This window comes from Hibiscus syriacus, unplaced genomic scaffold, assembly GCF_006381635.1.
Source record: "Hibiscus syriacus cultivar Baekdansim isolate YM2019G1 unplaced genomic scaffold, ASM638163v2 tig00111008_pilon, whole genome shotgun sequence".
Classification (NCBI taxonomy): Eukaryota; Viridiplantae; Streptophyta; class Magnoliopsida; order Malvales; family Malvaceae; genus Hibiscus; species Hibiscus syriacus.
Window position 1 is genome coordinate 466,691 of NW_024062951.1, and position 576,716 is coordinate 1,043,406.

The window sequence follows — 576,716 nt, forward strand, 5'->3', positions numbered from 1 at the left end:
TTGTATATTATAATATTTTAAAAAATGAAATATTATTTAAATATATCTTTTTAATTATAATATCATATTTTAAATGATCGTTTATCATCCTAAAAGCATATCTTAATAATAATATCAATCACTTAAATATTAAATTAAATATTTCAAAATTACTTTTAAAAATATATTTTACCGCACTTTTAAAAAATAATACTAAACTAACGTCAATAACTAAAACATTCCATATATTTTAATATTTTTCAGGCAAAAAGTTTACTTTTGTCTATGTAGTAAATATAATTTATTATTTTTATATATATCGTATTTTTGTATCAATTTAATTTTTGAAGTTGTTTAATTACATAATTCTATATCGTACATCTCACTTAAAATCTTAAATCGAGAATTTTAGGTTAGAAATTAAAGTTTAGGGTTTAAAGTTTAAAGATTATAAGGTTATGGTTTAGAGTTGTCAATTTAAGGTTTTAAGTTATGAGTAAGATATAAAATGATGTAATTAAACAACTTTGAGAACTAAATTAATACTAAAATATGATAAGAATAAAAATAATAAATTAAATTTATTACAGAATTAAAAGTTACTCTTAATAATTTAAAAAAAACTTTTAAAAAATCTCAAATAAATCAAATTTGTTTGGTCTTTTCAATGGGACTGAGAAGCACAATGGATAGGTCCCACGTTCTGGGCATAGCGTGTACTTCACCCAATAGAGTAAGAGCGTAGGACAAATAATTTATTGCATTTTTAAATTTTTTAAAGTTAAATTTATTACTTATTTAAGTAGTAGCGAAAAGGTCGCCCAACTGAAAATTACTTGGAAAGAAAGAAGCTCGAGAGAGCATAGGCCATGTCTTTTTATTTTATTATGTGAAATAATAATTTTAAATTTTATAATAAAAATATATTAAATTCAAAATTATAATTTTATAAAATAATTATCTTTTATTAATTTGTTTTTAAATTTTTGTAGCTTAATCTTACGAATTGTATTTTTTTAAAAATCAAATTTAATACAAATTTTAAAAAATGATAGTGGGCCATTTTTGGAAGTTAAAAGCTGCAGTTATATTAGTAAATTTGGCCTTGCACATATGAAAAATACTGAATATATCTAAATAACTGACCCATTTCACTTATTATTTTGATAATTATATGAGAATATAATTATTATTTTCAATTATTTTAAATTTAATAAAAAAATAAATTATATTGACCAACAAAGGTTGATTAAAGTATTAAATAATTTGATATCGCTTAAATAAACTTTCGAGTTCGTATATTTGTGTATGCATAAAATCATTGCTGAAATATCACCCCCAAAGCCAAGTGTGCGAAGCAAGTTGATCCGGATTAGTCAAAGCGAAACCTTAAAATCAGGAGGATAAAAAAATAATTGTTTAATAATATGATTAATAATTTTAAATAATCTAGGATGATTATAAGATATTATCTATTCAAAATTTTTCTTAATTTATCGATAATGTACTTACACTCCATTATTACTCAAACTCAAGTATTCTAAGAAAAACGACGTTCTATTTTAATATTGAAGTAACTCAAGAGGTTATTCGATTAATATACTTAAAAGTAATTATGGTCAAAGGATAAATATATTTTTAAATAATATATAGTAATTACAAGTTAATATACGTTTAAAATATATTTTATCATTTAATTTATTAAAGATAAAAATACATTTAATCACGTCTTTGTTTATGTATAAATTTGTAAATAAGTTTTATTTACAAAATCATATATTAATTTAAATATTATATGTATAGTTGTTGAGATGGGTGTTGGAGCAAAATATAAATAGCGTTTTGTTTTGTTCTCTCTACAAGCCCAACTTTAATGGCGTGAGGTGATCTCCTTCAATCTTCGCATGCTTCACCAACTCTTCAAAGAAGAAAACCCAAAACCCAAATTTAAATTATTTTTCATATCAATGAACTGCAACTTGTTTTCATTTCATCTGTTGATGTTTGTTTTCAAAATCTGAGCAAAACTCATTCTGGGTATTTGTTATTTAAGTGTTTTTCAATTTGTATCTGATGTTGGCGTCTTGATTGTTTCTCGGTGTTCCCTTTTATGTGTGTTGTTCAATTTTGATGTTCGAAGCAATATCTGAGATTGGGGAGAAGGAGAAGAAGAAGAACAGAGGAAATATGAAGGACGACGAGGAGTTTGAAATGTTGTTAGGTGAGATCCCTCACGCAACATCATATCAGCACCATCATCTGCGTCAAAAACGTGATGATAATCATGTGAATGGGTCATTTCATGGCATGTATGGCCTTATGTATGATGGCACATCAAGTCGTTATTATAAACCTACATGTGTTTCCCCTGTAAGCGGTTTCTCCGTACACTCAGATGGTTCTTCCTCGAGTCTGTTTTCTAACGATGGCAGCAGTCTTTTTCTGACAATGGATCACCTCCATTACAAGACCTTAAGCCGCAGCACTTGCCTAATTCACTGGTCATGGATTCGGCTGTTAGGAACAGGGCCAGTAGTGATGGCTTGATTGGTGAATTGGGTCTTTGTAGAAATGAGAAGGTTGATTCCAGTTTTAGAGATTTTCCATTTGAATCCGATGCGATCCTACTCAATAATCCGATCAATGTCGAGAAGTACAAGGCTGGCAACGAAATAAGGAAGGGGTCTTCTGGTTTTATAGGAAATCAGCCCCTTGTTCCAATGAGTGCTGCATTGAATTTCAATGGTGGGATGAATATGGCGTTTCCCAATGATGCTTTGATTTATGATCAGGGAATTGGTTGTTGGAATGGTGCAATGGGATCTCCTTGGCAGAAAAAGGAACATACTTGTAATTATCACCACCAGAATGGAGATTCTGTATTGAACTTAAGGGCTTCTATGAGTAAGCTTTCTTTGAACGATGCTTTAGTCCATGGAAAACGAAATGGTCTGAATTGGAACGAAGATCATGCTTCACCCAGGTTGATTCAAGCAACCCCTCGTGCAAGTGTTGAAACTCTGCTACATCGTGGGTTGCCACCAGCCAATGGGATGGCTAGAGCACATTCAAACGCTAGATTCCCACTCGAAGGTCTCGAGGCTTTCACTAGTGAGGATAGTCTCATTATTCAAGGGGATGGTTTAAATTATATGATCCATAAGGGATTTGATTGTTCCAGGGAGCAAAACAAGGGTTCTCTGCAGGAGATTGGTGTGAGTAAGCGTCAAGAGAGAAGGTCAGAGCTGGATGGTTGGTCTCAAATGGCAGCAGCTGCTGGAAATGCTAAGAACTCTAAGTTATATAGAAATTTCTCTCTGCCACCAAAATATAACTCTTTGGCAGAAGCTCATGGATACATATACTTAATAGCGAAAGATCAACATGGCTGTCGGTTCTTACAGCGAGTATTTGATGAGGGTTCCCAACTGGATCTGCAAATAATATTTAAGGAGATCATTGATCATGTAGTTGAACTTATGATGAACCCTTTCGGGAACTATCTCATGCAGAATTTATTAGAAGTATGTAATGAAGAACAGAGAATGCAGATTCTATTAATGGTTACTGAAGAACCAGGGCAACTTGTCAAAATATCTCTTAATACTCATGGGTATGTCCGACACACTGCAATATATATATATGTATAATATTTTCATATCCACAGGTTCTCACACTGTTTTTCATTCTTTTAGCACTCGTGTAGTCCAAAAGTTGATTGAGACTCTCAAAACCAGGCAGCAAATTTCACTGGTTATATCAGCCCTTGAGCCTGGGTTCTTATCTCTCATAAAGGACCTAAATGGAAATCATGTTGTGCAGCGTTGCTTGCAGTGTCTTAGTAGTGAAGATAACAAGGTAAGCCTTCCATATAATGAATTGCTGAGCATTAATTTATGATATGTTTTTTTTGTACAAGTTTCGTACCAGAATGTCTGTTTTGGCGGTTTACATGAATACACGTTATAATGGATCGTATCCCTTTAATCACAAGTTGATTGAGCCTTAGTTTGACAGAAACCAAGGACATTTGTTTGCTTCCTCTTTAGAGGCAATGCATTGCATTGCATTGCATGTGCCTCATCACTGCAAGTCATGTGAGCTGCCCCGTTGATGTCACATTCTTTTTATGGCTATGCTTTTTCCTTTTTTGATAAAGGTTAGATTTCTAAGTTTAACCAGGCTGAAAATTAATCCGGCAATATAACAGCCTCTAGTCTCTTTGGAACAATAAAAAGTAATGTAAACTTGATGCAAAATGGTGCTGTGTTAGCTGTATCTTTGTTGTCAATATACTTTGTGCTGCCTGTTAGATATTTCTTGCAGATGTTGTAGTTGGTGGCAAACTACTTGATTTATTAGGGTGTCCTTTTATGTAACTTGGTAGTTTTATTTAAAATTCAGTTAAGATAATGATATGATTAAGTGCTTGTTTCATTATGATCGTTAAGCTTTTTTCCCGCGTCATTACTCCCCTCGACAGATATTTCACAATTTTCTTCCAACTGTTTTGGCAGTTTATCTTTGTCGCTTCTGAAAAGTACTGTGTTGATATTGCAACGCATCAACATGGCTGTTGCGTCTTGCAACGATGCATTAGCCACTCAACCGGGGAGTATCGAGAAAAGTTGGTTGAAGAAATATCCACCAATGGGCTTCTACTTGCACAGGATGCATATGGGTAAGTACTAGTACTCTATTCTAAGTTTATAATTGATTAATTATCAACCATCACTCGGGGGGGGGGGAATTGTTACAAGGGAAATGCAGTTTTACCCATGGCTTAGCTCTCAGCTTTAATTTTTCTAGGAAAAAGAAGAGAAAATCTCGACATACATAACTTGATGTATGGATATGTGTGTAATTATAAGAATTTCTAGTTTTCCGAATAGCCAAACTTATTGGTCAACTGGAAATACAGAAGGCGTGGAAGCAGAAAATCTTTTGGCATGTGGGATGGTATTAGTCCTTCGCTATTTAGTCCTTGTGTGATATTAGAATGTGCAGGTGGCGAAGATTTATTTCATAAAGCGAATTAACGGCTAGTTATGAGTTATGTTATTTAAAATTCAGGCTTGAAGCATGCTGAATAAGCTGTTGCCAATTGGTCTAGTGCTCATTGTAGTTCGAAAACAAATGTTTATCATCTTTAGGTCCTTCAATGTCGATCACTAATGTTAATGAATCACTTCTTCCTTTTCCCTCTTTTTTTTTGACATCTCAAGGAAACTTGTTCTTCTGCGCAAAGCCTAAACAGTTGGTTTGGTCCACGGGTGTCATCTTTTGTTTGTCAACATTACAAAAAGATGGCAAAAATAAGTTATAGAAACTGTGAAAGCTTCGTATTTGTTAAATTAAAATCTGCTTTGTTGCTTTTATCATTTGTGGAATACTTCATTGGCATATGACTGGTTTGTCCATTATGTATAACTGGGGACCAGTGGCCCCTGCAATGAAGTTTATGATAGATATTTTTCTTTTATGATATAAAATTTATCACTCTTTTCACTGCAGATTTATATTTTTTTCATTTTGCAGAAATTATGTTGTTCAGTTTATCTTGGAGTTAAAAATCCCATCTGCCACTTCAACTTTGGTTTCTCAATTCGAAGGGAACTATGTGCACCTCTCGTTGCAAAAGTTCAGCAGTCATGTCGTTGAAAAGTGTCTCGTGGTATTAAATAACAAGAGCCGGACAAGAATCATTTGTGAATTGCTCTCTGCTACTCACTTCGAACGGTTGCTACAAGATCCGCATGCAAACTACGTTGTGCAAACTGCTCTCCGTGTGTCCGAGGTTCTAAAGTCGATACTTTTTCCTTTTATTAGTGCAATCCCCAATCCCTCAATGAACACTCTATTGGCGTTTAAAGTGCATAACAATGATTGATGCCGCAAACGAGAACCACACTCGATTTTTTGGTACCGAGTACCTGCTACATGTACAGCACACAGTTTTGGTTGAAAACATATGTTCATAAGATAACACAAACTCGATCCCACATTAGGATCATATTGTTTAGTCTAACACCCTCTGTCATCCACATGATCTGTCTTAGTAAATATACATATTAGAGACAAGGCTAATGTTCTCACCAGTTCTTCGGCTTCTCCGTCGATGATCCGGCTCTTGTTTTCTTTGTCAGGGACCTCTGCACAACTCACTCGTCGAAGCAATCGGATCCCGGAAGCAATCTCTCGGAACAGCCCGTATTCCAAGAGGATTTTCTCTCAGAAGCTTCTGAAGAAGTGATGTAAATTCCCTCGTCTCTCCGTAAGAAGCAATTCTTTTTCTTTCTTTTTGTTGTTCTGGTGGATTTAGCCATAAGAAGGCAACGGTGAACATGTTTTGTTGCCCATCTCTCTAGAGTGTAAAGATTAAAGCATCTTGTTTCAGAGTTGCTTTAAGTTTTGAACATTATATTATTCTGTTGCCTTCATTTATCTCTCTATGCATTGGATATCAAAATATCTTTGTTTATTTGAAAATTATACGATGTATACAAATTGTTAGGTTCCCGAATGTGGAGGCCATTTTTAACAACTTGCATGGCATTAGGGATGGTCATATGTTGAGTTGGATTTTTCACCTATCGGAGTTTAAGTTAAATATTAAGTTCTTCTACTTGTATTTGACTAAGGTTTATGTTACATTCTTTAAAAATTTTAATTTCTTATATAATATATATTTTCTTTGTATTTTATTAATAATTAATTTTATACCTTTTAAATTTTTAATATAACTTCTTTAAAAATTTACACTTTCTAAACTTTTAATTTAACATCTTAAAAATTTAGACTTATAATATAAAATCTTACATATGTAGCTGCTAAACCCTAATACTATAATACAAATGTTTGATTTTTAATTCCAATTGAGATTCCACATAAATATAAAAAATAATTAAAAAAAAAAGATCCATTACAAATCCTCCTGGAGGTTGGGCGAACGGAATTAGATAGACAATAAACCACCAGCACCAAGTGGGCTAAACCATGTTTGATACATGTCGAGACACGTGTCGGTATTCAGGAACATAAGGACGTGGACCAATCACGTAAAGGAAACTGATCGGATCTCATCGCCCTACTCTCATCCACGAATTCTGATATCAATCCCCCTTTTAGCTCCGCCGTTGATTTCACCTCCTTGCCACGCGTCGTCCTTACAGTCATAATAATTAATAAAATATTTAAAATATTAAAATTCATTGATCTATTTGTTTTCTCTACAGTCCCGGAATCTCATCTTTTGAATTTAGGGTAAAAAAAGGGCTGGCTAGGTTAACTGGTGAATAACTTTGTACTGTAGATTTCGGAAGCTTTATTTTGCTGGTGAAGTTGTGCGTTTACTAGTGAAAAATATGTTAATCTTTGGAGTATTCGTTTTTTTTGGGTGAAATTTGTCAGTTTCAGGTGGGATTTTGTTTGGATTACGTTTTGTTTTATATTTGTTTCTGCGGAACTTTCTTTTAGTTGATCTGTTTAGATTCTCTGGTTGTTGATTTATATTTTTGTTTAGTTGCTGAAAAATTCTTGAAATGAAACAGAACTTTAGATTTTTTTTTAATTGTAAACTGCTGACTAGAAGTTAAGTTAAATCTGATACTATTATTTGCGCTTATAATATTATTTTTTCTGTTAATAGGATTATTCTTGTTGTTTCGATGAGAAAAAAAATGATTTGGAATTAGATTTACACGAGAGAATAATAATTTTTTGCTATTTGTTTACTGCTAAATAGATGCAGATTGCGTTTCGTGCTTTGAAGCTGAAAACTAATACTTTGTTAGATGTGTATTCAATTAGATTTTATTATGTTAAAAAATTGAAGTTTTTTTTTTCTTTAGGATTTTTCTAATCTGTCAAATTTTCTGTTTTCTCAGTCAGAAAGCTCAACAGACAATATCCGTCTTCCATAAACGTGACGACTGATCAAAGTGGGATTTGAGTTTAGTGGTGGATAAGGATCTCAGAGGAATGTCTGACTTTATGTATGAGGTAAGTTTTCTTATTATCTTTTACTTTTATTTCAGTTACTTCCATTTTCTAGTAGTCTAGCGCTACAATGTCTAAAATATTCTTGTAGGATGTATATTTTTTGCTTATTAATTCAACTTGAGATTGGTTTTACTCTCAGTTGTTCACTAGATTTTTCATGTCAATAGAACTTTTGTGTGGGTAAGAAGAAAAAACAAACGGTAATCAAAAGAAATAAGGCTAAATAACAAGTAGGAAAGAAGATGCGTCTCAAGAAAACTAAGGGTTAAGGAAACCTCTAGTTTTCTTTTAATCCAAAGAAAATAATAATAAGTTGTGGATGTAATATTTTTACATCTTATTATTCTAGGGTTACAAAGATAAGTTAATCTTAGCCCTAGATTTAAAGCATATAGGAAACTTATAATCCTACTCATCCAAAATATCTCTAATATTTAATAAACTGAAATAAATAAATATTATAATAATATAATCTCCCTTGTCAACTTGAAGTTGTATAACATCTTTTGTTATATGATAATAGCGGAGGATTTATTGAAAATTGAGGGTGGATTTGTTTTGAAGAAAATCGAAAGTACTGTAGTTTGTAGCTTGTTGTTTCATTTTTTGTGGGTTTCTGTTTCCTGTTGGATTTTGTTGATAGGTTAGGATTTAGGGTCAGTTTGCCCATTGTCTATTGGAACATGCTAAGCTTAAGTCATATTTGGTATTTATTTCTCTGTCAGCGATGGAGGGGGTACTTTGTGTTTATTTGTTAAGTCTGGTTGTCAAGTTAGGTTATATCATATTATATATTACATCTGTGTCCTAGGAATGGTTGTTCAATTTTCCTCTTTCATTAGAGATTGGACATCCTGATAAGTTTCGATGAATTTAACCCTAAAACGGAGTTTTATTCTTTTAGTTTAAGTTGTTTTCAATGATTTAACCCAAAACTGGATTTTGTTAGCAGGAATCGTTGTTCAGTCTTCTTCTTGGTATGCTTTTTATATAATTTTATTCACTTTAGAGACTTGATAGGCCAATGTTAGATTTGTTTACTAATGCTAATTTTGGTACAATAGAGTCATTACCTTCTAGTGCAATGGTAAAAAATCTTTGGGGTTGAAGTGTGCAAGAGCATGAGCATAGACACAGGCACAAGATGACTGCTTTTTTTTTAAGTACTTTGTAATGGTATCGACACTTTTTGACACTTTTTGATGTGTGAATGCGACATTTTTTTGACAAGGTATCGACATTTTTTTCTTTTCTAGACATAAAGTATCGACACAATATTAAAAGTGTCGATATAGGTTGTAGACCTATTCGCTCATAAAATCGGTATTTATACCGATTATATTACAAATTATCTATTAAATTATAATATGGGTTCCGATTTTTTCAATCGACACTTTTTAAAAAGGTATCGACACATTTTCTTCTATTGGGTATAAGTACACAATATTAAAAAGTGTGAAAACTTTGTTGTGGATATCATGGAAAACATGATATAGTAATGTGTTTCGATACATTTGTAAGCAGATGTAAAATATTTAATAACTAGTATTGATATTTCAACAATCCTCAAATGTATGTATACAGAGAAGTAAATATGGAATAATTAATGAAAATATACACACAATATAATCACACCAAAATATACATACACAAGAATGTTCAAATAATGTATCGACAAACGAAATTAATCCGATGAAAAATGGTTATTTTTAACGAAGTTCGGAACATTAGAGGCATTCAACAATTTTCAAATACTCTCGTATGTTTCCGCTTTTTTTTGAGTACATACATAAATAATTTTAATTATCAAACTAATGAGGTGCAATTTTACTAACAATAAACTAAATTCGTATAAGTATGAATAAATTTGTGTCATACCTAAAGCATTGTCGTTCGAATGGGAAACAACGTCAAAGGTATGTGGACATATGTAATTGTATTTCTATATAAACACATAAGTTGTTAAAATAATCAATGTCTAATACAAAATTATAAATCTTATACAAAATTAATCATACATTTACATCATTGCATCCTTTTGCTATTCTTATGTCATGGCAGTTTTTCTTATCTCCTGTCTTCGTTGATTTGATTGTGGCTTCGAGATCGTTTAATATTCGAGATCGATCCCACTCTCCAACAACTATATTCAAATTGTCAGAACGTTAAGTATTGTAAACTACAGTATTAATCTACGACTTTTAACAATTTTACCACAAACGATTTTCTTTCCACTTAAAAAATCACCAGTTGCCCCTGTAGAACCGATCGATTCCATCCACATCATCACATACATGTCGCAATCTTGTCTGTTACAAAATTTGAAAACCACATGTCAATTATGATGAATACTGCATAAATTAAGCTTTCTATTTGTGATAACATCTCATACCCATTCAATTACTTATTCTTCTTATGCTCCACAAATTTGAAATTTTTTAAGAGATACTTTCCTAGAAATCCACAGGATTCAACCCAAATGTGTTTCTTATATAAAAATCTAATATTTTAATCTGCATTAAAATAGAAGAAGTTATGATCCAAAAAAATTATGTATTAATTTACATAATGTCCTTTCATACATACATACATACATACCAATCTCTTAGCATCCTTCACTCTCTGTTTAGCTGCTCAGTTGTAAATACTATCATATATTGTTGCAAACGATCTACCATATCCAAACACTACAGATACCAATGTGAATTATGATAGTTTATTGTGATCATGATCTGCAACAAATTTCACACCTAATTTGACAAAATTCAACATTCTATAACCGAAAACATCATTTGCAATTGGTATAGTGTCTTACATTCTCACAGTCGTGAATTTCACATAGTTATTCAATATGGGACCCTAGAAAGTGGCAATACTCTCAACACTTTCTTGTTGGCATCCAACGCCTGCTGCTGCAATTACGCAACAACATTATTAATTTACCGTCTATAACACTATTATCTCCATTTATTAATTTAACTCACCGCTAAGTGGTATGGAAGGTAGCCAATCCTCCGGAGTGACTTCTGAGAATCGTAGCATACTGTCCAGGCGAGCAAATTAATAACCTAACAAAATTAATTACACAATCATAACATATTCAATAAGTTTTAACATTTCTACTTTCTATTTACCATACCGCAACCCATTCCGTAGGCTTCAACGTTGCAACGTCGTATACACTAGCGAATTGATTTCCCATTGAGATTACAGAATATATGTATGAATCATTAGGATTAATATGTTGTCATGAAACATTTAAAATAACTCACAAGCATATATTTCACTTACTCCGATTCTAACTCACTATTCTATAAATAATCACAAATTGCAGCTTCGATGTCATCAATTCCGCTTGGAATATCCGCTTTTTCAACCTATTTTGTACAAATTTTGTCACAACAACATAAAAAATGAAATTAAGTTTTCTTTTATTCAACTTACTTTCTGTTTCTTCTGGGGTGCAGGACATTCCGAATCCAAATCTGCTGCTATAACACTCTCCGGTGTATAAATGACATCGACTTCCTTCCTCCTCATTTCTTCATCTCTTCTTTTTCCTCCTCCCTCTTTTTCTTCTTTATATTTTTTCAGTTCATCGTATTTTTTTACATAGCTCTTCATCTCTTTTATTCACCATTCAATTGATCTCCTTCATCCAAGTATTTATCAACCACCCTCTTCACCCCCGTAAGTTCACTCTTCAATTCCACAACTTCCTTCAACACTCCCTCAAATTTTTTCACCGTCCATCTTAATATCACACTAACACCCAACTTCTTTCACTACTTCATCCTCAACACCTCTACTTCTTTCACCACTCCATATTTTTCCTTCCACTACCCCCTTATGCCTCTCAAGTGTATCTTCGACTCTCAAGTTTCTCTTCGACTCTATCAAGTTTTTCTTCGACTCTTGATTGTCTTTGCATGATATCAAATTGGATTTTTTGATATCAGCCAATTCAGACATCAAAATGTCGAAGTTACTATGTTTCCCTCACCGTCCCACTCACCGTCATCCCCAATACAACCATCTCTCATTTCTTCTCCTCTGCCTCCACTGCCTCCTCTACATCCTTGTCAATAACCTTCAAAATAATTACAATATTAAGACATTGATTATATTCTTAATATTATTTAATTACATTTATTACCCTTCTTGCTTCTTCGTTCTATCCAACTTCAACTTCACCATCACTCTAACCACCTCTTCCTTCCCCCAGCATGGATGCATGCCACTCCGGTTCTTTTATAAGCCGGTACTGCCTACAGCCCACCAAAAACGAATAGTGCAACATGATTTATAATAAAATTTATATTTTATATAAAAAAAAAGTTCTTCAACTCATTTAAGATTGCTATGCACCTTTTAAGGTATCTCTGGCTGCCCTTTTTAAAGGTGATTATTGATTCAATCAATCTCGAATGGATATATTTAGCCCAATTAAATTCACCTTCAAGCCTTCATCGCAAATGAGCATATGTTCCTTGTTCGTTGACGTATGACCCGTTGGATAAAGAAAGATACCGACAAGGTATAATAGAACTCTGGCCTTCGCTCATCCACCGTAAGATCTACTTTTATTTCCTCTTCAATTTCAGCATATGTCACTTTCTGCTTCAAAACCATTTGGAGGCAAGTGCTTTCCAGTTCTTACTCTTACAGACTTCTACAACCACTTTTGCCTTCATTTTCGACCCCCAATACGGTTGCAGCACATGGGATCCCGAGAGGAAATGAAAAATCACCATACTTAGCAATACATTGTCTGACATCAAATTGCGCCATCAAGGATCGGCACAATTCCCTCCGAATAGGTCGATCCTTACTCCTACCAACGATCCAAAACCTATTTCTCTCAGCACATTCACTGGCCTTTCTCCTTAAGGTGTTTAATTAATGAATTCACCCTTTTAATGCTGCATCTTGTCGACACTTCCTACATTTTTAACAATATATAATGTTATAGTTCTTATATATTTTGTATCAACGTATTTACAAGTTTAATGAATACCTTATTTTCATGTGCTTTCCTCCGTTCTTTGTATTCTTTACTATCATTCATTGACTGTGTGATGTAAGGTTCATTTTCAGCACTCATTGAATTCATTTGGACCTCACATCTTTTGTCACATGATTTCAGCATACTCGATTTTCAGAGGATATTTAATAAAATGAAATTGACATTGAGTAGTATTTAGTGTTAATGTATTGATTAAGAAACGTTTATGTTTAATATTAGGTGACAAAAGATGTGAGGTCCAATTGGAATTCAATGAGTGATGCTGAAAAGGAACCTTACATCACACAGTCAAGGAATGATAGTAAATAATACAAAGAACTGAGGAAAGCACATGAAAATAAGGTATTCATTAAACTTGTAATACGTTGATACAAAATATAAGAACTATACATTATATATTGTTAAAAAATGTAGGAAGTGTCGACAAGATGCAGCATTAAAAGGTGAATTCATTAATTAAACACCTTAAGGAGAAGGGCCAGTTGAATGTGCTGGGAGAAATAGGTTTTGGATCGTTGGTAGGAGTAAGGGATCGACCTATTCGGAGGGAATTGTGTCGATCCTTGATGGCGTAATTTGATGTCAGACAATGTATTGCTAAGTATGGTGATTTTTCATTTCCTCTCGGGATCCCCTGTGCTACAGCCGTATTGGGGGGTAGAAAATGAAGACAAAAGTGTTGTAGAAGTCTGTAAGAGTAAGGACTGGAAAGCACTTGCCTCCAATATGTTTGAAGCAGAAGGTGACATATGCTGAAATTGAAGAGGAAATAAAAAGTGGATCTTACGTGGGGATGAGCTGAAGGACAGAGTTCTATTATACCTTGTTGGTGTCTTTCTTTGTCCAACGGGTCATCGTCAACGAACAAGGAAACATATGAAGCTCATTTGCGATGAAGGCTTGAAGGGTGAATTCAATTGGGCTGAATATATCAATTCGAGATTGATTGAATCAAATCACCTTTAAAAAGGGCAGCCAAAGATACCTCAAAGGGTGCATAGCAATCTTAGAGGTAAATGAGTTGAAGAACTTTTTTGTGTTTTTATAAAAAATAAATTTTATAAATGCAGGTTGCACTGTCGATTTTTGGTCGGGCTGTGAGGCAGTACCGGCTTATAAAAGAACGGAGTGGCACGCATCGTGCATGGGGAAGGAAGAGTGATGAAGTTGAAGTTGGATAGAGCAAGAAGCAAGAAAGGGTAATAATGTAATTAATATTAAGAATATAATTAATGTCTTAATATTGTAATTTAATTTTGAAGATTATTGGCAAGGAGGCAGATAAAAATGAGATGGTTGTTTGGGGGACGACGGTGAGGGAAAATAGTAACTTCGACATTTTGATGTCGGAATTGGCTGATATAAAAAAAAATCCAATTTGATATCATGCAAAGACAATCAAGAGTCGAAGAGAAACTTGATAGAGTCGAAGAGAAACTTGAGAGACATAAGGGGTAGTAGAAGGAAAAATAGATGGAGGTGAAAGAAGTAGAGGTGTTGAGGGGTGAAGTGGTGAAAGAAGTTGGGGTGTTAAGGGTGATATTAAGATGGTGAAGGGTGAAAAATTTGAGGGAGTGGTGAAGGAGGTGTGGAATTGAGGAGTGAACTTCGGGGTGAAGGGTGGTGATAAATACTTGAATGAAGGAGATCAATAAGGGTGAAATAAAAGAGATAAGAGCTATGTAGAAAAAAATATGAACTGAAAAAACACCGAGAGTATTATAGCAGCAGATTTGGATTCGGAAGTCCTGCCCCAGAAGCAGAAGGGTAAGTTGAATAAAAGAAACTTATTTGATTTTTATTATGTTGTTGTGACAAATTTGTATGCAAAATTGTAGGTTGAAAAAGGATATTCCAAGTAGAATTGATGACATCGAAGCTGCAATTTGTGATTATTTATCGAATAGTGAGTTAGAATCGGAGTAAGTGAAATATATTGCTTTGTGTGTTATATTTAAATGTTTCATGACAACATATTAATCTTAATGATTTATACAGATATTCTATAATCTCAATGGGAAATCAATTCGCTAGTGTATACGACGTTGCAACGTTGAAGCCTACGGAATGGGTTGGCGGTGTGGTAAGTAGAAAATGTTAACTTATTGAATATGTTCTGATTGTGTAATTAATATTTGTTAGGTTATTGATTTGCTCGCCTGGACAGTATGCTACGATTCTCAGAAGTCACTCCGGAGGATTGACTACCTTCATACACTTAGCGGTGAGTTAAATTAATAAATGGAGATAAGTAGTGTTATAGACGGTAAATTAATAATGTTTGTTGTGTAATTGTAGCAGCAGGCGTTGGATGCCAACAGCAAAGAAAGTGTTGAGAGTATTGCTACCTTCTGGGTCCCATATTGAATAACTATATGAAATTCACCGACTGTGAGAAGGTAAGACACTATACCAATTGCAAATGATGTTTTCGGATATAGAATGTTGAATTTTTTCAAATTGGGTGTGAAATTTATTGCAGATCATGATCACAATAAACTATCATAACCTCACATAATATCTGTTGGTGTTGGATTGGTAGATCGTGTTGCAACAATATATGAAATATGTTGCAACTGAAGCAGCTAAACAGAGAGTGAAGGATGTTAAGAGATTGGTATGTAGTATGAAAGGACATTTGTAAATTATAAGCATAATTTTTTTGGATCTAACTTCTATTTTGATTAATATTAGATTTTTATAATAGAAATGCATTTGGGTTGAATCATGCGGATCTCTAAGAAAGTCCCGTGAAAATTTTAAATTTGTGGAGCATAAGAAGAATAAGCAATTAAATGAGTATGAGATGTTATCACAAATAGAAAGCTTAATTTATGCAGTATTCATCATAATTGACATGTGTGGTTTTCAAATTTTGTAACAGACATGATTGCGGCATGTATGTGATGATGTGGATGGAATTGATCGGTTCTACAGGGACAACTGGTGATTTTGTAAGTGGAAAGAAAAATTCGTTTGTGGTAAAATTGTTAAAAGTCGTAGATTGAATGTTGTAGTTTATAATACTTAACGTTATGACAATTTGAATATAGGTTGTTGGAGAGTGGGATCGATCGCGAATATTAAAAGATCTCGTAAGCCACAATCAAAATCAACGAAGACAGGAGATAAGAAAAGCTGCCATGATACATAAGAATAACAAAAGGATGCAATGATGTAAATGTAGGGTTAATTTTGCATAAGATTATAATTTTGTATACGATAATTTTGTATGAATATAATTATGAATGAGATGAGAAAAGTTAGCAGTATGTTGATACTTTTTTCAATCTAATCGGTACAAGTATACCGGTTTTATGAGAGAATAGGTCTAAATAATGTATCGACACTTTTGTAGTTTGTGTCGATATTTTTGGTCCAGAATGAATGGCAAACAGGGTGCAACATAAAGTGTCGATCCATATATAAAAAGTGTCGATCCGATAAATATCGAAACTCATAAGTATAATGTAATAGGTAATTTTTCAATATAACCGGTACAAGTATACCGGTTTTATGAAAGAATATGTCTAAATAATGTATCGACATTTTTGTAGTTTGTGTCGATATTTTTGGTCCAGAATGAATGACAAACAGGGTGCAACAATAAAGTGTCGATCCATATATAAAAAGTGTCGATCCCATAAACATCGAAACCAAAAGTATAATGTATTAGGTAATTTTTCAATCTAACCGGTATAAGTATACCGGTTTTATGGGAGAATTGATATATAATATATATCGACACTGTTTAATGTTTTGTCGATACTAATTTAAATATCAAGTGTTTTTTCACCGTTCATTATATATAGTACTCTAAATCGAAAAACCCTAAACATAAAGGCAAACAGGCAGAAGATAACTCTTCCTATCCGAAGAATACTAGCGTTATCATAACAGTGACGATCAGATATTCAGGTAAATTTATCGATATTTTAAGGGTTTGATTGATTTCTATATTGGAGTTTTTTTCCTGAATGTGTTTGTGTTTCATTGTAATAGCATCCAACCAAAATGGCTCCAAAACGTCAGCGTCAGAAGCGCGGTCTTTCTCAAAGCTCTTCTCAACCCAGTTCTTCTCAACCACAACCTCCTTCTGAAACAAACGATTCTTCTGAGGAAATCAGGTCCTTCGAAACTCTGAACTTTAGATCCGATATGGAGAAACAAAGATGGCAGACGAGTTTTAAAGTAAGGAAGATTCGTCCCGAACGTGTCATTGACCTGGGTTTTTTGTTTGATGATAAATATGCATTTAGTTTTAAATCCACATTTACATCTTAGGGTTGACTTGAATTCCTTGGTGTAGAACCAAGATATTATCCCAACCTAGTTAAAGTCTTATACAACAATGCTTCTTTACAGCACGAGCCTAATAAAGACTAATATAATAGGAATTAATACACATGTCATGGGGAAGGATATATATATATATCTCCAGAAACTATTGCGGAGGGTTTAGGTGTAATGAATAAAGGGGATTCAGATGAAAATGGTGTAGATTGGTCTACAATTAAACGGGTTGCTAGAAATAGCCCAATTCACCTCGATGTAGAGTCGAGAGTGTTTCACAAAATGCTCACATGGTATATCCGGCCTAGTGTGGGAAAACATTCAACGCTTCGAGACAGCGATTATTGGTGGATAGCAAAGTATAAATCCAAATCCAAAACGGCTCCAAACATTGCAAAACTCATATTTAATACAATTGTATATATGGTCACAAAGGGAGCAACAATTTCAACTACACTACCATGGATGTGTCATCACCCATCTGTTGAAGAGGAAGGAAGTTGATTTTTCGCATGACCCCCTGTTCGATTAACCCCAAGATTGACATGGTATTTATTAAAAAAGCGGGATATGATTTTGTTGAAAAACTCGGTGGAAGCGTGTCAAGGAGGTCGGATTAGATCAAGAGAGGAGGAAATGGACGCCATGAAGAAGAGCAACCAAGTGGAGACGCAATGATGGAAGAAGCTCCAGTTGCAGAGGATGTCACAATTAAGACCGTGATGGAATACATGATCAATTTTCGGGAGCATATTGATTCCCTTGTGAGTGGAATGCGATCCGATATTTCATTGCAACATGAAGTCTCCATGTTGCGTGACGAATTACGTCAACGACATCAACGAGTTAGGTAATTCATTATTTATGTTCTAAACATTTACACGTTCTGAACTGTATTTTATTTTCTTTTAACAGATGTGGACAACCAAGCGGTCAATGAAGATGAAGCTGACAATGAAGATGACGATGACAACGATGATGATGATGATGATCCAAACAAGTATATCGTGTCTGCAACACCGCCTTCAAGAAAACTTTTAATTTTTGATCTCAATGGTGTCTTTGCCTACATCCCAAGACTGCTTGCAGGTTTTAATTCTATTATTTGTATCCATTATTTTAACATATAAGCGTAAAACTTTAATCTCATTTTTTCATGTTGTAGATGTCGTCCTCATAACATGATTATTTGAATTTATGCAATTTTGTGTCGACAATTTTGTTGTTGCCCTTTGGTCTTCAAAGATGAGGTTAGAACATGTTTGGAGCAATTGAATTACTGTAGTTAAAATCGTTAATATACATTTGAATGTTAACATTCAAACTTGATTACAATATCAGGCATAACGTCGACCGTGTACTTGAGAAACTACATTTATTTTCTGAGCATTTTCTATGTGTCAAATACATCAATTAAATTAAACAATTAACCGGTATATATAATCCAAACTCTGCCGCTTTAAAGTAAAGCAAATGGGAAGAACAGAATATTATAACAAATATTAGGCACCGGACATAATTGACATATAACTGCAGCAACATAAAAGATTAGGAACCCAAAGTTCAAATCCAATCATAAGAACACTGACTTCACGGAAAACTGAAATGCGGCAAATATTTTGTAATGGATGCTATAACATACTTACTACAAAATCCTCTGGTACGCTTCAGGTAGTGTTTCTATTCCTCGGTTAAAATTTCAGGATCATATGCTTCAGCTGAGGTCTTGGGAATCTCAAATTTTCTCAAATTTTCAATCAACCATGCTTCTTTTTTTTTGGCCTGACATATTTACAAAGATAACAATCAAATTAATGGCTTTAAAGAATAAATTCAGAAAATTAAACTCTGATGAAAAAAAAAGTCTCCACATGCTAGGCATCACAATCACAACATTCCCTTGTACTAGTGACTGCTAAGAAAGCTCAAGTTCATAGAAAATAAACCAAAAATGTAAACTATAGTTAAAATGAGAAGCTATCCGACCTTTTCAATTTATATCTAATCCTAATTCTGGATTTGGTGAATTCATCTTTTTTTAGCCTTTAGATGATAGAAACTCAGTTCATTCACTTTTGCTCTTTTAGACATTTTCCTCTTTTTGTTTGTAGAAGCATATCTACCCGGTGGATTATCAAAAGAAAACCTGCTAACATCATCATCCGTCAGTAGCTCAATTGATGCATTACTCAAATATCTTGCTTGCAACCATTGGCAAAGATTGTTGTGATGCTGAAATACGTTTGGCTTCACCAAAAATGAGAAATCGAAAGGAGAGGCGACATATGGTGAATGTAATGAAGCCTTCGTAACACTGTAGTTTCTCTGGTTTGCAATGTGATGCAATTAAGGCTCTGTCTAGACCAAAAGGACTCATTTTGGATAAAATGACAGAACTTGAGTAACGAATCCCTGCAATGAAAGAAAAAATAATGTGTCACCAACTTTGACCGATCTTATTAGAGACATTTATTTTCCTTTGCAGACACAAAAAACATAAATATTCACAAAAATCATCAGAAATAAAAATATAAAAAAAATAAAAGAAAACATCATAAACATAAGCAAGATTCAAGGTAAACCTTCAAAACAAAATAGAGCAAACCTTTTGTCAGAGAACGTAAATTGCCGGCTAATATGTCGAATTGAAGTCATGACTGCCATTATTATCAAATGAAACCAAATTTGTAATATAGATTTTTTATACAAAGCCCCAAGACTTCAGAGAATCAGATGATTCCAATCATTTTGCTTAGTAGCGAACACGGTCAACAATGTGACTCGATTCCATCTACGAGCCAAGAGATTACAAAATCTTCGAGACTCTAGAAATCCACTGTCGACAAAGGCAAAAAGGAAAGACAGGAAACCAAGAAAAAATGTAACGGTTCAAACAGAAACTAAAGAAATAGCAGAAAAAACAAAAGAGAAAGCTAAAAGAAATAGAAAAATCAGAGAGCAGCAGAAGAACCAGAAGGAAACGGTTAAGAAGAACAGAAAACTCATAAAATTTCGCCTCTCCACTTCAGCCTCTCGTTTTTCCTCGCCTAATACTCCTCGTAAAACTTCCCAAAATCAGTGCTCTGTTTCCCCATTTTCATCATAACCAAAGCAAGTCACGTTGCAGTGAAGAAGGCTGAGGATAAGGTCGGTAGGGTTCGAGGTGGTCAATGAGATTTTGAGACCGGGATATGGGAGGAATCAGTAGGGGTTTGGTTTTATATATATATATATATAATGGTGGGGGTTGCCGGTTGGGGTTTGAATTGGGGATTAGAGAAATATAGTTTAGGGATTGGTGTCCCAATCCAAACCTTCTTTCGCCCTATTTTTTAATTATTTCATTTTTTTATAGGAAGTTAATGATTAAAAAATTATTTAATTAAACTATCTAATAATGTGTTTGCAAAGTTAACAGTGGAATGACTTAAAAAAAATGTATAAAATTTAATTGTTAAATTAAAAACTTTTAAAGTTTGAAATAAATAGAAAATAAAAATTTAATTATTAAATTTATAATTTACTTTTTATTTAATTACAAAAGGAATCTTGCAAAAAAAAACTCTTCAAAAGACTGGAAAAAAGCTTGAACAAAGGCTGAACACCCAAGTGCAATAATCAATTAACCTGGAGAGCAAAAGCACCAACGTATAGACTAATCGTCAGCGTAAAAGACCCCAATCTTGAAAACAAAAGCAAGCCCCAGCACCTCTCGAGATAGCGTTTTAGTAGACTAAAAAAGTATTATGCTTTCAATTTATAATAATAACTCAAACATATGTCGATTGAGGGAGAATTTTTTTTTTGGATAAGTAAGTTTTTTATTATCCAAAAGATAGTTCAAACAAGATCTCAAAAGGGATCAAAGATTACAGTCAACAAAGTAATACTATACAACAAAATCAGCCTATGTTCCAATTGTTACAAAGAAGCCTATTAATATTGTCAAGCCTATTGAAGTCTCTAAATCTATGTTGAGCACCAACAGTTTCTTTAATAGAATCAAGCAAGTCTTCAGCAGTTCTTGATTTTCCTTGAACATGCGTCTATTTCTCTCCTCCCAAATTTTGTAAATAAAAGCATTCCATGCAATCTTCATAATGGAGGTTAAGAGAGATTTACCTTTCCAAGTTGAAAAGCCCAAGTAAGCTTATTTTCCCAGGACATATGAGGCGAAGATAGTAAAGAAAGATGCAAAATACCATTCCAAAGAGAAGTTGCCATAATGCAATCAGCAAATAAGTGGTTCCTCGTTTCGATAGCAGTATTGCATAGAATACATTGACGTTGATAGTGAGTCCCATTCGTAAGAGTCTCTCCCTAGTTGGGAGTCGATCAAGGATAACTAACCAAGCAATGATACTGAATTTAGGGGATGTGAAGAGGGAACCAAATTAGCTTTTTCCATGGAACCTTATCATGCTTGATTCGAACTTCATCCCAAATCCCTTTAACATTCGTTATACCAGCGTCTAGAATGGGGATGGCCTCAGTTTTCAAATTCAATAGTTTTTTAAAGATGTAACTTGAGGTTGTACTAGAGGTCATTGACGAAAATCATTGGATTTAATAATAAGAATGAGTCCATGCAATCCATAAGGAACCGTGACCAGCAAGGAGGTTCGAATAAGTATTATCATACAAACCTTATTCCAGGATTTTAAGTTGAGGGAGAATTTCAATTTAACTTAATATGGTAAAAAAAAGCGATTGTAATAAGGATGTTGTCTTCAAGAATATGAGTTGTGTTGATGGGAAACTTGTGATTTTAGGTAGGAATGGTAATTTAATTCGAAATCGACATATTTTAATCTGATTCAAACATGACAAGTTAGATTTAAAAAAAATTAGATTTGGATAGGATCAAGTTTGGGTAGAAGGTGAAAAATCTCCAACCCAACATAATCTAAGAGTAATAGTGTAATTTTTCATATAAATTTATGGATAATTGTTAGAATACATCTTTCTATAGTTTTTTTTAATTAGGTCCTTATTTTATATCGGGTTGTATCGAATCAGATCAGATTTGTACTATAAAAAATTGGGTTAGGTCGATTTGGTGGAAGAATTATGCTCTTCGGTCGAGTCGAGTTAAATATATATATTTTTTAGGTCGGGTCAAGTTTGGATGGATGTATATATTTTTCGGATTGAGTCGGATTGACAGAAAACCCGACACATTGTCATCCCTAATTGGCTGTTGTTCTGTTAACACTTTTGCTTCAGATGAAAATTAGTAGTCGATTATTTTTAGGGATTAGTTATGTAATTTTAGCCCATCTAAATTTAATTCAAAAATTAAATCCTCTCACTTGTATTCAACCTTACTAGACTAAGGGGGCGTTTGGATAGGGGAATGTGGGATTCCATGGGAATGAAATCCACATTCCCCCGTTTGGTTAGCCCGGGAATCTCATTCCCGGTAATATAAGATTACCAATAGTGGATTTTAGGATATATTACCGGGAATGTCATTACCTCCTTTCCTTTTGTATTGTTGGATTCCGGCGTTTTGGACTAAAATGCCCTTAATTTTTTTTCTTTTCAAAAATATCATTCTTCTGTCATTGAATAATAAAAATCTACGAAAGTTAAATTATAAATTTATCCTTAAACTATTTTAGATTACAAAAAAATCTATAATTAAAATTTATATGAAGTTCAGGGGTTAAAATAAAATTTACCCTTCATTAAACCTTTTATATTTAAATTTTGTAAAAAAAATTATATAAATTATATAAATTTAAATTTTAAAGAAAATATATAAAATTTTCCAACTTGTTAAAAAATATATAATAAGGAAAATTTGATCAAATATGCATTCCAATAATATTTTATTCCTTTAATCAAACACAGTAATCTTACATTCTTGCTAAGCCAACCAAACACAAAATACAACATTTCCAGTAATCCTATTCCCTGGTAATCTATATTCTCACTGGTAATCTTACATTCAGTGAACCAAAACGCACCCTAATAGTGTAGTTTCACCATTTATTTTTTGTTTGTTTGTTTAGTTAAATTTTAACATTACCTATAAACGAACATATTCACAAATGTTAAACAAAATATCTTCAAAAATAAACAAAACTAATACAATATTAAAAATTTAAACGAACACAAACTAATTACAAATACATTTAAAAATAAATAAAAGAGCACAACATATTATTCAAATTTGATTCATTTACGCCTTATCGGTCTTTTGTCATCAGGAATATTGTGGTGCAACGGATACGCATGTTATAATAGGACGTACGTGCATCGTTTGGCTCAAGATCCCATATATTTGGGTAAATTACATTTAATACTTAATTATCATTCTTTTATGTTTTAATCATTTAATCATTATTTTTAAAATCATATTTAATATTACGTTTTGATTTCATTTTGATCATCTATCGTTAACAAATTAACTTAGCAGTTGATGTGACATTTTGTTAAAAAAAATTAATTATAATGTGATATTACCCTATGTTGTCACGTTAGTATCACTGTTAATTTTTTAACGGTAGATGATAAAAATGAAATCAAAGCTTACCGTTTTGTATGATTTTGAAAAAAAAAAATAAGTAGGCAATCAAAACAAAACAAAAATGAGAATACTAACATGTAGTTTACCCTATATGTTGCTTTTATCTATACGGGAAGGAATAGGATGATTTAATGTTGAAATTGATTGAAAAATTAATTATAAAATGATTTGTTTTGGATCTAGATAAATTGATTTAAGGCTTTAATATTATAAATCGTGAAATAATAGCTCCAATCATTAACCAATTAAATTAGATGATTCGGATAAATTAACCGAAATAAAATTAAGCATAAATCGAATCGGATCAAACATATAAAAAATATTCTGTCATGTTTAAAATCTGACTGCTCTTTGTCGTATATTGCAACTGAATAAATGAGCAGATTTCATTGCCAAACGTGGAAGGGAGTAAGAATGACCATATATTCTTCATATAATATATAATTATTTTTTAGGGGGTTTCATAATATATATTTGTATCTAATTCTTTTACTAGTATTCAATTATTTTTATTTTCTCGTATTTATTAAGAGATAGTAGAGTATTCATAATTAAAAATTAAAATCATTCAAAATTATCTCGTATTCACTTAATACTACGAAAATAGAGTGACATTTCAGTAGAAAGTCCAAATTAATATATTTGAGTTGGGCACGTCTCTCGTTTTTCATTGTCATTGAATGCCTCACTTATTTCTCTCATTACTAATGAAATCCCATCACTTCATTCTTCCCTTTTTTTTTTTCCTTCAACTTCTACAAAAACCGTCACTGTTTCATCCCCTTCCCCAAAACTCAAACCCAGTTTTATCCTCTCCAAGCAATGGTACTCTCCAAATTCTATCTCATTCTCACCTTTCCATTCTCTCCATCTGGGCCGTAGACGCCGCCCACAACATTACGGCGGCGGCGACACCGTCACCTCTTCCTCCTCCGGGGACTGCTCGGCTTTGATCCTCGACATGGCGGAGTGCTTGTCCTTCGTGTCGAGCGGGAGTCAAGTATCGAAACCGGAAGGATGTGCTGTACTGGCTTGAAGACTGTGATTCAAACCGACGCCGATGCTTGTGCGAGGCGTTTAAGAGCAGTGCTTCGCTCGGTGTTACTCTGAATCTCACTAGGGCTTCCACCTTGCCCTCTGTTGCAATATCCCCGTTTCTTCCGTACCTAAATGCGCGTGTGAGTGACGCTTCACTTTTTTATTTTCTCAAAACCCATTTTAATGGAAATTTGGTTAGTTTTCTTTTGGAAAAAGGAAAGTAAGAATCTGTTTCATCCTCTCTTTTTTGACAGTACTCTTGTACCTGCTGCGGCGCCAGGTATGTCCCCATAAATCAAATCTGTCCTGATAGGGGTAACAACTATTTTTTATTATTATTCTAATTTTCCATTTTAATTTGAGATAATTTGGTCACCCTACTTCAGACTGTTAATTCTAACTGAATTTGAAAACTATATTGATTGATCCAAATCCCTTTGATAATAAAAAAATTAATAATATGAATTGGTCTTTATCTAAAACAACCATAAGTAATTCAAAATAATTGAATAAAGATTACCTAATTAGAAAAATTCAATGACTTAAACATGAAATCTAAAAAAATTTAACTTTATTGATTCAACTTAAATTGACTCGATTCAAAAATAATCTACTCAAAATGTTATTAGAATATTGAAATTGAAAACATTGTTCATTATTGTCTATCATAGAAAATTTTATTAACTTTCTTTGAATTTTAACATTATCAAAGTGGATTGATCAAATTATGTCATATTCAAATTTCAAATAGAAAATTAAATCACAATATCACCTAAGATTACACTGACCTTTGTTTTTAAAAATTGGCTGCTAATTGTAGGTGTGCAACCATCACCAACAGCAGTTGCGCCAACAACCGAATCAGGGGGAGCGAGTGAGGCAGCGCCGACGGCTCCTAGTAAATCAGGCTCGGCGGTGTTCTCTGTCAATCGGATCTCTTGTTGCAGCCTCCTCATAGTTATGCTAGTTCAGTCTCTGTGTGAGTGAAAGACCAGTTTGATGTTAGTCTGGATATTGGTGATTATCTAGGTTTCCCTTTAGTGGGTTAATGGAAATCTTTTCACTTTATACATAGATAATAATTTAACCATTTGCATCTTCTGATTTTTTAATGTTTATTGATGATTTGGAGCCTTTTATATATATATATATTAAATTAAGATTTAATAAAAAATTAAAAATAAATGATAAGTAGTTAAGATTTAGATGTTTAACCCTGGAATTTGTATTGAGATTTATATATAATTTTATAAATATTTTATGTCAAGAATAAATTATACTGATGTTTTTGATTTGACTGATTTTGAACACCAATTTAAAAAAAGAACGATTTTAATCCCTTATATTATCAGTACATTTGATTTTAATTCCTCGAATATTAGTTCCCGTCAACTCACTTGTAACTCCTTAAAAGTTTGATTTTAATTCCTCAAACATTAATTCTAGTCAACTCATAAGAGATATAAAAGGTACCCTTTTACCTATGTTTTATATATACACCACAAAATTGAAATAACTACAAACATATTTTTAGATAAATATTGACAAATAATAATGATATCAACCATCATTATTAAATTTTTTTTATTAATCTAGGGTAGTTACAAGTGATTATATCTGTTCTAAAAACTCACAATCATTTAATTACAAACGCTTAATCACCCTATAATTATTGATATTTGAATCCGAGATCTCTAGAAATAACAATATTTAATATTATAGTTTAATATTTTTGTAAAATTGATGTATCATGGAAGGTAAAAGAAATTTTCAAAATAAATAGGCTTTGACTTCTATTAAAAGGGAAACATAAAGAACAACCTCAGCTGTGCACGTGATATATATATAAAGACACCTGACAACCTTAACTGAAACTAAGAACTAGAATGACATGAGAAGGAATATAAGAAAATTTCAAAATGCCCCCATCGAAGGAAAACAAACAGACCCTTAGTTTTGTTGAATCACCCCCATATATATCTTTATTCACTGTTCACATTCAAATCTCCTTCACAACCAGCTTCTTATGGTTCTAAATCCATTTTGGGAGCACATGTTTTACTGCATCTTCCACAGTGAGGAATATCCTATCTTCCCTATCATCTCATGAAACTTTGAGGCATGAAGCTTGTCCACCACCACTGGCCCTGGATTTGCTAAAAACAAGCTGCAAAACAATGGATTTTGCATAAATTAAAAAAACCAACTTTTATTTGAGCTTCTTTTGCACTACGTTACCTTAACATCCCTCTTCTCAAGGCTTCTCAATAACTCTTCCATGGCATGGATGCCACTAGTGTCAATGTCAGTAACAGCTGATCAAAGAATGTAAAGTTCATAAGAAACAGTTCATTTGGTCATAAGCTCGATCGATGAACAGGAAACGAAAGTCGAATATTGCTTACGTGACATTTCGACGACCAGATACTGAATTCTCGGTTGGGAGTTTCTTTCAGTCTCTCTTCTTCATCGAGCATCCATCTCAAAATCCTGCAAGAAACTTGAACTTTAGGAATGTCTATATTTGGACAGAGTTCACTTCCTTTTATTACTTCATGCATGTGGGAAAGCTAACCTTTCTTTTATATAGTTGGAGTTGGAAAAGTAAATTGCGGAATCAACTCTAACAATGAGGATGCCTGGAATTTTTGCTGCATCAGGATATTGCTGGATGTTCCTATAAACCGTCGTTCTCGGAAGCTTTCCGAGAACTGCCGTTCGAGGTCTCGTAACTTGTAAGAGGATTTTCGCGAATGATATCGAAACCTGTTGCAACGAGAAATAGATCATTTAGGTGGATGTGGTAAATCGATTGAAACTTGGGATGTGGCAACAATCTCCATGAATTCCTCACCGCAATTAGTAGGCCTATCTCAACCGAAGAGAAAACTACACCAAAAAAGGCTCCCATACAAGCAACAAAGTCGAATTTATCGATCTTCCATATTAGAGTCATTGCTTCAATGTCAATTAAGCTAATCACTGCTGATATAATGATGGAAGCTAGTATTGCATTTGGAGTGTACTTGAACAATGGAGTTATGAGTTCCAATGTTAGTAGCACAACACCAGACATCACTATATTAGATACCGCCGTATGGCATCCGGCCATGTAGTTTACTGCCGAGCGGGAGAAGGAACCTGTGGCCACGTAACAAGATGTCATCGAACGACAATATCATCGTTCCTAATGCTACCATTTCTTTGTTTCCATCCAACTGGTAGTCCTTCATGGAAGCAAATGTTCTTCCAATTGCTACAGCTTCCTAAATGATAAAAGATGAAGTGATTAGAACCTAATCTCCTTAAGCCAAATCAAGGAATAAGGGGTCGAATTCGCATACCGTTAACGCTATCATACCGGCTAGAACACCGATCCTGAAACCTTTGGCAAGATATTCTCCAGAGAAAAATATTTCATCCACAGATGGTGGGTTGATTCCCTTCCTGATATGTTTTACCTGAAGATAAATTGTGGAAAATGAATCTTCATTTCTTTTTCTTTGTTCAAAGCTTGGAGATAATCAAACAGAAGAAAGTGTTGTACATACAATCTGAACACCGTGCTTGTCGGCTCGTGTGATGTATACGAAAAAGGTGGAGAGGACGACAGAGATCATCGGTGCAATTGCTGGCACCCAAAATAGTTTCTTCTCTTTTTCCCCTGGTCAGTTTTATACAGCATCATTAGATCACATTAACAGAGTTTCTACATAAATGATGAAAGAAAGGATTATGATCTTACAATGTATTTTGCAACCAAAAGGAAGGCAAGGAAGGACAGTCCTATTAGTATAGTTTGCCAATTCCACTGTAGAACAAAGTTGCCATTAGGATTAGCCAAATTTAAAACGTGTTTGATGCCACAAAACCAAAGAATCTCAAAATGTAAGATAATACTAGTCACTTACACCATGATGTGCTGCATGGAAAACCGAGCGCATGACGGAGACGATATCAGTTTTCTTCGTAAATTTGTTTATTCCGAACAGACCTTTTAGTTGTTGAAGGGCAATGGTGACAGCAGCACCAGCCACGAAGCCAACAATGGCAGCGTGAGATAGGAAGTCTATCAAGAACCCCAGCCAACCACAAACCATTTAGCACTTATGATATATGCCCGGAGTTTCCTCATAAGACACTGACTTTATTACCTCAAAAATCCAAGTGTGACTTGAGTGATACCAGCAAAGAACGTAGCTGTGAACGCAAGGCGCCGGTAATCCACTGGATTTTTAGACGGGTCAATCTCGTTCTGCAGGAGAGTACCAAGCAAGAGAGACACAACGGCCACCGGTCCAATGGCAATATCCCGTGAGCTTCCCATGAATGCATAAATAAGAGGCGGAACGAAGCTACTATCTGCAATGCAATACGAAAATCAGTACAATTCCCTCACGATCCACCATTAAAAACAATCTTATCATGTAGAAAGATGCTTACATAAACCATAGTGGGGAGGCAGATAGGCGAGCTTTGCATATCCAATGTCCTGATGTAAATTAAAAGATATTAGAAACAAAAAGAAAAAAAATAGAAACTTCAATTACATCATCTGAAAGATTGTTTATACCTGCGGAATGCAAAGACTTGCAATGGTAAGTCCAGCAATGAAGTCACCTTTGAATTTAGAAAGGGTATATTGCCTTCCCCATTCAAGAATGGGAAACACTGCCTGTAAGCCTAGCACAAACTTTCTTGATCTCGGTTGATCCTTGAAATTGCGTAAAGGATCATCGGCGAAGAAAGTTTCCTTCACAATGCATCCAACTTCTTTCAACAGGGTCTTCTTAGGAGGCTTTCCCACCTTGTGAACATAAGTAGAATTCTCTGAGCCGCAACGTGATGAAGAAACACTAATACATCCATCTCCATGTTGCCAAGCTCATCGTTGACACGGTTACTCATCATATAACCTACATGAACATGATTTAAACTATTTGTCTAAGAAAACCAGTAAAGAAAATGCATGTGAAACCAAAGGCTCAGTGAATATACTAACTTAAAAGGGCCTGTATATTGAACAATTCAGCTAATTGATGACCATATGACAGAAGAAGTGAGGCAAAGAAGGTCTAAAGAGAGCCTGCAATGGAAAAAAAAAGGGGCAGAGTTCCCCATTTATACAAGTGCAAGGAGAGCAATATTAGTCAACTGTTTAACTTCAAGAAAAAGGATTTCTCATCAGTTGCAAGACAATGAACCTAGCTCTAAAGCCATTCTACATTCATAAACCCCGACAAGTTGAATATAAATGAGGCTAAATCCCATGAACATGTGGAACTAAACAATTTGTTTTGGTATTGTTTGAAAGGGATCATTAATTGCATGTATATTATCAACATAAACTATCCCTTGTTAGTGTTGACTTTATGAATGGGTGCTCATTTGCTAAGGCCTAGAGTCATATAGCCAACATTATGTCTTCTCCTACAGCAAAAAGGTAAAAAAAAAAAAAAGAAGGCTTTAAATAATAGTGGTGGGTATTTAGTTTCAGATTTGAATAAGTAAAAGAAAATCACAGGCATTTTCTATTCTCCGCGCTCCACCATCCTTAGTGGTTTCCCCTTTTCAAGAACTCATGAGGTTGTGACACATATACTTTATCAATAATTTTCCTTGTTTAAAGAATGATACTGTTCATTATACATTCCATGTACATTTTCTGTTCCATGAAAGACGACTTTGTAAGGTTTGATATCGTTTCATTCTAATATCGTTTCTAATGTTCGAATCTATATTCTTTTTTAAATGTATATTATGTCTTACAATTACATCGATTATCTTCTCGATAATAATACAGTTAAAGAGATTTACGAATAATCCATGTTTGAAGCACCAAACAATTCTTCCTACATATATCATCAAACAAGTAAAAGAACTGATAAAATAACACAACAAAATGGATATGTACGATTACAAGATTTTATGTTAGAGATCAAATTTATAAAATTTAGAAGGAGAGGTAGACAAAAATAAATTATAAATAGAAAATACCAAGAAAATATCTAAAATATAGGCACCTTCGGTCGTACCCGAAAGTGCACATGTTTAATAAACAAAGTGTTCTTTCTGCTGTAATTTTATCATACAGGTAAGAGAGAAAATGGGTTTCTACTAATAAGCTTTCTAAAAAACAATCATAAAATGAGAATCTTATTGTTCTTTCATCATCGTATGAACTCCGGAGCGTGACCGCAAATGAAAGCACTAAAGCCCCACATTCTCAAAATAAAAATAAAAATAAAAAGTCAGCCAAATCAAAGATATTGTTCTTGTTCAGTTTGGTTCAGCACACAACCGCCATCAATAGTGAATCATCATGCCAAGTTGCCAATCACAAAAAAAAAAAAACCCAGAAATAATTAAAACAGAAAAACATGTACAATTGGCAAAGTCGATGAAGAGTTCAAGAAAGTAGTTTAACTTACAGTCCACAAAGGTTGCTAATCATCATTGTATATTGTTTGCTGGGTTTCAACTGTATATAGTATAATACTGAGGGAAAATAGAAAGAGGAGATTGAAGATCAAACCAAGTCTATATTCGTTGAATCTGAGACAAATAGAGAGATACAGATTGAGTTGAACTGTCTTTCCTTTTTTCCCTTCTTTACATTCCTTCATAAATCTCTGTAGTTTTGATGAATAATTAGAGAAGCGTGCAAAATTAACGGAAAAAAATGAAGATTTTAATGCTTTCATAGGGTTTTTTTAACTCATGAAATAATCTCAATAAAAAAATTAATATATATATATATATATATATATTTAATCCATTGATCAATGTGTAAACAATCTGAATTACATGTTACCTTCAATTATATTATTTATGGTGAGACAGCTGTTCTCTTGAATAATTTTAAATATATTTTAAAGGTATACTAATTGTGTAATTTAATATCTCTAAATCAATCAAAACTTAATGAATATTGACTTATATTATTTCCAACTTTCAATGCACGTAAGCTAATACTAAAGTTAAAAGAAGAAATTGAAAATTAAATAAGGGTTGGTTGCTGGGTTAAAGTTGCGAACTCCCCTGTATATAAATAAACAACATAAATATTTTAATATAGTCTATTTTTTATTTGCGTAAACTCATGTATACTTTAAATAATACTATAGTTAATTGCATCATATGTCCCTAAACTATAATCCTCATTTTAAATTAGTTCTTAAACTTTTTAATATTTCAATTCCATCCCCAAACTATGACTCTCATTCTAAATAGTCTTTAAACTTTTGAATATTCTAATTTCATTCCTAAACTATGTTCTCTTTCTAAATTGGTCCCCAAACTTTGAATATTCCATTTTCATCCCCAAATTCATCCAAATATGTAATTAGTTTCAACCATAATTTAACCTAAGTTTTTTTTGAAAAACATATATAATATAACTTGACCGAACGATTTTATTAACAAGGAATGTGATTATTATATACGTATGTTTGGAATGAAATTGGAATGTTTAAAAAGTTTGGGGATCAATTTAGAACGAAGGTCATAGTTTAGGGATGAAATTAAAATATTCAAAATTTTGAAGACTAATTTAAAATGTAGTTTAGGAATGAAATTGAAATATTTAAAAATTTAGGGATCAAATTATAACGAGGTTCATACTTTAAAGACATATGATACAATTAACTCTAATATTATTTAAATTCAGATTATCCAAAAGAAATATGTGATCCATTATCACTTAAACTCGTATCATTTAGCTGAAATATTTCATGAATTGATCGAGAGGTTATCGTAACAATATTTAATTTTTTTTTAATATTTTTTATTGATATTGTATTTCAATCTTTAAAATTTTATAAATTTATTTATAACAAAATAAAAGTATGCGTATGTATACGTATGTCACTCTTTATCAGTGAAATATTTAAGTTCATATAACAAAAAGCTTAATGCCTCTAGATGTATTGTGGTTGTGTGTGTGACGTTTTTCATTCAAGAGTTGGGTATTGAATAAATAATCGTTTTGATTTCATCTGCTCACAGTATTCTTCTTCTTGGTTGATGCAATGCAGTCCCGCAATTCATGTGTCAAAAACTAAATTTTTTAAGCTCATTTCACTTTCTTCTCCTCATTTCATGTGTTTCTATTTATTTTTTATTCGAGTTTATTTTATTAGATTTTTTAATATTTTTGTATAATTCGTGTGGGATATTAAGTAACTAGATTTTTATGTTAACAGTTATAGGAAAATATCACTTATTATGTGTTTAATTTACAAATATGATCGTAAATCTTCATTATAATTCATATATTTTTAATTTTAATAAAATTAACAGTTTCTATCTTATAAAAATTATTTAAATAAATTCTAAAATATAATATCAACATTTTCCAACTACAACACGCAAACATCATTACGCCTTACGACCTTGACAACACCGTAAAAAAAATACTAACCAAGTACATTAAAGGATTCAAGCAAATATAATTGTAGGCGCAGAAAACAGTAGGGCAACTCCAGCAACAATGGCAATACTGCCTGCCAGTACATACAACAAAGTTAGATCAATGAATATATATAACTGTTAAGGTAGATTACATATTTAATCGTCCACTTATTTGTGTAATTCCGTTTTACTCACTCAATTATTTTTTAAAAAAATCGTACATAATGTTATGTTTTGATTACGTTTTGATAAATTTTCATTAAAAATTTAATGGTAATGTTAATGTGTTATCATAAAGTAATATCATGACATCATTGAAAAAAAGAATCATGTCAATAATTTTGTTTATATTTTAACGGTGTATGATCAAAACAAAATCATAACGTAACCTTATGTATGATTTTTAAAAAAACAGTTTAATGACTAATAAAATATCATAAAAATAGATGAGTGATTAAGTACATAATTTACCTTAAATATTAACATTTACATGAAAAAAAATATGTTGTTTGTCTTTGTATTTGCATTGTGATTTAATCCTTGCACTTTAAAGGTTCAAAAATTAAATTATCCTACATTTTTTATTTAAAAATTTTAGTGCTAATCGTTAAAATTTACATCAATTCTTTGCATTTTACATACATGCGGTAACACCGAAACAGTTGCAGAGGCAGAGAAAATTTCAAGGAATATCTCAAGCACAAATAGTAAGAAAGAAGTAGGCCCCAAAGATTGGCAGAGATTAAAGTTCTAGCAGAGATAATAAGAATAAAACGGAGATAATCAGACCTGATAAAGTTGAAGCTGTAGAGGGGATAGCAGGAGACTGCGGAGCAACAGGAGGATTATTGAGTCCATTATTCCTAAAACTGTGGGGAAAAAAGGTGCAGCAACTTAGGAGACTACACTATGACTATATGAAGAAAAAGGTATTAAATGATCATTTTGGCAAATATTCTTTTTTTTAATTTTAGTATTTTAACTTTCAACGTTTCATTTTGAGGTAAAAAGACTCATTTATAGATTAAAAACGTTAGTTAACAAACGGTTAACACTTTAAAATATGGAATTTTTTATGTTAAAATAAAATGTTGAGAGCTAAAATACTCTAGAAATAAAGAATAAGAGTCAAAATGATTATTCGATCAAATAGACTTTTACCCCAAAATAAAAAGTTAGGGTCAACATGCTAAAAAAATATGAGCTAAAATGATCATTTTAATAAATTTAGGGGTTAATTTTGACATTATATCACGAAAAAAATGGGTACAAGCAATGGTGGCGAGGGTCAGGAGTTAAAAGGTGATAGCATAAAAGAAAAACCTGGTAGGATTGAATACTGAAAAGGATCCATTAACCGGAATATCTCCTTCTAGCCGATTATTTGAAAGATTTCTGCATCAGATGGTCAAATATCCCACCCCATCATATATTGTGTTCTTGAAGCTAAGAAAATAAAATTAATTTGGAAAAGAAAAGAAAAAAATCTGATAGCAACACTCACAGCACTTGCAGTGAAACAATAGTGGTTAAGGACATAGGAATTTGACCTGTCAACGAGTTGTTGTTGAGACGCCTGCTCCACAAAAAAAAAAAGTATCAATCACATTGCACATTGATAACATGACTAGAGTACATATACTATTACATTCACATCAGATTGAACCGCATAAGAATTGGAGGAGATGAACGAGGTAATGTTGTAAGGTTGTAAATCAACCGAGCTTGAATGAATAAGATTATGTTCATATTCGTTTGTTAGTTTTTAAGGTGTTTATGTTCTGTTCGTATTCGCTTAAATTTTTAATATTGTGTTCATATTCGGTTTTTTTTTTTAATGTTCGGTTCGTTTAGCATTCATATTTGTTTTATGTTGATTTAATGTTAGGCAACTAACATTAGGCCAAAGAAAAATGGTGAAATTACACCATTAGTCTTTAAGTTTCTTATATTTCACAGTTTGAACTCCAAATTCACATTGTGTTCAATTTATTCCTTACGTTCACTAATATTTAAAATGTAAAAAAGAAAAAGAAAAGGAGAACAGGGCAAAAAAGGACAACAAACAAGCTTTTAAACAAATTTTTTCGTTAACATAAATGAACCGTACACACCTTTATTCATGTTTGTTCGTTTATTAAATGAACATAAAATTTCTGTTCATACTCGTTTATTTTTGCTTAATAAACGAACTCCTAAATCTTCGGTTGAAGTTGAACTTATAGCAATGAACTAGATATGCTTTTGAGTTTCGATTGAACCAGTCCAACCAGTCCTATTCTGTTTTTTCCATCTTTGCTAACAATCGAGAGGCCTTATTACTAATCGAGTAATTTTAGGAATTTTCATCCAATTATGATAAGCCAAGTCTATCTATGCCTATAATTCTGCTAGCAATATCAACGCATAAAGGCCTTCCACATACGACGAGAGCAAAAGCACAAAGAAATATTAATGAATTAGCTACTTAAAAGAAATGTGAAAAGTGTTCGTACAAGAAACGAAGCTTTCGGAGCTTGCCCAGAGCTGCTGGAATAGGTCCGGTTAAAGCATTCGAGAAAAGATCCAAGCTCACCAAGCTCGTCAAGTTTCCAAGTTCCTCCGGGATTGTCCCAGATATGTTATTACTATAAAGCTCCCTGTCATAAATAATTGACTTAGATTGCTCGGTATGTTTGAATGAATGTGCAAAAACCCAATAGCCATACAATTACAACCATCTTCAGGGTCTGTTCTTACAACTATTTATTTATCTTTTACTAAACAATACTTCGAACATTACGGGGGCAAAACGTAATCACCAGATCTAAAATTATCATACTTACAGATACTGCAAGTTCGCAAGCTGCCCGAGTTCTGGAACCAATTGGCCAGATAGATTTGCGTCCCCAAGATCACTAAATTGACAAAGCGAAAAGCATTTATCACAAGAAAGTAGATGCCAGGGAGTACAACCAGCTGAACTAGCAAAAAGATATGTAAGACTTACACTCTCGCCACACTGTTTTCAGCATTACATGTAATGTTGAACCATACGCAAGGATTGGGATGGGTTGGATCCCAATTTTGAAACACGTTATTAGGGTCAGCCAATTTGGTCTTCAATGCATACAGCGCATCGCCTGTGAGACATTGCAAAAGCTTCAACAACCGTGTTTCAAAATTTGCGACAATGGGGGATTTCTAAATCTAAAACCTCAATAGAGATTAAATCATACAATGGAATAGCTTAAAAATAATGGAACAGGCCAAAACTCCACCGTATTCATCAAAATGAACAAAATTCCATTTGAAAACTGGAATACAAAAGAAAATAACGAGAAAGAACCTTCAGCGTTGCCTGCAACTCTGGAAACCAAAATCAACCATAAACAAACGGAAATAAGTCGCTCCATCATTTTTTTTCTTTTGTTCTCGGTTTCTTCAATTAAATAGCCGAATCAGCTGAGATAAAATGAAAACAATGAACTTGGAAACAATAAACAAAAGTCTGATTCAAGGTTAAAGAAGAAGAGGAAGAGAGAATTTATGTTTGGTAAGTTGGAAATAAGAGAGAAAATAGGAGGAAATAATTGGAGGTGACAAGTGAGTCACAAAGTCATTGGTCTTCGTTTGATTGGCTTCCAAAAAAAAAAAAAGTCTTCGTTTGATTGATTCCTTTTGACGGAATTTACACATTTGAATTCTAATAACTGATTCAAGCCATTGCGTTGAAGTCAACTTGATTACGTTTTGTTTGGTCGGCTAATGTAATAGTTGAAGTCAAATTTATTACTGTAAAGTATACAAATAGTACTTTATAAGACGTTATTTTGTTGAGTTATCGATTATAAAAAAAGTTATAAAATGATCACCTGATTATTCTTATGTTCTAAACTCGTCATATTCTGTTAAAAGAATAGTGATCGTCTTAGTCGGACATTAGCTTACTGACTAAGATATAATAAAATCTGACACCATTATTGCTTTCAAGTATTGGCTCGACGGTATAGTGTTTCAAGCAATAATTTGGTTGCATAATGTAAACGAATAGTCAATCCACAAAATATAACTCAAACGATTTTGAGATCAAATTTTATCATATCTCATTCAACAGGTTAACGTCCAACTCAGAAGATCAATTTTTTTAATGGGAAAGGATGAGGTTGGAACATATGAATAGTAGGGTGACCATTTTATAATTTTTTATATTCGATTGACTCAACAAAACACTGCTCTACAATTAGAGGACTATTTTGTCATTTTTAATTGTCGAGTGACTCAATAAAACAGTGTCCTATAGTCGGGAGACCATTCACGTACTTTACCAGTTTATTTATAATTTCAATATTAGTTTTTAAGAGTTAATTACATCACATTCCTCAAATTATGACCCTTATTCTAAATTAGTACTTAAACTTTTTACCATTTCAAATCCATCCCTAAACTATGACTATCATTCTAAATTAATTCTCAAACTTTTGAACATTTCGTTTTCATCCTTAGGTTATGACCTTCATTCTAATTTGGTCCCTACACTTTTTGAATATTTCAATTTTACCCCAAACTATACATATAGGGGTGAACATTCGATCGAGTCGAGTACAAAATTTTGAGTTATTTGATTTGACGAGTCGTATTTTATGACTCGAACGTAACTTCAAATTTTTTTGAGTCGAGTTTATGAAATTCGAGTCGAATTGAGTTGTTCAAATTTCTATACAAATTTAATTATAATTGTTTATAGTATTATGATGTTAATTGTTTCAATCGTTCAAATTTCTTTAACCATATAAGATATATATATATATATATATATATATATATATATTCATATTCATATTCTTTTCACATTATGATGTTGTTTAATATATCAAATTCAATCTAAAATTATAAAATATATTTACAATATTATATTTTAAAGAAAGTATTTTGAGGGTAAAGTATTGATTAGAGTATAAAGGAGTCCAATAATTGATGGGAAGAAAGAATTTGCAAACAATTACAGTCTGTTGAAAACATTTTGATATTTCGATATAACAAATTAAGTTAAATGAATTTTAAGATTTTCCAAATGATTTTCTAAGTATATTCAATATAACTATTCGAATATCAAAACATTACTCCAAATCTTTTAAAGATCATTTTTAATCCTTACTCAAGTGTAAAATTAAGTTTTAATCTTAAAACAATTTCAAAATAATTTTACAAAGTATTTCGAATCATTTCAAAGCCAAAAATTCCAGATTGCTCAGAGGGAACCGATTCCCCCCCAAAGGGGTACCGATTCCCCCTTGTATAATGGTTGAAATATTTGAATTTTACACTTAGGGAACCGATTCCCCATAGGGGGTACCAATTCCCCCCACGCTCCGAACTGTTTTATTAATTGTTTTCACACTAAAACGGCTATATTATTTTCTCTAATCATCCCCAACGTTCAGAAGTGATTCAAGGTGTATTTAAGTAAGCTTAGAAGCCATTGATCAACAACAAGAAACATCAAGCAATTAGAATCAAGAGAGAATCAAAGAGAAAGCATCAAACCTCAAGTTTGAGCATTTCAAGCCTATTTTTCATTCAATATTCATTTTGCTTTCAAGAACACTTATTGTGCTCAATTGTATTTATTATTGAGTGTTCTTTCTTTGTCCTAGAATTGTGCAAACATATTTGCCTTGTGAGATTTTTCTTGTAAGTTTGCAAATTTGTATTTCTCTTTGAGAAAAGAGTGTTCTCAAGAATTGGGGTATATTCTTGAGAGAGTTGTAAGGTTATATCTCTGGCCTCAAAAGAAAGAACAAATTAGTGAATTTGTTGGAAAATCCTTAGTGTGGATAGCTAAGGTAGTAGACGTAGACTTTGGTTGATAAAGTCGAACCACTCTAAATCGCTGTGCAATTTCTTTCAATTTTCTGCAAAAGCTTCCACCAAAATTTTTATTACCAATTCACCCCCTCTTGGCCGATTCAGTCAATCGATTAACTCAACAATTGGCATCAGAGCCTAACTCATTTGAAGGTTTAATCGCCTCTTGAGTCGATTCGAGAAGAGTTATATCGATAATCAAAGTCATCAATGGCCTCCGCTTCAAACTTCGACTCCGGTCTCGATTCGATGCCCGTCAACAAGCCTTCTTTCTTCAATGGAGCTAACTATGCCTATTGGAAGAATAGAATGATGTACTTCATTCAAGCAAGTGACATGGGAGCATGGAATGCCGTAGAAGAATGATACATCAAACCTCTCACTCATCCAAGGTTGTGGAGTGAAGGAGATACAAGAATGTTCCAGCTCAACTCCAAAGCCATCCATATCATTTTTTGTGCTCTTGGACTAGATGAATACGAAAGATTTTCATCGTGTACAACCACCAAAGAAATATGGGACAAACTTCAAGTCACTCATGAAGGTACCGATGAGGTAAATAAATCTAAAATTAGTATTCTAACGCATAGCTATGAAAATTTCAGGATGAAACCAAATGAAGATATCAAAGCTATGACGGATAGATTTTCAACGATTGTCAATGGTCTCAAATCATATAGAGAGATCATTTCAGATGAAAAGCTTGTTAGGAAGTTAGTCTACTCCCTCCCAAAATCGTGGCAATCAAAGAAGACGGCAATCATCGAGTCTAAGGACTTAACGTCCTTAACTCTTGAAGAGCTAATTGGGTCACTCCTCACTCATGAAATGATGCTCGAAGATGACGTGGACCTCGACAAGATTGACGAGACACCAAAGGATAAGGAGGAGAAGAAAAACATTGGAGTTGCTCTCAAATCCACAAAAGATGAGAGTGATTTGAATGACGATGGCGATGACGAGAAAATGGCATTGTTTGCCAAACGGTTCAAAAAAATGATGAGACCTTATCGAGGAGGAAAATTCAAACGAAATGAAGGCCTCAAAAATGAACCGAAAGAGAAGGACCCAATCATTTGCTACGAATGCAAAAAACCAGGGCATGCCAAATATGATTGCCCACAATTGAAGAAAAAAGGGTCAATCAAAGAATAAGCACATGGCTCATGTGGCTACATGGAGCGATGAAGAAGGTTCCGATGAAGAGGAACAATAAGTAGCTAACTTGTGCTTGATGGCATTCGGGGAAGATTCTAAGGTAACCTCTAACTCATCCGATTTTGATGATTTATCCTATGATGAGTTATTAGAGGAATATAATGGATTGGCTTCGGATTATGAGAAATTATTTTTAAAATATAAAAATGATGTTTCAAAATTGAAAAATGAAAACAAACTCATATCCAAAACCAACAACGATCTTGAAAGTAAAATCAAAGATTTGCAAATCAAACTAGAAGAGTTCGAAAAGAAAAATTTAGATTTGCAAAATTTACTTTCAAAGATCAATAATGATCATCAAAAGAAAATTGATGATCTTAAAACTTCTTTTGATAAAGTTGGAACAAAACATTTTGAAAAAGGTGGAAATTCAAAATCCAACTTTGTTAGAAAAAGTTTTAGAAACTACAATCATAGAGGTCCCCAAAGAACCTCTAATGGAAAAATCGTTAGAAGTATGTGGGTTCCTAAAGAACTCATTACTACTAAAGATAAAACTATCCTACACAAATGGATACCTAAGGGGACTAGGATTTTGGAAACTAATGAATATGGACACAAAATAATTTGGGTACCAAAAATCAAAAATTAATCTATGTTTGTAGGGAAAGGAGCATTGCTACAAGGCACGGGAAACAAATTAAATTCATGGTACCTTGATAGTGGATGCTCAAGACACATGACCGGAGACAAAAGCCGGTTCATTGAGCTTAACGCCAAAACTGGAGGAGAAGTGACTTTTGGAGACAATTCAAATGTCACATTGAAGGTATTGATACAATAGGTAATACCTCTTCCATACAAATTAAAAATGTTTTATATGTGAATGGATTAAAGCATAATCTATTGAGTATTAGTCAATTATGCGATAAAGGATTCAATGTCTTATTTGAAATTAATGGTTGTAAAGTCATTGACATTGCATCTAATCGGATTATGCTTGTTGGTCATAGAATAGGAAACATATACATGGTGCATTTAGATTCTTTTGATATGACTAATTTATGCCTAGTTGCTAAGGATGAGCATGATAGTTGGTTATGGCATAGGAGACTAGGACATGCTAGTATAACAGTCGAAATATTTGAATTTTACACTTAGGGAACCGATTCCCCATAGGGGGTACCGATTCCCCCCACGCTCCAAACTGTTTTATTAATTGTTTTCACACTAAAACGGCTATATTATTTTCTCTAATCATCCCCAACGTTCAGAAGTGATTCAAGGTGTATTTAAGTAAGCTTAGAAGCCATTGATCAACAACAAGAAACATCAAGCAATTAGAATCAAGAGATAATCAAAGAGAAAGCATCAAACCTCAAGTTTGAGCATTTCAAGCCTATTTTTCATTCAATATTCATTTTGCTTTCAAGAACACTTATTGTGCTCAATTGTATTTATTATTGAGTGTTCTTTCTTTGTTCTAGAATTGTGCAAACATATTTACCTTGTGAGGTTTTTCTTGTAAGTTTGCAAATTTGTATTTCTCTTTGAGAAAAGAGTGTTCTCAAGAATTAGGGTATATTCTTGAGGGAGTTGTAAGGTTATCTCTTTGGCCTCAAAAGAAAGAACAAATTAGTGAATTTGTTGGAAAATCCTTAGTGTGGATAGCTAAGGTAGTGGACGTAGACTTTGGTTGATAAAGTCGAACCACTCTAAATCGCTGTGCAATTTCTTTCAATTTTCTGCAAAAGCTTCCACCAAATTTTTTTTTGCCAATTCACCCTCCTCTTGGTCGATTCAGTCAATCGATTAACTCAACACAGTCAAAAGAACAAATTGAGTAAAATACAAAGTTAAGGGACTAAATTAAAAAGATACATTTTAGTAATTGAAATTAAAATGAAATTAAAATGAATGATGAATTGAAGAAATAAGGAAATAATGAAAAGTTAAGGGACTAAATTGAAAATAGAAAACTTGGTATAAAAATAGTAGTTGAAAGTACATATGTATTCTATGATGGTTTAAGAGCATGTAGCTCAAATTTGGTAAAACTAGACTTAAAATAAAGGAGGAATTGAAGAAATAAGAAAATTAAGGACTAAATCGTAAAACTACCAATTTTTTTTCATGTGACTCAAAATTTTCAAATTTGAACTCAACTCGAACTTCACAATAGACTTCATAATTCAAGTGGACTGGAATAACTCGAAATTAAAAAAAATTAAAATTTTGAGTTAAGTCGAGTTTTGCTCACCCCTATATACTAATAACGTCCTTTTTAAATAAAATTGTTAAGCCAAATTATATTCTTATATGTTTGGAAAAAAATAAAATTTAGTTTAAATTATGCTTGAAACTAATTACATATTCGAATGGCTTTGATGATGAAATTGAAATATTCAAAAGTTTAGGGATTAATTTAGAACGAGGGTCATAATTTGGGATGAATTGCTTACAGCGCCGTCCGCTGTTCTTGAAATCAGGGTCAAAAGCCCCTCGGATTCGTCCATTGCAGTCCTGCTTCGCAGTGGCGCCGCCGCAGATCACCTCTGGTAAGGTCTTCATTTTTCTTTTTTTCTTTTTTCTTTTCTCCAATTGCAACACCTGATTGCATAATGATGCTACGTGCACTATAGAAAGTTTTCCAAGCAATGTAGTAGACATGAATTTATCCATTTAGTTATCTATAATCGGTTATGACTAGCTTATCCATTTCAATCATGTAAATTTACTGAGTGCCAAAAAACTAAATAACTAGTTAATTTATCTCCTAATAAACCACTGATGTGCTTCTTTGCCTGCCTTTTTTTGTTTTTCAATTTATTCGGTATACTGTAAACTGCTTCTTGCTGCATAAATAGTTAAATGCTCATTACTAATGGAAGAATTTGCAATATGACTGCATAAACTATTACTGGTCTTTGCAATATTAATGTTTCCTATCAGAAATCTGTATTTCAATTTATATTTATTAGGGAGATGGCTTATTTCCATTTAAATAATAATATTCAGTTTATGTGCTTCCAATTTCCATCCCTAATAGCCAACCTGCTCTGCTGCATTCTCTCTGAGCAGTTAAAAAGAATTTGGTTGCCAAATGCTTGGTATAAGGGATCATTTCCAGCCATTGTTGTTTGGACTATTCCATTTTTTACACTCCTCTCTACTGCTAGTTTCTCTCAAGTCTCAAGTTCCTAGAATAAAGAAGATTTTACCATTATTATTGCAGGCGATTGCCTTCATGGTTGACATGAAGCACAGAATTCTTATGGTTTCTGATTTTTTCTATCCAAACTTTGGTGGTGTCGAGAATCACATTTATTATCTGTCATAGTGCCTGCTGAAACTCGGTCACAAGGTCAGAAAAGTTTTGTAAGTTAGTAGGTTTTAAATCTATTTGTGAACACTGTTTTTCCATTTGACATGAGCAAAGAACCTGGAAAAAAGGAAAATCTTTTCAGTTTTATTTTTCCAAAGAAGGTTTCAGATCTGCCATTGGTTAGGTAGAAGAATAATATAATGTCACTGGAAGGGTTTATTGTATATTTCTTTGTTCTGCTCTGCCATTGTTTCCACTAAAACTGATATCCATTTGTTTTTCCTCTTTGGTCAAAAAGAGTATTTTAAAATTCTTTGGTCCTTTCTTTACCATCCAACACTATTTTACCTTCCTTTCCTGCATATCAAATGTTTCTTTTTCTTCAAAATCTAATGAAATAAGTACCAAAATCCAGTCCTTTTGTTTCGCTCGATTGGATGATATATTTACTCGATCATTTCAGGTGGTTGTTTTGACCCATGCTTATGGAAATTGATCTGGGGTGAGATATATGACTAGTGGTTTGAAGGTTTATTATGTACCATGGCGGCCATTCCTTATGCAGAATACATTCCCAACTTTTATGGAACATTTCCAATAATAAGGACTATACTTCTTTGAGAAAAGATATCACTTGTGCATGGTCATCAAGCCTTTTCTACTCTATGCCACGAGACTTTGATGCACTCACGTACCATGGGATACAAGGTTGTATTTACTGATCATTCATTGTATGGTTTTGCTGATGTGGGAAGCATCCACATGAACAAGTTTCTGCAGTTTACTTTAGCAGATGTAACCCGGGCCATTTGTGTTTATTATACAAGCAAGGAAAATACAGTGCTACGGTCGGGTTTGCTGCCAGAAAAGGTTTTTGTAATACCTAATGCTGTGGACACAGCTATGTTCAAGCCTGCTCAAGTGCGCCTTGGCCGTGATGAAATTGTTGTTGTTGTGATAAGTAGGTTGGTTTATCGGAAGGGTGCAGATTTACTTGTGGAAGTCATTCCAGAAGTTTGCCGTTTGTATCCCAATGTGAGTTGCTTACACCATGTTTATTGCTGAAAAGGTTTTGATTTATTGGCTTGTTCTGTTACTTTTCAGTTTTCCTCGTATTAGTTAGAAATGAGGAACTCAGTCTGTTTTTATGTTGCTTCACCAGCGACCAGCAAGGGTATGAGATTGTTAGATTTTTCTGTTACCTATGTCCTTTGGTTAAGATATTCTGCATTGACGGTTTGCTGCTACCGGCTAATTCAGACTAAGCTGAAAACGGTCATTCTTATTTTTCTATATGAACTGAGGTTGGCTATGTACTTTGGTGTATAATTCCTATTTACAAGTGAAAGACATGTTCATGTAACATAAAATATCCTGTCTTTCACCAGTATCTGCCAATGTGATGAATGTAACTGCTTTTTATATTTTATTTGCGTAAAAGATCGTTATATCCATTTTTTTGTGTGGTTGAATTTGTGTTAGTCTTGGAAAATTGATAACCGCCGTTTTGTTATCAAAATAATTACTGGCTTCTTAATAAATAAAAAGTAAAATGTAGTATAGAGAAGCATGGTCGATCCACAGGGACTGTAGTGTTTCTGATTTAATAAAACTCTTTCTTGATTTTAGAAAAAGATAGAATTCCAGATGAAGTTGAAAAGATATATTAAAATAAAATAAAAATAAAAAAGAAATATAATAGTAAATATTAATAGTAATAAATATAAAAGGGAGATTTTTTTAAAAGTTGTGGTTAAAATAAAAAATATGAATTAAATAAAAAATAATTAAATAAACAAATTAAAGAGATTAAGATAAAGAGAAACTTATTGTGAAAGCAGCCTCAGACTTCAGCTTCGCCTCAAATTCCTCGGATCACCGAAACAAATTTTTACTTCAAGATTCACGTAAGCTTACAAGAACAATTCTTCGCTGCCAAATCGGATTGTGTCGTTTCAACAACAACTGATTTCGATCTCACTTTCCTCTTAGCAAACAATTTTGCTAAGTGTGTTCTCGGGAAGTTGAATATGCTTCAATAAACAAATCATTCTTCAAACATTAACCATAACAATATCCGGACCAATGTCGAAATAGTTTTGATTTGAAAAGTAAGCTTCAGAAAACAGAGAGAAAATCTGAAGCGATTTAAGTACTTTACAATTCTCACGTTTAGAATTGAGTCTTCGCTTTAGTCTTCGGCTTGAAAGAAAATTAGCTAAGCATAACCAAAGTCATACTTAGCATAATAGAAAAGTATGCAAAAAATAGAGAGAAAGCTAGAGAGAAAAAGAAGATTTCATTCTCAAATGAGAGAGATATGTTTCTAGGCTCACCCTTAGAGGGTATTTATAGCCTTCAAAATCCTAAAAACAAGCTAAAACATCTTAAATCCTAATTAAAACACTTAAAATTATTTAAACTAAAATACCTAAAAAATAATATAATATTCTAAATCCTAATTAAAATACTAAAACATATTTAAACTAAAATACAAAGAAAAAGATAAAATATAAAAATAATATCTTAAAACTTAATTAAAATACTAAAAACCTATTTAAATTAAAATACAAAGATAAAATATAATGTTTAAAATATTATCCTAAATTTGAGTCTAATCTAAATTCGAATTCCATCCAGCTTTGATTCCGAAAATAAAAAATATGCAGAATTGTGTCCTTCTTGTACAATTTCCATAATCTTACGTCCTGTACAGAAAATGAATTAAAATGAACAAATAAGTCACAAAAATCAATGATTAAAGAGTAATTTAAAAGTAAAATATTAACTAAATTAAGCACTTATCAAATTCCCCCTCACTTATTCAATGCTTGTCCTCAAGCATTCTTCAATTAACATATCAAAATCATAAGTTGTCATCTTCAATTTCAATTTATTCCTCAAACTTCTAATCGAATTAAGTCAATGACATTTGCCGAATTCAAGTTACAATCAAGCAAAGACATAACCAAGAAAATTTAAAGTATGCCTCAATTAATTGCCAACTTCAATGAAACATGACTCAATACCTCACAAAGATTCATACATATCCGCTCAAAGTGTTTGGGGTAAATGAACCGCTCAAACCGAAACTAACCAAAATATTACCATAGACTTGGAATCCAATCAAGTCTCCACCACGAAAAATGAACATAATGCAATAATCAAAGGGTCTTTAAACAAGGTGTAACGAGGCTTAGGTTAGGGTAGGGAAAGGCCGAAAAGAAAGATTTAAAATACCGAAACAAGATATCAAAATAATTAAGAATAATCCACGAATTAACATGAAGCGCAATGAAGAACAAAACAAGGAAAAAGAATAGATGAAATACAATTGAAGTGATCGATTTTTTTCTTCCCTTTTTTTCTCGAACAAAGGGTTTTTTTTGTTCGATACAGTGAAAAACTTGTTTTTTTTAAACATTGAATTTTTTTTTCTGGAACAACAATGATACAATATCTCAAGTCTCGGTAAGGGTGTGAAAAGAGAGGAAAAAAAGGCTTCGGGTTTAATTATGAGGTGTAAAAACAAAGAAATGGAAATAAGCTCAAATGTGGTTCATTAGTAGATATATAAATGGGTAGGCTTTTTTGGGAAAAATGGGTTTATCCTAGGTGCCCCTATCACATTAAAACATTACGTTCAACATGTAGTCTCGATATGCATTGTGATTACAAGTTCTAGAATATCCTAGTTAGTTCGGCACACACAAGTCAAACAATGAGCAAGAAAGAAAATGTATGCTCGTTAGGCTCAAATCTCACAAGAAAAATTTATATGCATTGAGTTAAGTTCATCTCTATTGACAAAAGTATGAACTATCAATACTCAACAAAAAATTCACTAGCTATATCAATCACCAATCATGCAAATTAAATTCGATAAAAAATATGATCATAATCCAAAAGGAAGCAAGAGTATAAAGCGAAATTTAATACTATCAACCAATGATTACAATATATCAATATCAGAATAACTCAATTTCAAACGATTAAACAAGTCAAGAAAAATTTGACACATGCTTATCCTTTCCCCCTCACTTATTCCGTTTTGTCCCAAAGCGTATATCAAATTTAAAAACAAAGAGAAGAAAAAAAAGAATACTCCCAAATCTAGTGGCGATCACGGCCACGTCGAGACAAGCTGTTGTAGAGTAGACTGTCCGATGATGCACTGTTCTATTTAAACTTTTCTGCACTGTTCGAACCAAATCAGTTTTTTCTGCACTATTTTGTTCGAATTTTTCTGCACAGTTAGAATCAAGTCAGTTTTTATGCACTGTTTTTTTTTCACTAAATATTCGATCGGAATTCAGATCTATTCAGAAAAATAAAATTAATCAAAATAAAATAAATAGAATGAAATAAAGTTTGCTAAAAAATAAAAAAAATAAAACGAAAATAAAAAAATAAAAACAAAAATATAACGAAATGGGTTGCCTCCCATCAAGCGCTTTTGTTTAAAGTCGTTAGCTCGACGACTTGATTTTTCAAAGTGTGGGTTTCTCTAAATTGATTTCTTCGATTAGACCAACCAGAGCATTTTCATAATATGGCTTCAATCTTTGACCATTAACTTTAAATGGTACTCCTTAGTTATCTTCAATTTTAACAACACTGTGAGGAAATACTTGAGTAACTGTAAACGGTCCGAGCCATTTTGATTTGAGTTTTCCTGCAAAAAATTTAAATCTGGAGTTAAATAATAAAACCTTTTGACCGACAAAAAAGTTTTAAAATAAATTCTACTATCGTGAAATTCTTTTGTTTTTTCTTTAAATATCCGAGCATTATCATAGGCATTTCTTCGGATTTCCTCAAGTTCTTGAATGTGTAATTTCCGAGCTTCACCAATTGCATCCATGTCCATGTTACACTTTCTAACTCGACCGGTAAATGACATGGTTTACCGAAAACAAGCCGGTATGATGACATCCCAATAGGACCTTTATAAGCAGTTCGATATGCCCAAAGTGCATCGGTTAATTTTAAACTCCAATCATTTCGGTCCGATTTAACAATTTTCTCAAGAATTATTTTAATTTATAGATTTGATACTTCTTCCTGTCTATTTGTTTGTGGATAGTAAGCGGTAGCAGTTCTTTGAGTTACTCCAAATTTCTTCATTAGCGACTCGATTACTCGATTGATGAAATGTGTTCCTCTGTCGCTTATTATAGCCCGTAGCGTGCCAAACCTGGAAAAAATATTTTTCAAAAAATTAACTGTAGTTTTAGCATCATTATTCCGAGTGGCTTTAGCTTCCACCCATTTAGAAACATAATCCACAGCTAAAATAATATAAATATTTCCAAATGACGAAGTAAAAGGACTCATATAGTCTATTCCCCAAACATAAAAAATTTCACAAACTTGTATAGAATTAAGCGGCATTTCATTCATACGGCTTAAATTACCTGTATGTTGACATCTTTCACAAGTTTTACAAAATAAATAAGAATCCCGAAAGATGTTAGGCCAATAGAAACCGCATTCAAGAATTTTATGAGTTGTACGTTTTGGCCCAAAATGACTATCGCAAGAGTAAGAATGACAAAATTGTAAAATTGAGTTTACCTCACTTTCAACAATACATCGTCGAATTACCTGATCCGAGCAGTGCTTCCATAGATAAGGATCGTCCCAAATATAGTATCGGGATTCTCGCTTAATTCGATTGATTTTAGCTCTCATCAAATCTAATGGTAACTTACTTGTGGCCAAATAATTAACCATGTCTGCAAACCATGGAGTTATGCTTTGCGCTACCATCAGTTTTTCTTCAGGAAATTCTTCTCTGAGTGGTGGTTCGGATGTGGAAAGGGGAATTCGACTCAAGTGATCTGCTACCAGCCATTTTTGTCTTTAATTTCTAAGTTAAATTCCTGTAAAAGCATGATCCACCAGAAAAGCCTTGGTTTTGCTTCCTTTTCGCTCATCAAATACCTTATAGCTGCATGATCAGAAAAAACAGTAATTTTAGTACCAAGCAAATAGGATCTAAATTTTTCCATAGCAAAAAGTTCTTTTTCCGTTGTCGAATAATTTTTCTGAGCCGAGTCCAAAGTTCGAGATGCGTAAGCTATGACATATGGCTCTTTCCCTATTTTTTGGCCGAGAACGACTCCAACGCTAGTGTTCGATGCGTCACACATAAGTTCAAAGGGATTATTTCAATATGGCGGCTGAACAATTAAAGCTGAAATAAGCTTTTCCTTTAATGAATCGAAAGACTCTTTGCATTTTGAATTAAAGTCAAAGTCTTGATCCTTTTGAAGTAGATTGCATAAAGGTTGTGCTATCTTCGAAAAGTCCTTAATAAACCTGCGGTAAAATCCTGCGGTAAAATCCTGCATAGCCAAGAAAAAAACGAATTTCCCTCACAGTTGTGGGGTAAGGAAGTGAACGTATAACATCTGTTTTAGCTTTATCAACCACAATCCCTTTCGAGGAAACAATATGACCTAAAATTAACCCTTTATCAACCATAAAATGACATTTTTCATAATTCAAAACAAGGTTATATTCTAAGCATTTTTAAGCAAATTAGTTAAATTATCAAGACATTCATTAAAAGAGTTACCATAAACCGTGAAGTCATCCATAAAGACTTCGATGCTCTTCTCCACATAGTTGGAAAATATACTTAGCATGCATCTTTGGAAGGTGGCTGGTGCGTTACAAAGACCAAAGGGTATTCGTTTATATGCAAATGTACCTAAGGGACAAGTAAAAGTCATTTTTTCTTGATCCTCTGGCGCCACTGGGATTTGGAAAAAGCTGAAAAACCATCAAGCCAAGAATAATGAGTTTTCCTAGCTAATCTTTCAATCATTTGATCTATAAAAGGAAGAGGAAAATGATCTTTTCGAGTAAGAGAGTTCAACTTCCTGTAATCAATACAAACTCACCATCCATTTTGAACTCTTGTTGGCACTAGCTCCCCTTCTTGATTTTCGACCACTGTGACTCCCGTTTTCTTGAGAACCACATGAATCATACTTACCCAATTACTATATGAAATTGGATAGATTACGTCAGCGTTAAGGAGTTTCTGAATTTCTTTCTTTACTACTTCCATCATCAGTGGATTTAATCGACGTTGTCCTTCACGTGATGGCTTTGCTCCTTCTTCGACTTTGATCTTATGCATGCAAGTCGAGGGACTTAATCCTTTAATGTCGGCAATGGTCCATCCTATGGCTTCTTTGTGAGAGCGCAATATCGCTACCAAAGCTTCCTCTTCTCCTTTGGATAATTTACTTGAGATGATCACTGGTAAAGTTTCATTTTCGCCCAAAAAGACATATTTCAAATGCTCCGGTAATTGCTTCAATTCTACCTCAGGTGCCTGCAAAACAGAAGGTAAAATTTTAGTTTTAGAGGAATATAAAGATAAATCAGAATTGATTGAATTAATATTTTCAAACTCATTTTCTTCATCTTCATGGCAAAGTTCAGGATCCTTAAAAAGATCATAAGAAAAATTAGATTCAGTATATTCATCAATTAAAGGATCTATAATATCAACAAAATTAATTCTTTCAACATGATCAGAGCATTTCATTGCTTTGTAAACATCACATTCAACGATCTCACCATTAAATTCCATTGTTAGTATACCACTTTTAACATCGATCGTTGTATGTGCTGTGCTTAGGTACATCGACCTTTACCAAGACGTTTTCCATTACTCCCACTGGATAGATCACAGATCGATCAGCCAACTGTATGGTTATTCTTGTTTCCTTCAAAGGCTCGTTAGTAATCATTTTATATATAGAAAATGACATAACATTAATTGAAGCTCCTAAGTCACACATTGCACGTTTAATTTTGAAATTACCTATTTTGCAAGGTATAGCGAACATACCTTTGATCCTTCATCTTTTGTGGGAGTTTTCGTTGAAAAATTGCAGAAACATGTTCTCCAAAATTTACCTTTTCGTGTCCCATTAATTTTCTCTTTGTAATGAAAAGTTCTTTTAAAAATTGAGCATGCCTTGGTACTTGTCGAATTACTTCAAAAAAGAGGTATGTTGACTTGAACTTTTTGGAAAACCTCTAAGATCTCCCTTTCTTCAGCTCTTTTATCACGCTTCATCAACCTTGATGGGAAGGGTGGTGGCGTGATTTCATGAGAAGAAGGAGAAGGATGCGAGTCAGACGTACCTTGTATTTCTGGAGGTGGCGTTTCCTCTTGTTCTTCCTGATGTGCGTCTTTTTCTACTGGAACTTTGGGTAAGATAACTTTTCCACTTCTGAGTGTGATGGCACTAACATTCTCTCTCGGATTTAACTTCGTTTGAGAAGGTAGTTTTCCTTGTGATTCTAATTTTCCCATAGTTTGAGCTAGTCGGCTTACTTGATTATCTAACTCTTGAAGATGTGTTTCGGTTCGGTTTTGGAATTTTTCTTGGGATGCAATGAACTTTTCTTGTGAAATTGCTAACTTTCCTATGAGTTCCTCCAATTATGAGTTTTGTGTTTGTTGTTGAGGAGGAGGCCTTTGTTGATAAGTTGGTCTCTGATTTGCCGCATAGCTGAAGTTTGGGTGGTCTCGCCATCCTGGATTGTAAGTATTGCTGTATGGGTTGTATTGTCTTTGTGGAGGACCTGGAAAGTTCCCTACTGCGTTGATTTCTGCATTGCCTCTTTCTTGTATCAGCGGGCAGCAATCTGTCGGATGGTCTAGCTTTGTGCATATCCCACATGCTCTTGTTGCTCCAGATTTTCCTGCAACAAGTGAATTAACTACTTCAGTTATTTTATCTAACTTATTTTCAAGGGAAAATATACTTATCTCGTGAACTCGTCGGCTGGGTTCACTCGAAAACTGTTGAGAGTTGGCTGCCATGGTTGAAATCAATTCCCTTGTTGTTGTTGGGGTCATGTTAACTAATGCTCCTCCACTGGCGGCATCCACCATTTTCATCTCCATTGGTAAAAGACCTTCATAAAAGTATTGAAGTAACGTTTGCTCACTTAATTCGTGTTGCGGACAACGTGCGCAAAGCTTTTTAAATCGTTCCCAATAGTCATAAAGACTTTCTTCGTTCTTTTGTTGAATGGAAAGAATGTTCCTTCGCAACTCGCTTGCTTTAGCCGCTGGAAAGAACATGTCAAGAAAAATTCGATCCATGTCAGCCCATGAATTAACTGAATTTGGATGTAAATAAAATAACCAATCTTTAGCCAAGTCAGATAAAGAGAAAGGGAAATCTCTCAATTTAATTTGATCCTTGATAACTCCCTGTGGTTTCATGCTAGTGCAAACCATGTGAAATTCCAATAAGTGTTTGTACGGATCTTCAGTGGGAAAGCCGTGGAAAGTGGGAAGAAGATGAATGAGTCATGTCTTTAATTGAAACGGAGTCCCGCCACTAGGAAAATTAATGCATAATGGCGTCTGAGTGACAGGAGATGTGGCTAGCTCTCGGATCGTTTGTTCTTCTTCTGCCATCAGGATGTTGTATGCGTCTGGTTCAGAGTCTGTCTCTGGAATTGATTCTGCTTCTGAACTTTGCTCTTGTTCTTCTTGTCTTTTTCTCTTTTCTCGAAGCGTTTGTGCGTGGATTCCTCGTGCTCGTGCTTCGATATCTGGATCTAGATCTACTAATTCACCTGGGTTACTTCTGGTCATAAATCAAAAACTAGAAAAATAAATCAGTACTTGCCGTTAGTCCCTAACAACGGCGCCAATTTGATAACCGTTATTTTGCTATCAAAATAATTCTTGGCTTCTTAATAAATAAAAAGGAAAATGTAGTATAGAGAAGCAGAGTCGATCCACAGGGACTGTGGTGTTTCTGATTTAATAAAACTCTTTCTTGATTTTAGAAAAAGATAGAATTCCAGATGAAGTTGAAAAGATATATTAAAATAAAAGAAAAATAAAAATAAAATAAAATATAATAATAAATATTAATAATAATAAATATAAAAGGGGGATTTTTGTTTAAAAGTTGTGGTTAAAATAAAAAATAAGAAATAAATAAACAAATAATTAAATAAACAGATTAAAGAGATTAAGATAAATAGAAACTTATTGTGAAAGCAGCCTCAGACTTCAGCTTCGCCTCAAATTCCTTTTATCATCGAAACAAATTTTTACTTCAAGATTCACGTAAGCTTACAAGAACAATTCTTCGCTGTCAACTCGGATTGTGTCGTTTCAACAACAATTGATTCCGATCTCAGTTTCCTCTTAGCAAACAATTTTGCTAAGTGTGTTCTCGGGAAGTTGAATATGCTTCAATAAGCAAATCCTTCTTCAAACATTAACCATAACAATATCCGGATCAATGTCGAAATAGTTTTGATTTGAAAAGTAAGCTTCAGAAAACAGAGAGAAAATCCGAAGCGATTTAAGTACCTTACAATTCTCACGTTTGGAATTGAGCCTTCGCTTTAGTCTTCGGCTTGAAAGAAAATTAGCTAAGCATAACCAAAGTCATACTTAGCATAATATAAAAAGTATGCGAAAAATAGAGAGAAAGCTAGAGAGAAAAAGATGATTTTATTCTCAAATGAGAGAGATATGTTTCTATGCTCACCCTTAGAGGGTATTTATAGCCTTTAAAATCCTAAAAACAAGCTAAAACATCTTAAATCCTAATTAAAACAGTTAAAATTATTTAAACTAAAATACCTAAAAAATAAATATAATATTCTAAATCCTAATTAAAATACTAAAATCTATTTAAACTAAAATACAAAGATAAAGATAAAATATAAAAATAATATCCTAAAACTTAATTAAAATACTAAAAACCTATTTAAACTAAAATACAAAGATAAAATATAATGTTTAAAATATTATCCTAAATTTGAGTTTAATCCAAATCTGAATTCCAGTCAGCTTTGATTCCGAAAATAAAAAATCTGCAGAATTGTGTCCTTTTTGTGCAATTTTCATAATATTACGTCATGTACAGAAAATGAATTAAAATGAACAAATAAACAACAAAAATCAATGATTAAAGAGTAATTTAAAAATAAAATATTAACTAAATTAAACACTTATAAAAAATAATTCAGTAATCCATTCTTTTGGTTTGTTTTCTATAGTTAATGTGAGTTTATTACAGCTTCTAATAATTATGATGATTTCGCGGTTACAGTGCTAAGAAATAGCCAACTCTATGTTGCTCCTTGCACATGCACAATCTTCCACACTCGAACTCATGCATCAAGACATTCTGCTACACTTACTATGGGTGATCCATTGACGTGTTTTAATTTTTAGTTGACTTTTTGGTATTATATTCCCATTGATCAAATATTTCCTCATTTGGATGAAGAGCTGGGATTTAGTTGAAAATATGATTGTAAAATGTTATAATTTTGTATCTCTTTTTATTTGGAGTTCAATTTTCTCATTTTTGAATCATGTTTAGGTTCGTTTCATTGTTGGTGGAGATGGACCTAAACGAGTGCGGTTGGAAGAGATGAGAGAAAAACATTCTCTTCAAGATCGAGTAGAGATGTTGGGGGCTGTACCACATGCTTCTGTAAGATCTGTGCTGATTTCTGGCCACATATTCTTAAACAGGTAAATTGAGTTTGGGTCCTATAGACCACCATTTTTAGTTTATTAATTCTTTATGCAACCAGACGAGCAAAGAAATGAGGGGAAAATAATATACGAAAGAGGACAAGTTAGCATTCGTTGATCATTTTGTAATAAAGTGTAAACGTCACTTCTCTGATTTTTTATGTTATTCTTGCTCTTCCTTTTCACAGTTCTTTAACTGAAGCTTTCTGCATAGCCATATTGGAGGCTGCAAGTTGTGGACTGTTTACTGTCAGTACACGAGTAGGAGGTGTTCCGGAGGCATGTATTTCAAACTCTCATTAACATGGACATACCAAGTTGGTTTATACTTTAGCACATAAAAGGATAGAAATTTATTTATCCTATAATTTTCCATTTATTTGTTATAGGTTTTACCAGATGACATGATAGTACTTGCTGAACCAGATCCAAGTGACATGGTACATGCAATTAGGAAGGCAATATCTATCCTTCCTAATATTGATCCGCAGGTTATGCACGATCATGTGTGAGGTGGACAAATGCATATTTCTGTTTTCATTTTAATTTTTTTGGCCAAAGATGAAGAGACTCTATAATTGGAATGACGTGGCCAAAAGGATCGAGATAGTATACAATCGTGCTTTGAAAAGTTCTGATCAGAGTCTCCTAGAACGGCTTTCAAGGTATGTCATTGAGTGTTTCCCAGTGGATGATGCTCACAAATTTGTTTTAGTCAATACGTTATTATGATGGTTTCACATTTTTCATGTTCAGTGAAAGTATTTTGTATGATGTTGAGTTTATAAACATGGAAACTTTCTTAAACCTGTTTGATGTGGAAGGCCGGGAGAATATAAATTGATCTAGCAAGTAATTAAATAAAAATTTGATTCAACCTAGCAATTATCAACAGTTTATACGCTGAACTTGTATTGTTTAGTAAATGCACACTATAGTTGTAGAAAGAAGTTTGTAATGAGACTTGGAGAAGAATATGGAAATAAGCATATGTTCAATACGGGTATGCTTAAATTTTTGAAGCAACTTGATATTGTTTAAGCAGATTTTGAGTTCAATACTTTGTTGTTGAAAATTTCTGTTGAAAAACTTACCCATTAAATTCGTGTAACTATGGCGTCATGTAAGTAAAAGACGTGATTTATATAATGTGCTTTCGAAAGTATATTTGATATAACATATCTTTATTTTTGCATGGTACAAAAAATATTAATCTTTGAAACGGATGTTAATCCCGAAAATAATCCTAAACATTACTGATATCTAAAGTTTTGGCAAAATTTGTCAATACGAAACGTGCAGGTATCCTTCCAGATAAGTCAATTAGGTTGACCACTACTAAACAATCCAATGAATCAATAACCAATAAATTATTACAATTTATTGAAAAAATAGTAATTAATTATTGAAGCAAAAAGTGTAAGAAAAGCAAAGAGGGTCGAAAACGTTGGTTCTGAATGGGATCATTTTTAAGGGCGGCAATTAGGACTGAATAATGAAATTGAGCAAATCGAAAAACAGGTTTAAACTGTATTATGTAATTTAATTTGATTCAAATTTTTTATTTTACGATTTATTTCGATTATATTTTGACATATAATTTTACAATTAAGTTCGATTTTGATTTTTTTAAATACGAAACCGTCTATTCTAAATCAAACCGAATTTAAAAAGAAAAAGAATAATTATTTAAATAAATCAATGTTGAATTTGTTATAAGAAAAACTTAAATAAACAAAACCCTAAAACTAATAATATTATTTTTGTGAATTTAAACGTGAGTGTTTATATTTGATTTAAGGTTGAAGTTTAGTTTTTTGGACGTTGAGTTTGAGAAATAATAAATAGCTAAAAAATGTATAACCGAATCAAAAATTACAATTTTTATGTCATTCGATTTCAGTATCATTTTTAGAAAAATAGCATAGTGATATTCAATTCATCTTTTATAAAAAAGCCGAGCCGAATCAAACCAAATACATCCCTAGTTGCAACTGCATTGTTTTTAAATAGTATGGAGTGATGATAAGATAACATCTTTTCGGAATCTTTTTCAGTCATTGATAATGTACGTATACTCTGCAGACGTAATTATTCGAATTCAAATATTTTAAGGAGAACATCAATTTCTTTACTACGAAAAAACTAGTTAGTATATCAAAACATGGCTGCTACTATCACCCATCCTGCCCTGTTTTTCTCTAGTAACTAGTGTTTCTTTGCTGCAGTTGGCATTCCTAATTCCCTATAACAATTACAGGAATCGAACATGTAATAACCTAAATTACAGCAGTATCAATGGGACCAAAATGAGAACACTAAATGAAAACAGGACAATGAGACACTCACTATATGCACAAATTCGAACCTTGTGCGAGTGCGACCCTAAAATGCAAAACCAGCTCAGCTGAAAGACTTGCACTATTTGCAGAAGTGGTCATCTAGGACCAGACAGTTCATCTGGAGGGATGTGAGAAGTGGAGTCGGCGATAATCCAGTTTGCATTCGGGTGGTGGATTTGGTTAAACTCTTGGCGGACCATTTCTTCTTTCTGCCACTCCTCCCATCTTTGAGCCAAGCCGTCACCCTCCAGCATTCTGACCACTTCGGCCATCTTCGGTCGTTCCATCGGGGAGGCTTGAGTGCATAAAAGAGCCACCTGGATTAGCTCTTCCACTTCGGCGTCTATGTAATTACCATCCAGATCAGAATCAACCAGTGTTTCCAACTTCCTGTCTGTCAGAAGCCCTTTTACCTGTGAAATGTGAGCATTGTTATTAAGTTGAATCTAAAAAGTAAAACAAAAAATGCTTGTACCAGTGCCAAGCTTTATTTGAATTCATTTGACAAATATGTGAATATGGGCACCGGATATCAGGCAGCACAGATCAAGGTCAAGCTTAACAGAAGTATATAGGATTTCGTTTTGATTCAAGTGTATTTGCTTTTCCATTTTCACCTTACAAGGAAAATAAAGTTGAGCTTCAGCTCTGGAATTTCTGCAATACTGTACTGAGTGTATTGCTCTTGGCCAACCAAGTGAAATAAGAATCGGATAGTTCCTACACTAGACAAGAATGACAAAACTCGAACTTTGAAATGCATCACCATTGAGATATACATAATAGGAAGATAATACATACCCAATCAAGCAACATGACATCATCATCATTTGCAAGTCGAGCAAGATCAAAAGCCCTCTGTCCTGTAATGAGTTCAAGAAGCATAACACCATAACCGAAAACGTCAGTTTTTTCTGATGACTTTCCTGTTGATAGGTATTCAGGAGGTATATGACCAATTGTGCCACGAACAGCAGTTGTGACATGAGTATCTTTGTAGTCCATTAGTTTTGCCAGCCCGAAGTCTCCAACAACTGCTTCAAATTCCTCATCCAACAATATATTTGCGGCCTTCACGTCACGATGTATAATCTTCGGGTCGCAATGATCGTGTAAATATGCAAGCCCCCTTGCAGCTCCAAGAGAAATCCGTTTCCTTATATCCCAATCAAGTGGTTTTTGAGATTCCGAACGCTCTAGAATCAGATAAACAGATGACACATTGTAATAATAAGAACTCACAACGTATTGGATTCTATGAATCTCTCAAAACTATACTTGGATTTAAAGACAACTCACATTTACCAAACATATGTATCAAAAGAAAGTCGGAATATTTTGAAACAAGTTAAGGATACACGACCAGCTGGTCTAAATTTTCTTCTAAAATTGAAAAGGCAACATATCAGATACTGATACAAGCTTAAATAATGGCCTTAAAAAGTAAATTGGTAACCAGAACATATATAAAACAAAGATAGGATGGAATTGAAGAAACAAAAAATATATGACTAAATAGAAAAGCAAGCAGAGAACAACAAAATACCTCTTAAACAGGATGCGACACTACCATTAACCATGTAGGGATAGACTAGAAGCCGTTCGGTAGGGGTCATGCAAAAGCCACGCAGTCTAAGCAGATTCCGATGCACAGCCATGCTTATTAGTTCTACCTCTGTTTGGAACTGCAGCTCTCCACCTTGAGTACGCTCCTCTTTCAATCTTTTCACCGCCACTAGAGAACCATCAGCTAAGCGTCCTTTATAAACTTTACCGAAACCACCTTTACCCAGAATGTGTTTGTTGCTAAAATAATCCGTTGCCACTTGTAGTTCACGTAGAGAAAATCTTTTAAGTTGTCCCAAATGAACTTCTGGGTCCTCCTCAGCTATAAAGAAGTTTTTTTAAAAGAAGTGAAAATACATGAATGCAACAGAATAGTAATTAAAACTATCTTTTGAAAAATCACTAACCAGGTACATCAAAGAAAGGATCCAGTGGTTTTCTTTTACGACACCAAGCAATAACAATTGCAGGAACAGCAAACAGCAGGGCAGCGCCAACAGCAACTCCTCCAGCTATAGGACCAGTGGCAGTATTACCTACCAGCACAAACTAAGATTAATATAAACACTTCTACTACACCTGAATCATGAATATTTTCAACTATTAACATTTCCAGCTGGCAAAAACACCAAAGCAGCAGGCAACATTTATGGTACAGACAATGTTCAAACCAGCTAATGAAACTAAAGCCACTGATAGGTACTATATTAGATCCGAATTCTGGGCTCAAAGGTATCTTCTTTAAAAACAGACCTACAGCATTTCTTTGCATGTTACATACATGTGGTAACACCAAAATAGTTGCATATGCAAAGAAAATTGCAATATCTCAAGAAAAAAAAAAGGAATAAATAAGAAGAAGGCCTAAGCGTTGGGCACAATTTAGTGTTATTTGCAGTCATAATAAGAATAAAATCAGAACCAAACCTGATGAAGTTGAAGCTGGAGGTGGGATAGGAGGCGGTGGAGCAGGAGGAGGATTATTGAGTGAATTATTAGTAAAACTGTGAAAAAAGAGGTGCTGCAACTTAAGAGACTAGACTAAGAGTATTATACATGAAAAAATGGAAGCGAGTAGTGGTGATGAAGGTCAGGAGTTGAGGGTAAGATGCTGATAGCATAAAAGAAAAAACCTGATAGGAGTGAACAGTGAAAAAGAACCATTAATTGGAATATCTCCTACTAGCTTATTGAATGAAAGATCCCTGCATTAGATGATAAATATTAAGATAAGGTATAACAGTTAATGTGAAAAAAAGAAGAAAGAATTCTGATAGCAACACTCACAGCACTTGCAGGGACATAACAGCAGTTAAGGACCTAGGAATTTGACCTGTCAACGTGTTGTTGTTGAGACGTCTGTTCCACATAAAGAAAACATGAATAATACTGCACATTTATAAGATGACTAATTTTGTATTCATAGAAAAATATGCTCAGCAAATAATTAGAGCACAGATATAAGAAAAAAGAATAGCCAACTGAAGCAGAGAAACTATTTCTATATGGCCCATATCACACCAACACAGGCCCTAAAAACTTAAATTCCAGATGCTTCTAACTGTATACGAGGACCCTTGCATGGATCCTAACAATCACATTCACATCAGATGAGGGAAGAGTATCACAATCCCACCCACTCATTTCCTGATATCCTTATCAGGATCACAAGTCGAACGGCCATCAAGGCCCACTCCACAGAACAAATTTCAAAGAGAATGGTGTTAAAGCTCACAACTGGCTATCGTATGTGCTGAGACCAACTACATCTGCAAAGCCCCGCATCTAACCTGCTACGTATTATTCACTTGGATCCATAAGGTCTTATGCCTTTGTCTAGAAAAGGCACCTCACAAGTATACGTTTAAGTCTCCGCACAGTATTAAAACAGATCCTCACATATTCCCCATGTGAAGGAGCTACAATGTCATCACCTAGAATTCACTAAGCAAAAATATCTCTCCTTGGTAATTACACTTGATGACCAATCAGTCTAGTTGTGAAAACAAGATCATGAATGAAGAAAAGAAGAAAGAAAAACAGAACAGAACTTGGGAGTTAACGCGAACAAACACAGTAGAAAGGATCTCATATTTTGGACATTAGCTAGTCTTTGGTACCATGATTTCCCATTTATAAATTTGCTAGCTAAACTTATAATTTTGGATTCACATAGCTACATATGGATTTTTCAACAAGCAAGAAGATCTCTTCAAGTATAATTATCTAGTTCAAGGAAAGTGCCACCGGTGATTCTAGGTTCTTAATTGATTTTAGGAATCCTCATTCAATGAGTATTAGCTAAGTCTATGCACATTCATTTCTCTAATAAAACCATTTACCTATTCAGTTCTACTAGCAATATATCACAATGCATAAAAGCCTTCAGGAATACAAAAGAAACATGACAAGAAAGCAAAAGCTCAGTGAAACCAAATAACATAAAAATGAAAAATGTGCTCATACAGGAAACGCAGTTTTGTAAGCTTGCCCAAAGTAGTTGGAATGCCACCAGTTAAAGCATTTGAGTAAAGATCCAAGCTCACCAAGTTCGTTAAATTCCCAAGGTCCTCTGGGATTGTCCCAGATATGTCATTAGCATAAAGCTCCCTGTCGTGAAAAGATCGAGTTAGATTACTAGGTATCTTTGTATGAGTATGAATCTACAACAAAATTCAATGGAGTGCTAGAATAACAAATAAAAGACAGTGCCTAGTGACAAAAGCACAAAAAATCCGCTATCACAACTATGTCTACATTTTTCAAAAATGAGGTGCTGGAATTTCACCAAGTTTAACTACGCATTCTAGAAACTTATATTCCTTATTTATTCAGTTTTTCATAGTTCTGAAAGAAAAAGGATTCTGTATGAAACACATCAAGTCATCTATTAAAACAAAATCATGTAAAAGAATATAAAAGATGGCTAAATCAATCAATTTACTATTTATCAAAGCTGCTGGTTTTCTGTTTTTCCTCCATTTATTTATCCTTTACTGCTCAAAACAATTCTAGCAATGTAGGGCAGAACATAATCACCAGGACTGAAATTGTCAACTTACAAATACTGCAAATTTGGGAGCAGCCCAAGCTGTGCAACCAATTGACCGGATAGATTTGCATTCCCAAGATCACTGAAACCGACAAAAGGAAAAGCATTTATCACATCAACCTACAAAAACACCAGGTCTGAAATTGACCGGATAAATTTGCATTCCCAAGATCACTGAATTGCAAAAGGAAAAGCATTTCTCACATCAACCTACAAACTCAAGTAACACCAATTGAAATAGTCAAACATACAACTTACATTCTTGTCACACTATTTTCATTATTACAAGTAACATGAAACCATGTGCAAGGATTAACAAGGGTTGCATCCCAACTTTGCAACACGTTATTAGGGTCAGCCAAATTGGTCTTCAATGCATTCAAAGCATCACCTGTTTAACACCAAAACCAGGCAACATATTATCAATGATAACAAAACTACAGTCTAAGACTTCAGTAACCAGCATATATTTATTGAAAATAACTATCAAGGCTTCAATAATTAATGTCACTGCTAGCAAATAAGAGATGTGTGGTTCTTAGTTTGCGACGTAGGGGGACTACCAAAAGGAAATGGGGTAAAGAACATTTATTTCATTACATAAACGGAAAACTCCAATTGAATGGTCCAAAATTCCATCATAACTTGAAAGACTATCTCGATGAACATAAAGCTATCTAGACTTCGGACATTGATTAAGAAAAAGCATTGATTTTCGCAGAATTAAACACAAATGATATCCAAAATTTTCGCATAAATTCATCATTACGAAGCGAGCAAGTATCCCTACAGTCAAGTCAACTAGTGCAACGACGCTAATTAAAATTTAAAAACAGCAGTCAACCTTAAGCTACAAGTAAACCAATCCATAGCTACTAAACTCTTGCAATTTGAATCCTTTAAGTTCCCTAAAATAATAATTCGAATTTCACAAGTTCAATAATAAATAAATAAAGAAAGAAAAAATTATCAAGAACCTTCCGCATTCCCCGCAACTCTGGAAACCAAATCCAACACCAAAATCAACCACAAACAAACAGGGACAGCTAGCTCCATCATTTTTCCCCTTTCTTTTGTTTTCGGATAATTTTGATTTAAAGAGCTAAGTTCCACTCAAATCATTATCAACCTTCCACACGAGTAATCGTGAATCCATCAAACCGGCCAAAAACAGACATCGAGAATCACTCGCATGCTTTTCGTTCTTCCTTCCTTTGTCTCTCACAATGCCATCCAGCACGTGATTATGGTTTTATTTTCCTGGCAAAATGGAGAGAAAATTCGTGTCTGGTTAAGGAGAAAGAAGTATGTATGGGCCTCTTTTCTAATAATATTGTTGGCCAAGTCAAAGTAGCTCTCCCTTATAGTCACCGAACGTGCTTTTTGGAAGGAATTAATTACAATATAAGGTAAACAAAATATTAATCTAAAATAAGTATTTAGTCATTCAATTATTTATTTTAAAATATATATATACTGGTTTAATTTTAGTGGTTCTTTGATAAAAAATTAACGATGATACACGTCGTTATAAAATAATATCACATTATTATTTAAAAAATAAAAAATTTCAGATCAACAATTCTATTTATTTTTTAATATCAAGTGATTAATACAAAACAAAAATATAATTTTAAATTCAATTTTGAAAAAATAGTTAAATTATTAAAATAAAACCATATAAATATTTAAGTATTTGACTGTATCTATTAGCGAATAAACTAGCAGGTCAAAGACGCACGGTTCCAACTTCCATACAGCTAATTGGCCCCGACCATTTTTTTATCATTACTTTTTCCTTTAATAACATTCTCTTCATTTGTTATAAAAACTAGGACAAATTACATATTTAATCACTCAATTGTCAATTATATTTTATTTTGGTTATCTAGTTATTTTTTGAAAAATATTACTAATGTTATGTTTTATTTTCATTTTGGCCCGACACCGTTAAAAAATTAACAAAATTGTTGATATATCATTTTCAATAATGACGTTACATTATCTTATGATGACATATTAGCATCACCATTAATTTTTTAACGACGGATGACGGAAATGAAACCAAAACATAACATTTGTGATGATTTAAAAAAAACAAATAGTTAGGTGATCAAAATGAAACTATAGTTGTAGTTGAATGATTAAATATGTAGTTTACCTAGAAAATATTATCTAATATAAATATTGATCCTAGCTTACGTCTCAATCTTCGCCAATGGGCTTTCAGATTACTTTGGTGATAGGAATAGTCCGAGTCAACCTAGAGTGTGACATATTTCCATCTTAATAAATATTGATCCTAGCTTACGTCTCAATCTTCGCCAATGGGCTTTCAGATTACTTTGGTGATAGGAATAGTCCAAGTCAACCTAGAGTGTGACATATTTCCATCTTAATAAATATTTAGCTTAATATAAAAAAGGTTTAAATTATATTTTTTCAATTAATGTAAGTGCCTAACGTTATCATGATTAAATCTCCCACATTAAGTTATATAAGTTAAATCATGGTCATAAAAATGTCATCCAATAGTATTCATGGTTAAAACTCCCACATTAAGTTATATAAGTTTACCTTGTATGTTTAATTATGTAACGCCTCAAAATTTTATCGATGATTAAATTGATAAATAAGATTATTTCTAAGATTAATTGGGTAATTTCTATGTGTTATGAGACTAAATTTGAATTATTTGACGAAATATTAATTCATAGAATTTACTCATTTAGATTATGGAAGATTAGTGACTACACTAAAAGAAAAGTTTTACACGTCTTTAAAACGAAAATAAGAGAAAACTTGACTCTTTAATGAATAATTGTACCAAATTCATAAGTTATACTTCCAAGTTTAATAAAGGGATATCCCTGACTCGAGCTCAATTTTTGAGCTAAGTAGATGATGTTAGAAGTAACAAAACATAATAGTTTCTATCCCACTGTACAAGGATTGAGGAAAATGAAAGCATCTAACTATATAAATTTATATAAATTTAACACGTTCACGTAGGTATATTATTTTAATATATTATGTACTTCATCTCTCCCATTAAATGTGTCTTTTATTGACTTCTTAGAAGCTAAATTTTAAACCTTTAATCATGATTATTTTAAATATTTAAAACAATTATATTTTACAATGTAACCCCCCAGACCGATGCGGATAATCCGATCCAATCTGGGTTGTCATATTAGGGTCACCGGAGCGACCCACTGTAAAAATAGCGGAAAATTTAAAACTTTTTATCAGAACATGTAAGCTTATAAAATCATTTGTCACTATTTAAAAATAAAACAGATTTCCAGACTCATATATAAAACAAAATACATGTCCCCTAATCACATGTATCATTCTCTGAAATTAACGCCGGAAGAACTCCCATACCGATGACGATAGTTGCACTGGTACAATTCTTTTAACCTGCAATGTTGAGTAATAGAGTGAGCTTCGGAAAGCTCAGTAATACAAAACTACCAGATGATGCTGAAGAACGTGCAGATACAAATAAACATACATTTCTTTATTGGTTCAGATATCTACAGATTTTTATGCTGAGCAGATATCCTACTAACATTTCAGGTGGTAACTGACAATGAGCTTTCAGTTCAGAGAAATATTTCGGATGACTGAGTTCAGGAGATCAGAATAGGTTATCTAGTGTGTTCCCCTAAAACCAGTGAAAAGATACATATCTTTTAAAACAGTAGAAGTTTAAAACATATTTACCCTGTGCACAAAGCAGAGGAGCATGTAAAAACGATAAGGTCTTATACTTGCACATAGTAAAAGAGCCTGGGGAAACTGTAAGGCTTACCATTGCACACAGCAAAGGAACCTGGGAAACTGTAAGGCTTATCCTTGCACACAGCAAAGGGACCTGGGGGAACTGTAAGGCTTACCCTTGCACACAGCAAAGGGACCTGGGGGAAATGTAAGGCTTACCCTTGCACACAGCAAATGGACCTAGGGGAACTGTAACAGTAATTAATCCATATTTAGAAATCATGTACAAAAATACCGTAACCAGAAACCATATCAAAATATGTGGTAAATCAGATATCAAAATAAAATGTATTCAGAACATCGGGTATTGTCTCATAAAAATATTCAGTACGTGATTTATCAAGATCGTATTTTCCAATGAAAATAGGAAACCCGATAACATAATTCAAGTAAACATAGTTCATAAAACCAATAGATTCCATGATGTCATAAATCAGGAATAATTCATATTTTCGGTAAAACCCGTAATCGGAAAACATATAACATGTTGTCATGGTTCATAAACCAGTAAATCAATAGTTTCGGTGAAACTCATTTAAAAACATTTAAAATCGTCATGTGGTACATGTGGAACACACTAGGATATCCAAGTATTTCTCAGAGACACTTAGTAGTTATCAGAATGAATAACATGAAACTGATGTAATTTGATCATATTCTAAAAATGAGGTCCTATTGAAGGGAATCGATTGCTAACCAATCTAATCCGACATTTAAGGTTGATACTTTAGAATTCCGATATGATTCATGTGCATCAGGAAAGTGTTCATAAATCTTTATACAAAATATGTCGTTTGATCTGATTATCGAACAACTCTTAGATGAATAGTTCCTAGAACTAATGCTTATCGATTGGTCAATTCATCGTTCTTCCAGGAAATTTACTCTTTACTACCATAATTTCTAGTCCATATATCATATTCGGAATCATCGATAAATAAATCTTCCAATGTCTTTATTTCATGTTCACGCTTTCACTATATCATGAAATGCTGATGTGTTTGATTTGTAGTTCATGATCCATAAGAATATTACATCATGTATGTTCATTAACGTTTCCAGACTCATCCAAATCACTAACTTAATCCTTAGTCCTTGAGGTTACTTGATTTATTTAGCAGTCAAGTCTATTCCAGATATTTTAGGGTTTTCTAGGGTAATCTAGACGTTTATGAATTTCGGATACATATTGTACTTCCGTTCAATTCAATTTGGTCTTCGTGGTTGATTTGTCTAACAAATATCAAATTCTTACTACTGAATACGAGCTAGAGTTGAGCTGAGCTGAATACTTCCAAAATTATCATTGAGCTAAATTTGAGTAGACAAACACGCATTCAAGTAATATCTATGCCGTTCAGGTACTGACATATCATTAAAGTTGATCAACTTACTTAAGTTGTGTTCCATAACTTTTTAAAGGTAGTCCAATACCTATGCTTATTTGGTTTCCTTAATTAATCCAAGGCATTTACTTACAATATGACTCAAGGGTATTTTGGTAATTTTGGTGTTCATTTTTATTCCATTTATTTCAGAGCTCGAAGATATCCAATCATTCTTGAGCTTGGTGGTATTATTGGGTCATTTCCATTACAGGGGTATTTTGGTCATTTTACAGATTTAGCGTATTTCAATCATTTCCTTTCATCCGATCTTACTATTAAATTCAATCTTACCATTTATTTCCGTCCTTTCGAACAATTATGACAACAGAACACCCCGACAAATTATTCTTCAGGTATTTACTCATAACTCGGATATTTCTGGGTCAAGTGTCTTCTCAGATTTTACAAACGGAATATCAGGAATTTTCCTGAACTAAGTCGGGATCTTAACAATTAAATCCGTACTTAATCGAGTTAAGTACGAATCTTCTAAGTATTTTCTCATTCAAAGTCAACTTATACTATTCTACCTCTTAAGGGCATTTCCGTAATTTCTTAACCAAATAATTTCGATATTAGCTCTTAACGAAAATAATATAATTTAGAGATCCTATGATTAATTGCTTTCTTGAACACTCTCTGATCTTGAAACGGTTCTCTTAACAGACTTCTAGTATCCTTCACAAACTCTCCTAAGATTAAAACCTGTTATCCATAATTTCCAAATGAAACTAACATTTTTTATGCACATCAATATTTTTATCAAATCAATATGTCTGTAAAATCCTCTTATCTAACTTCCATATTCAAATCTTATCTTTTTATAACACAAGGGTATTTTCATAATTTTACCCTACCGAAGTATTCTCATAATTTCTCATCCAAGTACCTTTAACATTTAACCTTTGATGAAATAAATTATAAGTTGCAGATACATGGCTGATTTCTTTATCACTAATCACAAACTTGCAATTTAATCTAACAATTCCTCAATCTCTTATATTAGTCATTCGATCTGTAATTAGTTACAGAATTTCTACCACATCATATCGAGTGTATAAATTATTCAACTCCACCAAAGTGACCAACATTATCTTGTTCATGCATTTATCAATATAAACATGTTCCATAAAGCATAAAGAGGTAGTAAAGTATTATCTCGATTTTCGTGCCATACTGATCGACCATATAAATTCCATTCGAACGCCTTTGATCTTTAATTCAACTTCCAATATTTCCCTCGGATGCATATCAATAGAAATTACATAAAAAAAAACGGAGCTTAATTACGATAAACGGATCGAATCGGGTGATAAATAAGTGAAAAACAGCTTACGGGTTTTAAATTTGGCGAAACGGACTTCGGATTCAGGACGTCGAAAGCATAAAATATGACTTTTCAAAAATTTGGAATTTTCGGTCAAAATCAAAGTCAACGGGTTTGATTGCCAATATCGAGGCCTTCGGGTCTGAATTTCGAAAAATGTCAAGATAGGTATACTCGGTCAAAATCAAATGTCGTTTAATGTTCGGTCAAAGCCGGTTAAAGTTTTGGTCAACAGTGGTCAACACCGGTCAACTGGTCGGGTCGGGTTATGACCGGTTAAAACAAGAGCAAACCAGGTCATTTTTTCTTCCCCACGCGCAGTGGCCGAGCGTGAACATTGCTAAATTCCCGGAAAAATTCCTAAAAATTATTTTAAGCGATTTCGAGATACTTACAAAGCTCGGTTCAAATTTTTGAACGGCGGAGAGCTCGATTTCAAAGAATCGGAAACTTTGACAGCTTCACCTCCTCACGTGCCGCCGTCGACGGAGACCAAGGATGACACCGGCAGACTCAGAACGATGCAAGGAACACGATGGTGCAGGAGGTGTCGTAAACGGATGCTCGGATCGTCGTGAATCGACGAAAAACAATTGAAATTAAGTTATTACCGACGATACTTCCGACTGAAATTAACGACGAACGGATACGATTCTCGACAAAGGGTTTGAGGGGTTTTGTTCTTTGGTTGACAACGAACACGATGGTGGTTTCGGCTTATCGATCGAAGGTCGGACGACGAGTCGATCGAAGTTGAAAGTTGGGTCAATGGAAGAAAAAAACTGGAAAAATAAATTCTGCAGCACGGGAGACAGGTTATAAATTCTCTCATAAAGGAAAATGACTAAATTATAAATTTAGTCACTGAACTTTCTGCACTTCTTAAAATGGTATGTCAACTTTACGATTTTACAATTTAATCCCCAATTTCTTCCAAAAATACTAATTAAATTCACCACTTTATAATTTCTTAATTTTAGCCCCTAAATTGGGGTGTTACATACAATATGTATTTAAAAATCACTTGATTTAATTTTTTAAATAACAAATTTTAAATAATAATGAGTAAAAATTAAAAAAATTGACAAAAATAAATCAATAGAAAACAAATTTAATGGGTTGAATAAAGTATATTTTTATTAATGTAAAGCTGAATTTAAATTCTTTAAGATTATAATGTATGATTAGATTGATAATCGAAATATATCGACGCATAATATTCATATATGGTAAAAAACATGAACTTAATATTTCAAAATTCATAATACAACATCAAATTTGCCATTAAACCAAATGGTACCTTATTTGCGGAGTTTGTTTTGTTAATAATGTGATGTTTAACTCAAAACAACGGATTGAATATAAAAAATGACGATGATGATAAATGCGTGGTTGTCAAAAAGATGATTAGAAATTAATCAAAGATGATTATTTAAAATGAGATGAAAAACAATTGCCTACTGGTCATCTCTCAATGTTTATCTTTACTTTAGCGCATTTCTATCTCTATTATAGAGATGAAACAATAATTCATCTCCAACATTATCTTTACATTATCACAAACTCTACTTTATTCATAATATTTAATTATTATAATATTGATTTTGTAAATATAAAATAAAACATATACATTTCTAATAAATATCTATTTGAATTTAAAAAAATCAGAAAAAATACAAAAAATCATAAAAATTACAAAAAATTAGTATGTTTATTTATCTAATTTCAATGTATTTTTATTTATCTTGCAAATTAATCTACTTGAATTTAAAAAAATCAGAAAAAATACAAAAAATCATAAAAATTACAAAAAAATTAGTATGTTTATATATATAATTTCAATGTATTTTCATCTATCTTTTAATTTAATTTATTTGAATTAAAAAACAGAAAATTATAGCGCATTGATTTTTACTCCAGCTCAGTTGGTAGAGTATAATGTTCTTAATTTTGAGGTCGTGGGATCGAGTCTTATGGAGGGCATTTCATAATTTGGAGGTCTCTTACGGAAGTTACTCTCAACCTAGTGTTGGGGGCAACCTACTATCTTACCTCATTACATACGAGAACAAAGAACAACCATTTATTTTAAAATTATAGCGCATGTACCACGCAAGATGTGACGCGGACTGTAGCGCATCTCCACTGTAGCGCTGATTGTGGCCATGGGTTGGACGGGATTTTTACTCTACAGTGGAGATATTCTCCAATTGTGGAGAAGCATTGGCGATGCCCTGACGTTGCTAACTAAATGAAGGCCACAAAGCTGTCCACGTCATCCCTTGGATTTTGAATATTCTTCAACTTGACTTGGAGTTGGAATCAGCCAATTGATTTTTTAAAAATAAAACCCTAAACCCTAATAATATAATGTAACGCGGAGAGATGTTACGGCTCACGGGGAACCATATTTTTTAAGGGTAAATTATCTATATGGTCACCGACTTATTATTTAATTTTTATTTAGGTATTTAACTATTATTTTTCTTTAAAATCATATGTAATGTTAGGATTTGATTATGTTTTAGTCACTCATTGTTAAAAAATTAACGATAATATTGATATGATATTTTTAATTTTTTTAAATAAAATATAATTTAAAAAATAATTAAGTAATCAAAGAAAAAAACTTAATAATAAAAGGATGATTAAATAGATAATTTACTCAAATTTCTAATGTCAGTTTTGCCTCCAAACATCTTCCAAGAGGCCACAGGATTATTATTTTTGTGATCGCTTACCTCGAATTACAATCTAACTACTTTAAATGTGTCAATACCTCATTGACTTTAATAATTTATTTAAAAATGATATAGAAATACAAATTAATATTATTTTTATTAATATTTATATTAATAAAGAAATTTATTTTAACTAACTAATAACTTTAATTAATTTAATTTTTCTAATAATTCTAGGATAAATACAATGTAATATATATTTAAAAATTTTAAATCATTTAACAAAAGATATTCATGCCCCTGGTATATATGATTCTTAAATTTAAAACTTTAAGAGATAACAACAAATCTTGTAATCATTAAGATATTTTGATTTGTGAACGGGATTAAAAATAGTAATATTAATATGTTATTTGAGTACCCTCAATGTGCCTTCCATAAGTTCATAAATTAAATAATTTAAATTAAAAATTATTATTATTTAAAAGTTGGACGGTGGCCAACACATATGACGTACCAAAAAGTTGTCAACACGTGAGAGGGCCACGGATGTGTAATTGTTTGTAAAAATTGCTAACAATAAAATAATGTTTATATTTAAGATTAAAAATGGATTTATCATACTTCCATTTAGAGCTTCCCACAAAACGTAGCAATCATTATTAATTTAACCCATCGAATCCATGGAATTTATTCAATTAATTGCATAGCGATGAATTAATCTTTTACTTTGTCATTAATCCTTATTTTTTAATTAAATTTATTAGTATTTTTTAGGAAGAGTCTAATCATTATTTTTTAAAAATTAAAATATTGAAAAAAGTAAAATTTTAAAGACACTGGTATAATAATTGGTATAGCATTACATGTGTATTTTATACTATTTTTAACTTATTTTTTATAAATATTTTTAGACTATTTATTAACATAAATATATTAAAAATAATATTATATAACATAAATTTTAAAGATGAGTATTCGATCGAGTCAATTAAAATTTTTTGAGTTAATTAAGTTGACAAACTCTGTTTAATAACTCAAACTTTATTTATTTTTCTTTGAATTAAATTGTTTAATTTTTTATTTAAATTTAATTATAAATATTTATAATATTATGATATTAATTGATTTTAATTTAAATGATTTTTTATAACCATATTTGACATATATATTTATTTCATATTCAATATATATATCATATAGAGTTGAACGACACAATTCTTAATAAAATTTTCACAATTGATTTCTATCTTCTTTAAAATTCTTTATTAGCAAGTGGTACTTTAAAATTTTTATATCAGATAAAGAGAAATTTTTAAACAGTGACTTATTATTTTTTTAATTTTATAATTACAAATTAAAAAATATATTTCTAATTAAATTAATATTCACTTAATTTATTGCAATAATTTAAATTTTTTATATAAGTAAAGGCGGAGATATGTATAATTTATTGTTAATATATAAATTTATACTGTGCGTTAAATATTGTTTTGTATTAGTTTTTAATATTATATTATATTATATTATATATTTCTTTTCAACATATTATGAATTACCAGATCCACGTTTCAGTATCTCATTCTCCCCCTCCATCTCCTCTTTATGTCTCACTTTTTATTTCATTTTCTCTAATTTCTCCGCTTGTTCTCTCTTCGACTTCGTCACGCTTTGTTAGAGTTCTCTTCTTCTTTCGTTCGTACCAAACTTTTGTTTCTCTGTTTTAAAGACTCTCCAGCTTTCTCAACATGCCATTAGCGGCGTCTCAGATCCTTCAGTTTGCTCTAAATTTGGCTTTCTTCACGGTATATCTACGATTTTCTTTTCTTTTCCATCAAGTTCAATCGTTTTATTTACTGCGGTTACTTCACCGTTTCTCATTTTTATTACATTGATTTAGCTCTCTGTTTTGATTTTCTAACTTGTTTTTTGCGGGCAACTTTACTTCTCACGCTTCTCAGAGTCTCGGGATATATTTCTATTTCTATTTTTTTTTTGGAGCTTGGAGGGTATGTTAATCATTCAAAGGAGATATGGTGAATTTTCCTTGTTTTGGTCTTTGGTCGTTATGCATAGTTTAATCATGATCGAAAGTTAATTATGCGGCTGAACTGAAACTAATCTGGGTTTTCTTTTCTTTTACAAACTATTTGATTCAGTTTTCTATTTTTTAGTAGCTTACTCTAGTTTTTATTGCTTTTTTGCATGGATCCCGGAGTTTTTTTTCTTATTATTTCTCTTTTGTATTTGAGTGGTTCCATTTGTTTTTGGAGTTCAGTTCTTAAGTTATTTGTGTAGTAAAGTTTCTTTGATTTTGGCTGCAATTCTTGTGATATAAATGGTTTTGAAAAGTTTTTCTGTTAACTTTGTTATTTTTCATCCTTGTTCTATGTTCCTTGGTCTACAATCTACATGAGTCCATATCCAAGTTATTGAACCAATTGATTAACCGGTAAAAGGGACCATTGTTATTTCTAGAAGTATTGGATTCTCGGGTTTGAGCATCTAGGTCTACAGGATGTGTGTGCACTTACTGTCAATTGGTTATAAAATTTTTGAACAAATAATACTTTGTAATAACCCCGAACTAATAAAGCAGTTATTGAAAGATAATACGGGAATTGAGTTGTAATTGATAAACTTGTTGCCGGTCGCCAAATTTTACCATCTAATTATGAATCTTCTATATTGAATCTTAAGTATCTACCATCTAATTATGTATAACTTCCTCTCGTTTAAGTTTTGATGTTCGTATCTAATTAATGCTATTGAAATTGTTATTACTCAAGTATAATGTACTTTAATGACTTTTTAATTTGAACCTGATTGTGTTCCTGGAATTGTTTTGCTTGTCAGGGTTAATGAAGCCGACCTGTTTGTTGACCTGGAGCACAAGCCACTCCATATATCCGTTTGCATCTACTTTGAATGTTCTTATAAAAGGATTTTATAGTAGAAATGTTATCAGATACATCAGCTATTACTAAGCCTTTTACATAGTTGAAGTCTGTGTTGTTATTGTAGACACTTGATACAATGGACCGAGCAGATACATCAGGGTTTGTAAGCGGAGGAGGAATGCCTTTGTAATTTCTGGTATTTCCTAATTTTCTAATGATACTTATACTGGTCAGTAGCATGTATTAAATATTTTCTGCAAATTTGGCCTGCCTCCTTTTCCCTAGTGTTATAGTTCACAGCATCTATGGATTTGAATAAGAATGTACAGTTTTCTCATTTGTCTGAACTCTCGGGAAACGGTAATTTCGGTGATACCATTTTATGCCCGAACTTTCTTGGTTATGGAGGAAGCAACAAGGCAAGATTCGGAAGTGCTCAAAGTGATCTTCATGTTGGTCTTTCTTGCGCACCTGATTATGGCTGCAGGTTGGTTCTGGGGTTGGGTCCAACTTCAAGTGCTTGCTGTGATGATTATCACAATATTGTCCTCAACAAGAACAAATCATCCACAGCTTCATCCAAACCGTATTTGCCACCTGAGGATAACTCTATCCTAAAACTTAGCCTTTCTGGAGGGACGTCCAAGGAAAGTACGAATCAGTTGGAATGTTCTTTCTCGATAGACACTGATGTTAGTATGCCTCTTTCGAACAAATCACTACCTGTTGTTGATGAGGGTTCTACTTCGGCCAAGAAATCTGGTGGCTATATGCCATCACTCCTGTTGGCTCCAAGAATGGATAGTGGGAAAGATTTGGGGCAGACACATGAACTTTTCCAGTTTGGAGCTAAATCTCATTGTCACCAGTTTCATCAAGGTTGTGAGCCCTCTAGTCAGACAAATTTCTCGGTAGACACCCTCTCTGAGCAAACCATTACTATGACATCTTCAGATAACCAAACAAGCAATTCGAAGAAATGCAAGTTTTCTGGTTGCTTTAAAGGTGCAAGAGGAGCAACTGGTTTTTGTATTGGCCATGGAGGCGGACAAAGATGCCAAAAGGCAGGGTGTAATAAAGGTGCTGAAAGCCGTACTGTCTTCTGTAAGGCTCATGGTGGAGGGTGGAGGTGCCAGCACTTGGGCTGCACCAAAAGTGCGGAGGGAAAGACGGATTTTTGCATAGCACATGGTGGAGGGAGACGATGTGGGTTCCTTGGAGGGTGCACAAAAGCCGCACGAGGTAAATCTGGGCTTTGCATTAAACATGGTGGGGGCAAAAGGTGTAAGGTTGAAGGTTGCACACGCAGTGCTGAAGGACAGTCCGGTCTGTGCATATCTCATGGCGGTGGGCGTCGGTGCCAGTTTCCAGCATGTAATAAAGGTGCTCAGGGGAGTACCATGTTTTGCAAGGCTCATGGTGGTGGAAAACGTTGTATGTTTGCTGGGTGTACCAAAGGAGCTGAAGGGAGCACACCATTGTGCAAAGGACATGGTGGGGGAAAGCGATGCCTCTACAATGGTGGTGGCATTTGTCCCAAGAGTGTGCATGGGGGCACAAATTTTTGTGTTGCTCATGGTGGTGGGAAGAGGTGTGTAGTGCCAGGCTGTACAAAGAGCGCACGTGGTCGCACTGATTGTTGTGTCAGGCATGGCGGTGGAAAGCGATGCAAGTTCGAGAACTGCGGCAAGAGTGCCCAAGGAAGCACAGATTTGTGTAAGGCCCATGGTGGGGGCAAAAGATGTTCCTGGGAAGAAAGCAAATGTGAGAAATTTGCAAGGGGCAGGAGCGGTTTGTGTGCAGCTCATAGCAGCATGTTCCAAGAGAGGGAGGCAAGCAAGGGAGGGCTCGTTGCCCCAGGAGTTTTCCATGGTCTTGTATCAGCAACGTCGACCACAGGAAGCAGCTTCAACAACAATCACTCATCCTCAGGGAATAGTGTCATTTCTGATCGCATCGATTCACCAAACATGCCAATTACAAGGAAACAACTCATACCTCCACAGGTATTGGTTCCACTATCCATGAAGTCATCATTCTCATACTCAAGTTTTCCGAGTTCTGAGCAGCAAGATGAAGGAATGAATAGGTATGGAAATGACATCGTGGGGGGTGTCAGTAACAAGAGCTTCGACTTGTTGATCCCGGAGGGGAGGGTCCATGGTGGAGGTCTCATGTCATTGCTTAATGGAAATCTGAAGAACCCCATTGATGGCATTTGAAGTCCAAATTCACTTTGACACGAAGGAACCTAGTTTGTCTTCAGCTGTGGAATTGTTTAAAAGATTTGGTTTGTAGGGATACTGGGTATATATATAGTATTGTGTTGATTAATAGTGGTATCAGTAATGTTTACAGCATCCGCCAATGATGCATGAGATATAATAAGTTTATAATTGTTGTAAATTAGACCATGGCTTTATATCTATTGTTTTTTTTGTCGATAAGGGTATATTTTGGTCCCATAATAGTTCACTTCAAATGCCATGATCCTATCCTTTTTAAACAAGTGACTGCATTGGGCTCTACTATGTATTATTTGATAATCAAGTAGGCATTATTTTGATACTTGTATAAATCAGTTAATTCTAGTCAATATGATAATTTTTTATAGTTACACTTATATTACAATTCAAATTATAAATTTTAATATCATAGTTTAAATTTTAAAATATTTTATATTTGTATATTTAAAAATAAATAAATAAGGTTTAATTAAAAAATAAGTGTCTAACTTATACCTCTTATTCATTTTAGGTGCCTAAAGTATTTTTTTCTCAAGGTAAGTGCTTAGTATTTTCAATGTTATCATTTTAGGTACATGATCAATAAAAAAAATCACTCAAAACGTGGCATGTGTCGAGTTTAATTTTTTTAAATGTTATTTTAAAAAACTTAAACTTATATTTTTTATAAAGATAAACCCCAAATCTTAATGATTAAAAAAACTCAAATCCCTAATTCTAATCCTCTTATGAGGGGTGTTCAATTGGTCGGTTCATTTAATTTACTGAACAACCTAAAATTCATTAGCTGATTTTCTCTTTCAACCGTTAACCGAATCAATTTTTTTTTAAAAAATATTAATCAAATCAAATAAATTCGGTTAAAATTGAAGTTTAAACCCTCCTTAAGACTAAGTAATATATAAATAATATATATAATATATTAAATTTTATTTATAATTTATATTATAAATAATTTTGATTAATTCGGTTAATTAACTAATTTCAAACCGAATTAATCAATAACTGAAGTTTAAAAAAATATTATTCGTTAACTGAAAAAAACTATGTTTCGATCTGTTAATTCAGCTAAAACTGAAATTTGAACACCCCTATCCCTTACTGTTGTCGACCGCCATTATCGTCACTTTTATCGTGGCCGCTTCCTCTTACTTCCTTTATGTTTTTAATACGGTTTAGTATATCATTTGTGTTTAATTTTTATTCGCAGAATGATGAAGCTGTTTATCTCTGTTTTTCACGTCTAGCCGTTGCCTTTGTTGCCATTCTATTTGGATGTTCATGCATTACGCGTCTGGAGTTCCAACTGAGATTTGAACTTGAAATTTTTTCGAATAAGTAGAGTTTAAGAGGTAATGATGCATTTAAGCCTATTATCTATTAGAGACACTTCATCAGATTCCCTTGTTAGAGAAACTGATGTGAAAACATCAAAAGTCCGATATCAGTATCAGTTAGCACAGATAAGTCAGTGGCCTTCTTAAGAATGCTATCGGTGCGTTTTACTAAGTTGTTGGAGGAGACCAAGAATTGTCACTTTTCTTCTTCTTGTAATCCATCATCAAAGGAAATTGGATGAGAAAATGAAGAAAGATGAAAATTTGGTGCAGGCCACTAAGAGAATGGAGTTTTTTGCAAGTCAGCGGCCTTCCTTAATTCTACAACAATCTCTCTTCTAAGTAAACCATAGAATATAAAGAGCAAGTATTTCATTATTATAATAGTATGTAGTTGAAAGGGAGAAGAAGCAAACTCGAGCAGACACGGTTTCCCAATGACTATGATATCGGAATATCTGACTCTAGTTATGACTCACCATGCCGAGAACCAGGTGGAAAAAAAAAGAACTGGTGGGACCTAAAACTCAAGAAAACTTCAACCGTCTCAACAAACAGCTTTCCAGTGTCTTCCATTTCCATTTTCCCTGAGTTGAGCTTAGTGCTTTCCATGAGCCCATATTTTCTTTGAAGACAAATGCAATAAAAAAAACAAAGAGGGGATGTAGCTCAGATGGTAGAGCGCTCGCTTAGCATGCGAGAGGTACGGGGATCGATACCCCGCATCTCCACTGTTTTTGGGGTTATGCAAGAAGGTAAAATAGGCAAAGAAGTCTTAAGGATGAAGAAGGGATGGTTAAACATTAAACCCCAAAGTGTTGAGTTGCTTGACTAAGCCTAAAGTTGTTAACAAAGTTTGCTTTTACGAAACCAAAAACTTGTAGAGTAACTTAGGTTGGGTATCCACAATGATGCTCTGCACTTTTCCTTGTCCAAGACCTTCACTTGTGTAAACTGTAACGAAGAAATATATCGTCAATCCTACAAAAGGGCATGAGAAAATTTTTACCACAAGATGCATTTAAAACTTGAAAACACTAGAATATGGAGAGAAGAACGTAAATGAGAAGATTATCAATTCGGGACTCTTCATCACCTTCCCCTGTTAGAGGAACTGGTAATTAAATTGACCTTAGGACTGATGGAGCTTAATCACCAAGTGATTTTTCTTTGGACTGATGGAGCTTCCAGAGTAAACTGAATACAGTCCTAAGTTAAGTATGCCGAATATAAATTTAAATGATGCAGGAACGACATCGAATATAAATTGTCAAAACATTAACATAACTAAGAAGTGGTGGGACACGAAACTCGAGAAAACTCCAACCGTTTCAACAAACAGCTTTAAAGTGTTCCATTTCCTGATTCCCTGAGTTGAGCTCAGTGCTTTCCATGAGATGAGCTCAGTGCAAAATTCAGACATGAAGGGGATGTAGCTCAGATGATAGAATGCTCGCTTAGCATGCGAGAGGTATAGGGATTGATTCCATTCTCAATATTGTAGATTACGTGTCGCTTATCGCGTTATTAGAGTATTACCATAATTGAAAAGTTGTAATATTAAATTGAATAAAATATCAATCAACTTCATTTTAAGTTTAAACTCAATTATTGTAGAGTGAACAAAGGCATGTTCGAACCAACTTAAACAATAGCTTCTGGTAAAGTCGGTGGTTAATTTTTAGATATTTAAAATAGATTAATTATGAGTGTTTATAATCAAACTGATTCATATAACTTACTTTTAAAATATAACAATGTATTATCTTTTAGTCAATACTCAGATCCACTTCTGATATTTCTCTCTCTTATTCTCATATTTGGAAGGAAATGCAAAGGGAAGAAGAAAAGGGGTTTAAGTAGCTTAAGCGGTCGATGTTATGTTATTTAAACTAAATTAGTTAAATAATAAGTGGATTAGTTAAATCACTTTCCTTTAATTGCTTTCATGAATCACGCCGAAACTAAGTCTACCACTAAAAATGATTTTGATTAGTAATCCACCAGCGCATGCAAGTCAATTAATGATGCATTCATGTCCTATACAAACCTCACGTTATTCTTACTATTATAATAATAACTAATTACTTTAATAGTTATATTAAAACTGTTGTTTCTTTCTTATCATTTATATTTATGAATGTTGAAAAAATTCCATTTATTATTTCTCTACGTTGCTTCGCTTATTGGACTTCTTTTTCTACATACATTATAAAACTTTTACGGGAGCTGCAATGTCAATCCAAAGTCACCATGTCTCAATTGTTAAGCCAAAGACATGCTTTAAATTTATAAATAGAATAATATTGTAATGATATTTAAAGTTCATTAAAAATTATATATGACCCGAACTCATTGAATGACCTAAGTAGTTAAAGAGAATGCTGGTTCTTTCTTAAAAATTCTGGGTTCGAGCTGCTATGTTTGCAGGGTGTGTGTGAGTTGTCAATGATTAAGAAAGATTATGAATAGATATTGTCTTATAATCACTCAGGACAATTCAAAAAAAAATATATAATCCCTCATTCGTTATAAAATTATATTTTAAAATAGTATGTTGCTTTTTAAAATTAAAAAGTTATATCATTTAATATTGAATTATTTTATTATATCGGTTACATTTATATTATTATATTGATTATAAGATACTTTTAATTGGATCACAATTCTAAAAAATATGAACTAGTCACTTGTATTATTGAAAATTACAAAATCATCGATTCAAAATTTAACACGATAATTAATAAATTTAGTCATTATAATTTATATATTATTTAAATTGATCATAATTCTAAAAATATAACCATTACATTAAAATTTAAAGTCAAATCAACTTCTTTTCCGCCCTTAACTCAACAGAGCGGCCTTTTCCTTAACTTTTAATTTCAGCAATGGAAAATCCATAACGTGGTTTAGTTGTGAAAAAGAATTTTATTTTTTTATAACAACAATTTTTCAGAATTACATATTCATGTTTAGTAACTCAACTATCATTTTATTCTATTTTGACAACCCAATTATTATTATAATTTTAAAATCATACTCAACGTTACATTTTGATTTCATTTTAATCACTCACCGTTAAAAAATTAACAGAATTAGTGTCTCATATTCGAGTATTGTAGAGGCGAGGCGACCCTCCCAACCCAGTTTGCTCCATTCTCAAACGCCAAGATTCGAACCTCTGACCTTACTTAAGGGACCTAGTGCCTCATCCCATTAAATCAACTAGTTGTTGGTAATGAATATAGATTTTATTCTCCTAATTTCTAATTTTTAAAGAAATATTTAGATTTTAAAAAAACGAAGTACAAGATTTAAAAATAGAAAAAATATTAACATTTTAACATTTGTTAAAGTTTTATAGGTATAATATTTAGAAATGTAATTTCAAATTCACATAAATATGAATCGATGAATATTACAAATCATAGCTTTTAAGAAGTTATAAATAATGATCGGGGAACAAAATAAAATGAAAACTAAAGATACAGTTTTAATGTATAAAATTAAGTTGTAACATGTGTACTAGGTAGGAATTTTGAGTGTGTTACGAGATACAAAGCCTTCTAGCTTTTATTATCATTCATTATGGATATAGTGATGGATGGACAATCAAAATTTTAAAATTTATATATTTTATATTGATAATTCATTTTTTATCTTGAAATATATAATTTTATTTATATAAGATAAGATTTGCGTCTATTCCTATAGGCCAAGGTATGAGGATCTTATAAATAGACAGTGAAAGACAGAAGCATGACATAGATATGCGGTCATCACTTCACTTGCATTGTTTTACCACTTTTAAGAAATTTTATTTATTTGGTATATGGATATTTTTTCCAAGTTAATTGTCAAATTTAAAATTTTTATTAATTTAAATCTATTAAGTGATCTTAATAGTCAAAAGAGAATGTTGTTATCTCTAGAAGTCTTAGGTTCGAACAGTTAAGTCTACATAATGTAGGTGCGTTATCAATTAACTAAAAAAATTATAAACAAATACTACCTAGTAATCATTATAAATTATTATTTTTCCTCGGGGTATAATATATTAAAATTATACAATATGATTTTGAGTGACATAATCTCGAAACTCCTCGTATTGAAGAAATTACAAGTAAAGATGCCAAATTTAAAAACTAAAAATTATTTTATTTCCATTTCAATAACAAAATTTCTTTAAGGGTTAATACCAAATTGATGAGCCAATAAGCTTTTACAGCAATAATTACTTTTTTCTCCAAACACTTGAGGCTTCTTTAAGAAGCCATTATTAATTTCACTAAGCATGGTTGCATGAGGCATTATGGGTTTGGATTTATTTTATATATTTGTAAAAGGTAAGCTAAGGTAGTGGGATGTAAAATCATGGAATGGAATTAATAATTCATTGATGTAATTTTAGGAAGTGAAGATGTGGAAAGCTCGTCAAATCATCAAAGTGGCATGGTGTGAATCTAATGTAACAGTGGCCGCTCAACGCTGACCATCCCATTTCATGAAATTGATTTATCATAAAGTTATTACGAATTAATTTAAATATTTTAATTAAACATAGAGATATTATGTTTTCAAGATAAATATTAAAATTTAAACTTACACAAAATAAGACGACATGAGTGTCACTATTTATGACTCTTCATCGAGTACATCGTTCGAATAATCATCTTCAATAATATTATTTTGTTATTAACTCACCTTGCTTCGGTTTTTTTTTTTTTTTACTTGGTAGCTAGGGAAGTAGCTAGTAAGGCCACTTAATTGATTTGATAAATTTGAAAATGGGCCTACAAAATTACGTGAGGAGACGAATCCCTTATTCAAGTTCCTATATGATGTTGTCTTCTCTTAAGCCAATGACCCACCATTCTCATATTCAATCTCTATATTTTCCATTATGAAATTTTATCACACGTCATCATCCTCGTCAGCTAATTATCAAAACCACTTTCTTAATCTCATTTGGCATATTAATTACTACTTTATAATTTTCAATCGAATCTTTACATATAAATTCACTTCTTTGTTATATAAAACGGAGAGGATAACTAAAACGATGAATATTAGGAATTCGAAAACATAAAATAATCAATGTGATATTAATAAAGAAAATACCATGTATAAAAGACAATATTTAATATGGTCTAACCTTATCTGTCTTCGTGAGTGAGAAGAATAATAATCTACAATAAACATGAATATAACGAATGATAAAAATACATGATATTACATATATCCTAAAAATTGGTATTTATACCATAATCCAGAGTATCCTAAATCACTCTACCAATAACTCTACAAAATTAATCTCTATGATATAAACCTCAAAAGTTGTAAAGACTACAAAAGGACTACAAGTATCCAAAATAATTCTCTCTCATGATTCTAAAAGTTAAGATTTAATCTCTATTTATAAAGTCAAATACTTCATCACCGAGAATCCCTATTTCATAAGAATTCAGAACTAAATAAACTTAATCATCAAATAATCTTCGACCAATAAAACTACTACAAAATTCAACTTAATTTATAATTAGAACATGATTTTATATTTAACAATCTTCTTTTAAAAATGATCTTTAAATCTTCAACTTCAATTCTTACCTAAGTGAAATATATGTTGAAGCTCTGACGTCAAGTCTTCAACAACTCCAATTCTTACGTAACATTCGTTGAAGTATTGTAGGATTGATTGAGAATTACTCCTCTTAAACTTAAAAGTATTTGTCATTGCACTAAAATTACTATTGCATATCTCTAATATCGCTAACAAAATTTGTAGTAACAAATTCCTTTAAAGTTTCATAAAACTCGAACTGTGAAACTTATACCACTCGTTAAGAATTTATAAGCAAAGAAATAACAAAAGTGAAACCAACATAAAATAAAGCACATGCAAGAAGCGAGATTTAACGTAATTCAGTCTTGCCTAACTCCATAAATGAGAATAATAATAATGAAAACATGGAGACCACGAAGGGTATAAATACAAGATATCACATGTACCTTTTTTTTATTAAGCTAAAGGTGATTACAAAGCAATATCACTTCTAAGTACTCTTCACCATTTGACTATGAACTTTCAATCACCCTTGCAATTGCTGGTACTCGAACCCTTGACCTATAAGAACAATAACGATTTCTTTAATCACTGAGGTAAATTGATACATGCATCTCAAAGAACTCTCTCAATATCCCTACAAAACTCGTACCTACAACGTAAACCCCAAAAGTTGTAAAGACTACAAAATGATTATATATACCTAAAATCTCTCTCATAATTCAAAAGGACGAGACCCTCTATTCATAAAGTCAAATATATGGTCACAAAAAAAATATTGTTTTATAAATTTTTTTAGCTAAATAAAATTAATCATCAAGTAATCTTCAACAAATAAAATTATAATAAAATTTTATTTTATTTTTAACTATGAATATATCACGGGGTTCAACACAAAGCAAAGCAATATGTGGATATATTTTCGTATATATACACATCTTTAAGTCTAGACCATCCAGCTCAGTTGGTAGAGCACAAGGTTCTTAACCTTGAGGTCGTGGGATCGAGTCCCATGGAGGACATTTCATAATTTGGAGGTCTCCTACGGAAGCTGTTCTCAACCTAGTGTTGGGGGCAGCCTACTATCTTACCTCCCCCTTATCCCATATATATGGGAACAAGGGACAGCCATTTAAGTCTAGACCAGATTGATATTCATGTGAGCCACGTATATGACAGCAAATGCATGATATCAGCATGAAGTATGATGATGACCCACTATTGACAATATATATTTTCTTAAGGAAATTAAATTGAAAAAAAAATTATAATGTTTGTTTTTTTACATAACTCGATCTCACTTGTCCTCTATTTGCAGGGTTGTAATAATAGCTAACATAGATACCGTTACTTACGAAGTCTGCAACCATAAGCGCCCCGTAATCCGTTTCCCGCCGCCGCGGGGATGCTTCGATGAGCATCCTCCTTCCCTGTTATCAATACGTCACTCTCTCTAATTATTATTTTTTTGAAAGAAAGAAATATGTTTTATTTGCTGCCCCCACCACTACAAATCCTTCCACAACTCCACTATTATTCTTATATATATATATATATATATATATATATATGATTTCCCATTGTTGCACTGCTATAGAGAGAGAGAGAGATATGGGAGATAACAGCAACGTTTATGCAAATAATCTGCCTCCGGGGTTCAGATTCTATCCGACGGATGAAGAGCTGGTGGTTCATTTCCTTCAACGTAAGGCGGCTCTATTACCGTGCCACCCTGATGTCATCCCTGATCTTCATCTTTATCCCTATGATCCCTGGGAACTTGATGGTACTTCTGTATTACCATTTCTTTCATTTCTTTTGTGTCCAATTAATTATATATGGAATGGTTTTAATATGTATAGGGAAAGCTTTGAGTGAGGGGAAGCAGTGGTACTTCTACAGCAGAAGGACGCAAAATAGGAATACAAACAATGGGTATTGGAAGGCAACGGGAATGGAAGAAGCTGTGGTTAATGGAAGTAGCAGCAGGAGAGTTGGCATCAAAAGATATTTGGTTTTCTACATTGGAGATGGAGAAGGTGTCAAAACCAATTGGATAATGCATGAATATCGTCTCTCCGATTCTGATTCCAGTAGCACCAGCGGCACTAGATCCTCCAAACGTAGACCACATATTTCCAAAATGGTTAGTATCCTTGTATCCCCCTTATATAAGGTATACCAAAAAATATTTCATGATCTAGTGTGATTACTAGAGTAATTTGAAGATCTTGCCAGCTTAGGACTTCACGGCGAATTCAAGATATATTGACTGCATAACAATTTTATGATCTCGCCATGACCTGTTAGGTGTCCCTGCCTTTCCTACGTCTTGCCAGGTAACATGCATGCAAGTAGCATGGGAAGTCGCCTTGCAAGCATGGAGAGACTATGAAATCGTCTGCAATCAACGCGCCTTTTTAAAATCGTTGTGAAATCATGACGAGATCCTTGTGTTACTATAGCAATCACCCTAATATTCAAGCAATGTTGCCATTTGTTTTAAATTTGTCCATGATATTTTGATGTATTTCTTTTTCAGGATTACAGCAAATGGGTTGTTTGTCGAGTTTATGAAACAAATAGTAGTAGTGATGGGGAAGACGATGGAAGAGAACTGTCGTGCTTGGACGAAGTGTTTCTATCGTTGGACGACCTTGACGAAATCAACAATTGGCATTAAAAAGTGCACGCATTGGTAGATCTTAGGATTTATTAAAGCGACAACTACATTAATGTGTTTGTAGGGGAATGGAATTAGTAATTGTAGTAAAAGAAACATGGAAAATCCCATGGTGATTATAGGTGACATTGTGCGGGATAGTGGATCAAACATTCCGCAAGGACAGCCACCAATTGTGTTGGAAAAAGATGAGATGAATCCAAAATTTGTATATGGCATGCCATTGAGTGAAATTCTCACGTGCAAAGGACAATGGGGATAAGTGGAGCCCAAAGAGCACCCCCCAAGGCTTGCTTGCAATGCTATTAATATATTTTTGTTTATCATTGTCGTCTTCTTTTTTCCAAGTAGTTGCGTGAGTTGTGAGAGAATGGTAATACTTTGGGTTGGTGGCTGCTTAGAGAAGCATTCAGTCACATATGATGCAAGCCTCTCCCACGCTTTTTAGATACCACTGCTCAATCTCAATGTCTCAGTTTTCTTTCGGTAAAATACACTCGAGGTCACTCAATTGTTATTTTGATTATAACCGGGTCATTTTTTTCTTGAAGTATTCTTACAAACGGGTCATTGAACGTTAAATATTGGACAAAATAGTGGCGTAATATGGTATAATTATAGTTTTTGTTCTCAAAATGGATAATTTATCAATTTGGTCATCATTCAGAACAATTCAATAAATTTAATCCTTCATATTCAAAAATTCTAACAATTTAAAATTTGTTCTTCTCCCATAAATATTATACTATTACTTTCATGTTAATTTTATTATATAATAACAGTTTAACTTTAATTTGTTGGGATTAAAAGATCTAAATGGGTTATAAACACATATGAAAAAGTTGTGTTGACTATTATATTTTTATACTTTGTGTGATCTTTACATGAGTGTCATAAAATATTTTGTGTGACCCTTAAAGTTTCATTATATCACCACTTTGGGCCCATTTATCAATGACGTTATAAATATGACTCGTCCAGTTAATTAATTAGTGACACATGATGGGTCAAATAGGAATAACCTATAGTTTAAGGGCTAAATTGGGAATAAATCTAAAATAATTTACAATTTTTTTCTTGTTTTATCAAATCTCTCTGTTGTTATTTTATTTTCGTATTTCGATCGCTTGAAGGTCTTCGATGTATTTTTTAAAAAATTAAATAGTTAAAAGCTATTAGTAAGCCACAATGAAAATTTTTATTTAATATGACAGCCGAATTTGGGGATTATGTTGTGGGTGTCCTAAAAATAAATCTTAAATTTTTAGTTTTATAAAAGCCCAAAAGAGATTGGGTTTTGATATGTATGGTCTTGGAAGCATCAAATTTATTTTGAACGGTCCAATGCAAATAAAAAACAAATCTGAAACGGTAAAAGGCTTCAACATCTTTGACAACTATTAGACCTAAATTTGTGTACTTTACCCTTATTTTTATTTTTACATAAATTGGATAAAATTTAAGAATATAAAAATTAGCTTGAAAAAAAAACAATGGACACGTTTATACAAGCATATGAAATGTGTGTGCAGATAAGAATTAAGTAATAATGTTACATACACAATTATAAGCATAAGTGTTATTTTTGTCTTTTTTTGTAGAAAATGCTAAATACACTTATTAAAAATATTTCTTTTAAAAAAAATTGAGATAACTAAAATACAAAATTTTAAAATACCCTTTAACCATATTACACATCTAAGCTAATAGAAAAGGGTTATAATCCAATGAAAGCAACAAAGCAGTGTAAAAGAATTTTCTCTTTTTAACTTATATTTACCTCAATAAAAGAATTACAAAGAGTGAATGCAAAAGGAGGGACATACTGTTATTCGCTTAAGTTGCAGAGTTTAAGGTAATAGTTATCAAACCTTACAGATTTGGACCAGTATAACTTGTACTTGGCGACAGCCAGATCCAACCATGGCTTATAGTTTCCATTGTAATGGATGACAGCTGCATTTTCGATCTCGGTTTGGTTGAGGGCAGGGTCATACCCGAGTCCTAATATGTGCCATGTTCGATCCAGTGGATAGGTTAAGTTATAGAAAGTGATCAGTCCTGGTGGCAATGTGCCAAACTTCCAAAGAGTTCGATCCTCGTTCTGCAAAATAGGTTCTTCATCAGTGACCAAATGATGTTCAGAAACTCATGAAATTCCAAATGGTTTTTCAGATGATAATGCTAATATGAGACACACTGGAATTATCAGAACTTTCCATGAGACTATGAGAGGGGTGAAACATGTGAAAAAGATTGGTTAAGTGTTACCATATCTTGCCAATAATGATATATCTATGTGATGTTTCGGTTTCTCCACTCCTCCAAATCAAAAATATTCATCCCAAATGCCCAACCGCATGCATCGGAGTCAAAGTTATCTGAGATTTTCGGATTGCGGAAGTTGAGATACTTGTCGAATCTATGAAAGCTCCCTTTACAGGTCTCCACTGCATCATTCACCGTACCTTTCAGATCCACATCCCAAAGAGGTGTCAAATCCTTCTGAACCACAATATCATCATCCAAAAATAAGATTTTGTGGAGTTTTGGATTCACTTAGGTAAGATAGAATCGAAGGTGATTTAGCATCGATAAGTATTTTGGGTTCCTGTACTTGAGATTGTCAGGCCCAACAGAGAGAGGATAGGTTATTCTTGAAATAATATTCTTTGACTCTGGCAGATTCAAGTTGACGTAGAACAGAACAGTAAGAGGAATTCAACCACTTGAAATCATCAATGTTCTCAACCTGAACTGTTGCCTTTTCAGGAGCATTTAAGATGAACCACATTCTCATTGCAGCAAAATTAAGTTTATCAGTCGCTATATAGAAAACATGTTTCTCAGGCTCATTTGCATGCAGCGCTGTAGAATTGACGACCACAGATGTTGCAAGTACGTTATCAGAAAAGATGGCATAATGGTACAATGAAGGATCTTCAAGCTTTTCTAAGTTCAAATCCCTTTTGTTCCGATATCCATGAAAGTAGTAGTCTGCAGCTAGCTGCAAAGGTATGCAATGCAATGGTTTTGGGACAGTTTTTTGCAGCTAGCTGAATCAAGAAGGCACTTCTTTTCTTTAAAGAATCTACTTTATCCTCTGCTGACTGAAGCATGGCTCGAAGCTTCCTTGCAACAGTATGGAAATCATAGAGTTGATCCTTTGCTAAAGATAGAGCATGGCCCATTGCTTTTGCCTGATCAAGTGAACTGGAAAAAGAACAACACACTTTTGCATGAAAAACAAGATCACACGTATCTGATAATCGATATAGTTGACATAAGTTTTTTATACCTAGGATGAAGCTCAGAATCAGAATCGGCATCTCCAATAACATGGAGACTTTGACCAACATGTTTCAAAAGGGAATAGTAAAGATCATTTTGTTACTTAGACCTGGCAATGTTAGCATAGGCTTTTGCCATGACAACCCGGTCACGCATAAGCCTCAAGGTAGAATCAGAATTAGGATTTTCAAAATCTCTTCTCCATATACTATATTTTCCCTTGACAACAGGGTCCATATATTTTTCAAGTTCTCAATAGCTGCTATTGCTTCCATCTTCTTGTCAGCCTCTTTAACTTGATGAACAAGTTTGGCGGTACGGAGATCCCTCCTTTTTTAACGCAACATCTGAAGACTATACTATCACAAATTTCAACCATATAAGATGCACAAAGTAAATAAACCGCAGTGTCAGACAATTTACCTGGCGCTTTAACTTTGTAGGGCTCCATGATGCCTGGTGACTGTTTTCAGTTTTATCTTCTTGCAAATGATGATCATCAATAAAATGTTCAACTTTTGCTTCAGATGTTGTGCTGGTTTGGTAGGAATCTTTCAGTTTAAATACCTGGGAAATAATTACACAACTGGTAATGTCAAGGTTTTGGGCAAGGAAAAAGACATAGACAAGTGTTGATAATAAAATTTTCCTTTTCCTTGCCATATAGATTACATAACTGTTGAAAAATGAATTAGCTGATGAAATTAAGGTGCTTAGCTCATGCCCCTAATTTCACTACACTTGCTATTATTAATCAGACAAATAAATATTGGTATCTTAAATTTTTGAGTAGAGGACCATGAATAACTAAAAACAGTTCAACAATATCAAATGGGAGTACCTGTGAGCCATTTTGTTTGCTAGGATCTTCATTTATAGGGTTTTCCAGAACCCAAGAAGCAGAAAGGTCCTTCATTTTCACCCTACTTGTTCTAATAGTCCCAGAAGCATCACCGTAAGTTGCAATTATGTCAATATCCTGAATGAAGCCAGTTTACATGAGAATCAGTCGTATTAGCAGCTAAGAATAGAAATAAAACAAAATGTTCCATTCATTACCTTCTCGTTGTCATTGAAGAATGCTGCCAGTTCCTGCTCAGTCAACATTAACACCAACGGTTAGTTTGTGGAAAATATTTAAACAAATGATGGGCATGCACCTTAACAAATCATATGAGCCCGGGTATCGTATATCACAATTATGAGAACTACCTATATTGATATATCAAACTAGAACACGATTCAAATCTAAAATATATAAAGAAACCTAAAATTCTTAGTTGCAGCCTTCATTTCTGCAAAACTGAAGTCCCTTAGGTTAGGGGTGCATAAAATTTGCCCATCTTGAAAAACCTCGTCTCCGCTCGAAGCCATAACCTGCTGTACCGGGAGATGTTACTGCCCCTAGATGTTGCAGTAGATGCTGTGTTGCTGGTTGTCCGCGACACAACTACAGAAATCCACAGAATTGAAATGTGCTTAGCAAATGTTCAGATAGTGAAAGGAGTTCTAATACTAATGATACAGCAAACGAAACATACTAAAACAGTGTGTAATGATCAAAACACAGAACCTAACATACTCCAGAAATACACAAGTCAAGGGCCAAAATACAAGAACAAAACATCACGAGGAACCGGGTTTTTGGTGCCGACTACAAAGAAAAATATGGATTGTATCAATAAATTTCAACTGAACGAAGAAAAACAAAATCTAACCCACTTAACAAATTACATTATTTAGCAAAACTAAGAAACAATTTATGAAACAAGTACCTGAACTGAGATGACCAGTGGTGCTTGGAGTTGGATTGTCCGCTGGAGAACACCAACAAACTCCCATCTTCAAATATCTCTTAAATCCAAACAAAGAGAAGAATAAGAAGCAAATTCCCACTTGAAAATTCTTGCTTTGATCAAGCAATTTGTTTGCTCAATTCAACCACAAAAAGGGGGGTTACTATGATTTTCCCCTCGGTTGACTTCAATTCTTAGCTTTATCTTTCGTTTTCGTCATTCAAGAAAATTCAGCTACTAAACTTTGACAGCTGAATTTATCAAATAATGCAGTTGAAAAAAAAATTGTTCGAGCACTCTAAAAATTATTTTGCTAAAGTAAACTTAAAAACACACTCTTATATTTTTTTTCATGTAAACGTATAAAGAGTAAATTATACAATTAATCATTCATATTTTTATATTAGTTGTGTAAATGTATATAGAAACTTTATATCTACTAAATATTCAATTTCAATTGGTATTATAAATATATTTGACATTAATTTAATTATAAAATTATTTTTATTTAAAATACAAGAGATATTATCATAATGATATTATTTTGGACAATAATTTCAATTAGAAATTATGTAAGTACGATGTTAGTTTCTTTAATACACAAATTCAATGTTTAGACTCCAAAAAAAATTACCCTTTGTACATTTATGAAAAAGTGAAAAAAAATTACCCTTTAATACACAAGTTGAGTGATTAAATTAAAAAAATTAAAAGTATAATGTGTGAATTTAGAGAGAGAGTAAAGTTTAATGATTAATTGTGTAATTTACTCTTTGAAAATATGGGAGACGTATGGAGTGAAATGCTTCTCCCATATTTTTTAGGCTAAATTACATAATTAATCATTCAATTTTACTCTCTCTCCAAATTTACTCACTATACTTTTAATTTTTTTAATTTAATCACTCAACTTTTGTTTTACTCCTATTTTGATCACTCATCGACCATTGTTCAAGTTGTTATATGGAAGCCAATTTGATCTATCAGCTCTAGCATTGAATTTGTGTACTAAATAAACAAACATCGTGCTTACATAATTTCTAATTGAAATTGTTGTCCAAAACAGTGCAGTTGTATTTAATTAATTTGGAGAGAGAATGAAGTTAATGATTAATTGTGTAATTTATCCTTTGTATATTTACATAAGAATAAAATCGGCGAAAAAATCTGGGAGACGCATTGCACTTCATGTGTCTCCCCCAATTTTATGTATAAGTCAAACTTTCATCCGCATTATTCGAGTTTACTATAACATTCACTCTATTTCACGAAATAATTTCAAGAGTATCATATTTGAATTTCATCCGTATTATTTGAGAAATTCAGTCAAACTTTGACAATGGAATATTGCCCACAGAAAAAATAAAAAAGTGCATGTGCTCTGGTAAATTACAAAATACTTTTTTCAAAAAACAAAAATAAATAAGGAATCATTTAATTATATGATATATTTTTTTTGAGACTCTTGACAATTAGACATTTTTGTACTTTATCTTATTTATAATTAGAGAATTATTTGTATATTTTGAGATCATAAGATTAATTTTATTATATCTTAGTTAATATGTTAATGATCAGTTCAGATTATCGTTAATTTTTAACAAAAAAATAATAATTTTTGAACATATAAATAAGCGGTTGACTATTTTATAATTTTTAATTATAAAAAATTCAACAAAATAACAATTTATAAAAATTATTTTATAATTTTTAATTAATAAATAAAAAATTAATAAAATAATATTTTATAATCAAAAGATTATTTATATATATATACTCTAAAAATAATGAAAAGACCGAGTCTTTGGATGTTAGCGGATGACACTGTCGAGTGAGCTTCTTACCGGGCACGTCATCCCAGGTAAACCGCCGTGTCGAAGAGGTCAGTTAAACAGCAAAAACAAAAGTCTATTTCTGGTTTTAGTCCCTGAATTATGATGAAATTACGATTTAATCTATTATTACTTTAATTTAACGTAACGAAGTTTTCTACTTTTACAATATTATTAGTAGATCACATTGAATATACAATTAATTGTCATTAAATGATTATGTGGATTTTTTTATGAATAATATTCAATCGATAAATTAAATTTACGTCAAAATCAGATCAACAATATTTCATTAATATAAATCGCATGTTAGAAGAATGGTTTAGATTTAAAAATAAATAAAAATATGTCATTATTTTAACCATAACAATTTAATAATATTATCAGTTTATTATATTAAAATAAATAAATTAAATCTTAAATTTTAAATAATTGAGGGATTAAAACTACAATCAAACTAAAAATGGGAATAAGTTTTAAATTTATTTATAGTCAAAGGCAGACCAATGATTTTATGTTAGGGATGACGAATTTATAATATTTTAAAGGATGCTGAAATTATAAAATTTTAAGAGGGCGAAAAAATAAATTATTAATAAAAATATAAAAAATTAAAAAAAATTAAATGATAAATCGCCCCTAATCACTGCCCTCGAAGTATCACTGTTCGTACTAATAAATTTCAAGTAACTTCATACAACAACAAAATAACTTTTATGGACTTCACGTTTTATTTATTCTATCGTTTAAATTTTCACCGTTGCTTTGGCAAGTATCAATGGAATAGGACCAAACTAAAAAAATAATAATAAAAAAATATCTTTTAATGTTTGATTAAATAATGAATTTAGTTTTTTTTAAGTATTTTGACCCAACATTAATTTTAAGGGCAAAAAGATTCATCTTTAAATGAAAACTATTAATCGACAAACTATTAATGTTCCACAATATGAACTACAATGATACATCGAATAATAAAATGAGATGAACTCCTAACAATGATGTGCATTACTTCGCGAATCTCAACAAGGCGTGTCCTAAGGATGATTTTTCACTCCTTTCTATTGACAAGCTAAAAGACTCCACAACATGGTACAAGTATGCGAGTTTCATGGAAAAGGCTTTTCATATGGACCCCAAGTTTAGGGTACAAGTATATGGTCAATAAAACTTTTAAAGAACAAATTGGCGGGAATATGCTTGTAAAAAGTTCATCCATCGAACAACATGCAAAGGATTTAGACGAAGTTTTTCAAATCCTTCGACTATGTGATATGCGCCTTAATCCTTCTAAATGCACTTTTCGTACTAGTGCGAGTAAGTTTTTGGGAGTTATAATCTCGGCGAATTCAGAGAAGATCTCCATTGTTCTTTAAATGAAGACCCAAAAAAATAAAGGAAGTATAAAAACTAACCAGGTGAGTGGCAGTCTTTAATAAATTCATCTCAGAAATGACAGATAAATATTTACTCTTACTTAAAGCTTTTTGTTCTGAGCTCTTTCGGTGGATCCCCAATACCAAGAAGTATTTGAGGAATTGAAGGAAAAAAACTTGAGTACCTCTCCCCTGCAGACGTCCTCGAAAGAATGTGACAAACTCTTACTATATTTAGTCGCACTTAACGAGACAATAGTCACAATATTAGTTAAAGAGACGATCAAGACTAACTACAATGACCGGTTGATAGGCCTTATTCGGTTTGATCAAGACAGATCCCTGATAAATCCTTCCTATGACGTTATTAATGTAGTTAAAACCGGGTATCGACAGATTGGATTCTGGTCTAACTACTCCGGCCTTTCCGTCGTGCCACCTGAGACGTTTTCGGGAGGAAGCCTAACCGTTGTAGTTCAAACCAACATTCAGATCGTGTGGTTTGGCCTGGAGGAGGAACAACAAGGCCTAGGGGTTGGGTTTTTCCAAACAACGGGATAGAATTAAGAATTGGAGTTCCGAATCGAGTTAGTTTCCGAGACTTTGTCTCAATAGTCAACGGCACAAATAAGATGCAAGGGTATTGCATAGATGTATTTCTTGCTGCAATTAAATTGATGCCATACGCTGTTCCGTACAGGTTTGTTCCATTCGGAGATGGCCATAAGAACCCAAGCTACCATGAGCTTGTCAGTAAAATCGAATCTGGTGTAAGTATACCAGCACAAAAAGTGCAACTGGTTTCTTAAATGATAAAAGAAAATGATCATAGTTTCTGATACTTTGTTATTGTAGGTCTTTGATGGCGCAGTAAGTGATATTGCCATTGTAACAGACCCAACGAGAATAGTAGATTCCACTCAGCCATATATAGAATCGTGGCTGGTTGTGGTAGCTCCGGTAAAAAGGATAAGTTCGAGACCTTGGTCCTTCGCACGGCCATTTACTCCAGCCATGTGGGCAGTCACGGCAGCATTTTTTCTCATTGTCGGATCAGTCGTGTGGATCCTTGAGCATCGGATAAACGATGAATTCCGGGGCTCTCCGAGGCAGCAAATTGTCACAAGTTTAACGTTAGTACACAAACATGAAGTTCATCTTTTTACTTATTGCATTAGCTTGTAGCATTCATTTCTGCAAGACAACCTGATTGCATCTCTTTACACTTGACCCTCGCAGGTTCAGCTTCTCCACGATGTTTTTTGCTTCTAGTACGCTCCTTCGTTTTCGATCTACTTTCTACGAGTAATTTATAACTTAGAATCGGCGATGTCCGTCATGGTATCAAACTAACTCGAGTTTTAGAAAAAATCAGGAGAAAATACAGTGAGCACGCTTGGACGTCTTGTGCTGATTATCTGGCTTTTCGTAGTTCTGATAATCAATTCAAGCTACACTGCAAGCCTGACATCGATCCTCACCGTGCAACAGTTATCATCACTGATCAAAGGAATCGATTCTTTGATTTGTATTTTGTAGTACTAAACCAATAGGCTTCCAAGTCGGATCTTTTGCCAAAAACTATCTGATCAACGAACTGAATATTCCAAGGTCTAAACTTATTCCACTAGGCTACACTGCAAGCCTGACATCGATCCTCACTGTGCAACAGTTATCATCACCGATCAAAGGAATTGATTCTTTGATTAGTAGTATTGAACCAATAGGCTTCCAAGTCGGATCTTTTGCCAAAAACTATCTGATCAACGAACTGAATATTCAGGTCTAGACTTACTCCACTAGGCTCACCCGAAGAATATGCAGAAGCCCTTGAGAGAAACCGTAGCTGCAATAGTCGATGAGCAACCATATGTGGATCTCTTCCTCTCGGACCACTGTGAATTCTCGGTTCGAGGGCAGGAGTTCACCAAACGCGGTTGGGATTTGTGAGTTCTACAAGGCTGATTCTTCTTTTTCTTTTAAGTTGCCTTAATTCGTTATGATATAAACGGAAACTGATCTCTTCTAAATGGTTTTCTTTAGTCATTGACATGTCTACTGCCATTCTTGATCTATCCGAGAACGGCGAGCTTCAGAAGATTCATGACAAATGGCTGTCAAGAAGTGCTTGTAGTTCTGAGGAATCCGAGGATGAACCGGAGGAGCTGGACTTAAAAAGCTTCTGGGGACTATTTCTTATATGCGGAACCGCATGCATTCTCGCTCTCCTTGAGTACTTTCTATTGATCTTTCGCCAGTTCAGTCGGCACTGCCCAGAGGAACCTGATTCTACAAGTCGTGACAGATCCTATTCTGCATGTCTTCGAACATGTCTGCATTAAGTTAATAAAAAGGTCGAGAAATCTCAAAGCAGCTCGAAAAGAAAGCAAGAGAGTATGTCCCCCTAATGGTTATCATAAAGAGAATACATAAACTTATAGATCAGGGAAGATAGAGAATGGCATCTTCCATGAAAGGAAACTGTCAGGTTTCACTACCAGTTCTAGAGAACCGGGTTATGCGTTTTTCGGATAGAAGACTTTCCCGACTTTTTCGAGCATGAAACGGGATAACACAAAGCAGTATGATTATAAAGAAACAGTGTAAAAGTAATGTTTCTCAATTATAACTGTACTACTTTATAGCAACATTTAGTTAATGAGTTCATAAACCAAAATACATTTCTAAAAGAGAAGATTTAAATGGCATTTTATAAAATGTGACAAAATAGAGAAATGCAAATATTCTTTTTGCTTGGTGTACATAATAAATCATCGAACTGCCTACTTGAATGAAAGGGAGAAAACTTGAACAAAAATCAAACCTTTCAATATCCATGAAAATTGAAGAAATAGCCAAACTCAGTTGTCCTTGGTAACTGAAGCTTGCTTTGCACCAACTGCAAAGAATTCTGTAATGACTTCAAGAGGCATGCCTTTGGTTTCCGGAACTTTTAGGAAGACAAACAGCCATGCTATGGCACATACGACTGCATACATGCCAAAGACCCCCGCAAGACCAACTGATTTCAGTAGCACCGGGAGTGAGTACGTGACGATGATGTCACCAATCCAAAATGTTAGCGCGCATATAGCGATGCAGATGCCACGAACCCGTGTCGGGAAAATCTCGGAACACAGAATGTTGGGAATTGGCCCGAATCCCATCACGAAGAAACAGAAGTATAGAACGACACTAACGGTCGAGATTGAGGCGTGCACAACGCTCCCCATTTTGACAACACTTCCGATGACTAAGACAATGAGAGAGATTATCAGGACAGGAAGTGTGTTGAGTAGCAAACTCCTGCAACAGAAGGGAAGACGAGAACAGATCAAGGTTAGATTGCAGGCATGGTATCGTCTAATGAAATCACAAAATAGCAGTAACAAAGCTAGCTGATCACATTTTTGTTCTATCCTATTATTTACGCATTTGAGACACTACGAGCAATTTATGCCAAGAGAAAGATCTAAGAATAGATGTTAAGTAATTTCCACTCAACCAAAATATATGATTTCCTGACCGAAACCGATATCTTATGCTTACGGGTGAGACTTATTATCACCCCGAGGAAATTGACAAAAGGAAGGAATTTACCTTCTACCAGCAAGATCCATAAGCCGCATGGCGACAGCTATACTTGGAAGCATCAACAAGGTTGTCATGCCGCTGATAAGCAGCGATGCAGAAGATGAACTGAGGCCCAAGTTAGACAGAATCCCGACTCCTGCCTGTTCAAGAATCTGGGGAGTGTAGTATAGAACGCCGTTTATACCAGAGAACTGCATTTTAAAAGAAGAGAAAACAAGGATCCCCAATCAGCAAGTAATCCAGCCGTTTCGAAGAATGCAGTGTCCAAGATTACACAGGATTCTGCTATAAAAGCGAAAAAGTACGGGTATTTCTAGCAGTGCAGTGTGTTATATTCCATGGATGTTACTTTTGAAGATTTGAACAAGATTCTGATTTCATAGCTAGACATGTTTCTGTAAACTAATACAACACTCTTAGAACAGCAAAGCAGGATGTAACGCAGAGCAATAGGAAAGCGATTTAAGATGCAAAATAAGAGATAATAAAGAATGCTTGACATTTCTGCATGCACAAGCTAGAAGGTTATTTGAGCCTTTTTTAAGAGAAGAAACAGATAAGGAGAAGAATATGGTTAGGTTCTCCACATTACCTGCTGAAGTATTTGAATTCCCACCCCTACCAATAAAGCATGTTTGACTCCTGGTTCGAAGAGATCATGCCAACTTGGTCCCTTTGCAGTTTCAACTGGATGAACCATAGCTGGTCCAACCGGATGCTGCTTCACAAGCTCCTCGGAATAGAGAGCTGCCTGACTCACCAAAGCAGAAGCTTGGACATACTCGCTTTCAGCAGGGATATCAGAACCAGGCAGAGAAACTATTGAGCCACGCCTAGATCCAGGTACATTCTCTTGATGCAAATAAATTCTTTTAAATCCCCCTTCTTTTTTACCATCTTGGGTTTCCTTTTCAGACCATTTATATGCCAGCTGCCAACCACCACCAATCCCCATGCTACTAATTGGGTCTCCAGAAGTTGATTGCAGTAGACTGCCCTGTCTCAGGTTACTAAGGCTTCCATGGGCAGTTGGAACAATATCCTTATCCGTGTCCTGCCTTGAGATCAAAGGACTATGCAAATTGTCATCAGAATCATTAGCGGCACCATCATGTGCGTAGTCCTCTCCCTCCATTGCAACATTCTCTTCATCCCACTCTTCATTTCTAGCTTGATTTCCGCCCACGCTGAACATGCTGCCGAAGTGTGGAAAAAGTGTGCTACGCATACTTCCTTGTTCAGGGAGCTTCTCGTGGACACTTCCAAATAGAGTGACAAGAGGATCCACAAGACCCTGACCACTCTGGCTAAGAACGCTTCCATGTCGAGACGCAAGACCAATAGTACTACCATGTCCAGTGACTGGTCTGGCCACCCATGACTGACCTGCTTCAGGTCCATATAACTTGATTCGATCTTTCTCATCTGATATATCTTCGTCTTCAACGTCATCAGTTGCTGGTCCAATTATGTACTCTTCTATTGATGTTTCACCTCCAACACCAAGTCCTTCAACTAACAAAGCCATCTCACCTGTCATCTAAATAATATCAGTACCACTTATATTATTCATCATATTAAATCCCATGGTGGGCAGTCATTGCTACTTTAAAACTTCTGTCTAAAAGAAAAAAGTCTCAAAAATTAACCGTGCGTTTCAATTTCCAAGGATCAAATTATAAGATTTAAATACAATGAAAACATTTGACTGGTTTTATTGCCAGAAAATTCAGTATAACAAAAATGGGCTTCTATTTCCGTCTTTGTTATGTGAGAGAAAAAAGTAATAATCAGTAACCATAGGAAATTACCTATTTTGTGAGAACAAGTGCATGTAAGAAAACACAATCCTGGGTGACAATGTGCATGGATGTAATAAAGAAAAAATGCAATTTTAGAAGTCACCGTAGAAGAACTGACCAGCAACATCCTCCCTGCCGCGTAGCCTCTGCAAAACCTTTTTTGCCTCATCCATTCGCCCTTTACTTACAAGCCATCTCGGTGATTCAGGCAAGAAGAATATAGCTAATAGAAAATATACGAGGGAAGGAATAGAAAGAACACCAAGCATCAATCTCCATTTGGTGTTTCCGATAACGACATTCCAAAACCATGCAATAAGACAGAAACATTCCAATGGAACCAGTAAACTGTGGAAGGGTATTCAGCAATCCCCTTATTTCCGGTGGTGCAGTCTCGGATATAAACCGGGACCAATGTTACAGCCAAACCAATTCCAAATCCATCCAAAAGCCTTGCCAAAAGTAAGATATAAACATTAGGAGACCATACCATTACAAGACCACTAAGAAAATAAAAGATGGATGATTATCAGCATGGGGCGGCGCCTAGCCAGTCTGCTATGCCCCCCGAGCATGTAGTAATGCAGGTGGCTCCAATAAGAGACATGGCTACAATCAGGCCTTCTATAGTCGGTTCACTTCCAATTTAAACTCTTTCTTTATGTACAAACAGCACCTGCAACATTTAACACAAGGAGGATATGTAATTGATGAATCTTAAGAAAAGTTTTACATATTAACCATTAAAAGATAGAAAAACTACATCAAGGAAATTAGAAATCGACTCAAACTTTTATGATAGATCTTTGACATATGAAAGTAACCATTTAGTCCAAAGACAGATTCCAAAAGGAGTAAATCCCTGCAATGGTGGCATTATCCCATCCTTGCAACATGTTACCAATGGCTGCTGCGACAGCTACAAGCACGGATCCACTCATTTTCGGGAAACAAAAATTCCAATACTAAACTAGGCACCCTGAAAAGTTAAAGGAGAAAACTCAGATCATGGATCAACAAAATCAAATCAAACCAGTTCCTGACATAATCTCTGTAGAGAACATGTCCCAGTTCTATACAAACATACCATGAAAACAAATGGAACAAACAAACAAGAAAAAGTAGAAAACAATGGAATGAAATTAAAACCAGATTTCCAAATCCAATATGAAAAAGAAAGAGTGGTTAAGTTTACCTATGTAAGCAAAGACGAATATGGCAGGAGCAGAAAGCTGTGGTAAGGTTTCAACGATCATCAGATTGAGAAAACGCCATAACAAACTTCCCTACAAATTCCCATTCCCTTTGACATCAAATACAAACAATGGTACCGTTGGGTCGATACGATTTTATTTTCTGTTTATACAATAACAAGGAAAACGAAATGCCAAACAGATAGAAACAGTATAAGTAAAAAGGAAAAAAGAAATGAAAAGCCAAAAGAGAAAAGAGAAAAGAGAAAATAGGTTGTATGTGTGCCTGTGAAACCTTGACACCTGCCCTCCTCCTTATACTGCTCTCTAAATTGCACGTATCCGATTGCCGTTACTTATCGCACAGTGAAATCTATCACTTCACTCAATTTTCTCAAAATTTATAAAGAGAAAATCGCCTCAGTGACCAAAAAAAAGTTATAATATACGATTTTAACCAACTTTTTTTGGATTTGCCAAAATGACCAACAAAATCGCAACGCGAAATAAAAATCGCAACGCGATCCCCAGAATCGCAAATCAGTTTCCAGAATCGCAAATCATTTCCAAAATCGCAACGCGATTCTTGAAAATCGCGATGCGATAGTACAATTCGCATTGCGATTTTCCAAATCGCAACGCGAATATGAAAATCGCAACGCGAACACATAAATCGCAACGCGTATCCGTAAATCGCAACGTGTATCCGTAAATCGCAACGCGTATGGTAAATCGCAATGCGTATCCGTATATCGCAACGCGTATCCGAAAATCGCAACGATAATACATAAATCGCAACGCGTATCCGTAAATCGCAACGCGATATTTAAAGCCATTATAATCGCTACGCGTATTTATTTTCAAATTACAAAAAGAATATTAAGACAAAATCCCGTAATCGCAACTCATAACCTAAAACCTAAAATCACAACTCAGTCCCATCTCCATCTCTCACTCTCTACGGCGAAGAAATCCGTCCCCATCTCCGAAGATTTCCGTCCCCATCTCCGCGAAATCCCTCACAACCATTCACGGTCAGAAATCCCTCACAATATTCAGAAATGGAAATCAACTCCGAGGTTAGTTTTTTTAATTATTTTTATTTTGAAATGTTTGCATTATTGTAGGTTTTTCATATTGAAACTGATGATAAGTTTACTGGTCATTTCAATAAGATTAACCATTCACTTAGATTTCATTTCGCGTTACGATTCTCTCGTTGCGATTTTCATTCGCGTTGCTATTCTCTCGTTGCGATTTTCAAGTTGTATTTGTCTTTGTCTTTGTTCTGTCTTTTGGTTGAAGTAATGCAATCCATTCAAGTTTTCAATTGCAGAAGAGTCGCAACGAGATAAATGAAAATCGCAACGAGAGAATGACATCGCAACGAGAGAATCGCAACGCGAAATGGAAATCGCAACGAGAGAATCGCAACGCGAAACCAAAAATCGCATTGCGATTTTCATTTCGCGTTGCGATCTCTCGTTGCGATTTTTCATTTCGCGTTGCGATTCTCTCGTTGCGATTGTCATCTCGCGTTGCGATTCTCTCGTTGCGATTTTCATTTCAACCAAAAGACAAAACAGTGTTGCAAATTTTAGTTTAAAGAATAAAACTACTTTTATGTTTATGTTTTTGGTATATCTTCACAGTGTAGTTTTGGTATATCTAACTTGTATGTTTATTGTTTTTGTAGAAATTTTTTTCGCTCAATTGACCTTGAGAAATAAAGTCAGCCTGGCCACTACAATTGCAAAGAAGCTTTCACCTGCTCAAAGACAATTGTTTGAGGAAACCTGCTTCGGGCCATGGCTGAGAGTACAGCATCCGGGTGGAGATGCTAATTTGACCCATTTGTGGCTTCAGACCATGACATCAAATCTACCCGACAGTATAAACGTGGTGAGGAAGAGATATGGTTTCATTTTCCACCAGCGTATACTTGCTTTTGGGCGGAAGTTCTGCTTAATCTGGTCTACGATTCGGACACGATGATGTAGGCCGGTACACTCGTCATATCGCCCGCCCATCATGGTTCCCGGGGTTTTCCGGATGAGTCAATGGAGAAGCCGAACCTACATGTCGACGACCTGAAGAAATATTTAATAAGAAAGCTGGTTTCACTCGATGGAAGACGTCGATGTTGTCCGAGTATGCCTTCTACTACTTGTGTATGCCGCTTTTTAGGCAGAGAGGCCAGACAACCTATTATCGGGAGCTAATAATATTGGTAGAGGACCTGAATGCATGGAATCTGTTTCCGTGGGGTTCGTAATATGGGAAAGCTACCTGGACTAAGTTGTCGTCTGCCTTTGATGACCGCAAAAGTTTGCGGGGCGATGGGTCCAAATACACTTTGTCAGGCTTTGTTTGGGCCTTTAAGGTAAGAATTTCTATATAATGTTTCTAAAATATAATTAATTATTTAACAATTACTAATTTTGTTTATATTGTTTGTAGATTTGGATATTCGAGGCTTTCCCCAGCATGCGTACATATGCAATAAAAAACGTCAAATGATATTCCCAGGGCTATTTCCTGGAAGAGGGAAAACTCTGTTGGATTGGAAGACTTAATACCATATGCCACAATAAATAATGTAAGTTAACAAAAAATACTTTCATATAATATAAACAATTATTAATAGTAGACGTTTAACTTTGTTTGAGTTTATATTTTAGGAGGCCAACATTCCATTACAAAGACTGACACCCACGGAGGAAGAGCTTGCCACTGATTGGTGGCAAGCTAGTCAGAATTTTTTTGATGGCACGGATGATGAGCAGCATCCACTTCCTCCAATTCGAGAGCCATCACTCACCTAGAGCCATCACCCGATCGACCGACTATACACTCTAGAACGAGAGCCATCACCTACCCGTCACATCATCGAGCCTCTTCTCCACCATCACCTCATGATAGGCGACCGGCAAAGATGCCACACTCCTATCTCCCTGTTCTCCACCTCCACCTCAACGGGATGAGTCAAGGGAGTTACGTGATGAGGTCAATGCCTTGCGTGAGGAGATCGGTACTCTACGCGATAACGATGGTGCATGGCGTGTGGAGGTGTCAACTTTACGTGGTGAGGTTGCCGCTCTACGTGAGATGATAGTATCGTTGCAGAATGAGGTTCATACTCTACGCAACGAGGTAAGTTTAAGATTTTCCATATTTAACTTAATGATAAATTTACTCGTAATTTCACTTAGATTAGCCATTTCACTTAGATTGCTTAGTAAATTTGTTCGGTTGCTGCCAATTCTGCTAAACTGTGTATTCTTTAACACTGTGAAATAGTATTTGTCTTTGTTTGTCTTTTGGTTGAAAGTAATTTGTTCGGTGCTGCCAATTCTGCTAACTGTGTATTCTTTAACACTGTGAAATATATTTGTCTTTGTTTTGTCTTTTGGTTGAAAGTAAATTTGTTCGGTTGCTGCCAATTCTGCTAAACTGTGTATTCTTTAACACTGTGAAATAGTATTGTCTTTGTTTTGTCTTTTGGTTGAAAGTAATTTGTTCGGTTGCTGCCAATTCTGCTAAACTGTGTATTCTTTAACACTGTGAAATGTATTTGTCTTTGTTTTCTTTTGGTTGAAAGTAAATTTATCCATTCAAGTTTCAATTTGCAGAAGAAGAAATAGTTTACTTTCGCAACACGAAACTTAAAATCGCAACGCGAAACCAAAATCGCAACGCGAAATGAAAATCGCAACGACAGAATCGCAACGCGAAACCAAAATCGCAACGACAAGATCGCAACGCGAAACCAAAATCGCATTGCGATTTTCATTTCGCGTTGCGATTCTTTCGTTGCGATTTTCATTTCGCATTGCGATTATGTCGTTGCGATTTTCATTTCGCGTTGCGATTTTGGTTTTCGCGTTGCGATTTTAAGTTTCGTGTTGCGAAAGTAAACTATTTCTTCTTCTGCAAATTGAAACTTGAATGGATAAATTTACTTCAACCAATAGACAAATCAAAGACAAATACTAACTTCAGGGTATTAGTTTGAAACATATTTTTCTTTGTTATCTGATGCATTTTGTGAACTATGATAGAATAATGACTTGGGTGAATACAATGCAAGTTTGAAACATATTTGTCTTTGTTTTCACTGTTTAAATATCATGTCTGTTTATTTACTGATTTTTGTATTTAATTATTTAGCGGCCCGATAGAGTGGATGCTTTACGTCGGGTTATGCTTGCACGACGGAGTTCACGCATCAGACAGCGTGCACGTGCTATTAAGTCTCCGTACACCCCAATAGTGCGAAGACACCGCAAGAAGCCCGACTCGCCTGTCATCCCTCAAGAGTCCACTCCTATCGTTGAAGAGGCCCCCCATATCATTCCTCGAGAGTCCCCTCCCACCGTTCAAGAGGCAACTGTCATCGTTGAAGAGGTCCCTCCCACCATTCCAGAGCCCGATTCACATGGGGTAATATATCGAAGTATTGAGAAACCCCCACCGGTTCCGGACATGATGGATGAGAGTTGGCTCTCGTATGAGTTACCGGCCAGTACCATACCGGTATCTGAAGAGGAGAGAGAACAACTACCGGACACAATTTTGGATAACACCCTTTGGGCTAAGACCGCAGTTGATTTTTATCTACATGAGCGGAGCAAGGGGTGTTTCACTGACATATGCAAGCTCACCGATGATATCTTTTTGTTGCTTGAACGGCCTTGGTGGGGCGTATTATTAGGGGTCGATGGGGGGGGGGTAAGTCTTATATTTTTCTTATATTTCAATTTGATTAATTTTTTTTTTAAATTTATGTAAGTCACTAATATATGTCTTTTTTTGTAAAACAGCATATCGATGCGTGGGTGACACGTCTTCTAATAATAAGAAAACTTAAGAAAAATAAAAATATACGATATACAATAATGCCGACGTCTTTTCACGCCGTTCACTTGAAGAATGCACGAGATGAATCATTTGATTTGGGCAATGGACAAGCTAAACTTTATCCTGCATGGTGGGAGGTCGATAAGGTTAGTATTTATTTTAGATTGAGTTTAAAGGTTTTATGAAATAAGTGCGCAAATGAATGAATTATTACTTATGATTGCAGGTGTTTATCCCTGTTTTGGAACGTAAACATTGGATTCTCGTCGAGCTTCACTCCCATCCCTTAAGACAATAGTGTATGACAGCATGATAAAATTACATATCATTGGCTGATTTAAGAGATGTTATTAAGGGATGGAGCTCTCATTTGGCTAAATTCTTGGATGCGATCAATTATTGGACTCGTTCTGGAAACAAGAAGCCAAAGAAGCTCAATATTACAGTTATTAGAGACGAGACCGCGCCACAACAAACGAGCGGAGCCAGAGGAGATTGTGGTCCTCTCGTATGCTTGGCGTTGGAGCGTTTGACGACGGGAAGCATCAAGTATCTACCTCCCACCGATAGAGATAAAGCTGCAGTAGGCTTGTGGTTTCGGCATTATATGGCTAAATCGATATATACGAGACGCTACCTACCTGCATCCGCGTTATAAAAATGTCCATAAACAATTGGTAAGTTTATATACTTATAAATGAAAATGTTTGGTTAAGTAATTAGAATTCAATAATTTGCGTAGAAAGTGTTGTTTGAACAAATGTTTGGTTTCTGCAGGTTAATCTCAGAAGTGAACTGCGTGAAAATGATGTCGAGCTGCAAAAGTTGATTCAATAGTTTAATTGATTGTTTTTTGATTGTTTAATTTGTAAAAGTTGATTCAATTTTTGATTGTTTAATTGATTTGTAAAAGTTGATTTGTGTAATTGATGCGAACATAATTCTTATTTGTGCTTGTTTAATTGATTGAAATGTAATGGTTTATTTTGTTGATTTCAATCTGCATTATGTTGAAGGCAAAAATGACTATCGCAATGCGAAATGAAAATCGCAATGCGAAATGAAAATCGCAACGAGAGAATCGCAATGCGAAATGAAATCGCAATGCGGAAATGAAAATCGCAATGCGTTTATAATTTCGCATTGCGATTATCTCGTTGCGATTTTCATTTCGCATTGCGATTTTCATTTCGCATTGCGATTCTTTCGTTGCGATTTTCATTTCGCATTGCGATTTCATTTCGCATTGCGATTTTCATTTCGTATTGCGATTTTAATTTCGCATTGCGATTATGTCGGTTCGATTTTCATTTCGCATTGCGATTTTCATTTCGCATTGCGATTCTCTCGTTGCGATTTTCATTTCGCATTGCGATTTTCATTTCGCATTGCGATTCTCTCGTTGCGATTTTCATTTCCGCATTGCGATTTTCATGTTGGGATTTTCATTTCGCGTTGCGATTGTATTTTCCGTGTTGCGATAGTCAAATGCATGCCTAATAGTGATAACAACTGAATAACAAGAGTTGGTTAAGTCAAAATGGTTGGCCTGAGTCATTAATTCAACTGAAAATGTTAAAAGTTCACACATAAAATCCAAGGCATAACATTTGGCTCTCCAAGCTTGAGAATATGATATACTAATCTTGAACCGAGCATTCATGTCAGTCATAATTTCATGTCCCCGATATACCCTGCCATTCAAAAACATTAACTCAGCCAGAAAACCACCCAACACCTTTTTGTTTGCCTGTCTATGGTGAGGAAAAACTTGGGTTCTTGAACATGTATGTTTATCAATAAAAGTCCTAACTTGAAACATTTTGCAATCTTTTATTCTCTTTGCAATCATACGCCACGTACAGTTTTTGTCAATCATACACCTTGTTTCGAAACGATCTTTGCTTGATTTGTTAACTTTTAGTTGATAGCCATCTTCCACACATTTCGTATACAAAGCTATCTTCAAGTCTTCCTTTGTATCAAAACAATCATCTTTCTTGACACGAATAACTTTTGTGTAACAATCAACTGCTTTCTTTGCCAACTCTTCTTCCGGTAACTGAAGTAATTCTGGCATATTCCAGTTATACTCCCGTGGCATTTTCTTTTCTTCGGGGACTTTTTCTTCTTCTTTTTCTTCTTCAGGATTATATGAATTACAGAATGGATGTTCAACATGTTCATTCACAGTCGTAACTTCCTCCTCATTATCATCAACAACATCTTCCTCGGCAACGGGTGATTCATCATCAAAATTCGGGTATTGACCAATATTAAAATCATTACACACATGGTCTGTTTCTTCTTCTGAAACATCATCAAAATCCGTGTATTGACCAATATCAAAGTCCGGATATTGACCAAGACCAAATTTCGAATACTGACTAGTACTCACAATTTTTTCTGTTGGCTCATCATCGTCTAACTGGTCAATACGAAAACCGGAATTTGGTGCTGAAAGTTGATTGGGATTTGGATTAGAGAAAGGTTGTGGGTTTTGAGAAAAACTTAGTTGATTACTACCCGCTACTGACCCAACAATACTACTTCTAGGTTCAACAACATACAATGTAACATCATCTTGTGAAACACTAATGTAAGCAATGAATCGTTCAACATCTTCATTGTCGGTTAACAAATAAACTTTACCATTTCTCTGATAAGATAGCCTAAATCCACTTAGGGCTCTAAATTCAATTTATTTGAAACACGTAGCATTAGAGTTTCATAAGTTAACTTTTGTAAAGACAATTTTAGTTGAAGATTTATGGGTAAAGGCATATATTGTAAAACACCATTAACATTATCCCATGACCCTCCAAAACACAAATCTATCCAAACATGATCAACATTAGATGATTTCATGGTTGTAACTAAACAAACGAGATGCGAAACTAAGACCTGTTGCCGGATGGGGAAGGATGTCGTTGGATATAGGAACGGATGTCGCCGGAGAGAGTGATAGATGGAGATGGAATGAGTTGCGATTTAGGGATTTAGTTTATGATTTCAGTGTTATATACCCAAAATTTCAGTGTTGTGATTTACAGATTCTCGTTGCGATTTACGGATTATCGTTGCGATTTACAGATTCTCGTTGCGATTTACGGATTATCGTTGCGATTTACGGATACGCGTTGCGATTTACGGATTATCGTTGCGATTTACGGATACGCGTTGCGATTTACGGATACGCATTGCGATTTACGGATACGCGTTGCGATTTACGGATACACGTTGCGGTTTACGGATACGCGTTGCGATTTACGGATACGCGTTGCGATATACGGATACGCATTGCGATTTACCCATACGCGTTGCGATTTACGGATACACGTTGCGATTTACGGATACGCGTTGCGATTTATGTGTTCGCGTTGCGATTTTCATATTCGCGTTGCGATTATGGAAAATCGCAATGCGAATTTGTACTATCGCATCGCGATTTTCAAGAATCGCGTTGCGATTCTGGAAACTGATTTGCGATTCTGGGGATCGCGTTGCGATTTTTATTTCGCGTTGCGATTTTGTTGGTCATTTTGGCAAATCCAAAAAAAGTTGGTTAAAATCGTATATTATAACTTTTTTTTGGTCACTGAGGCGATTTTCTCTAATGAATAAATTCATTATTTTTCTAAAAAATGTATAATTAGCTCTCCAGTCTTTTCAAGTTTATTGCTTTTTGCGTAAAGGAAAGAGCAGATTTTGATTTCTCGGAGAAGAATAGTGAAAGAAACAACTTTTACTGTGAAAATTGGTTTTATCACCTGTAATGGAAAGACAATAATTGTTTAACAATTCATGAAGGTGTTGATTGAGATCAGTCCAAAATACATTTCAGATCGGAATCTTCAAAAATAGAAAATTTCTTGCTTCCTATTAACAACAATGGAGAGATGATTTAAATATGAAAAAAACCAGTAGATCTAAAGATTTCGAATATTAATATTACTAACATTAAACTACTAATTTCTGATTGTGATCGCCATGTAAAACGACGAATATGCTGTGTTGCCAAGCCTGCACTTACCATGTATTCATTCGAAAAGGACAAACTGTATAAAATCAGTGAGGTGAGAGTTTCTTGTTTTCACAATTTTATAATCTTATTTATTATTTTTACGAATACAGATCATAACAGTGATAGAGAGTAGGAATGTAGGTCAGATCAAATCATATATGAATTATATTAGATTAATTTAATGATTTGATTAGAATCAGGTTAGGTCTGATTCGATTTATATTCTAGTCATTTTCAGATTGATTTTAAATCAGATTCAGTTCAAGTTTGGGTCGGGTTAATTTCAAGTCGGATCAATATCAATTCATATCAAAACAATTATGATCTGAATCAGTTAAATATCAAGTTAATTTAGGTTCGGGTGGGCTTTGTGTCGGTTCCGATTCAAATCAGGTCACATTATTAATAGATAAAATTCAAGTCGGATAATATCAGTTTCGGGTAAACTTCAAGTAGGGTCATTTTCGGGTGAATTATTTTTCGCTTTTCAGAACGTCTAATTGTAATTTGTAATTGTATAGGGTTTGGAGTAAATTACAAAAATAAAAATAATTATGGATCAATGATAGATACAAATATAATTTTAAAGACTAAATTGAACAAACATAAAATTACAAACTAAAATTTAAATAAATTAAACAATACACAGAGATCAAATTGAAACAACTGTAAAATGTAAAGCTAAAATTAATATAAAAAATGACTAAATTGCATTTGTTTACAAAGTTGGTGAATGGAAATTTATAGTGTTGGGAGAGTATAATAATTTATAAGGTTTGAAATGAGTTTATGATGTCATTTATAGGGTTCAAACTAAATAAAAAATAGAAATATATATGCCAATTTCGAATAAAAATATAATTTTAAAGATTAAATTGAACAAATATAAAATTACAAACTAAAACTTAAATAAATTAAACAACACGTATGGATCAAATTGAAACAATTGTAAAATGTAAAGCTGAAATTAATATCAAAATGGACTAAATTACATTCATTTGAAAAGTTGGTAAACAAAAGTTTATAGGGTTTGGAGATTATGAATGTATGATATAATTTACAACGTTTGAAGTTTATGATTTAATTTATATGGTTTGAAGTAAATTATAAAAAAAATTATTAATGAATAAAAATATAGTTTTAAGGATTAATAAATAATAAATTATACATACATATACACATATATACATACTTAAATACATACATTATATATACATATATTTCATACATTAATACATACAAGAGACATGCAATAATAAATTATAATGCATACATTAATAAAATAGACATACATAAATTATATATACATACATACATACATACATACATACATACATAGTACATATCATACATACATATCATAGTTTAATTTATTAATATAATGATCATAATTAATACTTTATTTTAAATTATGAAGAAATTTTTAATTAATTTATAAATGATAAATTATTAATTTAATAACACTTTTGAATATATTTATTTTTTATAAATATAAAAAATAAATATACTAATTTAATGATCATAATTAATCATTTACCTCAAATAGTGAAGAATTATTTTTGTCACACTATAATTTCATTGCTTCATTAATTGCAACTTACAAGTTAAAGTAAATATCAAATTCTGTCAATATTAGATCAATTCAATAATAACTCGGATCATTTATAGGTTAAGTTAATTATAGGTCAGGTTCATAATAGGTCGAGTAATATTAATTATTTACCAGGTTAATCTCGAATTCAAGTTCATATCAAGTCGAATGCAGGTTGGATTCAATTATCATATTATCATGTTCAATTTAGGTTTAAGTCGTTCTCAATTGGGGTGCAAATTCAAAATTACCATGTCCAACTCAAGTTCGGGTCACCACCAATTTGGACAGGAATCGATTTTGAATCATTACCACTTCAGGTTACAAGCAATTTTAATTAAAGTTGACTCCAATCAGTTTTTAGGTCATGTCAATTTTTTTATATCCCTAATAGAGAGCGCATTATGAATATCTTTACATGTATTAGTATATGATGGTTAAGTCAGGTATTTAAATTGTGGTTTCAATTTTATTTTTTGGTTGCGTTATATTTATTGTTGTGGATATAAGAAATACTATTACGATCATTGTAAGTATTACGGTTGTTAATTTTTTTAAATACACATAACGTGTTGTAAAATATAATAATTTGACTGTTATTTTTTTAAAATTTTACCGTAATAGAACAATAACAATAATAACGACCCTTTATTATTGGTATTAACCGTTATCGTATCCATTAAATTACAGTCACGATTCATTGTTATTAATGTGATTTCACTTCGCACTGTTTTTTATGATAATATTTTTGGACGATACTGATATTGCTACTGCTATATAACAATTGTTATTACAATAACATATCCTTATTTAAATTATTTAAGCACCGACATTAAACACTTAGAGAACTGATTAATCATAATGGGAATAAGTTAACTACATTTCAACAAATTGCTACTTCATTCTTTCACTTCGGAGTGGGTACAATAGACCCAAATGTGCAATTCATGTGAATTTGTTTATAATGTGGGGTGTTTTGGAATCCCGACATCTTTCTTCTTCTTCTTTTTCTTTTAAAAAAATTGTATTGGGGACATTTCTAAATGTCCTAAAAGGTCTTTAAAACCGTCACTAGAATAATCTCTCGTGACGTTTTAAAATAGTCATTGATCAATTAGAGGTGTAAGTGAGTAGAGTGTTCGATGATTTATTTGTACAACATTTGTTTATGTTTGTTTATTAAGCTAAAAAATAAGTAAAAATAAAATTTTTATGTTCATTTAATAAATGAATAAACGCAAACATATGCATGTTTGGTTCGTTTATATTCACGAACAAGCTCCTTTATAACACCGTTTACTTGATTCTTCTTTTTATTTTATTTTTTATATTTTAAATATTGATGAAGGTATGAACTAAATAGAACATAAGGTAAACTTTGGAGTTCAAATTGTGAAGCCTAAAAAAATTAAGGACTAGTGGTGCAATTTTATCATTTTTCTTTAACTTGCAAAAAAAAAAAAGACTATTGGTTGTCAAACATTAAATTAACATAAAGTGAATATGTTTGTGAATATTAATTGAATATGTTTGCGAATGTTAAATAAATGTGTTTGTGAATATTAAACAAACGAATATGAGTATCTTAAAAAAACGAACACAAACATTATACTGTAAATTTAAACAAATACGAACGAAACATGAATTAAAAAAATAAATAAACGAACACGAACACAACTTTATTGATTTACATTCAGTTCCTATACCCATGTGATCAATTACCAAAAAGATTACTAAAAGTTTAATTTCTATGATTTTTTCTCAACTTAAACTTTTTGCAGAAATTTTCTTCACAAAAAATATAGCATATCTTGACCTTTTTTTAATGCCACGAAAAGTCATACTTTTCCAGAAGCTTTAAAAAGCGTCACGAAAAATCAATTTCCCTGTAGATATGGATTCGAAGGCCATTTGCCCATTTCCTCTCTAAGGGAAAGTCCACTAGCATATAGAAATTTGAGTTCGAGAAAAATTCACCCATTAAAATTAAGTTTACGATACGGATCGATTCGAATGAAATATAACAAAATTCTGAAAATCGAGAGAACAACAACAAAAAAGGCTCAAAATATATAAACGACTAATTTAGGAAATTTAATATCTTTTATGCATAAATTTGATAATTGATATTGGTATTGATTTTATATATGTGTGTGTTTTCTTCACCTACAAAGTGGTGTCATATTTATTATCAACAATAATAGCATTCAAATAAAAATTATAATACCAGATCAAATTGAAAATTTAAATTCATTTTACATGTAAGTTTTATATAATAAAATTAAAGAAAAAGATTTGGGAAATGTGATAATAAAATTCCAGCTGACACTTAAGTGTGGTTTACCAAGTGGGTTTGGCTGTCACGTATCAGTAATGTGATGATTTTCAGGTTTTTATTTTTATTTTATTTTTATCTTTTATATTTATTACTTATTAAAATAAAATAATTTAGTTCTATACATAAATTAAAGGTCAAATTCTATAGTTATTACATTTATTTAATAAGTTATGGATTTAGCATTGTACTTTAATTTAACTAGATCTAATTCTCGTATTTTAAAATTTGAAATTTTAATCTTTACATAAACAAATAATTAAATTATTGCTTATCGTCAAATTAAAAAACAGCAATCAAATCTACAAATAGATATAACGTATATATCAATAAAAAGTTAATTTAACAAATTTTTTCTATATATATTTTTTAAATTTTATTGATTCCTCTTAAAGAGTTATTATATATGTTTTTTTATTTAAAATCTATTTTTTTTTAACTTTAAAAGTTCGTCATCCTAACATAAAATATTAAATTTGTCCATGCCGAGGCAATGACCCTTCAGTCGACTCCTCTTTCCAACCTCAAATTTGAATTTCCTTATTTGTGATGTAGCCTTGACCTCGATCCGTAAAATGAAACTCAACATCAGACCCTGCCCCGAGTAATTGAGGTGTTCCACCCGCCCGATGTTCGATGTATGTACCCACCCTGAGCCGACCTGAGTTATTCTATTTATTTTTAAATAAAAGAATGTGTGTGATCTATTGTTTATCTGGGCTAAGGGCCTGGCAATTTTGCATGAAATAGTTAAAGAAGATAAATTATAGCTTTAGCATCCATGGTTACAGCCTGTATTCTTGCACTTCTTGCTTGGGCTAGATTTTGTAGTAATTGATGCGTTAAAATAACTTGATGCTGCTCTCCATTATATTGATTTCAGTGCTTTTATTTCCACAGGTTGACATTTGTTATTTATTTACTTTTCTTTATTGTCCCGATTTCAGAATTTCGTCTTGATTAATCTATATCAACTTGTGTTGTACATCTGTTTTGATAGGTGAGTCTCCTAACAGAGATTTTCTACGTACATAAAGACTCAAATTCGAGAACTGTTTAAGTGATATTAAACTGCTTATTACTTGAATCAATCCCACGATTCACATTTGTTATTTTGATAAAACTGGAACATTGACATCAGATGATATGGTATGCTGCTATCTAACCTGGCAAGAAGTGTTTTTCTATAATGTTTTCCGGAGTTGTTGGGTGAAATGACAGTTCAAAATTAGGCCCGTAACCGAGACCGAGCACGAGAGTATCGGTCCAAGACTTAAAATTTAGGAAAGGATAACTTATCCATTTGGTCACTCATTTGTTTACTTTATTTCTTTTTTGGTCATTTAATTATTATTATTTTTAAATCATTCATATGTTACGTTTTATTTTTGTTTTGGCCACCTACCGTTAATTAATAGAGACGCTTATGTGGAATTTTTAATTATTTTTATTAAAAGAGGGTCATGACTGTTTAGTTTGAGTAGTTGGATGTTTAATGAATTTTCTTGATGTTTTCTATTTAAATTTTAATGTACTTACTATTACATAGCTTGTTAAACGTAATAAAAAATACAATTTACAAGTATATTAATCTTTTTTTTTACTCTTACAATTTATTTTTTAATATTTATTATTAGAGCCCTAATTTTTGTGTTCGTGAAAGGACAGCACGATCTTAGAAACGGGTATGTTCATAACTAGAATTTGATATAACTTAAGTTCCTTCACATACATAGAAAAGAAATAGAGAAGAAGGGAAGCCACATACTAAAAATGAATTTTTTTAAATCTTAAATATATAGAAGAATATTATTTTAATTATTTTTAGGTAGATTGGTGTATGTACCTTCTAGATTCAATCTCGACCCTTTTTTCAAAAATCTATTATGGATTTATTTTTTTATAAAAGAAAATCAATTTTATCGAATCAGGTTAAAACTAGGAGTTTTATATTTTTTTTTGTTAATACTTAACTTAAATTGTGATATAGTTAATCATTAACGTGTTACATGTTTTATTATTATATTAGTGTTGACGATATTTATTCCTCATATTTGATAAGAATCTTTACTTCTATTTTTATATTTTAATTGTTTGATTAATTTTTCAACTACTTTTATTACATAATTCTATTTTATAAAAATAAATAAATTATTTTTTTGACAAAAATATAAAAAATTACATTCATTTAATTTTCTCTCACTTATCTTACGATAAAGTTAAATTAATAATTTTTAATATCATGTTAATATGTTGTAACTATAATTTTATATAGATTAGAGATTTTCAAACTTTAATAAAAACACATTTAAGCAAATATATGACATTAAAAATGTCTATTTCTTTTGTTTGCGTATTTTTCACTTATGATTGAATTTAATTTTTTATATTTATATAAATTTTAATTAATTATTAATTAGTATTATATAAATAGATATAGGAAAATGACATAAAAATACTCTCAACATTTTTATTGATTACGATTTTTTTTACTTAGGAAAAGAAAATATATTTCAAAAACTCTTAACCACTTCACATTAAACACTATACTCGTGATGCTCGATTTAAAACTTTAAAAAATAATAATAATTTTTTAATAATTGAGATATTTTGATTCATATATTTTTAAAATTTATTAACGTGACATAATAATTACTGCATTTGATGAAAAATCCAGATGTAGTTAATATGTCACTATCAACTGTGATTGACATTGGAGCATCATCATCAACACCGAATTTATTGTAACAAAATTTAAGGAGTTCAAACTATTTTTATTTCTATAGTTTCAGTTTGAAGCAACTTGACTTTATCTTATCTCAAGGAATATATTATATTAATCACTTTCTTTTATTATTGTATTATTAAAAAAATTGTCAATTATAAAAAACATAACTAAAATCGATGTGGGATATATTTCATAGCTTTTAAAAAACTTTGATTCAAACATTAAAAATAATAAAATATATTGGGGAATTTGTATGCAAATTGTCAAGAGGATGAGTCATGTGCATCCCACCATTGCTATATTCTATCAAAGTGCATGTACACAGATCTTAGCTTTGGTCCCACTTAACCAAAACTACCTTAAAAACACTAAAACGACAAAAGGGTTAGGATCTTAAGGGCTGCTAAGCCAATTTATAAAATAAAATAACAGAAAATGTTTTATTTTAGACAGCTTCAGCCATAGGAATCCTATTCGAGTTGAAAACTCTCTCATGTATCTTATCCGTTGGAGAAGAAGAGGATGAAATAAATACCATTCAAAACAGAGGTGCTTCTAACTTGGACTTGTGAAAGGTTTAAGACTCTCTAAGATTTCACCTTGTTTTCATCTTTCTTTTTAGGTTAATATACATTTTATATTGAAATGAAATGAAATTATGTACGGAACTAAATATTGAAATGAAATTTAGTTATCAAAATATTTAACGATTGAATCGGCTGTGAGATTTTGACCAAAACGACCTTAAGACTTGTCGTAGACCAATCAGCCACTAATGTTTGACCAATCAACTACAAACTCCAGCGTTGTTGCGTTGTGAGTTCACCAAACTCTGAGAAAAGGTCAGACCTTGAATCGGTGATTTCTTTGCTGCTAGTTTTGTACCCTTCACTAAATGTATTACGAGACATGATTTTCTATATTCACTTAAAGCAGAAACAAGGGGGGGGGGGGGTTGGGTTATTTTCTGTACATAATATTTAAGAAAAACCATGGATGTTTGTCAGAAAAGCATGCTATTTTTCTAACACGAAACCAGAAGGAAGGGGAGAAATATATTAATCCCACTTTAGCCATTTCTTTATTTGTCTCTCCTCTATTCATTCCACTTGAAACTGGTACCTTGTCTCCTCTCTTAAGGTTCTTCCTCTTTTTATTGTTGATAAATTTGCATCTTGATAAGATGATTTCATTTGAAGATTTATTCTTTTTTTTTTTTTATGGATTTTTAACTTCTTTAATAGGTGTGGTTTGATGGTAATATTGCTTCATGTACTTTCCATTTCTTATTGATACTTAGATTTATGGTTTCTCATGAGATTTTCTTATTGTTTGAAGTTTCCATTTCTGGGTTCGTTGAAAATTGTTGTTATTTCTCTTTCCAGTGTGATATATAATTGGATGAGGAAAATACTGTTGTTTCATGGGCAATACATGTCGTGGATCTTTCAAGGGGAATTATTTTCAGGGCTACAACACCACTTGTTCCACCTCTGATTATCCCCCTTCTCAACAACTTATTTCCCAGGAATTCTCCGAAGAAACAACAAAGAAGGATACCCTTTTGGCTCCGATCAGCCCCACCAAGAAATTTGACACCATGGGACGAGGCATCGATCACCAGGCTTCTTATGTTTTGGGTCAAAAGACTCCTAACATCAGTGAACTTTACACTCTAGGCCGCAAACTAGGACAGGGACAATTTGGGATTACTTGCTTATGTACCGAGATTTCCACCGGCATCGACTACGCTTGTAAGTCTATACCGAAAAGGAAGTTGATTTGCAAGGAGGATGTGGAGGATGTGAGGAGGGAGATTCAGATAATGCACCATTTGGCGGGTCATAAGAACATCGTGACAATTAGAGGTGCTTACGAGGATTCTTTGTATGTGCATATTGTGATGGACCTTTGCTCTGGAGGCGAACTGTTTGATCGTATAATCCAGAGAGGGCATTACACTGAGAGGAAGGCAGCTGAGTTGACTAAGATCATTGTTGGTGTTGTTGAGGCTTGCCATTCGCTTGGGGTCATGCATAGAGATTTGAAGCCTGAGAATTTCTTGTTAGTTAACAAGGATGATGATTTCTCGCTCAAGGCCATTGATTTCGGGCTATCGGTTTTCTTTAAACCCGGTAATCAATTGGACTTTCTTCCTTAATTTTGCAACTTAAGTAACTGGAACACACATCAAGTGATTATTTGATAGTGTTTTTATGGCATGTTTAGTCCCCTACTTAATCATCTTTCAGTAGGTCGATTAGTCGATCTTGTTTAAACGTGATTCTTAACCTTTAGCATTTAAACTTAATGTATACTTCCTTAATGGATGAATTTCTTTCTTTAGTGAGTCCGATTAATTTCAGCCCTTTTAGTTTATAGTGAAACCAATGTCTTTTTGAATGTCTTTTAACATAATGCGTGATTTACTGCTTCAGGCGAAGTCTTTACTGATGTTGTTGGAAGCCCATATTACGTCGCTCCTGAAGTACTCCTTAAACAATACGGACCAGAAGCAGACGTATGGACTGCTGGAGTTATACTCTATATATTGCTTAGTGGCGTGCCACCATTTTGGGCAGGTATTTTCGATATTTTTGGTTCTGCATCAGAACAGAATTTCAGATAATTTGATTTATAACATACTTATGAACCTCCCTCTGCATGTTCTTTAGAAACACAACAGGGAATATTTGATGCTGTGTTAAAAGGATATATTGACTTCGACTCAGATCCATGGCCCCTAATATCGGATAGTGCGAAGGATCTCATCCAGAAGATGTTATGCTCTCGACCTTCAGAGCGGCTGACTGCTCATGAAGTATTATGTATGTGATATGATATTAATTTTTCTTAACTGATGAGTAAGAGGTCACTCTGTTGGTCAGTATAGTTTGTTACCTCCTTAGTGCATTTATTTACGTACTCTTCACTGAAATGTTCAAATTGTGATATCATTTTCCTTTGGAGTTGATTAGGTCATCCTTGGATTTGTGAAAATGGGGTTGCCCCGGATAGGGCACTGGATCCGGTGTTTCTCGTCTCAAACAATTCTCTGCAATGAATAAATTAAAGAAGATGGCTTTAAGGGTAAGAAACAGTATATATATGCACTTATATCAGACAATGTCTTCTTCGAATCATTAAGGGTTTGTTATCCAATCAATGCAGCAGAATCGAGCTGTTTGTCTCTTAAACAAGGAATGCACTATTTCTTGTTCAAATATTTATTTGTCTGGCTGCTCCTTGTACTTGCTATGTTCAGAGTTCAGTCTTCAGAACAATGAGCTTCATGTTGGCTTTAAACATGCTCCTTTTGGAGTTAAGGCTGTTGAATTCATTCTGACGTACAAATTCTGCCCTTTTGTGCAATCAGGTAATAGCTGAAAGCCTCTCCGAAGAGGAGATTGCCGGTTTGAGAGAAATGTTTATAGCTATGGATACCGATAACAGCGGTGCAATCACATTTGATGAACTCAAAGCTGGTTTCCAAAGATATGGTTCCACCTTGAAGGATACAGAGATAAGGGACCTTATGGATGCAGTAAGTTTGTTTTCGAAGTAGATATCTAAATATTTGTTTCATTTTTCAAGCTTTTGTTTATTTATGTTCTTCGTATTCCTTAATAAATCTTGTATTGCTTCTTATTCCTTTGGTCTAAACTTCCGCTTATATGTTTTCACGAGTTTGTGAGGGATGCAGCATTTGTGGCCCCTCGAGATTATTTTTTAGTTCTACTACGAAAGAGATTTTAGCAGAGAAGCATGGAGTAAAATGGTTGAAGTTGCAATGACTTATTTGGCCGGCTGTGATAGTTCTTGTCTTCATTTGTGTTTACGGATACAGTTTTGCACAATTATTTGGCTGTTGTGCTTATGTTATTCATGTGGTGAATGTTAATTGCAAGTTTGCAACCCAAATAAACTTTGCAACCCAAATAATCTGAATTATTTTATATGTTCGCAGGCCGATGTTGACAATAGCGGGACCATTGATTACGGAGAATTTATAGCTGCAACCGTTCACCTTAATAAACTAGAGCGGGAGGAACATCTTGTTGCAGCATTCCAGTACTTTGATAAGGATAAAAGTGGCTATATTACGGTTGATGAGCTTCAGCAAGCTTGTGTTGAGCATAACATGACAGATGTTTTACTTGAGGATATAATCCGAGAAGTCGATCAAGATAATGTAAGTTATTTCATACCTTGATGTCTTGATTCGTTACAACATGCTCATGCTAGCCATTTTATTTCATTAATATTAAGAGTTGTTTTTTATGGTTGAGCATGGTACTGATAACAGCAATGCAGTTCCTAAAATTTGTCTATGACTTGCCATTGATAATATACCATGTCAATTTACATTGAACAAAGCAGTGGACTCTCGGGAAGCAGGCTCTCATTCGAATAGTTTTTTTTTTCTTTTTCCTCTTTTTGGGTTGGTTTGTTGATTAAGTTTCAACGCTCTGCAACATCTGCTTTATTTCAGGACGGAAGAATCGACTATGGTGAATTCGTTGCCATGATGCAAAAAGGCAACGCAGGAATCGGTAGACGAACCATGAGAAACAGTCTGAATATGAGCATGAGAGATGTGTTGGGTGCTCAATAGTTTATGGCCAGGCACATCATTTACTGGTAAAGGAAAAGCATTAGAAAACTCGATAATTTTTATGCGAACTTTCTCTGATTGTGCATATAATTTGTACAGAAATGGTAATGGGCCTCCTCAATTGCTTGTTGGCAGAAGAGGGAAGATATAGGACAAAGCTTGATCAGCTTTGGCTTCTCTGATGAAAGAAATGGTTGCAGAAGTTTGTTTGTTTGAGCATTTTCTGAGATGGTATTGGTTTATAATGTTGTATGGCCAATCATAAGGTTTTAAAACCTGAAGAGTGTGTAATATTGAAATTAATTAAAAAAAGTTATGAGCAAATTGAAGATTTTTTAAGGGATCTGATCTTTGACGAAACTTAAAACATAATGAGAACATGCTTGCCACACAAGTCTATCAAAAGAACCAATCTTTAAGACTCAGTATCCTTAGGAACCACATGAAGGCAACAAATGAAGGCAACAAACGAAGGCTAATATGCTATATATATACCCCCAAACGCCTTCATCAAATCCATCCATCCATCGATTCTCGACTTGTTATTCGAAAACAAAAATGGCTATCTCTTTGCTTTCCAAGCTCTTCTTTCTGCCAATCATGGCTTCCCTTTTCATATTTTCAGCTCTGGCTCATGATTTCTCCATAGTTGGTTATTCACCAGAGCATTTGAGTTCCAGGGATAAACTCATTGAGCTCTTTGAGTCCTGGTTATCCAAGCATGGCAAAATTTACGAGTCCATTGAAGAGAAGCTGCTGAGGTTTGAGGTTTTCAAGGATAATTTAAAGCACATTGACAAGAGGAATAAGGAAATCAGTAGCTACTGGCTCGGGTTGAATGAGTTTGCCGATTTGAGCCATGAAGAGTTCAAGAGCAAGTATTTGGGACTCAAATCACAGGTTTTTAGAAAGAAACAATCGCCTGGAGACTTCACTTACAGAGATGTCATTGAGTTGCCAAACTCTGTTGATTGGAGAAAGAAAGGTGCCGTCACCCCTGTCAAGAATCAAGGTTCTTGCGGTAAGAGATTTCTCCTTTAAATTATACGAGATGGAACCCAAAAATCCCCGATCCGAAAAATTGAATTATGCACGGATATCGTCCTTGCAGGTGGTTGTTGGGCTTTTTCGACAGTGGCAGCCATTGAGGGCATAAACAAGATAGTAACAGGGAACTTGACTTCTTTGTCCGAACAACAACTCATCGATTGCGACACATCTTTCAACAGTGGTTGCAATGGAGGTCTTATGGATTATGCATTTGAGTTCATCATTGCCAATGGTGGACTTCACAAAGAGGAAGATTACCCCTACCTCATGGAGGACGGTACCTGTGAAGAAAAGAAGGTCCGTACATACACAGACCCTGTTAATTTTAATCCGATCTCGAAAATTCGTTTGGATCAATCTAATTCGATTTGATCATAAAAATTTAACAAATAACGCAAGGAAGACACACGTACATACATGCATGCATACATTATTGGCTTGTTTGATAAATGATGTCTTTGGTTACATATTCAGGAGGAAACCGATGTTGTGACGATCAGTGGTTACCACGACGTACCGGAAAACGATGAGCGAAGTCTCTTGAAAGCCTTGGCTCACCAACCACTCAGTGTAGCCATCGAAGCTTCTGGCAGAGATTTCCAATTCTACAGTGGGGTAAAAACCTTCGTTATTTTAGCTTCTTCTTCTCCAACATATTCTGCAATAAGATCATAGAGATTTAACATCACAGTGTTTTCCCGAATTCTCGATTTGCAGGGAGTGTTCAACGGTCCGTGTGGAACCGAGCTCGACCATGGGGTTGCAGCAGTTGGCTATGGAACATGGAAGGGGGGAGATTACATAATCGTGAAGAACTCATGGGGACCGAAATGGGGAGAAAAAGGGTACGTAAGGATGAAGATGAAAACTGGAAAATCTGAGGGGCTTTGTGGTATTAACAAAATGGCTTCATATCCCACCAAGAAGAAGTGAAGAATGACTTCATAATCGTTTTTATGCATTTCTCCATAGATTTGTTGGCTTACTTTTGCCCAGTTCCTGCTTAATAAAAATGGTTTACAATTTCAGTTTCGCTTGAAAAGGTTGGTATAAATCTGACTGAAAACTCAAAGCAGTATTTGGCAGCCTATGCCTACGTGCATACATTACATGCTTCTTTTATTTAATAGCATGGGATGATAAGCCTACTCATAACATACGTACCCTATAAATATAACTATTCGAATTCGGATCTTTTATAAAAAAAATATTCTCTTTTATCATTAATCTCACTCTAATGAATAAAAAGTGAAGAATGGATGGCATGCTTATCGAATGAAAAGTGAAAATGAATAATATGAATCATACTTATAAATAATGATGAATGATGATTATATTTGTATTGACGGTAGTAGATGAAAAAAATAATAAATAAAAGCTTGTTCAGGAAATGTGCTCTTAAACACGTTCGACCAAATTAAGATCCAATCCATTATTATTTTATTTATTAGTGATTAAAAAGAATATTATTCTTTAAGACTGAGTTCGAACAACTGCAGAGCGTGTGTACATCATTAATGATTAATAAAGATTAAATAAGTCATGATCACAAACCATGATGAATTGTAATCAAGTCTGTATTAAACGGAAATGGATGCAAAAAAAATAACCCCCGGTTCTAAATTTGAAATTAATCTATAACTTAAATTGGACACAGATCTATTATCATAATGCAATTGATTAGTTCAGATATTAACAACTTCCTGCTGTTTTTATAATATTAATATTATTCGTTAATCCAAATCGTAAATTGAAGAAACATCCAACAAAATGTGGGAAGAAAATTTTATGAGAAGCAGGCAGCATGTCCCCCTGCCTGATTGTTATATTCAATGTATTCAAGTTTAATCATATAATAAAAAATATAGATATGATGGTAGGTCAACCCTCAATCTAAGTTTGCATTACATGCATATGCAGAGTAAAAATGAAGCGCATGTAAATTGTTTTCACATCATTATTTAAGTGGTTGGGAGCATCTGGCTGTTCAAACCCCAAGTTTTTTTGAATTGAATGATTACCAAACTTCAAATGCAATCAAGATCCTACATCTTCATTGTATTTGAACACGCAATCGTACAGCCGTCCGCCAAGAAACTGGGCGACTTCGAGATGTTTTACCTGTGAAAATACATGGTCAGACAGCATCAAGTTGTGCAAATTCATTAAATGTTGCCAAAGCAATGCAGATGGAGGTGAATTTTTACCATTCCAATCTTGACTGAATCACACTTGAACTGAGCATAAAGATTAGTCTCTATTCCACGACCCTGAAAAAACATATACATATAGAAACCCACTATATTAGTTACAAACGGTTGATCGGAAAGTGTTAAATCAGTGCATAGAACACTGAAGCAAACTAAACCTATGTTAGTGGACCTATTCAACCAATACATTATAACGATCTTTATCATGGATAAATTTGGTTACCGTTAAACATTGACACAATCATTAAACAACCCATAGCTACCTATCCGAATAGCTTGGATTCGCTTTGGGTTCTTGTCACATTCTCAAAGTTCTAAGGCCAAATATATATATAAACTGGAAATCTGCTGGGTTATGAAGGAAAAAAAAACCTACCATGCCTTCCAAAATAACTAGGTCTGCGTCACTTGACAGGTAGGCGAGCTCCTGTGATACTCTCGTAAGATCAATAACCTACAAAAACAGAAGAAGCCATCACTCCATTGACAAAATGTAAATTCTTTATGGGGTTTGGATGCATTAGGAAAAGTAATATAATTATATCTTACCGGCAAATCATTACCAGAATTGGCAATCAAAAGATTTTTAGCATCAACACCAATAAGGCTACCACTTTCATCCTTCAACTGGTAAATTAGCATTTAATATATTAGCATTTAATATATTAGAGACGGTCCAGAAAAAGAGGATAAAGGAAGTTTAATGATCATTATCTAGAACTGTTTTCCTTTCCATCACCTTCGATATAATTTCAACCAATTCGGGATAAGTTATATCATTGATGGAAGGTAAGTCATTAGCTGCCAAGACAACCTGAGCAAAGAGGAAGAAATTATAAACATAATTCTATTAGATTTTTTCACCAATTCTTATTGATCACGGTTCAATCTGTTGCCTACCATATGAAATAAAGACCACAAATGAGTGCAAGGATTTAAGTTATATATATAAAAGACAGATTTTAAAATTGTTGAAACCAATAAAATACACACGCCACAAACTTATTTAACACGTACATAATTTAAAGAAGTACATGAAAATGTTTTTGGATTTTAATTGCAAACCTGGGTCCCACGTTTTAGCAACTCTCTCGCAAATGGCAAAATACCCAAGATCACATCTGCGCCAGAGTTATCGACAAAAATAACTGCCTGCCATTGAAATAAAAAGAAAAGTTGGCTATAAGATACATACAACAGCAACAACTTTTAATTTTAGTGAATAAGTGAGTGTTGATGTCTTAATATATGCATTAGGTTGACTTGCCTTTTTCCAAGATTTCGTGCTCCATTTTGCTTTAAATGTGTCGAAGTCATCAATAACCCAAGGACGAGGAACAAGATTTTGACAAGTAGCTAAGAAGGACATTCCATCCCTTGAGAAAACCTCAGCAAGCTTCCAAAAGTAAGGGCAAATAGCACAAACAAAAAGTAAGTACCACCGAAAAAGTTATCCTATTATGGCATGCTTCTATTCAAAATGAATATTAATATCACGGAAATTATCTCAACCAGAAAGCGTGAAACATGTTAAAGCATAATCCGACATATGAGAAGTTTTTTTATTTATCAATGATAGTTCATTTTCATCCATCGGCAAAGATGATCATTACACCCATCAAAAGTTAAAAATTACTCTGATCGAAGTGGAAAATGAAACAAGGAATAATTTTAGAGTGCATGAGAAATGCATGACAATTAAGATTCAAAGTGCTTATCTCAGATAATGGGGATTCAAAAATGCCTTATGAAAATGAGTACTAAATGTCGTAAGTTTGTAACTACAACAACAAATACGAACTGCCACTTATTTAAGTGTAAATACTTTCGACAATAGTGATGATGGATGAGATGATTATCGCATAGTTTTAGAAACTACCTGTGCAGAACCAAGATCAAATATGTTTCCAGCAAATATTCCTCTAACTAGATTCTCCAGGCGCTTCTCTCCATCTTCAATATTATCATTAAGACGAACTACCTCTGGAAATAGTGAAATAGCTTTGGCATTCTCTTCATCCTATTCCAAAGAACAGTGTTAACAAATAAATGGGAAAGCATATAACACTGGCAACTATATTCCTTTATTCTTAACACCGGACACCTCCACTACCCTTCTTCACCTTTTCTTACATTGCAAGTTGGACAGATTGTAAAATGATTACAATGCAATCCCTACCTTCAACCAAAATGTTCATTTTTTTTTTTGTTATTCCTCGAAAAACTATCATTTCATAAAGAAGGGGAATAAAATCACCAGTATAGTCCATACAAGGTGATATATTTCCATTCATCAAAATTAGAAAGTTATAAAATTGGAATTCAGACAGCTAGCATATAAAACAACAGTTTTTAGCATTATAAGAACCTGTAGCATAAATTTCAATACTCACTTTCACTTTCTTGAATATGTCTCTAAACCCCAATTCTCTAAGAACCTGTTCACGAAGTCGGCAGAGAAGCTACAAAACGGCAAAACTATCATGAGGACCGCATGCATATCTCCAAGAACAACCATTCTGAAATCCATTAAGTAATACAGAAATTAGTTCTAAAAATCTGACTTACAATACAATCAGGAGGTCCACCATGGCTTTCGGGATCTTTCTTGATGTCGTCAAGTATATCAGCATACCTTTCACAACATTAAGCAAACAAAAGCACACAAATGTGATCAGAAATACTGAAGGAACAGTTGTAGATGCTTATGACTTATGAACAACCAATTAGACATGCTTTCGACGGAGGGTCATTGAAATTTGCCTAAAGAAAATGTTCATAAATGAAACCAAATGAACGTTTGAAACAAAGGAATCGTACGTAAAAGGAAGCACAAGAAATACCCAATACCTTTGAGCAAATTTCTCAGCTCTAGCTGGAGCATCAGCCACGGTAGTATCACTTTCAGCTCTCTTCCTGCAATAAACTGAAGTAATGAGCAAATTCTTCCGGAAAACACAGATGGTAAACCATTTTTTAATTAAAAACAAGCAAGCTTATTCTTTTAATTGACCATTACCTCCTAACTAACAGAAAAGCAATCTGATTAAAAATTATGAAAAAAAATAAAAATAAAAATCATCAGATCAGCAAACAGACACAAAAGAAGAATAATTAGAACAGAAAAAACTTAATGGGAAAACCTCAAATTAACCATTCTTTCCAGGTAAACAAGGAATATCAACTATATATTAAAAACACCGTAAAAATCATCAAATAATAGATGAGTACCAAAAAAAGAACATTCATTAGAGTCGAAGAACTTAATGGAAGAACCTAAAAGAACCCATTTTTTCCAGATATACAAAGAAATGAAAGAGGAATACTTGAAGGAGGAGATGGAATTGCGGAAGAGGTCGATCCAGGCAATTTCAGTAGGGGTTGCCTTTCGAGGATCATCGGACGGGAATCTGTAGGGAATGGTGCATGCCCCGTAGTTTGATTCGATGGGAGTCGTCAGCAAGGGAAATGGCACCATTTCTGAATCGCTCTCCATTCCTTGATGGGAATATCAGATACGGAAACTGAGAGGAGACGCAACGAAAACAAGCTCCACCCCCAAAGCTCGGTCTGGGTTTTCCTTTGTATTTTCTCTTCTTGTGATCAAAGTAGAACCAGCAACTTCAACACCAAAACATCATCTATTCTTCAGTTCTTTTACTATATATATATATAATTTATACTATGTAAAACTAACAAATTTTATATTAATTTATAACTATCGGATATAAATAAATAAATGGTTAAGATTTAATTAAAATTTATAATCTATAAAAAATCTTTCCTCTATTTACAGTAAAATAATATAATTTTCCTCCTTTTACCGTAAAATCATCTTTCCCATGGTTCCTTATATATATTAAGATTATTCTACCAATATAGATATCCAAAAAGTGTAACTTTTTTCTCTCTCTATCAAAAAGATTTACATTTTAAGGTACAAATACATAATTTGTAATACATATTCGAATATTTAATAATCGAAATTAATGTTACCAGCACATGAAGGGTACTTAAAATTTAAGATAAACTATAGTAAATGGTCATTAATTTTTGGATAAATTATATTTGAGGTTATATGATTATGAGATTAGTAATAAATTAAAGTACTTCTGGATTTTATGTCTAAAGGGTAATTTTATTATATATACATTTTAAATCAGTAATACTTTTCTTATTTTGAATTGTATCGATTTAGACTTTAAAGTTTATAAATTACATTAATGTTGTTTTTTAATTAACGAAGATTGTTATTACTGTTATAATATTAATGTGATAGTCTAATATACTATAATACTAATATAACAATATATAAAACTAATGTGATAATCTATATATCAATGATGATATAAAAAAACCGTAATAAATTTTATTACCCGAATTTGAAGACAAAATTATTTTTTATAAGAAAGTTTGAAGGTAATCTAAAATTAAAGTAAAAAAGAATTTAAGAAAAGACTATATTATTTTAAAATATAAATAAAACTATTAAAATAGGAAAAACAAAAATAGGAAAAAATTAAAAAAAAAAGTTAAAAAACAATTTTTGTTTAAGTTTTATTCATTTTTTTATCATCAACTTGAAATGTTATATTTTGATCATTTACGTTATTGATTTATTAAATTTTGGTCATTTATATTATTAATTTACATTTTAGTCATTGAACTATTTTTTTTTAAAAGAAATCACTAATTTTATTTAAAATAAGAAATATTCTAAATTATAATAAAGATTTATAATCATAATCGTAAATTAAACACATAATTAATATAATTTCCTATAATCATTGAAAGAAAACTAACAACTTAAGATCATTTAGTCAGTAAAATAATAACTATTATTAATCTAATGACATGACATGTTAGTAAAGGATTTAAGTTTTATTCTGTCTCTCTAACTTTAGATAAAATATTAATATAATCCTAAATTCGATAAAATATATCACCGTCAGTAAACACTTATTATTGTCATCCGTCATTGTTATAGTCAACTTATAGATCCTAAAATTTATGGTTTATTTCTTTCTGGCCTCCTAAACATGAATTTGATGTTATTTTAGTTTTGGGTTGTTTTCGGTTCGAGTGATTTTCGATTTTGGCTATTTTTAATTCAAGTTAAATTAAATATGTGTCCATATTGATCAAGTTAAAACTCATGTCGATTTTGTCTTGATTTATTTTTTAAAATTTCGATCAAATTTAAATTATATCTAATCTCGATTTAAACAAATCAACTCAAATAATCATATTCGAATCAAGTTTGCTGATCTAATATGATACGTTGCGGAAAACATGACTCCAACCTCTCTTCAAAAACATATGCTACATAAACTGTTAACCGTGCGAAAAATAAATGACACCAGAACTCTTTTCTCATCCATTGTCCAAAGCACATCTCTTTAAAACTCTCTTTGTTTCAACTCTAGCAACAACCCAGACTATACCGAGGAAGAAAAAAACTTTTTCCCACATTTTCCAAGAATGTTCAAACCAAACATCCTTAAACACAGGCAAACAAGCCCATTGTCAAATGATAATATCTGGGTTTGTCCCAACAGTCTTTGTCGCCAATTGTTTGCTCCAATTGTACATTAAATGTGGACATTTAGGATATGCTACTAAGGTGTTCGATAAAATGTCTCAACGAGATGTTGTGTCGTGGAATGCAATGATTTTCGGGAATGCTAGTAATAGGATGATGGAGACTGCGAGGAGATATTTTGATGATATGCCTGAAAAGGATGCTATTTCGTGGAATTCATTGACTTCAGGGTACCTGAAGAATGGTGAGTGTTTGAAGTCCATTTTGGTTTTCCTGGAAATGAATAAGGCGGGAGTTGGATTTGACTGGACAACCTTTGCTGTTGTTTTGAAATCTTGTACCTTTTTGGAAGAGTTTGATGTGGGGCTACAAGTTCATGGTGTGGCGGTTAAAGTTGCTTTTGATAGAGATGTCGTTACAGGAAGTGCTTTGGTGGATTTTTATGGGAAATGTAGGAGGTTAGATGATTCAATTAGGTACTTTTATGAAATGCCCGAGAAGAATTGGGTTTCTTGGAGTGCTGTCATTGCAGGTTGTGTTCAAAATGGTAAGTTTATTAAGGGTGTTGAATTGTTCAAAGAAATGCAAAGGGGAGGTATTGGGGTTAGTCAGTCAACTTATGCTAGTGTTTTCAGGTCATGCGCTGGGTTCTCTGCATTTTGGTTAGGAAGACAGTTGCATGGTCATTCCTTGAAGACTAATTTTGCATCAGATTTGATTGTAGGAACAGCAATTTTAGATATGTACGCAAAATGCGGTAATATGATTGAAGCTCGAAAGATATTTAACCTGTTTCCAAACCACAATTTGCAATCTTTTAATGCCATAATTATTGGTTATGCCCAAAGTTGTCAGGCCATTCCAGCGTTGCAATTATTTCGACATTTGCTCAAGTCTGATCTTGGTTTTGATGAAATAAGTTTATCTGGAGCATTTAGTGCTTGTGCAGTCATTAAAGGGTATTTGGAGGGCGTTCAAGTACATGCCTTGGCAGTCAAAACTACTCTTGAATCAAATATTTGTGTGGCCAATGCTATACTGGACATGTACGGTAAATCTGGAGCTTTAGCCGAAGCATGTCGTGTTTTCTATGAAATGGAGAAAAGGGATGCTATTTCTTGGAATGCAGTTATTGCAGCACATGAACAGAATGGAAATGAAGAGGCAACACTATCTCATTTTGTTTCCATGCTGCATTCCGGGATTGAACCTGATGAGTTCACTTACGGCAGTGTCTTAAAAGCTTGTGCCGGTCAAAAAGCCTTGGATTATGGCATGGAGATCCATAATAGAACAATTAAATCTGGAATAGGGTTGCATTCGTTCGTTGGAAGTGCTCTTGTTGACATGTACTGTAAATGTGGGATGATGGAGGAAGCAGAAAAGATCCATGACAGAATAGAGCAGCAAACCATGGTCTGTTGGAATGCAATAATTTCCGGATTTTCTCTGCAGAAAGAAAGTGAAAAAGCTCAGAATTTTTTTGCCGGAATGCTGGAAGTGGGGGTAAATCCAGATCACTTCACTTATGCAACAGTTCTTGATACATGTGCTAATTTGGCCACTGTTGGACTTGGTAAGCAAATTCATGCTCAAATCATCAAGCTTGAACTGCAATCGGATGTATACATATGCAGCACCCTTGTGGATATGTACTCAAAATGTGGAAACATGTATGATTCCAAGCTCATATTTCAGAAAGCAACTAATCGGGATTTTGTAACATGGAATGCCATGATTTGTGGGTATGCTCAACATGGCCTCGGAGAAGAGGCCCTTCAAATCTTTGAGGATATGATTAAGGAGAATGTGACACCAAACCACGCAACATTTGTTTCAGTCCTTCGAGCATGTGCACATATAGGGCTGGTGGAAAAGGGATTGAACTATTTTGCCTTGATGTCAAGTGGCTATGGTTTAGTACCTCAGTTGGAGCACTATTCGTGTATGGTGGATGTAATGGGAAGGGCTGGCCAAATTACTGAGGCATTGAGACTCATAAATGATATGCCTTTTGAACCAGATGATGTTATATGGAGAACTCTGCTTAGCATTTGCAAGATCCATGGGAATGTAGATGTGGCCGAGACAGTGGTAGATTCTCTTTTGCGATTGGACCCTCAAGATTCTTCTGCTTATATTCTTCTATCAAACATTTATGCTGATGCCGGATTGTGGGACAAGGTTTCATATATGAGGAAGATGATGAGGTATAATAAGCTCAAGAAGGAACCTGGGTGTAGTTGGATTGAAATAAAAGATGAGGTTCATGCATTCCTTGTTGGTGAAAAGGCTCATCCAAAATGTAAAGAGATATATGAGATGCTTGGTATCTTAGTTGATGAAATGAGATGCTACATGGCTGATATAGATTTTTTGCTTGAAGAGTAGGCAAACCAATTACAAGGGCAAGAAGAGCTGCAAATCAGCGTGTGTAAATTTTAAATTTTATTGCCATAGAGATAAGGGAATTCTTTTTTGGGCATAGTATATCCATAAAATACTGGAAGATAAAAAGAATTCTCTAATGTTATTGGATTGATGGTAATGAATCACTAACGATAATATTATTAATACAGCTATTGCCGATTACAGAACTTAATAGCTATCTTGATGATGGTCATACATCAGAGGTTCTACCAAGATAAATCATTGAATCATCTATTAAAGAGTCATTTCATCGTAGACTTATTATTCAACCATCAAGCAGAATTTGACAAACTTACACTGAAAATGATACGCTTTGACGAGAAGGAAACATGACAAATCTCATCAGGCACATTCAAATAACCCATCATCCACAAGCAACATGATGAACTGCTTCCATTGTTAATGACACATTACTAGGATAACCTTAGCTCTATTCTCCTTATGGAAGCAAGAGAAACTAAGAGTTATCACTTGTGGATGAAGATACGACCGTGCTTATCCTTTATAACTCGTCTCCTGGAAGGCTATCTCTTCCAGATGAGATGTATGACGTACATGATTTAATAATGGGCACATACACATCGATTCCTTATGGTTGTACGTCAAGGTAGCAAGAGAAATTAAGAGTTATCACTTGAGGAAGAAGATATGCCCGTGCTTATCCTTTATAGCTCGTCCCTTGGAGGCTCTCTTCTAGATGGGATGTATGACGTATATGATTTAATAATGAACACGTACACATCGATTCCTTTCAAGTACTCGGCTTGGTTAAGAAACTGCAGTAGGAAAAAAACAACAGTTAGATACTTGCATCACATTCCTGCTAGTTGCTAACTATGAAAATATGGCTGCTATCCGAACATATTCATGAAATTCAGTAGTTTTTGGTGTCAGAATTTAAAGCTACAAGGAATTGCATTGTTATATATCTAACCAAAAACAAGGCAAAAATGCAGCAAACGGTGAATGACCGCTTGAAATTAAGATGGAACAAGGAAAATAGAAGAAAAGAAGAGTTTTCAACAGATCAAAGACAATGGTCCATCAATCAGAATATCAAATAGCAGCATCAATGGTGTGCAAGTCAGTTATAATGTTAAATTTATGGAAGTATGGAAGTGACTTGAAGAGGGTAATCATCTCCATCTATTGTCTTTGCGCAGAACAGGTTTTCAGTCCAATAAACAAACAACAGGAAAAGAATGGAAACGACTCTCTTAGGGGTTTCAATCATACAAATTCAGTTGATTCATAAACTGCATCAAATGTTAAAATAACACCTCATCAGTGACAACTGGATGGAGTTTTAGTTCTTCTATCACTCCAATATTTTGAGATGCATCTTTATCGACCTCAACCAAAATGTGTAATGTTTGGACAATGCACAAAATATCAGGAAAAGAGTTTATAATAAACGCTCACAATTCATATGGCACTAGGAAGTTGCAAGAGCTAGAATCCAAGCATCACAAGAAATGTTTCTTCTTGAATACTTAGTTAAGTGTCCTTTGTGGTTAACAGTACCTTATGATTTGGTTATTCACACTCGTAATACAAGTTGTAAGGATAAATAAGGCAATACTAGTACTATTGTGGGAATGTGCATGAATATGCAAGCCTGCACATTAACATATGACAGTAATAATACAAGACGTACCTCATTATGGTCATGAAGCAAAATAGGAGTGTTAGCCATAGGTGAAAAACCGATAGCTGGTAGGCCCACTTGCCGAAAATAGCAAACATCTGTAGACGCCGGAAAAATCTCTGGCTTCCCGACCTTTCCATTAGCTTTCTTGATAGCTTCTTCCAACAGAGTCCACCATGGGTTAGAACTGTCAGTGGATGTTATGAGCGGCCTTCCCAGGTAATCAACAGTAGTACCCTTTTCCTTAGACCGCAGACAGGAGTAACTAGTTTATGCAAACATCAAAACACCATGTCAAACTCACACAAATTGCCAGCCTTCTCCTTTTCCCAAAACTTGTCACATTTGTTTCCCATGGAATGCACCAATTTTGTATTTATATAGCAACTCGGATGATATAAAATCAATACAATTTGACAAGTGTCAGTAACTCCAAAAAGCGGGAGAGAAGGAATATTTACAACTGCTGGTATGAACAGAATAAAATACTGAACAAACCAGAGGATGTCACCATATTGATTCCAAGTCAAATATTGCAGGACCTCCATTGAAATTTTGTAATAACAGATTTTGGAAATGGTACACCACCCTTTTGTTTATTACTGAATGCCAACTTTTTCCAAGAGAGAATGCGTGCATCACTTGCTCAGCTATTCGTTTCTCCAAGGATTCTGTATTAGCTGTTGGTGGTACTCGAATGTCAAAACCAGCTTCTGCTTCAGATGGCTGCAAATTCATAACAAAACCTGGCAGAAATTTTTTAAAGAATGTGTATGTTAGAGGTAGATATTATACATATCATCATTCTTTTACCATGAATACAAAGAATATATGTGTCCGCATATGGCTACTGCCTTGGCAACAAAATTGATTAAAGAACAGTAGCATGATTGTATGTAATAATGGGAAAAAGAAAGATATACCAAAAGACTTAATTGACCATGCATTAAATGATTGAGCATTTTTAGCACAGAAGTTTAGTCTTTAGTTCCTTTGGCAACCAAGTGCTCTTAAGGAACTATGAAACAATGATTAATGCACATTGTTTTCCATCTTCGATGAAACAATGCAATTATGCCACACCACTCCAAATTGATAGATGCTTAATATCTAATCATCGCTGCTAAAAGACTTCAGGTTGGCACAAGCAAACCAATTTCTGCAATTATTCAGAAAACTTTTCGATTCCAAACATTTCATATCCAGTAAAAGTCTCACGGGACGCTTTGTATTAATTTATCAAATAGTGTGCACCTTAGGACCTGCATAAAAGATTCATGCACCAATATTTTCTCAAGAGAGTAGATTATCCATTTCTTTCAGTTTTCCCTAGTACTTGAAGAATGGATTTGGTTATATCTTCAGTGCTTTTATGATAAACATCTGAAGCAAAACAATTAAGGAAAACAACTTGAGTAATCGATCTTAAGTACAGTAATATCTACTGAAATCATAATTAATAGTTCTATATGTAAATTAATTTAACTAAAGGTTTCAGCACCTAATTATCTAAATATCTAGAGACTTACAATGGGAGAAGGTGTGCCAGCCTTCAGCGAGGCCATGTTAACCGAAATGACATCCCCTTCACTCTTCAAACCAGTTTTGACCAAATCAAACTGTGAAGCCCTGAACCTCCTGATAATCTCAACTGTCAAGTCAAACTGTCAACCGAAATGATGATTGGAGTTGCACAGTTTTTCCATCGATTTGATTCAGTCGCTTCTTCACAACTTTGAGTTCGGTATGGGGACCAAGTGAGCAACCATATGAGCAGTCGACTCAGCAACAACAATTTCAGCTAGCTCAGAGAATTAGTTAGCAGCAGAATTCAGCTATCGTATTAAAATTTAAACAAAACTATGATTGTAAGATTTTAATTTACTAATCGAGCCGAAGATCCAAACAAAATGATCATATATATGCTCGATGAATTGTCAACATCAACAGACACTGTCGATAAACTGATTCAGGGTATTACAGAAGATTTTTAAAATGATGAATTCGAACACCATTAAGACAACAACAAATCATGTTGTCGATAAAACTATTGAATCACAAGAACAATTGTCAGATGAGCACAAAAAAATCCTTTCAATGATAGTGCCTATACCCTATAATTGAATTGGATATTTCAAATATTCAACATTAAACTTCTCGATGTTAATAATGAGTTACAAATTCCAGGATATGAAGATTATTGTTTGTTGCGTTTTTCATGTTTATGATTGTTGTTGGAACGAATCGTAATAAGAATTTATTTATATGTGTTTACGGTTCGTTAAGTTTGACGACGCTCATTGGTTTAGACTTTTGTTAGTGAAGTCTATAACTCACCTCGTCACAAGTTTTTTTTTTTTTTTTGAAAATAAACATTATACGGATGTGGTCTTGTAGCTGTCGAACAATGTTAAGAGCATCACTCTCAACAACTGTGGCAGTAGCATCCAATTCAAGCGCAAGTTGGACACCAAGAGCAATGGCATGTGCTTCCACAACTCCTGCATCAAGAGGCACCTGTAAAGGCTGACCACGACTGGCAAATGGCAATAACCAGTCCGTGACAGTCGCGAGCAAGAACACCAATGGCGGCTGGGCCCCCGAAGGGGCAGGGCATGCACCATCGACATTGATTTTGATACAACCCAGTGGTGGAGGCTTAACCCGGCGAACAGTGTGCAATGGATCAAGCGTCTATGGACGAGCAGTTGAGGATGACGCATGGAGAAACGCCGCCTGAGTAGCAGCATCCGTGAGGCGATCCAACCGGGGAGAACTCTCCCTCCGTGCAAATATTACATTGCGTGGATGCCATAAACCCCACAAAAGCAGCAGAATGTCCACAAACATGGAGTCAAAGAATCCATAAGAAGCTCAAACATATATTTGAACAAAATTGACAGAATATATAAATTTTGGAGATTAAAGATATTATTATATCAAAGTAAATTAGATGTTTGTTTTAATTTTAACCATAAAGTGATATGTTTATAATATTTTAACTGTTAAATTTATTTATAATTTTTAAAATGATTTGCATGTCCGTCACCATTAGTTTATTGCACGTGGCAAAACATAATCGGATATTTTTTTTATTGAAAAATGATCAAAATGATAATGAATTAAAAGTTGAGAGGCCAAATTGATTAAATAATAATAATAAAATGTCAAACTGAACATTTTGACTAAAGTAGAGAGTCGAAATTAGGTATTAAACCATGCATATAGAATATAATGTGCTACAATATCTAATAGAATTAAATTCCTTTGAATTAGAGTAAATAGATACCATATCAAACTCCACCTCCAAAAATACCAATTATAAACAAAACTCTTGCTTTATAAAATACCAATAAAAACTTTTTTTAATTTTATGCTGACCTTTTTTCTCAATGTCAATGGCGGGGTGCATGGGTCTCAGTCTTTGCATTAAAAAGCTAGCACTGTGGAAAACGGCAACGTTTAAACCCCTGATGACGCACGACGAGCTCGATCCCATAATGGCCACCATGGGTTTCGTCGGCCTCCCGCCATATGAGGAAGGTTCCGGCTTCGTTTGGAAGGAGTACGTTTATTACACGGCGAGGCGGCCCAAATCTTTCCCTTCCTTACGTTCCAGGGCAGATGAACCGCCCCCGCCGACGATCGATCTCCGGAGACCCAAGTTGCCTTACCCCCGGATTGACGGGGTCCACATCCACACTTATCGCGCTTTTCTCGACGCCGTTAACTTTTATATCCGGATGTGGGATATTTCCGATGTCTTCCACATTAGGTACGTATCCTTCTTTTTTCCGCTCTCTTTAATTTCTTAAATAATATTTTAGATTTGGTATTTTTCTATTAGTTTATATCAAATTTTTAATACTTAAAAATGCTGATAAATATAAATATCCTTAATTAAAATCGAATTTAACATTTGTCTTTATCTGCTTAAAAGTTTTAAATTTTGCCTTAAAAGGGGAATGCCTATTCAGCCTTACGACCGATGCCGGAGGTGGCGATGTATGATAGACGGTAGTAACTTTGTGTACAGCGACGGAACACTGGAAGTGTCTTTGCATCGCTTCGCCAAATCAAACTCTGACAATGGCGGTGATGTCGGCGGCAGTAATGACGACAATTATGGCTCCGTTGGCATGAGGGAGAAAGGGAACAGGGAGCAGGCTAGCTGCTTTGTAGCGTTGAAGGATATTATTGTTTGTAATGTATGACTGTAAAGGTGCTTTATGGACACATTTAAAACAAAACACACACATTGCCTATAAGGCTCACATTTTTGTTTTGTCAACATGGAGTTTGATATGTTTAGCTCAAAATCTGTTGGTTATTCAATCATCTAAATTAAATTGAAATTTTATGCTAAAATATATTTCTGTTAGTTGTAGTGATATATTCAAAAAATTTATGTTGTTAACATATACGTGTTCATTCTCAAAAATATTTATAGATTCGTCATTGATGATAGTTATATATAGTTTATTTATTTATTTTTATGTTTGTGTTTTTTTTAATATTTTTTATAAATCCATTTTAAATGTTAACTAATCTTAAGTGAAAAATATTTTAATATATTCAACTAAAAATCAATATATATAATCAAATTATATATAAATTTAAGCATAATTATTTCTGATTTTATTGCTAGAATCATGAGTAGTTTAAACTTTTAAAAATAATTATCTTGGATACAGTTATATTTTTATTATAAACTCGGGTTACACAAAAAAAATCAGTTTCTGTGCATTTTATCAAACATCAAGAAATAAATGAATTATATATATATATTTATTTATTTATTTAAGATTAAAATATAAATTTAACACTTTTAAACCCTTTTATTTAATTTTTTATTTATTTATTTTGTAGAAGCTAATATTGTTATTACAGTAAAACTGTTCTTTGGCGACGTTTTCAGAGTAAATAAGGGTGTGTATAATTTTAACCTTATTATTTGAATTGGTATTAAGTCCAAGAGTGTAGTTTCATTATTGTTCCAATTTCATGTCTTAGCATTTGCAGGCTATTTTGTTGGATCCCCCTCCCCCAATTCTCCCCATAGAGTCAATCTCACGACAGTTTTAAAAATGTTGGATGAATTTTTAAATTATAATTTCACCACTTCAATTATAAACCAAAGTTGATTTCTTTTTCAATTTAATTATTACATTTGCATGTGCATTCATTTTGTTACATGTTATATTTTTCTATTTTATTTTATATTTATCAAATACATCGTGTATATAATTAGGTCTAATTATGATTTTAATATTTTTATTAGATTGAAAACAATATTTGATTATCTTTTATTTTATGGAATTTTTTATAATAAAAAAATTCTACAATGTTCGTCGAGCGTGGATGAGCACTATTAACGATGAACACCATTAAGATTATAAAATATTAAATGTAGAATTATAAATTAGTTAAAAACTTAAATGTAATTTAATCAAAATATAATATTTATAAAACATTAGTTTTTATAATCTTATTTTAATTATAATTAGAATAAATATTAATTTGGGAATTATAAACTTTAATTTATTTTAATAGCTTTGAAGATCTCTTCACGCCGTTGTCGTCGTCACTTCCATTGCTGTCATCTCCTCGTCGCCACCGTCGGTATCATATTTCATCGGTGATTTAGTCTTTATCGTTCGTTGATGGTGAAAGATGATACTACCAGCAATAGCGGTCATGACGATGGCAGTGACGACAGGAGGTTTAATACTATGAAAATAAATTAAGTTTTAAAATTTTTCCAAATTAATATTTGATGTAATTATAAGTAAAATAAAATTATAAAAGATAATGTTTTTAATTTAAAATAAAATATTAAAAAGATAAATATGAAAATAATTGTTTAAAATAATAAAATAGTCATTGTAACATTTTTTTATCTTTTTAGTTCCATTCATTTCATTTTAGAGCAAAAACCATTATTTTAAAACATTGACAATATATTGACTGATTTATATAAAAAAATCTTTTTACTTTAAAATAAAATAGTAAAAAGATAAATATCAAAATAATTATTTAATAGAATATATTTGTTTGATTAAGCCTAATTTAGAAGGTTTAAAAAATGAAGAGAGCATGTTTGGAACATGGAGTGTCAGTGCCCGTTGTCATCAACCATGCAAATTGCAATGCTCTTTCAAAAACAAACAGCCTAAACTCTGTCTTTTGACTCATCAACACGTGCCAACTTCTCTCTCTTTTCACCACGCGCCTTTTCCATCTCTCTTTTATCTTCACGCGCTACCACTTCCCCTTCTCTTTCATTGTTCCACACGTGTACTCCCCCAACAACCCCTATAAATATTTCCTTCCCCCCTAAACTCTCGCCCACCCACTCAACCTCCTCGGAAACCGTTCCCAACACGAACCGTAATCATTTCCCACGACTTCCTTCCTCCTCCTCCTCCGCCGGCTTCCCCGTTGCCACCGCCGTCCGTAATGGAAGCCAGCCGGCCTACAGCGAATAAACGGGTTCATGCTCTCAAGCCAACAAAGAGGATCCCTTTAGAGGAAGATACTGCCAAAGCCTCCGACGCGTTACCTATTCCGTTGTATCTAACGAATGCTGTGTTCTTCACGCTCTTCTTCTCCGTTGTTTACTTTCTTCTTTCCCGTTGGCGCGAAAAGATCCGAGCTTCAATTCCACTCCACCTCGTCACCTTTTCAGAGATCATTGCGATTTTCGCTTTAGTCGCCTCTTTGATTTATCTTTTGGGGTTCTTCGGGATCGACTTTGTCCAGTCTTTGATTCTCCGACCTTCTGGTGACGTTTGGAGTGCCGAGGACGAGGAAGAGGAAAACAAAGTCTTGCTTCCTAAAGAAGATGCCCGTACGGTCCCTTGCGGCGAAGCTCTTGATTGCTCGCCACCTTCACTGGCTACTATGGCGCCGGTTGTAACTACCCAGAAACTGTTCGATGAAAAGACTGTTAGAGTTACAACAGAGGAAGACGCCCGAAAAGTCTCTTGCGGCCAGGCTCTTGATTGCTCGCTTCCTTCGCTGCCACCTCGAGTACCGGTTGTTACTACCCAGAAACTGTTGGATGAAAAGCCCGTTGTTGTCACAACCGAAGAAGACGAAGAAATAATTACATCCGTAGTGACTGGAACACTTCCTTCCTATTCTTTAGAATCAAAGTTAGGTGATTGCAAGAGAGCCGCTGCCATCAGGCGTGAGGCGCTGCAGAGATTAACGGGGAAATCATTATCCGGTTTGCCACTGGATAGATTTGATTACGAGTCCATTTTAGGGCAGTGTTGTGAGATGCCTGTTGGGTACGTGCAGATTCCCGTGGGAATCGCTGGACCACTGTTGCTTAATGAAAGAGAGTTCTCAGTTCCTATGGCAACCACGGAGGGGTGCTTGGTGGCTAGTACCAACAGGGGTTGTAAAGCTATTCATTTGTCTGGTGGAGCTACATGTATCATATTGAAAGATGGTATGACTAGAGCTCCTATTGTAAGATTCGGCACCTCGAAAAAGGCAGCTGAGCTGAAGTTTTATTTGGAAGATCCCGACAATTTCGATACTTTAGCTGTTGTTTTTAACAGGTTTGTTTGGATATTTTTGGATTTCAGATTGAGCGGTTCAAATTCTAGCTAATTGTGCTGGTATTTTGAAAATTTTGAGTTTCTGGCGATGGTTGCAGATCAAGTCGATTTGGTAGGCTTCAAAGCATAAAATGTGCAATTGCTGGGAAGAATCTATATATGAGATTCACTTGCAGTACCAGTGATGCTATGGGGATGAACATGGTTTCCAAGGGGGTTCAAAGCGTTCTGGATTTCCTTCAAACTGATTTTCCTGACATGGATGTCATCGGCATTTCTGGTAAGCTTCATTTGCTTATATACTTATGTTATTTGTCTTTTGTTTGAGCTTGATAACTCAATTTTATAGATTTATGATGGATTTAGGAAATTTCTGTACCGACAAAAAGCCGGCTGCAGTCAACTGGATTGAAGGACGAGGCAAATCTGTTGTCTGTGAGGCCATCATTAAGGGTGATGTGGTTAGGAAGGTCTTGAAGACTAGTGTGGAATCTCTGGTGGAGCTCAACATGCTTAAGAACCTTACTGGTTCTGCCATGGCTGGAGCTCTGGGTGGATTTAATGCCCATGCCAGTAACGTTGTCACTGCAATCTACATAGCTACTGGCCAAGATCCGGCTCAAAACGTGGAGAGCTCTCATTGCATCACGATGATGGAGGCTGTTAATGATGGAAAGGACATTCACGTCTCTGCCACAATGCCTTCCATTGAGGTAATTGATTTTAGTCCTGTCTGATTACCAAACACAAGGATTTTTCAGTGTCAAAACCTTCTGGCTGAGTAAGAAGTGTCTCAAAACCAGACCTGTCAAAAACTAGTCCTATCAAGGCTGGATCGGTTGATTTTGAGTTGGGTCTATTTGGACTTTTAAAATGATCTATTTTGGTTCAGGTCGTTTCCGGTTGAATCGTTTTGAGTTTTAAGGTTTGGGTTTTTTGGATAGGATCATTTTGGGTCATTGCAGACTTAGGATAGTTTAGATTCAGGTGGAGAGAGTTCATGGAAGCGCTAGAAGTCTAATTTATGACGGTTGATTTGTGATTTGTTGTTTAGGTTGGCACTGTTGGTGGTGGAACTCAGCTTGCATCTCAGTCAGCCTGTTTGAATCTGCTAGGGGTTAAAGGTGCAAGCAAAGAGGTAGCTGGAGCAAACTCTAGGATGCTTGCAACCATTGTAGCCGGTGCAGTTCTTGCGGGGGAGCTGTCACTCATGTCGGCCCTTGCAGCGGGTCAACTAGTTAAGAGCCATATGAAGTACAATAGATCAAGTAAGGATGTTTCCAAGCTTTCTTCCTAGATGAACATTGTCATGTAGTTGTTTGTTGCAAATCCCATGCTATAAATATATCTGACCATCCCTTTGTAATAACCTAAGCGTCTTTGTAATTTCCTTTATTTGTTTTGTACTTTGTTATTGTTTTATATATAAGAAAAAAACGAAGAAAAGACATGTAATCTGAGAATGGTGTAAAATGATAGGATTATTAATTAATTTGTTTTTTCGTTTTACTTAATTGATTCTACATGTATTTTGTCTTATCAATGATTGAGGCGTTATTTAAGCTTGCAGCAGCCAGCAAGGGCATCTCAATCTTCATTTTCTACTACTTCGAGATTGTATTCTTTGGGTACAATTGTCTTCAGAATATCTCCAAAGGATTGTAGTGTTGTTGTGATGAGATATTATCCATTCGTCAAGGTAAAAAAGAAACACATAATCTGACATGTATAAACTATTTTGAAAAAAAAAAACATTACGTTGTATATTAATTAAAAAAATTCTATAAAGTCATCCTATTATAAAATTTAGATGTATTTGGTGGTAAACATTATAATTGATAGATAAGGTCGAATTGGAGGGGGTTTTTTTTCTTATAATTATTTGTATCGAATCTATTAATCGATTAATTAAATTAGAATCTATTAATCGATCATGTCGAAACGATTTTTCCTTAAGGGTGAGATTTTAAAAACCACAATAATTCTTAATTATCTCTTTTTTAATTTAAAAATAAATGTGATTTAAAAGACTTCTCGTTTCGAAAAATATAGGATTTCCTTTACGATAAAAAAATACAGTTCGAAGAGTCGTCATCAATCTTTGGTTAGAGTATGATTGGGCACCCAAAAATGTTTATTATTTTAAATAAAAATAAATTTTAATTAAAACAACAAATTAATGTATGCTTTACCAAAATCCGAGTTCGGGAGTCGGTTACGTGCGGGAAAGGATTAGCACCCCACAACGCCCTAAAACGGTACCTAGTCGATTAATTAATGTCTTTGCATTGAACTTTACAAATTCGAACTTAATTTGATTTTTAATCCCATAAAACAAATATGTAAATTTAAAAACATTCAAAAACACTCAAATAAATTAAATTAACATTACCGAGTCGTTTTAGAAAGATAAAGAATGTTCGATTATTTACAAATATCGAGACCAGATCTTAAAAGCTATAACAACCTTTTCTCGATAAATTTAAATAAACGAACAATTCCTTTTCTTTCGTTCCCAAATTTTAGGTGAAGAATTGATTTTTAGGTTTCACTTTCGGGATACACTTTTAATTTAAAATCGTCAAAACGGCCCTCTAATCAGTTAAGACAAGCCACTCAAGACAATTTTAAATTAAAAATGTATTACTCTTAATCCAATTATTTGGTATGGGTCAAGTTATGCATATGAAGTTAACATGCGAAAAATAACTATTTACACACACAAGTATCATAATGATTCGAACATATGGTTACCAAGCCTTCATAGCAAACCTAAACTATCCTTACTACGTGTACAAAAAAAAACTTAAACGTTGACTAAAACATAAATAAAACAAATTCAAGGACCACTTTATAAATAGAATAAATAATAGGATATCACAAAAAAATCAAACTTCAAGCCTTGCAAACGTAATATAACCAAAGAAAATATGAAAGTTTAAAATGAAAATGAAAAATACACATTAAATGTAAAAAAACAGTAAGTTTAAATAACCTAACAAATGACTAAACTAAAAACGCATAAACTATGAATACAAAATTAAAAAGCTCAAAATATTCATTTTAGGACCAAAATACAACAATTCAAGAATCTAAAGGAGCTCACTCAAAATTTCCCTTTTTTTCTCAAAACATGGAATCTCTCGACCATTGCAACACTACCGTTTTTGCTTTAACATATATAATATTTTAAATGAAAAACTTAACCCACATTTGATTAACCCTCAGCCGCATATACTAAATTACTCTCTCCCTCTCTTCTCGATATTCTCTCTCACTAATGGCCAAGACCCCAACGGCCCAACCCCTCTGCTAATCTTAATCGAGACCCCCTCATGCCCCTTTCCATTCTCTCCACTCAGCCACCATAATCACCTGTCAGCCCCCTAACGACGACCACATTAAACCCCGACCGCTACTGGACTTCAACCGAAGCCAAACGACCACCGTTACTCTCTATCGCTCGAGTCTCTCCATCCCGATGGCTTCAACTCCGACGACCGACTCCTAGGTAAACACTAAATTCTTTCTTTTAATTTTATTCTGGTTTTGCTAAATTAAATCTCATCTTTTCCACGACAATGGAACCAACACATAGAATAAATGGAATTAACAAGATACCAATGGCGTTCGGTCAGTCTAGGTAAGTCCTAATCTCTCTCTCTCATTTTAGTTTTAAACCACAATCACACATACATAAAAAATGAACTGGAAAACAAAGAGATTGAAGAATAATTCCTCGAAAAACATACCTTTATTGCGTTATTTGTTTTTCAATTGTAAGATTACAATAATATCTCCTTTGGCACTCTTTTTGCACTTGTAAAATTACTGATAGCTAGTATACTTTTCTTTCGAAATGCTTTTCTTCGTTTCGTGTTCTCTATGTTTCTTCTGGTTCTCTCCCTCTTTTTCTCTCAGTTTTCCCTGATATTTGATCGTGTCATCTCCCCCTATTTCGTATTTAATTTCTTTTTAGTTTTCAGTAGTTAATCCCCCACTATCTGATTATTTTAACTGCCAAAAACCAACGTCAATCTCTCTTTTTTTTCTGCATGCAGCTGCTGTCCATTGGACTTGAGATGAGCCTCCAATTGGTTGATTTCTTTTTTGGGCTCTCACTGATCCACACTGCAACTTGTATTGGATCTAAAACTCGAACGAAGCCCCCCAGACGAAATCGAGCATCTACAGATTAATTAAATTAAAATCTATAAAACCTTCTCATCTGTTTTATATTATTTATAATGTTATGACTAGGAATGTTAATTAGGCAGGATGAGTGCTCCCTCTGCTTACATCATCGTCAAAAAAATTTATCCTTATCATCAATCATCTTGTAACTAAAATCATCACTGTCTTAACATTCACATGGTTCTTAAGGCTCACTTAATCTGGCTATATCTGTATTATGTCTCCCTTCATATAATATACTTATGGATATCAGTTAAATAAATATAAACAATTTTTTTTAAAACAAATTATGAAATACATTATGTAATATTATTAAAAAATAATAACAAGTCATCACAATCTTTTAATTAATAAATTAAAATATAATTCTAACAAAATTCAGAAAATAAAGTTCTCACGTAATATCTAAGTGCAGACGTTATCTCGAATACATCATAAATATCTTCAAGTGCAACACAGGCGAAAAAGTTTCAGAAATCAATTAACACATGCAACAGAAGTATTATCAAAATTATTTTTAAAAATTGTTTATTATGAATACCAGACGAACATGAATGACACGGGATAAACGAAAATATAGCGTGGAAATAAGATCATAAAGGGAATAATGCACGTAGTCAACCTTAATGTATTTTTGTTCCTAAACTTGGAGGTGGAAACCAACCTGCTAGCCTCACTACTTAATAGGTTCCATTCTATTTTCAAGTTTTTGTAGCACACACTGGGCCTGGGGTATTCTAATCTCACGGTAATAATGGTGATAGTATTAGTAGCGAATAGACCTTAAAATCTGGAATAGCAGCAAATGATTGGGGGGTGAGTATTTAATTCAATCGAGTCCCATAATTTTTTTTAATTAGTTGAGGTAGGGAGCTTTATTTTATAAAAGTCGAGTCAAACTTATTAAATTTAAAGTCAAATTATTTAAATTTATGTTAATGACGGATCCACGTTGGAGGCGGAAGGAGGACATGACCCACCCAACTTTTATGATTTAATTGTATTTTAAGTCTTTAAAATTTTTTAAACCATTATAATTAAGTTCTAACCTTCCTAAAATTTTCTGGTTTAATTATTTTTAAATACATTATTAGTTTTAAAGTTAAATTAAGTCTTTACCTATAACTTTTTTGATTTAATTAATTTTTAGGACATGACAACTTTAAAATTAGTGAAATTAAACTCAAATCCTCTATTTTTTATGATTTAATTACCTTTTAGAATCTTGTTAGTTTCAAAGATATATAACTTAACACTTCCCAGAATTTTATCATAGTTTTGCCTTTAATTTCTGTTTTAATTTAATTATAAATATTCATAATATTATTATACTAATTGATTTCAATTTAAATAATTTTTTATAATTATATATAATATGCATATACATATACATTTCTTTATATTTTTTGCCTATATGATATACATATATCATGTAGAATTAAGAAACTCGATTTTAAATTTAAAAATTAATCGACTAATTATTACAAATTTTGAGTGTTTGAATTTTATTTTAATTTTTTAAATTATAAATTACATTAAATCGAGCAAAAATTTTAACGTCAAATCCACTTAAAAAAATCAATTTTTGATACATTAAACTCCCAAATCCAAACGTAATTATCACCTCAATTTGCAACCTTTTAGATTTCCCCTCTAGAGGCCTAGACTTGCATTGTTTCTCTTTGTTTTTCACTTTTCTATTCTATTCTATATTTCAATCCCCCTTTCATAAAATCTCGATTCTAGGGTTTCTCTCATTTTCTACAGAAAACCAACCTCCTCCCTCGTTTTTTTAATGCCTTCCATGCCCAAGCTTACTTCCTTCTTGGCCACTTCAATTCCACCTTCACAGCATTAATCCCCCCCCATTTTTTCGTAAAAAATAAATAAAAAACAATAATATGGATCTGGAGGTTCTTGAATTCGACATTGGCTTAGGTGGAGGAGGTAGCAGCGGTCGAGACGGCGATGATGATGCCAATATAGGGTTAGACATTGACGAGGACATGGCTGATAGTCCTGCTCCTTCACTTCTTGCTTCCAATAGCAGTGGAGGTGGCTTTCGAAACGGAAGCGGCGAAATTTACCTCCCAGAAGGGGACCTACTGGATCTTGAGCCATATGAAGGTATGGAATTTGAGTCTGAAGAAGCCGCAAAGGCCTTCTACAATTCTTATGCTCGCCGCGTCGGTTTCAGTACGCGTGTAAGTTCTTCTCGTCGTTCTAGGCGCGATGGAGCAATTATTCAGAGACAGTTTGTTTGTGCTAAAGAAGGGTTTAGGAATTTGAATGAGAAAAGAACAAAAGATAGGGAGATTAAGCGTCCTCGTACTATTACTAGAGTGGGATGTAAGGCTTCTTTGTCTGTTAAAGTGCAGGATTCGGGGAAATGGGTTGTGTCTGGATTTGTTAGAGAACATAATCATGAGCTTGTTCCTCCTGACCAGGTTCATTGTCTTCGGTCTCATAGGCAGATATCTGGGCCTGCTAAGACTTTGATTGATACATTGCAGGGTGCTGGGATGGGGCCTCGTCGGATTATGTCTGCTTTAATAAAAGAATATGGTGGAATTAGTAAGGTTGGATTTACAGAAGTGGATTGTAGGAATTATATGAGGAATAATCGGCAGAGGAGCTTAGAAGGAGATATTCAACTACTTTTGGATTATTTGAGGCAAATGCAAGCTGAGAACCCGAATTTATTTTTCGCTGTTCAGGGTGACGAGGATCAAGCTTTGACGAGTAATGTGTTTTGGGCTGACCCCAAATCTAGGATGAATTATACTTACTTTGGAGATACTGTTACGTTTGATACTACCTATAGGTCGAACAGGTATCGTCTACCTTTTGCACCTTTCACTGGAGTAAACCACCACGGACAGCCAGTTTTGTTTGGTTGTGCTTTTTTAATAAATGAATCTGAAGCATCGTTTGTTTGGCTGTTCAAGACTTGGCTTATGGCAATGTCTGGTCGTCCACCTGTGTCTATCACCACTGATCATGATGCTGTTATTCGGTCAGCCATTATGCAGGTTTTCCCCGAGACTCGGCACCGTTTCTGCAAATGGCACATCTTCAAGAAATGCCAGGAGAAGTTGTCCCATGTGTTCCTTAAGCATCCAACTTTTGAAGCAGATTTCCATAAGTGTGTTAACTTGCCTGAATTGATTGAGGAGTTTGAGTCTTGTTGGTTGTCTCTTGTAGATCGATATGAACTCAGGGATCATGAATGGCTTCAGATGATTTACAATGACCGCAGGCATTGGATCCCTGTATATCTGCGGGACACTTTTTTTGCTGAGATGTCGATAACCCAACGAAGTGATGGTATGAACTCGTACTTTGATGGCTTTGTGAATGCTTCAACCAATCTGAATCAGTTCTTTAAGCTCTATGAGAAAGCTCTGGAGAGTCGAAATGAGAAAGAAGTGAAAGCAGATTATTATACAATGAACACTTCCCCTGCTCTGAAGACCCCATCTCCAATGGAGAAGCAGGCGTCAGAGCTTTATACCAGAAAACTGTTTATGAGATTTCAAGAGGAGCTAGTCGGGACTCTGACATTCATGGCATCAAAATCAGATGATGATGATGATACTATAAGATATCAGGTGGCAAAGTTCGGAGAGGATCATAAATCCTACTATGTTAAGTTCAATGTTTTAGAAATGAAAGCCGCTTGTAGCTGCCAGATGTTTGAGTTCTCTGGTATTCTCTGTAGACATATATTGACAGTTTTCAGAGTAACCAATGTCCTTACACTCCCTTCTCATTATATTTTGAAACGATGGACAAAAAATGCAAGGAGTAGTGTCATATTAGAAGAACGTTCTAGCGATGTATATACTAATTATTTAGAATCTCATACAGTCCGATATAATACCCTACGTCATGAGGCCTTCAAGCTTGTTGATGAAGGATCAAAGTCTTTAGACGCATGCAATGTGGCAATTGATGCTCTCCAACAGGCTGCAAAAAGAGTTGCACTTGCGACAAAGAATGATGGGAGGACTACACTGGTTAATGGGCGGATCAGGGGTGACTCTTCACATGATGCTAATTGGGCAAATAATCTTAATCACAAAATTCCCAAGCAACCTTTATCTGAGGTGAGAACTATTATTCAGTTATCCCTGTTGCTTGTTCTACATATGACATCTTGAATGAACATCTATGTACACAGGTGGTTTTAATATTCTTGTTTGAACTTTTCTGTAAATTTTTGCTTTCCCATTTTCTTCAGTACTTGGTTTACCGCTTGCATTTGGAATTGTTTTTATTGTAGTAAGCCTTACCTAAGAGATTATTTCTGTCCCATGCCATGTCATTGAAGATATTGTTAGGTCTAGAAATTGTGTTGTAATTTGTAAACTTGTAAACTTTTTGATTGCACGATCAACTTAAAGGGGACCTCCCAAATCCTAATTTCAGTGGGAATAGATAAGTTGTAGAGTTACCTCAGCAGGCTCAGCATTTGAGGCTAAAGCACATATTCAAGCATTCTTTTTTGGTAGCGAATGTCTCTAGGCTTATTCCATCTGTGAATTTTTTGACAATTACGTCTTTTCTCTTTATTATATTGTTAATATGATATATCATGTTTCTTTGAAGTCAAATGAATTATCTGCTTGATGAATTTGTATAAGCTATGTTCATCACTATTTTCTTAGGTCTTTAGCTCCAATACAATTTGTTTTGTGTTTCCTCATGCTTTAACGGATCTTAGAGACCTTTTTTGCATCATATACCATGCTAATTCCATATTCTTGTTGGACAATCTGGTTACAAGTTTAGGTCAAAGCATAGTATCTTTTGTTTGCCCAAGGTTTTCTGCTCATGATTAAGCAAGGCATAACATGTTCATACTGAATGGTCAATTTGATTTTACTCCCTTCCATGCTTTCTTTCAATCATGTAGTTTTTTAGATATTTGATGTCTGCTATCATCAGGGACTTTGTTCAATGATTGCTAGGATGTAAACAATCTGGTTTTCCCAGTATGTCTCCACTCACTGTCATTTTCTATATCCTAGAATTATAAAAAGAGTCACCGAATATGCACATACAAGAGAACGAAAAGGCAAAAAAATTGACATTGGGTACTTCATTGTTTTTCAGGATGACATAGACAAGAAAATCCGAGAACTCACCAATGAGCTGGAGTTTGCAAGTCGAAAATGTGAAGTTTACCGGTCAAATTTGCTTTCTGTTTTAAAAGACATCGAAGACCATAAGCTACAGCTGTCAATTAGAGTGCAAAATATAAAGATCAGCATGAAAGATGGCCTGTGATGCCGCGACACATTTCGTCTATGTAGTTTCGATCTAATCCCATCTGATTTCATATTTCAAGTTTGTCTTCAATCCGACCCTAGGTTTTTCTTCACCTTTGAATGCTGTGAGCAATTAGGAACAGCTTCTGGTTTGTAGCCATGTACAGTATAGTTGATGTGTCTTAGCCATTTAGGTGCACAGTTTGTGAAACTGAGTGATTAGTTTTTTTTAGTAAAACTGTGTGGAGATTAGTTGACACTGTCGATAATAGTCTGAAAATCTCTGGATAACGTCCTCATGCATCAAAATGCTGGTATCACTATTTGGGATGGGCACAGGGCGGGATGGGCTGGTATTTTGGCTGTCTTGATTCGGACTTTAAAATATATTGCTTATACCCGATCTTGCCTCATCTAGATGAATTCTAGCTTTTCTCCTACTTTGAAACCGTCTCGATTTTCAAAATAAATCTCCAACCCGATTCAAATATATTAATATTTAAAAATAATTAAAATAATATATTTATAGTTTGTTAAAATAATGTATTTTATAATAATTTTTATATTTTTAATAATTAAAGACATATTTTAACAATATAAAAATAAAAATCCTTAAAATTTTAAATATATTATATATATAAAAAGATAAATTAATAATTATATTGGGTTGGGTTGGGTTGGTGATTTTTCACCTTACCCACTCTTGTCCCGCAGTTATATGCTATATAATCTGCCTTGAAGTCTGAAATTTGAAAAGAAAAAAAAAAGCCTCTACAGGGAACTGTCGGTTTAGGTATTTTGACCATCACTGATCACTATGGACTATGGCATTGCATAAACTTAGTGAAGATTTGAAGTTCAGAACTGGATGATAATGGCAAAAATTTAGCTGATCTTAGTTTCTCGTTGATAAAAAACACATGCATATTTCATTTCATGTACCAAGGTGACAATTAAGCTACAATATGAAGAATGATAATCAAAGAGAATGGGAATGTGGCTAATGGCTTATAGTACCTCAGGCAAGCCCTTTAAACAAACCAAACTTCAATAGGAACTTTTTTTGATTGCAGTCTAGCATTTCACTTAAACTACAAGTGACTCTCTTTTCTTTCAAAAGCCGGTGCCGCAACTCTATTCTCTTCTTCAAACCGTGACGGAAGAAGTCAGGGTAATTGGCTACTTCGTCGGTTTGCCTGTCCATTACGTCAACCAAGAACCCAATCCTAGGTTCTAAGGAATTCTTGATGCTCTTGATAAGAATCAGGGGATAGCCAGTCACCATGGCAGTTATCTCTCTATCCCCAAATCCACTTCTTTGGAGATATGCAAAATTGGGTCTTAGAACCTTGCTAACATCTCTACACAAGACTTCAGGGAAGTTAATGGTCACTGTTTGAAGATCTGTCTCAGACAGACCGATCGATTTCAAAAACTCGGATGTAGGACGTAGCCTTTTGTCGACACTATAACCCATTATAAACGGGTATTTAGCCAGAACTTTACCAATCATCCCATCTCTGGTAAGGCCAAGGGTGGCAAGGAAGTTAACTATTTCTGTGAGTTTAGATTCAATGCTATAGCTGATGAGCCTAGGATTCAGCAATATCATTTTGCCTAGTTGCTTTTCGGGGACTCCCAATGCTTGAAAGAAAGCCAGGAGTGGGCAAAGCTTCTCTTCCACACTGTGGGAGACTATCTGAGGGAATCTAGCAATGACGGAAGCAACTTCACAGCGTTTAGTTCCCAGAGTAGCAAGGCATTCGACCATGGGGACAAGCTTCTCGTTTAGACCAAGAGCAAGAATTTTGGGGCACCTGGAAACAATAGAAGGTAGCTTTCTCTCTTGAATGCCAATGCTATTCAGGTAACACCAGTTTTCGGAGGCTCTTTCCTTCTGCACTCCCTGAAGGCGCTTACACTTTTTGAACATTTCGTTGATACTTTTATCATCAAAACCTTTGTCTCTGAAGAACCACATGATGCTACCACCATTTTGAACGCTAGCAACTTCCATGTCTGCAACAAATGCATAATACAGAACATTAATATCTAGAAACAGTCACAAATTCACATTGATAATAGAACTTGAAGGCTCCCAAGTTAATTATGTTGCAATGACGCCATAGTTAAGAAGCTGTAAAGCAAATGCATAGTTAATAAGCAAGCAATGAGTAAATAGAGCTTCTTGAAGGAAGACTCTTACAAGTAATCACTGCCGAATAAAAGTCACAGAAGATGGATTCAGGGGCTGAAACAAACAAACAAATGATGATAGAACTTAACAAATGGAAGACCAAGCAGAATAATTCAGTGAATTACACCAAGCAACAAAGCGAAAGCACAAGAGTCTCTCAAACAAAATATTTAAAAACTGAAAGAAACACAGACAATTTTACTCTGGGTTTCCAATTCTATTGGTGTTGATTAATAGGTGAAATAGATTGAAAGATGCAATATTGCCTTTACCTACTGAAGCTGAAATAGGGAAAACCAAAGGCAAAACCCAAGTGCTCTCTGTAAGTGGTTAGATTGAAGGGGGCATTAAAGCTGCATAAGCTACTGGGATAAAAAGGAGCTTCGTGCTCCGATTCTGCGTATTGTGAAGCCTTATCTAATAACCAGCGTCTCTTTTGATACTGGGGTCTGGGTTTATCTCTGAAATAAACACTAGGATTTGCTCAATTTTGTTCCCCGTATTGCCGCTATTACCCTTCATGCTTGTACGTAAAAGTTCTATTTTACCCCTAAAGTTCTAAAGTTCTAAACTTCTCCCCTTCTTCTCTTCCTTTCGGGCTCAAAAACCTAACTTCTCCGAGCTTATACCCTCACACCCTGTCAAACCCAGAGCAGTTTCTTTGAATTGAGAAGGAAAAGATCAACATTTGATTCTTTTGGGCTAAAAAATCTACCTTCTCTCAGCTTAAGCACTCACTCCCTGTCAAAACCCATAGCTGTTTCTTTGAATTGAATAAGAAAAGAACAACCTTTGATACTATAAACCAGTGCTACAATATGGAATCATCACAAGCTCGGGGGTTTTTCCGAAGCTGATGTAGATTTTAACCTTGAAGCCCCATTACCCCATTTCAACTTTGATCGTAATGGTTCCTCGTTTCAGCTTGATGCTGATCATAAAAACTAGAGAGAATATTCTCCATATAATGTGAACTTCCTGGAAAAATTCAAGATCGGGCTTGACAACAATAGAGAAAAAAACTGCCCTCAGAATCTGAAGCAATACATAGGAATGAGCATGAAGAAAAGGTTTATCCACCACAGGATGTTGACGAGGTTTTCAAGAAAACAAGGAAACGGGTCTTATCCCCAATGTTATAGCGATGCTTGATGGTCTATGTAAAGATGGGCTAATCCAGGAAGCGATGCAGTTTTTTGGATCAATGAGAGAAAAAAGTACAATCCCGGAAGTTGTTATATACACAGCTGTTGTTGATGGCTTCTGCACAGCACACAAGCTTGATGATGCAAACAGAATTTTCAGGAAGATGCAATCGAAAGGTGTTGTACCCAATGCCTTCAGCTATACGGCTAGAGGGGTCTCGGTTTAACAATGCCTTAATCAACTGCCTAGTTGCAAAACTAACCTGCATTTCAGTTCAGCAGCACAGGCAAACAATCATATCAGACAAGCTGGTTCTTGTACTTCATCATACTGATTGTAGTTCGAAATCCATAAAGATTATGCTGAGCAATTCTGTTATGTCATCTTCGAAATGATGGTGAAAGTCATATATCATCTACCGCTATAAATCATCCATCATTGATGGATTGGAATCATACTGGAATACTACTTGGGAAGGTGAGTTCTTTGTGCAATATGTTGTAGAAAATTCCGAATATTAATCCATGCATGTCATGTTAAAACAGAATCTAAATATTGCTGTAGAACCAGTTAAGAAGGAATTACGCTAAATCTGAACTAATGAACATTAAGCAAGAATTGAATAGTCATTTCACCGGAGCAATGTATTCTCGGTTCCAACGAATGAATTCGACTCCGTAGATGGTTCTGCAACAAATGTTGGAGGCGGTTGAGTCCTTGATCTTCTTCTCTTGTTGGGCATGGGATATGCTTCAAAACCCGTAAATCATTATAAACTCTTAATCCCATGCAAAAACTATGATTATTAATCAAACAATTTTATCAAATACCAAGTAGAAACATATAATAGAATAAAAAATGATGTGCATTGGAGTTTCAACAAGTCATAAAAGATAAATCAATGTATGTTACAAGGACGGAGCCAGATTCTAATTCAAGAGGACAAGATATAACTAATTATAGAAAATGAAAGGGACAAAATCAAAACAAACCAAAAGTTGAAGGTCTTAATATATATTTATCCCTATATATTTTTTAATGATAAAAAATTAGGAGGGCAGTGGCCCCCAACCCAACACATAATTCTGTCACTGGTCTGTTAATACTTTACAATGTGGCCATCCTTTGAATTAGACTATTTGGAAAAAGTGTTCAAATATTGTTTTGAAAAAAAAATATCCCATACGAAGGGGTTGGAAAAATATTTTTTCATATTGTCTGAATGCTACTGTGTATGAAAAAAGACGTCTGGACCATTCGACAATTGTGGGTAAACGTAAGGATAATTCGATGATTTTGAGAAGACGTATGGATCATCCGATGACTTTCCCAAATTTCATACATGCACACAAGTTGACAATGCTACGGTCTTCCTAAAGTCGTCGAGTGATCCATACATCTTCCTAAAGTCGTCAAGTGATTCGGACGTCTTCTATCATGAATAACAATATTTACACTAAATAAAAAATAATAGTTTTGTCAGAATATTTTCTGGCTTCGGGTCTTCGTATATCAGTCCTGTTATAAGCCGTTTTATCACCATACAAGGGACACTTGGGGTACATTTTCTGGTCTCTGAACAACATAAAGTACACGTAAACTAAGAAGATCACTTGACTTTGGTAACAGTTAAAAATGACCCTGCAGCCCTATGACCGATCCTCTCCGGTGAATGCAGATAATGCTTCATGTATAGGAGTTGCCGAGCTCCAATGGTCTTTCAGATTTTTACAACCGGTTTTCTTCTACAAAACTCAACCTCTTTCCTTTGATTTCTCTTTGCTATAGATTCATCATCGTCAACCGGATTTCTTTTCTTCTTCAAATTCAGTATCAAACTTGGGCAAATATGAGACTCTTGGAAATTGGATAACCACAAGCATCAATCTCAAAGTTATTTTGGTACCATGGCTGCCACTGAATTTTCGAGGAGGTCGAATGATATAAGAATGTTCTATGTAGGGCTATAAACGAGTCGAATATTATCTAACTCGATTCGACTTGAAAAAGTTTAAAATTGAGTCCGAATCGATTTGAAAATTCGTAAATTTAAAAATTCTCAAGCCCGAATCGAGGACGAAATCAAAAATTGAAACTTGAGCTCGAAGAAATTTTAATTCGAAACATTCTCAGAGTTAACTCGGTTCAAACTTAAACTCTAACTCAAACGTGAACCTTAAGTATATGATAATCTTATATTATATATTTTTTAAAATAACATATAAATATTATTATTAATAATTTCATTGTAAAAAATTAAAAGTTTAATACATTAAATTTTTTGAATTATTTGCTAACTTTTCTAATCGGATATCAAATAATTTATTTCTACTCGTTAAAAATTCATTCAATTTAAATATTAACCGATGGTCATCACCAGTTGGATCATTCTATTCATAGTATGAGTTTGAAATTTTATGCATCTGTTTTCTACCATCGATCAACTATCTTTTGTTTCTCTCTCTATGTATACCCGCTCGTCACCTTTTTTTCTCCAAAATATAGTTTCAACTTTATATAAATCGTATACGATAATAGAAAATTTATAATTGATTGAACCGACTAACCCAGGTCATTTATTTTTTGCTGGTCCTAATTCGACAAATTCCAAGTGAAATATATTAATCAATTTTGGTCAAGGATCCTCCTACTATATATTTTAATAAATTTAGTTTGTTTTGTAATTTTTAAAATCTATATAAAAGGATATTTGATATCAACTTAACACTATTTGTAAAATTATTTTTTTTTTCAATTCTGATAATTAACTTTTTTTTAAAAAAAAAAAATATCCCACCAAAGAATTTAACACGATTTGTTACTTATATGTAATAACATAACAAACACATATCCACTGATTTATTTTCTACAATTAGGAAAATTCTGATATATTTGGAAAAGACAAAAACGCAGAAATTATTCAATTATACAAAAATCAAATCGTACCCCACACATTTGGAAGAAAAAGGAGGTCAATTTGACAAACTTGTGGAAAGAAAAGTAACCTCAAAACTGAAAATAGATATTTAGGAATTTTTTTAACGTATTGACAATGCACATGCACTCTACAGACGAAGTTATTCGAATCCAAAATCTTTAGGGAGAATAACTTTATCTTTTACTACTAAAGTCACTTGATGAATTTGACATTTAGAAAAGTTAAATTATAATAGCAGGATATATATAGAATTTGACTTCAATTTTAAATAAAATAAAATATATTAAATGCCCGTATCTTGCTACAGTAGCTAATGAATAAAGTATAAAATTCGAAAGGAAAAAAAATGAAACTCAAGATGAGAACCAGAACCTACGCAAGAGAGATGCAAAGCAAAAAAAGAAAAACTTGCCAGAGCTTGAGACGCGTATCCTCTTGAAAAGGGGCAGACAACACATATTCTACTTTCATGTCTCAACCTTATTCCCCTTGTAGAAACTATTTCAGGAAATAAAAAAAAGAAGAAGAAGAAGAAGCAGTAGATTTATAAACTTAGCAGAATGTAGGCAACCTGGCAGAAGCAAACCAAATTCGTCTAATAGCAAAGTAAAATCAAGTGCCTATCACAAACATGATACCACCCAAACATGCACATACCACTGGCATTGCCCCCACTTCACAGTTTAAAGGAAGGCGTCCTTCTCCAGCAATTTTACTACCTCATTCTGATTGTTGAGCTTGGCAACATCGATGGGAGTCTTGCCAACCATGTTTTGGAGAGTGCTGCAGTCAATACGGAAGCAAATAGCCATTACTCACTCCTAAGAGGTCAGCTCACTATAACTCTAAAACCAAAGACACTGGAGTACTTACACAACATCGATGGGAGTCTTGCCATCCATGAAGTGCGGTATTCTTATTCTGGTCCAAAGCATCCACTTTTGCCCCAGCTTCGAGAAGGATTTGAGCGCATTTCACCTAAAATAAAACCAAAATTGTATTTGCTTTTATTCCACGGATAAACATAATACTAGCTCAAGAAACCAATAATTTAATCTCGGACAAGGACTAGCTCATGTAAAACTGCTAGATTATATCCATCTTTTTCCTTTTTTGTCATGCATCGCCCTAATTTGGTAGATTTATTAAAGGAAATGTAATGAATATGCCCACTAGATGGCAATAGCTACTGTAAAATCAAGAAGCTTGGAATGCTTGGTAGCCAACAGATTCCATGATAAACTAATATCAGACAAAATAATAACAAGAAAAGCCTGATTTATCTGTTTCAGTCTTTCAGTTATGTATTAGCGACAAGGACCCCAAGATGCGATGGTACAAACAAAAGGATGCTTTAATCCAAGTCCTACATTCCAACTGCTTTTGGCAGTCTATTATTAGGTTCAATATCTGTTCATCCTAAAACTTACACTCAATCAGTCTATTAAGAGGGGCTTAGTGCACTAACTGTGGTTATTAGGTAATGATGTAAAGAGAGAGTAAGCAATTAGAGATTGATATTGGATACTTGTATTATTGATTAAAACCATCCGACTTCCCACACCAACTTTATCCTTGCAAGATGAAACTACTTCATTTGTCATGTAATGCAATAGTGTAGAGAGAGGGGTGGGAGGAAGAGTGATTTGGATATAAAATTGCTATGACCTCACCATAACCACAAGCAAAATACAAATTGGTCCTTCCCTCTGAATCTTCTTCATCCTTGTCTGCACCTGAGGATAGTTCAGCTTTCAAACCCTAAGCCACGAATACAGTCAAGAAATTTTAGATTATCTGTCAAACGGGAAAACATATGCAGAAAACATTCATTCTACCATACCTCAACATCACCAACACGAGCAGAATGATGTACAATTGATTCCTCCTCATTTCCTGCTTCCTCCTCTTCACCTGCCGCAGAGTCACTAGCAGAAGTGGTTGCATCTCCTGAAACAGCAAGGCCCATTGCTTCACCCAACTTCTGCAGGACGTCTTTATCATTCCAATAGCTAAACCATAAAACTATTCTTGATTAATTTACTGAAGCCATCGTAGGATGCAAAATCATGCATCTAAAAGAAGAAAATGTTATGCCCACAAGCTTATCGTATTATGGTTTTCAATCTTTTAGTATTTTACCATATTAATCACTCACCTCATCATTGCCGCAGGACCACCAGTCTCTATTTCTTCTAAAATAGGTTTCAAGGATGGATCTTCTTTTATACGAGCCATCCTTTCCTCAATATGGTCTTTTTGTTGAGGGTTAGCCAAGCATGCTAGACATGGCTGGATCCTGAAGAAGGACAACCAAAATTTCATCTACCAGAAGTGATTCATGTAATTTAATAATAGGGGAAAAGACTAGAAGAATCGACCACATATACCTGCATTAAAGCATTACCAAGGCGCTAAGCCATGGTCATAAACTGGGGATTCTGCATAAACTGTTGCATAGTTGTATAGTACTGCTGTGGATCAAAATGTGGCATGCTCTCTTCAGTTGCTGGCCCTTGAAATGTTTTAGTAAGCTGCTCTGCCATTTGATTAAATGAAGGATCTTTGGCTATCTGCTCAGCTAATTCCTTGATACTTGGATCCTAACAAACCAAGATGGTTAACATCCATAAGATATAAATTTGACTGCCAGTTCTCAGCAATTCCGTTCCTTGCTGAAACAGTCAATCAATGAGATCAACCAGAAACCTTAATATGCTCTATTACTGCAGCCTTAGCAAGGACACATCCCAACAACGACTGAATCAATAAATTCAAAATATTCCAAACAATAATTAAGACAAAAGGCAAGAGTTTACATTAAGAAGGCCGCTCATGGCAGAGAAATCAAACGGATTCGGGGGCGGTACCTGCCTGTGCTGGTTGTAATCCCCCAGTGGTAGGCTCCGGTTTTGAAGTTTTCTTATCAGTAGTGAATGTTTCAGGTTTTGTACTTTTGCTCTCTGCTTCCAAAGTCGATTTCTCAACCAATAAATACAAGAGAAATATAAAGAATAACCAATGTATCAATCTACCAACTTCCAAAACAAGTCACATCTGGATTCATCAACATTAACCCCAAACAAATTGAAATTACTCAATCCCTGACACAATTGCTAGAGCTCAACTTATTAAAAATGAAAAGGAATAGGTAGCAACTTCGAATTGAAAATCAGATCAATTCGATACATAAACTTAGTATTGAGAAGGAATAATCAGAATAACATAAAAACAGTAAATTAAGCGCCGATTGAGATATATGCATGAACAGCTCAGATAGATCTCAAAACAAATTCCAAATAGCGATGAAGAAAGAAAAGGAAACGGAAGGGAAATCAGAGATTAAGCTCACCAGCAGCAGTGGGTTCATTCTTCAAATTGGAAGCCATGGTGGAATAGCTGGAAACAACAAAAAGTTTTAGAAATGAGTAATTTAAAAGAAGAAAATATAATCAGAAATTAGATTGAAACATTGATGTCGATGGTGGCGGCCATTATTTTTATTTATTTTTTTAACTTTTTTTATAATATATTTGAAATTGAAATGAAAACAAATGGAAAATACATAATGAGAGAATGGAAAACCTTTCTTACAGTTGTTTCTGACACAGTAGGAAGATAGGAAGCTAAGACCAAAGGCTTAGGGATTTATAAATCAGCTAAAATAGAGAAAATAACCTAAGTGACTAAAAATGCCTTATAATATATGATTTCAATCAAATTTTTTTGGATTTGTCAAAATGACCAACTAAATCGCAATGCGATCGATAATTCGCAACGCGATCTCCGGTATCGCAAATCAGTTTCCAGATTCGCAACGCTATTCTGACTATCGTATTGCAATTTTCCAAATTCGCGTTACGATTTTCCTAATTTGCAATGCAAATACGTAAATCGTAATGCAAATCTGACTATCGCAATGCGAATACGTAAATCGCAATGCGAATCTGACTATCGCAATGCGATTTACATAGCGTCATTCGTATTAACGCGTATTTTTTTTCAAATTCCAAACACGAATATATTAATATATAGGAAACTGAACCGTCCATAGTATATCCCGTAATCGCAACTCATAACCTAAAACCCTAAATCACAACTCAGTCTCATCTCCATCTCTCACTCTCTAAGGCGACATCCGTCTCCATCTCCGACGAAATCAGTCCCCACGACGATAACAGTCTCCATCTCCGGCGAAATCATTCACGGTCAGAAATGGAAAATCAACCAAATCAACCACCGAGGGTTAGTTTTTTTAATTATTTTTATTTTGAAATTTTTGCATTATTATTAAGTTTTTCATATTGAAATTGATGATAAGTTTACTGGTGTTTTCAATAATAGATTAACCATTTCACTTAGATTGCTTATTATATTCATTCGATTGCTGCCAATACTGCTAAACTGTTTAGTCTTTAACCCTGTGAAGTTAGTATTTGTCTTTGTTTTGTCTTTTGGTTGAAGTAATGCAATCTATTCAAGTTTCTTTCAATTTTAGTATTTGAAACCGAGAATGACTATCGCAACGAGTGAATCGCAACGCGAAAATGACTATCGCAATGCGAATTTGACTATCGCAACGAGAGAATCGCAATGCGATTTTCATTTCGCGTTGCGATAGTCAAATTCGCGTTGTGATAGTCATTTTCGTGTTGCGATTTTCATTTTCGTGTTGCAATTTAAAGTTTCAGAAACTATTCTTCTTCTGCAAATTGAAACTTGAATGAATTGCATTACTTCAACCAAGAAACAAATACTAAATTCACAGTGTTGCAAATTTAAGTTTGAAGAATAAACTACTACTCTTTATTGTTCATATCTTCACAGTGTAGTTTTTGGTATATCTAAATTGGTATGTTTATTGTTTTGTAGAACTTTTATTCGGCTCAATTGACCTTAAGAAATAAAGTAAGCCTGGCCAAAACAATTGCGTCGAAGCTTTCACCTGCACAAAGAAAAATATTTGAGGATACTTGCTTCGGGCCATGGCTGAAAGTACAACATCCGGTTAGAGATGCTATGTTGACCCATCTGTTTCTTCAAACCATGACTAGCGATCTACCAGAGACTATACAACGTTGTGATGAAGAGATATGGTTTGATTTTCCACCGGCGTATACGTGTTTTGGGCGGGAGGAGTTTTGTTAATCACCGGTCTACGCTTCGGACACGATGATGTAGATTGGTACACTAGACATATTACCCGCCTATCATGGTTTTCCCGGGTTTTTCCTGAGCAGTCAACGGAGAAGTCGAATTTACACGTGGAAGACTTGACGAGATTATTGAATAAGAAAGATGGTTTTACTCGGATGGATGACATCGATGTTGTCCGAGTATGCCTTCTAATACTTTTGCAAGCCGGCTTTTTAGGCAGAGAGGCCCGACAACCTATTCCTAATGATCTAATTAAATTGGTAGATGACCTAAATGCATGGAACCTGTTTCCGTGGGGTTCGTATCTATGGAGAGCTACATGGAATAAGTTTTCGTCTGCCTTTAATGATCGAAAAAGTTTGCGTGGCGATGGTTCCAAATACACTTTGTCAGGCTTTATTTGGGCCTTTAAGGTAATAATTTTTATATAATGTTTCCAAAATTATAATTAATTCTTTAACAATTACTAATGTTTGTTATTATATTGTTTGTATATTTGGATATTTGAGGCCTTTCCCGCCATGCAGACATATGCATTAAAAACTTCCAATGATATTCCTAGGGCTATTTCCTGGAAGAGGAAACGGTCCTTGCAGCAATGGGAAGATTTACTACCGTATACTACAATAAATAATGTAAGTTAACACAAATACTACCATATGTTTATAAACAAGTTATTACTAGTACACGTTTAACTTTGTTTGAGCTTTTATATTGTTAGGAGGCCAACACTCCATTACATAGGCTGACACCCACGGAAGCTGAGCTTGCCACTGATTGGTGGCAAGCTAGTAAGCTTTTTTTTGATGGCACGGATGATGAGCAGCCACCACTTCGAGAGCCATCACCTCACCCAGAGCCATCACCTGATCGACCCGAATATACACCTCCACAACGAGAGTCATCACCTATTCCGTCACATCATCGAGCCTCTTCTCCACCATCACCTCATGATAGGCGACCGGCAAAGATGCCACGACGTTTATCTCCATGTTCTCCACATCCACCTCCACGGGATGAGTTAGGGGAGTTACGTAATGAGGTCAATGCCTTGCGTGAGGAGGTCGGTACTTTACGCGATGACAATGGAGCATGGCGTGTTGAGGTGTCTACTTTACGTGGTGAGGTTGCAGCTCTACGTGAGATTGTAGCATCGTTGTAGAACGAGGTTCATACTCTACGCAACGAGGTAAGTTTAATATTTTTCATATTTAACTTGATGATAAATTTACTCGTAATTTCACTTAGATTGCTTAGTAAATTCATTCGGTTGCTGCCAATACTGTTTAACTGTTTATTCTTTAACCCTGTGAAGTTAGTATTTGTTTTTGGTTGTCTTTTGGTTGAAGTAATGCAATCCATTCAAGTTTCAATTTGCAGAAGAATAATAGTTTACTATCGCAATGCGAAAATGACTATCGCAATGCGAAAATGACTATCGCAATGCGAAAATGACTATCGTAACGAGAGCATCGCAATGCGAAATGAAAATCGCATTGCGATTCTCTCGTTGCGATAGTCAAATTCGCATTGCGATAGTCATTTTCGCGTTGCGATTTTCATTTCGCATTGCGATTCTCTCGTTGCGATAGTCAAATTCGCATTGCGATAATCATTTTCGCATTGCGATAGTTATTTTCGCATTGCGATAGTCATTTTCGTGTTGTGATTTTAAGTTTCAGATTCTATTCTTCTTCTGCAAATTGAAACTTGAATGAATTGCATTACTTCAACCAAAAGACAAATACTAACTTCACAGTGTTGAAAATTTAAGTTTCAAGAATAAAATACTACTCTTTATGTTGTCATTGAACCTGCACTAAACATATATGTTGTCATTTTAAATGTTTATATAAGTGCTTACTTCTGGAATGTTATCTGATGCATTTTGTGAACAATGATATAATAATGACTTGGGTGAATACCGTGCAAGTTTGAAATATATTTGTCTTTGTTCTCGCTGTTTAATATCATGTCTATTTATTTACTGATTTATGAATTAATTTATTTTTAGCGGCCCGCTAAGGTGGATGCTCTACGTCGGGTTTTCTTGCAAGACGGAGTTCACGCATCAGACGGCGTGCACGTGCCATTACGTCTCCGTTCACCCCAATAGTGCGAAGAATCCGTAAGAAAAAACCCGACTCACCTGTCATCGTTCAAGAGGCCTCCCCTATCGTTCAAGAGGCCTCTATCATCCCTCAAGAGTCCCCTCCCACTGTTCAAGAGGCCACTGTCATCGTTGAAGAGGTCCCTCCCAACATTCTAGAGCCCGATTCACACGGCTTAATATATCGAATTATTAAGAAGCGCCATCACGTGCCGGACATGATGGATGATTGTTGGCTTTCGTATAAGTTACCGGCCAGTACCATTCCGGCAGATGAAGTGGAGAGGAAACAACTACCGGAAACAATTCTGGATAATACCCTTTGGGCTAAGACCGCAGTTGATTTTTATCTACATGAGCGGAGCCAAGGGTGTTACACTGACATATACAAACTTAACAATGATATGCATTTGTTGATTGAACGGTCTTGGTGGGGTGTATTATTAGGGGTTGAAGACAACGACTATTTCGATGGGGGGTAAGTCTTATATTTCTTATATTTCAGTTTGATTATTTTTTTTTAAAATTTATGTAATTCACTAATATATGTCTTTTTTTGTAAAACAACATATTGATGCATGGGTGACACGTCTTCTAATTGTAAGGAAATTGAAGAAAAATATTAAAAAAACGCGATATACAATTATGCCGACGTCTTTTCACGTAGTTCACTTGAAGAATCAACGACAGGAATCATATGTGTTGGCTAATGGACAAGCTAAACTTTATCCTGCATGGTGGGAGGTCGATAAGGTTATTATATTTGTTTAAATATTTTAAAGGTGTTCATAAATAAGTGCACAATTTGAATTATTACATTTCGATGCAGGTGTTTATCCCTGTTTTGGACCGTACTCGTTGGCTTCTCGTCGAGCTTCAGCTCCCATCCCTAAAGAAAATAGTATATGATAACATGATAAATTACATATCATTGTCTGATTTGAGAGATATGATTAAGGGATGGAGCTCTCATTTGGCTAAATTCTTGGATGCAATTGATTATTGGACTATGTCTGAAAACAAGAAGCCAAAGAAGTTCAATGTTATAGTTATCAGAGACGAGACCGCGCCACAACAAATGAAGGAAGCCAGAGGGGATTGTGGCCCTCTCGTATGCATGTGCTTGGAGCGTTTGACGACAGAAAGTACACATTTTCTACCTCCCACCGATAGAGATAGAGGTTCAGTAGGCTTGTGGTTTCGGCATTTTATGGCTAGAGCGATATATGCGAGACGCTGCCTACCTGCATCCGCGTTATGAAAGTGTCCATAAACAATTTGTAAGTCAAATGCAAGTGTTGTTAAACATATTTACTCTTTTTGGTTTGAAAATGTTTGGTTAAGTAGCTAGAATTCAATAATTTGTTGTTTGTAGGTTTTAGATGTGTATAAAGTGTTGTTGATTCAATGTTTGGTTTCTACAGGTTAATCATGAAGTGAGCTGCGTGAAATGGATGTATTGGTGCAAAAGTTGATTTCATTATTATTTTTTGATTGTTTAATTGATTTGTAAAAGATGATTTGTAAATGTTGATTTGTTTAATTGATGTGTACATAATATTTGTGCTTGTTTAATTGATTGAAATGTAATAGTTGATTTGTTACTTTCAATATGCATTTTGTTGAATGCAAAACAGACTATCGCAACGCAGAAATGACTATCGCAACGAGAGAATCGCAATGCGAAATGAAAATCGCAACGAGTTAATCGCAATGCGAAAATGAAAATCGCAACGCGAAACTACGTTGTGATAGTCATTTCCGCGTTGCGATAGTCAATTCCGCATTGCGATAGTCAATTCCGCATTGCGATAGTCATTTTCGTGTTGTGATAGTCATATTCGCGTTGCGATTTCCGCGTTGCGATAGTCAAATGAATGTCTAATAAGTGATAACAACTGAACTTATCATAGCAATGTTCAAACTCAAGTTACTAATACATGCCTAACTGAAAATGTTAAAAGTTCACACATAATATACATATAATACAACGTTTGCATTTAAAAATACCTAAGTTAACAGTCCCAAAAGGTGAAGCCGGTTGTGATTGGGATTTTGATGAGGATCCATATTTTGGTAGAGGAAAAGATGATTGTGATGGCACTGGTGATCCATATGTCAACCTTGTATGACCACTTTCCTTGCACCGACTACATGTCGATCTCTTCTTCTCTTCACTCTTAGACGGTATACGATCGTGACTTTTTGGTCGGCCAGGTAGCCTTCTGTCCATGGCTGGTGGCAAAATTGTTTGTAAGTTATCTGGTATGTCCCACTCAGAAGGATGTGGAATAGGGTAGACAATCTCGCCATAAGTCTGTCGATATACTTCTGTAGTGTAGCAATCCATAGTGTATGCGCTTGAATCATCTTGGTTTAGATGAAGAGAAACTTTTATAACATGGCCACACGGATAACCAGATGTTTTCCATTTCATACAACTACACGTCTTTGCATTTAGATCGACAAGCCCATTTAAGTTATTATCCAGTACTTCAAACAAAGTGTTTGAACATGGTTCAACTCTCCATGACGTTGACTTCACAACACGTTTCGTTATCTTTTTTTCTGTCCATGGTGTAACACGATGTTCTAATGTTCCTCTAAATTTAAATAAATAATACTTAGTAAAATATATGATAAGTTACAAATTTAAAGAAATAATACCTGCATGGTTTCTTTTCTTGTAGTACCACTGTTGAATAGAGGCTCGAAAAAACTCCATTAACATAGTAATGAGTAATTTCCGGGAATGACAACTTAGAGCGTTGATTGATTCTGCACTATTAGACGTCATGAAACCATATCTTGCTCCAAGTTGATGTACTCTTGACCATCTTTCAAACCCGACATCTTCTAGTGTTTGAGCACACTGAGGCAAAACACGTCTTAAACAGTTTATATGCTTATTAAAATCCACTTCCCGATAAGCTTTTACAGCCTTCCAGTATGTCCATTTGTGATTTTTTATACCAGCAGACCTTGATTTTAGATTTCTATACAAATGAACACCACAAAGTCCATGAAAAGCATCTGGGAAACACCTTCTAATAGCGTTGTCAATTGAGTTTGCCCTATCGGATATGATTGTCAGATTGCTAATAAGACATATGCAATCCCTAAGATGCCCCATAAACCATGTCCATGAATCAGAGGTTTCAGATTTGCCAACCTCGTAAGCTATTGGCAGTATCCCATTGTTAGCATTCATGGCTACTGCTAATAAGTTTACTCCAAGGTATCGACCTTTTAAATGTGCTCCGTCAACTATAATAACTGGGCGCATGCAATTAATAAACGAACGAATCTACAAAATCATATACACAAGAAATATAATCATTTAAATGTGAAATGCATGTAACTAACAAAAATGAGTCAACAAAATTATATTGATTTACTAACCACAGCACCAATGGCGATAAACAACAACTCAAAGCGTCCATCTCTATCTGTTTTGATATGAGTTACCGACCCAGGATTTTTCAGCTTTAAATTGTGACAATAAGCCGGCAGTTGGGCAAACGATGCTTCTGGCGACCCCCTCAACAATTCCAAGGCATAACATTTGGCTCTCCAAGCTTGAGAATATGAGATACTAATCTTGAACCGAGCATTCATGTCAGTCATAATTTCATGTCCCCGATATACCCTACCATTCAAAAACATTAACTCAGCCAGAAAACCACCCAACACCTTTTTGTTTGCTTGTCTATGGTAAGGAAAAACTTGGGTTCTTGAACATGTATGTTTATCAATAAAATTCCTAACTTGAAACATTTCGCAATCTTTTATCCTCTTTGCAATCATACGCCACATACAGTTTTTGTCAATCATACACCTTGTTTCGAAACGATCTTTGCTTGATTTGTTAACTTTTAGTTGATAGCCATCTTCCACACATTTCATATACAAAGCTATCTTCAAGTCTTCATTTGTATCAAAACAATCATCTTTTTTGATACGAATAATTTTTGTGTAACAATCAACTGCTATCTTTACCAACTCTTCTTCCGGTATCTGAAGTAATTCTGGCATATTCCAGTTATACTCCCGTGGCATTTTCTTCGGGGACTTTTCTTTGGGGATTTCTTCTTCTTCTTTTTCTTATTCAGTGTTATATGAATTACAGAATGGATGTTCAACATGTTCATTTACAGTCGTAACTTTCTCCTCATTATCATCAACAACATCTTTCTCGGCAACGGCTGTTTCATCATCAAAATTCGAGTGTTGACCAATATCAAAATCATTACACACAGAGTCTGTTTCTTCTTCTGAAAAATCATCAAAATCCAAGTATTGACCAAGATTAAAGTCCGGGTATTGACCAATATCAAATTTTGAATACTGACTAATACTCACAATTTTTTCTGTTGGCTCATCATCGTCTAACTGATCAATACGAAAACCGGAATTTGGTGCTAAAAGTTGATTGGGATTTGGGTTAGGGAAAGGTTGTGGGTTTTGAGATTGTGTTTGGTATTGGAAATGTGGTGAAACAATATTTGCTTGGTGATGAAATTGTGGTGGAACCATTAAATTTTGAGCACTACAAACTGGGGTTGAAAAACTTAGTTGATTACTACCCGCTACTGACCCAACTTCACTACTTCTAGGTTCAACAACATACAATGTAACATCATCACTTGAAACACTAATGTAAGCAATGAATCGTTCAACATCTTCATTGTCGGTTAACAAATAAACTTTACCATTTCTCTGATAAGATAGCCTAAATCCACTTAGGGGCTCTAAATTCAATTTATTTGCAACACGTAACATTAGAGTTTCATAAGTTAAATTTTTTAATGACAGTTTTAGTTGAAGATTCATGGGTAAAGACATATATTGTAAAACACCATGAACATTCTCCCATGACCCTCCAAAACACAAATATATCCAAACATGATCAACATTAGATGATTTCATTATTATAAATTAATTTAGTAAACAAACGAGCTGCGAAACTAAAACATGTTGCCGGATGGGGAAGGATGTCGTTGGATATAGGAACGGATGTCGCCGGAGAGAGTGATAGATGGAGATGGAATGAGTTGCGATTTAGGGATTTAGGTTATAAGTTGATGCTGCTGCGTAGTTATATACCCAAAACATTTGTGTTGCGAAATTAAAACCTGTTGCGAATTCAGAAATCGAGTTGCGAATTTGAAATTCAGTATTGCGATAGTCAGAATCTCGTTGCGATTTACAGATTCACATTGCGATTTACGTATTCGCATTGCGATAGTCAGATTCGCGTTGCGAATCTGGAAACTGATTTGCGATACTGGAGATCGCGTTACGAATTATCGATCGCATTGCGATTTAGTTAGTCATTTTGGCAAATCTAAAAAAAGTTGGTTAAAATCGTATATTATAAGGCATTTTTTGTCACTGAGGTTATTTTCTCAGATAATTAATTATTTTAGTATATTTTTGCAGGTGTTATTTATTTATTAATAACTTGATATTTTCTCACTATTTTAAATATATTTACACATTTATATCATATTCGATTTGTCACATAATATGATGAAATAATGTTATTAATATTTTTGTTATGTGAAAATAATTGATTTTGATTTTAATATTTAATTTAATTATTTTTAATTTACGTATATCTTAAATTTCAAAACTTTGATTTCTTATTTAAATTATAGTTATTAAACATGCTAGATTAAATTATATTATTAATTTATTAACTTTTATACTATACTGAACTTGTAAATTTAATTATTTCTCTCTAATTTAATCAATTTAAATTTCAAAATTTAATAGGTCTTAATTGGGTTTTAATATAAAATTTTAAATTTTTAAAAAATAAGAACTATAAAAATTTAAAATTAAAATGTGAACTAAATTTCGAATTAATAATACAATTTAACCTGATTTTATTGAATGATAAAATAAAATGTTATTTTTTTAGAAGTTTCGAATTCGAATACGTTGTTAATAATAAAAAAATATTCTATATATATATATATATATATATATATACATTATTAATAATCACCCTTTACTATTAAAAAAATTCCAAACTTTTGAGCCACCTCTTAGAGAATAAAACTTGAACCACCAAGTTTATATTTGGGTGAATCTTTCTTTTAGCCCTCAATGTTGTACATGTTTCTCACTTTAGCACCTAAAGAAAAAAATTCATTATTTTTCCGTGTAAATCAGGAATGTCCTCTGTCTATCTATTTAATAGTTTAAACAAAGATTAGTTTCGTTGGATCAAATAAGACTACAAGATCGACAAAATTCTTCCATCAAGTTTGGTACATGCATAAGGTTGTCAATTATTATTTTTGTTAGTTTCTTGGCTAATGTCATTAGTCAATAAACTAAATGTAATAATGATTGAAGTTCAAGCAGAAATATAATTTTTCATAGGTATCGAAATGAAAAATGAGTGCAACTTTGAGGGCTAAATGAGTATTTGACCCTTCATAAGTTAACTAAGTAATAGATTTTGCTTTTAAATTTTTTAAAATTGTATTTATTATTAATGATTTGATTTTTTATAGATAATTTAATATCCTAATGACCCTTCGTCCAAATTCAAATCTTTCACCTCCTCAATTATAAAAAGAAATGATTTTATTTTTAATTTAAAATTATATTAAATATTATACTTTTAACCCAATTCCATATTTTTTATTGATTAGTTATTGCATCCAAAAAAATTTATTTCCTTTAAATATTCTAAAAATATTGTTGATTAAATAGAAATATTGGATGTAGCATATTACTATAATAAATTAAATAAAAAAATGATAAAAACGCATTTAGACTTTGCTTATTACAAGCGATCAAAGAGTAAGAAACCAATATTTGTTAATCAAATGGTTAAATCAAATTAATAAATAAATATATACGAGATTCCATACATCATGGGTAAATGACATACCATTGCTATATACTTTGTATCATTTAAAAAAAATTACTTTTACAAATGTCCACCAGTCTCTAGCAATTACATCAATGGCTCTCACAAAGCAGTAGCTTGAGCCAACCAAGGAAGCAACTTATGATGAACTAGGTCAGGTTTATCGTCGTGGGGGCAATGTCCTACACCTTCCAACATATAAAGGCTAACATTCGACGATTTCGAAGGTAAGGAAGAGAAGTACTTACCTACAGGCCCGTCGATCGGGGTGAAGGGATCTTGATCACCCCATAAAACCAGGACAGGTGAGTTAATTCTCGGCATCAATTGCACGGGGTTTGGCCCTGGCGGACCGGTTATAATCGACACAAAGGCATCAAGAGCACCTTCATTGTTTGCCGGTCCGTTGATGATCTGCATTGTAAAAGAACATCAACAATAAGTTCAATACTTTGTGTTAATAAGGCCACGGGATCAATAGCCAAACCTCAACCAGTTCATCATCAACGGACTCTTTATTTCCATAAACAGATAACAGAATGTTCCTTAGATTATCTCTGCATTAAACACAACCGGATGAGTAACAATGATTTTCAGTAGGAACAAAGAAAAGAAAAACGGTTGAACCGAATGGAATACTTTTGCTTGGCACGCTCGAAGACAGCCTCAGCGATCGGTCTTTGCTTCAGTAAGAAATCAAACAACAAAAGCAAAGGAAAAAAGAGCTTGATCCTCCAATCATCAACAATCGCCTTGTTGTTCATCCCACCGGCACAATTCAACAACACAATCCCTCTAACCATGTTCCCACTAGATTCTTTTACCAAGCAAAGCATATCATCACAAACCAAAACATGGGTTTTCTAACATTGTTTTACAAAAACAAGACAATGATATTCAATGGTTTTTAAACTACCTGAAGCAGCTATCATACAAGCAAGACTTCCCACAGAGTTACCAATCAAGACGGTAGGCTTCTGAACAACTTCATCCAAGAAATCCAATATCAACTGTGTACAATAATATTGAGATTAGAAGGACTACTTCTGACTTGAACAGTAAAAATGTCATTTTTTGTGAGTTTGGGGTAGTTAATTTACCTCAGCCCATGCTTCCATGCAATATGAAAAACCTTGAGGCTTATCTGAGTCACCAAAACCCAGAAGGTCGATTGCATAAACTGTGTAATCCTGAGCCAATGTGCCAATATTCCTACAACAAATGCCAAGTACTTAGATCAAATAATACAATCATCCAAATAATTGAAAATCAACGATGTTTTCCACTTTGGGTACCTTCGCCAATGAGGAATGGAGGCACCGAACCCGTGAACGAGAAGCAAAGGAGGTTTCGAAGAGGAAGTAGAGGAGACAAAGTAGTTGATGGAGTACTGGCCTTTCCATTGCCACTTACTGCACTTCTCTTTTATCTGACTCAGTCCTAACACGCTGTCACCGGACTCAGCGGAGGGGTCACGATAGCAAGTGATGAAACAACGGTTACCAATACCATAGCCACGACCAAGAATAGGCAGCTTGTTACTGCGAAGTTGAGGGAAGGCGAGTCCTTCTATGATTCTGGGTTTTTTTACCGTCGTGCGCGGCGGCGAATGCAGCGAACAGAGACAAGCCACCACATCGGGAAGAGCCGTGGCTGTCATCTTCTGTTTCTTCTCCACTCAAGTGGTTTCGCATCCCCTCAATTTCATTCCTTTCTTATATGCGGGAGTTGTGTGTGGTGCTGGTTGCATTTGGACTTTGGATTGCCTTCGCCTTTCGCTTTCTTTAAACACTGCTATTTTTCTTTCGTTACGAAATTACTAAAAGTTAAACTATATTAAATATTGGGAAAGTACACAAACGAAGGCGTTTTTCTCGAAAAATTATCAGTGATCGGTATATTTATCGATTTAATATCGATTAAATTATATTTTTTGATCTAACACCCGTAAAAGTAAAGTGCGTTTCTTAACTCGCGCTATATGCTGATTTGGCGTCACGTGGGGTATAGCGCGCCGCTGACATGGCTTACCCGGCTTACACGTGGGTATAGCGCGACCCCTGATCCGCGTTATAACTGTTTATCTGACACATGGGATATAGCGCGGTACAGGGGCGCTATACATTTAATTACCCTCAATCCTCCCTATAAATACCCCCATCATCTATTACTTTCATCCCACCATATTCTCTCAAATACTCTCTCTATTTAAGGTATATTTTATAATATTTTTAATATTATGTATTTAATTTATTTAAATATTTTACTTTATTTAATAATTTATTAATATAATTTTTTTGCAAATATATAATGGAAGGCGGTCTACTTCGCTTGGATGAAAATCATATATCACGACACTTTGCTGATATGGTAACATTTTAACGTTTTAATTTAATTTAAATTATTTGTAATAATTTGTTGATTTATTTAATGCATGATTATTAGATTAAGAATTAATTTGTGTAATTATTTAATTTTAGGAGAAGGACCGTGTATTAGATATTTTTATTAGGAATCTTAAGTTAGTGATACCTAGTCGTGTCTTGCCGTATTTAGTAGAGGCTGGATTTGGTTACATAGGTAGATATCAGGGTCACTGTAAGATAGAATCAGACCTTATTTCTGCCTTAGTAGAGCGGTAGAGGCCGGAGATCCACACATTTCATCTTCCTTGCGGAGAGTGCACAATTACACTTGAGGAAGTTGTTATGCATCTAGGGCTTCTGGTGGATAGAGATGTGATATCAGGGATCTCGCAAGGTTCCTGGACTACTTTGTGTCGGGATAATCTAGGACGTGTCCCGGAAAGTTTTATCGGAGGTAGGATACCGTTAAATTGGTTAGATGCCAATTTTCGGGAGTTGAGCGTAGACGCCTATGAGGATAAAGTTAAGATTTATGCACGGGCATGCATACTGCAATTGATATGAGGGTTGCTGATGCCAGACAAATCGCGCAACCTAGTTCACTGCATGTGGTTGGGACATCTTAGCGAATTTCGTCTGGCCGGATCATTCAGTTGGGGATCGAAAGTTTTGGCTTTGCTGTACAGGGAGATGTGTGGAGCCACTGACTACAGGCGTAATGCTATCGGCGGATGTCTCATGCTGCTGCAGTCTTGGGCATGATATCGATTGCCCTTTTTATGTCCCGTTGTGAAGAACCCATTCATATTTCCACTACTTCTGAGGTAATTATAAAACTGATTTTGTATATTAATAATTTTATACAACGTATAACAATTTTTTTCCTTGAATAGGTGGTCTACTGATAGGAAAAATCATCAGGAGCTACTTGATGATTTAGAAAAAATTAGGGTGCTAATCGATCAGAAGGCTGGCACACATGTATGAATTTTAATGTTTAAAAATCGATTTTAGATTATAGTTATATAATTAGATTATTATTTTGATAAAAAATTATATAATATTTGTTTTAGTTTGAATGTGTGTCATATTGTACTGATGATGTGAGGGCGGTGATCCCACCTGAGTTGAGGGGCCCATCAGATGTTTGGATTGCGATGGTCACTCTGATCTGTTATGCGACCGTCGAGTGGCACTCTACTGATCGCGTGCTCCGGCAGTTTGGTTATTTTCAACCAATTCCGGAAGCACCTCGCAATATGGACGAGTTGCATAGCTTAGATAGACGCAGCAAGACAGAAACAAATTGGCTAGTGAGGTATCATGAGTGGGTTGTATTGTAGGAGGATCGACATCGACGTCTTCCCCGTAGAAAGCCATTTTACTTAACCTCTTGAGTGTTGCTGACGGTTATTATAAGTGGTTCAACAGTAACGGGAAACCGTTTCTGCTTCCCGAGGATGCACGAGGGCAGACATTTCCGTGACGTCGACAGAGACGTTCACCGACACAGCACCATCGTCCCTCGACTCGTGGACGGAGGGCAGGTGCTTCCGGTTCATCCTCAGCTGCACCAACAGGACCTTCACAGCAGCCACCGCAGCCATTTATGATGTCGCAGCCATATATGATGTCGCAGCCATATATTATGTCGTTGCCTTTCCATTACCAGATGCCACCGCCGCCGCCTTCACCTGATTTTATGACCCCGCCGCCGTCACATATGACCCCTCCTGGAGGCTATTATGAGTCTATGTTTGTAGATCTGACTTGGGGTTCATATATTGGATATCTGGCGGGTTCAGCCTCATCACTCATGGCTGCAGCACAAACATCTCCTGTACAGTTTTCACACTCATCGATGTATGGGTTTTATGAGTTTTCCTAATTTTCGCAGGCCGGTGGGATAGTCAGTCATACACCTCCAGGGTCCTTATTCTATATAGGTGCTTCATCGTCATCAGCTCCTCATCAACCTAATGTACCTACTCAGGACGACGACGACGACGACGATAATGACAGCGAGGAGTCAGAACCAGTGATACAAAGAAATCCTCCTCGAAACCGACAGCCACCGCCCTGCGAAACACATTCGCGTCGCATGAATCGATAGATTTTTTTATTATATTTGTATTTACTTTATTTTGTTAAATTGTAATTTTTTATTATTTCTCATTTAATACTTACTTTATTTTGTTAAATTTGTTGAACTTTTTTTAATGTATTTAAGTTAATTTTGTTTATTACCATTTAATATCAGTTATTGTAATTTGGTTATCATTTACCATTTAATTCTTATTGTAAGTTTGTTGTATTTAAAATTATATTCAAATACCAAATTGTTATTAGTTTGATAAAATTTAATGATTGTGTTCGTTTTTTTAATCTTCATCAGCGATTATCGAATGACATTAACTTGAAGTAAATGCAAATCAAAGTACAAGAATTATTATTTGATAAATAAATACATCATTTCCTCATCAATTGTTACTTGATGGCAATAGAAATGGACATGTTTTTCTAGTGTGTCCTGAGTTTCTACAATGCCCACATCTTCTGTCTTGTCTAGATCTTTCTTGAATATCCATATCGCAATGAATTTGATTGGATTTTGGACGACCACACTCCCTTAATAAACTCGGATTTGGTACAATCGGAAGCCAATCTTGAACCTCATCAAAGTCTTTGTCATTACCTATGGGGGAAACTCAAATTCGTATACCTTAAAAACTTCAGATAGTAGGTATATGGGATCCATAAAAATGGTTATAGTCTTGACGTGTATGCGAGCAAGCTGCTATCACATGAGAGCATGGATACTTCATAGCTTGAAAAAACCCGCAGTCGCACGTTCTGTCCCTTAGATTTACTCTTAACGACACAACTTCAATCCCTTGAAGAGGTCGCGATAACTTTATGACACGAAACATTTCATGCCTTCTAGAGAAGCTTATTACAGACATTCCATTTGATGCAGCAATTTTTTTTCCTGTAGATCTGCAACTAATCTAGGGTAATAGACGTGACCGCCTTGCATCCAGGTTTGAGCTTGTCCCCCGAGCTTCACAAAAAGCGCCCCCAAACAAAAATATATAGTCTTTACCAAAGCCGCTACTGGTAAGTGACGTGAACCCTTTAAAGTTGAATTGATTACCTCTGTCAAGTTGGTCGTCATGTGTCCATATCGATATCCACCATCATATGCGTTCGTCCACATTTCTTTATCGATGAGGTTGATGTAATCGTATCATTTCTCGTTCTTCGCCCGCAAATCTTGAAGCATTGATTCAAACGTTCGAGGAAGTAGTTCGTAACCTGATCAAAAAATGTATAACTTACTAACTTGCTTTCTTTGCAAAATTAAAACGATTGAAAGAAAACAAACTACATCAGTTTCACTTACCCATGCACACAATTAATTGACGCTCATCATTCTTCTTGTACCTTCCATGATAGTTCGCAGCAATATGTCGGAGACAATACCTATGTTGGAAAAAGGGTGGTTGCCACATTGGACCCAAAGACTCCATTGCTGCTTTGATCCCAGCTCCGCGATCTGAAATGACATAGATGTTTTCCCTCGTGATAACATGTGCACGTAAATTTCGGAGGAAAAAAGCTCAAGAATCTGTGTCTTCTCATTCGACAAGAGCAAAAACAACTGGAAGAATGTTGCGATTGTCATCTTGGACATCTGTCAATAATAAAACTTGCTTGTATTTTCCATACAAGAAAGTCCCGTCGATCTGGACCACAAGCTTACAGTATTTGGCAGCATTAACGCATTGTGGGTAACTCCAAAAAACCCGGTAGAATTGGCTTCGATTGCGAAGAACTCGATCATTATGGTATGCATAGGAGGTTTCAAAGTCCACAATTGTCCAAGGATTCAATATCCGCACCAGCCTAAACCAACCTGGAAGTTCGTTGTAAGATGCATCCCATCCGCCATGAAGTTTGACAATGACATTTTATTTTGCCAACCAAGCTTTTTTATAGGAGACAGTGTACCCATAGTACGATTGTATAGCTGAAATCAACACTGCAACAACTATATGAGAGCTTGTTTTTACCATGGGCATGATGGCTTGGCATATCATTTCAGAGTCCAAGTTGGGATGATCTTGGTTGACCCCTCCAGCACAACATGTGTGAGGACCGTTGTATACTATTAGTTCTCATATGTTGTTTTTCCTCTTCATTTTCGATACGCGAACCATCCAATTGCACCCGTTTTTGCGTTGGGCACAATAGCATACATATTTTTCGATTGTCGATCGATTGACTCTGGACTGAACAGAATTACAGATATTGTAATTTTTTATAGCCATCACCGCTTCTTCTTTGCTTGAAAACTCTATGCCTAAATATAACTCACCATTATTTATTGATGAGTAATATCCATAATCACCAAGATGAGGCATATCCGCAAATTCTGGCCCGTACATTGCACCATAATCAGCTTCATACATGTGTGCAAGAGGGTCAGTTTGTGCCACATTTCCTGGAACTTCATCATCATCAGAGTTGAATTGCGGTGATTCTGGGTGAATGAATAGTCCAGTCTCAGCACCATCCGCACCAGGCTCACGAAGCGGTTCTTCTGGTGGAGATGATGGTTCCTACATGCTCTTCACATTTAGGTCGAAGAACCTACTACTTGCACGCCTTCCCCTTGAACTGGAAGGCATATCGACATTGAGATCGAAAAAGCTCGCAGTCGAGTGCCTCCCCCTGGAGCTTGAAGCCATCGTGTCAAATGGAAACTGACAGATGGTTGCATCGATGTCATCTCCATATGGTCAAAGAAATTTGCAGATGAATGCTTTCCCCTTGAACTAGACACGGTGTTGCCATACGGATTGTTCGTGGACCCACCTCGGTACATATCGTAAGGAGTTGCGGATGAATGTCTCCCCATTATGGCATTAACATTATTACACATTACTGTAGTCGGGCTGTCAACTTGATCAACTTGTTCAGCCAGCCCATAGTTGGAGCTTAATGATTGACCCCGAACAACACGCACTTGAACAAAATGTGCATACATCTCAATAGTGGCGTCTGAATAATTACTTTGAGTTTCAACCATCATTTGAACATCATCATTGTTCGAAAGTTCGAACGCTATATAAGTTAATGGCAACAATGATGTTGGAAATCTGTACTGCAACGACGACATTCTTCTACTACTTCCAACATGAATCTTCCTCGAAATCTTCGTTATCAGCTCCTCAAGAGTTACGTTTCTCTTAAATAATATTTTAACACGCTCATTTGATACGAAAACAACACCGGTTTCATCTTCTCGAATTTCACCATCATAATAAACAATAGTTGAAAGTCGCGTCATTCTTTGAGTTTAAAAGTGCGGCAATATTATATCTGCAAAAAAAATAACTGAAACAAACCTGATTAAATAAATTATATATGAACGAAAATATAACACAATAAATTTTTTACACATCAACGTAAATAAATTAAATAATATAATTTTATATTATTACATGTACCGCAAAACTATTTTGACGTATGCTCCTGTTTTTTAATTTTACAAACACAAAAATTAATTAAAAATAATTAGTATAATATTTTTTTCAAATAATCATAATAAACAATAAGTATAATAAAAAAAGTATAACAAAATTTATAACTAAAAATCGCACGAACTTCTAAATCAAATATGAGAAAATTACCAGAATTATTACTCGTTGACGGAATTGTTGTATTAATTTATAAGTTGAGAGGAGAGATGCGAGAAACTTAACCGAGAGTGAATGGTATTTATAACCATATAAGGCGCGGTACTTGCACCGCGCTATATGTAATTATTCAGATAAAAAGTATAGCGCGGACCAGGGTTCGCACTAAATTTAATTCATACCCAGGTATAACGCTGAGCAGGGGAGCGCAGATCAGGGGGCACGCTATACCCAAGTGTAAGCCATGTCAGCATATAGCGCGGTACATGGGGCGCGCTATACCTCACGTGACGCCAAATCAGCATATAACATGGGGCAGGGAGCGCGCTTTACTGCTACGGGTGTTAGATCGAGAAATATAATCTGACCGGTGTTAAATCGATAAATATACCGGTCACCGGTTAAACTATATTAAATACTGGGAAAGTACACAAAATGTCCACCGATTAGAAGATTATGATTTGATAGGTCTAATTATTAAAAGTTATAAAATAATTTTTAAGTATAGAGTGTTATTTTATTAAGTATTTCACCTATTAAAAATTATAAAATAGTCACTCGACTATTCATATATGTTAAACTTATCATTTTCTGTTAAAAATTTAATAACATTCGAACCATACGTTAAATTACTGATTGTGATGTGATAAAATCTAATTCTAAAATCTCAATTGACTATGTTTGATAAGATCGGACATAACTGTTGAAAATGACTAAACAAAATAGGATTGTAGAAAATCTCTACTGCAGAAGGATTGAGCTTCATGTGAAACGATTCGTCCCTTTATGAAGAGAATATTTGCATCTTTTATTTACTATGAGTGAAATAATAGACCTCTTTAGTTCAATGCTTGATAGGATTAGACATGACTACCGAAAATGATCATACAAGATGGTTCTGTAGGGAATCTCTGCTACAAAGGAGAATAGCTTTTTATAAAACGAACCTTCTCTTTATGCAAAGAATCTTTGCATCGCCTATTTATTATAGAGAGCAAATAATATACCTCTACGGAGATCTATTCACGTCATTCTTTCCATGTTTGAAGCATGATTGATACATATTTAGTCATGATCCTCATTATCTTATTTGTTATCCCTGTTTTTAAGATATAGAGAATCTTGGTTTTGGTCCTCACTTATGAACTCTCTCAATTCTTCAATAGCATCTCAAATATCCTTATGTGATCTCTCAAATGATGTATTGTATGAGATTTTATGATATATTGTTAGAAATTGTATTGAGGATTTCATACACCTCCGATTAACTTGTTAGGACTTTTACTTAATTTCAAATTCAAAGTGTATATTTGTAAATGTTCGATTGTATGTGTATGCCTTGAAACATTTGGATCAATGTGAATACTTGCTATTACGATTTTTTTTTAAAACCTCAAGCATTGTGTAGGGAAGGTATACTAGGGTGCTTTTTCAAATATCATGTCAATGTTGATATAAAATGTAACATTTTGAAGGAATCTTTTACCATGAGTCTAATTGAAACAACTTATATCTTAAGTATACAATTGTTTCGCATTAAGGGGAGGTTGCATGAGGGATATGACGTGTTATATGCCTTTAATCCAATGTATCTAATGGAGAAGCAAAGAGCTTTTACATTGTAAAACCATAATTGCGTATACTATTATTAGTATTCCATCAGTTTTATATATTTTGAAGATTCCACAAACATATTGCTCATAAAATTTATAAAGGATATTTTTATTATTTTTGAGAACATGAAAATAATAACATAAAAGATTTTATTATTGGTAAGATTAATTAAATATAAACTATTTTGTTATTAGTCTGGTCAGGGCAAGGCACAACTCTAAAAAGTTCTAGGCTCGTGTTCGACTTGCATAAATTATCTATTTCATTATTTTAAATAATAAATAATGAAATATATAATTTATATTAATATTTGAGTCGGGTTGGCCCGTAAACTCAAAATTTGATGTACGAGTCACCTAGCTCGTTGACAGGTTTATTATATATATGTGGTTTGGTTTAGCATGAAGGATTAGTAAGCTTGGAAGAAGAGCATAGGATGATGGTGATCGTTCCCCCACTTGGGTTTTGATCACGGAAAGGCCATGAATTTCTCTTAAGCTATAACTTGGCCTAACACAATCGTCTCCCACAGTTTTCTTCTTTAGAAAAACAGTTATATTGCACGCACACAATGGACATATATGTATGACAAAGGTTAAAAAAAAGAAAACAAATAAAAGAGTCACAAGCTTGCCTAGGGACACTCACGGACGAATTCATCAATTAATCATCGCTCTCCCTTTGCACCATGATTTCTAATTTCAACTACACATATCCCTTAAATTCTCAAGTGAGGAAAATTACATGCTTAAATATGTTCAAATCAATAGTAATAATCAAGTTAAAATACAACCGACACCGGTGAACGTTCGATAGCCGCTCGCTGTCGATCTCTAAGGGGATTTAGGGAGAAGTTTGAGAAAACTAGACAGGTTTATTTTATACACAAGGCATAACCGAGGTTGCCATCATCCAGTAGACGTGTGATTCACTCATCAACCATGGAACAAATCGAACCTTCAAAACTGCTGATTGTCTGGCTCTATTGGCAACTTTCATTAACTTGAATGAAATAATGGAAGGATCCTAATGTCCACATTCTTATGCTGATGATTTTCATGTCACTAATGAATGTGACCTCCCCTTCTTTTATTATTTTCGTGAAGATAAGACCCTACCTATATAGTTGGCACGTCTTTGAAGCTTCACTTTCCTCCTCGATTACACCAAAAACATGCTTAAAACTGGCACTGCACTATATATATACATCAGAGTCTCAATCTGCAGTTGAAGATTCAGCACTTTGCCTGAGCCTAGAGGATAGCAAACGCAAGATATTAAAGTAAGTTGTTGCTGTCACGGGATTTGTCTTTACTCGTATATTTTAGCATTATTTGTGTTTTTGATCTTCACATGCTTTGCTCACTAGTTGATATGCCTCCCTCATCGTCTCCGGCCAGATATTTTCTGGTTTTCTTGGGGATGTTCGGTTCTATGCTTATGTCGTCTGGGTTGCCGGCCATCTCTGCTACCGAGATTGGTGCTAAAGTAGGCATTAGAAGGACTCTGATGGATAACGGCCTCGGTTTAACTCCTCAAATGGGGTGATTAGTATACATCCTTTTTCATCTTATCTGATCTCATTAGTTTATAAGTCTACTCTTAAAGCATAGTTTACTTTTACATTCTAATGCTGTTGTATGTGTAGGTGGAATAGTTGGAACCATTTCCATTGCGATATTAACGAGACATTGATCAAGGAAACTGGTAATCAGATCTTTCACTTCCACAAATTTACACTTCGAGTACTCGTCTACGATATGTATCCGAACATCGATACGAAGATATGAACTTTCAAGAACCCTTCAGTACACAAAAAAAATTACTCACCGAAATGCTCTATGCTGCAGCTGATGCAGTGGTCTCAACTGGTCTAGCTGCTGTAGGCTACACCTATATAAACCTAGGTGATGAACTATGATTTAACTAATTCTTCCATTGCATTATTGCTTTCTTAATCTGAAATAAATGTTGGGCCAAATTGATCAGATGATTGTTGGGGAGAACTCAACAGAGATTCTCTGGTAAAAATGTTTCAAACTTTGAGGTCTTTTTTGGTTCTCAAAAGCTTGCAGTGGTTAAAAATGTAAGTGTGTTTTCTTCGTCAGGGGAATTTGGTTCCTAAAGGTTCAACATTCCCTTCAGGAATGAAGGCACTTGCAGATTATGTTCACAGCAAAGGGCTTAAGCTTGGAATTTACTCAGATGCAGGGTATTTTTCCATTTTCTATAAGTTGAAATGGTCTAATTACAGTTTTAGTCCGTCTATAATGAATTCCTTTTTAATTCGCTCGAAACTCGAAAGAGATTTTAACGAAGTATTCATATTGTCAGAACTCAAACTTGTAGCCAAACCATGCCAGGGTCCCTAGGACATGAAGAACAAGATGCAAAAACCTTCGCCTCTTGGGTATGCATCGATTACATATTCGATTGACATTGTTACTGTTACGTAAACCCAAAGGAAAATGCTTTGTGTAAATCACCTTCCCTTGTTGTATCTAAGAATGTGAAACAATTTGGTGGTAGGGAGTGGATTACTTGAAATATGACAACTGCGAAAACACTGGAGCAAGCCCAAAGGAAAGGTAAGTTTTGCTTTTACATGATGTAATGAAATGATGAAAACATGCTTCTTTTCTTGTCAACTTGTGTAAGGAATCATGTTTTGAGGGTAGGTACCCAAAGATGAGTAAAGCTTTAATGGAGTCAGGGAGGCCCATATTTTTCTCTTTATGTGAATGGTTAGTGATGAATCAATATCCATCAATGTTTAATGACTAAATTAAAAGTTTTAATAAAGTTATAGTGAAAAAAATGAAGGGGACAAGAAGACCCTGCAACATGGGCACCAAGCATAGCAAATAGTTGGAGAACTACTGGAGACATTGAAGATAACTGGGATAGGTATGCAGCACCTGCCTCATCATCCTCTTTAACATGTTTATCTGTTCTTTTATATTTACAGAACTATCGTCGACGACTCTTTGCTCAAATCAGAATAGATAAGTTGTATGAAGCCATCAAAATTATAATATTCCCATCAACTAAATTAATTAAAAAAATATACTTAATAAATTTTAAATCTCATAACTATTTTATGTCCCAATAGCATGACAGGAATCGCGGATCAAAACGACCAATGGGCTTCGTATGCTCAACCTGGAGCCTGGAATGGTATGAATAAATAAAATATGAATCGAAGAAATTACACACACAACTCTGAAGACAAAACTGATAATAATAAAATCTTTGCTTGTGAACCAGATCCCGACATGCTCGAAGTAGGAAATGGCGGCATGACAACCGAAGAATACCGCTGCCATTTCAGCATATGGGCATTAGCTAAAGTATTTTATTCCTAACTTTCTCATTAATCCATCATATCCTATATTCATATTCGATTCAATTTAAGATTAAATATTATTAAAAATAATTATTAATATTAGACGGTGATACTTTGTTTTTGTATATATCATTTTATAGGCTCCTTTGTTGATCGGGTGCGATGTCACGTCCATAGATAACGTGACGTTTCAATTATTAAGCAATACCGAGGTTATCGATGTCAATCAAGGTAAAAAATCATGTCTAGTTTTGTAATTGCAATAAAGGTTTAATCTTAAAGAGCAAATTGAAGTCTTTGAACGTGGCAGATAAACTTGGGGTTCAGGGTAAAAAAGTGAAGAAAGATGGAGATCTTGAGGTAAATCTCTTTCACATTTCTATAAATTTCGTGTATTGCTTCAAGAAATTTTCCAGACCTATTTCTGGATTAAAATAAAATTTCACAGTAAAGGGGGTCAAAACTATAGTTTGACCTTTTTCAACAACGAATTGGTAATTGTAGGTATGGGCTGGCCCTTTGACCAATAATAGGGTAGCTGTGGTCTTATGGAACAGAGGATCTTCATCGGCGAACATCACTGCTTCCTGGTCCGATGTAGGCTTTAAACCGTCGACGGCTGTCGATGCTCGAGATTTATGGGCGGTGAGATTTTCTAATTTTAACCTTTACAATTTAGTCTGCTTTCAACTTAGTTTCTTTCGTCACATACGTTAATGATTTCTTTTAAGAAGATATATTTCTTTTAAATATAATTTTTTAATAAGATAAAAGAAAATATAAGTTAATATATTCTATGAGGATCGTTATTTTTTTTATAGATTGTATAATAGATCAATTTTTTAGAATTTATGATTATGTCCCTCATCAAATTACAGATATAACTTATAGTATTTATACTTTATTTTCATGACACTTTAATATTTATGACATAGTTAATATGATTGGTCACTTAGTTATTTTATCATATTTTATGATAATATTATACATTAATGTCTATAGTTATAGATTTTAATCTAATAATCTGTCATAAGATTTAATAAATACAATTTAATATAATTTTTAAAATTATTAATGGGTCTAAATTGTTAATATTTTTATTGTTAGATCCAAATTTACCATATACTCTAATAATCATTTTGTAGTGGATTTAAATCATAACATTTTGAACCAAACAATATAGATTAAGAGGGTCATTTTTATAACAACCTATATAGTATTTAATTTATATTTATTAATTAATGAGTTGGATAATTGTGATTATAATAGAAGAAGTGGATGCATACATTGACTCTAAAAGAATTATTTGATTTAGATTCGAACATATGTTATTCAAATCCACATAACATTTTTTATAAAATGGATTCGGATATTTAAATTGATTATCTTTTATTTTTAAAGTTTTATTTTATTTTTTGACTCACTAAATGCATATATTTTATATATTGCTTTCCTTTCTTTTTGTTGTTGTTGGTGAATTGAACAGCATTCTTGGGCGAGGGCGGATGAAGATGAGATTTCTGCGCAAGTGGATTCTCATGCTTGTAAAATGTACACTTTGGAACCCCATAAAAACAGTTCAGCTTTCAACAAAAATTGGTAGTTTGGTGGGGAGAGCGAGTGAAATTACAACAGTGATGTGCTTGTGTATGCTCGTCTTTATATCCTTTTGTTTTAATCAAAAGTTAAAAGAATATTAACAGATATGATTTCAATGAGAATCATAACACATGAATTAGTGAATAAAGTTTTTTTTCATGATTATGTAATTGGTTTTATAAGTTGAAAGTAAAGTTTTTTTTTCTTTTTTAAAATCGTTTGAAGTGATTATAATGTAATATTTGTTCATATTCTTTCTTAAATATGACAAATGACAACGTACATATATCATGTAAACGTAGTTGCTTGAATCTAGGGATGACAATTAGAATCGGATCCGATGAGTTCCAACCCGATCCCACTCGATAGGAGCAAAATTTTTCTTTTAAAATTCGGGTCCGGATCAGATCGAGTCGGATTTAATGTATAAAATTTTTGATTATGGGTTGAAATCGGATTTAAGGTAAAAAATATTCTACTCGACCCGACCCAAACATTTTAATTATATTGTAAGTTTAATTTATTTACGATAAATGTGTAAGGTTTCATTCTTTTCATTTCTTAATATTTTAATACTTAAAAATATAAATTCATAATTATATTGGTGTAAATATATTTTTGTAGTTTCAAAGAACAAAATTAAAAATGATAAAATATATATTAAATTATTTGTGGACAAATTTATTGAAAAATATATAAATTAAAAATAAAAATATATATATTTTTATAAATTTTCATGTAAATATTTTTATTTTAATATTCAGAGTTTAATTTATTAATAAATATATATTTAATTTTTCTTATCCCATGTTATTTTAATAAAACATTATAATCTCACGTTCTTGTTAAATAAATCAAACGAGAGGGTAATTTCATTCCTAATGATAGTCTTACGCGAACCAAACCATAAGTGTCAATCAACTTATCCTGCAGGGAAAACGACGGCACTCTCACTGACCAACTATTACTACTCGAGAAGCTCCCACTGTGCTGCATATCCGTTCAGCCGCTTCTGCTCCGTAATTGCCACCGCCAAATTCCACAACCACGGAGTAGAAATAAACAGACGGAGACATACAAAAAAAAAATTCTTTCTTTTTTACCTATTCTTGTGATGACGATGGGAGCTGGAATTACGACCAGTGATCTCACAGCGCGATCCTTAACATCAATCTGTCAGATCAAATAACGATTTTCAAGTTGTAACTTATCAAAATTTCTAAATAATTAGGAGAGTGGAAAGGCTTAAAGGAGACAAATTGAAAATTGAAATCCGCCTGAAAAAGGAAGGAAGAGGAGATTTATGCCGGAATGAGTTAGGTCTCGGCAGTCATCGAGGCGGCTGAGCTTGTGCTCTCAAATAGCAACCCACACTTCCTCGATTGTGTTCCGGAGAAACGTACAGAAGCACAAAGCTTTCTCCAAACGCAGCGAAGGCCCTATCACACATAATCAAACTGATCAATCCAAAAGGGAAGACCATCGAGTCGATATTGGTGGAGGGGATGAAAAATCCGATTTGCTTGGCTATGCAGTTTACTCAGGGAGGTTTATTTTGGTTAAGAGAAAGAATGTGCCAAATAATAATAATAATAAGTCCTCCGATGTAGAGCAGGATTCTTCCACCGATATAGGCAACAAACAAGCTGTTGCTGCCAAACTCACTAGCAAGGCATTGGTTTGGGGTTCACGTGTATTATCTCTTGATGATGTCATCTCGGTAAACATCTAATCTCTGGAATAGATGATTCCAATGAATAGTATTTATGTTAGGTATGACTCATAAATATACCAGTAAAGAGGATAGGAGATGGAGCGGAGTGAGCGAAGCGAACATCAACTGTCCTTACAAAGAAAGTCTCGTTGTGGGGTTACAAATTATGTGGGTTGGGGGTGCGGAGGCGTAGCCCCCGCGGTACGGTACAGGGTTGATTTTGTAATTATGTACCAGGGTTTTCTATTATAAATAGAGATGTAACCTAGACCTAAAATATCATTGAATAAAATTCTAGCGCCGCCTAGGCACCGAGGACGTAAGCACATTGCCGAACCTCGTAAAATTCTCGTGTTCTTTCGTTTTCTTTACCCGTTTTCGTCAACAATTGGTATCAGATGTCAGGAGCAAAATTCGAAGTCGCGAAATTCGATGGTCAGGGTAACTTCGGATTATGGCAAACGAGGGTGAAGGATCTATTGGCGCAGCAAGGGATCTTGAAGGCTTTGCGACCTATAAAGCCGACGTCGATGGATGAGGAAGATTGGGAAGAATTGCAGCAGCGAGCGGCAGGAACCATACGATTATACTTGGCGGACGAGGTCATGTATCACGTCATGCATCTATCGTCTCCAGACGAAATTTGGAGGAAGTTGGAAAGTCAGTTTATGTCCAAATCCTTAACGACAAAACTGTATCTGAAGCAACGGCTGTATGGGCTGAAGATGCAGGACGATCACGATTTGGCGCAACACGTGAATGTCTTCAATCAAATCGTTTCTGATCTGGCTCGGCTTGATGTGAAAATTGAGGATGAAGACAGAGCGATGATTCTGTTGTGTTCGTTGCCTTCCTCTTACGAACACATGGTGACTACTCTTACATATGGGAAAGCGACTATCAACGTTGAGGAGATTACTGCAGCCTTGTTGGCTCACAACCAGCTGAAGCAGAATGCAGGGGAAAGCTCTCAAGCCGATAGCTTATATGTCAAGGGTAATCGAGATCGTGGACGGAAGCCAGAGAAGGCAGGGTCCGGGAAGCGGAATTCCAGATCCAAATCCAGGGATAAGAAGACGATTCACTGTTACAAGTGCAAGGAGGCGGGACATATGAAGCGAGACTGTCCGAAGTTGAAAAAGCAGACTGATGAGAAGCGTGATGGCTCATCCAAGTCTGTGAACGTGGTCGAGGATGATACTTCTGATTGCAGTGAGGGTGATATGCTTTCTATTTCAACGACACAATTGACGGATGCTTGGATTCTTGATTCTGGATGTTCTTATCACATCACGCCAAATAGGGAATGGTTTTCGACATACAGGCCGGTTAATTCTGGTTCGGTTTATTTGGGTGATGATCGATGTTGCAATATTGTTGGTATTGGTGATGTCAGAATTAAGATGCACGATGGCTCCGTTCGGACGTTGAGTGGTGTTCGACATATCCCAGACTTGAAGAAGAATTTGATTTCCTTGGGCACTTTGCACAAGAATGGTTTTATCCCTAAGGCTGACGAGGATAGGGAAACCATTCGGATTGTTAAAGGAGCATTGACTGTGATGAAAGACAAGATGACTGCAGGGAATATCTACAGATTGTTAGGGAGTACCGTTGCAGGTGGAGTTCACTCTGTTGAGTCCTGTGATGATACGACAAAATTGTGGCATATGCGCCTTGCTCATCTTAGTGAACGTGGTATGGCAGAATTACACAAGAGAAACTTGTTGCATGGTGTCAAAAGCTGTAAGCTCGATTTTTGCAAGTATTGTGTTCTTGGTAAACAGACTAAAGTCCGTTTCAAGACTGCGAAGCACACAACTCAAGGGATTCTTGATTATGTGCATTCTGATGTATGGGGGCCTTCCACGACATCGTCTTTGGGTGGATCTAGGTACTATGTTACTTTTATTGATGATTTTTCACGGAAAGTTTGGGTGTATTTTTTGAAACAGAAATCTGAAGTTTTTGAGAAGTTCAAGCTGTGGAAAGCTGAGGTAGAAAACCAAACAGGACGAAAAATCAAGTGTTTGCGGTCTGACAATGGTACGGAGTACACAGATTCACAGTTCCTACAATTCTGTAAGGAGCATGGGATTCAGAGGCATTTTACAGTGCGCAAGACACCACAACAGAATGGTGTTGCGGAACGAATGAACAGGTCGTTGAATGAAAGAGCCAGATGTTTGCGGTTGAATGCGGGGCTTCCCAAACACTTCTGGGCTAAGGCTGTTAACATGGCGTGTTACCTTATCAACAGATCACCAAGGGCATCGCTGGCTGGGAAAGTTGCAGAAGAGGTATGGACTGGTCATGATGTTAGTTTTGATAACTTACGGATTTTTGGTTGTCCTGCTTATGTGCATGTACATGCTGATGAGAGATCCAAACTTGATGAAAAATCGAAGGAGTGCATTTTTCTGGGTTACAAGAAAGGTGTCAAAGGATTCAAGTTTTGGGATCCAGTTGCGAAGAAAGTTGTGATTAGTAGAGATGTCGTTTTTGATGAACAGTCTATGTTGCAGCAGAAGCAAGACACGACAGTGGTAGATTTCGAGCAGTTTCCAGTTGAGAAACCAGAAACTTCTCAACCGACTTATGGTGGTTCCACTATGGATGATTTGCAGGATTATAGTCTCGCCAGAGACAGGGTGAGACGGACGAATATAAAGCCTCCGAACAGATTGGGTTTTGAAGACTTGGTATCTTTTGCACTTACTGTTAGCAGTGATGATCCAGTTACTTTTCATGATGCCGTTACTAGTCAGGAAAACGACAAGTGGATGGCAGCCATGGTTGAGGAGATGGAGTCTTTGAATCACAATCGCACATGGGAGTTAGTTCCCCTTCCTGAGGGTAAGAAGCCGATTGGTTGCAAATGGGTGTATAAGAAGAAACCAGCAGTAACAGAAAAAGAGGGGGAGAAGTTCAAGGCTCGTTGGTAGCGAAGGGTTTTTCACAGCAGAAAATGAGTTGATTATGATGAAATCTTTTCTCCTGTGGTCAGGCACACTTCAATCCGAGTAGTACTTGCATTGGTGGCTAGTTGGGATTTGCATTTAGAGCAGATGGATGTTAAAACTGCTTTTTTGCATGGTGATTTAGAGGAGCAGATCTACATGCGGCAACCTGAAGGTTTCACTCAACCTGGAAACGAGCATTTAGTTTGCAGATTGAAGAAATCTTTGTACGGGTTAAAACAGTCTCCGAGACAGTGGTATAAACGGTTTGACTCCTATATGATCAAGATTGGCTACAACCGATGTGAGTATGATTGTTGTGTCTATGTTAAGAGCCTTGATGATGGTTCTTTTATTTTTCTATTACTGTATGTTGATGATATGTTGATTGTTGCGAAGAACATGGATGATGTTATCGGTTTGAAAACTTTATTGAGTCAGGAATTTGATATGAAAGATTTAGGTGCTGCAAAGAAAATTCTTGGAATGGAAATTTGTAGGGACAGAGACTCAAGGAAACTGCGGCTATCTCAACGGGGTTATGTTGAGAAAATGCTAGAAAGGTTTGCGATGAGCAGCGCGAAACCAGTTAGCACTCCATTGGCGAATCACTTTAAGCTCTCATCAGAACAGTGCCCTAAGACAGATAAGGAAGCTGAAAATATGACAAAGGTTCCGTATTCTAATGTTGTTGGCTGCTTGATGTATGCGATGGTATGTACTCGTCCTGATTTAGCTCATACTGTTAGTCAAGTTTGTAAGTACATGTCTAAACCTGGTAAGCAACATTGGGATGCAGTCAAGTGGATCTTTCGGTACTTAAAGGGTACTGTGGGACATGGAATTGTTTTTGGGAGTCAGCGGGATAATCCTTTGGTTGTAGGATATGTGGATTCAGATTATGCATGTGACTTGGATAATAGAAGATCTACGACAGGGTATGTGTTTACTCTTGGTGGAGGGCCTATTTGCTGGAAGTCTACTGTTCAATCTGTCGTGGCACTATCTACAACTGAAGCTGAATACATGGCAGCGGCTGAAGCTGCAAAAGAAGCTTATGGCTTACTGGTTTAGTGAAGGAGTTGGGTGTTCAACAAGGTGGAGTTCAGTTGCTTTGTGATAATCAAAGTGCTATTCACTTGGCTAAGAATCAGGTGTATCGTGCTAGAACTAAACATATTGATGTAAGGTTCCACAAGATCAGAGAGTTGGTTGCATCTGGAGAGGTTTTGTTTCAGAAGGTACATACTGATGAGAATGCCGCTGATATGTTCACCAAGCCAATTACGACAGACAAGTTCAAGCATTGCTTGGACTTGTTGAATGTTTCGAGTTGTTAAAGAAGCAAGGTAACCCAACCCACATTGAAGTTTCCAAGGGGCAGGATATTCGCCAAGGTGGAGATTTGTTAGGTATGGCTCATAAATATACCAGTAAAGAGGACAGGAGATGGAGCGGAGTGAGCGAAGCGAACATCAACTGTCCTTACAAAGAAAGTCTTGTTGTGGGGTTACAAATTATGTGGGTTGGGGGTGCGGGGGCGTAGCCCCCGCGGTACGGTACAGGGTTGATTTTGTAATTATGTACCAGGGTTTTCTATTATAAATAGAGATGTAACCTAGACCTAAAATATCATTGAATAAAATTCTAGCGCCGCCTAGGCACCGAGGACGTAAGCACATTGCCGAACCTCGTAAAATTCTCGTGTTCTTTCGTTTTCTTTACCCGTTTTCGTCAACAATTTATTTTTGGGTTTTAGTTTGCAATCAATCTGTTCAGTATCTTTTTCTTGACAGGTATCCTACAATGTTGGTGTTAGACATTTCACCGTGTACTCTTACCCTCTCAAAAAGGGTGCTTGTGGCTTTTCGGGTTTTATTAAACCGAAGAGAAGCCGGAAGGATTTCCGTCTCTTGGCTTCTAGTGTAGAAGAGGCAATTCAATGGGTTGGTGGCAGAACTGCATTCTTACATCCAGGGATTTAAATAACGTTCACAATTTTCGGTCGCGTCGTGTTTATCACGATTACGGATATAACAGATGCAATCGCGGTCACTACAGGTGTCACGGTCGTGAATATTTTTAAAATTCGCATAATTTATCCTAAAATATAATAATTATACTTGATGACCCATTTTTCCATCATACATTTTAAGGTAACAACATATACTTCTAACTTATAAACGATAACAAGTTTATCACATTTTTTAATTGAATTCTTAATCTAATTTAAAATCCAAGATTGATACACCAAAAAACAACATCAAATTCAAATTATAAATGGTCCATTGTTTTAACAACCCAAAAATTTAAATAACTAAATATTCACCCAAATTGAACTCCAAGCCCAAATCATTTCCTTGACCTAGACTAAACATTTGTCTTCTTCTCCACGACAACACTCCAACAATCCTCATCAGCAAACATATGCAGAGAGCACCAAAATAAAAGATAAATTAGAAAATCCCAAAAGCAGCATGTAATTCTCAAACAAAAGCAAGAAACCCAGAAAGCATAATCCATAAACAATGCAAATTAGAGCTTCAAAAAATGGAGGAAAGTGACAGTACATACCATCTTCAGCAAGTGAAGAAGAAGATGAATGAGCATAAAAACGAAGACCCATTTGTTTATCGACCAGCTCTCATCCATTGGTAAGAGGCTTACTCACTTTCTCCGGCGTTGCTTGCTTTTTTCTCTCTTTAATATTTGCTCTAATTTGATGATGAGAGCAAGTTATGGCAGTGGGTTTCTTTTATGCGAAAATTTGTGGATAACGGGAATACATCATGTTATCGACGTTATTTGCCGTTAGACGCTAAATTGCGGCCGCAAAAGATTATTATTGTTGTGATTTCGCCATCCACCGTAATTTTTTCGATTAGCGGTTTCGAACGGCGACGCTATCACGAAATAGCGGCTGCTATTACGGTTGCGCTCCGCTTTTTGATTCCCTACTTACATCAATTGTTTGCCTCACCCTTTAGTTTCTTCGAAGAAGCAAGCTTCTCCTGAATTTTTTCTGATGAATACTCCTCCTGAGCTCGTGTTCAGATGCAAGAATCCACCAAAAATTCTTGTGATATTAAATCCAAGGTCAGGTAGGGGTCGTTCTACTAAAGTTTTCCATGGAGTTGTGGAACCAATATTTAAGGTGTGTTCTGTATCTTTTCCCTTAAAAGTTTGTATAGATTCTACTTTTGATTGTTCCACATTATTTATGGATTCGATGCATTGGATTGCGGAAGACGGCTATCAGATAGAGTAAAATCGTAACTGATAATTTGAGAAAATAAAAATGAAGATAAAGAATACACAAAATTTATGTGGAAAACCCCTAAATAATATAGGGTAAAAATTACGGGCAACAGTAGAAGAATTTCACTATGAGAAAATAGGAATTACAACCTCTCTCGATCTACAAAGGAGAAAACAATGATAATTATCTCTTGATAAAAAAAGGAGAAAACAACTCTCAAGAAACTCTCTAAATTCTCTCTAGTATTGGAAGAAAGCTAGAATGTTTTGGGATGGTTTTGAAGCTAAATGAATTAGGGTATTTATAGTTAAAACTTAAGGACTAATCTTATAAATATCCTAAAGTCTAATGACTAAAATTAATTTTTTCATTCCAAATATTCAATACCTAATTCATGCCTACCATTCCCTTTTTCAAAATTTTAGGTGGAATTGATTTTTCCAATTTCTACTTTCGGTGGAAATTTATCAATTTTCAACAGCTAGTTTATAGTTCTCTTTCTGTTCACCTAATCCACCCATAAAATGAATGAAGCCCATCATGTAACTTTTCTCTTAGGTGAACTTGTATCGATGTTTCTGTATCTTAGGAATGTGTGATTTAAGCTCTTATTATTACATTCTCTGGATAATAATCATTTGTTTTGTTTTCTGCTTTATTGATTTTTCTATAAATTCTTGCTACTTTTATTATTGTATAATTGTCAAGAAGAAATTATTTTGGACTTCAAGCTGTATTGAATTTCATGTTTTATATGCAAACCGTGACAGCTTGCTGGATTTAAATTGGAGGTCATCAAAACAACATCTGCTGGCCATGCTAAAAAGCTGGCATCTACTGTTGATATCAGCACATGCCCTGATGGTAGTACTACCTGAATATTTAATTAGTTGTTCTAGTTTTGCTTATGTTTCAAATGATTGTCATTATCATCTTATTCTTTAACATGAATCTAAACCACTCTACTTCCTTTCAGGAATAATATGTGTTGGTGGTGATGGGATTATCAATGAGGTTAGCCACGTCAACTTTGGTTAAATTCTCATTCTTGTTTCCTCTTTATTTGTTTTTTGTGGATAATCTTTATACCGTCCAATGTGCAAGAAAAGCACTTGACCAAGCGATATAAGGTGAATATAAATATCGATCACCATAAGTAACTAAAAGTCATCATCATCAAACATAACTCTATATATTTCTTTCACTTTAATGTTTGCCTGAATAATTACCGCCTACGGCCTGCTCTTTTTCATTGTCATCTTCCTCTTCAAAAGTTGATGGGGAAGTTAAAACCTTTTTAACTCTGAACTGTATCTCGCTTGCATTCTAGTATAATTCCTTCCGAGACCTGCAGTACTTTACCATCATTGGATTTTTTATCTCCATTGTAGGGGACGGGTGAGGATTTTATGGTACCGGAAGCATCGGTTTAGAATGTAAAGCTTCCTTGTTCTTTGGGTGTTGAGTATTATTAGGTTTTGTGATGGTGTTTCTGTTTTTATCAGTAAGTTACTTGATTTTGATAAATGTGTAGGCCCTAAATAGCCTGCTCAGCAGAGAAAATCAGAAAGAAGGAATTTCTATTCCTATTGGAATAATACCAGCAGGGTCTGATAATTCATTGGTTTGGACTGTTCTTGGAGTTAGAGATCCAGTCTCTGCTGCAATTTCTATTGTGAAGGTAATGCTACTTGGTATTCAAGACGGAGATTGCTTTGTGTGCTGGTTATTCTGTTACTTCCTCTATAGATTGATTTGTAGTATTTTTCACAACCATTTTGATCCATGCGTCTGAAATTGATTAACACCTTAACACGTTGTTGTGAATAACTGAATACCACAAATTTCTTCTTATAATTGTATCAAATTCCTACTTGCCGTTTTGTTTCCTTATAATTGAGCTCTTGTTGGTTTCAGGGAGGTCTAACCGCTATAGATGTTTTTGCTGTTGAGTGGATTCAGACTGGTGTTATTCACTTTGGGATGACCGTTTCTTATTATGGTTTTGTCAGTGATGGTATGTATTGGAGATCCTGGTTAACACAATAGAATTCTGTCGGTTTCTATATCCAGTCAACCTCTGTTCTCTTCAAATGTGTTCTATATATGTTTTGATGCTTCAATCTAGGATACCTTGGCATCTCAAGATGTGCCTGAATAATACTTGCTATGATGCCTGTATTTTGAGTGTTAGTTAACACCTACTGACTTTTAGAAGGGTGACTAATTTTCCTTTTCAACTTTTTGACCATTGTCATAGTTTGTGCCTATGATTGAAATCAAGTCTGAATTTTTCTTAGTCTAGCCATCTTTGCGGCTTTTGTTTGAATCTTTTGGTTTTAAGTTGCCTAAGGCACATTAGATTCAAGGAACGCATATATGTAGAATGTTTGAATGAAGAAAACCTTTTATGAGTGTATATATGATGCTGCATAAAGCATCTCCATATTATTGTCCTTTTACTGTCTCCTAATGTGGGAATTATAAACTGTATGTTTGTATCTTTTTCTCATGTTTTGCATTCTTAGAACTTTCTGAGAAATATCAGAAGCGATTTGGGCCACTGCGATATTTTGTTGCGGGGTTCTTAAAGTTATTGTGTTTGCCAAAGTACAATTATGAAGTAGAGTACCTTCCAGCAGCAAAAGAGGATCGAGAAGGTAAAATCTCTACTGATAGGGAGGTAGTCGACATGTCAGATCTGTATACCGATGTTCTGAGGGGGTCACACACAGATGGCATTCCCAGAGCTGCTAGTTTATCTAGTATTGATTCCATGATAACTCCTAGCCGAGTGTCTATGGGTGAGATGGACAGATATAGTAGCACTCATGCCAGCACTGAACCATCTGAATATGTACGTGGCCTTGATCCGAAGACTAAATGGTTGTCATCTGGGAGAAGCAATGTAACAGCTGAGCCTGAAGTTATTCACCCTCAGTTACCACTCTCAACAACTCCAAACTGGCCAAGGACCAGATCGAAATCTAGGACAGATAAAGGATGGAGTGGATTGACTGCAGAACCTGATCCTTCTAGATGTGCTTGGGGCAATGCTGCAACAAATGATAGAGAGGATATATCTTCAACATTGTCTGATCCAGGTCCAATTTGGGATACTGAACCAAAATGGGACACTGAAGCAATTTGGCATAAGGAAACTGCAATTGAGTTACCAGGGCCACAAAAAGATGTTGAGTCAGGAATAAAGAAGGAAGTTGCCCCAAGATTCGAAGATAAATGGATTGTAACTAAGGGGCCATTTCTTGGCATCCTTGTGTGCAACCATGCATGTAAAACGGTGCAGAGTTCTCAGGTGGTGGCTCCAAAAGCCGAACATGATGACAACACCATGGATGTGATCTTAGTTCATGGGAGTGGGCGACTTCGGTTGATAAGATTTTTCTTGCTTCTACAGATGGGTAAACACCTTTTACTGCCCAAGTTCAAGATTGTTACTAAAACTGTTGATGCAACTGGTTTGAAGTTTGAACATGTGTATATTGATGCATTTGAATAGGGAAAGTTAACCCGTATGCATAAATATCTGCAGAACCATCTAACTGTAGCAGCTTCTATTACAAATGGCAGGTAAAATCGGTTAAAATTAAGGCTGGGAAACACAAGCATAATGGTTGTGGCATTGATGGTGAGTTTTTCCCCCTCAATGGAGAAGTAGTGTCGTCATTGCTTCCAGAACAGTGCAGATTAATCGGTCGATTCCCTGGCCACCATTTATGATGACCAAGAGACATGTTTTCTCTTGAAATGTTCTTTTTGTCATATCTAGGATGCAAATCCTTTCGTCTAGACTTGCGGCATCGGAGTATCCTTGTGCCATTACATACAATGAGGGTTTCTGTAAATATCTTTTTTTGTTGGGTTTTTGTATCTGGTGCCTGTTTATTTGCTTCTTTTAACTCCATCAGTTGCTGATATCAGTGCTGAGTGTGAACCTGTCTCCACGATCTGCCCTTTATCCATATCAACAACATTCACATCCGAGTAACTATAATCTGTGTGGGTCTTGACATGAACCCACAGTTACCCTTTCTCTTATATACCGATTCCAAGGCGTTTTCTACGGTTCTTTCGGACTCGCATCGAGAGCATTCGTTGCTTCATCAAGAAATATATTCGTAAATTTTATTGTATGCATACATACATACATACATGTGATAACTTATTCCACTAATGATTTTCCCACTTGTTATATTTGTATCAGATTCTCCAATCTCCTTGCAGAAACTCCTGTAATTCCAGTTAGCCTTGTAAGTGATCGAGAGAACTGAAATTATATTTTAAATCCCTTTTGATGAATGAAAATGCATCGAGACCCTTATGTTGGATAAATTAGTCTTTAATGGTTGATTGTATGGTTGCTCGCTTATTTGATTTAATTTCGATTTGACTGCAACTAATCCTTCGATTAGTTAAAGAAACATCCACTGTCCGTTTTCGATTAAATTAGATTAGGGGTGTTATAATAATATTTACCAACTGTTTCTCTTTTAAGAGAACACATGCGGCGAGGGGATTAGTCGTTACTATTGACGGTAAATACCTTGATTTTAACTAAAAAGGTATTATATTAACATCAAATATTTAAAACAAAATATTTATTATTTAAAATTTTATTATATTAATTGGGCTTCAAAACACATGAACCTATGACCAATTGGATATTGAAATAACATCAATAACAATCAAGCTATCTTCTAGATATTAATTTTATATAAAAAATCATATTTTAAATAGGGATTTATTTTTAAAAAGGACATATACTTTTAAAAATGTAAAAGTCAATTCATAAGTGAAGAATATTTTATGTTAATCTATTTTCCATGAACAAATGTAAAAAATACAGAAAATATCTTAAAAAGCCACTTTTGATGAAACATACACACTCAAAATATAAATAAAACGTGTATATTGTTTTTTATTGAAAATTAAAAGAAATGCCATGCTATCATAGTGTTAAAAAATAAATTCATAAATTTTAAATTGAAATTTGAAAATTGGAAATTTTAAAATATATAAATATTAAGTAAAAAAAGAGGATAAAATACAATTTTAGTCACCCGACTATCAGTTTGATTTTATTTTGGTCACTCAACTATTTTTTTAAAATTATACTTGAGATTATATTTTGGTTTTATTTTAGTCACCGTTGTTAAAAAATTAATAACGATATTGACATGTCACTATAAGGTAATATCATATCATCATTGAAAAAATAAAAAAAATTATCACATCAACAGTTCTGTTTATTTTTAACGGTGGATGACTAAAATGGAATTAAAATATAATATTAAGCATGATTTTAAAAAAATTAAGTGATCAAAACAGAACAAAAATAAAATCTAGGTGACTAAACGCGTAGTTTATCCTAAAAAACACATGGTAATAACCAAATAGGTGACCCTATCTGCAAATATCCGAGAAAATCACACAAATGCGCTATACCGGTGGCAACCACTACTCTAAACAAAAGATAAAGGAAGAATCGAACTTTATCACGCCACTTCTTCCATATTATACAATCCAAAACCCACATTTTTCGTTTTCACCACCAAACTATTTCATCTCTTCCCAATTCCAAACACTTGCATACGACGATCTGTAACACAGTCACCATGCCATCTACTTCAACAGTGGCTCCTCCAACACCGCCCACCGCTCACTACCTTGAAGCCCTGTTAGCCTCCTCACGTCCCTTCCTTCGTGGCGAGCTTCAATCGGTGGACGACAATCTTCCTTCTTTGGTCACCGTTCTGCGCTCCGTTGGTGCCGGAGAGTGCTGGCACAAGCACGGTAGCTTCTTAGAGCATCTGCTCGATATCTATCGTATCCTCAAGATATGGAAAGCTCAAGACCCCGTTTGCCTATGCGGCCTCTTTCACTCCGCCTATTCCAACTCTTACGTCAACCTCGCCATTTTCGACCCTTCCACCGGCCGCGACGTCGTTCGAGCTCACGTCGGTGACGCCGCCGAGCGTTTGATTCATTTGTTCTGCATCGTCCCGAGACAGTCTTTGATCCACGACGACCTTGTGTTCAAGTATTCGAATTCCGAACTCGTCGAACATCTCGGGGCGTCCGAGGTTTCGTTGAAGAACGCGAAAGAAAAGGGCGTTTTCGGCGACGAGGCTTGGAGGAAGAAGATAGGTAAACTATTGCCTGAAAACGGGATCGTAGTGAAACACATAAAGACCGGCGAAGACGTGCCGGTGTCTCGAAGGGTGTTGGCCATTTTCCTCCTGATGACCATGGCGGATTTCAGCGACCAACTATTCGGGTTCCAGGATGTATTGTTCGAAAACCACAATGGTCGGCTCGAATTCGCAGGGAACTATAACGTTGCCTTATGGCCTGGAAATGGCAAACCAGGGCTGTGGGTGAATTCGATATCGAGAATGGGAGCAATCTACAGTTTAATAGTCCGAGAGGAAGAGATTTTCATTGAACAAAGGAAAAGAACAGGCGGCGTTGGGGTTGAAACCAAGAGAGATGAAGAGATCGAGCTTGTGGTGCCACCGGTTTTCGACAACTGTACCAAGGTTTTGGACGAGCAAGAGCAAATAGAAGCCAGAGACTTGTACTGGGAAGCTGTTTGTGATGATTCAAAAGCAGGGCAGGAGCGAGCGGAGGAGTTGTTGTTGAGCAGCATTGAGAAGAACCCATTTGTGGGGGAACCACATGTGGTATTGGCTCAGGTTTATTTGACGAGAGGGAGGTTCGAGGAGGCTGAGAAAGAGGCTGAAAAGGGTCTGATTTTGATGTTGGAATGGAGCAGTCCATGGGACAAGAGGATGTCTTGGGAAGGATGGATTGCTTGGGGAAGAGTTTTGTTGATGAAAGCTAAAGACAAGTGTTGGCCACAAACTTCTTGGGGTGTCCTTAATCTAGGCCTTGTTAAGTAACATGGCTTCTTTCCTCTTTTGTTTTATGCATATTCTGAATAATAATGCAGTGAACACAACACTGTACGTGTGTAAGTTGCAAGGCATGTCCATTATCTACTTTGTTTGTCAATAATATGATGATATGTTGGTGATTAGTCGGGGGATCCTTTCCCTGGTTAGTACCCCAGTTCTTGGTTATAAATGGCAAAAATCCTAACGGAGAGAAACGAAAGATATCGTTTCTATTCAAAGATAAAGCAATATTGTTCTTATCCTATATATGTATTTGGGATCAAATCTTAGCTCCATTCTCAAAGATTTCCCGTGACTAGTGCAAGCTCCACTTACCCACACCTTTGGGTCCACTTCAAAAACTCACACTCTAACCTAACCACACTCCAATGGGCAAGCCCAATTCAAAGTTTGTTCACAAAAAGTCATAAACTCCGCTTATCACATATTTTTTCTTTAAATCAAGTGGATTCGTTGATAAAAAAAATAATACTATTTTCTTTAGAGGTCTTATATGTGTTGGTTATCAACTAATTAAAAATATTCTGAATAAATGTTACTTTGTAGTCACAAGAAAATAATCATAGGTTATATCAAGTAGATCCATGATTTCTTATGAACGTTACCACGAACCGAGCCGGGACGGACGGACGGTGGCAGTGGTGCACGAGAATCCCCTTGTTCTCTATCACTCAACAAGGGAGTGAAGAATGCAAACCTTAAATACCCATGCATCCTCAATAGTGTTTTCAACTCTATATATGATTGAGCATTACCAACACTTAAAAGTCTCGAGTTCGAACAACTACATCTGTTGGGTATGTGTTTTGTCAATGACTAAGAAAGATTCTGAACAGATATTATCCATCTATCATATCTACATGATCAATAACTTAACATTTTCATATTACTTATGATCATAAATCATATCATGTCATCCCTTCCTTATTCATCATATCCTTTCATTATTATATTCATTTTTTTACATACGTACACATTCATAGAACTTTATCATTGTTTATATATTTCTTAGCAACTTATTGATCAGCATTGTTCATACTTCATATTGTATCATGTCATTGCTATCATACATGTGCATATATAATATACAAATTGTAATTTTTTTTATATCATTTCACTTTCACTTTTATTTTCATATTCATGTGGATAAACAAGCTCGACATAATTTGTAATTATACATAAAGCATCATTGCTTTATATTATAAATACAATTCAATCATGTCACGATCTATCATACTCTACGTACTTGTGTTCATACATTATTTCACATAATAAAAAAAAACATATAAAACACATTCAGAAAACATAACTTATTAGGTCATCTCTTCATTCAGTACATAGATCGCAATAAGCTAAGTCATTGAATCATAATAAATACACTTAAAATAAACAACTAAAACATTAATTTATACTTTCCGATTGTTTACATTGTCTTCAAATAAATAAAATTATTTAATTTTAAACCCGTCTAAATCTCATTAATTTTATAATTAAGAAAAGATAAAATATATCAATTGAGAACTTTCAACCACGTACTACAATGATTATTGACACGAAGAAATTTTTCTTTCTTTGTCTCATAAGAATAACACATAAAGCGAGAGAGAGATTATCAATTTCTTACAATAATCTTTTATGTTTTTCTATAAGCATATATTTACTTCATTTTACAACTTTTATTCTTTTTTCTACACATAATCCATGTTATTATCTATAAATAAAATATTCAAATAATTCAAAAGTTCAAATTATCCTTGTTATTTTAAAATTTTCAATTTCATCCTTCAATCTTTTTTCCAATTTTGATTTATTTCTATTTTCCCTTCTTTTTTCTTTTTAAACCAAAATTTCTTATTTTCTTATCTTTCCAAGTCATCATCCTTTAATCTCCAACTAATGGGATTCTCTAATCATTAGTTACATTTGAATCAAATTATAATTTTAACTTTAGATAATTTTTAATCTAATCCTTAAAATTTTCTAAATCTACAACTTGGTCTCTTTTTAATTCAAAACTAATTAAAACTATACTTAACTATCATTTATGGATTAAAATCTCTAATTAATAAAATTTTATCCCTTTTTGAAAAAATCATTTTATCCTTATACTTTGTAATATTTACAATTTAGTCATTTGCCTCAATTTTAACACTTCTTCACTAAATCAGCATTCTATGCTTCATTTAATCGACTAATATCAACCAAATCTAATAATAGACTTGATATTTGATATTAAAATAGTATTTTTAGTATCGAATTTAACCAAAATCTGTTACCATAAAAATGAGCGTTACAATCGATAATTAACTAGTTTGTATGTCAAGTGATTTAGACTCTGATTAGCAACTAATTATTATCGACAACTTTACTCGTACCTTTAAAATTAGTTTGGGATGAATATAAGTAATATCTATTCAAAAACTTTTAACCATTTAACATTAAAGACACGTACTCTTAAATATGTGGTGCTTAAACCTAAAACCTTACGTGATAACAAGAATTCCTTAATCGCATGATCATATTACACTTAAAAAGGCCACATTAGGGGCAATCTTCAAAGAGACACATGCACATGATCATATGGTCAATATGTTTCCAATATGACCAAATCATGTTATCCAACATGGTTGGACCCCCACCCTCCTTACTCCAATCATAGAAAAAAACCGTAGGGGGGCTAAATCAACCAATTTAAAACTTTTTAATATGTGATTGGAGGATTTTGGGACAACAATATATGTATACATGGGACGAATCAAGGGGATCGGCAAAATCACCTCTTTAAAAGTTTAAAATTTTAAATTTTTTATTAATAATATATTTTCAACCCTAAAATTTTATAAATTCACTTCTCAATATAAAAGTTTGGATTCGACCCTAAATGTATATATCAACTAGGGCTATAAATCAAAAGAGACAAATCACGAGTTACTTAAGATTGACTTGGCCAACACTCGGATTGAATAGACTCGAGCTTGAACTAGACTCGAATTCTTAACGAGCCAAAGCGAACTACTTGATATCCAACTTGAAAAACTCATGAGCAATTCAAAACATAATATATTAAAATTTTGTATTTTTTAAATAAAATTATCAATACTATTAATATTTATATGTTGTTTATATTTAAAAAAAATATAATATAAGATTTTCATATACTTAAGGTTCAAGTGCGAGCTCGAGTTTGAGCTTCAATCGAGTTAAGTCTAGAAATAATTCGAGTTTAAGTTTTTTCGAGCTCGAGTCGAGCTTTAATTTTTTTATTTCAAGTCGAGCTTGACAATTTTAAGCTCACGAGTTTTCGAATTCAATTTTAATTTTTTTTAATTAAATCAAATTCAATAATACTTCAACTCGAATCCTAATTTACAATCCTAAATTATCAGCAAACATCAACTTGGGGACTCCAAATTCCAAATCCTATATAGCAGAAGAGAGTGACAGTCAAGATGGTGGATTCTCTTGCGGGGTCCTAGGCTTTCCGGCGCAATCAACGCAACCCTAATTCACTCAATCTCAGCTCTTCTGGAACTTCAAAAACCACCACCACCACCACCATCATACATTATTTTTCGATACAGTTCATAATCCACTAAGGAGTCTTCATGGTTTGAAATTGCATGTTTGCATTAATGGTTAATAGCCAGACATTTTAGAATTTAGAGCCTACGTGAATCAAACTGAATAGCTCATGCATGCCAAACCAAAATCATGGTTTTGCAAAAGTAATAAAGGTGAGATTCAAATATTCAAAATGGTTTAACGTTATTTTTTTCTTCTAAATATACAGAGAACAACGCAATTTGAATTCGAGTCACCTAGAAAAAATAAAATTTCTTTTAACTACTAGAATCACTCTAAGGATTCTTAATTTTTCATATTTTTATATACATTTTAAACAAAATAAAAAAATCATTACTAAAGATTTAAACATGAAATTAATAAATAAAAATAAAAATATAATTCTTTTATCACACTATCTATAATAATTTATTGAATATATTTTTTTTAAATCTATCATATACGATATTTTTATTCACCGATATTATAAGGGTGCCAAATCTAGTATTTATCTATGCATCTATATTTCGCTATATATCTATGTATAGTCGCTTATCGTGTATGATCTCATAGAGTAAAGTCAAAACAATCCAATTCAAGATTTATTTTAAAGAATAAATATAAAAAATATACATGGACTTTGATCAAATGTATAATGACGTACATAACTCTTGATTTTGATTTTGATTCAATTGTATATATGAAGTTTTGATTTTAATTCAATTACTCATATTCTAAAAAAAATACAACTTATTTTTATATTTAATATATATATATATAATTATTTTTTTATATAATATTTAAAAGTGAAAGGGTTAGGACGCATTTACACAATGTAAAACTCTTTAATTTTACATAAATTTATGACCATTTGATGATTGAAAATAGATGGCTGAGATTAACTCATTGTTTTTTTTTTTTCAGTGAATATTTTCTCATTTCCTACTGTTAATCTCAGCAATCTATTTTCACTCATTGAACAGTCCTAAATATGTGTAAAACTAAAAGAGTTTTATATTGTGTAACTGAATCTTATCCCAAAGTAAAATGATAATTAATTGATAACAATTTTAATATTTTGATGAAAACGCATACAATCTCAATAGAAATGATTAATATAATTATTTTATTTTAAATTTTAAAGATTCTTCTTTTTGAAATTATAAATTTATCATATTCATATATATATATTCTATTTAATAAAACTAATTGTTATCCACAACGTTACAAAATTAAGAAAGTAACAAGCAGCTAATTTAATGATATTTTATCAATTAGTTTTATTTTGTCGTGTTGCTTTCTTTCTTTCTTCACCATTGATTATGCTTAAAGCAACTGATGACAACTAATATTCATATTTTCCTTTTTTTTATTTCTTTTTTGATAATTAATTTAAAAAAATATCAAAATAGTGAAAGAATGTGAAGGGAGTGGACTCACTGGCCCTTCAAGTCTCTGTCTTTCATCTTTTGTGGCATCAATTAGGATTTTCTTAAAGCCATTGGATGAGTCCCACTAAAAAGGATAAACTAAGTATAAGTACGAATATAACATGCTAATTAATTATTCCATTATAACACAAAAGTGTACATCTTTTATTAAAATTTTAAACCTATCAAGTCACCTTAATGATTAATGACAGTGGTAGAATTTGATGATAGAGTTTGGGGGACAACTTAAAATTTTAAAAAGTCTAGAGGTTTAAATTAAAATCTATAAAAAAAAATTGAAGAGTTTAGTTTGCATTTTTTTCAAAATAATTGGGTCTAACTAAATTTTTTGAAAATTTGAGAGACTTAATTAGAATTTTTATAAATTATGGGAGGGGTTTAATTAAGAACATTAAAATTTTTAAAGTTTAATATGAATTTCTAAAAAAATTATAAGGAATAAATTAAAATTTTAAGGGTCTAAATTATAATTTTTCAAGTTTAGCGAGGTCATGGCCCGCACTAGTCCTAATTATGTTCCGACTAATAATTAAAGAAAATGTTGTTCCCACTAGAGGTCTTGAATCCGAATAGTTACGTCTGAAAGCATGTATTGTCAATAGTTAATAAAGATTATGAAAATATTTTAATAAAAAACATGTATTGAAAAATTAATTTGGGATCTAAGTCATTTATTATAATATACTTAGAACTCCTCGTGTGGACGTAACGAGTTCCATACAATTTTCGTCTAGCTTACACAACGAATTTTAATATTCTAATATGTTTTATAAAACTCATGTGAATATGATAGGTTTCATGAAATACTATAATAAATTATTTAAATCTCAAATTATTTATCTATCAACTATATTTTCCTATTTTTTTTTTACAAATTTTGTTGCCTTAAATGTAGTGAATTTAGTAAAAGTTGGGTATCTTTTGGTAGGGATATACGGTAGTTGAATGTTGAAAGGATAGAGCGACGTGACTTGAAATACAAAGGAAGCAAATTTCAAGTTGACAAACTTTTCTAAGAATTTCAACATTTCTAACATCCCTAATACATCTTGTCTGCAATTTTAAAATTATTTATTATTAGATTAAACAAATATTTCTCAATTGTGATCCAAAAATTTAATAAGCCCTTCTTTGGTGCAATCTATTTCTTATATAGTTCATTTGGTACGATCCAATTTATTAATAGGGTAAACAACACATTTAGTACATAAACTATCATTTTTATTTTGTTTTATTACCTAAATTTTACTTTCTTTTAAAACCATAAATAATGTTTTGTTTAAATTTCAATTTAACATCCCGTCGTTAAAAACTTAACTGCACCGACGACATGTAATTTACATTACAAGACGTGTGGCATATCAAAAAAGGGAAAAATAATTCAATGTCATCGTTGCCGCTAAGTTTTTAACGGTGTGATACCATAATGAAACATAAACTAAACGTTAGGTGTGGTTTTGAAAAAAAAAATAAAGTTTAGATACTAAAACAAAATAAAAGTTATAGTTTAGATACTAAATATATAATTTATCCTTATTAATAAAAGGTCTATAATCTAAATAAATCTAGTTAAATTCAGAAATGGTAAAAATGATAAAAATTGGAAAAGAATAGAATAAACAATTGGAAAAGACCCAATCCCATGTGTTGGGTTTCCCAGCTTGCGTTTGCTTCTTTTCTACCGAAAGGTGATTGGAAATGAAAGCAACAGACAATTCAAAGGTTGAAGACAATATTCCACGGTCGGAAATTAGATAAAAGTTGAGAACCACCTTCATTTACAAGTTGGAAATTAAACAAAAAAGTAAGCTTCCCAATTAGGAAAAGGATCAAATCTAACATCTTCCTATGTTTCAGGGTTTATAGCTTAGGGTCTTTAAATTAACCACGGCTCCTCCTCATTCAATTTTGTCCCGATTCTCGTTCATATCAATTTAACAAGGGCCAGATCTGTTTCTACCGGATAATTTTTTTTGAGTATTACGTATTTTTAAACATCGTTGAATAAGAAATAAAAAGATATTCACTAGAAAATATGATCTCAATCGTTCATTTTCACTCGCTAAACATCCTAAAAATACGTAAAATTAATTTTTTTTCACTAAATAGTTCGTAACCCTTTTAATAATTAATTTTGTTAAACTTTGATAGCCTTATTTATTCTTATATAATAATAAATTTATATCGATAGTATTGGTATTCATCGTCGTGAATTAGATTTTATTGTTATTTGGTTGCATATACACTGTCACATGAAAATCTAATTGAAATAAGATTAAGTTTATATTATATGTTATTATTATTTTAAAAATCTATTAAGTGGTTTTAGAGATTAAAAAGGAGTAATGTTGTCTCATGAGGTCTTGGGCTTGAGCAGTTGTGTTTGCAGATTGTATGGTGTTATTAATGGTTAAGAAAAATTATGAACAGATACAATCTTACAATCAACTCTAATAAATTTGATGCTAAGTTGAACACGTGAGGACTTTCATAAGGGCAAGAGCCGAGCCCCCTTATTCACGAGTATTAATGGTGTCAAAAACATGAAGAAAAACAGTAGCCAAAGAAGAGGGAGTTAAAGGTACATATAATACACAGTATGAAGCCATGAACTTCAAGCCAATTGATTTACCAAAGAGACGATGGAATTTTGAATGAATTGCGCTCCAACGTTCAAAATGAAATTAGGATCCACGTGATTCATCAAACGGTCACAATTCCTCGTGTGAAAATCTTTAAACTTCGATTTAGCCATCACAGATTCTCGTTTTCCTTTCTTTTCGTGGCACTATAAATATGAGGGGTAAACATTGTTTACAATTCGCCACATTTAAATTTTTTTTCCTTTCTCTCGTCATCATCATACCTTCCTGTCTACGTGAAGCAAACAGAACAAGCCCCATGTCTGTTTTGCAAACTTTAGTTTTTCTTTTTCCATGATAGAACATAAATTTCCCCTTTTTCTGGTTTTCTCCCATTCAAAGTTCATCCTGTCAGATCCTGCATCAGTGGGAAAGCCCTATATATTTTGCAAAAAAATTCTCTGATTTGATCAAGACCCACCTTCCAAAATGCAGATTCTGATTTGGGTTTTTAAAGTTCTACTCGTTTGTTATACTTCTACTCTAGGAGTGTTTCCATTTCCACCATTGTCATTAGCTGAAACCATCTCCCAAGCACCACCTGTTTGCTCGGAGGTTGATAGAGCTGCGTTGCTTGGTTTCAAGGCCAAAATAGTGAAGGACACAACAGAGAGTCTCTCTTCATGGATTGGAAGGGATTGCTGTGGAGGAGATTGGGAAGGTGTTCAATGTAATCCAGCAGGGAGGGTCACTACATTGGCACTTCAAAGGCCTGCAAGGGACATCAACCTCTACATGAAGGGTACTTTGTCTTCTTCTCTGGGTAGTTTGCCTTTCTTAGAGGTGCTGGTCATTAGTGGGATGAAGCATATTTCAGGTCCAATCCCAGATAGCGTTTCCAAGCTAACCAGACTGACACAGTTGGTCCTTGAAGACAATTCCCTTCAAGGTAACATTCCTTTAAGTTTAGGCCGGTTATCCCATCTCCAGACACTCTCATTGGCTGGTAATCATTTAAAGGGGGCAGTTCCTCCAAGCTTAGGGAATTTGAGAAACCTTGTGATGGTGAATTTAGGGAGAAATTCCTTGTCAGGTCCTATCCCATCTACTTTCAAAACTCTTCTTCATTTGCAGTCTTTTGATCTGAGCTTCAACTCATTGTCTGGTTCTATCCCTGAATTTATAGGACAGTTTCGAAACATTACTTTTATCGACCTCTCCGATAACCACTTATCAGCTCACCTACCCATTTCCATGTTCAACTTGGTCAGTCTATCATATCTGTCATTGAGCCACAACCAGCTCACTGGAACCATCCCGGACCAGATAGGGAATCTTAAGTCTCTCACTAGTCTTTCATTGAGTAGCAACAAGTTTATAGGTCACATTCCAGCATCTATTTCAAGATTGCAGATTCTCTGGTCCCTCAATTTATCCAGAAATGGATTCTCTGACCCTTTACCAGATGTCTCTAGCAGGGGCATCCCTTCACTTTTGTCAATAGACCTGTCTTTCAACAACCTCAGTTTGGGGACAGTTCCTATCTGGATCAGAGACAGACAGCTTTCAGATGTAAACCTAGCTGGTTGTAAACTGAGAGGAAGCCTCCCAAAGTTTACAAGGCCGGATTCATTGAACTCCGTGGACTTGTCCAATAATTTCCTCACTGGGGGCATTTCAACATTTTTCACAAACATGACAAGTCTGCAGAGGCTGAAGCTTTCAAATAACATGCTGAAGTTTGATCTTTCAGAGCTCAAAGTTCCGGATGGGATTTCCTCTATTGATCTTCATTCAAACCAGGTATGCGGCTCTCTCTCGAGCATTTTAAATAACCAAACAAGCAGCTTCTTGGAGGTTATAGATATGTCAAATAATCGCATTTCTGGTACGATACCAGAATTCACCGAAGGGTTGAGTTTGAAAGTGTTGAATATAGGAAGCAACAAGATTGCAGGCCAGATCCCAAGTTCAATCTCAAATCTTGTTGAACTCGAAAGGCTGGATATTTCAAGGAACCTGATAACCGGCACCATACCAATAAGTTTGGGACAATTGGTGAAGCTTCATTGGCTTGATATTTCCATCAACAGTCTCACTGGAAAAATCCCAATTAGCTTGTTGGGCATTAAGATTATGAGACATGCAAGCTTCAGGGCAAATAGACTATGCGGAGAGATCCCACAAGGCCGACCTTACAACATCTTCCCTGCTTCAGCTTATGCTCACAATCTCTGCTTATGTGGGAAACCAATGCCACCTTGTAGGGGAAAGAAACAGGAGACAAATCAGTGAAATGCTGACTCAAATATGCCCAAAGTAGAAATATTAGTGTTTTTACAGCACTAGCTACATTTTTTTTTACCTTTTTCCACTAGTAATTTCAAGCACAATTTTACTAATAACTACTACGGAAACAGACATTGTTTCAGTATGAAGTTTTAACTCTATCTATGATAAATAAGTTATCTTTTTATTACTTACCAGCTTTGCATAACCATAAACCATTACATTGAGACAATTAATACTATGAAGCCTTCTCATGTCAAAATGGCTGTCCCTTTTTCCCATATATATATGGGGTAAGGGGAGGTAAGATAGTAAGCTACCCCCAACACCAGGTTGAGAGCAGCTTCCGTAAGAGACCTCCGAATTATGAAATGCCCTCCGTGGGACTCGATCCCACGACCTCAAGGTTAAGAATCTTGTGCTCTACCAACTGAGCTGGATGGTCATTTCTCAGCTTTCTCATGTCAAAGAAGACAATATAACATGATTGCCAAAGAAAGGAAAAAGATTCCTGTCAAAACCCCAACACCTACCAGAATCCATTACCTTCAAGGGGATGAAAAATGCGTATCAACCTCACAAAATGAGGGATGGATCCTTGGAAAAAACACTATGCCACCGAGGCACTGACTAACAATCATTATACTTCCTTTTCAACAGCATATGTTTCCTTCTCTGAACATCCTTCCTTCTAAACAAACAAGAAAAAGTTGATGATATCAGCTGTCAGCATATTTGATAAACGAGAGACCAATGGACCACCAGATGAATCAAATGCCAGCTCTTAAGAAATGCAGCCTTCCTGTTACTTCATCATTTTCTTTGTCGGCATTGTTAGCCTCTTAAGAAAATGGTTTCTGGTCAAACGCATCACTTATAATTGTTTTAAGTTAATTAAATTCTAGCTCCAATGAATATTAATTTTAAATAATGACCGAATATCAAGGACTTACTTCTTCTGACAGACCCATTTTAACAACCTTCCTTTGCAACCTAAATTTCATAGATGAAATGCTTAATATCTAAAAATTAAAAATAAGAACCATCTGATTACATCAGTGAGAAATGTGTACAGAGAGTTGTCTGCCAACTTAAACTCATGGAATTAAGCGAAAAAAGGCCAACGGAAGGGTCCTTACATGAATAAAAAGAAAGCAGTAGGAAGATGTTTAGGGGCATTAAGATCTTTGCTCTTCTTCAATTTCTTCAGTTTTTTCAGATTTGGTTCTGTTCATGAAGATTTATTCCTATATAAATATTAGTAAACATATATAAATTAAAACTAGAGTTGAAACCTCAAAGGAGTCTAAAATAGAAAACTCTATGGAAGTAAGAAAACACCTTTCAGCAGATTTCTTCTCCATTTCAGCAGGCGCCTCAACTTGAGCCTCTAAATTAAGGGGAAACCAAAGGAAAACCAAACTAATAATAAATCCCACCACCACTTCTAATAGATTAGGTAAACACAGAGACTAACCCAAATTCATTTTGATCTTACCATCATGACAACAGTTATGCAGAATAAGAGCCCCCAGTACAGCTTTGTTACACTCTTTCCTTCGATTCCCCCCCCCCCCTTTTGTTAGGAAAACATTTTGTGTGATCAACATAACACTTGGAGGTTTTCAAAATTTCATTGTCTTTGAATTACAGAAGTGATAAAGGGGCTTGCGTCTTTTGTGGAGGCTTAGTGAAGTGATGGGTATACCTCATCAACCATCATCTCAAAATATTTGTATGGCTCTAACTTGCCTCTCTTGTTACATAAATCCATGAACCATGACAACATAAGTTGAGACTGAAGGATAAAATCTTTCTATCTGCCATACTCTCCCACAACTCTGTTGCCCTATCAGAACTTCTGTATGGATAAGCAACTTGAGTAACGAATTATAAATGAGCCTCAGAATGTTAACAATGATAAGCCAAGATGGCATTGTAACATCATGTGTCTGGAATGATTCCCCTCTCAATTGCCTCAGCCAAAAGTTAGTTAGCCTCATCAATCTTATGATGCAATTGTAAGTGAACAAGTTTTGCATAAGATTGTATCTTCTCATTCCATCAAGCACCCCAAATGCTGCGTGAATATAGTTTCCCGCACAATATGCACGAATGAAAACAGATATATCTAATTTACCCCAAAAAATGTATATTTTCCATATTTTTTCAAACACACCACCACCTCCATTATATTCGAACCACCTTCCTTACAAAAAGAAAACCAAGCTTAAACGAACCCCGCCACAATCAAGTTTAGAATCTATAACAACTATTGACAGGGACACTTGGCTCCCACAATTAATGATTTACGAGGTCCATAAATCATATACTTCCTGCATGTGTTGGCCTATTAAATAATAACCCTTTGTTTATGTAAACGTTGGTGTGCAGAACTGCTATTTGAATTCCGTAGCCTATTAAGTTTCTGCATATTGATCTATTGTGCTTTCTGCATTTTTGAGTCGGAATTAGCAGCACGGTTTTCTTCTGAAAGTGCTGCTTTAGTGCTTCAGTGTCAGCTCCTCCAACAAGCTTCATCTCAGACTGCACAGAGAAGATCAATTTAGTTCCTGTCAGAACTCTACCAGAAGCATATGGATCTATTGTAGAAGATAGGGAAGAGTTTGTTAGAGATGCATGCTTAATGCCTTTCCATAGCTTCTTGAACAAGACAAATGCTTTTTAAAAAACAAATCATAAGACTGAATATGAAAATCTCTTTTGAGCTCATGAACAAGGCCCTTGGATAATGAAAATAAAGATTCTACCTCACCATGTATTTTCTTTTCAAACATGCATCTCAGTTGGAGTAATAAATTCTCTTTCAAGCTTATATATATTTCATTAATTGGTAATTTATGTCTGAATTGAAAATCAAAAAGCAATTGTTGTTCTGGGAGTTTTGCACACCAACGTTTACATAAACAAAGGGTTATTACTTAATAGGCCAACACATGTAGGAAGTATATGATTTACGGACCTCGTAAACCATTAATTTTAGGAGCCTAGTGTTCTTGGCAACAGTTGTTATAGATTCCAAACTTAATTACGGCGAGGGTTGTTTAAATGTGATTTTCATTTTGTAGGGAAGGTGGTTCGATCATAGTCGAGGTGATAGGGTGTTTGAAAAAAAATTAAAAATTAGAAAGTTTTCTAAGTAAATTAGATATAAAATCATTGTTTTAGAACATATAAGAATTTTTATATTAGGAGAAAAAACCCGAAATTTCAATCATAATCGTAGACTATAAAGATAAGTATCACATGACTTTATGGGTAACAACAGACCCATATTTATATTATATGAATATGCTTAGAAACTAAAAATTATGTTTGTAGCAAAATTAATCACTATTACTTTACAAGCACATCATTAGCAAACATTGGGGCCAAACCCCACGAACCCATTGCCTCCATCGAAGGAAATTTGGATCCCCTCTTGCTGGATGTTCCCAATTATTGAAAGTCCAGAGCCTGAGGGAGCAAATGCAAAGCAGAAAGTTCCCGCATCATCAACCGGAATGAGAAAGTTCCTTGCCGGTAGGGTCAGGATCGGTCCACCCGAAAAATAGAATGATATTGTCGGAACACGAACCGAGATGAAATCCGATAAATTATAACATGTATCGAAGATGGACACTCCTGAGGCACGGGGAAGGTTAGCTGTTTGCGTGATGAAAGCGTCACGAAAGGCGTTGTAAGCTGAGGTTGGGAACCTTGTCACGGAGGTGCCGGTGTCCATAACGACTCCTCCATACCCGAATTCGTTGAGATGAAAAATGTCTTCGGATATGGACACCGAAATACCTCCTACTCCGAGACCTGAAAGTCCGACATAGTAAAAACTAGGGGCTCGTGGGTTACGTAGCAAAGGGACCCATGAAGCCCCGATTGGCATTGCTCCACGACCGAATACCAATGACCCGGATGCATCGGTGCCCCGACTCACTAAACAATAGCTAAATGCACCACCTGTTTGACCACCCAATTGACCTACAAGTGACATGGATCCACCTCCAAGGCCCAACAAGCCGGCTGCCCCGATAAACATGCCCCGGTTAATATGCCCGCATCCGATAGCCACGTTTTTAACCACGGTTCGACCAAAAGTGAGCGTTTCAAGCGCCAGGGTCCCTTTCGTATAAGATCCATCACCATACGAAACTTCATACCGGCAGGATCGACCTGCATTGCAACCCGAATTCTGGATCCGATCACAAACGGAAGATCCACAAGAGACGCTGGAAAAAGAAGCGGAATCAGCCGGGTTGAAAACCGGATCGGATTGTCGATAGCATTGGTTACAAGGCTGACACTGGACCCAAACAATATCACTGCCCGAATCAGTAACCATATACTGACTTCTCGGAGGGCTACCAACGCCTATTCTCACGAAATATTCTCCACTTCCTTGTGCCATTCCCGAAACAACATCCGACCCAAAATCGTCCACCTCAAAAGAAGCGTCACCGCCGTGGTTTCCGTCGCCGGGGAGACGGCGGAGGAAGCCTGCCACCCTTTTCACGTCCCTTTCCATACGTGCTTGAAAACGGAGGCGATGGTCGTGCAAAGTAGAGGTAGCGTTGGAAGATAACTTGTCTCGATGGACGAGATTCAGTTTCCATTTCCCTGGACGATCAGTTCCGGTAACGTTGGAAAGTTGATGAAATTCAGATGGTTTGAGAGGCTTAAACATCTTCGTGTCTAAAAGAGTTTGTTTGACGTTCAAGAGTTGAAAAGAGGTAGTGCCGATGCCGATGCTACATAGAGATAATTGCAGCATGGTCACCAGGATTGTTAACATAGCTGGTGAAGCTAATGACATGGTGGTTGAGGATGGTAATGGAAAGGGGGGATTTATTTAGGCCTAGAAGAAGAAAGACATTTGGGGTTTGGAAATTGATGTTAAAGGCTTAAAGATGCTTCTGTTTAGGTTTTTGGACTGATCATCAAGAGTTCCTCCACTGTTTAAGAGGGGGGAAATTGTATCTTGTTTTTCAACTTTCTCTCTTCTTGCTTTTCTCAGTGCTGTTATATTGACCCAAAGTAATCAATTACTTTTTGCACACGTTCGATTCTATATTTAGTCACCAAAAATTATTAATTTCTTAGTTAGCTTGGTCTATGAGAATGAGAAATGAATGTGCTTAGCGGACATGGAATCACGTTTTGCAATTTAATTTGTGGGTCTGCTTCGAAAACAAAAGACACTGTTTCCATATAAACTTATTAAGTGAAATCGTTGATCAAAAGGAGTAATATTTTACCTAGAAGTCTTGAGTTCAAATACTTATATTTCTAGGATGTGTATACTATCAATAATTAAGAAAAATTCTAAACAAATACTTCATTCTAAGTAATATAAAGATTAAATTAATAAATTTGAAGGATAAATAAAAGTTTATTAAAATTTAATAATTATTCTAATAACGGATGAGATAATTATTAATTGCAAGGAGAGCAAAAGATAGTGAAACTTTTGGTATTGGCCTTTTTAGTGTTAACCTTGAAAAGCATATTCATAATATATAGGCATTAAGAAAGAATATAGTTGATTAGCAATGAACCAGACATCAGTCCACGTGATCAGATGATGTTGATTACCGAAACTTGTCTTTTCTTTAAATTAATTAATGGAAACTCAAGTGATAATCTTGGCCTAAATCTTAAACTTCCTTTCGGTTTATATCTTTTCACAATGTGCATGCTCACCTATACTCTATTAATCGTGGCGCCTCCAATTGAGGTGTGTACGTGACACCGGTAACACTAGTGCATGCTCTCCTTTATTTTAGCTCCATCGCGGTTGAATCTTATATATATATTAATGACTAAAAAGATGGTTGTTATCTTTAAAAATTTTGAGTTCGAATTTGATCTTTACGTAAGTATTTAAATGTTTATTATCAAATAATTGAGAATCTTTCGATTAAATATTATCTCGATGGGCCATGCACCATGGTGATATCATGATGAACAATTTTCCCCTTTAGCTGTTTACGCATGATGCTGTTGGCAGGCCATGCAATAACAATGAAAGAGGGGTGGTCTTCGCTATATGCCTGTATGTGCATCGTATAGACCGAGTGAGGATGATAATCCTTAAAAGAAAAATTAAATTTGAATATAATTTGAATATTTTTTTACATTTTTATTATCAATTTATTTTTATTTTTTAAAATTTAATAAGTTTATTTTATAAGATTTTATAAATTTATCATTGTATATAAAATTATACGTTTATTTTTGAATGAATATGTAAATACATAATCATTGCACGACGTGGAACTCTCATAGCTAACCTATTGCTCATTATTTGGTGCATATATTAAAGTGGCTAACTTTGCATTCTTAAGTCCCTCCAACAACAACCGGCATGGGACAACACGGTTATGTAATCATTTATGCCCCCCTCCTCTTTCTCTTATGAGACTCTCATAGTTGACTTAATGCAGTTAGTTTGAAAATATAATAAGAGATTTCAAATTTAATAAGTTGTACTATAAAGTTTACGAGGTGCGAAGTTATAAAATTTTAGGGATGTGAGATTAAATAATTAATAGAAAATATAAAAAAAAATTTAAAATTTCTAAGGGATGTGATCGCACTCCAACACCTCTTTCGATCCATTCATTAGGACTCATATATAGTTCAAGTTAACTTAATAATTAAAAAATCTTATTAATAAGAAATATTAATATCCTAAATTATTCAAGAAAACTATATTCTCAACGACAAGAGTATAATTTATAATGATAATTAAACTCTTTCTCCTATTCTTGCACTATGATCTCCTTTATACCTAAAAAAGTTATTTCAACGGTGGTTACATGCTAATTACTATATTAAAAAAAATCTGTTTACAGTTGTAAATTTAAATAAATGGCTACCCGAATATTCTAGAGGTGCTGTAAATTTGTAGCTTCTGGATTCTAGAAGATTATAAAAACTTTTTACTTTTTTTTTATTTTTCTTCATTGAAAACACCTTAGTGCTAAACTTTTATATATAGGGAGAGAGGGGTTAGGATTCACGTATACATTATAAAATATTTTTAATTTTATACGGATTGAGGATTATTAGAAGAATAAAAATAGAAAATATAATTTATCTAACAATCTTAAATATATATATATGTACGATATAATTACATAATATAATTTTTTTTAAGTTTTATAAAGAAAGCAGTCCCATTTAATTTTATAATTCAGGGGTTTTATATATTTAAGAATATAATCTAATTGCACGATGTAAAAAAATTTAATTTTGATAAAGAAAGCCACCCCATGCGACTTTAAAATCCAGGGTTTTTATACTTTTTCTTTTTTCTACTCACTGCAATGCAAACAGAATCAGTACCACGCTAGCTGTAGATAGTGCAGAAAGTTGAGTTTCTTTTGTTGTCAAATCGTAAATGATTAATGGCCAAGAAATCATAAATGATTAAATTATAAAATTCGAACAAATAAAACAACAGTAATATGCATACCTTTCCTCCCTTATTTGGGTGGAAGATCAGTTTAAAAGCAAAGATGGCTCCTAATCTTTTATTTTAACCCCAAAACATGGCGTATGATCTCATTCTTTTTTGGTTCAATCCCAGCTTTTTTATATTGATATTTAGTACTAAAAATCAAGTTTTTATTGTAAAGCACTTACTTTTGTCTCTATCCAAACCCTGCATCTACCCTTAAATCCACTAGTTTAAAGCAAGCTCAAATTAAAATTCAAACTTTCAATCGATTCGAATTCGACTTGAACTTGAATTATCAACACACTTCCTTGACCCCTACCACTTCTTCCATAATTTGTTTTTTGTGATAATCTAAAAAAAACCAAATTGAACCATACCCCAAACTCGAAATTCAACAATAATTCGTAGAGAAAAACTCAGATTAGATTAAATCAAATTAAGTGAAGAAAGAAAGATGGAAAAGGAAAAAAAGAGGAAAATTCAACTCAAAATCATAAAAAGGAAAACTAAAGAAGAGATAAAAAGGAGAAAGGAAATCAAAGAAAAGAAAAGAAAACAATAATCTCTACGGATCGAGTTTTCAAGAACTCTAAAAATATCTCATTTCTCTAACATAATAATTCGTAATTATATTAGTAAAATAAGAAAGAGTAGGCAAACATACTATAGACACTTGAGTGGTGCACAAATGTACCACTGAAGTAGAGTGACGAATCACAAACCATATATAGTGCAACGAATAACAAGTGTAGAAGTATTGCAATGAATTGTAGGTCCAAAAATAATACTTGCATCTGAACAAATAAAACTCTATAAACAATGTAGAACATTTTAAAACAAAACAGTAATAGCATACTTTTGAAAATGCACATCGACATATAGATGAACTAGGAGTGCAAAGCATTTAGACATGCTTAACGTATACATCGTACACACTTAATACAAAGATTATAGTACTGTCGTAACCGTCTTTCGGTTGGACCCGGAATTGGGCTTCGACTTGAAATATTTGGGTTAGAGTCGCCACCGACCACTTTAAAACGAAATTTAGGTGGGTCGGACACCATTTTACCTGATCTGCGTTGTACCAAAAACATGTCGGGTTCGGGAGTCGATTACGGTCAAGGAAGGATTAGCACCCTTAAACCGCCCTTTCGGTACCAATTAATTTATCGGTTGTCTTTAATTGCGAAAATTAGAATTTAAATTAAAATTAAAATTATTCGATCCGAATTACTTACCATTTGATCGGCTGAAATCACGACTGAAACAAAATATGTTAGATAAAAAGAGAAAACAAAATGCTAATAAATAAAAAATGAAAAAAGAATAATAATAATAATAATAATAATAATAATAATAATGAAAGAAAGAATAAAAAAATAATAATAAAAGGTTAAGTTTAAAAAATATTTAAAAGTAAAATAAAAAATAAAGATAAAACTTATGATCAAATTGGAACAAATTGAGCTTAATGAATTAGAAAATAAACTGCAAAAGAACAAATAAAAAGTTAGGGGACCAATTCACAGAATATAAAAAAATATAAATAGGGACCAAATTGATTAAATCAGAAATATGGAGGCAAATTTACAGGTAGTGACCAAATTGAACTGCGACTCAAAATGATAGGGACTGCGGAGAGGATTTAAGAATCATTTATTTGCACACTGGTCCCTCGTATATAAATGTCTAACCCAGCCTATTTTCATTTCAATCTCACCATTCACTCTCGAATTCTTTCTCCCTCAGCTGAGAGATATTCTCTCAACCTGCCCTCCCCGGTCGAATGCAGGCAACCGCCCGGTGGCCACTCCTCCGTGCCGGCAACCGCGTCGGTCGCCTTCGGTGGTGGCCAGAAGAAAATAGTACCTCCCAAACTGAGCCCCTCGGTCCCGTGAACCCAAAACCGAAGCGAAAATCCCACAAAGCCTCCTAAAACGACGTAGATCGGAGTGTAAAGGTTCGGATTTTTACCTCACCGATGATGGCTCTTCGACTCTCCCGGTGGCTCTTTGGTTCCGACGTTTGGTTCCTTTCGTTTCCGACGAACGAAATGATATTTTATTTATTTTTCTGCTTATGAGTTTCGAATGGTTTCTTGTTTTGGTTCTGGGTTTTGCTTTGGCTTTGATGTGGTTTGTTTTTTTGTGGTTCAATGTTTGTATTGTTGTGATATTTCTGTGTTTGGTGTGGGTTTATTGGTTTTCGGTGATCACTGTTGTGGTCTTTTTCGTGATGTTGTGGGTTTTTTCTCTGTGAGTTCTGTGTTGGTATTTATACATCCCCCAACGGGGCTGTTTCCGGTGATGACGGGGTCGATCCCGGATATTCCGGGGTTGTTCTCGGTGATCTCAGATGGTTCAGTCCGAGTAGCTCCGATTTTGGTGCTACACGCCGTCGAGATCCTCGGTTAACCGGTGACTTCAAATCTTCTGGAATGCTTGATCTCGACCGTTGGATTGGGTCAGATCCAACGGTCCAAGATCATATGCGGCACTGTGCTTGTTATCTTGATAGATTAGGGTTTTGCAACCCTAATAGACCTGGGCTGGTTGGACGTGGACCCTTATTGGACTTGGACCCTGGATCAGAAAAACAAAAAGAAATAAATAAATAAGAAAAAATAATAATTAAAAGAATAATAATAATAATAAAATATAATATATAATATATAAAAATATTTTCAAAAAAATATATATAATATATTTTTAAAAATATTTAAAAAACTATATATTATATATTTAAAAATATTTTCCAAAATTATATATTATATAATTTTCAAAAATGTTTTAAAATTATATATTACATGTTTTCAAAAATGTTTTTTTTAAATATATATTATATTTAAAAATGATTTTAAAACTATATATATATTTTCAAAATGTTTTCAAAATTATATATATATATATATATATATATATATATATATATATATATATATATATATATATATTAAATGTTTTCAAAAATCATATATATATGTTTCCAAAAAAGTTTTCCAAAAATTATATAATATATATTTTCAAAAACCGTTTTCAAAATTATATATATATTATATGTATTTCAAAAACATTCGCAAACTATATAATATATATATACATATAGATTTATATGTATAAAAAAAATATATGGACGAAAATGAGTATCTACAGCTGCCCCTCTTTGTTCTTTTTCGTGGAACGAAAAATAGGATAAAGATAAAAAGACACAAATTTTCGTTCAGTGGGGTTGAAAAATAACTCCTTGTCGAATTGAGTTACGGATGGCTCATCCGTCGCGAAGTCGAGTTCATCTTGAAATGATATGGAATTGAAACGTAGTTTAAAATTTGAATATGGATGCGGCTTCTTATTGCCCAATTGTGGTCAACCTCGGTCTTCTTCTCGGTTTAAAGACATTGGTTAAAAATTCGACTGTAAAGCAGTTCCTTGACTCCACTATGTGATTGATAGGCCCTTGAGCTGAATAAAACCGAACTCGAAAGGTCCTCGTCGACAGATGACTTTTCTCGACTTAAGTTATGATGTCGGAAATCGGTTTTTTGTCACTAAGGCACGGTTAACCCATGTATTCTTCTCGACTTGAAAACCTTGATTGCAGCCGGACAATAGTGTGATTGAGGTGTCATCGAGCTGATTGGAATCGAACTCAACAATTTTATTGGCAGATAACCCTTCTTGCCTTGAGCTATTATGTAAGCTTGATTTGCCTCTAAGTTGAATATAATCGAACTCAAAGGTCTTTAGCAGATAACCCTTCTTGACTTAAGCTATGCTGCAAATGATGTGCCTTGGAGCTGAGCGGAGTCGAACTCGAAGGTCTTTGGTCACAGATAACCCTTCTAGCCTTGAGTTATGCTGTAAATGATGTGCCGTTGAGCTGAGCGTAGTCGAACTCAAAGGTCTTTTGTTGGCAGACAACCCTTCTCGACTTAAGTTATGCTGCAAATGATGTGCCCTCGAAGCTGAGTGTAATCGAACTCGGGGGTCTTTGGCAGATAGCCCTTCTCGACTTAAGCTATGCTGCAAATGATGTGCCTTGGAGCTGAGCGTAGTCGAACTCGAAGGTCTTTTGGTCATAGATAACCCTTCTAGCCTTGAGTTATGCTGTAAATGATGTGCCGTTGAGCTGAGCGTAGTCGAACTCAAAGGTCTTTTGTTGGCAGACAACCCTTCTCGACTTAAGTTATGCTGCAAATGATGTGCCCTCGAAGCTGAATGTAATCGAACTCGGGGGTCTTTGGCAGATAGCCCTTCTCGACTTAAGCTATGCTACAAATGATGTGCCTTGGAGCTGAGCGTAGTCGAACTCGAAGGTCTTTTGGTCATAGATAACCCTTCTAGCCTTGAGTTATGCTGTAAATAGTTTGTTTAAAAATGGCTTCCCTTTACGGGTCGAAAACGGTCATGATTCTTCCGGTGGTTCCCCTAAGCTGGTCTGGGAAAACCTACTGATAAATTCTGACAGCCGGATATCTTCCGTCGTGGAATTGAAATCTGGCTTGAAAGTGTTAACTGAAAACATGTTGCTCCTGGTGAGTTTGAACCGAACTAGATTTGATCTGAATTGGTTCTCGAACCCATCTGAAATTGGTTCTGAGTTCTGTAGTTATGTAAAGTCGGTTGAGGTGTAGCTTCTTGCTGCTGAGTTACACCATCGTTCTTTAAAGGTGCTCGCAAGTCGAGTAACCTTCATCCTGAAGTCGAAGCTTGACTCTGAAAGCTGCAAAATTATATATGCTAAAATGATGAATGTGATGCACCTAAGTATGTCTAAGATGCATGCAACATGAATAAATTATGTGTTATTTCTTGGATGGAGTCTCGTGCTTTGCCTGCTAATCTGGTCCATGGAATCGATCGTGCCCCATTTGCTTCTCGAGCTTGGGCTTTACAGACATTTCATATCTGAGATTGTTCTGTTTGAAAACGTTTTTCTCCTTTTTCTTGTTTCAGGAGAGAGAAATGATAAAAATGTTGTAAAGTATTGTTCGCAATTGAATCAAATTATAAACATGAGTTCAAAGAATATCAAAGGAATCAATAGTTCTTTTAATGCTTTCAGAGTTACAGGTCTTTGACAAATGTTCAAAGGGACGAGTTGGCTTTAGGTTGGCCTTCTATTTTCTAAGTTTCTGGCAAAAAAAAAAGGTCATTTTTCTTGGTCATTGAACATGTTTTGCCATTTTGATTGGATGCGGACAAAATGACGCAACTAGCATGATCAATTACTAGACCTTTTATCTCAGTCCTCTGAAATCTTTCATTTGTTCAAGCTTTGTAGGCTCTTCCAACAAAGGCAGTGCAAAAAAAAATATCGGTCTAAAAATGAAATTCTTGAGTGCTTGTGTGTAGTCAACTATAACAGGTGTTCCTTAACTCCCTTAGTCCGTTTTACCGAAAATTTCTTGTTTAGATAAATTTCATTTACTTTACCATTGTCTGGCTAGCAAAATCCATAAAGCCGGGGCGTTCAACCAATTGCTTTAGAGGGACAGCTTAGTATTATAATCACTTTTATCAGGTTTAACTGAAGGGTTCGTCTCATCACAAAGTCTTCAGCCTGACAAAAGCAGTGGAGCAAACACCGAATTGCCAAGTTTTCGAGCAATGTCATGGTTTGAACGTAATCTACTCATAAGGCCAGGGCTTTCAAGTTTCCTCTATAACCAATTGCCTTAGCGGAATAGCTCAGTTTTTACAGATTTAATTTCTTAAGATTGTCAAGAAGAACCTGTTATAGCCTAGGTATTTGTTGAAAGTCAAAAATTTCATCTTTAGAGTTTAATTTTCAAGCAACTGACCTAAACTGGATTCACCTACTCGACTTTTTCATTTGTAAAGATCATCATCGTCATTGAAAGTCTTAAATAAAAAACATAGTAATTGTCATATGCAAATGATGCCCCATGTTGTCCGTACCTTATGAAAGGAAAATTGGTTAATTCCAAGAACAGGGTATGGTGTTTGAGGGTATATTCTGGATAAGGTCAAAGTCCTTGTTTTTAAATCATGTTACTTCGTCAAAGATTCATAACTTTGAATCGTTTACAGAGTTTCTTAATTCCAATGATATGCAAAGAATTACAAATTTGCAAATATGATCCATTGCTTAACATCTTTTAAAGTAACATAAATTTGATTAAAATGTTCTTACAAAAACTTGAAAAAAATGGAAGAAAAACAAAGTCAAACAGAATGCCTCAAATGATGAAATGATATTCCTCACTTGGATGCCCCCAAGTTGTTGAAGTCGATCCAGTTCTGGTTACGCATCTTTTGTACGACCCTCTTAAATGCGTAACAGTTCTCAATTGTGTGCCCTGGGACTCCGCCGTGATATTCACAATACGCATTCTCGTCATACCACTTGGGGTATGGGGGCTTCATGGGTTCTACTGGATATGGTGACACCACATGGGTGTCAAGAAGTTTCTGGTAAAGCTCTTTGTAGGTCATGGGAATAGGGTCGAAATGTTCCCTTTCCCTCCTGGAATCTTGTTTAGAAGTACCTAACGGTACAGCCGCAGTTGATTTTGGGCTGGAGATTGTAACACATTTGCTGGAGTGTTTGATGTTATTAACCTCTCCATCCCTCTCCCTCATAGGAGGCTTCTTACTGGCTTCCCCATCCTTAATCTTGCCTTGCTTTATGGCCGACTCAATCATTTCTCCGGCCATAACCAAGTCTGAAAAGCTTCCTGATGTGATCGCCACCAGATGCCCGAAGTATGGAGCCTTCAGAGTCTGCACGAAAAGTTTCCGAGTTTCCTTTTCATCTAACGGTGGATGAACTTGCACAGCCAAGTCCCTCCATTTTTGTGCGTACTGCCTGAAACTCTCGTTATGCTTCTTTTCCATGTTTTGTAGCATAACTCGATCTGGCCTTATATCATTGTTATGCTTGTATTGTTCCAGAAATAACTTGGCCAGGTCCTTTCATGTCTTGATATTTGATCGGCTGAGCTGGTTGTACCACCGAATGGCTGAGCCCGACAGACTATCCTGAAAACAGTGGATCAGGAGTTTGTCATTTCCTCCATATCCTGTCATCTTTCGGCAAAACATGGTGATGTGAGCGGATGGGCAACTGTTCCCGTCAAACTTCTCGAACTCTGGGGACTTAAATTTCGGGGGAAGAACCAAGTCCGGGACTAGACTAAGTTCCGTTGCATCAATTTCATGGTAGTCACGGTCTCCTTTGACTATATTCATTTGGTCTTCCAATTGTTTGATTTTTTCCTCCATCTTCTTCGCTTTGTCTTCTTCGCTTTGTCCTCTTCGTCCAAATCCGGTACATGGTAATAACCCGGATTGTCCTTAAGGTTAAATACAGAGGACGAGGGCTTTGCTTTTGCCGCCGATGAGTCCCCTCGAAGTTCTGGTAAGATTTCAGGTGAGATAACCACTTGTGGGGTAGGTTGTATAGTTACCCCTTCCGATGAACCTGCCCCAGGCGCACTGGTCTGTTGTAGGCCAATTAACTTGGCAACGATCTGATCAACCAAGGACTCTTGGTTCTTTGTGATTGTTTCTAGAGTATTTCGACTGTTCTGGTTTATCTTGTCTTCTAGCTCTTTTTGTAGTTTTAACATATTCTCCTCGATTTGTGTAATTCTGGCTTCCATCCTCTTCTTCTTCAAACGAGTGTTATGTGGATGGGGTGTATCCAATGCTTGAGACGGTGTATCCAGTATTTACTCCCCTTTTGATGAGACATGTATATGTTAGTTAATGTGAATGCAAAGAAAATAACAAAATGCAAAGAAAATAACGAAATGCAAAATGTCTAAATGCATGATGCATGAAATGTCCGAGGCATTGATCCAAAAAAAATGTGACTGTTATTCTGAATAACCCTTATTGGTGACAAAAGTGTTACATCTGAAGAGACAAAAACTTTTTTTGGGTGGTACAAATCCTGTACAGCTTCTGACAAGTTGATTCGTCTTTTTCACTGGTTGAATATCCTGTCGAACCATTCCGGCTCCTTTGGCTAAACTTGTGCAGGTGATGGGCTGCTTGCCCCAAAAGGGGTCTCGAAGGACTGCATCTCCGACTTTCACCCTATGTCGAGCTTGATCCAAACGAAAGTGCCATTGGAGCCCTTTATCCGAAGTTTATCGACTTGTTTCTAGAATTTGTCAATAATGGTCTGCGGCTTAGCTGGGGTTTCGCCATTTGTTATCGTAGTTTTCAAAAGGAGCGTCTGGGTCAACAACATTTTCCTCGTCTTGCCCCTGCAACCTTTGCCTCTGAGTATTCTTTGACCACGGCTGGACTTCTGAGCTTTTTATCTCTTTGTATTATAATCCCTTTGTCCATTAATACAGATTATTCATGTTTAACAAACACATTTTTGGTGGATCAACACATCGTTTTAAATGATGCAAACGATGAACACAAAATAAAAGAGAACAAAAAATAAAAGGGTTAGTGAGGTAAATCAAAACAATAAAAAAAATGAAAAATCCTACCCCACATGATATCTACCCCTCATGCTTTAATTCCTACCCGGACATGATCTCTATTCCGCATGCTAATTTCAACAAATCCTAACCGCATATTTGTCTAGTTCGCATGCTTTGAACAGAAAATAAAGCAGGAAACAAAGCATCCTAGGGTTTGGAATGAGGTCTTGGGGTGGGCTCTACTTCCCTGTACTCTCCCGGTTTAGGTTCTAAAAAACGGTACTCGAGTTCTCCTTGCCGGTGCCCCCTTGGGCTTACCAGACCCTTAGTCCTAAACCCATCACAGGCTTGTGTTGACTAAGTTAAACTCGAGGGGACACATTCCCTTATGCCCGCACGGTGAATAAATTCACACGAAGACATAAGGTATATGAATCCCGAAGGCTACTTGCTAGGCCCGCACGGTGAATAAATTCACACGAAGGCGTCGCTTTCACCCCCACTTAAATAGGGTTCGGAGCTCGGGTATAGAGCCTTAAATGGAAAACTTTAAAAATCTGAAATCATTGAAAAAAAATGTCAGTACAACTATTTATTTCAAAAATAATCAAAGGTAACTAATTGAAATCGAATAAATAAATTTAAATTTAAATTTACTATTTTCGCATAAAAAGACAACTGAAAATTAATTCTGGCCTGACTCACTTACCTGTCCCCAGCAGAGTCGCCAAGCTGTCGTAACCGTCTTTCGGTTGGACCCGTAATTGGGCTTCGACTTGAAATATTTGGGTTAGAGTCGCCACCGACCACTTTAAAATGAAATTTAGGTGGGTCGGACACCATTTTACCTGATCTGCGTTGTACCAAAAACATGTCGGGTTCGGGAGTCGATTACGGTCAAGGAAGGATTAGCACCCTTAAACCGCCCTTTCGGTACCAATTAATTTATCGGTTGTCTTTAATTGCAAAAATTAGAATTTAAATTAAAATTAAAATTATTCGATCCGAATTACTTACCATTTGATCGGCTGAAATCACGACTGAAACAAAATATGTTAGATAAAAAGAGAAAACAAAATGCTAATAAATAAAAAATGAAAAAAGAAAAAAAATAATAATAATAATAATGAAAGAAAGAATAAAAAAATAATAATAAAAGGTTAAGTTTAAAAAATATTTAAAAGTAAAATAAAAAATAAAGATAAAACTTAGGATCAAATTGGAACAAATTGAGCTTAATGAATTAGAAAATAAACTGCAAAAGAACAAATAAAAAGTTAGGGGACCAATTCACAGAATATAAAAAAATATAAATAGGGACCAAATTGATTAAATCAGAAATATGGAGGCAAATTTACAGGTAGTGACCAAATTGAACTGCGACTCAAAATGATAGGGACTGCGGAGAGGATTTAAGAATCATTTATTTGCACACTGGTCCCTCGTATATAAATGTCTAACCCAGCCTATTTTCATTTCAATCTCACCATTCACTCTCGAATTCTTTCTCCCTCAGCTGAGAGATATTCTCTCAACCTGCCCTCCCCGGTCGAATGCAGGCAACCGCCCGGTGGCCACTCGTCCGTGCCGGCAACCGCGCCGGCCGCCTTCGGTGGTGGCCAGAAGAAAATAGTACCTCCCAAACTGAGCCCCTCGGTCCCGTGAACCCAAAACCGAAGCGAAAATCCCACAAAGCCTCCTAAAACGACGTAGATCGGAGTGTAAAGGTTCGGATTTTTACCTCACCGATGATGGCTCTTCGACTCTCCCGGTGGCTCTTTGGTTCCGACGTTTGGTTCCTTTCGTTTCCGACGAACGAAATGATATTTTATTTATTTTTCTGCTTATGAGTTTCGAATGGTTTCTTGTTTTGGTTCTGGGTTTTGCTTTGGCTTTGACGTGGTTTGTTTTTTTATGGTTCAATGTTTGTATTGTTGTGATATTTCTGTGTTTGGTATGGGTTTATTGGTTCTCGGTGATCACTGTTGTGGTCTTTTTCGTGATGTTGTGGGTTTTTTTCTCTGTGAGTTCTGTGTTGGTATTTATACATCCCCCAACGGGGCTGTTTCTGGTGATGACGGGGTCGATCCCGGATATTACGGGGTTGTTCTCGGTGATCTCAGATGGTTCAGTCTGAGTAGCTCCGATTTTGGTGCTACACGCCGCCGAGATCCTCGGTTAACCGGTGACTTCAAATCTTCTGGAATGCTTGATCTCGACCGTTGGATTGGGTCAGATCCAACGGTCCAAGATCATATGCGGCACTGTGCTTGTTATCTTGATAGATTAGGGTTTTGCAACCCTAATAGACCTGGGCTGGTTGGACGTGGACCCTTATTGGACTTGGACCCTGGATCAGAAAAACAAAAAGAAATAAATAAATAAGAAAAAATAATAATTAAAATAATAATAATAATAATAAAATATAAAATATAATATATAATATATAAAAATATTTTCAAAAAAAATTATATAATATATATTTTTAAAAATATTTAAAAAACTATATATTATATATTTAAAAATATTTTCCAAAATTATATATTATATAATTTTCAAAAATGTTTTAAAATTATATATTACATGTTTTCAAAAATGTTTTTTTTAAATATATATTATTTAAAAATGATTTCAAAACTATAATATATATTTTCAAAATGTTTTCAAAAATTATATATAATATATATATATATAAAATATTTTCAAAAATCATATATATATATGTTTCCAAAAAAGTTTTCCAAAAATATATAAATATATTTTCAAAAACCGTTTTCAAAATTATATATATATTATATGTATTTCAAAAACATTCGCAAACTATATAATATATATATACATATAGATTTATATGTATAAAAAAATATATAGACGAAAATGAGTGTCTACAAGTACTAACAAAATAGGCAAATTAAAAGTCATGAATCCGTAGTCATTTGTACTTTACCCTATAATATAATGGTCGGAAAAGAGCAGGAGTGATATGTTATCAATTTTTTCATTGAGATACCACTGATTCCCTCAAAACTCTTTTGCCCTCTTCACTTTGGGCTAAATTACATAACTGACATCGTTTGTTTTTAATTTTACTTTTCTAACACCGTTCGACCAATATTTCCAAAACTAGCACCCTTTCTGCTGAGTTGGCAAAGGCGCGTCCCCGGGGACGCGCTTTACCCGTGTTTTCGCTGAGTTGGATGCCACGTGTGAAAGGCGCGTCCCCGGGGACGCGCCTTTGCCATATCAACAGACACGTGTGGAAGGCGCATCCCCGGGGACGCGCCTTCCATTAAATGTCATAAATGCCCCCATCCGTTTTTCCTAACTACCCTCCTCCTCCCCTATATAAACCCCCTCAACCCTCACTCATCTTCACACCAAAATCATCTTCCTCTCTTATATAACTCAAATTCTCCAACTATTTGAGTTTTAAATTTGTTATTAGTGGTAAGAAATTTATTTTATGTTAGTATTTTTTTAAATAATTATTATTTTTTATATTAATATATTTATGTAAATATTATTTTTTTTATTAAAATATTTATATAATTTATTTATTTAGAATTATTAATTTTTTTGCTAATTATATTGTTTTGTCTACAGTTATAATGGAAAACGAAATGCTGTTGCGATTGGATATTGATCATATCTCCAGACATTTTAGCGATATGGTAATATTTTTTAATTAATGTTAATATTTAAATTTATTTTTTTTAAAGTTATTATGAATTTATATTAATTTTTACTTTTTATAATATATATTATTTAGGATGCTGATCGTATTTTAGAAACTTTTATTAAAAATCCACGTATACCGACACCGGAACGTATTTTGCCATATTTGGCTTCTGCTGGGTTCGGGTATATTGCAACAATTATAGGCGGTTGCAAACTCGAACCTGTCCTAATTTCTGCACTGATTGAGAGGTGGAGGCCCGAGACACACACTTTTCACCTTCCATGTGGAGAGGCAACAATTACATTGGAGGATGTCTCTATGCATCTGGGGCTTCCCGTCGACGGAAATATGATGTGTGGTATGGCGGATGGTGATTGGCAATCAATGTGCATTGATTATCTTGGAGCTGCTCCGCCAGAGTTTAATGGAGCTGCGCCTTCATGTGAATAGTGAAATAATAGGTACTGATATATCTAGTGTCCCCGAGGGACATGAGTGACATAATAGGGCAATGATAATATTCTCTGACGAAATAATGGAAGGCGCGCCCCCGGGAACGCGCCTTCATGTGAATAGTGAAATAATAGGTATTGATATATCTAGTGTCCCCGAGGGACATGAGTGACATAATAGGGCAATGATAATATTCTCTGACGAAATAATGGAAGGCGCGCCCCCGGGAACGCGCCTTCATGTGAATAGTGAAATAATAGGTACTGATATATCTAGTGTCCCCGAGGGACATGAGTGACATAATAGGGCAATGATAATATTCTCTGACGAAATAATGGAAGGCGCGCCCCCGGGAACGCGCCTTCATGTGAATAGTGAAATAATAGGTACTGATATATCTAGTGTCCCCGAGGACATGAATGACATAATAGGGCAATGATAATATTCTCTGACGAAATAATGGAAGGCGCGCCCCCGGGAACGCGCCTTCATGTGAATAGTGAACCGATTATAGACACTATTATATGCAACGTATTATAAACTTTCAAAACAAACTTCAGTTCACAATCTTTCAAATTCTCAAATTCCCAAACTCTAAATTCTCAAATTCTCTGAAAATGAGTCGTCTTTCTGCTGTTGTTTGTATGATGGAGAAATTAAGGAAGCTGAAGAGGGGGTTATTTTTGAGTCAGATCATTATATCCCCTTAACCTTGAAGAGAAACATCACAATTGAGGAGTTAATCACAAAAATTTCGTTAAAGATTCGTGTAGCAGGCCAGAGAAGACTATCTTCACTTCAATACAGATTTCCTACTGAACTTTTTCCGCTCACGTATACATCATTTCAGCTTTCAAACGATGATGATGTTTCTATGATGGTTGATGCTCATATGGGGAGTTCACAATCTCTTATTGAAATGTATGCCACTTTTATTGAGGTTCGTGTAACTCGTGGTCTCTCATATTCCTCTCACTTTGGCATTGCATATCAAACTGATCAAGTTGATAGCCCGACACAACTTATCTGTAATGATTTCACATCATTAATGGCGGATCCAACGCCATATACCATGCCATCAAGTTCAATAGGAAGGCATTCATCTGCAACTGCTTATGATCTCAACCCACGTGGCTTCACCAATAATCCATATGGCAACATCTCTTCTACTTCAAGGAGCAGACATTCATCTGCCAATGTTTTCGACTTACATATGGAAATGCCAACGAGACGACAGTCTATTCACATCCCACATGATACAATGGCCTCAAGTTCAAGGGGAGGACACGCAAGCGGGAACTTATTTGACCTCAACATTGGATTATCGGAGGAACCCTCATCTCCACCAGAAGAACCTCTTCGGGAGCCAGGTGCAGATGGTGCTGAAACGGGATTATTCGTTGAACCTGACTCACCACAGTTTAACGTACATTCTGATGATGACGAGGATGACGTTCCGATAAATACAACACCAGCCGAACTTCCTGCACATATGTATGAGGCTGATTATGATGCAATGTATGAGCCTGAATTTCCAGATCTTCCTGATGTTGGCAACTATGGACTTCAATCATCAGTCAATGACGGTAATTTACATATTGGAATGGAGTTCGCATCGAAGGAGGAAGCAATGATGGCAATAAAGAGTTACAATATTCGTAACTCAGTTCAGTCCCGAGTTGATCGATCTAACACGGAGAAATATGTCTGCTACTGCGTCCAACGTCACAACGAATGTCAATGGATGGTCCGTGTATCAAAGAGGAAGAGGAAGAACAACTTATGGGAACTAACCAGATACAACGGTCCTCATACATGTTGTGCAACAGGTATAAACCAGGATCATCCCAACTTGGACTCCAACATTATTTGTCAAGCAATCATGCCCATTGTGAAGTAAAGCTCTCATATAGCTGTTGCAGTGTTGATTTCTGCTATACAGTCACAATATGGGTACACTGTCTCATATAAAAAAGCGTGGTTGGCAAAACAGAATGCCATTTGCAAACTTCATGGCGAATGGGATTCCTCTTACAACGAGCTGCCCAGTTGGTTTCATGTTGTGCAAAGACTTAATCCCGGGACAATTGTTGAGTTCGAAACTCAACATCATTACGTGAATGATCGAATGGTTCGCGATCGCTGTCAATTTTACCGAGTCTTTTGGACTTACCCTCAGTGTATTAATGCAGTCAAGTACTGTAAACCAATTGTCCAAATTGATGGTACTTTCTTGTATGGGAAATACAAGCAAGTTTTATTGGCTGTGGTCCAAGATGGAAACCGCAATATTATTCCTGTTGCGTTTGCCCTCGTTCAAGGAGAAGACACTGAGTCTTGGGCTTTTTTCCTTAAAAATTTACGTTTACATGTTGTCACCAGGGAACGACTATGCATTATTTCAGACCGAGGAGCCGGGATAAAAGCAGCAATGGACTCTTTAGGTACAATGTATAGACCTCCACATGTTCAACATCGTTATTGTGTCCGTCATATTGCTGCAAACTATTACGGAAAATACAAGAAGAACGATGAACGTCAGTTAGTCGTGCGGATGGGTATGTTACTTTTTCCCAATTTTTCTATCAATTTCTTATTACTTATTTATACTTCATATTAACTATTACATATTCCTAATGGCTTAGGTTACGAACTCTTACCTCAAATGTTTGAGTCGATGCTACAAGAGCTGTTTGGCAAAAATAAGAAGGGGTGCGAGTACATTATGGACATCAGCAAAGAAATGTGGACAAATGCATATGACGGGGGGTATCGCTATGGTCATATGACAACAAACTTGGCTGAAGCAATAAATTCAACCTTAAAGGGGGCGTCATTTACCAGTCACGGCGTTGGTCAAAACGACTTATTTTCGTTTGGGTCAACTCTTTGCAAAACTCGGTGGACAAGCTCTTACTTGGATGCAAACCGGACATATTTACCACCCAAGACTAGTAGCCGATTTACAGAAAAAAAGTGGCTACATCAAATGGGATGTTAGTTACAAATTTTTCTCGCACCCGTGAATTGTTTCGTGTAACCGAAATGCCACGTCCGCTGCAAGGGATTGAAGCTAACTCTTTCAGAGTTAATCTGCAAGAGAGGTGGTGCGATTGTGGTTTCTTTCAAGCACTCAAATATCCATGCTCTCATGTCATTGCTGCTTGCTCACATTCGCATTTGGACTACAAAAATTATGTTAATCCCGTATACCAACTTTCACAAGTTTTCAAGGTATATGAATTTGAGTTTCCGCCCATAGGAAACGAAAGAGACCCAAATGAGATTCAAACTTGGCTTACAATTGTACCAGATCCATTGCTATTGAGGGACTCAGGTCGTCCAAAATCTACTAGAATACATTGTGATATGGATATTCGGGAGAAGTCAACAAAACAAAAACGATGTGGGCATTGTAGAAACATCGGGCACAATAGAAAAAAATGTCCAGCTCTGTTATCATCATATAACCGTTAACTCTTATGTAATTAAAGTTTTTAAATGAATGTTTTATTTCTAATAATTTAATGTTATTGCATTTATATAATTTGTCAATGTATGTACACCTAAATAATTTTTTTAACTTTTAAATACATAATATATTAATATATTTATTTAATATAATATTAATATTATTAGTTATAATTTTTTTTTAAATAATAATAATTCCACCTTCTAAGTAGAGAAAATATTAAATTAAACAAATTAAAAGTTATTAAAAATTTATGTATACGATGACACATTTCATGTTCTGATTAGAGGATTAAATTTATTAAATTAAATTTTCAATAAGACTAATTTTATAAAATATGTAAGTCTTGAAGATTAAATATATAATTATACTAATTTATTAACTTATGCATCAATATTTTCGTTAAATATTGATATGAGATGACTATATTGATTGATAACATTTAAATAATTAACTGAAAATTAATAGATCGATAATCAAAATCAAAAATACTCGAAACTTGATAATTCTTACATTATAATCGAAACATTTTACATAATATATTATTAATTTATAATAATAATAAAAATAAACTATTTATTATATAATAAAATACGTGTCTGCTGAGTTGGCAAAGGCGCGTCCCCGGGGACGCGCCTTTCACACGTGGCATCCAACTCAGCGAAAAACACGGGTAAAGCGCGCCCCCGGGGACGCGCCTTTGCCAACTCAGCAGAAAGGATGCTAGTTCTGGAAATATTGGTCAAACGGTGTCAGAAAAGTAAAATTATAATCAAACGGTGTCAGTTATGTAAAAACCCCTTCACTTTGTAGCCTTTTTCAGTACGATTTGCTAGGATAAGATTCCAACACTTGTAAAGACGATGGCATGTATGAACTGAACTAAATCATAGGTTGAGGATAAATGCTAGGGGTACAGATGCCAGTCCCATAAGGCTTCAACTAGTCTACAACATAAGCTACACTAACCCCACACCCACAATCAAAGCAAAACAAATACTACTCAATTACACCACCAGCAGAGGTAATGTCAAAATTTCATCAACTTTAGTTTCAAAAATTGCCTTCATCTTTGCGCAGCTTTGAATGGTAATCAAATCACTTTTGTTTCCCAAGTCAAGAGAAGGATCACACCAAAAATACCAAGCTCGTTGGCAACTAGACACAGAAGTTGAGCTAATATGATCAGTTTGTGAAGCTTCAGTAGATAGTACCTCAAACCTATCATCAGCGCATTACGGACTCTTTTACATAGGATCTGCCACCTGAACTTCAAGTGTGAAGATCAGAAAGTTGATGAGCTACCAACACAAGGAGGGCTACACCTTTAGCTTAGAAATAATATACAACTGTTACTCACGTGAACTCGAGATGAATATTCATAAATCGACGGTTTTCTTTGCTTTGAGATAGTGTTAGGGAGCCTTCAATGATTTGATCTTGCTCCACCTCTATTGGGTCAAAAAAGTATATCAATGTCTGCAAAATTTACATACTAAACATTAAAAAGGGTACATTATAGAATAAAACCGGTATCTCCATGGAGTTGTTAGATGTTAAAAGTAAAGTTGACCATTCAAACTTTTATTATGCTCAGACCAAAACTTGCATACTTCCTAACAGAATTAAACCACTCTTATGTCAGTTGTTTAAATGTCTACAAACTCGGAATAAGCAAAACTAAAATTAGTATGGTACCTGTTCCCAATGTGTTGGAGGATCCTCTGGTGCTGTTGACAGTACAAGTGCTTCATTGGGATTGGAACGTTTCTTCCTTGGGATACCATCAACAGGATTATTATTTGATATGCCAAAAAGTAAGGGTTGGGTAGGATTATTTGTAGGAGAATTTGCTGGCCCACTGAATTCAACATCAAACCAAAATCCAAATCCATGCAGAGGAGCTGGGAATCAAGGAAGTATGAATACTACCCTTAAAATGAATAGACACATAAAAACTGCAAGGACCAACTGTGTAAATAGCATGAAACAAAAGCCTACTTAAAATGATAAATGGTGTGCAACAACTGTAAACCCAAAGATCTTGACAAGAGAAGATAAAATTGATTAACATTATAGCATGGCATCTCAATTGTATGGTTCACAACATGCACACGATGGAAATCCTTGAACAAGCAATTTGTGCACACAAACAGAAAGAAGACAACATATTGCATCCATAAAAAGACAAATATCAATGGGAGGGTTTACCTCGCATCATTGACTGGAACTTGTATCTTGTTGATACAGATTCTAACTCATGGAGTTGGATTGTATAGCAGTCCACATGCTTAACCTGTCAAGGATAATAAATTTTAATGCCACTTGATGAACAGCTTTTAGAAATATACAGTAACAAACAATGTATTAGAGCTCATAATTTGTTCATATAACCTGTACAAAAGCTGCTGGTAAAAAGAATGTCCCAAGCAACAGAATGTCAATATAATGAAGAAGCCATTAGGTTGCAACATAAAAACCATTGGTGCACTTGCGACTAATGCCTTGGCGTTATAAGGAGATTGTGGTTTCTTAGGTATAAAAGCATTACTGCCATGATAAACCTAACACTCGGTCAGGTTGATTATTAGTGCTGCTGGTAAAAGGAATGTCCCAAGCAACAACCACATGGCATTAATGAGAAACTGTTACATCAGAATGTTAATATAATGAAGAAGCCATTAGGTTGGCACACAGAAACCATTGGTGAACTTGTGATTAATGCCTTGGTGTTGTAAGGAGATTGCGGTTTCTAAGGTAAAGAAGCATAACTGCCATGATACACCTAACACTTGGTCAGGATGATTATTGCAGTGCTGCAGTTTTGGGATGCACCAGATTATAGAAGATAATATTTTTTGGCTTGAGGGTCATTTTGTCCCTGTAGTGAAACCTAAATCAGCAATTTCATACAAACTTCCTTATAATATCAATTTTTCCCTCGAACTCATTAATTTCAACTATTTTGACATGTGACCGACGTTCACCATTACGATGCTGACGTGGAAGTTAAGGATATTGACGTGACGGTCTACTGTGCTGACCATGACCACATACGAATGATGACATAGCAGAGAGGCTGAATTAATTTTTTTAACAGAATTCAAAGGCATAATTCAAAGCTTAATGGGTCATTTTACCCTCAAGTAAACTCAAATCAACAATGTCGTGATTCACACAGCCTCTCTGCCACATCAGCATCATGGACTACAGTTGATTGCCACGTCAGCATAACAATCAACACTTCAAAGGACAAAATTGATGCAATTAAAAAGTAGGGACAACATTGTTGATTTAGGTTTACTTTAGGGGCAAAATGACCCCTTAGCCTATAAAAAATCATAGGCAGGAACCAAATGTAATAAGCTACAACCCAGAAATTTCAAAAAATCATATATTTTTATTTACAAAATAAAATTTGGTCTTTCCGATTTCGAAAATAGATTGGGAAAGCTAGAGGGGAATAAAGCAAGAGAACTAGAAGACTCACCACATGTGGCCATGTCATAACATTCTCCCCTGTTATTGTCTCTACACATGGCTCTTCAAATGCACACAGTTTTGCTAATTGCAACATTGCAGACACTGCAAGACAAAATGAAGTCATAATTCAAAGTTTCACACAATCAACACAGAAACAAGCTACGCGTAAAAGGCGTGAGAGCTGCAAGTTTTAAGCAGATTAGTAGAATTTAATCACATGTATGCATAAAAAAATACAGATCTAATTTAGCATCACACTCACTATCAATTCCATAGACATTGCGCCAAAATTCAATGCTGTCTTGGTATCTGACGGGATGTGTGATGGGTGCCATGTACAACTGCAAGCAGCAAAGAGTGAAATAAACACTAAATAAATAAATTTTCATCATGAGAAACAGATTCAGCAACACAATAAAACTTCATAGGACTCAAGATTCAAGACAGCACTAAATAAACTATCAGGTTCAGCTTGCAGCAAAGTAAAATAACACTAGACTAGCAAAGAAAATGAAACACACCGTAGCATTGCAAGGAAGAATAAGGCCTCCACGTTTTAGCCATCGATCTCTAGCAGTAATAACACTTCCCAGCATGCTCTGGAAAAATGTAATGTGGATGATCACAAGTTATATACTTGATATGCAAGGAAAACAAAAGTAAAAAGAATAGAACATAAGATTCAATTGCATGAATAAAATATTGGTTCTCATCTTACAACCTAAAACAGTTCCCGGATATCTCTTAAAAATAATTTAGATATGATGAGGGATTTCAACGATCACCTCATAAAGCAGCATGTAGCCCATCCACTCTGATATTATTACATCAACCTCTTCATCAATTTCAACATCCTGTAGAAACAAAAACTAATATAAGCTTCAGACAGTTCAAGGGAAGTAAACACATTTATTAGAACAGTGTGAAGCACATGATTCCATCCCTCCCCAATCCCACCATCAAGTACAAGTTTATTGGCAGATCTTGTACTTCTACACTTACGTAGTCTACAATAGCCACTGCTTTCCTGTCTCATCCAAATAAAGATGCCAATAGCAGAAATATGGTGTCACTAATCCATGAATTTATAAACCTGAGAGTTAAAAACCAAGCGAATATGAAAGCGGGCAACCCAGTATACATTATGTGGGTCAGTGACCAATAGGTGCAAGCTTTCACCAATTATGATCTTATGATCACCATAACAATGAATGGTGTGTATATCGAGTATGAAAAAGATGTGACCATTTAACCAATTATATCCACAAAGGTTACTACAATTGTAGTCATCTACCAATGCGAGCATCCAGAAGCTGTTACTATGGCAATCACTTGTTCCAAGATCCACATTTACAGAAAACCTTCCTCATTTTATAATGAGATTTAAACAAAATCACCAGCATCCAAGCTATGTTGCACAGATTCAGGGACAGGAAAGTGGAAACAGAAATTTTCAAAATTACAGGGTACAGGTACCGTAAATATAAAATAAATTTTTAAATTCTAAAAAAATGTAAAAAGGTCATAAAAATCATTAAAATTCAATAAAATTCTTAGTAAATTAGAAAACAAAGTCCATAAAAACCCACAATATTAAAGTGCCAAATTATTAATTCTTTATGATTTTTTTACATTTTTTTAGAATTTTAAATTTACTTTATATTTGTCATATCTTTGTCGTACCCGTACCCTATAATTTTGGAAATTGCCGTTTCTCATCCCGGTATATGTATCTGCATCCGTGCAACACAGATTCCACTGACTTTAACAAGTTAAAGAAAGAAAATCTAACCCTAAGTTGCCCTACAGGCCGCTAGTCATCCCTCCAATGAAAACTAAAGGTCAATAATTCAACTCCCCTGCCCAAACTATTTATGGTCATAGAATTCAATAAGCCTGGGAAGAATACATATAAGTTCTTGTTCTTGCAACCATTTAAGGGCCATAGACATCTACAAGTTTGAGAGTAAAAGCCTACCTCAACTCGCCCATGCAATACAATGACCCTTTCAGCCAAGTTATTTGCTTTCACCACTTCGTTGGCCTGCAATCAAACAGCAAATTTTAATATAAACCAAATAGCCAGTTTCATTTCTAAACAAGAACGCAACCAAAGAAAGGTCCTGAGAAGTAAATAATATATACAATTCCACAATTTTGATTGAAAATTAGCATGCATGCTCTAATAGCTGTGTTAACCATATCTCATAATCCCAATGTTGTGATCAACGCATTAAGAAAATAAAAATGGCAATGAGAGAAGGAAAATTAGCTAAACTTTAGCATTCTCAAAAGAGAAGGCAAAAATGCCTAATATTTAAGCACTAATGCAACAAAATACCTGCACTGCAATATCACTGGCATCCACTGCATAAACCTGAAAATACATAATCACTTCAGATATTAGACAGTTGTATTTACTTGAATCCATAAACATTACAAGAATATAACTTTGAGGTAGCAAGAGAAATCTAAAAAAATACTAATGAACAAAATTGAAGTTATATCTACAGTTTCTCTTAGTCAATAGATCAATATAAGCCTACTGTCTTCCTTATGATAAAATTATAAAATTCACGAAAAGCTAGTTAGAGAAAACCTAGAGGAAATTAAAGGGGAAAAATAAAGTTAAACACAATTTAATTTCTAGCAATCACCTGCACTAATTAAATAATGCATTCTTCAGGAAAACCAGTACCACATTACATACAAAAAAACTGAGATTTATTCAATCCTCAAATATATGTGGCTGTATAACACTGTTATAAATATGTCAATCACACAATAAGAAGGTTAAAACATATACCCGTTTTGCACCAGCTTGAGCACAAAATATTGAAAGAATGCCTGTGCCACATCCAACATCCATTACAACCTGTAAGCATGGCCAAAAGCAATGATGAGGAAGAGTAATAAACCAGCTAAATAGCATTTGAAACCACCTACGTTGTTTGAGAGCCGACTGCTTTGTATATATGTGTCAATTAAACAAATATGCATTTCACCTAGGCATGAGATTATAATCTCTACGGTATAACATTGTGACAGGTGAAATACGAACCTTACAGAAAATGCAACCAAGTAAGATAAAACCAGGTATTATAAAGAAAAGAGATCAAATATAGTTTTATAACTAGGAGTACAATAATGGTACTACCTTCCCCTCAATAAAACTCTGGTGTTGCATGACTGCCGCCTTGTAAGTTTCAGTTCGAACACGATCCTGTATGCTTCAGAGATAAACTATGATCAGTATTCAGTGATTTGTCATGCATTTCTATTATTAGTTTAAAGGAAAAAGGTTATCCAATCTTGCAACTGATACCGGCTAGCAACTTTGTTAAAATTATATACAATTTACCCAAACCTGTATAAAATGTTCAACGACAAAAAGAATAATGCAATGCTTTTGGTTACAAATGCAAGATTCAACCTTGCTTAAACAAAGTCAACAAAGAAACAAAGATAATTAATAAGTAGTACCATTTCTTTCAACAATGAGCGTGAGGACATTTTTAAAAAGAAGTAAAAGAAGTTCACACAGTCCGTCAAGAAGTAACACCAAAACAAAAATGAACCCAATTAAGTACTGTGGGAAGAGAAATAACAAAAAAGAAAAGACCTTGATCATTTCTTCATGGATGCCAACGTGGGCATAAGAGTGAAAGTAGGCCTTGTCGAACTCCGTACAAGGGGGAGGGGGTTTCTGCTCTTGCTGATCGTCGTTTTTGGTGCTGGTGTTTTGGTGATTCTGGAATTCAGAATCCCTAAACCCATGGAGGTCACGAGACCTACGACGTCCCCTCCTCCCACGACCTCCACCTCGCTTCTCTCCTCCACCCGGCGGCTGCTGGTTGTTTTGGCGGTAATTATTGTATCCCGTGCTTCCGTGCATGTTTCCTTCTCTTGATGGGTCGCCGGAGAGCAGCAATTCAGGGGCAAGTTGTGAGAAGGGAGCCAACTGCAATGTTGTCGTTGGGATTTTTGTCAAAACCCAAGGCAAGGAAGCTGGTTTTCACTACTATTTGTTGACGGACCAAATCAAGAAAAGGGTTACGGCCTTTTGCGGTGCGTTTGGAACAGCTGGTAATGAAATGATTAGGGCAAACTAAACTAATCCATTTTGACCCAAACCCAAAATATTCATATGTTAAATTTAAATTCAAATTTCTCATTTAAGTCAATAACTAATCCAAACTCAAAAATAAATCAAGCTTGAAATGAAATAAATAAATAAATAATTTAAATAATTTAAATTTTAATACTTTATTTGATAAATTAGGTATATTATATGATAGGTTCATAGTGTAACAATATTATGTTTAAATTAAGAGTAAACTACGTCTTTAGTCACACATCTATTCTCATAGTTCCATTTTGTTCATCTCACTTTTCTTTTCAAAAGCAAATCTAAAGTTATGTTTTAATTTTGTTTTGTTTACTTGCCATTAAAAAAGTAATAGTGATGATGATGTGTCACCATAAAGTAATGTCACATCATCATTGAAAAAAATAAAAAATTTATCACGTCAGTAATTTTATTTTTTAACAATGGTTGACTAAAACAAAACAAAAATACACCGTTGTATTTGATTTTAAAAAATAGTTGGATGACCAAAACGGAACTACAATAATAGGTGAGTGACTAAATACATAGTTTACTCTTAAATGTAATATGTTTCGGTCACTCTCTATGTGAAAAACATGCTTGTGTGCCTATAAGATATGACTAAAATATTAATTATATACTATCACGTTATTATCATAACGGTTAATGTTGTGTTTTGTTACCTTAAAGTTACTTTTGCTATAAAATAAATTTAAGTGTCACATTGATTTTTTTTTCAAGTATTAATAAATTTAAGTACCTTAATGTTGCGAATTATATGTATCTTTTTTTTGTCTTCTTGATTTCAAAACTTCGTCTTGACTAATTCGGACCGATCTACGTCATACATCTAGTTTTGGTTGGTGAGTTTCCCAACAATTTTTTTTTTCACATACAAGGATTCGAACTCGAGACCTTGCTTACACGATATTAAACTACTTATTACTTGAATTAATCCTTATTGATATTTTATGTGATTTTTTTAATATAAGGTTAAGTTTATAAGATATTTAGAGATTTTAAAGCATCAAACTTAATAACCGTAAACACAAGATATAAAACGTAAGTTGTAATTCTTCTATTAATAATGACCTGAGATGACTAAAGTTATAAAATTTATCTTAGGGTCTCGTAGAGTGATTAAAAATTTTATGCATTTAAAAAGTATGCATACATGATTTTGTTTGCTTATAAAATATATTGTTGGACAACCTTTAAAGAATCTCTACAATATTGGTCATGTCAAGTCACTACTGATGGTCAAGGTTTGTAAGAAATATATTATATTAATATTGCAGATGAAACTATATATAAGATATTTTGAAGACTGTTGTTTAGTGCTAGTTAAATGAAATGTTTGTTTTACTTGACATATTTTAGGATTTTTTTTTTAAGGATCGATGTTATTTTAATGATTATTTTATAGAAAAAAAGTGTGATTAAGGGTTAGAATTGTTTATAATGTTTTGACGAAATACTTTTTCGTAGGACATGAACTTAAACATACAATAAAGAAATATAAACTAGTGTTATTTGAAACACAGAAAAAAAATTACAATATGGAATATGTATCATCATTGACCTTCGAGAGGTCCTTATAGATATCGAACCCAACCTGACACAACCCGAAATAATATATTTATTAAAAAATATTATTTTTACTCAATAAAAATAAGGATTTAATTGGAAAAAATAATATATATAGGGGTATTATTGTAATTATCTCTAAATATAAAGGTAAAATTATATGTTTTTATCGGGTCGAGTCGAATCATGTATTTTCACCCTAAACCTAAACCTGATCTGACCTGAACTCAATTTTAAAAAAAAAAACAATCTGACCTGATCGAATCGGGTTAGGTCGAGTCGGAACCTATTAAATTTAGGTCTCATGTCCATCCCTACATAAACTCAAGGTATAAGTGGCCTCCATGAACCCTCTATTAGAGACTCAGTACAAGAATTACAAATTGCCTTTGACATTTAAATTTATTATAAGAAAATATTTTCGAAACACATCTGGATTAATTTCAGTTTTCATACGATGGACACTTAATCTGGAAATACATATTATCAAAATTCACCCCTAATGTTTGACTGGATAATTAATTTGATCTTTATTTTTTTTTAACATTTTAACATCTCATGTTTCATTTTGAGTCAAAATATCTCTTAATTAAAGTATATACTTATAAATAATTAATATTAATACCTTATCATGATGTATCAATATTTATCTACTTATATTATATTCTTAGACCTCAAGAAAATATTATAATCTAACGTATACCATAAATAATAACATATGAGACCACATCTAATAATTAAATTACCATAATCTTTAACTAAATTACCAAACTAACATATCAAACTATGAAACTACTAACATCACTAGCCATGATATCCATATTAAAGACACAAACTACCACCAAATCCAATATAAATCTTTTATATAAGAGTATGAACAAATGGAACCAATTACTTTAAAGATCAATGCATTACATGCCACAATCTTAAGGTGACGTTTGGTTCGTTGGAATGTTTCTGAGGGAATTGGAATCTGTGAAGGAATTGAAATCCAATTCCATATTCTGTTTGGTTCGCAGACATGTCAGATAAATTTGATTTCAGTAATGTAAAATGACAAGATTGCCCTTCTTATTTTTTTGGTTTAATTTTAGTTTGTTTTATAAATTACATGTAGCAATATATTATAAATTTTTTTAAAATAAATTAAATTTATTGATTGATTATTCATTTCAATAAATTATAAAAATCATGCTAATAAACATCATAAGTTAAAATCATCCCAATTAGGGATGGCCATGGGTTGGGTCGGGTCGGGTTTTTGGTCGACCCGACCCGAGAACAAGGGAACCTCCATCCGACCCGACCCGAATATATGAATTAGAAACCCGACCCGACCGAAATAATAAAAAAAATATTTTTATTCAATAAAAACATTGACTTAATTGAAAAATATATATATAGGGGTATTATTGTAATTATTCCTAAATATATAAGGTAAAATTATATATTTTTCGGGTCGGTATTTTTCACCCTAAACCCAAACCCGACCCGACCTAAATAAAGTTTCACCGACCCGACCCGACCCGAATATATGAATTAGAAATCCGACCCGACCCGAAATAATAAAAAAAATTATTTTTATTCAATAAAAACAGTGACTTAATTGAAAAAAATTATATATAGAAGGGTATTATTGTAATTATTCCTAAATATATAAGGTAAACTTATATATATTTTCGGGTCGGGTATTTTTCACCCTAAACCCGAACTCGACCCGACCCGAATATCACACTTAAAAAAACGACCCGACCCGACCAAAATAAAGTTTCACCCGACCCGAATATATGAATTAGAAACCCAACCCGACCCGAAATAATAAAAAAATTATTTTTATTCAATAAAAACAGTGACTTAATTGAAAAAAATATATATATATATATATATAGGGTATTATTGTAATTATTCATAAATATATAAGGTAAAATTATATATATTTTCGGGTCGGTATTTTTCACCCTAAACCCGAACTCGACCCGACCCGAATATCACACTTAAAAAAACCGACTCGACCCGACCAAAATAAAGTTTCACTGACCCGACCCGAATATATGAATTAGAAACTCAACCCGACCCGAAATAATAAAAAATATTTTTATTCAATATATAAATAAGTTACCAAAAGATTGATGATGGTAGTATGGTCAAATTTCAATTCCCTCCAACAAGGGAATTGAATTCCATCATAGAACGGATGAAATTCACTTTTCCTCATTTGATGGAAAGTTGAAGCAATGAGGGATTCCAATTCCCTTGGAAAACTTGAACCAATTTACCAAACATGGGAAAGTGGTGGAATTCGATTCCAATTCCCCCTACTGGAATGTTTCTGAGGGAATTGGAATATGTCAGGAATTGGAATCTAATTCCATATTCTGTTTGGTTGGCAGACATGTCAGATGAATTTGATTTCAATAATATAAAATGACATAATTGTCCTTCTTGTTTTTTGTTTTATTTTAGTTTGTTTTACAACTGACATGTAGTAATATATTATAAAAAACTTAAAATATTAAATTTTCATTTTATTGATTGATTATTCATTTCAATAAATTATAAAAATCATGCTAATAAACATCATAAGTTAAAATCATCGCAATCAAAATATGTTAATAAGTTACCAAAAGATAGAGCAATATTTCGATACATTCCAATCGGAGTATGTTAAATTAGTTACCAAAAAATATGCCAAAAACTATTTTTATTCAATATATGAATTAGAAACCCGGCCCGACACGATACGAAATAATAAAAAAATTATTTTTATTCAATAAAAACTTGACTTGATTGAAAAAAACTATATATAGAGGGGTATTATTATAATTATTCATAAATATATAAGGTAAACTTATATATTTTTTTCGGGTCGGGTCCGGTTTTTTCACCCTAAACCCGAACCTGACCCGAATATCACATTTAAAAAAACCCGACCCGAATATCACACTTAAAAAAACCCGACCCGACTCGACCCGAATATCACACTTAAAAAACCCGACCCGACCCGAACAAAATAAAGTTTCACCCGACCCGAATATATTAATTAGAAGTCCGACCCGACCCGAAATAATAAAAAACTATTTTTATTCAATAAAAACAGTGACTTAATTGAAAAAAAAAATTATATATAGAGGGGTATTATTGTAATTATTCCTAAATATATAAGGTAAAATTATATATATTTTCGGGTCGGGTATTTTTCACCCTAAATCCGAACTCGACCCGACCCGAATATCACACTTAAAAAACCGACCGACCCGACCAAAATAAAGTTTCACTCGAACCGACCTGAATATATGAATTAGAAACTCGACCCGACCCAAAATAGTAAAAAAATATTTTTATTCAATATATGAATAAGTTACCGAAAGATTAATGAGGGTAATATGATCAAATTTCAATTCCCTCCAACAAGGGATTTCAATTCCCTTGGAAAACTTGAACTAAACATGGGAAAGTGATGGAATTAGATTTCAATTCTCACCAATTCCAAGGATTCCAGCAAACCAAACGCCACCTAAGAGTTTATAAACAAAGAAATTTGTATTGGAATAATTAAAATGGATTTAAGAGTCCTTAAATGCAATCTCGATATATCAAATTATCAAAATAAACTCTTACAAAACCATTAAAATAACATAGTGAGCTTGAAAGCACAATTAGGGACGGACACAATAATTTTTGTCAATGGATACGAACTTAAAAAATTATATCAAAAATTTAAGGAGTGTAAAATAAAATAATCAATAAAAAAATACCAAAATTACCAAAAATATAAAAAAAAAATCTTAAAATTTTCTAGGGGTGTGGATCCTGAGCACAATAACATAGTCAAGATAAAATGAAACACAAAATTACATAAATTTAACTTTATTATGTATCTAACAATTGCCATGTCAGAAGACTGTTGAAACGAGTACGCGAATCATTGCTCGATTTGCTGTTTCATTTCTCTAGGGTTAGAAAGTGACTAATCATATAATATAGGAACGCAATATATATATATATATATATATATATATATATATATATATATATATATATATATATATTAAAATTGAATTAAAATATGAAAGTAGATTAAGGCGGTGTTTATTTTCACTGTGCAAGCTCTTCAAACCACTTATGTCTGCGTCGCGCAGACAACGCGCATACATTAGGTTTCGCAGACTGTTTGTTTTTTAGAAGACAGAAGTTCTTCCAACGTCTGCGCGAGCTCTTCTTGGTGCAGACTTGATTTTATGTCTTCAAAGATCTTCAAACCTCTTCAAGAACAATTATAAAATATAGTTATTTATTAAAATAATTTTAAATAATTTAATAAGGTTATTTATTTTAAAATAATTTATTTTAAAATAATTTATTATAAAATAAATTATTATAAAATATGGATTGATTTATTTTAAAATAATTTATTTAAAATAATTTATTAGTATGGATTGATTTATTTTAAAACGTGGATTGATTTATTTTAAATAATTTATTAGTATGGATTGATTTATTTTAAAATATGGATTGATTTATTTTAAATAATTTATTAGTATGGATTGATTTATTTTAAAATATGGATTGATTTATTTTAAATAATTTATTAGTATGAATTGATTTATTTTAAATAATTTATTAATATGGATTGATTTATTTTAAAATATGGATTGATTTATTTTAAATAATTTATTTGTATGGATTGATTTATTTTAAAATATGGATTGATTTATTTTAAATAATTTATTTGTATGGATTGATTTATTTTAAAATATGGATTGATTTATTATTGTAGTTGTATGGATTGATTTATTTTAAATAATTTATTATTGTAGTTGTATGAATTATTTAAATTTCAGTATTGTAAAACTAAAATTATTTAAATCTCAGTATTGCAAAACTCTTTTAAGTTTAAAAAATCAGTTTATTTATATTTCAGTTCATTTTAGCAGTCTGCAAACGTTAAAAAACAAACAGTCTTCTTCTTACAGACTGTAGACTTTTGGTACACATCTTCTGCTGCAGATGCCTGCAGATGTGGTTCGCAGACTGCAGACCTTTTACCTCTGAAAAAACAAACACCACCTAAAACTTTTAATTGGATTTCATTCCATAACTATGCGAGCATAACAAAACTAAATTAATATATATACAAATTAAACTTTAATATAAATGGATCCCTCCCCTTTAATATGTACATAATGCTAGTCATAATCCTATTATTCTATTGGTCAAATGATATTAGTACTTATTTTTCTTTTTGTATAATCATTGGTTTCTAATTTATTAATCGACTAATTCAGATCGAGTATTACAGAGGTAAGGACGATCGTCTCAACCCAGTTTACTCCATGCAAATGATAGGATTCGAACCCCTGACGTAATATGTATTATTCAAGATTCAATTATGTTTATTTTCTAATTATAATATATATATATATATATATATATATATATATGAATAATTTAAAATTTTACAAGATAATATTTATTCAGAATCTTTCCTAGTAATTGATAATAAATATACATTTTGCAAATATAATTGTTCGAACTTAAAATCTCTAAAGAGAACAATATTTTTTCATACCACTAATACCGTTCAAAATATTCACTAAAACTTGAATTAAAATATCTTAAAATAGAACTTGAATAATAGATTACAAATTTTAAATTGGATATCATTTTATAACAGTATAACTATTTGACTACGAGAAATCTGAATATATATATATATATATATATATATATATATATATATATATATATATATATATATATTTTCGAAGAATAAATTAAAATATATCAAAGATAGAATAAAATTTCTGAATTGGATTTCATTCCATAATTATCCAATAATTAACAAACTGAATTAAAATATTTATGTTTTTTAAAGTTGAATTAAAATACTTTTAAATAAAACTCGAATAATAGATTACAAATTTTAAATTGGATTTTTTCCATAACTAATCATTCAAACATAACAAAACTGAACTAAATTAAAATTAGCATTAAACAAATCTGGGAGTAAATTGAGGGGGAAGTGGAAACACAACAGCTAAACCCATGAGCCAGGGAGCATGTGATGTGGTTTGTTAGACACCTGAGATTTGACCTGTTGCTTACGTGGCAATACATGGTAGGTTTATAATTTCATTATCACATGACAACTTGCCCATTGTATCTAGATACTCACACTTTCATTTCATGGGGCACAGTCCCTGAATTTCACACAATTTCTAATTTAGTCCATCAACTCCCTATAACTTCCTCAACTTGTCAACTCTTTTAATTTGATCCCCTTCTTTATTTTAACAATTTTTATTTAATCTCTAAAATTGAATTTAATTAAAAATTAAAATGAAAGATAGAATTCAAATTTAATAATTAAATCAAAATCATCAAATTTAGTGATTAAATATTACTTTATTTCCTTATTTTTTATACACTTTATTTCCTTACTTTATTAAGAAAAAAATCCAAAACCATCTGTTTACAACGTTAGTTTACAACCAAAGGGTCCACTTAGTCTTCAATATTAAAATGAAAAAGAAAACACCCCATGTAAAAGAAGAAGACAAAGCAACCTTTTCCTTAAAGTTAAAAACTGAAACTTTTCTAATGCTTTGATTGAATAAAAAACTTTGCTTTGAATTCTTTTCGTTTCTTTTTCCATCTTTGCAACAAGCACCAAGAAAGGAAGAAAAGAGAGAGAAAGGTAATGATTTATATAGTCAATCATTGGGGATGGCTGATAACATTAGTATCACATCTCCTACTCATATCTAAATTTGTTGTTGTTTGCTTTTTTTTCCCTCTGAACAAAGTGGTTTTTTTTTATAAAATGTTTTAGTTTCTCTTTGTTCGTATATCTATCATCTCGTCAGATACTAATGACTGATTCCAGTCTAATGGTGTATGAGTAACTTGAACTGAACGGAGTGAGCCGTTTTCAATCCCAGCTGTTCTATTTGTAGCAAAGTTGCTGTTGTTGGAGGTGATGGGACAATTGGCCCATCAACATCAGATATAAAATTCTTTTGTCTAGAATCTAGATACACTTTTCAATACAATTTTCAATAGTTTCTTTATCCGTTTTTTTTTTTGAATTTTATGCACACTATCTGTTTGTTGTTATTTTTTCTGTACATTTCTTCATATATGAAAACTTTACGATAGAAATGTTCACCAAGGATTTACTTTTTGAAGAAAAAAAAAGTTTTGAAAAAGGTGATGGTGGATTGGGATTTGGAACCATCAAAGGTTAAATTCTTATGTTTAGGTTGGTTGAAAAAAAAGCTTCACTGGTGATTGTATAACTCGGAAGAAAAAGTTAACCCGTTCATCTGTCAGAATCTTCATATCAATTGTGGGTGATCTTTCACTTTATGGCGATTTCTACAGTAAATGTGAACTGCTTTTTAGGTTTTAATAGTGAGCCAGCAAGGAATCTGAGGTTAGCTTTTTTGTTTTCTCGTTAGACTATTTCTAGACTTGAAATTCTTGAAGTTATCAAATTATTGATTACCGGGTAGGAATTTTGGATGAGAATTATAAAGAAAACTCATATTTCTTCTGAAGAAAAATTCTTTTGCTTATTGTTTAAAGTTTTTTTTATAAAAAAAATATAAAACAGTGAAATGAATCTTCAAGTACCTCATAAATGCAACTTGTACTTTTGAGTGTTTTAATTTATCTTCCCCCCCCCCCCCTTCTCTTTTTTGTTCTGATTTCAACTTGAGTGGGAGATCATTTCAATTTGCTGCAAATTTTTAATCGTTTTGGATTTATTTAACTTTGTTTGAATAAGACTTAGCAATCTGAGCTTTCCATTGATTTCTGGGTTTTCATCTTTTTGCATTGTCCCTTTCATAAATGTATTTCTCAGTTAGAAACCCTGATTCTCTTACCGTTAAATTCACTATGAACTAATCTCTAGTTATTAGTATTTTGAATGTCATTTATCATCTTTGATTTTATGATTTTTCAGAAATTTCTTTACCTTTTCATTCATCAATAACTAAGTAATTCTCGGAAGTTCGGATTTTGTATGATGGACCAAATTGCTATTCACATACTCCATGGGGGTGTTGAAAATTAAAAAAGAACAAGTTGGGCTGCTAAGTAGCAGCCGACTGCTAAAAAAAATTAGGGAATGTGGTTTTTAGTCCCTTTGCACTTTAGGGTTAATTACAAGTTTAGTCATAAGTTTCAACTATAAATACCCTAGCTCATTTAGCTTCAATATCATCCCAAAAATCATTTCTTTCTCCCAATACTAGAGAGCTTTCTTGTGAGTAGTGAGTGTTTTGTAAACACCTGTAAAATTTCTCTCTTAGTAAAAGATCTGCAGCAGTCCGGAGACGTAAGCAAAATTGGCTGAACTCCGTTATCAATTTCGGGTATTATTTTTCCGCTTTTATTTCGCATTCTCACTAATCTGGTTATAGGGAAATTACTTGTACTCGGTTTATTTCCTAACAACTGGTATCATGAGCTTTTGGTTGTGAATTTTGCCAATTTTTTCTGCGAGATTACTATTCACGTGAATAGTGAATTTCGTGAATAGTGAAATTTTGTCGGCGATACGAATTTGTCGACGGAGGTGTTCAAATACACGGCGGTTCGCAAAAATTGTCAAAAACGATTCAAAGAAGCCAGATTCGAGTGGGAGCGATGGTTGCAGACGAAGGGAATGTGAAAATTGAAAAGTTCGATGGTGCGGACTTTGGCTTTTGGAAGATGCAGATTGAAGATTTTCTGTACCAGAAAAATCTATATCAACCTCTTTCAGGAAAGCAACCAGAGGGCATGAAGAATGAAGACTGGGCTCTTCTCGACAGACAAGCCCTCGGAGTTATCCGACTGACGTTATCCCGCAATGTTGCTTTCAACATAGCAAAGGAAAAGACCACGGCGGGTCTTATGGCGGCTCTCTCCAGTATGTATGAGAAGCCATCAGCCTCAAACAAAGTTCATTTGATGAGGCGATTATTCAATTTGCGGATGACGGAAGGGGCATCGGTGGCACAACACCTAAATGAACTCAACACAATCACAACCCAGTTGAGTTCAGTGGAAATTGAATTCGATGATGAAGTTCGAGCTTTAATTCTCTTATCATCTCTACCAGACAGTTGGAATGCTACTGTTACAGCAGTCAGCAGTTCGTCGGGAAACAGCAAATTAAAATTCGACGATGTTCGGGATCTGGTACTGAGCGAAGAAATTCGACGGAGAGAATCGGGTGAAGCATCAACCTCCTCAGCCTTGCACACGGAGTCTAGAGGGAGAACTTCAGAAAGAAATTCAAATTGTGGCAGATCCAAATCCAGACGGGAAAAATCAAGAACAGTAAATAAAGATTTTACCTGTTATAATTGCGGCAAGAAGGGTCACTTTAAAAGAGATTGCCGAGCACCGAAGAAAAATACTGGCACACAGGAATCTACCAACGTGACAGAGGAGACAGGTGATGCCATGATTCTAAGCGTCAACAGTCCGATTGAATCATGGATCTTGGATTCAGGGGCATCTTTCCACTCCACCCCATGCCAAGAAATCATGGAGAACTATGTCAGTGGTGATTTTGGGAAGATTCATCTTGCTGATGATGAAACCTTAAAGATCGTCGGAAAATGAGACATCCGACTAAAGCTGCCAAACCAGACCACCTGGAAGCTGACAGGAGTGAGACATATTCCTGGCTTCAAAAGAAATCTGATTTCTGTTGGACATCTAGATGGAGAAGGATATAGCACAACCTTTTCAGGCTGTGAATGGAAGATTACCAAAGGAGCACTCGTCATTGCTCGTGGTAAGAAGACTGGTACTCTCTATGTAACCTCAAATTTAGAGAATATCATTGCAGTAGCAGATGCTGATGGAAAATCAAACCTATGGCACCAAAGGCTTGGTCATATGAGCGAGAAAGGAATGAAGATACTTCTGTCAAAAGGGAAGCTGCCGGATCTAAAGAATGTAGATGTCGGACTATGCGAGGATTGCATCTTTGGCAAACAAAAGAAAGTCAGTTTTGCAAAGATTGGCAAGACACCCAAGGCAGAAAGGTTAGAATTGGTTCATACTGATGTATGGGGACCATCCCCAGTTCCATCTCTTGCAGGCTCACTATATTATGTCACCTTCATCGATGATTCAACAAGGAAGGTGTGGGTTTATTTTCTGAAGAAGAAATCAGAAGTCTTCGATATCTTCAGAAAATAGAAGGCCATGGTGGAAAATGAGACTGGTTTGAAAGTCAAGCGGTTGAAGTCTGACAATGGAGGAGAGTACAGAGACAGTAGATTCAGAGATTTCTGCGCAAACAATGGGATTAAGATGGAGACAACAGTTCCCAAGACACCGCAACATAATGGTGTAGCAGAGCGCATGAACAGAACTCTGAATGAACGTGCCAGAAGTATGAGGATACATGCCGGCTTGCCCAAATTTCTATGGGCTGAAGCAATCAACACTGCAGCTTACTTGATCAACCGTGGGCCTTCAATTCCCTTGGATGGCGGAATACCAGAGGAAGCTTGGAGCAAGAAAGAAATAAACCTTTCACACTTAAGAGTGTTTGGTTGTATTTCTTATGTACACATAAACTCTGCTGAAAGAAGTAAACTTGATGCCAAGTCCAACAAATGCGTCTTTGTTGGTTACGGTGGTGATGAATTCGGTTACCGGATTTGGGACTACGAAAATCGAAAGATCATCAGAAACAGAGACGTCATTTTCAATGAAAATGTGATGTACAAAGACAGGTCAACCGCAGAATCAAGTAATACCAAAGCTGAAACAAAGGAATTTGCTGAGTTCGAGGAGATTTCTGGAAATGATGTTCAGATCAGTCCTGAAGCAATTCAAGAGGAAGAACCAGGCACACCAGAACTGAGACGCTCCTCCAGAATTCCTAAACCAACCCAACGGTATTCTCCTTCTTTGCACTACTTGTTGCTGACTGACAATGATGAACCAGAGTGCTATGATGAAGCAATGCAGGTGGAGGATTCAGTCAAGTGGGAGTCTTCAATGAAAGATGAGATGGACTCGCTTATGTCAAATCAGACGTGGGAAGTAGCTGAATTACCATCAGGCAAGAGAGCGCTCCATAACAAGTGAATTTACAGGATCAAAGAAGAGCACGATGGGAGCAAACGCTACAAAGCAAGATTGGTAGTCAAAGGTTTTCAGCAAAAAGAAGGTATTGACTACAATGAAATTTTCTCTCCAGTCGTAAAACTGTCTACAATCAGACTGGTGTTGAAAATTGTAGCTGCAGAGAATTTACATCTTGAGCAGTTAGATGTAAAGACAGCTTTCCTTCATGGTGATTTGGAGGAAGAAATCTATATGAGGCAGCCAGAAGGCTTCATAGAGACAGACAAGAAAAACCTGGTATGCAGGTTGAAGAAGAGCTTGCATGGTCTAAAACAAGCTCCTAGACAGTGGTACAAGAAGTTCGATAGCTTCATGGGTAGCAGTGGTTTTATCAGATGTCAAGCAGATCATTGTTGCTACATCAAGAGGTTCAACAACAGCTTCATTATTTTATTATTGTACGTTGATGACATGCTCGTTGCTGGCTCAGACATGCAAGAGATTATACACTTGAAGCAAAAATTGTCGAAGCAATTTGCTATGAAGGATCTGGGCGCTGCAAAGCAGATTCTTGGGATGAGGATCAAGAGAGACACAAAGTCGGGGACTTTGATGTTATCACAGGCTGAGTACATCAACAAAGTACTCTCCAGGTTCAACATGCAAGATGCTAAACCAGTAAGTACACCTTTAGGTGTTCATTTCAGAATCTCCAAAGAACAGTCACCAAAGACGGAGGAAGAACGTGCACACATGGTGAAGGTGCCGTATGCCTCAGCAATTGGAAGTCTGATGTATGCCATGGTTTGTACCAGACCAGATATTGCTCAAGCAGTGGGAGTTGTTAGCAAGTACATGAATAATCCAGGCAAAGTACACTGGGAAGCAGTCAAATGGATCCTCAGATATCTGCGAGGTACCACAAACAAAACACTTTATTTCAAAGGTGGAGATACGATACTGACAGGCTATGTAGATGCTGACTTAGCCGGAAATGTTGACATCAGAAGGAGCACTACAGGGTATGTCTATACTCTAGGAGGAACTGCAGTGAGTTGGGTTTCTCAACTACAGAAGATAGTTGCTCTCTCCACAACCGAAGCAGAATATGTCGTTGTTACGGAAGCCAGCAAGGAGATGGTCTGGCTCCAAAGTTTCTTGGAAGAGTTAGGCAAGAAACAAGAAACAAGAAAACAATGTCTTGTATTGCGACAGTCAAAGTGCTATCCATCTAGCAAAGAATCCGTCTTTTCATTTCAGGACGAAGCACATACAATTGAGATATCATTTTATCCAGTCTCTTCTGGAAGATGAGATTTTGAAACTTGAAAAGATCAGTGGAGCTCAAAATCCGGTAGATATGTTGACAAAGACGGTGACCACGGACAAACTGAAGTTGTGTTCAACTTCAGTTGGCATGCTAGAATAATAATACCAGAAATGCTGCTGCATCGATCGAGGTATGAAGACGGATTAAAATCAGGCTTCAAGTGGAAGATTGTTGAAAATTAAAAAAGAACAAGTTGGGCTGCTAAGTAGCAGCCGGCTGCTAAAACAAAATAGGGAATGTGGTTTTTAGTCCCTTTGCACTTTAGGGTTAATTACAAGTTTAATCCTAAGTTTCAACTATAAATACCCTAGCTCATTTAGCTTCAATATCATCCCAAAAATCATTTCTTTCTCCCAATACTAGAGAGCTTTCTTGTGAGTAGTGAGTGTTTTGTAAACACCTGTAAAATTTCTCTCTTAGTAAAAGATCTGCAGCAGTCCGGAGACGTAAGCAAAATTGGCTGAACTCCGTTATCAATTTCGGGTATTATTTTTCCGCTTTTATTTCGCATTCTCACTAATCTGGTTATAGGGAAATTACTTGTACTCGGTTTATTTCCTAACAGGGGGCTTACTGAATTTTATTGGAATTGATCCATGGTTAAGCTCACTTGTCATTTTTCTGGTCTATTTTCACTTTCTTGCATACCTTTTGGTTGAAATATCTTCCCCATAATTTAAATATTCCATTGGATCTGTTAGTGGAATCCACTACTGAAATAACTCAATAAGCCTAGGACTATTCTTGAAAATCCATGATTTTGGATATGCATTACAAGCTTAGTGAATTCAGTTCATTCTTCCCGCAGGCGATTTTCTAGACAGTGGACTGAGACAAGCCTAGATGTCTGCGGATGAGCCTGGCAATAGCTCCGAGTGGAGTAGGGAGCAAGATAAGGCATTTGAAAATGCCCTTGCAACTTATCCTGAGGACTGTTCTGATCGATGGGAGAAAATTGCAGCTGCTGTACCTGGTAAAGCTCTGGAAGAGATTAAAGAACACTATGAGCTTCTAGTGGATGACGTTAACCGCATTGAATCTGGGTATGTGCCTCTCCCTCCTTATGATTCTTATGACAGTTCAGTGGGCCATGCTGGTGGTGAAGAAATCGGTAAGAAAGGAACTAACAATATAGGTCATAATAACAATGGATCAAACCATGGTGGTAAGAATTCGAGGTCCGATCAGGAGCGTCGCAAGGGGACTGCTTGGACGGAGGAGGAGCACAGGTGAATTAGTTCTTCTCGTTTATATTTTTTTTATTTTTTGTTCTTATTTTGATTGACATGTGTTACTTCTGTTTTGCCCTTTGGAACTTTAATACTTAGTATTCTTCATAATTTATATTCCGTCACTACGTGCATTTATTATATTTTGGAACCGCGTATCCTATCCGTATTTAGAATCATTATTTGACAAAAATGTTTGCAAAAATTGCTTTCCACCTTTTGATCAATCTGTTTGTCGCTTATTGTTAGTTAGTTGTTACGAAGATTAGATCTTCAGCGGTTTTCCTACTTCTGTGTGTTATTCTGAAGCTTTTGACGTCTGTTGGTCAGTAGATGTCCATTAGATGATGAACATATCCTGAAATGATGTGAAATAATAGAAATGAATATCGAATTTCGATGTTACCACGTGGAAGATATATCTCAAAAGAGAATAATTATGCTATCGTCACAGCTTACCTGTGTGACACTTGTGGTTGTTATAGGTTAACCGTTTTATCTTCTCGTGCGTGCTAAACAACCATATATCCTAACTTTTGACTTAAAACCGGTATTTTTGGTTTTATTTCTTTTTCCTGCATATGTCGATCGTGTTCAACATGCTGTTTAGGTATAACAGTTTTAGCTGTATTATTCTAAGCAAAAACAAAAATGGTGTTATCTATGGGTATATTTCTTTAAGCTTTGACAAAAACAAGCCATGGATTCCTTTTATTCTAAGCAAAAGCTGTATTATCTATAGGTTAATCTTTAATCTTCATGCTCATTTCCACCTCAGATAAGCTATGGTTCATTGCCTTTTCAAAAGAGGTTTTCTTCTTGTTATAAATGTCCCCCCCTTGCCTTGGTCATATTTAGAAAGTTTGCTTTATAGTTTCTTCATGATCCTTTGTTGGAGAGAGAGAAGGGGGGGGGGGGAGGCATAAAAAAGGTAAAGAAAATGATCTTCACTGCACATTTTTTTAAATACCCCTTTATTGATTGAAATCAAACTTGAAAGAATTCCCAAGAACATTGGAGAGACCTGCTTGTGGTGCTCTCTATAAACTCTGTTTTAAAACAGAAAGATGATAATGGTTATGACGGTTGATCTTACATGGCAGACATGACATTTCTAAAAAAAGGGCTCCATCATCATCACTGACTGCATTATCATATCTTTCTCACCGTGCAATTTGCTTCCCAAATCTCATCTTTGCTTTCTTTTCCTTTCCTTTCTTATGTTTGTATTAAAGCAGTTGCAGACATCAGAAAGCTACAAGGCCAATTCAGAAAGCTTGAAATATAGTCATCATCTTTTCTTTAAATCTTATCTTTTACAACCCTATGCTCTACCTTTAATCTTTTTTAATGTGCAAGAGCATGCAAACAAAAAAGTTAGGTCCAACACCCCTTTAAATGTCACAAGACAAATCCAAGATTCATCCATCATCACAAAAACACAGCATCTCTTCCTTGATCATAGAAGTTGAAAGAGAAAAAGATTTCCATCTCATTCATCAAAAAATGAAGAATCAGATACTTGAACAAGTTGTTGGAGTTCCAATGAAATCAACATTGTATCAAATCGAGATAACGCCAAGACGATACTTACCAGACGCTGCTGGCCAGTACCACATCCCATCATCTGCTGAAGGGTCTAACAAATTTTTAAAAGGTATATTCTCCCTTTTAATCTGTGATGGGTTTAGATGTTCATAGTGAAGATATTTTTAGTACTGATGAGAGGTTTTCGTAATCACAGGCAAAGGAAATTTGATGAAAAAACGAAGAAAGCTGACACCTTTGCACACGGAGTCCAGGAACATGGTACGAAACACTTTAAAGTCTAAACACACATATATGTAATATACATGTGTGTGTATGCGTGTATCTATGCATCAAGATTAAAATGAAACGAAAACTAAAGGAATTTTTGAAACTGCAGTGAGATTGGGACCAGAGATCACTGAAACTGTGAAGAGAAAATTGAGTTTGGGGGCAAGAATTCTTCAAGTTGGAGGAATGGATAAGATATTCAAACAATTATTTAGTGTCAAAGAAGGAGAGAAGGTGTTGAAGGCATGCCAATGCTATTTATCAACAACAGCAGGTCCTATAGCTGGTTTACTTTTCATCTCATCTCAAAAAGTTGCCTTTTGCAGTGACAGAGCAATCAAAATCCCATCTCCTAATGGAGAATTCCTCGGAGTCCATTACAAGGTTCGTATGTTTCATCTGTTTTTATTTTCTCCTTCCCAGATTGAATAATTTTGCACCCTTCAAATCATATGTTTTTTTTATGCAGGTTATGATTCCACTTGAGAAAATAAAGGGGGTTAATGAGAGCGAAAACATGAAGAAACCATCACAAAAGTACACGGAAATTGCGACGGTAGATGATTTCGAGTTCTGGTTTATGGGGTTCTTGAATTCCCATAAAGCTTTCAAATACCTTCAGCAAGCGATCTCCTAAAGACTAATGCATGATGTTGATGTACTACTAGTCACTTTCTAGGTGGCTTACAATTGTATTCTCCACTGTTTCACCAGATTATTTTTGTTGGTGAAATCTGTAAAAATCAACAGTTCTACAAATGTTAAAATATTTTCATTCCATTGAAATCCATGACCAAATATAGGAGGCAATCTAAATTCTAACTTTGTCACCGGTGCCGGCTATGGAGTCATTTCGAATGGTGCTCGCTGCAGCTGGAGGTTCGTCCTGAAAATCAGCAAAACAAACTCTGCTACGTCCTGCGCACCAGCTAGTGTTGGCAAGTATGGCCCTAACCAATAGGAGCTCCCCATGTGCATATCACTTTTGAAGTGAGAGTCTCTGGACCAGGAGCAGTGGTTCCTGGTGCGCCAATGAACACGGGGCCTACGACATGGTTATATCGATACCAAGTTATTCACAATTATTGCTAAACTTTTGTGATTATGCACTACAAATAACATTCAATCTTCGTATTCAATTGTGAAGTCTATTAAATCGAAATCGTTAAACATGAGGAGGAGGAGGATCCACCCACATACAAAGATGTTATATAATCTGTTAATTCCAAGCTTTGGTAGAAAGCTATGGATGTTGAAATGGATTCCATGAAATCCAAATCAATATGAGAACTTGTAGATTTATCAAATGGAATAAAACTCGTAGGATGTAAGTGGATCTACAAAAGGATACAACTCTTTGGTTACGTAACAAATTATCAAGAGAAAAAAGGTTTGTTACAGATATTCATCTACAAACTCAAGCAGGCTTCTACTTGATGGAACCAAAGATTTGATCAAACAATCAAAATTTATGATTGTGAGCATAAAACGATTTCCTAGTCTAATATGTTGATGATATTATACTTATTAAGAATGATGAAGAAATATTATTATCGATCAAATTATAATTAACTCAACAGTTTACATGAAATAATTGAGCGATACTGACTACGTTTTAGGTAGTGTACCAATGTTCATATACACATTATTATATCTCATGATGATCGGTGTCAATAGATCGAAAATGTTTTTCCAATGTTAGAAAGTTGAGAATTATTAATATATATTTTAGTTGGAATTATCTTATGATTATTTATTATATTTTAGAAGTTGAGCATCTCATTACAAAATTTGTGTAAATATATAAATATAAATAAAAACTTCTAAAATTTTGAATGATTTTTTTATCTTTTTCCCTCAAAATTAAAAAGAAAATATTATATCATGATTAATTCTACCTCGACGTTTTAAATATCTAAAAAGCTTTAAATGAAATTGAAAATTACATTGCTTAGGTGGTGTCAAAACAATTGCTTAAATTTTAGAATTCAAGCAGGAGAATTCACGGGGACAACTTTTAATATTTTGCATTGATTAAAGTAAATAGACTAATTTCTCAATCTATGTAAAGTCAAGGGACTATTCACGGTTTTTTACCCAATAATGCCATGCACTACCTTTTTGCCGCCACCCTTTGAACCAAAAATTGTCATGTTACCGACACTTAACGCCAACATACCATGCTGTGGGGAATGGTATTGTTAATCTGTGATTTTTTTTTTTTTTTTTAATTATTATATAATTTTTTTTTACATTTTTAAAATTTTATAAATTCGTTTTAATATTATATTCTCCCTGGTGACTAGATTTGCTAGAACATTAAAATTCCATTGGTATATTCCTTTAAGCTTTGAGAAAAGCAAGCCGTGGATTCCTTTTTGGTTAAGTAATAGCTTAGCTTTATTATTCATAGTTTAATGACAAAAATTAGGCTATCTTTAATCTGCATGCCCATTTCCACCTCAGATAAGTTACACTTCATTGTCTTTTCAAAAGAGGTTTCTCATGGTCATAGATGGACCATCATCTTGGTCATATTTACAAGTTTCTGAATGATCAAATGGTGAAGAAATAAGACGGGCCAAAGAGATTCTACACACAAATTCTGGGAATTTTAAGTCCCTAATGAACTTAGAAATTTCAAACTATTTTTAGCCGTTTACAATCAAATGACAGAACCATTAACATTGAACCCCAGACTAAACCTTGTGTTTACACCATTGTCTTCATACAACAAGTCTTAAAAATCCCAGTATAAAATCTTGTATCTATCCTTGATAAAACTATTAGTGGAGCTACCTATAACCTGGGAAAGTCTAAACTACAACCGGTTAATATAAGAATAAAAAAAAAGCTGCAATCAATTGTAACCGAAAAACTTATTAAGCGCATAATTCTTTAGAATAAATTAGGCAACATTTTAAGTTAAAACTGAAAATATTACATTATCCATGACAAATTATATAAATTGCATAACTATTTTACTTACAACCTAAAAAGTTACAGTTGAGAAACTCATGTAGCATTCTCGTTGTAATTGAAATTATTATTAATTGTGTAACTTTTTTAAGTACACATACTAACATTTTAAGTTAAAACCCACCGTAGTATGATATTCTCAATTGTAATCGAAATTATTATCAATCATATAACATTTTAAAATAAACAATAACTTTTAAGTTAAAATCTGTAGTAAATTAACCTTAAATATATCTGCCGCATAGCAGAACTGCCACTACAACCTGTCTTTTAAATAAAGAAAGAAGATAGCTGATCTCACATGGCTGACATGACATTTCCCGAAAATGCTCCATCGTCACTGACTGCATGGTCGTATCTTTCTCTCCTTGCAATTTGTTTCCCAAATCTCATCTTTCCTTTCTGATGTTTGTATTAAAGCAGTGGCAGACATCAGCAAGCTACAAAGCCAACTCAGAAAGCTTGAAATCTAGTCATCACCTTTTCTTTAAATCTTATCTTTTACAACCCTATGCTCTACCTTTAATCTTCTTTTATGAGCAATAGCATGCGAACAAAAAAGTTAGGTCCAACACCTCTTTAAATACCATAAGCCAAATGCAAGATTCATCTTTCATCACAAAAACACATCATCTCTTCCTTGATCATAGAAGCTGAAAGAGAAAAAGATTTCTATCTCATTCATCAAAAAATGAAGAATCAGGTACTTGAACAAGTCATTGGAGTTCCAATGAAATCAACACTGTATCAAATCGAGAGAATGCCAATACGATACTTACCGGACGCTGCTGGCCAGTACCGCATTCCGTCATCCGCTGAAGGGTCTATCAAATTTATAAAAGGTAGATGTTCCCTTTTAATCTGTGATGGGTTTAGATATTCATAATGAAAATGTTTTTAGAACTAATGAAAAAGTTTTGAATTGCAGGCAAAGGGAACTTTGTTCTTAAAAGGATGAACAAGCTTGGAAAGAAGGCTGATACTTTCGCCCATGGAGTCCGGGAACATGGTATGATACACTCTAAAGAGTAAAGACTGTATGTATGTATGTATAAGAAAACTGATGTTACCTATGAATATGCAGTGAGGGTAGGGCCAAAGATCACTGAAACCGTGAAGGGAAAGTTGAGTTTGGGGGCAAGAATTCTTCAAGTTGGAAGCGTGGATAAGATATTCAAACAATTGTTTAGTGTCGGAGAAGGAGAGAAGCTGTTGAAAGCATGCCAATGCTATATATCAACAACAGCAGGTCCCATAGCTGGTTTACTTTTCACCTCATCCCAAAAGGTCGCCTTTTGCAGTGACAGATCAATCAAAATCCCATCTCCTGATGGAGAATTCCTCAGATTCCATTACAAGGTTTTGCTTCCACTTGAGAAAATAAAGGGAGTTAATGAGAGTGAAAACGTGAAGAAACCATCACAGAAGTACATGGAAATTGTGACGGTAGATGATTTCGAGTTCTGGTTTATGGGGTTCTTGAATTACCAGAAAGCTTTCAAGTACCTTCAGCAAGCAATCTCCCAAAGATACCTAAATGATGTACTGCAAGTCACTTTCTAGGTGACTTACAAATGTGTTATCTTCTATTTCATCCAAATGTTTTTGTTGATGAAGTGTGGAGAAAACAGTCAGCTTTACAAATGTAAAAAGATTTTCATTATTTTGAAATACATTTCTCATTAATTTCTACATATCAGGAGTAACCCAAAGCCGAATGACTGCACCATCTCTTTCTCAAACCTCTCATTTTCTCAATTAACAAAATTTAACAGGACTTGTTGCTGGTCCAATCCTTGGCCACCCAACACAATTGGTGCAAAATCAAATGGCCCTTTGTTGGCTTCTTTGTTCCCGAGGAAGTTTTCCCCTATGTCATCTTCGTCTGAAGTATAGACCGTTTTAACCAATTACTATCTGTTGTATGGAAAAACTGGCTAAAACATCATAACGAAACTCCGATACAATCAATCTTTTCCGATGTAGTGGATTTTGAAATATTTTTTAGGATTGACCTATATACGGTAATAACATAATTTTTTTCGTATGAAATGAATATAAATAAAATTTTAGAATAAACGTAATCAATAAAATAAACGACCAATATAAAATATTCAAATTTCAGGCCACTGAACTTCACCTAAATCCGCCACTGACGGGAACCTAGTTCTACTCTGTCTAATGAATGGAACCACTTGTAGTCAGGCGGTGAGTCTTCGTTTTATCTTTGCGGCTCGGCAATGCAATAGTATGATTAGTTTTCTGCTAAAAGATGGACCCTAAAATAAAATTGGATTTAAATTAAAAAAAACTCAATTTAACCATTTTTATCATCAACAATTGCACTTTCTTTTTTTTTCATTTTCACGTCCAAATTTGATAATGTACAAGAAATCTAAAGAATAATTTAAGAAATAATCCAAACAACGAAAAAGAACTAAAATTATATGTATTTAATGAAGGAAATATAATTTTTCTATATGTATTGTCTATCAAATCCCGAAGCTTTCGAAGTTCTATATACTTTGGTCAGCTACTGTCTCTTGACATGACCGAACTCACGTGACCTACTAGTTAAATTTACTATCTGACAGTCATATCTATTTACCTTGTTAATATACAAATAGCTCACTCCAAGCATGACACCAACACTAAGAGCTTGTATATAAATTACTATGCAAGGTTAGCGAAGGAGATCGGACTTTCTCTCTTGAGATTGTTCATTATTTTCTCTAACTCATTTATTCTCTCTTTCTCCCACTGAACAATCATATGCAACTCCTCATCCAAACCAAAAGGAATAAACCATCAAAAAACCCCAACAATCATAATTTTCCCCAACACGATCCCAATAACACCATTTTCCACCCTCAATTCGCAGGCCAATTCTATTGCTTTCTACCCTTCTCCTTGTGATGAAAAAAAAATGTTACGATCCTCATCAATTAAGTATCCATGTACACCTTAATTTTTGCATCAACAATAGTTACTCATGATCTAAAACAGTTTCAATCTCCATTCAATGTTCTCTCAATTCGGATTAGATTAGCATAATGAAATATGAAGAGAGTTTTCTGAATACTATTTAGACGAGGAATTAGTCGCCTCTTCTTCTAAATAATGTTTCCAAAAACAGCTTTATTCCAGCATTTAGCAGCCTCAATGAGTAGGCGGATTGTATCATATAAAGAACTTAAATGGTTTAACCACCGAAATTTGTCCTCTGTGGACTATCATACACTCTTGTTCCCATATCAGTTCTATTAATCCTCCAATGGATGAACTGCATATGACTATAAACAACAATAACACTGACATCAGATCTCCACCCAACATACTCATTAAGAGAACGACAGACCCACTCTGCGAATAACTCTATCTGCCTTCCTTTCGCTTGTTCTCGTCTCTGACAAAAATACCAAACTCACAAGATGGCAGGCGCCATAGGAGCCAAGCTCACAACAGATGCTGCATGGCCCCTTTTCCTTTTTGAGCTGTACTAGGTTTATCATTATGAAACCAATGATCAAGCCGGCATCAAGATGGAACCAGTTGCTTCATCATCACCCGTAATTTCCTTTCTTCAGCACTCTCCGTTGTTGACTTATGATATTGTTCTTATGCTACCACGATTTGCATAGGCGTGGTGGAAGGGAAAGCAACTCCCACTTTTTGCATTTCATGATCCAAATGGTTTATCGACTTCTCGAACAAGGAGGCCCATCTCCAAGACGTATCATGCTCAAGGCAGTAACAACACCTTAACATTTTGTAAGCGGAAAAAATAATTCGGAGGTGATGAGCTACTGTTGATTGTTCCACCCATGCTGGTTGGCACGTGCAAAAAGAAGTTTGATTGTTTTATGCATGGTTGATCAAATTAGATGTCATTTAATGATACTTTTTACTCGAGCTATCACAAAGATTCACTTTATTACCGTATTTAAAAGTTACCAAAATCAAACATTTTTTGCTAAACCCTTGTTTTACACTGAAACACTTAAATTCACTTTAATTTAAGACAAAGATTAATATCTAATAATCACCAAAACATGCTCGGTGACAAAGAACATTACTTGAACCTTCTAATCTAAACATCAACTTTGACAAGTGCAAAGCACAGCTCCGAGCTCACCCGAAAAGACCAGAGCTGCACGATATTGCCATTCACGAGTCGATTATTCATCACGACTGAGTTCCATGCTGTGGTCATCGCGTAGAGTTTGTTTTTCCCCATCTCCCACCTATTGAAACTCAGAGTCGTTTCCTCCATGTAAGGGTCTAACAACCGCACTTCCATTGGATTCTTGCCAGCCAATTGTTGAGCCTCCGTTTCGGTGAGGAAATCATGCGTTCTGAGTTGGGAAAACGGCACAGAGAATCTACTGGCTGTGGGGTTAACATCGGAGTAAAAAAGAGTCTTTTGAATGGCCAAGATCAAACCCGAACCGCCCATATTTTCGAATATTTGCCGTTTGAAATCATCCGGCAAGTCAGGTGTTGACATTGGGCGGAGGGGTTGCCCTTTCTTGCTTCTCTTCGGCTTGGGTTTCAGTCCACCTTCCCATTCATCTTCACCATCTTTTTCATTGAACGGCTGTTTCCTTTTCATCCCCGCGTTCTCGTTGAAGTTGAACGCCACATTTTCTTGCATGCAAACAGACTGAGGTTGCCGTGCATTATGCTGAGAACCCTTCAAATCGCCATGGTCATCGCTTTTCTGCAATTTTTATTCCTCAAAAAGACCACAACTAGGATCAATCGCGATATGATCGAAATCATCAAGACTCAATTGTTCCATCATCTTGTTTGTTCTCTACTGCTCTGCGATTGTAACTCAAAAAGAACAAAGCTTTTTTATCTTTTCTCGGCTAAACAAAGGTTGTGATTTTGCAACTAGTAAGTGCAATGGGGTGTATATATCTACAATTATTTACTTGACCAAAAAGTTAGGGTTTATTGAGGAGAAAGGCGGATTTAATTTTTTTATTATATTCCTTTTATGATAATTCTATTTTATTATTATTTATATTTTGTTGTTTGAATTATTTTATACTTAAAAACATTTTTTAAAAATAATTAAAAATTGAAATGATATTGAGCATTCCATTAACTTCTTTCATATAGATATTTTATATAGTATTTAAAGCATGATTATTTAAAATAAATTGGAGATAATTATACCTTTAAATTTATCGTTTTAAAAATGTTATAATAGTAATGATATCAGTCTAACTAATATTCAATCGAGTCTTCTTTTATATATATATATATTTTCAAATATTTATTTGTGAAAAATTATACATAATTGAATGAGACATTTGATATTTTCTTAAAAATATTTATAATTTTTTATTGATGATGTTTCAAATAGTATTTTTTATAGTTAATTTTATATATCAATAATTTGTTTAGTGCTTTTAGCTTTATTATGCATACTCTAATACAAGGACGAACATATATGATTTTATGTTAAAGGTTCAAACTTATAAAATTTTAGAAGGAGAAAACATATTTTAACTATAAAATACAAAGAAAATATTTAACATATAGAAATTCAAACATTTTAGGGGGCCACCGTCCCTCCCGCCACATTCCCTCCCGCCCCCTTCTAGGACTATCCCTACTTTGATATTCACATATAAAAAGAAGTGCAGAGTCGACAGAAAGCATAAAGCTAGGGTTAAACGTGGTACTGAGCAGGGAGTTTGTAGAAATGAAGTCAGAGCTGATCATCGAAGCAAGACAGATTAGCTTCCTCATAATTTAGACTCATGGATAAGCTTAAGCACCTCGTTGCAAACATCAAGCTTTTGCCTTTGATGTCGAGGATTCACATGGGCCAACGAGTCCACAGCTCTACTCTCGCAGTTCTCAGTGTCCTCTTCAATCGTCATTGAGGAGTGTCGCAACAACCACTCCCTCTGACCAAAACAGAGTCGCAAAAAAATTGAAAGACTCAAATATTCATAAAATAGAAATTAGAAAAACGAAATTAAGAAAGAAGCAGACTAAGCTTCTTATACAAACATTAGTGAGAGAGGGAAAGGTTTGATGATTAAGTAAAACGTGAGATTAGAGAGTGGTTACTGAAGAGAAAGAGTGATTTTGAGTAGTGAGTAGTGAGTAGTGAGGTGGCGGATGATAATATTAGTGGTAGAACTTGGTGATATAATTTGATAGGTCAACTTAAAATTTTAAAAAAAGTAGAGGTTTAAATTAAAAATTTTAAAGGGCTTAGTTTATAAATTTCAAGAAAATTGGGGTCTAACTAAATTTTTAAAAATTTTGAGAGAATAAATGAAATTTTTTAAAATTATGAGAGGGATTTAATTAAGAATATTTCAAAAATTAAATCTTAAAATGAATTTCTAAAAAAAAAATACGAGTTAAATTTTTTTTTTTTAAATTTCAAAGGTTCAAATTGTAATTTTTCAAATATATTTGGGATCATGACCCTAATATATCCTTATCGTATTCTTCCTCTACATGATATCCTTCATTCTTTCCCTAGTGACCATTTTTTTAGAGAAAATAACTTCAGTGACCGAAAATGCCTTATAATATAAGATTTTAACCAACTTTTTTTGGATTTGCGAAAATGACAAAAAAATTCGTAATGTGAACTTCAATTTCGCAACACAGGTTCCAAAATCGCAACGCGAATATGTAAATCGCAACACAAAAGTCAAATTCGCAACGCTAATTACCGATATAGGTAAACAGTACTATCGCAACGCGATTCTCCAAAATCGCAACGCGAATTTTATTTTCGCAACGCTAATTACCTATATCGGTAATTAGCGTTGCGAAATTCGAGTTGCGAATTTTGTTTTCGCAACGCGTATTTCGTTTTCGCAACGCTAATTACCTATATCGGTAATTGGCGTTGCGAAATTCGAGTTACGAATTTGGAGAATTCGCGTTGCGATTTACATATTATCGTTGCGATTTAACTATTTGCAACGCGATTCTCCAAAATCGCAACGCGATTCTCCAAAATCGCAACGCGAATTTCATTTTTGCAACGCTAATTACCAAAATAGGTAATTAGCGTTGCGAAAACGAAATTCGCAACGCGATTCTCCAAAATCGCAACGCGAATTTTGTTTTCGCAACGCTAATTACCAATATCGGTAATTAGCGTTGCGAAATTTGAGTTGCGAATTTGGAGAATTCACGTTGCGATATACATATTATCGTTGCGATTTACCTATTCGCGTTGCGAAATTCGAGTTGCGAAATTGGAGAATTTGCATTGTGATTTACATATTATTGTTGCGATTTACCTATTCGCGTTGCGAATTACATATTATCGTTGCGATTTAACTATTCGCGTTGCGAATTTGACTTTCGCGTTGCGATTTTGGAACCTGTGTTGCGAAATTGAAGTTCGCGTTGCGGACTTGTTGGTCATTTTCGCAAATCCAAAAAAAGTTGGTTAAAATCGTATATTATAAGGTATTTTCAGTCACTGAAGTTATTTTCTCTTTCTTTTATTAGAGTCAAAACTCTATCAACTTTGGTCTAGCATGGCCAAACAGTTCCAAACAAGTCAACTTAACGCACCATATCAACATTTCGTTACTTCTAGTAATAGATGTTAACGACAAGTGATCGATTTGTTATAAATCGATAACGTTAGTGATTGATTTTTTATTTTTAAAACTTCAATGAAAAAATAAAATTTACTCAAATATTAGTGACCATACATGTAGTTTACCCTAATAAATTTGACAATGTGAAAACAAACAACTTCTTGTCTTACCAAAACATTTGAAAGTCCAAAAACATATCTTAACGGTTTCCACCCACCTACGCTCCTTCCTCTTCATATATACTTTTTCAGTTCGGTTTTCTTTGGTGTTCTTTTCTCTCGTAGTTTGATTTAATCACCTATTATTTCCAGCAAGAAAAATGGCGGTTTTCATTGTCGCTTTGGAAGATGTTCCCTCCGTTGATATCATGGCCGAACTACTTCGCCATTTCAAGCTCTCCTCCAAGCTCGATAAACGTCTCACTCTCATCGGTCACGATATGTCTCGGAGAGGGGCCTCCTTGTTCGAGAAGTCGATAAACCATTTGGAACATTAAATGTAAAAAGTGGCTTTCCCTTCCACCACCCCTACTCTCAGCACCAAATCGTGGTAGCATAAGAACAATATCATAAGTCAACAATAGAGTGTACTGCTGACGATAGGAAATTACGGGTGATGATAAAGCAACTGGTTCCATCTTGATGCCGGCTTGATCATTGGTTTCAAAACATTAGCAATAACATTTAAATACATAAAACACCCTACAACAGACGCAGTTATTTAAATCCAATAGCTCAAAGAAGAATAACATTCTTTTTAACTATCGAGATCACTTATTAGATTCAGATATCAAATTATTCTTAAAAGTATTAAATAAGTTTGGGGACAATTTTATATTTTAACAGTTTTATTCCTAATAAAATTCAAGAAAAAGGATGAGGGAAACACAATATCAAATTTTTTATTATTATTTCAATATCATTAGGTAAATAATATTAAAATATATATAAAAAAGCATGAAAATAATTTATATTTATATAAGCAAGTAAAATTTTATTTCATGATTGAAGGAACCAAATAACACTAGAACTCAAAAATCATATCTTTAAATTCAAGATTTAAGAACAGTTGGGTTGGGATGAAAGGGGTTTGAAAGAAAATGAAGTATCCCAAGCATAGTTGAAACTCAAGTCGCTGTTGGGAGCCACTGGCTCACCACTGTTGATCAAGCATTCTCCCCCTGATTTCGACATCACCGATGGATCAACAGTTTCCACCGTCTGAAATATGTCACAGCTAAGTTTCAAATCAGACTGAGTGCAAGGGCAACTGTTGGTGATTGTGGCTTTCCATTCTGGCTTGTTTTCCACTGTCTTCCCAGTTTGCGTTTGACTGATTGTCACGTCGGCTATAGAGCATTGACAGTATCCTTCAAAATATATGAGGGTAAAATATGAGTGTCAACATAATACAAGTTTTAAGATCATAACACACACATATTAGTTGTCATGCAACTAATAATAGTTGTATAATGCATAATAATGGTTCATAATGCATTGTAAGTTGACAACAATAATGGTTCATAGTTGGCACTAATAATGGTTGAAAAGTGACATGGCAAACTTACACATTTTAGTCATTGTACTTTAGGGTATTTACAAGATTAGTCCTTAAGCTTCAACTATAAATACCCTAGCTCATTTAGCTTCAAAATCATCCCAAAGCATTCTAGCTTTCTTCCAATACTAGAGAGAATTTAGAGAGTTTCTTGAGAGTTATTTTCTCCTTTTTTATCAAGAGAGAATTATCATTGTTTTCTCCTTGGTAGATCGAGAGAAGTTGTAATTCCTATTTTCTCATAGTGAAATTCTTCTACCGTTGCTCGTGGTTTTTACCATATATTATTTAGGGGTTTTTCACGTAAATTTTGTGTATTCTTTATCTTTATTTTCTCAAATTATCAGTTGCAATTTTGCTCTATCCGATAGCCGTCTTCCGCAACAATTGGTATCCGAGCCAGATTAGAGTGTGTCATATCTGCTTATTGTCTTTGTGGTTGCCACCAAAAGGTGGATCCTCCAACATAAGAAAGTAAGAAGGTATTACTCATTCTTTGAAGGTTCCAGAGAACTATTCACGATAGTGAAATAGTGGAAGCTATCCGTAAAAGAAGCTATGACAACGAAATTTGATATTGAAAAATTCAATGGGAAAAATTTCTCATTGTGGAAATTGAAGATGAATGTCATCTTGAGAAAAGACGGTTGTCTAGAAGCTATCAGTCAAATCCCGGTAGATTTCACAGATGACAACAAATGGATCTAAATAGACAAAAATGCTATGGCAAACTTTTATCTAGCATTAACAGATGAAGTATTGTCAAGCATCAAGGAGAAGAATACAGCTAAGGAGATATGGGATCATCTCACCAAACTATACGAGGCCACATCGCTGCACAATAAAATTTTCCTTAAGAGAAAATTATATACTCTTCGGATGCCAGAATCTACTTCAGTGATGGAGCACTTAAACACACTGAACACATTATTTTCTCAGCTTACATCCTTAAGATGTACAATAGGAGAACAAGAACGTGTTGAACTTCTACTTCAAAGTCTACCTGATTCGTATGATCAACTCATCATCAACTTGACAAATAGTAATGTCACCAGTCTAGTCTTCGATGACGTTGCAGCTGCTGTTCTACAAGAAGAAAATCGGCGCAAGAACAAGGAAGACATACAAGTAAATCTGCAACAAGCAGAAGCGTTGACAACGATGAGAGGGAGATCAACAGAACATGGCCAAAGTAGCAGTCACAAATATGGTAGATCGAAGTCGAGGAGCAAGAAGTATTTAAAGTGCTACAATTTTGGAAAGAATGGTCACTTGAAAAATGATTGTTGGAGTCTAAATAAAAACTCCAATCCACAAGGCAATACAACAAACACTTCAGATGATGAAGATGCTCTATGTTATGAAGCGTCAACCACCGTGGAAGGTAGAAAGAGATATGCCGATATATGTCTCATTGATTCGGGAGCAACATGTCACATGACCTCAAGAAGAGAATAGTTTTATCATTATGAACCTGTCTCAGGAGGATCTGTATATAGTTGCAATGATCATGCCATTGAGATCGTTGGCGTGAGAACCATCAAATTGAAGATGTATGATGGAATATTTAAAGTTGTTTGAGATGTGCGGCACGTGAAAGGCTTGAAGAAAAATTTATTATCCTACTAATTGTTGGATAATAATGCAAGCAAGATTGAAACACAGAAATGAATCATGAAGGTGTTTCGTGGAGCGTTTGTGGTGCTGAAAGGTGAAAAGATAGCAGCAAACTTGTACATACTGAAGGGAGAGACTTTGCTAGAAGCAGAAGCCTCTATTGCCTCATGTAGTTCAGATTCTGCAATGTTATGGCATCAGAAACTTGGACACATGTCAGAACAAGGAATAAAAGTTCTTGTGGAGCAAAGCTACTTCTAGGCTTAACAAATGTAACACTTCATTTGTGTGAGCATTGCATAACAAGTAAGCAGCACCGGTTGAAATTCAACACGTCAAATTCTAGAGGCAAAAGTGTTCTAGAATTGGTTCATTCTGACATATGGCAAGCACCAGTTACATCCCTAGGTGGAGCAAAATATTTTGTCTCATTTATTGATGACTACTCCAGGAGATGTTGGGTGTACCCTATTAAGAAGAAGTCGGATGTGTTTTCAATTTTCAAAATCTTCAAAGCGTGGGTGGAACTTGATTCTGGAAATAAGATCAAGTGTTTCAGAACAGATAATGTAGGAGAATACACAAGCGAAGAATTTGATGACTTTTGCAGGAAAGAAGACATCAAAAGACAGTTCACAGTAGAGAACACTCCTCAACAAAATGGAGTGGCAGAGCAGATGAACAAAACCTTGTTAGAAAGAACAAGAGCAATGTTGAGGGATGCAGGCCTAGAAAAATCATTCTGGGCAGAAGCGGTCAATACTGCCTGTTATTTAGTGGATCGAGCTCCATCAATTGTAATAGAGCTGAAGACACCAATGGAGATGTGGACTGGTAAACCAGTTGATTATTCAAACCTCCATGTATTTGGAAGTATTGTATACGTGATGTACAACTCCCAATAAATTTTAAAGCTGGATCCAAAATCCAGGAAATGCAAATTATTGGGGTATGTTGATGGTGTAAAGGGGTATCTCTTATGGGATCCCACTGCCCGCAAAGTGATCATTAACAGGGATGTTATCTTTGTAGAAGATAAGCTACAAAGAAAAGAAGAAGATGGTAGCGCTGCAAAGTCAGAGACTACACAGATACATGTGGAAAAGGAGTTTGAACAAAGAGATTCTTTTGAAGCAGAACCAGCACATGATGAACAAGAACCAGAGAGTTCTGAAGCTCCAACAACTCGTCAATCAGATCGTGTGAAAAGACGTCCCAATTGGCACTCAGATTATGTTATAGAATGTAATATTGCATACTGCATTTTAACAGAGGACGGTGAGCCATCAACATACCAGGAGGCAATAAACAGCTCAGATGCTTCACTATGGATGATGGCGATGCAAGAGGAAATTGAAGCCCTTCATAAAAATAATACATGGGACCTTGTGCCACTACCACAAGGAAGGAAGCCAATTGGTAGCAAATGGGTCTTCAAAATCAAGCGAAATGGTGACGATCAAGTTGAGAGGTATCGTGCAAGACTGGTGGTCAAAGGATATGCTAAAAAAGAATGTATTGATTTCAATGAAATCTTTTCTCCTGTGGTTTGACTAACAACAGTTCGAGTAGTTTTGGCAATGTGTGCTACATTGAATTTACATCTAGAGTAGCTAGATGTTAAAACAGTTTTTCTTCATGGAAATCTTGAAGAAGAGATTTACATGCTCCAGCCTGAAGGTTTTGAAGAAAAAGAAAAGAAGAACTTGGTTTGCAGGTTGAACAACTGTACGATCTAAAGCAGGCGCCGAGGTATTGGTATAAGAGATTTGATTCTTTCATTATGTGCATTGGATACAACAAACTTAATACAGATCCTTGTGCTTATTTCAAGAGGTCTGATGATAACGATTTTGTTATTTTGCTGTTGTATGTGGATGTCATGTTGGTTGCAGGACCCAACAAAGATCATATTGAAGAATTGAAGGCACAACTAGCTAGGGAATTTGAAATGAAGGACTTGGGATCAGCAAACAAGATTCTAGGGATGCAAATTCACCGAGATAGAAGTAATAGGAAGATTTGGCTTTCACTAAAGAATTATTTGAAGAAGATCTTGTCACGATTCAGCATGTACGATTGTAAGCCAATTTCTACTCCTCTTCCTATTAACTTCAAATTATCCTCCAGTATGAGTCCTAGCAGTGAAGAAGAGATGATGTAGATGTCTCGAGTACCGTATGCATCAGCAGTGGGAAGTTTAATGTTCGCTATAATATGCACAAGACCAGACATTGCACAAGCAGTGAGAGTGGTTAGTCGGTACATGACGAATCTAGGCAAAGAGCATTGGAATACAGTAAAGAGGATCATGAGATATATCAAAGGGACCTCAAATATTGCATTATGTTACGAAAGATCAAACTTACTAATCAATGGGTATTTAGATTCTGACTATGCATGGGATTTGGATAAAAGCAAATCTACTACAGGATATGTGTTCAAAGTTGTTGGTGGAGCTGTAAGCTGGGTTTCAAAATTGTAGTCAGTTGTGGCTACATCCACAACAGAGGCAGAATATGTAGCAGCTACACAAGCCAGTAAAGAAGCAATCTGGTTGAAAATGCTATTGGAGGAGCTTGGGCACAATCAAGAGTATGTCTCTTTGTTTTGTGACAGTCAAAGCGCCTTGCATTTAGCAAGGAATCCAGCATTTCATTCAATGACAAAGCACATACGAGTTCAGTGCCATTTCATTCGTGAAAATGTAGAAAAAGGGACGGTAGATATGCAGAAGATCCATATCAAAGACAACATAGCAGATTTCATGACGAAAGCGATCAATACTGATAAATTTCCTTGGTGTCAATCCTCTTGTGGCCTGTCAGAGTCGTAAGCAACATGATGGTACAAGGTAGAAACAATGGTGTAAAGATATGATTGTTCTAATCAAATCTTCAAGTGGGAGATTATTAGTTGTCATGCAACTAATAATAGTTGCATAATGCATAAAAATGGTTCATAATGCATTGTAAGTTGGCAACAATAATGGTTTATAGTTGGCACTAATAATGGTTGAAAATAGACATGACAAAATTACATATTTTAGTCATTGTACTTTAGGGTATTTACAAGATTAGTCCTTAAGCTTCAACTATAAATACCCTAGCTCATTTAGCTTCAAAATCATCCCAACGCATTCTAGCTTTCTTCCAATACTAGAGAGAATTTGGAGAGTTTCTTGAGAATTATTTTCTTCTTTTTATCAAGAGAGAATTATCATTATTTTCTCCTTGGTAGATCGAGAGAAGTTGTAATTCATATTTTCTCATAGTGAAATTCTTTTACCGTTGCCCGTGTTTTTGCCCTATATTATTTAGGGGTTTTCCACGTAAATTGTGTGTCTTCTTTATCTTCATTTTTATTTTCTCAAATTATCAGTTGCGATTTTGCTCTATCCGATAGCCGTCTTCCGCAACAATATATATATATATATATATATATGGGTTGGGAATTACCTTGGCCAACGAGAGCAAGAAAGAGAGCTGCAAGGAAGAAGTGGACAGTGGAAGCCATTGTAGTATAATTAAACTATTTGTTATTCTTTTTGTGTTTTATGTTTTATTGCTATTGCTGTAGACTATATATAAGCTAAAGTTGATTGACAATAGATACTTATATATGGAAAGTTTGGATTTTCTTCATAAAATACGGATACTATAATCCTTGTTTGGATTATTTCCTAAAGTTTTCTTTACATTTCTTCTACATTACCATATTTTTATGCTGACATGAATTTGTACATTCGCATATAAATTTTTACAAAAAAACGAAGAAGAAATTATTGGTGATTAAAAATGGTTTGAAGTAACTAACGGGATCGGTTCAAGTGGTAAGCCTTTTGATATTGTTTAAGTAGGTCATGAACCGGAAGGGTAATAAAAAAATAGTTTAAAGGAGGTGGTTTTGTTTTATTTTAATTTTAATTTTAGGTCAAATATTTAAATTTCCACACATCATAAATATATGCTTTTTTATTTTTCACCTTGAGGATTTTTTGTCAGTTGAGTTAATATTATTTTAATTTATAATTAAAAGTCAATCAGAAATTTTAAAATAATATAAACAAATATTTCGTTAACTTGCCCCTTAAAATTTATTCTATTTTGCAGGTCCTCTTCATCCCATTCTCTCATTTCCCTCAATCTTTTTCCCCAAAAAAAACCCTAATTTATGAGTGACATAAACAAATATAACAATTTATTTTTAAAAAAACAATAACCACCTATATAGAATAAACTTAATTTTAATTTATTTTATTAATTAATTTAATTAAATTCATCGTTCCTATTAATTCAATTTAAACAAAAGTTTCCACTAATTTTATTTTATCGATTCAATTCAATTTAATCTTGAAATAATCATATAAATACATACTTTTACGGAAATAATATTGAATATAATTAAAAATTATTTTTAATAGTTTAAACTTAATAGTCTGATACCAAAATAATAGATTTTAGGGCTTGATCCTTTTCTAGACAAAATTTTGTTGATTTAAAATTAAAGAATGATAATAAACAATATTAGAAAATAATCCAAACTAAAAGTAATTTGAATGGAAATTAATGTGAATTAATTTATTCAAATTCGATATGAATCGAGCATCGACTTGATTTTAACCTGATAAATGAATCAAAGTGAATTTTATAATATTGTCTGGTTGTAGATAAGGTTATATTACAGCTCTAAACGATTATTTTATGATGGCAGTTACAGGTGCTTAATTACATCCGGTTTGCCTTTTTTTCGTTCAGCAAAATTAATATTTTATTGAGAATTATCATGATTTGTGTACGAATTATCGGAGAGGTTGTGTTAATCTCGGAGGAAGGCCGCCTACTACAGCGATTACACACATCGAGACAAATTTATTTTTAAGATAATAATTAATAATACGACACGATTGATCGAATTCTTGTTTATTTATTTTTAACTATTCAGTAACGATTTGATTTTTGCGGTTTCTATTTCACCAACAAAATCCAGCTTCCAACGCGAACAAAGGCAGGTAAATCCACCCTGCTCCCATTCTCCCCCTCATCGAAGTTGCTTAGGTAGATGAAGATCTTAAACTTAAAGATGTAGTTTGCCCATTACGAACCACGACTGCAACAACCTCTGCCTCATTCTAGTTGGTTTTATACTTGACCAATCACCAAAAGCGATTAGTTTGTCTTTATTTTATCCTGCAGATTCTTGACTACTCTCGCAACTCCCTTCGTCATCGTATCAAGAAAAATAAAGAAGAAACTTCAAACACAAAGTAAGAAATTTCGTAGGAAAATATTTCAACGATTTGGAAATTAAAGGCAAAAGAAAATGAAAGCATTTACTCTTTTCTTCTACAAGTCTTGATTAAAATCACTTTATGAACTTTTTTTCAAACAAAGTGAGAAAGTGTTGTACCTCCACCAGACTTCCTCCGCAAACCACACATCTGCTGACATTTCTTCACCTATCAAACCCTGAAGGCTCCGAAATTTCATATATTCAAGTCAGCCTTAGTCTCTTGACATTACTACTAGTAGGCTCATGCGATTTATTAGCTAACAGTCATATCTATTTACCTTGTTAATCTAAAAATAATCATCATCCTTCTAGGTCTGACACCAACGCTAAGGACTTGTATGTAAATCATCATACAAGACTAGGGATAGAAAATTACACTACCTCGAGAAACCAAAAGAAATAAACCACCAAAAATCATCACAATTGTAATTCTTCTCTCAACTATCATCATAACACCATTTGCAACCATCAATTTTACGATCCACATCAAGTATCCACGTACACCTTAATTTTTGCATCAACGAAAGTTCATCGTCATCTAAAATAGTTGGAAGCTCTATTCGAAGTTCTCTCCCAATTCTGATTAGATCATCATAATGAAATATGTTAAAGTTTTTTTAATACTATTTAGACGAATAATTAATCGCCTCTTCTTCTTAATAATGTTTCCAAAAGCTACTTCATTTCGAAATTTTGTTAAATGAACGATTATTATTCATAGAGATTCTGGGTTTGAGTACGACATACACAGAGGTACTTAAACATTTATTATCAATTAATAGAAAGTATTTCGAACAAATACTATCTTGTAATTAACTCAGATTTAAAACAACTCTTATTTTCTGCTGTTGTTATGATTTTCTAGGCTTATTGTCTCTTTTAATAAAAATAATTTGATTACCCAGTAAAAAAGGAAAAACAACTCGATTTATATTTTATCTACTTATATTATTCTTTTAAAAAAGGAAACTTTTCCTGCCTTGGTGAAGGAAGGGGTATAGTTTTGAGCCAGTTTTACATTTTAAAGGTTTTATTCCAGATAAAATCTGGATTAGAGAAACACAATATTAATTATTTTTACGTTGTTTCTATATAATTATTTCAGTATAATTTGACAAATAACCATATAGAAAATATATAGAAAAGAAAATATATATATATATATATTTATGTAAACGGCTAAAATTTTATTTCATTATTGAAGGGAAAAAATACAACAGTAGAGTTCAAAAGTCTTGGATTGAAAATTTAAGAACAGTTGGGTTGGGATGAAAGGGGCTTGAAAGAAAACGAAGTATCCCAAGCATAGTTGAAACTCAAGTCGCTGTTGGGAGCCACTGGCTCGCCACCGTTGATCAAGCATTCTCCCCCTGATTTCGACATCACCGACGGATCAACAGCTTCCGCCGACTGAAATCCGTCACAGCTGAGCTTCAAATCAGACTGAGTGCAAGGGCAACCGTTGGTGATTGTGGCTTTCCATTCCGGCTTGTTTTCCACTGTCTTCCCAGTTTGCGTTTGGCTGATCCTCACGTCGGCTATAGAGCATTGACAATATCCTTGGCCAAGGAGAGCAAGAAAGAGAGCTGCAAAGAAGAAGTGGAGAATGGAAGCCATTGTGGTATAACTAAGCTTTATGTAATTCTTTTTGTGTTTTATGTTTTATTGCTATTGCTGTAGACTATATATAAGCTAAAGTTGATTGACAATAGATACTTATATATGGAAAGTTTGGATCTTCTTCATAAAATACGGATACTATAATCCTTGTTTGGATTATTTCCCAAAGTTTTCTTTACATTTCTTCTACATTTTCACATGGAAATTTTTACAAAAAATAAATTAAAAATGGTTAAAAATGAGTTGTCTTGTTTAATTTGATTTTAATTTTAGGTTAAATATATAAATGTTAACTTATCACAATATATCATTTTTAATTATAATTCAAATTCAATCAGAAATTTTAAAATAATATAAACAATATTATAATCATAATAATATTAAAAATAACTCGTTTTCTTTAATTAAATTCAATTTTAGATTAAATATATAAATTTCCACGTTTCACTTGTCCCCTAAAATCTGTTCTATTTGGCAGGTCTTCTTCATCCCATCCTCTCATTTCGCTCAATCTTATTTCTCTCCAAAACCCTAATTTGTGTGTGGCAGAAAAAAAAATATAAACAATCTATTTAAAGAAAGACTATAACCACTTTAAATAAAATAATAAATAAATTTGATTCTTATTAATTAATTGAATCAAAATCATCAATTCTATTAATTCAATTTCAACAAACGTTTCAGTAAATTTTATTTTATCCATGTGATTAAATTTAAATAACAAGAGATGCTGCATGGCCCCCCTATTGTTTTACATGGGATACCTATATATACTTATATTATGTGGTTTTAATCCTTTTACTTAGATTTTAATAATTTTTTATTAAAAGTATTGATTACCAATATTGAAAAATTATAAACCATATCAAATACATACAGTGAAGAAGACGAGAGATCAAACATTCACTGCTTCAATCACAAAGCATATTGCAATGACACATGAACAGGTGGACAAATACATGCACTGCGATTAATCAGGGATGATAACATTCACGAATGAAAAGGCAGATGAGAGGACAATGAGCGGCTGCAAACGAAACCGAGTTAGCCAAACGGAGAGAAGAAAATGTATGTCTAAAAGCAGGGTCAGATTTATTGTTCAAAAACTTAGGGTCAGTCGGTCAGAGGAAAAATGGTTAAATTAAATTAATAGGATAAACTAAATCGATTTAATCTAATTTTTTAAAACTATTTGATTTGCTTATTCAATTTCGGTAATTAGTTTGGGTTATCAATTTTAGAAACTCAAACCGAAAAACCAATTAAACTTTTTAAACAATAAATTATATGTATATATTCAATTAATTTAATTTAAATATATATATATATATATATATATGGAAAAAATGAATCCAAATATTAAATTAATTGCATATAAACATTTAATTCAGCAATGAAATTTTTTTATTTTATAAATAAATTATAAAAAGTACTAAAAATATATCAATTCAATTATTTTTGTTTTTGGTATAGTTAAGACAATTTAATTTGGTTATAAAATCGACTTAGTTATTTAATTTTGGGGGTTAATCAATTTGTTTAATTATTGATATATATAAGAATCTATTGAGTGATTTCAATGATAAAAGAAAATATTATTCTTCTTTGAAGATCAGGGTTTAAATAGTTGTGTTTATAGAATGTGTGTGCAATATCAATAAATTAAGAAAAATTATAAACAAATACTATCAAATATCCTAAAACAAATGTAATTTTGGGTATGCACTATGCACCTGAATTCACTTCACTTTTGAAATCAATTTTATAGCAAACAAAACTCTCACAATTTCTCTATGCAATAGTTTCTGTTTACCGATAGATATTTGCAGCTGACAGCATCACAGCAAATAAGTTTGATTAATTATACTTGGTGCTGTTCCTCCTGCCCCAGAACTTTTTCACCTTGTCAAGTGCACCTTCTTCACTTCCAAGTTTATTCAATACCACTTTCGTTTCTCGTAACCTCCCCGCGTAATCCTTCTTCCATGTTTCGAACATCTGCTTCAACCTTCGAAGTTCGCGATCTGGGTTCAAGCTTGCATCTACCTGCCCTGATTTTACCTCCACCAAGAACTTTGCATCGTCGCCAAAAACTTGACTCCTCTGCTCGAATTCCTCTGCCAACCGACTTATAACGCTCAAACCTGCACTCATTGGTCTCAACCCGTTGCTCTCGGGGACCTTTAGGTTACTTCCTGCAGCCCAGCAGTACTCTCTGTCGTCACTTGTGTTGACAGATGCATCTGAACTTCTCTCCGACTCGTCGACTGCTAGGCTCTTCTTTGCAATGGAGAGACTGGATTGTAACGACCTCATTTGTTTCTGCCACACTTCTTCCATGGACTTCATTTTTAGCTCATATTCGGACCAACGGCTTTCATATTGTAGGAGCCTCTGGTGGAGGATGTCATTTTCCTCTTCTTTCTCCCTCAGAGCAGCCTCAGCTTTAAGAACGCGGCGCTGTAGTTCAGCAAGAAATGATGACTTCACCAGCACTTCATCTGATTCATTCGCCTGCATCAGAATTTATAGCAAGTGTCTCAACTCTCAAATGCAAACAATATGAGGATGAATGCACATATCTTCTAAGAAAAAGTTGAAATTAACTAAAAACAATCAATCCTAACTTGTAGGGTCTGCGACTGAAAATTTAGTCAGCATAACAGTTAAAAGAAAGGAATCAAAGAAAAAAAAGTATCAGAGAACTTATTGACAGATTGCTCTGCAAACTGTTTGGAAGAATTTCTATTATAATGTTTGCCAATATTTTCTGAGAAGTGCGACTGAACTGCATAATGAACTAAGAAAAAATCCGGGAAAAAATGGAAGGGGACAAAAGAAGATGGGATGGGTCTGAGATTCAATGCCAATTTCAGGAAGTGTTGTCATTTAATATTCCCAAGCATCAGTGATAAACTACTGACTACGATCTAAGATGCATGTCAAAAGGGGGGGGGGGGGGAAACACTATTTAACATCACATTCACTCCCCTGAGAATGCTATTTGATAAATGGGAAAATTTATGAGTTAAGCACAATAAGATGGTCATTGTACCTTAGAGTCCCCAGACTTGAATCCAATATCTCCAGAGCATCTTCTGACCAAGCAGCCACGAATAGCTGCAGCATAGGGCACGTATAATTGTTAAATTATACATGCAATTTCGGTGGCATGATTATTAAACACCGACTGTACAGAAGAAAATGCATAACCTAAACCTACTTTGTATATTACTCCAATATCTTTCTAGTTTTCACAGCCAAAACCAAATTTATCAAATTCACTTATGGTCTGCATTCGATTTCATACAATGTTAAACGTTTTCCGTCAATCCCTTTTTAACCTTCTCTTGAATTAGAGAAAGGCACTTTGATGTATAAGGATTTACTTAACATGAACAATGAACAAAACCCAAATCCATACCTGATTGTATCACAATCGATGCACCACGAATGTTATTGAATGTTCTTTTAGCATTTCTGCCTTTTATCTGCTTTTGTATAATAACAGCAGCTTTATGTCTCTGCAGTAAAACATCATATTCTTTCCTGGTTTTCTCTCCTCTGACAACTGTAATAAGAGATATAAGAACATCAAGTTTGGCAATTTCTTATTTTGCATAAATAGAATTTATACCAACAAAAACAGAAAATGGGAATACATGACTGTAGGGTGGTAATTCCTCTTCGAAGCTCCTTAAAGTGGCAGCGAGCTCGGTACCCTCTAAAGCAGCTTTGAACGCGTAAAATGCCATGAAGAGTATTATTTCTTGTATCCTCAAGAACCCCAATCTGCATAAATAATCTTATTTCAATTCATCAAGATAAGAAGATAAATTTTACAATTTTTTTAATGCTTTACTATCAAAGAGATACACCAACAAGCATTGATGGCAATGTTTCCAGGCAAAAAAAATTTATTGTACCTGCCCAGTACGGAAAAACAATTTTGTGTAGCCAACTTGATACATCTCAGGCAAAATTTTAAATTGATGAAGAATTGCGACTGAAACACTAAGTGGATCTTGCGCGGAAGCATTTTCCACTAGTAGAAAATCATACCTGAGGAAAGGTGCAAAACAAACCAGCACCACCAATCAAAAACAGCCGAAATCCAAAAGAAAAATATGGAAAAGAATCAGATGCTTAACAATCATGTATAAACTCTCAAACCTGACTAAAATACTGAAACAAAAAAAAATGTAAATGGTTCTGCCTTCGACAAAAAGAAAATGATTTCCTCTTCTACACCTTCTGGCAAACTTCTGGTGGGACATTCTGGTAGGAAAGCCAGACCGTGATATACGAACAACCTCTAGGACTCCACAACATCTCAATTGCTGCAAAACAAGTCCTTGTTCATATGATCCAGGAGACTGAAAGTTGTTGGGCTTTATACAACGTATGAAGTGTGGAGTGGTGCTCTCTAGACGTTGCATTAGTTGGAAGAGTTGACCCTGTATTGTGGAAAGTAACATAAGGAGAGGAATAGAGGATAAATTAACCATTAACTGCAATATTCAAACAGCAATACTTTACATACCATATACACTACGAAATTCTTTTAAGGATGGATATCTAGCTTCTTTCACACAGAACAACATTTTACATTCACAAAGGGATGGAATTCTTTTATATGCCAAACATGTAAGAATTCTAAATCAATATTTCATCTGGCAATATAGTAAGTTCACCATAAAATAATACAGAAACGGTAATATGAGAAAGGATGGCAACCTACACAATCATTAATCTTAAAACCTCCCTAATCACTAGGATTCATGCCTCATGTCCATGGATGCAAGACATAGGCAAAAGAAAAGTGCATGTGCCAATAAGCAATGAAATTAGTCTTTCTATGACTGAGAAAAATGAGATTTAAGAGATTCATGTGTTAATTGAAAAAGGTTTTAGTTGAAACACAATAAAAGGTGGATCTTGAGATTTAAATATAGACCAACAAAACAGATGCAAGAATCACATTTGAGACAATGGACAGCCCATCCCAAATTGATCAAGATTTCATTTCATGCAGCCTAGAAAGTTCAGACAAGAAAAAAAAGAGGACAAAAGAAACTCAAGATAAGATAAACAACTGCCAATTTTGACTTAAGATGTGCATGAACCCTATAGCAAGAAGCAACAACTTTCGCAAAAGCAACGAACTGTCATAAAATGTGTATTGGATTGGTATACACAAGGATAAGGAGATCAAAACTATCTTCCGTGCATTACATAGAAAAAATGAAAAACAAAAAATACAAATCATTGGCACATATATACTTGTGCGTCTAATTCAATAGATGCTTCTTTCACATATTCATGCTTATTACATCATGAAGATTGATCATACTGAAAGAAGTGAACACTTGAAATTTGGAAAGAACTTCACCTTAAATTTAGTTGCAACACTCAACTTTTGAGAATCTGCACCTCCAGCTTTATGTAAAGGACCAACTACAGGCTTTTCAGATTGGTTAAGCATATTTGATGCAAATGCTTGAGGAAGCTGGCATGAACTTGAAGCCAGTAGTTGAATTGAATCCAGGTGCAGTAAGTCTCTGTTCTTCTCTAAAAATCCAGTTGTGTCATATGTAACCTGCATTGGGACCAAGATGAATTGACAAATTAGGCCAACTTTATCATATTAGTTATCATAATTATGATAATCACTCACGTGGAGGAAAATCTAGTAAAAACTAAAAGTGCATGTCTTTCTTCCACCACCAATATGTTGAACAATGAATAACTAGTAGGAGACATAGGCAAGTACCTTCGAAACACAAAAGAGGAATGATGAAATTGACAACCAGCAAAAATAATACCTCTCCGGCAAAATGAGAGACTGTGAAAGCTTTTTCTCGCTCTCCCCTAAAACAAGGATTCGAATTCAGATGCTGCTTGAGCTTGTTGGCAAAGGTATAGTCTGTGCCATTAGGAAAAGTGGACTCCTCATTTAACAAAGACAATAATCCCAAAGGTTTCTGCATCAAATTTAAAACATAAGATTGGAAGAAACGCGTTTTATAAATTGATGCTGCAAAGAATAAATGATATCAGTACTAGAAGCAAGCGTCAATATTTCAGACATGATGATGAACAACAAGATCAGACTAGCACTAAAGCAGAACAACCTCCATAAGACCTTAAGGTTAGACATTTGTACAAAAGTACTTCATTATTTTCTAAGCCATACCCATACAAGAAAAGCATATCATGAAGTTGAAGCACTAAAATGAACCCCTTGCCTTTTCAAAAAGATGAAGACAATCTTGGTTATCATCAAAATCAACTTTTGTCCAATCAATTCCATCTTGAATATACTCCTGAAAGGGAAAAGGGAACAGTAATTGTGAAATTAACAGGTCCAGTATGGATTAAATCACATTAATACCCTAATAAAACTAACTAACCAGTGCAAAAGCAAAGCAATGTGTTATCATCTTTTGTAAAAAGATTTAATTCAAGAGTGTTTCTACAGCAAGAAGATCTTTAAGCATTCTTCTCTACATTTGTTCATGGTGGAGTAAGTTTATGCATGCCCTCACATTGACTGCATACTGTCATTAATTATGCAAAAAAGTAGTTTCAACCGTGCCAATGAATGTGCAAAAGAAAACTATAATATTTAATATTACTTCGTACTAATTCATTATCCTTTCTAGCCGCTGTTCCACATTATTAGCCAGTACAAAACATACTGAACTGAAAAAGTTGAAGAAATCTATTAAGATTCAGTCAGGTTCTAAATGCCATAACAACTCAGATCAATCAACTAAAATCATAATCTAGTCATATGAAACATAAATCAGAAGCTACCTCCTGCTCCAACTTGAATAAATGGCGATTAAAATGCTGCTGCAATCTCTCATTTGCATAATTGATGCAGAACTGCTCAAAACTATTCCTCTGTAGAGAAGAAAAAAAATATTGATTGGATAACAAAAGAAATTCTCAATTTGGATGTACAAGGAGCCATATAGACACAGATAGTGAATAAAAGCATTATTAAAACATACATCAAATGATTCAAAGCCATAAATATCAAGAATGCTGATAGATCTGCCTGTTAGCCTCTTGCCAACAGCAAGTGATTTGTTAATTTGATCTACCAGCCACTCAAACAAACAAGCATAAATTGATTTAGCCAAGGCATCTCTTGTCTCAATCGCCTGAAAATGAAAGAATAATTTTATTATGAATCTCAACATGTTAATATGAGAATATAAATTAAATCACTTCAACTGTAAAAGGTTAGATTCTAGGACAATCATCAGTCAGAGAGGTCCATTAACAATGGTAGACATAATAACTTTTGATACCTAATTAAGAAATAGAAGCAAGCAGTTTAGAAACTTTGTGAAGCTACAGTGTCATGCATGAAGCACAAAGCTAAACAAAATAACAAGAGAATTAAAGAGTAAAATCCTGAAATTATTGATGTCATGCTAATTTAGGTAAAATGTATAGAGTACTGCAGCAAACCCAAAGATGTCATACATTCAAGTTCAGCCATATTTCGTTCTCTATTTTGATTCTTCAAAGCATGGCAGAGAAGTCATATCCATATTGATTTCCAAATGAAGAGAGATGTGGATATAAGGTAGAATAGAATGAAGCCAATACTTGAGACCAAAGCAATTCAAACCTTCTTCCAGCCATGATGGAGAGAAAAGGATGTCACAGAAATGTTACTGGAAATTTAAACATGGAGAAATTCTAGATCTGAAGAAATTGTCTCTCACACGCTCTAAGCAAACTGAAACAGAATGCTTACACTTTTTATGACCTATTAGACAAATTATAGCATAGTATTTGTATAGAAAAGGAATCTCAGTTTATTACCTGTGATAGTGTTAGCTTTTGGACGATATTATCATTACCAACTCGCATTTTCCGAGTTGATAAAGCCAGACTAAGATCTGCAATGTCACATCCAATCAACTTGGCAACATTGATTAAACCTGAAAAGCAATCGTATATTCAGATATTAGATGAAGTCCAATCAAAAGCAATATGAATAAAATAATTAAGATTTATAAGCAAAAACAAGTGATAAAATACATAGGAAATGAAAGAAGGTCTGTCAGCAGCATTAAAATGGAAAGAGATGAGGGCAAACACAACTGCCTAATACAAATAGAAACAAATAAAAAAGAGAAAATCTAGTATACAGGACATTACACCTTGACCCTGGCACAAATTACTGCCATAAAAATGAAAGATCTAAAACCACTAAAACAACAACAACAAAAAATGCAACTTGGGTGTAAACAAGCCATCTATCTTTGCAAGGTACTTGGTTCAGCTCGGAAAAAAAAAATTAAAATCGACTCCGTCATTGAAGAGTCAAGCTTGAGGTCAAGCGGCTAGAAATATTAAACAAACCAAATTGGAATATCTTAATGCTTGACTTGAGTAGCAGACGAGCCTAACTGTGCTTTCTCATATTTATTAGTATTGAGAAATCTAAATTCAAACTCGAACTTGAGGTCAAACATAAATAATCAAGATTGAAGTCAGGGATGTATCAGGCTTTCAATATTACACTGAATTAAACATGATTGCACTCAAGTTGAGTCTCAAATTTCTTTGAGACACTCAAGCTCAAGCATCTTATAGATTGAGCTTGGCTTTGCTCAATTACACCCGTAGGTTTAATAAACAAATTGGACTCAAACTATTGTTCAAGCATCCAACCAAAAACTAATTAGCAATAAAAACTTAAAAATAAGGCCAAAGCAAAGGCTAAACTTTAGTTTGGATTTCTCCTGTGCCTCTATTCATTTTTCCCTCTCCAAGTCAATTTTCAGAAAGAAGAGGAGATTGAGGGAGGTGGTTAAGGTAAAGGCTATATGGTTGAATTTTCAAAAATCTATGAAGGGTCGTGAGGTATAATAAAAAATAGTATTTAAAAACATGAAACCAATTAGGGCAGTAAGAGTCGTTTCACAGTGGTCTACAGAAATTTCTTACTTTCATCTTCCACTGCTTCAACATGGTTTTCATTATCAATCATTGTGAAAGACACATTTCCCAGCCACAGTACTGCAGCAAGCATTGAGAATACACTCTCTTGGTCTTCTTTGCTAACATGGACAACATCCAAAGCTTCCTAGAATAATACACAAAACCGAAAATGCCAATTACTTTCTCAATTTTAAAGCATTAATCATGACAAACATAAATGGATCAAAGATATAATATTCATGGTAAATAAGCAAGTACCTTAACTATGCGAAATTGTTCAGCATCATCAACCCCGGTAATAGAATAGCAATTACTCTGCTTCAAATATTTATATTCATCCACATCCTTTAAATTTAGTTTCTCTGTAGACCAAAATTGAACGAACAGAGGCAAAGAACATAACTTAACAAGAAGATGGAACATGATTCTTCAAATATAAAATTATTCCAAAAAACTAACGGCATAAAAAGGGATGCAACAATTAAACTATTTTATCTCATGGATACTTTTCAAATACCACATTTAGGAGAGTTAACATATACATTTTCAGGCTTTCATAGTGGTAACCTCTAATTTGCTACTGAATAAAACGGCACACCCTAAGACAAGCTCAAAAATGAATATAACCATAAGCAACCGAGCTATAAACTTGAGTCTCTAGTTGTTTCCAGGAGGAAGCATATTAGACTAAAGAAAGATAAAGATAGCAACAAACTTGCCTCGAAGAGCACGAGGAGCACCAGCACAAAGCTGATAAAATATATGGTAAGACCTTTCTCCCTCTGCACATTGGACCACTCTAGACTGTTCATATAATAGACCGAATCAGCAACACATACTTCAGAAAAATAATAGATCCAATGGCACATAGGAACAAGGTGTTGTAAAATTACCTTCTCTAGTAGAACTGCCATGTGAAAAACAAATTCAAACTTGATGTTAGCCCCTCATTTCAGGAAGGAAAAATAAATATGCTTAATCAAATGAATATCATTTCAGGATATAGTAGTGCACTTACAGGTTTGAATCTTGGCTCCAGATATTTTTCCAGTTTCACTAAAATGGATTTCAATCAACTTTCCCTGACAAATATTAACCAAAATTATTAGTATCTGAAATCTAATCAAATTTCAGTAAATTCGAATACTATGCAAATTGGTAAACCAAGTTAAACTTCGATAGCCATGAAAGAAAATGGAACTTACAAAGCGGCTTGAGTTGTCATTTCTTAATGTTTTTGCATTCCCAAATGCTTCTAGTATAGGATTGGTCTTCAATATTTCGTACTCTATTCCATTTCCACCGCCAAGGACTGCCAAATATTGCATTGCTATCTTTGCTGTCTCAGTTTTACCTGCTCCACTCTCACCACTACAAGTAAATAGCAACACAACCATTACATGCATGTACACATGTGCTAAAAAAACAAACAAAAGATATAATAAATCCCTAAAATGTGCTCTGTGATATAAGATATTTCTTAATACAAATTATTAAAAATGGAATTTACTCTTATGAAATTTAAGGCTTTATAATTTACAGTCCACGCAACATATTTGCCAAAAAGGGATCCGAATCAAAGACCAAAATATTTCACATGCACAGACAAAAAAAACTGTATACAGAGATAAGTTGAAATAATCTAAAGTAGGAAAATAAAGAGAATCTCCTTGAAACATGCAAAAGGGAGAAAGAGGAAAGATCCAAAATTTACCTAGCATGGTTAAATGCAACTGTACAGAAGATACTCTACAAATTCACGCACAAACTTAGATATGCTAAACATAGAAGAGGAAAATAAGTTGAAATAATCTAAAGTAGGAAAATAAAGAGAATCTCCTTGAAACATGCAAAAGGGAGAAAGAGGAAAGATCCAAAATTTACCTAGCATGGTTAAATGCAACTGTACAGAAGATACTCTACAAATTCACGCACAAACTTAGATATGCTAAACATAGAAAGGGTCAAAACTAAGAAAGCAAACTTTAATAGGAGACAAAGATAGAGATAATTCTTCAATAACTGCTCCATTTTTCATCTTAATTGTATCCCAACTCAATAGAAGTATTTGTTACAGAAAGAGTTGCATGCATGTTTCAACAGGTCCTGAAGTCCCAGCATCTGAGAAGCAAGGAACTTTTAAAGTATTTGATCCTTGTAACCAAAGAAAGCAGAGATAAATGACAAAGTATATTTATAGCCAAAGGAGAAACTGATTACTTCTATAGGTCACTATTGTATTTTTAATTCAACAATTGTCTACAGAATGTGTTACAAGTTTTCCATTATCAAAAATAACAAATAAGGGACCGGACCATGAGAGAGAGTGTCAGAGAGAAAACTGGAGAGAGAGAGAGTTCCTTAGGTTTTCAGTCCTCCGGCGAGGATTGGACGGTGTTTGTGGATAATCTGAGCAAAAGAGTCTCTTGGAAAACAGTGAAGGAAATTTTTCAACAACAGGGTCGTGTACTGAGAGTTTTCATCCCGAGTAGTTCTAGCAAACCAAACTATAGTAATCATACGTTTGCTTTCGTTCAGTTTGCAAAGGAGGAAGGATTGAAGAAGGCGGTGGAAAATGTCAATGGTATTTGGATTGATGGAAAGAAAATATATGTTGGGGTAGCAAAGTATAAGAAGCAGAGACCTCACCAAGTGGATAACAGAAATTTCATACGGGAAGAAGGTACGGTGTATAAGGGAGGATATTGGAGAAGAAAAGTTGATAATGAGTCCTTTAATCGATTGAGAGATGATAGATCATATAAGGATGCGTTAGTCTCAAATGTTGGGCTGAGGGAAGATCAGGTGAGCAAAGAAAATAGGATGGGGATTCCTAGGAAGAAATCGGGGCTGAGGAACTTGTGGGAGATGCACATTCCCTCGGATGAATCGGATTGGGTGAAAAGATCATTGACAGGGATCATTAAAACACACTTTGATTTGGAGCTAGTGATGAAGGGTCTGGCGAGTGATGGGATCAAAGTCAAGTTAGTCAAATGGGGTTACGCAAGAAACTCTTGCATTTTAACTTTTGCTTCAGTGGAGGAATTAAAGGAGGCGTGGTCGAGTAGATTGGAGATATTATCATTTTGGTTTGAATGGCTTGATATGCTTCTGAATGAGGAAGGCTTACCGATGTCATTTTGCTTGGTTGAATTAGTTGGAGTTCCGTTATTATGTTGGAATGTCTTGTTTCTGGAAAAACTTGTTTCAAGGTGGGGGAAGCTGATTTGTATTCAAGATTCAACGGCTAGAAGAGAGGATATGGCGGTTGCAAGAGCATTGTTGAGGGTGGCCAGTCCTTTTGATATACCGGAAACAGTTACACTTGGATTGTATGGGAGATCTTATTTGGTTAAAATTAATGTGGGCTCAGTTTTTGAGAAGCAGAATGGTTTTTCAGCAGTGAATTCAGCGGTGGACGGCGGTGGAGCGTACAGGGAAGTTGCAGCATCAGAGGAGGAAGATGATCGGTACTCAGGAGGGGTTGGTAGGCCAGACTTATTAGCTGAGGATACTAGAGGTAGAGTCGACACGTGGTTGGAAGGGGATGTATGTAAGGTTGCGACTGGTGGTTGTGAGGATCAGCATTTAATGGGGCAGGTAGATGAAGGTCAACCCAGTGGAAAAAGGGTGTCAGAACTACAAGAGGAAAATTTGAATTTAAGAGGGGAATATATGGGCCTCGGGTTGAGAAATAATATTTGTTATAGTAGTGAAAAAGCACAATCAGAAGACTGTAGTGAGCCCACCCCAATTTATACAAGACTCTCTCCAACTGGGCCAGCTGTGAACTTAATAGAATTGGGCTATGGTAATCAGATAGACCATCGGGTGGACATTCCAAGTGATCTTCAGCAGACTGATGTGGAGAAATCAAACTTGCAGATTTTGGTTCCTTCCAAGCTTGACTCCATTTTAAAAAGGAATTCTGGAGAGTCAAATGTCAAAATTCAGTCACATTGTAGAGGGCTTTCTATAAATAATAATTCTGAAGGGTTAGAGGAAGATGTTGAACTGGACAAAGAAGTTAGCAGTATAGAGGAAACAGAGGTGGAAAGGGAACTTGTACCAGTCCAAAAGGTTGGAATTCAGGTGTTGGGAGCCAATCAGGAGTATGTCACAAATGGTTTAAGGAGTTGGAGTCTTCTGAACCTCTTGTCTGGAAGTTTATGTGGTAGGAACGTCCCAGTAGGAAGGTGGAAAAGAGGATATGTATCTAGAGTATATAGAAGATCTAGGGTAAGAAAGGTGTGGCATAATCCGAGCAGAAAAGATGAGGGACTTAAAATAAGGGAGTTGGTTGTTCAAAATAGGAAAATTCTAATCCCTAGTTTGAGCATACAATCATATCTAAATTCTTTAGTGGAAGGGGCCAATTCCACTAATGAGGAATTTGGTGTTCCTCAGACTTCAGAAGTGGGTATTGCTCAACATTCAGGGTCTGTAGAAGAGGTCTCTACTGGAGTTATACCTGGTTCTATGCCAGGGAGAGCGAGTAGAAGTAGGAGAAGGCTTTGATCAGAGAAGCTTTGGATGTGATAAGTTTCCCTACTGTTTATTCTTCAACATTCTCGGTTTTCTTGGAGGAGGCATTGGCTACATGGGAAGTTAACAAAATACTGGGGATATCTTTTAAAGAGGGGAAGAAGGCTTTTCTAGACAAAATTATAAATCTTGAGGAGGGATTGGCCGAGAGTAAGGAATGGGGGAATTCAGGAGATTAGCATTCTTCTGTTGACTAGCTTAAAGGTTTTGGTGTTGAATTTTTCGTTATGATAAATGTCAACATAATTTCATGGAATGTAAGGGGTTTTGGAAAAAAAGAAAAATCAAGAGTTGTAGCTAATTTGGTGAAGAGGAATAAGCCGAACTTTCTTCTAATTCAAGAAACAAAACTAGAAAGTGTTTCTTTGGCTTTAAGAAGAAGGATAGGGGGGAGTTTTCTTAAAGGAGGTATTGTGGTTCCAGCAGTGGGATCTGCAGGAGGATTAATGATTATGTGGAATGAAAATGATTTTGTAGTCTCGAACAGCATCTTAAATGGCAGATTCATAGCAGTCTTTGAGAAGTTCAGAAATTCAAGTGAAGATTGTGTGATTATAAATGTTTATGATCCATCAATTGAAGCAGAAAAGGAAGATTTTTTCAGGGAACTGTTGGAGTTTGTGTCTGCTCAAAATTTGTTAGTTTGTATAGGGGAGATTTTAATGTGTATCTCAATCCGGATGAGAAGTTGGGCAAGTCCCAGAACTGGCATTCTATTGATTTATTTAGAAACTTCTTACAGCAATCAAACTTAATTGATCTCCCTATGGTGGGAGGAAGGTATACTTGGTGTAATAATAGAGAATACTCTACGTGGGAAAGACTCGACAGGTTCTTAATTTCTGGGAGGTTTCTGACTTCGTTTCCGAATGTAATGCAAAGACTTTTGCCTAGATCCTTATCTGACCATAATCCAGTTTCACTAGAGGATAAAGCCGTTAATTGGGGTCCTAAACCATTCAGATTTTTTAATTATCTATTAGAGGAAGGATTTGAGGAATTGGTTAAATCTTCCATGGTTGTTATGAGGGGGAGAAATAACAGAAGGGGAATCTTCAACATCTTGCAAGGAACAAAAACATCAATCAGAAAATGGTCTAGCAGTAAATTTTTTGGGATTTCTGAGTCGATTTCTGATTTAGAAAGGTGTATTAATGAACTGGATTGTAAAGCTCAAGGTGGAATTCTCTCGAAGCAGGAGTGGGATCAGTTAAGGCAGTGTAGAACTAATCTCTGGAGGCTGTATAGAATCGAAGAAAGCATTTGGTTTCAGAAGTCAAGGACTAGATGGATTAAAGACGGGGATAGAAACACAAGGTTTTTCCATCTGTCTGCACTGAACAGAAGCAAAAGAAATGAAATTTTAAGCTTGAAGATAAATGGGAATGCGGTTTCAGACCCTCAACAGTTAAAGTTACATATTTCAGAATTTTTTAAGGCAGCCTACAACTCCAATTCAACAATGGAAGTGGAGGACTTAGTTCTGGAATTTGCTAAGCTGTCAGGGGAACAGTCTAATAAACTTGAAGAGCAATTATTAGAACAAGAAATTTGGCAGGCTATAGCTTCATCAGACAGCTCTAAAGCTCCAGGACCGGATGGTTTCACAATGGGTTTCTTTAAAAAATGCTGGCCAATTTTAAAGGAACGCGTGTTGAAATTTTTTGAAGATTTCTTTTTTGGAAGGAAATGGGAGCATGGTGTTAATCATGCTTTTATCACACTTATTACGAAGAAGCTAAATCCGGACAGTGTAGAGGAGTTTAGACCAATCAGCCTCGTAGGCAGTTTATACAAAATCATTTCCAAAGGTTTATCGAAGAGACTGAGTTGTATTGTTGGTGATATTATTAGTCAATCTCAGTTTGCTTTTATACCGGGGAGACAGCTGTTGGATTGTGCTTTTATAGCAAATGAAGGGATTGATTACTGGAGAAAACAAGGGTTACAAGGGGTTGTCTTCAAGGTAGATTTTCGTAGAGCTTATGATTCTGTGGAATGGCCAATTTTAATCAGAGTAATGTCAGAGATGGGTTTTGGCAAGAGATGGTTGTCGTGGATATCTCAGTGTATATCAACAACTTCAATCTCGGTTCTTGTAAATGGGTCCCCTTCGGAAGAGTTTCCTATGGCCAAAGGACTTAGGCAAGGGTGCAGTTTATCTCCGTTACTGTTTAACATTGTAGGTGAGCTGCTTCATTTGATGATAACTAAAGCAGTAGACAGGGGTCTGTTTCAAGGCTTTGTTATTAGGAAATCTTAAAACTCTGTTCGGTTGTCACATCTCCAATTTGCAGATGACTTTGTCATTTTCTGTCAAGCTTCTCTCTCCCAGATTAAAAATGTTAAGAGAGTGTTGAGGATTTTTAGTATTATGACAGGGTTGCATCTAAATCTAGCTAAGAGCAAGTTGTTTGGTATTAATGTGGAAGAGGAAGTTTTAACAGAGTGGGCATTAGCAGTGGGTTGTTCAGTGGGTTCCTTTCCAACAGATTACTTGGGACTTCCTCTCGGTGCTAAGAAAAACTCAGAAGCTCTATGGGATCCAGTTTTCAAGAATTTTAGCTCCAAACTTGCCGACTGGAAAGCTTCTTGTCTCTCTTTGGCTGGCAGGACAGTTTTATTGAAGTCGGTGCTTACTTCCTTACCAATATTTTTCTTATCACTTTTTAGAATACCTTGCACTATTGTTACGAAGCTCAATTCATTAATGGCCAGATTTCTATGGGGGTAATGAGGAAAAAAGGAGGATACACTGGGTTAATTGGAAATCAGTTTGCAAGCCTCTGAATTCTGGTGGTCTTGGTGTTTTTGATGTGAATCTTTCTAATCGGGCTCTTTTGGGAAAACGGGTGTGGAAGTTTGCCAATGAAAAGAATACTTTGTGGAAAAGTGTGTTATGTTGCAGACACAAGGCTAGTTGTAATTCCATGTCTATTAGCAAGGTGTTTACGTCCAAATCTTCTTGGATTGTGAGAGGTATTGCTAACAATTTCTTAAAGAATGACTCGGAGGGTGAATGTATCAGATCACACTCTAAGTTGAAAGTGGGGAATGGAAAGTCTATTTCATTTTGGACAGATACATGGGCTGATGAGTTTCCTTTAAAAAATCTTTTCCCTAGAATGTATGTGTTGTCTACAAACAGATAGGGTAAGGTTACTGAGTTTGGTTGTTTTGATTCGAATGGTTGGGTGTGGAACGTCGAAACCAGAAGGAATTTGTGTGACTGGGAATTGGAGCAATGGCTGGAATTGATGACAAAACTGAATGACTTTAAACTGACAGAATCAGTAGAAGACTTTCTTTCTTGGTCTGCAAGTGGGGATGGAATGTTTTCAGTAAAATCTTGTAGAAATGTACTCGGGAAGGTGTCGGGGGGTTCTGATATGTGGTTTAAAGGGGTGTGGCATGGATTATCTCCTCCTCGTGTTGAAGCTTTCCTGTGGCAGCTAGCTCATCAGAAAGTGGCAGTGAGAGAAGAATTGGTGAAGAGAGGAATGCAGCTAGGGGATAAAATTTTGTGTCCTTTTTGTAAAGAACAAGTGGAATCAGTGCAACATTTATTTATTTCGTGTGTTGTAGTTTGGGAACTATGGTATAAGATAGTAAGCTTTTGGGATATAGCTTTGGTACTTCCAAAGGACCCACCTTCTTTGATCAGCTCTTGGGGTGAACTGAGGGGGAAATCGTTGATTTGGAAATTTATTCCGGGAGTAGTATTTTGGTCGATTTGGAAAGCTAGGAACGCAATGGTGTTCGAAGGTGCTCCCCTTGATAGGATGTCTCTGTTTTTTATTGCTAGATTCAGGTTATCTAAATGGTTTCTAGCCAATTACCCTAAGTTTCCTATTCAGGAGGATGTGCTGATTGGTGATTCATCTCTTGCAGATGGTATTAAGGCTCTTAATCCTAAGAATGTTCAGGTGATTCGCTGGTTCCCACCCCTTGTTGATTTTTTGAAGATGAATGTTGATGGAGCTGTTAGACTTGATGGCACAAATGGAGGTATAGGAGGTATTTTGAGAGACTGGAACAGCAACTTTCTTCTGACTTTTTCAGAAAATATAGGTCAAGGTCCCCCCCAGGTTGCGGAGTTAAAGGCTATTAAGAGAGGAATTGAAATCTATTTGTCTTCTTGTTGGGTTACTGTTGGAAGGTTGATTGTGGAAAGTGACTGCAAGTCGGCTGTGGAATGGATATTGACCCCAACTTTGGCCCCTGTTTTTATCTTACCTTTAGTTAAGGAGATTTCATCACTCTTCTCGGATAGGGTGCACTCAGTTAGATGGATTCCAAGGGCGTGTAATGGGGAGGTTGATAGTTTAGCAAAGATGGGAATTGGTTGATTGTTAGGCATTATCAGTGGGTTTTATTGTTTGAGTTTTAGGTTTTTGGTTTCTACTTGAGTGGTTAAATTAAGGAGCTGATTATCAGACTCCGTTTATCAAGGAGGAGGTTTGTGATGAGGCCTGTTATTCCTATCAAAAAAATGTACTCTTCTCCTTTCAATGGCTGTCGTGAGGTACATTCATCACTAGTAAGGTACATTCAGTGAGGTGAATTCCAAGAGCGTGCAATGGGGAGGCAGACAATCTAGCTAAGAGTGGGATAGGTTGATTGTTAGGAGTCAACTATGGTTTTCTATTCTACTGTGAAGGTTTTTATGGCAGGGGGTGTTTTTAAGTTTTATGTACTGTAAAGGCTTTTATGCCAGGGGATGTTTTTAAGTTTTATGTACTGTTATTGGTGTAATGGTTGTATCTTATGTAATTTTTCCATTAGTAATAAAATTAAAGGCACTCTTTTCCTCCTTCCGCTGATTAAGGAGCTTATTATCAAGCTCCTTAATCAAGAAGGGGGTTTTTAACGAGGCCTTTCATTCCTATCAAAAAAAACAAAATAACAAATAAGGCATCTGTATAGGATGCGCATAAAATAAAACTAGTGGAATTCACGTGAAATATATTAACAGAGAAGGGGAAAAAGGAGAAAGAATACCAACCTTATGATGATAGATTGATTTACATCATCTGCCAAAAAACAAAGAACCATATTAAAACCATAAGCTCATGATAATAACAAAGTTGATAAAAATAAAAATCAAATATGACAACAATAAGAAACTGAAAGTACCTCGTGTCATTTCCCCGATGGATGTGTCTGCAATTGCATAGACATGCGGACTCTCAATGGATTTATTCTTGTATGCTTCAATGTAATCATTGCCATATAACGGAACTTTCTTAAAAGGATTTATGGCAACCAAAACTGGTCCTGCTTTTGTCTAGATTGAGTAGATTATAACAGTGTTAGAGGAACAATTACCTTTAGGTGCAGGTTAAAAATTGATATAAAAAAAGTTTGAGCTCTTACATATATCATATCTTGATTGTATCTATATTGGAGATTGAACAACACTGATGGCTCATTTAAGTAACTAAGTTGCATGAGGTCATCCACACCATCAAGGATATCAGGATTTGCAGGTATCAAACTATCAGAGTTCACCTTTAAAACCTACAAATGGAATACAAGTAAATGCATATCTACTTAATTTAGGAACTCATACTCCATGCTTTCTTAATATAAGCTTACTTTCCCAGCAGGAAGTGAAATAACAGACTCCGTTCCTGAAGTTGACATTATTCTCCCCAGCTCCCAATTCCCATTAGGAAGATGAAACCAAGACTGAACCTTCTGAAACAGCAAGATTAAGTAATTCAACAGTTCAGCATGAGATTTAACATAAACATAGCAAAGAGTAGATCATGTCAAAGCCAAAAGGGCTAACCTATTATAAAACCAATAGCCATAAGTTACCTTTTTTGTAGCATAGGAAGTTATGACACTGCACCTCTGTCCATTGTTAGATTTTGATACTGAAGGCAATGGTGCAATTGTGGAGTCCAAGTCCTCTTCGGCCACAGAAGGACTGTTTTCAACAAGCTTAACATTCCCATTGTATGGTGAATCTTCATTTCCCTGTTCAGTATCAGCAACAAAATTTTCAACTCTTTCAACAGCCTTGACCCCTGAATCACCATTTTCTTCAGGGGAACTCAAGTTGGTTACACCATTGATTCCCAAATTTATATCAGCATATCCAACACGATCAGAAGTCGGAGAACCCATGAACCTAAAATCAACAGGCAAAGATTCAGTAAACCGGTGAGAAGGAGGAACCCCGGTTTTCTGAGACATCTTCTCCTAAGTGGTTCACAACGCTGAGGTATGAGCTTTAAGAGGAATAAAAAGGCTTGAGATTAAAAAGGTAAACTTCTTTTCAGTTTTCAGAAAAAGTTTTATCTAGCTTTAATACAAGACCCCACTTAAAGACTAATCCAGGCAATGCAAATGGCGGGGACCATTGTTTAAGATACAGACCCTAGTGCTCTTCAATCCTCAGTCACCGTTAACAAGCTCGAAGCTTATAAGATGGTGATAGCTTCAAGTATCACAGCTGGAATGTATTATAATTAAACAGTTGGAAACATCGCAACTTCATAAAATCCTTAAGCAAAAATAAATCCTATCTAATATCAAAATAAAATTCCTTCCAATCTTAAACCAAATCTTCAAATTTCATGTAATTTCAACATTCCTTTTCATATCATTTGGTTGCACAAAAATATAAAAATAATTTAAATACTATAAATTGTAAGGAAATAGATAATTAATGACCATTTCAAAGCCGTATTAAATGATTGTCAGAATTAGAAACATTTCTTCATTTCTCTATTTTGTATTAAAACGGACAAGCATTAAGCCTTAAAAAACCAAACGACATGCCGAATCTAACGCGATCCAAGCAAGCAAAAAAATAGAAAATAAACAGCAGAAAAAAATTAAAAGCAGGAATATCAAAGTTTTCTTCACTTACCTGAAAAGAAACGACAATGTTTACTTCAAATCCAAGTGAGTACTTCAAAGCACCAATCGATCTCAAACCCTAGAAAACGTTCCACATTCCAAGTAATTAACATCACTAAAGAAGAAGCAGAAAGCGTCATCTTTTTTGAAAAATTAAAGCCTTAAAAACAAGTTCAGTGTTTATACTCTTACAATAGAGTCGAAGGACAGTGTAGACGTATGTTTGGTTTCTGAGAAAATGCAGAGAAAATAAAAAAGACAAATAAAATTGGAAGGCAAAGAAGGATGCAGCTTTTTCAGTCGCCTCTGCTTTTTTTTTTCCCTGCTTCACAGTTCACACTTCACACCTTAATGGGAAAATCCTTATTTTATTTTTATTTGTTTAAAAAGATTGTGGAATTTCCATTTTTAATTCAATTTTCCCTCAAAATTTTGAATTTTGGAGGTTTTTTAATTACCGGATACTGACCGTATTTAAATGAAGATTGTTGACGTTTTACGAATTTCATTTGAAAATACCATTTTGCCACTTATCTTCAAAATATTGCCGGCGGGGGCTTTTTTCTTTCTCTTTCTCCTTTTTTTTCTTTTTTCACTGATCTTTATGTTAATTTGAGAAATATTTGGTAAAATGAATAAGGATGGTCCCAACCTTCGGGAGTTTTTACAAGCTATATGATATATATATATATATATATATATATATATATTAGTATGGTAAATTATATTTATGACCACTTAACTATTGTTCTTTTTTTCATTTTGATCATATTTTTTTTAATTTTGTCAACAAACTAATTAATTATATAAATGATGTTAATAAAGTCATTTGTCGTTAATATTTAACGGTAGTATTGACATAGTAGATAATAAAATTATATAATTATACATTTGATCATTAATATTTATACATTTTATTAATTTGGATTTAATTTTAATTTAATTTAATAAATTAAATTCTCTAATCAGATAGTGACATGTGACATCAATTGATTAAAGAATTTTTATGATTTAAATTTATTAAATTTAATTATCTTTTCTTCCATTTAGATGATGACATGTGTCATTGTCTTGTTGGAAAAAAATCAAATTACAAAGAACGCCATTATGGAAGGGATTGGAAGAAAATCAAATTACAATGTCATATCCTAAACCCGATACGAGATATTCATCAGGTCCTAGAGCATTAATTTTGAGTCACTGGAGCGACTCAACAAATTTTTAATTTTTAAATGAAATTTAAAATTATAAAATTAAAACAAATTTATAAATAGATAGTCAAAGTTTAAATCAGGTTTAAAAAGTGAAGCTTCATAATTTAAAATAACAATATAAAGATAACACTAAACATATGATAAATGAGGTTATGGGTTAAAATCATCGAGTCCTACGCTCAATTAAAATTAGGCCATACTCAGATAGAAAGTTATTGAAATTCCTACAACGAACGTCGATACCTTAATTCTTGTACAACAAAATATAATAATATGTATATTGAAAATAATTTTAAATGTGCAAGCTAAGTAATACGTAACTATTTAACAATAATTTTAAGGCTTCACACTAGTTCTTATCGATCGGTTAAAATTAATAAGTATTAAGAGTATTTTAATAATTTCTCTTAGTTTTGGAACTCTAAAATAATTGAATAAATATTAAGAGTATTTTTAGTAATTTTAAAAGCTTTAGGCTCTAAGTCTAATTATTTCTAAAAAAAATTAAGGTGTTGAGTCTTACTAATTAGCCTTATAGTATTCATTCTTCCAAAGTTTAAGTACTTTAAGCTTATTTTTAAGCCTCAAATCGGTTGGAACTTGTAAATTTTGCGTAGAAACCGTGAAGGGAATCGAAGGCATTTCCGATGTTTCATCTGAAACCGTTGGATTGAATTTGGACGGTTTGAGATGATGCACGAGCCAATCACATCATCGACATATAATCTCATCCCTCATTGATTTTATTTATATGATAGTCAGTAATTTTATCACAAAATTATTGTATTTACTTATTTGAATAAATAAGTTATTTATATACAATTTTAAAAATCAATAGTATAAATGATTGAATATGGAATCGTATTTTAATATACTAATTGACACTGTAAAATCTATAAATATTATTTTAGGGTGGACACATATTAATAATATAAATTTTTCATTTGAGATAGATATAAATTAAATTTTAGGGAAAACATAATAAAATGAACAACGAACGTAAAGAAATTTAGATTTCAAGGTAGATACATGACTAGCCTTGAGTCTGTCATTGTATATTGCTATTTTCGAATATAAATTGGGATTAAGACATTAGTAAAATGATTATTTTTTTAAACAATTGTTTCTTCCTCTCTTTTACTTCTTTGGTCGGTAGGCGATGACATGGATCTTAGTGTTGATTGTTGTTGCCAGTATTTCTTTGTTTTTTTTTCTTATAACACATCCTTATTTTTCATTTGTTTTTAATAACTTTGGTTTTATGACACGTTTCTCTCTTTTTTTTAACACGTTTTTTTTTAAAAAAAATTGTTCGTTTGGTCGTTATTATCGTTTATTTTTCTCAATATTGGATTTGACGTCTCTGCGACTGATCAAGATGACGCTCATTTGTTATTTCATTGATTTTCCCTGTTTTGGATCCTCGAATTTGATTTGGATACGCATTTTGTATTCGTAGATAGCTTTATCGCGATGCTTGGCTCTGATTTGCGTTTATTGGTGGTCTTTCAATAGTTAAATCTCATGTTGTGATTCATTTACCTTAATAGTCAGATATGTTCGTATCAACTTATTGTTTGAGTTTTTTTGAATGAGTTTTTCACCTTTTCCTTGCATGGTCTTTCTATGATTTTAAGTGACTAGTTTATTGGATTAATGGTTATAAGAAAATATCCTAATTATATGTTTAGTTTACAGATTTAGTTGTAAACATTTATTTAATTTCGGATACTTGTTCTCTCTTAATAAAATTAGATGTTTCTAACAAAAAAAATATTAGTAAAATGATAATTGAATTGTGATATATATATATATATATATATTGATTTTGGTTTTGAATTGATATGTTTTGATATTTTTAGAACATGTTAGTTGTAGGTATGTATATTGATATCAGTCGTAAGTATGTTCATTGATTTTGGATTTGAATTAATATTTTTAATATTTTGAGCATGTCGGTGGAATGATAATTGAATGGTGATGGATAATCGATAAATCTAAAACTGTATTATAATGTAAAAAGATGAAATTGAATTATAATGTGTTTTGAATCCTGCTATGCATTGTGTTATGATAAATTGTATGAAAACTTATATTTTTAATGTTATTCTGATTACCTTAGCTTCGTATCAAGTATAACTAGCATGTCATAAGATTTATAGACTAATGTACAAATTATGATTATTTACGATGAGGCATCCGTATACCCACATACACAAAATTCCATGAGCCAAATTGGATTATATTATACTAAATTACTTTAAATTGCAACTTTGATACATGTTCATTGTGATTATTTTCTATGTCATGATCCATTGTATATTCATGATACATTTGATATGAGAATGGTTACAATATATATAACTGTGTTTATCTATGTTTAAGCGACCATCTCACTGAATTTCTCAAAATTTTAATGTAATTGTATGAAGATGTGATTTAATCTTAATTCTCCGTGTCATGTTTTACGTAGGGTTAGATCTAATAAAGCTAATCAAAAAACAAATTAGATGATTTGAGTTGATAAGAATCCCAAGTCATTTTCATTGGAAAAGGAAAAGAGAGTTGAGGGGTAGTAGACAAGGCATGTCAATTACCCAAGTTGATTTGATTTGCTTAGTTAAAGTGTTCATTTGAAAGAGACATGTCAATTTGCCTTGCATGCAAAATTTCAAACCACACACATACACGGGCTTAAGGCAAAAGGGTAAATGAAGGGTCCCCTTCCACATTAAAAAAGTTGGTTCAATTAAAGGTCATTGTCCATCCATCTTCCTTTTAAAAAAGTTGTAATTGCTAGTAATGGGGCGGCTGAGCTGAGTTCTAATGTGGTTGATGCACATTATGGATTTAAGGCCAACACTGTCTATCTCCAGAAGAACAGAATCAACATGGCTTGATTATTTCCTTCTCTTTTTAACAATCAATGGAGCTGACATGAATATAATGATTTTTTTCTCCTTTAATAGTAAAATCAATGCTGGTGAGTTTTCACTTTTTAAAGAAATGAAATCTGCTGTATCCTGTGATCATGATCTGACATATGCCACCAATAAAAGTTGGCAAGTGATAATGTCATATTTACAGGTAATTCTCAGACCATGAGATCAAAAGATCTCACTTTGTCACCCTTAAATATGAGAAAAAGCTATCTGTAACGTTCAATGAAGCAGATATCAGGTTCGAAACCCCCTAGGTAAGGAGCTCTGCAAATACGGGTTGCGGTTAATTTGCACGTTTCGAGTAAATCCTGCAATCAAAAGTGGAAAGGCTTCTGCTGATTGCATCCTAGTCACGAGCTTAGAGAGGTTAAAGACTCGGCATTTCAAGCAATGAGAATTTTAGGCTCGCCTAAATTCACGAACGCCTCCGCACATGCCAAACGTACCGTTGCTGCATTCCAAGATACAAGGTGGTTCATAAACATGCTCACGTATTTCGCTTTGTCGTTCTGCTTAGATGAGGACAATGATAATTTCAGGAGTGTTTCTCGTATCAGACCTAAAATAGACGTCGTAGATCGAGTAGCATACCTTGTAATCCAAATAATAAGCATGCTGCAATGACAAACGAACAAACTGTCAGCACCTAGTAGCATGTTGGGGGGATGCAGGGAATGTTAGAGAACAGAGAGACAAAAGAGATTACCTCCCACATATCCAAATTGAGGATGGGCTGCACCAAAGAAGATGGTTCAAATTTAAGTTATAAAAGACAGACTTAAATATGTACAGATAAAAATATCTAGGTTGACCATTGACATACAATGCCCTCCCACACAATAGGATTGATTGAATTCGACGTTTTCACCACCGCAAGCCGTTTGTCTTGCCTCTTCACTGAAACAATCAAATGAAAGAAATTACTTGCAGAGTCAAATTGTTGAGAAACAAATCATGTTCCGATTATATGCTATCCTTGTCGAGTAGAAGCGATTGGGACCAACAGACTAATTCTCACTTTACACCAAAAACTAAAGATGTGCTATTTTCATGTATATGGTTGTGGTCCAATAACTGTTGTTGGATCATATTTACTTTAAAAAAGAAAAGAAAAGAATGCAAGAGAAGCATGGAGAATATAAGAATAACGAGGGAAAGCATGAGTATTATGTGATATGTTGATTCTCGACACATTGGCCACCTAATAACAAGAATATACAAGGGCCAATGTAGGGAAAATGCAAGTTGTGATAATGAGACCTAGGCACCAGGCAGAGGAACAGTCCATCAATAATCAAACAGAAATTAACTCGAGAAAGGACTTACAAACGAGCCAAACCCAGCCCGAGCCAAATAGAGAAAGAGCCGTTTCCACAAACTTCTCTCTGAAGTTTGTGAAAGACCCAAAGTCCTTTTCAATCTGCCCAAGTAAACCAAGTTTGGGCATATCCCCACCTCCAGGTTGCATAGACTCCCAAAAGAAGTCATGGTTCCACGCCTGCAATTGTAAGCTCAAGTGCAGATCCTACATTAGATCTATTTCCGACTTCAATGGACAAGAGAATACTACTTTAACACTAAACGATTAAAAGTTTTACTTCAATTTCGATACAACAAAAATGGATAAAGATTCGGGACACATTGGATGTTAGTGCCAAATGAGTTAGAAAAATGATATAAACTCACTCTAGGGGACAATGGTTCCTAAAACTTGTTTATCAGTTGATGCAGAGCCCCAATATTTCGTTTCAACAAAATAATATTTAAATGAGAATGACGCATCAAATACAACCAAACAATTAAAAGAAACGGTTGACGGATTTTATACCTCAGCCACATTGTTAAATTCAGGTAGAGGGTTCCCATTGTTGAATGTTGTTTTGACAAGTTCATCCATAGTGTAGCCATACAGTATGTCACTTTTCCGAAGCTGTCTGTTGAGGTCTTCCACAAAGCCACGATGACGCACACCCCAATGCACCTCTAATGCCCTCTTACTCATATAAGGTTCTAAACCATCCTGCAAGAAGGTAATGGATGCAGATAAGTCTAGGAAGAGGCCATTACAAGAGAAACAAATTACTACATCATAAGTAGTTTACAATATACACAATTAGCAGCAAAATACTCATTAAAGCATCAGCAAAGAAGTTTCATTCTGATTCAACTAGAATAATAAGTAAATAAAGAAGGGTTCACGGACAAGGTTATAAGGAGGGGTCTTTAGCCCATAGTAAGCAACGGTGGTAGAAACTTTTCGCGACCCATTCGACCTTCCTTTTCGCTGCTGGCGCTGAATACATCAACAAAACATGAGGAAGAAAGAGTACAACTTTACTTCCAGAAAGTACTGAAAATACAGATATAACAAGAGATTGAAATTGACTACAAAACTTTAAGTTTTCGTGCATGCATTTTGGTGTAAACATGTATTCATATGAACGAAAAATGGGTTTTTGGAAAGAAAAGCATCGAACCGAGTGAGAAAGTTTGGGGCTTTTGAGAGGGAGAGTGAAGTCGGTCAGCAGGAGATGACAAGCCATTTCCTTCCTTTTGTCTCTCGCGCTCTTGCTCTATGTTTGGATAATAATATTAGTAAGCAAAATAATAATAATAATATCAATAAACCTTTGTTCTTCTGGACTGGACTAGGATTTACAATTTGCCCCATCTAAGAGCAGCAGGAAGGATTGTTGAATAACATCAGTAAACCTTTGTTCTTCTGAATAATTTTAAGTTTAGATTGTTGAATTTTTATAATCAAATTGAAATTTCTAATTTGAGAGTGATCTATAACATTAAATTTGTTAGTAAACCAACAAAAATAGAATTCAGCATGAGAAAAAAATAATTTGGGATTACATGCATTACAATTTTGTTTTTAAAAAAATAAATTTGACACCCCCAGCTGTCGGTAAAATTTGTGTAGACACCCGTTTTTGTCCGGGTATTTTTTATTATTATTTATATATATTTATTATTTATTATTATTATTATTTATATTATTATTATTATTATTATTATTATTATTATTATTATTATTATTATTATTATTATTATTATTATTATTATTATTATATGTTTATTAATTACATATTACAACATTTTGTGCAGGCCATCCACTTAAGCCCAACTACAATCAAAACCCAGACCCGGTCCAACAACCCAGTAGATGACCCGAACCGGCCCACTTGACAACCCAGCTAGGGTTTCATCTCAATGTTCCAGCCGCCTCATTTCTGGCCATTGGATCTGGACCCATCCAACGGTCCAGATCACGCAGAGCTTAGGGTTTGAAACCCTAAAATATCATCAGCTCAGCCGTTTGGCCTTCCAGCTCCAGCCGCCGCTTGACTCCTCAACTTCCCAGCCGAGCCTCACCCCCGACAGCCTCTGACGCCGGCCACCTACCGAACAGTGATAGATGCCCATCAAACAGAGATTAGAATCATATCATTCAGTCAGACAATCCAAGAAAAATAATGAAATCTCCTAGAAGCCTAGGAAATCATTTCCTATTAGATCTATCAGACCCCAAACGCATGCAAAGATAAAAACAGAAGGCAATGGGGATTTGAGGGGGGGATTTTTTTTAGAGAACGGAGACAGGACAGATTCAAAACAAAAAAAAAGGGAGAAAATAAACCTTACCTCTGTTCGAAGCCGTGGAACACCGAAGGACTGCTTTCCAAGTTGTCCGAGAGGTAATCCATAGATCTATTGGGATAAGTTGAGTTTTAGGCTATGGGGAGGTTGGATCGAGGTAGAGGAGGTTGAGAGGAAAGTTTCTGGTTTTTTCTCTCTCTCTCCGGCCACCTCCGGCCATCGCGGCTCCGCCGTGCGCCGTCGCGGCTCCGCCGTTGTTCTCATTCTCCAACAGGAGAAGTTGAGAGAGTTTTAACTCTCTCTCTTTCTCCATTTTCTGAAATGGAACCAAATGAGAAATGGGGGAGGAAATAAGCCGGTTTTGGGCTTATATTTCCAAACCGAAACGACGCTGTTTTAGGGGTTCAGGGTATGCGTGTTTCAGCATGAAAGGGTAAATAGCCTATTTGGTCCTCGCATCTTTGTAACATCTTACCCGTGTTTCTAATATTAAAAGGGGTAAACCACGCTTTTGGTCCCTGATCCTTTGTAACTGCACGATTTAGCCATGGAATGAAGTTTACATTATTTCAATTTGAGCCTTTATCTTTTCACTTTTACATTTTAGTCACTATCCTAGGTATTATAACATTTTTTGTTTATATTTGGTTCTGGTTTCAATATTTATAAATGTTACATCTTAGCCACTGATTTAATATTTCATGTATGTTCTTTGATATTCGAATCTGGCCATCACATTATAAATATTTTTTTTAGTCCTATTAATGTATGTTATGTCATTTTGTGGATATTTGACTTTGGTCCCAATGTATGTAATAGTTTCATTTTAGTCCTAATTTCTTGTGTTATGATATTTTGTGGGTGTTTGAATTTAGCCATCATATTTGCAAATGCTCTATTTTGGTCACTGTCCGACATTTTGTTTAATTATTTTTTGATCCTCCGTATTTCTGTGAAATTGTTTTAGTCCTCATTTGCATGGTTTGTGTAATTATTTGATTTTACGCCTTAGAGTTTAGATTTGTTTCATTTCAGTCCATATTTGGTTATTTATTTCAATTTCATTAGTTTTAGTTTAGGCTATGATATTTATGATAATTTTATTTTAGTCACTTATTACATGTGTTGTGTGATTTTGGTTGATGTTCGAATTTGGCCCTCAGATTGGTGCATCTTTTATTTTAGTCACTGTTTTGGCATTTGGTTTAAATATTTTTGATCCTTCATGTTTCTGTGTAATTTCAGTTTGGTCCTTAACTTGTGTTTCTTCGACTTTAGCCCTTTAAAATTCATGTTTGTACTATTTTGGTTCTTTGAGTTTATGTGTTTGCTATTTTGGTCTTTGAAATTTCAAGTACTTTATTTTTGGTCATTATAGTTGGGTTTGTAATATTAATTTTCTTTTATTTTAATTCTTATGTATGTACATGTTTTTATGTTATGTATTTGTATCATATATAAAAATATATTTGACTATATTGTTGTAAATATTGTATTTTGCATATTTCTATTTATAGTTATTATATTGCATTTTTTATTTAAATATTGTTCGAATGTTTTCAAGAACACAAATTTGTAGAACGTGCATGGAAAGTATCACTTGATCGAAGTGATACAATCCGATATGACATTCGAACAAATGTGAACTTGAAATTAATTTGATTTTATTTTGCTAATCCATTTCATTTTAAATCGAACATTGCAATGAATGTCTCTAAATGATAATTAATCATTTCAGGCAAATTATCAATCTTTATTCTACAATGTATATTCGTTTTTTTATCAATTTATTTTGTTGTATGTAAATATCGTTTTTTTTATATTCCATTCGTATTTTTGTTAATGAGGGAATATTCTTTTATGGATAAGAAATAGTCGAAATAACTTTCTCGATGGAGGATTGTTAATTTCGAGGTTTCTTTTTGAATTAAAGAATTTTCCATAACATTCAGTAATATGAGGCAAATTAAATAAATCTCAATAAATTGATAATAGTTTAATTTTATATTCGATTCATCGTTTCCACCACTACGACAATGCGTAAATGACACAGTACCAATTTTGGGCACTGTGGGGGTGTTTACCCTTCCCCACACGTAACCGACTCCCGAATCCATTAAATTGAATCTTTAGTAAACGCAGACCATCTTTGTCTTAAAAAATGATTTTTTTTCTTAAAATTGTTTTTAAAAGATATTTTTAGGTATTCGACCTACCTAACCTAAAGGTCGATGGCGACTCTTTTCTATTTTATTCAAATCAATTCCAAAATCACCAAATTTTCCAAATTAAAGTCATAATTGTTTTTAAAGATAATATTTAATTGTTTTATAAAAAATGGTTATGACAGCTTGGCGACTCCGCTGGGGACTTTTTTAGAGAGTCAGGTTGTATGTTGTTTACATATTGTCATCTTGGTGGAAATTATGATTTCTAGTTTTTAGTTAATTTATGATCCGTTTATTGAAATTTTTAATTGCTTCGTTTTTTTGTCGTACTAACATTTTATTTTTGGTTTTCAGCTTTGTCAGGATTTTATCTTTTTTCCTTGTTTTGTTTTCCTTTTGGGTCGAAGGTAGGTATGTTCCTCCTCACACACATCACTCGCATTGGCATAACATAAGCTCTAGACACGAGCTTCGATCCAAATTAGTTGGGGTGAATGCTTTACTCTCGTAAGAATTTATTCTTCGTATGAGTTTTAGCAAATAACCCATGGGATACATACCTTATACCTTCGTAGGGATTTATTCCTCGTATGGGTATAAGACAGTGAATCCCCTCGAATTGAACTCGTTCCGTTTGAAACCTGTAATGGGTGAGGATCGAGGGTCTGGCAGTCCAAGGGGACACCGACATCAAGGACAATTCGAGTCCCTTTGCTCCGTTAGAGCCAAAACCATGCATATAGTAAACCGTAGAACAATCACCCTAGGTATAAATATACCGAACCTCTTTCCGTCAGTAGGTACCCAAATTAGGTGTACACAAAGGAGGAGCGCTTCTGAACCTTTCATTTTGTTTTAAATTTTCCTGTTGAATAAAAGCATGCGAACTAGATACCATGCGGTTAGGACCAATTTCTTTAAAATAGATCATTGTGGGTAGAAAGTATGTCCGGGTAGGATTGCTATCTATTGAAAGCATGTTCGAGTAGATATAATGATAGGGTAGGTGTTATATCCATCTCTAAATTACATTTTTTATTTGTATCAATTATTTTACATGTACTAACTTATTTTTCTCTTTTGTTTGTGTATACTAACTTATTTCTTCTCTTTTGTTTGTGTCATTTTGTCATTTGCATTGCATTGCATTGCATCATCATAATGCAAAAGTGTTGATCCGTAAGGGGATATTCGAGAGAAAATTTTCACAAGAAGAGATAAAAGTTTTCAATTAAGTGATCGCATACACAGACATGCATCGAGGGCTAAAAAGAAGTCCAGAGTACAAGAATGAGATTTTCTCGAAGATCGTGCATCATTCGAGACTGATATGATAATCCACTGATCTAAGGAGTAATCCAGCAGTAGATTCTCATCCACAATTATTCCATTGTTAACCATCAGGGAGTGGAGCACAAACTTCAGCATAGCCGAGGTATTAATGGAGTTAGCTTACAGAGCATTGAGGGGCATCGGTTCCAAGTACAAAGATCCGAGACGAAGCAGTGAGCTCGAAGATCGTGCGTCATTCGGTACTGAGATGATGATCCACTGATTCAAGGAGTAATCTAGCAGTGGAGTCTTATCTACAATCATTTCGTCGCTAGTTATCAAAGAACGACACACCGACCTCACTACCACCGAGGCATTAACGGAGTCAGATTACAGAGCGCTTGAGGGGCATCATTATTGAGGACGAAGATCCGATATGAAGCAGTGATCCATTCCAGGCTCACCATCTAAGCGAAGACATGTCTGTAAAGTGGACTGTCTTGTAATGTGAAATTTTTTATCTCTGGTGGAAATTGTTCTACGGTATTTATCGTTGGGATCAATATTTTTGCATCCGCATTTGTATCATTGCATTTTATTCAACATTCATTTAAGCATTATTATGTGCATTAATCATACCTTGTGGGAAACTTTGAGGAAGCGCTTCTAACTGTGCAACTGCATTCACAAAGTATTGAAAATGGATGCAAAATTTGAGGAATTGAAGAAAGAGCTGAACGAGAGTTTGCAAAAGTTGCAAGCAGAGTGGGAGGTTAAAATGGAGCAGATGCAAAAGACCACCGTGGATCGTATCTTGCAAAACCAAAAAGACCTAGTTGACCAAATGGTAGCAAAGATGGCTGAGCTCAACCAAGAAAAAGGCAAAGAAAAGATTTCATTAACTCGTGAAACAGTTAAATGTGTGAAAGCACAGGCTAGTTCGCAACCAATTATCTCGCCCAACAGGATTTCTAGTCACCTAGCGACGAGAAGAGCCAAGAACGAAATCCCATATAATTTGAAACAGTGGTGCAGAGAGACATTCCATGGAATGAGAGGACAAAACTCTCACAACGGGATGGATGCAACAGAACTAGTACTAGTTCCTAACCTGGTGCTTCCGCCCAAATTCAAGATACCCGAGTTTAAAAAGTATAGTGGAACCAGTTGCCTTAATTCACATCTCACGATGTTTATCCAAAGGATGACTGGATACACCAACAATGATCCGATATTGATCCACTGTTTCCAAGATAGTTTGATTGGACCCGCTTCTAGGGGGTATAATCAACTGAGTCATACTTAAGTCCGCTCCTGGAGGGATTTGGCTAGTGCTTTTCTGGGCCAATACAAGCACATGATTGATATGGCCCCCAATAGAACAATGCTTCAAAATATGAAGATGAAGAATTATGAGAGTTTCCGACAATATACTCAACGATGGAGGGATGTCGCATCTCAAGTGCATCCACCAGTGACTGAAAGAGAGTTCATCACTCTATTCATCGATACATTGAAGTCTCCATATATCGACTACATGATAGGGGTTGCCACTAAGAGTTTTTCTGACATTGTCATGTGTGGAGAAATGATCGAAAGAGCAGTCAAGAATGGCCAGATAGGAGGCACTAGTCATTCCGACAATGAGGAAAGAGATGATATTAACATTGAAGGATCTTATCTAGCTAATCTGGGGACCAAACCTCATAAGGCATTCTGTCGCATCGATCCAATCCCAATGACATATGAGGAATTGCTCCCAATGCTAGTTGAGAGGAACCTTGTGACTCCAGTTCAATCCAAACCAAGAGATACCCCATATCCTGAAGGCCATGATATTAACGCCATATGCAGCTATCATGTTGGGAGCTCGGGGCATACCACTGACAACTGCAAGACACTAAAGCACAAAATCCATAATATGTTTTATTCAGGGGTATCCTAATACTAAGCCAGAGAAGTCATTGCATCAACCACTTGCATCCATAGAGATTGTTTTGTTTGAACTCGTTTTTGTTCTTTCTTCAATATTTGCTTAAATATTTTTAATCTTTGATGATTGAAATGATGATACATTCTAAGGTTAAATAATTGAACAAATTTTAATCTTTAGTTCTTTGAATATCGAATGAATTACATATTCTTTTAATTCTTCAAGAATTATAGATTTTTGACATATGGCAAGATTAGACCTATTTTATTCTGTCTAAACCCAAAATAAAATCTCTCAATTTTTACCCGAAATAATTCCTGGTCACTACCAAATAACCAATTTTTGACATTCTATCTCTTTGAGACCTTGAAATATTCTTTCCACCTTGAAACACTGTATTTATTTTTTTTGAGACACAAAAGTCATACCCATACCTTTCTTTGAGCCAATAAAGTCACCATCGTCTTCTTAGACGTAAAACCAACATTTTTTCTACCAATAAAACTTACAGACATTGAGTACAAGATGTTCACTTGAACATAAACATTCCTACAAAGAAGACACCGTGTGGGGCATCTCGCATCAATTTTCTGAAGACGAGCATGAGCAATTGAGACATGTTGAGAGCAAGAAGCGAAGAGAAAAAATAGAATTCTTTCTATCATGCATTAATTACTGTTTTCATTTAAATAAAAATTAATCCTGAAAATTATCCCCTGGGGATACCTCTTCTGCAAGGACTTCTGTGTATGAGATGATGAACGGCTTTCTTTCTTTATCCCTTCACAAAAGGAGAAAATATATCCCTTGTGTCCCCATTTGAGCCTGAATGATATTTTCTTCTGATTCAACCCTAACCAAGGATCACCCTCCACACTGGGGGGCAAGTTAGAGGAAATCTGTGCATGAGTAAATACATTGATCCAGATGAGATACTGAAAGGTGAACCAAACATCAAGTGCGAAGATCAAAGCAAAAACAAAGAAAAATCAAAGAAAAAGAGCAAAGAAAAGCAAAGAACAAAAAGAGGACAAAGAACACAGACAAAGAGTCTCCTGACTCAAATGACGCATTGAGCTTCAAACCGTGAGATTAATCAAACACAATCACTCTAGAATCACTTGACTCGAAGATCATAAAACATCAAGAGAAGGACATGCGAGTAGATTCAAATTGAGCTAAACAAGATCGAAGGCATCAGAGTTAATTGATCCTTGGTTCAAATACCCTTAAAACATGTTTGGGCCTTTATCCCTTTCTTTCATAACCCTGAACCATGACCTACATTACGTGCCTTACAAGTCCCTTCTAATCATACAGGGATTTCTAAGCGGAAGAGACTATCCTCATATTTCATCCCGCCTATCAGGATTAATATTTTACTTATAAAGATTTCTAAAATCTTTAATGCATGATAGAGAAAAATAAAAAGGGGGGTTAAAGACGTAAAATTCTGAGTAACGTCTTGAAACCAAAGGAGGATTCGAGTTGAAAATCTGAAAGGGCGGCTCGAATATGAGATTATACATAGGAGAAGATTGCTCAAATCCCTTGATGAGGCATCACACAACATGAATGAGAACATGAGAGTTGGGAGTCAGACACTTCCAATAACTGAGTACAGAAGCTACTCCATCAGATCAGAGAACATCAAATAAATGAGAACACTATACTTTTGACCAAAAATAACACTTGAGACTTTTGATCCTTCCTTACTTAACCATCTCTCAAAGATAGCATTGATCTTGACACTTGTCAAATAGCTATAACTTATTGAAGGATTAAAAGAGTAATTAATTCTTGATATCCAATGAACTCTTGTTTTATGATTTGTCAATGTGAAACCTTGAAAGGAGCATATTTTCAAAACTTTTGATTAAACATTTTTCAAAACTATTGATATTTTCAGACTTTTGAAAATAAAAGAAGAAGAAAAACATTTTCAAATAAGATAATCTCTCTGGAGGCGTATCTTGGAATTCAAAAAAAATATATTATCTGAAGCTCAAGATCGAAGCTGGGCAAGAGAAAGCCAAATTGCTGGGGGAAAATTTGATGGGACAAACAAATGTCTCAGGTCAAGGTTGCAAGAGTACACCATGGTGAAAACGGACAAGTTGAATCAATGATAGAGTGAAGACTGCCTCTCGCGATCATTCTCCTTCTAGATCGAGAAAAGTATACACAAACATACATCAACTCATACACATGTACACATACATAATATATAAAATTTGCATCAAACATTTCATCATATAATAAAGACATTTTTTCCTCACTTGAGGACAAATTGGACAAAAAATCAAATAAATTCATCTTGACATCCATCATAACATCCAATATAGTCAGTCAAAAATGCATCATTTTGATCTCTCAGGAAATCAAAGCTCGGAAATGACCAGATGTCTAACTTGCAGAAACAATGATTTGGGCTTCCTGAAGTCAACAATCAAGACATTTCCTCAACGTGCATGAACAAACAGACTTTTTATCGCCTTTGAGGGTGTTTTTCTTGAAACAAAATTTTGTCTCGCTTGAGACAATTTTCTCTTAAAACAAACTTCGTCTCGCTTGAGACATTTTTCCTTTGAGATACAAATTTTGAATTTGATTCACTTAAAACAAAATTAATCTCACCTAGATTGTTGTTTCTTTCAAAACAAATTTCGTCTCGCTTGAGACCTTTTCCCTTTGAGATCCAAATTTCGAATTTGTTTCACATTAAACAAAGTTGATCTCACTTGAGATCGTTTTCTCAAATTTTGTTTCGCTTGAGACAGCTTTCTAAAAACAAATTTTGTCTCGCTTGAGACAATTTTCTCTTAAAACAAACTTCGTCTCGCTTGAGACATTTTTCCTTTGAGATACAAATTTTGAATTTGATTCACTTAAAACAAATTATCTCACCTTAGATTGTTGTTCTTTCAAAACAAATTTCGTCTCGCTTGAGACCTTTTCCCTTTGAGATCCAAATTTCGAATTTGTTTCACATTAAACAAAGTTGATCTCACTTGAGATCGTTTCCTCAAAAACAAACTTTGTCTCGCTTGAGACAATTTCTCTAAAAACAAATTTGTCTCATTTGAGACTATATCTAAAGCAATTTCGTCTCGCTTGAGACATCATTTTCTCTCATAATACAAATTTCAAGTTGTTGTACTTAAAGCAAAATTAATATCACTTGAGATTTTCAAAGCTGATTTGTCTCGCACGGGACAGTTTCCCCTTTTAACAAATCCTGAATTGTTTCATTTGAAACAAAATAAACACTTTTGAAAAACCTTTGAGATTATTTCCATATAAACAATATCGGCAATCTTTGAATCTTTTTCTCTTAAAGCGAATTTTGTCTCTCTGGAGACAGTTTCTCTTGAGATAAATCTTTGAGTCTGTTCCTTTTGAATAAAAATCTTGGAGTTAGTTCCTTTTGAATAAATATCTTTGAGTTGTTTCTTTTGAAAAAATCTTTGAGTCTATTTATTTTGAAACAAAATTTTGTCTCTCTTAAGATAATTTCTTTTGAAACAAAAATCTTTGAATCTGTTCTCTTAAAATGAATTTGTATCTCTTGAGACCGTTTCTCTTGAAGTAAAATCTTTGAATATGTTCATTTTGAAATCTTTGAGTTTGTTTCTCTTAACAAAATCATCTTTGAGTCTATTTCTTAAAAACAAATGTGTCTCTCTTGAGACAGTTTCTAATTAAAAACTAACTTTTGAGATTGTTTCATTTGAAACAAATTTGGTCTTACTTAAGATGTGATTCATCTTTGAGTCTATTTCTTTTGAAACAAAATTTTATCTCTTAAAGACAATTTCTTTTGAGAAGAAAATCTTTGAGTTTGTTTCCTTTGAAAAAAATTTCTCGAGACAACTTCTTTTGAAAATACCCACCTTTGAGATCGTTTCTATTAAAACAAATTTTGTCTCGCATGATACAATTTCCTTTCAATGTCATCTTTGAGTCGTTTCCCTTGAAACGAATTTTGTCTCTTGAAACATTTTCTCTTAAAACAAGATCATCTTTGAGTTTGTTTCTCTGGAAACAAGGTTTTATCCCTTAAAACAGTTTCTGTTGAAACAAAATTTTGTCTCACTAAGATACAATTTTCTGAAAAACAAAGTTTTGTCTCTTATGACAATGTCTTAAAAAAAATCATTGAATCTCTTTCTTTGGAAACAAAATTTTGTTTCTCTCGAGACAGTTTCTTTGAGAAAAATCTTTGAGTTTGTTTCTTTGGAAACAAAATTTTACTATCATTTGAATCTGTTTCCCTTGAAACAAAACAAACAAAGTCTTTGAGTATGTTTTTCTTGAAACAAAAACATCTTTGAGTTTGTTTCTCTCGAAACACTGATCTTTGAGATCAATTCCCTTTAAACGAATTTTGTCTCATTTGAGACAGTTTCCCTTTAAACGTCATCTTTGAGTCGTTTCCCTTAAAACGAATTTTGTCTCTTTTGAGACAGTTGCTTTTAAAAATATCATCTTTGAGTTTATTTTTCTTGAAACAAATCTTTGGGTTTGTTTCTTTTGAAACAAATCTTTAATTTGGTTTCTCTTGAAACCATAACTCCTAAAGATGGCCAGCCGTCCTCATCACGTAGGAATCGTGTTATCACCTTTAGATGGCCAGAACTCTTCATCACGTATGAGCCGTGTCATTCCCCAGACCAGATCTCTTCATCACGTATGAGCCGTGTCAACCATAGATAACCAGCCGTCCTCATCACGTAGGAACCGTGTTATCACCTTTAGATGGCCAGAACTCTTCATCACGTATGAGCCGTGTCATTCCCCGACCAGATCTCTTCATCACGTATGAGCCGTGTCACCCTAGATAACCAGTCGTCCTCATCACGTAGGAACCGTGTTATCACCCTTCCTAAAGATGGCCAGAACTCTTCATCACGTATGAGCCATGTCATCCACCAACCAGTCGTCCTCATCACGTAGGAACCGAGTTATCATCCACCCTTAGACGACCAGACCTCTTCATCACGTATGAGCAGTGTCGTCCCCAACAACCAACATTATCCAATTTATAGGAAAAAGGGAGAGAACCTGACAAAAACGTGATGTCTTGTCGTCTTTGCCCTATTCTTGTTAACACCAGAATGTGCAAAGAGGGGCAGCTGTAGACACCCGTTTTTGTCCGGGTCTTTTTTATTATTATTTATTTATATATATTTATTATTATTTATTATTATTTATTATTATTATTATTATTATTATTATTATGTTTATTAATTACATATTACAACATTTTGTGCAGGCCATCCACTTAAGCCCAACTACAATCAAAACCCAGACCCGGTCCAACAACCCAGTAGATGACCCGAACCGGCCCACTTGACAACCCAGCTAGGGTTTCATCTCAATGTTCCAGCCGCCTCATTTCTGGCCATTGGATCTGGACCCATCCAACGGTCCAGATCACGCAGAGCTTAGGGTTTGAAACCCTAAAATATCATCAGCTCAGCCGTTTGGCCTTCCAGCTCCAGCCGCCGCTTGACTCCTCAACTTCCCAGCCGAGCCTCACCCCCGACAGCCTCTGACGCCGGCCACCTACCGAACAGTGATAGATGTCCATCAAACAGAGATTAGAATCATATCATTCAGTCAGACAATCCAAGAAAAATAATGAAATCTCCTAGAAGCCTAGGAAATCATTTCCTATTAGATCTATCAGACCCCAAACGCATGCAAAGATAAAAACAGAAGGCAATGGGGATTTGAGGGGGGGATTTTTTTTAGAGAACGGAGACAGGAGAGATTCAAAACAAAAAAAAAATGGAGAAAATAAACCTTACCTCTGTTCGAAGCCGTTGAACACCGAAGGACTGTTTTCCAAGTTGTCCGAGAGGTAATCCATAGATCTATTGGGATAAGTTGAGTTTTAGGCTATGGGGAGGTTGGATCGAGGTAGAGGAGGTTGAGAGGAAAGTTTCTGGTTTTTTCTCTTTCTCTCCGGCCACCTCCGGCCACCGCGGCTCCGCCGTGCGCCGTCGCGGCTCCGCCGTTGTTCTCATTCTCCAACAGGAGAAGTTGAGAGAGTTTTAACTCTCTCTCTTTCTCCATTTTCTGAAATGGAACCAAATGAGAAATGGGGGAGGAAATAAGCCGGTTTTGGGCTTATATTTCCAAACCGAAACGACGTCGTTTTAGGGGTTCAGGGTATGCGTGTTTCAGCATGAAAGGGTAAATAGCCTATTTGGTCCTCGCATCTTTGTAACATCTTACTCGTGTTTCTCATATTAAAAGGGGTAAACCACGCTTTTGGTCCCTGATCCTTTGTAACTGCACGATTTAGCCATGGAATGAAGTTTACATTATTTCAATTTGAGCCTTTATCTTTTCACTTTTACATTTTAGTCACTATCCTAGGTATTATAACATTTTTTGTTTATATTTGGTTCTGGTTTCAATATTTATAAATGTTACATCTTAGCCACTGATTTAATATTTCATGTATGTTTCTTTGATATTCGAATCTGGCCATCACATTTATAAATATTTTATTTTAGTCCTATTAATGTATGTTATGTCATTTTTGTGGATATTTGACTTTGGTCCCAATGTTTGTAATAGTTTCATTTTAGTCCTAATTTCTTGTGTTATGATATTTTGTGGGTGTTTGAATTTAGCCATCATATTTGCAAATGCTCTATTTTGGTCACTGTCCGACATTTTGTTTAATTATTTTTTGATCCTCCGTATTTCTGTGAAATTGTTTTAGTCCTCATTTGCATGGTTTGTGTAATTATTTGATTTTACGCCTTAGAGTTTAGATTTGTTTCATTTCAGTCCATATTTGGTTATTTATTTCAATTTCATTAGTTTTAGTTTAGGCTATGATATTTATGATAATTTTATTTTAGTCACTTATTACATGTGTTGTGTGATTTTGGTTGATGTTCGAATTTGGCCCTCAGATTGGTGCATCTTTTATTTTAGTCACTGTTTTGGCATTTGGTTTAAATATTTTTGATCCTTCATGTTTCTGTGTAATTTCAGTTTGGTCCTTAACTTGTGTTTCTTCGACTTTAGCCCTTTAAAATTCATGTTTGTACTATTTTGGTTCTTTGAGTTTATGTGTTTGCTATTTTGGTCTTTGAAATTTCAAGTACTTTATTTTTGGTCATTATAGTTGGGTTTGTAATATTAATTTTCTTTTATTTTAATTCTTTATGTATGTACATGTTTTTTATGTTATGTATTTGTATCATATATAAAAATATATTTGACTATATTTGTTGTAAATATTGTATTTTGCATATTTCTATTTATAGTTATTTATATTGCATTTTTTTATTTAAATATTGTTCGAATGTTTTCAAGAACACAAATTTGTAGAACGTGCATGGAAAGTATCACTTGATCGAAGTGATACAATCCGATATGACATTCGAACAAATGTGAACTTGAAATTAATTTGATTTTATTTTGCTAATCCATTTCATTTTAAATCGAACATTGCAATGAATGTCTCTAAATGATAATTAATATCATTTCAGGCAAATTATCAATCTTTATTCTACAATGTATATTCGTTTTTTTATCAATTTATTTTGTTGTATGTAAATATCGTTTTTTTATATATTCCATTCGTATTTTTGTTAATGAGGGAATATTCTTTTATGGATAAGAAATAGTCGAAATAGCTTTCTCGATGGAGGATTGTTAATTTCGAGGTTTCTTTTTGAATTAAAGAATTTTCCATAACATTCAGTAATATGAGGCAAATTAAATAAATCTCAATAAATTGATAATAGTTTAATTTTATATTCGATTCATCGTTTCCACCACTACGACAATGCGTAAATGACACAGTACCAATTTTGGGCACTGTGGGGGTGTTTACCCTTCCCCACACGTAACCGACTCCCGAATCCATTAAATTGAATCTTTAGTAAACGCAGACCATCTTTGTCTTAAAAAATGATTTTTTTTCTTAAAATTGTTTTTAAAAGATATTTTTAGGTATTCGACCTACCTAACCTAAAGGTCGATGGCGACTCTTTTCTATTTTATTCAAATCAATTCCAAAATCACCAAATTTTCCAAATTAAAGTCATAATTGTTTTTAAAAATAATATTTAATTGTTTTATAAAAAATGGTTATGACAATTTGAATAAAACAACATTACATCTACTGTCTGCTACTTGCAAGCAATCTTTTCATCACTGTCATTCAGAATAAAAACATGGATGACCACAATATTTAAGTCAAAACAGCAGCAGAGACTACACATATTTCCCTCTGTATTTGAGCTTTGATTCTTTACTCACTTTCGCATCACCTGATTCAACAACCTCTGCCGGACTGAAAACAGAAGAGTGAAGATTGTTACCCTCTTCTAACCACTTGGCATGATTCTCCTTGAACTCCAAATGCTTTATCCGAGCCGCCAATGCGAGTTCCTCGGTGTATGGGGATGTCTTTACCATGGTGAGTAAAACCCGACTATATCTCGAGCTGAGTATCTGTTCAGAACTGGCAACCAACTCGAAACATGGATGCTCCGGGAAATGATCTTCCGACGAATCATCTTCTCTAGACACGGGATAAAAGAACACAAGCCTGCCACCCTTTACAAGCATCCTAGCAGCAAGGTCAAGCAAGTCGTGCACACACTCGGCTAAGCTATAAGGTGCAGTTGATGGTATATGGTCTGCCCTTTTGTCATCGGGGACAGTGTAAGGTCCAACAACTCCCTTGAGCAATTTTCGACCACCGGATTTCCGTCCGCCAGCCCGAACACCATATGGCGGATCACAAATTATTGCATCAAACACCTATTCAAAAGCAAGAGAGAATACTTATACATCAAATAAGTAGGATACACTAGATCACAAAGGTTGCTTTGAAACTTGAGCACTTTCTCAAACAATACTAGTTTACATCAATAACACATTACGATGGCATAGCAAACTAAGCAAATGTATCGGCTACATAATATGTGTTTTTCAATTATCTTCAATCAAAACAATACTTGAGAGGAATGTGATAAACAATCATAGAGGTGGAACAAATCAAATTCACATACCAATAAAGAATCCACTAACATATTCAACAGAAAGCAATTTTTACAAGAAATTACCTCCTTTAATCCGGGACGCCAAGGAGGAAGGTTGTTATCTGCCCTCAACAAACCAATTGGCATTGGCAATCCGTACTAAAAAAGATGCAGGGAAAATGAGCAAATAATCTCATGCAGATCCATTGCAGATAGATTTAAGGAAAAAGGAATTAATTACTAGTTATGTTACAGATTCACCTGCTTGAAGTTGCTCCAGACATTACAGTCAGGGCCAAGCCCATCACGCACTACTCGAATGTCAATATCTGCACCCTTAATGAATTCAAGCAATTTGTCAGCACACAAATTACTGCAAGGATGTTGCTCATATGATTTCCAAAATCAAAGCATTGGGGTGAAGAATAAATCAGACAAAACAAGAAAAATACAACACCATCGTCATGGCTCCAAAGCGAGCTGCTGAAACAAGAATGCTCCCCGTGCCAACAAAAGGGTCATACACAAGTTTCCCAGGGGCAGCCTGTGCTTGATTGGCCATTAAGAAAGCCATTTCTGCATCCATTGCTGTCGGGCCAAGATAGTTTCGGCTTTTCAATTGATACGTGGGGATAAGTTTCCTATCTGCTCCACCAACTTCCCTACCAAAGAATATTCTCCTTTGTGCAACTGGCGGAAGCCCGTTGTTAGTTGCAGAATCATCAGTTTCCATGAGCCAGAAATTGATATCAGGATTCTTTAAATTAACTCGACCCTGCAAACATGTTAATCACAGTTACCATAGCAAAGACGATTTATGTAATCCGGACTCTTTAATGTTTTAAATATCCATATCTGGCATATCTGTTCTGTACTTAGTTGGACATATGGAAAAACTTAAAAGAAAATAAAGCATTTGAGTGCCAGACACATTCCTAGCCAACACTCATGGCAAGTTTGGTAACATAGAGATACTGATAGAATATAATTAAAAAAAAGGTACCAAAATACGATATATTTTAGCTTGGACTCTTCATTCTGCTTGAAGTATCCTCCAAATACCATGACTATGTAAGATACATACTCATCCCCAAAATTCACACCCAAATCTAGTATCATGGCATAACATTTCGTTTTTCCCTATTCTTACATGCCCCAACTATGGCTTTACTGTTCCAAAGGAAATTGGTGATCCAAAGCAAACTTAACAATCAACAAAATCAAAGTAAGAATCAAACCTTGAAAGGAATATAAGAGAGTCCCCGAATCCGTTCATTATGCTCCTGAAGGCTCATAACCTTCCCGAAACTATCAACAGTAATCTTAAACGTACTTTCAGACCCCAAATGTGGCAACTTACGTTCATCCGGGTAGCTTTTAATAGCCTCTTCAAGCTCCTCATAGCTAGTTCCTTCACCCCAAAGTTCATAAATCCCCTTCACCAGTATACCTACAAAGGGATCCTCAAAGTTTCAAGAATGAAAAAACAATTTTTCAAAAGTGAAAGAAAATATAAAAAAAGGAAGTTCGGGTGGTACTTACTTCGATTAGCGACGTTCCTGGCGATGCCTTCGGTAGGCAAATCGACGAAATGGAAAGGGGAGTCAGGGTGATGGTGTTGGGGCAGCCGCCATCGTAAAACCCTGTTGCTCCGGTTGTCTTCAAAAGCTCCGAAAAGGTCGGCCAAAGACTCGACTTCAGGTTTCCGGTAATCGAGCAACCTGTGGTAAAACACACATAAGTACCACATCGATGGTGTTCGGAAACGGCTTTTGCAAGCTCGAGCGGGAAGAGAAGGACGACGGAAAATAAACCAGGCCAGTATGACATAAATCCAAACTCCAAAACCCTCTCTTTTTTGTCTAGTTCATTATGAACGGTGCCGTTTAGTCAGGGCTAAGCCTGTCTTGCAAGTCTAATTTCATACTCAGTCACTATACTTTTTACATGTTTATAATTTAGTCATTGATCTTGATTTTATACTCATTTCATTTAGTAATTGAAATTCAATGGATACACCTCAAAAACTATCGTTAAATTAGATTAGGTGACTTTTTTAACAAAATTTACTCATCTGCCGTTATTGAAAGCTTAAACAACTGCCTTTTATGAATTTATAATCTTTTAGTTTAATATAAAAATAAGTATTCAAACTATATTATTTTTCTCATTTAAGTGTTTAAATTATTTTTCAATCAATTCAGGTATCTAACGTTATAAACATTATCACTTTAAATGTTCCAATAGCAACGACCGTTAAAAATTTATGTTAAGTAATATGTTTTGTATTCTGATAATTTTGAAGATTTTATTTTTAAAAAAAATTAAAAATAAATTATTATATTTAAAAAAAATAAAAAATAACTCCTCACCGCCTCCTCCCGTCTCAGTTGCCCTCTCCCCCCAACCCCATCCCACTCGTTCCCCCTTACCCCCAGCTCCCCTCTCGTCCCCCTCCCTCCCTCGAGTTGGCCCATCCCACTCGTCCCCATTCTCCCATGCTCCATTCCCCTTCTTCCCCCTAGCCCTTTCTCGCCCCTCCTCCTCCTTTCTTCTCTTCTTTTACCTAATATTAGTATTTGGTGACCGACGTGAGTAGAAGTATTAGAATAAATGTTTTCAAATTTTGAGTTTTTAAAAAAATCAAAAAATTTAAGTTTTTTTAAAAGAAAATATATTTTAAATAAAATCTTCAAAATTACAAGAACATGACATGTGTCACTTAACGGGATTTCTTAGCAACATAATGGTCGGGCACTTAGATTGTTAACGTTTGTAATGTTAGGCACCTAGATTGACCGGAAAATAATTTAGGCACCTAAATGAAAAAAAGAGTATTGTTTGGGCACTTATTTTTATATAATTTGACCAAAAATAGTATTTTTTTCATTTTGTTGATGTTTCTTTTAGAGTTAGATTTGACGTTATTCCTTCGATTAATATTTATTTAATTATCTTACTGATATATTCTTATTTTGAATAATCAAATTAGTTATTTCATGTTGATATGTGTTGCAATTACCTTAAAAATATCGCAATTGAGTTGTGGTCAAATTAATTGTGAACATGTCATCATTGTTATATACATTTTTGTGTAAGTGATTATAGTCTTATCCTTCACCATCAATTATAATATTTATTTATATTTTTTATTTGTCTTAAGAGTTTAATTGAGTTTTTTTAATTATTTTTTATAATTAACTTTTTATTATTAATGATTAATCAAAATTACTAGAACGTGACATGTGTCGCTTAACGAAATTTTTTAACAACCGTTATGGCAGGGGCACTTAGATTGGTAACATTTGTAATATTAGGCATATGGATTGACCGAAAAATAATTTAGGCACCTAAATGGAAAAATTGTATTGTTTGAGCACTTATTTTTATATAATTTGACCGAAAAATAGTATTTTTTTCATTCTTGTTGATGTTTTTTAGGGTCAAATTTGACGTTATTCTTCGATTAATATTTATTTAATTATCTTACTGATATATCCTTATTTTAAATACTCAAATTAATTCTTTCATGTTGATAGGTGCTCGCAGCTACCTTAAAAATATCACACTTAAGTTGTGATAAAATTATTTGTTAACATGTAATCTTTGTTATATATATTTTTGGGTTAGTGTTGATAGTCTTATCCTTCACCATCAATTATGATATTTATTTATATTTTTATTTGTCTTAAGAGTTTAATTGAGTTTTTTAATTATTTTTTATAATTAACTTTTTATTATTTAATGATTATTTGCGCTCTTTTATAATTATCGATTAATTACATTTTTATTTATTTATTCACTTTCTATCTTGTATATAATGTCCATGTCAACAATTTCTTCAAATGAGAAATAATTTAATGTAATAGTATTATCTATATTACAATTATAAAACTAAAATAGTTATAAAAATAAACTTTTAATATAAAAAATAGTTAATTGCATCATATATCCTCAAACTACGATCTTCATTTTAAATTGGTCCTTTAACTTTTAAGTATTTCTGTTTCATCCCCAAACTATGACTTTCATTATAAATTAATTCTTAAACTTTTGAACATTCCAATTTCATCCCTAAACTATGACTCTCATTCTAAATTGGTCCCCAAACTTTTGAATCTTTCAATTTTATCCCAAAGTCATCCAAATATGTAATTAGTTTTAAGCATAGTTTAACCTAAATTTTATTTTTTTCAAACATATAATAATATAAGTTGCCTAACGATTTTATTAACAAATAATGTGATTTGTATATACATATTGTTTGAGACGACATTGAAATGGTTAAAAAGTTTGGAGACCAATTTAGAATGAGGGTCATAGTTTGAGGATGAAAATGAAAAAGTTCAGGGCTAATTTAGAATAATAGTCATAGCTTAAGGATGAAATTAGAATATTTAAAAGTTTAGAGACTAATTTAGAATAAAAATCATAATTTAAGTACATGTGATACGGTTAACTCAAAATAAAATTTAAAATGTGCAAAGAATATACGGACATGAGCATAAATATGGTTATAATTATCAAATTAAAATAGTTATAAAAATAAATTTGTAATAAAATATGGTATGTTGGAGCACCGGAGCCCCTATAGCTCAGTGGTAGAGCGTCACTCTTGAAACTAAAGGTCTTTAGTTTGAATGATTGAGACTCTTTCGAATATATACTACTTTATAATCACCAAAAAAAATATTTGGAGAATCAATTTCTATATATGATTTATTTGTATTTTTTAATAGACGATTGCAAGGTAATATTTTACCATGAAATTATTCAATATATTTATACATATAATTTCATTAAAAATATATATTCTCATCTAAAATACAATTACTCCTAAGAAAGTTAATATTATGAGATCCAAAAATAATAAATGAAGGGCTAGAAAACAACAAATCACTATGTAAAAATGGACCAGATACATTTCCATTGATAAGATCAGAAAACACCCCAGAAACCTCATCATAGGAAATCGATCGAAAAAGTAAAAAGTTAATCCACTTGACAATTACATCTGCCACCATATTAATTTCACAGTAAAGTCAGTTAACAACCCCTATTATCCAACATCTTGGGAATTGTTGGAACCAAACCTGAAGATGTTCAAAACCATAACAAGAGTTTTTGAAAATCAAACAATCAGTCACCAGATGAGTTTTGGAAGACCCCTCCCATCAACCCAGCTCCAAAACCTGTGTAACCTTTGACAGTCTCTTAAAATGTGCCAAATGAAGAGTGGAATACGTTAAAAATTCTAAATTATTGTATATTTTAATTTTTTTTATATTTTTATTAATAATTTATTTTCACTATCCTTTAAATTTTATAAGTTTAATATATTTTAAGATTTTATAAATTTAATTCTAACATAAAATCATATGTTCGTACGTCGAAGAATTTGAAACTGTCAAACTAGATTCCACTTGGGATCCCTTCTATACGCGAGCAGTAACTCATAAGCATTTTCAACACCAAAATCATGCTTAGGAGGGAGAGGCTAAAAAAATACAACTTATTAATGTAAGACTAAAAAAATAATGATAGAACTCGATTATAACCGAAAATTTTATCCGAAACATAACATTTTAGGTTGGACAGAATAACATTTTGAGATGAAAAAATGTGAAAATTTTAAAATATAATTTGTTAAAATAAAACTCAAAAAAGATAGAAAACGGTTACAACAAAAAATCTTATAAAGAGAGTAAATTTTTTGATTGAACATAGTAATATTTTAAGTTGAAATTGGAAGTGTTATATTCAGAGCCGGTCCAATGAATTATAATGCTCTGGGCAAGATAATAGGTGTTGCCCACCAATGAACCATCTTTTCCCTTACATAAACTATGGGATACTGTTCCACAGTTAGGTTGCTGTAAAATTCCCAAACTAATTGTTGAATTATATCGCTCGGGTGAACACAAAAAATTTCCCATTCCAGCTTCGCTATAGTGTTGGTGATATAGGCACAGGCATGTGGGTCTTCAACAGAGAAGAGATCGAACCCCTTTTCGTAGCAAAAATAATTACCAGAAAACTCCTCATTATAATGGTGTTAGTGTTCAACATCAAGGAACTGTACTAGAGACGTGTTGGAGACTACTAGTGACACTGTTAACGGTGCATGCGGTGGTGGAGTCGGTGTGCGAGGAGAAGCCTTCATGGTTATCTTCTTCTTTGGAGCCATTAATAGAAGTAGGAAAAAAGGACTCAACGAGCAAAGAAAAAGAAAGGATTAAAGAAAAATGTGAACTTTAAGATTTTGAGAAGTAACGGCTGGAAGAGAAGAAAGAAGAAGGAAAAGAGAAAGGTAAAGGTGGGTTACTAGGGTTGGAGGGGTTTTAATGCTTTGGTAAAAAATGGGATAAATATGATAATGTTTTATCTCTCTCTCTAATTTGAAATTGTATGGTTGGATAAGGATAAAGGAGGGAGAATGAAAAGAAATTTGAATGGATAATAAGTATAAGTTTAATTGGACGGTTGTGATGGTGAAGTGAAAAAGTGGAAGACAACTCACTATTACCTTTTTACCATTAAAATTTTATTGCCCAACTGACCAATGCTGTAGGCACCTGATATAATACTCTACAGCCAAATATTAATAATTGTGAGGTAGCAGATTTGGTTTAACTAACGGTGATGCAACGAATGATGTTCCAGCAATCCCTGTACAAAAAAAATGAAATCTGATGCCTCTCAAACATGTTGTCCTGAACTAAGGTCTATTTGACACATGTACATATATTAGGTTGACCCTAGTTATATTCTTATTAACATTTTTGATTGTAACAAAAAAATGATATACAATTTGTATAACTTTTTGGTTGTAAACTCTTAATCCCATATTAACAAAAATTGTTATAAATTTACACAACTTTTTAAATTGAACAAAATAAAAATTAAAAATCATCTTATATTAATCTCCTGCCCAGCAAAACTACCCCGAAAAAAATTGATCACCACATGAAGTAAATAGGTATGTCAGAGATAATTGTTTTAGCTATTCTACCCTCTGTCTCCATACAGAGGGATCGAGCTGACCGTATAATTTATCTTTCAATCATTCACATTTTACCCTCAATTATTGATTGTTAAAGGGCAATTAATCAGTTTCAGCAGTATCTATTCACTGTTTATGGGCCCTCAATTATTTATGGGACCCTAAAGAATAAAGACCAACCACCCATCTCCTACATACATGGGTAAAACGCTCCCCTAAGAGGAGCAAAAAACACCATTTGAAAATTTGGAATAATCACCAAAATCTTAAATGATTTGCAAAAACATTGCTCTTCCACTTGCATGTGCTATACTTCAATGGCCAAAGGATCTGTCCCAACCCAATGAATGAAAGGATATGGTGGTCCCAACCAAATTTTCCTCTGTTCATAATCTAAATGGCTATTAAGATTTTGGGGATTGGGATAGGGGTTTCAGATTGTACAATGACATCATAACACAATCCCCAGTTTTTTTTTTCAACAAGCCATTTAATCCCCCAATGGAAAGGGTCCCCCAATCAATTATTGGGACCTGCCTGCAATTATTTAATATATAGAAACAAAAGTACAATTATTAATGATTTTTTGACTCATTATCTCTTCACTAATATTTGCTTTGTTCATTGCTGCCTTCACTGGTTGTTTTTTTCCCTTCCCCTTCAAACAATGTATACTATCAATCTTCATGTCCCCATTTTCTTTTCCTGGAAAGAAACCTCAAACTTCTTTTGGAATGCAGCAATGATTCGGTCATCATCTTCGCAAGCAATCGATTTCAAATCATATGATGATACGTCCATGAATATGCTTGCTAGTTGCAGCAGTTCATGCTCATTCCTAGTAGTATTACTGTTAAGTCAATTGACATGCAAGTACAAGTTTAAACAGCCACAATAGTTCAGTTCCCTACCTAAGTATCACTTTTCGAAAATCGAAACTGTACAATTTTCCCATCAGCATGGAAGTGGCATTCGAGCATATGCAAATGCATGTTTTAATTGGTTGGAGAAATGTTATTATGCTCACATAGCAGCAACTAATTTGCAAGGACTAAACCAAGAATCATAGCTAGTTTTAACGTTCTAAACTTTATATCATCAAAACCAAAGAAAACTAATGCAAGTTTCTAATTTTCACAAAGCTTGTAATGACAATTCATTATACCTCTAACCCAAACCATCAGATCAGCATATACGATCAGTTATTGTGATTAGAGATACTTAAAGAAGATGAAATAAGAGTTAGCGAGGTAGAGATAAAAGTATATATAAATCAAACAACCAGACGTTGAAATGCACAAATAATCAGTAGCAAAACCAAAACCAAAACCACTCTTACATAGAGAAGTAGATGATAATAATAATGATAATGTGCAGAAGAAACTAAAATTGAGAAAAACATAATGTGTCTTATTCACATTTCACACAACAGACACCCAAAACAATACATGGACACATTATTTGCACGGTGATAAATCTAAGAAATGGCTAAGAATACATCTAAAGTTTTTTCCAAAATGAAGTTCTTACAGAAAGGAACCAAATCTTTCACGCGGCAGTCTCCTTTGAGATCATGCTATCAAACACACACTGAAAGCAGAAGAGAGAGAGCCAGGTCAAACCACGTCCATGGCACATTATGAGCTACGAACTTAAGAATCATAATTTCCAATGCTAGGCAACTCCAGGTAGCAGCAAAGAACTGATAATTCTCAAACACCTTAAGCAAAAAAAAGGGAACTTCAGCAAATTTAGGGAGACCATATATCCACAACATCAAGCCAAGCATAGTATCATCCTAGCAAATCCTGGGTTTTCAGCAGCCAGTCACTTAATTTCGGTTAACCGGAGAAAATCCCAATATTTTCTACATCAGTACAATCCACAGCTACGATTTGTTGCTTTGCTCGTTCATCATTCATTTATCAAGAGTTAGTGAAGAACTCGCCAATGTGAAAAAGTATGAATTCTTCAAAATCCAGGCTTTAAGCCTCTTTCAGCATGAGAAATAAAACTTCACTAATTCTTCAATGGAGAAGAAATCAGCAAGTACTTGCCCAAAAGCAAAGAGGAATAAGCAAACCTGATTAATAACGAAAGAAAACCCAAATTCTGGAAATCCCCAAATATATATCACTCATGAGAGCTCTAGTTCTTGAGGCCCTCTTCTCCTCCAACATAAAATCTCAAAATCCTAAATAACTGTGAACGCCCTAAAACCCTAATTAATCATCAAATAGAAGTGCTAAGAAAAAGGCCTAATTTGAACCATTCATCAGCCATACTTCAAACTCCCAATTTGTCACCTCAAAACCTTATTGCCTAACCCTAAAATTCCAGCTAAAAATGATCTTCCACATCCACACACATGAAGACAACAAGATACACAAATATTTATAGAACATATGTATTCGTATAAATATATATATATATATATATATATATATATATTCCAACAAAAATGGTAAAACGGCTCGCTCAAATTCAACGAGGATCATCGTCTCTTTGACCAGAACCTCCCGGAGCACCCGAAAGTGAGGCTAACAAATTCAGATGACCGGGAAGATAATTTCCAACCCTAGCCGCCGACGCTTCACCCATCGCTTGCTGTTGCTGAACGAAAAACGCAGCTGCAGCTGGTTGCTGAGCCGCCGTCTGTACCACCATCTCCGTAGGATGCGGGGGCGCGAAGCTCCATATTTGACCAAAGTCAGACCTGGCTGGAACAGCCCAGAACGCACCCGTGTGTGTCCCCGCGGGCCCCACGATAGACCCAAGGCCCGGTCCCACCGTGGCCCCTCCGGACTGGTCCTTCCCGGCGTTATCATCGTCGGACCTGACACGTTTCCCGAGTAGAAAAGGGGTGGAACCCAACAAAGGTTTATGATCCAATGACGACGAAGAAGTAGTCGACGACAGAGAAGTAGAATTAGCCCCTCCGCGGACGGAAACGGACACGGTGGAGAAGCTGGCAGGAGTCGTCCCCGTACCAGTAGCAGCTATTATGGAAGGTTCAGCTTGGCGCAACAACCACTCAATGGTCTGACCGTCGGATTTGTGACCCAACTCGCGAGTCAACTGAAAAACACGAGCGGCGCAGATGATGGGCATCCTGATTCTTCGGCCACGACCGTCAACTTTGCTGTGTCGGTCCTTGGAAGGAGGTTTCTTGACGGCAAGGGAACCGTTGGTCGGCGCTTGTTGTCTCTGGGGATCCATTATTGCTCCTTTTGTAGCAGCAGAGTCTGAATTTGACATGCGACAAGTATATAGTATTTCTACTTGAGTCAAACTTAAAATTTTTGCTAAGAGGATTGTGTGCAGTGCTTGGAGGTGTTTGATTTTAAAAGAGAAGCAAAAGTTTTTATTTGAGAATTGATTGATAGTAGTAGTATTTACATAGAGGAGATGGATTTGGGAGAGGGAGCAGAGTGCTAATCATTGAGCGGCAGCAGCTGGTGGAGACAGCAGGGAAGGGCACATGGGTGGTGGCTCCCACTTCCTACCCCTTTACAAATAGGGTAAAATACACAAATTGTACCTAATTATAAAATAATATTTTATTAAGTCCTTTAATCATTAGAAGTTATATAATAATCTATTGATTATAGTATGTTGTTTAGTTGAGTCTTCTGATTATTAAAAGTTACATAATGGTCATTTGACTATTTATGTGTTCAAAATTCATCATTCTCTATTAAATAATTGAAAGTTGTCTAAGTTGGACGTTAACATGTTAACTGAGATATAATAAAATCTTATTATATTTTGTGGATCGACTATATACATACATTATACCTAGGGATGACAATGGGTCGAGTTGGGTCATATTTTTGGTCAATTTGACCTGACCCAAAAAATATATATCATTCGCCCGGACCCCACCCTACCCTGAAAAATATAAATAATCCATCTAACCTCGACTTGATCAAATTTTTTAGAGTATAAATCCGACCTGATATAAAATAAATACTTAATTAAAAAATAATAGAGAGAGCGGATATTATTGCAATTATCTATAAATTTATTTGAATAAATTACACTATTACCCTCGAGTCGAGTCAAGTCGGGTAGAATATTTTCACTCTACACTCGAACCTTATTCGACCCGACTCGAACCCTTTATAAAACCTGACCCGACCCGAACCCTTTTTTTAAAAAAAATCCAACCTAATTGGATCTAATCGGATTAAAATCCAACAGTTTCAAGTTAAATTGTCATCTCTAAATATATGTACTAGTAAATATATTTATTTTCTATAATTAAATTGATATCACAAATTAATTAAATTAAATTGAAAAATATTGAAATATAAAATTATACTAAATAAATCTTGGAAAACTACATTTTTAAATAAAATTAATGAAACATTTTATTATAAATGTTTGGTTCTTCCAAAGATCACTAATTCTGTCATTACAGTGTAAAATAGGTGTTGCTTGTACTTATTACATAAAAATATTAGTGGCAACAGAGTTTGTAAAGGAAAGAAAACGTGGGAAATCCGTCCACAACCTCCGTGGCAACAAAAAAATGGGTGGGAATTCCGTCCACTTTCTCTGCGGCAACCAGAACACAACCATCCTCGCGCGGGTAAGCTCATTTTTTGCCGAAAGATTTCGATGAGGTGTCTACAGGTGGGTATATGGGTTAAGGCTCGCGGGTTACCCGTTTAACCCGTGATCCGTACGGATTTTAGGCACTAAAAATTAAAGTTCGCTTAAATTGTGAGTTTTTTAGCCCGAACAATTAAACTCGTGGGTATAATGGGTATAACTGCGGGTAACACGTGATGCCCGTAAAAGTCCGCTTAATTTAAAATTTATAAAATTTTAGAGAAAATAAACTTAAAAAAATTTATAGAAAAAGAAAATAAATTACCTATAAATATGATTTTACTTATAACCATTGTAGTTCTTAAATTTATTATAATATTTGTCATAATTCTACTGTTGTTTGATATTTTTTTTTCATTTACAATGTATCAAATTATTCTTCATTTTAAAAAAATTAAAATTAAAATATTTATATAGTATTTTAGTCTTATAAAATTTACATAATTATCACTTTAGTATTTAAAGATTTTTTTATTTAATTTTGATCTTTATTTTTTTCATTAAGTATGTTATCCATTTCGTTCTTTTATTATAAAAAGTCACGTGATATTTTAATAATATATCACATGACACGTAATATTTGGATTAAAAATAAGAAAGAAAAGTAAAAGAAAAAATTGAAAACATACTTTGTTAAATTTTTCTGTTTGAATTTTTGATTGCAGACACTTCTGTGTCTTCATATTATAACATTGAATAATTGTGTTTTATAAAAGTATAGTGTGCTTATTGTTTTATGAGAAAATTACCTCATTGACCAAAAATGCCTTATAATATACGATTTTAACCAACGTTTTTTGGATTTACCAAAATGACCAACTAAATCGCAATACGATCGATAATTCGCAACGCGATCTCCGGTGTCGAAAATCAGTTTCCAGATTTACAACGCGAACTTCGACTATCGCAATGCGAACTTGGACTATCGCAATGCGAACTTGGACTATCGCAATGCGAATATGTAAATCGCAATGCGATAGTCGGCTATCGCAATGCGAATATGTAAATCGCAATGCGATAGTCCAAAATCGCAACGACTGGTGGTATTGCATTTGTTTCTTAAGAATTTTCTCTAAAAAGACAGTATTCGCGCGGACGTGTCGAAGACACATATTACCACAACCACGACCACGACTCGACCCGATTCGACGCGAATTTGGAATAAATCGCAACGCGAACTTGGAATAAATCGCAACGAATTTGGAATCAATCGAAACGCGAACTTCGACTATCGCAACGAACTTGAAATAAATCGCAATGCGAACTTGGACTATCGCAATGCGAATATGTAAATCGCAATGCGATAGTCGAAGTTCGCGTTGCGAATCTGGAAACTGATTTGCGATACCGGAGATCGCGTTGCGAATTATCGATCGCATTGCGATTTAGTTACTCATTTTGGCAAATCAAAAAAAATTTGGTTAAAATCGTATATTATAAGGCATTTTTGGTCACTGAGGTTATTTTCTCTTGTTTTATTTATTTTTTTAATTTGGTGATATAAGTGAATATTGTTTTTTTTAATTTGAGTTTAAGTAATTATATCGTTATATATATATATTAATGAGTAAAAAAATATTATTTTATAATCATTTATGACTATTTAAAATAAAATTTAAATATTTTTTAACGGTGCTACATTCCTTTTCAAGTTACTAGATCATTTTTAAAGGTGTAGCAAGGTAGAACGTTATTTTTTATTGCATTTAAAGCATTTAAATTTTTTTTAAAACGGGCCGCGGATAAGTTTGTTTAACCCGCGAGTTAAATGGACGGGCCGCGGGCCTTAGAATTCAAAACCGTTTATGCATACGGACTTTTTAAACCGCTCTGTTTAAACCTGCACCGTAAAAACCCACAAATTAAACGGACGGATAGCCCGTATACCTACCTCTAGAGGTGTCCCCCCTTGTTCATGGGCATTGGATTCGGTCTTCTCTACCTGTTAAAATTTATGCAAAAGATTTAGATTTTTGTGTTTCTTAAGCAATAATCAAATATTTTACGCATCGGTAGCCTACGTACACTCTTTTTTCTATTTTTTCACTCTTATTACAATGATAAAATTTACTCCTATTTATAAATTTTAATGACCATTAGATTATTGACACATATTAATATGTTAGTCATTTAATGTTACAAATATCTATATTTTTCTAATAATACAAATAATTCTAGATATGATATTAAATAATACAAATATCTATATTATTTTATCGATATTCATAGACATATACTCTGTTTATATTCATTTAGAATATTCTCAAGATATATCTCATAAATGATAATTGTATATCTACATAGAAGTTGCATTGGATTTCAACAACAATGCTCAGTCAACATCATCTTCAGTTATTTAATCTTTTAGCCCCTAAATTTAACATGATCGTGCCAAAAAACTTTAAATACATCATAAACCATCATATCCTCCGGTCTAAGTATATAACACATATACCCATCATGTCTCGCAATAGACCATCATCAAAATGTATTTACCACTTTGTTTTCAAACTCCATTCCCAGTCATGTTTCATTCACGTTAATAATTTTAGGCATGTAACATTACAAATAGCTCTAGAAATTTGGGTAACAATTTTTTCAATTGCATCAATAGCAAAGTCAGAAGATGGTACACTTGCTTTCAACATCTTTCCTATGGAACTCCTCTTTCTCCCTCAATGTTTTTTTTCTTGATCCTCCATAAGCTTGTGAATTTCCTCATTTGATGCGTTTTGAACAAACTTAGCCTGTATTTCAGCCTTCTTACGTGCCACTCGCTCCTCTTCCAACTATCGTTTGAGCCTCACGGTTGACTTCTTCATCTTTAACTCAACTTATGAAAACGTCATTTTTCTTTAATTCATGCTTATAGTTTCATGAATAAACTATACACACTAACAATGATTTATAAAAATAATGTAAAAACATATAAGGATTAAATATACAAAAGGTGTCCAACCTATGCCCATTTTTTCAGTTCAGTGGTTAACGTTTATTTCGTTCCAGTTTAGTGCCTAATGTTTTATTTCGTTACTCAAAATAGGTCAAGTCATGATGGACCGTTAGTTTTCTCCGTCAAGTGACATGTGTCACAATCTGATAATTTTAATTTTTTATATAAAATAAAAAAAATAAAAAAAACTATATATTTTTTAAAAAAGAAAACACATAAATTTTAAAATAAATCAAAAACTTTGAAAATCTTCATTCCAACCCCTAAACTCACGCCAACTGTTGCCCTTTGATGTCGACGAAGCTCTACCTGACCTCACATCCCCCTGGCGACCAAAACCCTTAAGATATCGTGACTGATCAATGGCCGATCAACAACGAATTGACGTTTTATACCCCACGAACCCTAGGATGAAAATCACAATCCCAAGCGATTTCGAATGCCAATCGACGACAACTACGACTACTTATAACTAGGATGATGACAAAGACTACGTTGGTGATGGTGGTCGTGACAGAAAAGGGCGGCGACGACATGTTAGTGTTAGGATATGGGGATTTTGAGGTTTTTTTAATTTAAAATAAATAAGGATTTTTTTATATAAATATAATAATATTTTTAATATTTAAAAAAAATTCAAATTACAAGATTGTGACAAGTGTCACTTAACGGATAAAACTAACAGTCCATCACGGCTTGACCCATTTTGAGTAACAAAATGAAACATTAGACACCAAACTGGAACGAAATAAACGTTAGGCACTAAACTGAAAAAACGGGTATAGATTGGGCACCTTTTGTATATTTAAGTTAACATATAAAATAGACATCATCAAATTAAAAAAAAATATCATCTTAGTAATTCGCCTAATTTGATCTTCATGTGATTTTTCCACAGGCTCCTTAAGCTCAAGTATTTCTTGCTTGGAGTGGCCTTTTAAAGAAGCACCATTTTCATTTTGGTGACGGATAGTTGCCTCTTTCTGTCACATGAATATAGTCACACACTACACACATCCTCTATTCGACCTAACCCGAGTCGAATTTTTAGTGTATAATTCGATTGGATACAAAACAAGGACTTAATTTAAAACAATAGAGAGACGATAGTATTATAGTAATTATCCATACATTTATTTGAAGAAATTATATTATTATCCTCGGGTCGAGTCAGGGTTTTTTCACCATTCTCCCGAACCCGACCTTACCCCTTAATAAAAATCCGACACAACCTGACTCGAACTTGATTTTTTAATGAAAAAAAATCGATCCTATCGGATCGGGTCATGTCAAAGTCCATCGATTTCAGGTTAAATTACCATCTCTAATTATATCATCGAGTTAATGCTTGAACATTATATTGTCGAGTCAATACTTGAAAGCAACGATAATACCAGTAGACATCAATAAAATATGATTTATCATATCTATATCATCAGATTAACTTCTAATTCAGACGACTATAAAGTTTTTACGAAAAAGGACGAGTTTGAAACATATGAATTGTCAGTTGACCATTTTATAACTTTTAATAGTCGAATGATTTAATAAAATAGTACTATATAATCAAGAGATTTTTTTTATAATTTTAATAGTGGAAACAAAAGAATTTCTTATAGTTGAGGTATCATAGGTGCACTTTACCCTTACAAATACAAACACTTTGCCCTTTATATTATATTATATTATATTATGTATTGCATCACTAAATCAGTATTATACCAAAACCAATATTCTCTTCGAATATCTTAAGTAATTATATTTGTACCTTTAATTTCTTTAAAGAAAAATTATTATTAAAATTATATGATCTATTTTTATTTTATTATTAGAAAAATTGTATTATTTACGTTAATTTTATGAAGTAATTCTCATAAAAGTTAATTTAAAATAAACGTGTTTTGACATGAATTTCAAAGTTGATTTTGTTTATAAAATAAATATATGATGTGTTATTATATTAAATTATTTAATAGAATCAGTATAAAATATTTAACAGATTTTCAGAAATATACTCGTATAAACCCAAATAATTCATAAAATATAATTATTGTTTATAACTACAATTATTATTTTAGTTGATACTAAATCATGTAATTGGTGATTTTAAGAATTGGTTTGGAGTACAAGTCATTATTATAGTGGTATATTTTAGAAAAATTAATTGCATTAACTTAAAATTTTCTTAGATTTTAAAAATAATATATTTGTTATCTAATTTATAAATTAAGTTTTTATAATGTATTCTCATAAATTTGGTTTAAGCTTCGTACAATTGGGGACGAGTACGTCGTTCCAGTGCCGACAGTTGAAGTTATAGATTTTCCGTGTCCCACGTATAAGGTTGCATTTCTATCATTGTACAAGCGGGCCACCCGATCACTGCTCTAACAATGCCAAATGCTCCAGTAGCTCTATTTTATAGAGAAAAAGGAAAACTTAATGGTAGTTGAGGAGTTCAAACTTTTCGAATGCATCCTTAAACTCTGGAAAAAAAATCTAATATGATATTTTGATTATCAATTTCTATTGTTGATAGTTACTATACACGTGAGGATTCATAATATTAATGTAATAATTCACGGTAATGTAATTGATGATGTGACATGCAGGCAACCATTTAATTGATCTTTTACAATGACCTGCTTAGTAGTGTGTATCAATTTGCAAAACAGATTGTCTTACCTGCAAGTAAGGGATTGGACAAAAATTTCAAGCTCCAATTTCAATAATCATCAATTCAGCAGCTCCACTCATGCCTCCTACACCGCCTAGTCCGAGCAAAGCCATAGCCAGTTCTTCCTTGTTCCACCGCATCAATCTGTAGCTCAGTCTTTTCAAGACTTCAACATCGACATCCAAAACCCACTTCTGGGTGCCAAACTGCCATCAGACTAACAAACCGGACTATGTCTGAACGCCAAGTAGCATAATTAAATTAATTTGTTATTCATTCAAATCCTGAAATTCAACTTAACTCAAACTCGAAATGTCAAATAACTCTGTTCTAAAAACCAAATAATTTGAACAACTTAATTCAATTACTTCAAAAAAAATTTAAAAAAAAGCTTTTTTTTTATAAATATAATCAAATTTTGCTCACCCTCATTCCAACACCTGATAGCTCTAGTGATACCACTGAAACATATGGTACATGCATGTTACTTTTTCAGATGATCCAATAATGTATTCAGACAAATACAGATGCTTTGGAACCTTGTGTTTCTTTTTCATATACTAATTAGCTTGCAAATCTGGGCAAAGGACCAAAGAATCTATACAACAAACAATGTATGCATGTGTAATTGAATCCGTCATACAAAAAACAAGGCTATATTTTGCATATAAATACCAGATGGCAAAACTAAGACTTTCTTCTAATGAAAACCACGTTCATCATAATTCAGTTCTCCATGTTTCATTAAACATACTCTTCTTTCCAGACACAGGAAGAAGTTGTTCTATCACCATATCTCATGGAAGAAATGCTGATATTTTGCAGCATTTCAACCTGCCAAAAATCAAATCCAAGTTAGGGTGCCATCATACAATATGACTCTCGAAAAGTACATTCAAATTGACCATGCAAACATATGTGCTACAAGAAGAAGGTAGCATAGCTTAAAATTGAACAAAATAAGATAGAACAGTTGAATAACACATAACGCAACATAGACATTGCATGACCGTCAGAACTTGCCAGGAGATTCTCCCACAGAATATGATTTTAGTGTCACAGGTTAAATATCAGAAGTATATAAATAACATACATTTCTAGTTTTTTCATTTCTCCCACTAGCCACTACCTATTTTCTCTTGCAACAATGCAACTTTCTTACATGCTTTTCTTTACCTTAATACCGAAAGAGAAAGATAATCTAACTTCTAGTCTTATATTGGATGAACAAACTCCAATACAAGTAATCAGAATTCCATATGAAAATCACATGGTCCTATAATCTCCTTCAAAATATTTCTGTAACACATCTTGCTTCGGCTACCCCATCTCTCAATGCCCCTGTGAATTTCTCTTTACTGAGCCTCAACTTGGTATTCAATCTTTACATCATTACTTTCGACCACTTTAAGCCTGAAAGATTGACCATCAAGCCAGCCGTTCACAGTTAGCACTAAGTAACTACATAGTTGTGAGCATTAAGTTCAGAAAAACAAACCATGTATAATACCCCCTAAAATCAATATGGAAAGTATCCATATAATGAAGAAACAAACAAGCAGTGTGTCAAAACACGAAAAACGCACCCTGGACCAAACTTGAGAAAATTATTAGTGACCATATGTGGTAAATGTCATATGTGAAAAGTGATTAAAAAAGACCTCTTTGTCATTACTGTAAATTTTAGTTTCTATCTTGGCAGCTAAAGCAACTTCAGACTTCTTCTCCCTTCCTTCAAACAATTGAGATAGGGATTAAGCATGTCCAGATCTCCACGGAGCTAAAAAAATATAAGAGCCTTGATCTCCACCTTTGTAATAATTATACTCATATTATAGAGATAATGATCAAGCTGTATTTGTTAGTGAGTGCACAAAATGGACTACTAATCATCTCAAGTTCTTGCTCAAGCTCAGTGATCATAATTAGTAATTTTTTTTACAAACGTTTGGTAACCAAAGTTTTATAACATCAACAATAAATGCAAGGAAAAAATAAAAATGCAGGCATATCATTCGTAATCACTCGGGACTTCCAATAAAAGAAAGCATACATCCAATTACTTCAATTAATATTTTCCAATCAAAGTCACATAAATTATACATATAGTTTGTTAACGATAGTTACCAGGACCTACTACACTCAAAGAGCATCTTCACAGGGATGAAAAATTTGAAAATATTTCATGCTTTAGAAGCATTCTCATTCTATTCTTCACATTCCTGTATGACTTTGTCATGCCCTACAATGAACCATATCTATAACCAAAACTCAGATGACTGTCTTCATGGTGCTGGCTACTAAACTAATTTGATAAGCACGTTCACCATACGTGGTACATAAAAAAATTAAACTATAACCCAAATTTTCAACATCAGCAAATTGAAAGCCAACACAAAGAAAAGGGATAAAACGATTAATATATTTGCTAAAAAAAGGGAAAAAGAATACTTACAATTCTCAATCCAAATCTTCTTGCCTGGTCCCCGCATTATCCCCTGATCCTGAACCCGACCCACGGCCCCCAAACGGCCAAGGAAGCGATATCCTATAACTTCTCTCCACCGCCTGATTATCTCCAGACCTCTGGCCATTATCACCACCACTACTATCACCATCGTTACCACCTGCAGTACCATGTGCCCCACGAACCCTCCTCTCATAATCAGGATCATCTGTAGGCAACTCGTGACGACACACAGGGCACGAATTATGCACTTCGAGCCACGGAAATATACAATCTTTGTGATAAAGATGGTGACAGGGCATTTGCTTCGCATCAGTCCCTTCCTCGAACTTATCCATACAAACCGCGCACTGGTTGAACTCCGAATTCATGTCGTTATTCGCTATCTTCACCGTAGGTAGAGCTTCAATGGCTGATTTAGATGCCGGTGGGGTCCCGTACCGGTGAGGGTCATTTTCGGCCAGCTATTAAATCAGTTGCTGGAGCCCGGGTCCGATGAAATAATCACCGAGGTTGGCTGGAAGCCGAAAGCCCGGCTCGGATGGATTATTCTGGATCACGAACTCGATTTGGGCTCCTCTTGAACGGAGATCGTTGAGATGGTTTTGAATGAAGGTAAATGGATCGAAATCGAATGGGTCACCTCGGGCTGAACGGGTTGACCCGAATAGGTTAGGGTTATGAAGGTCAATTGAAGCGGGGGACGGTGAAGAAGTGGTTGTGGTAGAAGAAGGAGAAGGAAAAAGGAGCGGGAGGAAGGCAGAGAACGGATCCGATGTCGATAAAAAGGGATCGGATAATGGGTTCGAGTTCGGATTCCGGTTTTGGAAGGCGGAACCTGGATTAAGGCTAGGGTTTTCGTATTCTTCGAGGAATCCCTCGTTGCATATAGGACAAGAAGGGTCAGCTGAAGAGGAGATTGTTATGGTGACGGTACGGTTACATTGGTAGCAAAAGAAATGCTAATCGGTTGCGCCGTCGGACGACATGTTTCAGGTCTAAGATGGTTTCAAGTTTCAACGGGACAACCAAAGTGAACTGAATTTAATCTTGATTTTTTTTGAAAAATATGTATATTATATATATTAAAAATATTTTTCTCAAAATAAATAACCATATAAAAATGCTTTAATTGTATTGGTCAAAGTCTTATATTAGTCCTTATATTATGAGTAAATTTATTGATTTAATTTTATAGCTTGAAAATTTTTATTCTTGTAATATTCAAAATTTGAAATTAAGTCATGACTTTGATAATATTCATAACTTTTTAAGTTAACTTTTATTATTAATTCTTATATTATGTGAAAACTATAAGTTTAATTCAATTTTTTTATTTGATCATTTTAAATCTTTATAACTTAATCATTTTATTCTTATATTATTCTATATAAATTTTAAAATTTTAAAATATAATAATTTGAAAAAAAAATAGGGAAGCAAATGATTACAATGTGAAAAATGAAGTGCTAAAGCCTTTTTATATATAAAAAAAGTTGAGGGGTAAATTTGAATAAAAATAGATTTGATATGGTAAAAATCTCAACTGTGCACTAAATTTAAAATTTTAAAAATATTTTAAGTTACAATATATCATACATGAGATTATTTACTCATATAATTAAAATAAGAAAAAAATTAAAATTGTGTAATTGAGATTACCATCTTACTAAAGTTCCAATTTTGTATCACTTTTGAAAATTGATTTAAAAAGTACTATAATTTTTTTTAATTTTTTTTGAAAGATGTAATTTAAAATTTAATTATTTGAAGTTGCTGTTAAAACTAATTTTAAAAATATAAAACATCAATTTTAAACATTATATTGTAAATTGAAAATATAATATTTGAAAATAAAAATATAATCTAACTCAAAAGAGATTTTTCACAGCAATAACTATAGCGAATATAATTTATTCTAAATGTAAAGTAATATAATAATTAAGGATTATGTGAATTCCTGCTTAATATAATTTATATCTAGAGGATTTAAAATATTAAAAGTGTGTGAATATTTTCGAGAAATGTTTTTAAATATATATGTTTAAATATTTAAATGGATTGAGTCAACCCAAACATATATGGTTTAAAAAGCTTGGTGATAGTTAAAGTATCATATATGTTTAGAAGGATTGAGCCATGCAGGATGCTGGGACCAGCGTGTTGGTTCCATCAAAGAGAACACCGTTGCAGTCATGCGCCATGACGGCAAGATTTGGAGTTATTACAGTTAACTTCGACGATATTAATAGGGCCGTAGCAGAGTCTGGACAGGAGGAGCAACTGCTTAAGTTTTAAAATCATCCTAATTAAAATAAATAAATTAGATATTTAATCACTCATCAATTTTTTTTTTTGTTTCTGTTTGATCATTCAATTTTTTTTTTTTTTATAATCGTATCTAATGTTATATATATTTTTTAGTCATCTGTCTTTAAAAAACTAACAACGATGTTGACGTAGCATTTTTAATTATTTTATCAATTTTCATTTAATTATTCTTTTATTATTTCTTGATATTTTCTATTTAAAATTTGATGTATTTATTAGATAGTTTATTAAGGGTAACAAAAAATATAATTTTCAAGTAAATTAAGTTATTTTTGCTTATTCGTTTGAGATCACTAAATTCTCATAAACGGGGTTTGGACATTAATATTTGGAGATTTTCGATTTAATCTCAATGCTCAATAGCATATTACATTAAAAAGGGGGGAAATTAAAACATTCAAAAACACATGGAAATGGGGTATTTAATCTTTAGTTGAATGTTTAACTCCAGAAACATGAAACGAAAGCACACACCCTAAACCAAATATATCACAGATACGTCTCTTATAGGTTTTATAAGAAGAACAGAAAACTTGACCCCGAATGCTCACTCTATCTGAAATCCATTCAATGCTCATCTGCAGAGTTGTCAAAGAGAGTGTACACTGTCAAATTATATGAAGAAACTAAGATGCTTGATATATGATTGACTAAACGGTGATGATTATGTACCATGCATGGCTGCAAAAAACTAGACATTTGAATCTTGAAGGTTGGGCTGAGCAAGCTGGAGCTGATAGGAGAATTGTTGAGGAATATTGGTTGCAAGCTGAAGCACACTACTAGGTTCTCCTCCTCCATAGAAGGGGAATTCATCAAGGATTTGCTGATGCTCTACTGGCTTTCCTTCTATTCCTACGTGTTGGTACTCCATTGCTGCTCGGTTTTCTTGAATCTGTGTGTGGTCATAAGAATTCTTTCCCTTTATTTCATCACAATTATGAATACAACAAGCTTAATTGAGTTTCTTACTTACCCAGCGGTACATGTTGTTGTTTTCTTCCTCGAGAATTCGTTCCTACACAATCCAATAAATCCAGGATTAATGAATTTAGCCGCTGAGATCTTAAAGTGTATGAAAACTCATATATATACGGTTCTAATTGGCATCACCTTTCTACGAAGGTTATCCAGCTGTTGTTGCAAGAGCTCATTCTGCCAAGTTACCATGCCAAAGAAATGAACATAAACTTCAAATTTACTAATTTTTTATTGTAAGAAGTCGTTGAATGAATCAACTAAAATGAAACCCAGATTTTTAAACAGTACCTTTCGTTCTCGGACCTTGTTGACCGAGCGCTCAAGTTCTTGTTCAAGTTGATCAAGCTCTTCGTATGGAATACAGCTCATGTCCTCACAAGTGTAGCGTCTCATGCTTAGTTGAAGACGACGTGTTTCTTTCCTCAACACTGCCAATTCATTGTACAATTGTTCCTATATATATGTATCATATAAAATCAAAAGGGTAAGGCAAGAAAATTTTTGGATTGATGAAACTTAAATTCTTAATCAATGAATCTTACTCGATTGTCATGCTCAGGAATGCGAGTCCCAGTGACTTTCTGGTACCTTTCTATGATGTGCTCCATTCTGTCAACACAAAAGAAACCCTAGGTAGCTAAATTATCATAACTTTTTTCATGCATTTTCAGGCCAAAGTAGAGAGGTGAAACTCAGATCAAGTCATGGGATTTCATGATAAAAATGTCAGCTTTCTATTAAGCTATGTTGACTGAACATGCAAACGTGCCTTACAGATCAACGATGAAATTAATGAAAAAACCTGTAAGGTTCAGTGCAGTATTGGCACATCTTGCCGGTGCTGGAGAAGATGATGAGGCCGATTTGAGCATCGCAGAGCACAGAGAGCTCGTGAGTCTTCTTCAAAAGCCCAGCTCGGCGCTTGGAGAAGGTGACTTGTCGAGTCGTCTGGTTCTCGATCCTCTTGATGGGTATCTTTCCTCGTCCCATAATTACCCAACAACGCCTTAAAACCCTTTGGCTATGAATCTCTAGTTAAGGAAAGACGAAATCAGGGAACTATTCTCTTTTATTCACTTCTAAAAACTCACAAATTTTAAAATAATAATGGAAAAAGGAAGGAGAAAGAAAGAAGAGGCGATGTTAATAAAGAAGTTCAAATATGGGACAAGTAGACATAAAGAAATGGGATGATAAAATGGAAACTAAAAGCTTCTGCAACCCTAAAAATAACTACTTTGTTTATAGTTTGTAGTTCTTAAAAACAGGAAGGGAAGGTATACAGAAAGAAAGAAAGAAAGAAAGAGGAGAGAGAAAGATGACTCCAAGTTTACCTATTCCTTTTGATCGTAAAAACTCTTGATCCTTTTGTGAAGCGTGTAGCAGAAAGGAAATGCTTGCTACATCCCCTCTTAATGGTAAAAGATAATACTTAATACTCTTTCTTTTAAAAGATACAAGTTCTATTCGAATTCATGTAATTATATTTGTAAGGCTGAGTGAAATTATACTTTGTCTCAGGGGAGACTGCCTCTTATTTTTTATAATTTAAAAATATACTTGAGTAAATATCAAATTACACTTTCTGATTTTAATTTATTTTGATTTTATCCTCTCATTCTTTATTACTAATTATACTTTATCTTTCTTATTTTTATGATCAATTATACTTTACTCTGGGATGATATCATATATATATAATGGTTGAGTAATTTTCTTACCATCATTTGAAATTGGATTTATCAACTTTGATTGAAAATAACAAAGTTGAATCTAAACTTGTAACAATTTGGTTTAATAATAAAAAAATTCAAATCCGAGATGGTTAGATTCAAAAAACTCGAGTCTCAAACACGAATGACCACTTCTACTCAAAACGACTTGAACTTAAAATGATTTAGAAACCAAAATTGACTAGAAATTAAGATATTTGAATAAATAACACTAAATGATTCGATAAAACATAAAAATTCAGATTAAATTGATAAAAATCTAAAATGACTTGAACTTAAATCGTCGTATGAAAAACTAATTAAACGTGAATGAAATGATTAGAAAATTTCAAAATTCGAATTAAAATCAATGTTTGGGTTGAGAGGAGAGGGGGGATCATTAGTTTTAATGGAAAATTAGCTTAGCCTTTAACAAAGGCTTGACCCTCAAGAAATGGATTGGTGAGGGGAAGGAGGAGGGGGAGTGGCATTATCAGCAATTTAATAGCAATAAGTATTTCTCCAATTGTCCTATGCGGAAACATAGACAGAAGGGTGCTGCGACTCTTAACCACTCCTCTGCTCTCATCTGCCAAGCAACCTGAAATTTACCATTTATGGAAAATCCTTTTTCAATTACAATACTATGGCCATACAGGAAAGGAAAAAACTGGAATTTTCAAACCCAAAATTCACATACCCCTAATGAGAAACGACAAACTGTAACAATCCCATGACTGAGACTTGTAGATATCTATTCTCATATCTGAATCACAGCAACTTCAACGAAAGTGTTAGAGGTAAAAAAAAGGAAAAGTAAAAGCTGAGATGAAAAGGTAATGAAATCACTTTAAGCTCCCTTTCATCCATGTATTTTCTTCTTCTTTTTTACCGCTAGAAATGGTAATGGAGCGAGTTTTTCACCACACGCAATCTAATCAAAAGTGAGTGTGGTAAAACACCAAACTTTGATGAAACGAACCAACAAATATGACCCCTTTTCTCTTGGGGTTTCTAATTACATGGAAGATGCCTTAGTGTAATGCGAAATAAGGGAAAAAATTTAATAGTCGAGGTGATAATAAGATAGTATCTGTTTAGAATTTTCTTAGCCTATAACGCACAAACACTCTGTGCAAATGCAACTGCTTGAACTCGAACTTCCAGGGAGATCAATATTTTCTTTTATCACTTAAGTCACTCAATGAATTTACGAAATAAAGCCTTAAAAACCCTAAGAATGCATACACGTAGGACACCAAGTTGATATATACAAGAAGAAGAATAAACCCCCTAAATGGTAGCGTGCAGTAATTGTGTGTTTCGTGGTAAATATGCGCGTTAATTCCATCCCATGCAGTGATTCTAGTATCTTAGAACATAGAAAATGCTTGGTTTTGCATGATAGGTTTTTGGGATTGCTGTTGAGTCGATAAGGGTTTTTGGATGTTTAATTAATTAATCAGAGCATTTGTCTGAGTCTAGTTTTAGCAAGGAGCCCTACACAGATAATGCATATTAGGTTTCCCGAAACTGGTTGCTTTTGCAATCCATTGGTCCCCCAAACCTACTCAACGTCAAAGATTTAAATTACAGCCTTACGGTTAATGTTATCATTGCAATTACTATTTTGTTTCCTCCAATCAAGAGCGTTGAACGTAAAGCCCTCTTTACTAGTAAGTTAAACTTAATTCTACTTAAAGGATTGAGGCCACTATCATAAGGGATGGACCGAGGGACAGAGAGAATAACCGTCTTCCATAATATATTTTTTTATATGTTCATTATTCCTAAAATTTTATAAGTTCGTCCCCTCACTTAAAATATTGCGTCCCTCACTATCATCTCAACCAATTCGCTTTATTAGTGTCTTCATCTTCATGAGGCTGAAGTCATTACCATCCCAATCCTTTACAAACTTAATAAATGTTAGTTTAGTCAATTATATTAAACATCTAATATCTATAAAAAAAAGGTCTAATTGTGGTTTTTATCTCCCTATTATGTTGAAATTTAGTGTTTGATTGTTTCACTTTAATTTGAAATAATTTGTTCCTATATTATTATAGGGTTTATCCCACGCACCGATAATAGAACAATATTTTATAAATAGGATTCTAATATTATTTTGTGTTCTATTTATAATTTAAAGTTTAAAGTTTAAGGATTATAATTTAGGGTTTAAGTTCATTTTAATATATCATATGATATTTAAACAGACCACTTATGAAATATTTTTCCCACTATCGGTGTATGAAATAACAAGTCATTATTATAATATTTAGTAGAGGTTTTCATGACCTGGTTAGAATAATTTTGGAAAATTGATAATATTGTTATAATAAGCTCAAATTGATAATATTGTTGTTTGTTTTTATTAAGGTGATTAACATAATTGTTTTTTTTTAAAATTTAAGCATTCGACTAATATGTAAACTTATTATTAAATAAATATGATTGATTGAATTTTTGTGTGGTACTAATTATGTGATAGAATAACAATAAAAAAATCACAATATCAATTTAAGAACAACAACTAATGATGTTATAAATTTGGACTTGCAATAATATAAAATTACATAAAGTAAATTATGTCAAACTAAAGCAGAAAGATCAAATTACTTTAATAGTAACAATATTATATCAAATTAAAATAAAGAGATCAAATCAAAAGTTTTTGGGTAATAGAAGGGCTAAAACCATAATTGAAAATTCAAAAGCTTCAAAACAGAAATGGGAACATATCCTCTGAAACAAACTCTGCATGTTTGAAACCCTAATCTCTCGCAAAAAAGTTGAATTCAACAATAATTTTAAGGCAATATTAAAAGTGGGGTTGGTTTAAACAATCTCTCTATAGCACATTGGAATTAGACCTAAAGAAAGACATTAAAACAAGGTTATACACGTTTAATTGAAAGTCAAGCACCGACAAACACATTTGATGTTTTGTAATTAATCCCAGTGAATTGCCCATCTCCTGCATGAAATAAATAAAAAAATGTGGTTGGCTCGTATATTATATATATTACTACTATTATCATGAACGCTAATAGCGAAATTAAATATCTCCACAAGTTTATTATAATGGAAAATTAATTACATGAATAAATTAAATTAGACTAAATTAAAAAATAAAAGAATTCTCAAGTTTCAACAAGTGTAATAAACTTTCTTTTAATACTAAATCTTAAAAATCTATAGGTATGTATCATATACCATGTTAATATATATCAATAAGAATGGATGAGTTGTATTTATAGTAGATGATGCAGTTTTTCTGGTTTAAGTGAAGAGTTGTAATTAGTAATCGAGTGATTATTGTTTTGATTTTTGGATCTTTTATCTCCAAAAGGAGATAGAAAAGAGAGGAGTGAAGAAAGAGGTTCTAACTCTTTCTTTCAGTCTTGATCAATTATTAATGGGAACAAATGGATTATATCAGTCATTAACGGTTCACCTCTTTTAATTTGAGTGGAGAATCACAGTCGGTGTTTGGATCTTGTCTCCATAAGGAGGTAGACGAGGGAAGAGTGAAGAAAGAGGTTCTATATCATTTCTCTCGGTCTCGATCGAGATATTTTATAGTGACCCTTAATGTTGGGGTCAAGTATTGAGTCATGATAGCTATTCGTAGGTTGGCAGGAATAATATAACCGATTAATGTGGTCAGTTGTCAATTGATTTTAACTCTGGTAAGTCATACGGAACCTACCGTAGGTCATGTCAAAAGATTGTGTCTTCTCAAAAAAGTGTAAGATTCCGAAAGCTCTATATCTAGAGATATTTATTGAGGCCTCATTTGCGAAGATGAATTCTACAGAAAAATGCAGAGATGGTACGAAAAATATACAATAAAAAACTAGAAGAACTCTCCCAAAGGGTAAGATGCAGTAAAAGGTGTTTAATTGTATATCTGCAGTTAACTCCATTCTCTTGTTTTATTAAGGAACACAGTGATTTTAATATCTAATGGTTATAAAATTGAAAATGGTTGGTTTTGGATGATATATTTTTGGGACTGTTGTTGAGTCGATAAGGGCTTTTGGATGTTCAATTGATCACAGCATTTGTCTCAGTCAAGTTTTAGTAAGGAGCCCTACACAAACTATGCAAATTAGGTTTTCCAAAAACAGGTTGCTATTGCTCTCCATTGGTCCCCCAAAGTCTACCATTTTCATTGCTCCTCAACAACGTCACACGGTTAATGTTATGTTTATCATAATTACTAATGTTATCTTAACTAATCACAATAAATATTAAATATTTTAAAATAAAGTATAATCATGGTTTTAATTTTTTATAATGTTATTAATAGATCTAAATTGATATAACATTTTTTTGTTGTTATTAAAGAAATATATATTTTTAAATAGTCTCAAGTGATTATAAGATAGTATTAATTCATAATTCTTTTTAATTATTAACGACGCACACACACCCTACCAACGCAGTTACTCAAACTCATAACCTTAAGAGAGAAAAATACTCTTTTTTACCATTGAAGATAGCGAATGAATTCAACAAACATATTTTTTAAATAGCCTTATGCATTCAACTACATGAATTATTGGTAGTTGAACATAGTTGATCGTATTTACATGTGGCATCACTTTGTCACCGAATATCAATAAAAAAGTTTCATGTTATCACGTTAAGAGTAATAATTATCAATGTTATTAAGTAGGAGTCCACATGGATGTGGTCTTTGCTTTGTGTCTATTTTTTCCCCGAATGTCTTAATTTTACCAAAATTTATTCTTGTTTAAGGTAGAGATTATATCTAACATCAGGGATGGAGCCATGTTATAGGTGAAAGGGTTCCAAAACTTTGATGGTTTAATTATCTCTTAAGCCACTAGTAGTTTTATAATCAGTGCAATTAAGCCCTTGCCTCTCCCAAAATTTTTTGGTATAATTATTTTTTAGGACTTTATCATTTTGAAATAGAATTAAGCCTTAACCTCAAAATTTTCTGGTTTCATTATAATTTCAAGACTTTTGAATTTTAAAATTAATAAAATTAAACCCTTGATCTCTTATTTTTTTATGGTTTAATTACTTTTTAGGATCCTATATATTTTAAAGTTAAACAAGTTACCCTTTCATAGTTCAATTTTGACTCCATCCTGTCTAGCACGCCCATATACCTGTAAAACATGAACTTGTAAATAAATTAGGATGAGTCGATCATCATTGTGCACTATGGCATGTCGGTCCTTGCGCTTCTCACATCGTCGCTTCGTCTGATTAATTTTGCTGGTGTAGTTGTGGGTTGTTCATGATGATGGCCTATCTATAAAGTGGTTCTTCTCATGGAGTTTTGTTGAGTCTTCTTTGTGTTTGTATCTCTGGGGAAGTCTCACGTGCGGCAACCTAATATACGGCTAAGGAAAGACACTACCAATTTTGTTATTATTTTTTTAACAAAACCGGTAAAAAGTTACCGGAAACATTATTATTTCTACCGGTTTTGTTATTATTGGGCGCTTTATCAAGTTCGGTAAAACGCCCAATAATAACAAAACCAGTATAAATAATAATGTTTTAGGTAATTTTTTATAATACTTGTATCTCTACTATTGGGTTCGATTTATTTGGTATGTTCGAAATCTATTTGTATTTTGTTTGTGCCCTTTCACTCCTTTTCTTTGTGTCAAATTACATTATGCCTTTGGCACCACCTCGTTACGATGGGGGGTTTAATGAGTCAACCTATTCCTTTCAAAAATAAAAATAATATCAAAGTCTAGGTGCCGAGAAAAAGGAGGTAATTATGCCTTTACTCACCACTTTCTACTTTCAATATTTTGGTCAAATAACCATTTAAGGACCCCTTTTATGCTTGACTTCTCTATCAAGTATAAATTGTTTACTTTCACAACTAGGGTCCTTAACTGAGTTATCCAACTTCTACGTCAGTCCAATACATTAAAATATTAAAAGTGGGACTCAAAATTTGAAAATTTGGAAGTTTTATCCATAACACTCTCAATGCGTCGTGCCAAGGTTTATGCGTCATGTCCAATGTTTTATCCACGGCACTCTTATTGTATCATGTCTAATGTTTCATCCAAGACACACTCAATGTATTGTGTCCAAAGTTCTATCCACGACACTCAATTTATCGTGTCCAATATTTTATTTATAATATCTTAATGTGTCGTATCTAAAATATATCCACGATACTCTGTATTCTATCTAAATTTTTATCTACGACACACAATGTGTCGTGTCTAATATGGGATCAACATACTTTTCTAACATAGGTTATGGCCTTTTACTGCTACTGGGCTGTATAGTGTAAAGAGAGGTTAAAAGCTTGCAAGGAGGCTTTATTCTAACATCTCCACGAATAAAGTAGAGGATCCTCGAATAATTAAACAAAGTTGACAGAATAATGTCTAATATGAACCATGTCCACCTGAAACTTATTCAGGAAAAACTTTCCCATTTTCTAGAGGAGAAGAGAGCAACGGCTAATTTAGGAGACCTCTTTGCTTGAAAACATCATGCATTGCTGCACCAATCTTTGCAGGTGATTCCACAACCGTCACTCCAGCTTCCCTTAGAGTCTTGATTTTGTCCTGAGCCGTGCCCTTCCCACCTGATACTATAGCTGTTTGTACAAACATACAACAAGTACATAACCTTTTAGATAATATTCCACAATCATGGACGTGGATGAAAAAAACAGACTGGATTGGTTGGTTCAACTGGTTAAACTTTGAACCGAGAACTAGTTGGTAGGTGGTTCAACCATATAAGTTGAACTGAAAATTTATAGAACCAGCCAAAATTGTAAGGGGAAAAAAACCCCAGATACCGGATTTCACAGCAACAAATTTAGATTTTTCTTTATGGTTTGATTCATTTCATCCTTGCCTTTTTGTACATATGATTTTTCCTAGTTTTTCTTTTTTTATATATACAATATCCTTAATTTTATAAATTTATATTTTCTAACCTTTTAGCTGATTGAACTGGGAACCAAAGGTCCAACCATTTCAATCTCTGGTTCGTTTTTTTCTTTTCAACCATGCCCACAATAGTCGATTTCGATTGTGTATCCTCCCAACTTCAATACATACATAAATACATTAAGAACAATGGTAATAATTTACCTTTCAACTAAAATTTGAAAATGTGATATCTTGATTCTTATAATAGGTTGAACATTTTCCTTTTTCCGGTATAAAGAGGGTCTTATAATTCTACTATTTTAGCTTATGCAAGAGGCCGTGCAACAGATGTAAAATACTAGCAACTGCAATCATAAAGCTAATAAGCAAAACACGAAAGCAATGCCTTACCTCCTGCATGACCCATACGCCGTCCTGGAGGAGCAGTAAGTCCGGCAATGAAGGCAACAATGGGCTTTTCAGTCCCACTTTCCTGTTCCATTTATAGAACAAAAGCAGATGTTAAATCCACGAGTGGGACAGGAAGATAATTATCCAACTGTGTTTAGTTATATGCAACTGCAGCAGAAATGAGATAAACAAAGGTTCAACAGTTCTAACATCAGTGCAAAATAGGACGGTTGCGAAAATATAATTCAGTAGGATTATAAAAATGTGAAGATGTTTGGCTATCTTATGCTTCAATTTTAACCCAATTGAGTAGAGAAGTCAATTCTGTAAGTTGCTGAAGTGTAAAGAACTATAATTGTAAACCAACGCTTACAAAATAAATTTGATCTTACTACAATTAAGTAAGAATTTGCATAGAAGTTTTCTATTTTTTACCCCACATATGTACCACAAGAAGTTAGTAAATACTAACATCAATCTCTGGAACAAGGAGTCCTTAGTTCCTTCATGCTGAAGTATAAATATTACCTTTATCAGTGCAGCAGCATCTTCTTCTGCTGTGCCTCCAATCTCACCAATTAGAATGATACCTGAATGAAATTGCAATAATCAGATAGTGCGCATTCCTATTCGCAACCAGTTTAAAGAGTTTTTCATAATAGTAACTGACACTGAATACTTAAACCGAAAAGTGAAAGCATAAATGAGACAAAATGACAACAAATGCTGCAAACAAGAAATGGGGAAAAAAGAAGAATAAGAAGAGAACTATGGTTCAGTCAGACATGGATGCCAAACCCATAATAGACAAGATACAACTACACAGTAATAAAAAACTTTTAATCCAATATGTTCCGTAGAATTAACAACTCAAATAGTACTAAATTAGGAAAATGTTACCTTCTGTCTGAGGATCAGCAAGGAATTTTGTCACACAATCAACGAAGTTTGTTCCATTAAAAGGATCCCCACCAATGCCTACACAGGTTGATTGTCCCAGACCAACTGCAGTTGTTTGAAAAACCTACAGGATAATTTGACAAATACTTTTATCACAAATTACTGAAGGGGAGGAGAGATACCATCAGCATATAAAAAACCGTGTTAGTTTAGAGTAAAACACAGCTTTATATGAGTTTCTTGAATTCTATGGTGATTCAAATACGACAACTGTGAACCTATGTATATACCTACAGAAGGAAAGGAAGATCAACTTAGGTATCAAAGAAAACTTCATAGGATTAATTCTATTCATACTTTTCAACAACCTCCATCAAATCAAATTGATCACTAGAAATTCTTCTTTGACATTTATTCTTCACTAAATAGAAAACAAATGTTATATGAGAATCACTCCAAGTTTTCTGTAACATGGATAAATATCTTTGAAGAACAAGACCATGTGGATTTCTATTTGAGTCAAATGAGGGATTGTTTTGTAAATAGGGCCTGCAAAAATAAAACAATTAATTTGTATTTTATTACTTATTTATTAAAAAAAAAAATACAAAGACATGCAATTTGGCCACAAGCTCTGCCAGAAGAGCAAAATCCATCTTCAAATGTCTTGAGAAATAGGTTAGGTGGTTTAGGAAAAAACATGTGGTGATGTATCATGAGGCATGTAGATATTAAAAGGGCAACTAGTATACATAATGAAATAAGAAAGTGATCTTGGGAACTTAGAAATTAAATGTATCCAAAAGATGAAGGTCTTACTGCTTCATATGTTAAAGTGCCGGAACGAGAAACAATTCCAATTCGACCTGGTTTGTGGATATATCCAGGCATAATTCCAATCTTGCATTCCCCAGGTTTAATGATGCCAGGGCAGTTTGGACCAATTAGCCTGGTTTTTGATTGTTGATTCAGGGCAGCCTTCACACGGACCTGCAGTACAAAGATATCAAGTTTGATATAAGAAAAAGATCAATATAACTCATTTCAAAATCACCACTCCAAAGTTATAAACAGGAGTCACAGGTGCTTTCCATCTAAGGTCTCTTTGATTCATGTACCATGTCATGTTGAGGAATTCCTTCCGTGATACAAACAACCAGATCCAGTTCAGCTTCCATTGCCTCCATGATAGCAGCTGCAGCAAAAGGTGGAGGAACATAAATGACAGAAGCATTGGCCTTAGTTTCAGCTTTTGCTTCCGCAACTGAATTGAAAACAGGAAGTCCTAAGTGCTCTGTGCCACCCTTCTTTGGTGTAACTCCACCAACCTGCCAAAAGAAAAAATGAGATAAAATTAAGGACTAAATAAGAAGCCTTGGATCATTCCCAGAATTCATAAAGACATAATGGAAAATTGCAACATTACGATATGCAGAATTTTACACAATACCTTGCAAAACTAACTTAAACTCAGTTCTCAGACATGAATAAACAAATCATCTAAAGGTCTCACTTTCCCGGATTCTCTCAATACCCGAGTATTGCAGTGAAGAAAAAAGACCCATTTATCAAATTCATGAAAAAAGGGGGGAAATCCATGAAAATTTGAAGAGATAAAAGTCAGATACGAATTTGAAGTACCATCTTAGTGCCATATTCGATGGCTTGCTCGGTGTGGAAAGTGCCATTCTTTCCCGTTATGCCTTGACAAATAACACGAGTATTCTTGTCTACGAAAACCGCCGGCTGATGCGCTGGAGCAGCCGAGAAAGCCCGTGACTGGGTCAGAAATTGAGAAGAGGAAGAGGAGGAGAGGGAACTGAGAGAGGATATCTGGGATTTGGGTGAAGAAATCTGGGAACACAAAGATCGGATGAGTCGTGAGGCTTGTCTAGCCATTGCTGCTGCTGTTGATTCAGTAATGGATCTCCTTTGCCTCTCTCGCTGCTGTAGAAACCCAAACAAGTATACTCCGACAGAATATTATTCCGACCGAAAACGAAAGCCCTCCTATATTGGTTAGCTTTAGACTTTGTCATATTACAATTGGAATACCCGATTCATTAACCCAAATCCAAAGACAACTTCTTCGGTTTGATCATAAAATTAAGGCAACATTTGATTCCTAAAATCTAAAATTATTGTTGATAATAAGATTATGAAATGCAATATTATTTGATATATTATTGATAATGTTGTTTAGTTTATTTGATAGGAATGTAAAATTATAATATTTAATTAAAGATGTCAAAGTCTTTTTTATGGTTCAAATATGATGAATTTTGGAGTCATCATCGATATACGATTGAAAATCTGTACAAATAATATGCATCTACGCTTGAATCATGGTTGGGTTTAAAAGTTCACTATCAGTAGGAATGTTGTAACACCTCACCACGTCCAAAACTTAATATCTTAAGAGATTTATATTGTCCCTAAAAAGAGATTACTATTGCTAAATGAAATGCAAATGTCAAATATAAAAAGATTGTGCAAACTCGAAAAATTATCCAAATCATTAATCAAATTCAATATGAGACCCAACTGAGATTATTTAAACAAATTAAAATTCAATTATAGATCAAATACGATTTAAGTATCAAATTGAATTAAAGTTTAAATTAAAAGGTTTAATTGCTTACCAATTTTATGAAGAGGGAAAAAGAGGTCTAATTAACAATTTAACCTAATTAGGACCAAAATAAACTTAATTAGGAAATTTAGGCTGATTTCAAAATTACTTAATTCACCCAAGTGACCAAATTGAACTAAATCATGAAAATAGGACCAAAATGAAGGGTGTTTAAAACTTATGTGGTAGCCACAGAGATTCACCACTGAAAATCCAAAACATGAGATAATTTTTGTTGGGTAAACTGCGCAAATGGTTACTAATGTTTGAGTAAGTTTTCGTTTTCACCACTGATGTTTCAAAAGTCACAAATCAGTCACTAATGTTATCGTTTGTTATAAATTGGTCACTCAATGTTAACAATTGTTAACAGGCGTGACAGAAAACACAGTTGACGCGTTAACTATTTACATTGATTGGGTTGATTGCGTTGACCACCACGTTTTTGAAACTTCAATGAGGAAAACGAAAACTTACTCAAACATTAGTGACCAACTGCATAATTTACCCTAATTAATAAAGAGGGGAATCTAAGGGTTTCATTTATCATTCTGAACCATTTTTTTCTTCCATAAACTCATCGCATCTTCCATAAACTAATCGCATCTTCCATAAACCCCTTTATTCTTCTTCCAAAAAACCATTTCTCATTCTTCAATTTGTTTGAGAGAAAAAGTAGAGAGAAAAATGATTTCTTCTTCTTCCCTTCGTCTAAGAGAAAAAGTAGTGAGAAAAATGAGCAAAAAAACCATCGTACTTACACGGAGGTTACGGCAAAGGGGGACAACGCTATGCTTTATAGTAAGCTTCTTTTGGGTTTGATAGGAAAAAAACAAAAAAAAAACCTTAGTTGGGCATCCACAGTTGCAAAGCGAAACATCAATGGAGTCTTCCATTTTCACATGATTTCTCTTCTCTTACAATTTTCAGATTTTTTTTAAATGGATATAGGAATGAAAAACCCTAAATTAAGTTTAGGGGTTGAGTTTTTTTAAAGGAGAAGAGGTGATCGTTGGAGGCTTTTGGGCCTCCAATGTGGCGGTCAACCCAGTCCATGTAAGCAGTTAACGCGCTAGCTGTGTTTTCCGTCATGCCTGTTAATGGCTGTTAACATAGAGTGACCTATTTGTAACAAACGATAACGTTAGTGACCGATTTGTGACTTTTGCAACATCAATAATGAAAACAAAAACTTACTCAAACATTAGTGACCATTTTCATAATTTACCCTTTTTATTCTCCATTGTTAAAATTAAAATTTTTACTACAATAAGTTTGAGTTTTTTCTCCTCATAAAATTATAAATCATTAATATGTTAGATATTAATAATAAAAAATAACTTTAATTACCTAAACTTATTTTATTATTATTATATATATAATTTGAAGTGAAGCACGAAAAAAAAGTGAGAATGATCCACATGAAAATAACTCATTATTGTAAGAGCAATGTTATCTAAAATGTAAAGAATTGTCAAATATTTAAGAATTTAAAAAGAATTATATTTCCACCATTTTAACAAAAAAAAGTGTTATTATCAGGTTACGAGAACGAGAACAACCGAACATGAGAATATAATTAAAAAAAAAAGATTATTCATCCCCTAAGGATAAACTACATCCATGATCACTTAACTATTGGAGGATTCTATTTTGACAATCGATTTTTTAATTTTGGCAATTAGATCTTTTAACTATTTAAATAATGTTAATTAAACTACTCATTGTTAATATTTGATAAAGAGATTGACGTGACAATTAACCAAATTAATATAATTACATATTTTATCTTTATTACTTATACATTTTATTTATTTGATCATAATTTTAATCCTCTTCGTTCTATTTTTGACTGATCATTTTTCTTGTGTTTTTAGTTTACCTTCTCTGCCCAACGGTTCTATTTTAAGCATCAGTGATTCGGCAGCCGACGATGTTATTAATAAATTATTATAGTTTTTTTAAGAAACCTAACATCAAAGGTCGATATGTCCGAGTGGTTAAGGAGACGGACTTAAAATCTGTTCGGCTACGCCCGCGCAGGTTCGATCTCTGCTGTCGACGTTTTAAACATCTCTGTTTGATTTGTGTATTTTTTTCCTTTCAATCTCTAGCTTCAAATATAACTCCTACTCCTACTCCTGCTCCTGCTCCTGCTCCTGCTCCTGCTCCTACCCCTATCATTGCTGCTCCTAACGGTCATTCTCTTCTCTCCAACGGCTCTGTTATAGGCAACGGTGATTCGGAATTTGATGGCCGCCATCATTTAGAAATGGGTTGAGTTGGAGGTAACGGCAACGGTGCTCTCACTGAGGCTCGCTTGAAATATAAGCTTCTCTTCACGCTGTGCTCATTGCCATTCCCAATTTTCAAAGAGGTTCTAAAAAACCTGATTTCATCGTTTAAATCAGTCAATCTCTGCGATCGTTAATTACGAATTATGGGTTTATTAAAGAAAATGCAAATTTGTTCTGTAGTTTTTCATTCGTATGGATGTTGTTTCGATTAGCTCAGGGAATTGTTTCTGCCATTCGTTTTTTTAATATCTTAGTAGGCAAAGCATTTGAAACAGGTTCACCTGCGAAGATTCCTCAAAATGGAGCAGAGATTGAGAAGTTGGAACACACCGAGCCTTGAATCACATAAAGGCATTTTGCAGTGTAATGCTCATAATTTAATAGTCTTTAGGTTATTATTTCATATTTACTTTGAACAGTAGTGTTTAATGTCTGGAAAAAGGAAGCTAATCTGGTTGTTATGTTTATAGGAGCTCGCAATCGAGAGCAAATACATCAAGCTGCTTCTATATCAACAGCGTGAGCTTGTGATGGACATATCTATTTGGCAGAGTCCATGTTCCGTGTAAGGTTAACACGATTATTTTGGTTGCTGAAAATTATTAACGATTAAAGTTATGTCGTGTTCTGGATGGAGCGGTTCACAAAATTTCTTCAAACGGCTCGGTGGGTGGCCTCATTAGGAATATGAATGGTGACTGGATCATTGGTTTCAATAAACATGTTGGAATTTCAACGCCTCTTCAAGCTGAACTTTGGGGAATTTTAGAAGGACTTCAATTGGCGCTTTCCCATAATATCAAACGCCTCCAATGCCAAACCGACAGTGTCGAAGCTCTTAAACTTTTCACTTCGTCAATGGCTAACTGCAGTCCAATAACTCTTGTTCGCTCTATTGCAAATCTCATCTCAAAGCAATGGAAAATTGAATTCATCCTCATTTGACATGAAACAAATGCTGCAGCAGACTTCCTTGCAAAAACTACCGCTGATACTAATGAACGAGCTCAGACCTACATAGTACCTCCTCAAGAGATTATACCTCTTCTTCAACGTGACCTCTATGGTCCTGTTTTCTCCGCATCTAGTATTTCTTTGTAATAGCATCCTCTACAATTCAAAAAAAAAAAGTTATGTCGTGTACCTTTGTTTAATTTAGATGGTGTTCATGTTCAATTCGTGTTCGTTTATTTATTTTTAGAGGTATTTGTATTCATTCATTTAACATTCATGAAAATTTCATTTAATTTTTATAAACACGTCATAATAATATTCGTTTAACATTTAATATTTACCAACCAACATCCTTTTCTTATCATTTTATTTGCAATTCAAAGAAAATGGTAAAATTACACCATTAGTCCTTAATTTTCTTATACTTTATAATTTGAACTCTAAAATTCATCTTATGTTCAATTTAATCTATATCTTCACCAATATTTAAAATATAAAAAAAATAAAAGGAAAAGACAGTTCCTTATACTTTATCGAATGTCAAGATTAATTCTATTTAGATTTTGTTCATCGACATTGATCTGCACTTTGTTTTGAGCTATTAGATTTTGAAGAGCTGAAACACGGTGTTAAAGACGTACTTATATCATTGTCGTCATAATGACAACACAACATAGATTTGCTGGGAACTTGCCAAAGTCGAACTTACATATTGGGCAGCTCATTTCTTATTTCTTAGAAGTAATCCTATTTTCCGTGTTGATTTTGTGGAAAAAGAAGCCAAAGAATTTGCCCTTTTCTCTTTTTTCGTAGTTGGGCCATAGAAAGCTTTCAGTTATAGCAAATTGATTACTCATGTTATTGATAATTTAAATTTAAGGCAATTGATTTTGACTTCTAAACTAATTAATACAAATTATAATATATAAGGAGTGAATGTAGATTGCATGAATTTTGACAAAAATTATGTGTATTTGAATTATAAATCTTTAATCCTTCAAATACAAATCTTATGTATATTTGGATGTTAATATTTGTTGTGATCTTCCCTCTTAATGGGGAAAAAACCCCCTTTTTTGCCGTGTTGGAACTGTCATGTTGACTAAGATGCTCAACAGAAGTCTTTTTTCTTTGTCTTCTACCTCTGATTCTGACAACTGAAACTTCATTGCTAATGCAAACCAAATAATCAACCCACGTGGTTAGTGAAGGCAAGAAATTCCACTCGGCATGTGGAAAGCGGCAAAATGCCAACTATAAATACTGATAGATACTGTTCATTGATGAAATAAAGAAGACATGGCTAGGCCTAGTCTTGTGACGGAGATTACCGGTTTCTATAGATGGTTCTTAATTATGCTTCTTTGCATTGATTGCCAAGGCTGCTTAGAAGTAGAAAGAGCTGCTCTTCTACAAATCAAAGATTCAATGAGCAGTCCAGCGGGGTCGGCTTTCTCAAACTGGTATGGAGAAGAATGTTGCGAGTGGGAGGGCGTTGAATGTGATCCAACTCGTACACGTATTCATAAGATCTTCTTTCACTACTTGAGGGAAGAAAGTGATGGTGTGGTTGAACCGTGGTACCCAAACGCTACCTTGTTTGCTCAGTTTGAGGAGTTGCGGGAACTTGAACTGCCAGGGAATCATATAGGAGGATTCGTTTCAACTGACGGTAAATATTCTAAACCTCTCAATTTATATCTCTATTCCTTGGAAGCATGGGAAGAGGGTATAGTATCTGTTTTTATTGATAGAAAGCATATTTTCATGATTAAATCACTGCAGCATTTAGAGAGCTGAAGCAACTTCAAAAGTTGGATCTCCATGACAATTCCATAAACAATGGCTCTAATCTCTGTTGGGGTAAATCTCCTTCTCTTTATTTCCTGGATTTGTCTAGCAACAACTTACAAGGCAATATTCCAGATTGTCTTTGCGACAACCTGTTTCTGAAAGAATTGATACTGTTTGATAACTATCTCTTTGGAAGCATCAATTTGCGATTGGGAAAGATGGTTTCTCTCCAGCATCTGGATCTCTCTGACAACAACTTCAATGGCTCTTTTCCTTCTTTGCCGATTAGCAACCTAACGAATATTGAGTCAATTGTTCTATCAAGAAATGAGTTCCACGGCATGATTTCGCTCTGCATTTTTGCCAATCTGTCGAGGCTGAGTGAACTTGATATTTCCTTCAACCACTTGATAGTTGAATCAGAGGTAGACTCTCCATCTTTCAGTCTAAATACTCTGCGGTTAAGTGGTTGTAACCTCAAGAACATTCCCGGCTTCCTCTCCAGACAAGAACGCCTTGATGTCCTAGATTTAACCTACAACTCACTCTTGGGAAACATTCCTTCATGGATGTTTTACAATATCAGTTCAGAATTATGGTTAAGAGGCAATAACTTCACTGGTCCCTTCCCCAAGAACATAAGCTCAAGGCTTACTCTTCTTGACATTTCTGACAATTTCTTGCATGGGACATTACCCAGAGCCTTGGGCTTGAATTTTCCACAGCTGAACCATTTAAATCTTTCCAAAAATAGCTTCAATGGAAACCTGCCCTTGTCCTTTGGTAACCAACTTCAGAAGCTAGATTTATCAGATAATCAGTTTCAAGGAGAAATTCCCCATAGCATGGCAAGCAATATGAGTTGTCTGATATATTTGAGGTTATCCGGAAACAACCTGACAGGAGCTTTGTTTCCCAAAAACTCAAGTTTACCCAAGTTAAAAGTACTAGACCTCAGAGGGAATCGCTTCGAAGGACAAATACCACGGGAAATTTGCCAAATGAGGGAATTGCATGTTTTAGATCTATCAAGAAATGGTCTTTCTGGTGACATTCCCGACTGTGTTGACAACATTACTTCCTGGAAGGATCCTGGCTACGATGCCTACCGTCCGTCTTACGACTGGAACATTATTGACTTCGTTTTAAAAGGAATAGATGTCTCTTCGAATAAACTAACAGGTAGAATTCCAATCCAAATGACACGATTGAGGGAGATTGTTGTACTAAACATGTCGAACAACCTTCTCACAGGTCAAATACCTTCATCCTTGGCAAACTTGACAAATCTAGAAGCCCTAGATCTTTCACACAACAATCTCTTCGGTGTATTACCCCCTGATTTAACTGATCTTGAATTTCTTGAAATTATTTATGTCCCTTTCAACAATCTATCAGGTATGATACCAACGGGACGCCAGTTTGATACATTTTCAAATGACAGTTACATAGGCAATCCCGGCCTTTGCGGACCTCCACTTTCAAACAAATGCAATGACAGTGCAGAAACACCACCGGTTTACGCTGGTGCGGACAAGTCTCCACTTTCAAACAAATGCAATGACAGTGCAGAAACACCACCGGTTTACGCTGGTGCGGACAAGTCAATTCTCAGTTATGTACTTTTGCTGTTTTGGTCTTTCTTTTTTATTATTATCTCTTTAGAATAAGATCGAAACATGTAAGTCTTAAGAACCTTGTATGGCCAACTCTTCATTCGAGAGGAAGGAAATGATGTCCTTTTTTTTACAAAATCTCCCACCGTTACAGTTCCATCGCAGCAATTTATTATAATATACCACCAACATATACACAAACAATTTAGTATTAATCATGTTTTATTAAATAATAATTAAGATTATATTTATATTAAAAATAAATTATTAAAAATATTTATATTACATATTTTAAAAGTTTAATAGTCAATTGAACCTATCAAGTGGTCTCAGTAATAAAAGGAAATGTTCTTTTTTTTTAGAAGTATTTTCAAAAAAGTTTAATAGAGAATTTAGCCGGTTCTTAATAATATTTTAAATAATAATTAATATTCTATTTTGATTCTTAATAATATTTTAGGGATTGTTATTTTCGTAGTATAATCATTTGACACACTTTGAGGATAATTTTTCACAAGTAATTTTAATCAATTACATTTGTCTTAATTTTTATTTAAATATTAATTAAAAATACATGATAATAAATTAAAGTTTTTTGAAAGAATTTTCTTATCGTTAATGCGTCAAATAGCTTAATAATTCCCAACTTCAATTTTGTTTTCTATTTCCGTCATTATTTTTCACTCTCTACATAATTTAATAATTCTTTTCATCCTAATTTATAAATAAGGATAATTTAATTAGTAGAACTTGTTAGGGATGGAAAAAAAATTGAATCCGTCGGGAAAAATCGAAAACCGAATTAAACGGGTCGGGTTCGGGGATGATAAACGGGGACGGAAAAAAACCGAATTTTTTAAACGGGGACGGGGACGAGGACAGGTTTGGTAATCCCCGCCCCGATTACCCGACCCGATACTCGGCCCAATAAATATTAAAAATAATTATTATATATATATAATATTAATAAATTTAATTTAAATTAAAAATATATATATTATTAGTCGTTGTCATTATATTTGTCTATTTGAATTGTTTTGGTTTTATATTTTGGATGCATTTGGTGGTGTTTGGCGTTTTAAGCAAGTTTAGATCCAATAATGACATTATTTTTTAAATAACTCGTGTCATCGTGTGAAATTTAAACGGTAACGGGGATCCCCGCGGTGAAAAATAACCATCTAAGGTAAACGGGGATACCCGTTTATGTTAAACGGGGATACCCGTTTCCTCGCGGTTTTCCCCGATTACCCGATAGGGATCCCCGTTTAAATCCCCGCGATTTTTTAAGCGGAGACGAATACAAATTTTTTAAACGGAGACGGGGACGGTGAGATCAATCCCCGGCCCGAAACCGTCCTGTTGCCATCCCTAGAACTTGTAATCAGTTTATCTTATATTATTTCAATTAAAAAATCTTTTTTACGGTCATGCACAAATACGACAAAACGACAAAGAAAGCTAATCGTGCAGGGAATATAAGGAAGACGCCTCGTCATCCTTGCGTTTTTCTTGAACATGTAAAAGACGTCATATACTTATCACGTGTTACTTTTGGTATCATTCAAATCACCTCATTTCAAAAAATAATTCTTAAAGTGCATTATATGGGAAAATATTTTTCACTATACCATGACCATCAGGATAATTTTATCTATATTATAATTATATACCGGCACAAATATAAATATAACTAAAGAGGTCTCAGTAATTTAAAAAAAATTACTTTGAACCAAACAGCTTTCATCAAAGGAAGGAGCATTATTGATAATTCCCTCCTTGCTCAGGAGATGGTCAAAGGCTATGGAAGAAAATCCATTTCCCCGAGATGCGCACTGAAGATTGACCTTCATAAAGCTTTCGACTCCATTCACTGGGGATTCATCATTCAAATACTTAAAGCTCTCAATCTCCCTCTTGCTTTCATTGCTTGGATCGAAGCATGTTTCACACAAGCAAGGTATTCCATTTCTTTTAATGGAACATTAATCGACTATTTTAAAGGAGCTAGAGGCGTAAGACAGGGAGACCCTCTATACCCTTATCTTTTTGTTCTTGCAATGAATATTTTATCCCGAATGCTTAATTTGGCTGCCGAAAGAGAAATGTTTGGTTTTCATCCAAAATGCAGGAAAATTGGTCTTACTCATCTCTCTTTTGCTGACGATTTACTTATCTTCTGCAAAGGCAATATTGACTCTGTTGTAGGTGCTCTTACTATTCTTGACAAATTCTATGAAGTCTCGGGGCTTAAACTGAATCCTGCCAAATGTGAAATCTTTGCTGCGGGGATTCCTTCAAGAACCATTGAGAACTTAAGAATTATTACGGGGTTTCAAATTGGAAGTCTTCCTATTCGTTATCTTGGTATTCCCCTGGTCACCCGCAAACTTTCTGAAAAGGACTGCCAAGCGTTAATTGACAAGATCAAGCTTAAACTTCATCACTGGTCAAGCCGAAATCTAAGTTATGCAGGCCGCTTAGAGCTCATTAGATCAGTCTTATTCAATGTCAGCAATTACTGGTGCAGACAACTAGTCCTGCCAACTTCTATTCTTAAAAAAATGGAACAACTTTGCTCTAGGTACTTCTGGAAAGGAGCAGATAAATCTGCTGCTAGTGCTCGTGTGCGTTGGGATAACATTTGTGTTTCCAAAGCAGAAGGTGGCCTCGGATTGAATAACATTAAAACTTGGAATAAAGCTTGTGTCATTACTCTAATCCGGAAAATCTTAGCAGGAACCGGTTCCCTGTGGGTTGCTTGGCTTAAGGCATATGTTTTTAAGGAGCAGGACTTTTGGCATTATAAAGCAACACCTAATTTGAGTTGGAGCACCAATAGAATCTTAAAATTAAGGGCTGAAGCTTTCCCAATCCTTTCTGTCGGTTCTCCACAAGTTAAGGAAATTTGGGACTTGATTCGAAGCAAAGGGCAGATTGTTACATGACATAAACTGATTTGGTTCCCAATGCATATTCCAAAAATCAGTTTGATTGCTTGGATGGCTCTTCTCAACAAATTGCCTACAAGAGACATACTTCTTAAAATGGGAATTAGCTCCGACACTATTTGCGTTAACTGCAGTAACTCTTACGAGTCAAGTGACCATCTTTTTTCACAATGTACAATGGCAGTGAAACTCTGGAATTCAATTCTGACCCTAAATGGGATGAAGACCACTTCCTTATCATGGAATGAAATGGTCATAAATGCTAGTTCATTATGGAAAGGGAGGTCCTTACTCACTACCATTTTGAAAATTTCCTGGACTGCTGTTATTTACTCCTTGTGGCAGGAAAGAAATCAGCGAATCTTTCAAGGACGGAGTAGAACGATCGACTGCTTGCTAAAGGAGGTTAAGGACGTTGTTGGAATCCGTCTTGGGGGAACTAATATTAATAGACTTGATAGTACTAACTTAAAGCTATGTAATGCTTGGGGTATAGCATAACCAATCATTTTGTATAGGCTGTTTCTTTTGGTTCTTCAATGTTGATTGGTTAATTGGTTGTGCTTAAACTCTGTTTCGGGTAATATAATCTGATTTATCCAAAAAATTTAAAAAAAAAATTCTTCTATAATTCGGACTGAAGTATAGATAATATAAAATGTTAAAAAAATATAAATAACATAATAATGATAAAAAATAAATTTATTTAAATAGAAGTGTAAATAGAAAACTAAATACTATAATTCAACAAATTAAATACTAAATTTGAGAACCAAAATGGGTTCTTTTGTTTAAGCCCAAAATCTAGCCCTAAAAATGAGCCATTTTTAAAACCCTAGATAGGTTAAATTGTTTCATTCGCTACTTCCTAGTTCACCATCCAGTCCGATACAGAGCACAGGTTATCTCTCTTCAGCTGCTACCATGGTATCCTTTCTTTCTCTTTTCTTTGTTTGGTTTTCTTTTATCTTTTGAGGATGTTTTGGATCTCATCTTTTTCTCCATTACAAGATGTTTCAGTCGAATAAGTTGTTAATCTTATGGTCATTATTGTATAAGAGCATTTATGTAGGAATGTAGAGTTTGGGATTTCTTTTTCTTCTGTATGTTCCATTTTCTAGAAATTTATGGTGAATTTATTTTTCCCTTCTGCCTTCGGTGTAATAAATTCAAGAAATTACCAGTGAAGTTGCAGAATTTATTATATTTTGATGAATCACCGATAGCTTTATTGGGATTTAAATTGCAGTTGCGGGTGCGTTTTCGGTTGTGATGTGTTTATGGTGATTGCAGTCATAACAGATGTTATTGTTGTCGGTACAGAAGGAGCTGAATTTTTTTATAAAAAAAAAATTAGAATAGTCAAACAATAGCGGGAATAGTGGCCCAATATTGTCGCAATTGGTCGCTACCCACTAAATTGCTGCTGCTATCTACCGCTACTGGTGTGATTCCACTTCACACTGCTATTTTCCACAATAGTAGTTTTGGATACCGCATAATGGCCGTTATTATGCTATTCGGCCGCTATCTAAATCCTATACTATGTGATGAATCTGAAATTGGCCATGAGTTGATGACTTTATCATAGGGTTTCTGTGAGAAATCCTAGTGTCAAACAAACTTTTACGAGATTGCAATTTGTAAATATTGGTTGTGGAAGAGCTATCTGTTGATGAAGTCTAACCTAGGTTTTCATTGCGGAAATGGTTGCTACATTTGCCCTTTTTTGTTCTTTTGAGCTTAGTTATGAATTGGTATTTCAGGTGAACGTACCTAAGACAAAGAAGACTTATTGCAAGAGCAAGGAGTGCAGGAAGCACACTTTGCACAAGGTTACACAGTATAAGAAGGGTAAGGATAGTTTGGCTGCTCAAGGGAAACGTCGTTACGATCGCAAACAATCAGGTTATGGTGGTCAGACCAAACCAGTGTTCCACAAGAAGGTAAATTTTCATTGCACCTATCCTTTATCCCTTGAATGGATATTTGATATGTATTGGAAAGTACTAGGCTGTAAGCAATTGTTTAGTTATCCATTTTGTCAAGCCCTTGACTGGATGTTAGATGTAAATTTTAAAGATCAATAATCTTGTGCTGCATATTCCGGTACTAGATTGTAAGAGATGGTTGGTTAACCATTTTGTCAATTCGATTATTGTCACTTTCTTGAGAGGCCAAGACTTTGATTGGATGTTAGATGTATATTTGAGAAGGTCAATATTCCCATACTAGGTTGTAAGGGATGTTATTCCTTTTGTCAATTCAGTTGTTGCCATTTTCTCAAGTGTTTCCAGGCCTTTACAATATATATGACTGTGTATCCTCTGAACAGGCAAAGACCACCAAGAAGATTGTGCTGAGGCTTCAATGCCAGGGTTGCAAGCATGTCTCACAGCATCCGATCAAGGTTGGTGCATTGAAAGCTCTGTTGTTTAATGAGCTAACTTTTGGTTGTTTTTTTATACTGTTTTTTTTTGCTTCCATTAACCATGTTTAATGGACTAACTTGTGATTGTATTTTTGGATGCTGGGTTTGTGCAGAGGTGCAAGCACTTTGAGATTGGTGGAGATAAGAAGGGGAAGGGAACATCTCTTTTCTAAATGTTTCGTTATGGGTTTTACTTTGGAATTTTGTTAAGTTTGCTTTTCTTTTAAGGTTAATTACATTGGTTGCACTCATTGTTGGCAGTTGTTTCACTACTTCTGATGTTGAAATTGATTGTTGTCTATTGAAAAGATCGAAATCAGTAAGATAATGGAAACTGAGATTAAAAAGAAAGGAATGTTTACAAAAAGATTATTTTGAACTGAATCAACCGTTGAAATTATTATTTAATTATTAAAAAATTATTTAAGTTTTATTAAAAAAATATGTGAAATTACATGAATGTTATACTATTCTTCGAGGTAACTGTTGGGATGTTTATACAGAGCGTGGCTAGTTGTAAATTCTTTCTTTGTACACTTGAATAAGCTTTAACCTATTAGAATTCTTTGATATTTTATTTTGTGCATTAATAAATTCTTAATTGCTTGATTTAACGAAAGAAATCTTGTGTCGTTAATTTATTTTATAATTTTATCAACTCAATTAACATCATTTGACTATGTAAATTAAATAAATAGATTAAATTACTTATTATATATGAGCAAAATGTTTCAAACTTGAATCTCAATCTATGCCATGAATTGGCAAATTACTTTCATCTTGGGATATGTTTTTCCACATCAAAAGTAGTCTCTCTAATGTTCGGATCGTCGAATGGAAACCCGATCTTCAAAAAGCTCAAGACTCGAAATGAATTCTTTTTTAGTTTTCTTTTTCGATTAATTGAGTGATTTGTTTGTGATTTTTTAAAATTGAATAACCTAATTATAATTTTACTTAATGATTGAATAACCTATTTATAATCTTACAAATAATTGTATGACTTGTGAAGTAATTTACTTAATAAATAACCATTAAAATTTATTGTCCAACGTAACACCCATTTTATTTTGAGAAAATCGCCTCAGTGACCAAAAAAAAGTTATAATATACGATTTTAACCAACTTTTTTTGGATTTGCCAAAATGACCAACAAATTCGCAACGCGAAATAAAAATCGCAACGCGATCCCCAGAATCGCAAATCAGTTTCCAAAATCGCAACGCGATTCTTGAAAATCGCGATGCGATAGTACAAATTCGCATTGCGATTTTCCATAATCGCAACGCGAATATGAAAATCGCAACGCGAACACATAAATCGCAACGCGTATCCGTAAATCGCAACGTGTATCCGTAAATCGCAACGCGTATGGGTAAATCGCAATGCATATCCGTATATCGCAACGCGTATCCGTAAATCGCAACGCGTATCCGTAAACCGCAACGTGTATCCGTAAATCGCAACGCGTATCCGTAAATCGCAATGCGTATCCGTAAATCGCAACGCGTATCCGTAAATCGCAACGATAATCCGTAAATCGCAACGCGTATCCGTAAATCGCAACGATAATCCGTAAATCGCAACGAGAATCTGTAAATCGCAACGATAATCCGTAAATCGCAACGAGAATCTGTAAATCACAACACTGAAATTTTGGGTATATAACACTGAAATCATAAACTAAATCCCTAAATCGCAACTCATTCCATCTCCATCTATCACTCTCTCCGGCGACATCCGTTCCTATATCCAACGACATCCTTCCCAATCCGGCAACAGGTTTTAGTTTCGCAGCTCGTCTGTTTAGTAAATTAATTTACAACCATGAAATCATCTAATGTTGATCATGTTTGGATAGATTTGTGTTTTGGAGGGTCATGGGATAATGTTCATGGTGTTTTACAATATATGCCTTTACCCATGAATCTTCAACTAAAATTGTCTTTACAAAAGTTAACTTATGAAACTCTAATGCTACGTGTTTCAAATAAATTGAATTTAGAGCCCCTAAGTGGATTTAGGCTATCTTATCAGAGAAATGGTAAAGTTTATTTGTTAACCGACAATGAAGATGTTGAACGATTCATTGCTTACATTAGTGTTTCACAAGATGATGTTACATTGTATGTTGTTGAACCTAGAAGTAGTATTGTTGGGTCAGTAGCGGGTAGTAATCAACTAAGTTTTTCTCAAAACCCACAACCTTTCTCTAATCCAAATCCCAATCAACTTTCAGCACCAAATTCCGGTTTTCGTATTGACCAGTTAGACGATGATGAGCCAACAGAAAAAATTGTGAGTACTAGTCAGTATTCGAAATTTGGTCTTGGTCAATATCCGGACTTTGATATTGGTCAATACACGGATTTTGATGATGTTTCAGAAGAAGAAACAGACCATGCGTGTAATGATATTGCTATTGGTCAATACCCGAATTTTGATGATGAAACAGCCGTTGCCGAAGAATGTAATGTTGATGATAATGAGGAGGAAGTTACGACTGTGAATGAACATGTTGAACATCCATTCTGTAATTCATATAATCCTGAAGAAGAAAAAGAAGAAGAAAAAGTCCCCGAAGAAAAGAAAATGCCACGGGCGTATAACTGGAATATGCCAGAATTACTTCAGATACCGGAAGAAGAGTTGATAAAGAAAGCAGTTGATTGTTACACAAAAGTTATTCGTATCAAGAAAGATGATTGTTTTGATACAAAGGAAGACTTGAAGATAGCTTTATATACGAAATGTGTGGAAGATGGCTATCAACTAAAAGTTAACAAATCAAGCAAAGATCGTTTCGAAACAAGGTGTATGATTGACAAAAACTGTACGTGGCGTATGATTGCAAAGAGAATAAAAGATTGCAAAATGTTTCAAGTTAGGACTTTTATTGATAAACATACATGTTCAAGAACCCAAGTTTTTCCTCACCATAGACAGGCAAACAAAAAGGTGTTGGGTGGTTTTCTGGCTGAGTTAATGTTTTTGAATGGCAGGGTATATCGGGGACATGAAATTATGACTGACATGAATGCTCGGTTAAAGATTAGTATCATATTCTCAAGCTTGGAGAGCCAAATGTTATGCCTTGGAATTGTTGAGGGGGTCGCCAGAAGCATCGTTTGCCCAACTGCCGGCTTATTGTCACAATTTAAAGCTGAAAAATCCTGGGTCGGTAACTCATATCAAAACAGATAGAGATGGACGCTTTGAGTTGCTGTTTATCGCCATTGGTGCTACGGTTAGTAAATCAATATAATTTTGTTGACTCATTTTTGTTAGTTACATGCATTTCACATTTAAATGATTATATTTCTTGTGTATATTATTTTGTAGATTCGTTCGTTTATTACTTGCATGCGCCCAGTTATTATAGTTGACGGAGCACATTTGAAAGGTCGATACCTTGGAGTAAACTTATTAGCAGTAGCCATGGATGCTAACAATGGGATATTGCCAATAGCTTACGGGGTTGGCAAATCTGAAACCTCTGATTCATGGACATGGTTTATGGGGCATCTTAGGGATTGCATAGGTCCTATTAGCAATCTGACAATCATATCCGATAGGGCAAACTCAATTGACAACGCTGTTAGAAGGTGTTTCCCAGATGCTTTTCATGGACTTTGTGGTGTTCATTTGTATAGAAATCTAAAATCAAGGTCTGCTGGTATAAAAAAGCACAAATGGACATACTGGAAGGCTGTAAAAGCTTATCGGGAAGTGGATTTCAATAAGCATATAAATTGTTTAAGACGTGTTTTGCCTCAGTGTGCTCAAACACTAGAAGATGTCGGGTTTGAAAGATGGTCAAGAGTACATCAACTTGGAGCAAGATATGGTTTCATGACGTCTAATAGTGCAGAATCAATCAACGCTCTAAGTCGTCATTCCCGGAAATTACCCATTACTATGTTAATGGAGTTTTTTCGAGCCTCTATTCAACAGTGGTACTACAAGAAAAGAAACCATGCAGGTATTATTTCTTTGAATTCGTAACTTATCATATTTATATATTTTACTAAGTATTGTTTATTTAAATTTACAGGAACATTGGAACATCGTGTTACACCATGGACTGAAAAAAAGATAACGAAACGTGTTGTGAAGTCAACGTCATGGAGAGTTGAACCATGTTCAAACACTTTGTTTCAAGTACTGGATAATAACTTAAATGGGCTAGTCGATCTAAATGCAAAGACGTGTAGTTGTATGAAATGGCAAACATCTGGTTATCCGTGTGGCCATGTTATAAAAGTTGCTCTTCATTTAAACCAAGATGATTCAAGCGCATACGCTATGGATTGCTACACTACAGAAGTTTATCGACAGACTTATGCCGAGATTGTCTACCCTATTCCACATCCTTCTGAGTGGGACATACCAGATGACTTACAAACAGTTTTGCCACCAGCCATGGACAGAAGGCTACCTGGCCGACCAAAAAGTCACGATCGTATACCGTCTAAGGGTGAAGAGAAGAAGAGATCGACATGTAGTCGGTGCAAGGAAAGTGGTCATACAAGGTTGACATGTGGATCACCAGTGCCATCAAAATCATCTTTTCCTCTACCAAAATATGGATCCTCATCAAAATCCAAAGCTCATATGGTGTCAAGCAAAAGGCAATCATCTTTAAAATCCCAATCACGATTGGCTTCACCTTTTGAGACTGTTAACTTAGGTGATTTTTAAATGCAAACGTTGTATTATGTGGATTTTATGTGTGAACTTTTAACATTTTCAGTTGAATTAATGACTCAGGCCAACCATTTTGACTTAACCAACTCTTGTTATTCAGTTGTTATCACTATTAGGCATGCATTTGACTATCGCAACACGGAAAATACAATCGCAACGCGAAATGAAAATCCCAACATGAAAATCGCAATGCGGAAATGAAAATCGCAACGAGAGAATCGCAATGCGAAATGAAAATCGCAATGCGAAATGAAAATCGCAACGAGAGAATCGCAATGCGAAATGAAAATCGCAATGCGAAATGAAAATCGCAACGACAGAATCGCAATGCGAAATTAAAATCGCAATGCGAAATGAAAATCGCAACGAAAGAATCGCAATGCGAAATGAAAATCGCAACGAAAGAATCGCAATGCGAAATGAAAATCGCAATGCGAAATGAAAATCGCAACGAGATAATCGCAATGCGAAATTATAAACGCATTGCGATTTTCATTTCCGCATTGCGATTTTCATTTCGCATTGCGATTCTCTCGTTGCGATTTTCATTTCGCATTGCGATTTTCATTTCGCATTGCGATAGTCATTTTTGCCTTCAACATAATGCAGATTGAAATCAACAAAATCAACCATTACATTTCAATCAATTAAACAAGCACAAATAAGAATTATGTTCGCATCAATTACACAAATCAACTTTTACAAATCATCTTTTACAAATCAATTAAACAATCAAAAATAAGCAATAATTCTTATTTCCGATCATCTACTATTGAATCAACTTTTACAAATCAATTAAACAATCAAAAACAATCAATTAAACTATTGAATCAACTTTTGCAGCTCGACATCATTTTCACGCAGTTCACTTCTGAGATTAACCTGCAGAAACCAAACATTTGTTCAAACAACACTTTCTACACATCTAAAACCTACAAACAGCAAATTATTGAATTCTAGTTACTTAACCAAACATTTTCAAACCAAAAGTATATAAACTTACCAATTGTTTATGGACATTTTTATAACGCGGAAGCAGGTAGGCAGCGTCTCGTATATATCGATTTAGCCATATAATGCCGAAACCACAAGCCTACTGCAGCTTTATCTCTATCGGTGGGAGGTAGATACTTGATGCTTCCCGTCGTCAAACGCTCCAACGCCAAGCATACGAGAGGACCACAATCTCCTCTGGCTCCGCTCGTTTGTTGTGGCGCGGTCTCGTCTCTAATAACTGTAATATTGAGCTTCTTTGGCTTCTTGTTTCCAGAACGAGTCCAATAATTGATCGCATCCAAGAATTTAGCCAAATGAGAGCTCCATCCCTTAATAACATCTCTTAAATCAGCCAATGATATGTAATTTATCATGCTGTCATACACTATTGTCTTAAGGGATGGGAGCTGAAGCTCGACGAGAATCCAATGTTTACGTTCCAAAACAGGGATAAACACCTGCAATCATAAGTAATAATTCATTCATTTGCGCACTTATTTCATAAAACCTTTAAACTCAATCTAAAATAAATACTAACCTTATCGACCTCCCACCATGCAGGATAAAGTTTAGCTTGTCCATTGCCCAAATCAAATGATTCATCTCGTGCATTCTTCAAGTGAACGGCGTGAAAAGACGTCGGCATTATTGTATATCGTATATTTTTATTTTTCTTAAGTTTTCTTATTATTAGAAGACGTGTCACCCACACATCGATATGCTGTTTTACAAAAAAAGACATATATTAGTGACTTACATAAATTTAAAAAAAAAAATTAATCAAATTGAAATATAAGAAAAATATAAGACTTACCCCCCCATCGAAATAGCCATTGTCTTCGACCCCTAATAATACGCCCCACCAAGGCCGTTCAAGCAACAAAAAGATATCATCGGTGAGCTTGCATATGTCAGTGAAACACCCCTTGCTCCGCTCATGTAGATAAAAATCAATTGCGGTCTTAGCCCAAAGGGTGTTATCCAAAATTGTGTCCGGTAGTTGTTCCCTCTCCTCTTCAGATACCGGTATGGTACTGGCCGGTAACTCATACGAGAGCCAACTTGAATCCATCATGTCCGGCACGTCAGAGGGTTTCTCAAGAAGCCTACATATGACGCCATGTGAATCGGGCTCTTGAATGGTGGGAGGGACCTCTTCAATGATGACAGTGGCCTCTTGAACGGTGGGAGGGGACTCTCGAGGAATGATATGGGGGGCCTCTTCAACGATAGGAGTGGACTCTTGAGGGATGACAGGCGAGTCGGGCTTCTTCTTGCGGTGTCTTCGCACTATTGGGGTGTACGGAGACTTAATAGCACGTGCACGCTGTCTGATGCGTGAACTCCGTCGTGCAAGCATAACCCGACGTAAAGCATCCACTCTATCGGGCCGCTAAATAATTAAATACAAAAATCAGTAAATAAACAGACATGATATTTAAACAGTGAAAACAAAGACAAATATGTTTCAAACTTGCATTGTATTCACCCAAGTCATTATTCTATCATAGTTCACAAAATGCATCAGATAACAAAGAAAAATATGTTTCAAACTAATACCCTGAAGTTAGTATTTGTCTTTGTTTTGTCTATTGGTTGAAGTAATGCAATCCATTCAAGTTTCAATTTGCAGAAGAAGAAATAGTTTACTTTCGCAACACGAAACTTAAAATCGCAACGCGAAACCAAAATCGCAACGCGAAATGAAAATCGCAACGACAGAATCGCAATGCGAAATGAAAATCGCAACGAAAGAATCGCAACGCGAAATGAAAATCGCAATGCGATTTTGGTTTCGCGTTGCGATCTTGTCGTTGCGATTTTGGTTTCGCGTTGCGATTCTGTCGTTGCGATTTTCATTTCGTGTTGCGATTTTGGTTTCGCGTTGCGATTTTAAGTTTCGTGTTGCGAAAGTAAACTATTTCTTCTTCTGCAAATTGAAACTTTCAACCAAAAGACAAAACAAAGACAAATACTATTTCACAGTGTTAAAGAATACACAGTTTAGCAGAATTGGCAGCAACCGAACAAATTTACTTTCAACCAAAAGACAAAACAAAGACAAATACTATTTCACAGTGTTAAAGAATACACAGTTTAGCAGAATTGGCAGCAACCGAACAAATTTACTTTCAACCAAAAGACAAAACAAAGACAAATACTATTTCACAGTGTTAAAGAATACACAGTTTAGCAGAATTGGCAGCAACCGAACAAATTTACTTTCAACCAAAACAAAACAAAGACAAATACTATTTCACAGTGTTAAAGAATACACAGTTTAGCAGAATTGGCAGCAACCGAATAAATTTACTAAGCAATCTAAGTGAAATGGCTAATCTAAGTGAAATTACGAGTAAATTTATCATTAAGTTAAATATGGAAAATCTTAAACTTACCTCGTTGCGTAGAGTATGAACCTCATTCTGCAACGATACTATCATCTCACGTAGAGCGGCAACCTCACCACGTAAAGTTGACACCTCCACACGCCATGCACCATCGTTATCGCGTAGAGTACCGATCTCCTCACGCAAGGCATTGACCTCATCACGTAACTCCCTTGACTCATCCCGTTGAGGTGGAGGTGGAGAACAGGGAGATAGGAGTCGTGGCATCTTTGCCGGTCGCCTATCATGAGGTGATGGTGGAGAAGAGGCTCGATGATGTGACGGGATAGGTGATGGCTCTCGTTCTAGAGGTGTATAGTCGGTTCGATCGGGTGATGGCTCTAGGTGAGGTGATGGCTCTCGAATTGGAGGAAGTGGATGCTGCTCATCATCCGTGCCATCAAAAAAATTCTGACTAGCTTGCCACCAATCAGTGGCAAGCTCTTCCTCCGTGGGTGTCAGTCTTTGTAATGGAATGTTGGCCTCCTAAAATATAAAAACTCAAACAAAGTTAAACGTCTACTATTAATAACTTGTTTATATATTATATGAAAGTATTTGTGTTAACTTACATTATTTATTGTGGCATATGGTATTAAGTCTTCCCAATCCAACAGAGTTTTCCTCTTCCAGGAAATAGCCCTGGGAATATCATTTGACGTTTTTATTGCATATGTACGCATGCTGGGGAAAGCCTCGAATATCCAAATCTACAAACAATATAATAACAAAATTAGTAATTGTTAAATAATTAATTATAATTTTAGAAACATTATATAGAAATTCTTACCTTAAAGGCCCAAACAAAGCCTGACAAAGTGTATTTGGACCCATCGCCCCGCAAACTTTTGCGGTCATCAAAGGCAGACGACAACTTAGTCCAGGTAGCTTTCCATATATACGAACCCCACGGAAACAGATTCCATGCATTCAGGTCCTCTACCAATATTATTAGCTCCCGATGAATAGGTTGTCTGGCCTCTCTGCCTAAAAAGCCGGCATACACAAGTAGTAGAAGGCATACTCGGACAACATCGACGTCTTCCATCCGAGTGAAACCAGCTTTCTTATTAAATAATTTCTTCAGGTCGTCAACATGTAGGTTCGGCTTCTCCATTGACTCATCCGGAAAAACCCGGGATAACCATGATGGGCGGGCGATATGACGAGTGTACCGGCCTACATCATCGTGTCCGAATCGTAGACCAGTGATTAAGCAGAACTCCTTCCGCCCAAAGCAAGTATACGCTGGTGGAAAATGAAACCATATCTCTTCCTCACCACGTTGTATACTGTCGGGTAGATTTGATGTCATGGTCTGAAGCCACAAATGGGTCAAATTAGCATCTCCACCCGGATGCTGTACTCTCAGCCATGGCCCGAAGCAGGTTTCCTCAAACAATTGTCTTTGAGCAGGTGAAAGCTTCTTTGCAATTGTAGTGGCCAGGCTGACTTTATTTCTCAAGGTCAATTGAGCCGAAAAAAATTTCTACAAAACAATAAACATACCAAGTTAGATATACCAAAAACTACACTGTGAAGATATACCAAAAACAATAAACATAAAAAGTAGTAGTTTATTCTTGAAACTAAAATTTGCAACACTGTTTTGTCTTTTGGTTGAAATGAAAATCGCAACGAGAGAATCGCAACGCGAGATGACAATCGCAACGAGAGAATCGCAACGCGAAATGAAAATTGCAACGAGAGAATCGCAACGCGAAATGAAAATCGCAATGCGATTTTGGTTTCGCGTTGCGATTCTCTCGTTGCGATTTTCATTTCGCGTTGCGATTCTCTCGTTGCGACAGTCATTCTCTCGTTGCGATTTTCATTTATCTCGTTGCGACTCTTCTGCAAATTGAAACTTGAATGGATTGCATTACTTCAACCAAAAGACAGAACAAAGACAAAGACAAATACTAACTTGAAAATCGCAACGAGAGAATAGCAACGCGAAATGAAAATCGCAACGACAGAATCGTAACGCGAAATGAAATCTAAGTGAAATGGTTAATCTATTATTGAAATGACCAGTAAACTTATCATCAGTTTCAATATGAAAAACCTACAATAATGCAAACATTTCAAAATAAAATAATTAAAAAAACTAACCCTCGGAGGTTGATTTTCCATTTCTGAATATTGTGAGGGATTTCTGACCGTGAATGGTTGTGAGGGATTTCGCCGGAGATGGGGACGGAAATCTTCGGAGATGGGGACGGATTTCTTCGCCGTAGAGAGTGAGAGATGGAGATGGGACTGAGTTGTGATTTTAGGTTTTAGGTTATGAGTTGCGATTACGGGATTTTGTCTTAATATTCTTTTTGTAATTTGAAAATAAAATACGCGTAGCGATTATAATGGCGCTTTAAATATCGCGTTGCGATTTACGGATACGCGTTGCGATTTTATGTATTATCGTTGCGATTTACGGATACACGTTGCGATATACGGATACGCATTGCGATTTACCCATACGCGTTGCGATTTACGGATACACGTTGCGATTTACGGATACGCGTTGCGATTTATGTGTTCGCGTTGCGATTTTCATATTCGCGTTGCGATTATGGAAAATCGCAATGCGAATTTGTACTATCGCATCGCGATTTTCAAGAATCGCGTTGCGATTTTGGAAACTGATTTGCGATTCTGGAAACTGATTTGCGATTCTGGGGATCGCGTTGCGATTTTTATTTCGCGTTGCGATTTTGTTGGTCATTTTGGCAAATCCAAAAAAAGTTGGTTAAAATCGTATATTATAACTTTTTTTTGGTCACTGAGGCGATTTTCTCTTTTATTTTTAACAGCCTAGTAATTTGTTTGTGACAGTTAATTAATTGATTTGTTTGTCACATGGATGACTCGTTTGCAACCTTACTAATAATTGAGTAATATGGAAAAATTTACCTATATAAAAACAAGGGTAAAATATATACCAAGTCGCTCGATTATTAGTCATGTTACAAATGGGTCAATTTTATTTGATTTAATTTTTATATTAATTTTAGATTTAACATTTATACTTCTTTTACAATGAATTTAGTTTTTGTGGATTTTGAACATTACTAGGTTTTAAAATGATTCCTGTAGTATTTTTAATTTTTTAATTAAAAAAATTCAATAATTTCTATATAGAATTTATTTATTTATACTATTTTAAATATTTATTTTTATTTTTATATTATAAAATTTAGAATAGACTATATCAGATATCACTAAATTTTAGGCGATATATCATGTATACTATTAAAGTTTCAACTGCTCTAATTATGACACTAAACTTTAGTTTCGACTTCAATTATACCACTATACTATTAAAATTTAACGACAATGATGTAGATAAATTAATTAATCACTGTGATGACGTGGAAAAATGACATCGTTTTAGTGCGACTATCGATGCCCAGAATGATACCAATTTTTTAGACTTTAAACTTTAGGATTATCTCGATTTTTTCACTAAACTTTAAAAAGGTTATGTGTTAGCCATTGAACTTTTTCGGCTATCGTTGATAGGAATCACAGCTTGTTATCGGTCGTCTTTTTTCTAATCGAATTGATTTTCACAAAATCGATGAAAACTGAATTTAGAACTAGATGTATCTTCTCGGTAATTGAAACTAAAGATGAAGTGTTGTGATTACCATTGTTTAGTTTTGATGTAGGAAATGGAAATGAATTAATTTTTTAACGAGATATAACTTAATTGATATTATTTAAGTAATTAATGATCTGATTGAAAAAATTGATAAATAAATAGTCAAATTAAATCTCACCTATAATTTATTAACTACATAGGTAGTTTACCCTTATTTTTAATACAAATTTTGCGATTTATGTCACTCCATGCGAAATTTTATTATTATTAATATATATATGTTCATCTTTAAAAAAAAAAATTAGATCCATCACTGATGGTTTACGTGGCTTCTCTCCATTTAGCAGCAGGTGGAAAGGTGAAAGGCGGTCCGTCCCAAATGCGATCATCATGATCCATCACCCTTCTGGTGGGCACCCTAAAGATTTGAGCATTCACACTAGGCAGATCGTTCGCGTTTGGGATGCATAGAATGTTTTGTATTCCAAGCATACAGGGCAATCGGTCCATGTGTTTCAGAAGAACATGGATAGGAATTGTTTTCTGAAACCTGAAGAACGTCAAGACTTTGGGTTAATCGATCAAGTTATTGATCGAAGGCCAATGGCTCGTGGTTTAATTGCTTCTTTCTAGCAGTAAAAAGATTGTTGATGCATCTATAAAGTTTTTGTTGGTAAAAAAGTACAATAAAGACAAAAAAATATTGTTTAATTTCAATTGATGAAGTGTTGTTTTTCAAGACCTTTTCTTTCTATATTATGTACTAATGGAATAGCAGTTTGGGGATGGCATTTGACTCTACTCTAGTGAAGCTAATCAAGCGCGGTTTTGCTTTTACGAGCTGACACTGGCCACAGTGATGTCAAACTACTACTAGCAATACTGCTGCCGTTCTCCTCATGATCATGCAAACACGATGTGCTTGATGACTTCCTCACTTCAAATCCATCCAATTCATCTCCTACGGTTGTTGATGTGAGATTGAACCTCCCCGCCTCAACCTCCGCCTCAACCTCCGCCACTGCCCCTGAACTCATGCGGTTTCCACCTTTTGATCTCGGTGCCAGTCGTTTCGATAATGAGAGCCCTCCACCACCATTGCTGTTGTTTTCATCCTTCAACAGACGGGCAGTAAAGTCAGCCTCGGATTTCTGCCGTCTTCTAATCAGTTTCTCGTTGGATTTATCAGGTTCACCGTCTTTGGCTTCTCCCGCAGACATGATATCCCCCAAGATTTCACCTTTCTTGTCATAAAATCCATTAGCTACGCTTCTACTCTTCCGTTTAAGCCTCAAAAGTGAGTTAGAGTGTTCAAGGAACTGACCATCATCCACATAGTCAGCTTCTCCTTTCCTGTATACTGCCATTTCAAAAACTTTGGACATCATCTTTTTTTCTGTTGCTTTAAGGCCATAGTAACCTTGTAACGAGCTCAACGCTGGGGACACCTTCCGAGGACTCTTCAATCTCAAGGACTGGAATGATTCGAGCCAATCAGGTGGGAAATGTTTCGTCGGGGTTCGGTTGCCACTGCTTTGCCTGCAAAGAGTTGAACTGATCAAAATTAGGGAGCACAGGGACCAGAGATGCATCTTGCAGGATTTCAACGATGAAAAAAAAACCCTCACATGCTTACTGAAATACTGATTATCAAGGTCTTAAGAACTCATTCATTTCACAGATAATATTTCTTAGCTTGCCCCAGGGTTTCAAATCTAGAGGAGTTTCACCATCTGCAGCAACGTCCCTAGAAAATAATTTTCACATCTAGCAACTAATGGAGAGTCTAACTAAACAACCCCACTGAAACATCTATTATCAAAATGATTAATCACTATTTTTAGCAGTGTCCCAGAAAAAAAATATTAACATCTAGCAACCAATTAAAGAGTCCAACAATCCATTGTTCGGATGAGAATTATTAATCCGTTGGAGAGGTTAGTAGAGACGAAGACATAATTTTATGTTAGGATGTGCAATCTTGGGAAGTTATATCAGAAAGTTAACTGGTGCAAAACTATAAAATTCCAGGAGGTAAAATTAGACTGAAGTTGCCAACTCCCTGATTTATAGATAAACCATTGGATTAATAATTTTCATCTTAAACCTTTCTATCCTTTCTATGAAGCAAAGCTGCAGAAGTGCAGTTGGATTAAAGAGGAGGCTATATTCTGAAAAACAATTACTATGATGTAATTAACATTGGGAGAGTAATTTTACAAGTACTAAAAAGGCAAAGCTCAGGAGTTGAAAGAAAAACAAAACAATTAGTATTACGAAGAAGAAGAAGAAGAAGACATAATACCCTGAAGTCGGGGATTCATTGGAGAAGCAAGGCGACGGTGGATGCCGCCCGGGTAAAGGGATCTGGAGTGTCTTAAGAGCAAACATTTGAGTATCTGTAACCAGTCCATTCATCTTTTTTATGTCAGCTACCTGATTATTTTCACAGCCATACCAACAATTTGTCACCAACTCCACATATTATAGATGACAATACTATATTTAGATTTAATTCCTAGGTTACCATTTATCAAATTTCCCAATTTTTGAAATGAAATGATAAAATGTAGTTACCTCGACGCCGTACTTGATGGCGACGCCGGCGAGAGTATCGAACCGGGAAACAGAATGTTCAATGTAACCGCCGGAAGGAATATTATCTCCGTCTGATACACAATAATCGTTGCAAAACCGACTACAATGCCCGTTCGTATTGTAACTGTAGTGTCCATTAGTAATGTTGCTATCCCGCCTCTCCCTTTCCATATGAATATTCCTTCGTTTACAAAAAAGGAAAACTATTTGTTTACCCTAATCTTATCAATCTCCTGTGTTTGACCTCCGATTCTTGCTCTATTGGCTGAGTCAAAATTTTAGAAAATCTGGAGTAACTTTCCAGTATTTCCGGGAAAATGATGATAGAACTTCTACTCTGTTTCCATGAAAAAGATGAAAAATAAAACTTTAAAGAGAAAGGGAAGCGAAGGTAAACTAAATTTTTATTATTCTCAACAAAAACCTCTATAAATTAATAATGTCGGATCACGTAATTTTACTAATTTTAAAAATATTAATTAATTAATAATTTATTAATTTAAATATATTTTTTATTCAACGGACCTATATTATGTTTCATAACATGAATTTATTGACTGGCTTTGCAACCAAAACTGAAGATAATATAATATCTTTATGCCCAATTACACGGAAAGAAACACTCGTAGCGGCAACAACTATTCATAATTTTTTATTACAATATAAGAACGTAACATCGAAATTTTTAGATGAATAAGAAAAGTTAAAGATGAAATACAACTAAATTTAATATTTAAAAAGAAATAAACAATACTAAAATTATATTTTATTAAGTTGTCCTAATTATATTTGAAATTTTATAGATTTATTAATTTATAATATTTAATAAACCATAAATTTATATAAGAGACTTTCGAAAATTTGTTATCTTATTAATTTATCGAAATTATTAATTTAAACTTTGGACTCAAATCGAGATCGAGAAAAATTATTATTTCAAAAATATTATTAATTTATTAAGTTTTAGTTTATAGAGATTTTACTATATATTGAAATTAACAAAAATATATATTAAAATAATAGCAATATAACAAAAACGAATTAATGTGAAGTTATAACCATTTGACCCAAAATAGAGAAACAATATGCATAAAATTATAAACAACAACGTGTATTTGTTTCAGAAACGACAAACGGGTGGCGTATACGCGTTGGTCACCTCACTCGCCCCTGTCGCTTTATCTTTTTTTTCTTCTTTCTGGTCTAATTTTACATCCACTCCATCTAAACTTCACATATTTGAAATTTATTCTCCTTACTTTTATTCTAAGGATCGCATCACTTAAGCGTTGTTTGGACGCTATTGTGAAAATACATGAAAATATAATTGTTACTCTAGTAATTCTAAATTTTAGACGTGTTTTAATTGAAAAATAATAATTATATCTTAGTTCTCTATGCATTATTAGTAGTATAAATTATAGTTACACGATTATATATATATTTCAATTTTTAAATATTATCAACCATAAATTAAAAACCTTGAAATTAAAAAATATTATTAAATTTCAAATATTCAAAGAATATAGGGAATGTGAACAAAAATTAAACCTTGTTATGCACAAAACAAAGTTTTATTTATTTTCTATCTCGATTTTGTGAAGAAAATGATATTTAGTAGCGTATTTAATAATGTTTAATATAACTTTATAATGATAGTTATGTTTCATTTATTGTTCAAAAAAGTTTTAAATTATCGATATAGGATAGAAAAGTATGAATATCAAGTTGAGAGTGAAGGATTCAATAAATATGATAGTTATGTACGAATATGATAGGCTTTTATTAGTTGCTTTAATAAAGAATTGACTATAATAATATTTGCACACAACTTCTGACTTAATTTATGTTGATTAGGGGTGCTAAGGCAACGTTTTCTTTTTTAATATATTGGAAGTTGGAATGTACTTAGAATAACTTAAAAAATTAAATTTGGTAGACTGCAATAATATGATAATGAACCAACTCAACTAGAGATAGCAATGGATATCGACTCAGGATTTCAATTAAATGGGACAAAATATAATTAATTATAAGAAATAACTTAGTCATTGATCCCAAATATTCAAAATCACGTCTTACTAATATTTTTGAATAGTTTAGGATGATTACAAAATATTATCTATTTAAAATTTTATTAATAAATCGACAATGTACATAATTATATATGTTTAAACTATTGACCTAAAAAAATAACAATTTTCACTTTTATCTCTAAAACCACATGATATAATAGTTACCATTTAGCATGCATTTCCTATTACTTTGTCATACCTAAAAAGAGATGCATACTGGCCCCAAGAATCTTAACAAACAATCATATATAAGGAAGAACGAAGAAGAAGTATGATGGGGCTATTGGGGAAGCTAAATAAGAATACAATTTTATATTTTATAACAATTTATAGTGGTGAATATAAAAATACTTTTAATGTTATTTTGTATTTCTCTCTTTATAAACAATCTAAACCTTAATATAATATTATATTTTAATGTCATGACATGCTAAATTTAGTTTTATAATTCTTATTCTTTCTTTATAAAAACTCTTTGCTTATTTGTACATAAATGTTTTTTTAATATTGTTATGATGATTCATCAAAAATTAACAATTTCTTCTTTTAAAAAAATGTTGAACAGTATCAAAAACCAAATAGTTCCATATATTGAATTTGCATGAAATAACCTCATAAAAATAAAAATTTTATTACAATATAATAAAATTTAAGTATTTAACACTAAGGGAATGAAAATTTTTGCAAATCATCAACAAAACGATGATAACTTGGATCAGAAATTTATAGTCCAGCAATGTAATGATGAGATACAAATTGCCTATTAAATTACTCAATAATCCACACACTTGCATAAACTTTACTTGGATTAATAACATTATTAATGATAGTTTAAGAGTAATTGACATTCAACCGGCTCTGGTATCGATAATTTTCCATTTATTTTTTTTATTTTTTTTCTTCCTTTATACTTCATTTTTTTACCGCAATAAAAAAATAAAATTATTGATCCATGTAATGACAAAAGATGAAAAGATCACATAATAACAAATAATTGACTCTTTTTTTTCCTTTGCTTATCTGTCACTCGATTTTGTAGCATGAGGAAAAAAATATTGATATTTGAAACAATATAATTGACTCATATTTTTATTTTAATTTTTTTCCTGCTTTTATCACTTCAAAACAATGTTGATATACATTGCATACGCAGGAAATAAAAAATGGGAGTATTGAAGAATAAAATAAAATAAATAATACTAACTAACAAAGTCAACCTGCTTCGTCCTTAAATGCTTCCTTATCCATTGATCTTCTTATAATTTGATCTCCTAAATTCTTTTCTTAATATATTTTCTTCTCTATTAAAAAGTAATATTATTTAATTATCACTCGTAGTCAATAAAATCGTTTAAATCATTCTAATGACCTTTAATTATATACACATATTTTTATTTTAAAAGTTTATTAAGTTAAAAGCATGATTAAACATATATATATATATATATATATATATCTTTTAGAGCTAATGTATTTGTAATATATTTCAAAATAAAATTTAAAAAATAATCAAAAAGCTATTAAGGTAAAAAAAACAAGGGTTTTAAATAGGTTGTTATGACAATTTAAGGGGTTTTTAATAAACAAGCCAAAAATTACAAATGAGATAATTGATACCTATGAATTAACATTTAGGTGACCAAATCGTTAGTCATAAAAGTGACAATTTAAATAGTTTATCCTAATAATAAAATAATATACATTAGAACTTTTTGTATATATAAATAAAAATAAGTGTTCGATTTATTTTTCATTATTTTCAACTGAATCTTGTAACAAAGGATTGGACGTGTTAATTTGAAAGAAATTCATTTGAATGTAAAAAAAAATAGGAATTTAATTAATTCTTTTAAAATAGTTCGAGAAGTTTTTATAACCTCAAGCCTAATAATAATAATAATAATAATAATAATAATAATAATAATAATAACAATCCATCACAAAAGCAATTACTACTCTAACATAAGCAACCAGGGGACAAATGGGGTGAGTGCTCAATTCATTAATCGTCATCTGTGAAAGTAGTCTTCTTCCCTGCAGCATAAGAAATAAACTTAAACCCATGAGATGATATCCCAATTTCTCCTTTTAACCAAAACCTCCTGCTGTATTAACCTTGAGCAAAACAAGTGGCAACTATACATACCTGTGCCAGCAGCAGCAAGGTTTGGTTTATTAGGTGTTCCACGTCCTCTGCCAGCACCAGCACCAAATCGACCACCCCCACGTCTACCACCACGCCCACCACCATCTCTTCCCCCACTCCATCCACCACTCCTGCCACCACCATCTCTTCCCCCACTCCATCCACCACGGCCACCGCCACCATCCCTTCCTCCACTCCTACCACCACCTCTGCCGCTTCCCGGACCATCACGGAATTCACCTCTTGGCTTTGCCTCCTCCACAGACAAGGAATGCTTATCAAGTACAGATCCATCAAGTTCTAGGGCTTTGTTGAAACTATCACCATCGGTGAAATCCAAATAAGCATAACTGCAATTCATTGTATATTATCAGATATGCTCTACAACTAGTAATTGACTACGTTCTACTTGACTATTTCTCCGGCATTATGCTAAAAGCACCAGGTTTAAGCTTCTTATCTACAGTCTTCGAAGGATTCATCTCATTTATAATTGTGTATCACTAAAGAAGAGGACAACGAAGTAAAAACAGTATAGGGAATTTTCGTAGCAACAATAGAAACAAACCCTCTCACGGCACCGGATTCCCAATCCACAGGTATTGCCACCCTAGAAATCTCTCCACAAGAACCAAAGTGCTCCTCCAAGTATTTCTTAGCCTGTGAATGTATTGGACAATGAAGATAATATAAATAAATACAAATTTAAAACACAGTGGAGGATGAATAGAGGGAAACAAAAGCTAGTTATTTAAAACAAACCACTCACCTCATCCTGGCCAAGAGATTGATCAAATCCTCTAACATATATTGTCTGAGCCTGACCTCTTCCACCTTTATGGAACGAGTTGTTCCGATCGCTGCAATGGGCAGTGCCAGAAGAAGTTTGAATAAATCGATGCAATACATGGCAATGTCAAGATGGGGGCTTTCATAATTTAAATATGGATTCACATATGGAGATATTGAAAAAAATACCTGCTATGTGGTGTAAACGCACCCCTTTCACGGGCCAAATCAAGTCTAAGAGAGCGATTCATTAAATATTCACCATTCAACTCTAGAGCCTACAATGCAAGATGATGTTAGCCAATATAGATTTACAATTAACATAAAAGAAAAGAAGTATGAGAGAAATACATTTTCAATTCACGTCAAGACTATTTTTTAATGTGTTAAAAGTTTTTAAACAGGTTCGGTTTCATATTTCATGAAAACAATTCACAGAATATTTTAATTTGAATAATCATTTACTGGACATACAATTAAAGAAAATCATACAAATTTTACAAATATATTTGGTATTCAACTTTCCTTGGCATAAAACATTTTATAGAATGAATACAAGACTAACAGATTTCAATACTAAATTTCAGCAGTTTATTTTTCATAATTGAAATTGGTAGTTTATTAAAGACATTATACTAATAAATATATACAAATCTATTTTGATACAAACAGTTAACACAAAGACTTAGTTGATTAGTTGCAGAAAATATTAGTTTAGTTTATAGATAAGACATCAATGTGCAAATCCAAGACCCAGACAGAAATTTACCTTCTGTGCACCCTCTGCAGTAGCGAATTCAACATGTCCATACCCCTTAAAACTCCCTTCAAAATCAGTGGATAGACGTACATCTACAACCTCACCAGCATCTTTAAAAAAATTCTTTCTGCAGGATAACAATGATCAGATGAAATAAAACAAAAAATTCAATTAAAGGACAGGATAACCCAAACGTACATATCATCTTGTTCTACTTGAAAAGGTAAGTTCCCAACAAACAGTGTCTTTGAACCTGTGGATTGAACTTGAGGAGTCGTGGGGGTTTGGAGCTGAAAAAAAATCTCATTAGATTTCCACCTGATTGACAAAATGAGGCAAAGAAGCAATCGGGATTAGATTTGGAAGAAACTGGAATGAAATTGGCACTTACAGCTTTCTTCCCGGACTTTAAATCCTGTTGCTTGGTAATTTTCTGTGGTGTTGTGGCATCCACCATTTCTACATCTGTGTCCTGATCCCAATATAAACGTACAACATTTCACTAGGCAATCATCACAACCTTCCAAAAGTATAAAGAAAAAGCATATTCCAATGTTCCAACCTTTTTCTTTGGAGTTTCTTCTTCATCACTTTTCTCCTCATCATCGGATGATTCTTCAGATTCCTTGTCTTCACTACTGTTTACTTTTTTAACAACCTTGGCATCCTTACCACTATCTGAAGAAACCTTAGACTGCAGTTTACAGAATTAGACAATTCAGGAAATCGATAGTATATCAATGATAAAAGAAACATCTAGTGGAACATAGATTATCAAGAAAATTTGACCTTTTTGGCCGCAGGTGGTTCATCCTCACTTTCATCAGAGCTATCATCTTCGCTATCATTGCTTACCTGCAATGTGAGGAGGAGGGTTAGTAAGTAAGAAGCATGATCATGTTTTGGTCACAGTTCTACCGATGTTGGAAGATTCCAAAGCGATGTTTACATATTTAAATCCATGAATCAATTAAACCATTCGATAAATTAGAGTTGCTGAGCTAATCTCAGGAAATCATAACTGACAAACTTATGACTAAATAAAAAGGATCAACCCAAGATTCAAGGAAAGCATCGGAGCATTGTCCTCCATTATCAATATTTAGCAAATACCAAAACAGATGTCTCATTAAGGCACACAACAATACAAATACAAGCCCATCAAATAAAGTTAAAAATTCATCAAGGGAAAAAAACATATACGAGCAGGTATACGTAATATCAGAAATTGAACGAATTCAGGAGAGCAACTACAGGCAAAAACTGTAAGAAGAAGCAACCTCTTTTGATTTTTTTGTCCCAGCTGTGGGGAGTGGCCTTTTTGCAGCAACAGGAGCTTTGTTTGTAGGAGCCTGCAGTATAATATTAATGCACAGCCAAATTAGCACGAAATGTAACACAAACACACTAATAGGAAATGCTGCCTCCTCAGATAAAAATTGTTTATTCCTCGTGCTCAGAATCTGATTAGAAAAGAACAAGCCACCACACTAAATACAACAGGATTACCAATACCTCTTCCTCGGAGGAATCGGTATCTTCGGAGCTTTCAGACGAATCTTCTTTCTTTAAAGTTTTCACAGTAACAGGTTTCTTGCCATCCTTTGCTTCAACTTTCTGCTAATATTTATTCATTAACAATAAGAACAAAAAGTAAAGAACCATGACCGAACTGAAACTGATATATATACTAACAAATTCATAAGTTAAAGGACACACCACTTCTTCCTCAGAATCACTATCATCGGAGGAGCTAGTACTAGAATCCTCAATTTTCTTAAGGGTGGGAGCAGAAGCTTTCTTCACAGAAGTTGCTTTCTTTGCATCCTATTGCAGGCAACAGAATGAATAAAAGAGGCTGTAGAAACCCCACAAAATAAAATAAAGCATGGGAAAGGGAACTTCATGAATGAGACATCACACCTCTTCATCAGAGTCCTCCTCAGAGCTGCTATCACTGGATGCAGTTTTATCCTTTGCAATCAGTGAGGGTACATTCTTCGCAGAAGAAGCTGGTAAAGTAGCCTTGAGAGGAGGTCCCTATACAAGTAGTAGTAGTGAAATTACAAAATAACAAAATATAATTCAAGCACAATTAAAAGGTAGGTTTCATAAGGACATCAAAGTCTACTATAACACCAAAATTTAACATAATTCCAAGACACCTGTTTGCATGGCTAGAAAACTTTGCAAGATATTCCAAATATTCATTTATTGTAACATCGCAGGCAACACAATACTCACATCCTCTTCATCCGACGAGCTATCACTTTCTGAACTTTCACTCGGCACTTTTATTGCAACAGTAGTAGGTCCTTTCTTAGAGGCTGGTTTTGATTTTTCCTGTATATGCAAAAGGAAAAAGCTCACGTTAACAAATTATAATACAAATAGTTACCCAATCAAATTAAAAAGCAACGATCATTCAACAATAAAGAACTTACTTCATTTTCATCTGAAGAATCTGAACTGCTGGAGGGCTTGCCTTTCTTAACAGCTGCAGGGTCATTTTTAACAGTTGTGGCGACCTTTGTTTTTGCAGCATGTTCCTAAACCAAAATTCAACAAAGACAAAAAAATCAAGACCTTGAATAGAAATTCTTGTGTTCTATCAAGCATTAGCCTCAATACTCACATCATCCTCACTGGAATCATCATCAGAAGATTCTGAACTGCTTTCAGCTTTTACCGGCTTAGTAGCTGGAACAGAGCTATGTTTAGCTACAGGTTTTTTATTCTGAGAAGGGGCTTCCTGGATTTTTTTATATAAAAAAATAAGCATGAAATGTAACAGATATGTCCAACCATGCAAATGTTACGAGCATGAGCATATTACTCACTTCTTCGGAGGATGACCCTTCCTCACTACTAGACTTGGAATCATCATCAGCTTTCACTGTCTTAGCAACTAAAGTAGAGTCATTTTTGGCAACTACAGGTTTTTTATTCTGAGCAGGAGCTTCCTGGAATAAACAAAAACTTGAACACTAATAATGATACAAAAGAATATTTCCCACCATGCTAATACTATAACCATAGGATAATACTCACTTCGTCGGAGGATGAGTCATCCTCACTACTAGAATCAGAACCGCTATCAGCTTTCACTGTCTTAGCAGCTGGAACAGAGACACTTTTTGCAACTACAGGTTTTTTATTCTGGGCAGTAGGTTCCTGTAATAAACAAAAACTTGATCATTAACAATCATACAAGAGTATTTCTAAACATGCTAGTACTATAAGCATGAGAATAATGCTCACTTCATCAGAGGATGAATCTTCCTCACTACTAGACTCGGAACTTTTATCAGCTTTCACTGTCTTAGCATCTGGAACAGAGACACTTTTTGCAACTACTGGTTTTTTATTCTGTGCAGTAGGTTCCGGTAATAAACAAAAACTTGATCATTAACAATCATACAAGAGTATTTCTAATCATGCTAGTACTATAAGCATGAGCATAATGCTCACTTCGTCGGAGGATGAATCTTCCTCACTACTAGACTCGGAACTTTTATCAGCTTTAACAGTCTTAGCAGCAAGAACAGAGACATTTTTGGCAACTGTGGGTTTTTTATTTGGAGCAGGAGCTTCCTGAAATAAAACAAAAAATTGAAGTAATAATCATACAAAAGAATATGTCCAATCATGCTAAATTTATAAGCATGAGCAGAATACTCACTTCGTCGGAGGATGAATCTTTCTCACTACTAGACTCAGAACCGCTATCAGCTTTCACTGTCTTAGCAGAATTTTTAGCAACTACAGCTTTTTTGTTCTGAGCTGGAGCTTCCTGGAATTAAGAGGGAAAAATTGAACATTAAAATCAATCATACAAAAGAATATGTGCAAACATGATAATGTTACAAGCATGAGCATAATACTTACTTCATCAGAGGATGAATCTTCCTCGCTACTAGACTCAGAAGCACCCGAACTGCTAGCTTTTTTTACTTTCTTTGCAGGTACAGAGCCGTTTTTGGCAATAGCTGGCTGCTTTTTCGGAGGCACAGGTTTCCGAACCAGAAAAGAAAGTGAAATTAAATAACAAAGCAGATGCGGATATGTTTTCATGCACTTCATTTTATAATCCTATGAACGTGCTACTAATAAAAGTATGAGATTAAGAACCAGTTGTCAAAAAAGCATATAAATAAGTTAAAGCGGAAACATAATAATGTAAGGAACCGACAAAGAACAGACCATGATATGAAAAGAGAACAATCAGCATAATCAATAACAACGCTAACAAATGTAATAGCATAAGTAAACGGGAGAGTCGTCCCGGGCATACATCCTCGTAATCAGAAGTATCATCGGACGAACTAATAGTTTCGTCTGTCTTCTTCTTTTGGGTCTTTGCTTCAACCTTCTTCTTTACAACAGCTTGTTCGACGCCATCGCTCTTCTTCTGCTTTTTCACAGCCACTTGTTTTTCAAGTGTTCCTTTAGCTTCTCTCTTGCCTATATAATCATCATAAAAATATAAAATCGTAAACAAACAGCTTCCGGTGCACGAAAATCAATCAGAAAATCTTGATCATTTATCACATATACAAAAAAAATCAAAATCAAAACGAAAAACGAAAAATAAATAAATACCTTTCTTCCCAGACTTAGGAGCAGCTGCAGCAGGTGCTACTTCAACCTATTAAAGAGAAAATAAAAACACAAAATCAAACCAAAACTAAAATTTAAAAAAATGGACGAAATCAACAGGAGAAATGATTAAAGAGATGAAAGAAGAGACCTACTTTGGGGGTTGATTTCTTGCTTGATTTTCCCATTGTTAAAAGAAAGAGATTGTAAAAACGGAAATTTAGATCGTTTTATTTTGATTTCTAGATTTGTTAGAGAAAAAACAGCAGGCTCTGAAAAAGTATAAAACCTTTTTTTTAATTTATATATATTTTTTGGGGGTTTATGGCTTTATGGAAGCAGCGGGTATTATTCTTTGTTTCAGTTACGCGCGTCGGAATTACCAACGCGCCAAAGGAGATCGGTTGTGGGGTTTGGGATTTTTGCATGTATGCAAATTAAGTAGTGGATTTATAATAAATGAATTATTGTTATTTATTAAAATTTTAATTTTATTTATTATAAATATTAAAGATGTGAGTATTTAATATTAAAAAATTAAAAAATTATTTTTAAATAAATATTATCTATGGAATGAGGATGTGAAAAATAGAAAGAAAATGAATTTGGAATGCGCATGAGAGGAAATAAAAATAAGTAAGATGATTACTTCTTCTCTTTTTTTTTTATCTTTTTATACAAAAATCAATTATTTTAATTTAGAAGAAAATAAGAAAAATGTGGAAATATAATTTAATTTAGAATTATATTTTTCTCAAAAATATTATATTCTTTCATTTTAATTTCAAATTTTATTAAATTGAACAATAAGAAAAATATATTTCTTTCAATTTTTCCTTTTTTCAATCAAATATAAAAATAAAAAGTAATATGTATTAAATAAATGAAAATTAAAAGATTATCCAATCAAGTACTAACAAGTGTAATCATTTAATAGATATTAAATTTATTAATTAAAATTATAATTAAATTAATAGAAAATGTAAATATTGTTGACCAAATATGTAATTATATCAATTTTTTAATTGTCATGTCTATTATTTTGTTAAATATTAACGGTTGATGATTTAATTGATAATATTTAAATAGATAAATATTATAATTAATAAATCAAAAGATCAATGATCATAATAAAAAGAAATAATACTTAAATGATCATAGTTTAATTGGAGAGGAAGAAATTGCCTTTAGTCTTGAAGATTCTGTTGCCATGAACCAGTATCTTTATTTACTTTTATTGTTATTATCTAATAGACATTTATGTTCTACTAACAGTGGTTAATTCTTGTGGTAAACAACTTGATATATTTTTAAATAAGGTTTTGAGTTCGAGTCCTTGTATATGCAGAAAAATCTCTAAACTAATTGTCTTTTGATAACTTCTTATTTTTCAGGGTCGGTGGACTGGGAATGGAATTGAGGAGCAAATCAAGGGTGCAGTTCTTTTATATAACACAGCCGTTATTCTAATAATGGACTGTTATTTAAATTTCTCACTTGAATTCTCTCTTTTGTTGAATATTTTCTCTCAAAGAAAAAAATAAACTATTGATTTTATCGTATGTAAATTCTGCAGACTTCGTCTAGAGGAGGGATGGATCTTTCTGAAGTCCCGCTCTGGACCTACGATGGTGTTAGTACGGACCGGGTTATCGGGGCTGTTGATTCGACTTCGTTTTCACCTAAAGTAAATAAGAAGGCGGCGAAGAAATTCAAGCACGATAGTTTAAATGCTTCTTTTGTAATAAGATTAATGGACACCGCGAGTCCGAATTCAAAGATGATTTAACCTCAAAGTCAAACGAAGGTAATCAACTCTTAACTGTTGAAATCTGTTTAATGAAAGATTTAGAGGAATGTTGGGCAACTGATTTTAAAGTCCCTAGTAATGTTTTTGCTTTTTTGCAGGTGTTCAAAGAAGTTAGAAGTTTGTTTGATAATAATATCTTGTTGCGAATTGGAGACGAAAAAATAATGTCTTCTCACAAGCTATGAGAAAAATTTAACTTTATTTTGATGAATTTAGATTTTTAATGTTGAAATAACATCAAATGAATCTAGTAATATTTACAAAAAAAATTGTCAATGTCAAACGAGACGTTTTATGAAATTATAAAAGAGTGGTGAACGAATCAAATTATCTGATAGGATGTTTCGCTACATAATACTGATTCGGTAAACAATCTTTTATTAAAGATGGTATATGACTATACGTGATTTTATGCTTGTGATTTTAAGTTGAAGTCCACATTTTGAACATCTATAACTAATTTTGATTGATTAGAATTTGGGATGTAGATATTTAGGTGGTGTTTGTTTTTGAAGAGGTAAAATGTCTGTAGTCTGTGGACCACATCTGCAGACATCTGCAGCAGAAGAGGTGGACCAAAAGTCTGCAGTCTGCAAGAAGAAAGTTGTTTGTTTTTTAACATCTGCAAACTGCTAAAATAAACTGAAATATAAAATAAACTGATTTTTTAAATTTAAAAGAGTTTTGCAATATAATTTTAGTTTTACAATATTGGAATTTAAATAATTCATACAACTACAATAATAATTTTTTTAGAAAAACAAACATCACCTTATTAATTCTATTATAAATCTCACATAATCACATGCATTATTAGTTTTATAAGTTTTATACAATAAAATTTATAAATGATCATTAAATTATATGATTTTTTAAATATGCAATTATGTAATACTTTTAATTTTTTTAAATATATATTCATAATTTATTTTTATAATTATATGATATTTTTAGAAAATACTTTTTATAAATTATATGATTTCATATTTTGTAAATCTTAATTTTTTAAATTTTTATACAAACACCACCTAAGCAATGTGGTTTAAATACTTACATTTTGTATTAAAAATTTTAAATATAATTTAAAAATAACAAATCCAAAAAAATATTATTTTTAAACTTAAATCAAAATAATTAAAATAAATATAAAATTTTAATAATATATAAAATAATTTATATGATATAAAATAAATTTAAAAAAATAATATTAAAATTAATATCTATAATATAATATTAAAAATTAATATTTAATTTATTTAAAAATTAATATTAAAATTAAAATCAAATATAAGATAAAATTAAATATAAAACCTCTTTGAAGATGTTAGAAGACGTATGCAGACATAAGTTCTGGTTTGCGCCGCGCAGATCACGCGCAGACGTTAGAAGAGTTTTTATCTTCTAAAAAACAAACGGTCTGCGAAGCACAATGTCTGCGCGTGGTCTGCGCGGCGCAGACATAAGAGCTTTGCAGACCTTATACAGTAAAAACAAACACCACCTTAGTATCAGTAGGAGCATACTAATTTAGTTGCTTACTTTTTAAATATAATAAAAATTGAAATTATAGAAAAAACTCGACTTATAATAGTCCAAAATCAGCCTTAAAGAAATTTTACAAGTTCAATAGACAATACAATTAGTGAAGAAATAAACACTTTTAAAATATATTATATTATGGCATACGTTTTAAAATATATTATATTATGGCATACTTATTATACGGATGAAAAAAATATTTTATGTAAAAAAGAATTGAAAAAAAATTATTCAAATGAATTATCATAGATGTACAAATATTTTATTAATTTTATATTTTATTATACGGTATTTAAGAAACGAAATAATCGCAAAATGGGAATGTGTTGATTTATATTGTATAAATTTCGTTGGGTTAATTTATTCGGTGTAAGAGTATGAATAAAGAACTTGCAAACCGAATATATAATTAAGCCGGGGATTGATTTGACATAAGATGTGGAATGTTGCACTAACAGAATAGAGATAATATTTGTGCGTGATGACTACAATAACAAATTGACGATGACTTCAATGCCTAAACTTGGTTTTCTTATTCTTTTTCAATATATATAAACCTTGAACAAAACACCCAAACCAACAATGCAAAACGAAGATTGCAATGTCTCTACGTACGAGCATTGGTTAAAAAGATTACCTATTACGATGCATTGTGAAACAGGTTGCGACTCGGCAAACATTTTATTTCCTTTTGTTTAACATGCATCATATCCGATCAAACCACCAAGTGATTTTAATATTTAAATAAAATATTGTTATTTCTAGAAATTCTGAGTTCAAGCGTTGTCTATGGTTATAAAAATTTTTGAACATATATATTACCTTATAAATCATTTTAGATTATTTTAAAAAAAGTTCAACCTATAATATATTAGATACTAAATAAATACTCAATATAACAATGATATTTAACTTATAAAGTAAAAGCTAACTCGTTGAGCAATTTCAATTGTGTGAAAGGAGTGATGTTTTCTTTAGAGTTTTAGATTCAAATAATTATGTATGTAGGTGTGTGGGTGTTGTCGATAATTAAAAAATATTATGAACACATAGTAGAGGGGTCGAAATTAAACTAAATTACTAATTTAATCAGAATAGAGGGACCGAAATTAAATAATGACCATTTTTTTTTCTTGAGCATTTAAATGTTTTCCAACAATTTTGGAAATAACAAGGGAGAAAGGTGGGTAATGGCGAGGCATTGGTGGCAGTCTCGCACAACTGTCAATCACCCTTCATTCTCTCATTTTTGCCTTGAAGATTCCGTTTGCCAAGAAAAAGTGTAACTGTATCTTATTTTCATTATTACCTAATAAACATTAATTTTCTTAGAACTTTCCATCTTCTCTATTTAATGCTACCAACCAAACGTATACCCCCCTATTTCACACTCCTCCTCCTCTTTTCCTCTTGAAGCAGTAGCCATGTCAATCCTCAATGATCTCATCAACCTCAATCTCACCGACACCACCAACAAGATCATAGCTGAATATATATGGTTGTCGAATCTTTTCCTAGTTCCTTCGCTTTCAATCTAAGTTTGATTACTAGTACGTTTTTTTTTTCTTAAAATGTTTTTTAAATTCTGTTTCAGGATCGGTGGATCGGGAATGGATTTAAGGAGCAAAGCAAGGGTGCGGTTCTTACGTGTTCAAAGTTCAAATTCTCTATTTTGTTGAATCTCTGTATTGATTTTACTGTATATAAATTCTGCAGACTATGCCTGGACCGGTGACGGATCATTCGGAACTCCCGCTCTGGAATTATGACGGTTCCAGTACGAACCAGGCACCCGGAGATGATAGTGAAGTTATTTTACGGTATTTTTATATGTTTTTGTTGGCTTTTTCGTTAGATCAAAGTTCAGATTCAGTGATTGTATTTAACTACGATAATAATGGTCGTTATGTTATTTTGTGATTTTGACTGAAACGCTTAGCCCTCAAGCGATATTCAAGGATCCATTCAGAAGAGGAAACAATATCTTGGTAATTAATTCTCTCTGTCTCGTGATTCTCGGTGATCTATGCTTTAATTAATATCAGCCTCGACTTTTTATAAATATTGATATTAACGTCAATTTCTTGACCTTTTGCCTTCAAATTCCATGGTTCTCGTGATTCTAGCTGATCTATGCTTTAGTCCATTTCTTTTAGTAAATATTTGGATGACCTGAAATTGTCATTTTAGTGAACAAAATAATGGAGTAATAATTAAATCAAATTAAACTTGGCATCACAAACGAGTGATGACATAAGTAATTGAGATTTATGAATTTAAGCTTCAATGATTAAGTTTGAATCCTACTACTATCACTCTTGGTGGTTAATCTATAAATTCTTATATAAATCCAATAAAATCTTAAGTATGTCTTGACCTTAGACTGAGGAGTTTTTCCTACTTGAACTTTTATGTATATATAAAAAAATTGAACTTAGCATCAATAAAATTTCTTACCACAATATTTTAAATGCATTAAATTTATTTCTCTCTAAAAAAATGTTGATCTAATTTATAAAAATGGATAAATATAGGTGATGTGTGATACTTACACTCCAGCTGGCTATCCCATCCCTACCAACAAGAGATTCAATGCGGCTAAAATCTTTACTCACCCCGACGTTGTTGCCGAGGTACCTTGGTGAGTTCCTTTATTAACTTCTCGCCTCTTTTCATTAATTATTTCTAAAAGCAATTATTAGATTCCTTCTCTATAAATTCCATTTCCAAATCCACGGAGTCTCTTTTGTCTTTTGGAAAATCAAACTAAACTTGATACGGAAACATTTAAAACACTTACTGAGACCATCACTTGCCAGTCACAACGGATTTGGTGGAATGCAGATCAGCACGTTACAAAAAGTCAGCATTATCTTGACCCTACCTACCAAATTTATACATACACATTTTTGGAACTTACCGAATATTTATATGTATTCAAATAAAAAGAATATAATGGTTGCATGTAGCATACTATATTTAAATAATTTAAAACTAAATCATTAATTCAAAACTACGACTAAAATAAGGATATATTTTGTACGTAATCTAATCCTTTATCTTTCGTTCTCTTGCATCTGTATACTTATTAATAATTGTTTTTTTAATAGTATATAGTTATGATAATGTAGTATATGTTGATAACTTTTTACTTATTAATAATGTATAAATTTTATATATAAAATTATTCTAATCTATAATCTTTAAGGAGAACAACACTCTCTTCTACCATTGAGGCTATTTAATAAAATAAATAAATAATTTATTTTGTTGAGAGTCAAGACTATGATCTGGTGGTTTACTATAAGTGGCGGATGAGCATGGCATATAATTCAGGGGAATGCTTATTCTGAAAAATGTATTTATGATTAGTTATTAATTTGATTGATTATACCCATTTAAAGATTTTATTTATATTCTTTCATATACAAAAATTTTATATTTTTAATATATGTATTATCATCCTAATTTTTTTTGCATAGATACGCTACTGTTTACTATTTCTCATTGCTAATGTTTTTATAAGTCAATGTTACTCTATTTCATTACCTTTTCTTTCTATATTTATATTTGATTGATTGGAAACAGGTTTGGAATAGAACAAGAGTACACTCTCCTTCAAAAAGATGTTCGGTGTCCTCTTGGCTGGCCTGTTGGAGGGTTTCCCGGTCCACAGGTACATGTCGTGCGGATTAATCTGGTGTTACCCTAAAGTAAAATATGCTGTGTTCTGAGCCTTTAATTTAGATTCTCAGATATGATCATCTTAATCAAGTATTGCATCCCTACCCATGCAGGGTCCTTACTACTGTGGAGTAGGGGCCGACAAGTCCTTCGGCCGGGACATCGTGGATGCCCATTACAAAGCGTGTCTTTATGCCGGGATTAATATTAGCGGAATCAACGGCGAGGTTATGCCTGCTCAGGTGGGTTTTACACTTAGAACTTAAGCTGGTCTTTTTTTTTCTTCATATTTGATTGAGCTTCAATTTCCATGAATGGTCTTATGGCTTAAACAGTGGGAGTTCCAAGTTGGTCCAGCCACAGGAATATCAGCAGGGGATCAAGTATGGGTTGCTAGGTACATACTCGAGGTATGTCTGACCAGCGACTGATCCGTATAGTAGTGTATTTAATCAATATAGTAGTGTATTTAATCAATGTAGTAGCCTTTCTAGGTGTTTACCATTATAAATTTTGTTTTCTTTTTCCAACAGCGAATCACTGAAATCGCCGGCGTTGTTCTTTCTTTCGATCCGAAACCTATCCCGGTTTGTTTTCACACTTGTACCCATTAGATTAAAAAAAATTCCTTTTAACTAGTTTTCTCCTATTTGCATTCTTTTCCATTATCAGGGTGACTGGAATGGTGCTGGTGCTCATACCAACTACAGGTACATAGTTAATCCACAGCCACTACACTTTTTTTAAGTATTTTTCCCTACGAATGAGGAGTTAATTGGTCGAAATAAATTTTGGTCTTCAGCACAAAGTCTATGAGAAGTGATGGCGGCATTCATGAGATAAAGAAGGCAATCGAGAAATTGGGATATCGCCACAAGGACCACATTGCTGCCTATGGAGAGGGTAATGAGAGACGCCTCACTGGTCGTCACGAGACTGCAGATATCCATAAATTCTCATGGGTAAGTCACCATGTGTAATGTATGTTGCACGTATGTATATATAACCATTTCCCATTAGCAAGGCTAATTTTCCTTTCAATCCCCGAATTCCAGGGAGTAGCAAACAGGGGAGCCTCCATCCGAGTTGGCCGTGACACGGAGAAAGAAGGAAAAGGTAGTATCTTCGATGTTTTCAACTATTCATTTTTCTTGAAGTACTGTATTCGACACTCGTATGCTACATATACTCGTATCCTACATATATGTATGAGAATGAGTAAGTTTTCGTTTTTACCACTGACGTTTCAAAAGTCACAAATAGGTCATTAACGCTATAGTTTATTATAAATTGGTCACTCGACGTTAACAGGCTTGACGGAAAACACATCTGGCGTGTTAATTGCTTACATGGACTGGGTTAACCGTCATGTTTTTTAAACTTCAGTGGGAAAATGAGAACTTACTCCAACTGTGTAGTTTACTATTATGAATCATTCTTCTTCTTCTTCCATAAACACATTTCTTATTCTTTCATAAGCTCATTTTTTATTCTTCCATAAACCCATTGCTTCTTCTTCATAAACCCATTTCTTCTTATTCCATAAACTCGTTCCTTCTTCTTCCATAATCCCATTTATTATTCTTCCATAATCTCATTTATTCTTCTTCCATAATCTCATTTATTCTTCTTTCATAAAGTCATTTCTCATTCTTCAATTCGTCTGAGAAAAAAAGTTGTGAGAAAAATGATTTCTTCTTCTTCCATTTGTATGAGAGAAAAATAGTGAGAAAAACAAGCAAAGATAAATCATCATACTTACATTGAGGTTATGGAAAAGGGGGAACAACACTATGTTTTATGGTAAGCTTCTTTTGGGTTTGATAGAAAATAAAAAATAAAATAAAACTTTACCTGGGCATCCACAGTTGCAAAGCGAAACATCAATGGAGTCTTCCATCTTCAAAAGATTTCTCCTCTTACAATTTTCAGAATTTTTTTAAAGAATAGAGATAAGAATGAAAAACCTTAAATTAAGTTTAAGGATTGGGTTTTTTAAAGGAGAAAAGGTGATCGTTGAAGGCTTTTTGGGTCTCCAATGTGGTGGTCAACCCAGTCCATGTAAGTAGTTAGCACGCCAGTTGTGTTTTTCGTCATGCCTGTTAACTGTTGTTAACGTCGAGTGACCAATTTGTAACAAACGATAGTGTTAGTAACCGATTTGTGACTTTTGAAACATCAATGATGAAAACAAAAACTTATTCAAATATTAGTGACCATTTACATAGTTTACCCGTTAAAATATCTTATCATATTCGATGTGTGCAACATATTCATATCTAACATTCACAATTACAGTAACATTAAGCTATATATATATATATATATTAGTTTCATATATTTTAACATTGTTGGAAATGCATGAAATGTGACACATAGGTTACTTTGAAGACAGAAGGCCAGCATCCAACATGGATCCTTACGTTGTGACATCAATGATTGCTGAAACCACCATTCTCTGGAAGCCTTAGAACTGGGAATTGGAGCTTTGGTTGGAAGATAAGATATGGGATTTGATCATATAATAACCTTCTCATCTTCTTCAATGGATAAGTTGTGGTGAGAAGGCTTTCTGCAAGGATGCCATTTAAACTCTTTTCTTTTTTATCATTTAGTTATATATAAACTTTTGCTTATGTTCGTATAAAAGATCTTTATCTATTAAATAAAAGGTATTGTAATTCTTTAGATCCGACCTATGCGTTACGACCATATCTAGTGAATTACATTAAAATTTTTCAAAACGTTTTTCAATAATTTAAATCCATATTATAAATAACATCTTTAAAAACATAGTTACGATAAAATCCAAACAAGTAAATATAAAACTATAAGTGATTGAGTAAAATATAATATATCATAATCAGTATCGCGGTAAATCTAACATCAGTAGCCAAAAGCAGTATAAATCGTAAAAATAAGTATTTTAAAATAAAGGCACATATCACCGAAAATGAAGGCAGTTTGGAAGATAAAAACATTACAACAAAATGTACTGTACGAAATGTATCGATCCTCTAAGTGCCAGGTCTGGGGTGCCTATCTAAAAATATCTGAAAGGGAAAAAGTTTGGGAAGTGAGCTAGGAGTCTGTTTCAATAGTTCAAGTAAAACGTAATTGGTAAAATAATTAGAAAGTAGTTAACTAAAATATCATTAAAGTCATAGTGAAATTCAGTGAAGCTTGAATTTTAAAACTCATAAATACTCTCCTCCCGTACACCAAAATGCAGTTCCCCGTAACTGTATCCATAAGGGTTTTCCTTATTCCCATTGGTTATAGGTCATTTTGGGGCCTGAGAGCCTAATCAAGAAAGTTTTTGGGGTCTTGGAGTCTACCCAAGGGTCACCTTAGGTCCGTAAGATATTACCAGCTTAACCAGAGTTGAACCTCCATACTATAATATTATACCCAAATAATATATCAATAAAACAGTTCAAATAGTAAGTAGTAAATTCTATAATCATAAATCAGCATAATCATATTTTTCCAATGAAAACAAATAACCAGATAACATATATCAAACAGTCATAGTTCATAATCAGTCAACCAGTAAATCAGTAAATCATAACATCGAGTTGTTAAAAGATTTAGTGAATCAATAATTTTGGTAAATCACATTTCAAAACAGATAAAACAATCATATATCACATAGGGAACACACCTAGAAAAAGGATCAGTCAGCAAGTCTATTGAGCACCTGTCTCGCCACGCTCTGCAGCAGTGCTCGAACCTAATTCATAATGCAACAGAGTTATTATCATAATAATATTTTAATTCAAATATTCTTAAGGTTTACGGATCATACGAGTAATCACTGGCTCACGGGGTCGAACGGATCGAGAGGAGCTGGGTCGAGCTGTTGAATGGTCGGGAGAGTCTCGTGTACCTTCAAATAACAATATCTTAGATCAGTCATTAATCTTAATTTAATTATTCTTAAATAAAATACTTAAGTACATATGCATGTTCAGGTTTGACGGTCAATTTGGAGGCTTTTGAGTTTGAATTTCACAAAACGGACTTCGGATTCAGACTCAATACGTCGAAAAACATATAATATGACTTTTCAGAAAAAGTAAACTTTTTGTCAAAGTCAACTCTAGTCAAAGTCAACTCTTGTCAAAGTTAATGGCTTGACTCAGTCGAGTTGACTCAACCGAGTTGGCTTAGCTCGACCTGGTTTGGTCTGACTGGACCGGTTTCAGAAGCCTCCTGGACTAGCCGAGAAGCCTACGCGCACTAACGGCGCGTGCGGTGGCTACAGGGGCCGTTGAGGACGGGCGATCACTCTATAAGCTGCAACTTAGCATTTCTAACCTAATTAACTTAAAATCAACCCAATATATCGATGAAAAATTTTTAAAAAAGGTGGTCGAAAGTCTTACCCATGGAAAACGGCAATGGCGCTACAACGGGTGACCAAAACTCTTGAGTTTCGATCGCATGACACCAGGTAAGCCAATGAGAGTGGTGGTGAGAAGAGCGGGTGGCTAGACCGGCGACAATCGTCGATAAACAATGACACGATTGGGTTTTCCCAATGGTTCTTCACGGTGGCTTTTACGGCGAACGATGTCGATTCTCTGTGAGGGGTTGGAGGGGTTTTGATCGTTGATGTCGTCGATCACTCTGATAGGGGCAGTGACCGTCACGGTGGCCAGACGGTGGAGGATTGGTGAGGGGATTAGGGTTGTAAATGAGATGAGACAGATCGCGAGCTACTCGAGATCGACTCGATCAAGGCTTGATAAATACTCGGATCGAATGGACTCGAGTCGAGCTCGAGCTCGACTTGAGTTCTTAATGAGCCGAAACGAGCTACTCGATATTCGACTCGAAAACCTCGTGAGCAGCTCGAAAAAATGTTATATTATAATTTTAGATTTTTTAAGAGTACATTATAAAAAATTTATTAAAAATACATTATTGATAATTATAAAATTTTAAAAATATATTAAAAATTCTATAATACAATTACCCTCAAAATTTAAATTTTTTAATTAAATAACCCAAGTCCAATTGTTACATTGTATATTACTAAAAGAAAAATAAAAGCCCATTTAATTAAGCACATGTTAGATTACACCCTAAATCCTAAAACCTAAACCCTAAACTATAAACCTTAAATTATAAACCTTAATTCATAAACCATAAACCATAAACCCTAAACCCTAAACTATAAGTCCTAAACCCTAAACCCTTAATCTAATTATATGATAGGGTACTAAAAAATAAAAGCCCATTTAATTAAGCACATGTTAAATTACACCCCTAAACCCTAAACTATAAATCTCAAGCCTTAAACATTAAACCTTAAACCCTAAGTCTTAAACCTTTAATCCGATTATATTATAGGGGTTAAGTGCACATGATAATAGTGCATTACATACAGTGATAGATTGGATATTGATAAAAAAATTGGGGACGTACTTAATATTTTAAAAAATTTAGAAATATAAATTAGATGAGACAATTGAAAACTTATCGCAGATAAACCCCATTCTGATAACATGGGTAGTTGCTAAAATATCCATATTTGGACTTTTCTCATTGGATTTGTTTATTTTTCTCATTTTATCATGTTGTATTATGGAAATAACTACAAATAGTAGGCGGTACAGTAGCTACAACTTTTAAATATTTCCCATCAAAACCCCCCACCAAACCTCGCCATGAAACATTAAAACAGTTATTTATATTTTTTTGATTAAACTTTGAAAAATGTTAACTTTTAAACCTTGGAATCCAGTTTCCTAAGCCTCTCAGTTCTGCTTGCGGTGAAGATGAAATGTCTTGTTACAGTCTTACTCCATTTTTTCTTTGGCTCTTCGTATCCTTATCACTTTCGACTGCAACCAAAGCTAAAGTCCCAGCCATCATAGTGTTCGGAGATTCCTTCGTGGATTCAGGAAACAAAAATGTGATTTCCATGCTTTTGAAGAGCAATTTCCGGTCTTATGGCCGTGATTTTTACAACGGTCAACCAACGGGACGCTTCTGCAATGGTCGAATATCTCCCGATTTCATCTCCAATGCTTTTTGACTGAAGCTAGCCATCCCAGCTTACTTGGATCCGGCTTACAATATATCTGATTTCGCCACCGGCGTTTGCTTTGCTTCCGCCGGAACTGGTTACGACAATGCAACCTCCAAAGTGCTCGCCATGAAACATTAAAACAATTATTTATATTTTTTTCTTTTGGTGCGAAAAGGACGGGAAGTGTCGACGTTGGAGCGATAGTCTTTTGGTGGTTTTGTAGTCGGAACTTGGACTTGAGTTTCCATGGAAAAAGGAAGTGCAGATAGTGATTGTTGCGCTGGAGTTGAAGATTGTGGTGGTTGTGCAGGAAGAATGGACTGTTCGGGCAGAGTAGGAATCACAGATAGTGGTGGTTGAGGGGATACCGAAGATGATGTTGGATGTAAAGGGGCAGAGAAAACAGTCACAGTTGGTCATGTGAGGTATATCCCACGTCGGTGGTTCTTGGGAATAAGGGGTAAAGTGGAGTGTATAAAAGGGGATGAGTTTCAGCATATGAAAATAAAACCCGTCGAGCTTGAATCGAGCTTAAAATCGAGCTTGAATTGAGTTTAAAATTGAGCTTCAATCGAGTTCGAGTCTTGAGCTTCAATTGAGCTTTTGAATTTTTTTTGAGTTCGAGCCTTTTCGAGTTCGAGTCGAGTTTTAATATTATATTTCGAGTTCGAGTCGAGTTTGATAATTTTTAGTTCGCGAGTTATGAGTGGAGTCGAGCTTACTATAAATGGTTTGAGTTCGAGTCGAGCTCAGCAATACTCGAACTCGACTCGGCTCGTTTACACCCCTAGAGGGAGATAGACAACTACGAAATTGGGGTTAGAAAATTAGGGATTTTGGGTTTCTAAATTGGGACGGGGAATAGATTTTTGGGTTATAACCTAGGTCAAATACGAATAAAAGTTATTTTTATTATTTTATACACTATCAATGGCCTAGCTTAGTTGGTAAAGTGATAGTTTGTCATATTTGGGGATAAAGGTTTGGAACCCCTCAGCCACATTCTTGCATTTTTTTTATTTTTCCACTTACCAGAAAAATAGAAAATTCAAGGTTAAGTTCCTGAACTTTCTACAAGTTTAAAATTGAGCCGCAAGCTTCTGAAACTTGCAAATTAGTCTTTAAAATCAACTAAATTAATGTTATAATTTTTAATTTAAAAAATGGGGTGTGACAGGCATGATATTATATTATAAATTATCTCAATTATGGGTGAGCAACAATTGACAGAACTAAAAAAAATAAAATTTTCTGTTTGATATTAAAAACTTGACTTGATTTGATTTGGTTTGTAATTTCATGAATTTTACTTGACTCGAAAATTTTTCGATTTGTGTCGAGTTATAAAATATAACTTTAAATTTGTCAGTAATTAGTAGATTGATTTTCAAACTGAAGTAGTCTCGAAACTCTCCATAATATGTGTATATGGTTATAAAAAATTGTTTAAATTGGAATCAAATAGTACTATAACATTATAAATATCTACAATTAAATTTAAACAGAAACTCAAACAACTCAATTTAAATTTTATAAACTTGACTCCATTTGAAAAAATTCAAATAAAATTTGAGTGGCAAAAATAAGACTTATCACCTTGAAATTTTTTATTCAACTCAACTCGACTTGATCGAATATATACCCATAATCTTGATTTTCTAATGCATTAGACACTTACATATGAGATTTAAAAAACTACTTAAAATGAATTATTAATGTATCAAGGTTAATATTATAAATATGATTATTGTTTCAAAAAAATATGATTATGAAATAATACGTTGTTAACAAGTTGATGTGGTTTTGATTTCTTTTGGAAACCAATCTGGGACACGATCAAATTCATATATAACAAATACATATAGGTTACATTGGGGGAAAATACCGAACAAAGTTGAAAAAGTTGCAAAAGCCCCTTAACGATTTAGCGCATTATATGAGTTTAAAAATAATTGAATTAAATGCCCTAACAACCGACGCTTTGGCCGAGTGGTTAAGGCGTGTGCCTGCTAAGTACATGGGTTCATCCCGCGAGAGTTCGAATCTCTCAGGCGTCGTTTTAGTGCCTTTTTTTACTGTTTTTTTTTAATGATTTTCAATATTTTTTTATCGAAATTTCCAAGGATAGAAATAATAATTCATGCAATACTTTGATAATTTGTCATTCGCATAATTTTTAAAAACCCACCCTATATTTTTAAAAAAAGAATTTTCCAATAATAATAGTAAGTTTAATAGTAAAATATTATATATAAAGTTAAAAGAAAAATATTTTAATAATTTCACAATTGAATTCACATTCAATTAATCTGTAAAACTAAGTCAATATAAAATTTCATAATAGTATATATAATTATGTTTTCTTAAGAAATCAAACACTTAAATATTTATGAGGCATAAAATAATATATTTAAGGTTTTTAAATTTCACAAACTTAATAAATAATAAAACAAAATCAATAGAGTAACACAAAACCAAAAGAAGAAAGAATTACTTGAACAAAGGCAGAAGCTTCCATCATCACCATGGCAGCAACACCTGTAGGTGGCTTGGTAAAGCTCTCCATCCCGACTAATTTCCCTCCGCTCATCCCTGCTAAACCAACCTAGTGAAGTCAAAGATTCAATACCCAATGTCATTTCAAAAGACACTGTATGTTGTAGTTGATCTCATAAATTTAAATAGCGATCCGCTATTAGAATAATAGTAGTTATATAATAGTAGTGATGATGTTCAAAACAATTATTGCATGTTCGTCGTATTTATAATGACTATAATAACACTTATTATCTCGCAATCATGATAAATATAACGCAACCAAATATATTAATATGTGTTGTGTTATTCATATCTTGATCTACTTTTTCCTTTAATATTTCTTCAACCAACCGAGTGTTATCATCTAAAAACTTTCCTTCTCCATATTGTTCTTATTGAAGAGGAAGGCATTTCTCTTCTTCCAACATAGGATCATGAAGAAAATGCCCCAATCCTTTTGTTTTATACTGAAAATCACATTGATTTTTAAATTAAGAACTCAACTACACAAATGACAATTAATGTTTAAATAGGTTTTAGTGTTTCATACTGAGGTTTTAAAAATAAGAAATTGGTTAATAATGTTATTAATTTGTAACAAAATAATCAATTCACCGCCATATCCGTTAAATGAATGATGTGACAATATTAACAAAAAAAAGTAAATATTTGATTCTACAAAAATATAAATATTAATTCATAAAAAAAACATTGGGATTCATAAATTCTCGGGTGTAAATTACCATAAAAGCTAAGTTTCAAAAGCTAAAAGCATTTTAAAGTAAAAAAACTCATTGAAACCCGGGGCTAATTATGTCACCCTGATATTTCACAACAAATCTCGATATTTATAATTATCGGGACTTAATATTTTTTAATTTCACATTTTTTTCATTTCCAATAATAATAATTATTATTTTTAAAATACCTTATCTAATCATTGCAATTCATTCATCGTTTTTAAATCTTAAATTAGATCACGATTTCTTAAGCTCACCCAGACTTGTTTCCTGACTTTTCAGAACAAGGATTAGGTCTCAAAGTATATATGCTTTAACCATACGCTTGATAAATTATTATAAAAATTTCAAAAAGAGTACTGCACTGATTTGGTTCTAAATTTCAGTTTTGTCTAAAGTTTGTACGCACGTAATTAATTCAATATATATTTACTATGCTCATAAATAAATAAACAATTCAAAAGAGTTACTGAAATTCTGTGTTGGTAAATCAAAACTTCCATCGTACTTAAAAGACACGGTACAGATGAACATATCCAACCCCAAAACCATATGCATAAGGTGTGAATAAGAGAGACGAGACTTCAAAACTCCTAAATTAACAACACTGCTGGAATTTGAGCAAATCCAAGTACAGGGAACAAAAGCACGAACATTATGCCTTAATCTGATAAGTTTTTTTCTTGTTACCAAAACCTCCAGTTTGCATCAATCGACTTACAAAGCCAATCACTCAGACACGTGCAACTAGATAAACAAGTCGATCACAAAATACAATGAATCGTGTTCAACCATACCCTTTGATCCAAGCATTCTTATATCAGATCCGCAACGTTCATTGGCATTTCGTCAATCTGGGTACTGTAGTACTGCTCTATGTCTCTTAGAATCTTGATGTCATCGCTTTTCACAAAATTAATAGCAACACCCTGTAGACCAGCAATACAATCAACATACAGTAGTAGCAATACAAGCAACTTGAAGGCAGGAATAGGATCTAAAATATGTATAAAAAGAAATACCTTTCGACCAAACCGACCAGAACGCCCAATCCTATGGATGTAAAGCTCTCGATTGTTTGGCAGGTCGTAATTGATCACCAAAGACACCTGGAAACAAGAAAGGTAAATTTAGTAGAATATAAGATGGAAAACACAGGGCCTTCAAGAGTGATAGAAAATTAAATATTTTCTTTCTTCCACATTCTCTTATTAGATAAAGCAAGTCGGCTAATTATAGAAAACTAAGCACATAATATGCTCTTTAAATCTTCTATAATCTTGTACCTCAAGGCTACTACTATACATAACTGGTCTCCGAGATAATATCCAACTATTATACTTGCATCAAACTATATTATATTGTCCAAAAAAATAAATTGCTACTCATCTAGAAACAAACAAGCAAAAATACATCCAGAAAGGGGGCACAAAAAGCACCCATAAATACTTGCCTGCTGAACATCAAGCCCTCTGGCCCAAACATCTGTAGTGATAAGAACACGGGTTGCACCATCACGAAACTCGGCCATAATTGCATCTCTTTCTTTCTGAGGCATATCACCGTGCATTGATGATACCGTAAAGTTATTGCTACGCATTTTCTCAGTTAGCCAATCAACCTGTTCCAAAAGAAGAAATGACAAGCCTCGAGATCACAGCATGGAATCCAAAAACTTAAACAAAAGAATTACATAAGAACACAGTTAAAGAGGTTTCTGCTCCCATGTTAAAAAGCAAATCTCAAAATGCATGCTTATGAGGCTCCAGAAGAGACCTTCCGTTTTGTATTGCAGAAAATAACAGCTTGAGTGATAGTCAACGTGTCATAAAGATCACAAAGTGTATCAAACTTCCACTCCTCCCTTTCAACTGCTACAAAAAACTGCTTAATTCCCTGTAATAATGTAAACAGAAGAAATATTTGACTTGAGTGAGTTGAGTCCCATATTAGAAGTTGTAAAAATATCATTAACATGACAAGCATTTGATTACCTCCAGAGTCAATTCATCACGCTTCACAAGGATCCTTATAGGATCAGTCATAAATTTGCTCGTCATTTCCAAGATTTCATGAGGGAGGGTAGCAGATATCAAACAAACCTACAAGAATTCATTTATTAGAAACCAATTTCAACACACATAAACAAAACCCAGATAAGGATAAATAAAGAGAACTATGTTTCTAGTACCTAAAATGACCCAAACCCAAAATAACCCAAGCCCGTAACTAAACCAAAAATTTGAAATCTAATTGACCCAACCCAAATTAACCATATCTGAAACCAACCCAATTCACCCAATTGATAGGTCTAACCAACATCACAAAACAACAGCAGCAAGAAAAATCAAATTAAATTCTAAAATTGTAAAAGCAAGCAAGAAAAATTAAGCACCAAGCAATACAAACTTGCACCAAAGAAATTTAAATTTGTTACAGAATTAATTGGAAGGATTAGAAGAGACCCATAACAAAGAATAAGAAAAACTTGAACAAGGCAATTTAAATAAACTGAGGAAGGAACCTGAAGCTCTGGTGGAAGATGTCGGTAAACATCATAAATTTGATCTTTGAACCCTCTGCTGAGCATCTCATCAGATTCATCAAGAATCAGTAATTTAATAGCCCTTGTACGTAGGGTTCTCCTCTTGATCATGTCACAAACTCTACCGGGAGTTCCAGACACTACATGAACTCCGTGTTCTAGCTTTCTTATATCTTCACCCACACTTTTGCCTCCAATACAAGCGTGTGCTTGTATGTTCATGAAATCACCAATTGTCCTTATCACTTTCTCCGTTTGTGAAGCCAGTTCCCTTGTTGGTGACAAGATCAATGCTTGAACCCTGAAATAACACCAGTTAACATTATAGGAAAATTTGCAGATGGCAGGAGAATTCATGCTTAAAAGTATGGAATCCAATTAATTATAGGTAACCATCACTAGATTTGAAACCTCAGCTCAAGACTCAAACATAATTTTACCATTTTCAAAAATATTTACTTTTCACATATTTTATCTAACGTGTTTCAAATTTAGGGTTTTAGCAATCAAGTATATAAGAATTAGGGCTTTCACAAAAAGAAAAGTACGAAACCGATATCACAACATATTTAAAGCAACAGAAAACGACTAATTTTATCGAATGCGTTTCAATTTTAGGGTTTTAGCAATCAGGGGTATAAAAATTAGGGCTTTTATATAAAAATACACGAAATCGATACCGCAACACATTTAAATCAGCAGAAGACTAATTTTCAAAAGGATTTAAAATTAAAACATACTCTCTGCTAGCAGTGTCGACAACTTGGCATACGGTCAGGGCAATCATGGAAGTTTTGCCGGTACCAGACTGCGCTTGGGCAATCACGTCGCGACCATTGATTATCGGCATAACCGCTCTCTGCTGGATAGCCGAAGGCTTCTCGAAGCCGTAATTGTAGATTCCACGGAGGAGATCGTCTTTAAGTCCCATCTGATCGAAGCTCATTATCGGCTCAATTCCTTCCGTCGTCTCGAAGACTAACTTCTCATCATCGGCTCCCATCCGCCGAGTCGCTCTGCTAGTTGTCGCCGCCGCCGACATACTTTTGGCCACTGCTTTGCTTAATCTCTCGTTCGAAGGTTAAATAAAAGAGAACAATTAATCACAAAAGGATGGCTGAAAACACAAATACACACACACACACATATAGCAGGGAGCGAAATTGACAACTCGATCTAGAAAATGTGAAATTACAACCCATTATTAACTTAAGATCAAATTATATTTTAAAATAATTAATTTAACAAAATCACTATATTTTATAAATAAAAAAATTATAAAATCCTTCACTTATTTGATGTGACGATGTCAGGTAGGTCATACCAAATTGATTGAAAAAATTATAATATTTTTAATAATATTTAATATTTTTATAAAATATTTTTATTTTTATATATTTAAATAATTTTTATATAAATATTTTATTACTTTACTTATTATTATTTGTGAATAATTTTTAAAAATATACTTTTTACATAAAATATTTTTTATCCATCTCATGAACATTATAAAATTCAATATAATAAAAATATTTTATTTTTCTTTATTATTACAAATTTATATTCTTTTAATTGTATTTCCTAATAATAAAAAATCAAAGTACTTCTGGTTACCATAATTAAATGTTAATTTCATGTTTAATAGTATTTTATATTTTTATTTTATTTTGAGAAAATTAAATAAATAATTTTTTTTAGTACACAAAGGTAGAAAAAATATCAAAGCTAGTTTACTATGTTTCCTCTCCAATCTTTCATCAATAGGTTTTCTATCTCCGTCGGAGGGTCTTCAAAGTTATGGAGTCCGAATGGCAAGTTCCATGTCATCTTTGTCAATCCGTCAGCAACTCCATTTCGTTTTCTCGGAATATGTTCAAAATGAAAATGTCAATTTTACTGAATTAACCAGATGATATGTGATATCATCGATGATACTTTATCCATCCACGCACCTTGCATCAAAAATTTTAATATTTCTTTAATGTATGTCTCTAGCATGACCTTTCATAAACCGATATTCCATGACATTTAAGCCCCACGACCACTCTCCATAGTTATTAATAATATAAACAAAATAATGTAATAAATAAATTTATTGTGAAAATTTAGAATAGTTTAATTAATCGATTTTTGGTGTATTCTTTGTGAAATATAGATTGGAATTTTAAATCCTCACTTTACACCAGAAGAAAGATTATCAATTTCAATGAGGATGAAGGAGTTATTAATTTATGGGGTTAAGAATCATAATTTTTGTATTAACTGAAAGAACTCTTTTATCGTTATGGAGAGCGAGAATTAAATTTATAAGATTGTATCTCATCTAAGATTAATTGTTATGTACAAACTACAAAAAAATGAATTTAATAATTAAAGGATTATCGTTATCATTTTAGATTTTGAGTTCAATATTACATCTGTAATTTATACGAGTATATAAACATCCATTGTTAAATAAATTTTAAATCAATCACAGAAATAATATATATTGTATTCATCGTAAATTAATAAAAAAAATAATTATTGTATGCAGATTTTCCAAAAAAAAAAAATGTTATATGTCTACTAAGTTAATCCGACTAATATTGATTACTAATTCATGATACTAAAATTTCTATAATTCTCTTTTAAGTAGTAACATTTATAAATTAATTATTTTCACTCATATTTTGATAATTAAAATTAAAATTTCTAAATTTATTCACTAAAATTTCCATTTGCTTCTATTTTAGCTACTCTACTACTTAAATACTTAACAACATTATGATTGAATATTTTCAAAGAAAATTATGAAATAAGCCCAAAAATTTCTTTCATTTTTGTGAAAAAAACAATTAGTTTCGATTGCAATTTGATTTCTTGATTATGAAATATTTTCTTCAAAATCCTAACGGTGGGATGATGGAAAATGAGGAAACGAGTTGTATATCTTAACTACACACCGATCAAACTATGGACGTTATTGATCAAAGTGCTTTGGAATTTTATGAGTTTTGAGTTTCATATTGGATTTTATGAGTTTTTAAAGTGATTTAGGTAAAATTTAAACTGATAGAGTGGTATGAGATAATGTGTCGAGTTTGTTACTAGTAAGAGAAGATGTTAGAGAAAAGTAATTATAATATTGTAATGACACGATGATGAAAATGTTTTCATCTTGAAGGAAGAAGAGAAAAATAATATGGATGACACATGAATTTTATCTCAAAAGAAAACATATCACCTCAATATATGTTACTACCATGTCACCCTCTCGTTTATTATTTAACAGTCGAATGATTAGAATAAGAGCAAATCAAAAGTTTAGTAAGTAAAATAAAAATTTTACATGCTAGTTATTAAAATAGGAGTACAAAAAATTTTGAGTGGTGAAATTTTTTATCACGTGGTATTTTTAAGATCGTGAATTCTTAGATAAATTTAACAATTCTGTGTGACACTCATAAATTCAGTGACATGTAAAGGTTAAATTCGAAGGTATTACAATATTTTTTAAAAAATTGATGATAAAAAACAAATAAAATTGAAACGATCCTTAAATAGTTTATCCTAAGAAATAATATCTGACCCATCTATTCGAAATGGATTCTGGGTTTCGAATAACTGAGGAACCCATATACCCGATCCCAAACTCGGGTCTCCATTGCTTTGCCTGTTGAACCTGGGCTGGGGAACTGGGAAAAAGCAGCAGCGGTGTCTTTGTGTTCGTCGCAACATAAATCGTGAAGGCGATGAAGAACATTTTCTCGATCCCGATTTTGATAATTTCACTCGCGTTATTGTCATCCGTTGATTGCGCATCAAACGGCGTGGGGGAATGGCAGATCCTCACCAACCTAAACTACTCCTCTCAGATCCGTCGCCACCCTCGCACTCTCCTTTTCGTTACTGTTCCATGTAACCTACAGATTCAATTCAATTCAATCAAATCAAATCAAATTGTTTTCTTGGATTTCAGTTTACGATCACGAATATGAATATTTATATATTAAATTTGTATTCTGTAATCACGTTTTTCTCATTTGTTTTACAGGGTGCGGCGAGTCCCGGTCCCTTATGCGGGAAGTGTCCCGATTAGTTGCCGATAAGTCAACGGAGTTTGACTCCTTGAAATTGATGTTTATTTATAGAAACACGGAGAAAATGTTGGCCGATTCCATTGGTGCTTCGGATGGAATAACGGTGTTTTATTATGATCACTCCGTATCTTATAAGTACCAAGGAAAGCTTCGAGCTCAAAGTATATTGAACTCTATTCATCCTTATATGTCAGCTGCTTCAGCCGAAGAACTTCCTTTAAAGCCCCTTAATTCTCAGGAGGACTTGAGATCATTTCTCGAATCAAATGACAAAGCTTTGATTTTAGCTGAATTTTGCGGTTGGGCTCCCAAGTTAGTGGCTAAGGTCAATAATAATGGAACTGATTTGACGCCTAAGGTTGCTGGTAGTTTCTTTGTACAATTCATTTCCAGATTTAATTTTATTTTATTTAACTAATGAAGAGAACATTTTGGATTGGGGTTAGAGGTACTGTTGCTTTAACCTTTTTTTTTTTTTTGAAATTCAGGAAATGGAAAGTGGGATGCTGAAATGTGGTGTTGAAAATGGGATTGCTGAAATTCCTTGGATTACCGAGTTTAGTATGGTAAATGATAGTGTTTCTTCACGGGAGAGTGAAAATTTGCAATTTGGTCTTGGATTGAGCTGTACCTTAAAAGAGTATAAGCAATTTGATTCATTTTTCTCAAAGTTGATTGATGTTAGAAGAGAGTTCTTAGTTCCTCCCGAAAGGCTTAGATTTGGGTTGATTTCTCAGAGATCATTGATGTCACTGCTTGGTGTTGAAGATTCTGGTACATGGATGGCAGTGATGTACTTCAAAGGATGTCCTGGTTGTTCAAAAGTTATTAAAGATGAGGATGAACTCAAGAATGCCTTAATGACAGACAATTCAGTCATTCGCGAGGTATGAGATTTTCTACATTTCAGTGGCCTCCAAAAGATTGTGGTGAAAGCCTTCTAGGTTTATACCTTCTTCTTTATGGTGTTTTAGGCTTGGTGGGAACAGAATAATCTTAGGTTGATTGTATGACATTGAAATGCATAAAACGAGCACATCAGTATTTGCTTCTTTTTTCTTATCATAGGTTGGACACATGAATAGTAAGCTTCTGCCAGTTCTGTTACACCTTGCTCTACTCCAAAGGCTCTAACTTGAAGTTGCAATTACCCATTTTTCCTATTACTAAAGCATAGTGGATTAACGGAATCTTTCGTACCACCACTGGAATTACTGCTATCTAGTTGTGTCTAAGGCTCCTTAACAATACATTTGTTAACTATGAGCAAGCATAGTATAATTACCATGCATGTAGTACAATTGATTTTCGTGCTCAAGGGTGGCAGTCCAACTGCCATTTTTTTTTGCCTATTTCCTATGAATTAAATCCACATGCAATGTGGTTATTTTTTTTAAATATTGATTTTATTTTCTAATTTTCCTTATAGCTTGTCTTTCCTATACTGATTATATTTCTTTCTATCTGTGCCTCACTCATTTCCCATGCAATGTAGCTACAATTTGATGGCCACGATCTTCCGCTTGCTTTACCTTCAAATAAGCCATCTGTAATCCTTTTTGTTGATAGATCATCTGAGACATCAGAAACTAGAAGAAAAAGTAGGGAAGCTCTTGATGCATTTAGAGAAGTAGCGCTTCACTACCAGATTTCAGATTGGATGAGTTCACAAAATACTCAACATCAAGACAAGTCATCACTTCTAGCTTATAAGGGTACATCAAGACATCCAAGACTACATCTATCTGAAACTGCTCAGAAGATTAAGTCAAAGGATAAGATGTCATTCATGGTTATAAATGAGGGTAAGCATGTCACTCTAGATGATATAGCCTCAGATTTGCAAGGCAAGTCTTTGCAAGAGATCTTAGCTTATCTTCTTGAGAGAAAGAAAGATACGAAATTGAGCTCACTTGCTAAGGAATTAGGCTTTCATCTCTTATCAGATGATCTTGATATTAAAATAGCCCAGGAAGTACCTTCACAAACTGATGGTCAATCTAATGATGCCTCACTGCCACCATCTCAGGAAGCTTCTTTAATTGATATTGTTGATCCACAGAGTCTACCAATGGAAACTGAATCTGCTTTGGTGCGTGAGGAAAAAACACAAACAGTTGGTGTTAAAGTTGGACCTTCTTCTCCATACAAGGAAGACGAGGGAATTTCTTCTGATAAAAGTAAACATTTCATATCTATAGAATCTGACAAACTTATGGAAGGTCTTGAGCTAGATATAGCTGGGGATTTAAAAGCAAAAGAGACAATTTCTTCAGATATAGAGAATTCGGAACAATTACTTGAACCTCAAGTTCAAGAGTTTAAGGGTTCTTTTTTCTTATGTGATGATAACTATCAACTACTTGAATCTTTGACTGGTGGATCAACAATTCCATCATTGGTTTTAGTTGATCCTAGATCTCAGCATCATTATGTCTACTCCGAAGATACAATTTTAAGTCACATGCCAATTTCTAAATTTCTTCATGAATATCTTAACGGAAGTCTTGTTCCATATCAACGCTCTGCGCCTGTTCTTCACAGCCCGAGGGAGTCTACTTCTCCGCCGTTTGTTAATCTAGATTTTCATGAAATGGATTCCATCCCTCAAGTTACGATGCATACTTTGACCAAGCTTGTCTTTGGGTCTAACCAATCTAACTGTGGAAATGCGGCCCATGCTCGCAGTGAGGATATAGTTGTACTTTTTAGTAGTAATTGGTGTGGCTTTTGCCAGAGAATGGAGTTGGTTGTTCGTGAAGTACATCGGTCCCTAAGTGGTTACATGAAAATGTTGAAAAGTGGCTCTTTGAAAGGGCAAGCACCATTTGATGCTGGTAACTACTTTTCACATTTATAATTAATTTGATATTCAATACTTTATTCTTCTTGTCATATTTAGACCTATAGCTATTTGTGTACACCTTATTGAAAGAAAGAAAGAAAGAAAGAAAGAATAAATAAATAAATAAGTAGGCATATTATTTGATAGTTTGAATAAAAATTGTGTGAATTTGTAAATAAGCATGTAAGACTGAGAGCCACATTTGGCTGTCTTTGAACAAGGATATTGATTGATTATCTTGGAATTGTGTTATGTTTTGAGCAGCAGTACAGAGATCCTGTTCAGAAAACCGTATAATAACTAGTTTTATTAGTTTAGTAGGCATGCTTCTCAGGGTTCCTTTTCGGAGCCATTATGAGATAAACACCTAATATGTTGTTTCTCTGTATCTTCAATTTGACAAATAAAAATTGATTAAATCGGCGAATTATTCTATATGCTTTCTGCTAGGAAATGCTGCTTCATGTTTATGAAGTATTTGAGTCATTTTTATTATTATTGTTATCATTATGGAAGAACTTCTTTTCTTGTTTTTTTGGTAGAAAGAATGTTAAAATGGGAAAACATTCCTAAATAATTATGTATTGACTAGTGTTATATTTGTGGCAGACAACTCGATGAATAATACGAAACTTCCATTCATCTATCTGATGGATTGCACAATGAATGACTGCAGTTTAATCCTCGAATCAGTAAACCAGGTTAATTTTACATTCTTTTCTGATTCTTTGTGAAATTCGGTAGTCCTTTTTCCCAATCCTCCTATCCTCTACTATGTTGAGATTGTATGCATCCATTGTTGCAAAAGAAAAAGAATAATTTTTGTTATGTTTATATATTTTTGTTAACCGTCAATAAATCTGGGGTTTTGCAGAGGGAAGTTTATCCTGCTCTGATCTTATTCCCAGCTGAAACTGAAACGGTTATCTCTTACAATGGAGATATATCAGTAGCCAATATAATCAAGTTTATAGCTCGTCATGGAAGTAATTCCCATCATCTCTATAGCGAGAAAGGTAACTTCTGCGTTGATGTGTACATCTCTTAATCTTTGAAGGAAACGGATAGGTTTGATGTTTTCACCTACTTTTAATTGTTCTTCATGCCCACTATACCCTTTTCTCTTATCTTCTTATTTTTCTTGTTTAAACATTTCCTGTTAGTGTAGACTTAATTTCTCTGGTGTACTTGTAATTTCCTTTATTCCAACTCTACACGGTTCAAGTGTCCCCACTATAGTAATTAGTTATTTGGTTCTCTTATATATCTAATAGTGACTTAAATTTTAAATTACTCTCGTTCTACTGTCCATAACTGAAGGTAGTTCCCTCATTTCTAGTTGTTTTTCTTCTATCTTTGTTCTATGTTAGATTTTCTCAGCCTCCTCAACTTGATTGTTCTTTTTCAATTGATAAACTATCATTTTAGCATCTACTATGCTTCCAAAAGGGGAATAATAGCAGTGAAGGCACTGTAAGATCTCTTGTTCAATTTTCTTTCAAAATGACGCTTAGTTTTTGTCCGCAAGAATGAAGAAAGGAGTCTTCTAGCATTTCTATTTTAAGGCTTTTTGTAGGCAAATGCAACTCTGGCGTTGATGGTTGAAAGCATATTCTACTTGTCCATTTAAGCTTTAAATAATTTATGTCGATTTTTTACTTCATAATAATTTAAAGTTCCATTTTAAACCCCTCAGCAATGAATGTGAGTTTGTATTTGCTGTTAGTGCTCATTTATACTTTTTCAGTTCTGTTGAAACCTATATATATACAGATATATATATAGTAAACCCATATAAGTTGGGTCCTAAATCAAAACTTCATCGAAGGAACACTCATGCTCTACAACATTATATTTTGTGCATTGAATAGGTGTCGTTTGGTTTTTTTGATTTTCTGTTTTTTGTTTCATTTTTCTGGTTATGAGAAAACCATATACTTTGTTTTCTCCGGTTTTGGTAGGAATATTATGGACGAGTACCGAAGTGGATGGGAAGAAGCAGGATTCACCTAGGGTTGCAGCTTATGAGGAAGGTCAATCTACCAAGGACAAATTTCATGAAGTTATATTAAAAAACCAGAACCCGAAAAGAGTTGCTAAATACAATGGAGGCAAGTCTAGGTCTTACGTATCAGTTATCTCGAATAAAGCCATAGTTGAGGTGGTTGTTGGTTCGATCCTTACTGCCACTGATAAACTTCTCGAGGTCATCCCATTTGATAATTCAAAGATTATCATTGTGAAGGCAGATGAAGAAGCTGGATTTCAGGGTTTGATATTTAACAAGCAAATCAAATGGGATGCTCTAGATCAACTCGAAGAAGGTTTAGAGTTCCTTAAAGAGGCTCCTATCTCTTTTGGAGGCCCCGTTTTAAGACGTGGGATGCCCTTCGTTGCTTTAACTAGGACAGTTAGCGAAAGAGAAACTCAGTATGTCGAAGTGTCTCCAGGCACCTACTTTCTCGATCAATTTGCTACAGTTGCTAGTATTGAAAAGCTAAAGGCCGGAAATCAATCGATCAATGACTACTGGTTTTTCTTCGGCTACACGGGTTGGGGCCGACACCAACTGTTACAGGAGATTGGGGAAGGTGCTTGGACCGTAAGCAATGATAATAAGAGCTTAGACTGGCCGTTGAATTGAGTATTCCGCATGTCAACGTAGTTGGACAGAGCGGGAAGTCAACAGAGACTTTGGCTTAATGTAACCTGTTTCAGTGAGAAACCTGCCTTCACTAAGCTTTGTAAATCAGATTTTTGTACTAAACTTTCAATTGTAACCAAATTTGATGGAACTGTACTTTGAAATTTTGGATTTCATTTTTCACAGGTTCTCTAAATGATGCAATCTAGTTGCTGGTAATGCTAAAGGGATAAGTTACATTTTAGTCTCTAATTTGGTTCATTTTTCCAATTTAGGACTTTAACTTGTCTATTTTTTCACGTTAATACCTAAATTTGTTTAGATTTCTCACATTAGTACCTTTTCTTGTAATAATGTTACAAAGAAAATAAAAATGTTTAAAGAAAACATAAAAATATAAGAAATTGTAGTAAATTAGAAAAATATATAACAATTAGAGAAATATAAATTTGTAAAAATTATAGAAATAAAAACAATTACCAAAAGAGTGTTGATATGAAGAAGGTAGAGAAATTTAGATAACAATGTCCATAAAAACTAGAGATAAAAATAAAAATTGAATAAATTTAGGGGCTAAAATGTGACTTATCCCATAATATAAAAATAATGGAAAAATATATTAATTTAAGAAAAATTACAATCAAACATGAAATATACATTCGGAAAAGAAAATATGTTCGATCAATTGAGACTTAGATGTATTATTACTACAATTATATTGTTAAAGATAATGCTTAATTTTAAATTAAAAAATCATGAAAATTAATTAGATAGTTCTTAATTTTAAATTAAAACATCATGAAAACTAATTAGATAGTGCTTAATTTTAAATTAAAAATCATGAAATTTAATAAAATTATTTTTCAAAAGTATTTTAGAAATAAAAATAATTTCGAAACCAAAACATACAAAAACAAGTAAAATTTCAAATTCAAAGTGCTTTTTAACTTTTTATAAGATTTTTTCAAAATATGAAATTTATAAAAAAAAATTAAAAATTCAAATGTTTTTAAACAATATTATTTATTTATTTATTCTCTTTTGTATTATCATTTTTCTGTCTTTAAAAGTAATTTAAAATAAACACTATCTATTTGAAAATACTTTTTAACAACAATACTGAATATTTAAATTTTAAAATCAAAATTTATCTAATGAGACAAATTATTATATTTCAATTATTATGTAATGAGTGAGATGAAATATTCGGTTAACAAAATAACGTTCAGCTCATACTGTCATTATTTTTTAACAAAAAATAACAAGTTTAAAATATATAGATAGTGAAGTGACCATTTTGTACTTTTAATAGTCGAAAGACTCAATAAAATAACACCTTATAATTCAGGAATCATTTTATAATTTTTAATAATCAAGGCACTCAGCGAAACAATATCCTATAATCAGGGAACTATTTGCATACTTTACCCTAAATTTTAAATATAGTTTAAATTAATGTATTTAATTTTATAATAATGTTTAAAATAGACATTTTATCTTATATGGACTTTGACAAAAACGCTTTGAAAAAACTACAACAAGAAACAATGTAAGTAGCAATGAGTAAAGCTGGTAATAAGTGAAGGCAAGAAAATAGTTTGCAGTCCAAAATTGAGGGGAAACCAAAAAAGTTTAAAACTCTGGAAGAAGAAAAATATCAACAAAATGATCAAAACTGCTTTGAACAAAATCTTTTCTGCCAAGTATCAGAGCCTCTGTTTTTTCTCTTTCCCAATTTTTGTTGAGAAATAAACTGGCTATCTTATCTGTCAGCTCCATGGAGTTTGAACTTTAAAACTTCATATATGAAGCTTAAGGCGAGATTTTTCACCAAAATTCGTGTTTTGCTCAACCAAAAATGATATTTAAGTATTATTTCTTGCCTGCAAGGTGTATGCCTGAAACAATAGCCACACCAGCGACTGCGATGCCCAGGGATACGAGAATTTTGCAGGTTGAAACTGTCTGTTTCTGTGAAGGAATTGTCATTAGATCATCCATCAAAACAGGCTGCTTCCGGTATTTCTTAATTCCTTGCAAATGGCCTTTACCAACAACCGCGACAACTGAACTATGCTCACTCACAGTTCTTAGTAACATGGATGACATGAACCTGAATGTTTACACAAGATCAAACACACCGAGTAACACAAGTATAAAATATGTGCTTGAAAAAGCATAAAATGAAAAGGCTTAATAGTACTTGACAAGTTATTCAACAATATGAAGCAAGGCTAGGGAAAAAACTACACAAGCAAACTTAAATCATAAATGGTTATATAAAATTTCGAAGGAGAAAGAAAACAATGCAATTTAGATTTGTAATCAAGAAAGTGTCCAAAAGAGTAGCATTGATACCCGAAGTTAACCAAACTCAATGTGTTGGGTATGGGTACGTGTACAAAAGAGGTAAGGTCAATATTCCCTAGTTTATATATATACACATATTTGGAAGGTCATGCCCCTATATCTATGTCTGAATATGTGCTGGACAATGGTGCTTTAGAAAATTAAAGTTCAAGTAACATAATCTAATACAAATAATTTGATAAGCATCTAAGGGAGCAAAAGAATACTGACTGGTCTCGTTCATGTACAAGAGTTTCCATTAGAGTTGGGAATTCCTTGCTCATTTCTTGGATCACAAGAGTAAGCATGTCAACATCATCCATGTCCTTCAACTGAACATATAATACAACTTTTAGCATCATAAGGACTTTAGTTTCCATAACTCCAAGTGCTTTCATATATGAAAATGTAAAGAAAGCAATTTGATTGGTGATGAAATAAGAGAAAAAAAAGGAACTTCACCATTTTGTTAAGTTCGTCAGGGCTTGGCAAGAATACAGCCTGAAATAGTAAGGAATGCAGTAACTTTATCTTATGCCAAAGTGGCATTTTCCCCCAGGTTCTGCACAATGTAACCTGTTTCATCCAATCAAATCTTTGAAAATGCTTGCAGGTCATGATTAAAAATAAATGTACATAAAGAGCTTCCCTAGCATGAAATGTTGAGAAAACAGTAGCAAAGCAACACATGGTACCACCAATACACCATACTTGGAATGTGCGGAAAGACTTAAGCACATTATCATGCAACCAACATTAGGCGTTTAAACTATAAGGGGGTTTGATTCGAGTAATGTAAGATACCTCTAGGAATAGGATTACCAGAATGTAACATTACTTGACATGTCATTGGAAATGTTGGAAATGTCACATCAACTTGTTTGGTTAATTGGTAGGCATGTAATATAAATTTACTCAAATCCAAATTATTTGGTTAACTAATCGAACTATTGACATTTTAAACAATTTGGTCAAGAGTCAATAAAAATTTTCATTGTTAAAACTGAAAACTATTGATTAATCCTTAAATATTAATCAAATTATTTTAGGGAAATTTTGTTTATTCATGAAATAAATAAATAGAGAAGATGAGGATCCAGATACCAAAAAAAATTATTTTAGGATAATATGGTCCAAAATGCTACGAATCGTGCATTAATCAATTAATATGTGGAAATAGCATTCCCATCAATTTTTATGAATAGTTGGCATTGTTGGTAACGTATCATTACCACCTGGGGGGAATACTTGCAAATCAAATGCATGAATAGTTTTCCGGAAAAGATAATCACCCAGTAATGAAGTATTCCTCCACCCAAATGCACCCTAAGGGTTTCCTAAAGCAATTAGGTTGAGAAATGCCAGTCCAACTTCATTTATTGAGAAACATAAATTTAAAATGTGACAACCTTCCCAACAACTCTCCTCTGAACAATAACTAGATTGTTGGACGTAAATTAATGTTTTTCCAACAACTTAAACCATAAAGTTTTCTTTTAGGAAGCGATCCTACTATGTAACCAGTGAAACATCTTACCTGTACAGGACGATCGCCCAGAATCACCTTGCCACCATACTTCATTGCTTCTTCAAATGCCACACGAAATTCAGAACCAGGGAAAACCTCAAGCCTACTAGCAACCTATCGGTATCGGTAATGATTTAGGACACATAAATTGCTTACTCAGCCAGGGAACAACAACAATCCCCAAGGAACATGAACAAAATGTACTAAGAGACAAGTACCTTTGCAAGAAACCAGCTGCAAAGGATACCAAACATGTTATGCTTTTTTTTTCCACATATCTATCATGTCTCCCATGGTTGGTACCTAGTAGTCGATGGATTTAAGTTAGAAGATGAAAATTTAACAGTTTTACAATAAAAAAAAGCCTTCATAACTAAGTTATGCAAGGGTAATTAGAGAATGCACAAGAATATCAAAAGAGTGCACCAAAAACTCTCTTCAATATCCAAATTCAATATACGTAGCCTTACTTTAACCCCCTTTCCTTAAAAGCAAAGAATTTACTAAAGAAAGAACAAACCTTCAAATTTTGCGGAGTAAGCACTACAACTCGACTTGAGCATAACTCCAAGAAAACAACCTGAAGGAAACAAATTTTATTTTAAAAAAATGCATGTGAGTTTCGAAGTCCAAATTAATTACTGAGGCGAGTTTCAAGTCAGCCTACAATATAAACTCAGGCAGCTAACCTGCTAAATGATCCATCCATGAATCAAGAGTTAATTAGTTTCAGAAGGGAAGCACCTGTGGTTTCAAACAACTGATTACAGCTTCAACTTCTCTGCATGATTCCTGCAAAACCACAATGAGTAAATATCAATCTCTTTCTACAATACTTATTGCCCATCCAAGATTATCACATATAACTTTAAGATAATTTACAGATAAGTTTCCTTTAAGCTCAATTAGAAAAAAAAGAACCGCGATTTTTAAATTCTATCCAGAATTTTCTCGTTAAACCAAACAGAAACCATGACCAGCACGTGCCAGAGAGACGTGCGCAGTCCCAACCAAGTACACATCGCAATCGCCGCCATCGGCGGAAGATTCGCACGAGAGAACCATCACGCTCCTCAAAAGCTCCTCCGGGAGCTCCCTGCCCTCGGAGGAACCGGATCGGTCCTGCGTAGAAACATCGTAATCATTGTTTCCGTCATAACCCTCGTTCTGTATCTCTTCTTCGTTGTCTTCTTCTCCTTCCTCCTCTTCCTCCTTTTCAACATTCACGATGCTATCGCTCAATGCGTCCGGAACATTAGGGTTAGTGTTGTCGATGTGCACAAAATCCTCGCTGCTCGGATGATCCGATTCCGTTGGCATCGACTCCATTGCCGACAGTTTGAGATTGCAATTGAGACGGTTGACGACGGTGAGGAGAAAGTGATAAATTGTCGGGGGTTAAGGACTGTGAATTGTTGGAAATAGGAAAAACAGGGAGGGAATTTAGTGAAAGAACCTATACCAGGGTGACTTGGGCGAGATGACTGGGTTGAGTGGGCTAGTCGATAGTATCGTATAAACCGTTCCAATTACGGGATTCGTTGTGTGCGAAAGAGGCGCATGCTTATTGAAGTTTTGTATGTTTCATCTATACCATTTCGTTTATTTGGTAAATTACAAAACGGTCCTTAATGTTTTAATTTTTTCATTATTAAAATTTGAAAAATTAAGTTATTTGTCATTAACGTTTTTTTTTTAGTTTACTGTTCTCTTTTTCAACTGCTTGTAGATGATTGTCTGTCATCTCCATTATGTTCTTCCCTTTGTTATAATGATGCAGTTTCATCCCTCGGTCTTATGACAAAAATAATATGCAAAATAGGGACGAACATCACATTTTATGTTATGAGTGAATTTATAAAATTTTAGAGACGAACATTAACTAGTTGACTTACTAATTGCATAATAAAAGAGCTGTGATATGTGGATATGGATCATCAACGAAATCGAAAACAAAAACCGAAGGGTTATTTTAGTTTTCGTTTTTAGAATATATAAAGACTCAAAGCATATCAATTGATTTATGATGTTTATCCTTTATCGATCATAAAATTATAGATAATTTTTCAAATTTTCTGATCTGAATCAAAGACGAACATATTGAACTTTAAAGAGGAGTAATTGCATACTCATTATTTTAAAAAAATATTAAATTTAGATTAATGTGTATTGAGAGAAGAAGAAAAAAAGAGAATATTTATATATCTATTTTTAAAAAGAAAAAGGAAATTAAAATCTTGGACTCTCCTTTTTAATTCTGATTCAATAATTTGCTTAGTTAATGTGTTCTCCGTCAAAAGATGCAACATATCTTTTCATGCCTACTTTTTTTGTACAAAGCCAAAATTGTACTCGGTGTTTAGAAGTTGATGTGGCATATAACACGTTAAAGATTATTATATTGATAGAATATATTTTCCTATCAGAAAACATTATCCTCAAGATTTCTCTACTCAAGAAAAGTGTCGGTTTTCTTGCGAGTTACAACATTTTTACTTAGATATCCAACCAAATACCAAATTATCTACTCAAGAGAAATGTCGGTTTCCTCTCGTTGATAGATTGATCCGTCTTGTGCTAATTCTCCTGGTTTCAACAGGAACATGCAAGCGTGCATTGGCGGAACTTCATTTGGGGGGGGGGGAAAGTTTAACAATATGTTTTTCAGAAAAAGAAAATTTTATACGGTCCCCTCGATTTAAAAAATTGTATTTATGAAAAATAAAAATTATGTTATCCGTCTTAATAAATTCCTGGTTCTGCTTATGCAAGTTGATTTCCTCAGCTTATTTTAACAGTGTACATTGAGAAGGTGATTGCGAAAAGATTCGATTTAGACTCTTTAATTGATTAGTTCATTAGTATGAAAGTATATACGGTGGAATCTAAATAGATTAGCTTATCTAAATAGATTAGTATGAAAATATATACGGTGGAATCTAAATAGATTAGCTTGATTGACAATTGGATGAGACTTGACTAGAGAATATTATCTCATGTTCGCAGCAAACAAGAGAGAGTTTAGTCTTCCGTTCGAGGGGGCGAAAAAACTTCAACTATCTTTGTCGACCGATATTTCGGTCACATCGTCAATGGCAACGGGGCTTGTTATTCCCCTTTCTACTATGTGCCCTCCACCGGCGCCGTCCATCAGCATCTCTTTCACCAAGTGGAAGCAATAGCTCTTGAAAACAGGGGACCTAACCGAGACCCCAAAATCCAAAAGGAAAAGCAGCTCTAGCTCTAGCCGGTTCATCTATGCATTGCTCAGTGCTCACTCCTCCCTCCCGAGCATAGAAGGCATTGTTATAATGCCTGCATTACCATCAAACCAAAAATATATTACCCTTTACATATCAATCGAACATAGTAATTTGAAACTTAAAGAAACTGCAACCTCTCAATGTAATCAAATGCTGCATCTGTTAGTTGAATAATAAAAATCCACCAGCACCAAGAATTAGGGCACTTACACATCATCATGCATCAAGATTTTACAGTTTACTCTGGAAGCTCCATCAGTCCAAAGAAAACTCACTTGGTGATTAAGCTCCACAGTCCTAAGGTCAATTTAATTACCAGTTCCTCTAACAAGGGAAGGTGATGAAGAGTCCCGAATAGATAATCTTCTCATTTACGTTCTTCTCTCCATATTCTAGTGTTTTCAAGTTTTAAATGCATCTTGTGGTAAAAATTTTCTCATGCCCTTTTGTAGGATTGACGATATATTTCTTCGTTACAGTTTAAACAAGTGAAGGTCTTGGACAAGGAAAAGTGCAGCATCATTGTGGATACCCAACCTAAGTCACTCTACAAGTTTTTGGAAAGCACTAAGCTCAACTCTGGGAATATGGAAATGGAAGACACTGAAAAGCTGTTTGTTGAAACGGTTGGAGTTTTCTTGAGTTTTAGGTCCCACCAGTTTTTTTTTCCATCTGATTCTCGGCATGGTGAGTCATAACTAGAGTCAGATATTCCGATATCATAGTAATTGGGAAACTGTGTCTGCTCGAGTTTGCTTCTTCTCCCCTTCAACTACATACTATTATATTATAATAATGAAATACTTGCTCTTCAAATTTTTTTCTTTCTTCATTTTCTCAACCAATTTGCTTTGATCATGGATCACAAGAAGAAGAAAAGTGACAATTCTTGGTCTCGTGACGACATATGTAAAACGCAGAGATATCAATCTCAAGGAGGCATCTGAGTTATCTATGTCAACTGATACTGATGACGGACTTCTGATGTTTTCTCCTACAGGTCAATTTACCAGTTTCTCTATCAAGGGAAGCTGATGAAGAGTTCCAAATAGATAATCTTCTCATATATGTTCTTTACATATTCTTGTATTTTCATGTTTTAAATGCTTCTTGTGGTAAAATTTTTCTCATGCTCTTTGTAGGATTGAAGATATCATTGTTACATGGACTGGTGTGATGAGCGTGGAGAGTATGTTCCGTTGATCTTTGCTAGCTATATATTTTTTTCTCATTGAAGTTTATGGTTTTCGTAAAAGCAAACGTTGTTAATAACTTTAGCCTAGTGAAGCAGTTCTCCTTCTGAACTGTGTTGGGGATTTAATGTTTTAACTATCCCTTTCTCCATCTTCTTTGCATGTATGGAATAAAGAGAAACTCGTTAGTGTGTGCCGTTAGTTCTTACAATCTTGTACTCCTTGTGTGAAAACGTTGATTAATTAGATGAGGTAGTAGGCATACACTGCACAAGGCTTGAAATTTGACTTACAGCTGAGCTGCACCGATTTTCACATCTCATATTTTACCTATTTCTTCCTCATGGGTCCACAAAGCACCTTTCTTTAACTGGAATATGAGTTTACTGTAGTAAAACATTACATTGAACTGTATCCAATACATATTTTTAAGATGTAACATTCAATCAGCTTAAATATTAGGGTACAACATTTTCCTTATTTTCTGACACTATGAACAATAGATGAGTTAAAAAAAAAGTAAAAAATTCACACAACACTTGGACACACAGTTCAGGTTTATGCCCTACTTTTCTTGTTCCCCCATCAAAGGAGGGAACTTCGGCTGTGCGTCGCCTACAAAATGATTAAAAAACGGCGTGACCTGTTAAACAAGTAAATGATTAAAATTTAGATCGGTTATGTTATATCATTTAATCGAAAATATTATCAAGTACAATAATATATTAGGTAACGCTTATATAATGTAATAGGTAGCGCTTATATTAACCTATTTTCTAACTAAACAGATATATTTAAACCGGTAATATTTCAAATTTACCTATTACATTATAATTATCGGTTTTGATGTTTTTGGGATTAATATAATTTTAAATGTATCGACACTTTATGCGTGCACCTCGTTGTGCTTTTATTTTGGGAAAAAAGTATCGACACATATTTAAAGAGTGTCGATACATAATGTAAACCTATTTGTTAATTAACCAATATATTTTTACCGGTTACATTGTAAATTTACCTGTTACATAATAATTATTGATTTCAATTTTTTTGGATCGATACTTTTCATAAATGCATCGACACTTATGCGTGCATCAGTTTGAGTTCTTCAATTAACAGTTTCAATGACACAAAATCCTGATCAAAAAAATAAAATTAAAATTGACCTAATTTTATCTTATGGAGATGATAAGAGTATATCATAAATTTGCGTTGAGAGATGTTTTTTTCTGGATTTTTGTTATTTGAGAAACTGATAACATTGTGGGTTTCCCAATGTTATTATTTTGTTACTGCAAAGTTTTTATTCTTTTATTACTGAGTTTTGCTTAAAATATCTAACTTTTTTGTATTAAAAATGAAAATTCTGAAATAAAGATGATCACACAAACACACTTTTTTACTACTGGCTTTGTCATTTTGAAACAAATTTTGTCATATTTTTACATGTTATATTGTTATAGATCGATACATTTTTATAAAGTATCGACATTTTATTGGCGCTATAACTTTTTTTTTAAAATTCTAAAAGTGTCGATACTTATAATAAAGTATCGACACTTTCAACATATCAGATAGCTCTTTACCTGTTTTGTCATTTCGAGACCGGTTTTGTTATATTTTTACATGTTATATTGTTATGGATTAATACATTTTTATAAAGTATCAGCTCTTTATTAGCGCTATAACTTATTCTCTTTTAAATTCTAAAAGTATCGATACTTATAATAAAGTATTAACACTATCAACATATCCGGTAGCGTTTTACCTGTTTTGTCATTTATGAACTGGTTTTGTCATTTTTTACCTGTTATATTGTTATGGATCGATACATTTTTATAAAGTATCGACACTTTCAATATATCTGGTAGCGCTTTACTTGTTTTGTCATTTATAGACTTGTTTTGTCATTTTTTTACCTGTTATATTGTTATAGATTAATACATTTTTATAAAGTATCGACACTTTCAATATATCCTGTAGCGCTTTACCTGTTTTGTCATTTATAGACCGGTTTTGTCATTTTTTTACCTGTTATATTATTATGGATCGATACATTTTTATAAAGTATCGACACTTTCAATATATCCGGTAGCGCTTTACCTGTTTTGTCATTTATAGACCGATTTTGTCATTTTTTTACCTGTTATATTATTATGGATCGATACATTTTTATAAAGTATCAACACTTTTAATATATCCGGTAACACTTTACCTGTTTTGTCATTTATAAACCAGTTTTGTCATTTTTTTACCTGTTATATTGTTATGGATCGATACATTTTTATAAAGTATCGACACTTTCAATATATATGGTAGCACTTTACCTGTTTTGTCATTTATAGACCGGTTTTGTCATTTTTTACCTGTTATATTGTTATGGATCAATATAATTTTATAAAGTATCTACACAAACCGACAAGCTAAGTTTGCCGGTTGTCAAATTTTTTAATATTTCTTCATGATTTTCACCTATTACATTATTATTACTCGATATTTCCGGTAACGCTAAACCAAATTTATCAAATATATTTTAATATATCCGATAACATCATATATTAACCGTATATTAGTCCGACTTTTCTCATACAATCCCATCAAAGGAATCCTGGAGACAAGAAAGAAATCTAAAAGCAGATAAAAAAAAGCAAACACTAAAGTAGAGAGCACTGTATTCACAAAAGAAGCTTTTTTTTAGGTTTCTTATAGCATTACCAGCTAATCCCATTTCACAGTACCTGCTTTATAACTTTACTACTCCTTTATATATATTTCCACAACCCTTTCTCCCCATCTTCGAATGCTCCCTAAAGAAACAAAGAAAAAGAAATAAAAATGGTTAAAATGGGAGGTGTTGTTGTTTGTCTTTTGATTGTGGGCATGGATGTTGGAGCAGGGATCCTTGGCATCCAAGCTGAAGTTGCACAAAACAAGGTGCCTTGTGATGCATTTTGATTCCATCTCTATCGATTATTACTTCTTACTTCTGTTGGTTTGTGAATATTTGTTTTTTTAAGGTTAAGCACTTAAGGCTGTGGATATTCGAGTGCAAAGACCCGAGCCGTGATGCATTCAAGCTAGCGTTGGGTGCAGCGGCGTTGCTGACTCTAGCCCATGTGCTTGCCAACCTGCTCGGTGGGTGCATGTGTGTTTGTTCTCAGGAAGAGTTCCACAGATCATCCGCTAATACGCAACTCTCGGTCGCATGTTTCTTCTTCACTTGGTAAGACACCACATTTTCCTTACGTGTTTTTTCTTTGAATGTGGATATTTGATGTATTTGGGGGGTTGAACAGGATCATATTGATGGTGGGATTGGGGACGCTGGTGATAGGGATACTACAAAACGACAAGTCCAAGGCGTCGTGTGGGCTGACGCACCACCATTTCCTGTCCATCGGAGGGATATTGTGTTTTGTTCATGGGCTGTTTTCGGTTGCTTATTACGTTTCTGCTACTGCAGCTAGTGATGAAGGAAAGTAAAAATGGAATGTCATATTGGGTCAACAGTCACTATGAAACTACATGTAAAACATGGGTAAGCTACATGCTTATAATTCAACTATCACTTTTATTTTATTTTAGTTAGTTAATATATATTTTTAAAATTATACTTAACATTATATTTTGATAATGTTGATTTGTCATCATATATCTTCATCTCATCATTAAATTTTAAAAAAAATATTATATCAATAGTTTATTTAATTTTTTAACGGTAATTGATGAAAATAAAACAAAAAAAGAACAATAATTATTATTTTGAAAATAAATAATAATTGAGTGATCAAATTGAAACAAAATGATAGTTGAGTTGAATTATTAAACGTATATTTTACCGTATAAACATTTGTAAAATCTTCTTTTGATGCCATTATTCATCTTGCGGAGCAGCTTTTGTTGACACTTTTTTTTATTTTTATATTCCTCATTTTGATATCGTCCTTAAATTAAGTTTAGTTAATAATTTAAAATTAAAATCCAACCCTTAAAAGAAGAGAAATTCTCCAACTTTAATCATGTTTTCTCAAAAGTTTAAATAAAAAATTATGGTGTTCACCTTATTAAAAAAATCATAAATTCTTAAAGGAAATATAAATGAATCTTATTAAAATATATCAGAATAATTAAAATTTCATAACATCTTATAAAAGTTTAAAACATCTCATTAAAATATGTAAAATTAATTATAAAATTGAAAACAATGTATTTTGATAAGTTTTCTTTTTCAATGTAAAGCATGGTTGGACTAACTCAATATTAATCCGAAACTACAAATTTTAGTTGAAAAATCATTTTATCCCATTTTAAATTTAGTTTATCTTATATAAAAACAAACTGAATAAAACTTACTAAATCCAAATTATTTTGCCATCTTAGATATATGCAATGGGTTGAAACTATGCAAATGGGATAATTTTACTTAACGATAATCTAATTTAAAGCTAATTTAAAATAACTTTTAATTTAAAATGTTATCGTATTTAATTTAAGAAATTATATAATTTATAACATTTTTTGTTGTAACCTAAAATGTTATATATGAGTGAATTTTAGGTTTACAATTGAAGAAGTTATACAATTTATAATAACTTTAATTACAACAAAATATTATACAGAAATTAATATTTTTTGTTTCAATTTAAAATGTTACCATATCTTACTTAAAAAGTTACACTTTGAATACAAAAATTATTACAACTTATTTATATTATTCTTTTAATCTTATATTAATAAGTTGTATTTTATATTCTTTCATATAAGTGATGAATTATTTTTGTGGGCATATAATTGTGGGTTGATATTTGTATATTATAATAGTCTGAATTACTGATTGAATCATACAGGAGAAAGAGAGGGAAAAAATTCGATAGCATAAATCAAGTTATCTTAGTAGTTGTAGGGATGATTATCATTTTTAAAGGTATTAGATTCAAATACTAATTGTCGCAGCCTTCTTTCGGTTGGGCCCCGAACTTGAGCTTCGACTTGAAATGAGTGGGTTGGAGTCGCCACCGATCACTTTAAAAACATTTAAGTAGATCAGACACCATCTTACCTGATCTGCGTTTTACCATAAATGTGTCGAATTCGGGAGTCGGTTACAGTCAAGGAAGGATTAGCACCCTTGAACCGCCCTTTCGGTACCAATTAATTTGTCGGTTGTCTTTAATTGCGAAAAATTGAAATTGAAATTAAAATTTAAAAAAAAATCAATTTGAATTACTTATCTTTGATTAATACAAAATTCTCCTAAAAAGATCAAGAATATTATTAGATTGTAAAATAAAAAAATATTAATATAATAATAATAATAATAATAATAATAACAAAATAAATAAATAAATAAAATAGATAACAAGGATAAATAAAGGTTAGTAAAAAATAAAAAAATAAGTAAATTAAAAATTAAAAAAAAAAGGACCAAAATGAATGATGTTCAAATATGGAAGGATTTCACCAAGATTTAGCACTCTATAACCCCAAATACATGTGGGTGCATAAGCAAATGGGTTTGGCTATTAAAAAGATGGGTCCCTTGTACATAACATATTTTAGTTTCTTATTTACCCTATTCACTTTCACGTTCATGGCAGCCTTCAACTATACTGAATCACTGGAAATGAAAATGAAAATACTGACCCTTTACCTTTGATCACATGAGATTGAACCGTTTGATCGAGCCACAGTCGGAGTATGTTTATCCTCGCATCCTCATCTACTACTTGACCGCTCGAATTGTCATAAAAGGACTGCAATCGTTCGATCTTCCTTGCTCCGATCGTTCGGGTTTGTGAATGGAGCCTCGAATCACCAGTGATCTCTTCCATTTCTTCCCCAGTTAATGAAACCATGCTCCCAAATAGACCACAGATTTTGATGACTTTCTTCCTAGTCATTCCATGCACTTCTTCGCTTAATGGCTTCCATAAACTCGAACCATAGCCTCGGACGTTTCCGGCTTGCGAATAGCAGCCTTCGTCGAACCCATCAGAGATAGCCTCGACACTGATTTGCGGTGCACATATGGAACCGACGGTGTAAAGCGTGGTGGCTAGTGTTGCCTTGACACCTTTAAATGCTAAACGCTTGGTGAATTGAAGAAGAGGGTTGATGTGGCCTTGGCTTGGGTACGACACCACTATCATGTGCCCTTTAAATTGTTTGTTTTCCATATTCTCTGCGCAAAGCAGACACTTCAATTTTGGGGCCCGCTCTCTCCCTTCAACTACTTTTTTTTTTGCTCTTCCCCCTGTGCAGTAGCCAAATCCCCATTTTAAATGAAAAAAATATGGGAAATGCGCACTGCTTTTTCGGCATTTGTTGTACGTGGAAAAGAGCCTTTGGAACGTGGGAAGTTAACCACCAGGTGATGTGGTGTTGTTGGGATAGTTGGGGTTGAATATGGACCTGCAAAAAAATATTAATAATAATAATAAATAAATTATAATAATAAAAATAAAAATATAAAACCCGGTCAAAAACGGGTGTCTACAGTTGCCCCTCTTTGCACATTCTTGTGTTAACAAGAATAGGGCAAAGACAAAAAAAAAGATAACTAGTTTTTGTCCTGTCTTCTCAAATGTGATTGAGCTTCCTGGAATTGGGCCTTTGTCTTCTTCTCGGTTTAAAGATTTCGGCTTGAAAATTCTTCCAGAAAGCAATTTATCGCTGTCATCGAGCTGAATGAAATCGAACTCGTCAGGTCTTTGGTTGGCAGATAGCCCTTCTCGACTTAAGCTATGCTGCAAATGATGTGCCTCAGAGCTGAGCGTAGTCAAACTCGAAGGTCTTTGGTTGGAAAATAGCCCTTCTTGCCTTGAGCTATGTTGCAAATGATGTACCTTGGAGCTGAGCGTAGTCGAACTCAAAGGTCTTTGGTTGGCATATAACCCTTCTCGACTTAAGTTATGCTGCAAATGACGTGCCCTCGAAGCTGAGTGTAATCGAACTCGAGGGTCTTTGGCAGATAGCCCTTCTCGACTTAAGCTATACTGCAAATGATGTGCCTTAGAGCTGAGAGTAGTCGAACTCAAAGGTCTTTTGGTGACAGATAACCCTTCTAGCCTTGAGCTATATTGTAAATGATGTGCCCTCGAAGCTGAGTGTAATCGAACTCGGGGGTCTTTGGCAGATAGCCCTTCTCGACTTAAGCTATGCTGCAAATGATGTGCCTTGGAGCTGAGCGTAGTCAAACTCGAAGGTCTTTTGGTGACAGATAACCCTTCTAGCCTTGAGTTATGCTGTAAATGATGTGCCCTCGAAGCTGAGTGTAATCGAACTCGGGGGTCTTTGGCAGATAGCCTTCTCGAGTTTGATATCATTCGTCGTGAAGTTGAAATCCAAGTAAGTAGCATTGTTCCGAGTCCAATATCCTCCGTCATGAAGTTGAAAGTTGTTTATTGACAACCATCGGTCCCTTCGTCGTGAAGTTGAACTTGCGTTGTCTTGAGTCCAATATTCTTCACTGTGAAGTTGAAATTGACTCTGAAATTGTGAAATTGTTTATTGACAACTAGCGGTCCCTTCGTCGTGAAGTTGAACTTGCGTTGTCTGGAGTCTAATATCCTTCGTTGTGAAGTTGAAATTGGCTCTGAAATTGAGAAGTTGTTTGTTGACAACCAGCGGTCCCTTCGTCGTGAAGTTGAACTTGCGTTGTCTGGAGTCCAATATCCTTCGTTGTGAAGTTGAAATTGGCTCTGAAATTGAGAAGTTGTTTGTTGATAACCAGCAGTCCCTTCGTCGTGAAGTTGAACATGCGTTGTCTGGAGTCCAATATCCTTCGCTGTGAAGTTGAAATTGGCTCTGATATTGGGAAATTGTTATTGACAACCAGCGGTCCTTTCGTCGTAAAGTTGAACTTGCGTTGTCTGGAGTCCAATATCCTTCATTGTGAAGTTGAAATTGGCTCTGAAATTGAGAAGTTGTTTGTTGACAACCAGCGGTCCCTTCGTCGTGAAGTTGAACATGCGTTGTCTGGAGTCCAATATCCTTCGTTGTGAAGTTGAAATTGGCTCTGAAATTGAGAAGTTATTTGTTGACAACCAGCGGTCCCTTCGTCGTGAAGTTGAACATGCGTTGTCTGGAGTCCAATATCCTTCGCTGTGAAGTTGAAATTGGCTCTGAAATTGAGAAGTTATTTATTGACAACCAGCGGTCCCTTCGTCGTGAATTTGAACTTGCGTTGTCTGGAGTCCAATATCATTCGTTGTGAAGTTGAAATTGGCTCTGAAATTGAGAAGTTATTTGTTGACAACCAGCGGTCCCTTCGTCGTGAAGTTGAACTTGCGTTATCTGGAGTCCAATATCCTTCGTTGTGAAGTTGAAATTGGCTCTAGAAGTGGAAAATTGTTTATTGACAACCAACGGTCCCTTCGTCGTGAAGTTGAACTTGCGTTGTCTGGAGTCCAATTTTCTTCGCTGCGAAGTTGAAATAGACTCTGAATGAAATTGGAAAGTTGTTTGTTGACAGACAACTTTTCTTGACTTAAGTTGTGCTGTAAATTTCCTTTAAATGAATGATGGCCCCTTTCGCCAAATTTTGTGAGCCGGATATCTTTCATCGTGGAATTGAAATATGACTTGAAAGTGTTAACTGGAAACATACTGCTCATGGTTGAGTTTGAGTTGAACTGGATTTGATCTGAATTGGTTCTGAGATCTGTAGATATGTCAAGTCGGTTGAGGTGTAACTTCTCACTGCTAAGTTAAACAACCACCATCGTCATTTAAAGGCGCTTGCGAATCGAGTATCCTTCATCCTAAAGGCGAAACTTGATTCTAAAAGCTGCAAAAATCTTGTATGTTAAAATGATGAATGTGATGCACCTAAGTATGTCTATGATGCATGCAACATGAATGAATTATGTTTTATCTCTTGGGCTAGAGTCCCGGGTTTTGCCTGCCAATCTGGTTCATGGAGTTGATCGTGGCCCATTTGCTTCTCGAGCTTTGTCTTTACAGACCTTTCATATCTAAGATTGTCCTGTTTGAAAATGTTTTTCTCCTTTTTTCTTGTTTTAGGAGGGAAAATGATGAAAATTCTATAAAATATTGTTCGTCATTGAATCAAATTGTAAACATGAGTTCAAAGTATATCAAAGGAATCAATAGCTCTTTTTATGATTTCAGAGTTACAGCTCTTTGACAAATGTTCAAAGGGATGAGTTGGCTTTAGGTTGGCCTCCTATTTTCTAAGGTTCTGGCAAAAAGAAAAAAATGTCATTTTTCTTGGTCATTGAACATGTTTTGGCATTTTGATTGGATGCGGACAAAATGACGCAACTAGCAAGATCAATTACTAGACCTTTTATATCGGTTCTCTGAAACCTTTCATTTGTTCAAGCTTTGTAAACTCCTCTAACAAAGGTAGTGCATAAATATCGGTCTAAAAATGAAATTCTTGAGTGCTCGTGTGAAACTGACTATAACAGGTGTTCCTTAACTCCCTTAGTCCATCATTACTGAAAATTTCTTGTTTAGATAAATTTGATTTAATTTGCCGTTATCTGGATAGCCGAATCCATAAAGCCGGGGTGTTTAACCAATTGCTTTAGAGGGACGACTTAATATTATAATCACTTTTATCAGGTTTAACTGAAGGGTTCATCTCATCACAAAGTCTTCGACCTGACAAAAGCAGTGGAGCAAACACCGAATTGCCAAGTGTCCGAGCAATATCATGGTTTGAATGCAATCTATTCATAAAGCCAGGGCTTTCGAGTTTCCTCTATAACCAATTGCCTTAGTGGAATAGCTCAGTTTTACGGATTTAATTTCTTAAGATCGTCAAGAAGAACCTGTTATAGTTTAGGTGTTGTTGAAAGTCAAAAATTTCATCTTTAGAGTTCAATTTTCAAACAATTGACCTAAAAGATTCACCTACTCGACTATTCCATTTGTAAAGATCATTATCATCACTGAACGTCTTAAATAAAAAGCATAGTAATGTCATATGCAAATGATGCCCCACGTTGTCCGCACCTTATGAAAGGAAAAGGTTACATTGGTTAATTGCAAGAGCATGGTACGGTGTTTGAGTGTATATTCTGGGTAAGGTTAAAGTCCTTGTTTCAGATTATGTTACTTGTCAAAGATCTGTAACTTTGAACCATTTACAGAGTTTCTTAATTCAGATGATATTTAAAGAATTGCAAGTTTGCAAATGTGATTCATTGCTCGCCATCATTAAAGCAACATAAATTTATTTAAAAGTCCTTACAAAAACTTGAGAAATGATGAAAAAACAGATTCAAACAGAATGCCTCAAATGATGAAATGATCTTCCTCACTTGGATGCCCCCAAATTGTTGAAGTCGATCCGATTCTTGTTACGTATTTTCTGTATGATTCTCTTGATTGTGGAGTAATTCTCGATAGTGCGCCCTGGGACTCCACTATGATTTTCGCAATGAGTGTTCTCATCATACTACTTGGGGTACGGGGCTTCATGGATTTTTCTGGATATGGTGACACCACGTGTGCGTCAAACAATTGTTGGTAAAGCTCCTTATATGTCATAGGATCAAAATGTTCTCATTTTTTATGAGACATGTGAATGTAATAAAAAAAGGGGAAAAAATAATGCGAATGTAAAGAAAAATAACAAAATGCACAATATGTCGAAATGCATGATGCATGAAATGTTCGAGGCATTGATCCAAAAAAATGTAGATGTTATTATAAATAATCCTTATTGGGACAAAAGTGTTACGTCTTAAGAGACAAAAATATCTTGAAGGCATAGACCCCGAACAACTTCTGATAGGTTGACTAGTCTTCTGCCTTCGTCTGTCACCGGTTGAATACCCTATCAAACCGTTCCGGTTCCTTTAGCTAAAATGTGCAAATAACGAGCTGTTTGCCCCAAAAAAGGTCTCGAAGGACTGCATCTCCGACTTTCACTCTCTGCCGAGCTTGTTTCTAACGAAAGTGCCATTGGAGCCCTCCATCGAGAGAAACTATCTGAAGCTTGCTTCTTGAATTCGTCAGCAATGGCATCCAACTCAGCTAGGGTTTCACCATCTTGTTCTTGTAGTTTTCGAAAGTAGCGACCGGGTCAGTGACTTTTTACTCGTCTTGCACCTGCAACTTTGCCTTTGAGTATTCTTTGACCACGGTTAGACTTCTGAGTTTTTTATCTCTTTGTATTATAACCCCTTTGTCCGTTAATGAAAATTATTTACGTTTAACAAACACATTTTTGGTGGATCAACACCTCGTTTTAATGATGCGAATGATAAAAAAATGCCAAAGAATAAAAATGAAAGGAGGAAAAAAGTAAGTGAGATAATGATGATAATAAAAAAATGATAAAAATGAAAAGTCCTACCCCACATGATATCTACCCCACATGCTTATTATTCCTACCCGGTCATGATCTCTATCCCGCATGTTAATTTCAAACAAATCCTAACCGCATATTTATCTAATTCACATGCTTTGAACAGAAAGTAAAATAGGAAATAAAAGCAGCCCAGGGTTTGGAATGAGGTTTTGGGGTGGGATCTAATTCCCTGCACTCTCCCGGTTTAGGTTCTAAAGAGGTACCCTAGTTATCCTTGCTGGTGCCCCATTGGGCTTACCAGACCCTTAGTCCTAAGCCCATTACAAGCTTATGTGGACTAAGTTAAACTCGAGAGGAAACATTCTCTTATGCCCATACGGAGAATAAATTCACACGAAGGCATAAGGTATATGAATCCCGAAGGTTACTTGCTAGGCCCATACGGTGAATAAATTCACACGAAGGCGTCGCTTTCGCCCCCACTTAAAGGGGTTCGGAGCTCGGGTATAGAGCCAGAGATGGAAACTTTTGAAGATCTGAAATCATTGAAAAAAATGTCAGTACAACTATTTACTTGAAAGATAATCAAAGGTAAATAAATGGAATCGAATAAATAAATTAAAATTTACAATTTACAATTTTCGCACAAAAAGACAACCGAAAATTAATTCTGGCCTGACTCACTTACTTGTCCCCAGCGGAGTCGCCAAGCTGTCGCAACCTTCTTTCGGTTGGAGTCGCCACCGATCACTTTAAAAACATTTAGGTAGATCGGACACCATCTTACCTGATCTGCGTTTTACCAGAAATGTGTCAAATTCGGGAGTCGGTTACAGTCAATGAAGGATTAGCACCCTTGAACCGCCCTTTCGGTACCAATTAATTTGTCGGTTGTCTTTAATTGCGAAAAATTGAAATTAAAATTTTTAAAAAAAATCAATTTGAAATACTTATCTTTGATTAATAAAAAATTCTCCTAAAAAGATCAAGAATATTATTAGATTGTAAAATAAAAAAATATTAATATAATAATAATAATAATAACAAAATAAATAAATAAATAAAATAGATAACAAGGATAAATAAAGGTTAGTAAAAAATAAAAATAAAGTAAATCAAAAATAAAAAAATAAAAATAAAAAGGACCAAAATGAATGATGTTCAAATATGGAAGGATTTCACCAAGATTTAGCACTCTATAACCCCAAATACATGTGGGTGCATAAGCAATTGGGTTTGGCTATTAAAAAGATGGGTCCTTGTACATAACATATTTTAGTTTCTTATTTACCCTATTCACTTTCACGTTCATGGCAGCCTTCAACTATACTGAATCACTGGAAATGAAAATGAAAATACTGACCCCTTTACCTTTGATCACATGAGATTGAACCGTTGGATCGAGCCACAGTCGGAGTATGTTTATCCTCGCATCCTCATCTACTACTTGACCACTCGGATTGTCATAAAAGGACTGCAATCGTTCGATCTTCCTTGCTCCGATCGTTCGGGTTTGTGAATGGAGCCTCGAATCACCAATGATCTCTTCCATTTCTTCCCCAGTTAATGAAACCATGCTCCCAAATAGACCACAGATTTTGATGACTTTGTTCCTAGTCATTCCATGCACTTCTTCGCTTAATGGCTTCCATAAACTCGAACCATAGCCTCGGACGTTTCCGGCTTGCGAATAGCAGCCTTCGTCGAACCCATCAGAGATAGCCTCGACACTGATTTGCGGTGCACATATGGAACCGACGGTGTAAAGCGTGGTGGCTAGTGTTGCCTTGACACCTTTAAATGCTAAACGCTTGGTGAATTAAAGAAGAGGGTTGATGTGGCCTTGGCTTGGGTACGACACCACTATCACATGCCCTTTAAATTGTTTGTTTTCCATATTCTCTGCGCAAAGCAGACACTTCAATTTTGGGGCCCGCTCTCTCCCTTCAGCTAAATCCCCATTTTAAATGAAAAAATATGGGAAATGCGCACTGCTTTTTCGGTATTTGTTGTACGTGAAAGAGAGCCTTTGGAACGTGGGAAGTTAACCACCAGGTGATGTGGTGTTGTTGGGATAGTTGGGGTTGAATATGGACATGCAAAAAAAATAAAAAAATATTAATAATAATAATAAATAAATTATAATAATAAAAATAAAAATATAAAACCCGGTCAAAAACGAGTATCTACACTAATAATTATAAAATATGTAAACATTTAATATCAAATAATTAAAAATCTTTAAAATATATTCTACCACATATAATCACCTAAATTAATAAAAGAAAAAAAAAGTTGATGTAGCCCACATATTGACCCGAGAGTTAAAAAATTGGAATTTTGATACAGAAATTGCCAAATGGTTATCACTTCGGAGTTCGGTGTGCACTTTTTGACTGACCATCCCCCAAATTGTGAATTCCAGCCAGAGCGCCGAAAGCGCTAATAAATAATTGGTAGAGTTCACAACATTACTAAACTATCCTAAAATAACTTTTAAAAATTATAAAATAAAATTTTGATTTTATTATGAAATAAATATAATAATGTTAAAAACGATATAACACATTAAAAGTTAGTAAATAATATTTTTATTTGGTCCTTTAATTATAATTGAACTCTTCTAAATTAATAATAGTCATAATTTAGGACTGATTTGTTAAGTTTTGATATCCAGCTGCCTAGTTGAAATGGCTGACATTGGTTGTTGTCCTGTATGCAGAAAGAAAAAGAATAGTAGAGAATGTAAAAGAAGAAGAAAGAAATTTTGGTTATATTGAAATAGTAGATGTACATTAAACGTTTAAGGAATGAATGATACATCAACAGTGATCAAATAGTAGAAGTAGAAGAAAAAAATACAACTTTGAGAGTATTTTTTTTTATCAGAAAGAAAGAAAGAAGAAAGATTCATCAGATTTTGATCAGATGTTCGAGGATACTGAACCATTGACCAAGTCATTATTGACTTTCAAGTACACAGTCAAAGAAGAAGAACAAGGCAAGTAAAATGCTTGTAAATGTTTGCATTTTGTTCGGCCAAAATGTAGTTGTTTACTTTGCCACACTACCTGCAGTTGAAAGTTTTTTTTTTGAATGTCAAAACAAAGAGTAAATTACACAGATCATCACTTAACTATTTTACTCTCTTATTTTGGTCACTCAACTTTCAAACTTTTCAATTTACTAACTGAACTTTATACATTAAACATTCACTTTCTATTATTTTATTATTATTTTCTATGACACGAAAATTTTAAATATTATTAAATATAAAAATATTTTAAAATAAATAATAAAATAATAATATATTATTATTATTATTATTAAATTTAAAAATATTTAAAATAATAATTGTCTCTTGTTGTCGTTGTCGACTATTGTTGGCCTTTAAAACCGACGACCATTTGATCCCAAATTATATTGGGAGACTCCTTTTGACAGTTGAGTCTAAATGTAGTAGTTGTTTCATCGAAGAATGTCCCAAAATTCACGAATCTCGATTGATTCAGACTTAAGGGGTCGAGATGAAGCGATCAATTACATTCGGGACCGAACGACCGCCATCACTGGCCATCAATGGTTGCGTCCAATGACAATGAACTGTTGATTTTAATTTTATATTAGCTTATATTAACTAATGATAAAAAAAGTCATGTCATATTAAAATAATAATAAAATAACTCAGAGTGACCAAAACAAGAGAAATATGAAAGTTTATTTAGTAAATTTAAAAATTTGAAAATTGAGTGATCAAAATAGGAAAGAGAAGATAATTGAGTGATTATATGTGTGTATTTTACCCAAAAGAAAAGAAAAGTAGGGTGAATGTTAAAAGATTAAGAAAATTTTATTTTTCCCTAAGAGAAGATAGTTTGAGTTATTATCTCATTTAAGTAATTGGATGTTAGTTGACAAATAGTTAAGAATTTGTTAGGTTTGTTGGACCATTTAATATTAGATTATAAATATTCATATCATCGTGCTACATAGTTTATGGTAATCCATTTTATTAATTTCAACTTATTAAAATTTCCTGAATTCTATTCCATTTTATTTCACTTCTATTTAGTTATAATCTTAGAGATTCTGTCGTTGACCGTTGTTACTATCGTATCATTATCGGTTATTTAACTCTGGCCACCATGTCCACTTTTTGACATTCTCTTTATAAAAATCTCATCAGCTTTCTCACACTTATTTTTTTAAGAATATTCCTTTTCATTAATTTTGTTATATGTAAGTAGAGAAGATTGGCCTTAACTTGAATTTGGATTCATATAAAGTTTGGGTGAAAATCACAATGCTCTTATAATTTAGAAAGAAAAATAAAAGGAAAAGGTCAATAATTGTTATTGTGTGTAGCAAGGTCTTGTGTTGCTATCAAGCTCAGTTAAAATAAAAGGCATACATCTTTAATTGTGGCTATGCTAAGTGCTAAAACAAAAGTGTGTTGAAGTTGGTTTGAGTGTTGTTTTCAGGATTCCCATCTATTTGGAAGTGAGCGAGAGGTAGGCTTTTTATCCTTTCTTATGGATCAAACTAATTATACATTTACAGCCTTTATTTTATCCCATACTATTCCCAGTTTCCCCTATAATTTATATACTATTTCTATAAATTTAGAGTCAATCTGGATCAAACTAATAGTATAATTTATATAGAAAAGTTATATAATTATCTTATATTGATTTTGATGGAAGATTTTTCATCCTAAATCTGAACATACCTTATCCTTTACAAGATTCAATAAAATCTGATTTTTCTATATATAAAAAAAAACTCTATCTTATATTTTGGGCAAATGACCAATTCGGATAGTGGATCATTAGAGAATTATGAGTCGACCAACATAATCAAGTTTCAAGTTCATCGGACTGTGGACCATAGAGATCAAAATATGAAGATATCGAAGAGTTCATCTTTGATTTAGGAAGATTGAGGCATTTCTCGAGAAAACGGAGACCTTACTCGTATTCAGAGTGTGGAAAATATGAGGGATTGAAAGTTTGGACTTCATCAGCCGACGAAAGAGACAACTGACATGCTCGTCGTTAAGTTTTTAGTGGCATAGTACCAAAATAAAATAAAAAATAAACGTAAGCATTTTTTTAAAAAGAATAAAAATTTAAGTATTCAAACAAATCAAAATTAATAATTTAGATATTAAATATGTAACTTATAAAAAAAAACTTTATATGGTTAAGGGAGATAGTGTCTAGATCACAAGATTTTTGGCAGGATCTTCTCAGACAAGTGACAAAGACACGTCCCTAGCTGAATCACTATTCTCACACCGTGCAATACCAAATAATCCTATTCAGATATTTCGCAATTCCATGAAGTTTCATATCGGATTAATATCACCTCAGAATTTTTCTGATTGATTTTTCTTTAAAAAAAATAAAATAAGTATAATAAAAAAATATAAATCAAGCGATTTTAATAATTAAAAGATTATTATTATCTCAAACATAATATCTATATGAATGTATAAATATTTATTATTAAACGATTAAAAATTTTACGAATATATATTATTTTATATTTATCTTAGATTATATATATAAAATGCGTGTTAAGAGTTCAATTTAAAAATAATAGTTTTAAGATTTAAATAGTATATTTTTTATATAAAAATATAAAATTGAATATATATATATATATACATATATATTGTATAAAAAATATGAACAAAGTATATTATAAATTAGGACAAAAAATCTTATGTGAAAGCATAATATGTTGATAAATCAATAATATTTTTAAATAAAACAATACACTGACCCATTAAATTAATTGAGTAATTTAAATTAATTTAACATTTTATTTATTTAAAAGTAATAGTAGATATTTTAAAATTAAAAATGTTAGGATATTTAAAAATTTTAATTAAAAAGAATAAGCATGTTAGGTTATTTTGAAATTTAAAATTATCTTTTTGCGTGAGATAGGATAAAGTTCAAATAATAATAAATATTAGAATAACTTATTTATTTTAATAAAAAATAATACATGATAATTTTAATTTCTAAAATTTATTTTAAAAATAATTTTTATGCAATAATGTATATAAACAACATTATTTTTGTATAATATTTTTTTAACAATTTTTAAGGGAAAGAGAATTTTATTCTTAATGAATGATGAATTTATTATTTAAAAATATGTAAGGTGTTAACTGAAAGCTTTTAATCACCCGATCCAAAATTATTCACTTTTATGGTTCATCTAATGTTTCTTGATATCTTGAGTATATTATAATAAACAAATAAGTATGATATCACATATCAACTTATTCGAGTATTTTCATGCATTTCTAGTCTCATTCAATCAAGTGGCTTAAAATATTGATCTTATTATGTAGGAATGACAAATCCTATATTGATAAACCATATCCACTATATGGATCGTGATATATCCAACTTCAATCTTTACGTTACAATTAGTTACGGTGAACGTTTGATTATATCAAAATATATGAATCAATATATTGAGATAATGATGATCTCTAGTCTGAAAATCATATACATAGTTATCCCTATAAGTGATGTTGTGACTATTAATTTCATAATAGTCCAAGAAAAATATTCATAGCGGATTAGTCCAATATGTTATTCTCTAACACGTACTCATGTATTGATTTTGACTTTCCTATATCAGTGACAAAACTTTGTCATCAATAAACTTCATATTAATGTTGGTGTAGTTTTGTCAAAACCCACAATAACATTTAACTAAAGACCTTTTAAGAATAACTATATTATTCTTAGGACTTAATTATAAAATAATTTATTTGTATACACAAATAATATCAATAACATTTATTTGTCACCTAATTTTACGCAATCTTATTTATTTATTAAACTAATAACGTCTTTCAGAGATAAATTTTCATGGCTAAAACTGCACCTAGATACTCTAAAAAACATAATATCAAATCTATTATGAGGTTTGTGACCGATTACTTGTCTGATAACACTTCATAGATTTCTCTGTAAGGAACCAGAAACTCCACTCAATAATGAGCAAATTTTCAGTTAAATTAAAAAGCAAATGTTAGCTAGCAGGCCATTTCCTGATTCACTAAAACGTCCTATATGAGCTTGGGTCGAGGGAAACATACAACACTGAATCACTATACTTTATGCAAAAAAGAATAAAAATAGAAATGCAAACCAAAGGGGGTCAAATTGCAAAACCATATGCAAGATGATATGACAAACATTGTAGGAAGGGATGGATGAGGAGAGCGCCTTTAAAAATTTTAAATTTTTATATATTTTAGATATTTTCTTTATATTTTTTTTATTGATAGTCACTTTCGACTCATCCTAAAATTTTATAAATTCATTTTCTATAATATAAAATTTTATGTTCGTTCCAATATATGGAAATAGTCATAAGTTTGTCCCTGTGGGGAACTGGTCTAATTTGTCTTTACTGACGGCATCACGAGGGGCACTAGCAATCAAATTTCATCACATTTACACATCCTGTTTTGTGGAAGGCAAAGGTAGCCATCGATCACTAAAGTCTATGAAACAAAATAAAATTCCAATTTAAACTAAAAAAAATAATGAAATAATTGTTGTTGGGTTTGTCATAATGGAATTCAATGAGCACAAATTCGACAAAAGGAATGGCCGGCTGAGACAGCTTCCTTAACCTATTCTTCACCCTCTTTTATAAATACAGCCACTACGTTTAGTAGACGAGGGAAAGTGAAGACTGAAAGAGAGGAGGAATAATTAGCAATTGCCCAATTTAGCTTATGAAAGCCAAAGTTATTAGTTAAAATACGAGATTTAAATAACCATCATAACCAGATATTTTTATTTTAAAATTTGGCACGAATTAAACAAGTTTAGTGGTTAAAGAATAATTGTTATCTTTAGAGATTTTCGATTCGAGCTTAATGTTTACAGGGGTATTTGAGTATTCATTGTCAGATGATTGAGAATATTTCGAATAAATACTATCTTGTAGTTTGTTCAGATTAATAAAATAAATTAAAATTTGAATAATTTGTTTTTATCCATGAGGTACATGTCTTGTCTAGCGGCGGATCTACAAAAGCATGAGAGTGGGTAGATGTCCACGTTGAAATTCGAATTTTCTTCAGATAATTATCTATTTTAATGATTGTATCCACCTAAAATTTTATTTGTAATCATATGTACAAAAATTCTATGTTATTAGTATACACTTATATCCATTTTTAAAAATAATTTTAGATCTGCTATTGTTATTATCTGTTGACCCTGGTTACTCAAATCACTATAAAAGCTAAAGTGCTAAAACCTTTGGTACATGGAACTTTTAAGTATTTTGGCTGCATGTATGGGTTGAAGGATAAATCATTCAATATGGTCCTTTCCTTTGCTATATATAGGCTTCTAGTTAATCTCAAGTTTTCCTCCATCTCTCTCAACACATTAAAAGCACAAAGGAAATTTGTGTAGATTTCCTTCTCCCCAAGTTCAACACCTCATATCTGCAACCGGATAAAACCCTAGCTCTTCAATTTTTCATCTACCAATACCAGCCATACAAAGTCAAGCAAACATCAGTTCAACAAATTCAACAGGGTCATCAATATCTTCCATGCACGTTGGTTCGAGTTCAACAAAACCCTAATTAATTACCCCATTTTATTAGCTTATTTAATCTAAGTTTACCTTTTCATCAAAACCTCATGAAAACTGAGGTAAGAGGAAACGGTGCATCCATTTCCCTTCAAAACCCTAGCTTTTTCAACCCCTCTCAGGGTTCCATAACCGGAGCACTGACAGGATGCCTCGGTAGTCTTGACGGAGCATGCATAGAGAAGCTTTTACTTCACTGCGCCAGTGCCCTTGAGAACAACGATGTGACTTTGGCTCAGCAAGTCATGTGGGTGCTCAACAACGTCGCTTCCTACATGGGCGACACGAACCAGAGGCTCACCTCATGGTTCTTGAGAGCGCTCATCTCTAGGGCGTCTAGGGTTTGCCCCACGGCCATGAATTTCAATGGCGGAAGCATGTTTCAGAGAAGGCTAATCACTGTCACTGAGCTAGCCGGGTATGTCGATTTAATCCCTTGGCATCGTTTTGGGTTTTGTGTATCGAACAGTGCCATTTTCAAGGCGGTTGAAGGATGCACGAGAGTTCATATATTAGATTTCAGCATCACTCACTGTATGCAGTGGCCGACTCTAATAGACGCCCTGGCTAAGCGGCCGGAAGGGCCTCCGTCGCTTCGAATCACGGTGCCCTCTTGCAGGCCACAAGTTCCCCCTTTGCTTAACGTGTCGAAAGAGGAAGTCGGTCTCCGTTTGGCGAATTTCGCCAAGTTCAGGGACGTACCTTTCGAGTTCCATGTCAAAGATGACCCTTGCTTCTCCAATGAATCCTTTGCTGTTAAGTTTGAATCACTGTTGACTCAGTTGACTAGTTCCGAGCTAGACCTTAGGGAGGATGAAGCTTTGGTCATAAACTGTCAAAACTGGCTACGCTATTTGTCTGACGAGACAAAACTGAACACTGCTCACGGTTTTTCACTGCGAGATGCTTTCCTTGACACAATCAAAGGCCTTAATCCTCGTATTACAGTTGTGGTCGACGAGGATTCTGATTTAAGCGCACCAAGCCTAAGTTCGAGAATCACAACATGCTTCAATTATCTATGGATACCCTTTGACGCATTGGAGACATTCTTGCCCAAAGATAGTTCCCAAAGGCTTGAGTACGAATCCGATATCGGTCACAAGATCGAGAACATCATCAGTTTCGAAGGGTCCCAAAGGATGGAGAGGCTAGAATCAGGCACAAAATTGTCACAAAGGATGAAAAATGCAGGTTTCTTCAGCCTCCCATTTTGTGAAGACACCATTAATGAAGTTAAATCGCTACTAGATGAACATGCAAGTGGATGGGGCATGAAGGGAGAGGAAGATATGGTGGTTCTCACATGGAAAGGTCACAACTCAGTGTTTGCCACGGCCTGGGCCTCGAATGAGTTGGAGGATTGAGACACCATTATTGGGTGTGGTAAACGTCAGTGGTCCAGTTGAACCAGCGGGGACAAAACAAGGTGCTGCTTCTCTCGTTGTCGAAAGGCTGAAAATGGGCAAAAGACAAAGAAAAACCGCAGAATTTTGAGGATAAAATCATGCACCATACCATTACCATTCATCTTTATAAATTAGGCGACTTTAGATAGCTTTTGTGTTTGGTTCAGATAAATGCAAGGAGAGAAATGTACAAATATAATATATATAATTTGTCTTTGTATGAGGCAAAAACCTGCTCCTGTTTTGTTTTAATAGAATCTCATGTGCCTGTTGCTTCACAGTAGCAGCACCCAACTACCGGTTTCTAATTAGTTCAGTTTTCTATTCTTGGATAAAATTATAAAATAAGGTTACAAAATAAGGATAAAGTCACAAAATTTTAAACTTTGTTATAAAATTAATATTAAGTTGTTAGTTGTTAATAAATGATAACGTGACACACGAGTAATATCTCATGTGATTCATCAACTGTAACTAAAATTCTATTTTGGTACTTTTTTAATATACACCAGAATACTTTAAAAAAAGTTAAGAAAACAAATCTTTTAAAAATATATGCAATTTCATAATTTATTTTAAAATTATAAACTATCTTTACAAAATATAAAATTTTGGTTTAATGATATCTGAGACCCTCAAACTTTTCTAAAAAGTTCAATGTGACTCTTGAACTTTTTCTACACTCAATATGACCCTTGAACTAAGGGGAAAAAATAAATTGACCCTTTGGCAAATGAAACCGATTGTTAACCGTTATGATATTATTGTGGTAGTTCGCGATGGATAATAATGTGGTAAAGGGATAAAGTGGGTTTTTAGTCGAGTTCAATGGTCAAATTGATTTTTGTAAAAAGTTTGAGTGCTTATTTAAATTATTTAAAATTTAAAATATAACAATCAAATATTCAAAAATAACTATAATAATAATAATAATTACTAAAAATTTAAAATATTAAAATTATTATTAAAAAATTAAAAATATATTACAAACTATAAATAATGAATTAAAATTTAAAATATTAAAAAAACATATATTATACTTAATATATTTTTTGATTAAATTATATTTAATATATACATATAACATATAGGCACAAAAATAAATTAATCATATTTATCAAAATAACAAATACAATATGCTTTTAATTTCATGTATACATCAACCATCACTAAAATCTCATACACTTTTTGTAGCATATATGTACGTATACTAAATATGATTTCATTATGATACAATCATATAATCAACACTTATATAAAAGTATTCTTATTAGATTAGTTGAGACTTACGAATTTTTAATATAAACATAGTTAAGAAACTTCTTAAGTTATTCGTAGATGTACGCACATCTAACCATATTTCATACAATTTTAAGTGTTGTATACTAGCTTATTATAAAATGTACAAGGGCTTGCGAATAGCCCTTAGAATTTTTCGAAATATAACTGGATGTTTGTATTGATGCGAATAACTTATGATATTTTCTATCTATATTTAGATACAAAATTTTTACGTCTCAACTAATCCAATAAGAATAATTTATATAAATTTTGAGGATATGAGGTAAAGATATCATGTTTTGTATACCCTTAGAAATCCTTTGAAATTAAGAAAAATAATTATTTTTCAAATTGAGGTATTTTTTATATTCATTTTAAAATTATGTTTGATACATGATTCTCTTTTAATAATATCATTTTTAAAATTTATATTTATTTTTTTATAGAATGTAATATACTTTATAATTATATCAAATATCCATTGGTAATTCAACATAATTTTCAGTCGTACTAAATTACTAGTAAATAAATAAAAAAGACCTGGGCTGGTTGAACGGGGTAAAACGGGCAAAATCGACCCAACAAGGTATATGAGTTTTTTTATTTAGCCCATTAGAGCAAGTTAATATTTATTTTAATATTTATGGTTTTTTTTATAGTGACATAGAACTCGTCACGTCGAGATAACGAATTCTAATAAAAAAATATTTTTTATTTTAAATTTTTACCTCAATATGATAGATTTTAATAAAAAAATTATATTTTATTCAAACTCATCACCTCGATATGACGAGTTCCAATAGCACAGTAAAAAATATCATAGATTTCAAAATAAATTTTGACTTGCTCGAATGAGCTAAATAAAAAAACCCGTTATATTGGGCTAAATCAGCCGGTAAAACGAATTTCATTGGGCCACAACCTGATTGATAAATTGTCCTTTAATTGGATTTTTATTCTTCCAGGGTGCTTGTCAGTTGCCACCGTGGTTTTTTTGGGGCATAAAAAAAGATCATTTTTGTTTAGCTGTAAAGCTGGATTATACAGCATCTAATAAAGCGTTTGGTGAATTATTTGTGGATTGTTTATATAATATTTGTTTATATTTATTTAATAAATTAAACAAATAAATTTTAAAAAATTATGTTTAATTAGTAAATGAATGAACATGAAGAAATGTGTGTTTAATTCGTTTATACTAACGAATAAGCTCGTTTTAAAGTTTATTTATAAGTTTGTTTTTCGACTCGTTTATAAGTTCATTTACCTAATTTTTTAAAAAATATATTTTTTAATTTATAAAATATTGGTGAAGGTTGTGACTAAATGCACATATGATAAATTTTGAAGTTTATATTGTGAAGCCTAAGGAGCTTAAGAACTATTAGTCGAATATTCATGAACTCTAAATAAATATGTTGACGAATATATAAATAAGCAGGTTGACGAATATACACACGAATATTTTTGTGAACTCTACATAAATTGAAAACGAATACCTTCAAAAATAAACTAATAAATATAAACATAAATTAATTATAAATATGTTATAAATAAATAAACAAACACAATCATAGTTATATCTTCTAAACTTAGTTGATTTACAGCCTACTTGCATCATCCTCGTGAAAAGAAAACAATGCAATCGGATACGAGTGAGCCCCAAATTCAACAAACATGGTAAATCGGAAACCACATATGAAATTATGAATCATGTGCGACCGTCAAAACTTTCCATTTTGGTATTCTCACTCTTGCATGAAGTGGGATAGATGGTAAATTATTTGAGTTTGATTTAGTTAAAACTTGATTAATATTTAATTGAATGGATTTGATTCAATTTTTTTATAAGTCGAAACGAGTTATTTGATAATTAATTTGAAAAACTTGTGAATAACTTAAAAAATTAACATATTAAATTTTCAATTTTTAAATTAAAATTGTTAATAATATTAACATTTATATATTATTTCTCTTAAATATAGTACAAGGTTTTCATATACGAAAGATTGGAGCTCAAGTTTAGGCTTGAATTGAACTCGAATTTGAGTTTTAATTAAGCTAAGTCTAAGAATGTTTCGAGTTTTAATTTTTTTTGATCTCGATTAAAACTTTAATTTTTTTTATTTCAAGTTCAAGTTTGATAACTTTAAGCTCGTGAAATTTTGAGTCGGATATCAAGTAGCTCATGAGTTTTTTTTAATATATAAGCTCACGAGTTTTCGAATGAAGTCGAACTTTACTTTCTAACTTTGAATTCAAGTTGAACTTAATAATTTTAAGTCAATGATTTTAAGATTCAAGTCGAGCTCAACTTTAAACTTTTTCAATCGAATTAAGCTCGATAATATTCAAGCTCTACTTGATTTATTTACATTCCTACTCTATCACGTGTTCCATTGCTTCAAAGTTCGCACATTGTGCCAACCCCAAACCCATTCATCGATCTCGTTTAACAAGGCAACCCATAAGCTTCACACCAACATCTACAAATAACAAGTGCATAGTTTCGTACGCGAAGGACATGTCTTGGAATATTTGAGTTGTCTATCATGGTAATAACCATAATTTGTAATGTTTTTTACACAGAGTTTGAGAATTATATTAAAAATCCACATTGATTAAAAAATATATTAAAAATTCATCTACAAAATGTTCCCTTGAACATGCGTGCACTCTACCACTGCCTGTGAACTGGAGCCACAGTCAATAATTTAATATTTCTTCTTTGTTTTCATTGATTATCTGACAAATTGGATGCCCATTTTTTCTTCTATGAGCAAATAGATCCCCACAATCATTACTACTCTACTTCTGTAAGCACAACTTCTCTGCCACACTTCAAATATTTTATTTCTATTTTTATTATATAGTTTTGAAATTCAATGGAACGACTAACTACATTAAATGAATATTTACTTGTTTACTTTTTATGTGTACATGGAGTTGGTGGTGAATTTAATTTGAATAACCCAGCATAGGTGCTTTTACGATAACGTGGTTATATACATGAAAAAGACTTCACGTACGAGCTATCGTTTCATATATCTCTCCAAATATTTGATCTTCTATATATACGGAAGATTTTATGTTGAAAAAACAAAATTAAAAAATATTAGAGATGAAAAAATAAAAATAAATTATTAATAAATAATAAAAATTTAATTTTTTTTATAAAGACGGCTATCACTCGTCATTTCCTTAATCTAATATAATCTACGGATTTCGTATCATTGGAGATAAAAATCACTATTTATATATTTATCAATATAATATTTTAAGATGTATGATCATCATATTAATCTTAATTATATTTAAAATAAAATTAAGTTGAAATCTTATAAAGATATAAGATAAACAAGTTAAACTCGAGTAAAAAAATTTAATTGTTGCTGATGATACACACAAGTAACACATACAAAGAGTTAAAATCTTATAAAAAATATAACATATGAGAGTTGAACCGGAGTTAAAACAATTCAATTATTATAGATGATACACATGAATAACACATATAAAGATGACCATAAGGGTACGGCGTTTTTCCCAAAAAATCAACGATGACCGATATATTTATCGATCTAACATCAGTCATGCTATATTTTTCGATCTAACACCCTTTGCAGTAAGGCGCGCCTCCTGCAGCGCGCTATACGCTGATTTGGCGTCACGTGGGTAAGACGCGCCCCCTGCGACGCGCCTTATGCTGACATGGATACACGTGTGTATGGCGCGGCCCTTGGGGCGCGCCTTACGCCACGTAGGGTATAGCGCGGGTCAGGGGCCGCGCCTGACCTTTATAATTACATATAGCGCGGGGTAAGTACCGCGCCTCGTATAATTGTTAAAATTTTTCTCGACTATAAATACCTTTCTCCCCCGGGTTAAGTTCCTCACATCTCTCCTCTCAACTTATAAATTAATAAAACAATTCCGTTAACGAGTCAATAATTATGACAATTTTCTCATATTTTATTAAGAAGTTCGTGCGATTTTTCGTTATAAGGTAATTTTGTGATAAATTTTTTTAGTATATATATTGTTTATTATGATTATTTGAAAATATATTATACTAATTGTTGTCAATTAATTTATGTGTTTGTAAAATTAGAAAGCGGGAATATACGTCGAAATAGTTTTGCGGTACAGGTAATAATATAAAATTATATTATTTAAATTATTTATGTTTATGTGTAAAAATTTTATTATGTTATATTTTCGTTCATATATTATTTATTTAATTAACATTGTTTCAGTTATTTTTTTGCAGATATAATATTGTTGCACATTTAAACTCAAAGAATGACGCGACTTTCAGCTATTGTTTATTATGATGGTGAAATTTGAGAAAATGAAACCGGCGTTTTTCTCGTATCAAATGAGCGTGTTAAAATATCATTGAAGAGAAATATAACTCTTGAGGAGCTGATAACGAAGATTTTGAGGAAGATTCATGTTGGAAGTAATGGAAGAATGTCGTCGTTGCAGTACAAATTTCCAACATCATTGTTGTCATTAACTTATACAGTGTTCGAACTTTTGAACAATGATGATGTTGAAATGATGGTTGAAGCTCAAAGTAATTATTCAGACGCTGATATTAAGATGTATGCAAATTTTATTCAAGTGCATGCCGTTCGGGGTCAATCATTAAGCTCCCACTATGGGCTGGCTGAACAAGTTGACAGCCCGACGACAGTAATGTGTAATGATTTTAATGCCATAATGGGGAGACATTCATACGCAACTCCTTACAATATGTACCGAGGTGGGTCGACAAACAATCCGTATGGTAACATCGCTTCCAGTTCAAGGGGAAGGTATTCATCTGCAAATCCGTTTGACCTTAATATGGAGATGTCATCGACGCAACCATCTGTGCAGTTTCCATTTGACACAATAACTTCAAGCTCTAGGGGGAGGCATTCGACTGCGAGCTTTTTCGATCTCAATGTCGATATGCCTTCTAGTTCAAGGGGAAGGCGTGCAAGTAGTAGGTTCTTCGACCTAAATGTATAACGCATAGAAGAACCATCATCTCCACCAGAAGAACCGCTTCGTGAGCCTGGTGCGGATGGTGCTGAGACTGGACTATTCATTCACCCAGAATCACCGCAATTCAACTCCGATGATGATGAAGTTCCAAGAAATGTGGCACAAACTGACCCTCCTGCACACATGTATGAAGCTGATTATGGTGCAATGTACGGAATAGAATTTGCGGATATGCCTTATCTCGGTGACTGTGGATATTACTCATCAATAAATAATAGTGAGTTATCTTTAGGCATGGAGTTTTCAAGCAAAGAAGAAGCGGTGATGGCTATAAAAATTACAATATCCGTAATTTTGTTCAGTCTAGAGTCAACCGATCCAAGACTAAAAAATATGTATGCTACTGTAGTCGATGCGAAAACGGATGCAATTGTATGGTTCGCGTATCGAAAAGGAAGAGGAAAAACAACATATGAGAACTAACAGTATACAACGGTCCTCATACATGTTGTGCTGGAGGGGCAACCAAGATCATCCCAACTTGGACTCTGAAGTGATATGCCAAGCCATCATGCCCATGGTAAAAGTAAGCTCTCATATAGCTGTTGCTGTGTTGATTTCAGTTATACAATCGTAGTATGGGTATACTGTCTCCTATAAGAAAAGCTTGGTTGGCAAAACAAAATGCCAATGTCAAACTTCATCGAATGGGATGCATCTTACAACGAACTTCCAGGCTGGTTTAGGCTGGTGCGGAGGTTGAATCCCGGGATAATTGTGGACTTCGAAACCTCCTATGCATACCATAATGATCGAGTTCTCTGCGATCGATGTCAATTTTACCGGGTTTTTTTGGACTTACCCACAGTGCGTTAATGCTGTCAAATACTGCAAGCATGTGGTTCAGATCGACGGGACTTTCTTGTATGGAAAATACAAGCAAGTTTTATTATTGACAGTTGTTCAAGATGACAATTACAACATTCTTCCAGTTGCTTTTGCTCTTGTCGAAGGAGAAGATACAGATTCTTGGGCTTTTTTCCTCCGAAATTTACGTGCACGTGTTATCACCAGGGAAAACATCTGTGTCATTTCAGATCGCGGAGCTGGGATCAAAGCAGCAATGGAGTCTTTGGGTCCAAAGTGGCAACCACCCTTTGTCCAACATAGGTATTATCTCCGATACATTGCTACGAACTACCATGGAAGGTACAAGAAGAATGATAAGCGTCAATTAATTGTGCGCATGGGTAAGTGAAACTGATGTAGTTTGTTTTCTTTCGATAGTTTTAATTTTGCAAAGAAAGCAAGTTAGTAAGTTATACATTTTTTGATCAGATTACGAACTACTTCCTCAAACGTTTGAATCAATGCTTTAATATTTACGGGCGAAGAACGAGGAAGGATACGATTACATCAGCCTCATCGAAAAAGAAATGTGGACGAACACATATGATGGTGGATATCGATATCAATATAGACACATGACAACCAACTTGGTAGAGGCAATCAATTCAACTTTAAAGGGTGCACGTCACTTACCAGTAGCGACTTTGATAAAGACTATATATTTTCGTTTGAGGGCACTTTTTGCGAAGCTCGGGAGACAAGCTCAAACCTGGATGTAAGACGGTCATGTCTATCACTCTAGATTAGTTGCAGATCTACAGAAAAAAATTTCTGCATCAAATAGAATGTCTGTAACAAGCTTCTCTAGAAGGCATGAAATGTTTCGTGTCACAGAGTTGCCGCGACCTCTTCAAGGGATTGAAGCTGTGTCGTTAAGAGTAAATCTAAGGGACAGAACGTGCGACTGCGGGTTTTTTCAAGCTCTTAAGTATTCATGCTCTCATGTGATAGCACCTTGCTCGCATACACGTCAAGACTATAACCATTTTTGTAGATCTTGTATATATACTATCTGAAGTTTTTAAGGTATACGAATTTGAGTTTCCCTCCATAGGTAATGACAAAGACCCTGATGAGGTTCAAGATTGGCTTTCGATTGTACCAAATCCGAGTTTATTGAGGGAGCGTGGTAGTCCAAAATCCAATCGAATTCTTTGCGATATGGATATTCGAGAAAGATCTAGATAAGACAGAAGGTGTGGGCATTGTAGAAACCCATGACACACTAGAAAAACATGTCGACTTTTGTTGCCATCAAGTAACAATTGATGAGAAAATGATTTATTTGTTTATCAAATAATGATTCTTGTACTTTAATTTGCATTTACTTCAAGTTAATGTTATTCGATAATCGCTGATGAAGATTAAAAAAATGATACAATAATACGGGATTGGACGTTTGCGTTATTTGTGATTTTAATAAAAGAGATAATAAGTGACAAACTTAAGAAAGTTATCGAACAATTTGGAATTTCAAAATAATTTTAAATGCAACAAACTTACAATAAGTATTAAATGGTAAATGATAACCAAATTACAATAACTGATATTAAATGGTAATAAACAAAATTAACTGAAATACATTAAAAAAAGTCAAACAAATTTAACAAAAAAAAAGTAAGTATTAAATGAGAAATAATAAAAAAATTACAATTAAAAAGTCCAATAAACTAAATACAAATATAATACAAAACAAAATCTATCGATGCCTACGACGCGAATGTGTTCCGCAGGGCGGTGTCTGTCGGTCTCGAGGAGGATTTCTTCGTATCACTGGTTGTGACTCATCACTGTCATCATCATCACCATCATTTTCGTCGTCGTCGTCGTCGTCCTGAGTAGGTACATTAGGTCGATGAGGAGCTGATGACGATTAAGCACATTCATAGAATAAGGATCCTGGAGGTGTATGACTGACTATTCCACCAGCCTGCGAAAACTGAGAAAACTCATAAAACCCAGACATTGCTGAGTGTGAAAACTGTACAAGAGGTGTCTGTGCTGCGGCCATGGATGATGAGGTTGAACCCGCCAAATATCAAGCATATGAACCCCAAGTCAGATATGCAAACATAGACCCATAATAGCCTCCAGGAGGGGTCATCTATGACGGCGGTGGCGGCGGGGTCATAAAAGCAGGTGAAGGCGGCGGCGGCGGCATCTGGTAATGGAAAGACGATGGTGACATCATATATGGCTGCGGTATGTAAGTCGCTGGATATGGTGGCTGCTGTGAAGATACTGCTGGTGCAGCTGAGGATGAACCGGAAGCATCTGCTCTCCGTCCACAAGTCGGGGACGATGGTGTTGTGTTAGTGAATGTCTCTGTCGACGTCGCGGAAAGGTCTGCCCTTGTGCATCCTCAGGAAGTAGAAACAGTTTCCCATTACTGTTGAACCACTCGTAATAACCGTCAACAACCATCAAGAGGTCAAGTAAAATGGGCTCTCTATGGGGAAGACGCCGATGTCGATCCTCCCACAACATGACCCACGCATGATGCCTCACCAGCCAATCTGTATCAGTCTTGCCGCGTCTATCTGTGTTATGCAGCTCGTCCATATTGCGAGGTGCTTCTGGAATTGGTTGAAAACAACCAAATTGCCGAAGCACGGGATCAGTGGAGTGCCACTCAACGGTCGCATAACAGATCAAAGAGACCATCTCCATTCAAACATCTGATGGGCCCCTCAACTCAGGTGGGATCACCGCCCTCACATCATCAGTAGAATATGACACCCATTCAAACTAAAACAAATATATATATAATTTTTATCAAAATAATAATCTAATTATATAGCTATAATCTATAATCTAAAACAGTGGGGGAATCGATTCCTTGTAGCTGGAGAATCGATACCCCTTTTTCATACTGGAAATTTTTGCTTGAAAACGGGGTTACTATTCATGCTACAGTAACTTTCGAAAATTTCATATAAATCTCATAAAAATTAACCTTTCATCACTATAACAATTTCCAAAATTTATTCAACAAAATAAATTTAACATTATCAAATTACATGCCACTATCTAAATCAAAATCCATCGTAGGATGTCTTACTGATATTTAAATATACCTCTTAATGCTTGTTGTCGTTCTGAACTCTTTATTTTTATTCTTTTCTTTTTACATACTCGTGAAAATCATCACACGCTAAGTATAAACTTAGTGAGGCAATTAAAACAATATATAGTGCAATACAATTCATGCATGAATTTAGATTTCAAATCCAATGCCATAAAACCATGCTAATAGCATCTTCAATATTTTACCATGATCAATATAATATAAATTTATTACCTTTTATCCCATAAGCTCATAAGCTTATTTTTACCAAAATACTTACCATTTAAATTCCATAAGCTCGTAAGCTTATTTTTTTTCAATATACTTGCCATTATTTCGTAAGCTCATAAGCTTATTTGCATGGTTACCATTTATTAACCAATAAAACATAATCCATAGCCAATAGCCCATATTAAACCTTGAGGACCTTAGGTATACGAGTAAAATACATGCATGATTTTCAATATCAAAAATCAAATTTCCATAAAATCATTTTACTATCATATCCAATATAACACCCTGAGGACCCTGGGTATACGAGTAAGATACCTGCACCGTAGTGCTAAACCTGCACTAAGCTTACGCCATAGTGCTAATCCGGACAATACACATAAGGTCGTGCCCACCACCTACACTAAGCTTTCGCTATAGTACTAATCCGGACATAAACCTGCACTTAGTGTCCTTACACACTATAGTGCTAATATAAACCTGCAGCTGCTATACTCTATGGCAATATACCCTGTCCCTCAATGACTTACTTGGGCATATAGTCTATTTTATTTAATCCATCCATGGCAACGTATATTATCAAATTTAACATTGGGCAGTTCATACCCGAAAACATTCATGGTAAAATATCACATTTTTCATGATCAATGCATTATAATTTCTTACGGTGACATCTCAATGTCATGTCAATTTATAAAAATGACATAATATCATGCTGATATAAACAAGGTCGACTTATCGCATGTCTTCCCGATGATGTATAAAACATCCATGTATAATTTCATGCATGTATTGCACTCACATTGACACTTTATATCTTTCAAAATATTTGTGCCTCACTATTGTCGACAATACACCCTTTTTATACTTGAATTGCTTCAATTGCAAATCAACCATGATTTGTATAAATCAGAAATTTATAATAATAAATATGTTAGTATTGTACTAACATAACCATATCCCAAAATAATTCCATAGCATACTTCAAACTCATTTCCACTAAATAATGTAGTATTTATTAATTCCTTTAACATTGGAACCCACTTTTCTAATTTACTCAAAATGGTCCTTCACCATTTTATCACTTAGATTATTAATACTAAAAATTCCAGTATTGAAATTATTTCACATCTAACACTCATTTCAATTCTCAAACAACAATTCCCAACATAGTACATCAATTATACAACTCTTACACAACAACCCATAAATTTCCAGAATTCAGACAACTCGCACTACCCTTAAAGAATCATTATTCTGTATTGATATAGACAATGTAATTCAATTCCGTTTCTTTCGTTAAAAACTAGACTCGAATACGAATATCCATATAAAAAACTCCTTCTAATTCATTATGTACAATTTATGGTGAATTTTCAAAGTTCACCAACAGAATCTGTTTTGTACAGAATTCTGTTGTCCGACTTTTCTGACCTTTCCTCAATTTAAAATTCATATATATATTTGTATACAACTTGAAATTGATCTCCGTTTGTTTTAAAAAAAACTAGATCCATATATGAACACAATATATAAAAATAAATTCCAAATTATTTTTATATATTTTCTGGTAAATTTTCGAACCTACTGCCAGAATCAAAATCCAAACTGTTTTCTTTAATTTCATCCTTAGGTTCTTCATCAATTCTTACAACCAATTATTAAACTTTGTTAAACACTGTGACAATTCTTCCACAGAATGAAGAAAAATCCCTTTTTTGATCGATTTCAATCTCGACTTTATTTTCAACATTTTCAACTTTCAAACCTTTATCTTTAATTCAAACATCTGAACATAGTCAGAATTATCATACATTATTAAAAGTAACTTTACTCCCAATGAACATCATCACAGTATATATACAAATATCAGTAACTTTTGACATCCTGGTGGCATGTATACACTTTTTAACTCAAAAACAACCTCGGTTTAGTCCTAGAATCGGCTAAACCTGTAGCTCTGATGCCAATAAATATTACAATAATATTTCCAACCATTTTATAACATCCTTCAAATTTTTGTAAAATTTCGATTCGATCAGAATTTACCGATTCCTTATCGTCTTTAACCCTTTTTAGTTTTTCTTTACTAAAACTCCAAAACTAAAAATATGATTTCTATAAAACTCCACTCTCAAGAGTATACCATCTATTTATGGAATAAAATTCTTTTTAGGAAATTATCACTTAATTCCCTAAACTTTTTCCCAAACTTTCTACTTTGACCATCAAACTTTCAAAATTTTCATTTTGGTCATTGTCTAAATTTTTGGGGTATTACAGATGGAATGTGTGAGTTTCCGGCCTCCACCGCTCTACTAAGACAGAAATAAGGTCTGGTTCTATCTTACAGTGATCCTGATATATACCTAGGTGACCGAATCCAGACTCTACTAAATATGACATTACACGACATTACACGAGTAGGTATAACTAACTTAAGGTTCCTAATAAAATGATATAATATATGGCCTCTCTCTTAAAATATAAATAATTACACAAATTAATTTTTAAACTAATAATCATGTATTAAATAAATTAATTAATTAAATTAAAACGTTAAAATGTTACCGTATCAGCAAAGTATCGAGATATATGGTTTCCATTCAACCAAAGTAATCCGCCTTCCATTTTATATCTGTAAAAAAATTAATTAAATAAAATATTAAACAATTAAAATAATTAAATAAATTACTGAAAAGTACTAAATATAATAAAATATACCTTAATAAGAGAATATAAGAGTATTTGAGAGAAGTTGAGAGGATTTGGTGTGATGAAAGTGATTGAGAATGTGATATTTATAGGGGGATGGTGGGTGTGAAGGGGGTAACTTGGTAATTAAGGGTATAGTGCGGCCCCTGCCTTTTTGACGCGTGTCAGAATCACAGGTAATGCGCGTCCCTTGCGCCGCGCTATACCCTTAATTATCAACTTGCCCCGCGCCATACACACGTGTATCTATGTCAGCATAAGGCGCATCGCAGGGGGCGCGTTTTACCCCACGTGACGCCAAATCAGCGTATAACGCGCTGCAGGGAGCGCCTTACTGCAAAGAGTGTTAGATCAAAAAATATAATCTGACCGATGTTAGATTAATAAATATATGGGTATTTTTTTAAAAAAACGCCTAAGGGTATACACCAAAACGATTCAATTATTGGTTCAAAAAGAAAAACAATTCAATTAAACCAGATACCAACTCTTCTGAAAGGATAAAGATAAAGCCAAAATAAATAAATGAAAAAATAAATAATTACTAAAATCATTACTTTTTTAAAGCATAAGTTTGAGAAACATTGGAACCTCCATTCCAAATATCTGCCAACATTTACTTATCCACTACCGATTTTTCTATCTCATCCAATCCGTCTCTGCTGCCTTTTCTTTTTATTTGATTGGTACTACACTAATTGCCCATGGGTCGAACTATTGGTCAACTTTTTAATTTTTTATTTAAATAATTTAAGTGATTATAAGTTTATATTTATTTAATTAATATACATATATCCTATAAATGTAGATATTCTAACACAATATATAGAGAGAATAATATTTTTTTACTAATAAAATTATTTAATAAATACATCAATTGTTTTAAATGGCACGCATGCCAAGGAACAATATACTACATTTACTTGGAATTAAAGTGCCACACATCTTCCAATTTAAAATTTAAAGACATGTAAATATAAAATATCTTTAAATTTAGCCAAAGAAAGGGGAGCTTTTTTAACTCATACTGCCAGTGACAACTGGACAGCTAAGAGCAACAGCTGTACTTATCGTCGTGGCATTACGGTCGCTTTCCAAACACAGAGCAACGGCTACATTTTTTTTAAAAAATGTTCGAGGTTAATTGTTTTATATATCCTCAAATTTTATATTGATTCCATATTTTTTTAACATTCTGATTAAATATTTAAAGTATTACTAGTACCGTAGCAATCAAGATATTCCAATAGTTTAATAACTAGTTTTGAAGTTAAATATTTTCTCAAATTTGACATAAAGAAGTGTTCTCTCAAATTTTATTTGACATTGTCTAATCGTTAGTTCCTCGTATAAAATATGTTCATTCATTGATCAAACTTTATAACTTGATCAAAATATTTTTAAATATACTTAATATTCTAAATTAAAGTCGACTTAAATAGTTAAATGAATGATTGTTATCTCTAAAGATTCCGAGTTTAAGCACGATGTTTGTAGGGATGTTAGAACATTTATTATTAAATTATTAAGAAAATATAGAACAAATAATATATTTAGTCAATTCAGACTAATAAAAAAAAGTTGATGAAAGAACTTATTAATTAAAGACTCAAATCACAATAAAATTTAAAGTTTAGAGGCCTATTTAGAATTTGAGAGTGGTTAGAGGATATTTTATAAGATTAACCCAAAATATGCTTTGAATATCTCACGTGGCTTAAAATAAACTCACTTGACGTGGCTTCTGATGTGGCCATTGAAATCGGGGTCTGATCCTTGTAAATGAAGCTAATGGAATTTTTGGCTATAAAAATGAGAACAACTCTCTGCTTCCGAGTAGAAAGTTTTTACCGAGTAATTTTCGGAGTAGAAGTTTCTCTGTCTTTCTCTCTGTTGCTTCCATGGCTGTATTGCTTAAAATGTGTGTGCCTATTAGTTTCTTTGTGGGTCTAACGTTGCTGGGATTGGGAAGCTCAGCCAAGTTTGATGAGCTGTTTCAGCCTGCTTGGGCTAACGATCACTTCCTCTATGAAGGAGACCTCCTTAAGCTCAAACTCGATAACTATTCTGGTAATTTTCCCATATTTTTCAGTCCCTGTTTTTCATCATCCTCGTATATTATTCTGCATGCTGCTTGAAGTCTTGTTCTTGTTAAAGCTATCAACTTATTGACTAATGAAATGTTGGGCTGATAATGTATCAGGTGCTGGGTTTTCTTCGAAAAGCAAGTATTTATTTGGCAAAGTGAGCATGCAGATTAAGCTTGTGGAGGGAGACTCAGCTGGGACTGTCACTGCTTACTATGTGAGTATTTAGACTTTGATCACTATATCTAACCTGTTTTGATGTTGATAATGGTTTGTTATTTGGCGTATTTACTTTGATGTTTTCTTTGACACACAGATGTCATCGGACGGTCCGTATCACAACGAGTTCGATTTCGAGTTCCTAGGCAACACCACTGGTGAACCATACCTTGTTCAAACCAATGTGTATGTGAACGGTGTGGGCAATAGGGAGCAGAGAATGAACCTTTGGTTTGATCCCACCAAGGACTTTCACTCGTACTCCATCCTTTGGAACCAACGCCAAGTTGTGTGAGTATTTGTTTCTATCCTATCTATGGCCGTAAATGTGTCAATCTAGTTTAAGTATTGTTGAATTTAACTTAAAAATGTTAAAAAAATTGAATTTGACTCAACTCAGCAAACTTAAAATTTTCAAGTTTGATTCCAATTTAAAATAAAAAATTAAAACTTGAAATAGATATATTTTCAGATTTAGTTCGATTGCAGCTTGAATATGAATTGTAAATTCATGAAAAACCTTATATTGCATTGAAGAACAACATATAAATTTTAATATAATTTATAGCTTTAACTCATTAATAACTCAAATCAAGTTCGAGCTTGATTCGAACCTATTAGATTTGAGTCTTAACCGAACTTTAATTAAATGAATTCGAATAATTTACTATCTTTCTCGTCTTATTTATAGATATCCCGATCAAGACTCTTTTAGTAAACGGCATTGATGAATTTTCTATGTTTAAAACATGAAATTACTTGATAACATTGTTGGTGGGTATTGGTATATTTTGATCTCTGTGCATTTTTGGATATTTGCATTGTTTTTTCTTGGCAATTGGAATGATTTTGACGTATGTATCTGTTATTTTAATCATCAGATTTCTAGTGGATGAGACCCCGATAAGAGTGCACACCAATATGGAACACAAAGGAATTCCTTTTCCTAAAGACCAAGCCATGGATGTGCATAGCTCGATCTGGAATGCCGATGACTGGGCCACACGGGGTGGTCTAGTGAAGACTAATTGGAGCCATGCACCATTTATTGCCTCCTACAAAGGCTTCGAAATCGACGCTTGCGAGTGTCCGGTGTCGGCCAATGAGACTGCCAACAAATGCAAAAGCAGTGGTGAGAAAAGGTTCTGGTGGGATGAGCCAACAATGTCGGAGCTAAGTTTGCACCAGAGCCATCAGCTGGTGTGGGTCAGGGCCAACCACTTGGTCTATGACTATTGTACGGACACTGCTAGGTTGCCCGTCATGCCCGTCGAGTGTGAGCACCACCGCCACTAGTGGTGCGGCCTTCGAGGGTTTCTTGGGTACATTGTAAAATATGTTGGATGGCGTAAAACATGTACTCCCATGTTTCATATTTTGGTTCTCGTTTAGTTTTCCACATTGTATAATATATTCTCATGGTGAAAAAAGAGCCCCATACCCTGCAGCTTTCAAGAATTTCAATCAACTTGTATGAATGTTTGTGAAGGGTCGATTGATGGGAGAAAATTAAAGAAAACGTGTGAAAGTTTTCACAAAGTATATTATCTTTGAAAGGAAATTAAATTATGGGGACCAAAATAAAAAAGTTAAAAAGTTTAATTTTAAATCTTTAGCTTTTTTTTTTAACTACGATATTATCGGAGTCGGTGGTAATTTCAACGAATTTAATTTGGTTACATTTATTTGTTTGAATTATAAAAACTAAATTTGAAAGAAAATTAAAAAATTATAGACTAAAATAAAACGATAAAAAAACCAATTACATGCTATTTTTTCATTTTTTCATTTTTATTTCTTTTAAGTTAATTTTGGAATCCTAATGGAAAAGATAAAAAGAACCTTTAATTGTTGATTGGCGTGCCATTAATAAGTAATTTTTTTGAATAATTCTTACGTGAAAAGAGGGTAAGAAAATTTTTATTCGTAAAGAGTATTTAATATACAATCTAAAAAAGATAAAAGACGAACAAATTTTTTTTTAATTATATACTCCAAAGATTGTTGAAAACCGATTATTTATATTCTACACTTTTACACAACTACAACAATAAAACCCTATTCTCGTAATGAGATAAGGGGGAGGTAGGATAGTAGGCTGCCTTCAACGCCAAGTTGAGAGCAGCTTCCGTGGAAGACCTCCGACAGTCAAAAAAGTAAAAATAAAGATAAAATACAATGCATATATAAATAAATAAATAAATATATAGTTGATCAGTCTTCATATCTTTTCTTCATATATGCGTCTGTAATGGAAGTAATCCCTGCAAATAAATCTCTGCATAAAAAATCTCTGCATATAGACAGAAACGTAAGACCCGACTAAATTTAAAAAGAGGAAACATGAAGAGAAGGATATACTGAAGTCAACGATAACAAGCTACAAGAAGGAATAAAGTCAAAATGGGTTAAAACCTAAACTAAGGCAACACTACTCTGCTACCCTAGTTCTAAGCCTTCATAAATTCCAATAACAGAAACGTATATGTAAATTACTACAAAGGCATTAAAAGAAGATAGAGATGATACATCCTATGGATGTGACCCGCACTATTCGGCTACCCTGATCTTAAGTCTCCATACTTTCATATCAGAGGTCATGTCCTCGGTAAGGGCTAAATCCTTCAAATCAGATCTCAAGCAGTCTTCCCACTTCCGCCTTGGTCGTCCTCTCCTTCTGGCACCGTCGACTGTAATCGACTCTACCCTCCTGACCGCATCCGACATTTGTCGCCTAAGGACATGCCCAAACCACCGTAGTCTTCCCTCCCTCAATTTTTCGGATACAGACACCACCCCAAGGACATCCTAATAGCAGAGTTTGGTGTCATGTCCCACAGAGTCCTATCACATGTCCATCGAAGCATTCTCATTTCTGTGGTCTCCATCCTCTTTACGTGATCCTTCTTGATTGCCCAACATTCTGATCCATACAGCAGCGCTAATTTTATTGCCATTCTATAAAGTTTTCCCTTAAGTTTTAGAGGCACCTTCTTGTCACACAAAACTCCAGTAGCAGCCCTCCAGTTTAGCCATCCCGCATTTATATGGTGTGTAACGTCATCATCCACACCCCCCATCTTTATGTATCATAGACCCTAGGTACTTGAAACAATCTTTTGAGGGGAGAACATGTCCTTCTATGCATACTTCTGCATCTTTATCGTTTTGGTTCCCACTGAAGTTTGAACATAAATACTATGTATTTTCAATATTGATCCTTAGACATTTTTCTTCAAAAGAAGTCTTCCAGGTAGCTAGTCGACTATTCAGCTCAGTTTTTGTTTCAGCAACTAGGACAATGTCGTCAGCGAAAAGCATACACCATGAAACATTGTCTGGTGTCGCACAATAGATGTCGTCCATAATCAACCTTTACGCTTACCAGTAGAGTAGGAGAGAAGAGGGAAGAATTGGTTTCACATGCAAACAACCTTTTAATTCATTTTTTTCACCGAATCTTTCTTTGTGCCGTTTGTCCTTTTTCTTTATTAGTTGGTGACAATATTAATTTTGGTGTTAATCATCAATTGTTAATATTTTTTGTCTCTTATTTCTCTATATCGCATATTTTTTCGTTGTCATTTTAGTTTTGGCTTAATATAAAAAATATGTATGAATTATATTTCTTTTTTCATTAAGGTGCCTATTTTTTTTTGATAAATTTAAGGGCCTAACGTTTCTAAAGTTGTCATTTATGTGCTTACGCAGTAACAACTGTTAAAGAAATCCGTTAAAATAAGTCAACCAATCAGTATTTTGACAAGTAACTTAATTATTCTCTTTAGTTTTTCAAAAAATAAAATTCATATTTTTTTTAAAGAAAAACCAAACTTTTTATATTTTTCATAAAATACCTTAGAACTTCAATTCACTCTCTAGCCGTCACCACCACTAACAACCACCCACACACCAGTCCGTCGACCACCCTTCAATTAGGATGAATATGAGTTAGAATTTAGAGATTTAGGGATTAAATATAAGGATTTGAGTTTAAGAATTTTTTGGATTAGAAGCTACGATTGATGGCCGACGGTCGATGGGTGGGGATGCTTTGAGATTAATGATTTTGAGATTTTTTTGAGATTTTAGAAAATTTGAATTTTTTAATAATAATTATTTTAAGTTTTTTTAAATAATTTTTTTAAAATTTTATAAATGCCCCACGTGTCACATTTTGAGTGTTGACGGAATTTTTTAATGGTTGTTACGGTCAAGAGTTCTAAATGATAACATAGGAAACATTAAGCAACTAAATTGACTCAAAAAAAAGTTCAGACACCTAAATGAGAAAAGAGATATACTTTTGAGCACTTTTTAATACTAAACCTTTAGATTTTAATGATTATGTTTTTATGATATGTTTTCCTTTGTCTTTATATCACGTTTTCAGTCTTAGACGTTTGGCCGTTTTCATCTTTTATTTTTTTCAGGGTTGGATTTGACGTCGTCTCGACTGATCAATATAACACTTATTTGTTATCATGTTAATCTGTCTTGTTTTGGACCCTGAGATCGGATTTGGATATGCGATTTGTGTTCGGAGATAATTTTCTCATAATGCACGACTCTAATTTGCGGTTGTCGGTGGTCTTCCAATAGCTTGATATCCTGTTGTGGATCATTTGTTGATATAATAAGATCTATTAACATTTATATTTTGTTCGAGTTTTTTTTGGATGTGTTGTTCACATTTTCCTTGAATGGTCTTAAATGGTTAGTTTGTTGTATCAATGATTATAAGAAATGTCGTAATTATGTGTTTAGTTTATGTTTATTATTATAAACTTTCATTGTAATTTTGAAAATTTTCCTTTTTAATAAAAGTTACTACTTCTATTTGCATCAAAAGCATTGCATGCAAACATCTGAAAATAGAGATGGTTTTTTCTGTTTGGAATATGTTCTTAATACAGATCCTTCACTCTCAGATTCTGCCTTTTGGTATCTTGCCCCATTGTCACAAATTAAGAGTAGGCGATGTGGAAAAGTTGCATGAAGGATAGGGCGACAACCCCACCCTTACATGCTGCACAAACCTTTCAAATAATGTGGCTGAAAATGATGCAGTTTTTGCAGTTAATATGTTTGATGATAATGCACCATCAATACGGCAGAAAGACATAAGTAGCCTACTTCGACCGTGCTTTCTAACAACTGTAGCCGCCATTGATTCTCAGTTTTCGTTTTCGTTCACAAAGTTTGATATTGTTTTGGCTAAGGCTCGAGGAGGGTCCATGTCATGTCATTATCTGCATTAATACAATGGAGCATCGTGCCCTCAACTTGATCGACTGAACTGCCTACATTGCCCGGACCATTTTGCTCTCATGGTTTGGTTGTTTAGAAAGAGTTTATACCTTGTAATGACATTTTGAACACAAATTCAAGAGCGAATGACATCTTTACCAAGCTGGCAAGCTCATGACTTTGGTTATAAATTTTTTGATATTACAGATTTGATCATTTGACCGTAATGTCTATGTTGGATCTAAGGTGTTTACACACATCGTTATGACAATTTGTGGTCATAATTCAGTAGCTTGTTTGGGATGATTTGTAGATAAATGTTAAAAATAATTATTTTCCAATGCAGACAATGGATAGTATTGTCAGGTAAAATGTCTTGTTTTGGTGGATCCTAGCAGGGAATGGATAATTTGCACAAGAACAGCGCAGGTAAAAGGTCTAGTTTAGGTGCCCAAGTGACGATATTCTAACGCCAATTGCTCAGCTGCATAACTTAGACAAAACAGCCAAGGGACCTATGGATCGGACTCTTAACCATCTGGTTTCTGGTATGCGTCTTGTATCTAAATATTGCTGGTGAGACCTGAGATTTGAGTCGGTGACCACGAACACCATTGTCCATGCCATGTGGAGAACTACGATGGATTGCAGACCAAACAAATAAAATAAATATAATTTTTTTATTTAATTATTTGCACTATCCAACACTGTGGGGGTGTAGGTGTAATGGTTCCATCGTATCTCACATTATTCACACACTTTATTAATAGGGACACTGAACAATCATTGCTCATTACCATTAGAAATGCTTTAAGATTTTGATTAAACTAAGCACTGAATATGTTACTTGTTCTTTACACTTATTTCTATTTATAGTAAGTGATTTACATCATTCTCAAAATATGGCTGGCAGAAACTCCCAGGCCAGCCTGATTTCCATGACCCTCAAAAGTGGACCCTGCTAGTGCTAAGGGCATCTCCAATGCGCTGCATTGGAGATTTTCTCCAAATAGAGATGAGAAAGCTCTCCAGCCCTGCGCCACTTCCATCGCTACAGTACCGTGCCATATCTAGCACGGTACTGTAGCTCGCGTTAGATTTATGTTTTTTTAAAATTAAAATATATTAAATTATAAGATAGATAAAAATATATTAAAATCAGATAAATAATCATACCAATTTTTTTTTTTGTAATTTTTTGGATTTTTTTGTATTTTTTCTGATTTTTTTATATTTGTAAAATTAATATTATAATAATTAAATATTATGAATAAAGTAGAGTTAGTGGTAATGTAGATATAGCGCTAGAGATGAATTAATGTTTTATTTCTATAATAGAGATAGAGATGCGCTAGAGTAGAGATGATGACTGGAGAAGGCCTAATGGTTTAAGTGAAAATTTCTTATACTTGCGACGACGAAAGAAAAGTGATGTCTAAATATGTTTGATCACTTACGTTAACATTTTAAAGACGTTAATTTCTATTAGTCTAATAAAGATAAGTAAAAAGTTTATTTATAAATTAACCCCTAAACTTTTGAAAAAAAAAATCAATATATAAAAAAAAAACTCTTTATATACACAGATTTGTATATATGGATGGAAAGGGAAACTAAATGCAGTGAAGAGTTAGATTCAAAATTGAATGGCAGTAAAGATAGGGTCTAAATTATTAATCATCATCTTTGTTTTCATTTTTGAAATTGTCAAATTAATTTGATTTTATTTAAATAGGAATCTTATCTAATTGTCTATCTGAACCGAGAATATCATCTATCTTTTATAATTATCAATTTAAATTAATTTACTACTGAAATAAATATTAGCAATCATTAAAAAAAATCAACTGCATTTGGATAGCAAAATTAGATAGATAAACCTATTCGTAGTCCAGAAAAACGATGGTAGGAAAGAGTGATTTAAAAGAGTTAGAATCAATTAGAGACCAAAGAAACAAAATTATGGTAAATTTGTTAAATTTGTTTGGATAGTGCATTGAAAAAATATTTTTTTATAAGGGGTGGTGTAGATTTTATTTGTTTAAATGGGGCGAATGTTATAGTATTTGGAGAAGACATTTAGATCATTTGACGTGGAAAATATAAGGAAGATACGACATTTTTCTATATATTTGTTTGAAGAAAATATCGGGTATTCCATACGCCTTTATAAAGACATCAAGTGGTCCAAACATTTTCTTCATTTCATTGTAAATATAATCTTATTTGAGAAAATAGAGTTAAATGATCTTTCTGTAATGTTCTTTCTTTCTTCTATATTTCTTTGTAGTGGTGGCCCAAGAGAGTGAGGTTTGGTGAAGTAGTTAGCAACAGCTCCCTACACGGACTTGGGTTCTCGCATGAGTCACAGCTAGACCGCAGAAACAACAACGTCAACCCCAACAAAATTTTCAAATGTATATAAACCTAAATTGTAACACATCCATATTCCCTGTACCTAAAAAAACACAAATCCAAAGCCCCGCGTTGAAAGGAAAAAGATACCATTTCACAATAAACAAACCCCCTTTACTTGGGTCGGTGTGTGGAATACAACGATTCAGAGTTGAAACCAATTAAATACTATACTCTAATACTATTGGTCTCGAAAGCTAAAGCAATAAAAAAATTGTTTAGACTTTAGATAATTCAATCCAGTTGTTGTGCAGCGTCATGTTCTAAAATCTGGACTCATCAATCAACAAGTGTCCTCTCAAGTTTTCACTATCTCTAGGCTGAAACGAAATGTAGCTGCCCTAACCGACAGCCAATCCCAGGCCTTTTCTACTATTTTCTCTCCTCCCAAACAACCAAACTTCATCTTCTTTTTCCAAACAACCGGACCCACTCACCAAATCCTTAATCATCCATCCTTTCACTCTCTATAAATAGTTTCAGCTATCCACATTACATAATAACATCGCCAAAGGACTCAAACTACACTATTCCACAGCTCAACGTCACATAATATTATTTCTTATGGGTCTGGGAAAGCTTATTTTAGTTTGCTTGGTCTTGGTCGAGGTGTTGCTGGTCCATGCAATGGCTGATCACGAGTCCGAGGTGAAACCTTTAGAAGTTTATAGGGTTCATGAAAAGAATGAGCCAGGTTGGGTGATTTCGAGAGAAGCAAATGATCGTGAGCCTGCTGAAAGTCCAACCGAGTCGTCTGAAGAGACCAGAGAGGCTGAAGCACCGGAGACCAGACGGCTGGGAAAGCATCGTTCATCGGAAATGTCAGTGGCCGGTGGTGGTGTCATCATCGGTGGAATCTTTTTCATTGCTATTTTCGCATCTGTTTTTGCCTACATCCGAGTTACAAGAAAAAGGGTTGATGCTAAACACTAACGAGCTTTGCATCAACTTTTCTTGTTGTTGACTCTGGGTTTTTTTTATACTTTTTAGCATTCAAATTTTTGTGTCCTCCTTTTGTTTCATAAATCTATAGGCAGCTGAAACAATGGAGGGATTTTGATACATAAGCATTATTTGTAATATTGTGTGAATATCATATTGAAATGGCATCTTTATAGCTTGAAATAATTGCTTTCGCCTACTGGTATATGTCTCTGTCTCTGTTAGAACTAACAACCGTGTTGCCTTTTCTCTTGATTGTAATATTTCTGGGAGCACATTGTGTAGCTTGATTGTACTATACATATATATATATATTACATTATTATGCAGGCAAAATATATTTTGTTTTCTTCCGTTTCAACAGCGAAGTATATTGAATTGTAACTAACGATGGACTCAAGGAACGAATCGGATATGGACCGTAACAATTTAAAATTCTTATATATTTTGAATTTTTTATTAAAAATTTATTTTTACTTCTTAAAATTTTATAAATTAATATCTCCTTAAAATTATAGAAATCCGCTTCGTAATACATGTATCTGTCTCTCTGATAGTAACTCTTTCGTTTAACATTAATTAGTTTTAAATTTTGCGAAAAAAAAAGAAAGTTTAATTGAGACGCGAATTTGCTGGTTAGACGATGCAATAAAAGCAGGCAGCTACCTTTGGTTGTTGGCCACGGCGCGTCCCTAAATAAATAGGTCAAGCAGCAGAAATTATGAAGGAATGATTTGCAAATAAGCTTAAGGGTCAAGGCTAGAGTTTGTACCTAAAATCCCCATTTACTTTTGAGATAATTTTCTTATTTGATGGCTTCCCTAAAACTCGAACTCAATACTTATTTTAATATTTTAAGATGATTTTAAGATAATATTTGTTTAGAATTTTTTAAACTATTACAATGCACACACTTTTTAAGATAATTACTTAAACATGAATCATTTAATTATTCTATAATATTTTATTTTACTACTTAAGTGACAACTATTAAATTAATTTTTTTTATACATTCATTATTATTATTCACAGTTAATAATCATGGTAAAAATGTACGAACTAAACGTCTTTAATGGTTAAGGAATTATTATTATTCCTTAAAGTCTCGAGATCAAATACTATGTATATAGAGTATGAGCGTTAAATTGAATAATCATGGTAAAGGTAATATGTGTGAATAATGAGCCCCACACTTGGAACAAACTTTAGATGAACTATTTCTGAAGAAAGGAAAACTTTAGATGAGCTATATTGTTAGGAATGGTGTGAATAAAATTCACAAGCGCAAGCGGAAGTCATACGAATTAAATCTTTGGGATTATTTAGGTCCTAAATTGCTTAAGCCCAAGCTCGAATGTACATATATGATATGATTGTGTTATGGTTTCACAACCAGATGTCTTTCTTGAAGGGTCATTAACAATTCACGGAGTTGTTGGTCCATTTACCTATAAGTTGATAAGCCCCCATAAGGAGAAGATAAAAGAAATTTCAAATCAAATTTCAATTTATATATAACATTACTGGGGAAGTCTATTAAGAGAAATTTGAATAACAGAGAGAACGTCTTTAAAAAGAACCTCAAATATATAACATCATTCGGAAAGTCACATTATAGAATCTCAAATATATAACATCTCTCATGAAGCCACAACTAGTTAACATGACATCTGACATATCTACTAGAGCCAAATCTACTATTACCTAAACGTATCCACTTTGCCTGCGGGTAACCGTTAAGATCCTATGTCTGACGCACAAATTAAGGGCCATTATAAAACCTTTCCACCAAGTATGAGAGATAGGATGCTACTTGAATGAAAACCCTCACTTTATCTTATTTCTCTACCTTCTCATGGAGACAGAGAATATCAACATCGACCAATTCCTCGCTAGTTGCTACTCTTTATCAAAATCAGAAAGGATGAACCGCCTGCAGTCCTTATAACCCATTTGGTCCTATTAATAAATGGAGTGGAGAGCGTAAAACAACTCCTATAAAAAATAATCAGTCAAAATGATCCCTTAGAGGCCAAATAGCCAATATCACCATCAATCTTATCCTAAAATCTTTCTTTACCTATTTGATTATTTCTGGTTGACGTATATAGATTCGATTTGCAAATCTTGCATAAGCGGGATGAAGATTTCGCAGAGAATGTGACATGAAGTGTTACACACTCTGCGTAGTCAGACCACCTTTATCACAAGTACTGAAAAACTGACGTAATACCATCGACCCCAAAACCCACTGAGCTTGCCGATTAAGAAGCGACATATGGTGTTATCGTGAACACTTATCACAACAGCGCCAAAAACCACGTTGATAAAGGGTCAGAAAAGTGGATGGTAGAACTCCTAAGGCATACAAGGAGTCCCACTTGATGATTGTAGAAAAAGCGATCCAAAATGCCTCTTCCTTAACTGTCCCTCCCATAAAGAGCCTCATTAAACTGCACAAGCAACTCTATGACTAATCATTGTAGAAGTTGCCTCCTCAATAGCCCTAGAGATAGCTTCAAAAAGTAAGAGAATCGCATACTGAAAAACGATGCCGATCATAAGACGGAAGGAAAAGCTTCTCAATCACTCCTTTGATAAACAAACTAGGTAATCCACAAATGTAACATTAATAAGCTTCGTATGGTCAGTAGAAACGAGAGTAGTCTCCCTAATAGTGTTACCGACTTGGAACTAGTTTAGACAAGCCTACTAGTTAAATCTACGTCTTTGCCTATAGATTTAGATAATGCTTAGACTAAATCTTAGTTACTTCTCAAACAAAGCTAGGAAAAAACTTCATTCTAGTGTATTGTGTAGCACTCAAATACTTTTAGTACATACAAAAGACCGAAGTTCTTCTTCCACCAATTTGAATACTACAACCCCACAGACTTTGCTAGTAATAGGATTGAGTGCCTTATATCCTGAGTCATGATGTCATGGTGTTGAGATGCCTTCATTGTGTTGCCATAGTGAAGATGTCTTCTCTTTGGTCAAATGAGTTACCTCCGCATTAATCGACCATACGAGCTCAGATTTCTCTATTATCCAGGGAAAATAAAGATGCCTACACCCTTAGGCATCGTTGAGTTGCCTCTATCGGGAGTTCAGAATCCTCTACCCTTCAATACTATTGAGTTGCCTTTCTCGGGAGTCAAGATGTCTCCAACAAAAGCTTGTGGCTTATGAAAACTACCCAAGGGGATGGAGAGCCTCCACTCTAGCAATAGGAGTGATTCCACTATACCTCAACGAACATCGAGATATAATTTGCCTTAACGAGATATATTCCAACTCTTTTCTTCTACCAAGGAAAAGGTATTCCAGTCATACCTGTAGAATTTTAAAGCATAAAGTTGCCTCCACTATACTTGTTATGTGTTGCCGCATACTAAGTTTACCCATCTAAATCAACCGAGAGCATGGAGATGCCTTTGCTCCTTTATAAATCTTCTGAACACTAGTCGACAAAGTTGGAACGTCTTTATACTAGTATTCTATTATTCTATAATAAGGTATTGTTGTAATAAATAACTATAAATAAATAAATAAATAAATATATATATATATTGATTAATTTAAGGTGATTACAATTGATAATATCTGTTCTAGAAACTCTTATTATATTTATATATATAATTTTAATTGATAGTATCTTTAAGAGATATGGTCTTCACAGATTGTTTGAAGAAAATCAAGGAAGTTTTGGCAAATTGGTTTTTCTGGCTTGATTTGGTTGTGCAGAAACAAGATCAGATTCGGCGTTTCATCTTTCACAGTGGAACGAATTTACAATATGGTTTTATTGCAGATTCGGGTTTGGGTGAATTTATTATGGCCATCGTTGGTCCACATGTTCCTGATTTCGTGCGCTGCCCGGATTCCCTAATTTTTTTAGCATGATTATTGGTGAGTGTTCTGCCCTTGCGATGTTGTTTCCAGTACACTTTGAAAGGATTATGCTCCTTGGTTAATTTTTGCTAAGGTTGAGTTTCGGTGTGTTCTTCAGTTTGCTTCTTGGTTGCTCTTTATGTAATCTCTTCAGGGGCAGTCCATAGCTATTATGTTAGTAAGTTATGTGCTGTTCTAGCATTTAAGGTTCGAATTGTTTCTGATGTAATTGTGACTATTGTCTTTTGCTATTCTCTATTTTAAGGTATACTCTTTTTCCTCCACATAGGTTTAGGGAGGTTTTTTAATGAGGTCATTGGAATTGTGTACTTTGTTATATTTTTAATACAAAATATCCTATTTCAAAAAACATATATGATGTATTAAAAATCTTATTATATTTCTGATTGATATTAATTCTTAAGATTGATTTAGTCTCTCTCTTCTTCTAATAAGAAAAGTTATACTAGAGGCTCAACCTTAAACATGATCGAAATTCACTTTTATAGCTTAATTGAAATAAAACTAAATTGATTGCACTCATTAGATTAGACTTGATTGAGCTCATCCACCTAATGAGAGAAAAAGCTGAACTGAATTTGAAATGAAATTTCAATTTTTATTAAAAATATGAATATGTATTATTTTTTTATTAAATTTAGAAATTATTATAAACAAATATTAAGATATCGAAATTTGATTCATTTAATAATTCCAGTTTGATTTGATGACTTAGTCGAACTCAGACAGATGGACGATTCAAGAGTATAATAAATAGTAGCTTGAAATGTACATTTCTCGCATTTTTTTCATCGAGCAATTTGTGCCTAGCATACGCCACCATCTAGGAAACTAATAGTATTAGATTGACCTATGCCATGTAGAAGATAATAACTCTATACAGGAGGAAGAAACAGAGTTGAAACAGAGTATATTTATGTGTTTTAACATTCAAAAGCCATTTCAATTGAGAAATATCGACTCACTTGCGTTCAAGGACGAATGCATGATTTTATGGTAGGGACAAACAGATCATCAAAAGAAATAAGGGACGACTATCCTAACCCATCTCCTGTCGGTCCATCCTTGCTTGTACGGTGTACGAAAATATAGAGGTGGAAAAAATGTATTGTGATATTATTTTGATTGCAAAAGCAAAGTATTATTTGACAAGAAAAGAGAAGATCAATATACTCCTTTACAAAATATTGATGTATTGTATTAACCTATTGTAATCTATGTATAAAATAATGTTAGAACCCAGCAGTTTTGAGGTCATCTTCAAGTATTTCTTGGAGCAATAAGTAGGACTCTTCCATCAATCCAGGGCTCAATCTGAACATCAACACACAAAATTCCATTTCATTGAGAGCCCCATCGCCATCCAGATCACCTTCCCTCACCATGCTGGCAAGCTCATCGTCTCTCAAATCTTGCAAGCCCAGCATTGCGGCGTTGCTCTTCAAGCTCGTCGAGGTGATCACCCCTTTGTCCTTGTCCATCAACAGCTCGAACCCATTGCACAACTCCCTCATCAGCCCGTCTCCTCCTAGCTTATCCGCCATCGCCGGCAATAAGTCCTCGAAATATGGAGTTGTTTTACTAGTCCCTGCCATTGATCCTTGCTAATGAGTACTATAGATGATCAAAGAAACCAAGTTTGTATGTTTTTTTTACATGCATTGGGGTTATTATATACAAGGGGGACGATAGAGCAGGTAAGTAAGGAGGGTTTTTTTCTTGGAAAGAGGATGGATTACGTTTTCCTTATGTATGACAGCAAAGGAACACGAATCTTTATTAAGGTCGGCTGATTGTTGCGGAGCTGAGGAAAAAAAACTGTGTTTCGTGGAAGCTGTTGTTCCTGCTATTTTCATTGTTTTTAATTGTTGCCCTTTTGACTTAGACTCGTGATACAGTGTAACTCATTTTTGAAATAAATGATAAGGATTTGTTAATAACACGCCATTTCTTTAATTCAAATAGAACATGAGGCTAACGTTGCTGAATGAGGAAACTTTGTGCATAGCTTTAATTGGCTTTGCAGCTGTTCACATATAACTATTCTATTTGTAGGATGTATGAATAAATTTAGGAGTCGGTGGCTTCCGTGACAAAATATGGTCTTGTGTGAAATGCCATGGTAATTTCCTAATCTAAGGCTTAGAGTTAAGTATTGTATCAACGTGGATTGCCATAAGATTTTATATTAAGGAACATACTTATAAAATTGTTGGAGTTAGAGGAATACATTTTTAAAATTTTAGGAATAGAATAAATTATTAATAAAAAATATAAAGAAAATATTTAAAATATATGATAGTTTCAATTTTTTAGGAAGAATATTATTCCTATCCATTCCCTTTAAGTCTATCCCGTATTTTCGATATCTTTTTTAATAAAATTTGTGATAGTTTTATATAATGAATATTAAAATTATACATAAATCTTATTAAATAAATAATATTATATATGGATTTTATTTTCTTTACAATTGTATATATGAAGATTAAATTTTCATTAAAATTTATAAATCATTAAAATTGTTATTATATATTATTATTTATGTTTAAATATTTTATATACATATATTTATATATCACCAGCAATTAGTTGGTCTAGTGGGATGGGCCACTAGATTCCTTAAGTAAGTTCAGAAGTTCGAATTCTGGCGTTTTCGAATAGAGCAAACTTGATTGGAAGAGTCGTTATTGACTCTGCAGTGCCCGATCTGAATTAGTTGATCAATAGATTGGATATTGGTTATTATAAAAAATAATTATATATCTACATATAATTGAATGAACTTTGTATATATAATTAAATAAAATTATTTTTTTATATAATATTATATATTTAATTAAAATTCATCTGTAATTTGATATTTGTTTCTTATATCAATCAACATTAACGCATCAAAGAATGCATGTGAATATTTTTTTAATAGTCTGGAATAATTATAATGTAGTATTTATTTAGAATCTTTTTGGATCATTGTCAATGTACATATATCCGGCAGACATAGTTATTTAAACTTAAATTTTTTTAAAAAAACAATGTTTTTCTTATCACTAAAATTACTTGATAGATTTTGCATGTGAACATTTGTAGTATTATATAGGTGCAGCAAATCAGCGGTGGATATGAAATGTAAATTCAAAAGAAATATGAAGCTTATGGAGGGTGGTCTGAACAGCTTGTGGCCGAACTTTCCTTTGAGCAACCTTCAAATTTTCTGTCACCAGAAACACGTAAACGTGATTGAGTTAATGCCAAGTTAGATGATTATTGGAAAATGATCATCTTTTGATCCACGTATAATATGGATAAGGACTGTAACAACCCGGAATAAAATTTAGAGAAAAAAAAAAATTTAATTAAGTAATTTGGCAAAATTTGAGGATTAAATCGAAAGTTTTCAAAATTGTAGGCCATTTTAGAAGTTAAAGGAAATTCAGGGACCAAGCCCTGCATTATTCCTTTTAGTGTCGGCAGAAAATTTCATTTAAGCGTATGAATGGTTTTCTGTTTTCAAAACAGAAAACAATTATGAAATTCCTCCTCCCGCACTCTACTTCAAAGCCGATTCCGACGCCGTCCGAATTCCGATCGTTGTTTTGAAACCACCGTTGTGTTCATCATCGAGCGAGGAAAAAACCCTTCAAATTAATTGAAGCGAAACGCGGCCAAACGTCGGGAATTTCCAGTCAAAGTAGCGACGGTTTTGTTAGCTCTATCGCCGAGGAAATCTTAAATTCACCGCTGATCGTTGCTCCGTTTACGACACCTCCCACACCATCGTGTTCCTTGTGCCGTTCCGAGTTCACCGGTGTCAACCTTGTCCGCCGTAGACGGCGGCGCGTGAGGAGGTGGTGCAGTCAAAGATTCGGCCGATTTGAAATCGAGCTCTCCGCCGTTCAAAAATTTGAACCGATCGTTGTAAGTATCTTGAAATCGCTCAAAATAATTTTTAGAAATTTTTCCGGGATTTTTAGGGCCCCGGAGGACGCCTCACGCGCCACACGCGCCGCCGCAGGGCGAGTGGCTGCTGGAAACCGGTTTAACCGGTTTTCAACCGGTTCTGACCGGTTTGACCGGTTTCAACCGGTTCGAACCGATTTGACCGGTCTGAATCGGTTTGACCGGTCTGACCCGACCCGACCGTTGACCCGACCCGACCGTTGACCGTTGACCATTGACTTTCTTTGACCAAAACTTAAAATGGCTTTGACCGAGCATTAAACGACCGTTAATCTTTTCCGAGTATACCTATCCTGATAGTTTTCGACGTGCCGAATCCGTTTCCGTGGTCCGTTTTGTCAAATTCGAATCCGAAGGTCTCCAAATCTACGGTCAAAGTGGTTGACTTTGACTTTGACCAAGAATTTGAATTTTCGAAAAGTCATACTTTATGTTTTTCGACGCCCTGATTCCGATTCCGTAATCCGTTTGGCCAAATTCAGACTCGAAATACCTCAAATTGATAGTCAAACCCTAAAAATGCGTATATACTTAAGAAGTTTAGCTTTGAACAATTAAATAGGATTTGAGACTGATAAATATTATTGTTTGAAGGTACAAGAGACTCTCCGGATCGTTCGACAGCTCGACCCAGCTCTTCTAGATCAGTTAAACCACGTGTGCCAGTATTTACCCGTTCGAAAACTGTAGCAGAGCGTGGTGAAACCAGCAATCAGTAGATTTGTTATTTGAATCTATTGTCGAGGTGTGTTCCCTACTTGTTATTGAACTGTTTTATTGGTTTTAATACGTGGTACACCGAATTCATTGGCTATTGTTTTATGGATGCACCAATTTAATGTGACAATTTATGGAATATGGCTGCTATCTAATTTTTGTTTTGAAATGGTATATGATTACCATGTTTTTGGATTTATGGAGTTTATGTCACGGTGCAATTGAATTTTGGAATTGAAATACGATGGAATAGCTCTGATCAAGCTAACTGGGCCTAATGTGACTCTTGAGGGCCCCAAGATGTTTCATTAGGTCGGCTTTCCTTTGCTGTGTGCTTAGGGTAAGCTATATGGACTTATTGACTTGGGCTTAAGGATACAAGCTTCAGAGCCTATCCTTAAGTCGGCTTTCTTTTTGCTATGTGCATAAATTAAGCTATATGGAAATAATTTTGGGAACTACTGATGGTGTACCAGAAAAGGGTTTAAACTATGATTTTCAAAAAGTTAAACTCTTTTACGAATTTGTGAGATTACTGGAATATGATTTGTACCTATTGTGATTTTATGGAAATGTTGGGACACACTGAGCCTAGCTCACCTTTTGAAAATGTTTTCCCCTTTCAGATACTGTTGGGTAGATACCTTGGTTCGAGCACTTGGAGGATCAACATATCTCTTGAAGTAAATCAGATTGTAATGTTTTTATCTGGCAAGTTTACTTTATTTTGGTGACATGGACCTTATTTTAAAATATCGGATTTTATAATGATAACACTTTTGCTACTACTGCTCGGTTCATTGTGATTTTGAATTTGAAGACATGTTTTAAATTAAATTATTATTTATTTGTACTATATTTACAAGTTGGATTTTGATAGTATAAATTGTTTATAATTTCATGTTTTTATAATGTGATTTTATATTGATGGAATAACGGTTGCGAAAAATGTCTTTAATAATTATAATGTGATCCACTAGACTTAGTCGAAACGCATAGGCCGGGTCTAGGGGGTTACATTTATTGGTATCAGAGCTTTTGGTTTTTAACCCTCGGACTGTGTATGAGTCCACATTGAAAATACGGTTTTGAAATATTTTACAAAACGAGTTACTAAGGCCATGTCACAAAGTTATTAAGATTTTAACTATGTTTGAGACTCCAAGTGCTTATCTAACCCTAAGTTTTATCTTCTGTAGTAAACTTGAGATCCATCAAAATGAGTGCTAGACGTAGTCGTCGAACTAGCCGTGGATGAGGTCGAGTGGCTAGATTCGCAGATCCGATCGATGAGATACGGGTAGATCCCCCACCTCCGATAGGTGATCATGCTCCTACGACCCCAACGGATCTGCCTCCTGCCGCTGGTATTGGCATTACTACACCGATAATAGGAGCGACCGATATTGAGTTAGAGTCTACCGGAGTTGCTTTGGATGAGAATTTTGGTAGACAATTTCTGCAGTTAATACAGGGAGCAGTCAGAGCTACTGGTGTTGTATCTGAGGTTCCTATTTCACAGACTTTGATTGCCAATGGAGTTAGAACTTTTGGGGGACAGATAGGTGGAGCTCCTACTGAAGCTGAGGATTGGCTCCAGGATACAGAGAGACGCATGGATCAGTTGGGTTTGGACTCAATTAAGAGATATCAGGGTGCTGTGGCGATGTTAGATGGCAATGCCTACACTTGGTGGGAGTCAGTGACCAGTAGTGTTCCTACCGATCGTTTGACCTGGAATTTCTTTAAGGATCGCTTTCGGAGCCGTTTTCTGGGAGAGCGCTACTTAGCTCAGAGACGACAACAGTTTCAAGACCTGGTTCAGGGAGACATGACTGTTTCTGAATATGAGATCGAGTTCCTGAAATTGCTGAAGTATGGATTCAGTATGGTACCTACGGAGAGAGATCGATGTCGTAAATTTGCCCTTGGACTCAGATACGAGCTGCGTAGGCAAGTTGTAACCCATCAGGATGAGATATTTGATGTGCTGGTGGGCAGAGCCAAAGATGCGGAAGAGGTGGAGTTTTTAGCTTCTGGTAGAGAGCGTGTTGATCAAGATCGATCTAAGAAATTTTCAGGCCCGATGGAGTCATCAGCACAGTCCGGAAAGAGGACTCGTACTTCAGCTCCACAGAGAAGCAATACACGTTTCAGGCCTGCAGCATCCTCACCTTTAGCTGTCAGTCGAGGCGGTTCCTCGTCGTATTATAATGGGCCCCTTTGTGAGTATTGTGGTAAACAACACTCAGGAGAGTGTCGTAAGAAGATGGTTCTTTGCTATCAGTGTGGATCTAGTGGTCATTATCGGAGGGATTGTCCTCAGTTAGTTTCGTTTGAGCAGACCACTACCCAAACTCCTGTGCGTTCGCAGACTACAGTACAGACCCCAATTAGAGATCGTAGTCAAGGAAAGACTCGAGGATCATCGTCCAGGACAGACAGTAGAGCCCGACCTCAGCAAAATAGAGGGCCAACAGCTTCTGAGGCTAGACAGCCAGCTTTGGTTTATGCAACTAGACGTCGTGATGACAGAGATGAGCCTGAGGTTATTGCAGGTACATTTACTATTTATTCTATCCCATACTTTGCATTACTGGACAATGGCTCCACTCACTTCTATGTATCGAGCTCAGTATCTCGAAACTTTCAGATTCCGATAGAGAATACTGAAAATACTGTTACAGTTACGAGTCCAGTAGGACAAGCAGTATTAGTGAATAAAGTATTTCGGCGTTGCCCTCTCGAGGTTCAGGGAGAAATTTTTCTCGCTGATCTTATGGAGCTTCCTCTAGAGGAGTTTGATCTAATTCTTGGAATGGATTGGTTGAATAAACACAAGGTAAAGCTGGATTGCGAATACAAGCGGGCTACTCTGAAGACTTCAGATGGTCGGACTGTTGTGATAATTGGGGAACGGCGTGGCTATCTCTCCAATATAGTTTCAGCGATGGAAATTGATCGTATGATCCGAAAGGGATATGAGACCTTCATTGCTTGTATTTTGAACACCAAAGGTGCATTGTCCACGATCGAGGAGATTCGTACAGTTAGCGAGTTTCCTGATGTTTTTCCGGAGGAGTTGCCTGGGTTACCTCCTGATAGAGAGGTAGAGTTCGAGATTGAGACTTATCCAGGATCTTCACCTATTTCTATGGCACCTTATCGTATGGCTCCAAAGGAACTTAAGGAGTTGAAAGTCCAATTGCAAGAATTATTCGATCGAGGATTTATCCGACATAGTACTTCACCATGGGGAGCTCCAGTTCTATTCGTGAAAAAGAAGGATGGGTCGCTAAGATTATGTATTGACTATCGGAAATTGAACAAGATGACGGTCAAGAATAAATACCCATTACCCAGGATAGATGACTTATTTGATCAATTGCGAGGAGCTACTGTATTCTCTAAGATTGATCTTCGTTCGGGGTATTATCAATTGAAAGTTAAAGGATCTGATGTTGCAAAAACGGCCATTCGCACTAGATATGGTCATTATGAATTTTTAGTGATGCCTTTTGGTTTGACGAACGCTCCTGCAGCTTTTATGGATTTGATGAATCGGGTGTTCCGACCATATTTGGATCAATTTGTGGTGGTCTTCATTGACGATATTCTGATCTATTCTCGTACGGAGGCAGAGCATGACGAGCATTTGAAGATCGTTCTGCGGACTTTGAGAGAGCATCGTCTATATGCCAAACTAAGCAAGTGTGAGTTTTGGCTTCAAGAAGTGTCATTTCTGGGGCATATTATTTCTGCGCGAGGTGTTCAGGTTGATCCCAGCAAGATAGAGGCTATTATGAATTGGAAACGACCTAAGAACATATCTGAAATCCGCAGTTTCTTGGGCTTGGCTGGTTATTATCGACGTTTTGTTGAGGGCTTTTCGATCATTGCTTCTCCTTTGACAAAGTTGTTAAGGAAGAATGTGTCGTTTGACTGGGGTGAGGCACAACAGGAGAGCTTTGAGAAATTAAAGGCGGTTTTGACTCAAGCACCGGTGTTGATTCAACCACAGTCCGGGAAGGATTTTACAGTGTATAGTGATGCTTCACATTCAGGACTTGGTTGTGTTTTAATGTAGGAAAGTAAGGTGGTGGCTTATGCATCCCGTCAGCTGCGACCGCATGAGTGTAATTATCCTACTCACGATTTAGAGTTGGCAGCAGTAATTTTTGCCTTGAAGATATGGAGACACTATCTTTATGGAGAGAAGTGTTACATTTTCACAGATCATAAGAGCTTAAAGTATCTTCTGACCCAGAAGGAACTTAATTTGAGACAGCGTCGCTGGTTAGAGCTTCTAAAGGATTATGATTGCGTGATTGATTACCACCCTGGTAAAGCTAACATTGTAGCAGATGCTTTGAGTCGAAAGACGGTATCGGAGTTGAGGTCTTTAATGGCCAAGATGAATTTATATGACGATGGCACTTTGTTAGCAGAATTGCAAGTTAAGCCGACCTTGGTTGATGAGATCAAAGCTAAGCAGCCCCTTGATAGCTCCTTGCTTTCCATCTTTGAGCAAGTAGAGTAGGGGACAAACACAGATTACGCAATTGATCAGGATGAAGTTTTATGCTTTAAAGGTAGATATTGTGTGCCTGATGACGCTGAATTGAGGCAGACTATCCTTACTGAGGCTCACAGTAGTCCATATGCTATGCACCCCGGAGGAGATAAGATGTACCGGAATTTGAGAGAGAGGTATTATTGGACTGGTATGAAGAAAGACATATCTGACTTTGTGGCTAGGTGTTTGACTTGTCAGCAAGTTAAGGCAGAACATCAACATCCATCAGGTTTGTTACAGCCTATCAAGATTCCTGAATGGAAATGGGAGCGTATTACTATGGATTTTGTTACTGGCTTGCCTATGACTCCTTTGAAAAAATTCAGTTTGGGTGATTGTTGACAGACTTACAAAGTCAGCTCACTTCATTCCTGTGCGAGTAAATTATACTTTGGATAAGCTGGCAAGATTGTATATTTCAGAGATTGTCAGATTGCATGGTATTCCATTGTCTATTATTTCTGATCGAGATCCGAGATTTACTTCGAGATTTTGGAAGGCGTTACATACGGCTTTGGGAACAAGATTGGATTATAGTACATCCTTTCATCCACAAACTGATGGTCAATCTGAGAGAGTAATTCAGATTCTGGAGGATATGTTGCGGGGTTGCGTAATCGATTTTCATGGTAGTTGGGAGAACTTTTTGCCGTTGGCTGAATTTGCTTACAATAACAGTTATCAGACCAGTATTCGTATGGCACCCTATGAAGCACTCTATGGGCGTAAATGTCGCACTCCGATCTGTTGGACTGAGTTGCGTGATAGGAAAACGTTGGGACCTGAGTTAGTGCGAGAGATGGAGGACACAGTCAGATTAATCCGTGACCGTCTGAAAGAGGCATTTGATAGGCAGAAATCTTATGCAGATCAAAGAAGGAAGGATATACAGTTTGAAGTGGGAGATCGGGTCTTTTTGAAAGTTTCACCCTGGAAGAAAGTATTGAGATTCGGGCGTAAGGGTAAATTAAGTCCAAGATTTATTGGACCATTTCGTATCTTGAAGAGGGTAGGACCTGTAGCATATCAGCTTGAGTTGCCTTCTGAGTTAAGTCGTATTCATGATGTTTTTCATGTATCAATGTTGAGGAGATACCGTCCAGATCCAGGTCACATTATTCAGGTTGAAGAAGTAGAGCTAAGACCTGATTTGTCATATGAGGAGGAGCCCATTCAGATTTTAGAAAGAGATGAAAGAGTTCTTCGGAATAGGCGAATTCCAATGGTCAAAGTTCAGTGGAGTAATCGAGGCCCCTCAGAAGCTACTTGGGAGACATTGGAGTCAATGGAGGCTCAGTTTCCTCAACTATTCTCATAAGGTAAATTTCGAGGACGAAATTTCTTGTAGAGGGGGAGAATTGTAACAACCCGGAATAAAATTTAGAGAAAAAAAAATTTAATTAAGTAATTTGGCAAAATTTGAGGATTAAATCGAAAGTTTTCAAAATTGTAGGCCATTTTAGAAGTTAAAGGAAATTCAGGGACCAAGCCCTGCATTACTCCTTTTAGTGTCGACAAAAAATTTCATTTAAGCGTATGAATGGTTTTCTGTTTTCAAAACAGAAAACAATTATGAAATTCCTCCTCCCGCACTCTACTTCAAAGCCGATTCCGACGCCGTCCGAATTCCGATCGTTGTTTTGAAACCACCGTTGTGTTCATCATCGAGCGAGGAACAAACCCTTCAAATTAATTGAAGCGAAACGCGGCCAAACGTCGGGAATTTCCAGTCAAAGTAGCGACGGTTTTGTTAGCTCTATCGCCGAGGAAATCTTAAATTCACCGCTGATCGTTGCTCCGTTTACGACACCTCCCGCACCATCGTGTTCCTTGTGCCGTTCCGAGTTCACCGGTGTCAACCTTGTCCGCCGTAGACGGCGGCGCGTGAGGAGGTGGTGCAGTCAAAGATTCGGCCGATTTGAAATCGAGCTCTCCGCCGTTCAAAAATTTGAACCGATCGTTGTAAGTATCTTGAAATCGCTCAAAATAATTTTTAGAAATTTTTCCGGGATTTTTAGGGCCCCGAAGGACGCCTCACGCGCCACACGCGCCGCCGCAGGGCGAGTGGCTGCTGGAAACCGGTTTAACCGGTTTTCAACCGGTTCTGACCGGTTTCAACCGGTTCGAACCGGTTTGACCGGTCTGAATCGGTTTGACCGGTCTGACCCGACCCGACCGTTGACCCGACCCGACCGTTGACCGTTGACCGTTGACCATTGACTTTCTTTGACCAAAACTTAAAATGGCTTTGACCGAGCATTAAACGACCGTTAATCTTTTCCGAGTATACCTATCCTGATAGTTTTCGACGTGCCGAATCCGTTTCCGTGGTCCGTTTTGTCAAATTCGAATCCGAAGGTCTCCAAATCTACGGTCAAAGTGGTTGACTTTGACTTTGACCAAGAATTTGAATTTTCGAAAAGTCATACTTTATGTTTTTCGACGCCCTGATTCCGATTCCGTAATCCGTTTGGCCAAATTCAGACTCGAAATACCTCAAATTGATAGTCAAACCCTAAAAATGTGTATATACTTAAGAAGTTTAGCTTTGAACAATTAAATAGGATTTGAGACTGATAAATATTATTGTTTGAAGGTACAAGAGACTCTCCGGATCGTTCGACAGCTCGACCCAGCTCTTCTAGATCAGTTAAACCACGTGTGCCAGTATTTACCCGTTCGAAAACTGTAGCAGAGCGTGGTGAAACCAGCAATCAGTAGATTTGTTATTTGAATCTATTGTCGAGGTGTGTTCCCTACTTGTTATTGAACTGTTTTATTGGTTTAATACGTGGTACACCGAATTCATTGGCTATTGTTTTATGGATGCACCAATTTAATGTGACAATTTATGGAATATGGCTGCTATCTAATTTTTGTTTTGAAATGGTATATGATTACCATGTTTTTGGATTTATGGAGTTTATGTCACGGTGCAATTGAATTTTGGAATTGAAATACGATGGAATAGCTCTGATCAAGCTAACTGGGCCTAATGTGACTCTTGAGGGCCCCAAGATGTTTCATTAGGTCGGCTTTCCTTTGCTGTGTGCTTAGGGTAAGCTATATGGACTTATTGACTTGGGCTTAAGGATACAAGCTTCAGAGCCTATCCTTAAGTCGGCTTTCTTTTTGCTATGTGCATAAATTAAGCTATATGGAAATAATTTTGGGAACTACTGATGGTGTACCAGAAAAGGGTTTAAACTATGATTTTCAAAAAGTTAAACTCTTTTACGAATTTGTGAGATTACTGGAATATGATTTGTACCTATTGTGATTTTATGGAAATGTTGGGACACACTGAGCCTAGCTCACCTTTTGAAAATGTTTTCCCCTTTCAGATACTGTTGGGTAGATACCTTGGTTCGAGCACTTGGAGGATCAACATATCTCTTGAAGTAAATCAGATTGTAATGTTTTTATCTGGCAAGTTTACTTTATTTTGGTGACATGGACCTTATTTTAAAATATCGGATTTTATAATGATAACACTTTTGCTACTACTGCTCGGTTCATTGTGATTTTGAATTTGAAGACATGTTTTAAATTAAATTATTATTTATTTGTACTATATTTACAAGTTGGATTTTGATAGTATAAATTGTTTATAATTTCATGTTTTTATAATGTGATTTTATATTGATGGAATAACGGTTGCGAAAAATGTCTTTAATAATTATAATGTGATCCACTAGACTTAGTCGAAACGCATAGGCCGGGTCTAGGGGGTTACAAGGACACTATAAATGTATAAACTACAAAGTAAGACAGACCTGAGAAAGTAACATCGTAACTTTTGACTGTGTGAATACATAATGACATTCAAATCTTGGGGAAGTAATTAAACGTTCACATTAGACTAAAAAATATACAATAAAAAGGTTTGCATTAGTTGACACTATGAAAAAATAAAAAATATATATTTGAGTTTCTTTCATATATAGTACAATCAATCATTACAAATACTAATTGGATAATAAATCATTAATAAAAATAAATAAATAATTCAAATAAGATGATAGAACTATCACATATATTATTCCAAAAAGCTAATCCTGTTTTTTTTTTTAAAAAAAATTGGGCCTTAACGAAAAAATTTCAAGCCCATACCCAATTGACCTTATGTTTTATTTGATAGGTTAAGATATGTATATATAACTATAAACTCAAACAATTTTCCATGCATCTGAATCTAGTATATATATATACATATTGAAGAAAAAAAATGAATCTAGTAATTTTGTTTCCCTTTGAACAATGAAAAATATGTGTACAGTATAATGAACTTGTACAATTGAGAAAAAGTTAAATTCTAGCTTTGGTCCCTCCATTATAGCGAAGTTAGAGATTTAGTTGATCCACGTTCCCCTTTAGGCATTGGTAGCGAGAGCTTTCACAACCTATCGACCTTCTTCCATTGAAGAAGTGATTTCAACGTTAATTTCCGCATTAGTAAACGAAGAATCTGTAGCAGAAAAGGGTTTCCTCGTCAAGTACGCCGGCTGTTTCGGAACGGGAAGGCTTAAGTTTTGAGTGCTGAGCATGAGCACAACATCGACCATGGTGGGACGGTCACCGGGATCTTCCTGCACGCATAACATCCCAACATGTACGCACCTCATAAATTCACTTGCATTGCAACATGGCCGTACTCTGTCGTCCATTAAATCCAATGCCTTGTCTTCTTCCCACAATCTCCATCCCTGCAACAAAACCATTAAAAAACCGCAGTACTCAGCAATGGCACGGGGCACGGTCGACATGGAAACTAGTGAAAAAAATGCATCTCTACTTACATAACCAACAAGACTTGGACCATCTCCTTCCACCTGATAAAATCTCGTGTTCTTTTTCCCGCTAATGATCTCTAGCATGACTATACCAAAGCTAAAAACATCGGATTTTACAGAGAAAAGGCCATCTACTGCGTATTCTGGCGCCATATATCCACTGCATGTACAGCACTCGTGATTAATCAGTACAGTACACTTTTTGTATAAATTTCTCGGTTGCTCTGAAGTTTACTCACTATGTTCCAATTACTCGATCTGTGTTTGCTTCGGTTTGTTTTCCTTGGATCATCCTCGCTAGGCCGAAATCGGATATTTTAGGATTCATCTCTGCATCAAGTAATATGTTACTGGTTTTTAGATCCCTGTGAATGATTCTCAACCTTGAATCTTGGTGAAGATAAAGCAGTCCTCTAGCAATTCCCAAAATGATGTTGAAGCGTGTTTCCCAGTCCAGTACTTGGCTTGATGATTCACCTTTAATTGTTCTCATTCAACACCATAAGGTACATCAATCACCCTATATATACACATATATAGCATAACATAGATAGGCTTTTAGTTGTTAATTACCAAATAGCACAGAGTCTAAGCTTTTGTTGGGCATATATTCATAGAGTAGAATCTTTTCCTCTCCTCTAATGCAATATCCCAATAGCCTCACGAGATTCCGATGTTGAAGTTTCGCGATTAACACGACCTCGTTCTTAAATTCCTCCAAGCCTTGTCCCGAAACACTTGAGAGTCTCTTTACGGCGACTACTTCCCCTCTTGGAAATTTACCCTGGCATCATTTCATAGCCTTTGTAAGATAATAGAACTATCAAAGGATATATGAAAAGTACTTATCAAAATTTGGAAATCAATACCATGTAAACCGGCCCAAATCCTCCTTTTCCAAGTTTGTTTTCTTCAGAGAAATTGTTTGTTGCAGCTAGTATGCTTTTGAAATCGAAGAACGGTACATCTATGCCTGTGCCATCTTTTTCCTCGAAATGGCTCAAGTCCATTAACTGTTTAACCCGTCTCTCGGTGTCATACCGATGAAGAGAAGCTTTTGTATGTTTTGCTGAATTCCAAAGAAACATGCATGTTGGTGAGTACAACAACAGTCTCTGTTAAAAGCATCGGTTTCTTGTCGTTAAACGCCTTACCTCGCCTCTTTACCGCCTTTTTTCTCCACATGTATATCAAAACTACAACGCACAAAACGGTCGTCCCAATTGGCAGAGATATTCCAAGGATCAAAGGGAGTCGCCTGCGTCTACTAGAAGACCCTTCGAGCTGTCCAACTTCTGCAAGAAAAGGTTACAGGGTAATGGCTATGCCTATATGTTACATAATTTATGCATCAAATTTAACACTAACCTTGGGTACAGTTCAAAGCTGATCCATCCCAACGAAAGGTGGTATTGCAAAGGCACCGTCTCAGTCCATTTCCTGTTTCATTGCAAGTTGAATGCGGCCAATCCTTGCAGTCTGCCGATGAAGTACAGATTGGCTCTAGTGGTGGCTTCCAACTAATTTCGACTTCAACCGTATCTTCTAGTGAAGAATCAGAAGTTAAGTTGCCAACACTGCCTCTGCAGTTGCCGGTCACATTGAATGGCGAGGATTGATTGAACTGCAAAATTCTGGTTGCTGAAGAATGCATAGCAGAACAATTATCTGCCTCTTTGGCTTTCATTTGGATGACGAATGTTCGTGCATCTGGATTGACTGTAATGACGCTGTAGTTTCCATTAGGTGCCGTGAAACTTAGTTCGTCTGTGTCGTTATTACAGTCGAAACTGAAGTACATTAGATCACCGCATTCTGGTCCAGTGCTTAGGGGATAGGGGATCAAGTTCGTGCCACAAGTCCCACAATTTCTAGTTGTTGCTTCTGAAAAGTAGAATAGACATAGTTAAATCAAGTTTTTACATCATATTGTTACTATTTTCCTTAAGAAATCTTTAGGGTTTTCTTTGAATGCTGCAAATTGCAACATCAGACTAGAGATAAATAACTACAGCTTAGAGTACTTTTCTTGCTCATCTCTGCAAAGTAAAGTACCTATATCCGACAGCGCAACCCTGAGTTTGAGATCATAGCCACCGTCTTGATCCTCCTGAAGATTTTTGAGATCATCTGACCAAATCAAACATGAAATAGTGGAGTCTCTCTGGCCAACAAATGCGTACGCCTGGCACTGGCAATCCTTGAGGCATTCCTCCCTGCAAGTTGTTTCATCATTAACAGTAATTGGTGAGTATGAATCATCCACTTTCATTCTTTTCAAGCTCACAAAGTCATTGCCACATGATGATGAAGAGTTTCTGGTGCAGCCATCCGAAAAATCACCGGCGTTCCATTTTTCCAAGAATTTAGGTTTGAAACCGGGTAAAAATTTGCATGGCAACCAACTTTTGAAATTGCAGGTGCCAAAGTTGCCACAAAAATTGAACATACTACAGTTGTTGTTTGGCTCCCACCATATCAAGTTCCAACTTTTCATGTCTGCATCCAACTCCCAATACTGTAAATGTCCAGTAGAATTCAACACCATTCTTTTATCTTGGTAATCTTGTGTTTTACTCTGGCTGAAATTCCAGAAGTTGACTAATGTAGAAGGCAGTTCATCTGCTCTACCTGATCTCCAGTAAATGGTGCTCTTTTCCATGACAACAGGCCGCGATTGAGGATCTAGTCTGAACGTGAAGTTTCCCGGTGATGGATCATCTTCACTGCGCCATGAAGTTAATAAGATATCGGCATTCATCTTCATACCATAAAGAAATGTATCCGTCGGATGCTCAAAGCTTTGCCAAAGATATATTTTCGAACGATCGAGTAGAATCAAGTTACCGGTATCGCTAAGCTTCACCACCGGCGTCGAACGCTTAACCCCAGGCTGTGCTGACCAGTAAAGGTTCCCTTTGTCATCGGATAACTTCAGTGTGCCATCTGCAACAGATAGAACTCCAGTCTTATCTGGAACTGGATTTTTTCCATTGGCAACCCAAACAAGTATTTTTGGATTAGAGATATACCATATCCCCACATATCTCTTCACGTTGGAGATGCTTGATGGGCTAAAGAACCCCAGTTCAAATCTATTTCCAGCTGAAACAAGAGTTTCCCCATCTGCGAGTCTACTTTTTTCTGTTATATTATCTCTAGCGAAACAGAACTGAGGGGAAGAAAACAGAATCAAAATTGTGTTGATAAATAAGATGGAAGAAACGATGTTAGGTACTGACCAACTTGAAGCTGCTTTCATCTTCTGTGGAACATAATTTTTCTGCAAAGATCGATAACTTTCTTCTTCAGGGATGATTAATTATGTGTGGACTAATACGAGCCAGTAGCTAAAATTCGACATGTTTCCTGGAAAGTCCAATATGTTTACTTCACAGCAACGAGAAAAACAGGGTATTATATTTAAAATAAGGCTTAATTAAAAAATAATTACTCAAATTATGCATCTTCTCACTTTAGGTGCTTAAAGTTTTTTTTATCGAGATGAGTGCTTAATATTTTTAATGTTACATTTTAAGTACATATTTCATCACGGTCATTAAAAAAATCTGTCAACCACTCAAAAATTATTAATTTTTAAAAATTACTCATATAAAATTATATTAAAAAATACAAAATTATTAATTTTAGAAAAAACCATAAATTTCTCAAAAAAAAAAAAGCCTATAAAATATTTAATTCCAAACTCACCGGCAGTCATCGCCACCATTAAACGGAGGGCGAAGGGCTGCCATCGTTTTCGGCAATTTCTATGGATGTCTCCAACAATGCATGTTGACGCCAAACATCAAGATTAAGCTTAGAAATTTGGATATTCGAAAATTAGGGATTTAGAGATTTGAGACGACAATCAAGATGATTGTCGATCATTAGATGGTCGGAAATTGGTGGGTGGCCGTCTGGTAATGATGACGGCTGACAATAATGGGAGTTTGAAATTAGAAATTTGAAGGGTTTAAGTTTTTTTTTAAATAGAGAATTTTTCATTTTTTAATTTGTTTAAAAAAATTTAAGTTTTTATTTAAAGAATATTTATAAAAATAACACATGTCATGTTTTGAGTGGTAGTTAAATTTTTTTAACAATCTGACGGGTGAGACACCTAAAATGATAATGTTCAAAACATTAAACACTTATCTTGGTAAAAAATCTTTAAGCACCTAAAGTAAAAATAAAATATGATTTAAACATATATGTTTTTAATTAAACCTAAAAATAATAATCTTGGACTGATGTTCTTGTTGGCTTCCTGCTAAAGTGAATTATTCCTACCAAAGAAAACAAAAGCCTTGGCATGATCTGCACTTGATAATTCTAAGGTAAAGTACACAAATAATTTCTCCTATCGAAGGTTGTTTTGTTGAGTTTCTTAATTATTAAAAGTTATAAAATAATCCTCTAATTATAGAATTCTATTTTGTTGAATTCATCGACTATTAAAAGTCACAAAATGATCACCCGACTATTCATATATTCTAAACTCATCATTTTTCGTTAAAAATTTAACTGTCAGCTAAGCTGGATGTTAACATGTTGATTGATATATGATAAAATCAGATCCTAAAACCGTTTGAGATGTGTATTTTGTGGATCGACTCTCCGTTTGCATTATGTCATTGAACTAGTGCTTAAAATATTATGTCGTCGAGCTATTGCTTAAAAACAACGATGATGCCAATAAATATCATTAAAATATGATTTTATCATATCTCAGTCAACAGATTAACGTCCAGCTCAAACGAAACGTTAATTTTTTAACAGAAAATGACAAGTTTGGAACATATGAATAGTAAGGTGACAATTTTGTAACTTTTAATAATCGGGAACTCAACAAAGCAATACCTTATAGTTGAGGGACTATTTGTGTACTTTACCCATTGTTATATATGTTTGTGTGGATTGTCCCACATATGTGTATATAGAACGCGGTTTAGGACTTTAGACCTGGCCTGCTTTACATTTTATTTATATATTATTGTAAGCTGCACATGATGCTGGCTGCTGCAAACTAAAATAATTTCCATTTCATTGTCAACTTTAGATATACCCCTCTCCTGCTTGGCGTCAATAACATCTCAACTACCAAACACAAAATCAAAACACTTTTTAAGCACTAATAGTCAGAAACATACCTCCTTGTGTTACTAAAGAATCAAAATGGTCTGATATAATTGAATGTGTTAATGGCATGAATGTCTTTTTTGTTTTATCATTTTTATCAATATAATATCTATACTTCTTAGTCCCCCAATTACTATTTTTGTTTCATTTTGATCACATAACTATATCTTTTTCAAGACCATACATAACATTACGTTTTGATTTCACTTTGGTCATCCACCGTTTCTCCAACCCCTAACCGTAACGACAAATTGACAATTGCAGTGTGGAGAAACACTTTTGACTGATTGCGTATTCTTGCATTCACACAATGTTGGGTGTATGACCAGTCGCGAAAGTAAGGGGTGTTGGGTGGTTGGTCAATCGCGCAACTTTTGGTGTTATGTCGATTGGCGACGTTTGTAATTGTGGCGGTTAAATTTTGTTAATGGATTGAAACTATGGTTATAAGAAATTTTGGGCTTTTATAAAAAAAAATATTATTTTAAGTTTTAAAATTTAAATAAAAAATTTAAAATTTTATAAACGTAACACATGTCAACTAACGTTTTTTTAACTTCATGATGGATCAGAAACCTAAAAAGATAACGTCACAAACGTTAAACACTTATTTTGAATAAAAAAATCTTTAAACACCTAAAATTAATAAAGAGTATAATTTAAACACTTATTTTTACATTAAACCTAAATTGAGCAAAAATTAATAAAAGAATCAAAGTGAAAATTTTATTAAAACATGCAGATAACTTAAAATTCATTTAAGAAATAAATTTTAGGAGTATGTGATTATTTTTCAAACTATATTGGGTCAAGTGGACTTTACACAAACCTAAAGGGTTACTGCCCTTTAGTATGTATTTTGAAAAGGTTAAATTCTTCTATTAATCCTTTTGCTATGTACGTGATATGGATTTAGTTAATGTACTAGTATAAGTTATTAATTTTTAGTCTATGTATTTCTCAAAATTTAAATTGTAAATATGTTTGAAAATATTTAATTTTTATTATATTATAAAAATAAACTTATAAGATCACTTTATTGTACAAATTTACCCTTGTACTAAAGTGTTGTCGTAGAACTTTAAAAAGATAAAATTATAAGCAAACAAAACGTTTAAGGGTGTTTAAAAATAATTACAAATATACAATTTATTCCAACTAAAGCTTTACATATTAATTCTTAATCGTGCTTTTTTGGGCAAATTACACATTTAGTACTTAGACTATCAGTTTTAGTTTGTTTTAGCATTTAAACTTTTATTTTTTTTAAAAGCATACATAAAGTTTAGTTTTTATTTCATTTTAATACCCCACCGTTAAGTTTTGAAAAAAATGAAAATTTGTACTAAAATAGATCAAAATTGGCAGTTTAGGTACTAAACTCATTAAATTTTTAATGATGGGTATTAAAATGAAACAAAAACTAAATTTTAGGTATGATTTTAAAAAATTAAAAGTTTAGATACTAAGATAGACTAAAACTGATAATTTAAGTACTAAATGCGTAATTTATCCTTTTTAAATTAATGTCAACCCTTACAAAGTAGTCCCAAGTTGAAAAGGTCCAAACTTGTTTAATAGTCACTTCTAATACTCACTGTCATTTCATCTTTAATAAGGAGATTTTTCTTGGGTAAACTACAATGGTGATCCCTTTTGTTTTCAGTTTGTTTTATTTTACTCAGTAGTTTTGAAAAAGTTACGTTCTGGTTAATTTTGTTTTTGATCTGTCTTATTTTGGTCACTAGACCATTGACTCCAATTGGTTTACTGACATGACGTGCCAGTAAAAATGGTTAAATATTAACTTGACCCTTTTATTTTAGACAAAATATTAATTTAACTCTAAACTTTAGGTAAAATACTAATTTAACCCTGAACCTTAAATAAAATATCAAATTTACCCTTAAATCCAATCAAAGTCTCCGCCACCCATCCCTGAATCTTGTTCAGGTTGTGTTGGTATTCCGACTGACATTAGTTGCTCAAAAAAGGAGTTCCAAAGGAAGGATCTGTAGCCAATGTCACAGCTGCTTCTACGCTTCAACCAAAGGGTGTAGAAGTTTTCCAAGAACCCGGTAAAGAAGGGGGAGATGGATTAGTCTTATCAATCCAGATTTGGAGGTTGAAAGCAGGCAAAATGGAGGAGGGTTCTCTGATAAATTTGAAAAATGGTAATTTAGCCATGTTTTGACGACTCCTTTGATGTTTAATTTTTATCTGTTACAAGTTTTTACATAATTTAATATGCCACTCTCTTTCAGGACAAACTAGAAGCAATGGAAGTTGTCATCCTACAAATCGGTACAAGTTGAAACTACTAAGGCCTGGCCCGCAATGTTTCTTTCATTTGATTAGAATAAGAGAAATGTTTGGAAAACCGAAAGTTTTTGTCATAGAAATACCTGAAAACAGTAATGGTGCGTCTACTTTTACATCTCATGGACTTGATCCGCTGTCTGTCCATTCTTGGTCAGATGCAGCCCATTCTGAGATACTCTGTCTCAAGTCGGGCTTAATTTAATGGTAACTCAAGCTCGAATGGTTAGGGATGGATCGAAGAAGTAGGTGTAGACAGTCGTCTTCTAAAATTCTAAAATTCTCTTATATTTTAAATTTTTATGTATTTTTTATTGATAATTTATTTATGTTGTGTGAAATTTTATAAGTTTACTCCCTTGTGAAATTTTATAATTTCTCTCTTAAAATATAATCTTGTGTCCGTCCTTCAAAATAGCTCTATGTAAGAACTAATTTTCATATGATTGAAGCACTAATTAGAGCAACTGGTGGAAGTTGGCAATCAAGTTTGACAAAGAAGCATAATGCTAAGGGAAAAAGTATGGGTAGGGGAAGGAAGCGTGAAGTCGGAAGCGCTCCTCCCACCATGATTGAAGAATGCTCAAATCAGTTTCAGTAACGAAAATGGAACTCAAACGTTAAATTCATATTATATTTAAATTTAGAAAATAAATTAGTATTTTATTTAAAGTTTAGGTCAAATTGGCAGATTATCTAAAATTCAAGGGTTATTTTAACCATTTTTACTAACATGTTATATCATCAAACTAATATGAATTAACGGTTCAATGACCAACATGTAAAGAACCAATAACATAAGTGATCAAAACCTAACTTTTTTTAAATGTATAAAACTATAACCAAATTTAACTTTATGTGCCTAAATTTTTTTTGGTTAAAAATAGGTGTCTAAAGTTTCTGACGTTACACTTTTAGGTACCTAAACTGTAACAGCTGTTAAAAAAACAATTATGTGACATATGTAGGGCTGAGCAACGAAACCGAGAAAACCGAAAAACAGACACGAACCGAGTAAAACGGTTCGGTTTGAGTTTACATTTAAACGGTTCAGTTTCGAGTTGATTTAAAGAATCAATTCTATTGATTCGGTTTAGTTCGGGTTTTCCATATGGAACCCACTTGTTCCATATTGAATCAAATAGACAATTTTTTTTTTTGAATTTATAGTTTCAAATGAATTTTTCATTGAAGTTTTTGGTTTCCAGTTATAAAGTAAAAGAACAACTTTTAATGCTCTTTGTTCTTGCACCTGGTAAGTGACATTCTAAATTTTCTAAGATCATATATACAGTGGAAAAACTAGGTCTGATGGGGTCTCTCGAGGCGCACGATAGCAGGTCTGATGTGTGCTCCGATTCTCTTCTCCGGTGTTAATTTTGGCATGGGTTTTCAATTTTGGGTGATTGTTAGCTTTCTCGGTGATTTCCACATGGATTCGTCGTCTTTGAAACTCGATTGGAGGAAACTATTTGTTGGAACGGAAGAGCTGTCTCTCACCTTTTTTCCCCCTGAGGTCTTAGATGGTATCCCCACTGTTAAACTGCCATTGACAGTGATTGAGGAGGGTATAGCGGATTGGAGCTTCGCGGTTGTGGGTCAGTCATTGGCGCTGCTCTTAATCTCGTCTCAATGCAGCGGATTATCAGTTCTCTTTGGGGGAAGTCCTCTTCTGTTAAGGTTAGTCTTGCTGGTGCTAATCTTTACGTCTTCTCGTTTGAAAATGCTTCTATTAGGGACTGGGTGCTTGAGAATGGGCAATGGCATGTCCAGAATAAACCTCTGGTATTGAGAAAGTGGGAGCCCTGTATGCAAAGGTTGGATTTCGATCTTTCTCACATGCATGTGTGGATTCAGCTCTACAATGTGCCTCTGGAATTATACTCTAGAAGAGGTCTCAGCTATATCTCTAGTGCTTTGGGTAATCCATTATACATGGACTCCATTACTGCTGCTAGGGGAAGATTAGAGTATGCTAAAGTATGTGTCGAAATCTTTGTCGAGTCTGTGTTGCCAAATGAGGTCCAGGTAGTTCTTAAAGATGGATCAATGGTGAGGGTAGGTGTTTTTGCTCCTTGGCTACCAAGGGCTTGCTCTAGTTGTAAATCTTTTGGTCATCTGGTTGGCAGGTGTGTTGTAAGTCAGAAGGCAGGTTCAAAGCAGGAGGCTCAAGTTTGAAGGAAAAAGGGCATTTTACCTTCTGTTCCTTGTGAAGTACAAAAGAAGGATTCAAATCCTCCTCATGTGGACTCTATTTTACCTCCTAGTTCTTCAGGAAATGATATTCCTGCAGCTGGTGTTGGCTGCTCTAACTCTGAATTGTTAGTTGGTGTTGATGAGTTAGTTCATGCGTCTTCTTTGCAAGAGATTCCTGTTGGCCAAGCTCCTGAGGCTAATATTTCTGTTACTGCTTCACAGGACAGTAGGGAGATGTGTGCAGTTGATTCTGATTGTTTACCTAACTCTACCTCGGCAGAGGATGTTGCTCATAAAGTTTTGCAAGAGGATTTTGGGTCTGACTTTCCCACCTTGCAGGACTCTGTGGTCCAAAAGAAGAAGGTTAGGGGTAGGAAAAAAGAGAATACTGGTTCTTCCAGTAAACTTGATGTTTTGGCTGGTGGTGGTGGTGTTGCTGAGGGTCAGAGGAAGGCTAGAATAGCTTCAATGGGGGTTGTTGTCCTGCTAAATGAAATCAAAACTAAGAAGAGAGATCTAGTAGACAAAGCTAAAGGAAGTGTGAATGTAGGGGTTGGTGTTGGTGTTGGCCCTGCTGTTAATTGATGATTGTGTGTTTCTGGAATGTAAGGGGGATTAATAACTCCCTTAAGCAGCAAAAGGTTCTGAGCAGGTTGGTTAACTTGGATGTTGATGTTGTTTGTCTTTTGGAAACTAGAATTAGAAGTATTAATGCTGATAAATTCTATTCTGCTTATTCTGGCAGAATTTGGGTTATGTGGAGGAAGCAGTGGTCCTTCTCTGTCTTGAGGACTACAGATCAATCTCTAACTATTTATGGAATTGTTAATGGCCATATGACTTTTATTACTGCTATCTATGGCAGTAATAGTAGGGTTGCCAGGAGAGAGTTATGGGATCATTTAAGGAACTTGGAAAATGAGGCTGGATCTTCTCCTTGGGTAGCATGGGGTGATTTTAATGTTGTCCTCCGAGCTGAAGAGAGTTCTGACTATGAGACCCTGGGTGATCATATTTCTCCTGACATGGAGGATTTTCAAGACTGTCTGGTGGACCTAGACCTTTTGGATCACCCCTTCTTAGGTCCCTCCTTCACCTGGTCTAATAGACAGGATGAGAGGTTTTTGGCTCGCAAGCTGGATCGTATTTTGGTCAATCACCATTGGTTGGCTGCTTTTCCTGATTCGTTTACTGAATTTAAGGCTCAGGGTGTTTCTGATCATTGCCCTGGTGTGATTTGGACTCAGAGGGGTGTCTTGGCTAGGAGGCCCAAGCCTTTCAAATTTTTTAACTGTTGGACCTCAAGTGTTGACTTCTTGGTTATTTTCAAGGAGTCCTGGAAGGAGCAATGTGTTGGTAACCCTATGCAAAGGTTATTCATAAAACTGAAAAGGCTAAAGCCTAAGCTGAAGGAGCTTAACAAAGAGCAGTTTTCTGATATTTCTAATAGAGTGCTTAGCAAAAAGGCTGACTTGGAAATGATTCAGTTGTTTAACTTGAGTCATCCTGATATGAGGAACATGGATGAAGAGAGGAGGACCCATGCTGAGCTGGTAGACTTAGAGATTGCAGAATCTGATTTCTATAGGCAGAGGGCAAAGGTCCATTGGCTACAAGAGGGTGATCTCAACACCAAGTTCTTTCATCAAAGAGTTGAATCCAACAAGAAGAGGAACACCATTAAGTTGTTGGTGACTGAAAATGGACAGTTCCTAGACTCTTTCGATGGCATGGCGGCTGAGTTAGTGAACTTCTTCACTAATCTCATTGATACTGCAGACCCAATGGTCAAATGTCCTCCTGTGGAGTGCCTGAGAGATATGCTGAATTTTACTATACCTGTTGATGCTGGAGCTATGCTTATTAAGGAGGTGGAGGATGTGGAAATTAAAGAAGCTTTGTTTAGACAGGGCAATGGTAAAAGCCCAGGCCCTGATGGATTTTCTTCTTGGTTTTTCAAGGCTGCTTGGGATGTGGTGGGCTATGATTTCCTTGCTGTAGTCAGGTTCTTTTTTATCTCCTCTTACCTGCTGCCTGCTTTTAATTCTACTACTATTGTCTTAGTTCCCAAGGAACTTAATGCTTACATGACAAAGGATTTTAGACCCATTTCTTGTTGTACTGTAGTGTACAAAACCATCACCAGAATCATCACTACTAGACTATCTTGCATTTTTTCTAGCATGATCTCCCCTAGTCAGACTGCTTTTATAAAGGGAAGAAATATTGTTGATAATACCTTGCTAGCTCAGGAGATTGTTAAAGGCTATTCTAGGAAAAGTCTTTCTCCTAGATGTGCCATTAAGATTGATCTTCAAAAAGCTTTTGACTCTGTGAATTGAGACTTCCTAATGGTTGTACTAGAGGCTGTGGGTCTTCCTGTAAAGTTCTGTAGTTGGATAAAGGGCTTGTGTTACTTCATCTCAATTTTCTGTTTCTTTGAATGGCAGCCTTGTGGGTTATTTTAGGGGTGCTAGGGGAGTTAGGCAGGGGGACCCATTGTCCCCTTATCTCTTTGTCTTGGTTATGAATGTTCTATCTTCTTTGTTGGATGTTTCTGCAAAAAGGGGAATCTTTAGGTACCACCCTAAGTGTAAGAGAATTTCACTTACACACCTATGCTTTGCTGATGATCTATTGGTGTTCTGCCATGGTTCCATGGATGCTGTGATGGGTGTTTTGAGTACTCTAGGGGGTTTTACAAATTCTCCGGCCTTAGGCTTAATGCCCAGAAAACTGAACTTTATGCTTGTGGTTTAGCTGATTCTGTCATTCAGCAAATTTAATCTGGTACGGGATTTAGGGTTGGTATGCTCCCTGTAAAGTACCTTGGCATACCTTTGGTGACCAGGAAGCTCACTAGCAAGGATTGCTCTGCTTTGGTGACTAAGATTAAAGATAAGCTTTATAAATGGTCTAATAGAAAGCCGAGTTTTGAGGCATGCTACAACTTATCAAATCTGTCTTGTTCAGTATATTCAACTACTGGAGTAGGCAACTCATCCTGCCTAAAGGGGTTATTAGTGATGTTGAGAGACTTTGCATGAGGTTCTTTTGGAAAGGCTGTGATTTCCCTGCTCATGGAGCCCGAGTTAGCTGGAACCAGATTTGTTGTCTGAAATCTGAGGGAGGCTTGGGGTTGAGGAGTCTGACTGATTGGAGTAAGACTTGTTGTTTTCTACTTATTAAGAAAATCTTGGCAGGTGAAGGTTCTCTTTGGATCGCTTGGTTAAATGCTTACTGTTTCAGGATTGATGATTTTTGGAATGCCGATTGTAAGTCTCATTTTAGCTGGATCATAGTAAAGCTGTTCAAAATGAGGAGTGAGGTTGCGAGATTATTCTGTTCCAGTATTAACTAGGAACAAATTCGAGCCAGCTGGTTGTGGGATAAGGTTCGAAGCAGGAGTGACAAGGTTCCCTGACATCACCTTGTGTGGTTTCCTGGCCACATTCCAAAGTTTTCACTGATCTCTTGGATGGCAATCTTGGATAGAATGCCTACTAAGGACAGATTAGCCAGGTTTGGTATTGTTACAGACAGTGATTGTAGACTATGTGGCTCTGGCCTTGAGTCTCGAAGTCATCTCTTCTCTGAATGCCCTTATGCAAGTGAAGTTTGGTGTGCTATCCTGCTGCTATGTGGACTTAACCAGGTTCCCACTGGTTGGAACGATCTTCTGCACTGGTTATTGCAGAACCTGAAAGGTAAATCGTTGTTGGTGCATATTCTCAAGTTGGCTTGGACTGGCTTTGTCTATTGCATTTGGAAGGAACAAAATCGTAGACACTTTAGAGGGGTGTATTGCTCGGTTGACACAGTTGTTGGTAGCGTTAAAGAATCAGTAAGAATTAAAATGTATAGGAGTTCTATGAATAGGCTAGATACTGTAAATAGACAATTGTGTATAGATTAGGGACTGATATAATGCCTTGATTTATGTTGTAGCAGCTTGGCTGCATTCTTTTGGATGAATGGAATTCTACTTATCCAAAAAAAAAGAATTTTTCATTGAAAAAATTACAAACCGAACCGAAAAACCGCATTATCTAACCGAAAAAATCGGTTTCGCATAATTCGATTTTTTAACCATTCGGTTTCGGTTTAAATTTTAAAAAATCGTTTATTTCGGTTCGGTTCAATTTTTAGTAAAAACTGAATCAAACCGAACCGAATACACCCCTAGACATATGACGTGCTTATATTTTTTTAAAAAAATTCAAAAATATTATTAAAGAAAAACCAAACACCCATGCCTCCCCTCCGCAACCGCAATCGCAATTCCCCCTCCGCAACGGCAATTCCCCTTCCCTCACCGGCAATTTTCCCTCCCCTTCTCCCCGTTTTTAGCATCTAACCCCATATATGAACATCAACAAGTAGATTTTTCAATCTGATTGAGATTTTAAAATTTGAGCTTTGATTTTTACAAAATTAGAGTTTTGATTTAAGGATTTAGGTATTAAGATTTAGAGATTTTGACAGTAATATTGGGGTAGAAGTAAGGGGTTTCGACCGACGGCCTAGGATCGATTGACGACGTTAGTGGAATCCAACGAAGCTAAGGGGATTGAAATTAAATATTTTATGGATTTAGGGTTTTTTTATAATTTTATAAAATTTAAATTTTTTTAATTTATAATTCCGAATTTATAATTTAAATAAAAATTTTGAAATTTTATAAAGGCAACATATGTTACTTAACAGCCGAATTTAACTTTCGTTATAGTCCAAACACCTAAAAGTGTAACAATGGAAACTTTAGGTACCTATTTTTAACGAAAAATTCTTTAAGCACCTAAAGTTAATTTTGATTATAGTTTGGACACATATTTTTACATTAAGCCTTTTTGAAATTGATGACCAAAATAAGACATGCCAAAAATATACTTGATAAGTCGTATAATTGCATATAAATTTTATTTATTCTTCTACATTCTAGGGTTCTAATTTATCTACAACTCTATATTTTACCAAGAATTTATGTTCTATAGGTATTTGGACTTATTAGATATATTATCTATCCTTAAACAAGAATTTGGTGGAATTAGGACACTTGAAGAGAAAATAGGCGCAAGACAAAGATTACATGGATGAGGACTCCTAGTTCGATTTAAACTCTAATGCTTATTTTTATATTATGATTAAGATAAGACTTAAGAGAGAAGTAATTTAAATATGTCTGTGGGGGGATCATCAACTTCATATCTCATTTTTTTTTCTTACATTTTTTTTCATGAATTGCTAAACTCCTCCTAGTCATGAATATTTCAAAGTTTTTAATTTAAAGAATCGTGAAAGTTCTTCATCTTTATTTTCTTTATTCTTTTTGAATATTTGTGTGTCTTCTATTTCTTTTGTTAATTATTAATTTGTAAATTGCATGAACTTACCATTCTATAAGTTATTAAATCTTTATATTGCTAATTAAATTATCCACATTCGTAATTGTGGTAGGTTTTAATACAAGTAATAAAAAAATTTAGGAATGAATTACGAAGATATAAGAACTAGCTTGAATCATCCATGCGTTGTGAGTTGGTTAACTACAGGCTAAGTCTCTTTAATTAATAAAGTTGTTAAATAGATTAAATCTTAGAAGCATCTCTAAGAGATTGTTCAATTAACAATGGAATTAAACATTCAATCATCTCTTTGGTTAACCTAAACTAAGAAGAGATTAAATTATTAGAGCATCTCGAGTAACAATAACCAACCTATTCAAAAAGAGTTTAAATAATCCTAAGTTCAAATTTATGATTGAATCACAAATTAAATGTTAAGAATCATATCTAAAACATCCATCGGTCTACATTTAACATGATATCTCTTACCATAATGGTCACAACTAGGTCAATCCGGAAGCCTCGCACAAGAATCAGAAGCAATAATCTAACCACTTTATTGCCTCGAATGGCTCATTTGTGCACCACGACGGGGACTTATAAAAAAAATCACGACTTCTCTTAATCGAATGACCAGACAACTATAACAATTAATAATCCTCTCATCAGAGTCAATCGTCACACTAGAAGTTACCATCATTATCTCTTCTATAGCTTTGGCCTGGTCAATCAATACATTGAAGATATTCGAGCCACTGGTCACCAAGTACATCTCTTAGACCAATTCAGATTGGAACCTCTTACATCTGTCCTTTTAAGTATGCATCATGTCTAAAGTATACTTAAAAAAATGAATAAAATCCATTTCTTACTCTAAAATAGTTATGAGAAAATAACCTCAGTGATCAAAAATATCAGATAATATACGATTGTGATTAATTTTTTTTGGATTTACGAAAATGACTAACAAAATCGTAATGCGATCTCTAATTCGCATTGCGATCTCCACTATTACAAATTCGCGTTGCATTTCGCGTTGCGATAGTTGAAAATCACGTTGCGATTTTCTATTTCGCGTTGTGATAGTCCAAGTTGTCGTTGCGATAGTTTCCAAATTCGTTGCGATAGTCTACAGTTGTCGTTGCGATTTTCCAAATTCGTTGCGATAGTAAAAAAAATATTTTGTTTCTTAAGAATTTTCTCTAAAAAGATAGTATCCGCGCGTACGTGTCGAAGACACGTATTACCACGACCACGACCACGACCACGACCCCGACCCGAGACGAGACGGCGGCGGTGCGCGAGAGTCCCCTTTGTTCTCTTCCACTCAACAAGGAAGTGGGAAATTCAAGCCTTAAATATCATTCCCAATAGTGTTTCTAATACTATGTGGGATTGAGCATTACCAACACCATAAAATCTTAGTTCCCGACCACATATCAAAACCGTTTGATTATTTCAGATTCATTCGATTAAAGAACAAGAAAGATATATACCAGACCATAGATTTGAGATCTCTTTCCATTATGACTTGAAAGGCCTGAGTCATATCTAGTTCACTACTACTTCCCTAACTTGACTTTCAAAAACAGTGGAGAATGAACATAGACAACTATTGTTAACTCAATCAATAACAGACGATACCGCAAATCAAGCCCTTGAACCAATCACTTTAGCGATTAATTTCCAATAAGTTACTCTTGATACTCATGGATAACCATCATAAGACGCATTAAAACCACCGATCAAGTAAGATTATCTAATACTTTCACATGTTCCGCTACCATAATATTAATTGAATAGAAATGTTTCGAGGAGAAAACAACTGCCTGTACTTATTTACTATATTCTATTAGCATTTTCCTATACAGAGATTTAGAAAAATACACATATATCAAAGAAATGCATGCTCATTACATAGTCAAGGAAGCACTAAAACAGATGCTTATGTATGCAGTTTAACAGTCCCTTCATATTTCGGTCTCTTTGATTAGTAAGTGGTGGTCGGGAACTAAGATTCTATGGTGTTGGTAATGCTCAATCCCACATAGTATTGGAAATACTATTGGGAATGGTATTTAAGGCTTGAATTTTCCACTTCCTTGTTGAGTGGAAGAGAACAAGGGGGACTCTCGCACGCCGCCGCCGCCGTCTCGTCTCGTCTCGTCTCGGGTCGTGGTAATACGTGTCTTCGACACGTCCGCGTAGATACTATCTTTTTAGAGAAAATTCTTAAGAAACAAAATCTTTTTTTTTAACTATCACAACGAATTTTCACAACGAATTTGGAAAATCGCAACGACAACTGTAGACTATCGTAACGAATTTAGAAAATCGCAACGACAACTGTAGACTATCGCAACGCGAAATGGAAAATCGTAACGCGATTTTTAACTATCGCAACGCGATTTTCAACTATCGTAACGCGAAATGCAACGAGAATTTGCGATAGTGGAGATCGCAATTCGAATTAGAGATCGCAATGCGAATTAGAGATCGCATTGCGATTTTGTTGGTCATTTTCGCAAATCCAAAAAAATTTGATCAAAATCGTATATTATCTAGGATTTTTGGTCACTGAAGTTATTTTCTCAATAGTTATACTCCATTGAACTAAGTTGAGGGTGAATATTAAACTTGTAAAATTTATTTTTAAAAAAAATATATTTATTTATTTATTTATTTTATTAGATTGATATATCAACGATCAGGTAAGGAATTTAATTTTTAATTTTAATTTTTAATATTTAATATTTAATATTTATTTAATTTTAATTTTAATTTTAATTTTAATTTTAATTTTAATTTTAATTTTAATTTTAATTTTAATTTTAATTTTTTTTTTAATTTTTAATTTTTAATTTTAATTTTTTTAATTTTAATTTTAATTTTTAATTTTAATTTTAATTTTTAATTTTTAATTTTTAATTTTTAATTTTAATTTTAATTTTTAATTTTAATTTTTAATTTTTAATTTTTAATTTTAATTTTTAATTTTAATTTTTAATTTTTAATTTTTAATTTTTAATTTTTAATTTTTTTTTTAATTTTAATTTTTAATTTTAATTTTTAATTTTAATTTTTAATTTTTAATTTTTAATTTTTAATTTTTAATTTTTAATTTTTAATTTTTAATTTTTAATTTTTAATTTTAATTTTTAATTTTTAATTTTAATTTTTAATTTTTAATTTTTAATTTTAATTTTTAATTTTTAATTTTTAATTTTAATTTTAATTTTTAATTTTTAATTTTAATTTTAATTTTTAATTTTAATTTTAATTTTAATTTTAATTTTAATTTTAATTTTAATTTTAATTTTAATTTAATTTTAATTTTAATTTTAATTTTAATTTTAATTTTAATTTTAATTTTTAATTTTTAATTTTTAATTTTTAATTTTTAATTTTTAATTTTTAATTTTTAATTTTTAATTTTTAATTTTTAATTTTTAATTTTTAATTTTTAATTTTTAATTTTTAATTTTTAATTTTTAATTTTTAATTTTTAATTTTTAATTTTTAATTTTTAATTTTTAATTTTAATAGCCCTAGCGAGTGCATTGCACCTTGATAATACAAAAGAAGTTATAAAGATATTTTTCGCTTGGCCAGTGATTTTTAAGATTTATGAGATAAATACGAAGGTGCAAATCAGAGAAGAAATAGGCAAAACAGCGGGACGTACAAGCAATGGATCCGAATCAAGAGCAATCCACGTGGCTAATCCTGGACCCTGCAAGAGATAGAAGCGAATCGGAATCTGGGCGCTCAACTAACGACACATGGCCACAGTCACCGAAGGAAAGCAAAGAACTCGTTGTACGCTGCCACCACTTGATATTATAATAATAATAAAATCTTCAAACAAACCGAGGCCGTAGCAAACGGTAAGGAGGTTAATTTAATGCCATATATAAATAAATACATTTTACATTTCCTCCTAAGACGTGGCAGTTATTCCCACCACAGCCTTCTCTGCTTCTCTGCTCCAACACCCCTGACTTCCGATTCCGCAAATACTTTCTCTTTCGTACTGTTTTCGAAATGACATGTTTGCCCCTTTTCAATTTATTGTTTTATTCAACATTAATATATATAATAGACCCCTTTCAATTTACAGGAATAAAAAGACCGCATTTTTTATATTATTACACTTATTTTAGTGGTATAATTATATCTATTTATAGATATAAGGTGAAAAGTTAATTTCAAGAAATCAATTGATTTATTTTAGTATTTTTAGAAACAATATTATTGTAAGTGGTGGTGGCGCTGCCAGCTTGGTTGGTAAACTGGAAGTATTCTGAATGGTAAATTTGTAATTTGGGGGAAAAAGGAAGGCTGTTTCTATAAGCCACTGCAGTTTGATGTCTCTTTTCTCTTCCATTCCAATCGCTCATTCTCTCCGTATACAAGAAAGAGAAAACTCTTGAGAAAAAAATATTCTCCAAGAAAACGAAAGAAGAAGAAACCGGCAGATAGGATAAAGCCAAAATTTCTCTCTGGTTTCGGTTGAAAAAAGAAGGAAAATGAAGAGCTGTGAGCTCTGTGATTTGGCGGCAAGGACGTATTGTGAGTCGGACCAAGCGAGTCTGTGCTGGGACTGTGATGCTAAAGTGCACGGAGCCAACTTTCTCGTGGCGAGGCACGTGAGGTGTCTTCTCTGTCACGCGTGCCAGTCTCTCACGCCGTGGAGAGCCGCTGGTACCCGGCTCGGTCACACGGTGTCAGCCTGTGAGAGATGCGTCAACGGCCGCGATCGAGAAGACAGCGAAGCGGAAAATGAAGAAGACGGTGTGTCTGATGATGAGGCGGAGGAGGACGGGGATAATCAGGTGGTGCCGTGGTCCGCAAATACGCCTCCGCCGCCTTCGAGTTCATCTAGTAGCGATGAATATTCTGATGGCGAAAGAGAGGTCTGTAAATCAACAAATTTGTTTCCGTTGAAAAGATCGAGAGAAAATGCTTCAGATCTACGTTATAAGGTCGGTTTTTATTTTCTCTTTGTTATTTCATTTTAAATCCTCTTCCCATTTCCCTTCTCCTCTGCATTGATTAATCATTTTCTAGGTTTTATTCACTTATTTATTTGTCATTGCAATTTGCAGGACGATCTGGATCCATTATCTCCTAAACGGAGGTACGGTTACCGTTCTATTTTGACGACTCCGTGCGGAGCAGAGGACGATGCCGTTTCTGTTGATTCTATAAGGGTGTTAAAAGAACAGTCGATCAAACAGGAGGAGGCCGTTCAGTTGCAGTCTGAATCGAGTGATTCGGTAGGCACGGCGAATTCATAGTCATTAAGGAAAAGGAAAACAAAAAATAGGCCCTCGTAAAATCCGGTAAAATATCTTTAATCAGTTAGTGATAGTAATTGCTTGGCTGTTTGATTAAGTTGGTTTGGCTAGAGATTTCTGATGATCTAACCTATTATAACGATAGTCCATGATTATTGATCTTTTATGGGTTTTGTTAACCCTCTTTTAATACTTAGTTTGTGTGCTGATTACTTGAGAAATTTACTAGTTTTACTAGTTTGATCTCTTTCTGAGATTTTGTAATATGATCATTTTACTCTATGTGTCATGATTATTGGTTTGTTTTTAGTGTTCTCCTCTCCATTTCCCCCGCCGTTCTTATTTTGAATTTTTTTTCAAGTATATTTGAAACCTCTTATGAATCAAAATGTACATAAAATATGAAGGATGAATTCCCGGCACCAAGTAGTTAACAGCCAACTTAATGATGTTTATTTAGACTAAATCTTAGTCTTTAAAGCAAATGGAGGTTCAGATGAAGGGTATTTATAAGCCCCCGTATAGTTAACTAATTTAACTAATAATTGTACAAGCTAAGAAACTTTAGTGATTAATAAATTGTTGTTATTCCTTATATTTCAGGTTCGAACATGAACATAATGTATGTAAGGATATGAATGTTTAAAGTTAAATGAATAAGAATCTTTAAACAAATATTATCTTGTATTTAATTTACATTGATAAAAAATAGCAATTATGTTCATCACAAAAAGGTATTTTGCACATAAATTTGCTATATATCGGTTTCAAATAAGTTAATATTGGCAGCAGCGAACGTAAATTGAGCACATGCTAGTGGGCGAGATAATAATTTTATGTCTCTATATTTGTATCGTATATTAGACAACGTTGATAATTTTTAAAAAAAATATAATAGAAATTATAGTCAAATAATATCAATACGAATACAAATTAAAATCTATAAGGTTACAAATATCATTTAAAAAATATTGTTTTTATACATTTTTTGAAACAAAAATCTCTTTTATTTTATGATAATCAAGATTTTGTAAAAATTAACTTTTGATTTTTAGAATTGTTAATCCGTTCAATTTATCTTGAGTTATCGCACTTTGAAAATAGAATTTCAAGAGTTTTAAATTTAAAAAACTGATCAGGTATTTTAGGTTAATTTTTTAGGTTAAGTATATATATACATACTATAGGCACTAGAAAAATGAAGTTCCCCTCAAATATTCGGTCTTGGCTAAGGCCTCTGGGCCGGGCGTGACTGAGCGGAGCTTGCCTTGTGCATGTTGACTTCCAAGCACATCAAACAAACTCACATCCCAAAAACAAAAGCATGTTGATAAATGTTCATATATTTTTGTCAATTTAATTTGTACTTGTAATGAAATTTAATCTTTTGACCTTTTTAGTTAGATTGGTGTGAATTTAATTAAAATGAGAATGAATCAAGTGTTGTTCCTTTTATATGTCTAAGATTAGAGTAACTACGTCTGTTGAATGTATACGTTGTTAATAATTAAGAAAAAAATTATATAAATATTTTGTAATTATCTGAAAAAATAAAAATAATAATTGAGTTGTCAAAATTTTACAATATTTATGCGATGATCAGCATAACAATCCGCATGTATTTTAATGTTAATATAATATTATTTTATAAACATAATAATATATTATCTTACTTTATTTTATAAATAAATTTATTTTTATCTAAATTTAAAAATTACTAAATTTATTATGATTTTGCCTAATCTTATAAATAAATTTCTAGTTATTATAATACGAAATTGAAAAAAAAAAGTACTTATAGTCTCGCTTTTTGATCCATCAATAATCTAACATATTCAAGCTTATTCGAAATACTTCAGTGATCTAAGTAACACCTTAACATTAGGTTAGTCGTAAATAAATCAGAAAGGTCACACCAATTGATTGGGGTTTAGTCGAAGTTAAATAAACCTAAATCAAATAAATAGGCTTTCAAACAATCAATAATAATTTATTTATGGACTAAATTAACATTTATATCAAATGTAAAAGTCTCACAATAATATACATCATCAAAAGGGGTTGAATATACAACTTTTCCAAAATGGGTCTTGTTAGCTTATTCGATCAACCAAAATACACCAAGAGTTAGTGAATCGGTCTTTTAAAATTTTGCTGTGAAATATAAAATTTTTACATAACGATTTAGAGTTGTTCGACTTCTAAACCAAGTCTACATCTACTCTCTTAGCATCAACACTAAGGATTTATCAAATCCACTAGATTTGCTTACCATTAAGGACATAGTGTAACCTTACAAACACTTCAAGATTTATAACTCAAACTTTGAATACACACTCTCGTAAAGAGTAATTGCAAATTTTAAAAAGAAATCTCACAAGATAAATGTGGTTGCAACAAATAAGTTCTTACCCAAATCACACTTGAGCAAAAATAAACAATATAGCTTACAAGTGTGTTACAAAGAATAATAATATAAATAAGCTCTTGAAAAATCTTTTGACGTTGGTATGATCTTTTAATAATATTTTATTGGTTATTTACATTTGATTTTTGGTCCTTTTTATATCCTCTTATGAATTTTTAGTCGTTTGAAGTAGTTGGTGGTTGATTACAACTGTTGAAAACATTAACTTAGAGCATGAAATGCTCACTCGCAACTTTGATATTGGTACCAAAAAATGGGTACCAAGATCAAGCACTGTCACTTTGAATATTATAATCGTTGGAGCCTAAGATGTTGATACCATGGAATGAGTATCGATACTCACACACCGATATCGAAACTGGGACCTAAGTATTGATATTGAACCACATTTTGAAATGTTGGTATCGAAACCGGGACCTAAGTTTCGAGACATAGGAGTAATTTTTGTCAAAATTAAATATTTTTAGCCTTAAAAAATGTTTGTAAATTATGGGATGATTCAAAAGTACTTAAACTACTTTTTACAATTGAAAATCTCTTGAAAATTACATTATGACAATTTTCTATATTTTCTTAAAATACAAATTTTGTCACTTAAAACACATAATTTATGTATGTGAAAATAAAATAGATTATGTTAGAAGACTGCTTCAAGACTGAAACAAGTCCACACGTTTTTTTGTTAAGTTGATTGTGTCAATGTTTGTTCCTATTTTTTAGGAAGTAGTTATTATGTTATTCACGATCTCTAAACATAGAGAAAGTTTATGATCATATTGTTAGTGGTTAGTTTTTTGTTTCTGCTTTAAAAACTGTAACGTTTCTGATTTTTAGGAAGCAATTATGTTTTTGTTCTTCCAACAACAACGTTCCTTCTCTTCTTCACATTAAAAAATAACAATTGGCATCAGAGCTCTTTTCTTAAGGGACATGTGAGTGACTTTGACACGCCATGGAAGTTGAATCAAGTTTTTCTTCAATTTCTTCACCGGTGTTTGATGGAGAAAACTACCAAATGTGGGCAGTTCGCATGGAGACGTATTTGGAGGCTTTGGATCTTTGGGAAGAAGTGGAAGAGGACTACACAGTTCCAGAAATTCCAGCCAATCCTACTTTGGCTCATATCAAAGCACATAAGGAGAAGAAGACGAAAAAAACTAAGGCAAAATCTTGCTTGTTTGCTGCAGTTTCAACCACCATTTTCACTCGAATTATGTCTCTAAAGTCAACAGAGGAGATATGGGATTATCTCAAGGTTGAGTACGAAGGGGATGAGAGAATTCGTGGGATGCAGGTGTTGAATTTAGTTTGTGATTTTGAGCTGCAAAAGATGAAGGTGACTGAGACAGTCAAGGAGTATGCTGAAAGACTTCTTAGCATAGCAAACCGAGTCCGGTTGCCGGGATCATCTCTGGCAGACTCGAGGATTATGGAGAAAATCCTTGTAACATTGCCTGAAAAATTTGAGGCTACTGTTACCACCTTGGAGAATACCAAGGACTTGTCCATGATTCCTCTGGCAGAACACTTGAGTGCCTTGCAAGCACAAGAGCAGAGGCGTGCAATGAGACAAGAAGGAACTATTGAAGGAGCCCTAGCAGCTAAGCATCACAATAATGGTAAGAATAGGAAGCAGAAATTCAAGAAGCCTCACGCAGAAGGAGACAACTCAAAAACAGAGGGCAAAACCACGGCTGGAAATAGAAAATCAGGTGTGAAGAAGGAGTATCCTCCGTGTCATCACTCCAATAAAAAGGGTCATCCCCCTTTCAAATATTGGAGGAGACCTGATACGAGATGCAACAAATGCAATCAAACCAGGCACGAAGCTGTTATATGCAGAAACAAAAATCAACAGCAAAATGAAGAAGCTAAAGTTACAGATCAAGAGGAAGAAAATCAACTGTTTATCGCTACATGTTTCGTGGGCAGTGAATCAAATGAAAACTGGCTGATTGACAGTGGCTGCACCAACCATATGACTCATGACAAGGAGTTGTTTAGAGATTTGAAGCCAACTAACATCACCAAAGTTAGAATTGGCAATGGGGATTATATCTGTGTCAAAGGAAAGGGGATTATTTCGATTGCAAGCTATGCAGGTACAAAACTTATACAGGATGTTCTCTTTGTTCCTAAAATTGTCCAAAATCTGTTGAGTGTGGGCCAACTAATTGAAAAATGATTTAAAGTTATTTTTGAAGATGAATATTTCTTAATTAAGGATGCAACTAATCAAGATATCTTCAAAGTAAAAATGAAAGGAAAGAGTTTTTCACTCAATCCTTTAAAGGATGAGCAATCTGTTTTTTCACTCAAAGAAGATGTCACTCAAATTTAGCACAAGAGAGTCGGACACTATCATCATCAAGGGATGTTGCAACTAAGAGAAAAGGAGTTGGCACTTGATGTTCCCAAACTTAGTGATACAATCCCAAGCTGTAAAGCATGTCAGTTTGGAAAGCAAAAAAGGAAGCCGTTTCTGAAGTTAACCTGGAGAGCCACTCACAAATTGCAGCTCATCCACACGGATGTTTTAGGCCCTCAAAGAACACATTTTTTAAAAGGTAGTCTCTATTATATTATTTTTATTGATGACTTCACCAGAATATGTTGGATTTTTTTTTCTTGAAGTTTAAATCAGAAGTAGCTCAAGTATTTTGGAAATTCAAAGCAAAAGTTGAGAATGAAAGTGGCTGCAAAATTCAGATTGTAAGGTCTGACAATGGGAAAGAGTATACTTCCGCAAAATTTGACAAGTTTTGTGAAGATGCAGGCATAGAGCATCAGTTTACAGCTCCTTACACACCTCAACAAAATGGAGTTAGTGAAAGGAGAAATATATACATCATGGAAATGTCAAGATGCATGCTGCATGAAAAGAATTTGCCAAAGAAGTTTTGGGCAGAGGCAGCAAATACTGTTGTGTTTCTTCAAAACAAACTTCCCACAAAGGCAGTGAAGGATCAGACACCATTTGAGGCATGGTATGGTTACAAACCATCTCTGAAATTCCTTAAAGTATTTGGTTGCTTGTGTTTCACTCATGTTCCACAGAGCAAGCGTGACAAGCTTGATAGGAAAGTTTCACTAGGTATCTTTATAGGCTACAGTACTGTCAACAAGGACTATAAAATTTCCAGCTACAAACTGGAAATATTGTTATTAGCAGGAATGTTCACTTTGTGGAGGATGAAGAGTGGAGCTGGGATGATGCAGAGAAGAAGGGTCAGACTGTGGCAGTGCTAAATCACAAGTTTTCTGGTTCAAGCATTGACGAAGAAGATGACTGGCAGAATGAAACAGTGGATGATGCTTCCGTGAGAGGAACAAGGTTGCTCTCAGATATTTATGAAATGTGTAATATAGCTGTGTGTGAGCCTGCCGACTATGTCGAAGCAAAAAAGGATCAAAGGTAGATAGCTGCAATGGAGGAGGAGCTATCAATGATAGAGAAAAACAATTCTTGGATCCTTATGGATAGACCTCAAGACAGAAAGGTAATTGGAGTTAAGTGGGTGTTTAGAACCAAGCCTAACGTCGATGGCTCGATCAATAAGAACAAAGCTAGGCTTGTGGTTAAAGGGTATGCCCAAATCTTTGGTGTTGATTACTCTGATACTTTTTCTCTTGTTGCTAGATTGGACACAATCAGGTTACTGCTTGCAATAGCTGCACAAAAGGACTGGAAAGTGTTCCAGTTGGATGTCAAATCGGCTTTTTTAAATGGTGTCTTACATGAAGAAATTTATGTGGAGCAGCCCCAAGGATTTGTGAAGGAAGGTGAAGGAGATAAAGTCTATCTTCTCAAGAAGACCCTTTATGGTCTAAAATAAGCTCCAAGAGCTTGGTATAGTAAAATTAATTAATATTTGTTGAACTTTGGTTTTGTGAAAAGTCCATCAGAAACAACCTTGTATGTAAAGCATAATGGTACTGACATTCTTATTGTTTCATTGTATGTTGATGACCTACTAGTTACAGAAAATAATACATATCATATTCAAAATTTCAAACAAGAGATGATGAAGGTGTTTGAAATGACAGATCTCGGGTTTATTTCCTACTTCTTTGGCATGGAGATTAAGCAAGGGCAAGATGAAGTTTTTATCTGCCAGAAAAAATATGCAAAGGAAATACTAAAGAAGTTTCAGATGGAAGAGTGCAAGGCAGCAAGCACTCCAATGAATCAAAGGGAGAAGTTGTGCAAAGAAGATGGTGCTGACAAAGTTGATGAAGGATATTTCAGGAGTTTGATTGGCTGCTTGATGTATCTCACGGCAACAAGGCCATATAGTTTTAATGTTGTAAGTATTTTGTCTCGATTCATGCATTGTGCAAGTGAATTACATCTCAAGGCTGCCAAAAGAGTGATTCGATATGTCAAAGGCACAAGTGATTTTGGTATTAAGTTCAAAAGGTGCAAGGAGTTGAAGCTGGTTGGTTTTTTCGGACAGTGACTGGGGAGGTTCCATTGATGATATGAGGAGCACTTTAGGCTACTGTTTTACTCTTGGCTCAGGTATTTTCTCTTGGAGCTCGAAGAAGCAAGAAATTGTAGCTCAATCCACTGCCGAAGCAGAGTTTATTGCTGCAACAACTACTGTTAATCAAGCTTTATGGCTAAGAAAGATTTTACTTGATCTTGATCTGAAGCAGAAGGAAAGCACAGAGATCTTTGTTGACAACCAAGCTGCTATTGCTATCTCTCATAATCCTGTGTTTCATGGGAAGACTAAACATTTCAACATCAAGTTATCCTTCCTAAGGAAAGTACAAAATCATGGAGATGTGATTCTTGTCTACTGTAAAACAGAAGATCAAGTTGCAGACATTTTAACCAAACCATTGTCTTCTTGCAAGTTCGAATTTTTGAGGTCAAGACTTGGTGTTTGCAACTCCTAAAGTAAGGAGGAGTGTTAGAAGACTGCTTCACGACTGAAACAAGTCCACACATTTTTTTGTTAAGTTGATTGTGTCAAAGTTTGTTCCTATTTTTTAGGAAGTAGTTATTATGTTATTCATGATATCTAAACATGGAGAAAGTTTAGGATCATATTGTTAGTGGTTAGTTTTTTGTTTATGCTTTAAAAACTCTAACGTTTCTGATTTTTAGGAAGCAATTCTGTTTTTGTTCTTCCAACAACAACGTTCCTTCTCTTCTTCACATTAAAAAATAACAGATTCAATAGATATGAGTTTGGAAATATTAAAGGTCGAAACCAACCTCTAGGTATCAAAACTCGGGCTAAATTTTTTTGAAACCATCAGACCTACTGTTTAAAAAGTTTCAAAATCTTACAGCAGAATTTCAAAACTCAGTATCATGTTTCACAAAATTATCATCTTAACCCCCCTAGTTGATGCCTTAAACTACAAACATATACAAAATACAAATTTCTACGTCAAATACATCAAAATATCAACAAGAAAGAGTTGATACATTAACTGATCATTATATAAGCTAAAGCACATTCAAAATCTACAATTTTAGATCATTTTAGGAGACTGCCAATAATTATAGTCAATAATCCACTTAATTTAGACTTCAATACATAAATCAACTATGTATCAATACTATCAACACATTATTTAGTACCTACAATCGTAATATATATGTTTTAATTCCATAAACTAAACAAATTTGCAAGGAACACATACTAAATACGTTTAAACACCGTAAAGCTTACCAACCATATTTGTAACATAACGACATCATCACACTTGTATATACAAATCAATACAACCATAGTTTTGACAAATACTCAAAACATTATACGTTCACATGCCATCATCCGATGAACTTTAAAAATAAGATAATTTACACCGAAAGATTTAAAATTTTGACTTATGAATGCAATATGGATCAATCTAATAAAATTGAACTACAAAAACAATCAACCAAATGGATTGAGCTTCGTAAAGTTCGATGAGATAGTCGAGACAAAAACAAAACAAAACAATCATAACAATTTTAATGTAACATATTGGATTTAAAACAAATATAAGCATTTAGCATAACATAGAAAAGAAAACCATTGAAATACTACAATGCAAGTTTCACAAAGTTTCAAAGCGTTTAGAGGTACATTTATTGATTTTGGTATGTGAATTTACAAATTTCACATCTTCGTCGAGTATCGATACGGTACAAACATTGTAGTTGTTAGGATACATAGTTCAAATAAACAACGTCCCTTTGTCTCACGTTAGAGTTTTAAAATAACTTATGTACAAGCACTATAGACTCCATGGTATGTGGATTGTACCCAAAACAAAACTAATAATCAAAGGCTATTTTAATATATAACTATCAGAAATTTGCCATATACATCAAATTAGCATATAATGCATTATCAATATCAAACAGAACTTTGAGCTCAAACCGACACAATTCCATCAATAACTATGAAGTTTGAAATATCAAGCCCAAGTAAAATAAGTGTATGTACTTACATGATTAATTAACTTATAATTAATAGTTTTTATAATAAGAAAAACAAATCAAAATTATTAATAATATTATAATAACATCATTTACTCACATGATTAATTAACTTATAATTAATAGTTTTTATAATAACAAAAAAAAAACAAAATTATAATAGCATCCTTTGATTGAAAACACAACTTGCAGCTTCAATTTTAAATCTGAATCGACAACATGATATGTTAATTAAAATGACATTATTAAAAAGAATGCCTACGCAAAACAGCCATACAAGACCAAAACCAGGTGCTATTAATGCTCAACCAAGAAAAATGCACAACCAGATTTTAGGATTGTTTGATTAAATCTTAATAAAATCATATTTATCGAGAGAAAAAAATCCAACCAGAACGACAACACTCCAAATACAAGAAAGAAACAAACAAAAACAACAACATTACACGACAACTAAAGCAGCAAAACCAAAAATATAACAAGTGAGATACTGAAGGTGATAGACATTGAAAATGAAAATGGATATACATTAAATGCAAATTTTAGTATTTATATTGATTTTTAATGAACTTTAAATTGATATACTTGCATCATTATACTTTAATCTCGGCTTCAATTATAATATTGGAATGTTAATTAATTAATAACTACCGTATTCTTCATCAAATGACATTTGATGTTGTCGAGTAATTCAAAAAACTATTTTTATTCCATTTTATCATATTCTTCATCAAAGTTAAGAAAATTTCACCCATTTTTAGCCAGCACCAAAACTACCATCATTCGACGTTTTTTTTTTGTAGATATCTTACACTAATAAAATCATCTCATAATTTTTGCCTCTTTTAAAACTCTTTTAAAACTCATGAGATTTAAAAAAATAACTTTTACAGGTTTGAGTGTTTTCTCGTATTATAGAGGTTACAGGTGTTTGTTCAAAAATATGAACAACAAGAAACATTATTTCGAGAAAAGAAATAATATACCTCAAAATTAGCAAAACCAAACGACCATCGATCGGAGGAGATCATAGTATTAGCATGCCAAACCTTTATATGTATTTTTGTCGATTTTGAGTGAGTTTCGTAGAAAATCAATCAAAAAAAGTATGAGCGAAAAAAGAACATTTTAGTACCGATCTTGTTACAAGATTGAAGTAGCTCAATGGTAGAGCGGTCGATGCTAAGGTCGTAGGTTAAATTCCTACTTGAGGCCTATGTACTAGGACTCTCATATACAACCATTGATTGCTATGGACCAAAATCTTACATATACTTATCAGGAGTAGGAAGCGAATGCACTGCCAAAGAGAGTGAATATAATTTGTAGTAGTTTAAAAAAAATGGAAAGAAATTTTATGACCTACAGTTGCATCGAGTCGTAGAGGAAATCAGCATAACCATCAAAATAGATGTCGTCAAAAGGCAATGGCAGCTCAAATCCACCCTTTTCCAAGAATGACCTGTTACCAACATCTTGGTTATAGTCGTAGATATTGTCTTCAAAAAAGGGCTCACTCCAGAAATCTCCGCTGCTTTGAGCTTCATATATTTCTGAAGAAGGAAGATAAGTAGTATATTCTGTACCCTCAGTAACATTTAAGCCAGACATAGATCCACCGCCGGAGATGGAGGAGGACAGTTCAGTAGTTGGGGACACAGGTGAACTCTCTAAGATCATGTTGGCTGGAGTATCAATAAGGTTGCTTTCAGTTTCACCTTCAGAATTCTCGATGGCTTCACTTTGAGAACTAGAGGTATCTTTCACATCAGATGCTGTCGTATTTCCCTGTGTACGCTTCTTTAGATGAGAGTGCCAGTGGTTTTTTATTTCACTGTCCGTTCTTCCAGGTAAACTTTTAGCGATGGTGGACATCTGTTTACGTAAGAAAATTACGTCAGAGATTGTTTGTTAAAAATGTTCTTAAACTCGCAATATGATAATTACGTGCCTGCACAAAGTTACTGTACTCATCATTTAATGAATTAGTGGATGTTAAAATTGAGTCCAACCTGCTTCCACATTGTGCATGTAATTTGATGATCAATGCATCTTCTTCTTCAGTGAAGTTTCCATGTTTTAGTTCAGGCCGTAGGTAATTCATCCATCTTAACCTACAACTCTTTCCGCACCTTTTAAGACCTAAACCAAAACGTCAAAAAAAGATTATTCTAAGAAAAGGATCAGGAGATTGTATACATGAATCAGTTAACAATTAATTAGATATCAAGACGGCAACTATTGAAACGAAAAGCCAATAAAACTTGTTTAGGTTTTTCTGTCAGGAAAAATGCCAAATTAGATGAAGATGATTACAAAAGAAATCCAACAATACCAGCAAATGTAGGAAGAAGACGCCAGTTCCGATAACCGTGTCTCTGGATATAAGATGTTAGTTTTTGATCTTCTTCAGAACTCCATTCACCTTTCCTTAATCCATTTTTATCATAGAAGAGGCCTCTCACCAGCTTCTCTTATAGTAATGTTCTCTCTTCAAGGTCAAGTAATTCCCTATATCTGGTGTGGAGTACAGATTAAACACAATGAAAATAGCCCCTTCTTTATATACCCATAGGCATAGCCCTCACTGAAAACTAAAACGTGTTCGGACTAGTGATATGGAATTGCAACCTCCAATTATCTTAGCAGCAGCATCTTCTTATCCAGCACATGCGTTTAAAATACTTCCAAAATGAGTTAAGAATGTCAAGAGCTTATGGACAACTGTATTAATGTACATTTAAAAGAATTAGATACATTCATCTTATTCACTAATTTTCTCACTAGAAAACCAAAATAGCCACTGTTTTTACACTACTCTCTTCATGCAGTTTGTTCTTATTTCCCTTTATATGAGTCAGATCTCATCTTGTTTTCCTTTTTTATTACTTTTTAAACTGACATTTGATTCATACGTTAAACTACAAAAGTAGAATCCACCTGATTTTTCGCTTCCTAGTACCCAAAAAGTAGAATTGTCTAGATTTTGGCCGAAAAGAGACGCACGTGAATCCGACAAAGTTTGCTGGTTAATTTGAAAACGTGACAAAACCGAGGAATTATTATAATGTCTGGGGTTGATTGGTTTAAGGAATTTGATATTTTCATGGGAATAAAATTTATATTTTTATGTTTAGTTGGCCGGTAATCTCATTTTTGGTAATGTTTTATTATCAATAGTAGATTTTTTGGGGTATATTACCGGGAATGTCATTACCTCCATTTCCTTAGGTATTGTTAGATTACCGGTGTTTTGGACTAAAATACCCTTAAATTTTTTCTCTCTTAAAAATATTATTCTTCTGTCATTGTCATTGTATAATAAAAATTCTAAGAATGTTAAATTACAAATTTATCCTTAAACTATTTTAGATTTACAAAAAAAGTCTATAATTAAAATTTTATATGAATTTCAGGGGTTAAAATAAAATTTTATCCTTTCATTAAACTTTTTTATATTTTTAATTTTGTAAAAAAATATATATAAATTTTATGAATTTAAATTTTTTAAAGAAAATATATAAATATTTTCCAACTTGTTAAAAAAAGAAATATATAATAAGGACAATTTGATCAAATAGACATTTCAATAATCTTTTATTCCTTTAACCAAACACGATAATCTTGCATTCCTGCTAAATCAACCAAACACAAAATACAACATTCCTAGTAATCCTATTCCCAGATAATCTTATATTCTCACTGGTAATCTTACATTCTCACTTATAATATTACATTTCGTGAACCAAAAGCAGCCTTAGATGTAGAAATATAATATGTTATTATCTGAAGCAGCTGACATTTAAAATGATTATTGTATCTTTAATATTTAAAACCCAGATGAGGAAATATAAAATTGATTATTATCTGTAGCTATTTAATATTCCAATATTGCATCTAAAGTACTGAAGTTGGGGAAACGTGCATGACCTAAACCGAGGCATTGTTTTTTAAAAAAAAAATCAAAATAACACCTTAAAAATATTACTTTATTTGTTTAGGGTTTTTAGATAAGGGTTTTAAAGGTACTACTTAATTTGTTTAGCGTTATATTTGAATAATGATAATTGAATTTCATTAATAAAATAAAAAAATAAATCGAAATTACAACGTACTCAAAGAGAAAAATTGAAACAATAGTCACAAAAAATCTCATACAAAAAACAAAAGTATATTAAACTCAAATATACAAAGAAAAATTAAACAATCCCTTGTCAATGACGATCAACATAAAAAAAAGTCCAATAACCTTCATAAAAATTTGTTCTCTATCGGACGAGACACTTTATGAAGTGGTAAAGGAGTGGTGAGTGAATCAAATTATCTGACAATCTGCTTCGCTACACAATTCTAATTATATCAATAAAATGAATTTAGTAATATGAAAACTAAATAAATTGAATAAAAATAAAATGATAAAGAAGAAAAGTAAATAGTTGAAAATAATGATGACGAAGATAGCCTCAAGCGTTGCTTTGCCTAAATTCCTTTCAATCACTGAAGGGGGTTTATTTCGGGATTCTTATTGGTTACAATCTACAAGGGGTCCAACCCTTGTAACTTACTCTTATCTTTGGTGAACTAATTGTCCAAAATCAATCTTCGAATTTCATTCCTTGTTTGGACTAATTACAGCTATCGCCATTAGTGCCAAAGCAGCTTTAAGTGCCAGAAAAGCCCGTGCTCGGATTATGGTATCTCATTAAGAATCAATCATATCTAAATTTCCCTTAGCGGATTGCCGTTAAGTGTGTTTTTACGAAGTTGAATTTGCTACCAGCTGACTCTTCTTCCTAACGGTAAATCAAAACAACGTTCAAATTAATGTGCACTTTTTGAATTGAAAACGTTAAGATTTTTAAATGAAAAACCGATTGTGAATCCAAGTCTGCAAAAAATCAAGAAATATATCCTAAGGTATGAGGTGTTTTTCAATTCTCACGAAACGAATTAAGTCATTGCTAAGCCATCGCCAATTGAAAAATTAACTAAGCATGATAAAAATCATGCTTAGCATTTTTAAAGGAAAATAAAATAAAAGCTTAAAATAAAACATAGATAAAAAGAAGAAAACTTTTATTAAAGTAAAAACCCCATGTATAAATAAAAGCCAAGTGCATTTTGAATAATACCCTAAAAGTTATTTATAATTTTCTAAAGCCCTAAAGATGAAACAAATAATTCAAAAATAATCCTAAAGATAATAATATTCAAAATAAAATAATCCCAAAAATATTTTGAATTTCAAATAAATTTCAATATAATCATATGAAAATCTTCCAAAATACTGATTAGATTGTCTTTTAGAAGTCCTTGTTGACTGGATAGTTTGACTCTGCCACGTTGATGAAGTGTCATGCCTCACGCCGTGCTCATGTCTTCAGTCAAGATCAAATAATAATAATAATAAATACATAATATGTCATTTTTACTATTAGTTCTGGAAAATAGATTTAAATCATCAATATCATAGAGACAACAAAGAGTAATTAACGACGAAATAATAACAAAATAAATCACTAATCACTTGATTTGAATATATTACATTAAATTAAATTCAAATTTAATTAAACATTAGTTTAGTGACAACGTACACATTTCATAGATCACGAGTCAAAGTTCTAGGCTCATGCAAACTTAGGTTCCTAGGGGGTATTGAGCAACACATTAGAACCACAAAGCCCAAGTGAAATTACACTCGCCGCTATGCAAGAAACCCACATCCACGAGTCAAGTCATCAAATAAATAGAAATCTAATCGAGTTAGGATTCAAGAATCCAAGATAGATTTCGAGTAAGACTTTACATTGTGGTAGGCATGTTTTGAGTTGTATTAGAACTTTGTCTAGTGGATAAGTTTTTTAATCATAGTTGATGGAGTAAATAGTGTTCAAGATTGATTAGGACACCATCTATTGTAAGAGAACTTTAGTGTAAATAGTGACTCTCCTCACCTCAATTGTCATCACGAAATATACGAGCAAATAAAAATTAACACGAGTATTTTAGGGCCTTAACCGTCCAAGTTCAAAGGCCGGCTTAGACACATAAGTCTTGTCCATGTGCCTATACAGTTTATTAAATTTGAATCTAATCTTATGATATATACTGTCAAAATAATTATTCGAACTTGAATCCCCATAAACATTAATATTCATATTTTCTTATTAATTTCATCAAAATGGGTTTTTTTAGCACGACAATCATTTTATTAATGTTAAACATCACAAGACTCAAACTAACAATGTCCTATATAAGAGAGAATAAAAAAATGTCAAACGTCCAGACAATAACACTTAAATACACCTCAAATGAAAACAACCACAACGATAATAAAATCTTATGCGTAACACGAGACATTAAACAACCAACCCAAAGATAATACTAAAACCACTACACTTGACAACCCCCATACGATAGCAACCGCCTTGGATCCTTGTCGATAATATACACCAATGAAACCCAAAAAGTTTTTTTTATGTCTCTAAGTGAATATATCCATGCACCGTTTTTACTTTTGTGTCTGTTAAGGCCGAATGACATAATGTTTATTATATTCCTTCACAAGGTGGTCGGCATGGATATTCAAGTCATGATAAACAGACAAGAAGATGGCACTCAGATCTGCATCATGCTTCAAGTTAATCTAATCTTGCCTGGATAAACTAACAATTTCATTTATATTTCAAGTCAGTAACTTACATTTGAATAATGTTATTTTTATTTTTTTCATTTTAAATGCTCTTTTATCTACCGATCAGAATTATCTTTAAAAGATAAAGACAATGATTACATTTACCTACAAAATTTAAGCTTCAAGTTTTTTTTTCTGCTCTTTCGCTGACATTTTATCCACACGTTAAACAACTTTTCAAAAGTCGAATTCAGTAGATTTTGGCCGAAAAGAAACGCACGTGATCAGTATCTCTCTATTTTCTAGCTAGATCCGACAAAGTTTGCAGGTTAATTTTTTCCCAACGGAAAAACACTAAATTATTAAATTTAATAATAGATGAGATGATTTTTTATTATTATTATGTTTTAAAAAAAGAATTTGAAAACGTGACAAAACCGAGGAGTTATTTTAACCCTAGATGTAGAAATATAATATGATTATTATCTGTAGCAGCTAACAATTGAAATGATTATTTTTTTTTGCTGGGCAGAAGAAATTTTATATTAAATAAATCCTAAGTTAAGAGTCTCTTAAAAACCTCCCTAAATTTAAGTGGAGAAAAAGAGTACTCTTGACTAGGAGCAAAATACAACTCCAAACTATACAAATGAAACAAAACACAATACAAAAGATGATGCCCCTTCAATATCTGAAGCCCCTTACCAAAGGCAAGGCTGGGAGCAATGCAACGTTACAACAACCAACAGACTTAGTGCAACAACAACACCTACAACCGACACTTTAAAGACTTAACACAAACATCATCTCTAGAAACCAGAACAGACAAAACCGGGCTGAAACAAGCAAAGTTAACATCATCTAAAAGAAGAACAGGGAACGACTGCATGCTTCAACAATTCGATATTTTATCAAATCTGAACGATCAAAATTTAAACACACTAAAATTAACTTAAAATGACTAGATAACATCTTGAAGTTAAAATAACATATTTGTTTAAAATACTTTCTATTATTATCAATCAAAATAATTATTTAGTGAAATGCTTCGATGAAAGATTTGTTTCTAGTTAGAGAAGAATAATGTACCAAAGGTCGATCATAATAGCAAATCAGAGCAACCTCACCACTAAGACGTCATTGAGGTGTTTTTCACCCCGCTCATACCAACAAAGGAATGGCGTGATGTTGTCTATGGTGAATATTCAGCCTTGATAAGGAATGGGACTTGGGATTTGTAGCCTCAACCTTCATCTCAGAAACCAGTGGACTGTAAGTGGTTGTTTAAGGTGAAGAGGAAGCTAGATGGTACCCTCAAGCGTTTTAAGGCACGTCTTGTGGCTAGGGGCTAACTCTCAAGTGATGAGGAGTGACTTTCGAGAAACTTTCAGTACTGTGGTTCGTTCTTCTACCATACGAATAATGTTAGCTACAACAATTTTATTTAATTGGGTTTTACGAAAAATCAAAATCAATAATGCTTTCTTAAATGGAGATTTATCTGAAGAAATTTACATGCAAGACAGAGATTTATCTGAAGAAATTTACATGCAACAACCGCCTGGTCTTGAACAAAAAGGTCCAAATGCAGAAGTGTCGTATCGTCGCCTTAAGAAAGCTCTATATGGTCTGCAATAAGCGCCAAGGGCCTGGTTTGAAGCTACGAAAGCTTTTCTTACATCGAAGCTTGGATTTACAACATCCAAGGTAGATTTCTCTCTTTTTATTAGAAAATATACTGCTTCCAAGTTATTATTAATGATGTATGTGGATGGCATAGTGATAACAAGTAGTGATGCAGCTGAAGTTGATACTGTTGTTTAGCAAATTAAATTTGAATTTCTGCTCAAAGATTTAGGGTAGGTTGAGTTCTTTCTGTTGTGAAATTCGGGTTAATTTCCACCAATAACAGATTCACCGTGAAAACTATTATCTAGGTGACTAGTGTGAAAACGATTGTACTAAAAATCACCCCAAGGTAGATTCCCAGGAAAGAGGAGGGGTCACAATGGTCCCTCTTAAAACCCACTTTCCTTAGACAGAACTACCAAGACAAGTAATTTTAATAGGACAATAATTGACAACAACTATACCCGACAATAGCTATTAAATAGACATAAAAGAGAACACCAAAATATTTCACTAATAGAGGAAATATTACAAAGAGAGAAAGAATACAAATAGCCTTTAAAATAGAAGAAGGCTTATATTTGTGGGATGATTAACTAAGGAGGAGGAGGGCTTTATTTATAACAAAAGAATTTCCCCTCCTCCTTATACACAACCAATGTGGGACTTTTGCCAAAAACCAACAAATCTCCACCTTGGCAAATTCCACACACATCTCTAAAAACAATCTTTTAATTTGTAACAATATTGACCAAATCTAAACAATGTTTAAACTTGACCGCAGTTACCACTTTTGTCAACATATCAGCAGGATTCTCAGTGGTCCGAATCTTCTGGATTATGACTCCACCTTCTTCTAGAATCTCTCGTACAAAGTGATATCGAACATCAATATGCTTCGTCCTTGCATGGTAAACCTGGTTCTTTGCTAAATGAATAGCACTCTGACTGTCACAGTGCACTTTGATGTGCTTTTGTTCCATTCCCAATTCACCAAGCAACCCTTGAAGCCAAATTGCCTCCTTCACAGCCTCTGTAACTGCCATATACTCTGCCTCTGTAGTAGACAAAGCCACTGTTGACTGTAAGGTGGACTTCCAACTGACTGGTGCCTTTGCAAATGTAAACACATAACCAGTAGTTGATCGACGCTTGTCCAAATCACCTGCATAGTCTGAATCACAATACCCAACTACACACTGACCATCTTGTTTGTCCTGCTGAAAGACCAAACCAACATCTACGGTGTTTAGAATATACCGCAGAATCCATTTCACAGCTTGCCAATGCTCCTTTCCAGGATCATGCATATACCTGCTCACAACCCCAATTGCCTGTGAAATATCGGGTCTCGTACACACCATTGCATACATCAAGCTACCAACAGCACTTGCATACGGAACCTTTGACATGTATTCCCGTTCTGCATCATCCTTAGGTGACATGGATGCACCGAGCTTGAAATGAGGAGCAAGAGGTGTACTAACTGGTTTTGACATCTCATTTATGCCAAAACGTTTTAGTACCTTCCTCAGATATTCTTTCTGAGACAAACAAAGCCTCCCCAATTTCTTATCCCTTGATATCTCCATGCCTAGAATCTTCTTCGCTTCACCAAGATCCTTCATCTCAAACTCCCTGTTCAATTGAGTCTTTAGTTTCGCAATTTCTGTCTGACTCCTGGAAGCTATCAGCATATCATCAACATAAAGAAGAAGATATATATAGGATCCGTCTTCTAGCTCGCGTAAATACACACAATGATCATATTTGCTTCTTGTGTACTTCTGCCCTATCATAAACTTGTCAAATCGCTTGTACCACTGCCTTGGAGATTGCTTCAATCCGTACAACGATTTTTCTAATTTGCACACCATCTCTTCTTTTTCAGCAACTTTGAATCCATCTGGCTGAGTCATGTAGATTTCCTCATCCAAGTCTCCATGTAAAAATGCAGTTTTTACATCCATCTGAACTAGTTCCAAATCCAACTGCGCTACCAAAGCCAACAAAATTCTGATGGAGGAATGTTTTACAACTGGAGAAAATACTTCATTATAATCAACTCCCTCCGTTTGAGCGTAGCCTTTAGCCACCAATCTTGCTTTGTAGCGGATGTTATTCTTGTCAGGAAATCCATCTTTCTTTGCATATACCCACTTGCACCCAATTGCCTTCTTTCCCTTCGGAAGACTAGCTAGTTTCCACGTCTGATTCTTTTGAAGGGATTGCATTTCTTCATTCATGGCAATCCTCCACTTTTTATGTTCTGAACTTTGAACTGCTTCATTAAAAGTGGCAGGAACGTCATCAATTGCAATTGGTGATGCAAAAGAGACCATATCAGCATAACGAGCAGGTTGTCTAATGGTCCTCTTTCCCTTTCTGAGTGCAATTGATTCATGTTGCTGTGGAGGTTCTTGGGTCTGAACCTCTTCTTCATCTGACTCTTCTTCTACCATAGGAGAGTCAACATCATTTTCTTTACTGGTTGGGACAAATTTGCTTCCTTCAAACTCCACCTTTTTGGGAGTTCCATCTGTCTGCTCCAATTTTTCTGAAGTCACCTTTCTCAACATGGTAGATTCATCAAAGGTAACATCCCTGCTGAAGATTATTTTCTTTGTTTCTGGACACCAAAGACGGTAGCCTTTCACACCAGAGGTGATCCCCATAAAAATCGCCTTCTTTGCTCTTGGATCCAGCTTTGACTCCTTAACATGGTAGTATGCAGTGGAACCAAACACATGTAAGGAATCATAATCTGTAGCAGGTACTCCAAACCATTTCTCTAATGGTGTTTTACCACCAATAGCAGTCGATGGTAAGCGGTTGACAAGGTGACAAGCATAGACCAAAGCCTCAGCCCAAAATTCTTTGCCTAACCCAGCATTAGACAACATACACCGAACCTTCTCCACTAATGTCCGGTTCATACGCTCTGCCACTCCATTCTGTTGTGGTGTACCTCTGACAGTGAAGTGCCTAACAATACCTTCCTCTTCACAGACTTTCAGAAATGGATCATTTTTGTACTCTCCACCATTGTCTGTACGGAGACGTTTGATTTTTCTGCCTGTTTGAGTCTCCATCATCTTTTTCCATTTAAGGAAAAATCCTAGCACCTCATCCTTTGTCTTCATTGGATACACCCAAACTCTCCGGGAAAAATCATCAACAAAGGTGACATAATAGTGTGTTCCTCCCAATGAAGTTGTCTTGGAAGGCCCCCATACATCTGAATGAACATAATCCAAAATACCTTTAGTATCATGGATTGCTGTTCCAAATTTCACCCTCGTCTTCTTCCCTTTGATGCAATGCTCACAAAAAGCTAATTTGCAAGCCCGAGCACCCTTCAATAATCCTTGATCTATCAGTAATTTCAAGGATTTTTCACCAACATGCCCCAAGCGCATATGCCATAACCTGGTTGCTTCTGACTCCTGTTCATCAGTAGAAGCTGCCACTGCTGCTGTCCCAACAATTGTACTACCCAGAAAGTAATACACATTGTTTCTTTTTCGGATTCCCTTCATTATCACCAGTGCACCAGAGATAATCCTCATAATCCCATCTTTTGCCCTCACTTCTAAACCTTTTGACTCTAAGGTTCCCACAGAGATGAGATTTCTCATTAAATCTGGTACATAATGGACACCTGTTAAGGTTCTGATTGATCCATCCTGATTCCTCAAGCGAATTGAACCAATCCCAAGTGTGTCAAGAGGGGAATTATTTGCTGTGTAGACAATTCCACCTTTTAGTTCTTTAAAATCAAAGAACCATTCTCTATTGGGGGTCATATGGTGGCTACAAGCTGAATCTAACAGCCATGAACTGGAACAGCTGGTTGATGGCGTAGCAGCGAATGCGAAATCTGAATCTCCATCATCATACTCGACCACATTTGATTCTGAGACAGCCTTCCCCCTTTCAGGTTTGCCTTTATTCTTTAGCTTGGGACATTCTTTCTTCCAGTGCCCTTTTTCTCGACAAAAAGCACATTCATCTTTGCTCAATCTGGACTTTGACTTCGATCTCCCTCTGCTTCCTTTATTCTGACTCTTGGAACGGCCTCTAACAACAAGAGCTTCTGCTTCGACACTTGTGTTTTCTTGTTTGTCTTTCTTTCTCAATTCATAACTATACAAGGCAGCAGTTACTTCACTGAGAGACACATCAACCTTCCCATGAAGTAGAGTAGTTTCAAGATACTCAAACTCATCAGGAAGTGATCCCATCAACATCAGAGCCAGATCTTCGTCTTCAAAAGTCACGTCCATATTCATCAGATCAGTCACCAGCTGATTAAAGCTAGTAATGTGATCATTCATAGTGGTACCTGGTACATAGTTGAAGCGGAACAGTCTCTTTTTCATGTAGAGTTTGTTCTGACCGCTTTTCTTCAAAAATTTCTCCTCCAGTGCCTTCCACAATTTACTTGCAGAAGTTTCCTTAGAAAATGCATACTTCTGCTCTCTAGAAAGACACGATCGAATAGTACCACATGCCATTCTATTGATCCTCTTCCATTCTTTCTCCTCAACATCATCTGGTTTCTCTCCTTCAATAGCAATGTCTAGACCCTGCTGAAATAGGGCATCTAGAACCTCGCTTTGCCACATGCCGAAATGACCGGTGCCATCAAAAATCTCCACTGCAAATCTAACATTTGTCACAGCATTTCTTGCCAAAATTGAAGATGAAGAAGCGTCTGCCATTTCTGCTACAAATTCTATTTAATAGCTGCCAATGCAGAATGTCAATTATCCCAAGGAAATTTTTCTGATGTGGAAGATCAGCCTAAGCCGCAACCACAGAGCATACTAAAATAAACCAAGAGCGCTGATACCAATTGTTGTGAAATTCGGGTTAATTTCCACCAATAACAGATTCACCGTGAAAACTATTATCTAGGTGACTAGTGTGAAAACGATTGTACTAAAAATCACCCCAAGGTAGATTCCCAGGAAAGAGGAGGGGTCACAATGGTCCCTCTTAAAACCCACTTTCCTTAGACAGAACTACCAAGACAAGTAATTTTAATAGGACAATAATTGACAACAACTATACCCGACAATAGCTATTAAATAGACATAAAAGAGAACACCAAAATATTTCACTAATAGAGGAAATATTACAAAGAGAGAAAGAATACAAATAGCCTTTAAAATAGAAGAAGGCTTATATTTGTGGGATGATTAACTAAGGAGGAGGAGGGCTTTATTTATAACAAAAGAATTTCCCCTCCTCCTTATACACAACCAATGTGGGACTTTTGCCAAAAACCAACACTTTCTTGGTATTGAAATACAACATGGTTCTTATGGGTTGACCTTAAGTCAGAAGAAATATACAGTTGACTTAAAGCTAATATGCTTTATTTGAATGCTTCTCCAACCCCTATGATTTCTTTTCCGAATCTGAAGTCGGATGAAGGTGATGTGTTTTTTGATGTTCATCTATACAGAAGCATTGTTGGTGGACTTCAATATATATGCCTTACGAGGTCAAACATCGCATATGTTATTAATAAAATTAGTCAATATATGAATAGTCCGTGTGAAGGTCATTGGAGGGTAGTCAAACGAATTTTGCAATATCTCTCTGGTACTCTCAATTATGGGTTATTGTATAGAGCCAGTGGTTCCTATTCTCTTGTCTACTATGTAGATGCAGACTACGCAGCTTCGGTAGAGGACAGTCCCTCGACATCAGGGTACTGCATTTACTTGGGCGATAATCCTATAACTTGGTGCTCTAAGAAACATTCGGTGGTGTCTAGATCGACTTCAGAGGCTCAATACAAGAGTCTTGCAAACTCAATCTCAGAGCTGATATGGGTTGAACAATTATTGATTGAAATTGGTGTTAGCGTGGAAGAAAAAATCGGTTGTATGGTGTGATAACATCTCAACGGTTTCTATGGCTGCAAACCCTACTCAGCATGCATGAATTAAGGATGTTGAGATTGATATGCATTTTGTTCAAGAGAGAGTACTTGCTGGTCAGCTAGTCGTTAATTTTCTGCCTTCTGCAGCACATATAGCCAATGCTCTTACCAAGCCTATTTCCCTAGGCCTTTTTGCATCCCTACAACCAAGCTTGGAGTTGTTGCTATTGATGAAGTACTTCAGGAACAGAAAAAAAGAACACCAGAAAAATCATAGAGTATTCTGATGATTATCATTGGTGTATAGCTTAGCTGATTAATTTGTTAACTAATAGTTGGTTATAATTCTGTTAAGAGTTGGTCAGAATTGATTAGTCCATCCGGTTAGTCTAAGACTATATATATGCAATGTATTGGGTCTTTGCTCATTAAGCAATAATACATAATTATATTCTTTCTCAGCCAAAATCCCTAGAGCGCTGCAATATTCTTTAAGCGTATCTGTCGTTCATATTTTTAACATTGCTGTTATGTAGATTATTTGAGCTGCATACCCATGGTGCCAGCAATTGGAAAAAAAATTGAAAAACAATTTTATGCCCTACACTTGCATCAAGTCGTAGAGCAAATCAGCATAGTCATCATAGTAAATGTCGTCAAAAGGTAATGGCAGCTGAAATCCACCCTTTTCCAAGGATGACGTATTACCACCGTCTTGGTTGTAGTCGTAGATATTGTCTACAACGAAGGGCTCACTCCAGAAATCTCCACTGCTTTGAACTTCATATATTTCCGAAGAAGGAAGGAAAGAAGTGTCTTCTATACCCCTAATAACATTTAATCCAGACATAGATCCACTGCCGGAGCTGAAGGAAGACAATTCAGTTGTTGAAGATGTTGCCGGAGTCAAGGGGGAACTCTCTACGATCATGTTGGCGGGAGTATTAACAATGATGCTTTCGGCTTCAGCTTCAGAATTCTGGGTGGCTTCACTTTGACAACTAGAGGTATCTTTCACATCAGATGCTGTCGTATTTCGCTGTGTACGCTTCTTTAGCTGAGCCTGGCAGCGATTTTTTATTTCACTGTCCGTCCTTCCTGGTAAACTTTTAGCGATGGTGGACCATCTGTTTAGTAACAAAATAAAACTACGTTAGAGATTGTTGGTTAAAAATGTTCTTAAAACTGGATGTTAAAACTAAGTCCAACCTGTTTCCACATTGTGCATGTAATTTGATGATCAATGCATCTTCTTCTTCAGTGAAGTTTCCATGTTTTACTTCAGGCCGTAGGTAATTCATCCATCTTAACCTACAACTCTTTCCGCTCCTTTTAAGACCTAAACAAAAAAACCAAAACAGATTATTCTACTAACATGAATCAGTTAACAATAATTAGCCTTTACTGTCAGGAAAAATGCCAAATTAGATGCAGAAATCCAACCTATGTTATAAGAAAGCTGAAACAATCTCTTTCCATGAAATCATAGGGAAAATTCTCACAATCTGAGTATTCTAATAATACTTAGGAAAAGAGTGAAAGACTACCAGCAAATGTAGGAAGAAGACGCCAGTTCCAATGACCATATCTTTGGATATAAGATGTTAGTTTTTGATCTTCTTCAGGACTCCATTCACCTTTCTTTAATCCATCTTTATCATAGAAGGGAGCTCTCACCATCTTCCACAAACTCTACCTTTCTTCTTTTCAATGATTGAAAACAATGCAAATAGCCCTTCTTTATATACCCATAGCCCTGACCGGAAAATAAAACGTGTTTTCGGACTAGTAATTTGTATCTTCTTCTTTAGTGAAATTTTTTGATGATTTTTAAAATAATTACCTCCGCTATTAAAAATTATAAAACGGTAACTCAACTATTTATATGTTTTAAACTCGTCTTTTTTCGTTAAAAAATTTATGACACATGAATTGAACTTTAACATATTAACTGAGATATGATAGTCGATCGTTTGGGATTTTGGGATTATACTTTATCATATCACAGTCAATAGATTAACGTCTAACTCAGTCTGTTGTCTATTTTTTTTAACAAAAAAATGATGAATTTAGAACATATAAATATTTAAATGACTATTTTATAACTTTTAATAGTCGAGTAATTAAACAAAGCAATTACTTATAGTCAATGGACCATTTCATTACTTTTAATAGTCGAGATATTCAATAAAACAACGTCCTATAATAGGATGATCATTTATATACTTTACCCTAAAAAAACAATTTTTTTTTATTAATTTATGGTGTTCTGAAAAAACAAACTTAAATAACTAATGGGCACAATTATCTTATTTACATGGTTTTCAGAACCGGACCGGTTAGCGAACCGGTCATGCTATCGGTTCACTGGTTCAACCGGTCGAACCGGTCCGATCGGTCGGAAGAATCGAACGACGTCATAATTATTTAAAAAATTAAATAAAAATACCAAAAAATATTTAATAAAAAATAATTTTTTATATCACAAGTCATATTCAAAGCAAGTTATAACATATATAAGTTAAAAACCATAAAATCAAGTGAAACAAAATGATTCAAATTAACTACAACATAATATTTAAGGTAAAACATATTAAATAATAAATATAATTATATAACTATAATTAAAAAATAAATTTGGGGTTAAAAAATCATAACAAAATGATATTGTTTGGTTTAATTTTTTTTAAAAACAATCCCACATGGCTAAGAAACATAGAAGAGCATCCCGAAAGTCTAAAGAGTAAAAATATGAGAACAAAACAATCTCACATTGCTAAGAAACATAGAAGCGCATCACAACTAACTTCTATAAATAATAGAGGTAATTTGACATTCAAAATCATTGAGCCTTTTGGTGAGCATTGAGTGAACTATTCTTTCACTTCAATCAAGCTCGAATTTTAGGCTTCAATCGAGCTTCTAATTTTTTTTTTTTGAGTTCAAACCTTTTTGAGTTCAAGTTTCAATATTATATTTCGAGTTTAAGTTGAACTTAATAATTTTTAGCTTGTGAGTTTGAGTTGAGTTGAGCTTACATTTAAAGTTTTCAAGTTCGAGTCGAGCTCAGCAATACTCGAGTTCGACTTGGCTCGTTTAACAAACGGCGTTGTTTGGTTTAATTTAAAAAAAAAACAAACAAAAATCTCGGTTTTTCCCGATTTTTTCTGGTTTTTTCCGGTTTTCAGCCGGTCTGGTTCGAACGGTTCAGCGGTTCTGGCCAGTTCATTAATAGCGGTTCAACCGGTTTAGATTAAACTGAACTAAGCAACGATTCCCGGTTGAACCGACTGATCCGGTCCGATTTTCAAAACAGAGCTTATTTACGCTTAACTACAACAGCTTACAATGCATCTCCTTCACTAATCTTCTCCCTAAAAGTCATGATAAACAGATAAGAAAATGGAAGACAGATCAGCATGATTCATGTTTTGGGAGCAAGTTAATCCAATCTCGCCATGATAAACTAACACTTCCACTTAATATATAATAACATATTTTATGTTTGTTGTTTTAACCTAATAATATTGTATTTTTATCTTACCGTACAGCTGCAACAAAGAAAATGTTGAAATATGTTGCGGAAGACGGCTATCAGATAGAGTAAAATCGTAACTGATAATTTGAGAAAATAAAAATGAAGATAAAAGAGACACAAAATTTACGTGGAAAACTCCTAAAATTATTAGGTAAAAACCACGGGCAACGGTAGAAGAATTTCACTATGATAAAATAGGAATTACAACCTCTCTCGATTTACCAAGGAGAAAACAATGATAATTCTCTCTTTATAAAAGGGAGAAAACAACTCTCAAGAAACTCTCTAAATTCTCTCTAGTATTGGAAGAAAGCTAGAATGTTTTGGGATTGTTTTGAAGCTAAATGAGTTAGGATATTTATAGTAGAAGCTTTAAAAACTAATCTTATAAATACCCTAAATTACAATGACTAATTACATAATTTTACCATCCAAAAATTCAACAAAAATTAACTACCTAAATATGACCATTTAGCCGTCCATATTTTATTTACGTGATCAGTATATATCTTTTTATCATTTAAAAAAATAGAATTTAAAACGTGAAAACCGAGTAATTATTTTAAACCTAGATGTAGAAATATAATATGATTATTATCTGTACGTAGAAGCTGACATTTAAATTAATGATTGTCGGCTCTTCAATATTTTAAACGTAGATGTATAAATATAAAATTGATTATTATATAAAACTCTTCAATCCTCGAGTATTGAAAAAATTTAGAATAAACTTTGTGTATCGAAATATATTATTTGTGTGATATATCGAAAAATATCATTAAATTACTTTTATTAAGAAAAAATTAAAAAATCACTCACGGCAAAATCACTCAAATAAGAAAGTAAAAAAATATCCTAAATAGAGATCATTTGAATTTATTTTTTAGGTCGCCCGATATCTTTATAAAGACACATAAAATATCTAGTATTTTTTTATAGATAAACACATAAGAAGACGTTATATCTTTCTTAGTCTTTGGTCAAAGACGTCAGATCCTTCAGACGTATTCTCCAATATTATAACATTCACTTTATTTGAACAAATAAAATCAACACCATGTCTAATAAAAAAGAATATTTTTTCATCCCAAATTACAAAAAAAAATTACCATTCTTTCATATTCAAATTCTCGTTTTCACGTTTTAAATACTACTTTTAAAATGATAAAAAATTATACATCTCATCTACATTAAATTTAGGTTTAATGTAAAAATAAATACTCAAATTATACTTAAAGTTAACTTTAAGTGCTTAAAAATATTTATGCCTACATTTCCAACACTATATTTTTATAAGCTGACACGTATCATTTAACGACTGAATTTAAGGATAAACACTTAAAGGTGTATCGTCGAAAACGTTATGCACCATTTTTAACAAAAAATCATTTGACACCTAAATTAAATTTAAGTACTTATTTTTGTATCAATTCTTTGTTTATTTATTTTGGTTACAACAACTTAGGGATGTTGGACCAATCACCTATGTTTTTACAGGGAAGAAAAATAAGGTGTTGAACTAATCTATGAGTACATATAATATATTGTACTTATTTAAGAGTAAATAAAAAAATCAGGGTCTCGTGGATCTCCAGCTCAACTTATTGCACAACTCAAATGAAGTCCCAAAAACGAGTTTCGACTAATATACAAAGAGAAGGTAATAAATCCAGTATTGGGTTTATCTTATGCACGCAACAAAGAAGAAAGACGCACTATAACAAAACTATACATTTGCGTCATTTTTTTACCTATAGCGGCATTTTTAAACGTCACTAAAGTTTACAGCGTTTGGTAACAAAAAACGCTGCAATAGGTAACGATATATAGCGGCGTTTGTTGAGGTTTAGAGGCGTTTTCCCCACAAACGTCACTATATTCCATACATTTTACGGCGTTTGTATCCTAAAAACGCCGCTATAAACCAGACATTTAGTTGCGTTTTCCCACAAACGCCGTAAAATGCGTATGTATATAGCGGCGTTTTCTTAAACGCCTCAAAAGGTTAAGATATTTCGCGACGTTTTTTGGATACAAACGCCGCTAAAGCTCTAGTATATAGCGACGTTTTTAGGATACAAACGCCGCAAAATGTATAATATATAGCGGCATTTTTTTACAAACACCGCTAAAGAACACAAAATTTAAACAATTTAAAAATTTTCTTCGATTACCCCAAATCTATTTTTTCAACTTGTTCCATTATCCAACAAACATGACATCAATAACATTAAACTCTATATCCATAACAAGCAGCATCAAATCTAATATAATAAATAAAAATTTTCATTAACGTAATATCAGTTCAGTTAAACACGGTTCAGTAACATTAACATATTGCTGATAACATAAATGATATTATGATGGTGGATTCTGAGGTTGCGTTTTTTGTAACATCTGTTGTAACATCCCAAACTATGGGTTAGTGACTAAATGGTAAAGTTTCAGAAATTTGGTGATTAAAGTAGAAGAATGGATTAGTTCAATGATTTATATGGAAATAAATCCTAAAAGTTGTTAGTAATTATCAAATGAAGTAGAGGGCAAAATGGTCATTTGACTAATAAATGAATTAAAAATAGATACGATAAGGATATATATGTTAGAGGGGATAAGGATGAAGAGATATTCTCTTCATCTTCTTCTTCTTCTTCATGTACGAGAGAGAGAAGAGCCAAGCTTGCAAAGGTAAGATTCCTTGTTAGCTGATTATTTGTTAATTTTAAGAGTGAGTTTTGATCATTAGGTAATACTTAAGCTTATGGAAAGCTTAAGTTGTCCTAAAATCAAAAGATAAAGAAGTTATGAAAGATTAAAGAAAATGAGTTTCTTAAGGAAATTCTGGAAAAGAGTTAGTAAGTGAATTTTGAGAAGGAATTTGACTTGTCATCAATCTAATTAAGGAATATGGAGTGTCAGAATTAGATTTAAAACATGTTAAAAATCTGGTATGATTCTTGAAGTTAATAAAGATGAGAGAATATTAAGGTTTAAGATGAAATAAATGAGTATATATTGGTTTAAGTATGTGTACTAGAGTTAAGAAGGAAAAAGGGGATGAAACATGAATGATTTAATCCAAAATGAATGAATTTTCGGGTTCAAAAAGAGGTTCTGGCCAGAGTGCATCGATGCACATTCATAGTGCATCGATGCATCAAGGTTAAAAACCAGAAATTGTTTGAAGGTGTATCGATGCATTGGTAGTGCATCGATGCACTCTTTTAAAATAAAAACATCGAATGCAATTCATGCATCGATGCATAAGTAGTGCATCGATGCATACCAGTAATAATACAACATCGAATGCATTTTATACACCGATGCATCAGTAGTGCATCGATGCATACTTTCATTGAAAGATGAAATTGTCATTTTTCTTAGTCTAAGGAGTGAACCATTAGAGTATATTAGTTATAATACTAATATAGATCTATGTATGATGATGTAGATATAGAACGTGATCCCGTTCCGGATCAATTGAAGGATTATAATCGAATCAAAGTAAAGCTAAGGTGAGTGCAATTTAATTTGTACTTATATTATTGAATAAACATTTGGCTTGCGATGAGCCAGTGATGGAGTTACTATGGTAAGAAGTAACTCCTAAAATGTTATTTGATTGGTGATCAATGTTATGATTTGTGTGATTATGAGATATATAAGTTATATGGAAAGTATATGTGAAATAAGATATGAGCTTATATGAATATGTGATATGAATAAAGCTATAAGAAATGATTTATGTGAATACATGCATTTGTGATGCGTGTTATATGATATTAGATATATATTTACACATACATATGGTATGTGACCGAAGAGAATGAACATGTGATTATAAGATCAATGATTACACGTACATTTGGTACGTGACTGAAGAGAAAAGATATATGTTCATAAGAGAAAGGATATGAATAAGTAAATTGAACTGTTATGAATGTTAATGCCTATGTTATGTGATAAGAGAGCTAGTGGTATAGTTGGCATGCCAAGGGTCGAGGGTTTACCTATGTTCTTCGGGACATATGGACTGTTTACCTATGTTCTTCAGGACATATGGACTGTTTACCTATGTTCTTCGGGACATATGGACTGTTTACCTATGTTCTTCGGGACATATGGACTGTTTACCTATGTTCTTCGGGACATATGGACTGTTTACCTAGGTTCTTCGGGATCTATGGACTGGTCCTTCGAGACGAATACTGAACTAAGGTTCGGTGCCCCATGAGGGAATTGATACGAGCTGTGGTGACAGCATTAGTGCACAACCTCAATGTACTCACATACCTTAAGTTCTCAAATGTATACATGGGCTAATGCAAGGGCTTTAAAGATAATAAATAACTTGTTATGATATTATATATATGTTTTTTTGTGAAATGACATGGATACTCGATGGTGAGTATAGAAAGGTTCAATATATGCTTACATGATAGAAAGAAATTAGTAATAATGATATGAGTACTGATAAGTATATTAATGATATATGTATAAGTATGCATTATGTTATATTAAATAGTTTATGGTTTTATTATATGTTTTATATGTCTCACTAAGTCAACGACTTAGCGTGCAAGTGATTTACACGTAGGTATGGAGAAGAGTAAAGAGCGATGTGGAGTAAGACATGTCAGTTCTCCTTACTCAATGTCAGATCAGAAAAGAGGTGATTAATATGTACTTTAATATATAAAGTTCTAGTTGACATGTATTCAAAAAGATATATTGTATAAGCTCTGAATAGTTTTGTAATCGTTTTGAATAAGGTAAATGTTATAAAAGTTTTTAAATTACTCACTATTTTATACGGATAAAAGTTTGAAAAGTCAATGTGACACCTCGGACTTGTATTCGGGTCGGATATGAGTTAGGGGTGTTACATTTAATGGTATCAGAGCTACGGTTTAGCCGATTCTAGGCTTAAATTGAAGTCAGAAGTGTTTTAAAAAGTATACATGCCAAATCAAAGTGAAAAAATTCTGATCTGATAGTGTAAGGAGTATGATGTCTTGCTAATAAAAATAGATTATTATGTGATAATAGAAATTTGATAATAAGAGCTTCGAAAGAAGTGAAAGGTAATAAACCTGAAGGTAATAGCATTAACCTGCCATGGCCAGACAGGGAGAAGAGCGAACACCTCAGGAAGTGCCTGTATAAAATTTGAAAAATTATTCTTCATGTTGAAGAATGTTCTGATGTGTTTTCAATTTATACTTCTTTAACTCATAGAATGAATGTATCAAACTAGTTGATAAAGTTGCGAGCACCCAAGTTCAAGGGTGGATTTGAGGAAGGATCTATTGTTATAGACCTTTGGTTAAATGATATGATAGAAGGTTTTCATTTCTTCAAAGTGGAGATGTTGAATTGAGTAGTTTTGTTACTACTTTGGTAAGTTAGAGTATGGTGGACAATTGTCACCATAAGAACGTTAAAAGATTAAATGATGTGATTAGAATTGTATAAGAGTTCAAGAATAAGTGCATTGATGACCAGTTTATAAGACAGATGAAACTGTAATACACGAGCTTGAAACAAGGGAATTACACCTTGTATGAGTATGATTATAAGTTTAATAAGCTAAGCAGAATTGCTGCTGAGTTAATTCCGACTGAAAATGATACATGTGATTTGTTGTTTAAGACTTGCGCCTTAAATTAAAAGAGTGTTACTGGTTTTGAATTTGTTATCGTTTCAAGAAATGGTTAATCGTGTTAAAGCTTTAAAGAGAAAGAGCTCATAATGAAAAGTTTGGAGAATAAAAATCTCATATGATTAAGAGAATTGGTGCTTCATAGAGTTCAGTACCATCAAAGAGAGGTAGAGATTCTGGTTTTTAACTTCAGATAAGGTATGAATTAGTTGTATTCTCTGCCAGAGAATCAAATCTGATGAGAGTCAGACAGACTCAATTAGTATGGTCTGGTACTGAAAGATTAAATATGATAAAGGGTTATAAGGAAGTGCAGATTATAAGTTTGATTAGAAATAAGAAAAATATGTAAGGTTATACGAAGAGATTATTTGTATCGTAATACAGACAAGGATGAAAGAATGAGTAAAAGTTTGGATAGTGGTGAATTAATTAGAAAATAAGGAAAGAAATCAATTGATTGATTTTTGATTTTGAGTGATAAGAATTGATGTTACTGTCTATAGGATAAGTAACATTATATGAATGAAATCAGAGTTATGAATTTGAAACAAAGGGATAGTATTGTGTATAAGAAAGAGTGTGGAGATAATAAGGATTTGTACTTTAGAATGAAAGAGTTAGCGTTGACTAACAAGATTTTGTGATGAAATTGTATTGGATATAGTTGTATATTTTGATTACGTAAATGTGATATAGTGAATGAAGTGAGGATTCGTATGGAAGTGTAAATGATAAGTTCGATATAGAAACACGAAAAGTGTGCAAGGTGATGTGAAAATATTGTTTGACTCCTTAAAGTATATGTTTAATCACAATTGAAGAAGATTTAAAGTTGTGTTTTGGTCACATGATGACGAAATACAAGTTTGGTATGGGTATAAGGTAATTAGAGAGTTATGAAGAAATAGATGGATTTATGATATAGAGTGATGAGATGGATGTTATTGTCAACGTGATGAGTGACATTATATGGAATTTTATAAAGGTCAAAGGAAAAATGCATAATCGAATGAGAGAAAAGACAACAATGGATTGGTATTACTGGTTATTGTTTATATGATAAGCAACAGAAGATGAATGTATAAACGAAAAAGATAGTTGGAAAACTAAAGGATTGAAAAGTAAGTTTCTGATGATGACAAGAAAGAATAAGTCAGGGAAGCAACATAAGAACATTAGAAGATATGTTCTTATTAAGATGTGCAGTAAAAATTTGAGGATGAATTTTCTTATAAAGAGGGGAGAGTTGTAACATCCCAAACTATGGGTTAGTGACTAAATGGTAAAGTTTCAGAAATTTGGTGATTAAAGTAGAAGAATGGATTAGTTCAATGATTTATATGGAAATAAATCCTAAAAGTTGTTAGTAATTATCAAATGAAGTAGAGGGCAAAATGGTCATTTGACTAATAAATGAATTAAAAATAGATACGATAAGGATATATATGTTAGAGGGGATAAGGATGAAGAGATATTCTCTTCATCTTCTTCTTCTTCTTCATGTACGAGAGAGAGAAGAGCCAAGCTTGCAAAGGTAAGATTCCTTGTTAGCTGATTATTTGTTAATTTTAAGAGTGGGTTTTGATCATTAGGTAATACTTAAGCTTATGGAAAGCTTAAGTTGTCCTAAAATCAAAAGATAAAGAAGTTATGAAAGATTAAAGAAAATGAGTTTCTTAAGGAAATTCTGGAAAAGAGTTAGTAAGTGAATTTTGAGAAGGAATTTGACTTGTCATCAATCTAATTAAGGAATATGGAGTGTTAGAATTAGATTTAAAACATGTTAAAAATCTGGTATGATTCTTGAAGTTAATAAAGATGAGAGAATATTAAGGTTTAAGATGAAATAAATGAGTATATATTGGTTTAAGTATGTGTACTAGAGTTAAGAAGGAAAAAGGGGATGAAACATGAATGATTTAATCCAAAATGAATGAATTTTTTGGTTCAAAAAGAGGTTCTGGCCAGAGTGCATCGATGCACATTCATAGTGCATCGATGCATCAAGGTTAAAACCCAGAAATTGTTTGAAGGTGTATCGATGCATTGGTAGTGCATCGATGCACTCTTTTAAAATAAAAACATCGAATGCAATTCATGCATCGATGTATAAGTAGTGCATCGATGCATACCAGTAATAATACAACATCGAATGCATTTTATGCACCGATGCATCAGTAGTGCATCGATGCATACTTTCATTGTAAGATGAAATTGTCATTTTTCTTAGTCTAAGGAGTGAACCTTTAGAGTATATTAGTTATAATACTAATATAGATCTATATATGATGATGTAGATATAGAACGTGATCCCGTTCTGGATCAATTGAAGGATTATAATCGAATCAAAGCAAAGCTAAGGTGAGTGCAATTTAATTTGTACTTATATTATTGAATAAACATTTGGCTTGCGATGAGCCAGTGATGGAGTTACTATGGTAAGAAGTAACTCCTAAAATGTTATTTGATTAGTGATCAATGTTATGATTTTTGTGATTATGAGATATATAAGTTATATGGAAAGTATATGTGAAATAAGATATGAGCTTATATGAATATGTTATATGAATAAAGTTATAAAAAATGATTTATATGAATACATGCATTTGTGATGCGTGTTATATGATATTAGATATATGCTTACACATACATATGGTATGTGACCGAAGAGAATGAACATGTGATTATAAGATCAATGATTACACATACATTTGGTACGTGACTGAAAAGAAAATATATATGTTCATAAGAGAAATGATATGAATAAGTAAATTGAACTGTTATGAATGTTAATGCCCATGTTATGTGATAAGAGAGCTAGTGGTATAGTTGGCATGCCAAGGGTCGAGGGTTTACCTATGTTCTTCGGGACATATGAACTGTTTACCTATGTTCTTCGGGACATATGGATTGTTTACCTATGTTATTCGGGACATATGGACTGTTTACCTATGTTCTTCGGGACATATGGATTGTTTACCTAGGTTCTTCAGGATCTATAGACTGGTCCTTCGGGACGAATACTGAACTGAGGTTCGGTACCCCATGAGGGAATTGATACGAGCTGTGGTGACAGAATTAGTGCACAACCTCAATGTACTCACATACATTAAGTTCTCAAATGTATACATGGGCTAATGCAAGGGCTTTAAAGATAATAAATAACTTGTTATGATACTATATATATACTTTGTTGTGAAATGACATGGATACTCGATGGTGAGTATAGAAAGGTTCAATATATGCTTACATGATAGAAAGAAATTAGTAATAATGATATGAGTACTGATAAATATATTAATGATATATGTATAAGTATGCATTATGTTATATGAAATAGTTTGTGGTTTTATTATATGTTTTATATGTCTCACTAGGTCAACGACTTAGCGTGTAAGTGATTTACACGTAGGTATGGAGAAGAGTAAAGAGCGATGTGGAGTAAGACGGGTCAGTTCTCCTTACTCAATGTCAAATCAGAAAAGAGGTGTTTAATATGTACTTTAATATATAAAGTTCTAGTTGGCATGTATTCAAAAAGATATATTGTATAAGCTCTGAATAGTTTTGTAATCGTTTTGAATAAGTTAAATGTTATAAAAGTTTTTCAATTACTCACTATTTTATACGAATAAAAGTTTGAAAAGTCAATGTGACACCTCGGACTTGTATTCGGGTCGGATATGAGTTAGGGGTGTTACATCTGCATCATAGCATCGAGTCATTTTTCAAATTCTTCACATCTCTGCTGATATGTTGTTTCTCTCTGTGTTGCTGCTGCTTCTCTCTCTGCTTCTGCTGCTGCTCTCTCTTTTTCCCTTGCTTCATTTTTGGCTTTCATATTAGCCATTTGTTGATCCATCTCATCCAACTTTTATTTTAAATGCCAAACTTCTAATTGGGAAGATTGAGACTGTGATGAACTGGATCTAAAATATTTGGTGGGAGTAACAAATGATCCTTGACGGCGCACCCTACTCGACAAACTTATATAACATACATTAATTAATCACGATAATTAACCAAAACATTAGAAGAAGCATTAGAAGAAACCAATTCAATCGAATCTAATTCGCTTAATCCAAGAACAAGCATTAGAAGAAGCCAATTCAATCGAGAAATCACCAAAACAACCCTAAGAGCAAAAGAAAAACACGATTCTTTCGACGGAACAATGCAGATTCGATAGAAATTTTAAACATACACATAGAAGGATCCATTGACATGATAAATCACACAAAAAATCCTAAAAGGAATTATTGAAATAAAAAAAAATTGAAAAAGACAGAACAAAAAGGCAGAAATGAAAGAAGGGAATGAAAAGAATGGAGATACATGTTGTGAAGTTGGAAACACTAGAGCACCTCAGGAAGAAATAGAGAAATACAACAAGTACACAATTTCAAGGAATAAAGAGGTAAGGTAAAGACAACCAGAACACCGTGTCAAGGAAAAAAACACTAATTGCAGTAGAATGTTGCGACAAGCTTGGATTATATAGAACTTCATAAGCAAGAAGGCTTTGAATGAAAGATAAAATATTATATTTTGATAACACTTTCTAAGTTCCAACCGTGTGAACTAAAATTGCATGAAGAAGTTGTGGGATCTGCTAGCAAGGCAATTCCAACATAGTCACTAACCTAAAGCTACAGCAATATGGCATAAATGATACATCTTTTCATGATAAAAATCAACTAAAAAGAGAGCAGCATAACACTTCACATGTCAAAACAACAACTTAAAATTGAAAGGATAACAATATTTAAACAAGGAACAAAAAAATGACAACATAACAGCAGTAGTGCAGTACCACAGTTTTGAGGGCAATGGCAACTAAAGTATATTTTATTCTAAGGAAATAAACCAAATGAGAGGGAAAGAATAAAAGAGGCAATGGAAGAGAAACTGATTATTGAATTTAGGAGATTACAATAGTTTAAATAAACCCACATGATGACTTTTAATAGAACTTTTCTGTTAAAGATAAAATTCTATCTAGAAATATAGATTACAAAGACATGTAAGCTTAAACCGTGCTCAATGATCTGATAAAGGTTTGGCTAGCAACAGTTAATGAAGCATTGGTTATACAAAATTTCCAGTACCAAAAGAGTAAAACATAATATCTTTTCAAACCAATTAAATGCTCACCTCACATACTCATCGCCCCATGAACCAATGTCGCCTTATGAACCCAATAATTTATACTTTAAACTCTCCTATATGATTGTCAAATAAAAGAAATGATTGATTATTGGGAACAAAAACATGAGGCAAATGAGTTAATAATATAATCATCTCAATTTTGATACAGAACATGAAAACTATAAATTTACAGGGGAAATGGCTAATGATGGACCTGCAGTCATATTTAAAGTAAAAAAAAATCATTACAAGGAGAAGAAAAAATAAGGAACTGGACAGTGGAAAGCACAATGTTAGAGAGAAAAGAATGTTACCTTTAGTAGAATGTCCAGCCCTGAGTAACACTAATTTTATCAAACTCTTCAAAGGCAATGTATATAGGAGGCGTTTTGCACGGAGATGAAGTTGGATTGATTTTGAGGTTTATGTCAGAGAGAAAAGAGAGAAGAATATTGGTGGGGAAGTCGATGCGTAGCCAACAGAAGGAAGCAAATGATGCTCAGTTTGAGTTTGTTGATCAAAAATACCTTTCTTTCGATGACAGATGAAACTGATGCGAGGGAGAGGGTGATTTTTCGAAAATGATGTTAGGGCTCGTAAACTGGTAATTTTGGGGTTTTAAAGAAATTTGTGGCGTTTTTAATCCGAACGCCTCTATAGGTATTTCTTTCACGGCGTTTTTTTTTTAAATTGCCACTAATGTATGACTTTGTCATGGCGTTTATATACAAACGCCACTAAAGTACAAATATTTTACGACGTTTGTCTAAAAAATGCCACTATATATTACACCTATTACGACGTTTTTATAAAAACACAGCTGAGTATAAATATTTTGCGGCGTTTGTTGAAAAACGCCAATATAGTTTACACCTATTACAGTGTTTGTATAACAACGCCCCTAAAGTACAAATATTTTGAGACATTTGTTGATAAACGCCACTATAGATCTAACCTATTGCGACATTTGTATAAAAACGCCGCTAATGTACAATTATATTTCGGCGTTTGTTGATATAAACGCCGTAAAAATTTAAGTATATAGCGGCTTTTTTTATACAAATACCGCTAATTACCTTAATTTATATAAGTTTACTTGATTTTAAATATTCCATTTATGCTCTACATAAACTAACTTTACTATCATGTACTTTTATCTAATTAACAACAACCATACATTTTAATTAAAACATAATGCATAAAAATACTTAACAACAAAATATATTAAAATTTAGAAACATTAAAGTTATGCATAAACAGTCTTCACCATATTGTTCACTAGAATTTAGTCTTCATTGCTCCTTCGTGGGGAAAGGACATAGGAAAGTTGTTTTCCTTGTTTGACGACGCATCATTAAGTTTTTCATCCGTGTAAACTCTATATGGAGAAACTCTTCATCCATTTCACCAAATAAATCCCCTACCTTCGGTTCACCAAGAAGACTCCTTGCGCGCTTCAGTGCTTCACTTGAAATAGATAACGAACTGCCACCAACAGTATTAAACTTGATTGGAGGTGGCTTGGGAACTGAATCACTTGTTGGAAAAAAATTAAATAGATGCTAGAAACGTTTACTTGGAGTAACAATAGAGCCAATGTCGTCTTCATTGAGGATAGCTCTTGCTTTTGCAATTGAAGATTCTTTTAACGCCACAAAGTTACCAAACTTGATTGTAAACATAGGATATTTATCCACTCCTCTATCATCGTTCTGAATAACCTTCTTATTTATTACGTTTTGGAAGCTTCTCATTATGACTTTTAAGATTTTCTCTCGGATTCCATGTGACTGCTTGCAGTTTGCAGAGGTTCCACTTCCACAGCTTCAAATATCAACCATTTTTGGTTTCCAATGCCCAATGGGACGTGCATTTAATTCTTACGTTGTATATTCTTCCCTATTTTCTTTTCATTTCTTTTATTATATGGGAATAGTTGCTTAGGTTTTGTGTGATGTGGTCTGTTTTTAAGCAAGAATTGATATTTTGGTTTTTGAAAATATATTTTTATTAAAAAACAGTAAACATGACAATAAAGAGCAAATAAAAATGTGTTAGTTATATTATATTTTATCACAATACAATAAAATATAATATTTTATATACAATGCATATTCTTCAAATTTTATTAAACAGTAATTATAAATGGGATGATTTATAAATTTTAGTAACATTTTTTAGACAATGTAGTGAAAAAAAAAGATATTTTCCTGAAAGGTAAAAAAAGAGAATAATTTAAATAGGATGATAAAAAAATAACTAAGTTGTTTTTTACAATACTTGTAAGATGACATTGGGAGTATTCAGTGTCATTGAGAAGACGTTCAGACAATTGAGCAATTTCTGAACTACACAATACACCGGATTGCATGTAGTACATGCGTCTTCTCTAGGACGTCAAGTATACCTTATGTCTTATTACTTACACCGTAATAAACACTTTAATTAAGAAAACAAATTCTTTATCACCCCATTTGGACCATTTTTATTTTCCACTACATTATCTAAAAAAGTTTGTCGATAATTTTATATAAATTTATTAGTCACGATCAAATCTTAAAAGAATATTTTTATTTTTAAATAATATATTCTAAAGGTTTTTCAAAATATAACATAATAAAAAATCTTATAATAATATTAAATATGGTATAAATATCATTAACATTATTAATATTGTCACTATTTGGACAAAAGAAAAGAGAAGGCGTTGTCGCTGTCATTCACCAAGAGACAACAACCATAGTAACAGATTAACACCCGACAGATCAACAAAAATCCAACCCTACAATTCAAAGCCATGAAATGATTTGTCTTTGTGCCGGTACCTTGAAGAAACAAAAAGCAAAGGAAAACAAAATTCCCTTAACTGATAACTCCACCTAATCCATGAAACAGTACATCAACTTCTCCTAGTGGTCACTCTCATCGTCAACAGTGTTGGACCTGAGAATGGCGGGCCGTTTGATTGTCGGGGTAATCATTAATTTTCCTTCCCTTGATGTCTCTGGTAATGGCGCTTCCGTTTTCACTTTCTGAACATGAAAATTGCAGGCCGAGCACATTGACTGCAGTGTTGCACCTGGAAACCATATCATCTCTCTCCTTCCCTATCTCTTCCATCCAATTGTAGCATTTTAACAGGTTTTCCTGCACCCCAATTCATTACCACATATAGCAAAAACATCAATAAACCAGATGTTCAATTAGCATTTTCAAACCACATTGTGTACTGCAATGTTTTATGGTTCAATGGTATACTGTAAAAAAAGTCGGAACAACATATTTTACCTTATGTACGTATGAACAGCTGGAAATTGCCTTGTGAGAGCAGTGGAATTGCGAGGGAAATAGTTCATTGGAGGCCAAGAGAAGCGCCGACGCTGCAATTATCGATGGCTTGAACTCTAAAAGCTTTATAGTTGTTTGAGCTTTGAAGATGATCTCAACAGCTCGTGCATCGAGAGCTAGCGGTTCCTATTCTCTGGTACTCTCAATTATGGGTTATTGTAGAGAGCCAGTGGTTCCTATTCTCTTGTCTACTGTGTAGATGCAGACTACGCAGCTTCGGTAGAGGACCGTCCCTCGACATCAGGGCACTGCATTTACTTGGGCGATAATCCTATAACTTGGTGCTCTAAGAAACATTCGGTGGTGTCTAGATCGACTTCAGGGGCTCAATACAAGTCTCGCAAACTCAATTTCAGAGCTGATATGGGTTGAACAATTATTAATTGAAATTGGTGATAGTGTGGAAGAAAAATCGGTTGTATGGTGTGATAACATCTCAACGGTTTCTATGGCTGCCAACCCTACTCAGCATGCATGAATTAAGGATGTTGAGATTGATATGCATTTTGTTCAAGAGAGAGTACTTGCTGGTCAGGTAGTCGTTAATTTTCTGCCTTCTGCAGCACATATAGCCAATGTTCTTACCAAGCCTATGTCCCTATGCCTTTTTGCATCCCTACAACCAAGCTTGGAGTTGTTGCTATTGATGAAGGACTTCAAGAACAGAAAAAAAGAACACCAGAAAAAATCATAGAGTATTATGATGATTATCATTGGTGTATAGCTTAGCTGATTAGTTTGTTAACTAATAGTTGGTCAGAATTGATTAGTCCATCCGGTTAGTCTAAGACTATATATATGCAATGTATTGGGTCTTTGCTCATTAAGCAATAATACAGAATTATATTCTTTCTCAGCCAAAATCCCTAGAGCGCTGCAATATTCTTTAAGCGTATCTGTCGTTCATATTTTTAACATTGCTGTGATGTAGATTATTTGAGCTGCATACCCATGGTGCCAGCAATTGGAAAAAAAATTGAAATACAATTTTATGCCCTACACTTGCATCAAGTCGTGGAGCAAATCAGCATAGTCATCATAGTACATGTCGTCAAAAGGTAATGGCAGCTGAAATCCACCCTTTTCCAAGGATGACGTATTACCACCGTCTTGGTTGTAGTCGTAGATATTGTCTACAACGAAGGGCTCACTCCAGAAATCTCCACTGCTTTGAACTTCATATATTTCCGAAGAAGGAAGAAAATAAGTGTCTTCTATACCCCTAATAACATTTAATCCAGACATAGATCCACTGCCGGAGCTGAAGGAAGACAATTCAGTTGTTGAAGATGTTGCCGGAGTCAAGGGGGAACTCTCTACGATCATGTTGGCGGGAGTATTAACAATGATGCTTTCGGCTTTAGCTTCAGAATTCTGGGTGGCTTCACTTTGACAACTAGAGGTATCTTTCACATCAGATGCTGTCGTATTTCGTTGTGTGCGCTTCTTTAGCTGAGCCTGGCAGCGATTTTTTATTTCACTGTCCGTTCTTCCTGGTAAACTTTTAGCGATGGTGGACCATCTGTTTAGTTACAAAAGAAAACTACGTTAGAGATTGTTGGTTAAAAATGTTCTTAAAACTGGATGTTAAAACTAAGTCCAACCTGTTTCCACATTGTGCATGTAATTTGATGATCAATGCATCTTCTTCTTCAGTGAAGTTTCCATGTTTTACTTCAGGCCGTAGGTAATTCATCCATCTTAACCTACAACACTTTCCGCTCCTTTTAAGACCTAAACAAAAAAAACCAAAACAGATTATTCTACTAACATGAATCAGTTAACAATAATTAGCCTTTTCTGTCAGGAAAAATGCCAAATTAGATGCAGAAATCCAACCTATGTTATAAGAAAGCTGAAACAATCTCTTTCCATGAAATCATAGGGAAAATTCTCAAAATCTGAGTATTCTAATAATACTTAGGAAAAGAGTGAAAGAATACCAGCAAATGTAGGAAGAAGACGCCAGTTCCAATGACCATATCTTTGGACATAAGATGTTAGTTTTTGATCTTCTTCAGGACTCCATTCACCTTTCTTTAATCCATCTTTATCATAGAAGGGAGCTCTCACCATCTTCCACAAACTCTACCTTTCTTTCTTCTTTTCAATGATTGAAAACAATGCAAATAGCCCTTCTTTATATACCCATAGCCCTGACTGGAAAATAAAACATGTTTTCGGACTAGTAATTTGTATCTTCTTCTTTAGTGAAAATTTTTAATGATTTTTAAAATAAGTACCTCGACTATTAAAAATTATAAAACGGTAATTCAACTATTTATACGTTTTAAACTCGTCTTTTTTTGTTAAAAATTTATGACACATGAGTTGAACTTTAACATATTAACTGAGATATGATAGTCGATCGTTTGGGATTTTGGGATTATACTTTATCATATCACAGTTAGTAGATTAACGTCTAACTCAGTCTGTTGTCTCTTTTTTTAACAAAAAATGATGAATTTAGAAAATATAAATAGTTAAATGACTATTTTGTAACTTTTAATAGTCGAGTAACTAAACAAAGCAATGACTTGTGGTCAATGGATCATTTCATAACTTTTAATAGTCGATATATTCAATAAAATAATGTCCTATAATCGGAGGATCATTTATATACTTTATCCTAAAAAAAACAATTTTTTTATTAATTTATGGTGTTCTGAAAAAACAAACTTAAATAACTAATGGGCACAATTATCTTATTTACGCTCAACTACAACAGCGTACATTTAAAAGTATCAGATACATGCATCTCCTTCACTAATCTTCTCCCTAAAAGTCATGACAAACAGATAAGAAGATGGAAGACAGATCAGCATGATGCATGTTTTGGGAGCAAGTTTATCCAATCTCGCCATGATAAACTAACACTTCCATTTAATATATAATAACATATTTTATGTTTATTGTTTTGACCTAATAATATTGTATTTTTATCTTACCGTACAACTGCAACAAAGAAAATGTTGAAATATACGTGATCAGTATATATCTTTTTATCATTTAAAAAAATAGAATTTAAAACGTGAAAACCGAGTAATTATTTTAAACCTAGATGTAGAAATATAATATGATTATTATCTGTACGTAGAAGCTGACATTTAAATTAATGATTGTCGGCTCTTCAATATTTTAAACGTAGATGTATAAATATAAAATTGATTATTATATAAAACTCTTCAATCCTCGAGTATTGAAAAAATTTAGAATAAACTTTGTGTATCGAAATATATTATTTGTGTGATATATCGAAAAATATCATTAAATTACTTTTATTAAGAAAAAATTAAAAAATCACTCACGGTAAAATCACTCAAATAAGAAAGTAAAAAAATATCCTAAATAGAGATCATTTGAATTTATTTTTTAGGTCGCCCGATATCTTTATGAAGACACATAAAATATCTAGTATTTTTTATAGATAAACACATAAGAAGACGTTATATCTTTCTTAGTCTTTGGTCAAAGACGTCAGATCCTTCAGACGTATTCTCCAATATTATAACATTCACTTTATTTGAACAAATAAAATCAACACCATGTCTTATATAAAAGAATATTTTTTCATCCCAAATTACAAAAAAAAAATTACCATTCTTTCATATTCAAATTCTCGTTTTCACGTTTTAAATACTACTTTTAAAATGATAAAAAATTATACATCTCATCTACATTAAATTTAGGTTTAATGTAAAAATAAATACTCAAATTATACTTGAAATTAACTTTAAGTGCTTAAAAACATTTATGCCTACATTTCCAACGTTATATTTTTCAATGTTATATTTTTATAAGCTGACACGTATCATTTAACGACCGAATTTAAGGATAAACACTTAAAGGTGTATCGTCGAAAACGTTATACATCATTTTTAACAAAAAATCATTTGACACCTAAATTAAATTTAAGTACTTATTTTTGTATCAATTCTTTGTTTATTTATTTTGGTTACAACAACTTAGGGATGCTGGACCAATCACCTATGTTTTTTCAGGGAAGAAAAAATAAGGTGTTGAACTAATCTATGAGTACATATACTATATTGTTGTCATAACCATTTTTTTCAAAACAATTTCTTCTCGTTTTAAAAATAATTACGACTTTAATTTTGAAAAATAGGTGATTTTGAATTAAATTGGATAGAGTCGTCATCGACCTTTGGGTTAGGTAGGTCGAATACCTAAAAGCTTCTTTAAAAAAAATCATTTTTTAAGACAAAAGTTGGTCTGCGTTTACCAAAGATTCGATTAAAACGGGTTCGGAAGTCGGTTACACGTGGTGAAGGATTAACACCCCCACAACGCCCAAATTTTGGTACCTAAACGATTATATGTTTTTTTAATTGGGAATTGCAAACTTAAAAAATATATTTAAACTACGATCTTGTTATTTATTTGAATTTATTTAAAAGATATCAATTTTCAAAAACAGCTGAAATAATAAATGCAACGAGTCAAAAAGATTACAGAGTCCGAAATATATTTTATAGAATACAACCATTTATTTAATCAAAAATTATAATTATTTTTATAGGAGAAAATACAAATATATATATATATATATATATATATATATTTAATATAATACAAAACATGCTTAATATATGTAACAAATTGAAAAAATATTGTACGTACATAATATATACATATTTAATGGAAGTAACTATTTATAAGGGATAGGTTATATATATATTTAATATAATACAAAACATACTTTAACATAGGTAACAAATATAAAAAAAAAGGTATACTGTACGTACACAATATATACATATTTAATAGGAGTGACTATTTATGAGGGAATTTACATATATATGTCTAATAAAGATGCTTTTATTATACGTTAAAACACAAATATATTTTTGGTAATAAATTGTAATATATATTTATAGCATAATATTTACACCTATTTATTTTTTAGGCTATAATATGAACACATAAATAAGGTAATTAAAAACATATCATATTATAAGTTATAGTGGGAAATCAAAGGGATCATGACATGAATTAAGGAAACAAACATTTAAAAGGAATGTAAAAATCATGCATAAATATAAAAACCAAATATTTACAGTGAAGAATAAATGTCATAATATTAAATGACAAAAGGGGAAATAAAAAAAATTAGAAACTATATATTCAATATATGAAAATTTTCCATTTAAGCAAGCAACAAGGGTGGTGATTGAAATAAAAGAACCTTAAATTAAAAGACAACAATGAAATATTGGAACTTAAAAGGAAATAAAATATTAAAATTTAAAGTAACTGAAATATAAAAAACATAAACATTAAATTTCATAAAATTAAAAGTTAGGTGTTATTAAGCAATAAAATAAAAATATTAATTGTCTAACAACAGTAACAAAATAAAATTTTACTATATTAGCTTAAATCAATAACATAAATATAAGGATATTAGTTCAAACAATAAAGTAGCAGTTAGAAGGTTAATGACTAAAATAAAATATATACAAATAGGAAGTCGAAATCAGAATAACTGAAATATAATATATAATTGACTAATGACTAAATAAGAATTAATGAAACTAAACCATCTAAAATAAAATAAAAATAAAACGTATAAATTTCAGTGAATGTAAAACACAGTTAAAACTGAAATGGCTTCAATATAATTTTTTCCATTTTTCTTGCCTATAAAAATCACATTTTAACCATTAGGTAAAACCCTAGCCTCTCTTTTGTTATTACTTTCATTTTTTCTCTCAACACTCATCTTCCATCTCTACTCACCACACCGACGAACCTCTTTTTAGGCCCAAAAAAAAAACGGCCGGCCACCATATCTTGGTGGCCGGATCTAACTCCGAAGACTCCTTTCTTTTCCTAGTCTCTAACCCACGACCCTCTACCGAAGGAAAACCGAGATTTCAAAGGTAAAAAAAAATCATCTTTTATTTGTTTATATCTTATATTTCAAAAAAAATGCATGTACATGAAAAATATACCTTAAAAGAAATAGTGAATCGTGTTTTGTATTGCTTTTTTTCCTGAAATTCTGGATTTTTATTGATAGATTTCGAATGATTTACAAGATACCTTTTGTTTTCTCACTCAAATATTTTCTCTTATTTTTCTAATCGATTTTTTCTCTCTATTTTTTTCCTCTTTTTTTCTGTTTTTTTTTTATCTGTTCGAACCCTTTAATTTATGCTTGGTCTCTTCACCGAATCTTCATGTCCGTATCTGCATTTTCTTTGTTTTTGGTAAGATACTAACTAGTTTAGGTAAGAGTTGTTGGATTTGCTTTTGACTTTGGTTTGTGTTTGTCTCTCCATCACTGTTGATTTGGACTCTGATCGGTGATGGCTCGGGGCTCAGCGATCGGCTCAAACGGTGGCCGGAGATTATTAGCGCGCAGTAGTGGCTGATGAAATTATGGTAACAAACCCTAAATAGGTTTGGATCTGGCATGGGGCTCCAACCGGGTTGAGTGCTTTGGGCTTGTAATTAGGCTCTGAGTATGGCTTGAATTGGGCCCTGAATTAGCTTGTATTGGGCCTGTAAAAGTTATAAACAAGATTAATAATAATAATTAATAATAATAATTTTTAAATGCTCGGACAAAAACAGGTGTCTACAATTGTACTTATTTAAGAGTAAATAAAAAAATCAGGGTCTCGTGGATCTCCGGCTCAACTTATTGCACAACTCAAATGAAGCCCCAAAAACGAGTTCCGACTAATATACAAAGAGAAGGTAATAAATCCAGTATTGGGTTTATCTTATGCACGCAACAAAGAAGAAAGACGCACTACAACAAAACTGTACATTTGTGTCATTTTTTTACCTATAGCGGCATTTTAAGCGCCGTTAAAGTTCGCGGCGTTTGGTAACAAAAAACGTTGTAATAGGTAACGATATATAGCGGCGATTGTTGAGGTTTAGCGGCATTTTCCCCACAAACGCCACTATATACCATACATTTTGCGGTGTTTGTATCCTAAAAACGCCGCTATAAACCAGACCTTTAGCTGCGTTTTTCCACAAACGCCGTAAATGCGTATGTATATAACGGCGTTTTCTTAAACGCCTCAAAAGGTTAAGATATTTCGCGACGTTTTTTTGGATACAAACGATGCTAAAGCTCTAATATATAGCGACGTTTTTAGGATACAAACGCCGCACAATGTATGGTATATAGCGGCGTTTTTTTACAAACGCCGCTAAAGAACACAGAATTTAAACAATTTAAATATTTTCTTCGATTATCCCAAATTTATTTTTTTCAACCTGTTCCATTATCCAACAAACATGACATCAATAACATCAAACTCTATATCCATAACAAGCAACATCAAATCCAATATAATAAATAAAAGTTTTCATTAACGTAATATCAGTTCAGTTAAACACGGTTCAGTAACATTAACATATTGCTGATAACATAAATGATACTATGATGGTGGATTCTGAGGTTGCGTTTTTTGTAACATCTGCATCATAGCATCGAGTCGTTTTTCAAATTCTTCACATCTCTGTTGATATGTTGTTTCTTTCTGTGTTGCTGCTGCTTCTCTCTGTGCTACCGCTGCTTCTCTCTCTGCTTCTGCTGCTGCTCTCTCTGTTTCCCTTGCTTCATTTTCGGCTTCCATGTTAGCCATTTGTTGATCCATCTCAGCCAACTTTTATTTTAAATGACAAACTTCTAATTGGGAAGATTGAGACTGTGATGACATGTACTGTGATGAATTGGATCCAAAATATTTGGTGGGAGTAACGAATGATCCTTGACAGCGCACCCTACTCAACAAACTTACGTAGCATACATTAGTTAATCACGATAATTAACCAAAGCATTAGAAGAAGCCAATTCAATCGAATTTAATTACCTTAATCCAAGAACAAGCATTAGAAGAAGCCAATTCAATCGAGAAATCACCAAAACAACCCTAAGAGCAAAAGAAAAACACGATTCTTTCGACGGAACAATGCAGATTCGATAGAAATTTTAAACATACACATAGAAGGATCCATTGACATGATCAATCACACAAAAAATCCTAAAAGGAATTACTGAAATAAAAAAATTGAAAAAGACAGAATGAAAAGGCAGAAATGAAAGAGGGGAATGAAAAGAATGGAGATACATGTTGTGAAGTTGGCAACACTAGAGCACCTCAGGAAGAAACAGAGAAATACAACAAGTACACAATTTCAAGGAATAAACAGGTAAGGTAAAGACAACTAGAACACTGTGTCAAGGAAAAAAACACTAATTGCAGTAGAATGGTGCGACAAGCTTGGATTATATAGAACTTCATAAGCAAGAAGGCTTTGAATGAAAGATAAAATATTATATTTTGATAACACTTTCTAAGTTCCAACCGTGTGAACTAAAATTGCATGAAGAAGTTGTGGGATCTGCTAGCAAGGCAATTCCAACATAGTCACTAACCTAAAGCTACAGCAATATGGCATAAATGATACATCTTTTCATGATAAAAATCAACTAAAAAGAGAGCAGCATAACACTTCACATGTCAAAACAACAACTTAAAATTGAAAGGATAACAATATTTAAACAAGGAACAAAAAAATGACAACATAACAGCAGTAGTGCAGTACCACAGTTTTGAGGGCAATGGCAACTAAAGTATATTTTATTCTAAGGAAATAAACCAAATGAGAGGGAAAGAATAAAAGAGGCAATGGAAGAGAAACTGATTATTGAATTTAGGAGATTACAATAGTTTAAATAAACCCACATGATGACTTTTAATAGGACTTTTCTGTTAAAGATAAAATTCTATCTAGAAATATAGATTACAAAGACTCCTAAGACTTATTTTTTCTTATCATAAAAGACTCCTAAACAAAAAAGACTTATACATTGTTGATTCTAACAAAATTCACAAATGAAACACACACCGATATCTAAAGAAGGGAGTTTCTCAAATATGCCATGGGGAATGAAGATAGGAACATAACAGAAGAAAACCTGCAGGTCGCCAAAGAAAAGTGCAATCTGAAATGCATTTGCAAATTCTACTAGATTTCATCAGCAATATGAGAAGGAAAAAAGTCAAATAGGTAATCATTGGGTTAAGGATTCTAGAAATTAAAGTTGGATTAGCAAGACATGTAAGCTTAAACCGTGCTCAATGATCTGATAAAGGTTTGGCTAGCAATAGTTAATGAAGCATTGGTTATACAAAATTTCCAGTACCAAAAGAGTAAAACATAATATCTTTTCAAACCAATTAAATGCTCACCTCACATACTCATCGCCCCATGAACCAATGTCGCCTTATGAACCCAATAATTTGTACTTTAAACTCTCCTATATGATTGTCAAATAAAAGAAATGATTGATCATTGGGAACAAAAACATGAGGCAAATGAGTTAATAATATAATCATCTCAATTTTGATACAGAACATGAAAACTATAAATTTACAGGGGAAATGGCTAATGATGGACCTGCAGTCATATTTAAAGTAAAAAAAATCATTACAAGGAGAAGAAAAAATAAGGAACTGGACAGTGGAAAGCACAATGTTAGAGAGAAAAGAATGTTACCTTTAGTAGAATGTCCAGCCCTGAGTAACACTAATTTTATCAAACTCTTCAAAGGCAATGTATATAGGAGGCGTTTTGCACGGAGATGAAGTTTGATTGATTTTGAGGTTTATGTCAGAGAGAAAAGAGAGAAGAATATTGGTGGGGAAGTTGATGCGTAGCCAACAGAAGGAAGCAAATGATGCTCAGTTTGAGTTTGTTGATCAAAAATACCTTTCTTTCGATGACAGATGAAACTGATGCGAGGGAGAGGGTGATTTTTCGAAAATGATGTTAGGGCTCGTAAACTGGTAATTTTGGGGTTTTAAAGAAATTTGTGGCGTTTTTAATCCGAACGCCTCTATAGGTATTTCTTTCACGGCGTTTTTTTTAAATTGCCACTAATGTATGACTTTGTCATGGTGTTTATATACAAACGCCACTAAAGTACAAATATTTTACGACGTTTGTCTAAAAAATGCCACTATATATTACACCTATTACGACGTTTTTATAAAAACACAGCTGAGTATAAATATTTTGCGGCGTTTGTTGAAAAACGCCAATATAGTTTACACCTATTACAGTGTTTGTATAACAACGCCCCTAAAGTACAAATATTTTGCGACATTTGTTGATAAACGCCACTATAGATCTAACCTATTGCGACATTTGTATAAAAACACCGCTAATGTACAATTATATTTCGGCGTTTGTTGATATAAACGCCATAAAAATTTAAGTATATAGCGGCTTTTTTATACAAATACCGCTAATTACCTTAATTTATATAAGTTTACTTGATTTTAAATATTCCATTTATGCTCTACATAAACTAACTTTACTATCATGTACTTTTATCTAATTAACAACAACCATACATTTTAATTAAAACATAATGCATAAAAATACTTAACAACAAAATATATTAAAATTTAGAAACATTAAAGTTATGCATAAACAGTCTTCACCATATTGTTCACTAGAATTTAGTCTTCATTGCTCCTTCGTGGGGAAAGGACATAGGAAAGTTGTTTTCCTTGTTTGACGACGCATCATTAAGTTTTTCCTCCGTGTAAACTCTATATGGAGAAACTCTTCATCCATTTCACCAAATAAATCCCCTACCTTCGGTTCACCAAGAAGACTCCTTGCGCGCTTCAGTGCTTCACTTGAAATAGATAACGAACTGCCACCAACAGTATTAAACTTGATTGGAGGTGGCTTGGGAACTGAATCACTTGTTGGAAAAAAATTAAATAGATGCTAGAAACGTTTACTTGGAGTAACAATAGAGCCAACGTCGTCTTCATTGAGGATAGCTCTTGCTTTTGCAATTGAAGATTCTTTTAACGCCACAAAGTTACCAAACTTGGTTGTAAACATAGGGTATTTATCCACTCCTCTATCATCGTTCTGAATAAGCTTCGAACATCCTACATACGTGCGATCTATGAAATTTTAGAGTACAAAATAAAAATATAGCGGCATAAACTTTCAGCGATTATTACCTTCAATTAGGAGATTGGCCATGGAAGGGTATGGAGCAATCGGAGTTCCATTCGGGTCATCATCGAGTTTTGACGGCAAGTTCGGACTGATAGCCTCCCAACGATAATTTGATCCATCGTCAGAAAAATACGCCACGTGTACATTCCGACAATAATTTCTCTTACTCTAGGCAAGACCTACTCTTTTTACCACAACCATTTGTTCACGTTTTCAAAAGCTATTATTTTCCTATTCGAAAGCTATTATTTTTCTATTCGAAACCGGAAAAACAATGCTCCCAACCAGTAAACCAGTAAAATATTATGTATAGATATTGGAAAGTTATTATTTTCTCAATTATGTTATCTTTCAAGGTTTTACCCATTTTCAGAATACCAACAAAAAATAAATGAAAAAGTTCAGTACTGAGAGAATGGATCAAATCGTGCAATCGTGAGATAACTGTTCACCGATGAGAGGGCCGATTTGGTCACCGGAAAAGACAGAAGACCACGTCGCTTGGAATCGTGTGAGGGTCGTTATTGTACCAAAGAAATCCCTTTTGAAGATAGTATCGTTGAAATGATTTTAGGGATCAAGAAGGAGAAAAGGGTAGAGCATATATTTACCCTGTGGCGGCATTTTTAATAAAAACGTCACTATAGTACATGTTTTTGCGGCGTTTTAATAACAAACGACATTATTGATGAGCTCTATTGTAGCGTTTTTCTAAAAACGCCACTATAAACCAACATATTATGGCGTTTATCAAAAGACGTTGCTACATTACTACTTTATAGCGGCATTTTATTGATAAACGCCGCTAAATTACTATTCTATAGCGTCGTTTGTTAGAAAAATGCTACTATAAACAACCCTGTTACAGTATTTTTATAAAAAAGCCACTAAATTACTACTCTTTTGCGACGTTTGTTGAAAAAATGCCACTATAAAGAACTCTATACCGACGTTTGTGCCATAAACGCCACAAAATTACCACTCTATTGCGACGGTTGTTGTGAAAACGTCACTAAAGTATCATTTTGTGGTGTTTGGAATGTAAACGCCGCTATATCCCCAAATTTTGTGGCGTTTATGGCACAAACGCCGGTATAGAATTCTTTATAGTGACATTTTTTTAACAAACGCCTGAGGTTAGTATGTGGTTTAACTTGCAGCAATGATATGAGGACAGAAGCAAAGAGGTGGAGGCAGCCGCGGGGGCATCAGTAACAAGGTGTTTGGCTTTAGTAATAAGACGAATAGAAATTAGCATTATTATTTTTATCGATTAATTTGATATAATTATTAATCTGATAAGACAATACGCCACCTTCTTATTTATTACGTTTTGGAAGCTTCTCATTATGACTTTTAAGATTTTCTCTCGGATTCCATGTGACTGCTTGCAGTGTGCAGAGGTTCCACTTCCACAGCTTCAAATATCAACCATTTTTGGTTGCCAATGCCCAATGGGACATGCATTTAATTCTTACGTTGTATCTTCTTCCCTATTTTCTTTTTATTTCTTTTATTATATATGGGAATAGTTGCTTAGGTTTTATGTGATGTGGTCTGTTTTTAAGCAAGAATTGATATTTTGGTTTTTGAAAATATATTTTTATTAAAAACAGTAAACATGACAATAAAGAGCAAATAAAAATGTGTTAGTTATATTATATTTTATCACAATACAATACAATATAATATTTTATATACAATGCATATTCTTCAAATTTTATTAAACATTAATTATAAATGGGACGATTTATAAATCTTAGTAACATTTTTTAGACTATGTAGTGAAAAAAAAAAGATATTTTCCTGAAAGGTAAAAAAAGAGAATAATTTAAATAGGATGATAAAAAAAATAACTAAGTTGTTTGTTACAATACTTGTAAGATGACATGGAGAGTATTCAGTGTCATTGAGAAGACGTTCAGACAATTGAGCAATTTCTGAACTACACAATACACCGGATTGCATGTAGTACATGCGTCTTCTCTAGGACGTCAAGTATACCTTATGTCTTATTACTTACACCGTAATAAACACTTTAATTAAGAAAACAAATTCTTTATCACCCCATTTGGGCCATTTTTATTTTCCACTACATTATCTAAAAAAGTTTGTCGATAATTTTATATAAATTTATTAGTCACGATCAAATCTTAAAAGAATATTTTTATTTTTAAATAATATATTCTAAAGGTTTTTCAAAATATAACATAATAAAAAATCTTATAATAATATTAAATATAGTATAAATATCATTAACATTATTAATATTGTCACTATTTGGACAAAAGAAAAGAGAAGGCGTTGTCGCTGTCATTCACCAAGAGACAACAACCATAGTAACAGATTAACACCCGACAGATCAACAAAAATCCAACCCTACAATTTAAAGCCATGAAATGATTTGTCTTTGTGCCGGTACCTTGAAGAAACAAAAAGCAAAGGAAAACAAAATTCCCTTAACTGATAACTCCACCTAATCCATGAAACAGTACATCAACTTCTCCTAGTGGTCACTCTCATCGTCAACAGTGTTGGACCTGAGAATGGCGGGCCGTTTGATTGTCGGGGTAATCATTAATTTTCCTTCCCTTGATGTCTCTGGTAATGGCGCTTCCGTTTTCACTTTCTGAACATGAAAATTGCAGGCCGAGCACATTGACTGCAGTGTTGCACCTGGAAACCATATCATCTCTCTCCTTCCCTATCTCTTCCATCCAATTGTAGCATTTTAACAGGTTTTCCTGCACCCCAATTCATTACCACATATAGCAAAAACATCAATAAACCAGATGTTCAATTAGCATTTTCAAACCACATTGTGTACTGCAATGTTTTATGGTTCAATGGTATACTGTAAAAAAAGTCGGAACAACATATTTTACCTTATGTACGTATGAACAGCTGGAAATTGCCTTGTGAGAGCAGTGGAATTGCGAGGGAAATAGTTCATTGGAGGCCAAGAGAAGCGCCGACGCTGCAATTATCGATGGCTTGAACTCTAAAAGCTTTATAGTTGTTTGAGCTTTGAAGATGATCTCAACAGCTCGTGCATCGAGAGCTAGCGGTTCCTATTCTCTGGTACTCTCAATTATGGGTTATTGTAGAGAGCCAGTGGTTCCTATTCTCTTGTCTACTGTGTAGATGCAGACTACGCAGCTTCGGTAGAGGACCGTCCCTCGACATCAGGGCACTGCATTTACTTGGGCGATAATCCTATAACTTGGTGCTCTAAGAAACATTCGGTGGTGTCTAGATCGACTTCAGGGGCTCAATACAAGTCTCGCAAACTCAATTTCAGAGCTGATATGGGTTGAACAATTATTAATTGAAATTGGTGATAGTGTGGAAGAAAAATCGGTTGTATGGTGTGATAACATCTCAACGGTTTCTATGGCTGCCAACCCTACTCAGCATGCATGAATTAAGGATGTTGAGATTGATATGCATTTTGTTCAAGAGAGAGTACTTGCTGGTCAGGTAGTCGTTAATTTTCTGCCTTCTGCAGCACATATAGCCAATGTTCTTACCAAGCCTATGTCCCTATGCCTTTTTGCATCCCTACAACCAAGCTTGGAGTTGTTGCTATTGATGAAGGACTTCAAGAACAGAAAAAAAGAACACCAGAAAAAATCATAGAGTATTATGATGATTATCATTGGTGTATAGCTTAGCTGATTAGTTTGTTAACTAATAGTTGGTCAGAATTGATTAGTCCATCCGGTTAGTCTAAGACTATATATGCAATGTATTGGGTCTTTGCTCATTAAGCAATAATACAGAATTATATTCTTTCTCAGCCAAAATCCCTAGAGCGCTGCAATATTCTTTAAGCGTATCTGTCGTTCATATTTTTAACATTGCTGTGATGTAGATTATTTGAGCTGCATACCCATGGTGCCAGCAATTGGAAAAAAAATTGAAATACAATTTTATGCCCTACACTTGCATCAAGTCGTGGAGCAAATCAGCATAGTCATCATAGTACATGTCGTCAAAAGGTAATGGCAGCTGAAATCCACCCTTTTCCAAGGATGACGTATTACCACCGTCTTGGTTGTAGTCGTAGATATTGTCTACAACGAAGGGCTCACTCCAGAAATCTCCACTGCTTTGAACTTCATATATTTCCGAAGAAGGAAGAAAATAAGTGTCTTCTATACCCCTAATAACATTTAATCCAGACATAGATCCACTGCCGGAGCTGAAGGAAGACAATTCAGTTGTTGAAGATGTTGCCGGAGTCAAGGGGGAACTCTCTACGATCATGTTGGCGGGAGTATTAACAATGATGCTTTCGGCTTTAGCTTCAGAATTCTGGGTGGCTTCACTTTGACAACTAGAGGTATCTTTCACATCAGATGCTGTCGTATTTCGTTGTGTGCGCTTCTTTAGCTGAGCCTGGCAGCGATTTTTTATTTCACTGTCCGTTCTTCCTGGTAAACTTTTAGCGATGGTGGACCATCTGTTTAGTTACAAAAGAAAACTACGTTAGAGATTGTTGGTTAAAAATGTTCTTAAAACTGGATGTTAAAACTAAGTCCAACCTGTTTCCACATTGTGCATGTAATTTGATGATCAATGCATCTTCTTCTTCAGTGAAGTTTCCATGTTTTACTTCAGGCCGTAGGTAATTCATCCATCTTAACCTACAACACTTTCCGCTCCTTTTAAGACCTAAACAAAAAAAACCAAAACAGATTATTCTACTAACATGAATCAGTTAACAATAATTAGCCTTTTCTGTCAGGAAAAATGCCAAATTAGATGCAGAAATCCAACCTATGTTATAAGAAAGCTGAAACAATCTCTTTCCATGAAATCATAGGGAAAATTCTCAAAATCTGAGTATTCTAATAATACTTAGGAAAAGAGTGAAAGAATACCAGCAAATGTAGGAAGAAGACGCCAGTTCCAATGACCATATCTTTGGACATAAGATGTTAGTTTTTGATCTTCTTCAGGACTCCATTCACCTTTCTTTAATCCATCTTTATCATAGAAGGGAGCTCTCACCATCTTCCACAAACTCTACCTTTCTTTCTTCTTTTCAATGATTGAAAACAATGCAAATAGCCCTTCTTTATATACCCATAGCCCTGACTGGAAAATAAAACATGTTTTCGGACTAGTAATTTGTATCTTCTTCTTTAGTGAAAATTTTTAATGATTTTTAAAATAAGTACCTCGACTATTAAAAATTATAAAACGGTAATTCAACTATTTATACGTTTTAAACTCGTCTTTTTTTGTTAAAAAATTTATGACACATGAGTTGAACTTTAACATATTAACTGAGATATGATAGTCGATCGTTTGGGATTTTGGGATTATACTTTATCATATCACAGTTAGTAGATTAACGTCTAACTCAGTCTGTTGTCTCTTTTTTTAACAAAAAATGATGAATTTAGAAAATATAAATAGTTAAATGACTATTTTGTAACTTTTAATAGTCGAGTAACTAAACAAAGCAATGACTTGTGGTCAATGGATCATTTCATAACTTTTAATAGTCGATATATTCAATAAAATAATGTCCTATAATCGGAGGATCATTTATATACTTTATCCTAAAAAAAACAATTTTTTTATTAATTTATGGTGTTCTGAAAAAACAAACTTAAATAACTAATGGGCACAATTATCTTATTTACGCTCAACTACAACAGCGTACATTTAAAAGTATCAGATACATGCATCTCCTTCACTAATCTTCTCCCTAAAAGTCATGACAAACAGATAAGAAGATGGAAGACAGATCAGCATGATGCATGTTTTGGGAGCAAGTTTATCCAATCTCGCCATGATAAACTAACACTTCCATTTAATATATAATAACATATTTTATGTTTATTGTTTTGACCTAATAATATTGTATTTTTATCTTACCGTACAACTGCAACAAAGAAAATGTTGAAATATACGTGATCAGTATATATCTTTTTATCATTTAAAAAAATAGAATTTAAAACGTGAAAACCGAGTAATTATTTTAAACCTAGATGTAGAAATATAATATGATTATTATCTGTACGTAGAAGCTGACATTTAAATTAATGATTGTCGGCTCTTCAATATTTTAAACGTAGATGTATAAATATAAAATTGATTATTATATAAAACTCTTCAATCCTCGAGTATTGAAAAAATTTAGAATAAACTTTGTGTATCGAAATATATTATTTGTGTGATATATCGAAAAATATCATTAAATTACTTTTATTAAGAAAAAATTAAAAAATCACTCACGGTAAAATCACTCAAATAAGAAAGTAAAAAAATATCCTAAATAGATATCATTTGAATTTATTTTTTAGGTCGCCCGATATCTTTATGAAGACACATAAAATATCTAGTATTTTTTATAGATAAACACATAAGAAGACGTTATATCTTTCTTAGTCTTTGGTCAAAGACGTCAGATCCTTCAGACGTATTCTCCAATATTATAACATTCACTTTATTTGAACAAATAAAATCAACACCATGTCTTATATAAAAGAATATTTTTTCATCCCAAATTACAAAAAAAAAATTACCATTCTTTCATATTCAAATTCTCGTTTTCACGTTTTAAATACTACTTTTAAAATGATAAAAAATTATACATCTCATCTACATTAAATTTAGGTTTAATGTAAAAATAAATACTCAAATTATACTTGAAATTAACTTTAAGTGCTTAAAAACATTTATGCCTACATTTCCAACGTTATATTTTTCAATGTTATATTTTTATAAGCTGACACGTATCATTTAACGACCGAATTTAAGGATAAACACTTAAAGGTGTATCGTCGAAAACGTTATGCATCATTTTTAACAAAAAATCATTTGACACCTAAATTAAATTTAAATACTTATTTTTGTATCAATTCTTTGTTTATTTATTTTGGTTACAACAACTTAGGGATGCTGGACCAATCACCTATGTTTTTTCAGGGAAGAAAAAATAAGGTGTTGAACTAATCTATGAGTACATATACTATATTGTTGTCATAACCATTTTTTTCAAAACAATTTCTTCTCGTTTTAAAAATAATTACGACTTTAATTTTGAAAAATAGGTGATTTTGAATTAAATTGGATAGAGTCGTCATCGACCTTTGGGTTAGGTAGGTCGAATACCTAAAAGCTTCTTTAAAAAAAATCATTTTTTAAGACAAAAGTTGGTCTGCGTTTACCAAAGATTCGATTAAAACGGGTTCGGAAGTCGGTTACACGTGGTGAAGGATTAACACCCCCACAACGCCCAAATTTTGGTACCTAAACGATTATATGTTTTTTTAATTGGGAATTGCAAACTTAAAAAATATATTTAAACTACGATCTTGTTATTTATTTGAATTTATTTAAAAGATATCAATTTTCAAAAACAGCTGAAATAATAAATGCAACGAGTCAAAAAGATTACAGAGTCCGAAATATATTTTATAGAATACAACCATTTATTTAATCAAAAATTATAATTATTTTATAGGAGAAAATACAAATATATATATATATATATATAATATAATACAAAACATGCTTAATATATGTAACAAATTGAAAAAATATTGTACGTACATAATATATACATATTTAATGGAAGTAACTATTTATAAGGGATAGGTTATATATATATTTAATATAATACAAAACATACTTTAACATAGGTAACAAATATATATAAAAAAAAGGTATACTGTACGTACACAATATATACATATTTAATAGGAGTGACTATTTATGAGGGAATTTACATTTATATGTCTAATAAAGATGCTTTTATTATACGTTAAAACACAAATATATTTTTGGTAATAAATTGTAATATATTTATAGCATAATATTTACACCTATTTATTTTTTAGGCTATAATATGAACACATAAATAAGGTAATTAAAAACATATCATATTATAAGTTATAGTGGGAAATCAAAGGGATCATGACATGAATTAAGGAAACAAACATTTAAAAGGAATGTAAAAATCATGCATAAATATAAAAACCAAATATTTACAGTGAAGAATAAATGTCATAATATTAAATGACAAAAGGGGAAATAAAAAAAATTAGAAACCATATATTCAATATATGAAAATTTTCCATTTAAGCAAGCAACAAGGGTGGTGATTGAAATAAAAGAACCTTAAATTAAAAGACAACAATGAAATATTGGAACTTAAAAGGAAATAAAATATTAAAATTTAAAGTAACTGAAATATAAAAAACATAAACATTAAATTTCATAAAATTAAAAGTTAGGTGTTATTAAGCAATAAAATAAAAATATTAATTGTCTAACAACAGTAACAAAATAAAATTTTACTATATTAGCTTAAATCAATAACATAAATATAAGGATATTAGTTCAAACAATAAAGTAGCAGTTAGAAGGTTAATGACTAAAATAAAATATATACAAATAGGAAGTCGAAATCAAAATAACTGAAATATAATATATATAATTGACTAATGACTAAATAAGAATTAATGAAACTAAACCATCTAAAATAAAATAAAAATAAAACGTATAAATTTCAGTGAATGTAAAACACAGTTAAAACTGAAATGGCTTCAATATAATTTTTTCCATTTTTCTTGCCTATAAAAATCACATTTTAACCATTAGGTAAAACCCTAGCCTCTCTTTTGTTATTACTTTCATTTTTTCTCTCAACACTCATCTTCCATCTCTACTCACCACACCGACGAACCTCTTTTTAGGCCCCAAAAAAAAAACGGCCGGCTACCATATCTTGGTGGCCGGATCTAACTCCGAAGACTCCTTTCTTTTCCTAGTCTCTAACCCACGACCCTCTACCGAAGGAAAACCGAGATTTCAAAGGTAAAAAAAAAAATCATCTTTTATTTGTTTATATCTTATATTTCAAAAAAAAATGCATGTACATGAAAAATATACCTTAAAAGAAATAGTGAATCGTGTTTTGTATTGCTTTTTTTTCTGAAATTCTGGATTTTTATTGATAGATTTCGAATGATTTACAAGATACCTTTTGTTTTCTCACTCAAATATTTTCTCTTATTTTTCTAATCGATTTTTTTCTCTCTATTTTTTTCCTCTTTTTTCTGTTTTTTTATCTGTTCGAACCCTTTAATTTATGCTTGGTCTCTTCACCGAATCTTCATGTCCGTATCTGCATTTTCTTTGTTTTTGGTAAGATACTGACTAGTTTAGGTAAGAGTTGTTGGATTTGCTTTTGACTTTGGTTTGTGTTTGTCTCTCCATCACTGTTGATTTGGACTCTGATCGGTGATGGCTCGGGGCTCAGCGATCGGCTCAAACGGTGGCCGGAGATTATTAGCGCGCAGTAGTGGCTGATGAAATTATGGTAACAAACCCTAATTATGGTAACAAGATTAATAATAATAATTAATAATAATAATTTTTAAATGCTCGGACAAAAATGGGTGTCTACAATTGTACTTATTTAAGAGTAAATAAAAAAATCAGGGTCTCGTGGATCTCCGGCTCAACTTATTGCACAACTCAAATGAAGCCCCAAAAACGAGTTCCGACTAATATACAAAGAGAAGGTAATAAATCCAGTATTGGGTTTATCTTATGCACGCAACAAAGAAGAAAGACGCACTACAACAAAATTGTATATTTGTGTCATTTTTTTTACCTATAGCGGCATTTTAAGCGGCGTTTGGTAACAAAAAACGTTGCAATAGGTAACGATATATAGCGGCGATTGTTGAGGTTTAGCGGCATTTTTCCCACAAACGCCACTATATACCATACATTTTGCGGTGTTTGTATCCTAAAAATGCCGCTATAAACCAGACCTTTAGCTGCGTTTTTCCACAAACGCCGTAAATGCGTATGTATATAACGGCGTTTTCTTAAACGCCTCAAAAGGTTAAGATATTTCGCGACGTTTTTTTGGATACAAACGCTGCTAAAGCTCTAATATATAGCGACGTTTTTAGGATACAAACGCCGCACAATGTATGGT

The 576,716-nt window shown here is 34.1% G+C and overlaps 47 protein-coding genes, 2 long non-coding RNA genes, 3 other non-coding genes and 9 pseudogenes across 74 annotated transcripts; 31 read left to right on the plus strand and 30 right to left on the minus strand.

The window, feature by feature from the left end:
- Positions 1-1,964: 1,964 nt before the first annotated feature.
- On the plus strand, positions 1,965-6,339 carry LOC120149678 (annotated as a pseudogene).
- Positions 6,340-7,224: 885 nt separating this feature from the next.
- On the plus strand, positions 7,225-20,664 carry LOC120149699. Of its 4 annotated transcripts, XR_005518485.1 has the most exons (4): positions 7,225-7,395; positions 7,866-7,980; positions 8,571-8,573; positions 20,655-20,664. It is a non-coding gene; the product is annotated as an uncharacterized LOC120149699 (long non-coding RNA). The 4 variants fall into 4 exon arrangements; XR_005518486.1 differs by lacking the exons at positions 8,571-8,573; positions 20,655-20,664 and adding an exon at positions 18,215-18,248; XR_005518488.1 differs by lacking the exons at positions 8,571-8,573; positions 20,655-20,664 and adding an exon at positions 15,891-15,920.
- A 4,246-nt stretch (positions 20,665-24,910) lies between these two features.
- On the plus strand, positions 24,911-25,815 carry LOC120149698. The gene is made up of 3 exons (XR_005518484.1): positions 24,911-25,012; positions 25,127-25,152; positions 25,693-25,815. It is a non-coding gene; the product is annotated as an uncharacterized LOC120149698 (long non-coding RNA).
- Positions 25,816-26,692: 877 nt separating this feature from the next.
- On the minus strand, positions 26,693-29,780 carry LOC120149696 (annotated as a pseudogene).
- Positions 29,781-33,260: 3,480 nt separating this feature from the next.
- Positions 33,261-36,806, minus strand: LOC120149695 (BRASSINOSTEROID INSENSITIVE 1-associated receptor kinase 1-like). Its single transcript, XM_039162430.1, has 8 exons — positions 36,613-36,806; positions 36,274-36,406; positions 36,110-36,181; positions 35,780-35,923; positions 34,789-34,860; positions 34,608-34,679; positions 34,074-34,153; positions 33,261-33,376 (listed from the first exon to the last, which is right to left on the minus strand). Exons 1-8 carry the CDS (start codon positions 36,680-36,682, stop codon positions 33,312-33,314), a joined length of 708 nt encoding a protein of 235 aa, XP_039018361.1. The 5' UTR covers positions 36,683-36,806; the 3' UTR covers positions 33,261-33,311.
- Positions 36,807-44,181: 7,375 nt separating this feature from the next.
- Positions 44,182-56,018, plus strand: LOC120149712 (phosphatidylinositol N-acetylglucosaminyltransferase subunit A-like). Its single transcript, XM_039162435.1, has 6 exons — positions 44,182-44,652; positions 55,017-55,171; positions 55,363-55,453; positions 55,564-55,680; positions 55,736-55,839; positions 55,931-56,018. The coding sequence occupies exons 1-6, from the start codon at positions 44,299-44,301 to the stop codon at positions 56,016-56,018; spliced, it is 909 nt and encodes a 302-aa protein (XP_039018366.1). The 5' UTR covers positions 44,182-44,298.
- Positions 56,019-57,346: 1,328 nt separating this feature from the next.
- LOC120149694 (BRASSINOSTEROID INSENSITIVE 1-associated receptor kinase 1-like) lies at positions 57,347-63,424 on the minus strand. Of its 3 annotated transcripts, none has more exons than XM_039162427.1 (11): positions 63,112-63,416; positions 62,393-62,525; positions 62,145-62,216; positions 61,549-61,692; positions 60,370-60,441; positions 60,216-60,287; positions 60,010-60,086; positions 59,490-59,618; positions 59,063-59,404; positions 58,318-58,712; positions 57,347-57,929 (listed from the first exon to the last, which is right to left on the minus strand). In XM_039162427.1, the coding sequence occupies exons 1-11, from the start codon at positions 63,191-63,193 to the stop codon at positions 57,612-57,614; spliced, it is 1,836 nt and encodes a 611-aa protein (XP_039018358.1). In that variant the 5' UTR covers positions 63,194-63,416; the 3' UTR covers positions 57,347-57,611. The 3 variants fall into 3 exon arrangements, with proteins under 3 accessions (XP_039018358.1, XP_039018359.1, XP_039018360.1); XM_039162429.1 differs by lacking the exon at positions 57,347-57,929 and adding an exon at positions 58,012-58,167 and having other exon boundaries at positions 58,269-58,712; positions 63,112-63,424; XM_039162428.1 differs by lacking the exon at positions 62,145-62,216 and having other exon boundaries at positions 63,112-63,417.
- Positions 63,425-72,948: 9,524 nt separating this feature from the next.
- On the plus strand, positions 72,949-76,554 carry LOC120149693. Its single transcript, XM_039162426.1, has 2 exons — positions 72,949-73,121; positions 74,173-76,554. The coding sequence occupies exon 2, from the start codon at positions 74,522-74,524 to the stop codon at positions 76,436-76,438; it is 1,917 nt and encodes a 638-aa protein (XP_039018357.1). The 5' UTR covers positions 72,949-73,121; positions 74,173-74,521; the 3' UTR covers positions 76,439-76,554.
- Positions 76,555-78,457: 1,903 nt separating this feature from the next.
- Positions 78,458-78,530, plus strand: TRNAA-AGC. Its single transcript has one exon. It is a non-coding gene; the product is annotated as a tRNA-Ala (tRNA).
- Positions 78,531-84,962: 6,432 nt separating this feature from the next.
- On the plus strand, positions 84,963-86,266 carry LOC120149840 (NAC domain-containing protein 104-like). The gene is made up of 3 exons (XM_039162547.1): positions 84,963-85,154; positions 85,231-85,514; positions 85,911-86,266. The coding sequence occupies exons 1-3, from the start codon at positions 84,980-84,982 to the stop codon at positions 86,049-86,051; spliced, it is 600 nt and encodes a 199-aa protein (XP_039018478.1). The 5' UTR covers positions 84,963-84,979; the 3' UTR covers positions 86,052-86,266.
- Positions 86,267-87,798: 1,532 nt separating this feature from the next.
- On the minus strand, positions 87,799-90,558 carry LOC120149839 (annotated as a pseudogene).
- A 4,252-nt stretch (positions 90,559-94,810) lies between these two features.
- Positions 94,811-96,688, plus strand: LOC120149713 (annotated as a pseudogene).
- A 339-nt stretch (positions 96,689-97,027) lies between these two features.
- Positions 97,028-100,260, minus strand: LOC120149606 (annotated as a pseudogene).
- A 3,963-nt stretch (positions 100,261-104,223) lies between these two features.
- On the plus strand, positions 104,224-121,429 carry LOC120149589 (annotated as a pseudogene).
- A 162-nt stretch (positions 121,430-121,591) lies between these two features.
- On the plus strand, positions 121,592-123,089 carry LOC120149591 (cysteine protease XCP1-like). The gene is made up of 4 exons (XM_039162323.1): positions 121,592-122,109; positions 122,200-122,435; positions 122,613-122,753; positions 122,856-123,089. Exons 1-4 carry the CDS (start codon positions 121,647-121,649, stop codon positions 123,069-123,071), a joined length of 1,056 nt encoding a protein of 351 aa, XP_039018254.1. The 5' UTR covers positions 121,592-121,646; the 3' UTR covers positions 123,072-123,089.
- Positions 123,090-123,953: 864 nt separating this feature from the next.
- LOC120149590 (damage-control phosphatase At2g17340) lies at positions 123,954-127,971 on the minus strand. The gene is made up of 12 exons (XM_039162322.1): positions 127,675-127,971; positions 127,199-127,264; positions 126,917-126,983; positions 126,742-126,810; positions 126,228-126,368; positions 125,616-125,744; positions 125,414-125,500; positions 125,088-125,162; positions 124,898-124,975; positions 124,725-124,802; positions 124,346-124,408; positions 123,954-124,259 (listed from the first exon to the last, which is right to left on the minus strand). The coding sequence occupies exons 1-12, from the start codon at positions 127,842-127,844 to the stop codon at positions 124,176-124,178; spliced, it is 1,107 nt and encodes a 368-aa protein (XP_039018253.1). The 5' UTR covers positions 127,845-127,971; the 3' UTR covers positions 123,954-124,175.
- A 1,715-nt stretch (positions 127,972-129,686) lies between these two features.
- On the plus strand, positions 129,687-132,354 carry LOC120149588 (pentatricopeptide repeat-containing protein At3g02330, mitochondrial). Its single transcript, XM_039162321.1, has 2 exons — positions 129,687-132,279; positions 132,310-132,354. The coding sequence occupies exons 1-2, from the start codon at positions 129,702-129,704 to the stop codon at positions 132,333-132,335; spliced, it is 2,604 nt and encodes an 867-aa protein (XP_039018252.1). The 5' UTR covers positions 129,687-129,701; the 3' UTR covers positions 132,336-132,354.
- Positions 132,355-132,661: 307 nt separating this feature from the next.
- On the minus strand, positions 132,662-136,818 carry LOC120149714 (aminoacylase-1-like). The gene is made up of 6 exons (XM_039162436.1): positions 136,768-136,818; positions 136,375-136,662; positions 135,498-135,632; positions 134,480-134,694; positions 133,978-134,233; positions 132,662-133,096 (listed from the first exon to the last, which is right to left on the minus strand). The coding sequence occupies exons 1-6, from the start codon at positions 136,816-136,818 to the stop codon at positions 132,986-132,988; spliced, it is 1,056 nt and encodes a 351-aa protein (XP_039018367.1). The 3' UTR covers positions 132,662-132,985.
- A 548-nt stretch (positions 136,819-137,366) lies between these two features.
- LOC120149715 lies at positions 137,367-138,182 on the plus strand. Its single transcript, XM_039162437.1, has 2 exons — positions 137,367-137,743; positions 137,930-138,182. The coding sequence occupies exons 1-2, from the start codon at positions 137,367-137,369 to the stop codon at positions 138,180-138,182; spliced, it is 630 nt and encodes a 209-aa protein (XP_039018368.1).
- A 2,245-nt stretch (positions 138,183-140,427) lies between these two features.
- On the plus strand, positions 140,428-142,862 carry LOC120149648 (3-hydroxy-3-methylglutaryl-coenzyme A reductase 2). The gene is made up of 4 exons (XM_039162380.1): positions 140,428-141,539; positions 141,638-141,819; positions 141,906-142,252; positions 142,594-142,862. The coding sequence occupies exons 1-4, from the start codon at positions 140,428-140,430 to the stop codon at positions 142,834-142,836; spliced, it is 1,884 nt and encodes a 627-aa protein (XP_039018311.1). The 3' UTR covers positions 142,837-142,862.
- A 4,596-nt stretch (positions 142,863-147,458) lies between these two features.
- On the plus strand, positions 147,459-151,263 carry LOC120149807 (protein FAR1-RELATED SEQUENCE 5-like). The gene is made up of 2 exons (XM_039162514.1): positions 147,459-149,842; positions 150,852-151,263. The coding sequence occupies exons 1-2, from the start codon at positions 147,635-147,637 to the stop codon at positions 151,023-151,025; spliced, it is 2,382 nt and encodes a 793-aa protein (XP_039018445.1). The 5' UTR covers positions 147,459-147,634; the 3' UTR covers positions 151,026-151,263.
- Positions 151,264-151,884: 621 nt separating this feature from the next.
- On the minus strand, positions 151,885-153,746 carry LOC120149852 (transcription termination factor MTERF6, chloroplastic/mitochondrial-like). Of its 6 annotated transcripts, none has more exons than XM_039162560.1 (3): positions 153,476-153,745; positions 153,213-153,257; positions 151,885-153,025 (listed from the first exon to the last, which is right to left on the minus strand). In XM_039162560.1, exon 3 carries the CDS (start codon positions 153,021-153,023, stop codon positions 152,025-152,027), a length of 999 nt encoding a protein of 332 aa, XP_039018491.1. In that variant the 5' UTR covers positions 153,024-153,025; positions 153,213-153,257; positions 153,476-153,745; the 3' UTR covers positions 151,885-152,024. The 6 variants fall into 6 exon arrangements, with proteins under 6 accessions (XP_039018491.1, XP_039018490.1, XP_039018489.1 ...); XM_039162559.1 differs by having other exon boundaries at positions 153,159-153,257; XM_039162558.1 differs by having other exon boundaries at positions 153,159-153,221; positions 153,470-153,745.
- A 4,069-nt stretch (positions 153,747-157,815) lies between these two features.
- On the minus strand, positions 157,816-160,783 carry LOC120149636 (annotated as a pseudogene).
- A 10,633-nt stretch (positions 160,784-171,416) lies between these two features.
- LOC120149604 (uncharacterized hydrolase YugF-like) lies at positions 171,417-173,204 on the minus strand. Its single transcript, XM_039162332.1, has 6 exons — positions 172,739-173,204; positions 172,544-172,655; positions 172,360-172,453; positions 172,083-172,260; positions 171,931-172,000; positions 171,417-171,857 (listed from the first exon to the last, which is right to left on the minus strand). Exons 1-6 carry the CDS (start codon positions 173,101-173,103, stop codon positions 171,546-171,548), a joined length of 1,131 nt encoding a protein of 376 aa, XP_039018263.1. The 5' UTR covers positions 173,104-173,204; the 3' UTR covers positions 171,417-171,545.
- Positions 173,205-182,257: 9,053 nt separating this feature from the next.
- On the plus strand, positions 182,258-186,116 carry LOC120149580 (alpha-galactosidase-like). Its single transcript, XM_039162314.1, has 16 exons — positions 182,258-182,407; positions 182,495-182,669; positions 182,774-182,832; positions 182,976-183,032; positions 183,115-183,149; positions 183,234-183,337; positions 183,460-183,535; positions 183,655-183,713; positions 183,804-183,869; positions 183,949-184,032; positions 184,238-184,302; positions 184,393-184,475; positions 184,612-184,702; positions 184,782-184,831; positions 184,976-185,116; positions 185,958-186,116. The coding sequence occupies exons 2-16, from the start codon at positions 182,500-182,502 to the stop codon at positions 186,072-186,074; spliced, it is 1,257 nt and encodes a 418-aa protein (XP_039018245.1). The 5' UTR covers positions 182,258-182,407; positions 182,495-182,499; the 3' UTR covers positions 186,075-186,116.
- A 376-nt stretch (positions 186,117-186,492) lies between these two features.
- Positions 186,493-214,310, plus strand: LOC120149716 (sphingoid long-chain bases kinase 1-like). Its single transcript, XM_039162438.1, has 11 exons — positions 186,493-186,533; positions 187,391-187,790; positions 192,541-192,707; positions 193,703-193,898; positions 194,774-194,867; positions 194,980-195,017; positions 195,538-195,684; positions 195,921-196,020; positions 196,526-197,447; positions 197,573-197,829; positions 214,299-214,310. Exons 1-10 carry the CDS (start codon positions 186,493-186,495, stop codon positions 197,742-197,744), a joined length of 2,277 nt encoding a protein of 758 aa, XP_039018369.1. The 3' UTR covers positions 197,745-197,829; positions 214,299-214,310.
- On the plus strand, positions 199,577-200,998 carry LOC120149830. Its single transcript, XM_039162540.1, has one exon. The coding sequence runs from the start codon at positions 199,640-199,642 to the stop codon at positions 200,924-200,926; it is 1,287 nt and encodes a 428-aa protein (XP_039018471.1). The 5' UTR covers positions 199,577-199,639; the 3' UTR covers positions 200,927-200,998.
- On the plus strand, positions 208,591-210,946 carry LOC120149828 (receptor kinase-like protein Xa21). Its single transcript, XM_039162538.1, has one exon. It carries the CDS (start codon positions 209,025-209,027, stop codon positions 210,828-210,830), a length of 1,806 nt encoding a protein of 601 aa, XP_039018469.1. The 5' UTR covers positions 208,591-209,024; the 3' UTR covers positions 210,831-210,946.
- On the minus strand, positions 214,183-215,666 carry LOC120149829 (protein ASPARTIC PROTEASE IN GUARD CELL 2-like). The gene has a single exon (XM_039162539.1). The coding sequence runs from the start codon at positions 215,650-215,652 to the stop codon at positions 214,201-214,203; it is 1,452 nt and encodes a 483-aa protein (XP_039018470.1). The 5' UTR covers positions 215,653-215,666; the 3' UTR covers positions 214,183-214,200.
- A 19,499-nt stretch (positions 215,667-235,165) lies between these two features.
- On the minus strand, positions 235,166-241,935 carry LOC120149610 (probable protein arginine N-methyltransferase 6). 3 transcript variants are annotated; one of them, XM_039162340.1, is made up of 13 exons: positions 241,424-241,569; positions 240,959-241,031; positions 240,608-240,676; positions 240,143-240,178; positions 239,780-239,845; positions 238,587-238,655; positions 238,323-238,400; positions 238,064-238,142; positions 237,809-237,903; positions 236,530-236,614; positions 236,017-236,222; positions 235,679-235,797; positions 235,166-235,583 (listed from the first exon to the last, which is right to left on the minus strand). In XM_039162340.1, exons 2-13 carry the CDS (start codon positions 240,986-240,988, stop codon positions 235,412-235,414), a joined length of 1,104 nt encoding a protein of 367 aa, XP_039018271.1. In that variant the 5' UTR covers positions 240,989-241,031; positions 241,424-241,569; the 3' UTR covers positions 235,166-235,411. The 3 variants fall into 3 exon arrangements, with proteins under 3 accessions (XP_039018271.1, XP_039018269.1, XP_039018270.1); XM_039162338.1 differs by having other exon boundaries at positions 235,479-235,588; positions 240,959-241,024; positions 241,424-241,935; XM_039162339.1 differs by having other exon boundaries at positions 235,523-235,588; positions 235,675-235,797; positions 240,959-241,024; positions 241,424-241,935.
- An 8,182-nt stretch (positions 241,936-250,117) lies between these two features.
- LOC120149760 (transcription factor SRM1-like) lies at positions 250,118-257,501 on the plus strand. Of its 3 annotated transcripts, none has more exons than XM_039162467.1 (2): positions 250,118-250,196; positions 256,723-257,501. In XM_039162467.1, the coding sequence occupies exon 2, from the start codon at positions 256,755-256,757 to the stop codon at positions 257,142-257,144; it is 390 nt and encodes a 129-aa protein (XP_039018398.1). In that variant the 5' UTR covers positions 250,118-250,196; positions 256,723-256,754; the 3' UTR covers positions 257,145-257,501. The 3 variants fall into 3 exon arrangements, with proteins under 3 accessions (XP_039018398.1, XP_039018399.1, XP_039018397.1); XM_039162468.1 differs by lacking the exon at positions 250,118-250,196 and adding an exon at positions 250,694-250,738 and having other exon boundaries at positions 256,720-257,501; XM_039162466.1 differs by lacking the exon at positions 250,118-250,196 and adding an exon at positions 250,751-250,931 and having other exon boundaries at positions 256,720-257,500.
- A 1,145-nt stretch (positions 257,502-258,646) lies between these two features.
- LOC120149717 (putative GEM-like protein 8) lies at positions 258,647-259,595 on the plus strand. Its single transcript, XM_039162439.1, has 4 exons — positions 258,647-258,777; positions 258,885-258,949; positions 259,068-259,342; positions 259,428-259,595. Exons 1-4 carry the CDS (start codon positions 258,647-258,649, stop codon positions 259,593-259,595), a joined length of 639 nt encoding a protein of 212 aa, XP_039018370.1.
- Positions 259,596-262,562: 2,967 nt separating this feature from the next.
- On the plus strand, positions 262,563-263,500 carry LOC120149773 (putative GEM-like protein 8). The gene is made up of 3 exons (XM_039162480.1): positions 262,563-262,779; positions 262,866-262,946; positions 263,022-263,500. The coding sequence occupies exons 1-3, from the start codon at positions 262,629-262,631 to the stop codon at positions 263,498-263,500; spliced, it is 711 nt and encodes a 236-aa protein (XP_039018411.1). The 5' UTR covers positions 262,563-262,628.
- A 15,711-nt stretch (positions 263,501-279,211) lies between these two features.
- Positions 279,212-279,644, minus strand: LOC120149780 (uncharacterized protein At1g05835-like). The gene has a single exon (XM_039162484.1). The coding sequence runs from the start codon at positions 279,616-279,618 to the stop codon at positions 279,250-279,252; it is 369 nt and encodes a 122-aa protein (XP_039018415.1). The 5' UTR covers positions 279,619-279,644; the 3' UTR covers positions 279,212-279,249.
- Positions 279,645-281,450: 1,806 nt separating this feature from the next.
- On the minus strand, positions 281,451-300,355 carry LOC120149846 (myosin-1-like). Of its 3 annotated transcripts, XM_039162552.1 has the most exons (25): positions 300,199-300,355; positions 300,023-300,091; positions 298,963-299,278; positions 298,738-298,839; positions 298,516-298,659; positions 298,276-298,426; positions 298,145-298,172; positions 289,797-289,962; positions 289,610-289,673; positions 289,485-289,498; positions 289,311-289,395; positions 288,850-288,953; positions 288,598-288,736; positions 287,467-287,585; positions 286,641-286,793; positions 286,441-286,530; positions 285,870-285,947; positions 285,447-285,605; positions 285,014-285,220; positions 283,873-284,078; positions 283,548-283,683; positions 283,284-283,413; positions 283,046-283,192; positions 282,677-282,741; positions 281,451-282,135 (listed from the first exon to the last, which is right to left on the minus strand). In XM_039162552.1, exons 3-25 carry the CDS (start codon positions 299,272-299,274, stop codon positions 281,479-281,481), a joined length of 3,456 nt encoding a protein of 1,151 aa, XP_039018483.1. In that variant the 5' UTR covers positions 299,275-299,278; positions 300,023-300,091; positions 300,199-300,355; the 3' UTR covers positions 281,451-281,478. The 3 variants fall into 3 exon arrangements, with proteins under 3 accessions (XP_039018483.1, XP_039018484.1, XP_039018482.1); XM_039162553.1 differs by lacking the exon at positions 300,199-300,355 and having other exon boundaries at positions 300,023-300,143; XM_039162551.1 differs by lacking the exons at positions 300,023-300,091; positions 300,199-300,355 and having other exon boundaries at positions 298,963-299,736.
- A 4,029-nt stretch (positions 300,356-304,384) lies between these two features.
- LOC120149587 (superoxide dismutase [Fe] 3, chloroplastic-like) lies at positions 304,385-306,740 on the minus strand. Its single transcript, XM_039162320.1, has 8 exons — positions 306,646-306,740; positions 306,372-306,461; positions 305,997-306,188; positions 305,495-305,666; positions 304,992-305,065; positions 304,875-304,901; positions 304,760-304,783; positions 304,385-304,677 (listed from the first exon to the last, which is right to left on the minus strand). Exons 1-8 carry the CDS (start codon positions 306,709-306,711, stop codon positions 304,552-304,554), a joined length of 771 nt encoding a protein of 256 aa, XP_039018251.1. The 5' UTR covers positions 306,712-306,740; the 3' UTR covers positions 304,385-304,551.
- Positions 306,741-315,300: 8,560 nt separating this feature from the next.
- LOC120149564 (transcription factor TCP21-like) lies at positions 315,301-332,535 on the minus strand. Its single transcript, XM_039162301.1, has 2 exons — positions 331,628-332,535; positions 315,301-315,311 (listed from the first exon to the last, which is right to left on the minus strand). Exon 1 carries the CDS (start codon positions 332,426-332,428, stop codon positions 331,655-331,657), a length of 774 nt encoding a protein of 257 aa, XP_039018232.1. The 5' UTR covers positions 332,429-332,535; the 3' UTR covers positions 315,301-315,311; positions 331,628-331,654.
- LOC120149562 (tRNA (guanine(10)-N2)-methyltransferase homolog) lies at positions 321,281-324,030 on the minus strand. The gene is made up of 6 exons (XM_039162299.1): positions 323,710-324,030; positions 323,406-323,617; positions 322,625-322,942; positions 322,429-322,503; positions 322,252-322,326; positions 321,281-321,946 (listed from the first exon to the last, which is right to left on the minus strand). Exons 1-6 carry the CDS (start codon positions 323,915-323,917, stop codon positions 321,395-321,397), a joined length of 1,440 nt encoding a protein of 479 aa, XP_039018230.1. The 5' UTR covers positions 323,918-324,030; the 3' UTR covers positions 321,281-321,394.
- Positions 332,536-339,364: 6,829 nt separating the features above from the next.
- LOC120149718 lies at positions 339,365-344,088 on the minus strand (annotated as a pseudogene).
- A 529-nt stretch (positions 344,089-344,617) lies between these two features.
- LOC120149565 (protein TRANSPARENT TESTA 16-like) lies at positions 344,618-346,599 on the minus strand. Its single transcript, XM_039162302.1, has 8 exons — positions 346,531-346,599; positions 345,999-346,227; positions 345,739-345,805; positions 345,485-345,649; positions 345,329-345,370; positions 345,192-345,233; positions 344,888-345,110; positions 344,618-344,793 (listed from the first exon to the last, which is right to left on the minus strand). The coding sequence occupies exons 2-7, from the start codon at positions 346,184-346,186 to the stop codon at positions 344,907-344,909; spliced, it is 708 nt and encodes a 235-aa protein (XP_039018233.1). The 5' UTR covers positions 346,187-346,227; positions 346,531-346,599; the 3' UTR covers positions 344,618-344,793; positions 344,888-344,906.
- Positions 346,600-353,243: 6,644 nt separating this feature from the next.
- LOC120149563 (succinate--CoA ligase [ADP-forming] subunit alpha, mitochondrial-like) lies at positions 353,244-357,152 on the minus strand. Its single transcript, XM_039162300.1, has 7 exons — positions 356,763-357,152; positions 356,240-356,449; positions 355,941-356,111; positions 355,122-355,245; positions 354,750-354,811; positions 354,222-354,303; positions 353,244-353,527 (listed from the first exon to the last, which is right to left on the minus strand). Exons 1-7 carry the CDS (start codon positions 357,018-357,020, stop codon positions 353,388-353,390), a joined length of 1,047 nt encoding a protein of 348 aa, XP_039018231.1. The 5' UTR covers positions 357,021-357,152; the 3' UTR covers positions 353,244-353,387.
- A 2,583-nt stretch (positions 357,153-359,735) lies between these two features.
- Positions 359,736-359,817, plus strand: TRNAL-UAA. Its single transcript has one exon. It is a non-coding gene; the product is annotated as a tRNA-Leu (tRNA).
- A 2,486-nt stretch (positions 359,818-362,303) lies between these two features.
- Positions 362,304-367,362, plus strand: LOC120149719 (receptor-like protein 45). Its single transcript, XM_039162440.1, has 3 exons — positions 362,304-362,676; positions 362,790-364,417; positions 366,202-367,362. Exons 1-3 carry the CDS (start codon positions 362,304-362,306, stop codon positions 367,360-367,362), a joined length of 3,162 nt encoding a protein of 1,053 aa, XP_039018371.1.
- Positions 367,363-368,155: 793 nt separating this feature from the next.
- LOC120149661 (60S ribosomal protein L44) lies at positions 368,156-370,104 on the plus strand. Its single transcript, XM_039162388.1, has 4 exons — positions 368,156-368,292; positions 369,132-369,311; positions 369,701-369,775; positions 369,910-370,104. The coding sequence occupies exons 1-4, from the start codon at positions 368,290-368,292 to the stop codon at positions 369,967-369,969; spliced, it is 318 nt and encodes a 105-aa protein (XP_039018319.1). The 5' UTR covers positions 368,156-368,289; the 3' UTR covers positions 369,970-370,104.
- A 12,173-nt stretch (positions 370,105-382,277) lies between these two features.
- LOC120149674 lies at positions 382,278-384,294 on the minus strand. Of its 2 annotated transcripts, XM_039162403.1 has the most exons (3): positions 384,071-384,294; positions 383,799-383,929; positions 382,278-383,032 (listed from the first exon to the last, which is right to left on the minus strand). In XM_039162403.1, the coding sequence occupies exons 1-3, from the start codon at positions 384,260-384,262 to the stop codon at positions 382,306-382,308; spliced, it is 1,050 nt and encodes a 349-aa protein (XP_039018334.1). In that variant the 5' UTR covers positions 384,263-384,294; the 3' UTR covers positions 382,278-382,305. The 2 variants fall into 2 exon arrangements, with proteins under 2 accessions (XP_039018334.1, XP_039018336.1); XM_039162405.1 differs by lacking the exon at positions 383,799-383,929 and having other exon boundaries at positions 384,071-384,268.
- A 3,691-nt stretch (positions 384,295-387,985) lies between these two features.
- LOC120149668 (nucleolin 1-like) lies at positions 387,986-394,798 on the minus strand. Of its 2 annotated transcripts, XM_039162396.1 has the most exons (26): positions 394,616-394,798; positions 394,464-394,509; positions 394,155-394,325; positions 393,750-393,877; positions 393,544-393,654; positions 393,333-393,455; positions 393,123-393,230; positions 392,913-393,035; positions 392,702-392,824; positions 392,497-392,613; positions 392,306-392,410; positions 392,106-392,204; positions 391,785-391,901; positions 391,581-391,688; positions 391,377-391,481; positions 391,142-391,213; positions 390,651-390,716; positions 390,424-390,555; positions 390,253-390,333; positions 390,060-390,151; positions 389,871-389,988; positions 389,291-389,379; positions 389,082-389,172; positions 388,881-388,972; positions 388,313-388,662; positions 387,986-388,200 (listed from the first exon to the last, which is right to left on the minus strand). In XM_039162396.1, exons 1-26 carry the CDS (start codon positions 394,646-394,648, stop codon positions 388,169-388,171), a joined length of 2,832 nt encoding a protein of 943 aa, XP_039018327.1. In that variant the 5' UTR covers positions 394,649-394,798; the 3' UTR covers positions 387,986-388,168. The 2 variants fall into 2 exon arrangements, with proteins under 2 accessions (XP_039018327.1, XP_039018328.1); XM_039162397.1 differs by lacking the exons at positions 392,497-392,613; positions 392,702-392,824; positions 393,123-393,230; positions 393,333-393,455 and having other exon boundaries at positions 392,970-393,035; positions 394,616-394,797.
- A 4,412-nt stretch (positions 394,799-399,210) lies between these two features.
- LOC120149671 (glutamine synthetase nodule isozyme-like) lies at positions 399,211-404,049 on the plus strand. Its single transcript, XM_039162399.1, has 13 exons — positions 399,211-399,307; positions 399,404-399,443; positions 399,526-399,629; positions 399,749-399,797; positions 400,344-400,450; positions 401,398-401,485; positions 401,607-401,735; positions 401,829-401,903; positions 402,027-402,080; positions 402,166-402,203; positions 402,296-402,455; positions 402,549-402,609; positions 403,873-404,049. The coding sequence occupies exons 1-13, from the start codon at positions 399,234-399,236 to the stop codon at positions 403,962-403,964; spliced, it is 1,071 nt and encodes a 356-aa protein (XP_039018330.1). The 5' UTR covers positions 399,211-399,233; the 3' UTR covers positions 403,965-404,049.
- Positions 404,050-409,508: 5,459 nt separating this feature from the next.
- Positions 409,509-409,590, plus strand: TRNAS-GCU. The gene has a single exon. It is a non-coding gene; the product is annotated as a tRNA-Ser (tRNA).
- A 1,687-nt stretch (positions 409,591-411,277) lies between these two features.
- Positions 411,278-414,483, minus strand: LOC120149670 (eukaryotic initiation factor 4A-3-like). Its single transcript, XM_039162398.1, has 7 exons — positions 414,097-414,483; positions 413,336-413,657; positions 412,806-412,913; positions 412,588-412,707; positions 412,265-412,432; positions 411,834-411,920; positions 411,278-411,740 (listed from the first exon to the last, which is right to left on the minus strand). The coding sequence occupies exons 1-7, from the start codon at positions 414,396-414,398 to the stop codon at positions 411,627-411,629; spliced, it is 1,221 nt and encodes a 406-aa protein (XP_039018329.1). The 5' UTR covers positions 414,399-414,483; the 3' UTR covers positions 411,278-411,626.
- Positions 414,484-416,999: 2,516 nt separating this feature from the next.
- On the plus strand, positions 417,000-423,107 carry LOC120149810. Of its 3 annotated transcripts, XM_039162518.1 has the most exons (8): positions 417,000-417,253; positions 417,390-417,793; positions 417,924-418,322; positions 418,931-420,272; positions 420,890-420,981; positions 421,155-421,296; positions 422,242-422,933; positions 423,023-423,073. In XM_039162518.1, exons 1-7 carry the CDS (start codon positions 417,088-417,090, stop codon positions 422,922-422,924), a joined length of 3,228 nt encoding a protein of 1,075 aa, XP_039018449.1. In that variant the 5' UTR covers positions 417,000-417,087; the 3' UTR covers positions 422,925-422,933; positions 423,023-423,073. The 3 variants fall into 3 exon arrangements, with proteins under 3 accessions (XP_039018449.1, XP_039018448.1, XP_039018450.1); XM_039162517.1 differs by having other exon boundaries at positions 422,242-423,107; XM_039162519.1 differs by lacking the exon at positions 417,000-417,253 and having other exon boundaries at positions 417,677-417,800; positions 422,242-423,107.
- A 1,499-nt stretch (positions 423,108-424,606) lies between these two features.
- On the minus strand, positions 424,607-428,283 carry LOC120149837 (annotated as a pseudogene).
- Positions 428,284-433,856: 5,573 nt separating this feature from the next.
- On the plus strand, positions 433,857-434,772 carry LOC120149838. The gene is made up of 3 exons (XM_039162546.1): positions 433,857-434,191; positions 434,275-434,480; positions 434,554-434,772. Exons 1-3 carry the CDS (start codon positions 434,093-434,095, stop codon positions 434,738-434,740), a joined length of 492 nt encoding a protein of 163 aa, XP_039018477.1. The 5' UTR covers positions 433,857-434,092; the 3' UTR covers positions 434,741-434,772.
- A 16,107-nt stretch (positions 434,773-450,879) lies between these two features.
- On the plus strand, positions 450,880-452,562 carry LOC120149836 (scarecrow-like protein 32). The gene has a single exon (XM_039162545.1). The coding sequence runs from the start codon at positions 451,243-451,245 to the stop codon at positions 452,557-452,559; it is 1,317 nt and encodes a 438-aa protein (XP_039018476.1). The 5' UTR covers positions 450,880-451,242; the 3' UTR covers positions 452,560-452,562.
- Positions 452,563-467,664: 15,102 nt separating this feature from the next.
- On the plus strand, positions 467,665-469,516 carry LOC120149595 (xyloglucan endotransglucosylase/hydrolase protein 9-like). Its single transcript, XM_039162326.1, has 4 exons — positions 467,665-467,869; positions 468,003-468,103; positions 468,203-468,396; positions 468,987-469,516. Exons 1-4 carry the CDS (start codon positions 467,701-467,703, stop codon positions 469,399-469,401), a joined length of 879 nt encoding a protein of 292 aa, XP_039018257.1. The 5' UTR covers positions 467,665-467,700; the 3' UTR covers positions 469,402-469,516.
- A 12,328-nt stretch (positions 469,517-481,844) lies between these two features.
- Positions 481,845-482,280, minus strand: LOC120149567 (calcium-binding protein PBP1-like). The gene has a single exon (XM_039162304.1). The coding sequence runs from the start codon at positions 482,220-482,222 to the stop codon at positions 481,860-481,862; it is 363 nt and encodes a 120-aa protein (XP_039018235.1). The 5' UTR covers positions 482,223-482,280; the 3' UTR covers positions 481,845-481,859.
- Positions 482,281-494,109: 11,829 nt separating this feature from the next.
- LOC120149720 (G-type lectin S-receptor-like serine/threonine-protein kinase At4g03230) lies at positions 494,110-497,935 on the minus strand. The gene is made up of 8 exons (XM_039162441.1): positions 496,729-497,935; positions 496,042-496,557; positions 495,828-495,968; positions 495,543-495,742; positions 495,247-495,457; positions 494,913-495,150; positions 494,680-494,833; positions 494,110-494,586 (listed from the first exon to the last, which is right to left on the minus strand). The coding sequence occupies exons 1-8, from the start codon at positions 497,933-497,935 to the stop codon at positions 494,284-494,286; spliced, it is 2,970 nt and encodes a 989-aa protein (XP_039018372.1). The 3' UTR covers positions 494,110-494,283.
- Positions 497,936-504,680: 6,745 nt separating this feature from the next.
- LOC120149673 (zinc finger protein CONSTANS-LIKE 2-like) lies at positions 504,681-515,193 on the plus strand. Of its 3 annotated transcripts, XM_039162401.1 has the most exons (3): positions 504,681-504,693; positions 514,128-514,660; positions 514,781-515,041. In XM_039162401.1, exons 2-3 carry the CDS (start codon positions 514,205-514,207, stop codon positions 514,973-514,975), a joined length of 651 nt encoding a protein of 216 aa, XP_039018332.1. In that variant the 5' UTR covers positions 504,681-504,693; positions 514,128-514,204; the 3' UTR covers positions 514,976-515,041. The 3 variants fall into 3 exon arrangements, with proteins under 3 accessions (XP_039018332.1, XP_039018333.1, XP_039018331.1); XM_039162402.1 differs by lacking the exon at positions 504,681-504,693 and having other exon boundaries at positions 514,055-514,660; positions 514,784-515,193; XM_039162400.1 differs by lacking the exon at positions 504,681-504,693 and having other exon boundaries at positions 514,070-514,660.
- Positions 515,194-525,210: 10,017 nt separating this feature from the next.
- LOC120149721 (transcription factor MYB15-like) lies at positions 525,211-526,421 on the minus strand. Its single transcript, XM_039162442.1, has 4 exons — positions 526,418-526,421; positions 526,184-526,321; positions 525,861-525,990; positions 525,211-525,724 (listed from the first exon to the last, which is right to left on the minus strand). The coding sequence occupies exons 1-4, from the start codon at positions 526,419-526,421 to the stop codon at positions 525,211-525,213; spliced, it is 786 nt and encodes a 261-aa protein (XP_039018373.1).
- A 12,187-nt stretch (positions 526,422-538,608) lies between these two features.
- LOC120149722 (transcription factor MYB4-like) lies at positions 538,609-539,705 on the minus strand. Its single transcript, XM_039162443.1, has 3 exons — positions 539,555-539,705; positions 539,217-539,346; positions 538,609-539,134 (listed from the first exon to the last, which is right to left on the minus strand). The coding sequence occupies exons 1-3, from the start codon at positions 539,685-539,687 to the stop codon at positions 538,609-538,611; spliced, it is 789 nt and encodes a 262-aa protein (XP_039018374.1). The 5' UTR covers positions 539,688-539,705.
- A 16,912-nt stretch (positions 539,706-556,617) lies between these two features.
- LOC120149630 (transcription factor MYB4-like) lies at positions 556,618-557,806 on the minus strand. Its single transcript, XM_039162364.1, has 3 exons — positions 557,650-557,806; positions 557,311-557,440; positions 556,618-557,228 (listed from the first exon to the last, which is right to left on the minus strand). Exons 1-3 carry the CDS (start codon positions 557,780-557,782, stop codon positions 556,703-556,705), a joined length of 789 nt encoding a protein of 262 aa, XP_039018295.1. The 5' UTR covers positions 557,783-557,806; the 3' UTR covers positions 556,618-556,702.
- A 12,791-nt stretch (positions 557,807-570,597) lies between these two features.
- On the minus strand, positions 570,598-571,783 carry LOC120149833 (transcription factor MYB4-like). Its single transcript, XM_039162543.1, has 3 exons — positions 571,630-571,783; positions 571,291-571,420; positions 570,598-571,208 (listed from the first exon to the last, which is right to left on the minus strand). The coding sequence occupies exons 1-3, from the start codon at positions 571,760-571,762 to the stop codon at positions 570,683-570,685; spliced, it is 789 nt and encodes a 262-aa protein (XP_039018474.1). The 5' UTR covers positions 571,763-571,783; the 3' UTR covers positions 570,598-570,682.
- Between the last annotated feature and the right edge of the window lie 4,933 nt (positions 571,784-576,716).

Bases quoted from the DNA above. Each gene is read 5' to 3' on its own strand.
- LOC120149695 (XM_039162430.1), bottom strand. From the start codon at position 36,682: ATGATGGAGCGACTTATTTCCGTTTGTTTATGGTTGATTTTGGTTTCC. The intron at 35,924-36,109 runs GTAAGTATGATA...TATTTATGACAG, and splicing joins CTTGCGAACTTGCAGTATCT to GGAGCTTTATAGTAATAACA. The intron at 34,861-35,779 runs GTACGAACACTT...TTTGTGGAGCAG, and splicing joins CTCCGAAAGCTTCGTTTCTT to GCGTCTCAACAACAACTCGT.
- LOC120149712 (XM_039162435.1), top strand. From the start codon at position 44,299: ATGCACTCACGTACCATGGGATACAAGGTTGTATTTACTGATCATTCA. The intron at 55,172-55,362 runs GTAAATTGAGTT...TCCTTTTCACAG, and splicing joins GGCCACATATTCTTAAACAG to TTCTTTAACTGAAGCTTTCT. The intron at 55,840-55,930 runs GTATGTCATTGA...TTTCATGTTCAG, and splicing joins CTCCTAGAACGGCTTTCAAG to TGAAAGTATTTTGTATGATG.
- LOC120149694 (XM_039162427.1), bottom strand. From the start codon at position 63,193: ATGATGGAGCTAGCTGTCCCTGTTTGTTTGTGGTTGATTTTGGTGTTG. The intron at 61,693-62,144 runs GTAAGTTGACAA...TTTTCACGACAG, and splicing joins CTCCCAAATTTGCAGTATTT to GGAGCTTTATGCTAATGACA. The intron at 60,288-60,369 runs GTGAGTGTTGCT...CATCTAATGCAG, and splicing joins GTTATGTCCCTGCAAGTGCT to GGATCTTTCATTCAATAAGC.
- LOC120149693 (XM_039162426.1), top strand. From the start codon at position 74,522: ATGGATTTGAATAAGAATGTACAGTTTTCTCATTTGTCTGAACTCTCG.
- LOC120149840 (XM_039162547.1), top strand. From the start codon at position 84,980: ATGGGAGATAACAGCAACGTTTATGCAAATAATCTGCCTCCGGGGTTC. The intron at 85,155-85,230 runs GTACTTCTGTAT...TAATATGTATAG, and splicing joins TGATCCCTGGGAACTTGATG to GGAAAGCTTTGAGTGAGGGG. The intron at 85,515-85,910 runs GTTAGTATCCTT...TTTCTTTTTCAG, and splicing joins GACCACATATTTCCAAAATG to GATTACAGCAAATGGGTTGT.
- LOC120149591 (XM_039162323.1), top strand. From the start codon at position 121,647: ATGGCTATCTCTTTGCTTTCCAAGCTCTTCTTTCTGCCAATCATGGCT. The intron at 122,110-122,199 runs GTAAGAGATTTC...TCGTCCTTGCAG, and splicing joins CAAGAATCAAGGTTCTTGCG to GTGGTTGTTGGGCTTTTTCG. The intron at 122,436-122,612 runs GTCCGTACATAC...TTACATATTCAG, and splicing joins GTACCTGTGAAGAAAAGAAG to GAGGAAACCGATGTTGTGAC.
- LOC120149590 (XM_039162322.1), bottom strand. From the start codon at position 127,844: ATGGAGAGCGATTCAGAAATGGTGCCATTTCCCTTGCTGACGACTCCC. The intron at 127,265-127,674 runs GTATTCCTCTTT...AGTTTATTGCAG, and splicing joins AATTCCATCTCCTCCTTCAA to GAAGAGAGCTGAAAGTGATA. The intron at 125,501-125,615 runs GCAAGTCAACCT...TTTCAATGGCAG, and splicing joins GCACGAAATCTTGGAAAAAG to GCAGTTATTTTTGTCGATAA.
- LOC120149588 (XM_039162321.1), top strand. From the start codon at position 129,702: ATGACACCAGAACTCTTTTCTCATCCATTGTCCAAAGCACATCTCTTT. The intron at 132,280-132,309 runs AGGCAAACCAAT...GGCAAGAAGAGC, and splicing joins AGATTTTTTGCTTGAAGAGT to TGCAAATCAGCGTGTGTAAA.
- LOC120149714 (XM_039162436.1), bottom strand. From the start codon at position 136,818: ATGTTTGTGGACATTCTGCTGCTTTTGTGGGGTTTATGGCATCCACGC. The intron at 134,234-134,479 runs GTGACATCCTCT...TGCATAAACTAG, and splicing joins TTTGACTTGGAATCAATATG to TTACTCCTGTCTGCGGTCTA. The intron at 133,097-133,977 runs GTACGTCTTGTA...TTCCTACTGCAG, and splicing joins TGCTTCATGACCATAATGAG to TTTCTTAACCAAGCCGAGTA.
- LOC120149715 (XM_039162437.1), top strand. From the start codon at position 137,367: ATGGCGGGGTGCATGGGTCTCAGTCTTTGCATTAAAAAGCTAGCACTG. The intron at 137,744-137,929 runs GTACGTATCCTT...TTGCCTTAAAAG, and splicing joins TCCGATGTCTTCCACATTAG to GGGAATGCCTATTCAGCCTT.
- LOC120149648 (XM_039162380.1), top strand. From the start codon at position 140,428: ATGGAAGCCAGCCGGCCTACAGCGAATAAACGGGTTCATGCTCTCAAG. The intron at 141,540-141,637 runs GTTTGTTTGGAT...CGATGGTTGCAG, and splicing joins TTAGCTGTTGTTTTTAACAG to ATCAAGTCGATTTGGTAGGC. The intron at 142,253-142,593 runs GTAATTGATTTT...TTTGTTGTTTAG, and splicing joins CCACAATGCCTTCCATTGAG to GTTGGCACTGTTGGTGGTGG.
- LOC120149807 (XM_039162514.1), top strand. From the start codon at position 147,635: ATGGATCTGGAGGTTCTTGAATTCGACATTGGCTTAGGTGGAGGAGGT. The intron at 149,843-150,851 runs GTGAGAACTATT...ATTGTTTTTCAG, and splicing joins CCAAGCAACCTTTATCTGAG to GATGACATAGACAAGAAAAT.
- LOC120149852 (XM_039162561.1), bottom strand. From the start codon at position 153,023: ATGGAAGTTGCTAGCGTTCAAAATGGTGGTAGCATCATGTGGTTCTTC.
- LOC120149604 (XM_039162332.1), bottom strand. From the start codon at position 173,103: ATGACAGCCACGGCTCTTCCCGATGTGGTGGCTTGTCTCTGTTCGCTG. The intron at 172,454-172,543 runs GTAAATTAACTA...TATTGTACACAG, and splicing joins GCATGGAAGCATGGGCTGAG to TTGATATTGGATTTCTTGGA. The intron at 171,858-171,930 runs GTTTGGCTATTG...TTTACAATGCAG, and splicing joins TTGATGATGAACTGGTTGAG to ATCATCAACGGACCGGCAAA.
- LOC120149580 (XM_039162314.1), top strand. From the start codon at position 182,500: ATGCCTCCCTCATCGTCTCCGGCCAGATATTTTCTGGTTTTCTTGGGG. The intron at 182,670-182,773 runs GTGATTAGTATA...TTGTATGTGTAG, and splicing joins GGTTTAACTCCTCAAATGGG to GTGGAATAGTTGGAACCATT. The intron at 183,536-183,654 runs GTATGCATCGAT...ATTTGGTGGTAG, and splicing joins CAAAAACCTTCGCCTCTTGG to GGAGTGGATTACTTGAAATA.
- LOC120149716 (XM_039162438.1), top strand. From the start codon at position 186,493: ATGTATAAAATTTTTGATTATGGGTTGAAATCGGATTTAAG. The intron at 187,791-192,540 runs GTAAACATCTAA...TTTTCTTGACAG, and splicing joins CTCTTGATGATGTCATCTCG to GTATCCTACAATGTTGGTGT. The intron at 193,899-194,773 runs GTGTGTTCTGTA...AAACCGTGACAG, and splicing joins TTGTGGAACCAATATTTAAG to CTTGCTGGATTTAAATTGGA.
- LOC120149830 (XM_039162540.1), top strand. From the start codon at position 199,640: ATGCCATCTACTTCAACAGTGGCTCCTCCAACACCGCCCACCGCTCAC.
- LOC120149828 (XM_039162538.1), top strand. From the start codon at position 209,025: ATGCAGATTCTGATTTGGGTTTTTAAAGTTCTACTCGTTTGTTATACT.
- LOC120149829 (XM_039162539.1), bottom strand. From the start codon at position 215,652: ATGTCATTAGCTTCACCAGCTATGTTAACAATCCTGGTGACCATGCTG.
- LOC120149610 (XM_039162338.1), bottom strand. From the start codon at position 241,696: ATGCACGGAAGCACGGGATACAATAATTACCGCCAAAACAACCAGCAG. The intron at 238,656-239,779 runs GTAGGCTTTTAC...TTGTTTCTACAG, and splicing joins TATTGCATGGGCGAGTTGAG to GATGTTGAAATTGATGAAGA. The intron at 236,223-236,529 runs GTAAACCCTCCC...CTTGATTCCCAG, and splicing joins GTTCCAGTCAATGATGCGAG to CTCCTCTGCATGGATTTGGA.
- LOC120149760 (XM_039162467.1), top strand. From the start codon at position 256,755: ATGTCTGCGGATGAGCCTGGCAATAGCTCCGAGTGGAGTAGGGAGCAA.
- LOC120149717 (XM_039162439.1), top strand. From the start codon at position 258,647: ATGAAGAATCAGATACTTGAACAAGTTGTTGGAGTTCCAATGAAATCA. The intron at 258,778-258,884 runs GTCTAACAAATT...TCGTAATCACAG, and splicing joins ATCCCATCATCTGCTGAAGG to GCAAAGGAAATTTGATGAAA. The intron at 258,950-259,067 runs GTACGAAACACT...TTGAAACTGCAG, and splicing joins ACACGGAGTCCAGGAACATG to TGAGATTGGGACCAGAGATC.
- LOC120149773 (XM_039162480.1), top strand. From the start codon at position 262,629: ATGAAGAATCAGGTACTTGAACAAGTCATTGGAGTTCCAATGAAATCA. The intron at 262,780-262,865 runs GTAGATGTTCCC...TTTGAATTGCAG, and splicing joins GTCTATCAAATTTATAAAAG to GCAAAGGGAACTTTGTTCTT. The intron at 262,947-263,021 runs GTATGATACACT...ATGAATATGCAG, and splicing joins CCATGGAGTCCGGGAACATG to TGAGGGTAGGGCCAAAGATC.
- LOC120149780 (XM_039162484.1), bottom strand. From the start codon at position 279,618: ATGGCTTCCATTCTCCACTTCTTCTTTGCAGCTCTCTTTCTTGCTCTC.
- LOC120149846 (XM_039162551.1), bottom strand. From the start codon at position 299,343: ATGTCTCAGAAAACCGGGGTTCCTCCTTCTCACCGGTTTACTGAATCT. The intron at 284,079-285,013 runs GTGAAGTTCTTT...TCCACAATACAG, and splicing joins GTGTTGCAACTAAATTTAAG to GGTCAACTCTTCCAACTAAT. The intron at 283,414-283,547 runs GTACAATAAATT...TTATTTATGCAG, and splicing joins TGTTTTTCCGTACTGGGCAG to ATTGGGGTTCTTGAGGATAC.
- LOC120149587 (XM_039162320.1), bottom strand. From the start codon at position 306,711: ATGGCTTGTCATCTCCTGCTGACCGACTTCACTCTCCCTCTCAAAAGC. The intron at 306,462-306,645 runs GTTCGATGCTTT...TGATGTATTCAG, and splicing joins GCCCCAAACTTTCTCACTCG to CGCCAGCAGCGAAAAGGAAG. The intron at 304,902-304,991 runs GTATGTCAATGG...TCTTTGGTGCAG, and splicing joins CTATTGTGTGGGAGGGCATT to CCCATCCTCAATTTGGATAT.
- LOC120149562 (XM_039162299.1), bottom strand. From the start codon at position 323,917: ATGTGGTACTTATGTGTGTTTTACCACAGGTTGCTCGATTACCGGAAA. The intron at 322,504-322,624 runs GTGTTGTATTTT...GAATTCATTAAG, and splicing joins GCTTTGGAGCCATGACGATG to GGTGCAGATATTGACATTCG. The intron at 322,327-322,428 runs GTGAATCTGTAA...CATCTTTTTTAG, and splicing joins TCTGGAGCAACTTCAAGCAG to TACGGATTGCCAATGCCAAT.
- LOC120149564 (XM_039162301.1), bottom strand. From the start codon at position 332,428: ATGTCAAATTCAGACTCTGCTGCTACAAAAGGAGCAATAATGGATCCC.
- LOC120149565 (XM_039162302.1), bottom strand. From the start codon at position 346,186: ATGGGACGAGGAAAGATACCCATCAAGAGGATCGAGAACCAGACGACT. The intron at 345,234-345,328 runs GTGATGCCAATT...TGGATTGTGTAG, and splicing joins TGGATAACCTTCGTAGAAAG to GAACGAATTCTCGAGGAAGA. The intron at 345,111-345,191 runs GTAAGTAAGAAA...GACCACACACAG, and splicing joins ACAACAACATGTACCGCTGG to ATTCAAGAAAACCGAGCAGC.
- LOC120149563 (XM_039162300.1), bottom strand. From the start codon at position 357,020: ATGGCTAGACAAGCCTCACGACTCATCCGATCTTTGTGTTCCCAGATT. The intron at 354,812-355,121 runs GTAACATTTTCC...AATTTCATTCAG, and splicing joins TGCTGATCCTCAGACAGAAG to GTATCATTCTAATTGGTGAG. The intron at 354,304-354,749 runs GTAATATTTATA...TAAATGGAACAG, and splicing joins ATGCTGCTGCACTGATAAAG to GAAAGTGGGACTGAAAAGCC.
- LOC120149719 (XM_039162440.1), top strand. From the start codon at position 362,304: ATGGCTAGGCCTAGTCTTGTGACGGAGATTACCGGTTTCTATAGATGG. The intron at 362,677-362,789 runs GTAAATATTCTA...AAATCACTGCAG, and splicing joins AGGATTCGTTTCAACTGACG to CATTTAGAGAGCTGAAGCAA. The intron at 364,418-366,201 runs GTACTTTTGCTG...CTCCTTGCTCAG, and splicing joins ACAAGTCAATTCTCAGTTAT to GAGATGGTCAAAGGCTATGG.
- LOC120149661 (XM_039162388.1), top strand. The intron at 369,312-369,700 runs GTAAATTTTCAT...TCCTCTGAACAG, and splicing joins AACCAGTGTTCCACAAGAAG to GCAAAGACCACCAAGAAGAT. The intron at 369,776-369,909 runs GTTGGTGCATTG...GGGTTTGTGCAG, and splicing joins TCTCACAGCATCCGATCAAG to AGGTGCAAGCACTTTGAGAT.
- LOC120149674 (XM_039162403.1), bottom strand. From the start codon at position 384,262: ATGGAAAGGGAGAGGCGGGATAGCAACATTACTAATGGACACTACAGT. The intron at 383,930-384,070 runs GTAACTACATTT...GAAAATAATCAG, and splicing joins CCATCAAGTACGGCGTCGAG to GTAGCTGACATAAAAAAGAT. The intron at 383,033-383,798 runs GTATTATGTCTT...AACTCTTTGCAG, and splicing joins AATGAATCCCCGACTTCAGG to GCAAAGCAGTGGCAACCGAA.
- LOC120149668 (XM_039162396.1), bottom strand. From the start codon at position 394,648: ATGGGAAAATCAAGCAAGAAATCAACCCCCAAA. The intron at 393,456-393,543 runs GTGAGTATTCTG...GTTTTATTTCAG, and splicing joins AAGATTCATCCTCCGACGAA to GAAGCTCCTGCTCCAAATAA. The intron at 388,201-388,312 runs GTATGTATAGTT...CTTATGCTGCAG, and splicing joins CCTTGCTGCTGCTGGCACAG to GGAAGAAGACTACTTTCACA.
- LOC120149671 (XM_039162399.1), top strand. From the start codon at position 399,234: ATGTCAATCCTCAATGATCTCATCAACCTCAATCTCACCGACACCACC. The intron at 399,798-400,343 runs GTAATTAATTCT...GGATAAATATAG, and splicing joins GAAGAGGAAACAATATCTTG to GTGATGTGTGATACTTACAC. The intron at 400,451-401,397 runs GTGAGTTCCTTT...GATTGGAAACAG, and splicing joins GTTGTTGCCGAGGTACCTTG to GTTTGGAATAGAACAAGAGT.
- LOC120149670 (XM_039162398.1), bottom strand. From the start codon at position 414,398: ATGTCGGCGGCGGCGACAACTAGCAGAGCGACTCGGCGGATGGGAGCC. The intron at 412,914-413,335 runs GTTCCTTCCTCA...GAATTCTTGTAG, and splicing joins ATCTTCCACCAGAGCTTCAG to GTTTGTTTGATATCTGCTAC. The intron at 412,433-412,587 runs GTCTCTTCTGGA...CTTTTGGAACAG, and splicing joins TCTGCAATACAAAACGGAAG to GTTGATTGGCTAACTGAGAA.
- LOC120149810 (XM_039162517.1), top strand. From the start codon at position 417,088: ATGAAGAACATTTTCTCGATCCCGATTTTGATAATTTCACTCGCGTTA. The intron at 418,323-418,930 runs GTATGAGATTTT...CATGCAATGTAG, and splicing joins ACAATTCAGTCATTCGCGAG to CTACAATTTGATGGCCACGA. The intron at 421,297-422,241 runs GTAACTTCTGCG...CGGTTTTGGTAG, and splicing joins TCATCTCTATAGCGAGAAAG to GAATATTATGGACGAGTACC.
- LOC120149838 (XM_039162546.1), top strand. From the start codon at position 434,093: ATGGTTAAAATGGGAGGTGTTGTTGTTTGTCTTTTGATTGTGGGCATG. The intron at 434,192-434,274 runs GTGCCTTGTGAT...TGTTTTTTTAAG, and splicing joins CTGAAGTTGCACAAAACAAG to GTTAAGCACTTAAGGCTGTG. The intron at 434,481-434,553 runs GTAAGACACCAC...GGGGTTGAACAG, and splicing joins GCATGTTTCTTCTTCACTTG to GATCATATTGATGGTGGGAT.
- LOC120149836 (XM_039162545.1), top strand. From the start codon at position 451,243: ATGAAAACTGAGGTAAGAGGAAACGGTGCATCCATTTCCCTTCAAAAC.
- LOC120149595 (XM_039162326.1), top strand. From the start codon at position 467,701: ATGGCTGTATTGCTTAAAATGTGTGTGCCTATTAGTTTCTTTGTGGGT. The intron at 467,870-468,002 runs GTAATTTTCCCA...ATAATGTATCAG, and splicing joins CAAACTCGATAACTATTCTG to GTGCTGGGTTTTCTTCGAAA. The intron at 468,397-468,986 runs GTGAGTATTTGT...TTTAATCATCAG, and splicing joins TGGAACCAACGCCAAGTTGT to ATTTCTAGTGGATGAGACCC.
- LOC120149567 (XM_039162304.1), bottom strand. From the start codon at position 482,222: ATGGCAGGGACTAGTAAAACAACTCCATATTTCGAGGACTTATTGCCG.
- LOC120149720 (XM_039162441.1), bottom strand. From the start codon at position 497,935: ATGAAAGCAGCTTCAAGTTGGTCAGTACCTAACATCGTTTCTTCCATC. The intron at 495,969-496,041 runs GTTAGTGTTAAA...CTTTTCTTGCAG, and splicing joins AGCTTTGAACTGTACCCAAG to AAGTTGGACAGCTCGAAGGG. The intron at 495,458-495,542 runs GTATTGATTTCC...AAATGATGCCAG, and splicing joins GATTTGGGCCGGTTTACATG to GGTAAATTTCCAAGAGGGGA.
- LOC120149673 (XM_039162401.1), top strand. From the start codon at position 514,205: ATGAAGAGCTGTGAGCTCTGTGATTTGGCGGCAAGGACGTATTGTGAG. The intron at 514,661-514,780 runs GTCGGTTTTTAT...CATTGCAATTTG, and splicing joins CTTCAGATCTACGTTATAAG to CAGGACGATCTGGATCCATT.
- LOC120149721 (XM_039162442.1), bottom strand. The intron at 525,991-526,183 runs GTATTGTTGGAT...GTTTTGGTTTAG, and splicing joins TCTTCTTCCTACATTTGCTG to GTCTTAAAAGGTGCGGAAAG. The intron at 525,725-525,860 runs GTTGGACTCAAT...CTTACGTAAACA, and splicing joins CATGCACAATGTGGAAGCAG to GATGTCCACCATCGCTAAAA.
- LOC120149722 (XM_039162443.1), bottom strand. From the start codon at position 539,687: ATGGTGAGAGCTCCCTTCTATGATAAAGATGGATTAAAGAAAGGTGAA. The intron at 539,347-539,554 runs GTAGTCTTTCAC...TTTTTTGTTTAG, and splicing joins TCTTCTTCCTACATTTGCTG to GTCTTAAAAGGAGCGGAAAG. The intron at 539,135-539,216 runs GTTGGACTTAGT...GTTACTAAACAG, and splicing joins CATGCACAATGTGGAAACAG to ATGGTCCACCATCGCTAAAA.
- LOC120149630 (XM_039162364.1), bottom strand. From the start codon at position 557,782: ATGGTGAGAGCTCCCTTCTATGATAAAGATGGATTAAAGAAAGGTGAA. The intron at 557,441-557,649 runs GTATTCTTTCAC...TTTTTTGTTTAG, and splicing joins TCTTCTTCCTACATTTGCTG to GTCTTAAAAGGAGCGGAAAG. The intron at 557,229-557,310 runs GTTGGACTTAGT...GTAACTAAACAG, and splicing joins CATGCACAATGTGGAAACAG to ATGGTCCACCATCGCTAAAA.
- LOC120149833 (XM_039162543.1), bottom strand. From the start codon at position 571,762: ATGGTGAGAGCTCCCTTCTATGATAAAGATGGATTAAAGAAAGGTGAA. The intron at 571,421-571,629 runs GTATTCTTTCAC...TTTTTTGTTTAG, and splicing joins TCTTCTTCCTACATTTGCTG to GTCTTAAAAGGAGCGGAAAG. The intron at 571,209-571,290 runs GTTGGACTTAGT...GTAACTAAACAG, and splicing joins CATGCACAATGTGGAAACAG to ATGGTCCACCATCGCTAAAA.